The sequence below is a fragment of the Drosophila takahashii genome, chromosome 3R, assembly GCF_030179915.1.
Source record: "Drosophila takahashii strain IR98-3 E-12201 chromosome 3R, DtakHiC1v2, whole genome shotgun sequence".
Taxonomy (NCBI): domain Eukaryota; kingdom Metazoa; phylum Arthropoda; class Insecta; order Diptera; family Drosophilidae; genus Drosophila; species Drosophila takahashii.
In genome coordinates, this window is record NC_091681.1 from 24,500,779 (window position 1) to 25,057,160 (window position 556,382).

Below are 556,382 nucleotides of genomic sequence, written 5' to 3' on the forward strand. Positions count from 1 at the left end.
ACACTTACAATTAAATTTTAAATTTATATAATATAAAATATATAATTTTTCTATTTAGAAATTATTTATCTAAAATTTTTTTAAATTAAAATTGACATATTTCACCCCTATTATTTCTGTGTACCAAACCTTTTGCGTTGGCGTTGCTTTTGGGTCAGATCTCTGCGACTCTGGCTCCTTTTTGGCATTGTTCTTGGTGGTCGGAGGTTGGGCCCTGGTTCGTGATTCGTAATGAAGTCAAGGAGAACATTTGCGACCGGTTTTGCCTTAACTTTGGCTTCTCCTAGCCAGCACACTAAATCGCGTGGGTGTGCCACAAACGGCAGTGGCAGCAAGAAAAAGAACACTGACCACAGCAGCTATCTTGTTAGCCCGAAACCGCACTGACGGATTGCTTTCTAATGGATGCCAAATGTAAGCCGATGCCGCCTGCCTGACCCTTTGCATATCTATCCACCTCCACCTCCGCCCCCTGGCTTCTCTTCCCTTTCGAGATTTCCTGCCTTGGCGTTGGCGTGACCACTGCAGATTTCCCCTTAACCCTTTTCTTTTCTCGAATCCACACGAACAGGGAGAATTCCTCAAGACTTTTAAGAGGGCCTAGACCCTGGTTAATGGAACTTAGTGCAGTCTTAAATGATAAGACATAAATTTTAATTAATTCTTAGAGTAACTAACTACATTGATTCAAGAGCCCAAAATTTGGGTTACGTTACTAAAAGAAAAATAATAAAATTTACTAAAAGAAATTATAAAGGAAACAAAAAAGTAAATTTATGAAATAATAATTTTTCTTAAACTTTCGGTAGAACTTGAAAAAATTCACAAAAACAGTTTGCTATTTCTCGATATTTGAAATGGGGTTTCCCTTAAAAACATCGATATTATCGAATCGATATTGTGAATATATCTAAAATTAGCATTACTAGCAGTTGAATCTATTCCAAGGGCATTTTCTCTTCGACTTCGGCCAGTCAGTGGTAACCTTTCTAACCAATTTTTTTTTGTGGCTGCTGCTGGTCGCCTGAAAACGGTTAAATCGCCGCAGGCGCGTAACCTGTCTTGAGACCTTTTGCGCAAGTGCAAAAATTGGCCAAAGTGGCGGCGGCGGCGGCATTTAGCCTGGCTTAAGTCTGAGGCTCCGAGCCGGTGTCCAAAAATGGGGAATGGGCAAAAGGGGGTGGGGACGGGGAGCGAAAGGGGAGGGGAAGAGTCGCCGTCTAAGCCAAAGTTCTCGTATCTGTGTCGTTTGGCTTTGGCCACTTTTGGGCTCGCAGCATGCGATCACCATATTTGGCCAAAACTGCATTTGCTGAGCTGGCCAAAAAAAGAGAGAAAAAAGGCTGAAACAAAAATGCATTGCACGCCACTTGACTTGCCAGTCTTACTCGTATTTGGTTAGACGTCGCCCTAGGCCAGTCTTAGACAAAAACCCCCCAACTCCCCGTTTTGGGCCGGTTTTTCAGTTTTTGCATGCCTCTCATAAATCCCCGAGAATTCTCATTTTCTCTCCAGCCGCTGTTACTGGTAATTCAAGCTCACATTTGACTTTTAACTTTGGGCCAAGACAGCCAGCCAGCCAGCCAGTTGGCCGAATGTGCAACGTGGCCAAATATGCCGCGGCCATTTTGGCCATATGTGCGCACTCCGAATGGCGATGGCCTTACCCTATTCTCCATCTTTTATTCTAGGTGTGAGCAGCGCGTCTTTGGTCATCGATGCCTAGGCTCGATGGTCGGGGCTCGATAGCCGAGATTTGCGTGAGCGATAATCGCTGATTTATTTGAATGCTTTTCGGCGCGGCTTCTGGGAATAAATTTGAATGGAAAGGCAACTGCAACGGCAGCAGTAGCACCGCAAAATTTAGGATCATTATCGAGCCAGGCTAACAGAACTTCTTATAATATCGGGATATTTTTACTATGAAAGTTTATATGTTTCATTGTATCAAAAATATGGTTCATTTGTTTTTAATTTTAAGGAAAAATGATATTTATATCATAACCCTATAGTCATGATAATTTTTGTGCTTGTTCCATTTCTGCATAACGTTAATAATAATTAAAAACATTATAAAATTTATTGCATTTAACGGTAACCAAAGGAAGTCCATCTCTCCTCTCTTAATAAATCTACTTGAGCCTGAAACGCAGTTATAAATAATGGATTAAACAAAGTCAGTGGCTCATTGAGACCCTTTAAGGCAGCCAACTGGACAGCGTCTGGAGCTCGGCGAGCTTAGCCAAGCAAATCCGAACTAATCAAATTAAGGCCACGCTTTAAGAATTAACGCGGCTTGTAAATATTTTTAACGGTGCTGAAGTAATGCGCGCCATCAAAACCGTTGCAGCGTGCCAAAAACAACAAGAACAACAAAAATAATAATAATAACAACAGCAGTGGCAACTAAAAAAACAGTAAAGCAGCGATCCAAAAACAAAGGCAACAACAACATCGGAAACAACAGCAACCAAAGCAAGCATATAAACAAACATAATCGCTGGCGCCACGACACGCTTCGCGGGTCAAAAGCGGTTGCAGTTGCAAGTTGCTCGTTGCTGGTTGCTGCTTGTGGGTTGCTAGTTGCTGATGGCAGTCGCCAGTTGCAGTTGCAAAAAGCCAAAAACAAATGCAAGAACAACAACACCAGCAACTCCTCTGACTGACCGAAAAAAAAAATATAAAAATATCAGAGGGCGAAGCGAAAAATCTCTAAACAGAAGGAAGAAATGCAAGGAACAAAAGCGGGGAAAAAATATAGAACTGCACATGCAACGGAAAGCAGGGGAAAAGCGGGGAGGATGGGGGCACAAGGCTAACACATGCCAACATATATATTTATTTTCCAGCCAGCAAAGGCAGAAAAACCTGCCTGGCTAATCCATCAATAAAACAAAAAGGATTCTGTGATCCACACTTCAAATACTCTTACACAACTTATCCATAAGAACTTTTCTCAAAACCATTACTTACTTACTTTTAAAGAAATAATATTTATTTGTACCTTAGGGTTTCAAAAAATATTATAATAAAATTTCTTATGTATTTTTTCTAATCTCTTTAATACAAATAATTTTTGTAACAATAATCTGTATTATCTTGTCTAATATTTTATATTAGAAGATATTTATTAATAAACTATTATACATTTATTAAAAAATGTTGGTATATCTTGACTTTTGGTTGGCATTTTACCCATTTTGTAAGAGTATTTTAAGTGAGTGTGAGCCACGAGTCAACGGGAAAGGTAAAAAAAGCGAAAAAGGGCTCTGCTTACTTTATGGCTGTGGATTTTTCATGACTTAACTCGGCTGCACTTGGCTGCTTTGACTCATAGTTCATATTTCTTTTTACCTTATGCTCATTATTATGATTATTATTTTTTTAACCGTCTGCTGGCGCACACTTCCATCTCGATTGAACGTATAATCAGCGGGTGCATCACAGATATCATATATATGATATATCCCCATTCCCTAGCCCCTCGCCTGTCTGTGAGCAGCCACTTAACGGTTGTTCAGTTTACATATATATGGATATATCTTATATCTGCACTTGCCAGTTTTCAGTTAGCAGTAAGCCGCGCTTAATTTATGTGTAATTGGCCGAGCGTTGCGCTTGCGTTAAGATGGGGTGTCCGCTAATGGGCTAATGGCCATATGACTGGGCATTAATAACCAGCTTAAGTAATGAGCCAGCAGTTGCTTTTTGCCATTGTTATTGTCTGTGGTCACTTAGGGATAACAAAGGAAAAAAACGAAGGCGATTGAGTCTGCAAAAAAGGAAGCGCAATTGATTGTAAATTAAACGCTTATTACTGACAGGAGCGAGTTACAAATGAAAGATGAACTGCAGTTGGCCAAGGAGTTACACCCAGATGATAAATGAATGCTGCAATTGTGTAACCATAAATCTCATCGATTAGCTGCAGTTAAAAAACTTCCTGAATTTAATTCCCTGATTTTACTTTACTTAAATTAATAAAATTTTAAACTGAATTAGAAATATTAAAGAACATTTCAGTTTATAAGCATTTTTTTATGTAATTGTATTTACATTGTATTAAGACTTCGGAGGCAATTAAAATTCTTATAAAAATGGTCAATAGCACATTTTATCCCAACATTTATGAGCGTTATTTCAACACCCATATATATACAGCTGACCAAATAAACCAATTGTAACATTTCTAAATCAAACAAACGCACTACAATCTAACCATTTTGGCGAATGTGGCTGGTAGCAATTTGCCAATATTTTGAGGTCAGTTAGGGCGGCATTAAGCCATTGTCGACACGTGCCCGCCAATGAGCCGTGTAAAAGTGGCAATCAGAGCCGAAATCAGCCACAAAACAAAAACCAAAACAGCAGCCAAGATACGAAATCAAAATAATTAAGCTGCAAATTGTAGCGTAAACTGAAATTGCTGTAGATGTTGCTGCTGCTGCTGCTGATGTTGCTGTTGTTGCCGATGTTGCTGCTGTTTATGTTGCTGTTGGCACGTGCTGAGCATCATTCATAAAGTGCAACAAGCAGCAACAGCCACAAAATTCGGTGTGAAGTAAACAAAAGTCAAAAGTCGAGCGAAGCAGCAAAATTTCAAGAAGGAAAAAGTCAGTCAGTCGCTCCTTTATTACACATACAAAAATTGTTTCCGTGTATTCAAAAAATTATTAATATTTTAAATTTTTTTGCACGAACAAAAATGGGAACAAAAACCAAATAGAGCTCAGTTAAAATATTTATAGTAAAAAATGAAAAACTCATTTGTTTCTAAATCTCCCATGAGATTTTGGGAATCCATGACAGTTGTTCCTTGGTAGAGCATAAATATTTTTGTAGAAAAACCTCTTTATTCTTTCTGTGTACCATTGAAAGCAGCTTAATTGGGTGCAACAAGTCTGGTGCTTTTTTTCGTTACTCAGGAAAACGTGTCAGAAGAGCAAGAGCGGACAAACAAAGCTGGTTAGGCGCCGCTTTTCAGGGCCAGCACATCCTGGCTTAAAAGAGTGAAAGAGGTGGGAACAAAATGGGCGAAAGAGAGGGAATCAGAGGCGAAAAAGAGATGGAGGCAGACAGACATAACAATGCAATTGCCGCAGCTTGAAGCCGTGCCCCTTTGCATCGAAGCTGTCTGTCAAAGCAGACAGATTTACCGCCTCGCCGCCTCCCCCCTTCCTCTCATCAGCACCTCCTCCCACACTCTGGACCCCCACCCCCTTCCCCTCCCCCTTCCATCTCCTGAAGGTCGTCGGCATTGTTGTTGCCTTCATTGTTGTTATTGTTGCCGTATTACCATCATCATGGGCCCGACTGACTCACGTTTCGCTCATTTGCAGCCGCTTCCAACCATCGAAGCCACCCACCATTCACTCACTCAGTCACTCCGTCAGTCAGTCAATCATTCAGCCATTCAATCCGTCATTCCCGTTTTCGCACTCATTCAGTTTCTTTTTCCCTCTTTCGTTCACTTTTCGCTTGGCGTTCTCGGGGTCAAGGTAACGCCGTCAGTTGATAGTGATTATGGGCTGCATAGTGGGTTCGAAAGTACTTGGTTGAAAAAATTGGAACTACAAAATATTAGTTATTAAAATTAAGTTTAATAAAGCCTCACATAAAGTAATATCTTTCACAATTTTGATTTTTTTCCTAAATATGCTAATTTGAAAATTCTTAGAAATAAATAGTATTTATGAATAAATTCCATAGAAATTCATTTTTAGATAAGTTCTAATATTTTCCAAACTTTAATTTTGAATAATTTTCAACAATTTTACCTCACTGTGCCCCGCTTAATGGAAAATGAGCGCGGGCAATTTAATTTATAGCAGTATTGCTGTTGCCCCCGCCTTCGAGGTTTTCGCCTTTTGTCGATTCGCTTTCCTTTTCCTCAAATCGCTTTCGACTGATCAGATGCGGGCATCGTCGATGAATCAGATTAAAGGCAATTTGCCTGATTGAGCAAATATTATTAGCCGTATTTATTGGCCCTACCTGAGTGGTTGAGTGGTTGTGGCCCTAAAAACCCGTTGGGTTATATAAGCCACCCACCTCTCGCCACACGTAACAATCTCGGTCTGAAATCATCAGCCTTTTGTTTTCTCAGCAAATAAAAAAAATCGAAAAAAGGTTCGGAAAAAGTTGTACATTTTTGCGTAGTTTAATTTCACAGTTCAGTGCTTTTCGGGGCGAATAGATCGCGGCTTAGACGCGCCCATCTCACCCTGTTATGGTAACTGCTATAGATTCCAGGGTATGCAGATACAGTACGGTTCAGGAAGGTTTTTAAATAAATGTTTTTTTGTAATAAAAAAATAAATTAAATGGGTAGTCTGTATTAAGTACTATCTTTCCTCAAAAAACTACCTTTAATTTTCAAATCATTTCTAAGCAACATTTTCATAGCCCTTGAATTTTATTGCATTTTTGTAACGCACTATCTGAATGCTTTCGCCTTTACAAATCGCACGCTGCCAAATGTTGAGACAGCCCTCCACCAATCCCCGTAAACTTTTGGCCAAACAAAAGACAACAAAGCTGGCTGGCGGAATGTCTGACTTTGGCCAAAATGCAACCTTGGCTGCAAAGCGGAAGTTCAGTGCGGCGTCGCTTTGACGCAGCCTGGCCTTTAGCCCCCTTGGAAGCCCCCTCTGCGAATTTATGCATCACCCGAAGCAGCTGGCTTCTTCATCGTAATGCAAATTTCCGACTTTCCATATCCTTCACTGAGCCAGAGCTTTATTCGCCACTTCCCCTTCCGCCGAGGTGCCATAGAATTTATGGCTTTAACTGGGCAACAATAAATAAAAGTTACACAGCATGGTTACATCCGAGCGGTGCAATCGTGATTGCATTTATTAATGGTCGGTAATTGCACTTTTTTGGATAATTTAATTCGTAGCACGGGTCGTAAAAACATATTTTTTCTAGCTGCCATAACTAAAACCATTTTGTTTACACCAGCGAATGATTTACGAGGCTGCAAATATAAGATATTTACTGGTAATTTAGGAGCTCAATTACCATAGTTTAACAAAATAATGTAAAATGAACATGTATATAATAAATTGAGAAATCAACTGTCTTTATTTTATAAAAACGTTCATTTTAATTGGTTAAAAAATGTTTGGAATTTTACAAAGCCTACTTTAACTTTTACCTGAAATCTGGCCATTGAATAAAATTACATCCATTAAATTCCGTACATTTTTTTCGTGTGGCCGGATATTTTATTACACTTATTTATTGCATTTCAATTTCGTTCTTTATTTATTACAATATTTTAATGCTTTGATGTGCATTTGTTTTCGTTTTTTGTTTGTTTGTAGATTCAATTTGTGGGTATGGGCAAATTGAAAAGCCATTAAAGTCAATTACTGGCCATAACTTTGACAAATTTTCGATAATGCTCAGCAGAGACGAATGACTGTGCGAGTGTGTGTGTGTGTGTCGCGTAGGTGTGTGTGTTTTCCGGGGGGTATGAAAAACCATAAATAATAAACGATTTCCATGGCGGGCGCAATTGAAAATCTCTTGTGCTGACAATTAAATGCAATGGAATTAAAGTCAATTTTCGCTCGCAGCCACAGTCGCAGTCGCAGCGCAGTCGCCGAGCAGTCGGCGTTTATTTCTCCGGCAATTGCGGAGCATTTTTAATGACCGACCGCCTGCGTCACTTGACTTGTCCGGATCCGGATCCGTATTCCGGAACTGAATCGGCAACTGTTTGCCGACGCTCCATCCTTTTATTTCAGCTTTTGTTGGTTACAGGGATTTACAGCAATCGTCGATTGCCTCCTGCGGTGAAAGAGTCGAGATTGAATTGATGGTGGGGCGGGTAAAGGGGGAAACAACAGTGAGATGTCCGGCCTCCTACCGACTTTTAATTACGCCATAATTTGCGCTGCTCTGACTCTGCGAAGTTCGTTACATTGAACAAAAATATTGCAATTAAAAAAACAACAAAATTCATTCGTTTATGGGTATAAATTATTTAGTCTTTAAATCAAATATTAAGCAAATTTTAACAGTCCAAAATATTTATCGGGATTTTACTACGTTAATTCGACTATAGCTATCATATTATATTTCTCCAATTTTTTTTGGAACTGCAGATTGATTTATCCTGCATTGCATTCTATATAACTTTTTTTTGTAATAATCTCTGGATATTAAGATCATATTTTTGCATTTATAAAGTCTTTTTTAAGCTTTTCGGCTCACAAAAAATTTTTTTAAACAGTCTGCAATTTAAAAAAAATATTCCTGATTTTAGAAAGACAATTTTCGGAAGTGTCTTGTCTTCTTTGGCGCTGCGCTTTGATCTGTCAGAGAATTGTCCCTGGACTTCGTCCATTTCACGCATTGTTTTTTAATTACACTGTGCAGCATTTTTAGTGCTTTTTAAATTTACCTCGATGGATGCTATATTTTTGGATTCGTTACGAATTCCCAAGTTAAACTGCGTTTTCCAAAAAGTTCCCCGACGCAAGGATTCTTAGCAAAAGGACCTCAAAGTTCGAAAAATGCTGAAATTGGCCAACTTTGCGGAGCTCTCAGAGGCAAATGGATGCATGGTTTGATTCGATGTTAAAGTTTTTTAAAAGATACACCCTTTATCTTTTAAACCCCATACTTAAATAATTTTTAAGATTTTTTTTAAGGCAGAAACAAATTCTAGAAAACATAGTCAAAAAACATAAAAGTATACAGCTGCGGTCAAAATGGTAGTAGTGTTGCCGCCCTGTGTATTTAAAAGTTTGTTGTTGTAATTGATCTTTTCCTGGTAATATTGTATTGATTATAATTTTACTATTAGACTAATTGGATAAGAAAAAATTACAACATCAAACTTTTAAAAACACAAGGCGGCGACACTGCTACTATTTTGACCGCAGCTGTATGTTTTTCAGTTTTTTGACTATGTTTTTTGGAATTTATTTCTGCCTTAAAAAAAATCCTTAAATTATTTTATGTATGGGGTTTGAAAGATAAAGGGTGTATCTTTTAAAAAACTTTAACTTCGAACCAAGCCATGCATCCATTTGCCTCTGAGAGCTCCGCAAAGTTGGCAAATTTCAGCATTTTTCGAACTTTGAGGTCCTTTTGCTAAGAATCCTTGCGTCGGGGAACTTTTTGGAAAACGCAGTTTAACTTGGGAATTCGTAACGAATCCAAAGATATAGCATTCATCGAGGTTAATTTTTGATGCTGCATAGTGTTATTTGCCCAACTTTTGTGGAGTTGTAAAGGGAAAATGGGCGGATCATCTCGAGCGGGTGCCGGTTATCGGGATTGGGCTGTTAATGAGCCAACATTGTTGTGTTAATTTGCCAGGGCAGAGTGCTGGTGGACGGTGGACAGTGTCATACCGTACAGTGGAGCCTGGGTCTTTATGCTCATTGTTTTTGGAGTTATTAAATTGACATTCGCGCTGCCTGATGACGCGTTGATTGCAATTCCCGGCAGAAGGACATGTAATTTTTATGGCCCGCCATTTTTTGCCGAAATTCAATTTGTCATTTAATTGATTTTAATGTGCACATTGCACATTTCCACATTTTCGCATTGCCACACGGGTTATTGGATTCGGTCTGGTCTGGTCGGGTTCGAGTCTGGTCCATTTGTGTTTGGTTTCCACGGACGGAGAGCCAATCCATTGGGCCCCGCAAAGCGGTACGGAAAATGCAAATTTCCCAATACAATACGAAAAGAAACGAAGGAAACGCCGGCCGAGTAAAAAATGAGAGAACTTTAACAAAAACCGCACGCTTAATATTTTATGCATATTTTGTGGGCATTAAAAATTAAATTAAACAAGCAGATGTATTTGTGCCTGTGTGCGGCCGAGTGTTTTTTGTCCTTTATTTATTGCTTTTGCCTCGAGGGGAATGGAATTCCCAGCCTCATTCCCAACCCAAATTCGCCTTAAAATATGCAATGCCAAGCGGCAGCAAAAACGTGTAGTACATAAATATATACACACATAAGTACTTGTTCACATGTGGCTACAAATGTTGTAAAAACATTTTTCAAAGCTCCATCATCGTCAGGGGACAAGGGGCCAGACAATTTTTGATATTTATTTTCCTTTTCCCAGCCACCAAAAATTTTGTTGTTGATTTTATTCAAATAAAAATAATGTTGGCCCATATCAAAATAGTTGTTCCTATAAAATCGTTTGCCCATCCGAACGGGTATGTAAATATATAAATTTTTGGTATTTTTTAAAATAGAAATAGAAATGTCCTGAATTTATTTAATTTTTCTGCAATTTTTGTCACCTGAATTCCCAAGGAAGTTTACAAAAGATGTAGTCATTTGAGCTGTGAATTTTCGGAAATTTACACACTAGCCAAAACTAAATTTAAATACAATTTGTAAACTATAATTGACCAATCTATCAACATATCTTTTACATTTAATATCGCTTTAAATGTCTCAGCTTACAACGCATTTTACCCTTGACCACAATCAATCCTCGAGTTGCTCACTTTTTGGAAATGAAAAACAATTGTCCAGGGCAATTTCGTGAATGTTTACCTTACATTGACCCTACCGAAATTTTCCAATTTCCATTGATGAATGTAATACGCTGGCAGCCAAAAGTTTATTTACCATTCAAACGTGGAAACTCATGCTCCGACCAGAAATTAAACATTTATTGTGTTTAGGCTTTGATTGTATGAATTGGTGGTGTGCTGTGTCCACGTGTGTTGTTACATGGCCAAATGAAATGGCCGAAATGAATATTTGACAATAAATAAATATGTTGTCAGTTAATTAGAAATTCCATTGAGTGAGACCATTTTGTTTGGCTTATTAGCGAGGCGCTAATTTGATTTCATTTGATTTGATTTGATTTCGTTTCGCTTACAATCTATCCAGTTGTTTTTGGCATACCTCCCGTCGTCGCTGATTTGTTCAAATTTGTTGTGTAAACATGAGAAAATTTTCAGCGGTCGAGTTGGGCCAGAACCCATTCAGCCATGTAAATATGGAGCTGCTAACTGGTCACTGAAAAATTAAATTTAATAACCAGAAATATATATATTAAATTGTATAACTAGAAAGTAATTAGATGTAATAAATATTTAATTTACAGTATAGGCAGGTTCAATCTCAATAGGAACAATTTTTGGTTCATTTCCTTCTGCCTTTAAAATTCTGTTCAGAACTGAGAGATAATTTTCGGTGTGCTGACTCATTAGGCACCGCTTTTTATGGTGAAATATTTGCGATTAAATACTTTTTACACATATTTCAGTTATTTGTTCTTATCCAGCATGCCGCAGCTTGTTGTATTTACCTCTTCGTGCGGATCGAGTGCATTTTTTTAGCATCTGGCTATATCACTGGGCACAGTACGTGAGTGCTGGTCGCATTTTTTGTAGTTATTATTGCCTTTTGCCACCCATCGACGGGTTGATTTTCTGATATTCCATTACAGCGCCACCCACGCGTCTTTTTTTTCTGTTGGGCCGAATGCGAACTTTGGATCGGCTATCAGCGGCGACTATATCTGCTATATGGTCGGGCCATAACCGTTTCTCACGCTCAAAATATGGTTTTTGCTGTTTCGCATTGTCTTAACTATGGCTGTTGTTAATTTTTTTTGTTTTTGCTATTGTTTTTGATGTTGTAAACTGGCTGGCGGCAAGAGAATTGCCGTTTAGGGACGCCAGAAGGTTTGCTTGACAAAAAGCTTAGCAAAAATGCTTGGTTTTGTAGTTGTATTTTTAGTTGTTGCACTTTTTGGCACGGCGCATGCGCCACAGGTTACATTTCAGGCGAGTGTGTCAAGGCGGCTGCGCCACGCTCAAAAAGGCATCAACTGCAAATGCGGATTGTGATTTGAACTGCAAGTGCCTGGCTACTGGTTGGATGCCATACGATACGATACGATAGATACTCAATTCAACCAATCCTAACTCAATTCACTCCGATCAGATCAGATCGAATCACCAGCTGATCCGTCTAACTGCCTTTTATGGGGATTTTTTGCCGTTTGTGGGACTCATATTTAATGGTCGCTAATTTATAGCAGTCACGCCCCGACTTGGAAGGTTTCGGATTAAGGCAGTTTCAGCTCACGTGTTTCGGTTAAGAATCTGTATTTACCATTATGATGTATCTGATAGTACGATTATTAAAATATCAATATACACAGAGAGAATTTTTCATGAACGGTGCACTTAAATTGAGAATTTTATACTCAAAATAAAACCAAGTACTCACTTTAAGTACAAAGTACTTACTTTTAGTACCAATTTTTTAAATAAAATACCTTGGAATTGAGTCTTTTTAGAGATTTTTTTCTCAAAAAACGGGGACAAATAAGAGAGAAACAACATGGTGAAAGAAATAGGCTTCTTTTTTCAAAATTTGTTTACAAAATCAGTATTTCCTCAAATTGAGAATACAAATACTTAATTTGAGAACGTCAGTCTTCTTGCTTAATTTTCTCTGTGTAATTAGTTTAAAGGAACATTTTTTGTAATAGGAAAAAAAGGTTATGATTTATCAGTCATTAAATTTTTTAAAACTGCGGTACTTTAATAAATAGGTAGTATTAGATTGTTATATTTTTTAGTTCTTCAAGATCCAATTTTCTAAGTTCACATGCCCTCATATCATTTTGGCGCACGTTAAATTTGAAAACTAATCTCTTCGTCATTTACTGCCGTTTTTTTCGTTTTTCTTTCAGCCTTTGCCCTGTGTCCTAATTCTAAACCCTCCCCTTCTTCCGCCACCCTCTTTTAGATCTTTCCTTTGATAAAGCTTCCCGAAGAGCGAAGACGGGCGATTCTTATAAGATCTGGTTCCTTCTCTTTCCTGCTCTTTCTCTCTCTCTTTCCCGCATTGCCTGCGACGCAAATACCGTTCTTTATTTTCTCCTCCTTTGCGTTTTCGCATAACTTTTTTTTGCCCCTGTGTGTGTGCGTGTGTATTTATTTAATAATTCGCCGCTCTTTTCTTCTCTTCTCGATTATGCGAGCAGAGCTGCCGGCGTCGCAGTCGCAGCGCAGTCCGCGCTCTGCCGAAGCTCTGCCGCCACAGCACAGTTGATTTCTTTTCTAAGCGGCATGCGGTTTTAATGTAATTCTTCTCCTAATCATTGGACTTTTCGCACTCAATTGTCGCTGCTATTACGGTAATAATAATATCGCTCGGCTCTCCGATCCTCACACATGTGCTTGTATTGGTAGTTGTATCTCGGAACGTGCTGAAAAGTGAAGTTGTCACGATGACACCAAATGCTGTGACTTGTAATTGAAGTGACTGCGTGACTGTGTGATAGTGTGTGCAAATCGATAATAATGCGTATTTATAGAGCCTAATCAAAAGTGATTGATTGCCGAGCTTTGCCCTCTTTTACATTAACCGATCGATCGATCTGGCAAAGGGTCAGAAAACCTGATAAGAGCACTCAAGATTTCGAAGCGAATGTTTAAAGTTCAGGTCTTCTGTGGTTGCAAATAATATATAGAATTCTTTGATTGTGTATCGAAAATTCCTGGAAAGATTTCCTGATTAGAAATACAATTTTGTAAAAACAATAATGATAATGCGGAGTTCCAAATAAACCTATTAAGCTTCTGGGCTCGTCGTTAAATGGACTAGTCTTAAAATTTCTTTAAAAAATATAAATTTACAAAAAATTTTAGCTGAATTTATATTCTTATCGCCTGTTAAATTGCATATTTTAATATTTCCCAGAAAACATATTTGAATGTACTAATAAAAGTCATTAATTTCAAGCTAAGTTGAAATTCGAAGAACGAGCAAAATATGAATATTTTTGTTTTTAGCAAACTTGTCCTAAGTTTTGTAGAGAAGATTGCCAAAATCCAAAAAAAAAATTTGTCATATTTTAACAGAAGCTTTTTAAGATTTGTAATATACATATCTCTATCTATTTGTTTGTTTACAAAATTTGCCTTGAAAATTAGGGCTTCGCTTACAAATTAGTTTAACAAGCAAACAAAAAATTAACCAAAGATTACATAATGTGTGTTTGAGTAGAGCACTGAGCATACCAAAACAACCGCAAAACTCAGATAAATTCCGGGTTAAATCAAGATAAAAAATGGCTGGAGGGCCCTTGAGATTAGAGTCAGAACCCACGCAAGTGGATTATCGGTACTCTTATCACAACAAAACACACACAATTATTCGACAAAATACAGTTCATTCATAAAGCTCTCGAATCGAGTGACTTTCACTTTAAATGGCCTGATCTCAGGATCAGGAATACATATGTATGCATTTTATAGAACAGAAAAGAAGCAGGGCCAGTTTTCGTTGTATATCAAAAATGCCCAATGAAAAAATGCAAAAAGTTCTAAATTTATAAAAAAAAGCAACAATCAAATTCGCACACAGGCAAACGTACACATGTTTCGCACATGTGTGTATTATGTATTAAATTCTCTAACAGCTACAACAAATTGGGCTGGCAAACAAGTGTGTCTGTGTTCCGCTTAGTATCTGTGTGAGTGATCAAGGCAGCGCAGTCGACGTCGGCCGTTAAAAAAGCAGCAAAGTGAGCCCTACACGCGCATGTAAAGTTACCCACACAGACAGCCACTCACACACTCACGCGGACACTCGAGTGTGCCAAAAATAAAGCAACAACAACAAAGGCAACAGACAGCTTCGACTGCGACGCAACTAACGCCAAGTAAATCTGACGGTTAACTTTTAACCGAAGATCTAAATACCCTTTTAGTAAAATATAAAAGAAATACTAAAAATATTAAAGAGATTAAACCGTTTTATTCATAATTTGGATCTGGTTAATTAATGTAACCTTTTCAAAAATGTTGTTTAATATAAAACAAAGTTTGTTAAATTTTATAAAGTAAATATTTTACAATTTACACATAGTGTAAAACAAATAAAATGAGTTCAACAAATCTAATTAATCCCAACCATATCTTCTATGATCGTATAAAAGACAGTTAAAAACAAGAGAGAACGCTATAGTCGGGTGCCCCGACTATCAGATACCCGTTACTCAGCTAAAGGAAGTCCGAAGGAGATGGAGATAAAAACTTTGATCAGCCGTAACTTTTCAACGAATGGTCCGATTTAAAAAATTTCTTCTACATTTCGATAGGTATTAATAAACACCATAAAACTGCATTTTTACTTTTTCGAAATATTGAAATTTTTAAAATCGTATATAAGCGATTGTGGGCGTTAGAGGGGGCGTGGCACCCGTTTGAAACAAACTTGCGCTGCGTAGGAAGCCAAAGAATATGTGTGGGAAATCTCAACCTTCTAGCTTTTGTAGTTTCCGAGATCTCAGCGTTCATACAGACAGACAGACGGACAGACAGACGGACAGACGGACAGACGGACAGACGGACAGACGGACAGACGGACAGACGGACATGGCTAGATCGACTCGGCTAGTGACCCTGATCAAGAATATATATACTTTATGGGGTCGGAAACGCTTCCTTCTAGCTGTTACATACTTTTGCACGAATCTAGTATACCCTTTTACTCTACGAGTAACGGGTATAATCATGCGGATTTTTAAAGACCAAACAAGTTATCAAAGCCAAAGATTAAATTTAAATAAATACGTGTTGAGATATTAAATATGCAACTCTCTGACGTGTACGAAATTTACAATCCTATAATCTAAACCAGAATGCCCTCTTCAAGGGTATCAAAAACACACATTTTTGCGCTTATGGGTCGTAAAGTTGACCTTCAAACAGCAACATTTGCCGAAAAAATACGAGCAACCAAAAGAAAAAAACACGACTAACGACAATTCGACGGACACGCACACATGGAAAGCCACACCAGCCAAAAATTGGCCAAAAAATTGCAAGCTTTTTTATTGTTGTTTTGTTTTTGGGCTGCGCCCCTACGAACGCACACACACACACTTACACGTGTATAAAAATATACATTCGAATAGGGCGAGGGGCGGGGGAGTAGCAGTAACAGCGATGACGCTATGTGCATACCATGATGTTTCTTGTGTTTTTTTTGCTGTTTTTGTTGTCTCATAAAATCTAATTTGGCGAGCGCATTTTTACAGAGAGAACCGAAAAGCGCAAGAGAGCGAAAGAGATGGAAATAGCTGGCGAGCGGGGGATCGCTGCCGACGGCGCTGCTGCTGCGCAGTCGCCAGGTTCTTGGGGTTCCAAAATTCTCAAAAAGATATTTTATTTTTTACTTTTTTATTAATTTGAATTTTGTTAACTTTTATTTTTGATATATTCCATTTTTAATAATATTAATTTTCTAAAAATCATATCCAAACGTTATACAAATGTAAAATTATAACCGAAAAAGCTTTAAAAACCAACAAATAAAAACCTTTATCATAGGGTTCCCTATATGATATGTAGGTACCCTTGTATATATTCATTAAAAAAACCTTTTTGCAAACATTTTGCGCTTTTTATGCTTTTCGCTCTCTTTTTGAAGCGAGCTAATCGCGAGAGAGTGAAATGCCGCTCTTCGGTGCAAAAAAAGGCAGCGCGCTTTTACGTGTGTTTGTGAGCGGCGATCGGTATCAAGGTTTTTGGCAATTTGGTTCGCGTCCGCCGCTTCAGTCGGTTGGTAGGTCGTCGCCGCTCCTCTGCCACTGCCTCTGTCGACGTCTCTGCCTCGGTCGACGTCGCCGTCAGCTTCGCCTTTTTCTAGTTGGACGGTGCTGCGTCGCTTTTTCTGCGTTTATTCGCTTCTTCTGTTTTTGCAAATTGCCGCGCCGAGATCAGCGGGCTCGCGTGCGCTCAAAAAAATATAGCAAAAAATTCACAAATCGCTCTGCCGCCGCCAGCCGACTGCGCTGTCGACGCCGACGCACGTTTCGCGCGGCACTCTTAACCTATTTTCTCGCGAACCTCGCATTAGTTACAATTTTGTTGTGATGTTGCGCGGCAGATACGCGGCGGATACGGACGGGTTGCGTTTGCGCGGATTCTAACACACACTCACACACCCAAGAAACACACACACACACACATAGTTCCGCCCACACGCCCTCAAAAATATATGAAAAACCCAACAAATAATTGCAACTAAAGTGCTTTTGCAGTCGGAAAAGCTGCATTAAAAAATTATTTAAAAAATAATTTTTAAAAAAATATTAATTAAAAAATAAATAAAGTGTTAAAATCAGTGCCTTGAAAAATATATACTTAAAATTGAATACCCCCTCCCCAGATCATTGACGATCAGTGAAGAGAAAATGTGGTGCCTTGATAGAATTTTAAAGTTTTATGTCTGACATACTGGGCAGCGAGTAATCAAAATTCTATACTATTAACTGAACCCAACTGTACTTCTTGCTCTAAAACAACAAGGCCGAAAAGAAACCCATCACATTGGATTACACTAACTTTTGGCTGCTGGAATCACTCTGGGAAAGGTTAGTACGACCAGACATCAAGTATACGACCTGTCTCAACGCCAGCGAAAGTGAATGGGGGTATAGAAATCGGAATGGAGAACTCGGAATGAACCGAGAATCGAAAGCGAAAGTTCCCAAGTGTTGCGCATTAAGTAATACCCATACAGTGGAACCATAATCGCATATTGCATATAGTATGAACAAGTGTAGATAAGGTTTATTTTTTCCTGCGAATTTCCAACTGGCATTCCTTTGCACAGTAACTCTCGAGTCCCAACTACATATTTAGGTCACTTTTATGGCGTATAAGTTGTAAAGGGGATCTCAGATAAAAGTTTGTGACGCTTTAAAAAGTTAAAAAAAAAAGTCAGGGTGACCTATAATATCCGATTAGCTAGGCATCATCAGATCATCCGGCGAGTGTTATGTAATCCTTAAAACAAGAATATCAGAGTGAGTAGCAGAAAAAAGTGTGATATCGGGAATTATACCTTTTTTTTTGCAGAAAATAAAAAATTTTGGAGATAATTTTGTGACGTTTTGGATAAATTTTGTCTATTTTTATATTCTCTACTTTTTACAAGACAATTTTTCCGTAATAGGATTATTTTTCTAAAGTAATTATATTTTCAAAATACTATTGCATACACACACAGTACATTAAAAATGTAAAAATCAATTAAATTCTTTTGATAAGTGCTAAACTTTTGAATGATGTTTTCGTTGCTTTGCTTTTCTTGTTCTTTTCCTTTTTCCAAAAAACGATAGTAAAAAGAACCCCCCTATGAGGTGTGTATATATTTTAAGGGACCTTCAACTGTCCTACACAGTCCGAAACGAGAATTTGATTTTGACGTTTCTTATCTATAGAAAATATACACATAGTCTATATGCGCAGACATGGCAAATAGAAAAAAAAACCGGGATCACTTACATCACAATCCGATTGAGTGGAATCCATTATGTATGCGAAAAAACCCTATGGCATAACAGCAATACGACCGATTTATCTGTCCGACTATCTATTATCTCGGTGCGCGAGTGTGATGTAAAGCAAAGGTATTTACCGTTCTACCCTTCCGCCGCCGCCCACCACCCTAAAAGCCCCCTCAATTCCCGCCTCTCCCTTTCAATTTAGCATATCAAGTCATGCGTAAAAGTTATCTCTAAAAATATACACGAAAATTTTTCACATACACGCCAACTCACACAGACTAGCGGAAGAAAAACCTAAAACATGCGAAAATTATCTATAAATTTAAATTTTTACAATCTGTGCGCGATTATAGCAACAACAAAAGTGCTACCAAAAAAATAGGAAAAAACGAGAATAAAGAAAAAGCTTTGAGCTGACGTCAAACGCGCAGCGACAGCTTCGCTGGCAGCGCCAATTTATTTTACACAATTAAGGGTGTGCACGAAAAGCAGAGAGATTGAGAGAGATATGTAGGTACATCATACGTATATATATATATTCTATATTCTATATGGAAGACATGGGCGATCGCTCATGCTCACAATCACATTCGCATACTGGCACGCAGGGACACACACACACTCGCACTCATTACTATGTGCCAATTTAGATTAAAGGCAAACGAGCACGGACCACGCCCCCTTCACAGCCCACCCAGCCAGCAAATACTATAAGGAAAGAAAAAAAAATACGCGAAATGTTTGCGAAAAACCCACCAAGAGAGGTTATCTAGAGGGTGGGTGATCGGGCCGATTAAAGAATAAAATTTAACTACCGCTTTTGGATTTCGTCATAAAAATTTTGAGAAGAACGTCAGAGAACGAAGTAAGAACGTCATAGGATGTGGAAATTCCACTTTAATAAATCTAAATAATAAAACTATTTGATAACAAAAAAATTCGGAAATTTTCAGTTGTGGTGCAATGAGTGTGGTTATTTTATCCTTATTACTTTAATTTTATCAAGAACATTTATGGATTGTACAAATATTCGTTTCCTATGTTTCTAGAACCGTTTTTGGTTATTCCCGTTTATCATTAATCGTTTCACATGGCAATAAAATCCAATCCTTTTAGAAAAACTTATATTAGATCACACTTTTTTATTTCTAGAAAAAAAAAACACCATGAGTAGTTCTAAAATAATAAAAGACGACGCGAACGGAACGCTCGAGCGCACAAAAGCGATGCATTGTTACCTTTTTCGCAATGTGTTATTTATTTATTTATGTATTTATGCAATTTATTTATTTTTCACTCTTTTTTTGTGATTTGTATTTATATGAGCGAAGCGGTGAAAACATTTTTTCAGTTCGAATTCTGTTCGCACAACTGTGTAAATACGGCTGATGTTATTGTATAAGACGTTTGAGAGTGGCAAGGGGGGTTGGTCCACCCTATTGGGTGGTTTCGATGTATCCATGTGTGTGGCACACATAATAGCCTAAACCCAGGGCCAATCTGCCCCCCATGCTCTCTTTTTTCCTAGGGGAAGATCATTTCTGCCTTCTTTTTTCTGCTCCCTTAGTTTATTTTCGTGTATTTCGCGCCAACTTATAAATACATTTCTTAAACGGCAGGCGAGAGGAACGGAGGGTAAAAGCTTTGTAGTAGCTGTACGTATGTTTATATATTGGCCTGGCCCACCTCAGGAATCGGAAGACATGCCAAATGCGAATACCTCCCAAGTATTTGCAAACAAAAACATAAATTATTTTGTTTGCCCGAATGGATTGCATATTTATAATTTGCGCGTTTAGAGATCTCGTTATCTATTTATAACTCTTGTATTTGGGGTGTGTTTTGTTGGTCAAGTTTAATATTAGAACTCTCCGAATGGGAAGTGTGTTTAATTGGCACTTATTGAGTCACTTTTGTTCCTTAAAAGATTGTTTATTAAAATCATCTTAAAAACTAACAAATAATTTATTTAAATAAAATTTTTGAAAATGTTTTTTATAAATAAATGAATAATAATTTTGTAGATTGTGGTAAATATTTGATTAAAAAGGGTCTGCAAGAAAAATGAATTTATTAATTTTATTTATATGTGAAAGTAAAGGTTTTGGTAATACTTCTTTGAAATTTCTTGGTAGCTGATAAAAAACAATAACATTCCTTATAAATTTTTGATTTTTTTCTAATAAATAATTTTATATTATTACGTAAAAATGGCAGCTCCCAAATTCCCTTTTCCTGTACACCTTGGGAATTTCGCAGTCCCAAAGGTAGTCGCACATGTTGCCCAATATTTGAAGTTGTTGTTGGGTATTTTTTTTTTTTGCATGAATTAGGGCCACATGTCGGCGATCGACGCTGCCAGAGGATTGAGTCGGAGGATCGGGGGAGGCGGCGAGGGCGGTGGTCTGTAGTACGGTCTATAAGGTCTGCCCACGCAGAAGCGCGCGCGATTTGTCAGCCGGCAAAAAGTTTCGTTTATTTTGCTGGTGCCTTGGTGTTTATTGTCGGTTCTTGCTCATGTGCTCATGTGCCTGAGGTTGCTTTTGGCAGGGTTTAAGTGGGCCCACACACACACACACGCACGCATCGCATCTATAGGTATGGAGATATATATTTATGTATATATATACGCCTTCGCGCGCCTGTTTGTTTTGTCATGTTGTTTGCGTGTACTTAGTGCTATCCAAGTTGTTGTCGCTGCTCTCTCATAGACAATTTCTAAGTGTGTTCGTCGAATTTGGGTCAGTCAGCGAAAAAAGTCCGCGTTCCCCCCCTTTCTCCATCAGAGTGTCATTGTAATTGCAAATATCCGAGGCAGGGACAAAAAAGATACGGCCGCAGAATCTGGCGAGCTACTCGAGCATTTCGGCTGCTGGCTGCCCACGCCGCCAAAAGCTGAAAGATGTCAGAATTTGTGCATCATCTTTTACTATTTTTCTTTTTGCCTGTACATATTTTGCATAGGCAAATAGTAGCAGTCGCAGTATCTGGGGGAAATTGGCGCATTTAATTGCCCAGAGAGTGTCTGACCACAGACACTTGACGTAATTGTTCTTGTTCCTCCACCACTTATGGTTGCCAAAAAGTTTTTAGTTGCTGAATGTAATCGAAATGAATTTCGTTTTGATTATTTCGATAAATGCAATTTGCATGCAATTCTGTTCATTTCGTATCGTGTGCTAATTGAGTTGTGCCGCTGCACCACGTGACGTATGCGCAATATATTAGGCATACGCCCCGTTTAATTCAGGCAGCACGATCGCACGAAAGCTCTTCGTTTAGCAGCCAATAAAGCGATGGGGAGTTTTTATTGCCTTTTATGAGCCAGCAAATGCCCTTTTGCGGAGAAACTAGGACTAAACTTGTCTACAAATGGAATTTCCGAGAAATTAAATTTTTTTAAGAAATGAATTTAGAATTGAAATTTATTTAATAAAATCCTGTTACTTTGCCAGTGTAATTTTGCCATGGTACAGAATAAAAATCCCTAGAAAAAGACAATAGCAACGCGATGACAGCTGAAGATTCTTGTAAAAGTCATTCAAAATCGAGTCGCTGGCTGCTCAGCCCACGGCGGATTTTGAAAATCGAAGACAGCTCCTCGAGTGGCGGACATCGGAGCACTTGAGAGCTGAAAACCCAAGTCCGATCGAGTGGCTGCTGGTTGGTGCCCCGTGGCTAGATTCCAGATTATGGCCATCGGCCACCAGCACCCACAATCCGCAGCCGGGTAACTGTAGTCGTTACAAGCGTTGGCTGTCAGTGAGATGGTAGTGGTAAATTGGAGAGTAACCAGCTGCACTGTGAGAAAATATGCCACAAATTGGAATAGCATAAAATATATGATTTTTTTAAGGTTTCGTCCCATTTTTATTGACATTCTTTTAGAAAAGATTTTAAATTTTTAAGAAATAATAATGCATAATATTTTTTACCACCTATTATAATCTTTAAAAATAATCTTTCCTTATACAAACTTTATTGCAAATTAAGTTTTCTTTTCCAACAGTAAATATATTAAATCAGTCTTAAAGTTTTTCAGGTATTTAAGTTTTTCAAACTATATTCGATTTTCGATAATTCAACAACTTCTACCTTAAACTATAACATTTTACATTTTGAAAGTTAAACCTTGTTATTTTTTTCTCCATGTAGTAAGATCGACCGAGAGTAGTTGGGAATGACATCATCATGACCTGCTAACGAGTGGCAATTCCAATTCACCTCAGATCATAACTCAACCGATGTTATGGGGGCCTCTTTTGCGGCCGCCTCTTTCCCCTTTCCCCTATCCCCAACCCGCCACGCCCCCACGCCCCTCTCCAGTGATATATCTGATAGGCGCGAGCAGTCGGCTAATTTCATTTGTCGCCTTTTACACAATTTCGCACTTCTTGGCCGCCCACACGCTGCTCGACACAGTTTCGCACTAATGTCTGCATCCCTGATGCCCCCAGCCCCGCCACCTTTCGCCGCCCCCTTCCCTACCCACTGGTTCACTCATGGGCGGGTAAACGGCATAAACAGTTTTTGCGTGTGGGCGTTCTATTCCTGGCCGCCGCGGACTGCACTGCACTGCACGCACTGCAAGGCAATTAACACATTTGTATCTGACAAATGTAAAATGTATCTTTTGGTGGACCCCCCTGCACGACACCCCCTTTGGCCACGCTACTGGATATGGACTCTTGTGCCGCGCTGCTTAATAATGCATTTCTCTAAAAATATCCCCTCAATGAGCGACAAGCTAAATTATTATATCTGCTGGCCCGCTGGTCGCCATGTAAACACGCCTTGGAAAATTGCTCATTTCTTTATTTTTCCATGCAATTTTAAATCAGAGTGGGACGCGTTTAACAAACGCTCACAACAATGAAGTGGTAAACAAATTAATTAGGATGAGGAAAAATGTGTTAATTGAATTTTTATAAATTTATTGCAAAAGTTTTGGGTAGGGGATTTTTTCTTACAATAAATAATAAATAAATAGTAAATGTTTTTAGCCATTATTTTAAAATAGATAGCTTTCTTAATTTATTTTTATTGAATTGTTATTTTTAACAGCCTTTTAGTGAAGTTTTATGGGTTAGGAAAGCACTTTTCCAATACCTATAGCCCGTAGTTAATTAGGCAGGCAAACATTTGATTTAGTTCGGCAAACTCGTGCATAAATCAATTTGGCGAACCCATTACCCTAATATCCCTCACTCCTACAACTTCGCCCACCCGAGTTATCCGGCTTCATGACCCAGTTAGGCCCGGCTAATAGCCATTAGCTATTTTCCCAGTGCCCAGTATGCCCGGTATTCAGTACCCAGTACAAGTAACCTCCTACAGTTGACCTTGCTCAACATTTCGCTGCCTTTTTATTTATTTTTTAGCGATCCAAACCAAGCCAAGCCTCAAGCCAAAGGCTAAATGGAGTTTTTGGCCTCAGCTTACAGGCCGCGCTTAATCAATCATGATCTGGCGCGGCTATATCTGTATCTATCGTCTATCTGTATCTGTAACCGGCGACCTTCATCTTTTACAAGCTGGCCAAACCTTTGGCAAACGCTTTTGGCCCGGCTGATTCATTAAAGCCTTCGTTGCCGTTGATGTTGTTGTTGCTCAAAGTTTACTTTGCGGCATTTTGCACATTTGACCATTGAGTCAAGGTGAACCGCGAACGCGCTAATCTTGATCTCGTTTGCCTTCTGCAAGTGTCTATCTGTATCTGTGCATCTCTGTCAGTACTTGTATATGTATCTGTAGCTGTATCTGTATCTGTGTGCATTAGCAAATTTGAAATATTCATTTCGGTTATCTGAACAAACGCATCTCCGCTGTTTGCGATTTCCATTGATTTATAACCGCTCTGGTTTATCGAAGGGCAGTCAAATGGGAGCGTTTTAGAAACGTGTCTGTAGAACTGGCAAACAAATAACTGTTCCGAATTGCATTTTTCTCAAACTAAAGCCTTAACTTCCCAAAGCGAAAAAACTCGTACCCTAATAAAACGATAAGAAAATCTACGGATTTGCAAGTAACTATTATTCCTGGAATAAAATAAAAATTATTCACTTGGTGTTAAGGAGAATTTTGAGTCATGTATTTTTTGTTATACCTCTCAAAATTATAAACAAATTTTTGTTTAAAAAACGAATTATTAATTCATAAACATTTTACAACCAACCTTGGTTTTCCAAAAAACCAATTACGTACTTGTTATAAATATTTTTCGGCTGTCTTGGCGCCAAAAAAAAAATATATATTTTTGACCTATCTTTGGCTGACGAAAGATACGGATACAAAAAACCATGTAATGACCATGTGGGCGCTCATTATTTCTAGCCAGGTTTTTTTCGCGTTCGTTGAACTCGCAACGGTAAATTTACAACGCGCACAACAACAGCAACAACAACCTACGCCAACATGTAAAGTTCTAAAGCAAAAGATAAACAGCAAAGCGAAAATTGAAAACTAGCAGCAATAACAAAAAAAGAAAGAAAACGAGAAGATCAACAAACGTCAAACGTCAGCAGCGGCAGGCAACAACAAATATCAACAAACTACTTTGTATTTATAATTATTATCGCAGTTCGAGTATCTGTGTGAGTGCTCGCTCGCGTATCTCACGGATACACACACTCGCACACTCGTTTGGCTTTGCGCAAACTATTTAGAACGTGTAAATTGAACAGAAAAAACCTGAAAAAAACTATTTCGCTTACAGCTGAGCGTTGAGCGCTGCTGGCAGAGCAGGCGGCAGCGCTGCCAGCGTCGCAGTCTCGCACGATAAGGCGCCACTAACTGAAAGTTGAAGGCCATTACTGATACGCCCCGTGCGCCTCATAAGTAGGTACTACTTTTTTACCCTCATTTTTTATACTCTCGCAAAAAGGTATTTTAGTTACGCTGGAAAGTTTGTTGTGTGGAACAGGAAATTTTTACTTCTTAAATATTTTCCCAAAAAAAAGGTCATATTTTAGGTTTTCCTTTTTTTAAGATTAGTAAAAGTAGATCGTACTACAATTTTGAAAGTTTTGGGAAATTGATAGGCCTAGTTTAAATATTTTTTTCTAGCTTAGGCACATATTTTTTAGGAACCACAGGTCTCTTGATTTATGATTATTTTTAATGATCATGACATATTTATAATTGAAATCCCAAATTGAAATCAATTCTTAAATTTCAATCACTATCTCTAACCTAAAAGGTTTTAGGTTATAAAGACATTGGTATATTATTAAAAAAATATCGTAATTTGATTTTTATACTCTATGATTTTTGTAAAATGATTTGTAGAAAAAATAATTGAAACTTGTGGATGCTTTAGAATTTTTTAATTAGATCAAAATAAAGGTTTAATATTATTCGTTCGCCCTAAAGAATAAGGGTACCGTATCTTCGGCTTCTTTAATCGCTCTTATTTGCTTACTGTGTGACTGGCAGTTAGCGTTGATTATCTAAGTATGCTGTTGACGCGTGACAAAATGTTTTTTTTTCCCATTAAACTTTTCCCTCTGCCGCTTATCTGTATCTTGTGCTTTGTATCTGCATCTTGATATTGATTCGCCGAGCGTTACAGCAACACGTTTTAGCGGATGGGTGGCGGTGGTGGTTGAGCGGCATTTAACATATTGCGCAATTTGCTGATCGTACCGCCTCCGTTCCCGCCTCCGCCCTCCCTCGCCACACCCCCAAAAGCTAACGCGCTCGCTGATAAGCGCTAAAATATTTTTAAACAATTTACGTAAGCGCAACGGACAGACGCCACTGTTGTTTGAAAGTAAAAGTTCTCATTAATTAAACAGAACAATCGGAGAAGCGGCAACAAAAACAAAAAGAAAAACAGAAAAAAACGCGAGCGGCAAACAACTTTGTGTTTGCATTCATAGCAAATTTGCATTGAAAGCGCAAGTGTAAATAAAAACTGCAATCGCATGCAACGCCAGCGTCGACGTCGAAGTCGACTGCACTGCCGCCCGTCAACGAAAACGAAATTGAATGAAAAAAAAAATGTTTATAAAAAGCACAATGCGTCGAAATTGCTTGGTTGGTGTTTTTTTTTTACTTTGGCGCCGGCGCTGGCTACGTTGCGTTCTATTTTATTTTTTAACTTCCCCCGACTTTGTAAATAAATGGCCAGTAAAGTTATTAAGAAAAAGTCAAGCTAGAATGACACAATTAAAAGAGATTTTATATTTACAAAATGATTTATGGGCGACAGAAGTTTATTTTGCGACTGCTGCAGAACCGGATTTCAGAGAGGGCAAAATTAAATAACTTTTTGGAGGATTGATTGTATGTGAATTTAAATTAAAAGTATTCTTATTAAATATTTTCCATTTCATTTTATATAATTTTATTTAATCGAAGTAAATTGTTATGAAATTAAATGTGAGTTCTACTGATAGCAGTAATTAGCAAAAAAGTACCCAAGTTTGACAACATTCCTGCTAGTGTGATAAATACTTAATCCTTACAAAGTATGTACTGGTCTTAATTTATTTTCACTTCTATGAATCAGTTTTTACTGATTTGAGTGACAATCGAAAAAGATAAGTATTGGGTTTCCCTTTGCTATTTTGGACGCCAATATTTATTACCCTTGGATAGTAAATCCATAAATTATTTCTTATCAAAAAACTATAAACAAATTTCAAGAAAATACATAAATTTGCAAATAAAACAACTGAATTCTTTAAAAAGAATTACAATAACAAAAGGGTTTGTTATAAAACACGTGATTGAATCATACCACACACAATTGCGAAACTAAAATTGAATTCAGTAAAATTTAAATTTTAAAAACTGAATGCACTTTGTCTTGCGAAATGTGCGAGTAAAAAAAGCGGAATACATATGGAATAATGCAGATTTAGAACGAGAAAAGATACAAATGCAACACTTTAAAACTCTTTTTTCAAAAAGAAAAGATTGGAAAAGAATTTACGAAAAAGTTGTGGGCGAATGAAAATAAAAGTTAACATTTGAGGTGATTTTAGTTTATTTGGGCTGCTTTTGAAAGCACACCAAACAAAAAAAGAAAGAAATTAAGAGAGGGTAGTGGGCGGCGGGCAGAGTGAGAGAGAAGATCGTCAATAAAAAACGCTTACGACAGCGGCCTTTGTAATTGTTATTATTGCCAGAGCATACATATAAGTACATATACCCAACCGATCTAATCTCTTTCGCACGCGCGCAGCCACTCTCGCTCTCTCTCTCTTTCTCTGTTTGCCCCACTCCTGCCCTCTCTTTCTTGCCCCATCTACCCCTCTCCTTCACTCTCCGTTGGATGCCTCTTTCTCACGGTCAGCAATTCAGTTTGCGAAAAAGTTCTTTGACGTTTTGTTTATTTATTTTGTTAAGCGCTCAGCGTCGCCGGCAAAAGCTTAAAGCTCTCACTATCTCTTAATTTCCCTCTCTTTTTATATGTTTTTATAGGGCCTTTGGGTATACCTATTATACTCTATTAAAAATGTTGTAAATTTCTTTTAAGAACTAGTATATTTTAGTCTTATGATCAAGATTGATATTTATTTAATGTCAAAATATATGTTTTTTTCGTAATATAACATTTAAAATATCATTTATCGCGTGTGTAATAAGTCTTAGGGCTCCCGAAGAACCCATTTCTACTAAATTCAGCACAAGAGCAACGAAAACAAAAGTGTTTCTTATCAAATTTTTTAGACTCACCACCCCCCTATTTGCTACCCTCTGTAAACCCCCAGTAGAACTTTGACCAAAGGCCGTTAAGATTAGGCTGTGCGGATTCCAGGCAATTGTAATAAAGAAATATCAACATAAACTCTATTCTTAGGCGGCTGTGTAAGTGGGTGTGAGAGGGCTCAATAAATTTTGCGATAGATAAGCCACAAAAACCATCCATTATGCCACCAGTCCCCTTTCTCGGGTATGTCAACCAAATTTGCATGGATTGCTCGTCTATTTGGCCGAGTAATTAACAGTTAGCCAGCAGCCAAACATGGCGGCAACATGGCAAAATGGCAATTAACACTCTAATACAGATGCAACTGTGGAGTTTCGTGCAGTTTGCGGAGTTTGGCACCACCGGCCGCAACAACAACACACATCGTGCGGTTTGTTATCGGGCACCGGAAATGCAATAAATAATTGAGAACAGCCCCGAGCTTTTGGCAATTGTAATGAGCAATTGTGTTCAATGACAAATTATCATTGGTATTTCTTGTACAATGCCTATACACGTTACACACGCCCACAATTGTGGGCGGCTGGAGCGGCCGCCGATAACGATAACGGGTTCGAAGAGCGTATTGCTTCCGTTTCCGCTTTCGCTTCGGGAATAGTACGAAAATAGAACGGTCTGAAAATAAATAAACTAGGTTGATATGGGTTCAAAGTTTGAGTAGTAGTAGTTCCACAAAATAATGTGTTCTTTTAGGTTCCTTGAGATAAACAGACATTAAATGAAACATTGAAAAGAAATACACTTATTTCAATGGACTTTTCGGTTGTTTTGCCAATGCCAAAATAATTTGATGTGTTTTTAATATTTTACCACATACTTATTCAACTTTTTCCCACATTACAGGTACAACACTGACCAAGGAGCGATGGACCAGCAATTCTGCTTGCGCTGGAACAATCATCCCACAAATCTGACCGGCGTGCTGACCTCACTGCTGCAGCGGGAGGCGCTATGCGATGTCACGCTCGCCTGCGAGGGCGAAACAGTCAAGGTGGGTCCTTTGAATATTTGCAAATATTCCAAAAGACTAACTCATTCGTTTTTCCCCCTTTACAGGCTCACCAAACCATTCTGTCAGCCTGCAGTCCGTACTTCGAGACGATTTTCCTACAGAACCAGCATCCACATCCCATCATCTACTTGAAAGATGTCAGATACTCAGAGATGCGCTCTCTGCTCGACTTCATGTACAAGGGCGAGGTCAACGTGGGCCAGAGTTCGCTGCCCATGTTTCTCAAAACGGCCGAGAGCCTGCAGGTGTGTGTTGATCAGGGAATACTGGCTTACATTTTAGAGGTCTAAATAATTGAAAGGAAACGTTTTTTTTTTATTTTGTACTTGAAAAAAGATCACAATAATATATCGTGCCGGCCAAACTAAAAAATTTAATTATTAATTCATTCTTTAGACCCTTATTTTGTTAAAACTATTGTCCGTAAAACCAAAAATTTTCCATTGAGCAATTAATTAATATTTTTAATTGGGTACAACTTAAACTAAAAATTGTACAAAAATTAAGAATATTATAAATTTTAAGAAATGGATTCCAGTAACCTAAAAAAAAGTATTTTAAAAAAGTAATTTTAAACAAATGCATTAAATTTTGTATATTAGATTTAAAAAAAGTAAATGTACTCTATTTAAAGTCAATTTCCTGAAGGAATATTACTTTTTTATGTATATTAAATTGCAAACAAATCCAGTATTTTGTTAGATTTAAAGAAAATGTTTTCCAAATTTTTAGAAATTTGGGGAATACCCCAATGTGTTTACCGCTTGCAAAAGCACTAAATAATTTGATAAAAAATATAATAATAAAATATTTTTTTGTTACCTTTGCAGGTGCGTGGTCTCACAGATAACAACAATCTGAATTACCGCTCCGACTGCGACAAGCTGCGCGATTCGGCGGCCAGCTCGCCGACCGGCCGTGGTCCGAGCAACTACACCGGCGGCCTGGGCGGCTCGGGGGGCGTGGCCGATGCGATGCGCGAATCCCGCGACTCCCTGCGCTCCCGCTGCGAACGGGATCTGCGCGACGAGATGACGCAGCGCAGCAGCAGCAGCATGAGCGAACGCAGCTCGGCGGCAGCAGCGGCGGCGGCAGCAGCAGCAGCGGTGGCCGCAGCCGGAGGCAATGTAAACGCGGCCGCAGTCGCTTTGGGCCTGACCACGCCCACCGGCGGCGAACGATCTCCGAGCGTGGGCAGCGCCAGTGCAGCGGCTGCGGCAGCGGCGGTAGCAGCGGCAGTTGCAGCGGCCGCCAATCGAAGTGCCAGCGCCGATGGATGCAGCGATCGCGGCAGCGAGCGTGGCACTCTTGAGCGGACGGACAGTCGCGATGATCTGTTGCAGCTGGATTATAGCAACAAGGATAACAACAACAGCAACAGCAGTAGTACCGGCAACAACAACAATAATAATAACAACAACAACAGCAGCAGCAACAACAACAATAGGGAGCGCAACAACAGCAGAGAGCGGGAGCGGGAAAGAGAGCGTGAGCGTGAGCGGGACAGGGACAGGGAGCTGTCCACCACGCCGGTGGATCAGCTGAGTAGTAGTAAGCGCAGACGTAAGAACTCATCATCCAACTGTGATAACTCGCTGTCCTCGAGCCACCAGGACAGGCACTACCCGCAGGACTCTCAGGTGAGCAATCGATGTAGTTTAACTAATAACCATAAAACATAATAGAAAAAAATTTGTTAAATTACCCTCTATAACCTATCGGAACCCTTAAAGATTATAAATAATGATGTATAGAGTTCTCAAGAAAAGTATTTCGTGAACCCTGGTTTGCGTATACTTAATTTTCATACGAATACGAATCACGTATACGCAATGTGGGACGCAGAAAATTAAAAATCTAGCTAAAAATGTGTTTTCAAAAAAGTTTTAAATAACTAAATTACTAGTGTAGCTTAAAAGACTTCAAACATATTTATTATCAAAACGAGAATATATTTTTATTTACGCCTCAATTACCTACATTAACATATTTTGAAAAAAAAAATACAAAACGTACGCAGGCTTCTGCATAAAATATTAGCTTAGGACCCCAAGGCTGGCCTTCCGTGTTTATTTAATTGTTTTATTGGCCAGCTCTCTGCCCTCGTAATTAAATTACCTCTGTTTCTGGTTTTTTGTTTCCCACAAACATACCTAAACAATTTGCCAGCTCTGTCAGTCAACAATTCCGCATTTGAAATTTAAAGCAATGTTTTTTTGCGGTTTGTACTTTAATTGCCTGACAATTAAAATTAATTAGAAATTATCTCACATCCAAACAGGCGTCAAATGCTTATTAGTTACAGCTTAATTATGTTATTAAAATTGTATAAAGTGTTTAAGTCAGATATGATTTTTAAATTTATTTTAAGTTGTTAAATTTACATATATCTTTGTTTATTGGCAATAATTTGGTATTTTCATAACCTAATTTAATTGTATCAAGAAATAATTCTTTTGTAATCCTTTAGTATTTTGATATTTTAAAAAAAGTTCATTAGTGTAAAATTGATTACTTTTTAACTACCTTTTCTTTTGTACATAATTAAATAGATCAAAGAACATCTTTTTTAGGGATTTCAAAAAAAATACAGCACCTCTTAAGAATATAAGCTTAAAGAATTTCGAGGATTATTATTTGATACCAGTCTAGATACCCGAAATAAAATCTAGAAAAACCCAGTTTTGGCTTAGGGTTTATCTATCTGGCATATTAACTATATTAGGCCCACCATCCTGTCGGTTGGCCTTCGTGCCGTATTGCCATAAGCTTGCCAAACTTTTCGCTTATCGGTCGGCGGGTGGTGGGCGGCAGCAGCAGGCAAACAAACAAACAATATCAACATTTATGTTTGGCATTTGCGATACGAGGGGCACACGCTCCATTCGCTCACATGACTGCGGTATCAACTGTGGCCGCTGATCTGCGATCAAATAGTGCTGCGCTGGTGTTTTTTGGCAGCTATTTCTGTCCGTTATCGGCGGGCGTGAAGTTTTTGTGGGCTAGGCACGTGCCGCTCTCCCTTTCGTTTGCGTACTCTCTTTTTCTCCAGGTGTATCTCACGTGCTGTCGAGGTGGCGTTTGCTACACTCGATAAAATATTTGGAAGATAATAATACAAAATTTATAAAAATGTTTTTTACAAAAAAGAGTTCCTAAAAAATAATTGCAACTATGAAAATTACTTATTTAAATTTAAACTTAAACATCTAATTAGTCTAATTAAAATATTTTGTAATTTTTATTAATTTTTGGGGTAATGGATTTTGATTAATTTTTTATTTTATAATTAAAAATTTATTAAATTCAGTATATTATTTTCTAACTCTTTATTATTCCTTTTTTCAGGCCAACTTCAAGTCGAGTCCCGTGCCCAAAACGGGCGGCAGCACTTCGGAGTCGGAGGACGCAGGCGGTCGCCACGACTCGCCGCTTTCGATGACCACCAGCGTCCACCTGGGCGGCGGTGGGGGCAATGTGGGCGCGGCCAGTGCCCTGAGCGGTCTCGGCCAGTCGCTGAGCATCAAGCAGGAGCTGATGGACGCCCAGCATCAACAGCAGCATCGTGAACACCACGTGGCCCTGCCGCCCGATTACTTGCCGGTAAGTCCAGTCAGTCAGTCAGATTAGTCGATTAAATAGAGGACATTTCAATTTTTGATTGATTTTCGATTATTGATTATGATTTTGTTGCTGCTGCATCGTTTAGTTTGTTAAGGTTTTTTCTTTTTTTGAACCGGTTCGATGGTTCCAGCTATTGTACAGAAAACCCTTCTTGTAAAGCCTTTTTGTTAAATCATCTCTATATGTACCCCTAAGCTAGCCAATTGCAAAATGCTTCCCCAAAAAGTATACACGAAACAGCCAAGCTCAAGCTGCCCTAAAATTGTATTCTTATAAAATTTTAAGTAAATCAAAGCAAAGTGGGGGCAGAACGAAGGATTGGTGAATTGCGTTTAATTGAATTTTCCAAATTCGAAGCGGAATATCGGCCAAAGAAAAAGAAAAAATCTCAACAATGCTGTGCGTCTCAAGCAAATGTAAAGGATAAAGTAAAGTAAAGACCAGACCAAACCAGAAAAATCCTTCCTTCTATCAGATCCATGTTTTGCCAACACAATTTTCTCAATCCTGCGTGTAGGTGAAAAAGGCAGAGGCATTTTTAGGTAGCACTGGCAACAAGTCCATGCACCAAATGCTCTTGCACCAGGCGGTGGAGGCTCAGCTGAAGAGTTTGCAGCTGCATTACCAGAACGAGGGCTTGGACTCGGCCATGCAGAGATTGCTGGCCCAGCAGCAGCAACATCAGGAGCAACACCAGCAGCAGCAGCAACTGCAGTCGGTGGGAAAATCCCTTAGCCCGGCGATAGCATCGGGATCTGGCGGAGGAAGTTCACGGAAAAGCGGTCGATTCCGGGCCAACTGGCTCTACCAATTCGAGTGGCTGCAGTACGACGAACGGGCCAACACCATGTTCTGCAGACATTGCCGCAAATGGAGCGGCGAACTGGCCGATATACGCACCTCCTTTGTGGAGGGCAACTCCAATTTCCGCCTGGAGATCGTCAATCATCACAACAAATGCAAATCGCACCGCCTGTGCTATGAGCGCGAACTCCAGGAGCAGCAACAGCACCCGACGCCCAGTGGAAGTGCCAGTGGCAGCGGCAACAAGCGACGTTCCCCCGACATCATCACCATAAATGTGGGCAAGAACAGCGCATAGAGACAGGTCCTCGCAGAGGACCCCACACACACCGCTCAGGATTAGCCTTAGGCCTTAGCATTAAAACGTGTTAATCAAATAAATAATATTATATGTTTAGAAACCTAAGAATTTGGCAGCAGTCGTGAGCAAAAAAGCAGCCGTTTTGCTATGGCATACATTTTACAATAAAATGAGAACTTAATTAAAAAGCGTGACAGCATTTTGCAATTGGACAAATAAAAAGGCTTTAATGTTCACCAAAGCGATATACATTTTTAGGAAAATTTACCTTACATTCTAGAACAATAGCATTTCATTCAAATAACTAATGTAGAAAAATATGAGAAAATGTTTTTTTTTATTTTTCACAATACAATATTCAAAGATTTTTGTAGGTTTAACGTTTTTGTAATTAACGTACAAAACATAAAATAATTACATTGTTTATTTTAAAAGTGGAAACCTTGGAGGCAGCCTTTAGATCTGCTTCCCACTTTCTCGAAATTTTAGGAATCCTTTTAGAAGCTCTTGACTTTACTTACTATATCCCCTTTACCCTCTCTCCCAATTTCTGGCTGCCACCCAAGAGCGCTGCGCTGAAGATGCACGCCGAGGACATGTCGACTCTGCTGACGCAGCATGCTTTGCAAGCAGCAGATGCGCGGGAGGATCACAACGATAGCAAACAGCTGCAGCTTGATCAGACGGACAACATCGACGGTGAGTACTGACCACAGAGCATTGCCATTTAGCCATTTAGCCTTAGCCAGAACCGAGCTAGCACCACTACAACTACAACTACTACAAGTAAACCACACACAAAAGAATCTTCTTCTCTCTGAGCTTTTGAATACCTAACGCACTCGAAAACCGAAAGAATATCTTACCTTATGTATCTGTATATTGCGTATGTAATTTGTTATTAGCTTTTGGTTGATATACAACTTTTTTTTGGTTTAACCAACTTTGTTTCCACCATGCGTTCAAGAAAAGCGAGAAACCCCTTTTAAAAAAAATATATATATATTGAGAAACTGTAAAGAAAACTGTAGAATATTTGTAGCTTAATTTCCGTTCCTTTCCTGGCCCCTGCCCCGTATTTAAAATCTAACCCAAATGAGAAAATCTATTATAATATATATTTAAGTAGATTAAACCCCTGGAGATTCCCCTTAGATCCTCAGAAAAAAGATGTATAAATTGGGGAGGAAAATGTTGGTTGAGATATATTTATGAATTTAATCAGAAGAACATCCATAAAGCTCCAATTTATACGTTTATTTCCTGACAGTTCCTGCATGCATTAAATTATACCCCGAAACTCCCTTCCGCATTCTTCCAAGCCCTGAGACAAGTAATATCCCTATTTTGTATGCTTTTGTAAGTGCAGTACCTTTATTTGTGCTATGTATTTATCGATATACTCCGAATGATAGATCCTAAGAGAAGTAAGACCCAAAGTGCTAGCTAGAGCAACAGATCAACACCTCTCCTACCAGAATATCTCTCTACATGCATATCTTTATTATTTCGTTGTTTGTCGTATATTATGGTATTCTATATTGAGATATATACTTAAATCTAGCTTTTAGGACGAGTTTTCCATTCGAGCTGGGACTGGATCGTGATTTCGATTGCGGTTTTAGTCTTTAGACGTATGTTTGCCGCATGTTGCATGTTTTATGACGCCTATAAATAGACATAGACACACATACACACACCTACATAACTTCGATACACTCCCACACCCTCACATAAACACATACGATTATCATTTACGTTTCGATTTATTTTAATTTTATATGTATTATTTTAAACTTATCAATTGATTTCACCTTCTTCATGCTGTCATAACTAGTCCTAAGTCAGTTCGAATATTACAAAAAAAATCTAACTAGTTTTTAGAACAAAATGCCTCCGTTGTCATCCAAAAACCAGAAACAAATAGCTTAATTGGCGAACAAAACAACAAAAACCAAACACTAATAAATAATAAAATATATAATCATACAATAAAAAACATAAACAATTTCAAATTCAAATTAATTTCATTAGATACACGCGTAGTTATTTTCCTAGCGCTTTTCGTTTGAATTTTGCCCCCAAATTAAATTTTTTTTGACTTTTACTCATTCTTTATTTTTTTCTATACTTCATTTTCAAAACTCTGCTGGAAAAATAAATTCCATTCCGAAAAATAAACATGAAAACCCTATAAAATTTTTCCAAATCTCTTTTCGTCTTTAATGTTGCAACTTATTGTCTAAGAAATGAAAACTAAACGAAAAAGCAAGCAAACAAAAAAATATATATAATATTTTCAGTGTGAATACGAAATCTAAAAAAAAAATCAAGCTTCCAAAATCGATGTGTTCTTTTTTCCGTTATTTCCGCACACACCAACACAAGCCCACCCACACTCACAAAAACACTCGCCCACACACAGATACAGACTGTACTTTTCCCTCTTTTGGATATTTCTACTAACATTGCTGCATTTATGATTTGATGTGAAGAATCCGTTGAACCATATTTTGTCACACTGTTTTTAACGAGATAACTGTAACTGACTGTCTGTGTTTTTTCAATTGGTTTTTCTGCCAAGCTAACTAAGTGTATTCCAACTATCTTTCTTTTGCCTACTCTCTTTCTATCTCTCTCTCTCTGTCGCTCTCTCTTTCTGTACTTAACTGTCTGTGTGTGTGTATGCTTGTGTCTGTGTGTGTTGCACATATCCTTTAAAAGTTTAAACGAGAGCAGCCGCCAAAATAACGGTAAAGTGTAAAGGAGAGCGACAAAATTCGCACAAACAACTACAACTGATTACAAAAATTTGAAATGAAATTAAATCGAAATTGAAATTGAAATTACCTTACAGCTAAAAGAAAAAAAACCCCGCACCCAGCGCCCAAAAAACCCTCACCACCTTCAAAACCAACAAAAATCGAAAAGAAAAAGAACTGGAATTTGCTAGTATAACAAAAGAGTGTAATAATATAATACTTAAATAAATATATACGTATATAAACACCAAGCCAAACTATATAAAAAATCTGTTGCAACATTGAAGTACTAAAACGAAAATTATCCCAGTAAAAAAAAGAACACCAAAAAAACCGAAATATTGTGTATGAGAACTGTATTATAAAGAATCAAAAATGCCAGACTTTAAGATATAAGCCCCACCGAAAAATTGTCGATGCTACAAAATGACACGAAACCAAAGTTGTTTACATTGATTTTGTTTTACTTACGTATGATTTTTCCCAATCCGTTTCACACTGTTCACACTGTTGATTGATTGATTTGCTTTGATGCAGAGTATATTTCATTTAGCTGAATTGTTTTCTTAGAGCTATAAAGTCCTGCCGATCCGAAACGATGCCGCCTTAGCTTTAAGTCCAGCCTTGATTTGATTTGTTTTGTGTTTTCCACAGACTCTGCCAATTGTATGATTAAGACTCTTGATTTGACTTGATTCCACTTCCACCTCCTCCTCCGCCCTTCGATCGATCTGTATATTATGATTTCCAGGCTTCGCTATTTTGCCTCAGCCTCGACTCCCAGCCCCATAAAACCCTGCCGATCACTTGACTTGTGTTTTGCCTTACGTTTTATATCTTTTGGTCACCACACGCATTCAAACACAACGTTTGTTCCAAAATCAAAACGAAATGGAAATATCCTAGAACCAAAACACACAGAACCCCGATTCGTAGCTGACTTTTGCTCCATTCTTCTTGCATTTCCCCAAAAAACAAAAATACACCGGTATTAGGGTGAGCCGGTCGAAATAAAAAATATAATATTTGTAAAATTTTTAAAAAGGTAATGCTATTGTTGAATATTTATTCAGCTTTAGTTTGAACTGTTTGAAAAAGTCTTAGTTGGATAGGAGATTTTTTAAACTCTATTTCAAACATTTTTATTAAAAAATTTTATTTCCATTATTTTTGCATACAATTTGAGGATTTAATTTCAATAATTAAATGTTCAGTAATAAAAGGTATACATTATAGAACAAAATTAAAAAAAATATATGTTTTCAAGTTATTTGTTCCTATTTGTACTATACGTTTTATAGCCATTAATTTGGTTGATCAATGTAAAATTATAAGAGTTTCATTAAAAAAAAAAAGGATTAAAATAATGTAATTGATTTTGAAGAGGAATTTTTCTGAAAAGAAATATTGGCCCACCCTAATCGGTACATTTTTACACTTAATATACACGCGATTTTGTTGCCTTTCTCCTTCCATGGCTACTTAGTTGAATTTAGACATATCCACACCCACCGTACACACCCGAAGGCCATTGGCCATTGGCCTTTTGCCCACTGTGCGCATGGAATGCAAGAGAAGCGCGATCGAGTCCCTAGCCTCTTCATCTCTATATCCACCCCTTCAGTTCCCACCCCCACAGTGATGACGCCTAATATGAACCAAGCAAATGTTTGCAGGTCGCGTCAAGTGTTTTAACAGTAAGCACGATCGTCATCCGGATCGGGAACAGGATCGAGTTCATCGGGAGCACGATGAGCAAGGCGAAGTTGTTGATGAGGTCGTTGTGGATCGGGATCGCGATCGCGACATGGATGCGGAGGAGGATCACGAGCCGGAGGACATTGAGGAGGCAGCCATGCCATATCATAACGCACCCCCCAAATACAGAAGGGCGGTGGTCTATGCTCCGCCGCATCCCGACGAGGAGGCGGCCTCTGGCTCGGGCTCGGATATCTATGTGGATGGAGGCTACAATTGCGAATACAAGTGCAAGGAGCTGAATATGCGGGCTATACGATGCAGCCGCCAGCAGCATTTGATGTCCCACTATCCGCCGCACCACCCGCATCATCGCTCCCTCATGGATTGCCCCGCTGAGGCGGCCTACTCACCTCCGGTGGTCAATAGCCAGCAGGCCTACCTGGGCAGCAATGGATCGCAGTTGGATTTGAGCAGCTATCATGGAGGCCACCATCATCATCAGCACCACCATCATCATCCGCATCCGCCTCCCTTGCCAGCACCACCGCCACCCAGTCACTCGCAAAGCTCGCCGCACTATCCAACCGCCTCGGGATCATCGGGATCGGTATCGGTTTCAATAACAGGATCTGGATCGGGATCAGGATCGGCGGCAGGATCAGCCATCTCGGCACCAGCTTCGGTGGCCACCTCGGCGGTTTCCCCGCAGCCCAGCTCCAGTTCCACTGGATCCACCACCACTTCCTCCTCGGCGGCGGCAGTGGCTGCGGCAGCTGCGGCGGCGGCCAATCGGCGGGATCACAACATCGACTACTCCACCCTGTTCGTCCAGCTGTCGGGCACCCTGCCCACTTTATATAGATGCGTGAGCTGCAACAAGATCGTCTCGAATCGCTGGCACCACGCCAATATCCATCGACCTCAGAGCCACGAGTGTCCTGTTTGCGGGCAGAAATTCACGCGAAGGGACAATATGAAGGCCCACTGTAAGATCAAGCATGCGGACATCAAGGATCGATTCTTTAGCCACTATGTACATATGTGATCACTTCTCTAGGCAGGCAGCAAAACAAATCAAATCAAAGGAGATCAGTTACAGTAACAGATCGAAAGGTTTTCACACAACTAGCGTGTTTTAGGTAACCAAGAATCAAGCAAACGTATACGTAATCTAGAGTGAGGAGAAGCCAACAGCCATCAGTTGGGTGTACATCTACATATATATCTATTTAAAAACCTTATAAATCAAAAGAAAATAGAAAAACAAAAACAAAAACCTATGCTACACGTAGTTGATTTCAAAGACTTTAAACCATTTACTTATTGTTAAATCGTCTAAACCTCTAGATGCTTTTTTGTAGGACACTAGCGAACCAAATGGATTATTATATCGATATTTAGAAATACCGCGACCAGTACTCAGTGGAGGGAAACTTTGACAAGTATTATATGTAGAATTCCAATCGATTTCCGCGTCAGTTATTATTATTATTTTATTTACTTACTTAACATGTGCTGTAGTGAATGTTGACTAATTTTTGTTCGTGTCATTTTGTGCCATATTAGCTAATCTCTCTTCTAGTCCATAGGCCCTAAGGTCGCAAAAAGATAATTAAATACAAGCGTAAAATAATAGAGAAAATTGCGAGAAAGCAACGAGTGAGGCAACAACCAAAGTTTATATAATTGGTTGAAATATTTTTGAAAAATAATTCTCTAATACACACAATTTTGTCTCACTTCTGATCAAATTCGTTTGGCAAAAAATTCAGCTAGCGTCCAATTTCAAACCGTTTGGCCAGAGCCCCCAGAGAAAAGTATCGGGAATCTGAAGTTGGACGCTCTCCTGATCTGCACACATCTTTGGCAAAACACCCACCGAAGTTGATTGGAGTTGCATACGAAGCGAATAAAATTATTAAATTTACCACTGACGATTCAGTGCTTTGCTAAGGAATAAATTCAAATCAGATTTTATCAAAAAATGTACTTAAACAATAGACATAGATATAGACACCAATCAAGCAATGAATCCAATTAATAAACACTTAAATACAGATATATACAAGTACATATATGTGAAACGGATAAATCAATATTTAACATCTTTAACTTTACTTAATAAATCTCTTTCAAATCAAATTCCAGTTCTTTTCATTCAATAAATACGACAAAAAAGGTCCCCTAGGTATAAGCAACTAAAAACGCAATTAATGAACAATAAATGAAATTCATAAAATTATTTCGAATTAAAAAAAACCAATCCAAATTTAAATACAAAATTTAAAAACATCAAGCGCACTCTCTTAACGGTAAGTTGAAATTTCTAAGATCTATTTAAGCACAAATACCTCCCCCTTAATTTAGAATTATGTTACCTAAGTTACAATTATATATATCTGATTTATGTATTATGATTTTACTTTAAAAAGAAAAGCTACAAATTCGAACAATACTAAAGAAAACAGAAAAAAAACAGGAATTGGCCAAATGATTGAAAATTTGATTTAGTTATTTAAACTTTTTTAAACGAAACACTTGCCTCTACTCACTCACTCACTCGATCTATCTATCCTACTCTATAGCTCTATTTCTCTCTCCCTCTAAAACTCGGTCTGTCTCACTTTGTCTTGTTTTCGCTCTATATATATTGTATGCAGTGTGTCTCGTTCTGTTTTGGACGAGGATCTAAATTTGTTTTTGTTCTGCCAGGCAGGAGGGGTGTTGAATTAAATGCGTTCGATAAACGATAAACGACATTCGATTTTCGATATACAATATACGATATGCCTTGTCTTATCGTCGTTGCTGCGCTACAGTTATTTCGTTTAGTCTTCATCCGAAATCAGTCATATTATTTACTTGTTTTGTCTCATTTTTTAACCTCATCTGCGTTTTTTGGCCCTCCACTGACCCTTGACCCCCTCTCGCTCACTCTCTGTCCCCCTCCAACTTATGTACATTCACAAAAACAATATAAACACCAACCCCTCCGCAAAACCCCCTCGAAAATAATGACAACAATTAGACACTAATACGGTTCTTGGGCTCTCTTGACAAAGAAATTAACAAAGAAGCTGAAAAGAAAACGAAACCGAATCGGAACCAACAATCATCTAATTAAAAATAAATAGAACATTACTACTAGATCTTATGTCTTATTAAGCGTCCAAACACGAATCATTTTCACATACATACATATAATTTGGTTTGGGTTCCTCAATATCCAATTCAGTCGCCCCACCGATTATTGTAAATAATTCCCCTTGAGTATTTTAAGTGAACCCATTGTCATGGACGATAGATCATTTGATTTGCATCCTAATTTTTTACATAGCAATAATGTTCCTACCCTTCCCCCGTTCAAGTGTTGTTCTACATTTCCCAATTTCTCGAAAACCCATGGAAAAAAGAAAGAAAAACAAATTCTTAACTGTATTTATTTATCGATTTTTTGGGTGTAACAAAATTTGATTGCGAAAAATTAAAAGTATATATATTCGAAAATAAACCCCCCTATCACAAGAAGAGTGTCTCTGCCCAACATAACACCATGTCTCAGGGATATGAACAAAATTGATTTAACAATCATTCGTTACAGTTTCAATCATTCTTTCCATGGTAAAAAAAAAAAGAAAACAGAAATTACTACCAGAATACCAAGCATAAAACACACACACACCAAACACACACACAAACACACGCAGACTCTGAAAACCATCTAATTATACAGTTTAAGAATTATTATAAAAATGATTTTTCTGTTTCTGTGAATCACCAACAACAACATTGTTTTTCTCTTCTTTTTTTCTTTGCGCGTTTGAACGAACAAATTAATAAAAATAAAAAAAACCGAATCCGAAAACGAAACTGAAAAATCCATAATAAAAATAAAAAACCAAAAATAACAAAAATTCAATCAAATCAAATACAATTAATTGCGCAGGCTCCAAGGCCTGGCACATGCGGCTAACCTTCGAGCGGCTCTCGGGCGGCTGCAACCTGCACCGTTGCAAGCTGTGCGGCAAGGTCGTCACCCACATCCGCAACCACTACCACGTCCATTTCCCGGGCCGCTTCGAGTGTCCGCTCTGCCGGGCCACCTACACGCGCAGCGACAACTTGCGCACCCACTGCAAGTTCAAGCATCCCATGTACAATCCGGATACGCGCAAGTTCGACAACCTAATGTCCTCGTCGGCGGTGGGGGCGGCTGCCACGCCCACGGCCAGCCAATTGGCGGTGGCCTCTCAAGCGGCAATGGCAGCGGCAGCCGCGGCGGCCTTTAATGCAGCGCAGCAGCAGCAACAGCAGCAACATCAACACCAGCAGCAGCAACAACACCAGCAATCGCAGTCCCAACAGCAGCAACAACAGCAGCAGCAATCCCAGCAGCAACTCCATGCCCTCGCCCAGCAACACATGTTGCAGCTGCAGCCGCAACACCACCAGCAGCAGCAACACAATGCCACAAGTGAATGATACAGTCAGTACCTGGGCTGGAACTATGGCGCCTGGCGCCACGATGACCACAACCTCAAGCAGCAGCAGCAACAGCAGCAGCAGCAACATCGCAAGGCTCCGCCCTTTAACTTTTATGCCCGCGACTATTACTACCAGCAACATCAGCAGCAGCAGCAGCAACAGTCACCGATCAGCAACGGCAACATGCGACAACAGCAGCAGCAGCAGCAACATCGACGACAGCAGCAACATCAGCCTGCGCAGACGATCATCATCGATGAGAGCGACAATGAGCTGGAGGAGGAGCAGCAGATGAGGCTGAATTTCGAGCGATATATGGAGCAGCTGAAGCAGCTGGCGCCCTACGATCCCCAAGAAACTTTGTGCAATAGCAATAGCAACACCAACATTAACATTAACATGAACAGCAGCAACAGCAGCGGCGAGCCCAAAAATGCCAATCAAATGGAAGCTACTACAACTACTACTAATAGTAATAATAATAATAACAATAGTTATGCTAACAACAGTACTAGGGACTACAGCAAACAGGAGTAGCAACAGCCACAGCAAGAGCAACAGCAACCAATTGATACTCAAAGCAAAAAGTTAATTTAGATGAGAAACGCGAATAAGATCTTAAATGTTGAAACGATTTAAGGGTAAGCCAAATTTATTTGTCAATTATGTAGGCGAAATACGGAGAGGAGAGGATAAATTGCCGGCTGCGAGAAGGAATCTAATGCTGATCTAATCTGAGCAGAAGGCGACACATTGTCATGGTTTCAACTAGATACGGATGTTGCAGTCACACGAACACAAAAACACACGCACTTATATACAGTACAGTAAGAGAATCTATTCGTAAAGGAGTTTTAATTGTAAAAGTCTGTAAAAGGGTTTCCAAGGCAGCCAAGAAGAGGGTGGAAAGTAGGGCGAAAAAGAAAACGGTTTTAAACTAACAGCACTCAAAAATTTACAAGAAGAAAAACAAAATGCTTGACCTTAACTTAAACTAATTGTATTTCAAGAACTACTCTCATATATGGAATTACAAATTTTACAAATTAAAATCGTTGGACCTGTCAGACATTTGTGCCAAAATCTCTTGGTGGTAGTGCCAACTTCCTTGGCTGCACTCTCTCTATTTGCACCTGTTCGTTGTTGCATTTAACATTAATATATGTGCACACCCCCAACCGAAACCACATACCCCCAAAAACAACACCACATTAACCCACCCGGAAACCACTCTGATACTCTAAAAAAAAAACAAACAAAAAAGAAGGAAAGAAAGTTAGGAGCAAACACCGAACATTGAAGACATTTTAAACAAGAGAGATTTCTATGCTGCTAACCATTTTACTGTTTTATATAAATGTATAATTAATTACGACCTAATGAATGTCATGTTTTACGCAAAAGAATAACCACAATTGTAAAATAGAATGATAGCGCTAATGGAATTTAATCGATATTTATAAAACAATATTCAACGGGATTTTCTCTGCATATAGATGTATCTATGTATGATGTACAAATCGGTGCGTTTGATCGATGTTAGTTGACCTTGAAGACATGCATTATGGCAGCCCTAATCTTAGCGAAGCAGTTTTAAACTAATCTAAATCTAATCTAATCTAAACTAAACTAATTCACTGATTACGGATACTAAACTAATGTTAATTTATTTATAACCATCCTGGGAGTGTGTGCGAATGAGTCTCGAACTGAGCGATGGCCAATGGATCTGCTACGATCGATCCGATCCGATCTGATCTGATGTATTATAGTTAGCGACAACATCGCCAGATCCAATTGTCATGATGCATGTGACCGAGTTTGTTATCCAGTCTATATATAATATACCTACTTATATACACATGCGTGAGCTATTATTAATTTTTGCAGACTCGTCTTACGGTGTAAATATGATTGATGATTCTCCCACGATTTCTGCTAGTTAATGTATATTTAAAATCAGTTTTTTTGTAATTTGTTGTTGTACATTGATTGCCAAATCCCCGATATTGGTGCGCACACACACACACACAAACAAACATGAGCATATGCAAACACATACACACACACAAACAAAAACGTCTAAATGCCTAAAGAATTAATGCATAATTCTATTAAATATATAGTTATATATTATAAACACACATATTCATAATATTTATTTGTTCTACTTCTTAACATGAAATGTTTAGTAATTAAATTTTTATTATTAATAATGCTACATCAAATACTGCCCCCGACTTAATGTTTGTTTAATGTTTATTTTTAACGCTGTTTTGTTAAACAAAAATTTAAGAAATTTATCTATATATGATGTGATAACTATAGTAAAACTAAACACACACACACGCCCACAAAACAAAACAACAAAAAACACACCCACACATTACAAATTGAAATTATGTTAATTAAGCAGGAGAGTAGAGAGTTGAAGTTTTTTTAAAAAACGATCGAAAGTAATCTATAATAATAATTTGTGTGGTATGCGAAATGGTGCTAAATCCAAATATACTTTAAAGTATAATGAATAGGACGAGAGGGAATGCAAGGAGGAGGCCAGTTCTCCTTGGATCGTATCGTATGTGCAATATGACTAGTTTTCGTTTAAGGTGCAGAATGTTGACGAGACCACGCAAAAGCCAACCGTTTAAATAATGCGAAGAAAAATAAAAATATATGTAAATACAAAGCGGTGCTTAATCCCCAAATAAAAAGCAAAAAATGCTGTGCTGCATTTTCAAGATATTCAAAGTCCCTTTAAATGTCACAAAAACGGGGAAGGGACACCGCCAGAAAACTAAATAAATGTTAGCATATCACTATGAATATGATTATAAAAAAATATATACATCTGATATAGAAGCAGGCAGAAAAGCAGTTAGTTAATGAGAACTTTTCGCTAAAATTTCTGTGTCTATTTACAATAAATGTCATAAAGCTTATCAAATTACCGAACACACCACCCACACAAAAACCACACACACAGCCCATAAACACTCTCATCTTTATTTTGGTGCCTTTTTGAACCATTTTTTGAATTCAGCAATTGATTTCAATTTCGATTTTGACTTTGACTTCGTTTAACCAATTTTAACAGCATTTTTGCAGTCGATCTAGAGTGGTTCGAACCTTTAATTTTAATGACGTGCTAGTTTCAATGTAAACTTAGTTTAATCTTATTTTTGTATTAATAAATGCAATACAAACTATATTTAGTTTTATTTATAAACAACAACAGCAGCGGCAGCAACAACAACAAACGTTGAAAATAGAAAACAAAAATAGAAAAATGCAGAAAAAAAATGAAATCAGTTTAATTAAAGTTAAGCAAATTGAAGCAAGCCCACAAAATGCTTGCAGCATTTGTTACAATTTATATATACACATATAAATATATATTACAATATTTTTTAAAACGATTTTTAATAAACATTCTATCTATTATGGCAGCCTTTCAATGAAAAGAATTGAAGTACTAAACAAAATAAACCTATACCGTAATAAAATCATAAAACCATAACTGAAGAACAGGCAGATGAACCAATCTCACACACAGAAAAACACACAAACACCCTCACAGACGGACAGAAACACACACACACACACACAAACAAATGAAACAAAACAAAAAATCAAACTAAATCAAATAAATTGAATTTTATGGAAACAAAACAAAATGGTGATCACTTTATTATTTTTGATCCTCTGACTCCGAAACCGAAACCGAATCTCCGAATCCCGTTCTGCTGTGCGCTTTGAATTGTGCTTCCAACGATGTTAGGGGTGCCCATGAAAAGTCGAACTAATGTCTATAAGAAACTATATACCTACTATATACCAACCAACCAACCAACACAATCACCTGCACATTTGTCTACACACATGCGCGCACACACACACACACCCATACGCATAGAGAATTTTCAAACCTCGGCCCAATTTCCTGTTTTTTTTTATGATTTGAATTTGTTAACCTCTTTTCAACATTTACGAATACCCTACTTTTATCTAAATAAACATATGGATTTATTATGTATCAGTTTCAGCCCGACTTCGTTAAGTGTAAGCCAAATATTGATTCTTTGCACAAATGAGTTACACCCAAAAAAAAAAAGAATAATTGGTATTGAAAAATACGAATATACAGGAAAAATGTGCGAATCAGTCGAATCTTTCATTTGATCATAAAAGAAATATTGCCCACATTTGTGCTATAAAATATATATATTTCTACGAACATGAATATATCAATACATCTACATGTATGCGTCGATTGTGACTAATTATATTTGTATACAAATAATAAATAATGATACACCCAAAGCCGAAAGAAAGGATGTTGCAGGAACAAACGGAGGCATTTTATAAGTTAATTTGTAACTGAACAGTGCACGGGAAAATATAGGCAACACGTCCGCAAAAGTGCTTTTCAGAATTGTTGCCTACTTATCCGGCGCACTGTTTGAATATTTCATAAACGCTTAGGGGCTGTCCATATATTACGTAATCACGTTTTTGGTGATTTTTGACCCCCTCCCCCCCCTGGTGATCAAACGTAATCATTCAAAAAACAACCCCCCCCCCCCAATGATTACGTAATCCCCAGAATAAAATTTTTTTTGTTTTAATCTGTGGATTCAAACGGAGATGCAACCCAATCTTTAATATTTTGTTTATAAATGAAGTTTGGTATGACACATTCGGTTCGTCTACGCTGATATTATCCCCAACATACTCTTCGTCAAGCCATTCCAGGTCTTCGCGTCCTTCGCCGCCCAGCCACTACAAAAATTTTTTCTCTGCTTTCCTATTTAAGTTTGTAGCAGGGACCGTAACTGTTATAAGTTTTATTTTAAAAATCACACTTTAACAGTTATTTTCTGATTTGTAAAGTAAAACTCAAGGAATAACTGTTATTTTTTGAGTTTTATAATAAAAGTTGGCAAATAACAGTTATTCGTCGTGATCAAAAATAAAACTCAAACTTGATTTATGGCGATTTTGTGGGTAAAATAAATTAAAAAAAAATATATAGGTATAAAATATGCACGGTTGCCTTTTTTAACAAATTTTTAGTAAGTTATATAAAACACGGGAATTATGTTTTTTTTAATTATTTCATTTTTTCAAAAATGTCAAGGGAATAACTGTTATTCATAAAAATCAAAAAATAACAGTTATTTTTTGAGTTTTATTATAAAAATCAAAAAATAAAAATCATTACGGATTTGTAAACTACAATGCGTGATTTTTTTGTATGAAAAATTTACAATAACACTTATTTTTGGTCCCTGGTTTGTAGATATAATTAAAGGAAAAAAGTTTTTAAATAAATTCTTTAAATAAAAAAATTAATATAAAATGATTACGTAATCATTGTACAAGACCCCCCCCTCCCCATGTAATCAAACATAATCATTTCAATGACCCCCTCCCCCCCCCTAGGTGATTACGTAATATATGGACAGCCCCTTAGTTGTAAAATGATGCGCATTTATATACTACATTTAAACTCCTAAATTTTAAACTATGAATTATTAAATTATGAATATTATTAAACGAAAGTAAAAATATTTCATTTGCACGCTGAAATATATGTGAGGAGACGCAGAAACGATCCGAAATCCTTTTGTGTTAGCTAAACATTTATGTATATTTTCCGTTGACCTAAGTTGCTTGATTGTAGTTAGTCACGTTTGTTTCTTTTTAAAATTAATTTTGATTATATTTTTTTGTTTAGTATTTTTCCCTTAGTTTCCTAGTTTAGTTTTGATCTTTTTTCATTATGCCGCCTAAGTATATTTGTTTTTTAGCTCACAAAAACGAAAACACTACCTATCTCTGTCTCAAGCCATGTATCTCTCTCTCTCCCTCTTGCTCTGTCTGTCTCTCTCACACACTCACTTTTACACCAAACTCCTACCCACCCACTATCTCTCTCTCTGTCTATTATACAAAAAAAAAAAAAAACCACAAACCAAACCAAACAAAAAAATTCAAAAAATAAAAGAAATCTATTTCTCTGGGCTGATTTTCGTCCCGCTCGACGGGCTGTTGTGTGTTCTGTTCTTCTCTTTCTCGTTCTCGAACCGCAGGCAGCAGCGCCCGCCACCACCTGTCGACGCCCCTGTCGACCTCGTCGTCGGCCTCGCCCCCGCCCCCCTTCGGGATGCACCTGTCGGCGGCCCTGAAACGGGAGTACCATCCGCTGCACTACATCGCCGCCGGCAACGGCCACAACGGCCCGCCCGCCCATGGCTACAATCCGGGATCGGGCAATGCGCCCAATAGTGGAGCAGGATCGGGAGTTGGAGGAGCTGGAGCAGCTGGAGGAGTAGGAGGAGCAGGAGGAGCAGGAGGAGCTGGAGGAGCAGCTGGCCATAATTCACATCACACCATGTCGTACCACAACATGTTCACGCCGTCCCGCGATCCGGGCACCATGTGGCGATGCCGCTCCTGCGGCAAGGAGGTCACCAATCGCTGGCACCACTTCCACTCCCACACCGCCCAGCGGTCCATGTGTCCCTACTGCCCGGCCACCTACAGCAGGATCGATACGCTGCGCTCCCATCTGCGGGTCAAGCATCCGGACCGCCTGCTCAAGCTCAACTCGTCCATTTAAGGGCGTGGCCGGGGCCCAAATGCAGCCCATCATCGCCAGCTTTATCAGCAACATCAGCAGCAGCAACATATGCAACAGCAACAGCAGCAGCAGCAACCAGCTTACTACATCAGCAACTATAGCAACTTCAGCAATAGATATGCCTACAGCGAGAATTTATTGTAAATCGCTGCAGCTCTAGGTGGATTTTTTCTTGCATTTAGTCGTCGTCTGTACATTACCCACTAGCTATCCAAGCAATAACAATAACCCAAAACTAGTAGAACCGAAGATGCTATGGCAAAACGCGCGTAAAAGAAAAGTATATTGATAATCTTAAATATAAAAAACTATTGGTAAACTTTGACACAATCGTCCCATCAATTTATAAATGTGTATAACTAAAGAAAGTTAGGAAAAGGTTTCAGTTGCTAAGAAGGATTGCACCCTATATGTAAAACAGGGCGGCAGAAATCAGAGTTTTCTTAAAGCCACAACAAACCGTTTCGAAGGTTTCTAAATGTTGTTTCCTAAAAACTACAAATTAATAACCAAACTAATGATAGAGAGAGAAGGTCGAAGGAAATCACTTTGCGCTGATTCGGTCAGCGGATTGGGGTCACCACCGCAGGCGTGGGGTCACCAGGAGAAGGAGAAGGAGGATCAGCAACAGTCACCCACTACAACTACTACTCATACGAAGGTCACATTAGGTTCTAGTTTAGTTTACTGTTTAGCGCTTAGATCGTAGTGTTTAACCGATATGTTCTGCAGAGTAGGCGACGGAATGAGGGCTACTCAACCAACTACAAAGAAATTTTCATATACCTCAAATGCATTTCAGTTTTATTGTTGATTGCTTAATTTTAATCTATGTAGACCGTTAGCACTTATACATAAACTACCACATATATGTTATATTTTAATCGGTTTCAATTCGATAGCCAATAGTTTACCGATGTTTTCCTCTGTTTTTTTTCCCTTGTGTTCTTTCCCATAATTCTGATTTTGTCCTATGCGATAAGTTAAAGTTTTTTAGGATTAGCTCGAACCACTTGAACCACCTCACTTTTTTGTTAAGCTTGTTTATATTTATGGTCAAATGTTTATTTAGTTAACGTACCCTAAAACATATATTAAAACCGGAAGAAAAAATGTTAGTTGATATGAGGGCTATACAAGAAAAATAAAATCATATCACAAAAATCGAAAAAAAAATGATTGGAGAAATCAATAGAAATTATATTTTTAAATTGCTTAATTGTCTGCTCAATTGGCAAGAAATTGGACGAATTCATTATAATTTGTAATCGATTGTCTTGCTCCTTGATTACCATAACCAAAACGTCCCCGCAGAGACGGCAAAAGTAATTAATTTTAAACATTTTGTGATAGACAAAATTCTGTTTCGGCACAAAATAAATTTAGAAAAAAACATCTATAACAAAGCAAAATGAAATATAAAATTAAATGTGATATTTTCGGCACAAAACTTTACATAAAAACTAAATACAAATTTAAAGTGAAAAAATAACAAAAAAAAAAGATAAAATATCATGAAGGAGAAGCACCTTTCGCTGAGGTCGCTTGCCTTTTGCATATTTATTTAGAACATTTTTTTGTTATAGCATTATTCAAAATTGTTATCTTTCGGTCCAAAGCACAAAATGTATAAAATTACTTTCTAGTTATTCTTTAATCTTACTTTTACTTTAACTTTAAAATCGTACTTGATTTCCTAATTTTAAGTTTCGTGCATGTGCGTGTGTATATATCCATTTGAAAATATGTACACACAGAGATCATAATTTTATTTAGTTTTACGTTGATTGAGTTGAGAAACTTTAAGCCAATAAACTACCGCAAAATTAAAAACAACAAAACAAAAACAGCACAGATGTTAAGGCAAACCACTACTACACACAGATTTATGTACCAAAAATGTAATAAATATGAAATTATATAAAGAAAAAGAAAAAACAAATGAAACCAAGCAGCGAAAAACCAAAAGAAAACGAACTAGAGAAAGCTGAAAGGAGACTAGCTGGATTTTTCTAACCTTTTTTCCATACCTAAGCATAAATCGTAAATCAAATATTTTTATACATCCATCTTGTAATCGGCCGATTAAAAGGAGAGCTACGAAGATCTGGGCCAGGAGGGTTGCTCTGTGGAATCGGGTTTAAGATTCTACTACCCAGCTCCACATTCGTCACGCGCAAATTCACAGCAAAAGCGAGTTGTAACTTATTTTTTGCTCTATAGTTACAAACTCAATTAATCAATATGCAAATACAAATGTGGCAGTGCCCAAATCATGGAGCACAACACAGCAATGGAAAATATTATTAACAGTTTTTCGTCGTCTACCAGTTTAAATAAATCAATCCATAAAGATCTATATATATATATCAAGCAAACAAAAAATATATATATTTCCAATTTATTCAAATTAAAATCAAAATATAATTCACTAGCAGCATTTAAATGTCAAGCGAAACAGCAAATAAAACCAAATAAAATTTATGATTATTATTATTACATATATCAACAACACTCGTTTCATGTTCTGCCCTTCATGACCACGTCCCTACTTGGAAGCACAATTCAAATCGTTAGGTTCGGGATCGAGTTTGGTTTTGGGTTCGGAGCCCTGATTCAGGGGGTATGGGGTGGGTGTGGGTTGATTTGGGCGGACATTTGACTTTTCAGGCACAACATACCACTGTGGATTGCACCCTTGGTGATGGGGTAAGTAATTGGTTCGGTTTGGTAAGCTGCATCAATCAATAGCTATTGACTATATTCTTCTTATAGCTCAAATGGTATATAATTTCAGCTTCCTAAAATGGCTACGATAAATAACTGCAATAGTTACGTATCAGAACGGAAGCTAGCTTCTGCAAGTCGAAATTGTAACACCCTAGCAGATTTTACTAATGAAAATATGACTAGAATAGTATAAAAATAAAATATGAAATAATAAACAACAAAATATGCTCATGTCTTCTCTACCTTAAGTTGTGACGTATTTATTAAGGTTCACAAAAAGAATACACTTTGGACAGTTTCATGTCACTGAGGAATATTTCTTTTATTAATGCAGTGTTAAAAATAGCAAATGTTGAAAAAATAGTTTGACTAAGTAACAATTTTTAAATTAAAAACAAAAATTTAACATCATTTTGTCGCTAAACGAAGGAATTAAATTTTAAAAATGTTAATTACACCGAAAGTTACGCGTTTTTTTGGCTTTAAAAAATATAATTTTTAAAAGGATAATTCTTTTTTAATATCATTATCAATGAAAGCAATCGATCTTATAGTTTTTTAAGAGTTGTGTTCACCACGAAACCATTTTTGGAATAATAATGTTCCCGGAAGCTTCTGGGTTAATTATCTTGAAGCTAGACACCTACACACAAAAAAAAAACTTGGTAAAATCAACTGTAATAATTGTCAAACAGGCCCCAACCAGCAAAATTGTCAATTCTACTAAGTAAATAGTCATTTCACAACAACAAAATACACACAATTAGCAAAGACACAAACCCAAAGCAAAAACAAAATACACTTAACTATTTTAATAGTTACGTAACTATCTTTGTTGGTCAATTTTACCAAGCAAAATTTTTTGTGTGTAAGAAAAGTAAATTTATAACCAGTTTTAAAATGTTTCAAATCTAAAATTCTTATTGATTTATTTCATTACTGTTTTTACCAGGCAATCCTATAAAAAAGAATGTAAAAATGGTTTTTGCAATAATATATGTAATAAAAAACTTACCAAAATATTTGTCGATTTGTGTTTCTATTTAAAATAGACTAGAGACCTTCCCAGTTTTTTAGACAGTGTAACGCTTACTTATTTTATTTTCTTTTAAAAAACAAATTAAGTAATGTCAAATTATGAAATGATATAATATGAAATAGGTCGTTGTGGATATTCTTCACTAATTTAACATGCTATGTAAAACTGTTATTTATAATAAAGAACACTTGAATAAATCAGTTTTATTACCGTTATGTAACAAAAACAAATATTTTATTTCTAAGAAAACACAGTTGGGGGTGACACGGAAATAGCTTACCGCTGATCTCAAGCAACATTTCTACACCAATCTACGGACGGATTGTTGCTGGTAACTTTATATATTTCAAATGAAACCGCCAACATCCTAGCGTTGCCACCTTGATAGTTAATAGTCGTTCGATAGTCATTGTGACCGTTCGTTTAATATCGATATATAAATAAAGCTATAAAATCGAACTCAAAATTAAAAGCTTTTTAAATTAGTTATATGATTTGCAATAAAAAATGTTTGACAATTATGGGTTGTCGAAAGAGGAGTACAACTATCGTCAGGGTCGAACTACCGATAGTGCCACCGATAAGTCGGCCATCTCTGGTCGCAGATAAAAGAAAACTTATGAAAAAACTATTTTTTTAACTCACTTGGCTTTACTTACCTAAATGGAGATGTATTTAAAAGAACCGCCATATTCATTTCCGTTTTTGAAAATTACGTATCTTCCTTGACTAAAACTATCGATAGAATCCGATCAGCGTGACCGTTTGTTCAATGAATAAAAACCTCAGGGCCGGATAATTGCGAATTGGCGGATAATGGCGCGGTCACACTAGATAAAAGAAGAAGACGCAAGATAAAAGAAAAACAGGCGAAGAGGAATACGGGAAATACGCGGGAAGTGTGTAGACAAATCGCCAGAATTTTCACGCGCAACGATTAGCGAGAATAAACAGCGTAAGTAGCGGAAAAGTGCAGAGCGATTGCAGCGGTAAATGCAGAGTGCGATGCGCCGGAAAATTTTGCATAAAATTTTGTGAAATTTCAAGTGCGTTTGTGTGAGTGTGCAGCAGCAGCAGCAGCGAGTGTGTGTGTGCGCCAGGGCGCCTGTGTGTGTTTGCGAGTGCGCTGGTGTTGAAAAAATCTATCTCTTCGCTACGCATTTTCACCCCCCGTTTTTGCGTATTTGATCTCTCTTCCTCTTCTTCTGTATCAGCACAGCCGCCTACGTAAGTGTGTGTGTGCGAGTGCGTTCTCTGCTTTCGTTTTTTAATTCTTTGTTTATATTTACGTATAGTTTGTTTTTTGTTTTGGGGGCCCCCCAATTTATTGTTGTTACCCGATGGCGGATGCTCTTCCCCGTTTTGATTTATCGCCCGTGTAAAAATAGTGCCCGTTTTCGATTCCGATGGGATTCTCGCAAGCTTTCGCCCGCCGTCTGCTCCACCGCACACACCATCGTTAATCAAAGTGCCATAATTTTTTATGACCGCCAGCCAGTCAGTCTATCCCTTTCGGAAACTGTGAAAATAACGTAAGAGGTATAGTTGTAGGGTATATATGAGTATATCCATAAGATCAGTGAAGGTCTACTAAGATTCCAATTGGACCTATTTCATAAGGTAGATTTCCAAAGATAAAACACTTATTATAAATTCATTATTTATTTTGTAATCTTTTTGATAACTTCGTTTAGAAACATATAATTATTTTTTGAAATGTGCATTATCATAGATATCATATATTTCATCACCTGATGAAAATGTACATTGCTTTTAGTTTAGTTAGCCCAAAATTTACATAGTTAGTATCTTACAGAAAATATTGTTATATTTGTGATACCAATTTAAAAAAAAAAGAATACAAAATTAAAATTTTTGAAATACTACGTAGATCCATTCCAAGAATACTTCTGATCGGAATACCCTAACACCTGTAATCCCAATGTTTCATGATTTACTTGATTTTAATTTGTCCTGTTAAGAACTAGACAATTCTTCATTATAGCACTAATTGTTCTATCCTTTATCCAATATTATTGCACCTGTCCCCTGGTAATATCTTGATAGCTCTGTTCATAAATTTTTGACGTAAATTGCCTTATTTAGAACCGCGGGCACTTGCTCGCATAAATATCTGAGCCGAATTATTTGTTTTCCACACATTTGCCTATCCTCTGGCTTTTCCTCTCATTGGCTCTCTACCTTTTCGGAGATTTTCCCTCGAAATAGTTTTTCCCGCAGTTGATTTTTGGCGCCCGCGTTGATCAGTTGGTGCAGTTAAGGAAAATTTGTTTGTTTGGCTTTTGGAAAATGTGCCGTGCAAAGGCGTGGGTTTATTTTTAGCCAACTTGCTGATTTCCACACGTCGTCGTCGTCGTGCTCCAAAAATTATCTCTGATTGAAAATCGACAACAGAGCAATTAATTGCCCATCGCCAGGCTTTAAGAAGGGAGATTTCCAGCAGATTATATAATCCATTGAAATGCCCAGCAAATTTCAAAGGAAAAGCTCCCCAGCAGGCGCAGGGGGCGGTGGGGCATCCAGTGTTTCCTCCACACCAAGCAATCAGCCCCGGAAGCGGGTGAAAAGATGCTGCCGGAACTTCGTAACCTTCATGTGCACCCAGGTGGGCGTGGGCGCCCTCATAGTCTTCTATGCCATCTGCGGTGCCTTCGCCTTCATGCACATCGAACGCCAGTTTGTGGACGAGACCGCTGGCCACGTGATGGAGCTGCGCCAGAACTGCTCCCAGCAGCTGTGGAGCATCACGGAGGAGCACAATCTCATCGATCGCCGGCGCTGGACGGAGGCCACGAATGCGGTGCTGCGCGAGTACCAGGCGCAAATAGCAGGAATCGTCAAGCATGGCTATGTGGGAAGGAGTCCCGAGCAGATCTGGAGCTTTCCGGCTGCCCTGATGTTCTGCCTGTCGGTGATTACGATGATTGGGTATGGCAACATGGTGCCCAGGACTCCGTGGGGCAAGGGATTTACCGTGATCTATGCCACTTTGGGCATTCCCCTCTACATCCTGTACTTCCTGAGCATGGGAAGAGTCCTAGCCCGCTCATTTAAGTTTCTGTACCGCTCCCTGCACGACTGCACCCAGGAGGATCGCTTGGATGCCCTCGAGGGTGGACATATGACGCGCAAAAAGGTCATCGTACCCTCCACCGCCTGCCTGTGGGTCATTTTCTTCTACGTCCTCACGGGGACTGTGATGTTTGCCAACTGGGAGAAGTGGAGCTTCCTGAACAGCTTCTACTTCTGCATGACGTCGCTGTGCAAGATTGGCTTCGGTGACTTTGTCCCAGGCGCCTCGCTGACCACCACCGCGGATGTGAATGCGGCGACGCACAAGTTGCAGGAGGATATCGCCGCCGATCCCGATGAGCTGGCCCAGCTGCAGTCAGTGGCCGCCGACCAGCACTCCAAGCTGGCCATTAACTTCGTCTACATGCTGCTCGGGATGGGCCTGGTGGCCATGTGCCGCAACCTGATGCGCGAGGAGGTGCGAATGAAGGCGCGCGAGATGCGCGAGGATGCCAAACTTTGCATGGAGGATACGCGGCTGCGATTCGTCGGCTGCTGCGGGAATCCCCGGGATGCCTACGAGGATGATTACTACTAGGATAAAGAACAGACGAAAGTTTTTTGGGGTTTTCACTCTGCGTTGCCCTTTAATTTGTATTAGATTTTGAGCTAAGCTATCAAGATTAATTGGTAGCCCTTTTATTAGTTAATGTATTGTAATTTAGGGGTATTTAAATCAGTTATTCACTTAAGAATACTTTAGTTTTTTTACGAAGTTATCAAGAAGATTAATTTTATTCAAAACCATGAGGATTTTTTAACAGAATTTGGCAAAGCATTTGCAATCTTTGTAAGCTGGTTTTAGGGACTTTAACTTTTAAACATGTATTTGTTTTACCAATTCTATTAAGTACGATTGTGTGATTGTGATTGTGAAAGTGATGCTGCGATTGGTACTTTCGTTATGTAATCACAATCTGAACCCCCAGCTCACCATTGATCAATTCCTGCAACTGCAAGAGCGGATCCGTAACTTCGAGGGCATGCTTGGCGGCGGCAGCGGGGAGCGTCTGTGCACGCCAAGCACTTCGGCTGGGCCATTCCGCATCTTCTCCGTCACCGGATTCCAGAATCGGGCCAATGACATCGTCTACTGCCCGCCGATTGTGCGCCAGCACTCGGTGCACGTGCCGGAGGACTCGACGGCCATCATTTACTTTGGCGGCGATGTGCAGGACTTTCCGGAGAGCATGGAGACGAACCGCGACAGCCGGGGCTACATGAAGTACAACCTCGAGAACTCGGCCATCCTGCTGCGCGAGGCCTTTCCCAGGTCGCACATCATCGTCATCCGGCCAGTGCGGTAATTAGTTATAATATATTATATTTTAATTTGTTTGTAATTAAACCATTTCTTCCCTTTTGCAGCATGGAGTTCAAGACATTCAGTTGCTTTGACAACTTTGTGAGAGGCAACAACGCTGGAGTTCCGGATCATACGCCCATGAACCATGCCCTTCAGCACCTAGAAAAGTGAGTTTTATAACTTATAAAATCACATCGGATTTTAGGTGAAATTGTTTTTTTTTTAAATGATTTAAAACCACATTTAATTGGTTAAAAATTGTTTACAAAAGCCACAATTAAGTTTTGCCTAAAACGAATTATAACTTAATGAATAAAATGTGTAACCAATTAAATGTAGCTTTAAATCGTATTTATGTCTATTATGTCTTATGTCTATTTATCAGGGACCGTACATAATCGTTATTTGGGATATTTATTTTAAAAGGACTACTGAGACTTGTACAAGTTGTAATCAACAATTTATCTGGTTTTATAGACATGAACAAATAAAAGTTAATTTGCTTTCCTGATTTGTTGACATGCATATACTTTCTGGACAAGAGTAAAGAGAACGTTATTTTTGACTTTTAAAACAAAGTATCACAATAATCTTTTTAAAATAAAAATCTCAAATAACGATTATTTACGGTCCTTGCTATTTATAAGTAATATTGAGCTACTCCTAATTAAACCTACTTTGTATCCCCCCACTAGACTGCTCCAGAATCTGTCGCAGCGCCTGATCTCCATACCCGAGAACGAAATCCTCGACCAGGCCGCCCAGGCAGCAGCAGCTGCGGCAGCGGTGGCCGCTGCTGCTGCGGCCGCTGCTTTGACGCTCTCCAACGCAACGGTCACCTCGGAGTCCAACTCACAAGCGGCACCGGCCAACGACAGCAGCCAGGAGATGGACATTGACATACTGCAGGTGCAGGAGAACATCACAGTGGATGCGGATGGTGCGGTTATATTCCCTATAGTGGGCAGTGAAGCCCCCGAAGCGGTGAACAATGTAACCGGAAATAATGGCAACATCGGCGGAGGTGGCAGCGATGAAAGCAGTGTGAACAACCACCAGGAACAGGTGAACAATCAGCCGCTTCAACAGCAGCAGCAGCAGACAGCGGCGGCCATAAAGATGACTTCGCCCACAACGGCGCTAAGTGCCAGCAACAATGTGGAGCACTACAACAACGATTGCGCCACGAGGCCGGCTCCTGCTGTAACTGCAACATCAGCCTCAGCCACGGCTACGTCTACGTCCACATCCGCGGCAACCAGCGACAGCAATCCGCTGTGGTGGCGAGAGAACCTCAACCTGGACAAGTCTAAGCTGGTGCTGATTGGCTTTAGCAAGGGCTGCGTCGTGCTCAATCAAGTGAGTCGCGTTTGGTTCGTTAACTGGTTGACCCACTCGCCATTAAGCCTGCTCCAATCCTTTCAGAACTGCCGATGTGCTTTTTGTGCTAACAAGAATTTGAACTAGAGCCCTGCTCTTTTGTTTTATATTAATGAATTAATTAGAATTTGGAGTTCAATAGAATTGAATGAATTTGAATTTTGAGTTTAATAGAATTGAATGAATGAATGGCATGAATTCCGAAATAATTCAAACGACAATTTCTTTTGAAGAAGAAAGGCCCATAATTTTGTGATTAAATCTGCCCGAATTTTATTTACTATGCAGTTTACATTGATTTGCTAAAAATTAGCCACTTTTTGTTGTTGGAAAGCCCAAAAAAAATCTGGCAAATTCAAAAAATCATTCATTCATTCATTTAATTCGAAATGAATTAGAAAAACATTCAATTTATTTCTCATATGATTGAATTAAACAAATCAGAAATTTCATGGCATACTATGATTAAACCAAAATTGAATGATTCACGCAGGGCTCTAACTTAAACTCGATTTTTGTTATTCATTTATTTAAATTGTTTTTATATTATAAGCCTAAATTGATTTCAAAGTGTAGCCTAACATTCGATTTTTTTTTATTCATTTATTTAAATTGTTTTTTATTTATTTATTTATCTATCTATTGCCAACGGATAAATCCTTATAAATTGATTTCAAAGTGTAGCCTAACATCGGAATTCGAAAGGATTGTGGCAATTACCTCTGTAACCTTTTCTAATCTGTAATCCCATTTATTTTACAGTTTATCTACGAGTTCCACTATCTGAAAACCCTGACGCCCGACGACAGCAGCATGTGCCGCCTGCTCTCCCGCATCTCGGACATGTACTGGCTGGATGGCGGACATGGGGGCCAGAAGAACACCTGGATCACATCCCGCAGTCTGCTGGAGACGCTCACGCGCATGGGTAAGTGGAGAGAGTCGCATGCCAAATCAAGAATCAACTAACTAGGCTTAACTCCTTAAGCAGGCATGAACATCCATGTCCACCTGACGCCCTACCAGGTGCAGGATGACCGTCGGCCCTGGATTCGCAAGGAGGAAAAGCTGTTCACGGAGATGCTGAGGCGGCTGAATGCGCCGATCACCCGGCACTTGCACTACGACAACCAGCCGGCGAACCTGATGACCCACTTCGAGGTGCTCCAGGCCTTCTGCCAGCATGTCCATGCGCTTAACCAGCAGCAACAGCAGCTGCAGCAGCAACAGGGAGTGGTGGGGATCAGTGAGCAGTCGACGGTGGCCACCAACAATGGTAGCAACAATCTGTTGGAAGCCGGCGAGGAGGCAAAGTGACAGCTGCAACTGCATCCGCAGCCGCATCACCACAGACGTCGCTTGCACGCGATGCGCAAGGGAACCGCCGCCCTGAAGCGTCAGCAGGTGGCGCAGCTGCGCCAGCACCATCAGCAGCTGCTGGCCGCCGCTCCGGAGCTCGCCTTGGCCTCCTCGTCGCGCCTGGCTGCGGCCCTGATCTCGTCGGCGGTGGCCCTAAGCGCCTCCTCGTCCGCGAGCCTTGTAAATAATCATCACCACAGCCATATGCAGCAGCCGCAGGCGCGCCATCACCACCATCAACATCCGGCAACAGCTCACAGGCATCACCATCAGCATCACCACCACCACTCACATCACCACTCGCACCACCATCATCAGTGTCGCTCGAAACGCAAACTGCAGAAACTGTATTATACGCTTTGCCGTTAGATCTGTAACTTAACTATATCTATGTATACTTGTGTGAGAGAAAGTTTCTTAGAACCACCAGCATCATCAGCACTTAGCTTAAGTCGATTCACACCTATCACGTCCCTTTTTAAAAGTTTTGTATATGTATTTATTTATTCCATTTATTTTTTGTACTCCTTACACGTCTCATTTTCGTAATTGTCCCCAAACTGAAGGAATAATCTCATCAGTGCAATAATATAGATACATCTAAAGGTATATACTTATAAATATATATCGTGCTGATTTTAAAATCATCTCTTATTTTATAAAAACACTCCAATCTATTTATTTGTAATTGAAAAAGATTTGTGATTTGCGCACATGATATAAACTTCGTAGAGCATCCACTGTAATTGTAGCGTGTCTCAAGCAATTTTCGTTTTAAGAACCCCAAGGAATTTATATATCATCCCGCACAGACGCATTAACCTAACCAGCCTAGAACACACACACACACCCCACAAAGCCCTCTGATTAAGTATTACTTAGCGTAAGCTTTACTTTAAGTTGCAAATGGCAAGAGAATCACAAAAAAATGTACTTTACTTAGGTGCAAAGTATCAAATTTGTGAGGCGAGAATCTGCAGTAGCAGTCTTCTCGTCCAGGTATATAGTATACGTAGATTTTTTCTGATTGTGCTGGGCAAGTCAATGAAGTACTCAATGCGAATAAAGTGAATTTTGCCAAGTCAGATCCGAGAAATAATTGTAATGGCGCGCGTTCCTTAAACTAAATATACCGATATGGAGATCATTACCGCTTCCGCTTATCCAACAGACAAGGCAGACGGCAAAAACTTATAGTGCATATGAGGGAATAATTACACAAAATTTCGTACCTTTGTAGATCTTGCAGTTCAAAATTGCTTTAGAGTTTGTCGCTGTACATTTTACGGATTAAAATGCACAAAAACGTTTAGGCAAGAAACCTATTAACTAAAAATACCGACGGTCATACCATATTGATGTGTATGTAGATTGTAAATTAAACATTATAAATGAAAACGCTGCGAATTTGAAACCAAAAAAGTTCAGAGAAAACCCAAAAGAATTCCCAAATGTAAATTCTATTGATTTTTGTGGTCTGGTAATAAAATGAATAAGCATACATATATGGATAAAATAACAAACACATGAGGGAATCGTCCTGTTTTCACACTAATTTGATGATTTAATTACAATAAATATTAGTAAAATTCATCGAATGTGAAAACTGGAACCTTCCTAGTCATCGTATTTCTTGAAATTCTTTTATTCAATCTACTTATTTTAAAATAAATTACAATTCTATTGTACTCGTACAAAAAATATCGCTTGTGATGCGCCAGACAGCTTCATCCTTGAGATTGGTGTCCTGGTTGGTGCACAGGTGGAGGAGATGGAAGAGGGAATGGGCTGGGCTTAAGCCGGGGGAATGGGTAATCCCGGCCAGCCACTACGCACAGTCGTTGGGGCACTTGGCCCCCGTGGTCCACTCGTCGCTGCCGTCGCAGCAGTCGCACACGTGATCGTTGATCCGGCTGCTGGCCACGTAGACATCCAGACCCCTTCCCGTGATGTGACGCTTCTGGTAGCGGCAGTAGAATCGGCCCTTGGCGCAGGCATTCGTGCTGGGCTCATCGCTGCCATCCGCCTCGCAGTCGCAGTAGTTGTCGTTCAGGTGATCGAAGGCGATCTCCTTGGAGCCATCCAGACACCGGAATTTGCCCTCGAAATTCGGCTTGTAGGCGTCGTAGTCGAAGAGCCGGGTGCCCCTGAAGGATTAGGAGTAGGAGGATGAGGTATGCTTATATAAACGAGTTAATCCACCCACCTGACAATCTTGATGGGCTCGTCATGCCCAGCAACCGACGAGGTGGCTCCCACTGGAGCCACTGCATCCTGCTCTCCCCCATCAAAGTCGTCGCGCTGCTTGCTGCCCAGCGACTGCATCATCTGCTGGTGCTTCCGCTTGATCTGCTGCAGATTCCACGGAGCTGGCACTCCGGGCAGCTGGTTCAGCGAGAAGGCCTGTTATTATTGTTTCACACACATTAAGCACACCACCTGCACAGCCGAATCCTTGCGGGGCTCACCTGGTACGCGATGAAGGAGATGCCCACCAGGAAGATGAGCAGCAGGAACATCTTCGACTTCTGCTTGTAGAAGGGCTTGAAGTATATGTTCTCCCGCTTCACCCACGTCTTACGCATATTGTCCTTGTCCTTTGGGTCTGCTTGTGATCTGTATAAAAAATATGTTTTGTTTACGAAGTCGCATTGTTTTTGTACATGCCGGCGTTAGTCAACACTGTTTGAGTAGGGAATAGGGTTGTCATCCCATTTTGGGAAATTAATTATTTCAAGCTGGGTAATCTGAATTTGTTTTTAAGGTCATTTTATAAATTTAAATATATATTAGTAAGTTATCGAGTAGTTTTAGTATGTATAATAAATGTATTCAATGTATGTATAATAAATGTATAAAGGTTACTATTTTAAGTTAATGCGTATACGCGATAAAATTTTTTTTTTTTATAGTTCGTACTATCAGAATCTTAAAAATTCGCGAATTAATTACCCCTTTAACCTTTAAATACATACTTAAGCAACACCACTTCATTTCCATAGAACACAACACCTTTTTATTTTCTTATTGTACAAATAGTAAAAGTTGAGGAATAGAGTTAAGATACAATAGTACTCTCATCCATCGAGCTCACTATCATTTCATTCCAGGTAGTTTTTATTTTGTTTTGGTGAGGATCATGTAAAATGCATTGGACACTTGAGCATAGGCCATTGTATAAACTGAGATAGGTTTATGAGGTGTGAGGGGAAAATAAATAAATTCAGATGGAGCAAGGAATGGATTTGGCAGTCTCGGGGGAGGGGGATTAGGCGGCCTTCAGGAAGGCCTCATGCTTGTACACCTCGATCACGTTCTCGATGATCTCCCACTGGTTCTCGCGGGTGAAGTCCTTGACCAGGGGCTTGTACCACATGGCCGATTCGTCGGACTCGTCGGTGAGCGGCACCTGGATGCCATAAGTCTGGAGGGCCAGTGACAAACAACCGATGGCCACATGGGTGGGCTTGTACTTGAGGATATTGGCGCTGTGGTGAAAGTCCTGCAGATAGGAGGCAGCCGCCTTGGCAATGGGCACCGAGTTCCACACCTCGGGACCCACCCAGTCTTGTAGAGTCTTCATGTAGTAGAGTAAGTACTGCAATTGAACCGGTTACATGTTGCAAAAGCTCTGTAAAATCCAAAAACCCACCTTGTGGGCCAGATCTATGTTAAGATCGAAGCCCAGGGTGCGTGTGATGAGCAGCTCGGCCTGGACAATGGCATCCCGCATCGACCAGTACTCATCGTTCAGATCCAGCGGAGCATTATCCCGGTTCAGGGTGCAATATGCCACGTTGATTACATCGCGTATCTTGACGCTTTCGTCGTCCTTGATTTTCCCAGCCAAATACAGCGATGAGGCGGCGATGAGCTGGGGATTTAAGAGGGATACTTGTGAGATGAGATTGATTTCTGGTAGATGGTGTACCCACGAACTCATCGTAGTCACTGGCCTTGACCTCCCGGAAGAAACGATGGTAAACGATGGCCGCACAGGCAGCCGTCAGGGGTTTCATTTTCAACTTGGCGGCGCACTCGAAGATGTACATCGGAACCACACCGGGTTTGTTCAGTTTGCTGCGGCATAAATATAATTATTTTATAGTCTACAGAGTTAGGATCCCCGAACTCACCGATAGTCGATGGGCTTCATGGTCTGCGCCTTGTTCGACTCCACGTGCTGCTGCAACGACATTACATCCAAAACGTTTTTCATATTGCTCTAATCCCAAACTGAATTGAACTGAATGAAAGGATGAAAGGTGATGGTGGTAGCAAAGACCCAGCGAGTTCGTTGGCACCCGAGGAGCAAAATAAAAGCAATGCGAGACCACCGAAAAATCGAGAGGTGACAAGACAAACCGGTTTGATTCGACTGCAGCGCTGTAATGGGAGATATGATATGCAACGCGATCGGAAAAACTAACGGGGCCTGCGGTACGTCAGCTGTTCGATTGGGATTCAATTAAAATGGTGGCCAGGTTTGTGGGTCTCGGAACCCCAATCCCACTCCAATGTCTTTTCAAAATAGTACCTACAAGTAACAGGCCAAACGAAACAGCTGTCAGACTAGGCAGTGTTGATAAAGTGCGATTCCAGGCTCACGATATGCTTTATAAACAAGAAAATCCACCCTTATAAATTATTGCCAACGTGTTTTGATCTAAAAATGTTCAATTAATAGATTTAAATTTATTTACCTGAGCGTGTCAAATTTTCTAGTCTACAAACTAATTTAGTTGTTGCCCAACACTGGTTCCTCTTACAATATGACACTGCAAGAAATAACATAGGTAATACTCAAATGATCAATTATTTTATGTTTTTTTTGGGAAATGTTAAAAAAAAGGTTTTTGTTTAAATTGTGATTAAAATACAAAATAATAATTTAAATTTAATTTTCTTTGTGACAAAAAGATCTTTCGATACATTTTGTTCATGATAAATTCTCACTATAATTAGTATACTAAAATGTAAATTTAATTGTAATTATCAAATAGTAGTTTTAATAAAAATATTTTAAAATAACAAAAATGCTTTTTCTCAGTGTACGATAGGCAGGGTGAGATTTGCGATAGCCCTAAAATCGATAGCACTCGATACACACGACTTACTGATACATCTCCCTTGCCAGCTGTTCCGCCCCCTCGCCCACCGCCACCCCCTTTGGGTATTATCATTGCGAAAACCAAGTGCAACAGCAGTTTACCAGCCAGCCAAAAACAGCTAGTGCGTCGCAACCAGTGGAAGATGGATCAATAAAGCGCGATTCTGCAACCCCCGACCGCTAATTGGATTCCCTTGGCGCCCAGCGACAGGAAACGGAAATCGCCGACCAGTGAATCGCGCGAGATACACAACAAAACAAAGAAGTGCAAAAGCTGCAAAGGGCTAAAATGAAGGCTAACAAGACGCGGGCGGTGCGCCTCACCAGTTTGACGGAGGACGTGGCCGCCGTTCCCGAGGATGCACCCTTCCGCGCACGCCTGCACCTCCTGTTCACCCAGATCGAGCGGGAATTCGAGCAGCTCTACCTGGAGAATCAGACATGTGAGTACTACGAGCCTTTAAAGCATTCCTAAAGCTAAAACTCCCTTTACAGTGCAGGAGAAACTGGAGATTGCCACCAAGGAGTCGGCGATGCAGCAGGATCAGCGCTTGGCGGCCGGAGGATCACTGAGCACCCAGGCCTCGTCCACCGCCCTGGCCACACAAGCTACCCAGGCGGATGAGGTGGCCGGCAGCTTCCTGGCCGCCGCATCCAGCACACACAAGAGCCTGAAGGCCAAGCTGAGCAGCGCCACCGGCGGCAGCAAGGCGAAGGCCAGCAACAAGATCAAGGCCCAGACCAGCCGCATCGTGTCCAGCTTCAAGGCGCCCACAGTGGTCAGCACGGTGGTGCGGGAGTTCGGCGGCCACAAGGACGGCATCTGGCAGGTGGCCGCCAAGGCGGGACAGCCCATCATTGGCACCGCCTCCGCCGATCACACGGCCTGCATTTGGGGGGTGGAGAGCGCCCGGTGCCTGCTGCAGTACCAGGGACACGCGGGCTCCGTGAACTCCATCAAGTTCCACCAGCACCGGGATCTCGTGCTTACTGGGAGTGGAGATGGAACTGCCCACATCTGGCAGGCTGCCGTCAACTGGGAGGTGCCCAAGTAAGTATATTCTTTAGTGCTGCCATTTTGTCCTTTTTCCGGACAGATCTGTCCTTTTTTTAACGGCTTTATCCGAAAAAAATCTGTCCTTTTTTCAAAAATAAGATTTTTATTGTTTTTTTGCTAGTCGAAAGTGTATAAACCTGTTTTTATATGCTAAAACACCTTTTTAACCATAATTCTTACAGTTCGGCACTTAAAAAATAATTACTTTTACAAATTATTAAAGAGACGTAAAGCAGTCGATGGATTTTCTTTATAGTACGATTTTTTCTGTAGCTAAAAAAAAGGGGAAAACATTTTAAAAATTTCTCAATTTTTACTTTCTGTTTTTTATTGTCAGAAAAAAATTTCATATTTGAACGACTCTTATTCGGGTTTGACGCAGATATTGAATTTTTTTGTATTACCAATGTAGTTACTTGAAATGCTTTTATTATTTAAATAATTTTAGATTACTACGTATACGCACAAAAATGTACCATGGTAAAATGATCAAACGAAGAAGGTTGTGAGTCGGGTTGTGAGTTAGATAATTGAATTTAATATAAAATCCATTTAAAACAGAAAAATGGAGGCGCATTTACTTTGTTTGTTGTCCTTTTTTTCCGTTTTTTTTTGGCTTATCTGTCCTGTTTTTCAAGCTGAGTGATGGCAGCACTGATCTTCTTACTGTGAGTCATGATAACTAGCTAAAGATTCTCTGTTTTCCAGGAAGGGTCATTCCTCTGAGGAGGAACTGGATGACAGTGATGAACAGGTGGAGGATCGGGATCGAGTCGACACCTTGCGCACTCCGCTCTGCGAGTTCACCGGCCCCGGAGGACATCTCTCCGTGGTGGTGGCCGCCGACTGGCTGTCTTCGATGGACCAGATCATCACGGGCAGCTGGGATCGCACGGCCATCCTGTGGGATGTGGAGACGGGCCAGCCACTGCAGCCGCTAACCGGCCACGATCACGAGCTGACCCACGTGTCGGCACATCCCACCCAGCGTCTGGTGGTCACCGCCTCCAGGGACACCACCTTCCGGCTGTGGGACTTTCGAGAGGCCATTCCGGCCGTCTCGGTCTTCCAGGGACACACGGAAACGGTCACGTCCAGTGTGTTTGCGCGGGACGATAAGGTGGTGTCCGGTTCGGATGATCGCACAATCAAAGTGTGGGAGCTGCGCAACATGCGATCCGCCCTGGCCACCATCCGCACGGATTCCTCGGTCAACCGACTGGCAGTGTCCAGTGGCGGGATCATCGCCATACCGCACGACAACCGACAGATCAGGCTGTTCGATTTGAACGGGCAGCGAGTGGCCCGGTTGCCGCGAACCAGTCGACAGGGCCACCGGCGCATGGTGTCATCTGTGGCCTGGGCTGAGGAGCCGCTGCTCGACTGCGATCTCTTCTCGTGCGGCTTCGATCGACGCGTTTTCGGCTGGTCCATCGTCCTGCCGAAGGACAATTGAAGGCGGCTCAAGCGGAGGGCTGCTCCAAAGGAATGAAACATCTCTCTCGAACAAAGGCATCCCTAAGCGATGCTCATACTTATGTGTAACCGTTTATCATAGATCAAGTATTAGGTGTCGCCCTCTGAGTGTAATTATCGTTGCTTTTTGCCAAATAGTCGTGGCATATCGTGCTGCACGAACTACATATACTAATTATCATTGTTATAGCATACATATGCATTGGGATGTTGGGATGAAGGACACGGCGTGCAGAGCTTCCGGCGTCCAGTTCCGATTTTATCTGTGTTTTACTACCATAATACATATTATAGATGTCTAAGGCATTAACGTTTTAGCGAACATGAATAAACATAATCAAGCGCCCGATTCATTGATGGGTATATCCTACAAACTGTCTTTAAGTATTGATTAAAGCCCTGCATGAATGGATTCAATGAATTATTTTGAATTTGGAGTTTAATAGAATTGAATAAATTTGAATTTTGAGTTTAACAGAATTGAATGAATGAATTCCAAAAAAATCTGCCTGAATTTTATTTACTAAGCAGTTAACATTAATTTGTTAAAAATTTTCCACTTTTTGTTCTCAAAAGAAAGCACAAAAAAATCTGGCAAATTAAAAAAATGCATACAAATTATTCATTCATTCATTCAATTCGAAATGAATTAGAAAAACATTCAGTTTAGTTTAAATAGCATTGAATTAAACAAATCAAAAATTTCAGGGCAGAAAATCCCTTGTTTTAAGAGGCTTTTCTTATTGTAATGACAATTAATCTGGCTTCTCTGAGTACACATATATTTGTTCATTTCCTTTATATACATGTGGTATAACTTATTCATAACTAAGGCAAAGTAGTCGCAACAATTAATACATATACATAGACCAACGCCCGATTCGTGGCTATAGCTTTGGAATAGAGTGACATCCGCTCAGAGGTGAGCGAACTTGAGCACCAGAAGGCCGACAAGAATGCCCACCTCCAGGAGGATGATGAGGATCAGGATGATCTTGTTGTAGAGCACTTCGCGGCCCAACTTCCGGATGATGACCCTCGACTTGGATAGATCCTGATCGGCGTCCTCCAGACGGCGGGTGGTGCGCAGTAGCGATTCCCTCTGCTCGCCCAGTTCACCCAGCACCTGTTGATTGGTTATTATATTTTAATAAGCTCAGGAGATGATAATTTTCAGGGTATTTACCTCCGCTCCCATGTTCTCCGTTTCGATGGCAATCTGGTTCGACCTCTGAATACTGTCCGCCGTCCGCTGCAGTACGTCATAGGTGCTGGCCGAGAGCTGCGCCTGCCTGCGCTCCTGGTCGCTGCCACTGGGCAGCTGGCTATAGCCGGCGTGGGACATGATTTTGGCCGAGTTTTCCAATAAATTAAATGCGTTTCAGTTTCAGTTTCAAAACAAAACAAAGGCAGGGTGTGACCGCAGGCAGTGTAAATACCCAAACGCATTCGAGCTAAGTGCTAACGCGTTTTTATTTGCATTGCCACCTGTTGTTACTTTACACTCTTTACAACACTTATTTTTATTTTAAATTTAAAAATCGTACTGTAGCCGCTTTCTTAGCATTTAAACGTACCTTTTTAATTATAAGCTTATTTAGAATCAATTAAAACTGTTCAACAGTTTGAAAGATTATTTTTTAATTACTTGTTAATTATCGATAGTTTGCATGCACTTGTTTCACATCTCTAGTCGCATTACTGTTGCATCTTCACTTCTCACAGGTAATTAAGAGTGCATATGGACTAAAAATGAGAAAGAATAACATGGAATCAGAAGATATGGACGGATCATCAACATCTGAGGAATCCTCGGTATGTAAAAAGCAATAGTTCGTCCTTAAAGATATTTCTAATAAATTAAAGTTGCAGCCCAGTAGCGGTAAAAAAGACGTAAATAACACAAGTGATAAGAAACTGATCCAAAGTCTGAGAAAGAAAATCAATAAACTGGAGGAAAAATTAGAAGACTCGGGGAAAAATCAAAAGGCTACGATCAAACTCTATGAGGATTCACTAAAGGATAAGAATGACTTAATAAAATCGCTGAATACTATAATCGACTTAATGAAGGAAACAAAGGAATTGCGTACTATTCAGTCCCAGCAAATAGCTCCACAAAATGGCGTCGAGCTACAGAAAGGTAACTTTACATCAAATGAAATGCCAAATCATTTATTACTGGGTTCCAATCTTTCAGATTCTGCGCACTGCATTGAAGACTTTCAGACTCTGCAGAAAGAATTGGAAGAAAGTCAATCACAAAATGCGTCGCTCAGTGATAAAATATCAAAATTGGATTCGGAAATAATTGGTTTAAAATCCCAGCTGGAGGAAATGGAAAATAGCCTGGAAATGTCCAAGGCGGACGAAGCTCATCTAAGATATCAAATTATTGAACTAAAGTCAAATTCAAATCTACATGCTGCTAACTCTAAAGAAAAAGATGACAGACTGTTAAAATATATTAAACAATGTGAGCAAAGTCAAGTGCGAAATGCTTCGCTAACTGATAAAATCTTGAAATTGGATTTGGAAATAATTGATTTAAAATCCAAACTTATGAAAAAAGAAAAGGACTTGGCAATATCAAAAATGCAATCCAAAGCTGATAAAGACAAATTAATATCTCGAATTATAGAACTAAACCCAAGTGCTAAAATAGATGCTATTACAAATGACAAACCGAAAGGCTTTTATGAGCAGCATTTAGGGATGTCGTGGATGCTCATTCTTCATCGTTTCAATGGGAGTTTAAACTTTAATACATTTGACATTTTTAATGTGATTGGCAGTGCCAGCAAAGACAAGGAGTTTTTTCTAGGCTTTGATAAACTGCATAACATAACAAAAAGTCGCCGGCATGAATTGCTCATTGAACTTGAGGACTTTAATAATAAGAAAGCTTATGCGCGATATGATAACTTCGTTGTTGGAAGTAAAGCGAAAGGATACGCCTTAGAATCTCTAGGATCCTATTCCGGAAACGCTGGCGATGCTTTAAGGAATCACGAGAAATGTGCAGTTACCTTCAAAGTGTCTAGTGTCCTAAAAAAAAAAAGAGGGACAATGTACGGATAGGAACCTAAATGGTCTCTGGTGGTGGACTGCCGACATAAATGAAAAGTGAGTAAATATTTACATTTAAAATTTTCTCTTTTTTTATATTTTTTTCTTATTTTTTAGTACATGTTGCCTGACTAGCGAATATAAAAATTCAACAAAAATATCGAAAGACGGCATTTGGTGGGGCCCTTGGAAACCTTGTAAGGAAGGACATTGTCTCAAGTCCTGTAAAATGTTGATAAGACCAGAATCATAAATGTCTGTATAATGCTTAAACAAATATTATTATAATAATTTTGCCTTTACATTACATTTAAAAATTATGTTCTTTTATGCTCGCATGTTCCTTAGAATACATTATAATTGTGGTGCTTGAATGATGAATTGTTTGAATTGACAAATAATGATTTCCGATTTGGTACGACAGGAGGCAGTCGAGAGGTCCGCCACCCTGAAATAGAAATGGTATAAATTTATCATTCCCCATTTAGCCAAAGATCGATCGACTCACCCCTTTTCCGTTGCCAGGGCCTCGAAGAGGGTCAATTTATAGTGCTGACAAAACCAAAACAAACAACTGTCAATATCAACCCGACTTATCTAGACCAGGGAATTACTTGGTTGAAGCGTTATTAATTTAAATTGATAATGGACCCGGCGGTGGCTACGCAATGCGGACATTTGTACATATGTAGCACTCGAGGATTTCGACTTTAGTACGGGTATTTGTCGATTTCTGATTTCTGATAACGACGACCCCCGATCATACATAGTTGGCATGCCCGATGAGGGAGAGTGTACGGGAGAGACCCGATCCTATAGAGGGTGTGAGTTATAGAGAGTGAGAGATATGGAGAGCTGATTTGCAACTGCGACGCGAGGTTCCCAAGTCGGAGCAGCGAGTGCCAAATTTAAACGCAGTCGATCGCTGGCGGTGAGCAGACGTGTGCTCCGCTCGAATCAGGTTCCGATTGAGATTCAAATACAGATACTACGGATACTCTCGCTCGGCAACAAACAAGTTCTAAATTTATCGCTCGCACTCGCGGGGAATCGAATTTAGTGTCTTTTTTCGGAGCTGCGAAGGTAAGCGAAAAACTCGAAAACCCCAGGGTTCAAGGTGATCTCGGGTTTTGGGGCTATACCCGAAAAACTATAGTCTACTGACCAAAAGCACGTGCTGTGGCAGCAGGGAGTATCGGTAAATTAACTCAATTTGCCTGCACTTTGGCACGTGATGCTAGCTAATGACAGCTACTAGTTAGCTGGGTGGCTCACCTGTCATGGGACCCATTGTGCAAACACCTGCCCGAAGTCACAGCTAAAGTCAGAGCGCCAGATACCTGGCTACCGTAGCGCTATCTCTTTCGTAAGCCCCCGAGTATCTCTCAGATACTCAGATACGCACCTACTTTCGCAGTGTGAGTGTTAGTCAGACCCGTATAAATATAATACTCTCCACAGTGTCTGTGAGTCGTGCTCTCTTACAGAGTCGCGAGTTTTCGAGTTTTATGCAATCATATGGTATGGGGGGGGGGGGGCTATCATGTGATCTTCGGCTTTGCCTAGAAAAATCTTACGCTGAGACGGAATGCCAAAAAAGCTGAGCTCAAGTAGTTGCAAATAGCGCACAATAAATTCCAGTCGATTATGATTTATGGGTCGCGCTATAAATTTCCACCGAGCACTTCCCATCGATCAATCAATTTCTTGCTGATTAGCCACAGCCGCAGACCCAGTTTATGAATGGAAAATCTGAACTTTTCTAGAAATCAAGCAGTTTCACATCTCAAGTATAGTATTTGCTGCACAAGTGGTCGTCTGGGGTATTAGCCATATAAAGCCCCGCACTCGAGTCCCCGATCTCCAGTTGCGTAACTCCATAGCTTATCGGCATTGGGCACTGCACTTTAATTGGAATAATGCAGAATTTAATGAGCTTTTTTTATTAAGGCCTTATGGGAATGGATATTATATGGAGTTTTTATAATAAGTTTTGTAAAAGCAGTTATTGTAGTATTCCGAAATTTACAAAATGTTTCTAAAGATAATTTTTTTTATCAGATGGCTTCCGTTTTACGACTTTTATTTATTTTTAGTTCTCGACCATAGGTTCGATGATAAGTCCAGTGCCATATGGGAATAATGGTTTTTGTGACGCAACGAAAAAGTTTTAATACTACTATCTTTATTCGCCAAGGAGCATTTGAAGAAAATGAATTGAATCGACAATTGGCGTTAATAAAAAGATGAGTGTGGTGGCCTGTTTTTGTTTCTCGATCGCCTCCATTTGTGGATTCACATTGAATTTGTTCGTTTTTTTTCGTGCCCTGCGAGTTCTTAATTACCCGCAGTGGAAAAAATGGTATTGTCATAAAACTGAGCGTAAAAGCACAATAAAAAGTAGAAGTTATATTCGGGTTCGAATTAACAACAAATAGCGGCGGGAGAGCAGCGGACGGGAGAGCCAAAGAGGAGAGCGATAAAGAGAGAAACAAACAAAACAGAGCAAAAATTTAACGAAACTTCGAAGTGTAGCGATATTAGCCTACGCACACATGGGCGTGCGTCCGCTCCCAAGAAAAAAGGGGGGTTGTCAATGTCAACCGCTCGCTGGCTCTCTCATCGCCCCACCGCCTCCCCCTCGGCTCGTTTAAATGTGATTAAGGCTCACCCACAACTCGCGTGTGTCAGCCAGGAGCAACAACAACAACACCAGCAACAACAGTTATCAAATACAGTAGAGCTTCATCAATGCAATCAGCACTTAGCCGAAAATTAATCTTCTTAATATTATTTTTATCTTAAAATTTCCATCAAAAGAATAGGATTAAAATAATATATATTTTCCAAAACAGTTGGAATAGGAACTCCGATAGTAAGAATACAATATTTATTTGATGAAATTAAAAAAATATTTTTTTTATTATTTGAAGACCTCGGTTTAAGGACATTTTTAAAATTCGATCAAGTGAAGTTTACCTGTATATCGTGGAAGCCTACACCCACACACTCGCACGCAAGGCTAGAGTCCACTCACGAAAGTGACCAGCAAAGCGGAGAGCAGTAGGAGAGGAGAGAGCAAACGGCAATGGCAACGGCAACGTCGTTTTGAAGTTGAACTGGTTTACAGTTAGCAGTTGGTTTTCAGCTGCTCTGGCTCAGTATTTTTTTCGTGTTCGAGCTGTGCGTGTGAACTGTGATATTGTTATATTGGGCAATTGCCATTGGAAACCCGACTTTTTGTTGGTTTTATTAAAACGAAAGTGCGCTCGTGGAATCATTAAACAGCATTTGATCAGGCGAGTTGCAATTCAATTACCTGTTTTCAAAACCAATCGAGTTTTGGGGTTGTTCTTGATTACGAATTTCGAGTGAATAATTCGTTAGGTGTTTTAATATTATCATATCGAATATTATAATACATACATATGTGTGTGGTTGATTTCTAACTATAGCCACACATATCTGCTTTAAAATGATAAACCCCTCCAAGTATCCAACTGTTGATAAATATTTAATTAACCCAACAATGAATTATAAATATAAACGACCTCTTTCTGCAATTCAAATTCTCCCAAGTCGAATTTTCTATACCTTGAACAGAATTATAAATTGAAACAACCCTGATAGGCAAAATATGTAAAAACCTATTAGTTCTAACATAAGCTATGATACTATTTACTCCTAGGGCTTACAATAACTAATAAATTATCGACCTGTCGACCTTGGGCAATCCCACAAATGTGCCAAAAATATTGTTTAAAACTGAGCTAATTAGCCCAGTAAATTTTTAACAATAGCTTTATAAATTTAACAAGTAGCCGCGCTATATTAGAGAGCCCGGTCTACAAGGATTTTCCCTACGCTTCTGTTTCGGCACACGCCAATAGTAATTTAATAATGCGATAAAAATGTACAAAAACAATTGGTCGGCAAACATTCTAAAATGAGCCTTAACGAGCTGAGAATGAGCCATATTCATAATTAATAATAAGAGCAATTAAGGCTGCGAATTTCATGACTCTGCTATTTTTAGCGAACTGGCGACAACCAGCCAACGGTTCTTAGTTATAAAACGGCAAACAACAAAAGTGTCAACCTACATAAATGTTGTGCTGATAAAAGTCTAAGCGAAAATGCTGAAACTGCTCGAAATAACTTACGACAAAGGGAATCAACAGGCGATAGGGAGCATCAAGTTGTACAGTCATACTATAAGCAGTTCCATTCCACTGCGAACTCGATATGCAAAAACCTTGGGCAGAATTCAAATTACGAATCCACAGTTCCAATCCGACTTTAGGTACTGTAAAAGCTGGTCATGTGATTGATGGACCCAGAAGACCTCTGGGTTGGGTTTTTCGGTGGATATCGATGACGTTTCTATACTAACTGGCTCCTGGCCAATTGTCTGAGCCATCAGTTTGTTGTTTTAATGCTGTTTTACAAACGACTCGAACGCCCCTACACTGAGCGCGAAAAATTCTCCTTAAATTATGAATTATTGTATAAACCCCAATGATTATGTGCAAGTCGCATATCATGTAGTTTTTTTCGCAGAGGGGTTTACAAAATGATTCAGCTGTATAATATCTTAGTTTCTCTGGGTAGAGTCATTTCAGGAAGTTCCATTAAATATAAGATAAGAATATTAGGCTTTTAAATTTTTTTGTGTAATAAAAAATATATTCCTTTATCGTTTAAGATATTTTTGGTGCAGTGTTCCTATTTGTCTTTCGCAAGAATATATTCCTTATGTTTTTTATAAAGCATACTACTAATGTGTGTATAAATACGTCTACATATAACAACATCATACGTTTTATATCTACCGCAAAAAGCAAAAGCTAATTCCTCCTGTCGGGCAGCGGGAATGGGAATTTGGACGGGATCCCGGGACCGGGGGACCCATTAAAGTTCGATAATGTGCGAGGCTGACGTCGCCGTGTAGTTGACTGTTTGGCCCGATGATGTCACAACAAACCTTGGTGTCGTCTGTGTGTACACTGCGAAATGGCGAAATGCTCTCGAGTGCAGACATCACAATGCGGACTGTGGACTGCGGCTTTTCCCCAGGATCTGCCCCGCCTTACCCCACTTCCAATATGTCATTCCACAACTCAGCAACCCACCCACAGACGACCCAATTAAATCAAAAACAGTAATTACTTGCATTATCTGAGTTTCACCGATTTTGGGAGAAGCCAACTCTATTTGCACATGGTCGTGGTGTTCTTGATAGGGTTACAATTATCAGTTGATTTGCTGAACCATAATTTATATAATGTACCCGCATATGTTTCCTCGGTTTTGGGTGCTTAAATTGACTTCAGGAAAAGAGTCTAGAAAGAGAATGCATTTACAGTCCACATAGCGATAAGAACTGTTTTCTGGGGCCGTAAATAATATTGCAGCGGGTCTAGAGATAACTCAAGCAAATAAGTTAAGATTGCGATGAAAATAGTCTTGCAAGTACACCACTTCTATATGATCTACTTGAAAAAGTGACATTTTGGGTATAGAGGACGAAATTTCGTTTAAATGGGTTTCAGATAAATTGAAATGGCTAACTATGCCATTTGGTCTGGCTAGACATCTATAAACAATAAGTGCGACATTCGTAAAAACAAGATATCTTAATGGCCTGATCGTAAATTAGTAAATTCTAGGAATTGGAACTGTGTTTATATCATAAATGATTTCCTTGGGAAAGGTTTTGGCCTTTAAATATTATTGTTTAAACACACATAATGACGTTAGTCATTTTTTTTTCTTTCAATTTTATTGGTTTTATAAAATCCTAAGTTTAATTACAAAATCCCAAACCCCCACAACGAGTTTGAAATATCTTTGCACTTAACGATCCGTTTGAAGTTACGTGATTTTGCATTTAAATTCATGTACTGTAGAACGTGACAAGGTGTTGTAATTGAGAAGCCGATACTTATTTGGTGTCTTAGTATATTGACTGTATTGTTTAATTCTCTTGTTGAACGGAAAGCCAAAACACATGGTGAGATTCGGCCAAGTCCGAGCGCCATATGGAGCTGAAAATAGAGTGATTGCCATTCCACACCAAAGAAAAACAAATGAAAGACAAATAAATAAAATCATTTGCAGAGCAAGCCAGCGAAATTTGTACATAAATATGTCGGGTTGAATAGGGGGCGAAGAAGCACTAAGAAAAAAGTTGGTAATAAAAGGAAAATATTAAGAAAATGTACAAGCATAAGTATTATTTTTAATGGAAATAGAATTAAAGATAGAAATAGAATACAAAATTTCTATAATTTTCCTTTTAATAAGAAACAATTAAAGTTTGATAATGGATGGGGCGAATAATCACTAAAACATCACAAATATTAGGAAAATTTACATTTTTTGACATTTTAATGTATTATAAGATTTCTTATATTTTCCTTTTAATAACTTAAAAGATAGGGGAAAAGTATGACAATGGATCTGAAGTATTATATTGAATAGTTCAATTATTTGAAAGATGTACAATTTTCGAACCCCCTTTCTGACCCTAATTTTTCCCTATGCATCAACATTGTTTATCGTTTACGATATTCAGCCCATACCAGACGAGACAAAACAAAGCACTCAAACAAACCGTGGTCTGTTGCGGTGCCTTTCCTTATTTTAATTGCACGTCTGCGGAATGCCGAAACTAACCCCCATCCCCACCCCCTTTTCGCCCACAGGGAACGTAAGCAGTCGCCAAGATGGGGGACATGTTCCGTAGTGAGGAGATGGCACTTTGCCAGATGTTCATTCAGCCGGAGGCCGCGTACACCTCCGTATCCGAGCTGGGCGAAACCGGCTGCGTGCAGTTCCGCGACGTAAGTACGGATTGTCTTTAGCAAAGTATCTCGACTAATCATATATCTTTTATCCCCGAACCACCAGTTGAATGTCAATGTGAACGCCTTCCAGCGGAAGTTCGTCACCGAGGTGCGTCGCTGCGATGAGCTGGAGCGCAAGATCCGCTACATCGAGACGGAGATCAAGAAGGACGGCATCGTGTTGCCCGACATCCAGGACGATATTCCGCGTGCCCCCAATCCACGCGAGATCATCGATCTGGAGGCTCACCTCGAGAAGACCGAGTCGGAGATGATCGAGCTGGCCCAGAACGAGGTGAACATGAAGTCCAACTATCTGGAGCTCACCGAACTGCGCAAGGTGCTGGAGAACACGCAGGGCTTCTTCTCCGACCAGGAGGTCCTCAATCTGGACTCCTCCAACCGAGCTGGTGGCGGCGACAACGAGGCAGCCGCCCAGCATCGCGGCAGGCTAGGATTTGTGGCCGGTGTGATCAACCGGGAGCGAGTGTTCGCCTTCGAGCGGATGCTCTGGCGCATTTCCAGGGGCAATGTCTTCCTGAAGCGCTCCGATTTGGATGAGCCACTTAACGATCCGGCGACCGGTCATCCCATCTACAAGACCGTCTTCGTGGCCTTCTTCCAGGGCGAGCAGCTGAAGAACCGCATCAAGAAGGTGTGCACGGGATTCCATGCCTCTTTGTATCCCTGTCCCAGTTCGCACAACGAGCGCGAGGAGATGGTGCGCAATGTGCGCACTCGCCTGGAGGATCTGAAGTTGGTCCTCAGCCAGACGGAGGATCACCGCAGCCGTGTGTTGGCCACCGTGTCCAAGAACCTGCCCTCGTGGTCGATCATGGTCAAGAAGATGAAGGCCATCTACCACACGCTGAATCTGTTCAACATGGACGTGACCAAGAAGTGCCTGATCGGCGAGTGCTGGGTGCCCACCAAGGACCTGCCCGTCGTCCAGAAGGCTCTGTCCGATGGCTCCGCTGCCGTGGGCAGCACCATTCCCTCGTTCCTGAACGTCATCGATACCAACGAGCAGCCGCCGACCTTCAATAGGACCAACAAGTTCACCCGTGGCTTCCAGAATCTGATCGACGCCTATGGAGTGGCCTCGTACAGGGAGTGCAATCCCGCCCTGTACACCTGCATCACCTTCCCCTTCCTGTTCGCCGTGATGTTCGGCGATCTGGGCCACGGCCTTATCCTCGTTTTGTTCGGCGCCTGGATGGTTCTCTGCGAGCGCAAGTTGGCCCGCATCCGGAATGGCGGTGAGATCTGGAACATCTTCTTCGGCGGTCGCTACATCATCCTGCTGATGGGTCTGTTTGCCATGTACACCGGTCTGGTCTACAACGATGTCTTCTCCAAGTCGATGAACCTGTTTGGATCGCGTTGGTTCCAGAACTACAATACGACGACGGTGCTGAGCAATCCAAACCTTCAGTTGCCGCCCAACAGCTCCGCCGTGGGTGTCTATCCCTTCGGAATGGATCCCGTGTGGCAGCTGGCCGACAACAAGATCATCTTCCTGAACAGCTTCAAGATGAAGCTCTCGATCATCTTCGGTGTTCTGCACATGGTCTTCGGTGTGTGCATGTCGGTCGTCAACTTCACCCACTTCAAGCGCTATGCCTCAATCTTCCTGGAGTTCGTGCCCCAGATCCTCTTCCTGCTGCTGCTCTTCGGCTACATGGTGTTCATGATGTGAGTTGGCCTCTAAACTATTTAACTATGTTAGAAACATAATAAACACACACAGTTTATTTGTGTTATTAACACAACGTGATTTTTACACAACGTGATTTTAACACACATGTCAAAAACTTTGCTCACACTGTAAAATGCAATTTTTTTTAACATGTGTGTTAAATTCCGAACCCTGCTATTTATACCATCATTGATCTAATAAACTTGGTTTGCCCTCAGGTTCTTCAAGTGGTTCAGCTACAACGCCAGGACGAGCATCCAGGCGGAAACCCCCGGCTGCGCTCCTTCCGTACTGATCATGTTCATCAACATGATGCTGTTCAAGAACACCGAGCCGCCAAAGGGATGCAACGAGTTCATGTTTGAGTCGCAGCCCCAGCTGCAGAAGGCCTTCGTTCTCATCGGTCTGTGCTGCATTCCCTGGATGCTGCTGGGCAAGCCGCTGTACATCAAGTTCACCCGCAAGAACAAGGCTCATGTAAGTTTCATGTGAAATGTTTTAGTTTTAGTTATTAACACGACGTGTTTTTTACACAACGTGTTTTTAGCCAATGAGTTTTTGACATCAGACGTCAGAAAAATATGTTGAACTGAAAAATTCACGGTTTTCTGTAGTTGAAAAATTATTAATGTCCATAAAATGTAACTTTCATTTGTGTTAAAAGCACAGTGTGTAAAAAACACGTCGCGTTAATAACACATTGTGTAAAACAATTATTTTTCACAAATGTCAAAAACTTTGCTTACACTGTAAAATACAATTTTACATGTTTTTAACATGTGTGTTAAATTCCGAACCCTGATTTGAACTATGTATTAATCCTTTGTTCTTATTGCCCCGTTAGGCCAACCACAATGGTCAGCTGACCGGCAACATTGAACTGGCCGAAGGCGAGACCCCACTGCCAACGGGCTTCTCTGGCAACGAGGAGAACGCCGGCGGTGCGCACGGCCACGATGACGAGCCGATGAGCGAAATCTACATCCACCAGGCCATCCACACCATCGAGTACGTGCTGAGTACCATCTCGCACACGGCCTCCTATCTGCGTCTCTGGGCTCTGTCCCTGGCTCATGCCCGTAAGTATCCCTAAAAGTGGTCCATTGAATTCAGTTACTGATGCCTCATAAATTGCAGAGCTCTCCGAGGTGTTGTGGCAAATGGTGTTGTCCCTGGGCCTGAAAATGCAAGGCGTGAGCGGTGCCATCGGTCTGTTCATCATCTTCGGCGCCTGGTGCCTGTTCACCCTGGCCATCCTGGTCCTCATGGAGGGTCTGTCCGCCTTCCTGCACACCCTGCGTCTGCACTGGGTCGAGTTCATGAGCAAGTTCTACGAGGGAATGGGCTACGCCTTCCAGCCCTTCAGCTTCAAGGCCATTCTCGATGGCGAGGAGGAGGAGTAAACCGTGAACCTATTCGAATGTGCTCAAACTAGGGAAATATGTATACAATTATCGGCGAGCTTTGTTTACCCCCAGCCCGAACTATTTTGATTGTTTGTTAAATATTTTTGTTTTGTTTAATTTTTTTTGGATATTGTCAGTATTGTGGTGCTCTTCCCACATTTTTTTTGTATCCTCCGTTTTGTATTCCACATATGGTCAAAGTATTCCTCTTTTGAGTTGTGCCTAGTATTCTCAAAAACCCCTTTTAAAAGCAATAATTTGATATTCATTGTTATAAATAACTACTTATACAAATACTAATTGTAATAAATATACAGCAAAGAAGAGAACAGCAAATATGTTTGAAATGTCTATTTATGCAACGTTTTTTAGGACGTCTTTCCTAGTGAACTTGGGAATGAGTTTGGTTGTAACTTTTATAAAGGTTTCATTTCATTTGTATAGTATTCTTTTGGGATGTCCTAAAATATTGTTAGTCATCCAAATATTTACTTTTATATATGTGATGAACAGAAAATCACTTTGTAATTATCTAACAATTGATTTTTAATTCTAACTGGCAAACTATTTACTGATAAGTGAAAGACTGGGAAAGGGGAGTTGCAATTGAGGGAGCGGACATTCCATCATGTTGATGGATGGATCAATTGGGCCCCAAGTTCCCCAAATATTTATCCAAGGCAGGCGAATCGTTTCCACTGATAAGCCTGGAAAGTAGCTCGTGGGTCAGCAACTACCACAGAACCTTCCTCGTCCAAGTCAAGTGACCAGAACGATCAGTTCTTCAGCGGCGCTCCAATAGTGTGGAGCCCAGTCCGGAATCTTGTAGCCCGGAAAAGGAACACAAAATCCGTAATCATGGCCAAGTGGTGGAGCAATAAGGAGAGCGACAGCATTTTTCGCAGCGAGGTGATGTCCTTGGTGCAGATGTATCTGCAGCCGGAGGCAGCCTACGATACGATCGCCGCCCTGGGTGAAGTGGGAGTTGTCCAGTTCCGTGACGTAAGTGATTTCTTAAAAGGGTATAAAATGGAAGATTCTGAAACTATGGTATAGCAACAGGTTAGTTGTCCCAAAGCGAATAGCATGAAATTCTAATTATTCCAAAGAAATTAACAAAGAATTGGCTATCTTTCGTTTTACATCGATACTATCAATCTAAGGATATAAATTGATTAAGGATATACAATTAATGTTATGTTTAAAGTATTTATTATCCAAGCGGATAGCAAGAAATTCTAATTATTCCAAAGAATTGAACAAATAATTGGCTTTTTTTCGTTATACATCGATACTATCAATACAAGGAAATAAATTGATTTAGGATATAAAATTAATGTTATGTCTAACCTATTTATTATTCCCATCCCCTATTGATAGCTAAATGAGAAAGTGAACGCCCAGCAGCGAAAATTCGTCGGCGAGGTGAGACGCTGCGATGAATTGGAGCGTCGCATCCGTTACGTGACCGCCGAGCTGAACAAGGAGGGTCACAAGGTGCTCGACCTGATGGATGACTTCCCGCCGGCTCCGCAGCCGCGTGAGATCATCGATTTGGAGCTGCATCTGGAGAAGACAGAGACCGAGATCATGGAGCTGGCCGCCAATAATATAAATCTGCAAACCAGCTACCTTGAGCTGAGCGAAATGATCCAAGTGCTGGAGCGCACCGATCAGTTCTTCTCGGATCAGGAATCGCACAACTTCGATCTGAACAAGAAGGGCACCCACCGCGATCCCGAGCAGTCCAATGGCCACCTGGGCTTTGTGGCGGGAGTGATCAGCCGGGAGCGGGAGTACGCCTTCGAGCGGATGCTGTGGCGCATTTCCCGCGGCAATGTCTTCGTCCGCCGCTGCGATGTGGATGTGGCCCTCACGGATCCCAAGACGGGCAGTGTTCTGCACAAAAGCGTCTTCGTGGTCTTCTTCCAGGGCGATCAGCTGCAGGCCAGGATCCGCAAGGTGTGCACTGGCTTCCATGCCCACATGTATCCCTGTCCCAGTTCGCATTCCGAGCGCCAGGAGATGGTGAAGAACGTGAAGACGCGGCTGGAGGATCTGCAGGCCATCATTAACCAGACGAGTGACCACAGGACCTGCGTCCTGCAGGCTGCCCTCAAGCAGCTGCCCACCTGGAGTGCCATGGTCAAGAAGATGAAGGGCATCTACCACACGCTGAACCTGTTCAACGTGGATCTGGGCAGCAAGTGCCTGATTGGCGAGGGCTGGGTGCCCAAGCGGGAGCTGGAGCTGGTGGAGGTGGCCCTCGCCGCGGGCTCAGCCAGTGTGGGCAGCACTGTGCCCTCGTTCATCAACGTGCTGGACACCAAGAAGGAGCCACCGACCCACTTCCGGACCAACAAGTTCACGCGTGGCTTCCAGAATTTGATCGATGCCTACGGAATCGCCGGCTACCGGGAGGTGAATCCGGGTCTGTACACCTGCATCACCTTTCCCTTCCTGTTCGCCGTGATGTTCGGCGATATGGGTCACGGCACCATCCTCTTCCTGCTCGGTTTGTGGATGGTCATTGACGAGAAGCGGTTGGTCAAGAAGCGCGGTGGCGAGATCTGGACCATCTTCTTCGCCGGACGCTACATTATCATGCTGATGGGTCTGTTCGCCATGTACACGGGCTTCCACTACAACGACATCTTCTCCAAATCGATCAACGTCTTCGGCACTCGTTGGGTGAATGTCTACAATCGAACCACCGTGCTGACCAATCCCACACTGACTTTGAATCCCTCGGTGGCCACGCGCGGCGTTTACCCCATGGGCATCGATCCCATCTGGCAGTCGGCCTCCAACAAGATCATCTTCCTGAACACCTACAAGATGAAGCTGTCGATCATCTTCGGAGTGCTGCACATGGTCTTCGGCGTCTGCATGTCGGTGGAGAACTTTGTGTTCTTCAAGAAGTACGCCTACATCATCCTGCAGTTCGTGCCGCAGGTCCTCTTCCTGCTGCTCATGTTCGGCTACATGTGCTTCATGATGTTCTACAAGTGGGTCAAGTACAGTCCGACCACCGACATAACGGCCGACAGTCCCGGCTGCGCTCCCTCGGTGCTGATCATGTTCATCGACATGGTGCTCTTCAAGACGGAGACGGCGTCGCCGGGCTGCGAAGTGAACATGTTCCCCATCCAGCGAAATCTCGAGATGATCTTCCTGGTGGTGGCCATTCTCTGCATACCGTGGATACTGCTCGGAAAGCCTCTGTACATTAAGTACCAGCGACGCAACAGGGTGAGATTTTGGGGATTGAATATAGGGTTCGGAAATTGACACACAAGTTAAAAACATGAAAAATAGTATTTTACATGTGTGTCAAATACAAAAGTGTTAAAATGAGAAAAATAATTGTTAGCACACACAGCTCACTTGTGTTTTTTACACAATGCGTTATTAACACAAATGAAAATTACATTTCATTTCGTGTTAAAAACACGCTGTGTAAAAAAATCGTCGTGTAAATAACAGAAATGACATATGTGTGTTACTTATGTTTCGAACATATGTAGGATACAATTTTTTACACACAAGTCAATAACTTTTTTTGACCTTAACACTTTGACATTTAACATGTTAATTGAATATTGATTGAATATAATTTCTACCCTTTAGCCCGCCGGCCCAGTTGTGGAGGTTGACGAGATCGTGGAGAAGATCGAGGTTACCACAGGCAAGGAGATCATCATTACGGAGGTAGCCGAAGCCCACGAGTCGGGCGGACACGACGAGGAGGATGACGAGCCAATGAGCGAAATCTGGATCCACCAGGCCATCCATACAATCGAGTATATCCTCAGTACCATCTCGCACACGGCCTCCTATCTGCGTCTCTGGGCCTTGTCTTTGGCTCATGCCCGTAAGTCTAATGATTCTCCAATTGATTCTCTACTAATAGGAGATCTTGTTTCAGAGCTCTCGGAGGTGCTGTGGACCATGGTGCTGGCGATGGGACTGCAGATGAACGGCTATGTGGGCGCCATTGGGCTGTTCTTCATCTTTGCCGTCTGGGAGTTCTTCACCATCGCCATCATGGTGATGATGGAGGGTCTGTCCGCCTTTCTGCACACTTTGCGTCTGCACTGGGTGGAGTTCATGAGCAAGTTCTACGTGGGCAACGGCTATCCGTTCACTCCCTTCTGCTTCAGAGACATATTGATCGTAGTCGAAGATGATTAAACGGTCAGGGAATGAGTCCCTCATTTTTAAGAAAGTTAAATAAAGAAGCATTTCAAAATCAAGTAGTATGCTTTATTTATTTAAGTTTTAACAAACGGAAAAATGGTCTTTTGGTTTGTATTCAAGTTGTTATCCCAATTAATTTCAAGTTGAGGTTATATTTCATAATCTTTGATAAATCAAATCTTCATTTTTTAAGTTAGTGAGGAAATAGTAATGATAAACGTTTGGCTTCTTCATTATATGTTGTATTCTCTACATTAGTAACGATTGAGTTTTTTGACCGACTTCTGGATGGAAATTTCCGATTTAAGGTTTTCGATCAATTCGCTGTTATGAAAATAAGAACATTTTTTCATTAGGAGTCTAGCTTAAGGATCATAAAAAATGTTGTAAGTTTTTATATACATTAGTTTAAATGAATAAATTTGTTTTCTATGTTTTGTTTAACAACCTAGGAGGCACATTTTTGTAGTTACTTACGTGGCATCCCGTTCGACGTGCGCTAGAGCACGGATTTCACCAAGCAAGGACTTTTTGGTATCGATGAATGACTTCTTTTTAATCAAAAGCTCCTCGGCTTTAGCAGAAGTCTCTTCACGTATTTTGGCCACTCTCTTAGACACCTCGGCAATGCATTTCTTTAGTTCATGGTATGGCTGAAACAGTACGAAATTTTTAATTAAATAAATTTCAAGAAACATGAAGAAATTGTTTGAATATGAATATAATTTAAGGGAAAAGTTTTGGAAATATTAATTGAATTTAATTTCGCGACTGCAATTGTAAACCGTATAAGTATTGCAAGTAAGAGAGTTATTTATAGTCCCTAGAGCTCAGGAGCACCCCACATACCATCGCAGTGTATTCATCAAAGGGACTCTCCTTCATCAGCGGCTCCTTGGCCTCGTTGGCTTTCTTGCTTTGATCATCGCAGGAACGATCCATTTTATTCTTTACTTCGAGCAGCTTCTTCAGATTCTCTATAATCTTAGCGTTCTTGGAACACATAGCTCGGATATCGGGCTGCAGGCTCTGACCTGTCCTGACATGTGTCAATTTGCACAAAGCGCGGTACTTTTCGGCCATGAGTTCATTCATCTGATTCTTCATATCTGCGATCCGTGCTGCTCGACGTGCATTTTCGGCACGCTGCATTCAAAATGAATGTTAGTTTAAGCAAAATATTGCAAGGATTCGTGACTTGCCAATTCAATCAGGTTTTTCTGCAAAGAAGCGTTCACAGCCGGGTCCTCTGCAGGTTGTGCCGCACCTTCAATATTCTCCTTCTTTTCGTTGTCGGAAGTCATTGTTTTGCTAGTTTGCGGTCCTCAATTTAAGTTTTATTTGCCTTTTTTATAATATTTTTAAGCTCGGCGAAAAATCTGGCGGAATTTCTGGCAGAAGTAAAAGCAAGATGGCGGAACTAGTGTTGAACAACGACCAATATGTCGATTTCGATAGCAATCGATGGCACTGATTTCGATATCGATCTATTTTAGAGCGCACTCTTTAAATTTTAAAAACGTTAAGTAGCAACGTTAACCAAAATCTTTAAAATTGTTAAGCGAATGTTACTTTATTATCTCTAATAAAATAGCTGTAATATTAGCGAACACATAAATACCTATACCTATTATCATTTCTTATCGTTACTTGGTGAAAATAATAACTAACTAAATTTTAAATAGCTTATAAAAAACAATCAGAAAGGTGAGTTTACTCTACAGAGCAGTTGGTAAATATAATTTGGTGTGATATATCTTATAAAAGGTCATTGTAACTTTAAACTTTCATGGGTAACCTTTTTATTTGTACGTTCTCCGTACTTCACTTCTAATAAACCGTGACCGTGAGCGAGGATGCCTAAGAAAAGTGGCCTCTGCAGTCTAACCCCAACCTCAGTGGGTCAGCTCATGGTTCATTGATAAACGCAGCATTCCGACCCACGGCCCACTTTCATGTGGGTTTGGGTTACGTTGGGTGGTGCAGCGCAAAAAGGTCACTCCAAATGCATTGAGGGCAGCGCTCAGCGGAAAATTATTGCGGAGGGCAGCGAAATTGGATGGAAGTGCTCAGTCTGGGAGTTTATTTAGAGGTGGCTAATTCCAGAACTCCGGTCAGTTGTGGAGCCATCGAGCAACGGGCAGGTCTCCAGTCCATCCATCTCTAAGTATCTCTAACTCTGGATTAAAGTATGTGGTATTTGTCTGTGGTTCTCTTGGGCCTCGCGGTTGTCTGCTGGGCTGATACCCTGGTTCAGCTCCATGTGAATCGTCCTTACAACGATGTGAACGAAAAATTTGTGAGTTTTGCCGTCCGGCCGGAGGATCTGTACGATGCTCTGGATGGTAAAAATCGCAAGGCCGTTACCAATTTGGCCAATCTGCTGGGAGATGCGCACATCAAGTTCGTGGGCGATTTCTATTTTGCCAGCAATGCGCCGAGTAGACTGCGAAATCCCACCAAGATTATTTGGAAGGGCTTCAATCGCTGGACGCGGTAAGTCGGTTACCTCCGCTCCTATTTTCCTCTCACATAATTTAAGAGTTTAAATTCGAAGGGCCGTCAACTGGACCATGATCATTCCCGTTCCTTATGCCCCCGATGAGTGGGACTCCATGCACACGCTCAAGATCCTGAACACCTCCTATATGGTGGGCATCACCGACTGCATCTGGCAGCTGGGCACGGATTTTGGAACCTCGAGGGCCAAGGATTACGTCCAGGAATTAAGAACTCTCAAGCTGATGACGGATACTTTTAAACCCTATGTGGACGACTGGCGACTGATGGGGGCTGACATCTCGGCGGGAAGCAGTGCCGATGAGACCAAGAGATATGTGGAGATGTCCAAGGATCTGAATACGGCTTTTGGTTGGACACAGTAAGTTCAGGGATTATACTCTTGCAGAGGGTATTATAATTTCTCTTAGTTTTAAAGCTATCGGGTTAAAACTTTCGCAAAAGTTTTCTTTCTTTTTTTATGTAGCATATATGTCGAAACAATCCGGATCGGACAACTATATCATATAGCTCCCATAGGAATAATCGGGGAAAAAAATGTAAAAAAATTATATCTTGGGTGTTTTTTAACATATAACCTCCTACATTTGAAAATACCATTTTTTATTCAATTCTGAATTTCGAATACAATTTTTTCAAAATCGGAACACTATATCATATAGCTGCCATAGGAACGATCGGAAAATTAATGAGTAATAATAGGAAATTTAACATTTTTACGATTTGTAAATTAATAGGAATGATCTGCTTGGTTTTATATAGTTTATTATACCACGTCTCTTAGGCCCGCCAACATGCTGCCCAAAACGAGTCTGGGAAGCTATCTGTACGACAGTGATCCTGCCCTGCGAATCCTTCAGCAACAGCGGGTTCCCTTGTGGCTGACCCTGCCGGAGGAGCGATCCTCGCAAAGGATGGTGGGTGACGAGACCACGGATGCCCTGCGTTGGGCCCAGACTATGGGCGATGCGGCCGCCAGTGGATTCGATGTGATCTTCAAGCGAATGACCCTGCAGGATTTTGAGCGACCCAATTTCGGTCTTTATGTGACGGCGCTGTTCAAGAAGGTCATGGGATCGCGGGTGTTTCCCGCCCGACCTCTAAATGTCTTTGCCCCCAGCAACAAGCTGTATACCCATTGTGCGAATGCCGTCTCCGGAGGATTGGCCTTCATGGTGGTCAACACGGAGGAGCAGCCCACCACGATTACGGTGAAGAGTTCCATGAGCAGCAGTGAGATCTGGCAGTATGTGCTCACCGGTCTGGAGCAAAGGGTGCAGCTGAATAATGTCCGTTTGCATCTGAACACCACACTGCGTCCCCTGATCAAGCCCATTGATCCAACTAAACCCCTTCAGCTGATCACGCCCAGCATGTCGGTGAGTTTCTGGGTTCTGCCCGATGTCAATCTGGAGCACTGTCAGTTCACGGAAATCGAGGCGGGGGATTCCAGTAGCGAGTCTTCCTCCTCCAAGGAGAAGCGTCGTTCATCTCGGTACAGTTCCGCCGATCGGTTGCTCCAACGGTTGATCGAGGAGACGGCAGTGGCCAGGGGATCGGTGCAGAGTTCCATCAATCGCAATCGGCGGTTTGTTATCGATAAGGAGGAAACTCCAGAGACTCTTCTCGATCGCCTGCTGCAGCATTTCAAGGATGACGATCCTCTGAAGCGGGAGGCGGGCGATGACAAGGACCAATCCAAGACGCAGTCTGTAAAGCCCCACAAGGCTTTGGCCTGGCTATACCAGGTTCTTGAGCAAACCCGCGATATGGACAAAAAGCGTTCCAAGCGCAGCACTTCCAGCTATTCGGGACCCTTTTTCTACAATCGTCAGGGCAAGAAAACCGCGCTGACCAAGAAGATTACCGAGATCCGTAAGCCCGAGAGAAAGAACAAACCGCTCTTCGACTTTGACGAGTTTGATGAGGAGAAGTTCTTCAAGCGGATCGGTGAGAAATCCGAGGAGACACCCACTTATACGCGACTGCCGGAAGGTGATGTGCATCTGAAGCATATAGAGAGTGTGGATGGCGAGGAGCAGGAGCAGGAAGCTGAACAGGAGGTACCCAAGAAACGCCGAACCAAGGTCAAGAATCAGCTGAAGATCATCAAAAGGGTCGAGGAAAAGGAAGATGAACAGGAGCAGGAACCGGAGCAAACAGAAGGACGCGCCAAGCTGCGTCTACTGCCCACGGAATTCTTCGAGGCTCTGCCGGCTCCCAAGCCGAGCAAGCGACTGAATCTGGGCGCCACCTTGAACTCCCTGCTCTTTCCGGAACCCTTCTCCAGCAAGGCTACCATGGCCAAAGGGGCTTCAATCAAATCTAAAGCTGTAGAAGAACCCGAAGAGGATGTGGTGGAACCTGTACCAAGCGCCAGGAGACGGCACTCCAGAATAGGTCACGTGGCCAATGATTTTCTGCAGGCCCAGCAGGAGCTGGGAAAGCATTTCCTCAGCCACATTAACGAACATGAGCACGAGTTTTCCCTGGGAGATGAGGGCATGCGGGAGAGTTCGCTGGAGTCGGAAAGTACCGGGAAGAAATCCCTCACGCAGGACCTTTTTGGATCAAAGAAATCAGCCCCTGCTCTGCATCAGAAATTACCCCAGAAGACGGCGGATGAAGGCATCACCTCCTGGTGGGATCTTCCGGCGATGAGAAGACGTCGTGCCCTTACCAATTCCCTAGATGAACTGCCCTCGAATGCCATCGATAAGGCGGATCGCGATGAGATGCTGCCCCTGGGAAAGTACACCTTTTACGAGTACAAGGTGGATAGCAACTCGGAAAAGCCCAAGGAGGAGAAGGAGTCAAAGATCATGAAGAATAACAGCAGGACACAGACTTCTGGCAAAGATCGCAGTCTCACCAAACTCTCCGAAAGTCTCGTTAGCACTGTGAAAACAAAGGTCTCTCGCTTCATAAACATCATCTCCAGCCACATGAACGAGTGGTACAACACCTTGACCAAGCACTTGGATGCGGATTCGGAGATTCAAAGGCCACGCAGGGAAAACAGCATCGAGAAGTAGAAACATTTTATCTTATGATTTTTAACTTACTTGTGTATACCATCTTCATTGAAATCTAATGTAAATATGTATTGATGTATAATATACTCCTTGTTTGCATTTAATGAAAGATTATTTGTGCGATAGCTCTCGAGGAACTATCTCACTCAAATAAAAATTCACAGGACTCAAGCAACGAACTAGATGGGCTTAGGCTAAGCTTTTACTAGATTGGATGAGCTTTCTATATTGTACTTATTCATATGTCATCTGCAAAATAAAATGAAATACAAATTACATTTTGTGGATTTATTTATGTCATGTAAAGGCACATTTTACTTCTTTTAAAGTTTAGGGAAGTGATATATATTAAAATTATAATAGCCTTTTCACGATTTTATTAAGTTTCTCATGCAGTAATAATGTTTTGGCTGTTACCAAATGTAATTACTTGCCATTATTTTAATCATAATTCGAAGCTCATTGCTTGAAAAGCCTTGTGAAGCTCCCGACAGGTGGCTTTTCCAGACCCGCTTTCTTGGAACCCACTCCCCAGATCTTTCTCTTATTGCTGGTAACTATTTTTTCTCCCTCTTTGCTGCGCTCTTTCTTGAAAACGGGCGCAAAGAGGAGCCAAGAAAGCGGCTAACCTGTTACCATGGCTATAACTGAAATAACAAAATCACCGCGACTATGGCAATACCAAACCAGTGGAGACGATCGCGCATTCTCCGCAGCCTCGGCTTTATAATCGGAATTCGGATTTCAGTCTCCGCACAGTCGTTCAAGGCGAAGGTTGTGGCTCAAGCTTTTGGATCTTCCGATTCCGATTCGTTCCGCAGATAGTCCAAAGTGCAGGCCGCCAGCAGTTGCAATAACTTACAGATCAGCCAAGAGCCAAAAAAACAGGTGAGTTTGCATTAAAAACTAGTCTTCGGCTTTGGCTAAAAACAGCGAACAGAAGTCGAAAACGGGTCAGTTCTAGACTTTCCTATATAGATCTTTTTAAGACTGCATTTTAGGGCGCGGTTCTTCGGGAAAGAACGGGGGGAATTCTTAAGAGGTGCATGCAAGCGTAACCAGAGCCAGTCTTCGGAGTCGGAAATCTTCGTGACGTGGACAGCAAAACAAAAGAAAAGCTGAAAAGAAATGAAAAAACCAGAAACTCAAAACTTAAAACTACATGAAACTTCAGACTTTCTTTCTTTTTCAACCTTCTTTCTTTTCGGCTGCCAATGAACTTTGTTGTATGTTTTTTTTCTTTCGGCGTTTCATCATAATAAGCCATAATTACGCACATGTGTGAAAGTGAAAGTGTAAGTTTTCACAACAGTCCCCAAAATCGATTTCTTGACAGTCGCTGATAAACGATTTGAGTTATGAAAACCTCCGCCGACTGACCGATAAACCGAAAAACTGAAACCCCAAAACCCAAAACCAAACTCGTTTCGTTTGGCCCTAAGACAATCGTCTGGCCTTCGTTGTCTCGGACATTATATAATCTGATTTGCATGTTTGACACGAATATTCATTCAATATGTAGTATACACACCTCGCAATATTTGTAGGATGGGTTTCATCTTCGGTTGGCTGCCAACCGAGCACTATGTTCGCGACATCTTCCTCATGACTTTTTTCGCCGCCATAGTGGCCACTCTGATGAGCATTCGGTTCTATCTGCGAATCACGGCGGGACGATGTTTCACCGAGGTAACGAATGAACCTCCCCAATTGCCAAAATCCAACCCCAGTAACCACGATAACCAAAAATGCAGTACCCAACGCAAAAATCGCTACACGACTCGAATAATTTTTCCCTTCTTAAGCCTGCTTTACCCACTTCCGCCTGGAATTCTTCTCAGATCGTATAGATAGAGTCGTCATACAAATATAAATTGTACTATAATTTCTTGCTTACTCTTGGAGACAGTGGATCTCATTCATACCATAGATGGGTTAAGACTTTAGGTTAGGATCATTAACTAAACATCATTTCCTTGCACAAAAGATAAATATTGAGATTAATATAATATGTAATCCTAATTAATATATCTCAAGCTTAGGAAAACTTTATAGTATCTGGAAAACCCCCCAATAAATTAAAAAGTTCCGTAGCCTGTCAACATTCCAAATATGAAAATCTAATTACTATGAATTCACTGCTCGTAAAACGCTGCTCGATCTTGTTATTACATTGGTCAGTTATGACGCGTCGACTTAATTACAGATTTAATTAGATACCTTCCGAGAGATGCGGTACGTCACATCTGTGATATACGGTTACCACCTGACCGTACATTGTCTAGATCCCACAAAACATCTAAGCTTTAGTATCTCGGTTACGATCTGGGCAATGCGATCGCTTACCTGTGATTCACAGAAAGCTCTCAATTCTCGGACGGCAATTAAAAGACCCGTTAATGGGTATGGAAACTAAGATACCTTCCGTTCCAGACGAACTCCGATTACAGTGACTACTGTGACCAAGTGCCCACTAATTACTATTGTAAACACATTTCCGAACCGCCCAAGACCTTGTCATTTTTGATCCCAGCTTTTAAATCCAATCAGCTGATTAACCTCTGACATTGATTACAGACAAAGATGGAGGGCAAGACGGTTATCATCACTGGCGCCAACAGCGGAATTGGCAAGGAGACGGCCAAGGATCTGGCAGGACGAGGAGCCCGCATTATTATGGCCTGCAGGAACCTGGAGACTGCCAATGCCGTTAAGGGTAAGTGGTTTAAAATATAAAAAACTATGTCTTCCTAATAAATTTAAATGGAATGAGGTTTGCTACATCCAAATTCCTGTCTTTTCTAATATTTATTAATAATTAAATGTTTTAGGCTTTTTAATTAATTCATGTATTCATTTATTTTTAAAATATTTGAAGACCTGGCCATATTATTAATATTACATTTCAATAATATTACATTAATCAAGGTAAATTGCCAAGCTAATAGTTGATTTCCTAATTTACAGACGAGATCGTCAAGGAGACGAACAACAGCAAGATCCTGGTTAAGAAACTGGACCTGGGCTCCCAGAAGTCCGTCCGCGAGTTCGCCGCTGACATTGTGAAGACCGAGCCCAAGATCGATGTGCTGATCCACAATGCCGGCATGGCCCTGGCCTTCCGCGGACAGACGAGCGAGGACGGCGTGGAGCTGACCATGGCCACCAACCACTATGGTCCCTTCCTGCTGACGCACTTGCTCATCGATGTGCTGAAGAAGAGCGCTCCGGCGCGCATTGTCATCGTGGCCTCGGAGCTGTACCGCCTGTCGTCGGTCAACCTGGCCAAGCTGAACCCCATCGGCACCTTCCCGGCTGCCTACTTGTACTACGTGTCCAAGTTCGCCAACATCTACTTCGCCCGGGAGCTGGCCAAGCGGCTGGAGGGCACCAGGGTGACCGTGAACTTCCTGCATCCCGGCATGATCGATTCAGGCATCTGGCGCAACATCCCCTTCCCGCTCAACCTGCCGATGATGGCCATCACCAAGGGATTCTTCAAGACCACCAAGGCCGGTGCCCAGACCACCATCTACTTGGCCACATCCGATGAGGTGGCCAATGTCTCGGGCAAATACTATATGGACTGCAAGGAGGCCACCCTCAATGCAGCTGCCCTCGACGAGGAGAAGGGCCTGAAGATCTGGGAGGAGTCCCTGAAGATCGTCAAGCTCACGCCCCAGGAACCCAAGATCTAGACGGTTATATATGGGCCCATTAACTGATTTGCTTTTCTTGTTTTTAAGGGGGAGTTGACTGTAGCTTAAGTTTTTCATCTCAATAAATACAACTTTGTAAAATTAAAAGGTTTTAGATTAATCATACTTACCATGGTCGATCTTACTTGGTAAAAATGTTAAAAAGAAGACAACAGCTCATATACCATACCCAATTTTTAATAAGATTTTTATCACCTACGCAGCCACCACTAAACGACTTTGGGTTTTATTTTTGATCGAAATAATAAAACTCTGAGGACAAATTTTATGTGTTGATTTGCATATAAAACTCAAGGAATAACTGTTATTTTTCAAGCGGAAAATAAAACTCAGAGTTTTATATAAAACTCATGACATAATGATTAAAAAGTGATTTTTTAAATAAAACTCATAACAGTTACGATCCCTGGTTTTAATATATAGAATTTGGTATATTATAATATTACATTCATCAGATATTCATCCTGGCTGCAACGTTTCAATTACGGTTCATGAGAATTGTCGAGAACGAGAAATCACAGCGCCAATCGGGTAAAGAAACCCGATACACATGGGGAAGGCAGCCGAAAGCGGGGAAAGCCAAAAAATTCTCACACAAAATTTCGCCATACTCTCTCACCTGTTGAGGAGAACGGGAAGAGAGGGGAGGGAAGAAAGTACTCGGACTCTCAGGGGATTCTTCCGCCGACATGCATAATTATAATCTGATAAAATTGCAGTCGCATCCTCTGCTGGTTGTCATCACGAAAAGAGGGTTGCGGTTGTTCGCTTTTGGGCAGATTATTATCAGCTCTTTCGGTGGGCACGTGACCTGCTCAATGATGATAGTGCCGATCGGTGGCTAATAATATGTTAAATGGCGTAATTGAAATTTAATATTTATCCAAAGGATTTCAGGATAATCATTTGCGGTTCGCCAAAATGGCATTAAAGATAGCGGAGCGTGCGGCACCGCAGATAATTGAGATGATTGAGGGACAAAACGCCCCTTCAACGCCCTTAAAAATGCTACTGTGAGAAACTTATTGGATCTTCTCACAGCATTTGTTTGCGGAAGTGATTCCCTAATAAAAAACAAACAATTGAGTGAGTTTTTATTGCTGCATTGGTTTGTTGCAGTCCTCCAGGATAGTAAGTCCATTGATAAGGAGATACCAGTGGCGAACCCTTCTGTTTGTACTCCCTCCTTTTGTTATTCCGAAACGAAAGTATCGCCTTACAAATTCAATTTGGCGCGCTCCACTCAAGTGTACTCACAGTCGAAAGGACGAAAGGACATTGTTGTGGCCAAGTTCAGCTGTAATTCAAGTAGCTGCCCCCTTTTCTTGGGGGAGTCCTTCGACTCCTCGAGGGTTTGTAATAAGTCGCAGGCATTTAATAAGCTGGCTTAGGTTTTTAATAAGAAGTGGGTTATGGTTATGCGACAGTCCCGATCCCGGCTCGTCCAGCTGTCAGGACTCCAGTGCGTCCTTCTCATCCATCCTGTCCGGCGAATGTCAACTGGCAACGGCTGCGCCTGTCACGCGGTCATCGATACTATTCATTCGTTTTCATTGCAGAGGGGGCGTGGGCTGTAGGCCCAATTGTAGTCACAGATGTCTCGAAAACTCCGTTTCCAGAACTTTACAATTCCCACTAAAAGTCATTGCATATCATAGAAACCATATATTCGACAGCAGTTGTCGATATATTCAGAGGGGAATTTTATTTACCAGTTTATAGACATTCTTAAAATAAAAGTAAAACTAGAAAGAATTAAATTATATTCATCAAGAAAATAAATTGATCATGTTACCTAACTATCTAATTCCAATCGATTGGAAATTTAATAAGAGTTCAACGCGGTATGACATTCCATAATTAGACAATTGTTCTTGACAAAATATTTTTTTTTTTGGTAAAAAATGAGGACATATAAAATCAGCTACAAAATTTTCTTTTCCAGCATTTAGGCTAACGATCCAATTTACATTCGGGTAAATTTTAAAATATATTTAACTTGCAACCCATCTGAATTTTCAATTACTAATTTTAAAATTTGGAATATATGTTCTTCAAAAGCTTGTTAAATTTTAAAGTATTTAGACTAGCTTCTTGGAGGGTTAAAACATTTTGATAAGTCAAAGTTTATAATGTGGATTTACCTAAATGAGAATTGGAATTTCGTTATTAAATATTTTTCAATGCTTAAAAAATCTTCAAAGAATTTTCTATCAATTGCTAGATTCTTCCCTCCTTTGACCCAAGTTGGTTTAGCTCATTTTAGCCGGCATGGCAGCTAATATGACCGAATGGCATTAACATGTTGAATGACTTGAGTGGCAGCATAAAAAGCAAAGCGCAGCCAAAACCAGGAGAAGCCCCATCAGTGCCGCCCGAAAAGTATTTCATTGATTTTTGAAGCCTCGCCAATACACAACGGAATACAGAGCGGCAAAATACAGAAGGCAAAAGAAATGAAATGAAACGAACCGAACCGAAAAGAACAGAAATATACTCGTAGAATGAAATTGAGTGAAATTTGCGTTGCTGGTGGCAACATGGGAATCAGGAATCAGGGGGTGGGATGGGCCGTCATCAGGATCATGTCCTGCCGTTGTTTGTCAAGTTAAATACGCAAAACAAACAGAAGCTACCGATGAGCCGCTGGGCAAACAAATCCACGTGTGGCGATATTGTGGTTGATGGACTGGTGTGATAACAGGTCCTTCGGCGAGGGTGCTCGAAACTATTTATCCTGCGGCTTAATTTGTAGCAAATTCACAGATTCATTAGCTTTTGCGGTCACTCGGGGGGGAAGGAGTTTGATCAGCTGACACCTGAACACACCTGAGAGATCGCTCTAATTGTTATTGATACTCCAATACCCCCGGATTGACTTAGCTACCTCAAGGAGCGGATCCTAATCCGTTCTGACAATCGGCAGCAGAGACAGGCTCATGTCCTTAGCCAAGTTGTTGACATGAAACCGACACCGAAACATGAAAAAATGAAATGAAACTGGTTCGGATCTGATCAGACTGTGGATCTGATTTTAACACACACGACGCTGGCTGGGTTTGACCTGAAATTCCCATCGATAAGGTAAGCTGATATGGGGAATATATAGCTCGATATGTGTGCGATCATTGCAAGCCCTTGCACTCAACTGATTTTGCCAATTGGCGAATTCATTTTCGGGCGTGTGAACCTTTTGCCATTCGATAGGGATCGCTCTTAATTTAATTTTACATCGAAATACGTCTTTTAAGCTACAAATATCTGGATTAGACAAATGGAATGGCAAATGTTTCACAATTTTCTTTATGATTTATTCCCTGCTGCTTTTTCTGCTGCAACCACAAATCGAACTATCAAATAACATTCAAAGTATTCACAATTGTCGGCCCGGCGACAAGAGCATCGATCGATAGACAGTCGTCATTGGCCCAGCTACAACTGAGAATTGGCAGCTAGGAGATACAAAGATACAAGCAACAGAAGCAGATACACACGGCTAGGTTTAAAGATACAAGTTACAGAAGCAGAAGCAGGGAGTTGCCGACTTGGCCGATGGACTGCCTCACTTAACCACAAAACAATGGAGCGAAGGAAGCAGAATGCCGACGAAGACGATCAATGGTTGGCAAGTCCATACCAACTACCCCCTATGCCGCCCTCGGGTAACCCTTGCACTGACAGAAAATGTTATAGATATTTTTGTGAAAACAATAAAATTAAAATAATTTATTTATCTATAAATCGGACTTACTTTTGTTAAATCCTTTAATTTTTTAAGAATTTAATTTAGAATTTAGATTACATATTACATTATAATAGTTTAAGAAAAAGTTATATTTTGTATTCTAGAAATGTTTATGTGAATCAAGAATGTTAGTTAGTGTAGTGAATATACAAAACCATTGACTATTTTTTGGAAAAAAAATATAATACATTTATTCACTAAACTTTACTCCAAAAATTTCTTTACCCTTTACCTTTCATTACAAGATTATATTTATATACGATTTTTGGAAAAACATAAAGCTATAGGCATATAGGTATAAGCCTACAAGAGATTATCCTTCCTGTTTTTTTATCATAATATGTTTTCTATCTTGTGATTAACTGTTAGGAGGGTTCTTTTATAATCGTAAATGTAACAAAATATTTATAAATAAAATATTAACTAAGAGATTACTCAGTTTTTAGGTTATTGTGAAGTACAAATTATGCATAATTTTTGAAGGTGCAGTTACCCTTTTTTCTCCCCGTCTCGTTGGTATCTGGTGTCAAGCTGTAAAGGTATTGGGTGACAAATAAAAACTACTGAAAACTGCTGCCGATGTTGCTGGCCACGTATGAATGGGCCTGAAACTCGGACTGGGCGGTATCGGCGGTGGCGGTGGAGGAGGGTATGTGGACGTGGACTTGGATGTGGATGTGGATGTGGAACCGGCAGAGGGGTAGTAGCCGCAAAAGCCGGTAGACGGAGCGCATTGGTTGGCCGACAACGATGACGGCAACGTTGTTGTGGTGGTGGATGGATGGATGGTTGGATGGATGTGGAGTGGGTAGGGCATGGGATATAGGATGGTTCGGTTTGGATGGGATTTTATGGTGCCGAGAGGGGGTGCTTTGGGCAAGGGTCTCGAGTGTGTAGTGCCGGGTACTTGTGTCATTATATCTGACTGCGAGTGTGAGTGCGAGCGAGATTGTTGTTGCCACATTGCTGCTGCCGTTGTCTTTTGCGCCCTTTTGTCGCTTGTTTATAATTAAGTGAGTATTTTTTTTTTGCGCCCTGCTTCTTCCTCTGTGGTTGTCGCTTTGCTGCCGCTCTGCCTCGACTGACATATCGAGTCGATATTGGGCCGAGGTGCCTCGAACTGAAACTGACAATTAGTCGCCGTCTTATGCTCCTCGCCAAAAGTCGCTTCTTGCCCCGCACTCAAATCGAAAACTCAAAACATAGCACAACGGCTCCACATCTAACTACATAAGATTCTAATCGCAGAACAACGATCGTGTGATATTAACGCCGCGTCGAGAACCAAAAATATTAATTCTTCAAAAAAGTTCAAATAAAAGAAATTTGATAAACGAGTTAAAGTTTCCAAATCTATTGGTGTTCTTCAGATCATGCAATTTGTGAAAATATTTAGAAGGTGCGAAAATGTTTAAAAATGAAATGGTGAACCATAGTCCTAAATAACGTTAAAAAACCAGGATACTATAATATATTCAATAAACATGCTGGAAAATAAGAAATTGTTCATAATATACAGCTTATTAAAGACAATCGTCTTTTTTCAAAAGGATCAGTTAAATAAATTGCAATATCCTAAACAAAATTTTAAAATAATAAACAACTTTTCACAGATTTCAGAAGCATTGTCAAAAAAAACACAATTTTGATACATATTACAAAAATGTTTTAATGTTTTAACATAACAAACGAGTAATTTTTACATTTGTACAATTCAAATCAATAGGAAAAACTTTGCATACGTTAAATTAAATTATTTTAAATTTGATTTAAAGCTAATTTTAATATATTTTACAATTTTTTCTTAGTTATAATATATAAGGTTTGTTCAAAAAGGAAATAAGTTATCGGTTTCAGTGGTATCTTTTAAATAAGACTAAGATCGGAAGATTAAGTTCATTTTCGTCTTAGCACCGATTGATTTCAATTTCGGTTATTTTGTTTTTAGTTTTGATAAGAGTAAAATATTTAAATTAAATTAACAATAAAATAAGTTTATTCGTACATCCGAATATTTTTTTGAAAAATTGCCTAAAAATTAGCTAATTTGAGCTTGTCTCATTTCGAGTACATTGTAGGTAATTTAGGACACATCTTCTTTAGCTCCAGGTTATTTGGTTTTTAGGTATAAAAATGACTTTAAATGTTTTTGATATTTTGAAAAACACACCAAGCTTCTTTATTTTAAGCACTATGGTTAAATAAAATAACAAAAACTTAGAGACCATTAATGAGTATGTTAATTTGTGAACATTATTTTATTTTCGAAGTGTGCCTTAATGATAAATATGAATATAATCTCCTCGATTACCCAAAGTAAACTTAATCGAAACGGAAAAGTATTTACCAATAATGTTCCCTCCTCGCCTTGCAGTTGGAAATTAACGCATCAAGATGAAGCGTAGAAAAAGCAGAAACAAAGCCACCAAAGCTGAGCCCAAACGTTCCAGAACTGGAGTCATGTCATGGGATTGTTATATAAGGGTTCCAAACTCCTGAACATAATTCTGGGTGAGTAAAGTGGGCACACAGAAACACTTTTGCACAGATATGCAGAGACACAGATACGAAAACGCGAGACGAGAGAGCAAAGCAAATGGCGGTCTCTCGTTCGGTTTGTGTGTTTGTGTCGCCCGATGGGCGGAGCTAACGGCACAGTGGTTGTCACGGAACCAAAACGTATCCATGAGATACGCGAGCTGCCCTCGAGCATCTCCGTCAGACTTCCAGTGGATTTTAACCGTGTTTTTTTGGCTGCGCAGATTCCCTGGAAGATCAAGAGGGTGGAGCTATGTACATATCGTGCGATGTCTCAAACGGCGGTCCTGTGGAACCAGAGACGGGCTATGTGCCCAACAATCCCCTGTTCGGCCTGGCGCTGGACAGCCCGCAGGTGAGTCCTGGATCCCCTTTTCGATTTGGCTTCAATCTCTCCGGAAATCTCCTCGCGTTCGGTTGTGCTTGCCTTTTAGCAGAGAAAAGCTGTTCTTAAATCTGTATTTTTCCCTTTAAAATTAACTCAAATTTCTGATATATTAACTTGATATTTATAGTATTTTAAATAGTGAAGTCTTTTTTTTAAGAAGTAAAAAAAAGTTGCCGATTTCCGCTAGCAGAGGGTTACATATTTTCATTATTTGAATTAAAGGTTTTTTTTATATCGTTACCTTGAAAACCGAAGACTAATTACTAAATTTCTAATTATTTTTAATTCTAAATTTCTCTCTGTATTTTTATCATTTTCGTTGGTTTAACGTTTTTTTTTTTCAATAAATAAAATCCATAAAATCTGTATTTTTTTTTACATGTAATATATATTTGCAATATCTTAGCTTTCATTTTAAATTTTTTCAATTCAATTTAATTTCTAAATTATTATTAAATGATTGAGGTTTTAACGATGTGTTGAATACTTTCCTAACCGGTTCGCCTTGGCCTCCATTTCCACTTCCATTTCCGTTTCCGCTCATGCAGCAAGAGTGCGCCGCTTCCTGCGTCGGCTGTTTATCCTGCCAGGGCAGCACCGCCCTGCCCATCTCCTCGCTCACCAGCAGCGACTTTGACTGCGGCGGCTGCTTTGATCCCACGATTGGAGTGGGCGTGGGCGTGGGCATCGGTGGCGGCCACATCCAGATCAGCACCACACCGCCGGCGAGCAGCGGCAACGGGAGCAGCAACAACGGTGCTGGAGGAGGCGGAGGTTCCTCCGGAAATCACGGCTACTGGAGCACAGACGAGATGGCCTCCACGTTTCCCGGCCTTCCGCCGCTGGACATTGATCCGCTGCCCAGCCTGTTCCCCTTCTCGCCCTGCGGCGCCTCCTACAACTTTGCCGCCGGCAATCCGCACCAGGCCTCGCTCTCCTACACGGTGCATCCCCACCAGATGCTCATCTCGCCGAATTCCCACAGCCACAACCATTCGCATAACCATGGCCAGATGCACTCGCAGCAGCACCAGCAGCAATCCCAATCCCAGGCATCGCACGTCGGCAACTCGCTGCTCCAAGGTAGTAATGGTAATGGTAACCAAATTGGCAGTAATGGTGGCTCCACCGGGAACTCCGCTGCCTGCTACTACGAGACCAGTGCCGGCACAGTTCCACCTCCTCCGCCGCCGGCGGCTGCCATGTATCCCAGCATGAGTGTGAATGTCAGCATGAACATGACCATGCACCATGGTTATGGAGCAGGCGATGCCAGTGGAGTGCCGATGCAGTGTTCCCAGATGAACTGGACGCCGCCGAGCAACTCCTCCTCGGCGGCGGCGGCAGCGGCGGCGGTCAATGTGCTCTATCCACCGCTCCTGAGTCCCGGTCACTATCCCGCCTCGGCCACGTACTCCTTCACGGCGGATTTCCGGGCACCGGCTCCCACTGGCTTGGGTTCCCTGCCCCCGCTGACGGTGGGCGGGGAGAAGGAGTCCCCTTCGCCGCCGGCCAACTCCGCCTTGGGTGGTGGCTACTATCCCACGGGGGTGAGCACCCAGGGATATACGCCGCCACACAAGAGTCCCAGCAGCTACCAGGCGGCAGCCCTCGGCTTGAGTCTCTCGGGGTTCGAGGATGAGGAGGACAGCAACGAGGATCTGGACGGAGATGAGGGCAGCAGTGGCGGCGAGATGAAGCCCAATCTGTGCCGGCTGTGCGGCAAGACATACGCCAGGCCCAGCACGCTGAAGACCCATCTGAGGACCCACTCAGGGGAACGACCCTACCGATGCCCCGACTGCAACAAGAGCTTCTCGCAGGCCGCCAACCTGACGGCCCACGTACGCACACACACCGGCCAGAAGCCGTTCCGCTGCCCCATCTGCGACCGGCGGTTCTCGCAGAGCTCCAGCGTCACCACGCACATGCGCACCCACTCCGGCGAGCGGCCGTACCGCTGCTCCTCCTGCAAGAAGTCCTTCTCGGACAGCAGCACCCTCACCAAGCACCTGCGAATCCACAGCGGCGAGAAGCCCTACCAGTGCAAGCTGTGCCTGCTCAGGTGAGTCTAGGATGTTGAATTACATCCCAAAAGAATCCCACCTTTGAATGTAGTTTTGGGGGATTTTTTAAGAGCCAGTCTACTTTATTTTTCAAATATTACTTAAAAAAAAACTTTAATCTACTAGATGTTTTAACTATATCATCGCTTTTCTAATTCCAATTTTTAAACTTATAAAACATATAAATTTTTATAGAAGAAAACCACATCTGAATGTAGTTTTAGGGGAACTTTTAGGAGCCAGTCTAATCACTTTTAAAATATTTCTTTAAAAAAAAACCTTCAATATACTACCTAATTAAACTAAAACTTTGTTTTTTTAATTGTTATTTTTACACTTAAAAAACATATACATTTTTATAGAGAAAAAAGTAAAAACACATGGGTAGCAATAACATTATACAAATTTGTACCATTAAAACTAGAAAAGTGCAGTAAATATTGTTTTAAAAAAATTTCAAGAAAATTACTTTAAAATATCATTGTAACTTAACTTTTCTCGTCAGCATGTTAAACTAAAAGTAAGTTTTTAAACCTATAAACGTATAGAAAAACATGTAGAAGAGAAATAATATTTATTGAAATTTTGATTTCGGCAATAAGATATGATTTTTAAAGCATCTAAAAAAACCGTTTAATTTTTGGGGAGTTTCATGCCTCCAATAGCCATTCCACTACCTGGAAGGTACATAGACCCAAGTTAATTGCTTTTTCTTCCCCCGTACAGGTTCTCGCAGTCGGGAAATCTGAATCGGCACATGCGCGTCCACGGCAACAACAACGGCAACAATGGCAGCAATGGTGGAACCGGAGTTGGGGGCGAGTCCTCCGGCGGAAGCGGCAGTGGGGGTGGCAACAGCCTCCTCACATGACAAAAGCCACGCAGTGCAGGCGGTTTCCAGCACTACCACCCCCCGCACACGCACCACATGCACCACCATCACCACCACGCCCACATGGGCAACTACGACTACGGGAACTACAGCATCGGCGATTACACTCCACCCGGAGCCACACAAAACTATTCAGGGTATTATTTCTGCGCACTCAACAAGCCGCCCAAGTTCGAAAGATTCTACTAGGGACTTGAAAGTGAGGTCGATCAATGATCAAGTCCTAGCTATAGGTAGTATCTACCCTGAACAATCAAAGAATTAAACAAAATCCATTATAATGCAACATCTGGAGATTACAATGATACTAAAATCTTCTAAACTATAAAATGTTAATATAATATGCGCTGCAATATAATCAAAACCATTACTAAGATTTCCAAGGAAATTCATGCCATAATTAAGATGATTTTCTGTAGTCAAATAATTTCCTTATAATTGCAAGCCATAGTTAAACCAGAATATATAATACTCATTCCCCAGATCCTCACCCAACTGCAGTTGAAAATGCTCAAATATAAAATTTCTATAGAGAAGCGAACGATTGTAGGCCTAAGAGCTGCACTGTACATACTTATACATACTGTATTTATTATATTCGCCTAGCTTAATATATATTGAGTCCAAGTTAGTTTATCCATGATATGATAAGGTAGTTGAAAACACGCATAAATCTATTCCAAATTAGCCAACGAACTAGAATTTAAGTCGGATATGAGGATACGAATCATAAGACCAACCAACACAGCAGCACCCAAAACGAGAATATTAAAATTGGAATTGCCAAGGCATAATACACATAAATACCTAAACACGAATGTAGCTATACTAAGCTTAACTTAGAAGTAGATGTAAGAAAGGTGCTTTGATTTAAGCCAATTTTTGAATATATCAAAGAAGATAATGAATAAAATATGAAATTTAAATAATACCACTGCTATAATTAAATGATTTTAAGTGCACAGGGGAAAAAGTTGTTTTGGGACATTTCTTCGTCCGTAAATAAATGAAAACGAATTGCTAGAATAACAATTGAAAAATTCTATAATGTACGAAAGGAAATTACAAAACTTCAGGCAATGTTATCGACTAGGTAAACGGCTTCTGCATCGCCGCCGCAGACCAGGCGACTTCCGTGGACATCGAAGGAGTTGACGGACTTGCGGATGTTGCTCAGCACGCCCTCCACATCGACCAGGGAGCGAACTCGATCGCCCGACAGCCAGGGGCTATGCCCATCCTTGTTTGAATCGCAACCGATCCCCTTGTTCTCCGACCACATCCACACCTCTCCGCCCTCAGCGGCGGTAAACAGTTTGCTAGGATCCTTGCGATGGAAGCCGATCTCGTTGATGGGACTCTTGTGGGCACTGAGATAGGAGGCGGGATAGTTGAGGTTGCGCAGATCCCACACGGTTATCGAACCCTCTTCGCTGCCGCAGAGCAAGATGTGCTGCTGCATGGGATGCGTGGAGAGCGAGGAAACAAAGTTCGAGGACTTGTCATCCTGGGAGGCCACCATGAAGGTGACTTTCGGTTGCGCCTCGGTGGCCACGCGGGCGTCCAACATTCGAATGACGCCCATTCGGTTGGCAGTCACCAATTCCTGCTGGCTGATGTAGCAAAGCGAGAAGAGCGCCATGCTGTCCGCCTCAATGGTGCGCTTCACCTGGCGCAAATTTCCCACGGAGACGATGTTAACACAGCCATCTTCCCCTGCGGTGGCAATATCTGTGCCGTAGACGGAGAGGTCGGTGCAGGGAGCCGGCTCCTGGCTGCGTTGGAAGCAGTGCAGCCTTTCGGACCTGGCCGTCCGCTGCATCTGATCCTCCTCCACGGCTCGCTGGACGTTGAACACGCTGAGGTGACCTGGTTATAGAAATAGAGATATTTTGAATGTTGAAGGATTTCCCAGAAGGAGGAGAAACTTACCATCGGCACAGCTCACGGCCAGCGTGTCCTTGTCCACAAACTCCATGGCGGTCACGTCGTCCTCCATCGCCACCTTGTCCATGCAGCGCGGCGTCTGGTCCACATTGTCCGACTCCGTGGCGGTGGCATATTGGTTTGACTGAAGCCTCCAGAGGCGCACGAAGTTCCTGTCCATGTCCCAACTGCCGGTGACGAACCGCTCGCTCTGCTGCAGTTGCTCCGGCAGCCAGCGCACGCGGGCCACCTTCTCGGATATGTAGTGGGTGGAAACGTTTGCCAAGGACATGTTTTCAGTGGTATTTCAAGAGATTCCGCGATATAAACAAAACAAAATTAGTTTGGCTCCAATGCGGTACCGCGAAGTTATCGATAAATTATTCCGGCTGTAAAAAAAATACCATTTATTACTTTTTAAATATACCATTTTGTAGATTTCAAGCTGGTCTGCCTTTTATTTTGGAACACGATATCCCACTGGAGATACTGTCCATCGTGTGGAGAACCCATTTTTGAAATGCATTTCTAAAATAACTGCAGGATTTTCCAATTTATTTGGAGTGCTTAAGTTTATTGATTATGCAAAAAAAAATACATTTAAATCGCCTCCTGTTTCATACTCCACCGTTCCACTTATTTAATCTAGCGGGAAATTAGCTAAATACGATTTGAGGTATTTTCTTATAATTTGGTATTTTTGAGCTGCTGCCCTACTACAGTTTTGGCGGGAATCATTAATAAACAAAACATTGAAGAAAACGGAAAAGAGAACGCGGTTATGGACAAATATTTAATAAAGATGCCAATTAAATCTAAAGCAAACGAAGTGGCCAATCCAGTAAGTAAAACCATTACCTATTTAAAGGAATGAATTTAATTTCATATATTTTAGGAAAAGGCGGTGGCTAAAAAAGAGACTCCCAAGATGCCGATTAAACAACTTAAAAAGGGTACTCCAAAGGAGGTACTATTTCGATATAATTCTTTGTTTTGACTGTACTTGGATATGTAAATCCTAAATACACTTGCTATTTTTTTCCCTATTCCTTATTTAGATAAAGGACAAGGAAAATACCGGCGAGGATAATACCCCGAAGCAAAGGAAAACAGGAAGACCTGGCAGACCAGCTTCTAAGCGAAAGAATCTAGATACCCCAGAAATGGTAAGAAAAAATATTTCTATTAATACAAAAATGTAATTGCCAGTGCCTTAATAGAAAGGCGAGAATATTGCGGCAGAGGATGAGAATCCCCCGAAGCGCAGGAGTGCCAGGGTCACAAGGAGCACGCGATCCATGGCAGAAGATGGGCCTCCATCCCCGGAAAACGCCGCAACGCCCGAAAAGCGCAAAAAGGCCGAGAAGCTGCCTTTTATCAAGTACACGGGGGCCATCAAGTACTACACGGAGAACCAGGATATAGCCTCATCCGCCGACGAAGTTTTGTAAGTTAAGAACCAAATCCTTAAAAATAGAATGTTAGAATAATGTAACATTTCCATTTAAAATTAGGCAATGGGTGGAAAAGCAGAAGGAAGAGGTAGTTCCCATGGCCTTCGACATGGAGTGGCCCTTCTCCTTCCAAACCGGTCCCGGCAAGTCAGCCGTCATCCAGATCTGCGTGGACGAGAAGTGCTGCTATATTTACCAGCTGACGAATCTCAAGAAACTCCCAGCGGTCTTGGTGGCCCTTATCAATCATCCCAAAGTGCGATTGCATGGCGTGAACATAAAGAAGTAAGTAATTACATATTTAAAAATAGATCTCAACTAATTGCACATTTTATAGCGACTTGCGAAAGCTAGCTCGTGACTTTCCCGAGGTTTCCGCTGATCCGTTGATCGAGAAATGCCGAGACTTGGGCCCCTGGTGCAACGAGGTCTGTGGAACCGGCGGTCGATGGAGCCTGGAGCGTTTGACCAACTTTATAGCCAAGAAGAGCCAGGATAAAAGCAAGAAGGTGCGCATGAGCAAGTGGCATGTCATTCCGCTGGACGAGAATCAACTGATGTACGCTGCCATCGATGTCTATGTAGGTTGAAGGTTATATTTTTTTCAAAACAAACTAATTTTATTTTTCATCTCAGATTGGTCAAGTTATCTACCGCGAATTGGAGCGACGCGAGAAGGAAAAGCTTAAAAATGAAGAAGAATTTAAGGAGGCGAACGGGGATGCTGCCTTTAAAGCCGTAAAAGCATTGGGTGAAACATTCCTTACCAAGATCAACGAGGTGACTCTTTGAACTATTTAAGGATGCAATTTATATTTACAAATTTTCACTTTTATAGTTAATTAGGGGTTTTCCAATTTAATTATGTTATATTTGTACAATCTCAACTTTTTAACTTGCATTTGATATGATCTTAATATTATTGACATTTAAAGAACTGTTTATATAGACTAGAATTAACAAATTTTACAACTTGTTGATTATTTCAATCTTAACTATGTTTGAGTCCCCCCAAAATTAGCTTTAGAATAATCAATTTTCTACATTTCTCAACTTGCAATAAATTTTAATTTTGTAAATTCGCATTAAACACTTCTAAACACATAATGAACACAGTTGGAGCTGCCCGTGGAGGCGTCACTTGAATTGCGGGCGCCGGGTGCCGATGGCCTCCAGTTTCCGCTTGAGCAGATCGTTATCCAGATCGATCTGTCGCTGGAACTTCTTCCGGTTGACGGCAGCGCTGGAGAGACGTGGCGCCGGCGCTGGCTGACGTTGCTAAGGATAAGGTTAAAGATCAATATTGGATCGCATTTGGCATACTATATTACTTACCTTCTCTGGGCCGTTGATCTTAAGGCTGCTGGTGCTCGCCTTAATCGTGGCCGTGGGCTTCACAGTCATCATCTTTCGGAGTAGGATTTGATTCTGTCGCTCGATCTCACGCACCTGGGGATTCGTAAAGCTGAAGCTCTTGCGTCCCAGGTTCTTGTAGCTAAATAGGAGGATGTTTATAAGACAGTTTTAAGGATTTTTTAAACTAAACTACTCACTTGACCTTGTCGTTGGAGCAGCGTGAACGGGACACATTGATTGGATACTCGCATCCGTCACTGTTGAAGCTGCTCGGAGTGCCGCTGGCCGCTCGCCTCTTAAATTCCGCCGGTCTTCGCTGTTGTGGATGTCTCATGAGTCCATCGCCCTGCCCACATTCGTCCACGAGGTAGTCTTCGTCGATTCCCATGCCCATTCCTAGACCTACGTTTGGTTCCAGACCTTGGACAAAATCCCCACCCATCTGCAGTTCCTGATCCTCTACAATAAGATCCGATTCCGAGGGACACCGGCACTTGGGCCTGATCAACTTGGACGATCTTGTAGTGATTAGTGCGTCTTGGGAGCGCTGCATGCGCATCCTAATCGGCGGTCTTCCTCCTCCCAAACTTCGGGCACTGGTCATCGCCGATTCCGTCGTCATCGATGCCATCTCGGATTCAGTGTCCTCCAGTGTTCTGTGACTGCGCTGATGCATCAAATCCGTGGCCATGGCAAGCTGCTCGAAGGCTTGGCTGTTCGTCGCTCCTCCATTGATCTGGAAGGACTTCATGATCATCTCCGACATCTGGGTCATCTGTTGTTCCAGGTACCGAACTCTCGCCAGATCGGGCTGCTGAGTTGGCAAGGAACCATTGCTATTAAGGAGATCACTGAGGTTCTTTAGAGGCTCCTCCATTGGATCCTCCTCCTCCTCGGGCTCTTCCTCTATCACTGTTTCGGTTTTTGGATGCTGCAAAAGTAAGTAAATATTTAATAATTTTAAAACAATATTAATAGACCTCGGATTTTGCATATTTGCATATTTTTATAGGATAAAGATAGATCAATTCCGAAAACACCAAAGTTCCTTTCAATAAAAAATAGTTTATAGTTTAAAATTAATGGCATATTTTATTTTTTTTGCCTATCTCCATAAAAAGCATATGCATAAAATATGCAAAATATATTCAAGATTGACCATTTCAACCTAATTTACCCGAAGAAAATTGTTTGTTACTTTTCGTCATTTTTTCCCAAATTTAAGGAAACTCTATTTATATTTCCAACGAGTAGGCGAGAAGGGGGCAAAATTAGTAAAAGGGGAAGAATAGTTTTTGGCCCTATCGGCCAAACTGCTCGTTTAAATTGCTCGCCGTGTTTAATGAATGTTCCTTAGAATACCAGAGGGCTGCATTACAAATTTGAGCCTCCAGTTGCTCGCATATATTTTGCATATTTTATGCATATATTTTGCATATTTCCGATATGCATCCGAATTTATTACATTTAAAATTTTTTTTTTTTGGTAAAAATCGGACCAAAAATGGACAAATATGCAAAATCCGAGGTCTAAATATTAACTATCATATCTCAACCATCTTACCTGCTTTTGGAATCTAGGAGAATCCTCCAGGGTGATGTCCGTTTCGTCTCCTGGCACGCACATGGTGGCCACACTGTGCTCGCTGCTGTTGTCGCTGGCATCCACCAGGGACACGATGTCCTCTTGCGGCATCGCAATCTTCTCCTGCACCGTCGGCTTGCTCACGGCCGTGGCTATGGACTCATCCTCCTCCAGTTGCTCCACTTCCACATCGGTGCCCTCATCCTCATCGCTTTCCTCGGCGGACTGGCGACCACCGTTGGACTCCATGGCTCCATCTTCTTCGTCGCTTTGTATTTCCTCCTCCTCCTCTTCGACTTCCTCGACTTCGGCATCCTCGTCCTCCTCCTCCTCCTCCTCTTCGACTTCATCCTTAATCCGGGAATGGGCACTACCTGGTACCAGAGTGCGCTCCGTGGGCGCCTCATCCTCCAGAGGCGTGTCCATTCGCAGACTGAGTTGATTCACCTCGGCCACCGTCTTGGTAATGACCACCTGGCTCTCGTCCTCGGAGGAGGAGCTCAGGTAGGATGCCATACGATCGCGATTGAAGCCGCCGGACGAGCGACCGGGGATTTGGCGACGGGCGTGCGGCTGTGGGCGTGGTGCAGGGTGAGGATTAAGGCTGAACTGGGAAATGGTCAGCTCCTGCAGAGGAGGACTTACGTTTCCGCGTATGAACTCGGCCTCCGCATCACTTTCGCTCTGCGTGTCGCTCTCCTCCAGCAATAGAGCTTCCTTTTGATTGGGCTTCTGCTGCTCCAGCTCAATGGTCTCATCTTCCTCGGCCTCGGCCTCATCCTCCACCTCTTCCTCCTGCTCCTCCACCTCCGATTGCGAGTCCTCCTCGAATGACTCCTCTGCATAGTACTCCTCATCAGAGTTTTCACCAGCTTCCGACATCCTGTAATCGTATCCTTCCTGGGATATTCAGATAAGGTTATTTTCTCCTTTAGGGGGTGTATTCTGTTTTTGAGAGGGGTTGTCAAACGTTTTTAGGGAAATACGTGTGTCTTTCTGTAGTTTACTTAGAGAACTGCCGAAACTCGGAAAGCGCTCAAACTTTGAATTTCGATGCCAGCCTGAGTTGTAGCTAATTGTTTACTGGGTTCGATTTGCAGCGATTTTGATGCGTTGTTCTTTTGATTGACACCTGGCCCCCAGGTTGGGGCAGGTGCTCCTCCTCCTCCTCCTCCGCTCTTCCCCCTTTTTGGGAAAACTTGGCGCCTCCGCGCTGCTCGCAACTTTCAGTCCTTGGCTGCCTTGCGGTGGCTCTGCCAACCGGAGCTCAACTGGAGCTCAGGTGACCGGAGTACCCCCAACCCAGCAAACCACCCACCTGCCCACTTGACACCTGGGAATTTATTTATTCTAGCCAGCGGTTGTCCTGGACAACGGAGCAGGCGCAGGCGGTTTGTTGTTGGTTGCCTCAGCAGCAAGTGCCGGCTTTTGTTGGGTTCATTAGTCAAAACACTAAATAAATCAACTATGGGCTGACGCCAAAGAAAGAAGTTCATTGTTAAAGAAGAAAACAATGGTCTGTGCATTACAAGTTAATTTAACTTACCTATTAATCACTAAAAGTTTTAACAATAAAAATATCTAAAACTTCTTTAAATGTATGTTACAATTTTGAGCAGCAGTTTGTTTTAAATAACAGTTTGTTTTAAATAACCACTAAAATATATTGAAACAAGTTATCGGGTAAATAACATTTTAGTTCAGTTTAAAATATAAAATACTATTTAAAATAATAGTTTTAAAATGGTATTTTTAGCAATGAAAATATCTGAAACTTTTTTAAATGTGTGTTACAATTTTGAGCAGAGTAATTTGTTTTACAGAAAATAAATGTTGTCCAGTAAAAGATATAGAAACTAACGTAGTTATCATGAGAACAACATTTTATTTCAGTTAAAGATAAAAAATACAATTTAAATTAATACTTTTAAAAGTTTTAAAACAAAATTGCTGCTAAAATAATTTTGTAAATTCGTTTTTAAGTTAACTTTTTTTTTTGACCATATTGAAATGTTTTACAAATAAATGTATAAAAATAAATAATTATAAAATTCTTAAAAATATTTATTCCTGATATCGTTATATATTTTCTATAACATTTATGGGTTTTTTAAAATACTTGTGTGAGTTGGAGAACTTGTAGTTTGTGTACATTCTACATTTCCCCAAGGTGAACATATCATTGCTATTTATTCTAAGATGTGATAAACGACACCCCCTCAAAGCTCTTGTGCCGGCACCCCTGTAGAAAGGAGCTTGCGCCCAAGCACTTTCTCGCTCAACCTCTCTCTTCTTCGGGCCCTTTCTCTCGGTGCCTCTCCCGAAATCTGACAGTTGAATGAAAGGCGAAGCGGCGTCGAAGTCCGCCGCCTGGTAGCTTCAAATTGTAAATATTGCGAGCGGGTTTCTCGGAGCACCCAGCCCAATTCGACCCCCCAACCCCAGAATCCTCTCCGGAGCAGTGCGCATGGGCGTAGAGAGCCGGCTCCTCGAAAGGGGGTGTCGGAATGGCTGCCTCGCTTTGAGCGAAGCGGCTGCTGTCGGCCAGCGGGCAATTCATTTGGCCAAGAAGCTTCGTGGCGTGCGGGCATGTTGCTGAGCCGGAAAATGCGCGCGTAAACCGTGATAGATGTGTGAGAAAATTGTGGCCCGCAACGGGAAAATTGGCAGAGCAAACAAGCGAGTGTGTAGCGTGCCATGTGCCTGTTCTTGTGCTCGAGGAGTGCGTGAATTTGAATGTGCATGTGAATGAAGTGCCACGGAATCGTAGCGGAAATCGTTTGCTGGCCCATCGACTGGCCAGCCAGTGCGGGTAATTAGCCAGGCTAAAAGCACCATCTTGGCCAGCTGTATAACCGGTTGACTCGATGAACCACAAAAAATCGTAGAGTGAAATAGGCGGCGTTTAGAGATGACCATGTGGAACATACACGGCGTATACGCAATCTGAGCCAGCTTTAATAACTGAAACTCGCGGGGAAACCAGTTTCCTTTCTCCCTTTTGCTTGTTAAATCAATAGCAAATAGTTTGGGGGAAGTTTCTTTGTCCTTTGCATGCGTTAATGTCCTTTTGCAACAGTCGCCTAAGTAATTGCAAATTGCGTGCCGCAAGTTTACAAGTTATTTCCTTTCCCTCGCTCTCACTCTCCCACCCTTTCTCTTTCTCTCTGCCACCTTTTTTGGCTGCAGCAATTTGGCTAAGAGCTTGCGATAGTCGAGGGGGCTGCGGGGGCGGTTGGTTGGTTGGTTGGGTCAAAAGGCGCAGCCACACGACACCAGCCAACAGCCGCAGCCAGAGCCACAGCCACCAAGCCTACAACCTCCAACCTGAGACCTACAACTACGGCCACGAACCACCAGGCCAACCAACAGCCGCAGTCAATGCGGCTAGACCAAGAGCTCCAGCGGCATCAAGTCTTGGCTTGGCTTGGCTTGGCTTCGCTTGGCCGTGGGCTTATAGGACACACATCCGCTAAGACGCCAAATACCCTGTGAACACAACAAAAAATCTGTAACTTCCGAATAGAACTGAACTTTTATAAAATTTAAATTCAGAAACGTAACTGACAAATTTTACGAAAATTTATTAAAAGGGATTGCAAACAAAAATAGAAACCGGATGTTTCGAAACTTCTTGATCCTTGAATGTAGAAGAGCTTTAGAAAGAAATATTGTCTTTAAATAAAGAAACTTCAAACACATTTCGTAATCACCGACGGGTTTCTATTGTTTAAGATTTAACCGAAAATCATTAAAATTATTAAAATAAAAACCTTGTGATTAAATACAGTTTTTGAAATTTAATAATTAGCAAACTCGGCTTAAATGTTTACTCAAAAAGTTATTTAATTTTTTGTCTGTGATAATAACCTATTGATTTGGAGTTTCTCAGTTATGATTTCAGATATTGGTTGGCTTAAACAAATTTAATTTATTAAAGTTATTTCCTATTTAATTAATACATGATCCTTATCGAACAAATCATTTTTCTGTAAACGTTGCGTTTGCTCGGTAAATCATTTCTGCGGTTTGTGCTCGAAAGTTCACTGAGAAGGAAATACGATAAAATTGGACATTTAAATGTTCCCTTTTAAAGCCATTTTAGTTTAAAATTTTTATTTTGAACAATAACTTTTATCTGGTTAAATGTGCTGGCAGCATTGCATTTTCAGTAAAATATCACAAAGCCAAAATCTCTTTAAGCCAAAACTCCATAGGGTTCTTTAGATCAAACGAAGAGTAGAGCTTGGAAAATTAATCCAATTTAACGTCAATTAGAAAAAAGGATAAAGTTTTTATAGAAAAGGAATGAGTTTTTAATAATTTTAACGACGTAGCCATTTGATATCCAACTTTCAAGGGTATGCATAACTTCGTTTTGGACTTGGGCTTAACCTTTCTCGTGCTCGCTCTATTTTTTTGCTTATCGATTTTCGACGGCTGACTGACGTCGGGACTTTGGGCCAAAACTCGAGCCGTGAGCCGGCTAATAATGCTCAGTAGGTCAGCGCCGCGGCAGTTTGAAGTGCGTTAGAAGCAACAGTGGCCAAAGGCGTACTGAAACGAAACCGAAAACTGGCACAGAGCCCCGAAAGAGACGGGAACAGGCGGGTTGAGACGGAGAGAGAGAGATAGGCGGGGAATACGAACCGCTGGCTCTACTTGAGGCGTATAAAAATAGCAGCCAGCTCACACACAAACGCAGTGGCAACTTCAAACGCGCTTGGCCTACATTTCTGGGTAATGGGCTTGGGACGTCAACAACTGCTGCTGGTCCTGCTCCTGCTCCTGCTACTCCTCTGCTCCAGCTCCTCGTCCTTTGGCTCCTACTTGCCGCATACCACTTTTCAGCGCAGCCGTCCACCGCAAACCAAGTTAAATGAAGCACACTCACAAGAACACAGGGAAAAACGAACCGTAGTTTGGTTGCCACCTAAGTTTGATTACCTTTTAGGGGAGAGTGGGGGAATTTCGTCACAGGGGCAATTTCGTCACCTGCAATATCTCGGAATCCATAAGTCGTAAAAATATATAATTTTTTTGTTTTAGTCCTTCAAGACGGCCAGACACAACCAATGCATTTGTTTTGCACAGAAGGCCAAGATAATTAAGCTATAATATTAAATGTGTTTTAACAGTTCAAAAGCTACATTTAGTTCTCGACGAAATTTTTTCTGTATGCCACAATTCAAAAGGAATAAGATACACGATTTTTTATATAATACACAGTGCTATAATGTGCATTTCTGCGTCAGTGATTTTTAACTTCGCGCCTAATTTCGCAAGAAAAATAATTATTTCTAAAAAAGTACGGTCTGGGGAAATTTCGCCACCGTACGCTAAGGGTAAATTCGCACCTATTTTAAATACATATTTTTATATTTGACGAGCTGGCTAACGAGCAGACTACCAGCAGCAGCAACAAATATAGGACGTCAACAAAAATGGTACGCTTGATCAGTGTAGCATATTTTCAGGCGTTAAACTCCCTACATTTTTCAGGTGACGAAATTTCCCCAGTTGTGTGGTGATTTTACCCCCCTGTGTGGTGAGATTGCCCCAGTATATTGGTTTTACATTTTATTTTTTTATAAGTCACCAAGCTAATTAAAAAAATAGGGGAATGTCACATTTTAAAGCTTGGTGCTTACCGCATTCAACAATAAAAATAGAAATATGATAACGTGTCTCAAGATGGACAAAAAATAGCTTTGAAAAAATGCTGACGAAATTCCCCCACTCTCCCCTACTTAAATTTTTAAAAATATTGAAAGATCTAGATTTTCTTTAATTGGTTTTCAAGTCGACTCAAAGAAAGATTAATTGTTGGGGAATATAAAATAACAAGATTATGATGGCAAATATGAAGCATTTAAATAAATTCAATTGTGCAGAGAAAATATATAAATTTCAAGCACTCTGTATCCTTGAAACATTTATAAATAGAAGTTAAGATTATAGTTGACAATTTATACAAAGCAATATGAGTGCTATTTTTCTGCGTGCACCAAATCCAAGGCAAAGAGTAAGAGAAGGGGCAGGAGCAGGACGCAACACAGGATCCAGCACAAGCGGCGTTAATCATACGCACCGTTTGCCAATCCGTGTCCAGCGAATGCAAAGTCAATCAGCGTTTAATTGACAGCTGCAGTCACTGCCAGATACGGCCAACAATGGTCCGAGAACCGAGCACAAAGTACCGAGTACCGAAAGCCGCCCAGCAAGCGGCACTCAGGAACAACAATTAAAACGGCAACCCACTGAACAGGATTTGGTTTCGGTTACGCTTCAGCCTCCTGCTGCTGTGACGCAGGCCATTAGGGTTCCAAAAAGAGGAGGAATCGGCTTGGGAGGTATTTTTGATTAATGATTTCAAGCGAAGGTTGACGTAACAATTTTGTGCGGACACTGTAAATTGTCGATCATCAAACAATTGTAGAGCTTAAATAATAACTGAATCTTATTTTGTTTATACAATTTTTAATATTAATATTTTATAACCAATTTTCCTTATTTTCTTTTTAATCATTTTTAAATCCGTACAATAAAAACTTTATTTACAAAACTATATGGGAACATTAAAGAAATGCTTTAGTTTAATTATAATATTTTTCTTAAAGAACGACTAATTGCCTTCTCCAAACTTTATTGATGAGAGGTTATATAAAATCAACATTTTCCTTGGCCCTACAAAATTAGCTGTATTGGTTGTTTCTGACCAGAGATTGTTTTTCGGGAAAGGAGAAAATCGAAAACCGCAGAACAAGTTGAAATCAGCTTAGGGCCACCCCTCTACCACCCCCCTCTTACCAACATCTCCCCCTATTATTAGCCATATGGCTGTCAGTGATTGGTGGCAGTTGCTGCGGCAGCTCGAAACTTATCGCTCGATTGCAGATTGTTTCTCGGCTGCCAAGACGGCGCCGCAAAGTGTGCAGCACTAAGTAGTCGCAAGTTGGTGCCTCTGGCCTCTACTTCCTCCTTTTTCCCCTTCAAGTCATGGCATTTTCCAATTAGAACTGCCTTTTGGCCTGGCCAAGAGGGAAGGGGGAAAGCGGGACTGGTGCCAAACATGCGTGGCACGTGAGCGGCAAAGGTAAAAACTTCTCGTTTCCCATGTGCGTGTGTGTGCATGTAAATTACAAAATCGTGCAAAAAAGGTGCCATTAAAAAGGCAGAAAGAGGCGAAAAAAAAGGAACAACACCCGAATGGCAACTTTAAATGAACATCGCGTTGTGCATACCCTAGCAGACCTGTTCAAACATTAATGTGAGCAACGCAAAAATTACTGACAGAAGGGACTTTCATTGGACTTCCGAAATAAAAAGGATAAACATGGGTGTGATACTTTTTCCAATATATATTTATTTATTTCTGTTTAAGAGAACTTATAAGCTATAAAAAATCTATAAAATGAACTGAAAATAATTTCATAGCAAAAGTGAAAAATGGAAACATTTATTAAAAGTATTAGATACAATTCTTAAAATTTTAAAAGTTTCCTATTTTTTTTTATGAGTATTATTTAATAAATAAATAAATTTTAAAATAGTCTGTTTAAGTTTATTTGATCATAGAAAAATTAAACCGAGACATTTCTTGTTTCTAACATTTTAATTTTTTTAAATTGGTAATTATTTGACATTATATTTTTGGAGCTTAAGTACAGGCATATTTAAGTACCTTAAATTAGGGTATCTGCAAGGAACGTCGAATGTTATGCCTGGCAGGGCAGCAATTTAAATTCTCGCTTCACGCCCGTGTCACGCTTTAGTCTGAGTCTCTTTTTGTCCCCGCTCGCATTGCGTATACGCCGCGTACCCCTCGCATTACGCATACGCCGCCTATTCCACTCGCTACCGTTCGCGTTGCGTATACGCCGGGTACGCCGCCTACTCCCCTTTCTCCTCATCTGATGTGCGATGTGCGTGCGTGTGCTGCATAATTACAGGTGCGCTGTGCTGTTGCGGTCGTGGATGATGCGGCTGGCGCTGGCGGTGCCAGGAGCACACTTCCCGGGCCATAATTGTCGGTTGAATGACTCTCGATGCGATAGCAATAACAACAACAAAATCAACTGCTCCGGCAGCCATAATATTCATCACGGTCGTTCCATTTGAGGCCAAAGGAGAGGAGCACGAACAATTGCCGACAGCACCACCGCTAAATTTCGGACATTGCGACATGTTAGCAAGGGCAAAAGCAACACAACAGCAAAAGCAAAAACGACAAACATTCAATAAAAGAACTAACAAAAAGAGGCGATCATCAGCAGGTTTGGTTCTAAAAAAAGATGGTTCTCAGCACCGAATGGTCGCAGGTGGAGGTCATCGATCTGATCAACGATGGCAACGGGCTGGGCTTCATCCTCGTGGGCGGTCGCAGCACCGGTGTGGTGATCAAGGCCCTCACCCCGGGGGGCGTGGCCGAGAGGGATGGCCGCCTGCAGCTGGGCGACCATCTGCTGCAGATCGGCGAGGTCAATCTGCGTGGCTTCAGCTCGGAGCAGGTGGCAACAGTTCTTCGTCAGACCGGAGCTCAGGTGCGTCTGATTGTGGCGCGGCCGGTGGAGCCGACGGCCATCGATTACCAAACGCTGGCCTGTCAGGCGCCGATTATACCAACTAAGCTCCTCTCCGACCCGGAAGAACTGTCGCGTCATCTCTTCCAGAATCCCAGTTTTGCAACAGCGGCCGCTGCTGCTGCTGCTGCTGCGGCTGCTGCAGCAGGCTCCACCGGTGGTGGCGATGTCCTGGATGTGGCCAGTTTGGTGGGTCTGGTGCGCGGTGGTCCGGCTGAGGGCTCGGAACTGTCTGCCGTGGAACCACCATTGGTTACTGCTCCCGCTCAGCTGCAACTGAGCGAACTGGGCGGCGACCTGGCTGACTTCCCACTGCCTCCGATTCCTGGCGTCCAATCCGAATCCAACGGAGCTGGACAAAGACCCTGCCCGCGACTGGATCTGGACATCGTGCCCTTCTCCATACTGTCGCCTCCGCCAAGACCCGCCCTGCAGATGCTGCCCCTGGAGACCCAATGGCAGAACCACCAGCACATCGAGACTGTGATAGCCGATAGCAAGCGCAAGAAGCTGTTGGCCAACGAAGATGGCGGCTCCTCGGGTTCCGCTTCCGCTTCCGGTTCCGGTTCGCCCGACTCCTACATGGACTCGCCGGAAACGGAAACCTATGTGGTGGAGCTGCACAAGAACGTCTATGGACTGGGCATCACGGTGGCCGGCTACGTTTGCGAGGAGGAGGATCTGTCGGGGATCTTCGTGAAGAGCATCATCGAGGGCAGTGCCGCGGAGACCAGTGGTCAGATCCAAATTAACGATCGCATTGTGGCCGTGGATGGGAGATCCCTGTCGGGGGTGACCAACCACCAGGCGGTGGAGTTGCTGCGCAACACGGACATCGAGGTTCATCTGACCCTGGAGCGTTTCCTGAGGGGCAGGAAGTACGAGCACCTGCAAGTGGCCCTCACGGAAATCAAAGGCAGCTCGGCGCCCTCGGGCTTGGATAGAAATCAGGACAAGGACCAGGATCAGGAGTCGCAGCTTTCGATGCCGGGCTCACCGTCGATAGCCACGCTCAGTTGGCTGCCACCCAAGTCGCTGGATGCCGATTCCATAGCCACCGAAGGCGACGAGGCCGTTGAGGCGGAGGATGTTGGCATTTCGGGGGCAGAGGATGAGTTCCAAGAGCTGCCATCCCGGGACACCGTGGAGTCGAACATGTCGCACGTGCTGGACCGCAGTGATCACAGTGGCGGAGGAGGAGGAGGGCCCAGGATAAGTCCCATAGCTCCTCCGCTCACCAATGGCCGTAGTTTAAACCTGGCCGATGACAGTGGCAATGACACGGATGAGCAGGGCCATCAGAATGATGAGCCCGTGGCCCGCAGGTTGTCCAAGCCAGAGACGGTGGAGAGGTTGAAAGATGTGGAAACCGAAACCGATCCCGAAACCGATCCTGGCCAGCTGGCCACGCCCACGAACGAGGCGCCGGCACCTGTGAAGGCGGCCAGCCCGACAGCCGCCTCGCTGCGCGTGGCCTGGAAAAGTGAGTTTCCCGACAGTGAAATTTTAGTTGCCGAAATAAATAAACTTTCAGGTCTAGGGATCAGCCTCGAGGGCACCGTGGACGTGGAGTGCGGCATTGAGAAGCGTCCGCATCATTACATACGCTCTATCCTAGCCGATGGGCCAGTGGGTCGCCAGGGCATCCTGCGTCCTGGGGATGAGCTCCTGCAGGTGAACGAGCACAAGCTGCAGGGATTGCGGCACATCGAGGTGGTCAAGATCCTCAAGGAGCTGCCCGCCAGGGTTAAGTTGGTCTGCGCCCGCGGCACTCGCGTTCCGTCGATCATAAATACCTCGCAGAATCCGGAGGCCTTCGAGACCCGCAGCCTTCTGCCCGGCGGCCACCAGAGTCTCCAGAATCTGCTGAGCAAGGCGCAGTCGGAGAGCTCGCTCTACACGTCCAGCACGGCGACTTTAACGGATGCGGGAGGAGCAGCCGGAGGATCGGGAGGAGGAGCAGGAGGAGGTGGAAATGGAGGAGCTCGATCCAAGTCACTGGAGAATGTCTCGGGGTTGGCTTTGTGGAGCTGCGAAGTGACCGCCGTGGATATCGAGAAAACGGAACAGGGATTCGGATTCTCCATTTTGGACTACCAGGATCCCCTCGACTCCGAGGGCAGTGTGATCGTGATTCGCGGCCTGATACGCGGTGGTGCTGCGGAGGCAACCAATGAGATATATCCGGGCGATCGGCTGATGAGCGTCGGCGATCGACTGCTCCAGGGCCTCGAGCTGGACGAGGCGGTGTCCATCCTGAAGGCCATGCCGCCGGGACTCACGCGACTGGGCATCTGCCGACCGCTCTCCGCCTCGGACAGCAACAGCAATAGCAATATAGCCTCGCCCCTGGGCGATTCCGCCAGCACATAGTGGCAGCCCCCCCTCCCCGACGGCCAGCAGGAGTCGGAGATGGAATTGGAACGGGAACTAGAAGAGGAAACTGAAGCGGAACTGGAGCAGTTCGCATTGTGTGAGTACCTTTATACATTTATAGTATAAATTTTATACTACATTTTTAGATCAGAAAATCCTAAGTATATTATTTAGATAAATATATATTAAGCACAGTTTTTAAGGGGGAAAAAATATTAACACAATATATGATTGAACTGAATCAAAAATATATCAAAGTTAAGAGATCTAAATTAAATGACTGCATTTTGGACTTAAAAATAAAGTAAGGCTGGAGGTATTTTGAATAATTACTTAACTTAATAGAATTCTAAAAACGAAATCAATAATTTTTAATTACTGATTATAGTTTAAAACATTTAATTTTCTGACAATTGCAGCATTCTTCCAGTTCAGTCTAGTTCACTTTACCAGTTCATTCCAATAAAATTTGTTTGCTTTGTTTAGTCTTTGATTTCTTAAATGTGTGAAAAAATGTATAGCTATCAACAATGCTTTATTTGGAAAAAGTGTTGTTTTATATACCAGGCACTTACAATAATAGCTAAACAACATTTTATTTTCATAAACTAAGAACCAAGAAGGTAATCCTATCCATATAAATCAAGAATAGTTTGGTATGAATCAATATTTGATAACAAGAAGACAAAAAAGATTTAAATATATACTTTTCAGAAAGTGTTTGACTGATTGGTTCGACAGCTGTCCTCAATATTCAATATGAATCCGAATCGACATTGAATCAGAGGGGAAGCGAGTTCTTATTAAATTGTCACCTTCCACACCTGGTGCCAATTTTCCTTTAGGTTTTTTCCTTTCCTCTGAGTGCAGGGTTAATCAAGTGAGAGTATATTTTAGCTTATATTCCCGAATACCTTTTTTGGGGATGACAAATTCTGACACATCAGTGAGCCCCAAGTCAATTTAATGATACACCATTTAAGGGTTAGCTCAAATATATGAGATTTTCCTTTTTAATTGTTGCCCCTGGTAACGCCCAAAAGTCATTTTAAATGGGTTACGCCCACCTTCGGTCAGAAATCGGAAAATAAATGTGGATGGTCATGGGTCCATTGTCAAATTGATGACCGCTTGATATGCTTTTGAAGTATTTCACTGTTCATACGCCTACAATCCTCACTGTCTGCCCTTTTCCTTTTTATTTGATATATATATTGACATCTATATATAGATACCTATATTGACCACAACCTTTTCGTGAGGCTAATTTGCTGGCAACCTTTTGCCTTTTACTTCTTCTTATAAATAATTCGGTAGAATTTTCTATTCTTATTTTTTGTTTGCTTAGTTTACTGGTATAAATAGTGCTCTATTTGTTTAAACCATAATGTTAAATAATGTAATGTTAAATACTGAGGATATTATTATTATTTCCTTATTTATACATATTTTTAATAATAACAAGTAAGTTTTATGCCAAAATTGGGAATCAAGGGAACCGCCTTGAAAAGTTAAGAGCACGACAATTATATTAGTTAATTTAATTTAATATAATTTCCTACTAATAATACCTTTACGAACTTCTTCCCTTGTTTGCCCGACAGCAACGCATAATTCTTGTTACAAACTTAGCCACACTTCTCATCTTGTTTAATTCATTATATTTGTAATTAAACAAAGACAAAATTGCCGGGCGTTTGACATATGCTGAAAACTTTTAATACCCAACACCTAAAATGCTGAGACTTTTGGGGTGGCGAGGGGGAAAGTGTCTGCAAGGAAGCCGGGTCGAAACTTTCCCCACACCATCCTCACTTACGAAAATCAAGTTCGGTCCACACAGTTTCGGGACCTTCTTCACGCATAAATAATTTATGCGTAGATATAAATACGAAAGTTTGACAAGCCAAGAGCTGTGCTGGACGAAGGATAAACTGAAAATTACCACTAATCTCCTGGGGTCGACATTTTCTCTTCATGTTAACCTCATAAATAGTAATTATCTTAATTGGCTCTCGCCGTTCTCGCATTCATAATTTACAATTTGTCTGGCCGGCTGGACTTTGTTTAAAAAATCATTATTTAGCAATAGTTGGTCAGCATAAATTATAAGGGAAAACGAATGCTGCTGGCTTGGCCGTGTGGCCAACTGGCAGTCAAGTTGGCCGATGATTTATGCATGTGGCGATAGCGAAAAGTTCCTTTCCTCAAAACTATAGTTGGATGGTGGGAGGTTCCAGGTGCGAATCAGGTGGTCTGCGAAGCGAGCCAGTGGCGGTTGAATAATAAAAGCTCGGCCAGCAATTATAAAAATGTTTGCTACATGTGCAAAAGGCCGATGGGGAAATTGTTTTCAATATATACCTGCGTATATATATCTCACAGAAGCCGTATAGAGTTATATGTACCCGCGGATATTTATGCAAGTGTGTGTAAATATTTGGCTGGATAGTCGTTTGTTGTTGTTTGCCCGTTTAATTAATTGGCTATTAAAAGTGTTGAAAATTGAATACAAAATTTAACGCCACTGCAGCAGCAACAACAGCATAAAAATAGCTTACCCACCGGAATTTGTAGGTTAAAAGTGAAAAACTGAAAAATAGCAGCACCAGCAAGTTGTTCCTATCAAATTAAAAATAAGAAATTACGTGTAAATGCTGGAATTAAATACGAAAACCACATAATTATTATGTTTTTATTCCACCATAGTTGATATAGAGAACTGTAAAAAAAGGGAAAGTAAATTTCGCTGAGTCAATACCCTTGGCAATAATTCTCCCACAATAAGCGAATTAAATGCCCCACAACAACCACGTGGATTCGTTGTTCGCCTTTGTTTACCATGGCGGTCAAAATATTTACGCAACTAAAATATAATAAGCATAACAAACAGCATTTCACAAAGGTATTATTACCAAACTTTAGCAATGAATAGGGTAACATCAACTTGTGCTAATTACGCATTCTAGCACTTTACTAAAACCATAAACTATGTGAATATTTTACAAATTCATAACTCGTTTCGGAGGTTTTTTATATACACCATTTGCTTTTTTTATTTATTAAATATAACAATAGAATATTCAAAAATGTATATGTGTATATGATTAAATGAAGAAAACAATTGTAACAATACTTTTCTATAGCTGTTTCTGGGAAGGCCTTTAATAACATTTTAATTAATGAGACCAGCGTCATGGCCCAGAATTTGCGAAATCATGAATTGTTTACAGTTGGCAGCTTAGCCAGCCTGATGCGCTGGCGTTGCATTTTAAATCAAATTAATGTAAACAATGGCAGGGATGTCAGTTCGGATGGACAGTCTGCCAATTGGCTGCAGCACCGATAATAATGGTTCAAGAACGACTGACAGAGGGCGGGCCGATTTGCATTTATGGCGTTCCAATTTTACAAATGTAAATATGAAATATCAACATCATAATTCCACCGGCGAACATGTGTGGGCGATTAATGCTGAAGCTGCCGCCTTTGTTGCACGGTACTTGCATTTGCATTTTCATTTGAGTTTCAATTTGCTGATTGCCATTCCATTGAAAGCCTTTCAAAGAAATCTGCCAAGGAATTCATAATTTATTAAGATATTTTGTTTTTCTAAACGAATTCCCCAATGAAAATATTTGCTGTAAGGGATTTAGGCTAAATCAAGTGAATTTATCGAAGAAAATCAAAGAAGGGATTAACAATTTAAGCTTGGAATTGCCGAAGTATATAAATATCTGGTATATTTCACTTATCCAAATAGGCCCAAAGGAAAGTATTGCATTTCCTGCATTTAGAATTTTTTCATTAAAACGGCTCTGGGCCTGATTGCCGGTTCTTCGAGGATATTTGCGCTTACAAGTAAAACAGACTGCAAAAATAATTACGACAGAACAAAAAACTCATTAAAACGCATTGCACACACCGCAAACATAGCCATCAGTGGGTGTGAGTGAGTGTGAGTGAGTGAGCCTTCTAAATTTCCACAGCCCTGCCTGCGTCCCTGGCATTTCCATTTCCGTTTCCTTCGCCCAGGAGTGTCGGCCATGCATGGAAATCTATCAACGTCTGTGCCTGGAAGGCACTCTCCCCGTTTTTCTGCTGGAATGCCTTCTTTTGTGCACCGAAAACAATTAATACCGGATGTTTGTCGCAATCATAGTTGTTTTTTTACAAAGTCTCAATTTTGAGAAAAACCAAGAAAGCAGATGTTAAAGGGCTGTGAAAAATATCTCCCAATTCAAAAAGAGGTTAGAACTAAAAAACTTTTTAAAAAATAAAAAAATACATTTATGCTATAAAGATGAATTAATATTTAATTTGATAACTTGTTGTATGCGCTTAAGATATGTTATAGTAATTACTATAATATATATTGGCAATATATTGGTAATACTGTTTCTGCATATAGTATTACTTTTATAGTTCGAATTTTTAGTGATAACCCTGAAGTTAATTAATAACCTCGCTTTCTTTAAGTTCAAAATGAAATATTTTGCTCTCTTTTTAAGTACCCCGAATTTCCCTCTCTGCACTCATATGTAAGCACGTAAAGCGGGCTCTGGCACAAAAAACATTTATTTAATGCAACAATTGTGTAGATGAGGCAGCTGCCGGATCCGGGGGAATGGAAAGGAATGGAATGGAGAAACAATAACGGGGCAAGAGCATAATACAGATAGCGGCAAGGAAGCGCAGATCCACTATATAAAGCACCCCCTGTAGCCTCCGACGTCACCCTCTCAGTTCACCCTCTTTGTAATTGTCTGTGCATGAACTTCAAGCTTACACTGTGCAGAAACAGCAACAATTACAACACTTACAGGAACGGCAACGGCAACATCAGCCTCAAAAACAAAAACAACAAGTTGCTTTCTTTATCTTGGCATATCGACAACAAGCTCATCATCCCGTGCTTTGTGCCTCCCCATCACCCATACGCCCCGTGTGCTCAGTGCACTCTCGAATGCGTTGAGAATCAGCTTGGCTTCAGTTATTTTTTCCACAGAGTACCCTGTACTTTTTCGGATCACGGCGATGTTTGACTTGTGTACACAATAAATATTACTGATTTTAATGTATTAAAATAAAAGTTAAATATTATTCTTGAAGTAAGAGTCTACAATTAATATTTATGGATCATGAATATAATACGATTAAATCGTTAGAACTAATTAGTCATGGTGATGAAAGCGTATTGTAATTTTCAAAGTATATTGTTGGTAATGTATAGACCAGACAAAATCTATATTTGTCTTTAATATTTCAGTATTCCTTTGAGAACTTCTTTCCATTCCCCACATATGGTTCAATTAAACGCTGATAACACGAAGCACAAAAAATCTGCTGTGTCTGGCCTTTCATTATTTCAATCTTCAAGTTATTTTTCCTTTTTTTTTAGGGCCCAACACTCGAGTGAAGTGCATAATTTCGTATCGAGTACTCAACGCTCTCGCGATATTTATCTGTCCTGTCGCTTATGGCTGTTAATATGCCAGGGCCTACTTAATAAGACCGAAAACTGCGGTGGGGACATGGCAGCGCTTTAAAAATACATAAAAATTAACTGCTGACGCAATTGCCAGGGGAGGAAAATCTGGGAGGAAGGAGCGCAAAGTTGGCGGTGGATGAGCTTGAACAGCCGTTCCGCTGACGCACTCACTGCTCATAATTCCCATAATTGACAATGCCACTAGGCCATCCACATCCCCAACCCCCCGGAAAACTCCCTTAATGTCAGCCCCGCCCCTTGGTTGTCATAAAATTTGTAGCGAACTCAACCGGCAGCTTATAAATATTTGACGATTTGCGTTCGCCGACTCGTCAACTGATTTACTTAACTTACTTAAATACAAATTACCGAATGCAGTTGCCACGCCCCCTGCCGTCCGTGGCCCCTTTATAAATATGGTAAATAAATTGCGAATTCCGTGGACCTCGAAGTCCTTATTGATTTTCCACTGACTTTGTGCTCGGGCTCTGTGAAAAAACAAAGGGGAAACATATGTTTTCATATTTAATTACACCCATTCCACAGCGAGTATGCCAAGGCGCACGTGTGTGTACGAATTTCACTTGAGTGTGGGTGTGGTTGTACTGGTGAGTGTAAGTGTTTTATGAGCATTTTGAGTGCGTCTTTTTGCGTTATGGTTATGGCAGCAGGTTGCAAGGTAGCAAGTGCCGATATCGTTGGTAGGTTGAATGGTAAAACACCTTTAAAGCATTTCGATTTTATTTATCTATAGTAACGTATGCCCAAGGAATGTGTTTTCCTTAATAACTAAAAAAATATAACTAAATTATGTATAATAAATATCGTAATTGTATTTGTATTTTGGATCTTAAGATCTATAGTTTGTGATTTGTTTTATAAATATCTTAGATAAAAATGTAGTTTATTATACAACAACATTTTTTACTGTAGAAAAATATAAGCGAAATGCAATCTTACTTACAATTCAGCTTAAGATAATTTCCATGCATTTCAATAACACAGACAAATTGCTTCTTATTTTCGACTGCACTAAAGGGCATCACAATGTGAGCATAGTTACACGTTGATTTTGGCTTTCAGGCTAATTAGGTTTGTCGTCGTGCCAAATGTGAGCCAAGTGCAAAATTGCGTGCATTTGTTCTTGGCCAGACACTTAATTGCAGTGCAAACGGGCCGCGAAAACGGGCCCTCGGCTGTTTTTGCACTCGCTCACCTGTTCGCCGGCCTACCTGAACCAACCACCCCCTTTCCCTTCGCCCTAACCACGCCCTGTTTCGGAACCCCTCTTTAAGCCCACCTCGAGTTGTTTGTGCTGCATGCGAGGCCAAAATGTTTCCAGCCACTGCGGCTGCCAGATAGGCCGTAAGCAAACACACACGCGACGTCATCGAGGGCTCATTGTGCATGCCAAGATTACCGCCCGAATGTACTGACAACAGCCCCCCTTTCCATTCATTTCCCCCTGAATGCACCTCATCTCGGTTATCGTTTAAACAACAGTTCAAAGTTTACGCACTTCCAATGCAAACGATGGACCATCAATTAGGACATTTTCAGGGAATTTTAAAAACAGCATTAGGACTGGATAAATATGCAATTTTTAACACGTTGTTTTAGACAACTGACAACACAACGAATCGATTCCAATTTCTTTCTTAAAAGTGTTTTGCTTTTATTTTTTAATACATTTTTTTAACCAAGAAAAAACCCCATTAACATAATAAAAACAATTAAAACTAAAAAGGACACAACATGCTGGGAACATTACCAGTTTTCCTTGAGATGTTGATGTTGTTTCTTGTGGTTGTTTCTTTAGATGCTCCTGTTGTTGCTATGTATATCTTTGCATACAAAGACTGTTGTTGCAGCTTTCGGTCTAAGCCAACAGGAACTTACAATATGCAGGAAAATGTAAATTTAAATGCTGAATGCGGCCAAATGTCACAGACTAAACCCTTTGCTGGACTTTTAAAGAAAAGAAACGTGTCAAAACAAAACAGTAAAATAGAGAAATGACCCGGCTAAGAAAATAGAACAATATAATCAAGAAAAAGCTAAAGGAATAAAAAACAAACAAAAGTCCCGGCAGCCAGATAAACAATAATATTCGAGTTCGAGTCAAGATTGATAGGATTAGGTTCAAGCATTTCAAGCATTGAATTGTAAAATTTAAGACCTATTTTACGATCAATAATTCCAAATATATGTTCTTCAAGCGAAGTGAAGTATTAAACCAGAACTTTTGTACTTTCTTTTATTTTTTCTCCTGCTCTTGCAGTAAACTTCTTAGTTTTGTCTTTTTTTAAGGGTTAAGTGACATTCGGTTTAGTACGTGTTGATGTTGTCGCCATCCATCCTGAATTCAACTTCCACCCTACTATTCACTCCTTGTCGCCTTTTTTTTAATGCTATTTCACAGCTATTGTTGTTGCTGTCAACGCGAAAATGCTTTTGACATAACGGTCTGTATATTGAATGAAGATGTATGGAAAAAAGGCAAGATGATATATGTACGTATGTATGCGATTATGCATACTTTATTCAGATATATTCACATGTATTTTACATATGTACTTCCTTGTACAGTCAAACTTCTCTAACTTAAACTCTTAGAATATGTGTGTAGTTTAAACTGGTCATAAAAATAAAAACCTTAATATAAATACTTGCAAATTAATAATTTCTTTAAATAAAATTTGTAGAATTATTTTACAATTTAAAAAAAACAAGAGAGAACGCTATAGTCGGGTGCCCCGACTATCAGATACCCGTTACTCAGCTAAAGGGAGAGCGAAGGAGATGGAGATAATTGGCTTAACTCGTGGGTTAAACTTTGATCCGCCGTAACTTTTTAACGAATGGTCCGATTTAAAAACTTTCTTCTACATTTCGATAGGTATTGATAAACACAATAAAACTGCATTTTTACTTTTCCGAAATATTGAAATTTTTAAAATCGTATATAAGCGATTGTGGGCGTTAGAGGGGGCGTGGCACCCTTTTGAAACAAACTTGCGCTGCGTAGGAACTCCTAGAATCTGCATGCAAAATTTCAATCTTCTAGCTTTTATAGTTTCCGAGATCTCAGCGTTCATACAGACAGACAGACGGACAGACAGACGGACAGACGGACAGACGGACAGACGGACAGACGGACATGGCTAGATCGACTCGGCTAGTGATCCTGATCAAGAATATATATAGTTTATAGGGTCGGAAACGCTTCCTTCTACCTGTTACATACTTTTGCACGAATCTAATATACCCTTTTACTCTACGAGTAACGGGTATAAAAACCTTTATTAAAATTTAAAGTTGAGATCATGGTATTTTTTTGATTCCATATTTTGGCTCCTAACAAGAAAAGTTATTTAAAAGCTTAAATAGGTTAAATGTCACGATGTGCGGGTTAGAGTTATAGAGGCTTCGCTGTACGTACACAGCTGCATAAATTACGTATACGCCAAGGCAAGTTCAATCGGTGGTTGAGCGCTTGTCTTCGCCTCCCATCCGAACAACCACTTGACAATCGCAAGCAGCTCTCTCATCTCCCTACCATCCTTACTTACTATCAGCACCCCTTCCGTTGCCCACCGCCCCTGCAAGTGTTTTCCGTATTTATATGCAATTTTTCTTCATCTTTTATGTATGCTCGTTGTCGTCGCCGGCTTTCATATCCTTTCCAGTGTTCATGTATACAGATGCAGTCATGGTAATAGCACTGAAAATTAACAAAATAATTTTAGGTTCTCAAAAGCTATACATCTTTAATCCTTAAAAATCCATATCCTCCGCTAAAAATAATTTTATCATATGTCCATAACTTTTTTATGAAGCTTTATTTTATAGGATCTTGAGAATATGAAATTCAGAAGTCTATAAACAAAATAAACAATATTTATTTAATATTATCAATTAATTAATTAATTCAGTATTTTTAATGATATATTTAATTTAGAGAACACAAAAGTCACTATTTATGTAACTTGTGCTGTATATGTATCAAATGTATTCCTGTAGTTGTCAGCCAGCCGTTGCATGTGTAAGTCGCTGTAATGATATTTGTTATTTGTTTGTTTGTTAGTTTGCGTGTGCGTTGAAAGCATTGAAATGCCGTTTGTCAAACACGAATACAGCCACCCATTACCCCACCGCCCAACCACCCAACCACCCACTCGTGCACTTTTCTAATGGCTAGCCTGGGGGGGGCTTTTGGAAAATTTTTTGGGCGGGGGAAACTGAGGGAATGCATTACAACTCGCTTACAACTCGCAGCGTGATTCAATTACCATGAGCTCGCTCTCGGATCACATTTGCATAGGCTTGGCCCCGAGGCGATTTCCCCTCGCTTCTCCTCCAGCATTTCCCTTGGCTTTTCCCTACGCCTTTGTTTTTCCGCTTCACCCAGTTTCGCAGCCTGAAAGCAGGCAATGAAATTTTTAAGTGCACACACACACGATATCTGAGTAGTTTCTGTCCATTTTGAGACTTGCCATGAATGCTCGCCATTTTGAGTGCTCACTTATGCATTTATTTAACTATTTGCACTTCACTCTATCAGTCTGCGAATTCGAGTTTGCCCAGCTCTTGATTAGATAATTTTGAATTAACAGAGATAACGATTATGATGAGTTAAGAGAAATATTTCATTATTTTTTATTTACTTAATAGAATACAAATATGTGTGCTAATTATACCCGTTACTCGTAGAGTAAAAGGGTATACTAGATTCGTGCAAAAGTATGTAACAGCCAGAAGGAAGCGTTTCCGACCCCATAAAGTATATATATTCTTGATCAGGGTCACTAGCCGAGTCGATCTAGCCATGTCCGTCTGTCCGTCTGTCCGTCTGTCCGTCTGTATGAACGCTGAGATCTCAGAAACTACAAAAGCTAGAAGGTTGAGATTTCCCACACATATTCTTTGGCTTCCTACGCAGCGCAAGTTTATTTTAACCGAGCGCCACGCCCCCTCTAACGCCCACAATCGCCCACTAACGATTTTTAAATGGGTCCTGCGCCCACATCTTTAAAGATTTCCGAGAAGTATAAATGCAATTTTGTTGTGTATATTTATACCTATCGAAATGTAGAAGACATTTTTCAAATCGGACCATTCATTAAAAAGTTATACGCAATCAAAAATTATATATCTATCTCCCTCGCACTCCCTTTAGCTGAGTTACGATTATTAGTCGGGACACCAACCCGACACAGCGTTCGCACTCCCTTTAGCTGAGTGACGGGTATTAGATAGTCGGGACAACAACCCGACTATAGCGTTCTCTCTTGTTTTATTTACTATCCATTGAACTCTCTAAATCAGCAACTTTAATTAAGTTTGCCCATAAATTAGGGGTACATTCCCCTGTGAACTGGGCTTGATCAACTATGCATAAAATATGGATAATATATTCTTGAATGTCCCGGATCCCAGGAGTAAATCCTTTTGATTTGTGCCTACCAATTGGCCTGCCCAGGAGTATCGTTTGCGAATACAACATGCATATCGGATCTGTTTGGGTCCTGATTAATGGTGATACTATCTGGTTGAAAGGGGAGCAGGGTAAGTGGGTAGGGGGTAATACCAGACATGCCACACAACTAAGCCAGGCAATCTAGCATCTGTGTGTGTGTGTGTGCTCCTTGGAGCCGCTTCTCATGCTCACATTATCCTGCCTTGGCTCCAACCAGACAAATTCCCCTACTTGTTGGTGTAAACCATATACCGCACACCAAACAGACCCAAAATTGTGTGCATTATATGCCCTCGAAATAACTTTTGCTTAGTACACAGAAAGCCACATCTAAATAGATTCCTCCAGAAATTAATTCATTGCCTATTTAGGTGTTTAAAATTATTGAAATTTAAAGCACTTATTTCACAGATTCGCCTTAATATAAAATAAGTAGTGAGGATATAACCATATTAAATAAGGCATTTCTGGTAACTAACATCCCAACATAATATGCAAACCATTTATTGTCATTACATGAAAAACGAATTACGAAGTAAAAGCTTTTATTTTTTCCCACATCATCCAGTAATTATACTCCACACTTACTAATCTCTGGCCTAACACATCAGTATTTAGCTAAATGCAAATTTGATGTTTCATCATTTTGTATTTAGTATCCCTGCCCCGGATGGCAAATTGAGGACCACAATGACACGAGTCGTCAGAAATCAGAGCCCCTTGTTTACCCACTCTTTCCGATTTTCCTTAGTTTTTCCGGCTTATTTTGACACCTTTTTCCCTGCCAAATTGAATGTAAATTGAAATTGATTTTGTGCAAATTAATTTCATGTAAGCGGCATTAAATTGTCGCACCGCGTTCCTTGTTTTGCGGCTGTCTGTTTTATGCACCGACGCTGGCAACACAAACAATATTCCATCCCCCTTGACTTTGCCCCAACCCCCGATCCATTTAATCTACCCGCCCCTGCCAACTGATTGTGCTGCCTGTATTTGCACTTCATTTTCATATTTAAGTTCGTTTATTATGCGAATGTAATTAATTATAAAGTTTAGCGAGCATAAATTTAATGTTGCCATCACACCGACAACTCGGTGGTGGTGGTGGTGCCAAAGAATTTCCCGGCGGACGGGGGGTTAATCACAAAGCCATTGGCTTTTGTGGGTCAGTGTTGACTTGACACATTTGATGGCTGGAGGCCGATTAGCCGATGTTTGCACTGGCGTAAATCAAGCGATTGTCAAGCGCACGCAGATCAAATTGTTTCAATCGAGCGATAAATCAATCAGCGTAACAGATGGACACTCAGTTATCGTCAGCCTGTCTGGATGCACAGAGAAAAGCATTCATTCATTTTAAAATTATAAATATTGTTAGATTTGTATTAAAATCAGCACTAAAATGAAACAAAAATAAAATATTTGTAATAAAAAGTCAGTTATTTAAATACTTCCCTTGTTTATCCATATTAGTTAGCCAATTCCTCAGCAAATACTCCCTATACTTTCCGTTTTCCTAGCGCATCATGAATGCTTAATTCCCGCTGACATTAGTCGCTGACTCTAAACGATGGCTTTGCCAAAATCTAAAAAGCCAGCCACTGTGGCAGCAGCTGTTGCAGCCACAAATCTCAAATGCAAAGAAACATTTTAATGTGTGTGTAGCACGCTCTTTGGAGCCAAAAACCGAATGCTGCACTGAAATCAAAATCCAAAAGCCAAGCAAAAAGCAAATCAGCTGATACGCCCCTTTTATTCCTCGCAGTTCGCGGTCCGTAAATTATGCAACATGCTTTTAGGGTACTGGTGGCGGAAAAAGCAACGCAGGGAAATTGCAGGACAAAACGAGCTGCGAAAAAACTGCCGATTTCCACGGAGAAAAAGGGGCAGAACTCAATCGCACTTGGTTTGGAACAAGAAAAAAAAACAGGAAAAACTGAACGACAACAAAAGACTAACAAATGGTCATGCAAAAAATAAAAACAGTAAAATTTACAAGGAAATATTTTAGAACCGCGGTTTTTTCTAGTAATTTTTTATTGTCATATAATTTTTTATAAATCCGTTGTATTTATAAAATATTTATCCCGTTGGATTAAAAGTGAAAACAGTATATTTTTAGTTAGCAAAAAGACAGTGGAAGGAAAAGCCATAAAAATCGAGATGAGTTGTTAAATTTGTGGTCAAAATAGGTAAAACGAAAAACTTTCGAATGTTTTTTTGGGGACAAATCCTTGGAAGGCTTGAAGACTCTACTTTTGGTTATTCCTTTTTGCCCTCCTCTTTATCACCCTCCCTTCCGGCCTTCTATCTTTCCCTTTTCCCCAAACACATTGTGGGGGCGCTTGTGTGAGTGGGTGGGCTGTCAATTTTAATGGCTGGCCATGAAATTGAAATGCAAGCAATGAAAAATTCAAGCATTTCAACATGATGGACACTATGGCTCTGGCAATTTATAGCTCGACCATTTGTAACAACGCCGTGCCAACAAGAACAATAATAATAATAATCACAAGAGCAACAAAATGGGGCATATCGCTAGCTGACAGTTGAATGTCGTGGGCCTTGTCGGTCTATTCGTTTCATTTTGTAATTAAAATGCCATTAAACTACCTTTCCCTTTGTAGTGTGTTAAACCTTGACATTTTCCTGCTGCCTGTCCATTAATTAATTATGAAAAAATTCAATGTTTTTCTATTTCCTAATGCTGGCCGAAAATTGATTAAAGGATTGCCTTTCAATAGTCTTTGACACTGCCCAATAATTCATATTGTTTGTTTTCTATTCAACTAAATTTTTAATTAAAATTCTTAGTTATTTCAATTTAATATGCACCGATATTATTATTTTACAAAGCTTTTTTAAGCCTACGCAGAAAAAATGTATAAAATGCAAATTCATCGTCTGAAAAACGAACATTATGCAAATGCAGTCAATAAAATCTATTTGGTATGTCATTGTATAACGGCGATAGCATTGATGAGGCGTGCTTAAATCGCATCTGCGAGAATTGGGCGTACTCGGCTGACATGTCGGCTACGTGATACGTTGCGCATACGCCACCGTGACCTGTCAAAGCAAATCTGTCTCCCTCGACAGTTGGCTTGCTTTTATGCCGACTTAACTCAATTTGGCCTTTGATAAGCTACACAAAACTCGTTGTTATTGTTCCATCAAGCAAATTCGTTTTCAAAATCAGCATATAAATAAATTCGCAAGCCAAATAGAAGGTAAATTAAATTTATCTACGTCAATGGCTTGGCTTGGCTCAATTGCCGTTGATAAACCCGGCAAAAGGCATTCATGGCAGGCTATTTTAAGGCCATTAAAGGCAGGCCAAAGTGAATCCTTTTCCTCACTCTCTCCCCCCAAAACCCCTGTCCGGATCGTTAAGGGAATGAAGACAGGAAGGCAAACGACATTTGCAGATAAGGTTTCACTCCTTTTTTCTTTTTATACCCTTGTAGAGGGTATTATAATTTCAGTCAGATGTTTGCAACGCAGTGAAGGAGACGTTTCCGACCACATAAAGTATATATATTCTTGATCAGCACCAATAGCCGAGTCTATCTAGCCATGTCCGTCTGTCCGTCTGTCCGTCTGTCCGTTTCTATGCGAACTAGTCTCTCAGTTTTAAAGCTATCGCGATGAAACTTTCCCGAAGGTCTTCTTTCTATTGCAGGTAGTACATATGTCGGAGCCAGCCGGATCGGACCACTATATCTTAAGGCTCCCAAACAAATATAAGAAAATTCATTGTAACTTTGTAGGAAGTAGGCGTTTTGATTCTTGACTACTTAAAAACAAAATTGAAATAAATCGAAACGCTGAATCTGGAATCCCTGGAACTGCACCGAGTGAGTATTCTTTTATCTACAAGGGTATATAAGCTTCGGCTGGCCGAAGGTAGCTTCCTTTCTTGTTTTCCTTACTTTTGGGGGCCAGTAGAAAAAATGAATTTTTTCTGCTCTCCTTTTTTGGGCTCCTTCGGTTGTTCCTCATGGCGATTTAATAAAAGTTGCGGCTGCAATAAAACGAGGGCGGATGACATAACAAGTCCAAAAGGAGTCGAAAGATGTGAAATCTGTTGCTACGGCCGTGCGGTCTTATCAACGCACTCCACATGCCAGGTCTAGGCTGTCCTGTTCGGCAATGGAATTATTACATTTTTATGAGAGCCCTCGCACAAAGCATCCAGCCACTGTCCTTGACGCGTGCCATAAGACAATGGCATATTTCAACATGTCAGTGCTCAGGCTCTACGGCCACTTTTAGTTGGAGTCGCTCCCTGGTCGGTGAATGGAAATATGGCCGAATAAATCATTTTATTGCAATACAATTTCGGCTCTCTGTCACTTTTTTTCCCTCACCATCACCGGATGTTTATCACGCGTTTCATACAGAGAAAAGAAATCGAGCAGACAATAATATTGTATTCCAAATATTTCAAAAATAGTAATACAATTATTAAAATAATATCTGTTTTAAAGAAATGCAAAATTAAAAAGTAAGGATTCGTAAGAAAGGTTTAATATTTATTTATAATATGGTATTCACACTACGTTCATATTCAAAAATATTAGTTAATACCCAACATTCACTTTTTTCAATACATGACGTTTATGTTGAGAGACTTTGAGTATATTTTAGATTTCCTAAAATCCCTGTATACTAGTTTTTTTTAGAGTACACCCAAAGACACACTGCCACTTCCATATTGCTGAAGCATTTTATGCGGCCATTGGGAGGCCAAAGATACACACACATATACACACAACCGTGACACGTTACTTCAATATTAATAAGGCCGTGTGGAGGCTGTCAATTTGACATGGCGCCAAACTGCTGCCACCGGAAGTTGTCCAACGGGAAGCGGAAGCGTCGCCCGTGCCCCGGCATCGAATTACATCTACATCTACACTGCTCATTTTTTATTATCGCCCAATCCAATCTCGGAACCCAGCTCCTTGGAGGCGGAGGTGCAATTGGTTTTCCGAGCTGCTGCTGCTGCTGCTGCCACCACCGGAAGCAACATGGCAACACTTTGGGAATGGAAGTTTGACGGGTTTCTCGGTGGGTTATTGGCCACTTGAGGGATTGGGCGTAAGCCAGATTTTGTGGACAGCAATTAATACTTTTATGGCTGGGAGGACGGAAATTTAATTTAATTATTAATTAGCCAGGCCCGTTGTATTATGGCCATTAAGCCAGGCGCGAATCCAATTTAATTGCGTTGAACTCGAGGAGCAGTTGTTTAATTTGGCCCTTCTCGACTATTTGCCTTCGAACGGCAAACAAAGAAGGCTGAAGGACCAAGATCAAAGTCAATGCCCCTGAACTGTCCTCACCTTCTCGCCAAGTTTCCCACGGAGAGTTTCCCCCGAAAGTTTGTCCTTTTCCTGCTGCTGTCGCACCTTGAGCGAGTTTCAACTCTTTCGCCTGCACTTTGCCTTCATCCCCCGCACAGTTGCTGAAATATTCATAATTGAAGTTTATTGTTTACCCTCGGATGTGTGCCACGCCCACGCTGCCGCCCCGCCCTTTTGGTAACTGGGGCCGCTTTGATTGTTTTGTGGCCCGGAGACCGTCGATAAGTTGGCCTGCAGAAAGTTCACAAACTTTTCAGTCTTTTTTGTTTTAGTTTCCCTTTCAAGCGCTCTGAAAACTTTGATTGGCGAACAAAATGGCACAAGTGATTGGACATGTGCTTCATTTATTATACTGTACGCCTGACCTACTAGTATTTCTTTTTTGATTCGAGGTATCAGCTGTTGAGCCACATAGCCTCTTGAATTTAAATTATGTTAGCATTTAATTTTATTTGAATTTAATAAACCTGCTTAAATACATTTAATTAAAGGTTCCTTGATTGGTTTATTTTTTTTTAATTGGCTTCAAGGGATAGCTCCGTTTTTTCTGAAATCGAAACTATTATCATTCTAAGCTCAGACAAAGTGCACTTGCAATTATCTCTCAATGGCGACCACTCAGTTCATGTCAGTTTTTTTGTATGGCAAAAGGTCACGCGTTTCCCATTTCCGTTTTCCGAGTGTTCTTGACCGATTTTTAATAAATTGCTTTTGCCTTTGAGCATCGAAACGGAATGGAATGGGGATGGTAAGAAGAGGGTGAAAGGAGCCTCGAAGAACCCATCCCTTATTTTCCAACTCGAAGCTCGTTCTCCGTTTATGGGACCCACTTGAACGAGCTATTAAATATAATTGCGAGCAATTTGTACAATCTACTTAGGATATCATTTTTAATGCGACAACCCAGCCCAAAACCCCTTCCCTCCTCATTGCAATGCTAATTGCGGAGAGAGCGAAAAAAAAGCCGGGACGAAGGTAAACATAAAAAGAACAATAAGCTCGAAACAATGGACTGTTTGCAATTTAAATTAACATTTTGAGTGAATCAAATAAAGGCGAAAAGGATGGCGGTGACAAAAACTGCTGAGCGGAGCAGCTAAATTGTTTTTGATGCCACCGTTGGCACTGCAGATGGTCAACAGATCCCATTGCAGGCCAAATACCAAATGCCGCCTACCGGTAGAGAGAACACTAGTCCTGGGACAATGGCGCCCGAAAACCAAGCCAGATTTGCATAACACGTTCCACATTGCGGTTTTTAGTGGCCAAAAAAAGCCGAGTCCGAGATTCTGACACCCAACGTTCTGCCCGCCGAGCAGCTGCGGCTGGTTTCGTGTATTTCAGCCTCCAAAAATCCCTCCAACCGCATCTGCCGTGAAATATAAAATTCTAGCAACATAGTAAAGCATAAAGCTCTGAAGGGACTGACCCCGACAATGGTTTACCCTCTGCAGCTAAATATGCAAAATAATTATTAGCCCCACGCTGAAATATAGAATTTTGATTAATAATTTGTTTAATTAACGAAGATATTAATAGTTGGATATAAAAAATTATATTGTTTATTTTCATAATGCCCATAATATTATTTTTAATTTAGTTGTTTTTTAATTTATTTATTTTTTTTTTTTAATTAAATCTAGAAGGAATATTAAACATTCTGATTTATTGTTAAAAAACTTTAAAAAATTTTAATTTATTATCTATAACAAGATAAGGCTTATAAAATTAAATTATCTTCCTATTTTAATCTAGTATTCCATAAAAATGTTTATCAAAAACAGAAACAAATATATATTCTCTTATATTTCGTTATATTTAAAATTCCTATTATGCTGCCTGCAATGTTTTGACCACATGCACTTTCCATTTTCCGCGACAACGAAAAAGAGGCGGGAAAGCGATTTACATTTCACTTTCCTGGGATGCTTAAATGCGACGCCGTTTTCTGGTCTATCTTGTACCCTTTCTTTCGCTGACAACCTGGTCAAAGGACTCCGAGCTGTCCAAAACCCAAAGCCAAGGAAGGAGGAATAGGGAGCGGCAAACAAAGGCAACAACAGCCAGGCAAACAAAAGTGGCTAAAAAAGCAAAAGCTGCAAAAAGGCCAAAGGCGAGGCACGAACTCTCTCACGAACACACAAACAAACCCGCTCGCACTGGCACTCATAGATACATATATGCATGAAATTTCACACCCAGGGGCGCAGGTGAGGGGGTAAGGGTTAAGGGGGGTGGATGATGGGTGGTTTTGGGCTGTTTTTGGGGGTGCACAAGACAGCCAGAGGAGCCGAAATGCAAATACACAAACAATGGCGGTGCGGGGGCTACTAAGCCAAGCTAAGAAGGTTTTGGTAAACAAATTTTACTGCCAACTCGCACACAAACAGCCCGCACACACAAATAGGAAAGTGCACTTGGAAAAAACTATTGCGGTCTTTGTAGGCCTGTAAAATCTATGAGAGCTACATACTTTTAAAGAGATATTTTTAAACCAACTCAAAAACATACGTTAAATATTTCAAATAAAAGCCAAAATTACATATTTTGGTTATTTATCAATCTAAAGTGGTATTTCCATATACATATGTATAATACCGAATTTTTAAGCAATTGTAATCAAAAATCATAAAAAAGCAGAGATCAAGTGCACTTACAAATTTTTAAAGATCTATAATATATTCGACAATAAAAAAATATTTGCAATTTTCATTTTTTTAAGTGTATATTTTCTGTTGTTGCTGTCGGCCCAGGACATTCATAGTTAAAATTTAGAGAGACAGTGCCGAGAGATTTGGCAAACAGCTACAATATTCCTACCGCTGATGTTGCCAGCCGAATCCCCTCCCGCACTCCCCTCTTTTCCCCTCCTGTTGCGTTAATCAAGGTTCACACAATCGCCAACAACAACAACTACAACAATAACCACAACAACAATGTGGGCCGAGCACGTGCCAAAATTGCCCGGGAATATTTTGCATTTGTTTTTTATTTGTGTTAGCGACATTTCCTAGCCCAGTTTTCGTTTCGGGCCATTTGTTGCTGCTGGCCATCTGGGTGTTGATTAAAAAATTGTCAGGTTCTGAAAATTCATGGCCTCCCATATCCTTCTTATTACAGTCTGGGTAAAAAATGGAAGGCAAGGTCATTTAAAATTGTGTTTTTTATGTGTTTAGGTAAATTTATATTGTTTAATATATTTTTCTAGAACTTAAGGATATATTCCTATGTCGCACTAAATTTTTCAAACGAAATTTCCAAGGCATTTAAACTTTGTGACACACTGTACTTGTCATAAACTGAGCCAAACATTCACCCGCAGTTCCCTTGAGAAAACCTTTCGGTTTCTGACTATTAAAATCGATTGGATTCTGGTTGCTACCGCTACACTTTGGCCATACTTTCCGGGGGTTTTTAGGTTTGTTGAATGCCCATTTGGGTTAATAACAAATAACCGAATGGTCCATTATACGAAATGAGCCTGAGCCCTGGCCGAAAAGTGTTGAGAGCTAATGGCAACGGCCCTGACAATGGCAGTTACCGAAAAGGGGGGCATCCTAACGGGAGTAGATTACGTTCATGGCTTCCCCGTTCGCATTACCCGAAATTACTCTCATGCATTACGTAATAAATTTATATGAGCTAATTGCCAGCAAAAGTTCATTAATTTGGGAGTCATGAACCTAATTTATTGGGGGCCATTAAATATTGCTAGTTCCTGATTCTGTAAATATTGTGTTAGGTTTAAGCACCAAAAATATCATAATTATGAGGAGGTAGCGGGCCTTTATCACCAATTTAAAATGTATTTCATTTAATCGCCTGTTTGTTGCAAAGATATAATTTATATTTAATATCCAGTAATAAGCCTTGATTGATGGTTATATTTAAAAAATATTACAAGTGTGGTGCTTACCTTTGTATACCATAGTAAATTAGAGGTCTGGATTCCGACCACGAATCGAATATTTCCATTCACTATGATATTCATTGCACATAACATATATGCAAAACAAACAGTCAAATACATATTGGCGAATCAATCGAGCGGTATCGACAGACTCCGGAATTATGTATTTGCTTTGCCGCAGCCATGACGACCGCTAATCTAATTTTCATATTTGTTCGCTTCGCTATTTGCAGATTTTATGACCCTAATATCGGCCTTGTGAGGGCAGCACGACCCGCAGCTACGAAATTGGAAATCTAAAAGCAACAAAATAGGAAAGTCTGCAGCATAAATCGGCGAATCAGCGAAACTGGGCATTAGAACAATTTGTACATAGTATATAACCAAATCCGCACATTGCCAGAATCGATTAACTATTCGCGAGATAGGTAAAATTGATGGCCCAAGCCTGAAAACTGAACACTGAACACTGAAAATGCATAAATAAATAAATTGAATGGCACGCAACGATTCTAAAAATATCACAAATTGTTGTATCAATAAATTATTAATAACAATTTCTGCGGACAAGCGCTAACAAAAAGTTGACAACATCAAATAAAGTTGAACATCAACAGAAAAAACACACGGAATTCGGAGCGTGAAACGACGAGGAGAGGCGGAATTTATTCATACACAAATATTGCAAAGCATTTTTCCAGTTTAGTATGCATATGTCGAGGCCATGATGGCAATAATGATAGCACCCCTGTAGTTCCCACATATCCACCCGAAAACCACAATGCCCCGCCCACCCTAGAAGTCCGCTGTAAATATTCCAGAGATTATTTTTATTGTCCTTTTCAACTTTACGTAGCATAAATTTACAATTTCTAGCTTGTAAATCATTTATACATACTTAAATAGATAAGGCTAGGTCGGGGGGCGGCTATGTCGATGGGCGTGGCAGTTTGCTTTTCTTAAGAGTAAGCTCTAAGTAGATATCACTCGTACCCTCGGGAATTCGGGGACACTTTTCAAATTGTATAGGAAACGAGAGTTGCAATATTGCATAGGTTCTTGAGATTAGTTGTGCGTATATACGATTACATATACCTATTTATAGATACTACAAATTCTATGCCTATGAATATAATTATATATATTTACAATTGACGACCAAGCAAAAGTAAAACTTTAACTTTAGTAACAAGTCGAACACAAGATACACAATTGAACGAAAAACACATAAACTGAACTAAAGTAGATCGAAAAAGGAAGACATTGGTAAGATGTTAGGAGTGGTGAGAAGAAAGAGCCAGCAATTCTTTTCACCACTCGCAGCATGTCAAATATAAACATAAAACAAAAGCTTGTTAGTGATACTAATTTTAAACGGAAAACCAACAAAGTAAAATATAAATGAAAACACAAACCACGTTTGATAATTCTTAGCGAATCTTAAAATGTTTACATTGTTACTAAATTTCTGTTAAGCGATTATTTGTTATTTACCTGAATTCGATATCATCTGTATATAGAGTTCTGAATCACATTAATAAGATGCTTTAGCTATCTTGATATAACTGAGCGATATAGAATAAGATAACAACACATACAGTGCGTTTCAGAACTACAACTGTTTAAGTATTGTTCTTCATAAATATGAAGTGAAATGTATTATTTTAATAATTCAGCAAAAATTTACATCAATAAATTTTTTAATTTTCAATATTTTTTTTGAAAATATATTTATATTTTAAGAAACAGAAAACATTTGTATTTGTATTTATTTTTTAATATATTTACTTTTTTTTTATTTGTAGCGATGAAACGCACTGTCCATACGTATACCAATTAACACAAAGACATAGAGACATTAACTCATGCACTTTCGCTTATGGAAACTACCTTATTTTGCAGATAAAATCAGACAAAGTTCCACGCAAATCTAAAGCAAATATGCAGATACTATATCTATCTATCTATCATACGACCACACTACCACACATAAAAACACCACATACACGCATATAAGTACACGCACATCAATGCAAGAAGCATAATATCTGAAACAATTTACCAATTAGCATTAAAAATTAATGGAAAAAACACTGTCTGAGCGAAAACCAACTAGCTAAAGCAAACGACTACAAACAACACTTAATGTAACAATAAAAGAGAATCGAATCGAATCCAATCGAAACGAAACGAAACACGAGACACGAAAGGCAACGCAGATGAAATTTGAAATAAATATGCAAATTTGGCAAAAACATAGGCTACATTAGACACCAGAGTATGTAAATTGACGAAATGTTCAATAAAAGAAAGCGAAAAATATAACAAAAGTATTAATACACGTACAAAGATCCATTTGAGTGTGCAATTTCATTTATTTCGAAATGGGTTGGGGTGGTGGGGTGTTGGGGTGTTGGGATAGCGATAGCCCCCATATTGGGATGCTGTTCAATCAATTGTTAAACCGGAAATGGAAATAACACACTACGAATGTGGAGGCGTAAAGTGCATTGAGTGCACTTTCCATAGCTCCCATAGGGGCCATGGAAACTACGATGGTACGGTGGTCTGTGTGCTGCGGACTAAATTACTCGAAAAATATATTTAGTTGCTGGCATGTTTTATGGATGCGTTGTAATTGAATTGAAGTTTAAAAGGGTGAGAGGGTGAAACGAAATGGACTGAAAGCGAATGAATAGCATTTCACAGTCCCATCGGAACAAATGATGATGGCTCTCCGTTGAGATCTCTTCTGGATAATAAATTCGGACACTGTGTACGCCATGGCCAAGGTAAATAAGGGCGTGGGATATAAAAGGTTTGTATTTTTCAGATTAAAGTAAATTTGAGAAAATTTTGTAGTCTTCAGCTCTTATAAATTATTACATTTTCCATTTTACAATTTCATTTTGATATTGAGAATCAAATAAGCTTAATGCCTGAAGAAATGGTGTAATAATAAAATAAATGTAATAAATATGGCCAAAAATGTTTACACATTCGACAGACAATTGTTTTGCACTCAATTATTTTGCAATGATTAGTACAAACTGTTGAGCCCTGCAGTTTTCAATATATGGACAATAATCATTTGTAGGTAATTAAATTTCCTTTTTCAGGGTCATTAAGCAATTACGCAATTAAATGGCCATATTTTCATAATTGATTTTATGAAATTGCATACATTAGTTATTACAGGCTGTACATTTATTAAAGTAAAATAATGTTGATTATTTTTCTGCTGCTGCGGAGCCTATATTAAAATAATATTACTTTAAATAATTTAAAGTTTATTTAAAAAGGAATAAATGGTCTTAAACCAACTTTTCATATCTTACCAACAGCTGTTAAAGAGTAATTAAAATTTGTGGCCACGCAGTCTGGCAGATATAGTACACATTTTAATAAAGGCAAAATAAAAAAGGAGATCTTCGAGCTGAACCCGCGTGAAGATTAATTGAATCACATTAGTCTGCGTTTTCACATACAAAAATATGCTAACCGAATGCGTAAGCCGCAGAAAAATGCGAGAAAAAACTGAATGAAAAGCGAAATAAAAACACAAATTAAAAAATGGAAAACGCGTGTAAATAGCGAGCAGAATTTCCCGACCCTCTCACGTTCTTTTATTGCGGCCTGTGCAAATTTGCACCTAACCTTTAAAGCGACGACAGGTGGAAAAACTGAAGAAAAAACCAGAAGGGGAGGAAAATGAGGAGCTAGGGGACACAGGTTCACCATCTCTTTTTAGCGCTCATTTCGTATGCCGCGCAACAAGCATTTATGTAAATTGAAAATATGCCGGTGACGTTTCAAGGGGCCTCAAATAGGGGGCGATGTTGAGCGGGGTGGGCTGGTCATTTAAATTCAATTGTCAACGACATCTTCTTTGCCGGCTCTGAAAATCTGCGCTCAAATGTGAGCGAATCCACTCACAAGCCCGCATTATAACAGGGATCTCCCGTTAAGGGTATCTCATGAATTTAGGAACTTTCTAGAAGCTATGAAAAATTAAGTATTAAGATAATTCATAGAAGGAATGTATAAAACTTAATATAAATAAGACTTTAAAAACATTTCGCAGTAATTACCTGAAAGAAAAACATCTTTAACTTTCCTAGAAGTTCGATACTAAAATTTCCTTTTTCTGAAATTCGATATAAGCAAAAGTAAACTAATGTTTATAATAATATTTATAATGTTTAATTTAAACAAAATTTTCATACAAGTAAAAACAAATATTTAATTTCTATATTGTTGGCATATAAATCCTCAGTTTTTCCTTTAGTGAGAGGTCACTGTACTTACATACATACATGCTCCGACAAGCGGGTGACCACGCAAAGAGAATTTATATTTATTACTACGGATCCCGGTCAGTTCGCGTTCAACAATTGTGCCGTGCAGACGACGTCACAGATTCATTCATCGATAGCCAGGAATACAAAGTGCAGGGCGAGAAAGAAAGTGAGCCAGTGCAGATACCGAGTTACCAAGGGGCGAATACATAAGGAAGCCTCCGAGGATGGAGCGACTGTTGACCATGTTCGAAGAGGCGGATCCCTTCTCCACGTGGTGGCCCACGATAGCCGCCCTTACGGTGGGCATTGTGATTACGGTGCGGTGAGTGCGATGAGTCAACGGAAACAGTTTTTTATTTATTTTTTGTCACCCGGCCACACCCCTCCCCATCCCCCTTCTCGCGAACCCATTTGGGGCATAAAAACTTTCGCCTCGGACACACGTAAATAAATGTCCCAGCAGCCCGCTCCTTCACCGTTCGCGAAAAACTTTTTAAGTGGATTTCATACAGAGATGATGGTGTTGGTGGAGATGAACAGGAAGTGGCTGAGCAGTGTTGCAGTGAAGACCCGGATAATATGTAATATCTAAAGATTATTTCCATTTTGTTTTTTTAAACCCACTACCCGTAGGGTAACGGGGGTAGATTTTGTGCCAACTGAATTGTGATCTAAGAAAGTAAGGGATAGAAAGAGGTAACAATTTAGGAATTATTATAATTATTTTTTCCAATCATTTGCAATTGAAATTTCGGATTTAATTCGATTAATTTTTCACTTTTTAAACCTTTAAAGCACTTTTTACAGGGTATCCGATAGTCTAGGTATTAAGCAACGTTCTTACTTTCTGGTTTTTGTTATTCCTGCGCTCTGCGAGCATCGCGGTTTTTGTGACCCCTCGCTATCTGTCGTTTCGCAGTTGCAGGTGTTAGTATAAGCCGAAAAAGCGGAAGCGGAAATGGAAGTGACTGCAATGTGGCACTCCGGCCCGTTCTTTAAGCCCACACAACCACCCCCTGCACCACCTCAAAATATTTACAAAGTGGATTTGCGCAAGTTTGGCTCAAAGTAAATGAAATGCCAAATAAATTCCAAAATGAAGGATGGCACGGAAAACTTAGAGTTAAGTGCCAAAATAAGTCTCTGCCAAATGAAGTGGAGCAAATGGAATGTGGTGAAGATTATGGAGGAAATAGCTGACTGCAAGCAGCAGATATTTAAGTGGCTTCGATTGTGGGAGGGTGTGTCAGTTAAATACGAGTTGTAAAGAGATTTTTAAAGAACACAATCATTTAAATCAATTTTATCGATCCCAAAGTATTTTATGTACGCAGATTGACAGCTAATAAATTAATTAAATTACGGCTTTTAAAAAAGGAACTCCTAATTACTAATTTGATTGGGAATTTTCGAATGTGCTAACATCAATGCATTGTATTTAAATTGAAATCAACCAAAATTTCTACACAACAGCTCTAACGAACATAAAATGTAAATAAACGAATTAGAATTCGACCATGCGAATTAATTGACTCCAATAGTAATTTTCCCAATAGTTACCTATTTATGTGGGATTTCGTTGAAATTTTGTGTTGCATTGGAAATCAAGAAATAAATACTAATTAGTCAATTAAATACCTGCATTGAATTAATGCCATTTTGTTTCCCGAGGCTTGAAATTAAATAAATTAACAATAACTGTTTGTTGAAGGTCGCCAAATTTATTGAAGTTGAAAATGAGTGGCCGGAGTTAGTCAAATTCCAAATTGCCCCCAGGCAGATTTATGCAAATGGGCAGGCTGATTCCATTAACGCCTATCAATAAGCCAAAACACCGACAACATTTCCTACACCAGTCACATGAGCACTGAGAAAAACTATGTGTTTGATATTAGGAAGAAAGACAGAAAAGAACAGTAGAAATATTCTAGAATTTATAACAGAAAGTTGGTATTTTATTACATTGGTTTATTTTCTAATTTTAATTTTTTATGCAAAGGAAATAGAGATTATTTTTGAGATTGTTTTTGCACCTTTTGAAATGTAAGGACTTTGTAGTAAATTTGGTTGAGTGCACACACGTGACACGGCTGCCGGAGGACGTCATTTAGCGAGCCATAAACCACAGGCCACATCCCACATGCCACGCCCACCAACTAACCCACCCCGCACCCCCACTTCGACATCCGCCATCTAATCTGTATCCTTTACCCGCATGCCAGGACCTTAATGAGCGGCCAGCGCTGCCCGAACGATAATCAAATCAAGGAGCAAATCGTGGTGGTCACCGGCGGCAGTGGCGGCATTGGCTTCGAAATAGCCCAGGCTCTGGCCGGCCGAGGTGGCCGGATAATCCTCGCCTGCCGCAATCTCCAGGCCGGCGAAAGGGCGGCGGCCATCATCAAACGGGAGCTGGGCTGCCGCACCCCCTTGAGTGCGTCGGATGAGGATGACAATCCGGCGGACAGGTACTTCGTGGAGGCCCGCTACCTGGACCTCTGCTCGCTGCGCAGCGTGCATCACTTCGCCGGCCAGCTGATGGCGGAATTCGAGCGGATCGATGTGCTGGTGAACAATGCCGGCGTGGTCTTCGCCAACACCCAGGTGCCCACGGAGGACGGCTTCGAGCGGCACAGCCAGGTGAACTACCTGGCCCCCTTCCTGCTGACCCACCTGCTGTTGCCCCATCTGCAGCGCTCGGCCCAAGGACGCATCATTTTCGTTTCGGCCCACGCCCATCAGGGGGCCAAAATCGATTTCGACGATCCACTGAATGTGGGCACCTGGTCGGTCAAGTTCCACGCCCGCGAAGCCTTCGCCCACTCGAAGCTCTGCGTCGTGCTGGCCACCCGCTGGCTGGCCAGGGAACTCAAAGGTAGGAGCCGTGAGTTGGGGGCTTTCTCCCTCGAGAACTGCGAACTGCACTCAGAGGAACCGCTTTTTCGGGGCTATCTCAATTGCCCAGTTAGTGGCCATTGGACCACGAAAATGTAATTAATGAGTTTGTATCTTTGGTGCACTTGAACTTTAATTTAACTTTTATATATTCTTGCAAGATTTAAGATTTAATATACATTATTTTGCGAGGAAAAAAATCAAATTTTTTTGTGAGTTTTTAAATGATAATTAAATGATTGAATAATAATTATTTATATTATTTTAAATTCGATTTCTTTTTAGTTTACGAGTTAATAATTATATCAGTAAAACTTTTGTATAATAAATATATTTTCTTAATTTGCTCCTAAGTTTTTCAACACCAAGTCTCAAAACAACTTTGTTTCAGGCTTGTCATTACGATCAATTTTTATAAAAATACTTTTTACAAGGTTTCTCTTAGTGCAGCGCGAACATTTTTGCATAGTTTGCACTGTGAATTATTGATGCACTCACTGCGCAATCTTGATTTCAAAGGAGCAAGTAACGAAAATCCGCTAATTTCCCCACAGGTACCTCGGTCACGGTCAACTGCTGTACGCCGGGACTCGTCCGTGGAACTCGACATTTTCGCAAGTAAGTGCCTAAGATCCGGTGGAACCGTAACCCCAGACCAAACTAACCAAGGGAAACCCAAAAGCCCGCAACCCAAATTGAAATTCAAACGAAAAACGAAACCGGGGAGCAAAGTGCAAAGGGCAAAATGCAACCGAAACTCTAACTAAATTTTAAGCTCATTTCGTGGCCGCGCGAAAGAAACTTTTGCACTTTCATTAAGCAACGTTAGTTTTGTCTCCAGCTCTCTGTCCTATTTGCTTACTCGCTCTCTCTATTTTTATCTCTCAGTTTTCGTATCTATATCTTTTGAGGTTGTGTTGGGGGCGACTTGTTTTGATGCAATAAAAAAGTTGCCAAGTCATTCGGGCGGGACTTGAAATGGAAACCCCCTCTTTTGGCAGCAGCATCAAGGTAACATTTCAACCGAAGGCCAAATTCATTTGGAAATTCCAAATGAGTTGGTCAAATACCGAAATCGGCCTGAATGCAACCAGAGAAATTGGGTATTGGATTGCAAGGATAAATGGGTGTAACAAAATGGAAAACATTTTAGCATGTGCAAATGTGAAATGCAGACTTTTAGTTAAATTGTTTAAACGGGTATTAAATTTAAATGTAATTTGGAAACTTGTCTCTATTTATTTGTGCTTTAAATTCTTAAAAGAGCTTTATTTTTTAATAACTACTATTTGACTAGAATGGAAAATTGAACAAAGCAAAACCCAAAACTCATTACGCCTCATGGTCATTTCTGGTTGCCATCGATTTTCATGCTACACGATTTACCATTAGTTGCCAACACTTAGATCCGACATGTTCAAGCGTAACAGTTTGCCAAAGAGCGAATCTACATTTTGTTTCTAAATCCGTTTTTAAGGCATGCAAATTAGTTGTGATGCTGGGCGAAAAATGCAAAACCAAAGAAGGGCATTTGCACAGTACACAGAAAAGGACGTGCAAACACGACAAACAGTTGCAAATTGCGGAAGGACAAAATACCAGCAACATCAGCCATCAACAGTCATATAAGCAGGAGGGGCACTGAAAATAAAACAAATTTATTCCTAGCCATTCCAAGTTTAAGTATTCAAATAATTTAAATATTTGAAATTTTAAAGCTTCCAGGAGACTCAAAAGAGTTGGGAAAATGAGAAAAAATTAAACAAACTTATACAAAAAAAACCATAAAATCTATAGTTGAAAACTTGCTAATATATTTGCAATATATTCGAAATAACATAAGCATTTTTATTAAAAAATAATTATTAACAAATAAGTATTAGCATTTGATTGTACCGCGAAATCTCTAAGGTTGTATATTTCGATTCCAATTCAAAACCCTAGTGAATCGTTTAGCATAAAAAAAGAAGTTTTGAGTTTTCAAATATATGACAGAGAAATTCTAAATTTAAAGGATGCTTGGGTTCTGCGATATAAATCCTTATAATTTTTTTTTTGCCGTGTGGCGAGCAACAACAATTGGCAAGCGGAGAAGCCAGAGCCAAATGACAACAGCTGCAATGAACTTTCACCCTGCCACGCCCACAGCTCATCATCAAATGCAGATGAGCTGCCATCGAGTGGCAGAGTCGCCCGAAAAAGAGAGAGGCAGCGGATTGTGGGGCAGAAGTGAAATGCGGTAATTAAAAGCGGCCAAGTCAGAGACGCGGGTCGGCCGCAATTGAAACGATGGTGGGGGAGCGAGGGGGTCAGCCTTGGGTCCCACTTTTGGTCAGGCTCCGTTTGGGTCAACTTTCGCCTGCTGACCCCTCCACGTCGTCCCTTTGAGTTATGACCCAGACACACACCCCGGTGACAGTTACAGTTGCCACTGCCTCTGTTGACGCTGCTGATGCCGCCAGTTGTGTTGGCAGCTCGACTTTTTGCTGAAAAGATTTATTCCCCTTTGGAGCGACTTGGGAAGTGTTTTTGGACAGTGTTGGGTTTCTCTTGCTAAACAACTTAATTCTTAGAATTTTATTAACATGCTTGGGTATTTTATTATGCTTAAGTTTAAAAGACTACTTTTTTAAATTCTTTTATTTATTTTATATTTTTACCATACCCCCAAAAAAACTTGATATAAACCGGTGATCGATTTGCTATTATGTTGTATCAATTTTGAGTTGATATGCGGGCATCGCAATTCGATGTGCTCGAATGAAACTTTAGGCACTATCTTGCTTTATTTCGAATTGAGAGGGTTTGTACTTCTAATTCGCCACATTGCATCTTCTTTTTTTTTCATCTCTGAGACGAAGTTGAGAACGATTTCAAGAATGCTTGGGGACGATTTCAAGAGTGTTCATGCTTGATAAACCAAATCAAGAATGATGTATTCTCAAAAAGCCAGATCAAGAATGCTTTTATTCTTGATTTCAAGAACGTTTGTGCTAAAAAAAGTGAGAAGACAAAATACTAAAATCAAGAAGATTCGTTCTTGGTTTTTTCGTTCTCAAGTTTTCTCAGTATACTTCTAATTCGCCACATTGCATCTTCCACTATATTTCAAAGTCAGAGAATCTTCGAGAGGGAAATTCCTCAAATTTACCATATACATATCGTTTTGACCGCGGCGTGTTTTTTTTGTGTATACATTTTTTAATACCTTCTGAATTAGTCGGTGGCATCTCTGTTGGCCAGCATCAAGTTGGTGGCACACTGTGAACTTACTGCCGGCCATGAACATGAACATGTCCGGGGCCCAGTCGCCTAATGATGGGACCAGAATTAATGCGAAATTTATTGATGCCCTCTAAGCTGGCACAAAAGTTTTCCCTTGTTTTTCCTGGGCTTCCTTTTTTCTGGCAGTTATAAATTAGAATTTGCCGACAATGTGCTGGTACAAAGCAGAGCGGAGGGCTGAGGCTGACTGACCCTGAATGCGAAATCATTTCTCAGGAAATACATCTATTCAGAGTGTCCAGTGTGGCTGGGTTTCGGGATGAAGAGTTCACTGATTTATTTATTCAAGCGCGTAAACCTATTCCCATTACTTTGTCGCGACGACAATCTAGATAAATTTCCTTTAAAGTTATAAAAAAAAGATGAATACGAAATACATTTTTTAGGGAATATTTAAATTATAACTAAAAGTTAGTAGTTAATAAAAACTTCATGAGTAGAGGGAATATTTGAAGTAATTTCTGGGCTACTCAAGTTGTTACATTGCTTACACTTTAGATGATTTAGACATTTTAGATAAGACCAAGAGATTAAACATCAGCCAACGACCATTGAGTTTGTAAGTTATTATGAGCCTGTTCATAAAGCCCTGTTCGCACATGCGACATACACATGTAAATGGGGATTTGGGGGCAGGCCAGTGGAAGGCCGAGGACAATGGGTGGCCAGGACCAAGACTCATTCGGGGACAACGGAGCAGGTGCTCGAGTGGGTAACACACACAGATACAAACGCTCACAGTGGCACATTGTTAACACGACCAGCACGTACAACAAATTACACAATTCAATGGCAATAAATGATGTAAAAGAGGCAAAGATTTAGATACACTTCTCATCTGCTCCTGCCGAAAGACGAAAGAAGTAAAAGTTGGGCTGTCAGAAGCCAGGAAAGCATAATCCATCATAGACGCAAATTGTACTGTCTGCATATGTACAAGTTTAACTACCCGGCTTGAGCTCCTTTTCCAGTTCCATTTTCCTGCCCTGCCGAACCAGAAACATTGTTAACATGCGTCATTACGATTTGCAAAATGCCATAACAATACGGCAGCAAAAAGTGCCCTGAAATGGGAAATGGGGAAAAACTGGCAGAAAGAAATCAAATGCCTTGGCTAGCGTACAAATCATTTGGACATAAAACGCAGCACCTTGACAGGTGGTGGGTGGAATGGCGGTGAGGACAAGGACATGGATAGGTATAAGGATTGGGAGATGTGATTGTGAATGTGGAGGTCCTGCTCCTATTGCCGTGGCACGTGACCAGGCGCAGCGCCAAGAACAACGGAAAAGTCAGGCCAACGAGACACAAATTACATATTAGAGATGATCATAGTTGCCCACAATAATAAATTATGCAGACTACAATTTTAGATAATTACTTAAATAATTAAAAGAATCGATATAATAAAGCATATCTACAAACTTTTACAAATTGGTTGGAATAATAGTAGGAATTGTTTTTCAAAAATTAAAATCATTCCCTTAACGTACAATTTTAAATTTCTTTATAAATAAAATCAAAAATATTTAAAAAGCCATCTCCATTTTTGTTGGATTTATTTAAATAAGATACTTGAAACTTGTTGTAGGTTTTTTATATGTTATTAAACCAGTGATAGCGTGCACTTTAAGTTGTATTGCAACTGGCACAAATAAAAGGGAAAGCCAAAACAAATTAAACGAAATAAAACACATGCTCACCTCTAGCGGCCAAAAGGCCACCCCCACTCAACCCAAAACTTGGCCAACTGCTGCGGGCAGCGGCAATAAAACAGCAAATGAACAGCGGAAGCGACATCAAGTGGCTGTACATGTAGGTGAATGTGAGTTGGGTTCCTGCCCGAGCTTGGATGTATGGGAGCTGCTTGATGCACACGAGAGGACCACTTGGAGGTTTTCTATGGATTTTAGAAAATTTCCCATAATTTTAAATCGACCTGAGAAGTGTTCTTCTTGGTTATTTTATAGCAAACCAATGGATTAATGATTTACGATATGATATTTTGGAACTCATACATTAAACAGTATTTACAAAGTCAATTTCCTAAGTGATTCTCTTAAATGTAATATTTAATTTAAAAAGTCTATTAATTTCTTTTTTGCTGATTGATTTACCTACAATTTCTCAGTCCTTTGTTCAAGTCCAATGTATTTTTTCAAGTGCATGTAGCTTACATGCATTGGCTTCCTGTCCATCGGATGTCTCCCTGTTGTGCTTTTTGCTGTTGCATTCTGTTACATGTTTTGCCTTTGCAAGTAGATTTTCTTTTTACAGACTTTGTAGCGCCAAATTGAACTTTTGTTGTCCTTACACCCCGTTTTTTCTCCCAGGGCCCCTCGTCAACTCCCTCGCTTCCTTACTACACATAGTATGTATACGTACCATACACTATTCATATCTGAGATAACTCTGACTTTCGTTGGCAACGGCAAAAGTGCTGAAGCAGCTGTCAACCTCACCCATGCGATGCAATTCCTATCCTGGTTCCGCCCACTTCCTGACACTCGTCGGGCATTTTTTGCAGCTGCCATTGATTGAAAAACTGATACCTGCTGAGCTTTCGAGATTGTGGCCCCAACGCTTATCATCGGGCTTCCTGTGTACTGCATCATCTTGGCAGGAAGGTCAGTTTATGGTTGCGTATCAAAGCTGATTTATTGCGAGCCTTTATCCACTTGATAGCTGTAAATTTACATAGCTTTTCGGAATTTAAGGATTTACTTCGTTTTGATTCCACCTAACTTCTTGGTCAAATTGCTTTAATTTTTAGCAATTTCAGATTATTTTAATTGAGATGTTTTAAAAGTATAGTCCGGCACATTTATAACTAAAATAACAAACTAACCATAAAAACCATTAGAACATAAGCGCCAGAAGGCCACTTAACCCTTATCCACCCAAATTTCTGTCCAATAAAAACAATTAACATAGCGTATACGCTATTAATTTTCGCCCTAGAGTGGATTCAATTTCCGCCCGTGGCCCATCTATTGTGGTATTAAAGGAAAATACTCGGAAAAAAGCCATGCTCTTTTTGCCTTTCAAGCCATTTTGCTGCGCTTTTTCCTTTGGCTGCCAGCGCACTCACACGAACGGCTAAAAGATTTTCCACGCTGGTAATAGCAGGTGGTGCAGGTCGGAGCTTTAAATGAACTTTGCACCGCTGCAGCTTAGCGAGTCAGGCAGAAATTTTTCAATCCCACCCACCAACCAACTGCCCATAAAAGGTGTGAGTATATCAGGCTGGTCGGTGGCGTATACGCAATATTATTTACCCCCATTGAATGTCTAAAATTATGGGTTGAACGAACTGAAATATAAAGTCTGAGAAAATAATATTAATTTAAAGTGAATAACTTTCTTTTCCTAAGTACTCTGTTTCATCTCTGCAAAGGTAATATATTTTATTTAATTAAATGTCAATGGAGCTCGCAAAGAAATTATTCTCCCAATTTTATCCCGCAAATTTATATCCTCTTCTAAGCCCTCCAATATTTCCTGACTATACTCTGTAAACAGCCATTAATCAATGAATCTAGAGAGTAACCCCCGAGTCTAAGCCACGACCCAGCCACACACATTTATTTTTGTTTTACACTTTTTTCCCATTTTTGCCAACCAACCATCTGCAGCCCCTGCAGCTTTCTATGCACTTTAAAAATGCAACCAGTGGGGGAGGAGGTTAAATAAAGGGAGCATGATAGCGGGGGTGGAGGAGTACAGGGAGCAAGGACAGATACTCGTATCTTTAAAAGCGCTGGCGTAAAACGATGAATGGAATCAACACCAGCCTCGACCCGGGACAAGGAGATTTAACTTTTGGGGAGAGCGGAGGCTCCATGGGGTCAGAGGAAGGGTCCAGGGCCGGGTCAGACCAATTCATGCACAGTGATGGGTAAGGTAATATTTTATACCCAGGTGGAGTAAAATCAAAAAGAAAATATTTGCTTTGTTCTTGCTTAAAAATATTATAAAATATTTTTAAAATAATTATACTGCTTTAAATTATATTTCTTTACATTATGTAATAAAAAATAGTGAAAAAATATATGAATTTTTAAAGTAATATATATGAAGTACCTAAAATATCCTTACTGTATAGATACCTCCCATCACTGGGCACACATGCTGCTAGCGCTTTTATGCGTTCCCCGTATCTGTGCGTACTATGAAATGAATGAAAATGAAAAGCAGTTAATGCTCAAGTCACGGAAAAAGCGTAAATGGAAAAGTTAAACGCATTAATTATTTATTTATCGTTTTATCGTGTTCAAGTGTCGGTGAACTTGCTCACCGTTCATCGTCCGTTGCCCGCCTGGAAAAACAAAAGGAAAGGAAGGCGGCAAACGAGGGCGCAAAGCATTAACAACGACAGCTAAGCAAATTGTGCGCAAGTTCGTAATCCTTCCTGAAAAGGCAGCATCAGTAGCACACAGAGAAAAATATGTTGTACTTTGAATAATATTCTTTTAATATTTTGGCTTTTAAATTGAACTCGATTTGAATACTTTAATCTTTGATTTCAATACTCTAATCCTTGATTTGAATACTTAAATATTAGATTTGAATACTTTAATCTTAGATTTGAATACTCTAATATTCGCTCTTTATATTCCAAACAGTTTTATTGCTTAATAGTCGTTGCCCTGATTTTTCTCAGTGCACTAAGTAAAGGGAAAGAGGTTAAAAGAAACGCCTGAGTGCTGGGTTATGGGTGGCCATTTCGCACAACTCGTTGAGCTCAGTCGCTGGAATTGGCCCACGCCCAGCTGCCGAGATGGCCAAAAGCTGGAGATCAACGTTTGAGCGGCTGAATTCAATGGAGGACATCTGGCGGCACTGCCACCGCCCTTTATCGCCTCAATTGAAAATGTCATTAAAACAATGCACCAAAAAGAAATTGTTCAAGTTTCGTTAAGAGGCCAGATTTAGTGTAAACTTTATGCAGAACTTAACTGGGATTTAACTATTTAATTGAAAACGGAATCTGCTTTGAATAATAAACAGAAAGTTAGGCAATAAACTTAATTTTTAAGTTTATGCATAACTTGAAAGTTTTAAGACAATTTCCCGTTCCCGAATCAAAACAAATTCAACTGGCTAAGCAATCAACAAAAGTATTCTCGTCACTAGCAATTTGAATTGAAGCAAACAATATAAATAAATCAAAGAGTTATTTCAAGTTTTCCACTTTAATTATTTCAAGATGTTCGAATGTAGTAGACGACGTACCAGAACTAAGCACTCATTTTATTCATGAGTGTATTTATGAGTATTTTAATTTGTTTGAGCTGTCAAATAACTTGGAGAAAACTCACATTCAAAATAATTACTTATTTAGCAATAAATCTGGCCAAAACTCTGACATTTTTATTTTAAATTGCGAAAATGAAAACTAAAGACGACGAGTCCGTTTAAAAGCCACTTAATTATTTATTTGTAAAGAGTCTTGCTCTTGACTTTAGAATTTACTGGCTCCTTGTTCGTTTTAACAATGGCTACAATAATTGGTTAACTTTTCAGCTCGCCACTGATGTCGTCCATCTGCGTGAAGGCGGTCACCTACCCGTGGATGTGGCTCTTCATGAAGAACGCCTACGAGGGAGCCCAGTGCGCCATCCGCTTGGCCACCGATCCCCAGCTGAAGGAAGTCACCGGCGAGTACTTCAAGTGAGTAGTTGCCATGGCCACTCCAGTTTCCAGCTTTCGAGTCTCCAGCTTCTGTTGGCCGCATTAGCAGCACTTTGTTGGCCACTTTTTTGCATCCCTCCGTCCCTCTTTTGTCCATTGCAGTGACTGCGAAATTGCGGAAAGTTCGGAGACGGGCCAAGACAAGGAGTTGGCCAAGAAGCTGTATATGCAGACCATAAAAACCCTCGAGAGCGTTACCAAACTAACCGTCGACAGGGAGGCGTACGGCATGGATTTGGAATTGGAGCTGGAGTCCGAACTGAGGCTAGAGGCTCCGGCGGAAGCGGAAGCGGAACCGGAAACGAACCAGGGAGCGGACGAGGAGAAAGAGGAGTAGAAGGAGGAGCAGCCATTGGAGTGATTTATGCCTGGCACGCGGCCCCAGTTCTTCGGGGACTGCCAACTGCAACGTCTATTTGCATTTGGTTTAACAATTGCCGCATTAGGCAGCCTCCTTTTCCTTTTTATATGGCTGCCTGCCTTCGACTTTATGTAGCCCCCATGATTCCATTGCCCACCGAAAAATAAATGCAACTTTAATGTGCGAGCAGCGAGAATTTGCCGAGTTTGTACTTTTCTTGCAGCAGGATGCTCGTTCGAGTCGATGGGCTAAATATGTTGGTGCTTGGGCCTTTGATTTATTTCCAATTTAAAATGCTCTCGGTTGAGCGAGAATCCCTGCAAGAGTCCTGAATGGAGAGTCTCAAGCAATTTGCGTAAATAATAGAAGAGGCGGGGCGCATTTTAGGGGAATTTAAAGAATAAAAGATTGGCTTTCTTTTATCTGAGGAACTTTTTCGATTTAATTTGAATTAATTTAAATTTCTGGACCATTAAAGCCACTTAAATAACATGTTCCAAATATTTTCCAAGCTAACATTCAATTGGAAATTAATCCGAGTGCAGCTAAAATCCAAAGATAATTTTCATTACAGCTGTAACATCAATGCTGTAAATAAAATCCCAAAAAGCCATCCCAAATTGTAAGCGTAAATTTGGAAAACCAAATACTGGGAAATCCGTGAACACAAGCCCGAATGGAGAGGAGAATCGGCTAATTGCGAAATGTTTTTCGCTCCGTCTAAATTTGGCCCACTCCCAGACCCCCGAACCCCGGGGCCAAAATGGCAACGCGTGCCAACAAACTGTTGATTACCACCAACAACGGGGACTTGAGCTCACACAGATACTCGTCTATATGTATATATATATGGGTGTATGGATGTATGGACGGAAAACAAACCAGAGATGCAAGGCCAATTATTTTTAGTTCAGCTAAAACCGATTTCCATTATAATGTGTGTGTACAATGTACAATGCGAGGCTTAGACGAGGACACGCCAGGGGCAGACAGTCGGGAGAATTGTACATTCCGAGGACCTGGACCCCATGTACACAGGAAAAAAGTAATATCAAGATGAAGCATACATAATACTAAATCCGGTGTAAAATTGCCATTAAAAAACAGATTTACAGAGTTAAATTGAATTAAATACCATTGTTGTATTTCAATAACAGTTAAAAAATGATTCATAAATTAGAGAGATGGATAGATTTAGATTATAATGCTAAAAGTGTGGGTGTGTATTTTGTTAATGATGTTTCCTTAAATTAAATATACCAAAAATTAGACAATGGTAAAGTTATAAAGGTAGCTTAAATTGATAAATAACACACAACGAATAGTAAAACTTAATATAGACATAGTTAAAATTAAATTAAAATTAAAAGATTCAATATTCAATATATTTAATGTGTTTTGATATTGGTTGAACGATTTTCTTTATTATATTTTTTAAATGTTCATAAATTGTAAATCGCAATTTATATTTTTAACATAACATCCAACTTAAAATTAAGATTCGAAACACTGAAACAGCCTATTTTACCATAATATTTCTCTATGTAGCAGGACACATGCAACTGTCTCGACGCAGCCCCGCTTTGTATGCTATGGAAAATCTCTTTATTATATTACGTGCGACGCTTTTGTTGTCAGTTGGCAGGCGGCACAGTCCCAACAACAAAAGCCAGCCTCCCCCTTTTGGAAAAATGGCCTCCCACCATCATCCGCCCCCATTTTTTTCCGGGGCGGGGTAAGCGCCATGTGTTGCTAGAGCAATTTTATGCTTCCCTTTTCGGAGTTCCTTCGTTTGACTGGCCCAGTTCTTTCCGCCCATTTTTCCCCATTTTTCTGACGCTGCGAAATGAAAAGCTCTTAGCGTGGAAAAGCGATTACGTTGCTGGCAAAAAGCTTTACGTTTCCGGTTACCTTTCCGCAGCGGCGTGTTACCGTAATATGCAGTTTACGCGCTTCAATTTGACTGCCAAAAGGGGCTTCCCCGGAGCTCCACATTCGACCAAGTGCATCCATTGAAAACCTAGTTAGTACCGTGCATGATTTTTTCCAGTGCAGATTAGAGCTTTTCGGGAGCAGGGCAAAGCGCAACAGTGGCCCATAAAAAGCCCGCTCACTCGACTCTCTTCGATTGACGTGCTTATCTCTTAAGTTTCGGCTGCTCTTTATTTGCTTCTCATTTCGCTTTTATAAGACTTCAAATATTACGTATACGTAAGTAACGTGAGAATGTCCTATTTTAAAAATGTTTATTATTGTTCGTAAATTTTTTAATTATTTGCTATGAATTCAAATATATAAGTTTTATTTTATTTGCTAAAAACAATTGTTGCTTCAAGTTTTTTTATTTAATCACGTTTTTTGAGTTTAAACTTAACTTTACACGAACTTCAAATATTACGTATACGTAAACCATGGGGAAAATGTCCTACCTTTATTTGTAACTAATCGCTATAAACACATTTTAAACTAATACGAATTAAAATAATTATGAATTTTTTTAAAAGGCGTAAAAAATGTCTTGATCAACCTTTGCTTTAATCAGAACCTTTAAATATAAAATGTTTACTAATAGTTCGATTTCAGCACCTGTCAACCCTGAAAACTCTTAGCTTTCGACATGCTCTTTTTGAGACCAACGGACTCCACATTTCTCTTTGTTACAACTTCAAGTTTTTAAGACACCTGTGAGAAAGCTGGGCGACCATGGCTTTCACCTCTGCCGCGGATTGTAAACAAACGCCCAACCGAAATTGAGAAGAGTAAATAAACAATCGGAAAGCCAAAATAAAATAGAATCAGATTGAGGAAGCGCGTCGAGAACGCGTAGAATGTGTAAAGTGATGTGGTATTCGAAATCAGCACCTAAGAATCTCAAGTTCTCTGCCCCAAATTCTCTCCCGGTTGGGGGTATTTCTCTGCGGGATTTGTAAGGAAGAGAGCGAATAAACCCGAGTCGAAATCGAGAGTTGAGTTGAGCTCGGCAATTTTATTTGGATTTTGCCTTTTCCGCCGCTGCTGATTTGTTTGCGATTGCTGCTGGCTTTGGCTGCTTTTGAGAATTTCGCTTCAGTTGCGCGGCGGTCGCGGCGAAGTGCAAACGTGCGAAATTTTCTCGTTAGCCTTAACGACAAAAACAGCGCAACGTGGACATATCCACGATGCTGCCACACAAATAGGAAAACAAGAAAATACTACAGCACACACACACACATAAACGGCAAACAAATATTGAAAATTCTAAGGAAAGGCGCCCGGGGAAATGGGGCACGAGCAAAGGTGTGTTTGTATCTAGCCCCTGTCCGTGTGCATATTAATTATTCAAATTAATTGCAAGAAAATTTCAACAAGTCTCTATATATAAACTCGCCAAGTGTTGCATCTTAAATGAGTGTAAAAAATAATCGACGGAAAGTCGGGCAAAGTCGTCGAGTGACGCCAGCTGAAAAGAAATGAAACGAAGTGAAATTTCCCCGAGAAACATTAAAATTTAAGTGTCACAGTCGGCTCCTTTGCAGGTTCGCGAGCTTCCTGGTTCCTGTTATTATATCATCTTGTGCATAAGTGGAGTGCTTTTGTTGTTAATTTGCTACGTTTTGTTGTTGGTCGGAAAAGTGGACAAAGTGGTGGTTTGTGTTTAATTCATGTATTTACTACGCATAAGAACATATAATTATAGCGGGCAATATGGGCGATATTTAGGGCAAATAAATTGATATATAAGTACCATTTTTTACTGTTAATGAACATTATATTATTTCTTGGATTAATTCTTTAAAAAATATATATATCAAAAAAGTAAAAAATATTTAATAGATCCTAAATGTTGTTTTGTTTATTATATGTAATGGTCTTACTTTAAAAATATTTTTGAACCTTTATTTTTTGTATTAAGAATGAAATACTAATTTAAAAAATATTATTTGTATTTTTTTTAATTGAATGTATATATTTCTTACTTCTTACAAGAAATGATCTCATATCGCCAAACAGCCAGAAAATATGTCTCTAATTTAATTGAATTCCTTACATTTCCTCAAAATTTAAATATTAGTTTTTAAAAATCAAATTTACTAAGTATTCACTGTACATTTGTCCTGCCACGCTTCAATGCAAATGTTTGTCTGCGCCCGCGCCCGTTAATATTTATTTGCTCCTTTGGTCGGGCGGAAAACCTCCCATTTCGGAGTCCTCCAGGCACTTGAGCTGGAAAAACAAACAAAAACACATTCGAGTTGTTCCTTGGCCTTGGTATTTATGGCCGGTGCGTCAGCCTGTGGCACACACACTTACCATGGAATACCATTAAACTTGTGCCATTATCGCATCTAGTTCTCTAGAGATTTGACACAGAAAGAAATCGAATATTTTTTCACAATTTATTTATACACAAGACGAAAAAGTCTATTATTTTGGAAATCCATATAATATTATTTGAAAATAGTTTCCAAACTGTGATCAATTTTACTTCAAAAGACCGGACATATTATATGAATTTTAAAACCAAGATTAAGTATTTTTCGCACTGTAGAGGATTTACTTGGGCTCCACCCACAGTGGAATTTGAACTTGTCGTGGCATCATCATCGCATCTCGTTCTCGCTTTCGCTCTCAGCTTGGAATTATTATCACCTTGCTAATTATCTATCGATGATAATGGTGATGCCATTCCAATGCCCCCTCTCTATCGCCCCCCGTAGCCCCGTCTCATTCGACTTTCTTATCAGAAAAGAGCTCGCGACTTTTGCGTCGGCTTTGCCTATTTGCATTTTATTTCGCTTTGTGCGTTGTTTCACATGAATCGAGAATTCTAATAATATTCCAACAAATAAACATGTGAGTACGGGTGGCACAACCTCCGAAAAAAACCATCCGATAACCGAGAGGGGCAGAAATATAAACCCATGAAAAGAAAACTTTGAATGAACTTTTTATTTTACGACCCTTCTGTGATATCAAACTGGAGACGACTGCGTGAATACGATTATTACAATCCAAAATAGTTTCGAAACAAAAAAAGTTGCAATTTATTTTCCCAAGCAAAACAATGTGAAAGGACAATTAAGAATTAACAATAATTGTTTGTTTAACGCTATTAATGAACTCAAATTTGTTTGGCGTTTTAAGCATAAAACCTTCATTAATTAGTTCAAGATTGATTGGCTATACTTAATAGATAATAGTCAATGTGCCAAAAATCTAACATGTACACACAATCCATTAAATTAATGTAATGTTATGAATTCAACGCCTTGAAAATCTCAGAATAAAATATTTTAAGACAGAACAAACATGAATGGATATATAATTTTCAAGTACTTGACCCAATTGTTTTCATTTGGCAACTCTCTGCCCAATTTATTCCACATTTTATTAATAATGCGGAACAACATGTGGTAAATTTTGATTACAGATAAAAATGTATGCTTGAGAATGGGAAAATATTTTGAAATGTAATTCTGAAGAAACAAAACAAATTTCGAAGGAATATAATGAATCAATTGGGAATATTTCAAAATCAAAATTTTATTGTTTTAATCAGAAATTATGTGTATATCTTAAGGGGTGTATATGAGTATATTTTCACCAAGATGAATAAGGCTTTTCCTTTACAATTAATAATTAAAATTTTTACTCCCTTGAGGTATTGTTAGGAAAGATTAAATATTTTTTTGTTCACACACCCACCATCTGCACTCTTGTCCTCACTTTTGCCTGTCAGTATGAAAGGAAATCACCTTGGCCCTGGGACCGGCTAACGGTAACGGGAAAATCGCTTATCAAGCCGCAACCCAGCCCTCCCCCTCCCCCCACAGGTAGTTTTCTCGCACAGCCTTGACAATGACAGCGAGCGAAGAAAATGGGCGCTAAATGGGCGCGCTCAAAGCGGAGAAAGAGTGCAGAAACTGAAGCGTGGAACGAGCGGGAGAAAGCCCTCGGGGGAAAGGGATGGGAAGGAAGGGCAAGGGAAGGGCGGGGGAAATTGGAGAGTGCGGCCGTTACAACAAACAAACAAAGGAAACAAACAAATGGGTAATGGGTGGCGGAGGGGGGCGGGGAAGTAAGACTATGCCGGGTCGAGTGCTTTGGTTCATGTCTCACACTCACACACGTCTCAGTGTCTCAGTCTCTCATACTCTCTCCCTCTCTGGCTGTGTCCCCATCTCGCTCTATTTTGCTCTGGCCTTGTCTTTCACTATAGATTTGTCTACACTGACAGAATCAAAATATTCTTATCTTTTTTAGGAAAAATTATCTGAAAACATGCCTTTCTGTAAGTGAAGATACTAATACAAACATTTTTTTAGATATAAAACATGCCTTTCTGTAAGTGAAGATACTAATACAACATTTTATCAATCTTAAAAAAATAATTCCAATTTCTTGAAAATGTAGTTTTTGAACCATTTACAGAACTTAATTATTGTGGATGCTTTAGAATTCGAGGTTAGGACTTTCGTCTTAAATTTTTCTCGTTTATTTTTTTTAAATTAATTTTAAAATATTGGTGATATCAAAAAGGAGATGCTTTTAAAATGGTGTTTAGAGAAAATTGGTGAATACAAAACTTTGTTTATAACTAAGTAAAATACTTAAGGAAATGAAGAGTTTCCTAGTAAACTATGTGTGAAGTTCAATAAACTAGCTGAAAATATATAAATATTTTTAAATGAACTTAATTTTAAATCAAACTATACGTTTCTCTCGGTGCCGCAAAACGGGTTTTGAGTTGCTTTTGCTCTGGCTACTGGCTACTGGGTCTGAGTTTGAGTTTGGGTTTGGGTACGGGTTGGGGCTGTTGTTGGGGTTTTGTGTCTGGGTCTCTGAAGGGGAATGGGAATGGGTATGGGAATGGGACTGCGACTGGGACTGGGTCTCTGTCTCTGGCATCGTCGGCGGCTTTGCCAGTCAGTTGGCCAAGTCAGTTGCTCTTTTGGCTTAACAAACTCAGAACGTGCCGCGGCGACGATGGCAGTGACATCAAATTGCAGCGCATAGAATAATAGACAACAACAGCAGGACGACAAAAGAGCGGTGGAGTGGAGTGGAGCGGCGAAAACTGAGGCAAGCGCAAGAATTCGGCTTAGTCACCATGGCCAAGTGGCATCCATTGGATGCAAGGCGGTGAAAAGGTTCTCAAAACCGTGTGTGTGTGTGTGTGTATTTGCCCAATAAATTATTAACTGAATTTCGTCGAGCAGCTTGTTGCTGGTGTGCTGTTGTTGCTATTATGTAAATGTCAAATGTATCTCTTGGATACCATAAAGTATCTTAATATCCAAGTGCGTACGTGTTTCAGCCTTGACTTTAGGCCTCTGCGCTGCGTCATTTGCCTGTCCTTGTGCTCCAATTTCGGCTATTTCTCGCTGATGGCATCTGTTATTTTTTTGTGTGTGTTTCTTGTGCCAAACACTTGAGGACTTTAGGCGCAGCCTCCGCTTCCAGATGCCAGGAAAAGCAGGCCCACGCCCCCGGCCAAAGCACTTCAATTGAAATTCAAAACGCACTCAGCTCCCAGCTGCGACTTTTGACTGATACACCTACTTAAAAGACAACAACAAAAATCCAGAAAGCAACACAAAAAAGCTGAGATACAAATTTAGAAAGTTGCCTGGCTGCCGCTCTCCGGCGTCTCTTTCTTGGCTTTCGTTTTGTTGTTCTTCCATTTTATATATATTTTTCTTTTTTTTTATAATTTTCTCTCCCTTTCTTTTACATCTCTTGGCATTCCTTTCATGGCCAGCACATATTTTCCGTCATGATTTTTTAATTATTTCTTAATGCCTCACACACACACACTCCATAAATGGGTCACAAACAGGCAGGGCACTTCAAAATAATTGGAAAGAATTCAAATCGCCCCGTCAGTTTCCCAGAGCGATCTCATCTTTCTAGTTTTTCTCATCACAATTAGCAACCAGTTTTTTGTATATAAATATAATGACCAGTGTTCATATGGCCAATCGGGGGCTACGTAATGGCTATTGAATCGGGGAATCGATTGCCGTGTTATTTATGGGCCCCATTGCCTCAGTGATACACGCTCCATGACCTAACTTACCAATCGGCATACAGTAAATAAATATAATTAAATATTAATTAAAGTGGTGAATATTTTGTACTAAACAAGAACAAGAAATAAGTTGAATATGTTATTGTTGCGCTCTTAAACTTCCTTAAAAGTCACTTCTTTCCGCTCGAAATTCCCAAAACCGATTACAGATTGGTTCTCTGACTTCAATCACCGAGTAAAGTGCACACTTTGTCAGCCATAAACTTATCCCTAACATTTTATTCCCCCTCTCATATCGTTGCAGTTAGTTTCCATGACCCAGAGGCGGTGTGTGTGGTGGCAAATCTGGTTTATATCTCTCCTGGACATATAGAGCCGTGACCGAGTGGAATCCTTGAACCGCAAACCGAAAACCGAAAACCGACTCTCGACCGCAGCCAAAACAGAGAGCTGCAATAAGGATTGCGGTAGCAGGAGCAGCATTAAACTTACGTTCGTCCTTGGCATTTGCAATAACAACTCTGGGGTGGTGGGGAACCTCGAGAAATCACTGCAGGCGAAGCGGAAAAAGCAAGGGTGAAGGAGCAGAAGGAATTTTATTGGATCTGAGGACAGGACCTCCGTGAAACAGAGGGGTACCGCCCGAAACCACTGCAATCCTGGCCCAACGAAACCACAGCACCTCCAACGGCAGCAGCGCAGCCAGCGTCGGCAGCGTTCCCGTTATCATGGAGGGTCCCGAAGTCACATTCCTTTTCCAATTCGGCAGCGTCCGCGATGCAGTCTGCGTGCCCGCCAGCGCCCTGACCCTCAAGACGCTCAAGGATCTGGCCTGTGATTTCATCAACACTAAGGTAAGGCCTTAAATATGGGGACATGATCGAAAATATTTTTCATTATTATTCGAAAAATATTTCTAGTAAGCTATAAACTTAAATAGTCCATAGTTAAATGTTTTCTATTAAAGGCACTATATAAAAAAGATCTACTGGGGAAAAAAGGTGATACTAACCCTATACCATTTTTTAAGGTATAATGAACCTAAGGAAGTAAACATCTGCTGACCCTTTTTGCCATTTAGTTAATTATGCAATGACCGTCAAGTACTCGGACTCAGAATATTTAAACGAAAACCGAAAGACGGTCAAGTCAACATACGGGGGCAGTTAGAGCTAATGTTCACAGTGGTCCTTCCTATACAAGAAGCCTCATAAGATATAAAGGAGTTAAAAATTCATCTAAGAAAGACTTAAAAAAAATATTCTTTATAGATATAGCTCACCAATTTAAGCAGCTTAACATTAATTGTTGGGACCAATAAAATAGTAAAAAATAGGCTACTTGCCACTGTACTTCTAACAGGCAAATATAAGAAAGTAAGGCGGATTAATAAATGTGTGTGTGCACAATAATTGCTTTATTTCATTAAGTAAGTCCAAGTTACGTAGGCATGGACTCGTTTCCGCATGGCCCGTTTCCCCTCGCCGCGCCACTGTCCATGGCCAATTCAATTAACCAGGCCGCAACTGGTGGTGCTCTGTAGTTCCATAACTATCCATTGCCGACGACAGCTGCTCCTGGCACGACTCCTTCCGTCCTGTTCCCCTTCCCCTTCCCCGCATATCCACCTCGAAATGCGTGCAACTTTAACCAGGCTAGGGGTTGAATATGGTTAATTTGGTTTGTTCAGGATCTAAGGCCCATGGACCTTTATGTGCTTCATTAATATCAGTCAGTAGCCCGTACCAATAATACAATAGTACAAATCCATTTCTTGGAATATTATTATAATCCCTAACCACATATGAAGCATATGAAGTTTGAATACAAAATGTATGCCTTTATGCAACCCCAACTTATCTCAACCAATAATTCAGTAAGGTTTTTCTAATTTGTAAGAGTATTTGCAACTATGTCAACACAAAGCAAACATTACCGCAATGCTAAATTCCACAGAGGTTCCCTTTCGTTTCGTTCCGTCCGTATCAATTGAAATCAATACGAATTTTTGTGCATATGGCAGGCTGGATCTTATCGGGCAATCAATTAAGATACCAATTCGAATATGATATGATAATGGGTCGCCCAATGCAGAAATAAGCGTTAAACGAAGCCGAACATCGCAAATGGAGTGCTCACTCTGCACATTCTGTTGGCCATTTCAGATACCGGACAGCGGGCTCACGTATCTGTCGGAACGCATTCTGCTCTTCGTCCACGACTACAGCACCCCGAATGTGCTGCACATCATCAACTCGGCAGCGGAGGTGGTGGACGAGACCCTCGTGGAAATCGTGCTGACAGCCAGCCGTAAGTAGCCAGCCCGCAATCCGGGTCTTTAGAATTTCACACACTTCAATCACCCATCAGGGGATGACATTCACCCACATTACTCATCGAATTCAATATTTTTATAAAAGGGTGAATAGAGTCGAAACATTGGCAAAAAACTGGAATTCTTAACAGCCATAAAGTAGTAATATTTATTTTCTTTAAATACAAATTACAGAATATTAACTAAATATAATAGATATATTTTTTTTATTTTCTACAAACTTCAAAATATTTACCAAGTGTACATTTTCTTAATCAGAACTTAAAAAATTTTTTAAATTTCAACATTAAGTCTTTAAAAACACTCTTTAAATTAGTAAAAGGGAAACAGTCAATTTAAAAGTAAATATCCTTAGTTTTTAGATCTAAGCACATCTCATGAAAAATAATATCTAAATTTGCTCGTTAAATATAGCATTATATTAATAATATATCTATACTTTTCTCTCCCTGCAGCCATACTGTATCCGACCTCCGAGATGCCGACCCTCAAGCCCCACACGCTGAACGTGCATTCCTACAAGGGACCGACCTTCTGTGATTTCTGCGGCGAGATGCTGTTTGGTCTGGTGCGCCAGGGCCTCAAGTGCGATGGTATGTGAATCAGTACGAGATATATATATATATATATAAGAAAAGAGGAAGGACAGCACACACTAATCCCCAACCGAATCCTTTGCCACCCACAGGATGCGGGCAGAACTATCACAAGCGGTGCGTGGTGAAGATACCGAACAACTGCAACCGCTCGAATGACGCCACTTCGAGGCGCTCCTTCACGCTCCAGACGCCCCGCAGTCCGTCCGGCAGTTCCCAGCAGTCCTTGGTCTCCACGGAGGACTCAACCGGAACCGGAACAGGACGGAACGACTCGAGCAGCTCACTGGTAAAGCGCATGTCGGACCTTATGAATGATATTATTAAGAATTGACAGCCAGACAGGACCTTTTGTACTCGACTATCTAGTATCTAGTATTTAGTATCTAGTATCTGTGTGAATGCGGGCGACCGTGTGCGTGTGTGTATGTTTGTAAGGGTGTTGGTTGACAGTTTCCGGTTATCCTGCGAGTATTTAAAATTGTACTTAACTTGGCTCACACTTTTACTTTGTATTATTTTCATGCTTTTTCCAATAAACTTTTATACTGCGCACATTTTATGCTTTCTTAACTCTTTTAAATACTCGTAGGGGGTTTGGAAAAGCTGGTTTGATGCTAGTCACACCGTCCAAGGTCAGAAAAAATAAGGGAAAAATGTTTAATAAAGATATACATACGATGCTTGAATATGGGTATAATAGGGAAATGCATCCCTAAACATTTATTTTTCATCTTTTATTTTCTCAATGAAATAAGGACTTAGTTAATCATCAAAGTTTGCTTAGAGTTTTACAATAGTTTCCTGCTTTCGGTTAATCTTGGCAAACAAATTTTCCTAGTGAAACTTTTTTGAACCATAAATATTTTAAGCTTGAAAGATTTAAGATTCTTAAGTAATTTTATTTGTTTTATTACTTGTTTATGCAGTAGAAATGTTGTTATATTTAATTTATTTTCCTTTTTGTAAATCCAAGACCTCTTAAATTATCCCAGTTATAAGTACTAATTTCAAGTTCCTAGAAATTTCTTCAAAAAAGAATCTGGAAGGAGGTAGCCTGCAATGTAGCCAGCCAAATTATGAAAATTAGTTTTGCCCAATTAACGCCATTAAACGAGTCCTCTCCGCAGGGAATACCCTTGGGCAAATCCATCTCCAGAGCCTCTCAATTTGCTAATTAAGTAACCCAGTCTTTCTGCTTCGTTTCTCCATAATTCCCAGAATATTCCCGGTCGCCATCAGAGGACCCATTCGTCGGGCAGCCGGAACGGACTGATGGTGCTCCGCATTCCGCACACCTTCATGGTGCACACATACGGCATACCGACGGTGTGCCAGCTGTGCAAGAAGCTGCTCAAGGGGCTCTTCAAGCAGGGATTGCAGTGCCGCGACTGTCAGTACAACACGCACAAGAAGTGCCTGGACAAGGTGCCCCACGATTGCACAGGTGAGGCGCAGCTCAGCCAGCTGCAGATTCAAGCGGGCGCCAAGGAGCGGGACAACTTCTTTCGCGAGGAATTCGACGACAGCGACTGCGACGAGGGCTCCTCCGACTATGGCAAGTACAAGTCGGCCATGTCCTCGAGTGCGGGTGTAAATCTGGTGGCAGGACGACCCAGGGAGGCCCCCAAGGCCCTGACCAATGCCCACAATTCACCACCAGAACTGGTCAACGGCGGACTGGGCGACGATTCCAGTGGCGGCGGCGGTGAGACGAGCAAGTCGAGCAGCGATGGCCAGTCGGAGCAGTCGCAATCCTCAACCTCCTCGTCGCCCAGTGCCAATATCCCGCTGATGAGGATCGTGCAGTCCGTCAAGCACACCAAGAAGCGAGGTGGCCAGGCCCTCAAGGAGGGCTGGCTGGTGCACTACACATCGCTGGACAAGGCCGTCAAGCGATATTACTGGCGACTGGACTCCAAGACCATCACACTCTTCGTCTCGGAACAGGGTAGCAAGTACCACAAGGAGCTGCCGCTGGCGGAGCTCCTCTCAATCGAGACCCATCTGGGTGATCCCCGGCCGGAGAGCAACTACTGCTTCGAGCTGCGCCTGCCCAATCTCAGTTACTTCGTCGGACAGGATCCGCAGGTGGGCGCCAAGGAGGAGCAGGCCGTTCGATTGCCTCCGCCGGACAGCGGCATTGGGAGTGACATCGCCAAGAGCTGGGAGACCAGCATCCGGCAGGCCTTCATGCACGTGAACAACACGCGTAAGTAAATCGACTGTAAACGATGCAGCAGCTGGAGCATAAAAAACAATTTCAATCCATTAGGGCTATTGACATTTAAATTTCTAAATTGATACTCTGTTTATAGGAAGGTAGAATAAAAGAGGACTGACGCTGCATCGTTTACACTTTTTGAAGCAAAAAAAAAACAATTTTAATATTTTAGGGCTATTGGCATTTATATTTCTAAATGAATACTAAATTTATGCAAAGGTAGAATTAAAGAGAAGTCGTTTAAAGTTTATAAATTAGCTATAATCTATTTTTTAAATGTCCGCTGCATCGTTTAAACTTTTTGAAGCATAAAAAACAATATATTTCTAAATTAATACTAAATTTATAGAAACGTAGTATGAAACAGGAGCCCTTTATAGTTTATAATTTAGTTATAATCTTTTTTATAAATTTCTGCCGCTGCATCGTTTACACTTTTTGATGCATAACAAATAATTTCAATCTATTAGGACTATTGACATTTATATTTTTAAATTAAAACTAAATTTATAGAAAAGTAGAACGAAAGAGAAGTTTTTAAAGTTTAAAAGACCATTGGGACCATTGACATTTATATTTCTAAATTAATACCAAAATTATAGAAAAGTATAATTCATAATTTATAAATTGTATCTAATCTCTTTAAAAAGAAAACTCTGCCGCTGCATCGTTTACACTTTTTGTGATATGAGCATTATCCATTTAATTTGATTTTAATTTTTATTCCTCCAGAATGCTGCGAATCGGAGGAGCAGGTGCAGGACATGGGTCAGCTGTACCAGATCTTCCCTGACGAGGTCCTTGGATCCGGGCAATTTGGCGTGGTCTACGGTGGAGTGCACAAAAAGACGCAGCGCGAGGTGGCCATCAAGGTGATCGACAAGCTGCGCTTCCCCACCAAACAGGAGGCGCAGCTGAAGAACGAGGTGGCCATCCTGCAGAACATCTCGCACTTCGGAGTCGTCAATCTCGAGAGGATGTTCGAGACCCCTGAGCGGATTTTCGTGGTGATGGAGAAGCTCAAGGGCGACATGCTGGAGATGATTCTGTCGCATGCGAGGGGTCGGCTGAGCGAACGGGTGACCAAGTTCCTGATCACCCAGATCCTGATCGCCCTCAAGTACCTGCACTCGCAAAATATCGTCCACTGCGATCTGAAGCCCGAGAATGTCCTGCTCTCCTCGGACGCCGAGTTCCCGCAGGTGAAGCTCTGTGACTTTGGCTACGCTCGGATTATCGGAGAGAAGTCTTTTCGGCGTTCCGTGGTCGGCACCCCGGCCTATCTTGCTCCGGAGGTGCTCCGGAATAAGGGCTACAACAGATCGCTGGACATGTGGAGCGTGGGCGTCATCATCTATGTGAGCCTGAGCGGCACGTTTCCCTTCAACGAGGAGGAGGATATCAACGACCAGATTCAGAATGCCGCCTTCATGTATCCTCCCAATCCGTGGAAGGAGATCTCCTCAAATGGTGAGTTTTAACTTGAAATAAGAGGTAATCAGGGTTAAAAACTGTTATATCAAGGCAAAGCGGATTGGTTATAGTCTTTTAGAAAGTTACAATTTCTTTTTTTTATTTTAAATAGATTTCAGAACTAATCCAAATTTCAATATTTCAAACCCATATAAAATTTACCAACAAATTAATGTATTTTTTAACAATGTATTTAGGGTGTTCAATTGCGTTGCAAACGTTGTAAAGTGTAAAAGTGTAAGGCAGTTCCAACAACAATTTCTATACAAACAAATTTTCAAAAGTAGGCCTTTAAAACTATTTTGTATAGAAATTGTTGTTGGAATTAATATACACTTTTACACTTTACAAAGTTTGCAACGCAATTGAACACCCTAATTAACTACTAAACTAAAATACATGAATTTAATTAATTCATTTTCAATAGATTTCAGAGCAAATACAAATTTTAATATTTTAAATCCTATAAAATTTAATTTTTTTTATAATTGATTTTGGTTTTTTACCAACGAATTGATGTATTTTTTAACAATATTAAAACTACTAAACTATCATAATAAGAGATTTAAGTAAAAGTTTCTCGGGAAAGACCTAAGAACTAAAAGTTCTTATTCATTTAGAATTGTATTAGGGACTTCTGAATTCTCTTGATAATATTTTTTCGAACTATCTTATTTTCTCACTTACCTATTTTCCCCTGTCTTCCTACAGCCATCGACCTGATCAACAACCTGCTGCAGGTGAAGCAGCGCAAGCGGTACACGGTGGACAAGAGTCTGCTGCACTACTGGCTGCAGGACAAGCAGACGTACCGCGACCTTAGGACCCTGGAGACCCAGGTGGGCGGCGGTCGGTACTTGACCCATGAGGCAGACGACCTACGCTGGGATTGTGCGGGAGACATGTGACCTGGCTTCGAGCCCGAAGCGATCCTCGAGAGCACCACCGAGATAATGAACTGCTCCACCACCGCCACCGAGAGCTATCGTCCATCCCCTGCGGACTGCGCCGGATGCCATCGGCTGTCGGACTGCGGGAACTCGCCCAAATCGGAGGCGATGAGCGACAAGGCCCTGAAATGGATGCGGTTCCATCTCTGCCGGCACATCAAATAGCAGTACAACCCTATTGCCTAGCCCATAAGTTTATCCTATCTCCTCTAACTCGCTTTTCGATAAACGCTAAACAAGTGAATTGTTCTATTCTAACTTACCAACTCTGTGTGCTAAATTTTTCTCTAGAATCAAAATTAGTCGATAGCTTTAATTCGTTAACCACCTAAAGGCAACTCTTATGAATAACACTACACGAATACTTAATAACTATATACAAAAACCCAGAAGTAGCTGTGAAGCTAAGGTCCAGCTTAGAACCAATGGCCATATAAGGTACACAAAAAACACCAACCAAACGATTGGCAGAGAAAATATAGCAGAATAAATAACGCTGGACAATTAAGAGGTGCATTTGACTCTCTTTATTTACAAAAGTGGAAAGAAAAATAGGTAAGAATAATATATATTTTTTGGGATAACATTTTTTGGGTTATTGCTTTCGGTAATTTTTGTAATTCGGGTACGAAAATGGTATTGTATTTGATCATTAATATACAATGTCTAGTTACATTTTATTCCACATTTTTTAGACTCTAAAAAAAACTCAAATGGTGCATAGCATTTTAAATTAATATTTGAACCTGTACTGCAAATCTTAATAGGGAACTTAAATTAAAAATAAAATATTTGTTTAGACTCTATAGTTTTAAGAGGTATTTGTATTACCATGGCTGTTTATATTGTCACCCACATTGCATGGTCTCATCTTAATGTGCACCACTGTATCACAAATCAGTGGCCTGCGACGGCTGACACCTTTCTCGAAAGACTTTATCCGCACTTTCCAGCAGTTCTTCAACAGCGAACCAGCAGACAAGATGTTTTATTTTGTGTTTAATTTTCTCATTCTGGTAATTCTGTCCAGGATTAGTCAGCAGGGAGATGACTTTACAACGCCCAGTTCGGCATGGTTGGAATATCAGCGAGAAAGGTTTGGAATTAATAATCCTGCGTTGGTCAGCTCTACGAAGGCACCCACCCCAAGTGTGGTAGTGGTGACCCCAAAAGTTGAGACCACGTCCAGGAAACATTCCTCCACTCCACCTGAAAATGCAAGTCAGGAATCGGGGGAGGAGGAGACCACAGAGCAGCCATCGGATGATGAGGGACTGGAGACGCCCAGTATTCAGGGATTTTTTAAATTCCTTAAAACCATGCAGAACACCTGGATCAAGAAATCGGCTCTGACTTTTGGGAAGAAGATAAAGCTGCTACAGAACTTACGCGACAATCTCATGAGACTAATAGGTAAAAGTGGTTCAAAAATTTTTAATTCGGACTGAAAAAGTAAAAAAAAGAATAGCAACTTCTTAATAAGATTTGTAAAGTTTTGTTGCTGTACAAAACAAAACCAATTTAAATTTATTTTATTTAAGAACTTTTTTGATTTATTTTATCGTGATCTGTTCCTTCTTAAATTTTTCCAAACAGAGCAACAGTTCGCGGTTCTTTGGCAGCCACCAGAGCGAAAAAGGCGTCGTCGGCGTGGTTTACTTGATGATTCAGATATAGATTTTCCGCCTGAGGCGGCAATCATGAGCATCAACTTCTTGACATTCGCCGTTTTTCTCATCAAACTGGTCATGGTAGGTTGCCCTCCCCATGATTTACTCCTTTGAAATAACTAAATTAAATTTTACAATTGCAGCAAGTGGTGAAGATAGTCAAAAGCAAACACTATTCACTTTCCGGTTTCACCTTTACACCGGAAACTGTCAGACGTCCATAAAGTATTTCAATGGGTTAAGAATTAAAAGTTGTTTAAGAAAATGAATCTATATTTTTAGTTCAGAAAATAAACTTTCTTAAAATATTTAAAATAAAAAAAAATTTTTCTTTTAATTTAACAGTCTATTTATGCATGAATTTGTTTTTATGCCATAATACCGTTGACCGTTGTTGGAAAATTTAAAATTAGATTAAATTATCGATGCTTATCGATTAACATTGTTATCATTTGTGATTTTTCATAGCTCTTAGCTTTTGTCTGCGTGAAGTCAGCTGTTTCATTTTTCCTACACGTGCAGCATTTGAATTGTTATTAGTTTTCAAATAACTCGATAAATATATGAATAAATCACTATAAGCATGGCGGATGAAATACAAATAGACACGGTGTGCGATCACCAAAGGGACGAGCATCTGCCCACCATGAGTAAGCTATGAAACCACTCGATTTACCAGAGAAATAACACTGAACTTCATCCACAGTGAAATTCCAGAATGGAACCCTTTTGGGCACCGGAGACTTTTGCGTCGTCGAGGGCACCACGGATCGCAAGAAGCGGGCTATGGTGGAGGCCGGCCAGCAGGTGTACACGGGTGACCTGCAGGATAGCCAGGAATACGATACCTACATCTGTCTGCGCAACAAGACCACCAACAAAGTTCAAATTGTGCCCGTGCAACAGGCACTGATGTCCAATCACATTTACAAGCAGCTGGAGCGCAAGGGTCAAAGGGCACCCATGCTGAGCAAGGAGCACGCCAGCAAGAAGCTGCTCAAGGAGTTCGGCGGACGCAAGGCCTCGCGATTCGTGGACAACCGCGAACAGATGAAGGTCAATGTGGAGGTGGTGCGTCAGGATCTTGACGAGACGGTGAAATTATCAACGACGCTCAACGGAGACGAAGAGGACGACTCGCTGGCGGATGTGAGCGTCAGCAACGAGGAGTACCTGGCCAGCATTGTGCCCAAGTTCGACAAGGAGGCCACCGAGCTGGATGGTGTCTACGATGTGAAGCATTTGATGCCGAGCGGTCTGCTCGAAAGGCTGGACGAGGAGGCCAAGGTGGTGTTCTCCACGCCAGCCCAGGATCTCCCGTAAGTTTATGGTTTAACCAACAATAAAATAAAGCTTAACAAACCCCTTCATTTCAGCATCAAATCGGAATACCTCAAGACTTGCTTAGCACGCATTCAAGAGAAGGCGGTGCCCTCCAAGCAGGACTTCCTGCACATCAAGCTCATCATCTACATGGACGCCCTGCAGTCGCTGATTGCCCTTCGTTCGCGGCAAATGCAGAGGGCCGAGCTTTCGGGGATCACGGAGAAGATCGAGAATGACATACGCCATCGTTTTGCGGATCCCAATGTGGCCAAGCGGGGCACTCGCACCAATTTCAGCAGTGAAAAGGCCCTGACGCACTTCATTGTGATGGCCCTGCTCATCAGCGAGAAGTACGAGGTGGACATTAATGTCCTGTCCCGCGCTTTGGCCACCAGCAAGGATCGAATCAAGCAGTACGCCCATATTGTGAACGCCCTGCCCAAATCCCGCTCGGACATCCTGAGCCTGCGCCTGCCCAGCAAGGTGCCGGCACTGAAGTTGGCCCGTCGCTTCCAGCGCAAAAAGTAGGGGGAGTATCTTCAAGGACACCACGCCCGCCATCGATTAAACAAACCCGGCGGCGGGTCAATAAAGTTTATTTTAGCCAGATGCACTGGGTATTATTTTGGGCAGCTTTAACTCACTGAAATATGGTATTAATTTAAAAGAAATTAAGTCTTTATGGTAACAAGGCAAAGGATAGTATTACTTTCACTATTCGGAGCACTTTCTTAAAGAAAGTAGAGCCTTATTATTATTTATTATTATTTTACCTATTAGAGAGCGTAAAATGCTAGAAATAGCAACCATAATCGAGAGAACATTCTTTCCTTAACTATTTTAATCGATTTTAAACCAGAGGCCGTAAATAATTATTTTAAAAGGCCTACTGAGATTTGTACAAGTTTTAGTCAAAAATTTAACTGGTTTTTATGCACTTTATAGACATGGACAAATAACAGTTAATTTGCTTTGCAGATTTGTTGACATGCATATCTTTTGTGGACAAGAGTAAAAAGAACGTTATTTTTGACTTTTAAAACAAAATATCGCAGTAGTCTTTTTAAAATAAAAATCTTAACGATTATTTACGGTCCCTGATTTTAATCGATTTTAAACAAGTAGATGCCATGGAAACAATATTACAGTATATCAGCACTGGTTATTCTTATGTTTTTAAATTTTTTATTTATACTTTTAGATTGAAAATCAAGAATAACATTGGGCGCGTACACTGGCAACGAATAGTTGCAGGTAACTGCTTGGAAACAACCTTGTTTTCCAGTGTTTCATTATTAATTTCGTCCTTGCAGCAGGATGGCCGATCAAAGTGTGTGTGTGTGTGTGTGGTATTGTGTGGTGTGTGTACGACGGCAATCTTGTTAATCCCTCCCCCTTATCAGTTAGTTGCGATTATTGATCCCCAGTCCCGGGTGATCCTCCTCCTCCTCCAGTTCCAGTCGCGAATCCTTCCAGTCCTTCCCTCTTAAACGGCCAGTCCGAAGACCGAAACGATGCAGTACATGGTCTTGTTCTCCCAGCGCACCGTGCAGGATCCGTCGGTGTCGTTGTTCCAGTAGCAGGAGCTGGCCGTGTGCAGTCCCGCCCCGTTCTTCTGCATGATCATGGCGGTCACTATGTACTTGTAGGGCTTCTGCTCCTTGGTGAGCACCGTGAGGCAGTTCTCCACCACCTGGCCGGTCCAGTTGTTCACCTTGTCGTGCTGGTAGGCATTGCCACCGATGGTCGTCTCGATGGCCTCCTTAATCGTCTTGCTCACGTCGTCCACAATGAACTGGCTTTCTTCGCGTGAGTCATCCATTTTCACAGCTTCGATTTAGTTGTTCCCGACAGCTGGTCAAAAATATCAAGTTGCTGGGCTATTGTCCTTGTTGTTGTGTTTGCGGATGTGCGCGCGTTTTCGGCGTTCGTCGGCGGCGTTTGGGCTGGCTAAATAAAATATGTCGGGAGTCTTTCTTTCGAAGGGATGTGCGAAGCCTACTCGGGTTTTATTAGGCAGTATTTTCGGGGCGTCTCGATGTGGTCAGACTGGGAGGGAGCTCACCTGGAGAAACGGTCACATTATAGCTCTGCACACTCTGCTATCGATAACTTGTTTGGAGTCTCTGCATCTTGGATAGGCTTTTACTTATTTCAAAACCTATTAATGCTCAGCTTCCAGAGGTTTCTAGAAATAATACTTCATATTATAACAATATATATAATTAATTGTTTTTACCAAAAACATCGATAGTCGCCATGGAACATCGATGTTTTCAAAATCGATATTTCCATCGTTGCTCCCCCACCTCTAGCTTTAACTCTGGCAGAATCAACATAACGGACGTTCGCGGCGCAATAAAAACTGAAAATAATTAAATTATTCCATAACTTTGCTGCGACACCACTTTTAAAACCGGAGCATATCAAGGCAGACAGATATCGCTATCAAATAGCATAATTCAAAGTGATTCGAGCAGAACGTCGTTCGTAGTCGTTCGTTATGGAAAAGTGCCTTGGTGTGTGTGCGTGCGTATAATTAAACAAAAGTATTAAGAAAACGAAGTCGCATATTTTGCAATACACGCTGCGAAATAATCGAGCAATAATTGTCGCAGCTGCAGGCGCACTTCCTTCTTCTCCCGTTTCCTTTACTTTGTTGTTTTTTAAATCGGATTCGCGCTACTACATTTGCAGCTGCTGTTCAGCTATTTAGCGCGCTTGTGTGTGTGTGCAGGCCCGCTGCCGTTGTTGTTGTTTTTGGCTCACCTCTCGTTTAACCACCTTGAATGCGAGCGAGCGAGAGGGTCAGAGAGGGTGGAGAAGAGTGCAAAGTTGATGCCCGTGTGTGTGTGTCACAACAAATTAGCTGCGAGTGTGTGCGTGCGGCATTAGTCACTCTCTTTAACTTTTAACCGCTTTTGGTCCACCTTTTTTGGGCGCATCGCCATCGCCAAAAGACAAACAAAAAAACCTACTAAGCCAGCTTTGCGGATCGGATATTGTTGAATCGAATCGGATCGGAACGAATCGGACGTCGTCAAAAGGTTAGTTACCCGCAATTGATATTTAACCACATCACCCTGGCAACTTTGCTTTTATTTCATTCCTCTATCCACATCTATTTGTATTTCCATTGAAGTTTGCACAAGCTTTTTACTTAATTGAAATTCCAGTCAAGGTCGTATTTGTTAATTAATTAAATGTTTGCCTGGGTGACTAGTGTGGCAAGCAGAAACTTTGCAGCTATTGTACAATACGAAAATATTGCATAAACCGATATGCTACGTTAGTTCCGACAATTTACTGGCGCCTTGGCGATAAGAAAGGGGAGGTACAGTGACATTTATGGATGAGAGACCCATTTTTTCGATAGTATTTGTGGGGGGATTTTATTGTGTAGACTGCATATTACTTTCCACAGAGAAAAAAAACAGCACATAAAATAATTCGATATTATCTGCCTCTAAGAACGTCTTTTTAATGTGTAGTAAAATATTTTTATTCTATACAAAATTATAAAATTGGTCAAAATGACTGAAGCTCCTTTTCTCTTTTTTTTCATTAAAATAGAAAACCCAATTTCGGTTTCGTTTTGTCACTTTCGGGCGCAGCAGGTGTTGCATTTGCGCTTACCTCACTTTCCAGCTGACTGACTTTCGGTCGATCCTCACATGATACCCATATACCATATGGCAACTAAGCATCCCCATTTACTCTACTTTGTTCGGTGATAAAACCCTTCGCAGAACAATCTCCCTTCCGTCGAAAACAGGAAATGTTTATCGTGGTCATATAAGAAATATTACTTAAATCCCCAGTTTAATGCAATATTTTTTAAGTACCCTTTACTCGTTAAATAATGGGTATACGGAATTCTTGATCATCGTAAGATACAAAATTTCGAGGTTTCTTCTAACAACTCGTTCTAACATTCATTTATGAATGAATGAAATCATAAACCTCTCATAGGATCGATTTGGCAAACAAATAAATATCCAATAAAATCTTTTTATAACCTCAAGGTTTAATTTTTTGTAAGTGTAGGGTTTCCACTTTTTACGACTGAATTGCAATCTACTTGAAACAAAAGATCCATTTTATAGGTCTTTCAAAAAGAACAGTGTTTTTCACTCACTACTTCTCGATGCACTTTTTAGGTGCACAAAAACGTGGGTGTGTTCGAAAGTGCTGATGTAAGCTTTCAGCTCTGATTGTATTCAACTTTGACCCACATTCGCAAGTGTCCCGCAATGAAACGCACGAGTGGATTGGAGGAGGAGAAAACCCAGACCCCACTGCAGTGATGGATTTCATCTGCAGCTACTCACATATTTCATATATTCGAACGTGCAATTTTTAGCCCGCTTTGTTTGTCTAGAATTTGTGGGCATAACACAAAACTAGATTGTAGTTCGTCTATCAATAGTTGTGTGTATGCAAATGCGCTTTTAGAACGAACTGCACGAGCTGGAAGAGAAAACACAAAGTATGACGAACAGGGAAACGTGCTGACAATGTTGAATGGTGCAGTGGATTTTGCCAGCTTTTATTTCACCTATTTTAGTTCTTTCCATTCCTTTTTGTTCTACAGACAGAAGGAAAATCATGAGTTAAATTCGAAAAAACCCGTTTTCAGCATTTGGCTTTCGCCATATGTCTTCGCTCCGGCTTTTTCCGGTCTCCCATATACGATTTTTCGCCAGAGACTTTCGGGTCTTTTGTTAAGTATGCTGATTCGGGAAGCTGTTTTATTTCATTTTGGCCATTTGCTTAAAGCGCCAAATTTGCTGATCAAATATTTACCAGCCATGTGTATATTTGAATAGATTGTTGTCGCACCAGATTCAAGCTGTATCCACAAGCGTTCGTTAAAAAATCAAATTAATATTTAACCCTCTGACGATAAAGAGTTCTTATTATTCGAGAGACTGCCCGCTAAGAGATCCCCAGAGCTCAATAAACCTTAACCTCAAAGACCCATACAAAGCATGGCTCTGTTTCCATCCATCTCCATTGCTCTTCCTTATCGCACTTGATGTAAATTGAATGATTTCGGCTTTGTTCTCTCACTAATTTGCTTTAATTGCATGAATGCATTCTGAGCACGTTTTTCTCGGTTCTTCTTTGCATTACGTTATATTGGGAAGGTTTAAAAGAGCCAAATAAAAAAAATTATTAAAACAACCCAAAAATTGAGGCGTTTTTTTAGTTAAGTTCATTTAACTTGTCAGGCCTGGCATTAAATTCAATTGACTTCGGCGCGTTGCCTTCGTTTTGTTGTTCATCTGATGAGGGAGCTTTTGTTGCCTCTGCTCCCGTTTGCTATTTTTACGCTACACATCAAGAAATGTTTACATTTTAAAATGAATTCCATAATTTGCAATATAAATATACATTTGTTTCAGCATGCTAAATAATGAAAACGAATTTTAATTGAAACTGATTTTAGTAGCAAAGTCAGAACAACATATTTTTATCCACATTAATTTCTTTCTACTAAAGTAAACTGAATAAAATTCGTCCGGAAAGTAAAATTTCATTACTCATTACTCCAAAGTTTTTAAAGATTATATTCTGAAACGAACACCACTTATTTCTTAAAAGAAAAGTATTCCACGTTGACTCAAAAAGCAAATATTTTTACAAAACGTCACTAAATAAATACATAAAAACTACAAAATTTGACATTTAAATGAATTTGAATTTTAACATTGAAATACATCAAACTAAAACTGGTGTTTTTGCCAGCGATTTTATCAATGTGAATGTGACTTAAAAACGTGACGAGTAGAAAAACTTTCTTTAACTTTAATGTAGGTTTTAAAATGATATAATTTTTCCTGTGTAGCCAATAGAGAGGTTAATGCCTCAAGTGCCTCAAGTGGCGCAAGTCTGAGACTAATGGAGCATTTGTAGTCCTTTGTGATATGATTGTGGTCTAGTTTTTATTTGGCCAATGAAAATAAAAGCATTCAAGGTCGTCACGCCCGCCTTGTAGGTGTGGTGCACTAAAAATGTCGAAGTATCAACAATTGCGAGTGGTCGATGCCAAAGAAAGGAGATCGTCGAAAGAGAAATGGTGGGGTGGGGTGGCGAAGTGAACCAAAGCACAATCTGTTAAAAGCGGAGCATGGAAATTGCTCTTTCAAATGCAATCCAAGCGAACACATTTCATTTCACTCCATTCGATTATTAATATCGCTCTCACTCGACTTAAAAGCAGCAGCTCCACCCCACATACAGATGTACCATGTATTGTACATATCCCACATATAAATACGGAGATCGATGTGTTTGTCACTTTCTTTTGTTCTGCTTTCGTTCGACTTCCATTGTTCGTGAGAGTTTGCTCGGAACGTGCGGTCAAGCTTGAGGATTGAGGATGGTCTATACCAAAGTAAAAGTTGCCCCGAACCCGAAGCCAAACCCAAAGTGCCCACACATTCTGTCAACGGACCGAAGTAAAACATCGGATCATACAAGAGCTCTCTACCTCTAACAGTTTCACTGGAAATCAGTTACATGAAAATCCCATGTCTGTAAATACTCAAAACCCAAAGAAACCGAGTAGCAATTAGCAAACATTTTCACAGTCTTAATTCTCATCTCAAGTTGTAAAGGGAGTCTCAGTCTAAAAACCGGTTAGTATTGACTGGCATTGAGCTTGAACCGAAGAAATACAGGTAGCTTTTATTACACACTTCCGAAGGCCTTAACTGATTTCCAGTTTTCGATGATTGAAGAATGATTTTAGATTGAACATTTTAGAAATCGAAGAATTAATGACTTTAGAAGAAAAGCGAATATCAGTTCCTTAAAAACAACCATCTTTATTTAGTTAATTCGAAACAGGTTGCTTTTAACGCCCACCTTATCGACCATATTAAGTAATACTCCTCTTTTGGCATAGTTTATTTAACTCATTAACTCTTAATGTTAGTTTAATTCTGTTTAATTGCCCTGATAATAAGTGTAAATATGTGAATATGGAGCACCTCATAAACGTACGATTTACTCATTATTTAGATTTCCCCCCGCCAACGATTAGGGTGATTATTTGATCAATTTTACTGTCGCCGCGGGGGGAAAATAGGAAAAGGAAAGCGTGTTTGCAATTGTGATATACAATATATCACTCGGAATAGGCTGCTCTTGCTCTTGACTTTCTGCACATGCCCATACAATGTGAATAGGAATAGCGGAATTAAATTGGCATTCAGAACCCCAGCAAAGTGGGTGGATGGACAGTGGGGACTCCCTTTCTCTGTCTCCCATCATCACCTTCTGAAGGTGATTTTAATTAGATTGCAACTGCAAGGTTTGTTCTGGTCCGTTGTGGCTTTAACCGGTGAGAACGTGTCTGCGATTAGCGTCACAGTCAGTCAGTCGGTCGTTTGGTCGTTTGGGCAGTCAGTTACCCAATAAGGGGAAAATCCACAGTCAAACACTTTTACAAATTTAGCTTTTCGTTCGCTCGCCTTTTTGTGTTTATATTATTTGCACGGGAGGTCTATCCTATAGAAGACATGATAAATTTGCATGAATTTCGCATGCAACGATTATTTGTTATGATAGTTTGTTTATGGCTCCAGCCGAAAGTTTTGAAAGTTGGCATAACATCTATGAGAGATCTCTGTTCTTTTGTGCATATCCAAATATACAGACGATCCGTTAAATGGTATATTGTTCAGTTTCTTTGATCGATCAATGACTTTGGATGATTGTTTATATATTTTGAATTTAAAATACCATCGCTAAATTGATCAATTCAAACTAAATTGTATGGAAACTTTTCTCATTCGATTGTTTTTGGCTTTTTAACTTGTAGAAGTGTATTTCAGCAAGCTCCTTTGAAGTCCCCAACAATTCTCAAAGGAAAACACTTCAAATAACCGGAAGAAATTACAAATATTTGTGTTGGACTTTCCTGCCATATGCTACAACATTTTTACCACTAAAAATACTCCCCTCTCCGAGAGGCGGATTTCTGTTTACTGGCGCCAACTTCCCCTCATATTCAGATAGTCAATATTTTTCCGCGAAATATGCTTCGGGGAATTCTCCGTATGACGCAAAAATATTCAAGCACTTCCACATCTGCCAAAACGCAGAAAAATGTATATAAACGTAGAGTGTACATATAAAAAAAACTTTTATCAAAACCATTCTATGCCGCCCCCCTGGCTGCTTGAAAATTATTTTGCGACTTAAAATTGTTTATAATATTGTTTTGTTTACGCAAACCGTTTTGTTATTCTCGCGAGAGGGGCGACATTGGCTTTTCTCTTATCACTGGGTATTGTGAATGTTTTCCGTTGGTCTGGCATATCCCACTTATGGCACATGCAGTCCATTTCAGCTGCGCTTTTAAATCGGTTCCACCATGTGCCGGGCACCGACTATCCAGAGAACTGGGGCAGTCCACAATCCACCCACCTACTTATTCTCTGGTTCCGGCGTTAACTTGAAAACGTTTTCATTTGTCTGTCAGTGATATCAAATTTTTCACTTTTATTCACGTTGAAATTGAAATAGAAAAGACCGCGGTAATTAGCAAAAGAACATTTGTGGGCGGCCAAGATGACGTAAATGCCCGAGAAACCCCCACAAAAATAACAAGTTCTCAATTTGTTTTTGGTTCGCGCCAATTGCATCGTAAATACAAAACAATAAAAGAGCATTTCGGATCTGTCGATTGATTGTTTTCGCGTTTTAATTATGAACGACTTGGCCAGGTGTTGATAGCTGAAAATCAGTGATGATATCGCTGTATTAAAGGCTTTCTAGGCAATTACTAAATGTGAGTCATTGTATTCCCACTAAACAGCATAAAATCCACTTTGGTTATCAATAAACTTAATCGGTCTGTGTCTGAGGCTCTTTTATCTAAAAGTCTTGACTGAAATTCCACCTGTATTAAGTGCTTCAACTTGAATCTTATCTTGAATTGTAAATATAACTTTTTGTTTTGTTTTTAAAGAAGGCAGGTGACCCTCTAATAAAGTAAAAGTAAATTTGTAAAGAAAAGAAAACAAATAACTTGTAATATATGATTCTCAGAAATTACTTTTCTAATCTGATTTGCAAATCAGTTACTTGCTCATCCTAGAGGTTTTTATTTTGTTTTCAAGAAAGCTATACCTTGAGGCATAAGTATTTCTCATTTGGTATAGAGAACATTTGACTTTTATCTTGACACATGTCAGGTATTGCTCTCTTCAACATTTTCCAGTTGTATCAGATTGTTCTACTCACAAAAAACTCAGCAAACTCGTTAAAAATTCGCATTTGTTTTCGTTTTGGAAATTTCGAGTAGAAAAGTGCCACAGATAGTTAGATCACTTAATTGGTGGGGTGCGAGTCAAGCGAGTTTCGGAGCAGCCCCCAAAAAAACAGTTTCCTCTTCGTGAGTGTCGCTTATCAACGGGCTCAAATATTTGCGATAAGAAAACTGATTTTGCATGTTTAATTAGAGAACGCCATTAGTCTGTTCACAAAACTAATTGAATCCCTTTTTTTTGGCTTCTCCAATTGCAGAAAGCATGACCATTCCATCGAGACCGGCGCCAGCTCCGCCAGGATCACGGGGCCAGTGCGCGGCGGCTGGAGCGAATGCCACCCTGGAGCAGCTGCGTCTTCAGCTGCAGCAGCAGCACTTGCAGCAGCAGCAGGCGGCGGGCGGAGGACTCCAGAAGCTGACCATTAAGCTGCCGCCACCGCCCAAGGGTCCGCTGCAGTCGCAGAACTCACAGCACAAGCGGATCAACGCCTCAAACAATAACACAAATAACAACAGCCTCTTCGATGAGCCGACAGGAGGATCGAGCATCACCAGGAAGTTTCCGCAGGCACGCTACACGCCGGCCACCAACTGGGACGACGATCCATTTGGTGGCAGCAATGGCAACGGCAACGGGAACGATCGCTTCAAGAAGATGCCGCCGCCGCGACCGCCGCCGCCCAAGGTGCTGGTCAATGGTCAGAACATGCCCAAGTCATCATCATTCGCCTCCTCCTCGACGGCATCGGCGGCCGCCGGCGGTAGCAGACTCATCTCGAACATCTTTCACCGCAAAAAGTCCACGTCCACGGCATCGGCCGCTGCTACCAAGGCCGCAGCGGAGAATCGCGTCTACGGTCTGAGCAGCGGCAATGCCGGGACGCCAATAAATAGCAGCAGCAACAGCAACTCCTCCTCGGCGGCCTTTACCAATGTGGACTGGAATGCCGCTTGGAACTCGGCCAGCACAACCACCACCGCTTACACCACCACCACCTCGTCGAGCAGCAACCACAGCGAGGGCCAGCTCATCAGCTTCGATTCGCCGCCCTCGTCGCCCACGTTTACCCAAAAGTCCAACAGCGACTGCGTCAGCGTGGACAGCTTCAGTTCGGACAGCAACTTCAGTTCGCCGAACAACGGCAGCGTTTCTCAGCCGGAGAGCGGATTCGAGGACGATTACCATCGATCGCGGCCATCTACGCAGAGTCCTTTGGATCCCTGGGAGGCGGTGGATAGCATGGGACATGGCTCGGTAGTCGATAGCTTTGGCTCGGCCCCAGTTCGTCAGACCTACCAGAACTTGCAGGCTCCGCGCTCCTCGGACAATCCGCTGTGCAATGGGAAGAGTCTGCTGCCGCCCACGCAGTCGCTTACGATGCCCACTATTATCAAGCCCAAGATATCGCAAAAGCCAAAGGCTCCTAAGCCGCCACCATTCATTGGGGGCATACCGCCGGGATATATCATACCAGAGGGATATGAGGGATCAGAGACGCCACCATCGCCGCCGATGCCCAAGGGACCACCGCCACCGCCGCCTTCTTCTAGTGGCATCTCAGTGTTAGATGTGATCAGCGGCAAGGTGGACGCTCTGGCGCTGAGCAACGGATGCCAGGGATACATGGAGGAGGAGGTCATCCCCTATGCCATTGCGCTCTATGATTTCGATGGCGTTGAGGAGGGGGATCTGAGTTTTAGGGTAAGATTTTGTAATCACAGAATTACTGAATTAGTAATACTAATTTGGTATAATTTTTTTATTTTTAATTTATTTAATTTAGTTTTATTGTTTTACTATCCCAGCACAATAAGCGTGAAACTTATTTCTTACTGCGCTAGTCACTTTGAACATTAAATCTTACATTTGTATGGCATATACAAGAAATTGTTTCTCCGAGATTGCAAGTTTGGTTTTAATGCTTATTATTTTTTATTTTTTTCTGTAGGAAAACGAGAAGATCTATCTGCTGGACCACCCTACTCCAGAGTGGATGCGCGGACGCACGCGTTCCGGATGCGAGGGCATCTTTCCGGTCAACTACGTGGATATCAAGGTGCCATTGGGGGCCACTGGTGGTGGTGCTGCTGCCGCTCCAGCTGCTGCTGCTGCAGCATCCTCAACCACAGCGCTCTGTTTGTATCACTTCCCCGGCGGAGTCGAGGGAGATCTGACCTTGCAGGTAATTTCACCTTGAAAGTAGAACCTTTAAAGGAAACTAAATTATAAATCTTTTTTTAGGAAAACGAAATGGTCACAGTGCTTTATAGGATAAACGAGGACTGGCTGTACGGTGAGGTGGCGGGTCGTCAGGGCCAGTTTCCGGCCAATTTTCTGGACCAGGTGCCTGCCAACCTGCCCACGTTGTAACCGTACAGAGCCCGGAATCTTTAGCGATCTATATATATTGTATACCCTATACCCTAACATTGTCGATAAGCGAGAAGACGTCAAGCGAACTGAATCATATACACACATATATAATTGTATTTTTACTATATTCTTTGCGAAAAAAAAATATTTAGAAACGAGCATATAGTCTAAGACAACTAATTTGTAAGAGAATCGAAAAATGTTTTAATGGCAGCACTAGAAACATGCCCTTCTTTTCCCCGCTTATACACGGGATTGATTTATTGATTTTATGTTTAACCTGCGAATGGAATTGTTTTGTTTACCGAATAATTCAATATTTATGTATTAGAAATTATTTTGCTGATCCCTAAAATATTCCCAATAGAGCTGGCAAAAATATTGTAAATAAGTTAAAATGTACGTGATTTCTATTAATGTTTAATTATTTAAATCGAGTTTAGTTAGACGCTTAGTTAGGCACATTTAAAGATTCCAATTTATAATGCAAACCGTTTGTTTATGTATGTAATTATATTTCTTGAAAGTGTTTAGGGGAGTTCGATGAAGATTATTTATCTGTCCCTTGAAGAGTGCTACCTTTATCATTTATAAAATATCAGGATATCCTAGCAAAGAAGAATGTAAGCTGAAATAAATGAAGATGATCACAAAAATTCAGTTGCCTGGGTGTTACATTTCAATCTGAGCTATATAGTTTTCAAAGCCGGCTCCATTCTACCATCTCTGCCTATATAGAACACATCGGGAAACCTTTCGTCGTCCAGTGTCTGAGCAAAATTATTATTTAGTCGTTTTGGAAGTGTTTCGAAGTCTACTCGTCCAAATCTTCCAACTCCTAGCAAACAAAATTATTTCCTTTGACAATTGCCCAGTTTTTTTGTGGTATTCACACAACACCGTTCTCATTCAATTCACTACCATGTCCGGAGATTGCTGTCCCAGTGCCTGCGATCCTTGCCAGGCTCCCACGGACTTCTCGCCATGTCCGCCGGGTTCGACGTGTCCTCCCTGCGATTGCGGCGATTACGCAGGATGCTGCTACCAGCAGCCGCCGCGCACCATGCCCATTCTGCCCAAGTCGCACTTCATGCGCTCCACGGCGCCGCTGGACACGGACACCATTTACCGGCGATCGTTCTACGCCAATTGTGGTGACAATTTGCGCGCACGTCCCGTGATGCCGTGCTCCCAAATCCGAGCCTCCACGGCGCCGCTGGAAAAGTGCACCATCCAGAAGCTGTCCTACATGCCGCCCTGTCCGGTGAAGCGGACGCCGCCCATTGTGCCCATGGAGAGCGGGCTGCGCTTCGAGGGACCCATCTATGCGATGACCTCGCAGAAGCACGACTATGTGCCCAAGGGCATCGTGAAGCGGGATCCCATAGTCCCTCGGGTGGCCATCTGCACGTCGAATGCGCCGATGGAGCGCTGCACCATCCAGAAGCTGAGCTACATGCCCATCGATGTGTGCCAGAATCCGCCACCGAAGGCCATGATCCAGGGATCGCACTACTGTAAGCCAGCGGGGCCCATGGAGCGCTGCACCATCCAGAAGCTATCCTACATGCCCGTCTGCCTGCCGGCCAAGGAGCCCACGCCCTGGGCCGACAAGATCCGCTGTGTGCCGCCGCGCTACTCCAACGTTTGCACCACCTACAACCTGAGCTACATGCCCAACTGCAATGAGGCGCGCACGGCTCCGGTGACGCCTCTAACCACTTTGCGCTTTTGCGGCAATGACTCTGGATCCGGGAGCACGGTCTACAAGCTCAGCTACATGCCAGTGGATGCCTCGCGGACCAAGCCGGCTCCTGTCCTGCCCAGGGACACCTTCTGCAGGCCCAGCGGACCGCTCGAGAGGTGCACCATTCAAAAGGTAAGGTATACAAAGATATAAATAGATTTAAGAACAGAAAACGCTATAGTCGGGTGGGTGTCCCTACTATCTATCTTAGTGCGAGGGAGATGGGTATTTAAAATTTTGATTGCGCATAACTTTTTAATGACTGGTTCGATTTGAAAAATGTCTTCTACATTTTGATAAGTATTTGTAAACACTATAAAATTGCATTTATACATTTTTAAAATCTTAAAAGATGTGGCCGCCAGACACTTTAAAATCGTTTGTGGGCGTTTGAGGGGGCGTGGCGCTCGGCTGAAACAAACTTGCGCTGCGTAGGAAGCCAAAGAATATGTGTGGGTAATCCCAACCTTCTAGCTTTTGTAGTTTCCAAGATCTCAGCGTTAATACAGACGGACAGACAGACATACTTTATGGGGTCGGAAACGCTATATACCCTATTACTTAATTAATTAATTAATTAACGAACTTTTCAAATCCTTTCCTAGCTCTCCTATCAGCCGAACTGCACGGAGCGCACTCCGCCCATTCGGCCGATGGAGAATGGACTGCGATTCGATGGGCCCATGTACGCGATGACCACGCAGAAGCACGACTTTGTGGCCAAGCCGCACGTAAGGCGGGCACCCATCATGCCGCGCACCGCCTTCTGCCGACCGACCGGAGCCATGGAGCGCTGCACGGTGAACAAGCTGTCGTACATGCCGGTGGACGTCACCTGCTTCCCGCGGGCCGAGTCCGTTCGTCCGCGTCAGGGATTCTGCAGGAATGAGGGTCCCATGGAGAAGTGCACCACATACAAGCTCAGCTATTTGCCGAATTGTGTGCCGCCCAAGGAGCCGCTGCCATGGGCCAGGTACACATCCTACTGTCGTCCCACGGGTCCAATTGAGAAGTGTACTATCCAGAAACTGAGCTACGGTCCACCCGGTGCCTTCCAGCGTTGTGGTGGTGGGTTAAATGCTGATTGATTCCTTTACATATCTAAAAAATAATCATTAAAATCCTACAGGTCCCTGTGGAACTGGTCAAGGAGATGGCACCTTCCCAAAGGCCGGCATTTGTTGAGCTGGAAATACATTTTGCCCTGCTCCCAAGCTCATTCCGAGTTCTATGTTTTATGTTAAGCCAAAATCATGCAGTCCAGGTCTCCAAAAAGAAGCGTTTCTGTCTTTGTTTTAAAGGATTTGTCCTCTACATCAGTTTCCTTTGCTCCGCCATCGCTTTTATCCATTTTGTCCATCTCATATATACAGAAAATTGCACGTCAAATTAAAGTATGTTCAGAGAAATATATAGAAATCCAGAGAGGAGTAGAATAACTAGCATTGTTTAATTGGATTTGTACAACTAAGTCTAGGGGATTGACATGTCAAACCATTTGAATCTGCAGCCTCCTTTTGCTGGCCTCCCTGCGCTTTTTCTCCCGCTTCTTGCGCGCCTGTGTGGCCTCCCGGAAGAGCTGGACGCCATCCCGCTGCTCCACTTCCGTTTGCAGCAGTGCCAACCCATGCAGATTCCAACCCAAGACATCCCGCAGTTGGCCAACATCCCTTTTGAGCATCGCGAGGAGCCTGACGAGCAGCGGCTTCATATTCTTGGCCGCCGAAATGGGCTTCATGTGCACCTTGAACAGGAAGATGGTGACGCGACACAGAAGCTCCAGTTGATCGGGTCGCTGGGTGAGCAGAGTGGGCAGGCGCTCGAGAACTTCGCAGACGGTGGAGAAGGGCAGCAGAAGCAAAGCCTCTTCCAAATCGGAGGCACGTATCCGCATAAAGGTGCTGACGAGGAAATCCTGGGGATTCTTAACCTGCAGCGCCTGCATCAGCGGATGCAACTCCGGCTTGTCCTCCGCCTCGAGTTCGAATTGCTTCGATATTTCCAGGCATTCGAGGATGGATTCGGCAGACTGCTCAGAGCCCACTGTCTTGCGCGAGGGCATCTTGAGTCCGGGGAGCAGGGGAACTGTGTTGTCCTCCCCCGTGGCCAGTTGCTCGTTCTCCAGTTGCTCGCGCTCCTCCTCCTGCACATCCTTCAGCACAATCGTCTCCTCCGTTCGCTCGTACATCCGCAGAGTTCTATCAGAGCCACAGGTAACCAAATACCTTCCATTTGGAGAGACAGCCAGGCAGTAGGCTTCGCCTATGTGGCCAGGCAAGGTAATAATCTTCTCAAAGTTATCCCCGTCCCACTGCTTAACCTTGCCATCCTTGCCGCAGGTGAAGAACATGTGTGTCCTGGGTATAAACTGCACACTCATCACCGAATCGTCGTGGGCAAAGATGGAGCGATGGCAGTCGCCAAAGTTCAGGCCCCACACCTTCACATTTCGATCTGCTGACCCAGTTACAATAAGATTGGAGTCGTAGGAGATGTCCAGGCAGAGCACCGGCAACTTGTGACCGTACAGGGAGAGGTAAAACTTGAATGTGTCCAGGAAGAAGATTTTTACGGTGGCGTCCAGCAATCCCACAGCCAGGTATTTCATGTCCGGACTGACAGCTACGCAAAGAACGGTCTCCTCCAGCTTCAAAGTGTTTTTGTGCAGCAGGGAGAGCACCTTTGTCTGCGCGGCTCCCTCGCCGGCATCGATCAGCTCGAATGTCCAGATCTTCAGCGTGCTGTCGCCGCTGCCAGTGATGCAGCCCTTCTGATCGGGCAGCAGGGCAATGGACCACAGTTCGCTTTCGTGGGCGGGAATCTCCTCCACAATATCCGCCGCAGCCACGTCTACAATAAGCAACTTGCCGCTCTTCATGCCCAGCAGGACGTAGTGATCGCCGGGCACAAACTTTGAGCAGAGAATGTAATCCGTGGGCACCGTTCGCAGGCACTGCATGGCATCGCGATCCCAGAACTTGAAGGATTCCCCGGCGCCCGAGCCCACGGCCAAAGAATCATTGCTGAAGCACACGGAACGCACTTCGGACTGGTGACCCAAACGGGTGAGCGACCTTAGCAGTTTCACGCTGGGATCGGCGGCCTTGCGGGACTTTATAGACGCCTCCAGCGAGTACAAAGACAGACTGTTGTTGGCCAAACTGACCAGGACGCGCAGCTCCTGATTCTGGCCCAATACCACATCAATCGACTTGATCTTCTGCTTGGCTCGGATGCTTTCCAGTCGCTTGATCTCATCGCTCAGCGACTTGGCCTCTTCGGAGCCCTCCTCCTTCTTCTCCTTCTTCAGGCGCTTGGCCAGACGCTTCTTCACCTCCTCCGCCGTGCAGATGTAAAAGTTCTCAATCAGATCGTTGGTTCCGTGGCAGCTGAGCACCCGTTCACTGGGATCGGTCACCAGGTTGACGGTGCGACCCTTTCCCGCTCGCTGAATTACGCCGCAGTTGCTCACGCTGATGGGACTTATGGTGTCCTCGTCCTCAATGGAAAGACCCTCGACAGCCGACTCCAGGGTGCCTGTAATTGCGCCATCCTGCTTCCTCAGCCGGTAAACATTCATGCCACTTTCGCCGGCTCCCGCAACCATTAGATCGCCAATAAAGGCCAATGCCCAGACCTCTGTGCGATTATCCACGATGGTCTTGAAGCAGAACTGCGTCTCCAGGTTCCAGAACTTGATCTGCGTGTCCTTCGAGCAGCTAACCACGATACTCTCATCCACCAGCCGCTGCAGGAAGTGGGCATCCGTGATGGCGGCATTGTGACCGCTCAGCCGAGCTCTTCCCGCCTGCTCCACCACATCGACGACGACCAGTTCGGTGTCCAGACCGCCGCTGACCAGGCGCATGCCCTGCAGATCGTAGCGCAGGATGCTAACCGCGTTCTTGTGCAGCGCCAGCGTGCAAATGGGATCGTAGTACCTGTCCGAGCTGAGATCGAAGATCTGGACCATGCCATCCGCGTAGCCGACGGCGATGTGCAGGTGATCCGGTGAGACCCTCAAACAGGTGACCTCGAACTTTTCCCGACGCAGGGTCAGCTTGCGGTCGCCCATTCTACAAGTAAATGTTACTTTTAGTTTGGAGGATATAAAATAACCATGTAAACCCACCTCAAATCCCACACGATCACGTTCTCAGCCGCGGGAGCAGCCACATATCGGCCCTCCGTCTTGTCCACAATGGCAAAGTTCACATTGGCACGTCCGGAGGTGATGATATTGAAGCTGTCTATAGCCCTGTAGGCCAAATATTGTTTAGTTAAACCCATGGCAGCATTCAAAACACAAAAGGTAAATTCAAAACGCGTTTCACGTGTTGAGAGATGGAAGTAAAACGATTTTAATTCCGCGCTATCGTTATCGATAGTCTCCCTACTATAATAGTTGGCAACGCGAGTGTCTGGCAACGCTGTGCAATATATATTGGGCGCCTGCGCATTTGAAACTTGAAATGTTAACAAACCCACCCCAAAAAAGATTCAGATAACTCTGATTAGCTGCGGTTTTTGCACAAATAGTTGATAAAGAAAATCTGGAAAATGTCTTCTTATCCCAGTGCTTCCGCCTCCCAGTCGACAGGTATGGGAAACTATAATTATTTCGCTAATTTTCACTGATGAAACACTAATCTAAGGAACCTCGGACCTGGACACAGAATCCGTGGAGGTTCTGCGGGAGCGGCTGAGCACCATGAAGCGGCTGATGGCCGAGCGGACGTCCCAGCAGCAGAACAACCCGGCGACCACGGAGGAGATATTCTCCACCAAGCGCCATCGATCGGCGGGCATTATAGACGGCAACTTTCTGAGCATCGCCTTTGGCGGAGCTCTGCTGGTCATCATCACGGTTTCAGTGTACGCTTTCTACAATCTCTACCATGCCATCCTCAAGAAGTTCCCATCCCGCCACGAGGAGCTGTAAGGGGTGCCAAAATGTAACGAGTTTCTGCATTTATAATAAACTGTAGCTTGAATTTGTAACTACCAAAGTGAAAAGACCTTCGGGCGCATCTGCTGTTTTGCATTCGGGTTAATCAACGCCATTTATTGGAGTTCAACTCATACAAAAATCAATATATTATTTACTTTTTACACATCCATCATTGGGTTCGAATTAGATTACAACTAAGTAGAGAGAACTGAATGCATGGACAGCAAAAAACAAAAGGGGGCGTTTGGAAATGCTATGAAAAATCATCAAAATATAACACAGGTGTTTAATAATAATAATAAAAACAAGACGATGAGACGAGAAATGCTGAGAAGGAACACTTTTTGGGGATGGAGCACAGAAATGTCTGGCAAAAAACTCATGGATTTGATTTTGCTTACTCGCTAGCTACAATCGCTCACTGCCTATTGTTTATTATTTTATTCTTACCCTTTGCCTTAAACATTATACTCCTATTTTATGTGTATGAGTTGTATTTTTCATATAGTTTGATAGATTTGTTGGGTAAATAATAACTAATATCCGTTTGTTTTTCTTTGTTTTTTCTTTCGTTTTTTAATTCAAATAATATTAGTTTTTGTTTCGCAAAGTTGCATTACTTGCACAGTGTAACAGTAGTTCTACTATTTGTTTTATATAATTTGTTGTTTAAGGCGGCCATAAGTCGAACCATTTGAATTTTGGAACCCACTTGGTAATTCAAGCTGAAGAAATTTAAAAGAATATTGAACATTAAAGTGGCTAAAATTGAACTGATACTATAGTTTTGGTTTCTGTTGCGCCGCTCTGTGGATGTTGGATTGGATTGGATGCTTGTTGCTTGGATCTCGAACAGGAGCTACTTGCTTTCGGCATTCTGCTTTTTACAATTGGTTAAATTCCCTACTATTCTCGAACTGACTCTGCTGATGCTGCTGGTGCTGCCGAGGCGGAAGTTCCAGCCGCTTTGTTTCTTGTTAATCAGATGTTGTCCACGGAGTCGGCGTCGTCCTCCGAGCTGATCTCATCGCCGAACTCGATGTCCTCGTCGAAGCCATCCTCCACGAACGTGACCGTCTCGTTGATGCGCACCGACTCGGGGAACTCGCCGTAGGTCTTCAAATTCCTGGCCTCATCGGGCGTGTACTTGAGGATCACATCAGCCTTCGAGTCCTGGTAGTCACGCAATCCCACCAATATGATGTCGCCCTGGTTAATCCAAACCTGCAAAAGAGATAATAAAAAACAATGTTATCTACGCTTTTTGGGAAAGGCCACGAATCTTTCTTTCTTTGCGCAATGAGTAATTCTTTGCGGGGGAAAAAGCAAACTCAATTTTGCAGCTTGTATTCCGTGTAATAGATAAAAGATAACTGATCTATGGCGTAGAACGACTCCGTTCCGGGGAATTTCACAAAAGAGCGAAACGAATCGCCATGCTAAGTGACCTTGGAAAAAGTGTGGCAAACAAGAAGGTTCCATTTTATAAAAAATATATGTGAGAGGAATAATCAATAGACATTCCTGGGACAATTTCGCAAGGAGAGGGTAGAAAGGTCACGTGAGCAATTAACTCCTCGTGGATCGCAATCAGTACTTGAAAGTACAACATCAAACATTGATAAACGGAGATTAAGACGGCTAGCTGACCACAAAAACGTCCAAAACGAGTAGAGCGTCACATAGAGAAGATAAATGGGCGACCTGAATGGAACGCAAAAGACTGGCTAATTCCACGAAAGACGGAGAATTTTGCTACCGATGAGATAAGACACTTTCAATCACGAGCTAACCGAATTTTGGTACTGGCTGTGATAACGAAAGTCTTTCCGTAATATAAATAACAAGCCTCTTGAGCAAACATTTCCCTAATCAGATGCGAATAACCCAGGAGGCCTGACAACAGATCGAGATACGCCCATTGTGACGTCAAGAAGTACTTGCATATATAGGAAGTGGAAAATGCATGTTAGCTAAGGTATAAATGAGAAAACCCCCCTGTAAATAGTGTCTTACTCAACGGGGAAAGCAGAGTCAATGACCTAGGACAAGTTGCACTCGTCGAGTGATTCAAAGCCCATTCATAAATTCACTTCCCAAAACAACTTCCTGCCGGTAGCACTACGAACGAGTGGGTGCAATATAAATTCCAAAGCAATGCCTAGATGACACATATATAGAATCCGTTGACCACGTAAAGATCGATAAGCGACGATACCATAGGTGGCTTTAAAATTAATTAAACGACTGTCGAATAATTCCCGCATTACGTATGCGCTGAAAATAAACAACCCCTCGGTTTTGGGCCCTCCGCTAACTTTGGAGTATTTATCATACATTAAAACCAAATCGATGGCGTCTGCTATCTATTCCACAAAAGCATTCCCTGTCGCGGAAACCCAACACGATAGATCATGCCAAAACGCAAAGAACCGTGACTAAATTGAATCGAAATTGCCCTATTACGATGGCCAGCAGATAAGCGAACCCCTTCGGATGGGCTCATTCCCCATTCGCCATCCAAGAATCCACCTGGCCGGGAAGCACCCGATTCCCCGATCGATTGCACGGCAGTGCGCCAATGAGTAAGTTAACGAGTGTGTGTGATCCGTCAGAGGTTTGGCATTCGAGGCAGCAGGTCTCGATATATGTACTATATATAGCCATAGACATCATTGAACTTCGTATTGATATCGGCCAGTTTGAACTGGTTTGCACGCTTTGATTCAAAAGTAGTCTTCTTCAGTAAGAGGATAAATACGCATTTAAAATATATCATCTATACACTTAATTCAATTCATTATGAGTTTTCAATTTATAAACTTCTCCTTAGATTTAATCAACTATAATAGGTTTAACCAGTGGGTTTATTCGGCCTAATTCTTTGTGTCATAAGCACTGGAAGAAAAAGCTAAATAATCCAGAATTAGCTTTGATTTCGACTTCTGTAAGAGGATAAAAACGCACTTAAAATATATTACCTATACTTTTAATTCAATTCATTATGAGTTTTTAATTTATATACTTCTCCTTAGGTTTAATCAACAATAATGGGTTTAACCAATGGGTTTATTCGGCATAATTCTATGTGTCATAAACATTCCTACACTGAAAAATAAAATAAATAATCCTGAAACTAACAAATTTAAAGTTTACCAATTTCTCAATCACAGAAATAGCAATGAACCCATTAGAACTCTCTTCCCACGCTCTTCTTATCTGCGAAACAAGTACGCACTTGTCTTACATAATAAAAGCTAGTGTAGATTAGGACCGATCAGAGCGAGATCTTCTCCACGTAGGGCATTCCTGAGCAAGACAGGCCCAATCGCACAACCTTAGACATGCGATTGGCACTCGCCAAAAATTCTAGTTATCTCGACTCGTCACTGATAGCGAAGCTCCTTATATGGGGGGCAACCCGCTCCCGCTTTCTTGGCGATAAGAAGCCACCAATTACAATTTGGCGAAAAGAGAGCCTCTCCCTATAAATACAGCCCCCACTCGCCGACGTCGGGCAAATCTAAAATCGGCAGCTAGCAAGAGACACCACCTAAAACAACGAAAGTAACACGGCAGAAACGGGCCGAATAAAGTGAATTCCATGCCAAAGCGAAACGGAATACAAGTGAAGTGCTATCGATACGCCAGAACAAGGGCGAAAAGCTAAGAAAACAAGAGTCGCGCCCCCTAAGAACCCAACCAAAACCCATATAACCGTCAAAATTACTTACTACTACTCGACGAATTCGTGCGGCGCGTGCAACCAGAGCGAGGACATCATGCTTTTATCCTACCGATGCATCTACTCGGTCCTGCTGTCCACCATAGCCAGCATTATGGTGGTTCTAAGCTCGGCCTCCTCCGGCTCCCTCCAGCTGCCCACAGTTCGCAAATGTGGCGGTGGCGGAGGAGTCGGTTCAGCCCACACAATGGCCATGAATTTGGCGGCCTACGGGCTGCTGGAGAACCGGATTAGCACTCTGGAAGCACCGCGACAAACGCACTGGAGCAAAAAGTTCCTGGCCAAGCGGGAGGCTACGCCCCATTCGGCGCCATATGTGGTCAGCATCCAGATGATGACACCGGATCAGGGACTGGTCCACTACTGTGCCGGCACCGTGATCAACGAGCATTGGATTTTAACAGCGGCGCACTGCCTCAGTTCTCCTCAGGCTGTGGAGAACTCAGTGATTGTGGCGGGCAGTCATGACATTCACGACCAGAAGGGCGAGGCGAGCAACATTCAGATGCGACACATCGACTACTATGTGCGGCATGAGCTTTATCTCGGCGGAGTGAATCCCTATGACATCGCTTTGATCTACACCAAACAGCCGCTGGTCTTTGACGCCTACGTCCAGCCAGCCACGTTGCCGGAGCAGGATGCCCAACCCGAGGGCTATGGCACTCTCTATGGCTGGGGAAATGTCTCGATGACGGCAGTGCCCAATTATCCGCATCGCCTGCAGGAGGCCAACATGCCCATCCTCGACATGGAGCTCTGCGAACAGATCCTCGCCCGCTCGGGTCTTCAGCTGCATGAGACCAATCTCTGCACTGGTCCTCTCACCGGAGGCGTTAGCATCTGCACCGCTGATTCCGGTGGTCCGCTGATCCAACAGTGCTGCGAGGAGCACTTCGAACAGGCCAACATCGTCATCGGCATCGTGTCGTGGGGCAAGATGCCCTGCGGCCAGAAGAACGCCCCCTCGGTCTTTGTCCGCGTCTCCGCCTTTACGGACTGGATCAACCAGGTCATCAGCTCGGCCACCCAGATCATGTAGGATCATGATCATCGGAAAGATGATCAGAAATTAGCGCTCGAATGTGAAGATATCGAAAAGTAAAATATACCAAAAAAAAACACAAAAGATTCAAGAAAAAATCCCAAGAAAAATGTAGATTCTCTAGATAATCTCACTAGGCATTTAAGTTGAACAAATAACTATACATATACTGCCCTGATTCTAGTAATTTAAGACTTAGTTTAAGACCGCAAAAAAAATGAATAAAATTGTGAATATTTAAATGGAAAAAACCCTTTAATGTCTTTTTATTTTTAGCTAATCTTGGTAAACAAATGGGTACCAAAAATAGAGTTCATCTGACCCATTTTTATCCAACTGTTATCTTATTATTCCTACCAAAAATAGCTCATCAAATAAGAACCAAAATAGATCTTCCAATCTCCTGGTTAGGATTAAATCAAATTGCGCAGAATTTATAAGAAAAGTGCGTATGCACTGCGAAATTTGCCCCTTTGGGCCAGCCAGTTGAAAGTAATTGTGAAATAAGCTGAGGCCCTCGACCAGATAAGAGTTGGCGATATATTCCACTTTCTGTTGCCGGGCGGGGAGCAGGTGGAGTTTTTGGGGGAGGCAGGCGAGACCACAATTCACCTGGCGCCTTTCCACGCATTAGTCATGCTGCCGAGCAGCGTCTGGCCAAAAAAAAAAGGGGAATTGAGAGCATGTTACGACTGTCAGATTAGGATCTCCGACTAGATTAGCGCGGAGCTCGTAAAGACCGCTAAATTGGGGCCATCAGCTGACTACTGGATGATTGACAGTCGTTTGAGGGACAGCCTGTGCAAAAATATGGCACGAAAATTGGGTCTAGACATCCGAAAAAGAGAACCAGCTCGTTGAACCTTGAGTCCAACTGCTGCACTTTGAGCCCTCGAGAACTGAGTAATTGAGGGGGCAGCAAGGTGTAATTCCGCCTTTCCAGGAATTATCAATTATTCAATTAATATTTGACAGATGGCCTAGAGAGTGTGGGTGAAGCACCAAAAGGTCCCATAAGGTATTCAAATTATTTTGTTATGATCAAATCAATTATATGGCATTTTCATAGATAAAGATAAGTAATAAAATAAATTAATTATATTTTTAAAGATAGCAAAGAGGATGAATTTATAATCTCTGGTTTTTCTGGGTTTTTATAATGCGTCAGCTTTATTTACAATTGGTTACGTGTATTTACTAGTTGTAAGACAAAAAAAATTATTTAAAATTCCTAATGGGAAATTTTTTTTGTTATACAAATCTCTTCAAAAAGATTACAATCGAACCACATAAATCTACCTGTGCAAGCGCCAATAAATTCCTTAGGCAAACTACTTGAAAGATTAGGGGCTAATTTAATGTTAATTGGGCCACATGCGCCGAGTGCATCCCCTACATAACAGCCGAGTCTTACATAACCATCCATTATGTGATCATGTGAGATTACAAATCCATTTATGGAGATCAAGTCGAATATTCGGACACATAAAATTGCGTCGTACTTGCTTTCACATTAGAATTTCAATGTCTTGGGCATGACTTTTAACTGTAGATTAGATAAATGCCCCCAACAACTTGACCAAATTCGATCAAAGAATAATTGCCAAGTCAGGATGTTAATGAGGTTAATTTTATGGCGCAGCACGTGTTTATAACAGTTTAAAATTCTTTCACCGGGTTTTTATGGAATTGCATGTGAAAGCAAGACCTTAAAAACTTAAAGGTGCAAAAGAAATATCTGATATGCTAGATGATTTACTGCCCTAATCTATTTGGAATAATCTATTAAATAGCCTATTCTTTTATTGCATTTATAAAGATAAACAAGAGAGAACGCTATAGTCGGGTGCCCCGACTATCAGATACCCGTTACTCAGCTAAAGGGAATGCGAAGGAGATGGAGATAAAAGCTTTGATCCGCCGTAACTTTTTAACGAATGGTCCGATTTAAAAAATTTCTTCTACATTTCGATAGGTATTTTTAAACACAACAAAACTGCATTTTTACTTTTCCAAAATATTGAAATTTTTAAAATCGGATATAAGCGATTGTGGGCGTTAGAGGGGGCGTGGCACCCTTTTGAAACAAACTTGCGCTGCGTAGGTACTCCTAGAATCTGCATGCAAAATGTCAATCTTCTAGCTTTTGTAGTTTCCGAGATCTCAGCGTTCATACAGACAGACAGACAGACAGACAGACAGACAGACAGACAGACGGACAGACAGACGGACAGACGGACATGGCTAGATCGACTCGGCTAGTGATCCTGATCAAGAATATATATAGTTTATAGGGTCGGAAACGCTTCCTTCTACCTGTTACATACTTTTGCACGAATCTAATATACCCTTTTACTCTACGAGTAACGGGTATAAAAAGTCCAAGATCTATTGTCCAAATTCATTGGAATTCAAGGCGCAAAAATAGATCACTATCTGTATTTTGTTTTCGCAAGGTGAACTTCGATTTCAAGAGCTTTATTTGCATTTACAGTGCGCGCCAATATCGGCAATTAACCTGGCACATGTTTTTCACCGTCTAGGAATTTTTCGGTTGCGTCTCTTTGTTTATAACTTCATGACATGATATGTTCGCTTCGATTGGGCTCCACTTCTGGTCTTGTATATTTACTTGACACCTACAAGAGCCCCTAGACGTCACTAGTTACTCGCGATTCTTGACGTAGTCGATGTGGAATCTTATTTATGACGCCCGTCTCCTGCGGGGTGAAGCACCATCCAAAATTTGACATGTGCTCATACCTTTCGGAAGAACCGATCTAATCGGTTTATGGACGACCAAGAAGACCACGACCAAGGTTAACTCAGGTAGATGATAAGGGGCAACTGCAATTGCAGACCTACTTTATTGTTAGCCCTGCACTATTTCGCAGTAGTTTTCAGGTACCTTAAGTTTCTATTCAAATCCCAGGCAGTTTACATAAGAACTTGCCTATTTTTAGGAGATAGTTCCTAGCAGGATCAATATTTTCATAGAAAACTCATCGTTTCATGAAATGAAATATTAGTTTTAAATATATATCTTTTGGACATACTGAATTTAGATCATTTTTAATTCTGTTATTAATTCAATATTAAAAAACAAACATAAGATTTATATCATACTCTATTTTTTTTAAAAGCCTATAATTTTTTAAATATTATTTTAAAGTTATTTGTTATTCTATTTAAGACACAATAACAAAGAAATTACCTTTTTTGTGTAAATTTAATACATAAATAATTTATTTGACATACTATTCAGTTCATAAGATGGTGAGGCACCTTGTATTTGCAATGCTAATGTTTAGCTTTCATCTATGCTTGTATGAGTGTACATCTGGTACATAGGCACTTGTGTATTATTAATCAGTTGCCCCTCCCACCCCACCTATCGCCCACTCCCCTTTGTTAATGCATTCGCACAAGGACGATGACTCCCACTCAATGGACCAGAGAAAGAGAATGGCAAGCAAAGAGAGCTGAGTAAGAAGGCCAACGTTAGGGCCGTAAAAAGCGAATTAATTGGGAACTTGCGAAAAACCCCAAAATCACACATGGACACACACAATCGGCATGCATTTTTGCAAAACAATAAATGTAAATACGTAGCAATCAATGCCAGAGTGGCTTAAGAGAGCGAACGAAGAGAGTAGCTCGCCACTTAAGAGAGAGCTTAGCCCCAAAAACACTTAAGAGAGCGCCAACAAAGAGCCAGGGCGAAAGCAAAATCAAAACTCACCTTCTTGCGAAGTTTCCCCCGAATGTGACACAGGCGTTTGACGCCATCGAAGCACATTGCCTCCAGGCGACCGTTGCCCAGCATCTTGGTCACCTGCGCGTACTCCTGCTGGTCCTCCTTGAAGATCAGCTCTCGCTTCTCGAACTCGTTCTCGTTCTTACCACGACGACGGTTCTTGCCTCCCTTTCCTTTATTCTTGGGCATCTTGGCTGTTTCTTGCTGTTGCTGTTGCTGCTGCTGATGTGCTGCCTTCTAGCGTTGTTGTTGCTGTCTGCGGGGGTGTTGTCGACGCTGTTGCGGGTAACAATGTAAAACCGTTAATAACCGACTGCACTAGACGCTGGGTAATGTAACGAACATATTTGGCACGAGAAATACCAGTCGAGCCGTTTCCAAACTTACAATTTTGTCAAATGTAAATGTGACAATTTCGCCTCGCTAAAGTGAAAAGAGCGGTTCCGCGCGGAACCAGTGTATCGAACCGGTGTTATCGATAGCAGTCACGGGTCTGGCAGCACGGGTTCGATTTATCGGTGATATTTAAATTTAAAAGTTATTAAAATTTAATTAAAAATTTTATATTAATTTTATAAAAATTTAGATTATAAAGAAGATAAAAAATGTATGAAGTACAGGAATACTGAACAATCGCCACAAAAACATCGATTACCATCTCCTCAATATATCGATTGCAACATTAGAGGTACTCCCTTTCTATTGTTTATAAGCTTTATAGGAAAATAAACTTTGGCGGAGGAATTTCACAGCCTCTGACTTCGCCAGGATGCACCAGGCCTACAGCGTTCACTCCATCCTGAAGCAGGGCGTGCAGATCGAGTCCATAGCGGCGTATGGTGAGTGGGAATCTTAAAGTTTACTTGGAGTATTACTCACCGGTTGCTTTGTTCCAGGCAACCATGTCATCTTGGGCACCCGTAGCGGGCAGCTCATCATGTACTCCGTGGACGAGGAGACCGGCGTGGACATGCGGATGTTCAACAAGAACTTTAGCCGCAAACCCATCACCCAAATGGAGGTGATTGCGTCGGAGAACCTGCTCTTTGTGCTCACCGACAACCAGGTGCAGGTGTGCGACATCCGGCGGATCGAGAGCAACTTCGCCTTCATGCACAGCGCTCCGGACACCAAGGGCTGCACCCTGTTCGCCATGGACGTGGACACGCCAAAGTCCACGACCGGAAGTGTGGGCACCGTCATTCGCCTGTGCTGCGCCATCCGGCGGCGCCTGGTGTTCTTCTTCTGGAAAAAGGACAAGCTGGACTCGCTGTTGCTCAACATCGAGCTGAGCGACGTGCCCAGGACCCTTTGCTGGGTGGGTCATGCCGTCTGCGTGGGCTACAAGGACGAGTATGTGGTCTACGATGTAAGATAATCACTCAAAGCAAAAGTACCTTGTGTTCTAAAGCCTTCATGTGCTCTTCTAGATATCTGGCAAAGCACCAAAGAAGCACGATCTGTTCTTAACCTCCTCCAGTGTCAGCAGAGATCCCTGCATCTGCCTCATCCGCAACAGCCTGCTGGGCATATCCAAGGACAGCTACCTGGTTGTAGTGGATCCCAGTCAGTACAAGGAGTCCGATGGCTCCACCGATGTGCGACCAGGTGGCATGGAGAGCAACAGTTCCCTCACTCCGCTGCTCTGGTCAAGTCCCCTGCTGGATTTGGGTAGGAACAATCTCTATTTCCACTTCTCTACTCTAATCGCACACTCCATAATTTATAGTTTGGGATGAGCCTTACGCAGTGGGTCGCGTTAACAATGCCATCGAGGTGCGCAGCCTGGTGGGCAAGGACACCCTCGTCCAGAGCATTCCCGAGCTGCAAAAGACCAAGTTCCTGGTCCACGCCGACAAGGGAACCATCTTTGCTGCCGCGACCTCAGAGCTCTGGTGCATCCGAATGGTGGACATTCCCACGCAGCGGCAGCAGCTAGTGCAGCAAAAGAAATTCCAACTGGCCATTGAACTGACGGTGAGTCAGAAAGAGGAATCTTCTTATAAGTTAACTTATTAAACCATTAATTACAGCAAATATCCGATGAACCCGCCGTGGAGCGAGACCAAACCATTCGCCAGATACACATGCTCTACGCCAAGGAGCTCTTCACCAGCAAGGAGTTCTCGGCGGCCATGAAGGAGTTCGAAAGGGCGGCCATCGATCCCTACGATGTGATAAGACTGTTTCCCAATTTGGTGCCTGAGCAGAAGCCAGGCTCGGAGGACGCCGCCGTGCCTGCGTCCAGTGCTCCTGCGCTGGAGGATGACGACCTGGAGAACGCCTACCTGGCGCTGATCGAGTACCTTGCCTTGGCTCGCCAGCGGGAGGTGGTCAAGCTGCGCGACACGAAAAGTAGTTCGAAATCGTTGCTAGAGATTATCGACACCACGTTGCTAAAATGCTACCTGCAGACGAACGACTCGCTGGTGGCCCCGCTTCTCCGGCTCAACCAATGTCATTTAGAGGAGTCGGAGAAGACGCTGAAGAAGCACAACAAGATATCGGAGCTGATCATCCTCTATCAGATGAAGGGCAAGCACAAGGAGGCCCTCAAACTTCTGCGAGATCAGGCGAGCATCGAGGGATCGGTGCTGCAGGGTCGCAAGCGTACAATACGCTACCTTCAGGAGCTGGGCGGCGATCATCTGCCGCTGATATTTGAGTTCGCCGACTGGGTGTTAAATGAAAGCCCCGAAGAGGGCCTCTCAATTTTCACCGACGAACTCATCGAGGTGGAGTCCCTGCCGCGCGCCAAAGTTCTGGACTTTCTTATCAGCAAGCACAAGGCACTGGTTGTTCCTTACTTGGAGCATCTGATTACCGAGTGGAAGGATAGCAATACCCTGCTGCACAATGTGCTACTCAAGCAGTATCGCGAGCAGGTTCAACGTCTCATTAGCCAGCAGGAAAAGGGGTGTGTCTATCATTCTATTGTTTAAAATTTGTATTAAATCATTATATTTTCCAGAGAGGAAGTTCCCGAACTGATTCCCATGCGAGCCAAGCTTTACAAGATGCTGGAGGAGTCCAATGACTACTCCCCAGATCGCGTTCTAGAGGAGTTCCCCACCAACATGCTGCTGGAGGAGCGAGCTCTCATTCTGGGTCGTCTAAAAAAACACGATAAGGTGCTGTCCATCTACATACATGTTCTGGGCGATGTGGCCAAGGCAAAGTCCTATGCGGAAGCCAACTTTAAGGAGGATGAGAACATATTCCACACGCTCATCAAGTGCATACTGATCCCACCCACTGAGCCGCCCTACGAGGGCGTCCCCCTGCATCCGGATTTCGTTGAAGTGAATCGAGAGGTGGCTCTGGAACTGCTCAATACCCATGCCACTAAAATCGATCCTTTTGAGATCTTTGAGGTGATCTTAGCCTTAAATGCTTGTATTGTTAGTTGTAACTACTTAACATTCATTTCCTACAGCACCTTCCAGATGACTTGCCTATGCAGCAGTTGGAGAAATACCTGGAGAAGTCGATACGTAAGAAAATGGCCGACAAGCATCAGATGCAGATGATGTGCGGCCTCCTGGAGGCGGAGAGCAATCGTCTGGAGGCTGCGGTGGAGGAGCAGCGAAACATCAGCTTCGAACTGAACGAGTTCAGCGTGTGTCCCGAGTGCAAGAAGCGCTTTCCCAGCCAGTCTGCCTTTGTGCGCTACCCGAACGGGCAGATCGTGCACCTATCCTGTCACGCACGCATCGCCAGGGCGGCTGCTCAGCAATAAATGAAATACTCTAATGTGATAACCTATCAAAGTGTTAGGATCGAATTAAATGTAACTGTCTTTATCATCCATTTAACTTGATTAATTTAGCTTTGGCCAAAGCTCATTGCATATTAGAGCCCTGCATGAATGGATTCAAAGAATCATTTCGATTTTTTTTGTATATGAATGAATTAATTCGTATTTTCAGTTTAATAGAATTGAATGATTTTGAATTTTGAGTTTAATAGAATTGAATGAATGAATGGCATGAATTCCGAAATATTTCAAACGACAATTTCTTTTGAAGAAGAAAGGGCCATAATTTTGTGATTAAATCTGCCTGAATTTTATTTACTAAGCAGTTAACATTGATTTGTTAAAAATTTTCCACTTTTTGTTCTCAAAAGAAGGCACAAACAAATCTGCCAAATTCAAAAAATGTATAAAAATTATTCATTCATTTATTCAATTCGAAATGAATTAGAAACACATTCAATTTATTTCACATAGAATTGAATTAAACAAATATTAGACATTTCATGGCATACTATGATAAAACAAAAATTGAATGATACACGCAGGGCTCTAACATGAATTCATGAATTAATCATTAATTCAATTCCAAATATGTTTAATTTACCTAAATACAATTGCGCTTGACAAATTAAATGTAAAAAGTAAATATGTATAATAATGCTATTAAAAGACACGCAGAGAGATAAAGAAAACCCATATTGTACATATTTATTTGGCTATATTTACAGATAACTTGCTTTGCACTGGCGAGATCTCTAGGCCTCTTCGCTTCCATCCATGAGGCTGTCGCCGTCCAGGGAATCATTGCAGATGGACAGATCTGACTCGGATTGCGCCCGACTCAGCGGCGGCATGACGCCGGATAGCGAGAGGGAGTGCTTACTGTCCTCGTTGTCCTCCTCATGCAGACTGGGCGAGGCTGCACTGCATCCGGTTGTGAGATCCGTGGACGCAGAGTGGGCCGCATTGGTAGCCACGGACACCTGATTGCCCAGGATCGCCGTGCCAGGCAGCTGGGTCTGTCGTATCAGTGCTAGCCGCTGTTGCGTGAGTTCCAGGTGATGCTTACGCCACTTGATCCGCCTGTTCTGGAACCAAACCTTCACCTGCGCCTCCGTTAGCTTGAGTGTGTGTGCGAGGTAGAGCCTCTCGGGCCCAACCATGTACTGTTGTCGCTCAAATTCCGCCTCCAGGCATTCCAGCTGCTCCGGCGTAAAGATTGTCCGGACCCGTTTGTTCTTCAGCGCGCTCTTCTTGTGAGAGTCTGCGGAATAAGAAAATTATGATAAGGTACAAAGTCGTTTAAGAAAGGTGTTATAAATTGTCGAATGATGTTTAATTTAAATTAATTCTTATTTTAGAAAGTCAAATGGAATTTTTTTTAAGAACTTACATCAAGTTTGTTATATTTTATTTAGAAATTGTACTTTATTTAAAAAAAAGTTCTTTAAAAGTAAATTGTTGTCCTAATTTATAGAAAAAGTCGCAATTGACCAAATACTTTTTGAGTGTATACCTTAGTATTATATTTTAATTTCCTTTAATACCGTTAAAAAGAATGGGTTTATAATTTGTTTTAAACTGCCTATACTAATTAAAATTAGAGTCCTGCATGAGTTGTCAAACAAGTCAATTTTTAATTTCAGTTAACTTGGATCACTTGATTTTTTCATAAGGAAAAACAATTGATATAATATAAAATAAATAAATATAAAATATTTTAGAATCGCCGAAATAATTTGCTTAGTAATTCTATAACTCCCACTCACTTTTATTCTGTGCTTGTATCACTTGTTTTTCCTTACGAGTGATCAAGTGAAACAAGCTATCCAAGTTGATCTCACTCACTTTAATTTCAAAAATTGACTTGTTTGTCAATTCAAGTATACTCATGCAGGACTTTAATTAAAACCTTTTTTTTAGGTACTTTTATAAAATGTTGAGAAACTTTGTATATTTTCTATCTCATGGAATTTTAAGAAAATATTTTTAAAGATGGTTAATAAAAACCACTTCTTATCTCTTACCCGACTTGAGTTTCTCCCGCTGAAAGCTCAGCGTGGCCTGTTGTTGGGCGTGGTGTTGCTGGTGGAGCTGCTGCAGGCTCTGGAGGGCAGAGGGAGCAGCTCCCACGGCGGCGGCAACGGCGGCGAATCCCGCCTGGTGAGGATGCGAGTGCGGAAGTCCGCCGTGCAGGTAACGTCCACTGCCGGCGCCACTATCACAATTAAAGTTGTTTACACTCTGGCTGTTGTTATTGCTGCTGTTGTTGTTGCTGCTGCCGTAGCACTTGTTGTTGTCGTCGCCAATATTGTTGTTGTCGTGCAGGGAGAGATTGATGGCATTGTTGTAGTCCTTGCGTTGGCTCTGCAGGCCCAAAATGGCGGCGATGGTGAAGGACTTGCCCACGTCGAGGGAGGAATGCGCCGCTGCCGCCTCGATGAGCTGCGCGTGCGACGTCGCAGTGGCAGCCGCCGCCAACTGTTCCCGGTGGTTGCTGTTGCTGCTGCTGTTGTTGCTGCTGTTGTTGCTGCTGTTGTTGCTGCTGCTGTTGCTGCTGCCACCGCCACTGCCTGTTGTCGGTGGGTGGTGGCCATCCTGCTGGTGGTTGCTGGGGTTGTGGAGCTGCTGATGATGATGTTGCTGTTGCAGCTGATGATGATGCTGCTGTTGCTGCTGCTGCTGGTGCTCCATTTGGTATGAACTCTGACCCGCCGAGACGGCGGCCGCCGCTGCTGCAGCCGCTGCCAGCGCATGATGATGATGCGGGTGCGGTTGACCATGTGCCGGGATGGCCCCTCCCAATCCGCCGACCCCCGCTGAGCCCCCGCCGCCGACGCCACTGGCCTGTGTGTTATGCAATGCCAGGAAGTGCGACAAGGGATTTGCGTGATATTTGGAAGGATTCTGCAGCATGCTTAGGTATTTGCCACAGTGTCTCCAAGTTGTCGTCTGCCTTTGGTCTCTCTCGGCCTCCGGATTTCGGTCTCTGCAAATGGGTGGAATGGCTCAAATTAATTGTTGTCGAGTTGCAGCGGCCAGGTGTCAACGACTCCCTGATTAAATCCACAATTAAGTGAAATGTGATCTTATGCCTGGCGAAATTGCTCTACCATGAAGTGCTTGGTCAGCGGTGGTCTGGGATGGGACAATGTAACCACAAAGGGTTAAGACTGTCCCCTCCCTCAGCCCCTTTCCCTTCACACGGTAAAGAAACCTGACCAAATTTTGAAAACTTTCCCTAATATTACATTATAGTATTATCAATCGAAATATTAATATTAAAATCTTAAGCTAACTAGTGTGATTTTGGCTTCCATAAATGAATAGGATATGGCTACAAATTAAAGAAAGTTTTAACATGTTCTCATTTCTAAGTAACTGCATACTTACTCAGTTAAATATAAAAAAAATGTACATTAAAAAAAAATAAGAAGAGATCCCAATTTAAAGTTAAAATTGTAAAACCAGTTTAAAAGTATTTAAATAAGATTTCGATATCATATATCTTTAAAAAACGAAATATAATAACAACATGATAATTATCTACTTTTAAAGAATACAAAATAATATAAAAAGTTTAACATAATAATGATTTTTCCATTGGATTTCCGTAGTTTTTAAAAAACAAAGCAGTTTTAAATTGTAAATTTTGAAAGATATTTTTGATTAGTGTACCAATTCGCACTCTCAGCGATGCATTCATTTGCTTAATTGCGGGTCCTCTCGCTCGCACGCATTCCCCAGTTAAACCTAAACCTGAATCGGTTTGTGGCAATGTGATAGCCTAATTGAGACTTTGTCACAGCTTGCTGGTTCATTGTGGCTGCCGCAAATGCAAATGCTGCTCCTTGTGTTGCCGATGTAGTTGCTCTCCCAAGTGCGTTAAGCATCCCAAGTCCCAGCCATCAACTCAGTTGTCGCCCATTGTTTGTGCTGTTGGCCAAATATGTGAATGTCTCGAGCTGCATTTAAGCTGATTTAACTAAACAGCTGAAGCCAACCTCGTGTGCGAGCCAAATGAGCTTCATTAGGATTAGGGGAATGCAAATTGGGTGTAACAAGTGGATTTCAAACACATTCCGGATAGAAATTTTAAGGGACACAAACTAGCGCATTAATTGAGAAGAAAATTTTGATACTTTCCGGTACATCTTACCATCGGATTTAGTTTCGCAATTGCTTCAATTTTTAAAACGAGCACTAATTAAACCCCCTTTTTAGTCTTTTATAAAAACATTCTCAATTTAATTTTTAAACAAATTATAAATTTAAAATAAAAAAAAACTATCCGAAAAGCAATCACTAAGCAATAGCACATATTTAATAAAAACATGACCTAAGGTTTGCTAAATGTTCAACATAATTAATGAAGCAACCATAATGTCTTAACAAATGTGTAAAAACATGTAATGAAAAATATAATACAAATAATTTGCATATCAAGGACTGCAACTCTAATAAGTTTTTTTAGGAATCACCTTTTTACAAATGATTTATAATATGAAACTCGAGTAAGTTTTCTTTAAGTTTTATTATACAACATGACAATGACACTTATTCTATAAGTTTTACTTTTTACTTTAATATAAAACCAAAAAATACAAATAATTGCGGACAATTCCTAATAATGATATTCGTATAGTTGACTTTTTTCTAGAACACTTCCTTATCTCAAATGTTTTTGGTAAGAAAAATTTAACTTTAACAGTTATTTTAGGTCTATGTTTCAAACTTGTTATAACAACTATTAAAACGACATGAAAGTCTTTCCCAAAGTTTTATTTGTTTTTAAAATATCTTGATTTAAAGCCCCGACGGTATTTGTTTAAAACAACGTACACAAACCTTTACTATTAGTGGAGTCCCAAGGGCATAAATATTAATTTCATTTATGATCCGTTTAAAATATAATCCAAAAATGTGGCAAATTGTCGCTGTTCTTATATTGTTCACTATATTTTCACAAAATCCGTAAAATCTGTTTTTCCGACGGCAATACAAAAAGTGTTGCCTACAGTTCTGCGCCTTCCTTTCGGCTGTAACGGAATTCGCACGGGAAATCAAATTGAAAATCGGTGGAAACTTTTACGACCGGAAACGCATGCGAACGCGAACGTGTTGCAAACTGAACTGAACTCAAAAGTTCGTGGCCGTAAAATTTTTACAATATTGGCAGCCGACGGCGGCAGCGACGCATGCAGCGCTGCTTTGGCGAGACTGTGAGTGTGTGTGCGTGAGTAAGTGATTCTTTTGTGGGTGGGTGAGAGTTGCCGTTGTGATTTTTCTAGCCGCTTTTCTTTCTGCGTTTTTTGCTCTCAAGTAGGGTTGTCGAAACTTACCGATTTCCTAATCAGAACTCACAAAACTCTTGGGTCAAAAAAAAGTTTGTTCTACTTAACCTATTTTATTATTCGTATACTAACGGAATCTATATTATTATTATTATTAACGGAATCTATATTATTATTACTTTTACAATTTTTTTTAATGTTTAAAAAACAACTTAAATATTTATAAAATTGTTTTTAACCAAACTCATTGCACGGGTTTAAAAATTCTAAATTTTAGAAAAAACTTGTTTTTTATTATTAATTTCTTTGTGGCTAAATCAACATACAAATCAGACTTAGTTGGAAGATATCTCAAAAATATCACAATAATAAAAATATTGCTATTTTTTCCTAAATCTGACAACCCTGCCCCCAACTTAGATTCGAGCCACTGAAGAAGGGTAGGGATGAGAAGAAGAAGGCCTGACAACATCGTCAACCGAAGCCTCATCATCATCATCATCAACCACCAGGCAGTTACATAAAAAGGAATCACCCACCAAAGCGAGTAACCCGCCGACCAACCCACCACCCACTATTCGAACCACCCACCTATCAGAGCAACCTTGCCCACACCCATTCGGTAAACCCCTCGTTTCGAGGCCGAGTGTATGAAAAGTTATTGAAATTATGATATAAATGGATAATTGGCTCACTGTCGCCGTCTCCCTTGCTTATGGTAAATGGGCGGTACCAAAAGCAGACGGAAAATAAATGCGAAACAATATGGCGACGCAGATTAATAATATTTTGTGAGTAAGTGGAAAAGTCGCTCTGGGGACAGACATAATTAATGAAGCAATAAGCGAAATTTCATCGGGGACACATAACAAGTAAGAAAAGATCCCGAATCTTATAGAACGAAGGACAAACTATGGTAATATTAAGGACAAATCGACAAAATAAAAACGTATTTTTTAGAATGTAAAGAAGATTTTACTTCTTAGGCTTAAATTATTGTTGTTTTATACTCTTGGATATTTATTTATATCTCAAATTATTTTAGTTTAATATGTTAAAAGTCATATTTTTGCTAAATGTACGTTTGTTTAAAATCAAATAAAGGGCTTCTTAAAAAATTTAAATATTACTGATTTTAAATTACTCAAAAACAACTTCAAACTCGTTCTTGTCCAAAATCGGTTAACTTAGTTGGTAATGCAAACTATCTTCAGCCGCAGCTCAACCCCAAACTCAACCCCAATTAGCCATGCCTTTCCTACAACCCCTTTTCCGCCCAAACGGGTCTTCAATTTACCGTTTGATAAACTACACGGAATGCCAACGATCATTACGAGCCAGCGGAATTGGCGGACACAGGAAGACGAAGGAGGCCCCAATTAGTGGCCCATCAAAGTAAATCAATGCAAGAGAACGTGAAACGAGCAGAAAAGCAAAATCCCAAAAAAGAACAAAGCAAATGGTTCATGACGAGTATACACAGAAATTTAAAGTTTTGGACGCATTAAACTTTTTGGGATTTAAAGCTTATAATTATATTTTTCCCCAATGTTATCTAAAAGACAAATAAATTGTCTAACTATATAAATTAAAGTTTTAGAAAATTAATATTTCATTATCGCTTTTTGCAGTCCAATTTTGGAATTAAGAGCAATTCGTAATCTCATAAAAAATATTTAATACTTAAAGAATTATTGTTAGTTTTTTTTAAGTCGATTTTTTTCTTTAAACCCTAAAGGGGTTTATTTTACTTGATCAAATAAAATTAATATAACCCGCACGTTAGGCACCCATATGTATAAAATGAAACTAACGGTTTATTATTGGATTGTTCTCCCGATGTATCTCCTCGCCATGTCCAACTTTCCACTCCTCTTTCAAAAAAACCAAAGAGAGACAAATTCAAAAATCAGAGCCAGGAATTTGCAGCCGAAAAGGGAAATGGGAAAGTGGGGGGGATGGAGAGGATCCTTTCGGGTGCTTCGGCGTCACGTTTGTCGTTTCAATCATCATTAGTGCTAATGTACCCACAAGAATTGGCCATCCACTTGGCGCTGACGTCGACGTCGGCGCTGGCGCTGGCGTTGGCATCGCCGTTTAGCAATGGCGGCCGCAGCAGAGTGAACGAGAGTGGGGGGAAGAGAGATAGCAAGAGAGAGGAACACCAGGGGAAATCTCTTTTAGCCTGGAAGGGAACGCCTGTGTATGCATACATACATACTTTTTATATACCCACATATTTTATTTTTCATTTATTTACCACAATTTTAATATTTTTTGAGGTGAAAACAACAACAACAATGCGAAACCCCACACACATACTTTGTAAAGCACTAGTATGCACGGCGCATGCTCTTAAAACGGAACACAGAGAGGTGAAGAGAGGAGTGGGGATGAGTGGGTCCTCTGCTGCCGTCGCCATTGTTGCTGGGCTTTTGGCCTTTTGATAAACTTCGTCGTCGTCGTTGTTGTTGTTACCCTGCGGGCGAGAGATAAAATGAGATGAGAGCCGTAATGATGATGATGTCCTTTTTTGGCCCAATGGGGGGAAGGGGCAAGAGAGAGGGCAAGAGCGTTGCCATAACCATAACATTTATTTATTTTTATTAAATAAAAAGCCACTCACACACAAACGTTATAATGTTATCTAATAAATAAAACACAAACAAGCGGCAGGGAAACTTTTTTCATTATGAATTATTACGGCGAAAGTGCCAGGAAGTAGGGAAAAAGGAAAATGGGATGAGGGGAGAGAAGGGAGAGGAGAGGGACAGCCTCGGCAAACTGCCAAATGAAATTACCGTTAGTTCCAGCACAGGGCTGCATCGCGGGTTTCATTAAGGCAACAGGGTTGCCTTCTCTCCGGAATTCGACTTCAACCTGAAGAATTAGAAGTCAACGCTGCGTATGAGTGATATTAGTTTTGGTTAAATATTTTGTGTTATCTACAATAATGTAAGTTATCAAATATGAGTGATATGGGACCCAAATTTTTTCATTTTAAAGATTAATTTTTAATTTGTCACCAACTTTGTCATTAGCCAACTAGGAATAATATTTTTTAAGTACTCAATATATTATAAAATTTGTAAAACTAAAATATAATTGTATATTTTATTAATTAAAACCATACTATGATGTTTGGTGATGGCAATCAGTTAGAAATTCTAAAATCGAGATTTAATTTTGCCAGCCTTTAAATAAGCGGTAAAGAACACTTTGCTTCCTGCTATCCTTTCTCATTTAATGAAAATATTTTTATTATTATGGAGCCGCATGACGTTGTGGCACAAACACGAGCACATACCCACACTCCAACAGGAACAAAGTGCCTGGGCTGCTCCACCAACTTAATCCTCTGCTGCCCACATCCTTCTCGTTCTTGGCTGTATCTCCTGGCAGGGCTTAATTTTATTAGCCCTCTTCCTTGACTCGCCTTCACCCCTCGACTGGCAGCATTCATTTGCCGGGCAGAAGAACATCATCATGAGGTTGGGCAGCCAGCCCCTTCTGCTCCTTGCCCATCAACTGCAGCCCCTTTTGTTCGTCCTGCCCCTTTTTCTTGGCCACTGGCTCACAACAAAATGGACTCAAAAATGCGAGAGGAGCAAAACATTTGCGGCATGTTTTTAATAATGTTGTTTATAATGTTGATTTTTCCTCAATTTTATTTCATCGTATTTTTTTCCGCATTCCCCCACATCCATTTCTTTTTGATGTATTTGCACAGAATTCCTTTTATGGGTCGAAATGTTAATCTCTTTTTTACGGCCTCGCATCGGAAAATACTTGATTTTGTTCAACTTTATGGCTATTGAATTTGCGAGCCCTCTCAAATCGCTAAATCAAAGCCCATTCAAAAACTAATTACAAAATCAAAACTTATAATGAGCGGCAAATTAGAAATTTTTCGATTGCCCTCAAAAATCAGGCAACAAACGGCCAGCAAATCAGGTGAAAGGGCAGCCATTTTGCGATTTTAATTAAATCCGGCTATTCCGGTGGCTCTTCCGCCGCATTTGCTGCCACTACGGCCACTTGAGTGTGTATGCAACCCGCTCTTGGCCATATTCAAAATGAGTTTTTGGTCCTGGTTTGGTTTTTGGCCAAAATGCAGCCCTCCGCGCTGATGGCGAGCCACTCGAAACAAATATTTTCGGCCCCTTTCGACCGTTTTTCGGTCCGCCAAAAATTAATTTCAATTTTTTGATTCCATTTCGCTATGCCAAAAATAATGCAAAACCTAAACAGATTTTACGGTGGCTTGTCATTGTTTTAATTGGAAATTTATTTGGTTATGTTCGCAGCACTAATAACTGCGTTTTTAATTGCATATTGTTGGCTGAAGGGGGGAGTTGGGCTGCTAGATTTTAATTAAAATCCAAGCCCAGCTGCCATGGTAATGCATATTTCGAGGAACTATGAAATCATAACTTGCTTATGAAACGATTAGTTATGATGTCAACTAATTTGGGGAAATAGTTTTAGTCACACGAAGCGATATAATTTTGTAAAAGAACTAAACACTCTTCATTTGATTCTCAATTTGTATTTTAATCGTATTTCAATACTGTTATTAATGACTGACTTTTTTAAATGGTTATTGTGAACGAAATGTCGGTTTGAAATTTTATAATAATCTGTTAAGTTTATAATCTTCTGGATTACTTTTAAAATTCTTTTTAGTTACTCTTGACAATTGAAATCATTCCAGAAAAATACAATAAAAAAATTAAATGTAAATAAAATATGAAAAAATTCCCAAGTATTTCAGAAAGCGATTAAAGTTCAAAATTCAAAGAAGTATTCTTTTGATTTGCTCCTAGCTAATCCCAAAGAAATTCAGAGTCTGCGGACCTTTTCACCTGGGCAATTTCGCGGTGCTGGCACACTTTCCTAAGCATTTAACGTTGAGCGATGGGATCCTGGGCCTACTTACAAAGCGGAAGCTGAATGGGCGGGGAATGCCAGCCACCCACAGACAAAGGACACACACAGTTGTACTCCGGGGCAGGAAAAATCATCCCCTTCGATGGGGAAACTCGCGCTCGCTCTCCTCAATCGCCATCTCTGTCTGTCCCGCTTGGGGGTTCGCTTCCTCGCTCATAAAGCGTTGGAAATTATGGAAATTAATTGAAATTCCAAGGATGCCGTTTGCTCTTTTGCCGAAACCAACAAATTACCATCATTATGCGAGTGCTCGTGCTCCCTTTCTCCTCCTTTCTTCGGTTTAACTTGGCCAAATTCAAACGTTGCCTAATTTTAGGCGCTGCGGCTGACCAAACTTGTGTGGGTGTGTGTGTGTGTATGTATGTGATTGAGCTGCATTTGCATTGGTATTTAATTAAGCTAATTAATTATCACAGTCATTATGTGTATGTACATTGTACACAACAAAAAAACATACGCTTTTGATTGACTGCCGGCGCACTTTACTTTCCCATTTCCCGTGGCTTAAACATATTTCCGCCGCCCACAGACATTGCCCACCCCCTGAAAACCCACCCCCTGCCAGAGGCAACAACAAGAAAAAAGTCATATTAAAAATCATTCGCTTGTGAAGATCAAAAGCATTCTTTTTCACCGAAATGCCATGAAGAATGATGTTGCGTGGGCGGGGAGGGGAGGAGGAGGGGATTGCCTGTAAGTGAGCGGCTCTCTCACTGCGATGTTGTTGCTGCTCTGCCTCTGCTGCTCTCAAGTATTCAACCAAAAATGCATGGCACACACACACACACACTCGCATGCACCTACATGGAGTCTGCCTACCTATACAAAGGGTGGAGAAAGGAGAGTGGGGAAGAGGATGAGTACACTGTGAACAAATTAGACACATTTTCTAAAGCTTTTTAATAATCGCTCTTAGATTTATCATTGTAAATTAATTTTTTAATCAATTTTAAATTATAAACGAACTTTTTGTTGCCTAATTTAACTGTTTATACAGCTACTAAAATACATTAACAAAAATAAGGAAGAAGGGGATCTTTTTCCAAAAAAGGATTGTATAATTTTTAGACCTAATTTTAAATTAGCTTTATTTTTCAGTGCGGTAGTGTGTGAACACGTTGTTATCTTACATGTACTTGTGTGCGTAAGCTCGTTTATTTATTTATGGTTTTTTCGCATTCAACCACCAACAACAAGAAGCGAAATTCCATCCATACACATACATACATACGTATAAATATTGCTCAGCCCTGTGCACATTTATTAAATATTATTGCTCTTATTTTGCGCTCTACTTGACTTTTTTTATTGCCCATCAATGGCAAGTGGGCGGATAACTGTTCTGCTTCCCTCCCCCTTTCTTTCCTCCCCTCGCACTTTTTCTTCATCTTTATGATGCTGGTATGTATGTATGTCTGCTGGTTTTCTGGTTGTTGTTATTATTGCCTTTGTGGTTGTTGCTGCCCTTGTAACGTTTATTAATTTTAATGGCTGCCACCAAATGAATAACGGTTAATCAATAAGTGAAATGCCACCATTTTGTTGAAATCTCAGCAAGGATGTAATGGAAGAAAATTCTCTACAAATGTGTATATTGAACGTTTATGTTTTTGATGAGAAAAAAACTTTTAAATTTATTATTACCGTTAAAAAAAATTTTTTTACATTTAATTTCTTGATTTTGTGATTTAATTGACTTTTATTTTGATTTAGATTAACAATAATGTTGAATACAGAATTTAAAAATAGTGTCAGCTTTTTCCATTACCTATTTAGTTGAAAACAAGAATAATTTCTAGTAATTACTTACATAAAAATGCATTTGTTTTTTTTTCCTCTTTTCAAAAGCGGTAAAACCTGAAAATCCGATCTCAAAGCAAACATTCTGTTTGGAATCAATATTTACGAAAGCAGGTCTAAGGACCCAAGGACATAAATCAGTTGACAATTATTAGCAACCCCCCTCCAGCTTAATTAGATGCGCCCATGAAGCATCTGCACCTGCACCCGAAGCCGAACAATCGCATTTTCCACAGTTCCCATGGACTGCACGCCGTAATCGCATTTCGGCATTGTCGCAACTTGCGGCACAAATAAACCACCCCGCCGCTTAGCGACTCCGGATTCGAGTCCGGATTCCCCGGCTAAAACCATCATCAAGTGGCGCAAATTACAGATCAAACAGGCAGTCAGTCAGTCGAGGGGTGAAGTTGGTGGAAGGAAGGACGAAAGGACCTCGTTGTTTTGGGTGACCATTTGTCAAGAAGGATGACAACATTACGCTGAAAATTAAATAGCGTAATAAAAGGGTGACTTAATTTGTTTTTTGCCCAAACGGCGGACGCAGCCACTTGCCGCACGATGAGATGAGCTGTGAACACGTGTTTGCCTTTCAATAAAATATATTTCCTATATATTTTATAGGCCGCCCAGCCAGGATATTGAAATTGTTGGCATTGTCAACCCCGCGTCTGCGACAGTTAAAACGACAATTACGTGTATCTAATAAAGGATAACGGAGGTACGGTCTCAAAAACCAGAGAGCGGAAACCGGAATCCGGACGGGGAGCTTAGATTTAAGTAGCTGATAATGCCGAAGTTGACGCATGACGGGCAATTCCCCGGTATTTTAATAACAATTTGAACAATAAAAGTCAGCTTTTAATCGCTGACAACAAAGCTTATCTTCATCTTTAGATAAAGGGGTGTATTAAAGAACATTATTGTTTTTGTAATTATATATTTTTATGTCAGTATAAACTTTATTAGTAGGTAACAAAATTAATCCTTTCCCGTAGTTTTTTTTAACATCCACTTATTGTATTTTTACAGCCGTTTTTTGTTCCTTTCTTAAATTTAAAGAAGGTTTAATTCTTGTAAGGGTCTTAAATAAAAATAGAAATACAAAAAATTAACAATTATAACATTTTGTTTTCAATTACCTGTTATGTACTTTAATCTTAACAATTTACTGACATTAAAGGAAGAAGAAAATACTTTCTATGCCCCAAACATTTCTTAACTTCTAAAAGGTTATAAATCTTAAGATAGCTCTATTAATTCTGTCAAAATAATGCTATATCTCAGCAGACCCACTGGAATCCACCATTCGCGAGGCTCCCCACAAATCAGCGCTGAATAGCTTGCTCTAAAATTTCGCCCAAGATGTTTCGAGGCACACTAATAAGTTAATCAAACTAATTGCAGCGAGGGAGGGCTCTTGCCGTAGTCGGGATGAAGAGGGGGAAAATATCTTCGTTGCCAGTTGGCAGCTATAAATTCCGCACATGCCCCGACCCCACCGCAACCCCTTCGACCGAGCGAAAAGCACCCCATTCGAAAGCCCTAAGTATGCTGTAAGCCACGAAAAGGGTTGTTGCTTCTGGTGGCTCGTTGTCTGCTTTGGAATTCCGGAGAAGCTGCTGCTTCTGCTGTGACACGAACATGTTAATTGCCCCCGACCGACGTTGCCAGGTTCAGGATTCGTATCCCTTTCCAAAGTCCCAACTTGTATCCACAAAGTTCTTAAAAATTGACGCACTCTCTGTTTCCTTTGCTTTTTAATTAAAAGTCCAGCGGCAAGTTGCGGGAAGGGATTGGGAAACGTTATGGTTATGACCATTGACCATTGGTCAGTTGAGCTTTGTTAAGCTGTCTAAATTGGCTAAAGAGCTTGGACTCTTTTGGCATTGCTGGTCACTTGGCAACAATCACGGCACAGGCAGCTGGATTGGTGGGATGGGTAAAAAATGACTTTGTTACATGTGAGGCGACTTTATTCATTAGTCAACTTTCCACGATCCATGTGGTTAAGGGAGACGAAAACTTAAGGGGATAAGCGATGAACAAAAAAGGTACAAATAAAGAATAGCATGTTTCTGTAAAGCATAATTACACGGATTTGTGACTTCTGTTTACTTGCATAATGTGGTTTTGATATCAAGTATTTTTAGAACAAAATGTGCTTACATTTTTTATTGTAAAATAAACAAAAAGGTTGTGTCAAACTGATTAAATTTCATAATTTCTTTCATTCGTTTTGTTCTTATAAAATAGTAAAATCATTTTAACTAAATAGTTTCTTCGCGGTTAAAATAAATTAAAATATTTTTAAGTTCAAAAATGTTCTATTCAAAGCATTCAAATTAATACCAAATTTTGATATTTAAGAAATCAAGCATAAATGAAAAAATGATTTTAACTATTTTTATATTTTTGATTTTTTTCCTTAAAAGAGTGTAGATTGAAACCTAGTTGGAAATATGTTATTTTTAAAAATTAATATATAAGTTCATTTTTTAGAAACCTTTATTAGTAGGTTACATAATAATTCTTTATCGAAGAAACTAGTTTTTGGCTCTTATCTTATATTGTATCTTATATCGTTATGAATTCTGCTTAACATGTTACTTATAATACTATTCTCTCTTAACTAACAAATATTTTACTGACTCCTTATAATTCCCCTACCATAATAGGCAGTCATAGCCACCATCCTTGTGTCCAGATAATTGTGCTCCACCTCGCACTGCTGTCCCGCTCCACTCAGCGCGATCACCTGTTTCATGTCCGAGTTGCGTGGCAAGAAGAAGGCAACGTCGGCCGCCAGTCGGCGAGAAATCTGCATCAGATGACTGGCGCCCACGGGCAGCAGACTTTTCTCTATATCGAAGAGGGCCTGCTTTTGGTAGTCCGGACCTCCCCAAGGAGGACTTAGGAACACTACATTCGGGCGAATCCTGGTGCTCGCCGCAAACTGCAGGAAATCGGCATGAACAAACTCGATTTTGTGGGCCACTCCATAAATGCCGGCATTGTGCTTCGCCATGGCTAACTTCTCGGCATCGATGTCCACCGCAATTACGCGTCCGCAGGTGTTGGCGAACTGAATGGCATTGCCGCCGCAGCCACAAAAGGCATCCACGATCAAGTCGCAGGCCAATCGACGGGCCGTCTGCTTGGCAATCTTCTCGGGCGTCACCGAGAACCAGCTCTCGCGGTCCAGCCGGATGCCCTGGTCGAAGCGGGAGAACAGGGAGAAGCGCTTGAACCAGTACTTGACCATTTTACTATTCTCCTCCTGCATGAAATCGGGCATCCTGGCCTTGAGTTTGTTGGCCTGCCTTTGCCGGCGTTTGTTCTTTTTGATGCCACCACTTTGAACGCCATGGAGAGCGCGGTTTTCATCGTTTTCCATGTTGAACAGTTCGTCACTATCCTCGCTATCGCTGCTAGAAGATTCCACTTGAGGCTTTCTTTGCTTTCGGTTCTTTTGAATTGCTTTAGAGGCAAAGCAAGTGGGTAAACCCAAAAGCAGCAGCTGCTGTTCCTCGTCTATATCTTCGGGATCGTCGTTGGCCGTCAAATAGGAGTCCTCCTGCTCGCTTTCTGTTGTTTTTCGTGGTTTGATCTTTCTTGGCTTAGTGTCAAGGCTCAAGTTCTCTAAATCCTGTTCCAAGAGACCAAATGATTTGGCCAAATCGTGTTGGTAATTCTCAAAGGCACAGCTAAAGATGTGCCAGAACTTGGCGCTCGAATCGCTGGCGTGTTTCTCCCACAGTTCCTGCCAAAGTTCTTGCTCCTCCGGCGTGACCACCTCTATTAGTTGCTTGTACTCGGGAAACCGCTTGTGCCACTTCTGCTCCAGCAGTTCGTGCCCCTCACGCTGCCAGAATTCCTCCCAGGCGACGTTTTGAATCGCCTCCCAGTTGCACAGCTCGCTAGTCCAATTGAGGTCCTGGCCAAGGAGCTGGCTGAATATGTAGAACTGCGGATTGGTGCGCGAACTGGTCAGGTAGTGTGTGTTCATCTCACGGTCAGCCCCCGGATCTCCAGCCTGCGGCAAAGCAGATCTTCGGGTCGGTCGATGGACTGGATAAACCACAAGTCGATGGCCGGTTTGTGGGTGAGCCGCAGCCAGCTGAGGAACTCCTTTTGGGCGGCAGGATCGTGGGACAGACTGGAGACCTTTTCGTGGACTCCGCGGGCGGTCAGTGTGCGACTGTTGGCATGCACAACATTGCAGAGGACCACTTCGCCGCGCACAATGCAATAGGAACCGATGGACACGCTCTGCTCGACGGCCTTCTCGCGGGTGAGTCCCAAAAGGAGCAGGGATATGGTGCCCTCGGGCAGGGATAGGTTCCTGGATGAGGAAGATTACTGGTTAGGATCTAGAGGAATCCATAGATTAGCTTTACTCACTCTGGCAGGCTCTTAACGCGCACGTTTTCCAAGCGATAGAATTTCGACTCGAGCACCAGTCGTCCAATTACTGCGCACTGGCCGTAGTGCAGCTTCTGAAGGTCCGTCTCCAGCTCGAGCTCCTCCACCAGCAGGGTCTTGAAGAAGTGACAGTACTCGGGTGGTACTACCGCCTCCTGGTTCATCACTTTCTTGGATAAAGCCGAGGAATTTCGTGTAAAATTAAAACACCCGGACCAAAACAAAACCTAGGGTGACCATCTTGATTTATCGCTGCGGCTAACCTATCGATATATTTTTAGCTAGCTATCGGTTTGTTTTGTCCATCTCTAAAAACAGCGGCATTTTTTTGGAAAAGTGCTTAAAAACTGCAATTTCTTAATAAAAAGTGGTTTAATATTATTTAGCCATGTCTTTTATGAACCCCGTGGATATGGTGGACGAAGACGCCGCAGACCTGCAGTTTCCCAAAGGTAACCAACGCCCCCCACTAACCGAAACCCAACTTACAAGTGAAACTGGCTGAAGATCTTTGGCTTCGAGTGCCCCGAAAGCGGCGCTCCTCCACATGTTTACCACATTGAATTGCCTCTTTGCAGTGGAGCAGGTTCAGCGATTCGCCTATGCCCGCCAGGATAGGAACACCAGGAGCTGCACGGTTCTTTATAGACCATACACTCTACACAGACAACTGGAGCAGCTGGAGGAACTGGCGCGGGATGAGAGTAGCTCTGTGCCAGTGGCTTCTAACGACTCCAGTCGCTGTGCCACGTGTCGTTGCAGTCTCGCCGAGCCCTACATCAAGTGCGCCGAGTGCCTGGACATTGTGCTCTGCCTGCAGTGCTTCGCCCGCGGCAGGGAGGTCTCCTCGCACCGCAACAGTCATGCCTACATCATAGTTCGCGACAGCATCCAGGTTTTCGCCGAGGAACCTCATTGGACGGCCCGCGAGGAGCGCATTCTGCTGAAGACCCTGCGCACCCAGGGCTACGGGAACTGGGAGGCGGTGTCCCAGGCTCTGGAGCAGCGGCATGATCCCGCGGAGGTGCGACGCCACTACCACGATTGCTACTTTGGGGGGATATTCGAGCGGCTACTCAAGCTGCAGCATGCCAGGCACAGCTACCTGCCCGAGCGAATGCCGTATGTGTTTAAGATGCGCAGTTTGGATCCACCGCGACACGATGACATCGCCTCCATGCAGTTCAAGCTAAGTGCCGGCTATCGCTGTGCAAGGGGCGACTTTGATACGCCCTACGACACCTCCGCGGAGAGTCTGCTGTCCATAATGGTGGATCATAGGGATCACAGGGGCCGGGATGAGGATCAGGAGGCGGCGCAGAGCGAGGCGGAGCGCGGGGTAACCGAGGAACTGCAGCTGGGACTGGTGCGGGCATACAACAATCGATTGAGGTAAGAAGCCTTATCAAATTGAGCCCTGTTTTATGATAGTATGCCATAAAATTTCTGATTTGTAAAATTCAATTCTATGTGACATAAATTGAATGTTTTTCTAATTCATTTCGAATTGAATGAATGAATGAATAATTTTTATGAATTTTTTGAGTTTGCCAGATTTTTTTGTGCTTTCTTTTGAGAACAAAAAGTGGAAAATTTTTAACAAATCAATGCTAACTGCTTAGTAAATAAAATTCAGGCAGATTTAAAGAAATTGTCCTTTGAATTATTTCGAAATTCATGCCATTCATTCATTCAATTCTATTAAAGTCAAAATTCAAATTCATTCAATTCTATTAAACTCAAAATTCTAATTAATTCATTCATACAAAACAAAAAATTCAAAATAATTCATTGAATCCATTCATGCAGAGCTCTTTTATCAATTAACAAGTATTCAACTGATCAATTATTATTATTGACAGAGAGCGTCAACGCCGCTACAAGATCATGCGGCAGCACGGACTGATAATGCCCAATCGCACTGTCAGCTGGATTTCCAAGTATGTGAACGCCTTCGCCACCGATGCTAGTTGCATGCGCTTCCTGGGCTTCATGCAGATCTGCCCAGATCCCATTCAGTTCGACATGCTGCTGGAGTCGCTGCGATATAACAGGGAGCTGCACACCTGGCTGCATAAGCTCTACGATCTGCGACAGAACGGTGTGCGCACTCTTTCGGGAGCGAAGCTGTATGCCCGCCTCTACAAGGAGCGTCAGCAGGCGCAGCGGGATTACGGCAGGCATAAAATGGATTCCTTTGACTGGCAGCATTTAGTGCAGCACTACGAGAGCAACCGAAATGGAGAGCATCTGCCAATGGGCCTCAGTTCGAAGTTCTTTGGCATGAACACTCGCCGCAAGGCAAGTCCCATTGAGATTGGAGGTAGGAAACGCACTCATCCTTGTTTAAAACCGAAGTAAAATAGTTATTTCGTATTTCCAGATCTGCCTGGCTACTCCAAACTGGACGAAGGCGAGCGCAAGCTGTGCAGTGTAGCCCGTCTGGTTCCGCAATCTTATTTGGACTATAAAAACCAACTCGTTTCGGAGCACACCAAACTCGGTTATCTGCGACTGGCGGATGCGCGTCGGCTCATCAAAATAGATGTGAACAAAACGCGCCAGATCTACGATTTTCTGCTGGAACACGGCCATATTAGCAGGCCACCCTCCTACAGCTAACACTTAATTCTTCTCCATGTTTCACTTGTAAATTGCTTGAAATTCATTGCCTGCCAACTGCTAACGATTCCCGTTCGCCTGGTATCCCTTTCAGAGTTCGAAAATGCCGAGACGCTGCTGATATCGGAGGTGCACATGCTGCTCGATCATCGCAAGCGACAAAACGAATCCGCCGACGAGGAGCAGGAGTTCTCGGAGGTCTTTATGAAGACGTACGCCTATACGGATAGTTTTCGGAAGTTTAAGAACAAGGAGACTATCATGTCTGTGCGAAGGTACTTACTGTAATAAATTAATTATCGTTCATATAGTAATACTTATTTTTTGGAAATTTTTATTTAATAGCTTGCTGATGCAGAAGAAGCTGCACAAATTCGAGCTGGCTGCCCTGGGTAATCTGTGCCCGGAGGCGCCCGAGGAAGCCAAGGCGCTGATTCCCTCGCTGGAGGGTCGTTTCGAGGACGAGGAGCTGCGCCAAATACTTGACGATATCGGCACTAAACGCAGCTTGCAATACTAATCACTACGTATAAATATAAGCATAGGAGTACAATAAAGGTCTGGATAAAAAATAAGATCAAGAAAATGGAGGAATTTTAATTGTAATCTTTTTTCCTAATTTAAAAATTAATTTATGAGAATTTGAATAACCGCCTTAAAAGTATCGCTTATCGATATGACAATGTTGCCGGACAATTCAAGAAGAGGAACAGATAACTTATCGATAACTCGCCAGATCTGGCAACCACCTAAAACAGCCGCGCTTGCAGTTGTTTTCTTTTTGCCGAATAATTTCAAATAACTATAAATTTAAGATGAACAAGGACAACTCCAGCATGCAGATGGACCCCCAATTGGCCCTTCGCCTCCTGGCCGACGGCGGAGTGCTGGTCATTGCCGGCGTGCCCGAGGGCACGGAATTCGGCATAGATCTGTGCGCCTACACAATTGGTCCGGATTTCCGAGGCGTCAAGATGATTCCACCAGGCGTCCACTACGTTTGGTGCGCCTCCCGCGGTCCATACGGCGATGCAGCTCCTCGCGTCGGCTTCGTGCACTTCTTCCATCCCAACGAGATTGTGGTGCGCGAATGGGATCATGAACTGGAGGAACTGCGTCCGCGGCGGATTGCCGAACCGGAGGTGGAACGCGACAGGATCCGCAAGAACCTGGCGCAGTTGGAGCGAATGCTGGCGCCCTACGACTACCGCTACGTGGTCCAGTGGAAGGAGCTCAGCGGCAGCGTGACGGAGGAGTGCGTGGAGCGCTGTCGTCCGACGGAGGGAACCATTCGCACCAACATCGAACTGCAATCCTGCCCGGATGCCGAGCGTCCCAGGGGAGTAGTGGGTGCGAGCAGCATCAGCCGGCGGAATGCGGCCGCCCGGCTTCTGTTGGACGAGAGCGAACTGCTGCCGGACCTAAAACCCGTGGAGGGAACAGCACCACGCTTCAGTAAGGTTCCCCAGCGTGTTCCCCAGGATGCCCCGCCGGCCGACGTCTCCCGTCACGCCATGGACTGCATAGAAGCTGTGGACAAGCTGCTCGACTCCTTCGACACCGCCGACGGACTCATCGAGGAACTGCAGCTGGCCTATGTGTTTTTCCTAGTTGGCTACTCTGTGGAGTCCCTGGCCCACTGGCGCAAGATTCTCGGGCTGCTGGCTCACTCGGAAACGGCGGTGACCCAGCACAAGTTGGCCTACATGAAGTACAGCGAGGTGCTGGCCCATCAGCTGCCTCATTTGCCCGAGGAACTAATGGTTCCCGGTCCACACAATACGGTGTACAAAGATGTACGCGAACTGCTGGTCAATCTGCATGCGGGCGGCTTGAGTGTCAGTGGCGAGCGGCTGGCCAAGCGACTGGAAAGGAAACTGGGATGGGCCTTTGAGGGCCTCCTAGACGAGGATCCCGAGGATCAGCCGGTGGTTATAGAACTTCCAGAGCCCTAGTACCCATGTAAATTGTAATTCATACATATATATATTTCCAATACAATCGACTGAATTTGATCTATTTGATTCTAGCGCAGCGAGTGCTGGGTGCGCAAGTAGTTCCACAGATCCCGGGCCGTGCGAATGCTGACCATGAATTGGCACAACTTGGTCTCGATCAGGCAGAGGATCAAGAACTTGGCTCGCTTGTCCTTCAGCAGGGACTGCAACGAGTAGGCGGCTTGGTCAGGGTTTTGATGTACGCATAGCCACCTCCACTCACCTCCTCGTTATTCTCCGGACCATTCTCCACCACCGTCCAGAGCTCCTCGGACTCCAGATACGCCCGCACCGTCATCGACCAGGCCTTGTAGTTGTCCAAACCTTTGAGCTTCTCGATTTGCAGCTGCAGTGCCATCGCAGAGACTCGAGCTACGTTTTGCAACTGAACCGCAGTTGGGCTTTTGTCTGTTTCTCTACCTTTGCCATCCATCCATCGGTTGCTGTCCAGATTTTCAAATATAGATATCTAAGCATTTGTATATGTATATGGTTATATTGTGCACATCGTCATGCAGAAAAAACAATAGCCACTAGACCCACTTTTCGTGTTGCTTCTGGTGGCCCAACGAAAGTGCTGGCCAAATGACATTGAGCTTAAGTGGACACTTCTGATTTGACGCAGAAGCGTTGTCGTTTTCTTTTCTGCCTGCATTTTGTGCTTATTTAGTTTAGCGTGTATAGTTTTTCAGCACCAGTAGTGCGATTTCTGAGCTACAATCCTTTGGTTAACTTGCTGTGAGCTAATTAATAGCCTGTAGATACCATCAAAAGTGATAAAGAAACTGATTATATTTTTCTTTTGTTAATTTACCATCGGTACACTTTATTCTAAACTGCGTTGGATGAACAGAGATTCGGTTTCTTATATAAAAAACCCTGTAAATTTCGGAATATTGTAGTATCAAGAGTATCGGTCTGAAATATGAAATCAAAAATAGTTTTTTCATTTCTATTGAAAGTAGGGATTGTAAATAATCGTTATTTGAGATTTTTATTTTAAAAACACTACTGTGATATTTTGTTTTAAACGTAAAAAATACTCTTGTCCACAAAGTATATGCATGTCAACAAATCTGAAAAGCAAATTATCTGTTATTTGTCCATGTCTATAAAGTGCATAAAAACCAGTTAAATTGATTATTAAAACTTTAACAAATCTCAGTAACCTTTTAAAATAAAAATCTCAAATAACGATTATTTCCCTGATTGAAAGCTGACCCTCGACAGAATATTCAACCATCTGTTGTCTAGCATTGTCTGGACCGATAAAGCAAAACTTCCGCTCCCTTCTAGATTCTATTTCTGGCTGATTGGCTCTGCCCATTTCATAAGCCCATAAACACACGAGAGCCCGAAACTCAATTAATAATAAATAAATTGTGATGCCCAATTGTTGTTTTTTTTTATGATTTTTATTTGAAATGAATACGAATGTCAGTTTTAGCTGCTGGTTTCTTGTATTGCTGTTGTTGTTGCTGTTCCGTTCAAGAATGTTGCGGTTGTTGTTGCTGTGGCTGATTTATGCTTAATTAACTTTCTGCACGGGCCTTTTCTTTTTAGCGACTGCGAATTATTAGTCTGCCCGCTTTTCTTTCGCGCCTCGTTTATCAAAAAAGGAAAAGAAGAGCTGCGAAAAAGCTCGTGCGAAAATTCTCCTGTAGCTGCTCATCATGTCATTATATTTTCTTTCGCTAATCACGCAAACACGCTACAGATAATGCTGCCGTTGATGTTGTTCTTGTAGGGGATTTCGTTTTAGTCGATTTTTAGCTAAATCAAATGATATTTCTCGTCTGTTGCGGTTTCAGTTTCTGTCCAGGGAATGGGGAGGTTTCTCTTTAAATGCTGAGGGGAAGTTCGGAAGTTGGGATTGGAATTTCGGATTTGCTGGAGGAGGGGGTTAGTTTGGGGGGAAAAAGTTCGAAATCTCTACAAATTACATAAGTGGTAGGCATAGAAAATATACAAGTATATATGTATACAATATATATATGTACCGTTGTTTTTTTTGTTTTTGTATTCTTTTTGTTTCTTGTATTTAGCAACTACAAATACTTTTCTATATTATTAATATGTTTTCTTTGTTGCGCAAGTTAAGATAATGAGAAAAATTGTTGCGATTGCGATGGAGAACACAAGACGAAAAGCGAAAAACAGAAATCAAATAAATTCCCGTTCGATTTTTATTAATTTGACCATGCAAAGTGACCAAAATATGGGCATAAGTGAGTGAGTGAAAGAGAGCAAGGAAACGTTAAGAGAAAACAAACGGTTCGTATGCGTATTGTGGGTGTCTGTGTGGATGGTATGTGTGAGAGTGGGTGTGCGAGTGTCGGTGTTTGAACAGTACACTTACATACATACAAATTTAAGCTTAAGAATTCGTTTTGAATTTCGCTTAACTAACATTCCTTTTTCTCATTTAATATAGTTTTTAGCTTTATTTGCGTCTTTCATTCTGTTTGCTCATTTCGTTTCGTTTACTCCTTTTACGTTTTATTCTTGTATTAAATTTAAATTAATTGCTGTATTTTTTCCTTACATTTTCGACTTTATGTTTTACTTTTACGTTTGCGCTTATTAAATCGTTATTCGTTTTTATTTCCTCGTTCTCACGTTTATTATTGGCTTAAAATTAAAGTTGTATTTTACGTGTTGCTGTTGTTTTTAAAGTTTAAAAATTAATGCATGCCAACTCGATGAAATTTGCTTTGTGATTGAATTTTCGTTAAGTGTCTTGACTTTCGTTCATGTTCATTTCTTGTTTGTTTTTGTGGTTTAAATGAAGTTTATTTGTTTTGTTTTTTGCTTCTCATAATTAAATATAATATTTATTTAAATATAATATAATGCTTGGTTTCTCGAATGCAAAAATTTCAAATGTAGTAGTTGATGTTGCAGTTTTCTAAAGTGGAGGAGCCACATCGCCAGACGACGACAAAAAATAGTGACGCGAATTCTTTATGTTTCGATCTCTTGCCGCAGCAACAGCCATGCCGCCACGCCCACCAGGCCGCCCAATTTTCAAACATTTTGTTTGGTTTTTTTTTCTGTTTTTGTGCTGTTGTTTTCCATGTTGTTTATTGTTGATGAAATATTGTTGCTTGCTGCTGGATTTGCTTGTTGTTGTTTATGCTGATGTTGCTGTTGCTGCTGCTACTTTTATACTCGCTGCTATTGCTGTCGTTCGTTGATTGCGGATGTTGTTGTTGCCGTTTTGGTTCCGTGTTGTTGTTGCTGTCGTGTTGTTGTTTTTGTTGTTGTTGTATGCATATATATTATATGGTATTATATTTACTTTAGAAGGTATATAATGTGTTTTAAATGGAAGGGCGGGGGTTTACTTAAATTACGACACATCCTGATCCTCAACATCCTGGATTTCTGCTTTGGGCTCGCCATCACCTGCGTTGGGGTCTACTTCTTAGTATAATATTTAGAACTTAATAACGGAGCTGAACAAATGGATGTGATTACAACTTACCTTCTGCCTGCATATCGGACGTCCATAATGTGAGGTTGTCCCGCAGCAGCTGCATGATGAGTGTCGAGTCTTTGTAGCTCTCTTCACTCAGCGTATCCAGCTCGGCAATGGCATCATCGAAAGCGGCTTTCGCCAATCGGCAAGCGCGGTCCGGCGAGTTGAGTATCTCATAGTAGAACACCTATTAGAATACAAAATATCAAGATGTAAGTACAATTATGTGGGAGGAGGTAGAGCGGCTTAAATCTCACCGAGAAGTTCAATGCCAAGCCCAAGCGGATGGGGTGTGTTGGGGGCAGATCGTTCATGGCAATGTCGCTGGCCGCCTTGTAGGCAATCAGCGAGTTCTCCGCCGCATCCTTGCGATCCGAACCGGTGGCGAATTCGGCCAGGTAGCGATGGTAGTCGCCCTTCATCTTATAGTAGAATACTTTGCTTTCGCCGGATGTGGCGCATGGAATGAGATGCTTCTCGAGCACGTTCAGTATATCCGAGCAGATGTCGCGCAGCTCCTTCTCAACCTGTCCCCGGTAGGTTTTGATCATCTCCAGTTTCTCCTCGGCGCCCTTGTTCTCCTCCTTCTGTTCGATCGAGGTGATGATGCGCCACGAGGCCCGCCGTGCTCCGATCACATTCTTGTACGCCACCGACAGCAGGTTTCGCTCCTCGACAGTCAGCTCGACGTCCATGGAGGCGACCTTCTTCATGGCCTCAACCATTTCTGTAAGGAAAAAAAGGGGTTTGAAAATGGGTCTTTAGTACACCAGTTGAACTATGCAGCCCCAATTTTCCCATTCATTTATGGACAATCCTTAAATTATGAAAATATTTTAATTGCTATTTAATTTGCTTATCATTTAAGACATTATTTTTCATAATTTCTCTTGGCATTGTCAGACATTCTCTGAAAATTTAAGACTCCTCATAAGCGAGTTAAATAAAAAAAAACAATTCGCATTTTGCTTTTATTAGTAATTCAACAAAGCTATCACACCCTATTTGACCAAGTTTCCCCAGAATGTAAACATTTTAATGATTCATCATATAAATTTACATATTAAATTCATATTACTAAGAATTTGTATATTGTTTTATTTTTTATGTTATATTTACTAGAATTTTCTACCAGAATAATTAAGAAACAAAAGTCTAAAGTTAGATAACTTTACCTAAATTTAGTACATTCTAAAAAAAACTTTCCGAAAATCAATAGATAAGTTTATCCAAGGTCTGAAAAGGCATGATATCTGACATTTCCCTTTGTCCTTGCACGTCTAGTCTACCTTTTTCTATTATCAGCGACACGCCCAATCTATAATGATATATAAGTCATGCACATATATTTATGCATAACTCCGTGTTGCGTCTACGCCCGATTTAACCGATTCTGTCATACCACTACAGGCCCATGCAATCAGCCGGTGATAACGGTTTCCGCCACATTGTTGCACCCCTCTATCGGGCCCGTAGGGCATCTCTATCTTCTGTTCGCATCACCATCCCAAAACTGCGTCATGAATCACATGCTCGGGGATCCACACAGAAGAAAAATGGAGATATATATCATAACAGAAAACATTTACATTTTTTATTTCCTTCTGATATGTGAATAATGTTATATCAAAATATATTCCTCAATGGTTTGCTAACCAAAAAGACATAGTTCAGAACCCACAGACATAACATGATATATTCTTTGAGCATATTAGAGAGATATGTTTAAAAATATCGATTTAAATTTGTTGGTATATCATCAAAATTAAACATTTTTCTTTCTGTGCTGTCTGGCAAAAAGCAGATGCAGGTTTGTTAACTAGCTCGGGCATATTTGGTTGATAACAATATAAAGCAGTGCTTGGAAAAAAATATTGTAATTGTAGCGCTTTTAGCTTTTTGTTTCCTTTGCTGACTTGCACTTGCTGCCCTCTCGCTCCCACCCGATGTCCCAGTCAGCTGCTGACGTAGTTCGCACTCAGACACCCGCACAATTCCCCCCCACACACACAGCGGCACATTTGCCGACTGTCTGCTTGTTGTTGTTGCACGTATTTGTGAAAAATTGCCAATAAAGTAGAATGATTCACGAATTTTTGTGGTTCTGTGTGAACTTCAAAAAATTGTTGTTTGCATTGGCAGATTGTTTGGAATTGCAATTGCACACGCATTTTGCAACACTGATGGCAAGGCTGTGTCACGCATAAAAAAAAACAACAAGAGGAGGCAGGTGGTGGAAGTTGGCGGGGCTGGGATCCTCCCAGCTTATAAATTGTACAGCACATGTTGCTTAGTAGTAATCCACTACCAATTATGAGACATGCGCGTCAGCCAGTCACTAAATATTATACATATAGAAAGGCGAAAATCAATAAATGAGTCCCAAAAATAAAGACCATGTCCCGCGGGCATGATAAGTCATAAGCTGAGTCAAAAATTGTAGATTTTGATAACTTCTCGAAACATCTATGATTTCAGAATATGTGCAAAAATCTTAGTATGAAATTTACTACAATTAAGACATTTAAACCAAAAAACGACGTTGATGCTAGATACACATTAGGTCCAATTTCTTTTATTGTCAGCCCAATTTATTTATTTCGTATCCTAACTTTCAAGTTTAAATAAATTGTAGAGAAAATCATTGAAACTTGTTAATAAAATTCAATTTTTAAGAATATTCATGGAAATTTGAATATAATAAATATGCGACAACCCTGTTAGGCGCCCAAAAGGCGACCCACCACCACCCACTGACGCACAAACAAAAAGCCCCAAAAAAAAGTCACGCGAGCTGGAATAAAAGATTAAGACGAAAGAGGGACCAAAAAGGAAATGGCAGGAGTATACTCCCACCCCCCCCTTTCCGCCCAACTCTCTGCGATCCACCCCCTCCCCTACTAGGCACCCGTGGGTGTGTCTTGCGCTTGTGTGTGTGACATAAGGGCGCAGCAGCTGAAAAAACATGCGCACATACCGTTACAGCGAGTAGAATGTGTAATTAGACAAAGGAAATACAAACAACAGAGGCAGAGGACCGCCTAAATGGTGCAATTTGAACATAAATCGAGCAACAAACAACACACACCTAGCCCACCACCCGCTCCTCCCCCTTCTCCACCGACCATCAATCAACTTTATGTATGCTTTTTGTTTTTTCGCATATTGACGACATTGACGAGAACGAACATCAACGGAAAAAGCAGCGCGCGACCTCGAAAAAAATGTAGATAGAACGCAGAGAGCGGGAGAAAGAGAGCGCCCGGAGAGGGGGCAGCACCTGAGAAAGCAAACTTAAAGGCTGACGTTAATGTGTGTAGAAAAGGGGGAGGGCAGGCGACAGGGGCTGAAGAAAAAAGGGGCGGAGGGCGAGGCAAGTTCAGATTGGGGGCGCAGACATTGCCGGCTGGCGACTGTGCTTTGCTCTGCTCTCTTTGTGCGCGCTGGTATTGGTGCTCCAGCATGAGCCCCACCGCAAACTGTCCAAGTGCGACAAGGCCAACGCCAAGTGCTCCACACACCAATATACTCGCACAACGGAGAGTCACACGCAGGCGAAAATAAGAAGACAAACATGTGATACAGACACAAATATCCCAGTGTATGCCTGTGTGTGCTAATAGTTGATTGACTCCTTTGCCGCCGCCGCCCGTAAATGTTGTCAGCTTTGCAGGCAATTAGTAGCAGAGTACTGTTGCAATTATTGTTGCTGTACATTAGCAGCAGCAGCAGCAGCTGCAACAGCAACAAAAAGAGGGAAATAACAAATGTTTGTTAACTTTTTACAGCCACTGTGAGTTAGCAAGCGTCGCCGACACACAGACACACTAGTTATCTCGTTTCAACGCACGCAGCGCCTATGGCAATTGGTTAAGCGCGCGCTTTTTGCAAATGCCGAATTTTCTGTCCCCCTCCCGCAGCGTCTATCTTTGCATTTTGAGCTGCCTTTTAATTAATTGGAGTATTTTTAATTAAATATAGTCAAAAGCTACAGCAACAATAAAAACCGCCCGGCGAACACTCATCTGGACACGCATACTCTCACACTCACACATACATATAGACATTCATACATGCGCAAAGCATGAGTAATTCGAGAGCAACAGAAAGAAAAAAAGATTATATTTTTTGCACTATCAGACAGGGTTGCCGAGTGGCTGGAGAAGAAGAACCGCTTGCAACTAGCCGCAACTAATTTGCATAAATAAAGAATTAAGCAATAGCTGCAAGACAAGGAGAGAGAGCCGTGGGGAGGGTAGAGGAAAGAGCGAGAAGGCGGCCGGCGACAACTCTGCGACACAATCGATTCATTCATCGATTTTTCGCAGCAACGGCATGATGATGACGACGCCGCTGCTGCGCATGAAAAGCACATTTCGTGAAAAAGAGGGGGGCTGAAAGAGAGGGGCTCGAGCCACCTACCCCCGCTACCGCATCGATTTTGGGTGTGGAATAAATATAAATATATTTAATAACCGAAAAAAAAACTGTGTCGCTTCTAGAAAGTTACGCCTTGACAACTGCTACTAAAGAAAAAAGATCTGGAAACAACTACAAACAGCCCTTAGCAACCAAAGAGGAAAAGGAAATGTTGGTCGCCGCGCAGCCCTCGCTCGCAACGCTAAATACACAAAATTTCCCCCCTCTAAACCACTAATACTATTTCCAAAAAAAAAAAAGACCCAACTATTTGCTGTAAATTATAATACGCAATTCCGTTTCTTTCTCTTTTTGCGAAAACCACGCGAATTTTTGCCGGTAAAAATCAGGTTTTCATCTCTTTTTTCGCCTCTTCGTTCTTCCGACGCTCTGCTTCTTCTTCCTCCTCTTCGAGTTCCTCCTCCTCCCGTCTTTCGTTTTCGCAAGAAATACTACTCATCGCGACGCTGCGTCGCTTCGGCTGCACCTACACCAGTGAAAATTGAAAATTTCCATCATTTTCCCTCGTCCAGAAGCTTTGCCTCACTTTTCAATTGGCAAATTCGGAGAAAAAGCGGTGCTAGGGGCTTTTCAGCAACCACGCGACGACGCAACGGATCAACGAAAAAAATCTCGGACGACCCCTCCCCAAAACGTTGGCGCTCCTCTGTCGAGAAAATTTTCCCCGTACTCTACTCGTTTTTTCTACCATTTTTTTTTCGGTTTTTTCTTGTCAATTCTGGGACTCTACTCACCGTCGTAGCGCTCGGCCTGTTCGGCCAGCTTTGCCTTGTACACATTGTTCTCGCGCTCAGTCATTGTGTTGAAGCCTTTTCGGTTAAATTAATCCACAGAAAAAATTATTTAAATGCTCCCGGTACGTGCGGCGTCGATTTTGCTTGCTGCTTGCTGCTTTTGATTCGTCGCCTTCTTTTTTCTCTACTTCTCGAGCGGTGTGACCGTGTCGGGCGGCGGGTAAAACACTAGAATCGAGGGGCGATGGCCCGAAGAGGGCCTAAAAAAGGCATGCAGCGAGTGGTGCGCAGGCGCGGGCGAGGGTTGTGAACTTGGGAGGGTGACACTATGACAGTCTATCAGACCAGAATTGACTGTTTTAATATGTACAGGTTCTTAATTTCCTAAGTTAATAAGGCTCCCCTACAAAAGCTACAACTCATTTACTTAAAATCTGATTAGCCACCGAATTGACACTCTTAGCGCCGACTCACTACTTGGTTGTGAACTTTGAGTGGCATTTAGCTTTGGCACAAACCTTTGTGTCGTTGAACATAAACTTTATCGATAACGATATTAATTTGAATTTTCAATTTAAAAATATGACCGTTTTACTTAGTTTTTAATTATTAGTATATTAATAATTTACAAACTTTTTAACTTATATATAAGAGGTGTAAACTACAGACATTAAATAAATTATTAAATCGTTCTAGTAATTCCGCCACTTGGAAAAAGTTTTCCTCGAATATTTTGGCCACACTGCATTGATGGGAAAAAACGAATTTTATATATTAGCAAATATGTTTGTCCGTTAATGAGCGGGGAAGTAAGCCGTAGCCATAATGAGTCTCAACCTGGGAGGATGGATCCACAGCTTCACCGTGACGGACACGCAGGAGCACAAGGGCGGCTACACCATCTACAAAATCACCTCGATTGTAAGTTTTTGGTTTTTGGGGGGCAGAGAAACTGTGCCATATTCATGCTCTCCCACTTTTAGGTCTTCCCCAGGTCGGTGCCCCAGGCTCTGACCTGCCTGGTGGTGTGGAAGCGGTTCCACGACGTCAAGCGGCTGCATCGCGAGCTGAGCCGGCGCCACAAGAGTCTCCAGCTGCCCGGCAAGTTGCCCGTGCCCACGGATAGCTCTTACTTCAAGCGATTCGATGCGGCGGTCATCCAGCGGCGAAAGGAGTACATCCTGCAGCTCCTGGACTTTGCGGCCCAGCATCCGGCGCTGTACAAGTGCGCCACCTTCACGCAGTTCTTCCAGGAGACGCCCTCGCCCAGTGGTTCACCGCTGAAGAAGCTGTACGTGGAGCGATCCCTGCGGCTGCAAACGGCGGAGAGCGGCTGCAGTGGCAATGGAGGATCAGGGACGGCAGCTGGAGCCATAGCCGACATTTGCGATAAACTCGATTTGCCCTATGACCACCACGATGCGGGGGGCATTACGCCGCTAGATCCGCGATGCGATAAGGAGCAAACGAGCAACGATGAATCTAATACCGAAAAGGAAACAAGCACGGATGATACCAAGCCGGATGAAGCCCCCTCCAAGCGAGATTATCTGCGCCTTCTCACGCCCATGGCCTCCATAGAAAGCGACGACAGCGACTACATCTATGAGGCCGCCCTGGAGTTTAGCCATGCCGTCCAGGCGGAGGTCAATCTCGAGTACGCCGAAGCCCATGAGCGTTATAAGCATGGCGTGGACCTGCTGCTCCAGGGAGCCAAGCAGGATGCCAACGAAGAGCGCCGGTTTATAGCCAAGGCCAAGATAGCCAAGTATTTAGCGCGAGCAGAGGAGATACATGCCAACTTTCTGGCCGACAATTGCGCCACGAAGAAGCTGCAGTTCCAGCTCTCGCTGGACATGACGGACGGCGACAGTGTGACGCAGTTGGAGTGCCCCTGGAACCAGTTGGCCCGCTACAAGGTGCTGCAGGTGCTCCAAGAGCGGGTGATGCAGGTGCAGTGCGTGACGAAATCCCAGCAGCCGGCGGCTATTATGAAGGGCATTGAAAAGCCTGCAAGTCATTCGCTCACCCAGAGCATATTTCTGCCCCAACAGGTGCCTTACATGGTCCAGCTGCTGGCCTACTTCCAGTCGGAGCAGAAGATCTTCCTGCTGCTGCGGCAGGCGGAGGGTGGCAGGCTGTACGATTACCTGCAGAGCTACACGCCCACGGGCAGCAAGTCTGTCAATTACGGGGAGCTGTTTCCCGCGGATCAGGAGCAGGATGAGGAGGAGAAGCCTCTCACCGCAGACAGCGAGGTCAGCGATCTGGTTCGCAGCTCCCAGCAGCTTCTAAAGTCCGTGGCAAACACACTGAGCAACCTGCAAGCGGGAGTTGTCACACCCAAGAAACAAAAAGCGGATTTAAATCGCATCAGAAGTAACCCAATCCCAGAGCAATGTCTGCGCCAGTGGGCCTGCGAGCTGGCCATCGCCATTCACTGTCTGCACGGCAAGGGCGTTATTCTGCGCGATCTGCACATGGCCAACATATTGCTGGGCGCCAAGGGGCAGCTGCTGCTGACGTATTTTTACCAGAACGAGGGTCTCAGTTCGGACGACAACTACGTGCACAAGGCGCTCAGTTTGGAGGCTCTGGCCAATCACTTTGTGGCGCCCGAGAGACCGCTGAGCTTCCGTTCGGACTGGTGGAGCTATGGCGTGGTGCTCTATCAGCTTCTGTTGGGTGTGGTAAGTAGAGAGTCCTAATTCAGAATTTTATTTGTATTTAATTTTTATACCCGTTACTCGTAGAGTAAAAGGGTATATTATATTCTGTCTGTCCGTCTGTCTGTCTGTATGAACGCTAAGATCTCGGAAACTACAAAAGCTATAAGATGGAGATTTCCAACACATATTCCTGGGCTTCCTACGCAGCGCCAGTTTATTTCAACCGAGTGCCACGCACCCTCTAAGGCCCACAATCGCCCACTAACGATTTTAAAATCTTTCCGAGAAGTATAAATACAATTTTGTTGTTATATTTATATCTATCGAAATGTAGAAGACATTTTTTAAATCGGATCATTCATTAAAAAGTTATGCGGAATCAAGAAAAGGTTATATATGGGCACTTCCAAAATGTCGCTCGGGACATTTGCACACCTTTAAAGTTGAAAAAAAATTGTAAAACAATGGATTATAATTTTAATTATGGGCTTTTCTTTTCACTCTTCCCAAGCTCTATTTTTGGTAAAAATCTTGATTTTGTACCACTTTTAGTTTTTAAGATATCGGTAAGAAACTGCCGTATTCGCTCGGGACAAAAATAGAAGTGGATTTCGGGGAAGTTCATACAACACCAGAAATTACCGAATTCTAATGGAATATTTGAATGCGATTTTTTTAGAATGTTGTTCAAACATGTCGCTGTGAAATGCTTTTGGTTTCACTCAAAAATTCTTTGCCGTTTTTTTTGTATGCAGTTTCAACCAAATTCGCTCGGGACATGTCGCTCGGGACATTTTTTCCGACTGTTTTGTAAAGCGGATTTCTTTACCTCTATCTCTCAATTGCTGGATGTTTTGCTTTTAACTTAATAGTTTAGTATGTGAATGAAGCATTCAGTACAGAAAACTCACATATTAGCATTCCTATAGGATAAATTAACAATAGAAGACAGGTCCAAAAAATAACAAAAAAATAGCCAAAAACTGATTTTTGCGTATATTGGTGGAGTTTGTCATAAAAATAATCAAACTATACTCCAAATTTGTAGTTAAGCTCAGTATCCAACTAATTAGAAACTAATATCGGGGCAAAATCATGTGGAAATATGTTTTATTCAAGTTTCAAGGTTTTTGGCTTGGTGGACTTATTTTTGGAAGTGCCCATATACATCTTCCTCACACTCCCTTTAGCTGAGTGACGGGTATTAGATAGTCGGGACACCAACCCGACTATAGCGTTCTCTCTTCTTTTTATTTTACATTATGTTTTTCCTTTCCAGCCCTACAAAGTTACTCATCCGGGGCAGCTAGAACTCTACGGTTGTGTCCAGTATCCCAGCGAGTCCCTGGAGATCTCCGATCATGCCAAGGACCTGCTGGAGCAACTGCTGCAGCTGACGCCGGAGCTTCGTTTGGACTACGATCAATTGCAGGCACATGCCTTCTTTAAGGGCATCGACTGGCAAGCGGTTCTGCAACAGGGAACTGTGTCCACGTGACTCAATTAGCCTTGATTTTGTTTGTTTTATTAATCTCGTACCTGAGGGTAATCTAATTTGTGATTATTTTCTTTGTCCTGAATTGGTATTTACTAGCTTACTTCCAAGGAATCTGATTGTATATTATTGTATATTATATTTATTTTGTTCCATTTTGTTATGAATCTTTTTTTATATCCAACCAAGGATACAAATATTTTTTATGTTATTCCCTCTTTAGTTTTTTCTTTGCCAGTCGATCAATTATTGGTACAAAATACGATTTATTTATACGTCTATTATATACATTTGCGAAATGTCCTAGAGTATTGCTTACAATTATAAATTTAAACTAGATTAAATGTAGGTATAACAACATTTTTAAACCGTTATACAAAATGGTATGGATAAATTAGTAAGTAATAACTTTGTAAAGCCAAATGAGCTAATATACAGTATAAAAAGCATTTTATTGTCTAACTACACAACAGTAAATGGGGTTTAATTTAGGCTTAAGGTAATAACTACAGCTAAATTTGTTGGGTGACAAAGGTTCCAGCTGGAAAGCCGCTCGTCACCCGTTTGGTAAGGCACATTTGGAATGCATTCTGGGGGTGGGGTTCTCAAATCAGAACCCCTGACCCTTGATTAACCTAGACTTAGACCGAACAAAAACCGTGTTAAGTTTTGGCAAGACTTGTTGATTCTGTTGTTGTTGCAACTTGCGTAATTAAACCTAAAAGGAACCTATGGCAATATGGAAATAGTGGCCAGAGACTGGGTGGGACTGGCCAGAAAAGATATCAAAAAATCAATAATATTATTCCTAAAAATTGTTCAGTTATCATTAGACAGAGGATTTTAGGTGAATTCTTTTTTTTTAAATACGATTTAAAGCCACATTTGGTTGGTTACAAATTTTAACTATTAAGTTATAACTTAATTGAGGTTTTTGTAAGCAATTTTTCACCAATTAAATTTGGCTTTAAATCATATTTAAAAAAACGATTTCACCAAAAATCATGATAACTTATCGTGATCTAATTTCCTTATTTTTTATAGGAATCTCTTTTTTGGAAACGGAATACACTTAAGTAAACTGCTGATGTGGAATTCTACTAATTTAGAGGCCTGTCTGCTCTTCTGGAGCCCCACTTTCAGTCGGAGAAACGCACTCGGTTTGAAATGCTGCACACTCCACGCCCACTCCCACTCCACTTTGTTCTAAAATGGCCGCCGGAAGCGGATGCTCGGCAGGCTGGGGGGCGTGGCCCAGCGTCGCTGATGTTGTTGCTGCTGTCGCCGGTGTGTGAGCATTTCTCTTAGTGCAAAAAAGGCGGCAGGACGTAGCTCTGAGCCTGCTGCTGCTGCTGCTGCTGGGCAGCCTCCTCGCTCTTGATCACAGTCTGCATGCCGCCGCTATCGTTGTCATCGCTGCTGGTGCCGCCACCGGAAGCAGCTCCTCCTCCCGCAGCCGTGGTCACGTAGTGCTGACCCTGGGTCTCCACCAGGTGACAGCTGGCTCCGGGACTCAGCTCCAAGCCGGCACCGCTTTGATGGCACTGCAGATGCACATATTTGGCCTCCTCGGCGCTCAGGTACTTGCCATTGAGTTGCTGTTGCTGCTGTTGGTGGGCATGGACGGTGACCAAAGTGCCGTCGGGCAGCTGCTGCTGCTGCTGTTGTGCCGTCTGCAGCTCCGCCGGCTGATAGCTTCCGCCATTGGCCACCGCCACCGCCTCCTCGCCATTTCCGGTCACCGTTCCTGAAGTGCCACCCATTTCCATGCGCGTGGGACTTCCGTACTCGTAGTGGCGCATCGGGAACAGCTGGCTTTCGTGGACATAGGCGCCATACTGGCCGGAATAGGTGCCATACGGACTGGCCGCCGGCGAGAGCAGGCTGAACTGGGGCGTCAGCTCGTAGGGCGTCTGGTAGCTCGTCCAGCTGTCCATGCTGCCCGGCGGCGTGACCGTCGTCGTCTGCGGATAGCTGGTGAACGGCGGGGCCAGGGTTCCGGGATTGAGGGTCGCCGTCGGCGGAGTGCTCGTCTTGATGTAGCCCGTCTTGCGCGGCGGCTCGTGCTTGCGCCACTTGGCCCGGCGGTTCTGGAACCACACCTGCACCCGAGATTCACTCAAATTCAGCTTGATGGCCAGCTCCTCGCGAGCAAAGACATCCGGATACGGAGCACGCTCGAAGGCACGCTCCAACTCCTCCAACTGGTAGGCAGTAAAGGTGGTTCTTTAATAAAACAGAGAAGATAAAATGGATTAGGAGAATGCATAATTGGGTTTATATTAGGAATCACATTTTTTGAAAACCCCTAAAAGTAAGATTCTAAATGAGGTGTATCTCGATGGTTGTGGAGAAATTGGTATTTAAGTTTTTAATTAAATGTATTTTAGAGGATGAGTAAAATATTTATAGTTATTGATAGGAACATTCTTGATAAAAATGATACGTTCTACAATTTTAAAGGCTTATTTTCTAATAAGAAGGTTTTTTCTACCTTAAGATTTCTTTATATATAGCAAAAAAAATTCCGATTTAATCACTAATAATGAAGAGGACATTTTTCCACCTCCGCTTCCGAGAGACATTAACAAATAATTAACCCCCCAGATTGCATGCGATTCCCCTGGGGGCTCGAAATTACACATACGCCCCGTGGTCAGCGTCATAAATAGCTAGAATTATCATCTTGTGCCACATAATTTCATTGATTTCCCGTCGTTAAACTAATTGGCCGTGGATAAACCATATGTGTGTGTCGCCTGCTTACCTCGTTTTCTTCTTTTTGATGCCATTGGGATCGCCCTTCTTCTTGCTGCTGTTCCCATCCTTTTTGGGGGCAGGAGCTGCCACGCCTCCCGCTGGGATTGCCGGAGCGCCGGAGGAAGTGGTCGAGTTGGCTGTGCCATTGGTCGTTCCTGCCACACCGTTGACCACCACCGACGAGGAACTCGTTGGCGGAGTAACGCCAGCCTCCATTTGTGAGCACATCTCATCGGGTTTCTTGAGTTTTCCACCCGCAGATCCTCCATTGATCATCACCGGCGAAGAGTCCTGCAGCAGACCATCGCTCCCGTGATCCAGATGATCCAAATGATGCGGACTGCCGCCGTAGAGATGCTGCAATTGCTGTTGCTGCTGCTGCGGTTCGTAGTGATCCTTGGGCGAGGAGGAGTACTCCAGTTTGCCATTGAGAGCATGATAATCCAGGATGCCCACCAGCTGCTGCTGCTGCTGCTGCGAGGATTGCTTGTGCAGCAGGATGCCATTGTGACTGGGCGGCGGGGTGGCCGTGTAGTGCTGATGGTGCTGGTGGTGTTGCTGCTGTTCCACCAACTTTTGCGGTGCACTGATGTACTCGTACTTCTGGCTCGGCGAGTAGCAGCCAATCTTGTTCACAAAATCCAGCTTGGTCACATAGTTGGGGGATCCTCCGGCGGCTGATCCTCCTCCGCCGCCTCCTCCATTCGGCAGGATGGTGTTGCAATCGGGCAGTCGCTGCTGCTGCTGCTGGCTGCACAATTCGTGGACACTGCCCAGCATCACGGGATGCATGGCAGTTGAGGTGGGCATTAGAGGTTTGGCGCCCAACGGATTGAGGGGACCGCCGCCAAACTCCCCGAAAATGGGATCATCGAAGCTATCGTGCTCCATTCTCTAGATCTAGATATTTATTTTATCCTTCGAAGCACAAGACACTGAGCACTACAAACACTAGCTAAACTTTTAGGTTAGAGCCTCTCTTAATCCATTGATCGTTTGTATTTAATTTGATTTAATTTGATACACTGGTAAAAATCATTTAATTGCATTTGGCAAAAACATTACTAGTTAGTATTTACTTAGTATTTATTCGCACTTGGTTTTTGGATAGTATAGCCTAACAGCCTGCTCACCGCTCGAGTCTTTGGCCTTAATTGACTCGGCTACTGGCGATGATTGTCCTTTTATACCAGCGCAGGCGGCAGCGCAGCAGCAGCGCCGGCAGCGACCAATCGCAGCCCTCCGACGGCGGCCATCATCGATGTGCAAGTGAGACGGCGCGACGGCCCGCTGTTCCATGCATTTCATGCTGGCGCGTGAGACTTTTCCGTTTCCCTCGCGCTTTGGGGTGTGGTCTCCCTCCCCTGCCGCTCTCCTCTTTTCCCCTCCCTTTTCCACCTACTGGGTCTAGCTGCCCGAGTCCAGTTTTTGGTTGCGAATGAGCACGGCTACCAGCAGATCGGCAGCTCTGGGATCGGTAAAAGCGGTCCTGGGAACGGGACTTTCACTTCTACTGGTTCTCAGATCAGATTTAAAGATCCTTGAGGGGTTGGGGAAGAAAAAAAGGATCAGACTAATATAATATCTAAAGTTTGCCATTCACTGTTGAGTCTTAAGATCACGATCTCATAATTTAACTTTGATCAGATCAGTTATAATATTTCATTATATCACAATCAAACTGCTTTTAAGTTTATTATACTTAAGCTTATGTTTGATTTAAGGCTAAAATATAGTTTAGTTAAACTTATTGTTAATAAAAGTAAACACGTCTGAAAGATTAATCATTTATATTTGTTAGGTGTAGACTTTAAAAATTCACTAAATAAAGTGTAAGGTCCAATACAAAAATATAGAGAAATTTTGGGATTTGCTTTTCGAAGCTTAGGTTACCGTTGAAATTTAAAGTAAATTCTCTTACACACAACATTTCTGCTGCACTCATAGAAATTTTTACCCTAAATCGCCCTAAAAAACTGACTTTTCGCCCGTGGATTTAGAAAATCGCCCATAAATCGTATCCGCTGGCGATTCGCCCGTGTATTTAGAAAAATTTTCTAAAAAATCCCGATGGAAATTTGATTTAATTTAGGGTGATTTTTCTTGAAATAAGAAATATTTTCCTGTTTTTAGGGTGATTTGCCCTAATTTTAAGGTGTATTTTTCTAAAATTAAGGGCGAATTTTCTGTTTTTATAGGCAAATGCCCTAAAAAATTAGACAAATTAAAAAAAATCGTGTTTGAGCATGCTTAACAGAATTTGGGAAGCATGTTTTTTTTTAATCGTCTATATTCTGGGAACTGGGACTGCTTTAATTAAACAACTCCGGCGGAGGACACCGTTTCATATTATTGTATTGGTGTGTAGCTTATATGGGAGCCGCGTTAAGAGGGGGGCCCGATCTATACAGCACAGCCGTTAGAACTGAAAAATCATGTTTGTAAATGAATTAGGGAAATAAATATGAGGAGAAAAAACAACTTACTTTTTTTGGTCATTGCGAGAATCGAACCCACGACCTCTCGGTTTAGAGTCTAACGTCCTACCGCTGCACCACAGACCCATCGCGCAAGACGACGAACAAACTCTGCACACATCTTATTTTCTTGAGGTCTACGTTATAATATGACTAAAGGCAACTAAACCGTATATTTTTTTCCTGACGAATGTGACAATTAGTCCCGTTTTCTTGCCCGCAAACACAAAGTATGCTTTTAACTCAGAACTCCCATACGTTTTTAAGGTTTAAAGACTACTTTAATTTAAAATTCGGACGAAAAAATGTCCTCAGTATTATAATGTTTACAAAAAAAAAAAACATAAAAATCAAGTTGAATCACACAGGGTTCGAACCCACAACCGCACGACCTTAGTCCTCATATAGCAAAGTTGAAAGCGCAAGTGATTAGACCGCTGGGCTACCGAATTTCACACTTTTGGAGTGATTTTTAAGGCGAATCGCCCTTGTATTTAGAAAAATTTTAGAAAAAAAATTAGGGCAATTCGCCGTTGGATTTAGAAAAGGTCAAAACGAAGCAAATCGAAAAAAATCGCCCTAAATATTAGAAAAATAGAAAAATTAACCCTAAAAATATTTTTTTATGGTCACCTGCCTTGAATTTATGGCAAATTTGTCGTGAAAATAGAAAATTTTTCTCAGTTCAAAGGCGAAAAATTTTTTAGGGCGATTTTCTAAAATGTAGAAAATTATTTTTATGAGTGTGGTGTTTAAAAAAAGAATTCTGGACACCTTTTGAGAGTTTGTTTTATAAGCAAAACAATATGCAATTGCAGTTCAGGAATATCAAAAACATATAACTATTCTAACTTTAAAATAAAATTTGTATCATGGAAAAAAATTGAAATCACTATCCCAAATATGTATTTAAAATCCCAATTTAGAGGGTCCTTGCTGGCTTTACATTGTTACAGATCATTTCCGCTTTTAAGTTGAGTGTGCCCCCCTATTCCTTGACCACCTCATCGTGTATGGTCATCGCCATCCCTAACAATACACCTTCATCGTCACACATGTTGGACCAACAATTAACTTTTGACTCGCACCGAATGCAGAGGAATACCGATGGTTGAGCCCATGGCTATAGTTCCAATTGGACTTATGAGGGTGATGATTCGATCTGAAATTTCCACCCCTGTTTGGGATCGACTTGGCACGCTTGCGACCTTCGTCTTCCACTTCTGGCTGTTCCCACTCCCTTCTCGCCTTCTTCCCACAGCGCGTGTCACCCTCTGAAGGATTGGCATATCCATATTCCGTTCCACAGTTGCGTGTGACCTTTTGGCCAGATGCTGGTACTTCGATCGCGGCGAGGTGGGCACTTAGTCAGGGGCTAAGTTATGGCTCGTTTGGATAGATCTGAAGATTTCACGGGGCATTTGAATAGGGAGGGAAAAGGTTTGCAGAATCATGTGGGCCGTTCAAGTCAAAGAGGGTGAAAGTGATACATTTTTATGGAGCCTAAAATCAGGGAAGATCAGATCTTAAGAAAAGAAAAAGTTAAACTCTATTGTTCACAAAAGTTTTTAAGATTGATTTAATTTGTATTAAATCGCAAGTACATATATCAATTATAATTTATTATAATTAAAATTAAATAATTATTAATAGATTTTTTGAGACTACATATTTTTAAAGTAATAAAATAAATAAATTAAAAATCAGCAACTACTTTGATGGCTGCTAAATAAGTTGTAAAACTTCTTGAACAAAGTTAAAACTGTCTCCCAATCAAACGGAAAAGTTTAGACAACTAAACACCGACCCGCATTGATCGTGCCGAGTGAAAATAGCAAAGAAACTTCAGCTTCCCAGGAACCCACAAAGGATCGACAATTTTCCCATCGTAAACAGCGGCCGAAAGAAGAAAACCCATCGAATTCCGTACGGAAACTACATCAAAATCTCTTTCACACAAACAGAATCGGACAATTCGATACTTTTCGGCTTTGCAGGTTCCAAAATGCGGGCAAACGGAATCGAAGTCGAGGTCTCGGCCTCTGAGAATGCATTCGAATGGACGCGGGGCACGCGATCAGAGCCGAGAGATGAAAACAAATAAATACACCCCATACTGTGGGTACTGGGTCGCGACCCAGAATGGGAGGGATGGTCTCGTCTCTGAGGGCAAGGAGTCCCGGGCCTTGTTGCGTGTGAATAATCAGACAATATTTTGCATTAGCCAATGCGCCAATTATGTGGGCCTTGGGTTCGAGGATTCGAAAGGGGGAAAATCGAAAAGGAACAAGGACAACGTCAGGGTGAAAAATCAAGCATTGATGATAGCATCTTGAGTAAGATCAAAAGTTAATTACGATTGATCCTTGAACTTAAGGAGGTTACACCATTGGTATAGGTAATCAGAAGAATCAGAAATGAGGTATAAGATAAATGTGCAGACAGCCGATTCCACCTTAATTAACCCGAAAAAGAGTTGTTGAACTGCGGGTAAGTTTTCTTTGAACGTGGTTCATAATATTCATAATAAATCGGAATTTATATATTTTCTGAATGTATTCTTCACAAAGTTCTGTGGAATTCGAATTTTAGAAATACCGTTTTGCATTCAAAACCTATGATCAATTCAAAATTTAGTAGTGGAACCTGTAAAACAACTCCATGCTTATATTTATCAAGTTTCTTTACTATTCTTTAGATTGCTAGGAACAACATTGAGGAAAATACTTGGTACAGTTATCGCTGGCCGGCAAAGTGAGCGCCTAAGCTTTTGTTGAATATTTTTTCATATTTTTTCCATAACCATTAAGATACACACACTGGCAGACAGATAGACAGACAGATACACCGACTGAGGGGTAGACAGATACTCAAGCCCATCGCCACCATCATCATCATCATCGCATCCTCACTTGTCCCACCGAGATGACAGTCCATCCTCAGTAGCAATATCAACACAAACAACAGCGACACTTCGAAAAATTATACATTTTTAGATCCAATAGACATAATAATGATAATAATAAACAATAACTTACTGAAAAATTGTCCTAAATAAATGAAAACTTTGAAATATTTATTCGAATTTATTTTTAAACATCAGTAGAAGTTCCACCTAAATTCCGTCCAAAGATATAATATGAGGTCCCCACTTTTTTTCGGTGCAATAACATCACCGACATTCTCTCATCCTCCGTGACATTATCACATTGTATTACGATATCAGCGGAGACAGCGGCGACATTTTGTTGTGCCTTTCCACATATATCTACTATATGCGATGTGGCAACGATTCAGTGTGCAATACATGTTTCGCCCATTCCCATTCGGGTTTACTTGGTTCGGCGATTGTGATCAGTTCGCACAACGAAATTCCAATATGGCGGGCTCAAGTCCCGCTCACACGGACAAACGGACAAACGCGACTCAGAACAGAACACTCGTGTCAGAGTCCAGAGCACCGCTCACCCATACAGACGCCTCCAATTAAGCTTCGTTAAGATCAATTTAAATCCCGCATAAAATATCAAATAGTTTTTGTATTTTAGTTCCACTTCTGACTCGGCTGTCGCTATTCGTTCTCGCTCTCAGCGTTCAGTAGAATACAAAAAAAAAAAGAATGAAAGAAGGAAAAACCTCGACTTATGAACGTGAATACACTGAGCGATAGCTGTAGTGAAAAACAATTCTGAAACCACGATTTTTTTAAAGGTAAGCTGTTTAAAATTTTTACAAATTTGTTTTGAAAAGTCAAAATTATTTCTTTGGGAGTTTTTTTATGAAAACAAAGGATTTTTTTGTTGAAAAAATCTTTTCAATTTTAATATGACAAATATTGAAAACTATTTTCTCAGTGTACATTTCGAAATCTACTGCCCACGAGACAAAGTCTGCAAGTCGACCCGTAGGCATAACCGTAACCGTACCCGGAGCCCGGGTTTTCCCCCAGTCAGTCCAGTATCTGCCCTGACAAAGATGTATAGTTTTTTCCCCATTTTCGTTTCGTTAATTCTTCATGGCCCTTTGGGGTCCACACTTGCCTGGTACTTACTGTTCTTCTTCTTGCCAGTTACCCCCTTTACATGATACACACTCGCAGGGGGAGGCGGATGTGAGGCGTATTCTTATTTCGTATCTGACATCTGACCCACGATCACAAACGTCCACTCAAATTGGTTTATGCATTTTGCTTTTTTCTTCTGCCTTATGAATTTGCCATCATTTACATGAGATTTTTTTGGGCATGACTGTACCAGAGATCAGAGTTCAAGAGCTGTGAAGGGAGTTCGGAATTGCATTACATTCTTTCATTAAAATCTGTGTGGGTCTTACTTGATTTAAAAGTACCAAATTTAAAGTTATGCAAAAAACATTTAAAAAAGTTTATTTTTTCATTCTAGCAAAAAGTTTTTCGTTTTTATTTTTAAATATCGAATTTTTTTTTAAATAATTTTTCAATGACCTAAAAGACGTTCCAAATGAAAAATTGTATTGATTTTGACAGACTTTTCGTTATTTCCTTGCATTTATAAGTTCTTGAGTAGTTTAGGAATACATTGAGTTAATATAATTTCATTTTCGACAACACATTCTGAAAAACTGTTTTTAAAAAACCCTTTGAAATCTCAACCACCCACAAATTGCACTAAGAGCTTAATGCGATTAAAGGGAAAGTGAGAGAGGACGCCAATAAATTAAAGGCAATCACAATTGCTAGCGCATATCAGACACTATATGTGGGACATATAGAATGTATGGGGAGATAACTGAAGATGTCAACCGCTGGGCCTGGCCGGTGTAATTGGCTTTGGGTTCTTCTGTGCCTGTCGATGGACGAAAAATCGCAACACAGTGAGCGCAATTCAAATTAATTGCCGACAATTGTGACTTATTTAAGGCGAAGGCGCCATTTAATGGGCCAGCTGAGCGGTGGGAGTGATGCACTGCATCTGCGGCTGATAACTTAAGCGGCACGATCGCTGTTCCAGAGCAATTTGTGGTGTTATGTAATTGAAATCGATGCCCCGGGCAATGCAAATTGCTTTTGAGCTTTTGAATATGTCGCGAGTCGCGTTTTTTAAAAATAAATGCTTCGTTTACACTTGAGCTGATCTTCGCATCTTTGAGTTTTTGGTCTATCCTTAGTCCGATCACTAAATTTCACAATATTAGTACTAGTAGTAGTACTAGTAGTAGTTAGTAGTAGTATTAGTAGTAGTAATTAACTTACACAATTTATTAGATTTAAATTTTGCAGTGGCAATAAGTCATTTCTAAAATCAATAGCTTTAGTGCGGCAGTGTAAACAGTACATTATTACATTACGAAGATCTATCGATTGGCGCAAGTTCAAATTCAAATTCGGCACCAAGTTATGAATGAACATCTTGATTGCATTGTGCGGTAATAATTAATTAATTAATTATTGCGGCTGCACTTGACACTGTCTTTCTGGTGGGCGTCGCTTATCGTTTTTGGCGCTGAGCGGCCTGTGCGGCGACTTAATTGTTTGTAATTAAATAAAATTGCCCAAGGTCGATTACAAAAACAGAGCGTCTGTTCTGGTAAATCCATGGTAACCAATTTGTTTTAATATAAAATGCCGGCCGGCAATTTAATTTTGTAGCGCATACAGTACGTGCGCCGGCGTCGGGAAATTGATTCCTGCTCATTATTTCATTAAAAGCGTTCTGCCAATTGGCGGAACCCCAAGAATCCGAATCGGCTGGCCTATCAAATTGTCTCCCGCGCTCCGTGATTTTCGCTTGCAGTTCGATTTGATTTCATGAATGGAATTGTATCAATTGATTGTTTTGGTCTTGTTATCGTTGCCTTTCGATCGTCGATAATTAAGTCGGGGGTGTGTCCGCCCATCCCCTCTCAGCGGCTAAATAGGTTAGAATTATTGAAGCTGTTGCTCTGCATCGTCTCCGGTTTAATGAACAAATCAAATTGTCTAATAGTAATCCAATTTACTTGATTCGAGCTGGTGCCAAGCATTTTAATTGGTAAAACAAGTGCAAATCAATGTGGAGCGAGCTGTGAAAGAACACAATTGGTTTAAGACAATCTTTAATAGATTCACTATGTTAATTTAACTACCGAGTTACAAGGGTCCTTAAAACGTAAAGCACTTGAATACCTCCAAAATTTCACGTTGAATAAGTTTAAGATTAAGAGTAAGATTTTATACGATTTAATTGCAATGCAATATTTATCCAATTTTCGAAAATCAAAACTCCAATCTATCGCCAATATTAATATCCTATGAATTGTGGAATTATTTCTTGATTTCTGAAAACCATTTAGTTCGGGGTCACCAAATGTATTTTTCTTGCCTCTCCATTGCAATTCAAGTTGAACAGTGATACAAATATACTACAATAATCTTCAGATATCATAATTTGACCAAATACTATTTGTTCGCAAGAAGGTGTGAATTGCTAAACAATAAAAGTGTGCGATCTATTATCAAAACAAATAGGAATATAGGATATATAAAAAATTCCATTGGTTTCCCATATGTTTGTATGTAGACAAGTCGAATAAGAATGCCATAACACTAAAAAATATTCAACTTTATATAGTTAAAAAAGAAATTCCGAAACGCGTACGCACTGGATTGTGAGCCAAAGTCATGGGAGGGATTCCGGAGGGGTTGCTCATGGGCGTCGGGAGGGGGCCGTCATGACATGCGGGCAAGTTTAAATTGATCTTAACGAAGCTTAATTGATTGCGTCTGTGTGGGCATGTGCGTGTGAGCAGTGTGGTTGTTTGCGACAGTGTAGACTACACTTGGCGAAATTTTCGGTTTGTATAAAGCATCTATCAAAAATAAGTCAACAGAAGCGCTTTATTTCTTCGAGCAATGTAAAATAAATAAAAATTTTCCCTCTGTTGGTCTTACAGAGTTTTTTAAAGCGGATTTAGGACCAAATGCATAGTTGGAAATATGTTTTTGGACTTAAATAACTCGGCAGTATTTTTAAGGTATTTTCATTAGTTGATATTTATATTTTGATATATTTTTTTAATCAATATCCCTTGCGCTTGTTTAAATTCTTTTAAACTAATAAGTAAAATCTCTGCCAAATCCAAGTTTACAATTTGTTTATTTCAGATATCAACTGGTTTCATTGTTCACCACACACTGAGCGTAGATCGGTTAAATCTTTGGACACGCCGACTTAGGACGAACGATTTGCTAAGGGAAGTATGCCAATTCACAATGGGCGCTAATGAAGTACACGGTTCTGGGGATGGATTGGGATGGTTTTCTAGTCCCGCTTAGGCGTTGGCGAAGTCAATGCCCTTCTGGATGTTCTTCTTCAGCTCGGGAATGGCGGCCTCCAGCAGCTTCTTCTCGTAGTCGTTGAGCTTGGGCAGGCCGAGGTTCTCCTGGACGCCGTTCTTGCCCAGCACCAGGGGCGTGGAGAAGAAGGTGGCCTCCGTGACGGTGGACTGCACGTAAGAGCACTCGATCACGTTCTTCTCGCCGTTGAGACCCTTCAGCAGGGAGCCGGCGAAACGGGCGCCAGCATAGGCCATCGACAGGGTGGCGGAACCAGCGCCGGCCTTGGCCTTAACCACCTCGGTACCGGCCTCCTGGATGCGCACGGTCAGCTTCTCGATGGTCTCCTGGTTGCCCTTGAACAGCGGCTGGCTCTGGGAGAGCACGGGCAGGATGGTGACGCCGGAGTGGCCACCGATCACGGGGATCTGCACGCTCTGGGGATCCACGCCCAAAGCATGGCCGATGAAGGCGCGGGCACGCACCACATCCAAGGTGGAGACACCGAACAGACGCTTGGGATCGTAGACACCAGCCTGGTTATAAAAATAGTATAAAAATTAAAGCTCCAGGCAACTCATATCCCATGCTATGCATACCTTCTTCAGGATCTCGGCAGCGATGGGCACGCAGGTGTTCACCGGATTGGTGATGATGGCCACCAGGGCCTTGGGGCAGTTCTTGGCAATGGAGTTCGAGATGTCCTTGATGATGCCGGCGTTCACGTTGAACAGGTCATCGCGGGTCATGCCGGGCTTGCGGGGCACACCAGCGGGAATGACCACAACATCGGATCCTGCAAAAGGTAGGAAATTGTTCAATATATTTGTAATTAAATGCTCTCAGCCACTTTGAGCTTTGATCTTTTATGGGTTCAATCCCCGTGGCTACTGCACTGATAAGTAGCCGCTTCTGATTACGTCGTTATAAATACCAATAACCTTTCTACGGCTTCAAAGTGGCTGCTATCTGGGAATATATTCTTCGCTGCTTATCTTATCTCAGAGCATAAAATGTGGTTCATGCAAATCACATGAAAAAGTTCTGAATTTATGTAAAAGTAGTTTTTTTTTAAACATAATTTATCTAAATTGAAGAATTAGAAATTAAGTTTTTTGTACATTTAGTTTTTTAATATCCTTATTTTTTATTTAAAATAAAAATAAAATTTTTTTTTTTAAATGTTAAGTTTTCCATGTCTACTTTGCTAATTGTGTGTTTTTGTTGATGTGAAAGTAACTATTTACTTAGTAGAATTGACTATTTTTTGTGGTGATTGTGATTGACAATTTTAAAAGTTGATTTTACCAAGTTTTTTTTTTTTAAATTCGTAAATAAAATAGCTAATCTAAGTGATTAAATGCTTTTACAATGCAATCATCTATAAAGACTTAAAATTATAGGATCACAAGACTTTGGAATAGGGTTATAAATTTCAAGTTTAGTGTACATCATGAGTGATAACCGTGGTTTATCCCCCCTTCACCGTTTCACCCCCTCCCAAAGGCAAGCAAATTTTCCACTCGTATCCACTCATCACATAACCTCACTCGCGGCCCCTGCCCTCTACTCACCCTTCAGGGAATCGCCCAGCTGGTCGGCACCGATGAATCCGGCGGTCTTGCTCTTGGTGTCGATGTGCGACAGATCGGCGGCCACACCGGGTGTGTGGACAATGTCGTACAGGGCCAAGTCGGTGACCAGGGGATTCTGCTTGAGGAGCAGCGACAGCGGCTGGCCAATTCCTCCAGCGGCACCGCAAACGGTCACCTTGTAGTTGTTCTATATCGGATCGGCAATGCAAAACATAAAGCTCGTTAAGTACTTGAAATCATGGTGTTATGTCAGGTTTTTTTTCGCATAATTATTGGTGGTACGAGATGCACCATATCATCCGCCTGTTACGTAAACAGTTGCAGCGGAATAGAGACCGATTCTAGCCGGGATTTCGTTTTACACCGATCCTCACCTGCTGGCCAACCGAGAAGGTGCGCACTCCCTGCAGGGCCAATTGCTTCGTTACTTGCTTCAGCATATTTGCAAGGTTATTTCGTACAAAATGTATTGGTTAAAACAATTAAACGAGAGCAGCTCTGCCAGCAAAATCCCACGGGCCAATGAAACAGATTTGCGAATCCACAATGTTGTTGTTGTTGTCTTCGGGGTGCGGGGGTGAACAGGGTTGCTTTTCAAGAAGCTTTTATTTGAACGAAAAGCTGCGGTTTGATATTTGTTGTTTACAAGAAGGGGTTGTGTTTATTAATCTATCTTCGTAATTTTATGATTTTTTAGTGTTTCAAAGGCATTTTCTATTCTTTCTAAAGTTGTTAACTTTAAAAATGAAATAAGCTATTTAAAATTTGAATTTGATGTTGCATTTATCGATAACAATAAATGGTTATCAAAGGGAGCTGCCAACTTAGCTGCAGAGACTTTAATTGAGCCGCAGACATTTATTTATTTTTGTTTTTACCTATAAATGTTTATTTTATCAGCCAAAAACTAAGTGTTTCTAAGGAATATAATCAAAAGTCTATAGTATAGTTAAGCATAAAACGTTCATGGGGCTGCTCATCTTGAATGTGAAGTTATAACAGGATGAGGTGAGTTGAAAACCCACCCACTGATTGTTTATGTTTATTAATTTATAAAAATGTGTCACTTACAGTTGAAGTTCAGACATGAAAAGGGAGTCTCAAGTAGCCATTAATTTAAACTAGTAAAGGTAAACTTTCATACACACATTAACTGCCTATTAACTACTATTTAATAGTTTGTTTACTTCTAGGTAACTCCAAAACCGAATCAATAAGATGTCATCTCTGCGATTAACTCAGCAACAACGCGACCATTTGAGCCTCCTCCAGCGACCCGCTAGCGATGTAGTGGAGCTGTGCAAATCCGCCTTCGATTACCTGATAAATGGGCCCAATCCCGATCGCTACGAGGCGCTGGCCAAGAAGTACTCGGATTCCCAGGGACCAGAGGCCGTTCAGCAGGCGGTGGAGGCACTGATATCGCTGCTGATCAGCGTAACCACACGGGTAGGAAGTAGTACGGTCAACATGCAGGCCACTCTGCGCCAGACATTCCCCGATCTCGGTGAGGAGGTGCTCGAGATCCTCGAGCAGTTTGTCACCAGCAAGCGAAACTTTGTGGAGGGCTCCATCAAGTCGGCCAACATACGTGCCCATCGACTGGTCAACCTGGACTGGCGACTGGAGGTGCGCACCGCATCCAGGAGTCTCCTGGAGCAGTGCCAAGTGGTGGTCACCATGAAGCTGTACCTGCACACCGAGCCGAAGAACGAGAACCGCGAACTTTTAACGATAGATGCGTCCGGACGCAGCGAACAGGAGCTGCAGGCCATGCAGGAGGACGAGCGACTGCATCGCAAGGATTTGCTGGTGCAGACCGATGTCAGCAGCCTGGTGCACATGATCAAAACGCTGGAGGATGCCCTGGCGGAGTCCAAGACGCGACGCATTCGCAACATAGTCGATGGCATTCACTGATACGATACACTTGTTAACGCTATTTTAATCAGGACCAATTTATTAAAACTAAAACTAACTAGAGAATGGATTTGCCTTCGCATTTGCCAGGGCTTCGGCGGCGGCTGCCTTGAGGGCAACCTTCTTGCGCTGACGCGTGTCCTTCTTCTCCTCGGGCGTCTTGCGCAGCGCCTTGACGCGACGCGTTTGAATGGAGCCCGTCTGCTGCTTGCCCAGATGGACGCGTCCCTTGGTGTTGCCCAGGGCGTCGGTGCTGATGTTCTTCTTCTTGCCCACCTTCAGCTGCTTGGGCTGCTTACGCGACTGCTTGTACAGATCCTCGCTGGCGATCTTGGTGCGACGAATGGCAAAGTCGCAAGACGGTCCGATCTCCTCCAGCTCGATGCGCGGCGTCCGCTGGCCGGACTTCTTCAACAGAATCCGGTAGGAGCGCATCAGGATGTTCATGTCATCGGTGACGGTGAAGCTGAGCACATGCTCGATGCCCTGCAGGCGAATCGAGTCCACCTTCTCGCGCTGGAAAGTGTCGATGAACAGGTTGCGTAGGCGCCTCAGTTCCTCGGTCTGCGCCCATTTGGGACCGTTGAATACCAGGCAGGGCTTCACGCAGGCGCCGATCTTCTCGTTCTTGAACTCGGAAATGGCCTGGTACCGCTTAATGCCCAGCTCAAACATGTCCAGCACCTCGTTCTCGAAGATCCTGCCCAGGATGATGTTGTCGGGGCGTTTCTTAGACGTAGAACCAAACGAGAACAGGGCGGCATCGTTCTTCATGGTTAAGCTGAGGATTTGATTGATGTTTACAAACAAGAAACATAACTTTAGGCTAGGTTTTTAGCTCAACTTACAACTCCAGTGAGGAGGGATCGTCAAAGGGTGTAATGTCGTTCTTGCGGTTGAGAATCTTCACCAGCGGCTTCTTCAGCGTCTGCAGATCCTTCATGCACAGCTTCACGTTGCCACCGCACTTCCGTCCGTCCAAAAAGAGCATTGTGCGGGCGGACTCAATCAGTTGCGGCTCCCTGGCCAGCAGCACCTTTTTTCCCTTGCGGGTTTTGGGTTTCCTGGAAGAACATATGGCTGTATTTTATGGTATTTCACTTGTTTGAGGTCTACTGCTTACCTGATGCGTAAAAGCGACATATTTAAGCGTCTTCTTAATTAAAAACTAAGCGAAACAATAACTAAAAATCAAGCGCACGTGTAAATGCGCTACTGGGTTAGAGATGTGAAAACATGACCCACACTATCGACTAAATTAATGATTTTGATCGATAGTTTTTGGACTCTCACCTGATTTAAACCTATTTTTACGAATTTAAAACCAAGTTTTATAAAAAATAAAAAAAAAATTTTCATTTTAAATTTTATTTTAATAATTAAGCTGCTAATAAAATTTATTTCAATTTTATCCCGATTTATTGGCTATTTATTAGTTCTCAAAATGCCATCACTGACTGGCACCCATTCACACAGAAGAGAGTTGCCATTCACCCCGAATGTCAGTTACATGTTCGCTTGTAGGTTTCCTCGTCGGTTGTAAATAAAGCCTCGGGAAATGTTATAATTATGCTGCGCAACGGCCAGAATCAAGCGCAACTGCTGGCCCGGAGCCTAGGGCAGTTGGCGCGGGGAATGGCCAGTTCGAAAAGGACCACCGGTAAGCAGGAGAAGCCTACTACAAAGCTGCCAAAGGCCCCGACAATTGAGATGCCGGCGGAGGAGCCCCTGAACGCCAACTATTTGGCCAAAACTCTGGGTAAATAAGGACCTAAACAGTAATTTAAGGAATAACTAAAGTGCCCTTTTAGGTAGCAACTACCGGGCCTGGACGGCTGCCCTGGAGAAGCACCCCGAACTGAAGACGGTGAAGCGCAAGGACCTGTTGAACTCCTACGACACGCTGAAATCCCTGGAGTACAGCGTGGACGACATCATAGCCAAGCCCATGATCATCTACTACGGAGCCACCACGCTGGCCAATCGGCACAGTGTCCTGCAGGAGTGTGGCTTCCACAACGTGACCATCCAAACGCTGGCGAAATATGTGACGGTGGTCAATAAACCTATAGAAGTGCTCAAGGCCCACAGTTACATCCCCTTCGATGTGAAGGTGGCGGAGCGTTTGGCGGCGTATTTCACCGACATCAGCCTGCCGGTGGATTTGCGGGAGCTGGACAGCGAAAGCATCACGCTAAAGAGCTTAAGGCAATCCCTGCTGAACGCCTATCTGCGCGAACGCCTCCAAATGGACGACAGTGATCTGCAGAAGCTGTGGCGCGTCTACTCGCGCATCCGCCACAAGAGCTTTCGCGCCGTCCAGGACACCGTCGAGCTGCTGACCCAGGAGCTCAAGTTTCCCGCCGAGCGGCTGAGGAAGAACAGCTTTCTGCTCTACTCGGAAGCGGATAATGTGCGACGCATCCTGCGCGAGATACCCACCATCGATTCGCAGGACATACGCGAAATCGGCTTCCGACGGCCCAAGATTCTGATGTCCACCTGCGATAGTTTGAAGCAAACCCTGCAGTATGTCCATGCGTTTGGGATTAGTGAGGATGCCGTCCTGCGCTGCCTGGAGGTGCTCACCCTCGGACCGGAAACTGTGCTGGAGCGACTCAGGGATCTGCAGGAGATCGAGGAGTTCCAGGTGCTGGGCACCAATCCGCGAGTACTGCGACTGGTGCACTACCAAAACAAGGCGCGACTGCGTCTGGATTATCTCAATCAGCTGAGGGTTCGATGCGCCTCCCTGCACATTCTCTCCTGCGGCTCAGAGGCCTTTGCCAAGTTAGTAATTATAATCTATTAATATCTTAAAGCTCAATTAACCATATATTCATTGCAGATTTGCCAGAGATGGCTCGGATCGCACTAAAGGCCGCGATATAGTGGTCTACTTGAGTAACGTTCTGTCCAAAGATAAGCAGGTACTGCGCAATCTGCTCTCCCGCCATCCCAACTGGTGCCACATACCTTTGCTGCATGTGAAGCAATGCCTGGAGTACCTACGCAGCAAAAAGTTTAAGCTGCAAGAGATTTTTGCCAACATACACTTGCTTTTGTATCCCATGTGAGTGCTATCAGAATATAATATCGAATTTAGTTGATTTTAATATATTTACAGCAAACGCATTGAGGAAAAGATGCTGCTTTTGCAATCACCAGATGCCCAAGAAGAACTCCAGCTGCCAGTGGCGGATTTTGACTCGCTGAGCAACAACGAGATCCTCACCCTCATCCTCTACCTAATCGAATCAGAGTTTCACTTCACTGGCGACGGCATCTGGACGGAGCAGCACACACATCACGTGGAGAACTTCAATAATCTACTGCCCGACTTTCCCGAAAGCCTCAATAAGGTCTACAAATATGGCGTTAAGCCTGCCGATAAGCTGGTCATGCAGCATTTATAGGCGCCACTATTATAATATATAATTGTAAATAGTTTGTTATTAGAATTTGCATCAAAAATGAAATCCCCTTTTGAAATTGATTAGTATTATTTATTATTTATTGCTGCGCCCATACATAAACTTTAATCATTCCGTTTCCAACTTCAGGGCGGCAAAGTTCGCCTCCGTTTCCACGATCAGCTCATCCTCGTTTACCTTCAAGGGCGCGCATCGTGTCCAAAAAGCTTCATCATCGGTAGATGGCAGGGATTCCGGTGGGAAAGTGTGCAACGACAAGTCATTGAATACGTTGTGGTGCTCGTAGTCGTCCTCCAGCGGCGTCTCTCTGCAATGTTCGACTACCCGTGTTATGTGGTCATCCTGGCTTTTCGGCGTCATCGTAAGCATTTCGAAGCTGTTCGAGATGAGTAAAACATTGGACAGGCTCTCCCGCTTCCAGTTGGACCACAAGATGTTGTGCATCAGGGCGTAGGGACAGTGTGGCAGATAATAGAGCGTGGGCACTGTCGCCTCGTGTTTGCCCGCACAGTCCTCGCTCATTATGCAGCCGTCGAACAGCCGGATTAGTTCCTTTTCGCTGTCCCTAAAGACGGGATCGAAGTAGAGGGCCTCCTTGATCTTGTGGTGCCGCTGCAGTTCAATCACAAAGGCCGCCTGATGAAGGGCATGGTAGGTGCGGGAGAATGGTCCCAGTCCCAGGCAGACAATCCGTTCCAGCGGCTTCTTAAGGCCTTCCACCTGCTGTTGCAGTGCCTCAATGGCCACCAGGAAGTAGTCGCTCTGACGCATCTCCGTGCACAAATTCTCTAGTCGCCTGAAAGTGGTTTTATGTTTAGGAATGGTTTCCCTGATAATCATCACATGCTCACGGCTGAAATTTCTCCACATTCACGTCTGGACAGTCGATTAGGTAATCGCTCTCGGATTTGTGGCGATCCCGCCGCCTAAGGCACTTCCGGGCCATCCATTTCTTGCGCGTAACCACCTGGAAATCCTCTCCAGAGTTCGACATTCCAAAAGGTAAATAAACACGTTTCTTCTTCTTCTTGGCGCCTTGCTCAGTGTTACCGTTCGTTAGGCGCTTGAGCTACACAGAAAAAAAGAAAGAATAATAATGATAACTTGTTATTTATTTAATTTAATAATTAATTACCATGATAATGGATTGTATAACTATCCAAGTTATACAATTTCACGGCAATAAATTCTTTAATAATTTAATTTTATTTGAAGCAAAAAATCAGTTAGCAGGTATTTTTTGTTATTAATTTTATTTATTTTTATAGGTATCGTAGATAAATAAGTTAAGTTCTTTATTTTTTGTTATTAATTTTATTTATTTTTATGAGTAACGTAGATAAATAAGTTAAGCTAATAAACGTAATATGGAAGACACTTAAAGGTTTTTTTATTTCAGTGCATCAGCTGTTTTTTCTTTCTGCTTCTTCCTCGGCAGCTGTTTTCCATTTTAGTTTACATTGCGCTTGCCATGAACGACCCAAACAAAGCCATCAGCGTGAATTTATCCTCGCTGCTCAGCCTGAAGGCGGAACTCCTAAGGAAACAGCATGAGGTCAGGGTGGCCAAGGCGACGCAGTCATCCGCCACCGACTTCCGGCCCACCAAGAGCAGCGGCGACAAGGAGGAGTCCAAGGATCGGGGCTACAAGAAGGTGAGCGGGAGCAGCAGCGATGGCGTCAAGGTGTACGAGGCGGAGGACCAGGCGCAGCTTGACAAGTCACGACGCGTCCTGGAGGCCAAGAGCAAGTTCTACGACCGGATGACTCGCAATGGCGGCGCCCTGAACTCCGACGACAACTGCCTCGTGATGTTCAACCGCAAGAAGCAGGAGAAGGCGGACGAGGAGCAACCGCAGTCGAAGTACGAATCCCGCCAGAGGCTGAGCAGCAGCAGCAGTAGCAGCAGCGGCGGGGATTCCAGCGATGACGAACATCATCAGGACGATGACGAGGTGGAGTACATTGATTGCCTGGGTCGCACCAGAAAGTGCCTGAGGAAGGAGCTAAAGGAGGCCCAGCGACGCGACCGCCAATTGGCTGAGAGCATGCCGGAGCGCATAGATCAGACCAAGGCCAACTGGATGATAGACACCAAAGGCAGTCGCGATCAGGAGAATAGCCACCATACCGACAACGAAGACGATGGTGACTCCTACATTGGACCACGGCCCTCGGAGAGCGTCTTCAGCGAGGCCCTGTCCACAATGACCAAGCACGACGAGCAGCGCTTGAACTGGGAGCGCAAGGAGGTGGAGAATGTGGAAAAGACCGATGTCCATTACCAGGACGTCTTCTTCGACGAGGCGCGCACCCACGGCGCCGGTTACTATGCCTTCTCCACGGACGAGGAGGAGCGCAGGAAGCAGCAGGCGGAACTGGAGCAGGCCCGCAAGGCCACGACAGCGGAGCAAACGCGGCGGAATGAGATGCGCGCCAAGCGAGACAGACTCGTAGCCGATCGCGTGCTGGCCGCCAAGAACAGGATTCGAGCACGCAACGGCCTGCCACCGATCAGCAAGGAGGAGTACGAGCAGGAAGAGCAGCGCAAGAAGGACGAATCAGCGGCAGAAACCGCAGAACGAGAGCGCGAGGAGCAGGAAAGGAAGGAAGCCATAGAAAAAAAGAAAGCCAAGGAGGAGGCCGAACTGGAGGAACTGCGAAAGGAGCATGTACGTGATTGGGATAAAGACAAGCCCGGTGTGTCCAAGCGAAGGGACTCAGATGACGACGAAACACCTGAGGAGTGGAGGTACAAAAGCGAACGGCAGCCCATGTCCCAGGAGGAGTGGAACGAGAAGCAGCGGGCAAAGCGGCACACGGAGTTTGCTCCCATGCCAGAGGCGGTTCCCCTCAAGCGCAGCAACTTCAGCAGCATGCCACCGCCGCCGTCTTCCGAGTGGCATAACAACCAGGAGCCGGAGTTCCACAACTTCCATAGCACCAGGCAGGAGAAGAAGTTCCAGCGGCGCAACTATAGCAGTTACAATAATGACACTAACGTTGGAGAACCCAGCACATCCACTCGTGGTGCTGCTATTCCCCCGCCTCCTGGTTTAAATGACTCCGCTCCACCACCACCAGCGAAACGTCCCAAGTCGCAGGCCGAACTCGAGCGTTCCATCGAAGCTGGCCTGAGATTCCTGCGCGACAACTGCGACAAGGGCGTCATGGGCAACAAGGCCACGTGGACGGCCAAGGCGGACTATTAACTATTAAGGCAAGGCAATACCCTTCATTTATAGTTTATTACTTTGTGTAAAGAATACTTTAGAAAAACACAATACGCCTAGACAAGCTTTTTTCCTATTGTCTGGGTTCTTTGAGCTAAGTTCAACAAATATATTGTTCATTTTAGCTACGGCTAAATTCTGTTGAATTTTAAGGCCCTGTGCCCAATTCCATTTCGATAATATTAACGTATTTTGCATAGTTCGTTCGTAATTCGAAAACGGGGATTAGAAATTGAATATAGGAAACATAATAAAAGGGAAATTATAATTAAAAACTATTTTGGCATTTTTTGGTTTGCTGAAATTATTAAAAACTTACAAAAGAATAGATTTATCGTACGGGCAAGTGTTAACTCTGACTACACAGGGCCCAGGAATTTCCTGCTATATAGAAACATAACATAAAGATAGCGGTGGTACCCTAAACGTACAAAGTCTGGCTAAGCTAATGGTAATATTTACTAACTTGCATATAACTAAGGGTCAAGTGAGAATCAACTGGAGCAGGCTATCTGAGCTAGTATATTATTGGTAATTGGTGTTTTGGGCAGACAGCAAGCTTTCCATTTCCACAGCATTCCGGCCTAGAGCATGTCCCGATCCACCATATCGATGACTATCTCGGACATCTTCTGGCGGCACAGGTCGTTAGGTGGAAAGTTGAGAGTGGGCGCGCCCACATCCTCCTCGTGATCGTCGCTGCGTTTCAAGTACATATCCGGGGCATCCTCCGAGGAGCAGGTGCTAATGGGAAGGATATCCATGGCCAGGCCCAGAGCAAAGCGTCCGTAGGTCTTCAGCTCCTCGGCAAAACTAAAAGGTGAAAATAAATATCATATATCGCATATCATAATCACAATAATTCTCTTACAGATCCTGCAGCTTCTCCAAGGTATCGCAGTGGTCCGGCAGGTTTGTGCACAGGATTTGCAGCCATCGGAAGAGCTCCTCTGTGTAGGTCTTGAGCAGAGTCTGCAGCTGGGCATCCCGCATCTCCTTGGTGGTGCAGCAGTATATCAGATTGGCAATGTCCAGGGCAATGGAGCTGTAGCGTATCAGCTGGAAGTCGAGCAGGGCCACTTCGAGTACCCTTTGCGGATCCTCCGGATCGTAGTGGTACAGAAAATTGTTCACCCAACAGTCTCCGTGGCAAATGGCCGAAAGCGGCGACTCAGCGCTGGCCAACTGCACCATTCGGGCGAAGAAGGAGGAGCTCTCGGCAAAATTGCTAATGGCCAGGACATATTTGGAGTCCGCCGGCAGCACTTCGGACACCATCTGAATGGCGTTCTTGGTTAGGCGCTCGTAGTAGTTTCGATACCAACTCGTGTTGGCCGTGCAGAAGATGCCCTCGCTTATTACGCTGCACAGCTTGCTAAACTCCAGCGGATTCTCGAATTTATAAGCCAAACTGAGGCCGTGCAGCTGGGCCACCTGCAGCAGGACGGACTGCGTCTCCTCCAGACTGAGGCCTTTGTGGCGGTCGGACATCTGGAAGCCACGTTCGCGAAGGTCCTCTGCGGAAAATAACCAAAATTAGTTATCAGAATTCAGGGAAGTTATTTATATTAAGTGATTTAATAGTACACCTTTTTAAAAAAAATATTTGCATGCTATGACAATACTATAATTAATTTGATTTAATCTATTAAAAGTAGAGTTTAAGATTTATGTACTTATAAATTGAAGTAGTTGACAACTTGTAGTTAATATAATAAATTTAATATAAATTTAAAAAAATATATATATTTGAACCAATAAAGATTAAGGATTGCGAAGGTCCTCTGTGGAAAATCCAAGATTGGTTTACACAGTTTTAATAGAATTCAGGGAAGTTATTTATATTAAGTGATTTTATCGTACACCTTTTAAAAAAAAATATTTGTTTAAAAAAAAATAAGTTAAGACAATATTAGAATTAAATTAATTGAAGTAGTTAACAATAATACTTCTAAATTGAAGTAATTAATATAATAAATTTAATATAAATTTAAAAAAGTAAATATATTTAAAACAAATAAAGATTAAGGATTGCGAAGGTTCCCTGCATAAAATCCGAAATTAGTTACCACATTTTGAACAGAATTCAGGATATTACGTTCTTTAAACATATTCCTTTAATTGGACGCTAAGAAAATATCACAATAAATTGACTAATTCATTTAACTTAATTTAATCTATTCAAAATGGAAAATTCAAGATTAGGTGCCACATTTTAATCAGAATTCAGGAAATAACTTTATTTTACTTCTTAAAAAAAATAGGACGCTGAGAAAATATTACAATTAATTGACTAATTCATTTAACTTAATTTAATCTATTCAAAATGGACTTAAAGATTTATGTACTTCTAAACAAAAATAAATTAAAATATTTAATTTTAAACTAATAAGAAATGAGGATTGCATAATTTTGAGCCACACAAATCAATAAAGAAATATTACCCATTATGAGGAGATCATGCCTGGCCGAATAGCATTTGGGGATGGCATCGAACACAGGAGCACCCTGGTCCGTTTTGCTGGCCTGGAACTTGAGCAGCTCCGGCATGATGGTGGTGTAGAACTCCACCTCGTTGCTGTAGGATGTGTAAGGAACTATTAGGGATAATATTAAGAAAGGATAATCACTCACCGGAAGAGCTTGTCGCTCTTGTAGGCCTCCCGGGCGACCAGGCTCTCCGGCATCACCTTGCAGATGACGTTCTGTTCCCACTTGAGACTCCGTCGAGTTCCGGTGAGCTTTATGCGATACAAGGCGGCCGTATAGTTGTCACCCCGGTCGGAGCCCTGGGTAAGCTGCGAAGGGGGAGATGGGGTGAAAGTGATGTCATAACCGAAAGTTAAACGCCCCCGCAATGTCCTCACCTCAAAGGCATCGATCTGCACTTCCGGTTCCACGCGCTTGAAGATGTCCTGGAACGCCTCGAGCGAAAGGATTTGTTTGCCCTCCACGGCATTTGCCGCTCCCATTCCGGTTGTTGTTGTGGTTGTGGCTGCAGTTTCCGTAATACCCATTTTCTCAGGAGTCCTGGCTCTTACAGGACACCTTTCTTCGTAATATTTCGGAAACAATGTATGATGTATTTTAATTAGTAGTTGAGCACGCTGCACTTTTCCGTTTTCAGTTTTCCCCTTTAAAGTTTATTCATCGATTTTGCGCGAACATGTGTTTCTTTTCGCTCTGCTACGTGCTTCTTCTTCTTCTCTTGCCGTATCCTTTTCGTGCTTTTCGTCCTGTTCGTGCTTTTTGTACTCACGAGAAAATTGTAAACTTACCATACCTAGGAGAACGCTAATATTTAGTTTATTTTTAATTTGCAATTTTAATATTTAGATATAGTTCTACTTTACTTTATGCAGGCAATATTAACGTTAAAATATTTACACAAAAGTCCTTACCTTTTTGGAGGCTTTGTTCCGTTATTCCTTACGATGCAGTTGCAGCCCTGCGTTAAGGTTTTTTAAAAAGCCTTACGTAACGTAGTGGTATTACGTAAGTGGCGTTACATTTAAATGTGACACGTATAACATGTTTAATTTATTACAAACAGGGTATTTTAAAGCGCCGTATACTTGGACCTTGGAATTATAATTAAAAAATTAATGAAAATTGTATATAATATAACATAAATAAGGGAATAAATTCAGTAAAAATGTCTCAAAAAAAAATTATTTTGTTTCATAGAGTGTTTGCAGATAATTAAGTATACACAATTAGTAAGGCTTAGTACTCAACCCAACAAAAAGTCGTCCAAAACAAAAAACTTCATATAAAAAACAAGAAGGGAAGCTAGCTTCGGCAAGCCGAAGCTTATATACCCTTGCAGATCATTCTATTAATTTACAAATCGCAAAAATGTTAAATTTCTTATTATTTCACATTAATTATACCCGTTACTCGTAGAGTAAAAGGGTATACTAGATTCGTGCAAAAGTATGTAACAGCTAGAAGGAAGCGTTTCCGACCCCATAAAGTATATATATTCTTGATCAGGGTCACTAGCCGAGTCGATCTAGCCATGTCCGTCTGTCCGTCTGTCTGTCTGTCTGTCTGTCTGTCTGTCCGTCTGTCCGTCTGTCCGTCTGTCCGTCTGTCCGTCTGTCCGTCTGTCCGTCTGTATGAACGCTGAGATCTCAGAAACTACAAAAGCTAGAAGGTTGAGATTTTCCACACATATTCTTTGGCTTCCTACGCAGCGCAAGTTTATTTTAGCCGAGCGCCACGCCCCCTCTAACGCCCACAATCGCCCACTAACGATTTTAAAATGGGTCCTGCGCCCACATCTTTAAAGATTTCCGAGAAGTATAAATGCAATTTTGTTGTGTATATTTATACCTATCGAAATGTAGAAGACATTTTTCAAATCGGATCATTCATTAAAAAGTTATACGCAATCAAAAATTATACATCTATCTCCCTCGCACTCCCTTTAGCTGAGTTACGATTATTAGTCGGGACACCAACCCGACACAGCGTTCGCACTCCCTTTAGCTGAGTGACGGGTATTAGATAGTCGGGACAACAACCCGACTATAGCGTTCTCTCTTGTTTTTCGATCGTTTCTATCACAGCTATATGATATAGTAGTTCGATCTTTTAAAAATTAAAATCGAAATTCGGAAATATTTCAAAATAGTCATATCCCAGAGTAGAAGAAACTGTAATAAAAACCAACAAAGATATAATTTTTTTCCCATTAATTTCCATTTAATTTTTCGACCGTTCCTATGGCAGCTATATGATATAGTGATCCGATTTAAAAAACAAAAAAACCGAAATTCAGAAATATATAAAAAAAATGTTCCCAAGAGTAGAAGGTAAAATTTAAAAAAACACCGGAGCTAGAATTTTTTTACGTTTTTTTTTTGATCCTTCCTATGCGAGCTATAAGATATAGTTGTCCGATCCGTTTGGTTCCGACATATATACTACCTGCAATAGAAATACGACTTTTACGAAAGTTTCATCCCGATAGCTTTAAAACTGAGAGACTAGTTTGCGTAGAAACGGACGGACAGACGGACAGACGGACAGACGGACAGACGGACGGACAGACGGACAGACGGACATGGCTAGATCGACTCGTCTAGTGATGCTGATCAAGAATATATATACTTTATGGGGTCGGAAACGTCTCCTTCACTGCGTTGCAAACTTCTGACTGAAATCATAATACCCTCTGCAAGGGTATAACAACGTCAAAAAATTTTGTTTCATATGAAATTTTTGTTTTGGACGACTTTTTGTTGGGTTGAGTACTAGCCCTTGTTTTTGTACTGTTTTTGTACTGAAGAATTGAACATTTTTTAAAACGTTGACCATAAAAAAGTTAACTACGCCCATGGGTTATGTTATCGAAAGCAAGTAGCTAGTGTGCCCTTATTCCCAGAATTTATAAAGCACATTTGACATTTGACAGGTTCAGCGCTTATTGCACGCGTTTCTTCAAATTTCGTAAAGATTTTGAATAGAAAGAATGCCTTTACATAATTGTGTCTTGCAATGCTACCATAAGTTGCTTCAGAAAAAGGGAACTCAGCAGAATGGAAGAGGATCTCAGGTGAGTCTTGTCTCGATCCTGGCAGAGCCGGTGATCCACCACAGAAAGATAATAGTTTCACCTCCTCTGCAGAACGTGGCACCTCAGCAGGATATTTCGCGACCACAGCAAGTGCCACCATCTGCTCCTATTCAACCGAACCGTCAGATTGGTCCACCGAATGCCCCGCAAGTGGCTCCCATTGCACCACCGATTCGCCACCAAGTTGCTTCACCAGTGGCCCGACCCCAGCAAGAGCCCTCCCATCCCCACCAGCAGTCGGGGGGGTTCAGGTCCTCGTAATCCTCAACAGCAAATTGCTGCACCACCGGATCCCCCACAAGTGGCACCCGGTGCACCACGTAACGAAGGAGCACCTCAACAAAAAGTGGCTTCACCAGGGGAGCAGAGAACTCGTCAAGAAGTTGCTCCACAGATGTCTCAACAACTGGCTTCTATTGAACAACGCCAGAAAGAGGCATCCCATCAGGAAAAAACGCTGGGGGGATCTGGTCCTCGTAATGCTCAACAAGTTCTTTCTGCACCTATTGCACCACGTCGGGGAGAAACACCTCAACAACAAGTGGAGGAGCAAGTTTATCCAATGCTGTCCCAACTACTGGATTCTATTGAACAACGCCAGAAAGAGGCATCCCATCAGGAACAAACGCCGGGGGGATCTGGTCCTCGGATTGCTCAACAAGTTCCTGCTCCCCAGCAGCGACTTGCTGCTCCACCGGTTCCTCCACAAGTGGCACCTGGTGCATCACGTTACGAAGGAGCACCTCAACAACAAGTGGCTTCACCAGAGGAGCAGAGAACTCGTCAACAAGTTTATCCACTGCTGTCCCAACTACTTGATTCTATTGAACAACGCCAGAAAGAGGCATCCCATCAGGAACAACAGCCGGGGAATTCTGGTCATCGTAATCTCCCACGTCAAGGAGTAGCACCTCAACAACGGGCCAATCCGATCAGGGTAAGTACTTCAAACTCCGATCGAGAGCAGTTCTTCAACTGATGACTTTTCTTGCACCTTGCCAGGAAGAAGGATCCCGTCAACAGGAAAGACCGAGCGTTATAGTGGCTCTACAGGGACAAGCGGTGGGTCCATCGAATTCGAAACGGGTGCCTTCCACTGCACCTCGTCAGCAAATTACTCCACCAGTAGTCAAGGCATCACAACGCCAGCCGAACCACAACGTTGAAGAACAACCAGCGGGTCCTTCAAAGGCTCAGCCAGTGGCTACGGTTGCAAAAAGTCAGGTGAAGGCATCCCAACAGCAGGGACAACCACTAAGTCATCAGGAAAAGGCATCCGTACAGCTGAAAAAACCGATAAATTTTCGAATTAGTTGGACTCCTCAACAACAGACTGTTCTTGTAGCACTTCAGGGAGAGGAATCCCAACAACAGGAGCAGCTGAATCCCCAGGCTGCTACATCACAACAGCAAGAGGCACCACATCAACAGCAGCATTTGGAACCCAATGCACAGCGGAGTCAAGATGAAGTTAAACCAACAAATCGAAAACGTGAGGCAGCGGTTCTACAGCAACAACCTGTGGTTGAGGAGGCATCCCCTCCAAAACGGTCCATTCGGGTGGGTCCCAAGTTCTGGGATGAAATACAAAGGAAATTATGGATTCGGTTGTGGGGGCACATCGCTCGAAATGTCAAGAGAGGACGCTACGATCTCAAGCCGTTGGTAAAGGGCCAATGTCCTACCTGCCGACGGAAGATGAGTTGCGGCCTAGAGGCCCACAGAAATATGTGTCAGCCGGAAATGTATTCACTCGGATGTCCATGCGGATATCTTTGTGCGACAATGAAAAGTCTCAACGGCCACCAGGCGAGCTGCGATTTCCACCAGGAGAAACTGGCCTTCAAAGGTCCTCGTGCATTTCTCCCTTACATAAGTGACGAATGGAGGCAGTGCCCGCTCTTTGCTTCAGTCGTCGAGTGATAATCCCTGAATATATTTTTAAACTACTTGTAAAAATCATACTTCTTTAAATATAGTTACCAAATTTACCTATATTCGAGACAGAATGTCAAACAGAAACTAACCAAATATTACAAATGTAAAAAATGCGTTCGATTGGAAGACGATAATTAAAGATTTTTGATTTATTTTTATTACAGTACGATTAAATTGTATATTTGTATAATTGAGCTTCGGCTTACAAAGTAGGTTTAGAAAAAATGAACATTTGATGTTATTAGTTTTACAAGTGGCTAATGCTACCATTATGTATTTATGCTTTGAAGTGCCGCTGCTGCTGTTAACATTCGAATTATACTGGCCTATTAGCCGTGCCGGGCTTGGGCGTTTCGAACGCCATCACTATGCGAGTAGATTAAGATTCAGAGCCAGAACTGCCAGCCGATTTTGGGATCAGTCCATTAAAGCAAATTAACTCATATCTGGGCCCAGGCCAATTAAAACTTGGCTTCAAAGTTGGTCTAAAAGTATAAGATAAAATGTAAGATTTTGATTTTAGAAAGGATATATGGATTAGAGCCCTTTTGTTTTATCATAGTATGCCATGAAATTTCTGATTTGTTTAATTCAATTCTATGTGAAATAAAATTGAAATGAATTGAATTGAATGAATGAATGAATAATTTTTATACATTATTTGAACTTGCCAGATTTTTTTGGTGCTTTCTTTTGAGAACAAAAAGTGGAAAATTTTTAACAAATCAATGTTAACTGCTTAGAAAATAAAATTCAGGCAGATTTTATTACAAAATTATGGGCCTTTCTTCTTCAAAAGAAATTGTCGTTTGAATTATTTCGGAATTCATGCCATTCATTCATTCAATTTTATTAAACTCAAAATTGTAATTAATTCATTCTTATTAAACTAAAAATTCAAAATAATTTATTGAATCCATTCATATTATGGATTTACATACTTTTCATGGCTGCTGCTGATGCGTCACCAGTCCCATGTCCTCCTGCACTTTCAGAGGCAGCGGCAGTGGCCTCTGCGGCCAAGTGCGCCTCTGGAGCAGCAGTTCCGCTCTGGCCAACTGTCGCTGCAGTGCCTCGATAGTGGGATAAATGTGCTGCTCCACGAACTCCGTCACCGTGTACTCATCGTACACCTCCCACAGCAGTTGCTGTGCCTCCCGCGCCATCATTCGCAGCTCCTCGATCAGCATCGGCGTCCTGGCGGTCAGTTCCCTTACCCTCAGCGGCGAACTGAAGTTGTGCCGCACATTGTAGTCCGAAAGCCAGGCGCTCTGGTCGCGTGTCTGCTGCAGATAGAGTCCAATCTCGGCCAGCTTGTCGTACAAACGGAGGGCGTACTTGAAGACCATGTGACCCGGGTAGTTACAAACGGCGAAGAGCTGGCTATGATGGGCATTCGGATGCAACTCGAGCCAGGGACGACCTGACCGACGGCTGTCCGGCTGGTGGACGCACTGCAGCACGCGCAGCAGTTCGTTGTCACGCGGATTCGTGCTGAAGTAGCCCTTGGAAACGGTGGACAGCGAGGTCATCAGGCTGGGAATGCCCACGGGCAGGAGTTCGCAGAGCACGGCGAAGTGATCGTACCGCTGCCAACCGGTCAGGGCCAAACCACGCAGACCCTTGGCAAATCGTCCGCCCTCCTTGGCAATCACCGCCAGCCAGCGGATGTTGTTCTCCAGGTGATGCTGCAGCGGCGGCACCAGCAGACTCTCGCCAAAGGCTCCCTTGAAAGCGGATGCAGTCCAGGCGCTGGGAAAGACCTTGGCATAGGTGTCCCACAGTTGCGGTTGGATGAAGCGATAGATATCGCTGGCATAGACCCACACCATGGGCTCCACATAGCTGCCCACCTGCGAGTGCTGCAGTTCGCTGAGGGACATCGACCGCAGCTGGTCGTCCCAGATGACCACGCCCAAGTGGGGCCACTGGCGGCGGATGAAGTGCGCCAGACTAACCACATGCGAGAGGAAGAGCTCACTACGCAGCCTCTGGCGGCACGAGGAGCACTCGCCCATGCGCTGCACCTCATCGCAGCCGATGTGGATGTGGCTGAACCGAATGGGGGATGTGGGAACGGCGGATGCAGGCGTCGCCTGGCCCAAACACTGCGTGTGAAGCTCGATCACTTGGGTGAGCATCTGCTCCAGCAGCGCCATGCTCTGCGGCTGACTGGGACAGATCGATTGCGGGCTCTCCGCCAACTCCCGCAACTGCTCGAAGCCTGAGAGTTTGAGCACGTATTCCATGTGCCCGAAGGTCTGGACGAGGGGCATTACACTCAAGCCATGGAGGGCAGCGCACTCCAGAAAGTCCTGCAGGGAAACAAGGAAGGATTTAATAAGATGGGAAAGGTATTGCTAGAACACTATAAAAAAGTAATCACTGCGTCTTTGGCAAAAAATATTGGATTTCCATTCTGCTTAAGAATTTTTTAAATATTTTTTTTACCCGTTAAAAACTCAAAATAGTTTTTTAAGGAAATTTTTACTGTTATTTTTAGAATTTTTTCTTGCAAGACTTATTATTACTATGATATTATAATCATCGAATCCGCAATCATATCAATTCAACATCGTAAAAACAAATTTACGCTTAAGGTCTAGTACTCAACCCAACCAAAAGTCGTCCAACACAAAAAACTTCATATGAAAAGAAAGTTAAGACATTTTTTGTTTTGGACGACTTTTTGTTGTGTTGAGTAGTAGCCCTAGGCTTTTTCAAAAAATTGATATCCTTTTAATGTAAAATTGATATTACCGAAATATCGTTTTCACCTTTTCGACCATATCAAATTTACCTGGCCTCATATCAAGTTAAAATTGATCTTCAATAAGGTAAAATTGACCTACGTTTCATATCGATTTTTTTTTTGGTTGTGGGCTAGACTCACCCTCAGTTCATCCTCCTTGTAGGCATTGTGCGCCGCCAGTGGCTGGAGCACCCCGCTGTAGGGGAACATGTCCTCGTACTCGATGAGCAGACCCGTGGCGCCCAGAGCCCGCAGCACGGGCAGCAGCTGCTTGAGGAAGCTGAGCTTGGGCGGGGCGCCCTTGAGATCCAGATGCACCAGACGCTCGGCCGGAGCCCTGGGACCATCCGGCCCGATCCCGGCCACCACCGGCACTCCCATCCGCTGTAGCTCGTGCTCGTACTGCGTCTGTCGCTCGGCCGAACTGAGCATTCGCTCATCCTCGGCATTCGCGTTCAGCTCCTCCATTCCGGCGTTCCTTTGGCGCTGCTGCTGCTCGAGGATCTTCAAGCGCTCCTGCTCAAACAAATAGCTCTCGGACATGGGCAGCGGAGCCTTCTTGGCCTGCGTGGGCCGCAGGAATCGCACGTTGCCCAAGCGCTGGACTGGCGAAGGCGACTTCTCAACGGCGTTATCCCTGAGTCTATCGGCTCTCAGCACCCTGTTGGCCTGGGCAATCAGCTTCTGGATGATGTGCACCTGCTGGTAGCCGGCGGACTGCTGTTGCTGTTGGCGCTCAGAAGTGGCAGAGACTGCGGCGGGTGGCTGCGTGGCGGCTGTCGTATCGATTAGTATGGCCCATGTCCAGAGGCCGAGGAGCACCAGGCCAGAAACGACGAGCAGGAAGGAGAGTTTCCGGCGCCAAATAAATATCCACAGATTTGAGTGCATCTGCAGTGGAGGAAAATGAATAAAAGTAAATAACTATGGTTTTAAAAAAATTATAAAATATTTTCTATCTTAGTAATTTAAAATAAATTGAAATACAGCACCTTGAAAGTATTTTTAACTGGTAACTAAAATTAAATGATGCAGTTTTTGTACCAACTTAATTTAATAATTTTTTCTTTCAGTGCTGTGTAAAGTCAGCCACTGCAGTGCTGCAGAGTAAAAACTTGCATCACTTTTCATAAATATTTGAAGATCCAACAAGTAGCCCCCGGAGTTATGCTATATAAATCCACCCACAACCGGCGCCACCGGGGGCACGTTACTCATACGCCACCGACGCGGGCAGAGGAGCTCATTGAGGTTGAGTTAAGGGCTGTTGCCATTGTTGTTCTTGCGTTTCTTGTGGGTCTTGGCTCCTGCCTTTGTGTTTGCCCAAAGCCTGCGGCTCTGCACCATGATATCGAGTTAAAATGACTATTATAGTGGAAAAAAACTAGATATATGGTATTTATGATTCCCAGTCGTAAATCAGTCGAAAGTTAGAGGTACTGACCGGGATCTTTTTGTTTCTTTTCCGTTTCTTATATTAAATGCACATTTTCTGGCTGTATCTTTTTTTTAGAAAAAAGGTTTTAAAAAGACTATAAGGGCGCGAAATTATTTTCTTATACTTAAAAAAAAATACCACATTTAAAAAATATCAATTCATAATTTCATTTTTTATTTTGAGAATTTAAATATTACAATCCTTTAGAGTTTCATTTAGATATCCTGCTAAACAAAACCTGAGAGGTTCTGGCTTTTGACCACAGCAACAGGGTTAGCCGTCTGCACCAGCTTTCAATGGTTCGCCTGATAGTTTGCCCACATTCGTTTAAATAGGCACAACTGGCAGCTTATTTAAATGAGTCTCTGCACGAGTCATAAAAGCAGCTAGCTCGGGCATTTCCATCCTGCATGGGATAGGTGGGGATATCGTACAAATAGGCGGATAAAAGTCGGGCTAGGATCCAGGACCTGCAGGATTCCAGGATGGCAGCCAGAAGCCAGCGAAACTGGCACGATTCGACAGGCGATAAATGCAAGTGCTCAAGTGGAAATGTGCAGCTGTCTGGCTGGCGGAAATTGAATTGAGTTTTCACTGGGTTACCAGTGGGTGGCTGATGGCAAATGGCGGATGGTGGATGGATGGCTGAGCGGCGTTTAGGCCACTTCTCACTCGGTTCGTGGTTGGCGGTTAGAAGTTCGAGGCTCCCGACTGCCAGCAAGGACAAACGCGGAACATTTTCAAGTCTTTGTGGACACTTGTTAGTCGGTTGAGTGGATTGCTTCAGTAAAATCAGCAATGCGACCACCTAAAAGGTGGTTTAATGAGAAGTTTGCTATCTTTACTAATGGTTAAATCAAATATTTACATTTACAAAAATAAAGGTAGAACTGGTTACTGCTTTAAATTTATAATACAAATTTATAATTGTTTAAAAATATTCTTATTTATTCTTAATGCCCAAGTAAATCCTCAAATATTTCTATATTTATTCATCTAATTTATTATAATTCGAACCGAATCATTTAAAATTATATAAATTTCACCGGCACACTTCACTTTCAATTCTAAGTGATTTAAACATCTATTCGTCATCAATTTAGCATTTGGTAAACGGGCAATCCAAATTCGATTGCTGACCCATTTGGCTTAATCCACATTTGCATTATTTCGCTCTCGTTCTCTCTTGACTTTCCATCGCCTGTTGTTGCCAAAATGGTACACTCGAAAACATTTTCCCCGGGGGCCTTGCAAAGGGGGAGGCCTAGGAATCGTGTGAGTTTCTCTTTGCTATCTCTTTATTTTCCCAGCCACAACAGCTACTTTGAATGGTTGTTCTCGTTTTTCCGACGCTTTGTGTGCTAAAGTTCTCGCCAAGGATGCAAAAATAGAGAAACCGAACTAAGCAAACAGAGGCGCCGGAAAGGGGGTGATGGGTGATGTGTGTGCGGTAATATGAGCCAGAAACTGAAGTACCTCCCACTCCCTCTTCCCATGCATTTACATGTTTTTTCATGTTGAATTCTTAGAACACTTGGAAATATTGGAAAATGTTTTTTAAATATTGGTAGCGTTATGCATAAAATTTAGTTTAGGTTCGCCTTTAAGTAGCCCAACTATTTTTTATCATACACTTCACTAAATTTTTTCTTCAAAATGTTTTTGTCTATTAAATATGTTTTTATTTCAGAATTAATCTTCGTTTTCAAGAAGAGTTCTTTCATCAAGAAATAAAAGTTTCACTCACTTTGAAATCTTAGTACTTAAATATCAACTTGGTCTTTCTCCCAGTGCATAGAATTGATGCTGTTACCGACAGATCCTGACAAGACACGGTCTCGACAGGACAATGGATCGGTGCTAATTGCATTCGGCCCGTCGGACTGAACTGAAAATAGTTTGGGGGCGACTGTTTCCGAAATTAAATGTAATTGCACCGCAAAACCGACAGGCCAATTTGCAGTCGCAATTCACGGCGGGCGTCCCTGGCCATTTCGTCCATATCCTGCCTGTCTGTGACCTCCACCCACCAACACCCACCCACTCATTGAATGGAGAGCAGTGCTAGAAATAGCAGCCATGTCCTGTGAAGTGTCCGCCCACCGCACAATTTGGCAGTTTGCCAAAAAAAATAAAAACAAAACTGAAATATTTTCGAAAAAGCGCAACAAAAAAAAACAACAACATGGAAACACTCACCCAAAAAATGAAACATGAAAAATCTTTAAAGCGGACTCTGAAAATGCACTCGAGCGCTGTTTATGAGGTCTGCATTCGCAGTGCTTTACTGGTGCACTATAAATTTGTTTATACTTGAAACACAGCGCTTTAAATAAATAATTTAAAGCTATTTTCCCAGAAACATATCGATTGCAGCTCATTTTTAATTAAATGCACACAGAACTGTGCACTTACAGGAATAAAACAAGACTCATGGGAGTCTTTACGACTATTTTAAATATATCAAACACAGCCAAAGTTATATTAAACTCAAATGATCATGGCGAAACTGTAACTTTAATTTTAGTTCTTGTATCGTAAAAGTCCAGTAAAGTTTTTACACATTTTGAAACCTGAGTCAAGGCGAGAATTTTCTATAGACTCGTGTTCCTCTGGCTTTCCCATTCAGTGGCTCGCACATCGCTTATATTGCATGCCCTGCATTGCATTTTGAGCAGCAGAAAATTTGCCTGCCACTGCACTACGAAAGGGGGTGGGAAAAGCCAGGCCGAAGCTGCCTTAACTTGGCTTTAAGGATAAAGCTGCCGGCCAGGCCATAGCTCACTTTTGTGGCCCCTCGAAGTAATCTACACAGGGGAAAATTTCATTGAGACTGTCTAGGATTAACTCTAGATTATATTTTAGCACTCAGGACCAGATTATTTTACAATCGTCGCAATCTCTATAAATTTATTAATAGCTATTTCTAAGACATATTAATTATAAATTATGTTTTCTGTGCTCCCGCTCAACATGCAAATCGAAGAGTAGCTTGTTCTGTAAGTAGTAGAGGTTCTCATGGGGTCCCAGTTCCGGGAAGTAGCCAGAATCCGAGTCTCCCGATCCCTGAGATTCTTCGCTGGCCAAGAGAGGGATGCTACTAATGCTATCGGCATCTTCATGGAGGTGCATGTCCCTGAAACGCTTTTTGGGAGGTCCGAAATCGCTGGAATCCTCGTCTTCAAAACTGCGTTTTAACTCATTTTGATCAGCCATCCCACCTTGACAATCTAGTTGGTTATGAATACACAGTGTGTCAGGATCAGATCTTTACAATTTAATACAGTTTTCTTTTAGGTTTAGTGGTACCCTTATTAAACTTTAGGCTTCAATGAAACTCCTACTAAAAATCAGTCTAAGATTTTCACTTTTATTTAGCATGACACAAAAAACTAACCTGCTTCGACCTGTTCGTTCTAGACGATATATTCCAAAAACTACAAAAAATAGCTGTTTACAGTGTGACATTGCCACTGTTTAATCTCTATTTGTATTATAGAAGGACCAAAATCAACTCACAGTATTAAGTTATTTGTAAATTTAATTTATTTATTAAATTTATGAATATTCATATATATTATCCATATTTTTAAATAAAAAATGGTAAACTTAATTTTGTATAGTGCACAACGTATTGAAAGGAGGCTTGGTACTTGGGTACTGAGTACTGGGGCTTGCAAAATATTGTGCTAGTTTCTCCCTCCGGTACCTTATCGGCCTGGTCTGAGGGCCATAATCGGCAATTAGGCCATTTAACGCCTTATTAACGTCCATTAGCAGGCGGCCACTAATGGACGAAGATCCGTCGAGCAGGCATACCAGGGGATAACATCCATCTTTCCCCCTTTTTGGCTGCTTTCTCGGGCAGACTCAAGATGCCTTGATGGCCACTCAAATAAATAAAGAGTGCAGCACTTGCCGCTGGGGAGAATAATTTGAGGCGGCTGGAATGCCGATGCAGCCTCTGCAATTGCTCGATAGGATTGTCGGGGATTTTCCAGTTGAAATGTATCAGGGAAATCAAGAGAAATAGCTGTAGCAAGAAAATAAATATCCAGGGATTGCTCGGACAGGAACCCAAATGTGTATGGATATCAAACGCTCTATTTATAAACTAGCAGCCAAAAATGCAATACCATAAAACACTTTAATTCCGCCATAAGCCCTGCTAGTTTGTTGGCAATGGAATGGCACGAAAATTGGCAATCAAATGTATGCAAATATATCACTACCCGCATTTCACCGCCCCCGCAGACGAGTTCATAATTGGCAAAGCAAACAAACTGTGAATGGAAATGAGAACAAACAAAAAAGTAACGAAACTTCGTCGCCAGCTGTAATGAAAATACTCTGATGAACTGGCAGCACCCCGATTCCCAGTAATTTTCTCTCATCCCTTTTAACTAACAAACTTGCCGTGCTGAAACAAAACTTTTGTCGAGCTTCGAAAATTGTCTACATTCCAGGTCCAGTCTTAATAAAAACGTTGTTACCTACTTCATAAGTAGATTATAACTGCAAAAGTTTAGAGCGAAAAAAAAGACGAGCGCAGGGGATATAAAAAAGAAAGCAGGGCGGGAAATTGAGGGAGAATTAGAACGGAGCGTCCATAACTATGCAACACTCAGTTTGTCCGCTCGAAAGCGCTAAGCAGCAAAAAGCAAAAGCAAGAGTAGAAAAGCAAAACTGTCACAGCGCAGCAACAGCTGCAGCGCGAGCAAAAAACGGAATCCATAAAAAAGTGTCACATTTGACTGCCTCGACTATGTGACACCATAAATTCTTATTATTTCCCTTGCAAGCCAGTAAAAAGTAATGACACATGTGACACCATATAAAATAATCTTAAACAATAATCGTAAAATAAAAATTTTATTCTTCGTGTGTGTTCTATTCTTCTTAAATCAATTTATAATTTAATAGTTTCCTATTTCTTAAGTACCAATAAATATACAACAAGTGTTATTATAAAAATTAAGAAATATCTACATTTTAAAAAATATACATTTTGGTATTTTTAACCGACTTGGATTTATTTATAGATATATAAAATACAATTTTTCAATTAGTCGAACTTAAGGCCACTGCAATATGGCCATAAATAAAATGTTTTTTTTAACCTTTAAGTCACATTTCTTTTGATATTTTGTGGCCTATCCCAAACGAATATGCCCAGCGAATCAAAGGTATCGAGAAATCACGGCAAGGACACGTAGCTAGTGTCCCGCCTCAAAAGGGACCCTCAACGACGCCGTGTTTATAATTTGAAATGATTTTTTTCTGCATTTTAGTGCTAACAAAACGGGTGACAGAGCAAAGACAGCGGACGAGGGGCGAGGCGGGTGATTGAATGGGGAAACGTTTGCACATTTTGTTTGCCGGCTGCCTTACTGATTTCTAGATAGTCCTGCGAGATACATAGTGCATAAATATACAGGCATTCTGGGCTGCACAAAAGGTAGATACATATGTACATCCGGTTATTGTGTGGTCAGCAACGATTGCTATTGGGTGAGATATGCCCGAGGCTTTCCCAGTGACACTGTCTTTGCAGCAGAGAATTCAATCAGAATTTACACAGCACATCCTGCATCCCTACATCCTATATCCTACATTGCAGGCAGGCACATATGCTCCAGCTGAGCCCTGCGAACATCGATTTCAATTGCATTATGGGCTTTACGGTGATTTATGAGTCTTTCCTGGGAGACAGATAAATTGGAATGCAAGGGAGGGAAAGCCAGTTGGCGAAATGAACTTGTCTCTTGATTAATTTTCCTCTTCTAGACGGAAATGTGAGTATGAAAAGTTAGGTTTCGCAAGATAATAAAGTTTATTATACAATTTGGAAACTATAGATATGTCCTTAACAGGGAATAAAACGATTTTTAAAAACTTAATTCAATGATTACCCAAATGGAAAGGATTTATTAAGCTGTTCTGCACACAATTTGTAATTGATTGTAGTTTAATGCATTTTATAAATGCTTTATCAAAATGTGCAGAGTAAAGTGAAATTTAAATCTACTGGAAATAGTAAATTATCATTCCAGAGAACATAAAAATTTAATAAAATATTTTCTCCAGTTTTGCCTAATCGTTGTTAATAAAGTTTATGTAGTTGCTGGGGGGCTACGCTGCGTATGCGTGATATTTATTTAGCGATAAGAATGCAGTCGCCATGCAAACATTTTGCATCATTAATTCCGAATGTCAACGAAATGCAAATCTAAGCCTGTATTTGTGCTTGTGTTCATTTTGCCGTTTTCATTGTTATTTGTACGAGGGAAAAAGCCAACTTTGGTCGCCTTTTAATTCCCGTAAAAGCCATTAAATTCTCTTGTTCAGCCAGCAGTAAAATGCAGACTAGGCTGAAAGGCCACTCCCCCTGAAAAGGGGTGGAAAACCGCCCCCCTGAAGTGCATCGCCTACTGGCAGGCAATGTTGACTTGTCGACTGATGACAGCAAATGACGAGCGACGACAACAAAATGTTTACTAATGCAGACCCAAAGCAGTGACAGCAAAGTGTTGGCCCACATTTCGGGATTGCCAATGGGTGGCTGAGCATATGGAGAGGCTTCTAACGAGGCAGATGCTGTGACATCGCTGATGGAATGCACTCTGGGGCTCCCAGGACTCTCGAACGAGTTCCCACTCGGCAGCAGCAGCCCTGATTGATGTTTATGAATTATTAAGTAACTGCACGGAGAGCAGCTCAGCTCAACGCAACTCAACTCAACTCAGCTCAGCTCCATCCGCTTTCAATCCACGAGGACGAGTTGATGGATGCCAGCATGGAATTGTTGGCAAGCTGCAGTTTAAGCACACATTGTTGCAGCCCCAGATTGCAAAGTTTAAGTTCCAGGGCAAGCTTAAGTGTAACTGATTCAATTATCTTGAGACGATTTAAACTTGGGAGTCTGCTTATCCTCTTTAGACTGACAATAAACTTATTCGAATGTAATCCTTGTGAACATAATCTTAAGATCAACGATTATTTAGAATGTTGATGCGAGCTATTGTGAGGAATACCTTTATGAGCATGCAAGACTTCAGTTTGTACCCAAGTCTATCAAATGTCAATGCGTCATAAAAAGAATAACCATTATTATTCATATTATTGAGTATCATCTTTATAATAATTCTCGTCACTATCAAGTTCACATAAAAAGAAATATCCATTAATATGCGTATTTTTAAGTATCATCTTGATAATATTTCTCATCACTATCAAGTTCACATAAAAAGCAAACATTTAATAACAAGTCTAGAAAAAATGCTTGCTTTTCTTTTTCTCCCTATCAAAACAACATTTTCTAGAGTACAAAAAATACAAATTTAAAGAAGCATCGTCTCCATCAAGCCGATTATCAATGTAAACACAGGTCTTCGAAGAACATAAACATAACCGACAGATTAAATGGAATGGCTGCCAGTAAATGTCACATCCGGATTAAGTTGCACATCAATTGAAAAGTCCACAAAGTTCGCATAAAGAGCAAGGGGTTGAAACTTTGGCTGTTTTAAGTTTACATCTTGCATGTCGCAGTTACCTTAATGCTACCGCCCCCCTCCCCCTTCTGCCACGCCCACACAATGCAAACTTTGCCGAACATTCCGCATGCACATGGGTTTTGGGATGAATTCTCTATGCCAAAGGGTTACCAACCGACCAAAAAGGACATGTCAAACACTTTAGTCGCAACTTTTGGTCAGTTGTTTAGATGGCTTTGGGCATTAGCCAAGATCAACAAAGTGAGCCCAACTTTTTGGCCAATTTCGTAGTGACTAACGGGGTGATTGAATTTGGAAGAGCTCTAGAAGTAGTAGTAGCATATCCAGAACCGCATTCTGTAATTTGTCTTGCTGTCCTCCGTGCAGCAGAAGCTCCACAGGCTCCGGCCAATTAATCAGTGTCAGGCGGCACTGCAACATCAGAGACAACACGGCGTATGCGCAACTCCGGTTGAGCTGTCACCCGCACACTTCCATTACAACCCCCCGCTTTGCTACCCTACGCTTCCTCTAAAATGTCTTAAAAATTAATTAAGCCAAGGCAGATGTCGGAGGAGCTGGCAAGGAGATTAGCTGTCGGAAGTGGGCCAAAGCCAAAGCCAAAGCCGAAGTCAAATTTAACTCTTCCTAAGCCATTTCCCGCAGTCGCAGTGAAAACCCATTTAAGTTTAGACAAACAAAGCGAAAAGGCACAAAATTTCCATATTTTCCAAGCAGAATTTTCCCCTGCCTTTTGGCCGCATTTGCATAACTCCTGCCGTCTGCGTGCAGCAATTAAAATATTTTCACTAATTTCATTTCGGGCCAAAGCGAGAATTACCATGCAAATTATAACAATTCAAATGCATTAAGTGCAACAGCAAATAACCATCCCTTCGCTTTGCATAAAATGGTTTTTTGGGGGCGGGCCGACTTTTCATTTTGCATCCTGTAAATTCAAATGGAAATGCAAAGTGTGTGAGCATCAGAAACGGCAACAAACAAACAAACGGTTGGGTTTATTTCGACACTACGAAGCCCCAACACGCTGCTTTTAGATTTTAATTTGCATCAAAAACAAACACGAAAAGCGCTTCAGGCGATTTAAATTTGTGCAAATACAAGTGTCGGCTTAATGGACACTTTATTGCTGAATTTTCTCTATTAACTTGTGTGGTCTGGTGTGAATATTAAATTTAATTCTAGTCGATAAACTTGAATAACCATTTAAACAGACATTTAAAATATATTTGATAACTTTGTACACTCAGAGAAATGTAAAATGTCCAGATAAAACATTAAAAATATTTAAACAGATATAGTTTACCTAAATATATTTGAAAGTTGAATACTTTTCAAACTAAATATATCTGTTAAATATTTATGCTGTAATTATCCAAATAATAATTGCTTTTTTTTATTTAATAAATTATTTAAGGTACTGTTTTAAGAAAAATAATGCTTAAATCGTGGACCGTAAATAAAAGTTATTTGAGACTTTCATTTTAAAGAAACTAATGTAATATTTTGATTTTCCATTTGGTTGTTTTTATGAATGCCTAGAAATGAAAAAGAAAATATTTTAATTGGACAATCTATTAAAAAGTTATGAACAAAAAAATGAAATAGCCGATAGATGGCGTCACTAGCTTTGACGACTGCATATCTTTATCTCCCTCGCACTTCCTTTTAGCTGATTTACGGGTATCTGATAGTCGAAGTACTCGATTTTAGCGCTCTCTCACTACTTGTCGAACCTGAACAGTTCCTATAAAATAGTACAGAAGAACATTTTCTAAATCTGGTTACTTATATTTGAGAACAAAATAGTTAGGGTCGACAAAATCACCTAATCATTTTGGTCTCTTCACTGCAGTCTGGTTCTTGAGATTATTTTCTATTCCGAAAAGCTGTTTGAATTGATCTCCTTGACTGCACTGCGCCTAACAAACGCAGTAACGAAGCTCTAATGCCCCCGACAAAGTTGCAACTATGACTATGCAAATTGGAGCAGGACTGCTCCGATGGGGGCTCGAAATGAGCCTAGGAAACTTTTGTCTGCGGTCCACACGACGCCTGCCCATTCTGCCACTTTTCAGACCCCCATTTTCCATTCTGCACTACCCATTCCCCATTTGCATGCGAGAAATGTGGCGTATTTTGCAATGCTTCCAAATGAGATTCCGCTGCGAGCTTAATGCTATTGTTGCATGTTGCACGTAGAGCTCCCCCTTATCCTCCGCATCCTGTGCATCCTGCTGCACGTCCTGGTTGTTTACACTCGCAATGTTTTCGTTCCGGCTGTCACCGTCTGCCCAAATACCCGCAGCGTCCCAGCCCGCTGATCCACTCTGCATTTAACTCCTCCCGCAGGCCAAGTCCTGACTTCAATACGCACTCATGCAAATATAATCGGGACACACGCACAGCGAAATTCCCTTTCCTCGGCAATCCGCAGGACATGTCCCCATGCCATGTCATCGGCAGAGCTCTAAATAACTTTTAAATGAAGCACAGGATGCATGCATGACCGCCAAACAACTGGCCACAGTGAGCCAACAAATAGTGGGCCCACTGGGAATGCGAAATTCAAGTATTTTCCAGGACTTGGGTGCCAGCCAAATATGGAGAATTTAGACATTTTTTGCAGCCCTTTGATACCTAAGCTATCCTATGGTTTTGTTTATCTGGATTGGAGTTAAATATATCTTAAATTATGATTGTACTTTAGAGATAATCCCGTTGCACCTGAATTACTGGACTGCGGTATTTTTCGTAAGGCTCTTCCTTTTATGTAATCCCTTCGGTTCGCCACATTTACCCATTCCCTTGTCCGCAGGTTGCGTTTCACGCATGGATGCTTCTGACTTTACTCCTCCTCTTCCAGGTCGCTCTTTCAATTCATCTCGCATTTCCTTGGGTTTACACTGTGGCTTTTCTGCCCACTCGGCCTCAGTGGACTTGGACAGCCCGGACAATCCTGGACATCCTGGACATCTCGTGGAAAAGGTCCCATTGTTTTAAACTATACACAATCTGCCGGGAGCTGTATGCGTGTGAAACTTTTTCGTTTTCCCCGCTCATGCGTTTATGAAAATTGTAAAAACATACCGGGCTTTCCCCCTTTCCATTTCCCAATTTCCCCACTGCTTTGGACGCTCGCTTGCGGTGGCCAAAGTGTGAATGTGTGAATAAATAAGTTGTGTGTGCCAAAAGTTCCCCGGTTCGCCGTGGCTAATGAAATATTTAAATGTAATTTTGGCGCGTTAATCAAAATTAAGTTAATTAACTGTGGATGCGAAGCTTTAATTAGGCCATGCAGAATATATGCAAGAAAGTATATGAGATATTTGTATGGCATACGAATAAATGTTGCCTACTTTTTTGGGTGAAAAGAAAAGACTCAAAAGAAAAGAGCGTTTTATAATTAAGAAAGCCTTGGTTATAGTAGCTTTTATTAGCTCTTGAAGTGCATTAATTGAAAATATTTAGTCTATTGGGAACAAATACTATATTTGATTAAACTTAGTCTGCATTCAAAACATTTCTATTTTCAATATTCACCCAACATATGCCAAAATTTGATAGTTTTCATGAATGCATTGTTAATTTATGGCGTTGGATAATCGCATTCCTATTCAAATTTGTCACCACTTGAAGTCTTTTGCAGTTATTCAATTTAATAAAGTACTTTTCACTATAATTTTTCACTAATCCAAATACCGGTGACCATTTAGTTCCACTTGCGAGGGCATCGAAAGGGGGTTTGTTTCGATTGTAATTCAACCTTTTGGCCCGCTGCCGCTTTTCAAGGCAATTGAATTACAAGTGCAGCAACCTGAAAATACTGCCAGTACTTGTGCTGCAAGACGACAAAGCCGGAAGGCGGAAGGAGCGAGGAGGAGGCTAGGCGGAAACGGAAACGCCTGCCATCGGAGTGCGGGGCTTCATAAATCCTGGCTGGCAACGACCGCAGCACCCGACCATCCACATCCTCATCCTCCCACTCCTCCTCCTCCTCCTCCCGGTGATCCACTGAAATATGCTTGCGTCAGTGCGATGCCAAAAACCCAGTTGCAGCTGCTCCACAAAACGATACAAGCGGCACGAGTGAAGGTCCAACGACGATAAGTACTTATCCCTTCCACAAATTATTCACTCTCATGCGCTTAATCCGTAAAAAATACTATAGGGGAACTACTCAAAAGCGAATTTTCAGCCAGTCCCGCATAATTGAATAACAATAAAGAGCGGAGTTCTTCCAAAAAGTAAAGTCTGATTAAATTTAGCTTAAACTTAAAACATTTGGAATCATTTTCGTATTAATATAATACAATAAAATAGTTACAGTTCTTAAAATATCATAAAGATTTGCCTAAACAAAATAAATCTAATAATTTTGTAAAAATTAAACCTACAACTTAAATATTTTAAAAAATTGAAAAAGGTTTGTACATTTCCATGAAACCAAAGTACAGATAAAGATTATGGGGTTCGCCTTAAAGAAGTTGGACTGTAAATGACACGGTAAAAAAGCACTCGCACCATCATCATGGTATCCCATTTAATTCTCCTGTTCTTCACCTTTTCTCTGCTGTAATTATTCCAGCACGAGTGTGTATGAGTGTGTTAATCAATGTGCAGAAAGCATTAAATTGTCAAGCAATTAGTTATGGGAGAATAAAAATAACAAGATAATGCCATTAATTAAAGCTTAATTCAATTGCAGAGAGTTATGAGTCAGTGGGATTATCGCGCTGCACATTAAATGTAAATTAATACAGATTTGTGGGCACCAACTGGGGACCAACTTTTCCACTAATGGCGACAGCTGCAGATGCTGCATGGCTGACTCCTCGAAAGCAATGCAATTCAGTGTTTTCAATTCGAAATGTTTCTAATTGAATGGGACATCAAATGGGTGTGTGTGTTGGGGGCTTGGGAAAATTTCGCCAGCATTGCAAAAACTAATGTTTGTAAACGAAAGTCAACAGGAGAGCTGGGGGCCCTGGCCGCAAACAAACAGACATCAGCACAAAATCTGATTTCGATTCCAATTTAGAGTGAACGGGAAAAAAAATGCGACCCTTGGGAAATGTCGCCCTCGATTTTGACAGAATTAGAAATGCAAAAGGATTACCGGGCAAACGATTTGCCCAATAAAATGTGTCAAATAAAAATTGACAATGGGGGGGAATGGCAGTCCCAGAGGCGACATTATTCATTTGGTAAACGATTGCCAACTGGGGGGTATAGGAAAAAAAGGGGCTCTCAACTTGTTCCATTTGAGTGCCCAGTGATGCTTCAACACTTTCGAATATTCAGCCCAAGAGGCCAAATATGTAAAATAAGCGAAGCTCTTAAACTATGGGATATTCAAGGGTTAAAGTGGTTAGTGGAGAACGCGCAAAATTCGGGCATCACGTGCTCGTTGAGTAAGAAAAAATATTAAAACAAACTATAAAACCATTTGTTTTCCAACTATTTTCGAACTTAACTGTTAAAGCCGTTTAATCCTTTTCCCCTTCGAGTCGTATCAATCAACAGTCGATTTGCTCAAACTGCATGGCGTCGAAATCGCGCGGATTGCAGCCAATTTGAACCAACAAAAAAAACCACAGCACACGTTTAACAATCGCGAACGTTGCAGTTGCACTAAACTTCCGCACTGTTTGTGCCACGGGAATCGTTTCCATTTGGCGGCAAGCGGAGGTTCTTGCGCACTGAATGCGTTTCGAACAAACACCGTTATTTTCAGAGCCCCAAACATAAACAATCCGGCGCCTGGGCACACTGCCAATGTTAAGATAACAGCGCTGCAGTAGCGGGGCAACAACAAATGTAAGTGCATACACATGAAAATTACACCGGCTTTTGCAAGTCCCCGCCCACAAGTTGGGCTCAGGGTTTTATAGGACAGAAAACTTACCCATTGGCACCTGTGTTAACAATAGTCTAGGCCTGCCGTCCTAAAATCACACAAATGTATTACTTCCGCGCACTTCTAAGCTCTTTCCTTCGACTGTAATTTACCGTATGAAATAATATTCCGTGCTGCCAGCATCTGGCCTGTCTGGCAACTCCAAATAAAGCTTTTTCTAGCAGTCTGGCAACCATGCATTAATTAATCGATTTTTTAAAAACCTTCTGCCAACTTGTATTATCCTTCCCCTACCTATTGACTTTTCTAAACAAATCAAAACCACCTTTTAAAACACCTAACATTACTGGACAATTAAAAAACAACAATTAAAAGCACTGCAAATGGCGTGCTTTCAGTAAGTTTTAGTGCATTTCCCCAAGCCCAGCGGCATATTTAAACGGCCCGCAAACGGTCATACTCGAACGAGACGAAGACGACGACGACGCAACTTGTAGCAGTAAAAATATTTATACGATTTTGCCGTGTTTAAACGAATTAACCAAGCCAATAATCTATGGAAATCAAAGTGAAAATGTGAACGTTGTGTTTGCTTCCGAAATGACATCCGTTTAAAATGCATTTCAACGCAATAGCTCGCTGTGAAAATTTCGTACAGGCGAAAAAGAGCCGATTTTTAGTGGAAGAAGAAGAAGCAGCAGCAGCCGAACAGGCAGTAAAAGCAATCGTCGAATACACGGACAAAGCGCACGGCGAATGAAAGGCGTGTGAAGAGAAAACTTGCAAAAATTACAGCAACAACTCAGCGGCGGCAGGCGAAAAAGTGTGTTTAGAAAAGAAATTAAAAACACACGAACATATACATACACACACAAGCAAACGAATAAACACACGCACACCAGTCCAAATCGAAGCGAGAATTGGTGCAAAAAGCAAATTAAAAAAAACGAAGTAAAATAGCGCGCGGTTTAATAATAAATAATTATATGTATGCGCGCAAAACATGTGAAGAGCCGGGGAGCCGCTAATACAAATACGAATACGAAAAATCAATGAAGATTGTAATAAAATTCCGTATCGCTCCTCCCTCTCTCGCACCGAACTCGGTCCCGCTCTCTCATCTCTCACTCTCTCCTCTCTTTCGCGAGCGCAGCAGCAGCCTCTCGACTTGTGTTTGTGTTTCTTGTTGATTTTGTGATAAAATTGCAATCAGCAGCACACGACACTCGCCAAAATAATAGTATTTAAAAGTATTAGCAGGGCGATCGCAGAAAAAGAAAAACTAACAGTAATCAGCAAAGGTGCGTATGCAACAGCAGCAACAATAACAACAAACGGCCATCTGTGAAGCTGTGCGTTCCAGTGTGTGTGCGGGTGCGAGAGTGTGTGGCAAAAAGTAGAACGTGCGAGAGAAAACCCGCGTACCCAATTTGATGACGTCTTCAACTAGACAACAACAATGAAGAAATATCGGCACTAATGTAGATTTACTTATTTTTTGTTGTTGTGTGTGACGCCGGCAGAGGCCGAGCAGCGAAGAGAGAGAGAGATGGACCGGTATTTGGTAGTCACTGCAAGTTTTAGTTTAGGTACTCGTACTCGTAACCCTTTTTCTCGGGTTTCGGTGATCACTTGGTTCGGAATTCGAATAGTTTTCCCACCTGGTTTCATAATAGATTCCGATAACACCTTCTGCTTAAAATGATAACAGCTGACAGCCTATAGTTTCGCTCTCTGTGTACATTTGCCTGTTCGGCGAGCTCCCCAGAGGCCGTATTCAAATCGGTCGTACAGTTTTCCCAGCCATTGGATATAGTCGATAGTGCCTAGTAACTGATGCACCTGTCCGTAGAGCCAATTGGCCTTATCGCCACGCGCCCTGTCTCTCCGGGTTGTCACTCAACCACCCACCCATCTCCAACACCACCACCCACTCGCCCTCGCACAGTGCCATCGAATTTTGGGGCCGCATTTCGTAGACTCCAGAGACGAAGTGTGATTTGATTGTCCGTTTGACTGGCTGACGGACGGACTAATATGCTGCCCGTTGGCCTTTTGCTACCTACCTGTGTACTATACATATGTACTAGGCCGAGAGGCCAAGAGCATCACTCACTCACCTGTGCGGAACGGGCGACGCACCAAAGTCGGTTCAAAAAGTCTTCTATTTAATGACCACTTCATATTATCCATTGCAAATTGGCCAACAGAACACATTAAATCTTGTAATTCAGAGGAAATCTCAAACAGATTCTGACAACGTTGGAAGCTTTTAAGGAAAATGAAATCGTTTTAAGCTGGGTTATATATTTATTTGTGTAAATTTTATTTTACTTTAAAAAAATATTCAAGATTTGACGGCTATGATCTGCTAGACTTAATAAATAAGCTGTTTGCAGCTTTAAACCTTAAATTTAATTACAAAAATTCCATTTTAGAGAAATAATTAAAATCTAAACTCAACAATTTAACTATTTTAAACTATAAATTTTCAAGTTTTTGTGGGTACATTAATTAAAGTTTCAAATCTGGAATTTTTAGACACTGAACAATATTTATTCAAGGTGGTACAAAAGTTTTGACGGTTAGTGTGGCACTTGTGCCGTTTTGTCGACAATGCGCGCGCTCCCTCTCCTCTCTCGCACTCACGCAAGTACGCTCACACACACAGCGGCACTTCACACGGGCACACGAAAATTTGCAACACACATACACACAAACTCTCGCTCTCTCACTCATGCTCTCTTTTTCTCTCTGCTCTTTTTTTTTGTTTTTAGTGGTTGTGCAAGAAGAAGCAGCAACAATCAGGCAAAAAAATACCTGAAAAAAAATAAACGGTAAAACGAAGAAGTGGCGACACACACACGCAAACGGCGGAGAGCGCGCTAAAAAGTTTATTAAGTAAAAATCCAAAAGTAAAGGCACACAGTTCGTTCCAATCCCCATTCAATTCAACCAGCCGGGCAAAGAAGGCAAAGTAAAAATATATATTTTTATTAAAAATGGTGGAAGTAATAGAGCGGCGGACGGCTGCGTGAGCCCAAAGCGCGGCCAATTAAAAAACAACAACAGCACAGCACAGGCACAGCAGTAACAGCAGCAGCCGCTGAAGAAGAAGAAGAAGACGACGAAGAAGCTGAAGCTGAAACAACCGAAGAGGAGGAAGAAACAGAGCCTCGAAAAGTACATAAAAAAAAGTATAAAAAATTTAAATAAGGTGGAAGTGGTCGTCGGTAGACAAAAAGCAGCGAACTAGCGACGAAAAAGAGAGGCGAGAAAAGCCAAGCTCCGAAAACAGAAAACCACCTTATAACAATCACAACAACTAGAAACGCAACCAACAACAACAACATCACACACAAAATGTACGGCAAATCAAAGACATCGGCGGTTCCATCGGACGCCCAGGCCCGCGAAAAGTTGGCCCTGTACGTGTACGAATATCTGCTGCACGTCGGCGCCCAGAAGGCGGCACAGACATTCCTCTCGGAGATCCGATGGGAGAAGAACATAACGCTCGGCGAGCCGCCGGGATTCCTGCACACCTGGTGGTGCGTCTTCTGGGACCTCTACTGTGCGGCGCCCGAGCGTCGGGATCAGTGCGATCACAGCTCGGAGGCGAAGGCCTTCCACGACTACGGCTTCGTGAGCTCCGGCTACGGAGTGAACGGCATTGGACCAGGTGGCCCGCACAACGCTGGCGGACCGGCGCCCAGTCCATTGGGACAAATGCCGCCCGGCGGCGATGGCGGCCCCATGGGTCCCGGCGGACCAATGGGACCCAATTTCTTCCCCAACTCGACGATGCGACCGTCGCCACCGACGCACGCCTCCAGTCCACAGCCGCCGCCGTCGCAGATGATGCCCGGCCAGCCGCCGTTCATGGGCGGACCCCGCTATCCGGGCGGCCCACGTCCCGGCGTGCGTATGCAGGGCATGGGCAACGAGTTCAACGGACCACCCGGTCAGCCCATGATGCCCAACAGCATGGATCCCACCCGGCCAGGCGGCGGAATGGGGCCGATGAATCCGCGCATGAATCCGCCACGCGGTCCCGGCGGCATGGGACCCATGGGCTACGGCGGTCCGGGTGGAATGCGTGGCCCGGCACCTGGGCCCGGCGGAATGCCGCCCATGGGCATGGGCGGAGCGGGCGGCAGACCGCCGCAATGGCAGCCTAACGCTTCGGCGCCACTAAATGCTTACTCGTCATCGTCGCCAGGAAACTATGGCCCCGGGCCAGGCTCCAATGGACCGCCGGGACCGGGAACGCCCATTATGCCGTCGCCGCAGGATAACACGCAAGGCGGACCAGTTGGCGGACCCGGCGACAGCATGTACGCCCTGATGAAGCCCGAATTCCCGATGGGCGGTGGGCCAGATGGCGGCGGTGGTGGAGGAGGACCTGGCGGAATGGGTCCAATGGGCGGCGGGCCCAATTCAATGGGCCCCGTACTTAATGGCGGCGGAGGACCCGATGGCTCCGGCCTCGATGGGATGAAGAACTCGCCGGCCAACGGAGGACCTGGAACGCCGCGCGAGGATTCGGGCAGCGGAATGGGCGACTACAATCTGGGCGGATTCGGCGGACCCGGCGAGAACGATCAAACGGAATCGGCGGCCATTCTGAAGATCAAGGAGAGCATGCACGAGGAGGCCAAGCGGTTCGAGAAAGACACAGATCATCCGGACTACTTTATGCCATAACAACATCACCAACAACAGCAGCAGCAGCAGCATCTCAACACGGTGGCAGCCGCTGTGGCAGCTGTGGTGGCGGCTGCGGCGTCCAACGGATCGGCGGGCAGCTCCTCGGCCGCTTCCATTGCGGCTGCTGCTCTTGGGGCCGCCGCCTCCAATCTGCTCAGCAATGGCAACAACAATTTCTGAAGGCGAGGCGAGACCCACACACACCACACAGCAAATAAGAACGCGGTAGTAGAAATCCTTGATACATAAGCATAAAGTAATTAACATTTAACGCATGTATGAGAAATAGAAAGAAAGAAGAAACCCTTAAATATAATAGACTAAAGCAGCAAATGTAAAATTGTGAAAGGATCATAAGGACGTATGCGTTCTGTTGCCACTGCCACTGTCCTTCGTCCTGGATTTCTCGCTGTTGATTTTAGATTTTAGAAGTTCGTTTCGTTGTTGTATTCTATGCTTAATTTTAGTTTTCGGTCGAAAATTCAACTCACAAAAAGCCACTGAAAGGTGAAAGGAGAAGACACAGGGCAGTGGAGGACAGAATGGAAGTGTTTCCCAGCAAAACTCGAGATAAACAAAAACTTCTGTAAATCGATCTAGAACTAGAAATACAAGTAAAATCTTTGAAAGAACTTGAAGTTATATTTGTAGTTCGACTTACAGAATGTTAAATATGTATGCAACAAGTTTAGTGAGCCTTGTGTTTAGTTTAGTTGTTGCAAACAATCACCTCACACCAAACTCCTCCCAAGATCCATTCACCTTTCCCATATTTATGCCCATTCACTTGCTTATATCGAAAAAAAAAAGCAGAAATCATAATCGCAGATCAATTGTTTCTTAGGCAGGGCAACAAATGGAATATTTATAATGATATGCATAATACCTAGTTGAGTATATAGTTAGCATTATTGGACTTGTATATGGATAGTCTGTAGCCCACACTCATACACATGCACTCTTCTTGAACTGCTCCATTTTGCAGAATGGGCAATGTCTAGATCGTTTCGCTTGGCCCAAATTTTATTCTTTTTAATTCTCATTGTACAAATTGTAAACTTGGCACTTTGTGGTCGTCTATTCTGTCTGCCCGTCAGTGTTTGTTTGTTTGTTTGTTCGAAACTAATGTATTTGTTGTACTGCTCTGTGTCTTTTTGTTTCTCTCATTTGTCGTATGTGTATGTATTTATAATTTAACCAAACAACTAAATGCAAAATCGTTATTTAAGTTCCTTCCAACGGCGAGCAATACCATTTGTATGAGATATGACACGATCTGTACGATTTCCCTCACTTTGGAGAGCGGCAACAGTTTGCACTCGTTTCGATTTCCTCACAGCATTGTGTGTGCATTAGGGCAGCGAAGAAAATTATATAGAAAGCTATATGCAAACATTATATATAGACCGAAACAGATACAGATGTAGCCTATTGTATGCACTAATTTATTGCAAGATAGCTACGCGCATTACTATAAGATTTAGCTGTTTAATATGCATATAAAGTATATATTATATATTTCGTAAAGCAGCAAGCGAGCAGCAACAATTGTAGAAACATAACCTAATGAAAAGTTTACTTCAAGATATCACACTTAACACGAATGCTGTACAAACAAAAGTCTTAAAGTGCATAAAATATGAATAAATATGTATATGTCTGTGCTTGCATCCTTTTAGCGATACAGCACATTTTGCATTCATAGAAGAAATCAAGCAACCCGTATAGTAGCATTAGATTCGAAGCTAATTTATAAGCCCAGCAACATAAACAAATCAAAAGAAATACACATAGAGAAGTGAATAAAATTTCTTTATAACCAACACACACCACACACACTAACACCCCTCACACACAAATCAATTGATAAAATAATTAAACCAGAAGAAAATGGAAAAAATCTATTTTAAATATTGTATATGTTTAATGTGTCGGAATTTAAAATATGAACGAGCGAGGAGTGAAGAAATTTATAGTATGTGCTGCATGAATTATATCTAAATTATAGTATGGAACGCCGCATCAATGATGCGACATGCGAGAAAACTTAAATAGTGACTAAGTTAAATTTATTTACTAACGCTTAAGGTTTGAGCGTTTCAATTGCTGGATCTATATGAAAACCACAAACAAAATCTATGTATAATGGAGCGGAATTAAATAAACAAAAGTATAAGTCGCCCAAACCACAAATAACAAAAACAAAAAAATGGCAAAAAGTAACACGGAAAAATCGAAAAAAAATGAAGGGAATACGACAAAAAAAACCGATTGAATATGGAAATATGTTTAAATAAGTATTTTAGTGTTAATTATACAATTTACAAGTACACAACACAAACAAAAACAACAACAATATAATATAAAATGAAATAAAGTTTTAAAACAATATTTGTAAAAAGTAAAAAGAGAAGTTGAAGTTTTATTATTTAAAAGGAGGTTTTAATAATAGTTCCTTTGGGTTTTTAAAGGGTATTCATAGTTTGGAAATTATATAGCTTCAAATCCGGTAAATACTATTCTTGTTAATTGCAATCTCAGCCGATCGCAGTTTTAAAACCATATTTGTAAAAAGTAAAAAAAGAAGTACAAGTTTTATTATTTAAAATAAGGTTCTAATAATAGTTCCTTTGGGTTTTTAAAGGGTATTTATAGCCTGTCATTAATATATCTTCAAATCTGGTAAATAGTATTCTTGTTAATTGCAATCGCAGCCGATCGCAGTTTTAAAACAATATTTGTAAGAAGTAAAAGAAGAAGTACAAGTTTTATTATTTAAAATAAGGTTCTAATAATAGTTCCTTTGGGTTTTTAAAGGGTATTTATAGCCTGTCATTAATATAGCTTCAAATCTGGTAAACAGTATTCTTGTTAATTGCAATCGCAGCACCATCTCGATCTCCTGATTGCATTTATACATCAAAAAGATTTCCGTTGCCGCTGGCATTAATTGAACAATTTTGCAGAAAACGCGTGTGGCCGGCTATCTGCCTTTGGCCGAGACAATTGGCCAGGCACACGCACATGGCTAATGAATGGACACCATTTGGTTGTCGGGGCAACCGTTCCGTTCGATTGTGGCCCATACAAATTGAGGGGGCTAATATACACACTCGCTGGACACTGGACACTTGGAGACTCGGTTGACGTTGCGCTTGTCGCTGCACAAAATCGATAGGTTAGCAATGCATATACACCGCACTTTATGCTACGCGTGGTCCGCTTGAGAGATCAGGAAATCGAGAAATCCGTAAATGCGGCAAGGTGGCGTCCTGCTTTCACACTTGCATGGGGCTGATGCGGACAGTGGGCGGGGTCAGTGGTGCCGGAGGCGATGCCCCGCTGCCGGAGGAGGCGATAAGCCATTGCCCCACCTACAGGCAGATTCCAGGTGCCGGAACGGGCGCAGGATCGGCTCCTGCGAAGCGAGTGCCCGTCCTCTTCTCCACCAATCGAGGACTCTATCTTCGTCTGGCGCAGCCACTGGCGGAGCAAATGGAGGTGCTGACACTTCAGCCACGCGGACAGAACTACAACATCAGCTTCTGCGATCTGGAACGATGGGTGAGTCTAGGTTTAACAGGCAATTATCCACAGATCACTGATCCCAGATCTTCTAAACACAGAGCACCAATCGGGCCAATGTTGTCAGTCTGGAGGACACCTTCACCGTCTTGCAGCAGCGCAATTTGTCGCCGGTATCTCTCAACTATCAGCCACGCCTGTGGAAAAACAACGTCAGCTACAGCCTGATGCACTGAACTGAAGGCACCTAAAGTCATTAATCCTAAACAATGCATTAGCTGTAGAGCGACCAACAAACAATCTGTATGTAAAACTAATTACAAACTCTTTTTACTTTAAATAATTCTTAACGCAGAGTTCTTAATCGATTTATAAGCTAGTGGATGCGTTTGGACCTCTTAGTTTAGGCTGAGTTGCTGGTCAGTGAGGCCATCAGAAATTCCATTTTGTTGAGGAAGCTCTTGCCCTCGATTTTGTCGAACCTCACCTGGAATGAAAGAAAGAATGAAACAATATGTATTAGGATTCCTGGTTTTTTAGCAGGGTTCGGAAAATAACACACTTTGTAAAAAACTTGTGTTATTAACATGTTAAATGTCAAAGTGTTAAGTTCAAAAAAAATTATTGACATGTGTGTAAAAAATTGTAGCTTACATATGTTAGAAACATAAATAACACACACAGTTTATTTGTGTTACACGACGTGTTTTTAACACAATGAGTTTTTGACATAAAAAAGTCAGAAATATATGCTTTGTAACAGCTATAAATATTAATTAAGATATCCTGGCCCAATATTGATTCTTCATTTTCCCTTCGAATCGTTAATGTCCATAAAATATAATTTTTTCATTTCACAGTGTGTAAAAAACACGTTGTGTTAATAACACATTGTGTAGAAAACACAAGTGAGCTGTGTGTGCTAACAAATATTTTTCAAGTTTTAAAACTTTTGTTTTTGACACACATGTCAAACACACTGTAAGATACAATTTTAAATGTTTTTAACATATGTGTGAAATTCCGAACCCTGTTTTTTAGGCTATAGAAAGGGCAGACAAACCTCTTTGAAATTTCCGCCCAGATTCTCCCACAATTTCTCCGGCACAAGCGGACTGGGAAAGAAGTCCTGGCGCGGACTCCTCGCTATATAGACCTTCACATCTATCTGCGGATCGCAGCGGATCTGAACGGCAATCATGCGATCGCTATTCGGAGAGGCCAGCAGACAAGAGCTGGCATTGCCCAGCGGCTCCACCTTGCCGATGCCCAAGTGGTTGCTATTCGAGAGCACCGTCCAGGCCATGCATCTCGCCAGGCTGATCAGGCAGGAGATCTGGTGTGAGTTGATCTGGCAGAGGATGAGGTCGCGCAACTCCTGCGGCTCGTAGGAGAGCCGCATGACGCGTCCATCGCGACAGATGCACTTCAGCGAGCGCTCCTTGACGTGGATCACTAGGGAAGTGCGTCCAATGGCATCGTAGCCATGCGTCACAATATTAATTTTCACACACGACATGGTTGGACTGTTCATGGCGTTCCAGTGCGACACAATCTGTGGATCCTTGACATCCCGGGCCAGCGTATCAAGCACATACTGCGTTCGCTTGCGCATAAAGATGTGCTGCGCCTGGGCGATGATCTGTTCGAGTATCGTCTGCGACTTGGTCATATCTAAAAGCGTCTCCCGATCCGCCGCCATTGGTCCGGCTATCATGCGCTTCTTCGTCGGCCCCAGCGGAGCACTGGCCGGATGGGGAAACGGATGGTGGGAGTTCTTGTAGTGCACCTCGCGCAGCAGCTGATGCAGCGAGTGCTCCAGCACATGGTCATGATCGTTGATTGGCGCCGGCTGACTTGAATCGAAGGTGGTAGAGTGGCAGAGTGAGATGATCAGCTGGATATTCGGCAGCAGGGTGGCCCGTATTTGGTTGCCAATGACCACGTGCGGTATCGGTGCCTGCAGCTGGATGGCCTCGCGTGCCAGTTGGGCGAAAAGCTCCTTGCAGAAGAGCACATTCTGGGCAAACTCCAGGGTCTTTTGCCACACGCCCACCTGGGCGGTGATGTTCGGTCCGTGGCCCATCAGATTCACCTGAGCGGTGCACAGGTCCTCCTGATCCTTCTGCGTGATCACCTTGATGTAGGCCACACCCTGTAGCTCCGCAGGGACAATTACCCGCAAGGCGGAGCTGGCTTTTAGTTGCATGCCATTGTTGCCGGAAGAACTGCTTCCGCTGTTGTTGTTGCTCGAGGAGCTGGGTGAGTCTTCATCGCCGGCCTCCTCCGCCTTGGTCACCTCGAAAGTGCCGCTCATCCCGAACTTAGAGCCCGCTGTGCGATAGCTGAGATCCCCTATAATAGCATTGGATACCTTTTTCAGGCGCCAATTCTGTCGCAGTCGCAGCAGTTCTATGTGGAAATCGGAGACATTCCGGCTGCGCTGCTCACTGTGGGCATTTCGGAGGCGTTCGGCGCCACCGAGGAGCACCTGGGCCGCCTGCGAGATGGCCTTCTTGCGGCTGTAGACCTGCACAATGGGCTTGGTGTCGTCCGGCTCCTCCAGCAGGGGATCCAGCACCAAATACCGCTTATCCTTGGCCACCGAAATCACATCGGACAGCACACAGATCTCGGTGAGGGCGTCCTTCAGCTTGTTGCGCACCGCATCCCAGGGCCACAGGCTCTCCTGGAACTGATTGGCCTCCTTGTCCTCGTCGCTGCTCCTCTCCGCCGCCGTCTTCTCCTCCTTCTTCAGGTCGTCCAGCGACGTCTTGCTGAAGTCAATGCGTGCCGCGCATTTCGCCAGACTTTCGGACAAAGTGGGCGGTCTAAAATCGAATCAAAAAACTTCTTGAGAAGAGCGCTTGTGGGGTGCAGGGAACACTTACGGCTGATATAACTCGGTGCCATCGTAGCCAATCTCGCGGATCTGGTTCTCGCAAGTCGTTTCCACCGATATATTCACGGAATTGGACATTTTTACGCCGGGAATCAAAACATTTGGCAAGCAAAAAATAAACGCAAATAAGCAGTGTTGTGAAACGTCTGCGCCCGGCTATCGATAGAAATAAGAGAAGACGATACTGTTTTCCCGGATAGTGACGAAATCAACATTGAAAATAGATAATTTCCTGAAAGGTGACGAAAGCCAAAAATTCAGGGTATTCCTTAAACTGTTGAATTGCTGAATTTTGGTCCGCTGTTAATCAGGTTTTCCATACAAAGTCAACTACTAACAATAAAAAAATCAAGTTTTTCATGTTTAAGGTCCGTGATAATGTTCAATAAATAACAGCTCTTTGAAAATTCAGCAAGAACCATTTAAGGTCGTTCTGTTTAACATTTTCTGTTGAAGTTTTGGCAATTCAACAGTTTAGGGAAAACCCAAGGGGGATTCCCTAAACTGTTGAATTGCTGAATTGTTGAATTTTGGTCAGCTGTTAATCAGCTATTCCATACAAAGTCAACTTTCAGAAATTTCAGCAATTCAACAGCCTCGGGGCTGATGAAAATTTTGTTGAATTGCTGAAAAGCCAGAGTTGTCACCTTTTTTTAAAAGTCGTGGCAACTCTGTAACATTTTAGTATCACCAGTACGCATTATTTATTTAAAAATCAACTTAGAATGCATATTTGTGGTTCTTTTTACCTTGGTAACACTTTTAGACAGTAACTAGCAATAATAAATCAAATTTTACATGATTTAAGTTCCGTGAAACTTTTCAACAAATAACAGCTGTTTGAAAATTCAACAGAAACCATTTTGGGTCGTTCCCTTAATTGCTGAAATTTTTTGATGAATTTTCAACAATTCAGCAATTCAACAGTTTAGGGAATCCCCCTCCAGATTAGATTTTAATAATTATAAATTAGCCTAGCCAAAACCGTCTGTTCAAATTATCGTTGCTTAAAAATTCAGTAGACTGAAAACATTTGTCCCTAAAATAGTTGAATAAAATTCGCAAGCAATTTCTAATAAATCAGTTTATTCTCTTTGGCTTTTCTAACCCCCCTTCCAGTAAGCCGCTGCCCGGCGTTGCCACCTTTCTGTAATTGGTAAGTACGGCAGCGCCAAAACATTACTTTCATATTTTTGACTTGAATTAACTTCCCAACTCATTGCGGATTCCAAGAGATTTCCCCGTATAATGTTGTTCCTAAAAGACAAGCGTCCCAAACTGGACTTGGCAGAGTACACGGTGATCATACCGAGCATCTGCGTGGGAAATGCGGCGCAGCTGGCCTGCGACCTGTTGATCGCGTCCAAGGAACTGCGGCGCATCGGATCCCTCACACATCCGGCTTTAATTCCGGTCTACGGACCCTCCGCCTACCAGCACGAGCCCAAGGAGAAGGTCTCCTCCTGCGAACTGTACGAGGGCGCCGAGGACAAGCTGCTGGTGGTGCAGTTCCGGGCGCCATGGGTTGCCCGCCACACGGGCCACTTTCAAAAGGAAATGGTGAAGCTTTTCCAGGGCGCCCGTCGTGTGGTCATCCTAAGCGGCAGCTTTGGCTTCGAGAAGCGCGTGATCGAGGAGTCGCCGTGGGCCTACCGCGCCAGCGACAACTTCAAGGAGTCGCACGCGGCCCAACTGGGAAACCAGGAGCTCATCAAGTGGAAGGAGCACAAGGGCGAGGCCATTTATGGCGGCGGCAACGCGCTGCAGCTGTTCAAGTCCTTTGACGAGCAAAAGGTGCCGGTCATGCTGCTATTCCGCTACCTCCTCGAGGGCGACAACTCAATGGATGCCTCCCTGATCGTCCGCGAACTGAACGAACTCTGCGAGGACTTCCTGCAGCTAAGGAATGGCGGCGATGGCAGCTTCAAGCTGACGGTGCCCAAGTCTTGGAACCTTCTCTTCGGCAACGATGTGACGGAACTTTTATTTTAGTTGGTGGTTTTCAAAATAAACGTTAATCTTTTGGTGTAGGATAAAAGAGATTGCTGGCCCTGTGCTCGCGGAAGAACTCGCTGCCGCGCTCCTGGTGATCCTGGCGCGTGGTCAAGGTCTGGGCGAAACTGGGCTCTCCAGCATGCACACATGCTCCCAACCATGCTGCCAAAGTGGGCTCATCCGACTCGTAGATGGCGAACTTTGACTGGAAGGGACGCATCTCCATTAGCTCCTTCACCAGTCGCTCCTTGAGGCCCCTAAACTGGGCACATCCACCGGTCAGATAGACATGCTCCACCAGACGCTGCTGCTCTGCCGAGGGAAAGAGCTTCAGCACGAAGGCTATTAGCTCCGCTAGCCCCGCCTCCGAGCAGCCAATCATGCTGGGCTGGAACAAAACCTCCGGCACCCTGATATCCTCCACACCAAAGTGCAGCTGGTAGTTCTCGGCGGCACTTTGGGCCTGCACATTGGCATTCCCATCATCAAAGTTGGCATCATAGTGATTCAGGATCTTCTCGAACTCCAGCAACTGCTCATTATCCGCATCCGAATCGCTATCGTCCTTGTAGCGATTGATCCGCTTGTAAACATCCCAGTCGTTGTCGTTCATCCCGAAGCCGTCGTCCTCCTCCTCGCCGTTCGCCTTGCGCCGCTTCTCGCTCTTGGCCAGCGAAGAGATGATGCGCATTCGCTCCTGAGCGGCGTGCGTATGCCGCTTGGCCTGCTCGGAACGTTGCTGCTGGCGGGCCTGCTTGCGATTCAGCAGCTGCTCTCTTTTGCCGTGCAGCTCGGCCAGCCAGTCGGCTTGGGACACGCCCTCCGGTGGCTTGGGCATCTTGTCCAGCTTTTCCTGCTGCTTGCTCGGTCGCGGAGCACTCTGCGCTTTGTCCTGTGCCCGCTTAATGCGCGAGTTTATGGTGGCAATCAGCGAGTCCAGATCCTCCAGCGTACCAATCTGCTGCTGCTGCAGAGCCCGCTCAAACTTGTCCAGCTTTTTCTGCTCGTACAGCTGCCTCAGCTTGTGGTAGACGAACAACTGCTGCTCATCCTCGCGCAGCTTCTCCCGCTCGCGACGATTCTTGATCTCCAGCAGTCGGTGGGCCAGCTCCCGTCGCTTCTCCTGCTTCTGCTCGGCGGTGAGCAGGGCATTCGTCGCGGTGACTGCATTGTAGGGCAGTTGAATCTTCATGATGTTCTCCTCGTAGTACTCCATCTGTGCCCACTTCACCAGCTCCTCCTTGTAGTCCACGGCAATGTGACAGTGCTCATGGACCAGTTTCTCCATTCTGCTGATGGTGATGGCGTTTAGATGCACGGGATACTTCATTTGCATTAGCCGGAAGAGGTAGGTGATGATGTGATAGCCACCCACGTTTAGGCGACGCACGTGCTCCATTTGAAGTTTGCCATTAAGCAAGGGAATCACATGGGTGGTGCTGTAGCCAAAGGATATGATCAGGGCATCGGAAATCTAATGAGGAAAAATTTTAATATTAATATGTAGCTTATTAAGATGATCTTTAACCTTCTGGTGCTTCTGGCGATGATGCTCCCAGCTGTACAAAGCATCGATGCCGTAGGAAACGGCCGGAATGCCGTAGCACTCGAAGAGCAGCTCGCTCATCTGCTGGCGGCAAAAGTTGGGATTGGCCAGAGCCTCTGTGAGGACAATTGGGTGATCGATCCGCTCCTGACCCTCGAATCCCATCTTGGTGAAGATGTAGTCGAAGATCTGCTCCTGGTGATTCCAGTTGGTTATGACGTTCCGCTCGAAGGGACTCTTCAGATGGGCCCGCACCGCCTCGATGTTGGTGATGTCGTTGCCCACCTGGATTTCGGCCGGTGCCTCCACAGGCGCCGCCGAGGAGGAGGAACCTTCGGCGGAGGTGGCAGCCGCCTCCTTCTTGCGATCCTTTCGCGGCTTGGTCAGCACGTTGCGGAAGCGCAGCTCCGGCTCCTTGGAGTCGCTCCAGCCCACGCGGCACTCGTAGGAGCCATTGTCGATGACCAGGATGCGTTTACCCACCATTTTCGGTAGATTTTACTTAATATTTTCATCCGACAATCACCCAGTTTCGCCTTCCCACCGTTTCGTAAACAAAATAATCCAGTGTTGTACAGTGCCATGAGTTTGTAATAATCGGAATACGGTCTGCCTATTTCTACAAAGTTCATTCTACCCCTGGTTTCGTAACAGTTCACAACAACTATTTTTCAAATATTCAGTTTTGTAGATATTTTGAATTTTTTTAGTGCTTTTCAAATTTTAGGTTTTCGGTTGTGCTACTTTTCGAACAAAGCAAAATGGTTTATGTGTATGTGCTGTCTAGCTTAAAGCTGTCCAAGGTAAGCCTTTTCGAAATTATATTGCTAATTCCTTCTTTTTTAAGCCTTTAAGGCTAAAAAAATATTGCTCGCTGTCGCGTATGAATAATAAAACATAAGAAATTTCATATTTTTTTCTTCAAAATACTTCATATTGTTTTGTCTCTAACAAAAAAGAGCAATGTTATATTTTAAAATCTTTCAACTCTTATTTATACAGCCAATTGTCTTCGAAATGCAATACAATGGGACGATTATGGCAGTAAAACAGTATCTGGAGCCCATAGTGGCAATTCCTATGTCTCAGATGGATATTCAGATGGGTAACCAAAGATTGTTTGATGACGTCGGTATTCCCACCATTTTGCGAATAATGGCCAACGATCCCTCAATATCAGCATTGTCCCTATTGAACGGAAACGCATTCGTGGCTTTCCTGAGGTTCGATATAAATGGCGACGGACAAGTTGGTTTGAACATGGACAAGATGACCCATTTCAGTGGATCTCGGGATTCATTTGCTTTGTTGGCATCCTCCAGTTCGAACGTTCTTTTCCGAGGGCGAATAGCCGGTGCTTCTGATGCGCAGAGGTAAGCCTGCTCCTTAAATGATTTTAAATCTACTTTATTATTAAACGATTCCTAAAAATCTTGTACAAATATTTTGATGTAGTAAAAATGTCCCGTTAAAATTCTTCATCCTTAGCACGAAGATCCTAAGACTAGTGGAGAGCTCGACGGATCCGCTGAAAAGAACGATTTCGATAAAGCAGCTCCAGGATCAATTGAAATCCAATTTAGCAACGGGCAGCTGCAAGATGGAGCCGAGCTCTATCACGACCTCAGAGGAGGATGTTGAGGATCAGAGCACAAGCGGAATCTCCCGAGGCAATCCAGAGTGCAAGGACAAGCAGAGGGATTGCTGCCGGCAGCACAAGTGCGGCAAGCCGGATAACCGACCGCCCTATGCCAAGACCATGCCCGAAAACCGGCGCTATGGAGTGGTCATCAGCAATATGGATAGGTGCGAGGATGTGGACCAAAACGCACTGATTGAGCAGATAGGTCGACTAATGGAAGAAGGTGATTCGAGTGGTCTGAAATTCAGTGACTGCACCTCAATGGCATCATTCGATTCGAGTGTCCTTATAGTCTGCGAGGACGACGATACCGCGGATTGGGTGATCAGCGTCGTCGAGAGCATGTGTCCCCCCCATGCGGCACAGACATTCATCAACTTCTTCGATCTTATACGGTGCTCCTTCGTGTTGCCATTGGTCATTCCGGGAGAAGCCTTGTGCTCTGTTTTCGACCTGCTGGAGATGCAGAATCCCGATCTTGTCACCGACAAGTGGAGTGTCGTGGAACGGTATCCTCTAGATCCATGTGACAGTGAGTGCTCCAAGTACGACCAGGTCACCGATTTGTGCGATAACCAAGTTCTAGAGTTATATATCGACGAGGAGAGTAAGAACCGCATATCGGAAACCTGTTCCAAGCTAAAATACTGTTGGTGGCAACTTAAATTTCATTTTGATTGTTAGTTTATCTCGAAATTCTTTGTCAACTTTCGATACTCTAAATTTCTGAACTCTTTCCGATACGACAGTCAACGTAATAACGAAATTTCGTGCCAGGTAACGCTAATTTTTAGCGACTTTGTCAGTTGTTTTGTAATATCTTTCAGAACCGAGAACTGCGATTTAAAAATGAAATTTCGGGACAGCTAACGCTAATTTTTAGCGGTTTAAGCCCAGATGGTCTAACTTAATAGTCATTTTAAAATTCTTTGTTCGTCGTTTTGTAAATATCTTTCGGGACCGAGAACCTCGATTCAAAAATGTAATTTCGCGCCAGCTCACGCTAATTTTTAGCGGTTTAGGCCGAGACGGTTCATTTTAAAATTCAGTTGTTTTGTAAATATCTCTCGGAACCGAGAACCCCGCTTTAAAAAGAGTTGGCGCCCACTTTGGAAAAGAGTGACCGTAACGCATTCTTTGCGATTCAAGGCAATTCACCACCTCGCCCAACGGTCACACTCGCGAATCCAGAAGAGAAGAGGAAGCAGAGCTCGCAGCAAGCAAGAAAACCACCACCCGAGGATTAACGGACAGGAGCCTGCCCTTCGGCAGCAACAGCCATCGCAATCTACACACATGGAACCCATCGACATAGTGCGCCTGGAGGAGGCCGTCGTCTCCTTCTACCGCTCCAACTCGCAGAACCAGGCGATCACCCACGAATGGCTGACGGACGCAGAGGCTAGTCCGCAGGCCTGGCAGTTTTCCTGGCAGCTAATGCAGCTCGGCAAGGTGAGTATTCAGCAGGACCTGCGCATCAATGCATCAATTGCCCCGGATATGTATACTCATGCACCTACCTCCCAACTCCCCCACATATATAACCACCCACCCAGAGTCAGGAGGTGCAGTTCTTCGGCGCCATCACACTGCACTCGAAGCTGATGAAGCACTGGCACGAAGTGCCGCCCGAGAATCGCGAGGAGCTCAAGCAGAAGATCCTCGAGTCCATCGTTCGCTTTGCCGGCGGCCCGAAGATCGTCCTCAATCGTCTGTGCATCTCGCTGGGCGCCTACATAGTCCACATGCTGGGCGAATGGCCAGGCGCCATCGAGGAGGTGATCAACACGTTCCAAAATCAGCGGATGCCCAATGTCAGCGCCGATGTGCAGCTGTGGATCATGCTGGAGGTGCTGCAGGCCATTCCCGAGGAGGCCCAGGTCATCCATACCTCTGTTAAGAGGGTGACGCTGCGCGCCGAGATCGGCAAGCGAGTGCCACTGGTGCTCCAGACGGCCGAGCGGTATCTTAAGCTTCAGATGAACCGTGTTTGGGACGCCGAAGCATACAGCAATATGAATAGGGCTGTCAAGTGCGTGGGCACCTGGATTAAGTAGGTTTTAGGAAGAAGTTTCCTTGAAAGTTATATTCTAATTATTATTATATTCTCCCCCAGAAACATCGGCTATTCCATTGAGGGCTGCGTCACCATCACCGCCGTGCTCCTGGAAGTGGTGCACAAGTGCTACTGGCCCTGCATTCATGCCGGCGATGGCTGCATGACCGCCGACGAGAACGAGTTGGCCGAATCGTGTCTAAAGACCCTTGTAAACATCATAATTCAGCCAGACTGTCACAACTATCCGAAGACCGCGTTTGTGCTCATCAAGATGTTCCTGGACTCGCTGGCTGAAATAACCAAGACGGAGTGGAAGAGGGAGAATGACAACGAGGACATCATCGTGCACATCTACATGCTGTTTGTGTCGTCCGTAGAGCGGCACTCTACGTTGTTGCTAAGCGGAATTACATCATCGGATCCGGAACTATCTGTGCTGGTGCATCGCATTGTGCAGGAGATACTCCACTGCACCGACAAGCCGGGCATCTATCCGGTGGAGGAATCCTGCAGCACCATGGCTCTGGCCTTCTGGTATATGCTGCAGGACGAAGTTTTCGCCATGCAAAACGATGAGCAGAAGCACAAGTGTTGGGAGTACATTAAACCACTGTACGCCCACCTGACCAGAATTCTGGTCAGGAAGTCGGAGCAGCCAGATGAGAAGTCCCTTGCCAAATGGAACTCTGATGATTTGGAGTGCTTCAGATGCTACAGGCAGGATATATCAGATACCTTTGTGAGTGACTGTTCTAGTTGAAATAGAGCTTTTTAACTGGCACCAAATTAAATAAGTTAATTTACTATAATTTATTTTTCTATTGTTATTTATTAAGTTAGGAGACTGAAATATTGTTCATTTTGTATTTAATTATTAAGTTCTTGGGATAATTTATAGTTTTTTTTCTGGCAAGTTTTAATGGCGACGAACTGGTTTGTGATGCTAAAAACAGTGATGCCTCCAGTATTTGAGACGCCTTTGTAAATGAAGTTGTGGTTAAGATAAGTTGTTTTATTATTATTTATTAATAGACCTCGGATTTTGCATATTTTTCCCTTTTTGGTCCGATTTTTAACAAAATTTGAATTTATGCATGTCTCTTGCATATTTTATGTATAAGCATTTTATGCAAATATGCAAAAAAAATTAGAATATTCCATTAATTTTAAACTATAATTTTTAAAAAAAGGAACTTTAATGTTTTCGGAATTGATCTATCGTTATTCTATACAAAATATGCAAAATCCGAGGCCTTTGTAAATGAATTTGTGGTTAAGATAGGTTGTTATATTATCATTTATTAAGATAAATTGCCACTTTACTCTTTTAGATGTACTGCTATGATGTCTTGAACGATTACATCCTAGAAATCCTAGCCGCCATGCTGGACGAGGCCATTGCTGATCTGCAAAGGCATCCGACTCACTGGACGAAGCTGGAGGCGTGCATCTATTCCTTCCAGTCGGTGGCCGAACACTTTGGTGGCGAGGAGTCGCGCCAGATACCCAGGCTAATGCGAGTCCTGGCCGAGATTCCCTACGAGAAGCTCAACGTCAAGCTACTCGGCACCGCTCTAGAAACAATTGGCTCCTATTGCAATTGGCTGATGGAGAATCCCGCTTACATTCCGCCAGCGATCAATCTGCTGGTGCGCGGCCTAAACTCCTCGATGTCCGCCCAAGCCACGCTTGGCTTGAAGGAGTTGTGCCGCGATTGTCAGTTGCAACTGAAGCCGTACGCGGATCCGTTGTTAAACGCATGCCATGCCTCCCTCAATACGGGACGCATGAAGAACTCTGACTCGGTGCGGCTCATGTTTAGCATCGGCAAGCTGATGAGCCTGTTGCAGCCGGAGGAAATACCCAAATATTTGGACATCATCGTGAGTCCGTGTTTCGAGGAGCTACAGGCCATTTGCCAAGCAGAGTCGGTAAGTATATGATCACTTAAATTTATTACAAATATATAATATACAATATATTCCTACAGAAAACTCCCGCCGCTCGGATTCGAACCATTTTCCGTCTGAATATGATCTCCACCCTTTTCTCTTCGCTGAACACTGATGTGGATGATGAGACCAAGGCTCTACCCATTGTGCAGCCAGTTCTTCTCGTCATGCAGCGAACAATGCCCATCTTTAAGAGAATCGCTGAGATGTGGGTGGAGGAAATTGATGTCCTAGAGGTAGAAATATCAACTTGTCTATTAAAATATAACTTTTTAACTTAAAAAATTATTTCTAGGCCGCTTGCAGCGCCATGAAGCATGCAATCATGAATCTGAGGAGCAGCTTCCAGCCGATGCTGCAGGATCTTTGCCTCTTTATTGTGGCCAGCTTCCAGACCCGTTGCTGTGCACCCACTCTAGAGATATCAAAAACGGTCAGTGTTCTTAGACTGTAAAAAAAGGCTGAAAGTTAAATTAAATCCCCATTTATTCCAGGCCATTGTCATGTTCTTCAAGGACGAGGGCTGCAAGCCGCTGATGCAGCAGCTTCTGAGGGAGTTCATACAGCACAGCTTCAAGCTCTTTGAGAGCACTCCCGAGCAGAACTTCTCCAATATATCGGACACCATGGAGACTTTCTTCGGCTGTCTGTCGCAGATTGTCAAGAAGATCCCACAAGTCTTGGAGGACAAGACACTGGCCTACGATCGACTGGTGTTCTACGCCCAGCGGGGCATGACCCTGCCGGAAAGTGGAGCCATCCGGAACAGCATCCAGTTCCTCGCCCACTTCGTAATGCAGTCGCGCAACCATCCGCATGTCACCGAAGTCATACTGGCAACCGGGGAACAGACCCTCTACACGGCGATGATGTGCGTGGGTTATCTAACGCCGCGATCGCAGGTGGACAAGTTTGCCGACATCCTGCTGGCCATGAACAAGAAATATCCCGCTGAGATGGCCGTCTGGATGAAGACGCTGATGGCAACACCCAATTTCCCCACCCAGCTCATAACCGAAGCGGATAAAACTCGTTACACGGCCCTAATAGTCAAGTGAGTTGAGCTACTACAGGGTTGTCTTTAAAGATAATGCAATTTTATGCCTTTTAATCCACAGGGAAAAGGTCAACAAGAGGTTGTTGCAACAGCATCTATCTGAGATGGCTATAAAGACGCGAGGACTCACCGAGAAGTTCCAGTAAATGAATTTATGCAATAAGTGGCCAAATGACATCTCTATCCATCCGGATTCTGATCTAGTTTCTGTAATTGTATTTAATTTGTAATTAGGCAGCTCTGTAAATGTTCCCTCAATCTTAAGTTTCGCCGCCTGGGGCATAGGTTCAAAATCTCTCTCTCGACTTGATAAACTTTTATTTATAATTTTACAAAATTACATGCTCCATTTACAATTTGCACATATATTTCTTTAAAGGTGTATAACTCGTTTTATTTATTGTTTTCACTTTTAGTAAATATTTTATAGTTTTTTTTTACATTTATAATTCTTATATTGAAAAGTTTGATTTTCACCGTTTCCTGTATGAAAAAATCTGCCTTTCTAAGAATTACTTTCCCTTTGCCTTTCCACATTATTATTGTTTTGCAATTTTCCACATTGTGTATGTATCTATAATGCCAAAAATATGTAAATACATCTCTTTAATATATAATATATATTTGTGTCTATAGCTAAACTGAAGCCTTTCGTTTTCTTGGCGTGTACAGCACTTGGTAGTGGTAGCAAAACTTTTGATCTGCTTCGTCGCCTTTATCTAGAATTTTGTTTGAGAATATCTGCATAACTCCTTGTCTAACGGACCCGGTAATGACTATGGAACCCAACGAGTGGCTGACATGGATCCAATATTAAATAGGTATACATTTAGATTAACACATAGAAGTAGATGCTACGACCAGCAAAGTCCAAGTCTGTTGTTGTTCTTGTTGTGAATGAATGGGGATTGGTAGATGCGATAGAAGGATGCCTATAAATATATATTTATATTCTTCTGCTGGGTATTAACTGTGGTTAGGGGCCCAGATATTGGCACATTCTTTATATCTTCACGCTCTGCAGAATCATCCTCGAAATTCCTAATTCCGTGTTGTCGATCGTTAGGAATACAATTGTCCACACATATATTTTCTATATTTAATTTGTAATACATACAAAAATACACACATGTACATACCGCAATTTATCTGTTCTTCTGGGCGTTTAGTATTATTTAAATATTTATGGGTAAGCTGCTAACTGCTAAGCTAAATAGCATATAATATTCGTAAATTTTAGTATGTTTGTGTATGCATGTCGGGTGGATGTCATATAGCTATGTCGAAGTATGTGGCAGAAGTCGAGGGATATACTCAATCAAGGTGGTAAACGCCTACGTCTTAAGTTAGAAAATTCAAATTCAACTGTACAATTATATATTTTCACGTGTTTACTGAAATGGTAAGAGCATAATAAGGATACCAAAAATTATTGCATATCTGATCGAATTTCTAAGGCTATAGTTTTATAAGCATCGCTAGCATCATGCAAATGCAAACGGAAAATAAAAGCTAGGTTTCACTGTGGCATGCGAAAAGTAAACTTAAAATTGGCAAAACAAAATAATATATAATCGATCTCGTTTAGGATTTTCGATATTTATTGGTACTATGCATTTTCATTATAGATAGGTATTTGTATGTTTATATGTTTTATTTATAAAGAAATTGTGTTGCATTCTAAGCCCCAAAATGCAAATGCGATGACACCGAGGCATCGTTTTTAAATTGTTTGATCTAGCTGTGCTGTTCTGCTACTATCCTCATCCTCTGGGCGTGTTGTTTATAATATATGCTTTCTGGCCTAAGTTTGGAGTGTGTGTGGTTGGGTATTTTCTGGACTATTTCCCCAAAGCCTCGGGCTTTAAAGGTATAATAATGGTGGCGTCGGCTGACCGGGGGTTTTCTAGTAGTTACTTCCATCCGGCGGCGGTGTGGTGAGGTACTCATCCGTTCGCTTGTGCTCGATGAGCGCCTTAACGGTTCCACTATCCGACGGCAGGTCCGATTTGCGGCGCAGCAGCGGCTTGTCCTTGTTCCGCTCGCCCCGAATCTGTGTGGAACGGGAATGGTTTGGCAATAGAAAAAGGACCTATCTCAACACACACTGGACGGGTGAAGATTACACGGTAGTGCAGGGTGATTTAGGTTACGATCTATCTGGTGTGAGTGCTTGATGGAACCCGAGAAAGTCGGACTTGGTTTTAGATTTGGTGGAGCCCAAGTTGCCCACCAGTTGGACAACATAACTACAAATTGTACAGCAACTAACACGGTAGACGAATTATGTATATTACAAAGTACTTTAGAGATCGAGTGTGTTTAAGTGTGCTTTGTTTAGGGTGTTGAGTTGTTAACTAAATGGTTATACAATAAGATAGTAATTAAAAATACTAAGCCCCGTGAGTCAATTTGGTTATTTTTAAACAGTTACTCAGAAATGACACATTAAGATAATTGGCTATAAACAATGAATATAATATTGGTGTAATGTCAACAACTAATTATACCCGTTACTCGTAAAGTAAGCAAGTTTATTTCAGGCGAGCGCCACGCCCCCTCTAACGCCCACTAACGATTTTAAAATGTGTCTGACGCCCAAACCTTTAAAGATTTCCGAGAAGTATAAATGCAATTTTGTTGTGTATATTTATACCTATCGAAATGTAGAAGACATTTTTCAAATCGGACCATTCATTAAAAAGTTATGCGCAATTAAAATTGTATATATCCATCTACCTCGCACTCCCTTTAGCTGAGTAACGGGTATTAGATAGTCGGGACCCCAAACCGGACTATAGCGTTCTCTCTTGTTTTTAATCAAAATCTATAGAGACTTTTAGAGTCATGCTCGAAAATGGTAGATATTTAAGGAAATAGTTAAATTCAATTTAAATTCAAGTTAAAATATATTAAAAATGGAAACAAAATTAGTGTAACAAGAGGGACAAATTCTCGTATTAAGAAAGACCACAAATGATTTGTTGGATGATGCAAAATATTAGTAACTACTAAGTAATATATAATATTAATATATGGATTCCGCCCGATTTCATATGAGGTGAACCACTGCGCTCAACCAAAAGTGCAAGCCAAATGTTAGACACACAAATAGATAGTTTCTGTGTCGTGGATGGAGATTCATGGATTTGTTTAGGTTGGCAGACAGTGAGGTAACCAAATAGGTAATAAATAAATAGACAACGTTAAAGATATACAAATATGTATTTTTTTTAAATGACATGAGTGTGATTATTTTAACAGACATTCGTTCGATTAGAATTAGAGTTGAACCAGAGTGGGCCTTAGCTGGGCACAGCTCACAGCGGACGCCAGGATCACACGTGGCGGATTAGTAGTTGTTTAGTGTGGTTAGTGTGGCAAGTGCCTGTCTCACCTCTCGGGGCTCCTGGAGCGCCTGTTTCTGTGGCGGCAGCGGAGGCGGCGGCTGGCGCGCCTTCTGCTCGCTCTGATCGTAGCCTAGATCGCTGTTCTCGCTATATTGATCGTACAGCGCGCGGCTGTCGCTGGGCGGCAGGCAGTCGTTAAAGCGGGCCGCCTTCGTCCATTCCGGGTTGGTCTTGGCCAAGCTCTCCACCTGCTGCCAGAGCTCCTCCCTTTGCGACAGCTTCTCGCGCTCCCTGCAATGCAAAGTTGCACACAGTTAGATATTAATTAAAAATGTTAAAAAATTTCTAAAGAATATTTTTCCTATAACATGTAAAACCCACATTTGCTTCTCCTGTTTGTAGTTCTTGCTGCACTCATCGAAAAGCCGCTGATCCATCTCCATGAACAGCTTGAGCGCATTGTAGATTAGACCATGGATGGTCTTGTTCCAGTGCGTCTTTGAGTTGCGGTTAAGCGCTGGAAACATGATGGGTAATATCACCGCCGAGTTGTCCGCTATCAGCGACATAATGTACTCGTTGTTCCAATAGTACAACGCCCGCTCGGCCACCTGGAAATGCGGCGAGGAGACGCACTTGGCTATCTGGCGGAAGAGCGGCACCATCACCTTCTGGAATTCGGCCGGCTCGATAACGTCCAAGAGCTCCTCCAGCTCGTTCAAAAACATCACCTCCTTGGGACTGTGCGTCTTCGGCCAAAACTTAAGCAGACTTCTGCGAAAATATTAGAAGAATATATTAATTTTATAAAGAAAAGTATTAATCTTCTACTCACTTGATGACCGCCTCGGATAAACTAGGATCCTTCTCCAGGAACTGCACCACACAGTAGGTCAGCTGCGGATGGTAGACCGAGAGGCTCTTGGCTTTGTGCAATGGCAGCAATACCTTAAGTAAAAATTGTTTATGCTCCTCTTTAAGCGGTAGAGCAAAGCCATTAATAATGCTGCCCAGGATTTCCAACAATTCGGCTATGCCATTATGATGCTCCGTTTCATAAATAAATCTAAGTAAATAATGTATTAAAATCAGGTTATATACGTTTATAAAAAAGCAAGCTAACCTGTAAAAGACATTGTTGATCTGCTTCCTAATAAATGCTCTCAAGCCCAAAAATTTTCCATAGATGCGATGTAAAACAGTCTTTAGGAAATCACGTTCTCGCGGATCCTCCGAATCGAATAAATCCAATAGTTGTAATACAAATTGATGGTCGATAAAACGTTTAGCCATGTTTGGTTGAAAATCGGGTGACTCCAAGAAGCGCAAGAACAGCTCGTAGACAAGCTGTAGATGCGGCCACGAAGACTCCAGCGTGGGCTCATCCTCCTCCGGATCGAATTCGGCGCCATTCGGATTAGAGGATGGCGGCAGCGTTCGGAAAAGGTTGACAGCAAACTGGTGGGAATTAAGAAGAAAATATAGGGTTATATATAGGGTTATTTCTACGTTATTTCATATCAATAGAAAGCCGATATGATCTATGTCAAATTTAAGATTCAAACATATCAACATGATATTTTATCATATCAAAAAAATACCAAATGTAGTATTTTTTGAGCAAATAATATAAAAAAAGATTAACATAATCTTTATTCATATCAAAATGATATGAATAACTTGATCTTTAAATAATATTTAATTGACCATTACCATTTTTTTTGTGTAGATATATTAAAGGATGAACCTAACATATTTTCTGAACTAACCATATTGATCGCCTCCGGGTAAATTATTTCGGTGATTATGCCATTTTGGTTGGTGAGGAAATCGACCATTTCGTGCAGGGCCGCACGCTTCACCTCCTTCCATTTGAGGTCGCTCAGCGGCTCCGAGAAGTCGAATAGTGTGCAGCATTGTCGGATCTTCTGTATGAACAGCTCCTCCCGTTCACTGGCGGCCGTTTCTAGGGGAATACAAATAGAAATATAATTAGTTTCCTAATCATAACAGATAGATATCATCTAAAATAACCAAAAATAAACAAATCTTATTAGAAAATATATAGAAAACGTACAACTCTACTAAACGACCAACAAAAGCAAGCAAGCGAAACTCAAAACGAAATTAATGAAGATCAGAAGAAAGGAGAGGAGGCCTCTGGGCCCAAGGGCAATGGGGATTGCAAGGATCGTAACCCATCCCATAGCCTTTGGCCCGAAACCACTTGGGATAGCAACCTCGCAGTGCAGGCAGCGCCATGGCAACCGAAGCGGTGGGTGGCGAGTAGAACAGATTCCGGTCGCGAGCCCTTCCTGGACTGCCCGTCAGCTGTTGCAGCGTCTGGGGCGATGCCTGGAGACCCGCCGCCGGATGACCTCCTGGATGACCCGGGAGTATGTCACCGTTCTGCCGGATGCTCAGGCTCGATGTGGTCACCACCAGGGTGGCGCTCGATGTCGCTGCTGGTGCGGCGGCGGCACCACCGCCATTGCGCTGGCCAATTCCCAGTGAGATGCTAATGCCGCCCACCAGATTCTGGGCCACCGTCGGACGCAGCTCCTCTGCGGGCACATCGCTGATTGTGGAAATGGCAACGACGGCGGCGGCGGGGGACGAAGGCACCTGTACCACCGATGACGGCGCGGAGGATGAGGATGATGAGATTGATGAGGAGGAGGAGGTGGCCGCCGCTGCTGCCGCCGCCGCAGCACTGGTGCCCACACTCTTGGTGGCATTCAGTATGTTCTTAATGGCCGCGGCCGCGCTCACAGGTGACTGGAGGATGAGGTAGCGATGAAATGAGAGCAGAGTAGTTTTTTGGTTTATCAACTTTCGGTTCGTTCAATTCAGGAGGAGGGTAAAGTGTGTGGTTTAAATGAAATTCAACTGACTGGATTAACTTAAAGGAGATCTTTAAACGGAAATTTGTTCTATTTCTAAAACAAAGCTTGAACTTTAGGAACTTTTTTGTTTTTAAAAAGGATTTTTTGTTAAAAAAAAAACGGAAATTTGTTCTATTTCTAAAACAAAGCTTGAACTTTAGGAACTTTTTTGTTTTTAAAAAGGATTTTTTGTTAACTAATTTAAGTATATAAAATACAAGGTTCTAAAATTAAATTGTTAGTGAAAAATAAAGTTCTTTGTAAGGAAATGTAGACTTTTTAAACGATTCTTCATTAAAAATTCCATTATAATCTGTTTTTTTCTATTTCTAAAACAATGTTTAAACTTTAGGTATTTTTTTTTGTTTTTAAAAAGGATTTTTTGTTAACTAATTTAAGTATATAAAATACAAGGTTCCCTTTGTAAGGAAATGTAGATTTTTTAAACGATTCTTCATTAGAAATTCAATTATAATCTGTTTTTTCCTATTTCTAAAACAATGTTTAAACTTTAGGTATTTTTTTTATTTTTAAAAAGGATTTTTTGTTAACTAATTTAAGTATATAAAATTCAAGGTTCAAAAATTGTATTTTTATTGAAAGATAAAAGTGCTTCTCAAGGAAATAGAGACTGTTTAAACGATTTTTCTTTAAAAACAAGATTATAATCTGTTTTTTCTTATCCCAAAAGCTAATTCAGTCAGTTAAAGATTGGAAGAAAGTGTCATATCTGTGATTTCGGTGGTGCGGATGTGGTTATTTGTGGTTCAGATTGTGGATTCTTTGGGTGTTTTGTTCGCTGAGTGTGTGTGTTTTGACAAATCCAAGCTGCAAACCTTGCTGGCGGCGATGGAGCTGGCTGCGTTGTTGGCGGCGGTGGATGAGGAAGCTGATGAGGAGGACGCCGCCGAGGCGGAGGAGGCTGCAGCGGCTGCCGCCGAAGCTGCGGCGGATGTGGCCGCCGAGAAGTGCTGAGCCAAAGTGGACACAAGCGAGCTGCCACTAGATGCAGTTGGGCCAGATGTCGTCGAGCTACCCAATCCTGCTCCCGATCCTGCTCCTGCCGTGTTCTTCGACATGCCGGCATTCGAGGATAGCGACAACGAGGAAGTGGAGGACTGCGATCCAAATGGCGAGGAGGCAATCAGAGCAGCTGCCGCGGAATTAGCACCACCACCGTACGTGGCCGCCGAGGAGGAGGCCGAGGAGTTGGCCGCCGCCGAGGCTAGCGAGGATGAGGCCGCCTGGGAGAGCGAGGAGAGGGCCGAGGCCGAGGAATTGGAGCTGGTGGACGAGGATGAGGGTGAGGAGGATGTGGTGGCAGCTCCTGATCCGCCTGCTGCTCCTGCTGCCTCGGGCGGCGAGAGGGGCGTTTTCCGCCCCTCGAACTTGGCCTTCAGCTCCTCCACGCTGGTAAACTTGAATCTGCTGCCGGCCTGTTGCTGCTGCTGTTGCTCCTGACCCTCCTGCTGATCCTGATCCTCCAACTCGTCGTCGGCCAGCTGATCTAGGCCACTGTGAAACGATGGCGACTTGGGTATACGTATGCCAAGGGCATAATACCCGGCGGCAATGGGCTGCGGATCCTGTTCCTTGCTGGAGGATCTAATGGCAGCCGGTTTCGATTGCTCCTGTGGCTGCTGCTGCTGTTGCTCCTGTTGCTGTTGCTGCTGCTCCTGCTGATGTTGCTGCTGTTTGGGACCTTTGAGCCCGTTGCCCGTCAGCAGCATAGCACCGAAGACCATCTCATTAGTGCCGGCACTTGGTACAAATGGCACTCGGTTTGAATCTCCTTTCGAAACGCCTTTCTTTTCTTTTCTTTTCTTTTCCTCTATTTTTTTTATTTTCAGCCGCCCCCGCCGACCAACAACAAACACATGAGAAACACTACACTAGAAACTCAATTTGGGCACGCTAAGCATGAAACTATAGAATCTGTAATGGAATTGCAATATAGATAATGGTTTTAGATTAATGCCAAATGCGGTAATGCGTTGATGGGAACATAAAACGAAATGAAATGCAATCGAAATGAAAATGGTAATGGAAATGAACAACAACGCCTCTGATAAAAAGTTTTCCATTTTCCATTAAAATGGGCTTTAAAAATGTATAAAAACTTACGATTTGAAGGGGGGGAAATCAGGGAAATGGAGAGGAGAGCAATTAACTAGGGGAACAAATATTTTCAACTAATATTCAAGTTTTTGGGGAACTCGATGTTGCACGCACGGTCTTGAAAACGGTTTCTTTTTGTTGCTTCGACTGCTGCGGCAATCGGAAAAATCGATATCGAGAGAACGAAATGGAGAGAAATTGAGAGAGAGGGAGTGAGTGGGTGGTTGGGCGATTGGGAGAGCGGTTTGCAGAGAGCCGCCATAACAATTAAACCTAATAAAACGATAATATTGAACAAGCAAAATGTGTTTATTCGATTTGTGAGTCAAAACCGCCAAGGCAATTAGCGGAAAGGTAAGTGAATAACAATCCGATGACATTAATACTACAGAGAAAAAAAACAAGTGGCTATTAAGCTGATAAAGATGAATACTAAATTTTAAAAATTCCTGTAAATATGTTGATTTGTTGAACCACCGCTGCTCAAGGTTTTTTGGTTCTTTTTGGATTTTTTGACTGAAATATTATTTTGATATGTTTAAAAATATCGATTGTATGTATGTTTTTAATATATGAAATGGAAATGCTGGTATTTGTGTCTCAAAATGATTTTACAACATGGATTTTTCCAGTGTATAAGAGGCTGCGGAGAGAGCGCATGTGTTGAAGTTTCGGAGATGGAGAAAGAGAAATTGCGAGAGGTGTAAATTATGCCGCTGAGAGTGTGCGGGTGTGTGAGTGGGCCGTGCGTCAGTGCTGCCACCCACCTAATCAGACGACACTCCCTTGACCTTTAACTTTAGCGTACGTGATTAACAAATAATAAGCAAATTACAACAGCTGAGCGAAATTAATCAAGCGCCGCTAGAAGAAGCTTTCATAATCGGCTTGCCGACTACTTTTCTCAACAAACTTGCAGATCGGATCCCTTACAAAAGTTGTAATAAAGGTTTTGAGATTTTCCAAATTATTCAGAGAGGATCTTTGCCCCGAAAAGTATGGTACAACAAACAGTTGTATAGGATCACCGATCTGCAAGTTTAGGAGATAGCCAACTGATTTACTAGAAATACTTGTATTATAAAGTAATATGTCATTTTGGGGCTACTCACTCTCGTTCAGGGGACTGAGGGCCGTCAGTTCGCAGTTCTTGGACGCATTGTAACGGGCGCTGGTCTGGCGTTTCTCCTTGCGGACGAGCGGAGTGCCGGTGAGGTTCAGACCCTTGGTGATCGGCGTGGGCGGCGGTGCATCCCGAGGTGGAGTGCTGTCCTTGTCTTTGTTAGCCTGCAAGAGCGCACAATTAACACATTTCTTGTTATCTTTGCCCATGTGAACTGGTATGGCTTATGGTTAGTAAATGAAAATAGTTGTAACAACGAATGCAAAGCAATATACGGTCCAAAAAGAAAGCATACTCAAAACGTAGCACTTGCAAAAGCAGAGCAAAGCAGATGGGGTCCTTCGTTGCCATTTCGGCGATCGCTTTTACCTTGGACTGTGCGAATCCTTGACGCCTAAGACGAGCTGCCTGTGGGTGTGTTTTAGTCTGAGTTTAGTAATGCCAAACATAGAGATGTGCACTGGGTCAGGGAGCTTGGAGTTCGGAGTTCGGAGTTCGGAAGGCTTTCCATACACATATTGGGTTTAATTGCTGGCGTCTACCAGGGTTCAGGTGGTGTCGCAATCTCAGGTTATGCATATAACTTGTGTGTATTTCTCGTAACATTTTGTAGGGTTACTTTCTTGCAGTTTTCAAAATCAAAGTGCTGCCTCGGTTAATAAAAGGCTATGTGAATTTGAAAATATTTACTAAAAATGGAGCCACGAACCGTAAGCAAGTTTCGTGTTTTGTTAACCAATATATAGTTGGCTTTAAAAAGTCACAAAATCTAGTTAAATGAAAAAGATTGTGATCAAAACGTAAAACTCAAGCTAATATAATTTAAAGAACGATTTTTAAATTGAAAAAATCATAATTTATTGAAATAATAAAATTCTATGCATTCAATTTCTAAATGGTAAAAAGTTTTTCATTAAAATTTTAAAAAAAGTAAAAAGAGATTTCTATGTTTCCCCGATCTTCAGATTTCCCACCAAAAAATTGTCGAATTGGTAATGGGGAATGGGAACAAGTGCTGATTGGCTTGTCAAGCACTTGTGATAGATTTCTGATTCGATTTGTTATCCAAACGACACACTCTTTTAACAATTGCTAACATTGGGAATCTAATTGTTGTTGGTCAATCTACCTTGGTGAGGAAGGGGAGGAGCAGGGGGATAATAACACACATCATTTGTTCTGATAAGATTAGATAAAGTTAAGGAAGTGTTGTGCTCCATGGAGTGCCAATTACACACACACATATATACACACAATGAACGAGTAAGCATTATTCTAAGGTTTACGTTTATGCCAAAATAACGGTAGGCATGCATATAGGGCGACAGGTGAAAGAGAGAGATAGATAGACACAGAGAGAGTGAGTGGGGAGTGTGGTGGTGGGTGTAGGTGGGTGGTGTTTTGGGGACAGTTACTCACCTCACTGCTGAGTGGAACACCGCCGCTGGTCACCACAATTGGTATGGTAGCCGTTGTGGTTGTTGTTGCTGCCGCTGCTGGTCCAACTGGTGATGTTGTTGTCGCTGCCGCTGCTGTTGTTGTACTTAAGTTACTGTTACTCTCTTTGATACCGTTAGTGGCCGATGCCGGTATGACTATGTTGTTGCTGCTGCTGCTGCTGCTTGTGTTGCTGTTGTTATTTGTGGCCGTTTCGTTTTTGGATTCTGCCGCTGAAGTTGTGGTTGTTGCTCCTGCTGTTGTTGTTGTTATTATTTCTGCCGCTGCTGGCGCCGCTGCCGACGTACTGCTCTTTGTTGTTGGTTCTAACGCCTCGTTATCCATAATACGCAATCGGTTCTTTTTTAGGCTCTTTGGATGTGCTCTTCTTTAATTTTTTTTTTGTTGTATTTTTCAAAAAAAAAAAATTCGAATGAAAACCAGCGATAAAGGGAAAAAAACGTAAACAACCGGACAAACAAACAAATACAACAGCCGGGCTGGACCGCTCTCAATTGATTGCTATCTGAAAATTATATTTGCACTGTGGAGTGTCGAAAGAAAGAAATTAACGTAGCAATAACTAAATGAAAAATAACAACAGCAAATAACACACCATGCAATTAAAGCCACAAAAACACACTCACATTCGCATACAGCTGGGGTCGAAAATTATCTTAAGGGATTACCGAAATCTATTATAATTTTCATTATTTTATAATAATAAAGAAAAATTACATATTTTACTTTACTTCTTTTTTGTAACTATTCTCTTGACCGCCACTGTAAACACACTGCCAATGGGAAGCGGAGCAACCTTACAGAATCTCTTTCAGCGCGCTTTCCAATTGGAATTGGCTTAATGGCGGAAAACCGCTTCGAATCGGAGATCCAAAGTTGTCACAAGAAGTCCCCACAGAAGCACGATCATATTTTTATTCTCTAGCATAGCAAATCCGGTTCTAAACGGTACCAAACACGTTCATGCAGCGTTCCCCCGACTAATGCTGGACAGGTGTTGGGAATTCAGGAATTTCGATTTCGGATCGACCTGGAACTATCGCATTAACACATTGTACAGGCATTTTCATTGTTTTCGGTTTGCATAAAACTTACGGAAAACGGAAATAAATAACAAAAATGCCAAAACACTCGCGGGAGAGCGATGATAAAGAGAGGGGAGAGCGAAAGAGAGCAAGCGATGCGAGGGACGAGCAACAAGTTGCGAAGCAATGGCCGTCCGACCAATTGCGAGGGTTGCCAGACATGCCGAGGAAAATGGGGGAAGCAGAGCGCTTTTGGGTGGTGTTGGTTTTTTTTCTTATTTTTTTTATATTTCTTTTGGAGGTGCAAGGATGGGCATTCTTCAACACAAATATTGTTAAAGCACTGAGCAAATATGTAGTTTTAAAAGGGGGTGAAACAGAGAGAGAGACAGGGATAGGCAGAGAGAGAGCGTAAAAATAAAATGTGTACTAGGCACGATTAATAGTTGTAGTTGCACTTCCAAGACCCAAACACACACTAATTATACATTCATGTGTATGTGGGGGGAAACGAATATAACTTTGAATGTCAAGGGGCGAGGTTGGGTTTTTGGGTTAATATTTTTATGGAGGAGGGTCTGTGTCGGGATTATGGGGGCATATTTTGCCAATTTACCGCCAGAAGCTGCAAGAACTGTTTCAAATTGCCCCTGCTGCGGTATAGGTTCGCCAACATCAAATTCACTGCTGATAAAAGCTTGTTCTTTACGTAAAATGCGAATTCTAACAAAAACGCTAGCACACGCACACAGAAATCACGGAATCTCGCACAGCTCTCACACACACACGCACACCGCCTCTCACGTTAAAATTCAGCCGAGGCTACGAATTATTTGCGCTGCAATTTCTTCGATCGCTGCGATTTGCTTCGATTTTCGCGTGCGAATTTCACAAGGCTCGCTCGCGAATTTCACACTTAGCTGCTCGGCGGTCTATCGGCACCGGGGTCAAGTTCACCTTTTCGCTGAGAGCGCACAACATCAACGGCCTGTGCAATTGTAAATAATAATTTATGTAAACTGTTTTATTCACGCAACGTTGTCGGTGCTCAATAGAAAATAGAGTTGCCATGCCAGGGCTGCTAGGGGCGGCAGCGTTGCCACTCTGTCTGGGTTTCGATAGTTTTTATAAAAGATTTTTTTCGACATAAGTTAGTATTACATTTAAAGGTAACAACTTAATACTTATTTACTTTTATATTCGCGACACAAACTTATAATGCTTAACTTTAAAAAACACAGGGCTTTGGCGATAGTTTATTAAAAGAGATGCATGGCTTTTATGTTTCTAATACCGTGAAAGCCCAAAAAATTCATACATTTATTAGTTATACTTTTTTAAAAAAATAAATTAAATATTTACAAGTAATATTTACTTTGTTCTTATTAACCAGGGCTACCTCTTTGTAACTTCTGGCAACTCCCGCCAGCTGGCAACGCCAAAGCCAGATTGTTTATATTGCTTGCGAGCCATATTTCATATTTTATATTAAATTTTACGGCCTTTGCTATGCAGATTACAATCAAAGTACTTAAGGGCCAGGACTGCACAATCGAGGTGAGCAATAATTGCATGTCAGCGTATCAAATGAGGTCATCAATGGAGTTATTTTCCACGCAGGTGGCGCCGACATCCACTATTCTGGAGGTGAAACAACAGATCGAAGTGGAACTGAAGATATCGGCGGCCAATCAAAAGTTACTGCTACTAGGACGACCCTTGAACAATGAACAGACAATTGCATCCTATCCTAATATCAAAGAGGGCACCAAGCTTAATCTGGTGGTGATGAAACCCTGCCTGAGGGACGGCATCCTGCGGGGATTCCGGAAGCACTACCCGGAAAGCCAGGCGGAACGTCTGACCAACGAGTTTATGGCCGATTTCGAGAGGAAAATCAACGAACAGAGCCTGGATGATTTGGAGCGACTGGCGGATAGTATAGTCAGCAGGGCCGGCACATAGCCTTACTAGGAACACAAACAAATTGCCCCACCACCCCCAAATGTGACGAGAGTCTATCCCCAACCTATTGTTTTTATTTCCCCCCAAAAAATGAAATAGTAAAAATTAAGACTTGACTGAAGATATTGTTTTTTTCCCGGCGGTATGGCAACCCTTTTCGCCCAGATGCAATCCCTGACTGTGTGCGTGCCAGGCCGTGTGTGTGTGAGAAGAAGAAAGAGAGGAGCAATGCGTGTGCTGTCGTGCAAATTTCTTGGCCGAGTTGTGAACTCCGCGCTGCCCCAACAAATCATTTCGCTGCGATCTTTATCCAGAACACCCGCAGTCATGGTCAAAGTAAGTGGAGGTCGCCGGAGAACTCAGAATTCCGGCTGGCGTAGCACCCGGGGTCCGTTACATAAGCCGGTGGGGCGAGCTGCATAAATATTGATTGCAGCGGCTGAGAAATTGCAACGCTTCAAGGTTACCACCTGCCTCTAGCTCTCTCTTTTTTTCTAACTGTATGTGTGTGTGTTTGTGCTTTCCCCAAATTCCAGGTAGGCGACTCCCTGCCCTCGGTGGACCTCTTCGAGGACTCCCCGGCCAACAAGATCAACACCGGGGATCTGGTCAACGGCAAGAAGGTGATCATATTCGGCGTTCCCGGCGCCTTCACTCCCGGCTGCTCCAAGGTACGTAATATTATTCATGGTACTACTCTTGTATTAGTCCCTACACGAAAAGAAAAAAGTTTAAATGTAATCATATTCATTTTGATGATTTTGCATATCATTCTGAAACAGATACTGGCATTTCAATTTCAATTTAAAATATAATTTTTTTAAATTATTTAAAGGTTATACCTAAGTTTTAACTATTTTGATAAAATTTTAAAAAAATGTCAAATGTAGTTTAGTCATCAAATTTTTTTCTGCTGAACAATTAAATAAGCACGATTTTAAAAGGATTGACACTAATAAATTGCAATAATATTCGTGGCACAAATGTGGATAATTATCTCCTAAGTAATAGAAAAAATCAATAAAAAAAATCACTAAAATTAAAAAAATGTTCAATATACATTGCATTTTTGAACTAATAGATCTAGAAATAGAACCATATTCATAACTTCTCAAATAGGGTGTTATTTCCTAAATAATAGACAAAATCAATTAAAAAAATCACTAAAATTTATTAAATCTTCTATTTACTTTGCATTTTTGAACTAATAGATTTAGAATTAGAACCGTATTCACAACTTCTCAAATAGGGTTTTCTGCATTACAGTGTAATTCAAATAACAACTGAATAAAACATTTTATTTAACCCCCAGACCCATTTGCCCGGCTATGTGAGCTCCGCCGATGAGCTGAAGTCCAAGCAGGGCGTGGACGAGATCGTTTGCGTGTCGGTCAACGATCCCTTCGTGATGTCCGCCTGGGGCAAGGAGCACGGAGCAGCCGGCAAGGTGCGGCTCCTGGCCGATCCCGCCGGAGGATTCACCAAGGCCCTGGATGTGACCATCGATCTGCCCCCGCTGGGTGGCGTTCGCTCCAAGCGCTACTCCCTGGTGGTGGAGAACGGCAAGGTGACCGAGCTGAATGTGGAGCCCGATGGCACCGGACTCAGCTGCTCGCTGGCCAACAACATTGGCAAGAAGTAAACGGATTCCAGTCTCCCAAAAACACTAGAAACTCATGCAGTAATGCTAGGCCGCTATGATATCAATTACGTCTTCAAAAGAACTATGTAGTACGTACAGTAAATATATGCGATTAGAGATGTTATGTCTAGGTGTTTAATGCATTTAATATCTAGTTGTGAGGGCTTAGTCGTTAATCTTATCTTAGGGCTAGCGGTTATCGGTGTTGGGTGCGATCTTCTGGGACAACAGCTTGCCGTAACCACCTCGTCCGGCGTCGTAATCCGTGCGATATTCATCGCGCACCTGGCCGCCAGTCTTGCCGCGTCCATATTGCCTGCCCTCGATGAAGCCGGCGTCCCAGTCCACACGAATCAGTCGATCGTCCAAGCGGGTGCCATTCACGAATCTTTGTGGGAGTAGAGAAAGGAATAGAAGGTTGTTATAAAGATACTATGATGCAAAAAAACGGCTTAACTGCTTTATCATTTTTCAGATGATATTGTTATTGCTTAAATAAATAGAAATAAACAGAAAAAAAATGGTAATGGTCACTTTGATATTTTTTAAAGATCGAGTTATGCATATCATTTTGATATGAATAAAGATTATATTACTCTTTTTTTTATATTATTTGCTCAAAAAACTTTAAATTTGGTATTCTTTATGATATGATAAAATATCATCTTGATATGTTTGAATCTTAAATTTGACATAATCCATATCGGCCTTTTATTGATATTAAATAAGGTAGAAATAAACCTATTTCATATCGGTGTTTTTTTCTGTGTATAGAATATATTCTATTTTTTAAATCTATTCCCTTTCGGACCATAATTTGCTTAATTTAAGACACACTAGTTTTAGAAGTATCAGATCCTTTAATAATTGATAGTTAATCCATCTATTAGTTGATTGTTTTATGTAGACTTCCAAAAGATCTTCTAAATTCAGTCGTTTGTAATGGACTATATTAACAAGGATATTAATGCCCTATAACTAAGTTTTTAAGATTTTCTAATGGATTACTATTACTATTTCCATTAATAAAATATATATCATAGCTTTTCCCTTTAGATTCCTATATTTTTAAGGTGTTCCTATCGCTCTTAATGTTATTTTCCTATATACAGATCTAGTAAACTCTACAAGTACCGGGAACAATGTGGCTTTCCCCCAGCGAACAGATGTCTCACCTCATGGCCGCTTCCGCCTCGGATCTAATGTAGTACTCCACGAAACAGAAGCCGCAGGGCGTCTTCTTGTACTTGTCCAGACCCATGACAATCACCCGGACATCGCCGCAGCGGGAGAAGAGCTCGTGGATCTGCTCCTCCGTCGTGTAGAAGCTGAGATTTCCCACATAAAGTGTACACGAGTCGCGGAGCGACCTTTCTTGCTCCGAACGAGAGCCCTGCAACGGGGTTAAAGAGTTAGAAATTGGTGTACCAACAATAGGGCCAACTCACCTTGAAGTGCTGATCGCGATACGAGCTTAATTCTACGGATGCGGTCATTTTTTATTCTATAAACTATTAAAAAAATTTCTACGCTTTGTTTAGTGACGGCACTTTAGCGATAGTTTTTTCGATAGACACGTTGGTTTCCCCTAGGTGGGTGTCCCCGCTAAGCTTAGCGTGACCGTTTGCGAGGTATTTCTGGTATATTTGTATAATTATCGATAATTCCGTCGTACTGTTTCGTAGCTCGTTGTTATTATTAATTTTATGGATTCCACTCACCGTACTTAATGAACGCCTCACTGAATTCCGCGGGCGGAAAGCGGCAGCTGCGCTTCCGCGGTGACCTCACCGGCAGCCGAGTGGAGGAGCTGCATCATCAGCAGGAGGAGATCAAGCACAAGGCACCGCTCGCCCAGGATGACGTTGCAGCGACGCCGACTGCGACGCAGGGAGCCGGGGCAGCGCAGCAGCGTCTGCATAGCGGTAAACATTGGATTTCAAATTGGGAAAACCCTTTTTTGAAATAATCTAAAATATTTAGATTTAAATTTAAAATCTTGCAAATTTTTTAACAAAAAAATACTATTTTAAACAATGTAATTTGGTAGACCATGTAAAATGAATTAACTATAATACTAAAATAGATCACGAGCTATTTAGAACTATTTATTTAGATTTAAATTTAAAATCTTTTAAATTTTTTAAATTTAAATTAAACACAAAAAAACATGGTTTACAAAATTACATTTAAAAAAAGGGTTTTTTTGTTTAATTGAAATTTAAAAGGTTTTAAATTTAAATCGAAATATTTTAGATTATTTCATTATTATAGTGAATAGTAAATCGAATTTTTTGCAAAAGGATAGTTGTATTAATATTTAAAAACATAAAACTTCAAAAAAAAATATAAATCGTAATATAAGATTAATGATAAGATAAGATAACTAAAAACATATAAATCTATAGATAGATATTCAAAACAATGGAAGTTTCTGTAAAGAAAACTTAGTAATAAATTGATATCCCTTTTAGGACCCACGGAGACCTGCACGAACACCTTCTTCGACTTCTTCAAGGTGGAGATGACCCGGGGCTATATGCTGGAGCACGATGAGGAGCGCTATTCGGCGCGGCGGCAGAAGATCTACAGCTTCATGCGGATACCGCGGGATCTGGAGCGGTTCATGGTCTACGGGATCATGCAGTGTGCCGACTCCTTCCTCTACATCCACACCTTTCTGCCCGTCCGCTTTGTGATGGCCATTTGGGCCCTGGTTTCCAGGACGGTGGCGCGGATCTTTCGCCTTCGCAGCAGTGGACAAAGGCTTCTATCGCCGGCGGAAATCTGTGATCTGCTCAAGGGCTTCATCTGGATGACGGTGACGCTAATAATGCTCCTGGTGGACACGAATCGAGTGTACCACATCATCAAGTCGCAGTCTATTATTAAGCTGTATATATTCTATAATATGCTGGAGGTGGGCGACCGTCTTTTGTCCGCCTTTGGCCAGGATACCATCGATGCTCTCTTCTGGACGGCCACCGAACCAAAGAACTCGAAGAGGGAACATTTTGGCGTACTCACGCATGTTCTCTTTACTCTGATCTATGTGTTTTTGCACAGCGGACTTATTATGTTTCAGGTGGGTATAGGAAAAGTTACTTGAAACTTAGAACTTATAGTTAAATTTCTTCTACAGGCCACCTGTTTGAATGTGGCTGTGAACTCGAACAACAAGGGCCTGCTGACCATCATGATATCGAACAACTTTGTGGAGCTCAAGGGTGCGGTGTTCAAGAAGTTCGACAAGAACAACCTGTTCCAGTTGACCTGCAGCGATGTGCGGGAGCGCTTCCATTTATCAGTGTTGCTGTTCATTGTGGTCATTCAGACCATGAAGGAGTTCGACTGGAGCATCACCCAGTTCTGCGTGATGCTGCCCGACTGCTTTGCAGTGCTCTTTACGGAAATCCTAATCGATTGGGTGAAGCATGCGTTTATCACGCGATTCAATGAGCTGCCCGAGAGCATTTACCGGGAGTACACGACCAGTTTGGCCTACGACATGACGCAGACGCGGCAAAAGCACGCTTTTTCGGATCACTCGGACTTGGTGGCCAGACGCATGGGCTTCATACCCTTTCCCCTGGCCGTGGTCTTGATCAAGGCCATCTATACGGCGGTCTCTTTCGAGAACCTGGCCGCCTGGTTACTCTTCCTGCTCGCCTATCTCTTTGCCATGGGCTTGCGTATTTGCCTGACCATCTGTGCGCTGGGCAAGGCCTGCAAGCTGATGAAGGAGCATCAGACAGAGCGGAATAGTTCTACGCCGAGCAGCATGACCAATGTGCCTGTTATAGGAGCAGCTGCGCCTGTCGCAGCGTCTTCGATGGGCGGGAAAAATCACGCGAATAATAATAACAATAGCATTGGCTCGAAGCCACCGCAAGTGACGACGCTGTTGACACCGCCCAGTGGCGGCAATCTGGATGTGAGTAAGAATTTCTCCCGCGTCTCTATTGCCTCCACTTCGACGCCAAAGAAGCACCCGTTCAACGAACAGGAGCTGGATGTTACCAACTCCCTGGAACTGGGCGCCACAGCTCTGTTCTCCAACAGCGATGTGGATCTGGATGATGTTTGTCTCAACGAGCAGGTGACCAACACCAATGCGAGTTCCGCCACCCAGGAGGTTTACCAGGAGCAGGATCTCGTGCGCAGCCAGCCGGATCTGATGCTGCTCAACGATTCCGGCGGCGGCGGAGAGGCAAGCTTGAAGGCCAAGCAGGCCACCCAGCGTCTGCCAAAGCGAACGCACAAGCGATCCGAATCGGAACCGGGCATTCCCAGCATGGTGGAAAAGGGAACGACCTCCGGAATCGCGGGCGGCAACCAAACGACACAGCTGTAGCCATAAATCGATGCTTTTTTTTAATTATAAGTGTGAATGGATTTAAAATGTATTTTAGATTATAGCTCAAGAAATGTTCTCTCTAGAATATCAGAATGTGCCTCAAAATCCCTGAAACGGTGTGCCCCACGGCATTTCTAAAAACTTTGTAAATTCGTTTTCGGAGATGTCACATTTAACACTACCCTATTGGCTGTTATAAAGCACTTTAAAAAACTAAATAAATATAACACATTTCGTCGATAATATGTATTTATAACCATAAGGAGGTGTTTAGTTTAATGGAGAGAATTATTTATTTTATTTAAAAAATTTTGACATTTTCGGTTTTTAAGAAAGTTTAAAGATAACTTTTTAATTTCGTTTGTGTATACTCGCATATAATATACATATTTCGCACAGATTCCTATAAAATGCCAATAATAAAACATGTTTTGTATTTCTGATAGATTCACCAAATATTTTATCTTATTACATTATTATTTTGGGTAAAATATTATTTTAAATATATATTTAGCGGAAAAAGCGGATTTTCGATCGATTTTCCTAATATTACTCATACGACTCGTGGGCCTTATATTTGTAAACATTTTTTTCCTTAATCTCTAGTCTGCTTTAAAATGAAATACTCTTCTAATTTGTCTTTCGACTTAATTTTAAGTGATGTCCTTATTAAATCTTTTGGATATAATTTAATCCTTTATAGAGGACAAATTTTTAAAAGGCCATTAATGGCTTTTGTGTATATAGGGTTCTTAAGAATACACTTGCATTTTATTTTATATATGTAATTTTCGGTGGCGTATAATAATTCTATTTAACTTTACATCACGTAATATATATATTCACCCTATAACCTTTGACATTTTCCAGTTGGCAAGATGACAGTCATCCGCATTTAGACCTATTCAAAACGAAAATCAAATGACAAAGTTTACCGCAAATTCCTAGGGGCAAAAATTGCTTTCAGCTTAGCGCGAAATTGTTTTCTGGATTCGCTCAAAAAATTGTTGTTGGGCCCCGAGCTTTTCGCTCGGCGGTTGCGGTATTAGAAAGTCAGAAGTTCGGCACCCCCCTGAGTTGATTTCATGAATGAAAAGGTTTCCCGCTTTGTTTGTGTTTGCACGCGTAGAAAAATCAACAAGCTGCAAATGGAGTGCTCGTTTAGCCCATATCCGCAGTATATATTCGTGGCTCCAAATCCCAACCGCCCAGTTCACAACCACTCCCCGGGAACTTACACGCGCACGGATGACTATATACAAACATATATATCTACGCCACGGGGCGTATCAGTTTTATGAATGAAATTTTACGCTGACCTTGGAACAGCGCATTGTGGTTGCGTCAGTGCCCTGAAAAAGGGGAAACGGGGTTTTCGAAAAGCGGAACCCAGTGAAAGCCTCTCCAAAAATACCCGATTTATCCTGCGCAAACTCACCAAATCCCGAAGTGTTTCTCCCAACTCCTCGCTGACCATTTTCATTCATGATTTCTTCGGCTAATTTCATGAATGGCTCTTTCCCTTTTCGATTTCAAGGACACAACGCTCCTGCGGAATGGCGTCCTTATCGATTTTCCCTTTCGCATTCATGTATTTTTCACATTCGCTTTCAACGTGGGCGAAAAATACGTTTTTCCTCCTTGTTAAACGAACTTTGTGAAGATTTATTCTTCAGTTTTTGGCAATGCTTTTAAAGTCAGCTTTATTTTGAAATGGCCTTGCTGGACTTTTCTTTTGTATTTCAGGACTTGAGAAAGTATTAAATATTTTAAAGAAATTTCATCCACTTTTTCCTTCTTAAATTATTTTAAAGCATAGATTCTTACACATGTTTTGAATAATGAGGTGTTATAAAATAATGATGCAATTTTTAATTTAATTTGTGATATTTTTTCTTTATTTCATCAAAATTATCAGATCAAAAAGCCCCGAAAAGTAGGCCATAAAAATGTGAATTTTCCTGTATTTCAAAGTATAAGTTCTTAATTTTAAGTTTCTTGGCTTTAACTTGTTACCTCATTATATTACCTATTTTATGAGCTTCAGGACATCTTCCGTAAAATTGTGGAAATAAACATTGCAGACTTGCAGACTGACTTCGTAATTGCATTGCATAGTTTGTGGGAACAATAAGGAAAACTTCTTTCAAAACCCTCGACATCCGGCCGGCAGCCGTTGGCCTGCGTTAAAAATAGCCTTGAGTAATTCCCACGGGGTGAGGGCCATGGACATACTATATACAGCAGCTTTTTTTTATGAATGAAAGCACCACACCCAACAGTACCAGGGGCAATGCTTTACCTTGCTCTTGACTGCCGCTCTGCCCCATAATTTATTGATTCCTTCTCCGACTTTGGACATGCGCAATATCCCCGGATAGATACAGATATAGTTATATATGTATATACATAAGACCCCAGCTGCTTATCGTTGACACATTGACGACAATGAGCTTTGTATGATGCAGCCCGTAACTGTTGCTTCCCGCTGACGTCATAAGAACTGCGATGGGTAGTCCATTACATTGCATATAACAGAAATTAAATGCTGCATAATTACCCAGGGAGTTGATAACAGGTATTACGTTTCAGTGACCCAACCTTTGGTATTTATCGGATGGGAAAAATGTGGCAATTTCAGATTAAACAGATTAGGTTTAGTGTTCATGGTAGCCAAGTCTCTTTAAAGAGTTTTTGGAATATTATTATATAATATGATAGGAATTGTACCATTCCAATAAATATTTTATTTTCAAAATTTGTAAAATTAAAAAAATAATCATATATTGGAGACTCCACTGCGTGAAAAATCCTGAAACCACTCGAACTTTTCCAGCCAGCGTTGTACAGTTCCGCCCAGAACGTAGAGGCGCACCGGGACGTAGTCCATCTCGTCGACAATATCGTCCGAGGGATCGGAGTCCGATGGGTCCGTTGAGTCTCGCTCACTATCCGAATCCTCGTTCGACAGCAGAACATCCACAGCGATAAGGCAGTGCAGCAGGAAGATCACACTGCACACCAAGGAGATTGTCGCCTGGCTTCTAATATTATCGTAATACGGATACAGTGGCTTTTCCGGCTTCAGTATATCATCCGGTTTCGCGTCCAGGTACAGAATGTAAATGTCCGACTCGGCATCGCTGAGTGCCATTAAGGAGCAGATATTGTAGACAAAGAAACCGATCAGAGGACGCACTACCTCCTCGACGATCGAACATCGGTTTCCAGTGCAAAGATTTATGCTGGCAAAGAGCGACAGCACCGTGAAAATGTAAATGCAAAATAAGTAAAAGAATTGGCTCAAGAAGTTGTACCATCCCATCAAAGCCAAGTTGACAAAAACGAAGTTCTCCAGAAGAAAATTCATCAGGATCATATTGACCGTGATCTCAACCAAGTAGAAAAGGAATAGCACCGGGCGCATCTGATACAAGTAGACCCTCATTTTTCATTTCACACTCACTACGTTTACGTGGCCACTTTGACAAAAATGTCTCGGAATATTTGATAGTACAATATGAATTATAAATAAATTTTTTGGATTTTTTAAGTTTGTTTGTTATTTGAGGTACAATAAAAAATAAATTATACCAATTTTTAATTTGTATGGTTATTTCCTTTGGAGTAAAACAAATAAACTACAGTTATTTTTTCCAAATGTTTTCAAAATATATTTGCTTAGGAGGTTATTTCGTACCCTCTACAGGTATAGATACATCCCATTACCGAACTCGACTGACACGCTTTTGTTGTGGCCCCCCGTCCTCTCGGTTGGAAAGTGCTGCTCTTTGGGCTCGGCTCATCTCATCTCATCATAAAAAAAACCACTTCACTTTGGCTGTTGGTGCTTCTGTGGCTTCTGTTGGCCGGACGGACTGCGTCTGGAAACAGTAGCAACATTTGCCTGCCAGTTTGATGCTGTTGACTGCTGTTGACGGCGATTACGTTGATGACGCGGAGACCGCAACGAATTTACGCGCAATTCTCCACCGTGCTTCAGCTTCTTTTGCTGCTGCTTCAGCTTGAGCTTCAGCTCAAGTGCCGAGAGGTAGCCCAAGCGGTAAGGTAAGGTAAGCATTTAAAAAAATGTGTGTACACACGAGCCGCGAATGCAGCGCCAAAATGTTAGCACACCTTAACTTTACTAACCCACAGAACTCCCAATTTATATACAATTTTAGATAATAAAATCTGTCACTTTACACTTTTTTCTGAAACTGAAAAATTATATCTAATTTTTTATAATTTAAGCCAAAAACAAATAAAATCGGTTGTTTTGCTGTTTAATTAATAAAAATTTAGCTCGGAACAATTTTTATTTTCTTTAATTACATTTTTTTAACATTTTCCAAATTTAAATCCATTTTTAAAAATATTTTTTCAAAATATTTAATTTAATTTTTTTTTAGTAAATAAAGGTGCGATTTTTAGAATGTTTACAAATTTTAAAAAGACTGCATGAAATGTTTGTCAAAAAATATTTTTTCTGCGGTGTAGACTAATCTGTGTGTTGACCAGAGACTACAACAACGACCAGGAAAATAAGAAAAATCAGTGGCTGCTTTTGTTGTTGTAGCCACTGTATTGCCTGTTGCATGTGTGAGTGTTTGCAAAGTAAAAGGGTTAATTCATTTAACCATTTCGACTGCGTCATCTCTTTGTGGCTTCTTAACATAAAAAAAACCCTGGAAGCCGCTGCAATTTTGACAAGCGAACACACCGCGTTTTTAGCGACTTTAAGTGCAACAACAAAAGAGGGCAGCTGCTCTTTAATTTTTTACTTTTCTGTTTATTCCTTGGGATTCCAGGGATCGCACAGTAGTCATTCGCGACTTTTTCAAGTTGAACTTAAGCGCGTGTGCCCTGCCCAAAAAAAAAACAGCAGATTTATTTACATATCCCATTTTGTACGTTTTTGCTGCTCTCTTTTGTGTCGTCTTCGTAGAAAACTCCATTTTGATACTATCGCTATAATGAGAAATTAAGGAAACCCAATTTTAAATACTTTTTTCAATAATTAGCATTTCATTATCAACAGGAACATTAAAAAGAAACCAAAATCCATCAATTTAAAAGACTTGTAATATCATTTGAAACTAATTCCCTAGTCTAAAAATTTATTGTACATATAGTTTTACAAAAAACTTTTGAATAGATATTTTAAGTTTAAACGCGAAAAATGAATTTTGCGTGTAGAGCTATGCTGTAAAATATTTTTATTTATTTAATTTTATTGGTTTGGATCTTTTTTTTAATTAATTTTCGGTAAGACATTAATAAAATCTTTCTATTATATATTTAAAAATATCTTCTGAAAAAAACTATAAAATAAAATACCAAATAAAACAACAGATCAGGCAACTCGATATCCCTTTACTTCAGGCAGATAATGACCCAATACAATTTAATTTCGAGCATCATAGTGCCTCGCTTCGTTGGCCCCACAATTAGGCGTTTCGAACTGTTACGTAAGCGTTCGCAGCACTGCAAATTGCTGGCGTTACGCCCATCCCAGGGGGCATGGCGGCGGACCACATGCCATTACAAGCGGCTAAATGCAAGTGCATAAATAACAATTACAGCTACGGCAGCAGCAGCAACGGCAGCAGCAACAGTAACAACAATAATACTAGAAATAATAGGCAACTCGGCCGCTCAGGTGTCAATTGGGGGCCGCGCTGACCGCCGGCCATTTTGCAAAAGCGCATTCTACTGATCGCCCATATATCGGCATATAATGCCCGTTGATTATTATGTTTACACTATATGCGGTCGGTCGGCGGTGGCCAAGATTGCGGGTCCCGGTAATGATCCCGGACCGTTCAAATCTCAATGCAAATCAACGACAATTAATAATTCATCGCCCGCTGGGCCTCCTTCATCCACGGCGTCCGAATCCGATGGCAATTATGCGCCACTCCGCCGGCAGGGGCTATGGCTTCCATAGGAAAGAGTAGCACAATGAGCTGGAAAAGTGCATGTGCTGGCCAGCGAGAGGGTGGTTCGGAAAATTCACACACTTTACTCGAGATATTTAGGGAAAAATTCAAGAATTTTATAAGAAAAGTTATTTTTTTGTTTAGAAAATCATTTCCCATTGAAAAACTTAAAGAAAGAAAATATTTTAGTACAAAACAAGAAAGGAATTTTTTCTTGTGATTTTTAAAGAATAGAAACTTTATAAAAAATTCATAAAGGATTCTATTTTATATATTATTTGCTTGGGTAAATATGTAAAAATTATGAATATTAATTCTGGTTCATATTCTAACAGCTAGAAAATTTCAAAAACTTCTCAAACCATCCTCGCATATCTAACTAAATCTTTGCCTATATTCAATAAAATAAATTTAATATGCAAAACAGCCGGACAAGAGCCGCAGCAGCATTTTACAAACTGCTCCAGTGGCCGCCTGTCGTCCAATATCAGCAAATTTGCAATAAAATATTTGTCTGGCCGTCGCTTTCAGTGGATCGGAGTGGGGTTTATTTTTTTTGTTGGTCGAGAGCCGCAGTTGGTAGGCCAGGCCAACAGTGGGTCGTCGAGTGGTCGCCGCCTGGCTACTGCAAATTATTTATTTGCACCTTTCGCCGCCATCGTCTGACTCCGACTGGCCTGCTTCTCCTTCTCTTTCTCCAGCGAACTGCATTTCCATTTGCTTATCAAATCGCTTGCAATCGGCAGAGTGAGAAATGCAGGGCAAATATAAATATTAGCCGGCTGGAAACGTGTGTCAAGTGCACTGGGAAAAATTAGTTCGGATAAGAGAACTATATAAGAAATATAAGTGCCTTACATTATAACAATGAAATCCCTATTTGAATTATAACTAACATTTAAATAAAACAGAGTAAAGTAAATATTTTAAAATAATAATATTAATATTTTCATATTATACTTATCCTTTTTTTTTACCAATATCAATCAGATATATTTCATAAAATTATTATAAAATCGTGTAAAATTCTTTAGTAGTTTGCTAAAACTAAGATAATATTTTTTATATTAAAGAAAAAACTTTTTAGTACATTTTTGTCTCTGTGTAGCAGGGGGGGCCGCGATCTAAGACTGGCGTATGAAATTAGGCGCTGCCAATGCGCCTCCAGCCATTTCGACCTGTCCGATGCATGAAAAGTGTGAAAACGAATTAGTGCCCGAGCTCAGGGATCTGGCCAAGTCGGATTCCCCACTCCGAAACTGGCTCAAAGTCCGACTGACTGAAGGAATGAGGGCCGAGGGCAGACAGAGGTCGCAAAAGTTATTAAGGTCTTTCCATTCGTGATTTCTAAGCGAATCGTAAAGTTAAAATCAAATAAGGGGTAAAGAAAAGGTCAGCTTTTAAACTAGATATAGCTTGGTTAAGTTTTTCTTATAAAGTATTTTGAATCTCTGATGTAATGGTTTAATAGATCTTAAGAAGCTAAATACTTGAAAATGATAAGGCAACATTAATTTATTTTGTATATTTTTCTAATATTTCATATACGATAAGAGTAAATGCTTTTTATACTTTTGAAGGCATATACTATGGTTTTCATGGGACATTAAATTCATAATTCCATAAAAGCTGAAATAACGCTCCTGTAACCGATTTCCAATCCATTTCCAATTGAAAAATGTCCAAAAGACCATTTTCCGGAATTTATGGCTGCTCTTCGGACACAACTCCTTTTCAAGTACGGCCAAAACAGCTGTCCTCGGACGACTTTCAACACATGTCGCTGGTTTACTGTTTGCCCCACAAATGCTCAACCAGAAAGCCAGAGAAGCAGAGCTAAATTGTCACTTGCACACGGGCGCCCAATAATTATAACAATGGGTGGCCACTGCGACAGTCGCAGAGTTGTGGACCTGGAGCTGTAAACTGCGTCATGTTCACAAATTTGTTTGCATTCCGCAACGGTGGTCGCCACCAATGACAAAATGCTCAGAGCCCAAAGCCAAAAGCACCGAAACGCACAAAATGCGGAAAAAATAAAAGTCGAGAAGCGAATAAACCAAGCCATCGTCACATATGACAAATTTTCTTGTTGAAAATCGTGTAGCTGTTGCGTGTGGCTTTTGGTTAATCGAAGGAGGCGGGGGGCATGAGGAGGGCGTGGCGGGGCAGGGGCGGTGGGCGGAAGGGAGGCGGCTGCCACATGCGTGGCGCATGCGTGGTGGAGTCGGTGACTATGACAAATCGCCACATGGCAGGCGGCCAATTAGCAAGAGGAGAAGTCCATACAGACTGGTTTGATGCCACCTGATAGACCCAAGATTAATTACGGCTAAAAGCCAGGCTAAGCTTCTTTATGTGTGGAATATATGGATGGCCTTAGCAATCGATCCTATCTATGTAATCCCATATATCATTATGGAATTTTGATTGTTATTTTAAAAAACTAGCTTTAAATCTTTATAAAATGGTTTTTTCCAATTAATTGTTTTATTTTAAATAATCTTTAAAATTTTACTAAAATAGTTAAGAATCATAAAATATAATACCTATATAAATTTATTTTTGTTTGATATATGTTTTTATTCCCCCCTACTTTTTAAAGACATATATTGAAAAACTGTATAAACCCTGTCAAACAGTCACTTGAATTATTCTTGGATTTTCCTGTGGTTCGTGAAACATGAACTGGACATTATCGATGGGCGTATTATCTTCCGTCATGCAATCCAGTTTAAGTATATATCTTTTACGATCCCAGTGGCTAGAGAACTGAAAAGCGAAGTCAATTGAAAATAAATAATAAATTAAAGATAGTAAGGTCTTACGTTCTTTTTATAGGAATCCCAAATATCCTGGCAATCCTTAACTCTGAACAACAAGGTCTCCGGATTCTCATAACTGCATCGCACTTTTACAACATCATAAAGCAGAGCTTCCGTCAGTTTGGGGCACTCGACAAGTACAAGTTCTTTTAGTTTGGGACTGGCCTTGATGAAGTCCAAAAGTTGGTCATCAATGAGGTCGGGGCAATTGCTGAACATAGCATAGCTTTGGGAAGCGGGCAGACAGAGCTTGGTCATGTCCTGATACTCAAATTGGCAATTCACCAACTCCAGTTCGTCCAAGCTTTGGCAGCGATTTAATTGCAGCTGAGCTAGATATTTGCAATGATCCATAAAACTGCAGTTAAGTTGAAAACTCTTTAGCTGACTTCCCTTTACTTGGATCACTTTGGATAGGGCCTTTAATGAGTCCCCGTTTTCTGTAAGCTGAGTGAGCCTCAAAACCAAGAGTTTGGGCAACTGAAGAATCTCATTGGGACTGGATAAAAAGGTCTGTAGGTTTACCAATATATTCTTTAAATGCCGACACTTTGAGATTCCCACAAGTTGATAGGTAAGATCTCCTGGTAAATGTAACTGCATCAATGGTGAATCAGTGGATAAAATTGCCTCTAAAGATGTACTGGAAATTGCGTCAAAGATCTTCAAGGATTCCAATTTTCGAAACTGTTCAATAAAGCAGACCTGTACTGGAGCAAAAATCTCCAGTTTGGTCAGGTTGCTTAAAAGTTTTGGTAGGGCGTGAAATGGCCATTGGGGAAAGTTTGTATTACCCTTAGCCAAAGATTTACTCCAGGAAATCTCACAGGTCTCTATGTTTACCAGACGTTCAATACCCGCCTGTTCCAGGATGTTCAGCTCCTCTTGCAGTTGCTCACTGCGAAAATGGACGCTCCGAAACTCCTTGCACATGTCCTGCAGAAATAAATGCAGATTTGAACCATGCAGTTTTAACTGCATTTGTCCCAAGTCCAATGGTTGGTGTTGCTCCCGCCAAAGGATATTGAACGCATCTGGCACTATCTTAAAATGGCGGTGAAGCAGAGTTTGATCCTTGATGTTTAGCTTCCTGAGAACCATATGTACCAGGGCTAGATCCTCATTTTCCGACTCCGAGTCACTGCTGGCCACCATAAACTTTTTATTCCTATCTTCCTTGGTTGTCGAAGGCATCGTTGTCTTGCCTTAAAATTAAAGAATTTATGCAAAAGTTTGGAAATCGTTACAAGTGTTTTCTGTGTGGATAAGGGAAAAGTCTTTGCCTGCTGTAGGAAGTTACAAATTTTAAATTCAATTGAAATATAATATAATTTATATATTTTTTGAGGATTAATTAACCTATATTTTATTTAGATTTCTATTTATTTAATAAAATAGTATTTTATATAATTGGATGCAAAAAGTCGAATAATTTTTCATCACACCTTGTACAATTTCTTCAATAAAATTTTGTGAAATTTCTTCTTGCACCACTTTCCATCTAACACTTGCGGCACTGCTACCACCCTGCTGAGTTCGGATGCTAACGAGGCATGGATATGTTTTCATTTCCAACTGATTTTGTTTTATGGACCCAGGCATGGGGCCTCGACCTGATCGACGGGGACACTCGGAGCGATCCAGTTGGACTTTTCCCGCTGCCATCTCAGCTCGGGCGGCACTTCTGCTTGAAGCTCTCCTCCGATTCCGATTTCGATCCGTCCGTTTTCCAAACTCTCCACTAATGAGCCGACGAGTTGTTTGGGGATCTTATTTATGACACTTGTCTGCTCATATCTCGGCTTTTGTTTCCAAAACATTTTGCTGTGGCATCAATTAAGCGATTGACTAGACTGGCCATAAAAACAAGTTTCACAATGGAAACGAATAGGAAAACCACTAACGCGTTAAAAGAGTGTGTGAGTGTACCGCAAGCGTTTGGGTGCTGAAAAATATGAAAATTGAAATGTTTTATTAATATACTTCAACAACTTTTGATGCAAGTTAATTAAATAAATGTATCTGTGTTTCCCTCTGCGGTTTAATGCTCTTGTCGACAACCGTTGCAATTCTCGCTATTTCTGACAGTTCGGACACATTCGAAAAGGCGAATAAGAAATAGTTTGCCGTTGGGTGGCAATGCAAACTCCACCCCAGATGTGGATGTGATTAGATTTGCGAAAGGCAAAAACGTCCAGGCCACCAAATTGTCCGATACGATGGGAGTTTTATTTTTAAAAAATATTTTTCGAATCATTTTCCAAATTTTTAAGGTAATTTAAAAAATAAATTACTGTCTTACAATATTAAGAATCTATTGGTAAACGAGTGTATTCAGGTTGTAACATTTAATTACTATTTTTATTCATTATATTATTAATCGTTAAGAAAGACCAAAATACCGATGCACTTAACTAATATAATAAAAAATTGATTGTTATCTATAATAAAATTAAATACTTTTGAATAAAATGCAAAATCTATGTTATAACAATTTGTTCGTAACAAATTTCTAGAAATCATAAAGTTCAAATAAGATTCCTAATTGAGCTTGGCATCCTCAATAAATAAATAACTTAATTCGTTCATTAAATTAATAAATTGATCATTAGGAAATTAAAACTTCTACATATTCCACATTTTTCAATCAGTGGCTCTAGTCGAGACGACTCTGCCTAACCCAATCAACAAGTGCTTAACATTTTATTTCTCCGTTCATTTACTAGCTTTAGGCCGTCTCGAGCGGAGCAAAAAAATAACGTTTATGGCCTTGTCGGGTGGGCCTTAGAGCCAGATACCAGATACAACTGCAGATACACATAGATACGTAGATACAAATTGTGCCTGCCCGCATTTGGGGCGTTTACATTTGGTTTTTGGCCCGCAACCCGTTTAAATTCGGTTGGTTTCGTGCCTTGGCATCTGGCATTTTGGGTAAATATTTTAATTATTTTTGCTCAGTAACGCCCCCCGCGAACTAGATTTCCTCATATGTACATATCTACGATCTGGGAATGCTCAGGTGTATCCCCATTTAATCCAAAGGGGACCTGCAGCGATGCTTTCTCATTAGCGGCTCATTAGTTTGGCCAATTGACGCCCTCAACGCCCCGCAACCAAATCGCTCAACACGGGAAGCTCGTTATTATTAAGGCCTGGCCAAAACTGATTACAATGCGCAGCCGCCAATCGGCAATCAGCAATCGCCAAGACAATCCAAGCCCCAACTAACCAACTAACCAGGTGAGCTGCAATTATTTGCACGCGAATAAACAATTCAAAACATCTCTGGGCGTTTATCACTGCCTCTTCGGTCGGCCGACTTGCCATTTTCTCGGCCTGTTGGCGTTTAATTTTACGGCTTTATTAGCAGGGCCACCGGTGTACCTCTCCACCAACAACGTTGGTAATTTGACGGCCCCCAGGGCTACCACCTGCATTCATCTTGGAGCTCGAGATTGAGCTACTGTTGTCGGCCGATGTGTCGGTTAATATGAGAGGGTTCCTCTGCAGTCGGCGGACAGCTCTGGGAGGTCTTTGATGTTCGGGGACTCTGGTCTTGGACTTGCTGCCTGAACTCCGGTTAGATGGCACTTATCGTTCTGTTAACCGACTGAGCAAAAAGTTACCACATAATTTCGACTGCTTCATTGTATTTCCAAAAAGGATACTTTTTATTAGGTATGAAGGTTTTTACATGGTGATTACTTATCAAGAACGTGTTTTGATAATCAAAAATCATGATGATTTAAAGGGTTTTTCAATTTTTTTTCCAAACACATTCGTTTTTAAATATATAGATACACTTTTTTCCTCGAAATAAAAAAATTCTTAGTAGGTATTTTAATGATTAATATTTTAAACTAAAATTTGTAACGTGCTTTTTTAAATTCAATAGAATAAAATAATTCAAACTTCTGAGATATACAAACACCTTAACGATTTATTTGCATTTGCAATATTATTATTTTTTTGCATTTGTAATATACATATTCATTGCCAGGACTCTCGGTGCTTTGACCTCTCCGAAAGTTCCTTTCTGGTCAGTCAACCTGCCACTTTTGGTTAAAAATAACCTCCCAACCAAATTGTCTTGAGCTCAATGCTGCAAAAAGTACACATTTTATCAATCACGTTGAATCTTTGGCCATTCGGTTCGGAACTTTGTTGGCCAGACTTCCTCTCGTACTCCTTCTAAATGTCTTCATCCTCCCGCCACTTGTTGGTTTTGATTTATGCACGCAATTTGCGTTATATAAAACACGTATTTATGCGGTTGGATCTTAAGAGGGGCTTACGGAATGTTATCCCAGATTATGAGCGGGAATTCAATTGGAAAATGCGAATGGACAAACATTTTGTTTGCGGCTTAATGATCAGTCGTTGACTTGGTTAGTTTATGCCATGCGCCATGAGCAACGAACAACATTCAATAATAATAATAATAATAATGATAGCAACTGTAAGCGCATCGCTCTGTGATTTTATGGCCAAAAGTACGGAAGACGAAAGATTCGGGGAGAGGGCCAAAAACCGGACCTGATCTTTCCACAGCGGGCAATTGGGATTGGCTGGGATCGTGCGTGTGGCATTTATGTCCAACTGTCAGGCCAAGAAGTCTAAAGTCCAGTGACAATGTTGCCCTAGACGACAGCTATGTAAACTCCTCTCCACATCCCATCTGATTTTCCAGGTTGGTCCACTCCCATCACGCTAATTGCCATTTACACCTAAAACCGCAATCAAACTGACATCCAGTTCTATACTAATTTGGGTAAGAAATGCGGGAGGAATGGAATTTTATGTTTGACAATAAGATATTAATGCTACCCTGGAATATAATTATAAACTGGTATAGGGTATATTTTGTATTTATTTGAAATATTTAAGTTATTTAATTAAACATTTATTTGGTCATTTCTGACATCATATTTTTTTTCAATTCAGTCAATTAATATATTTCGAATTTAATATACCCTTTCAATACCCTATCATTTCTACCAACAATTAAAATACAGACATCGTCAAATGGTCAAAATGCCTTTCCAAAACTTCATTGTGTAGCATTTACCATTTTGATGGTTCCAACATTTTTTATGGGCTCTGTTCAAAGGGTTTCAATACGGATAGATCGTTAATTTGTCTGTGTTTTTTTCTGGGGATCTCCGCTGATGGACAAAATACCAGAAAAACGTTTTCGTGTAGCTTGGCCACATAAATAGGATCTATAAAATTTCCGATTTTTAATATGCAAATTAAGAAATTAAGGTAATTCGCATGGGCATAAAATAAAACAAGGCAGGAGACAATGGCATAGACTTGAGAAAATTCTGGAGCAGACGCCTCAATTAATAACTATTTGGCGATAATATCGAATAGCGATAGTAAACTTTATCGTCGGATTGTAAAAAATCAACGGCACGCTGTGTTATTGGATCAATTATTCAGTCGAGGAAGATGAGAATGGCTATCGACTCTAATGAACACATTACATAAAATGTTGAGTTTTATGCCCCACTTTGAGAGCCGGGCATTTTTTACTCCTCTTTTTTTTTTACTGGACGCGCCAATTAGAAGGGCTCGGACTTGGACTTGGACTCGGTTTTAATGGCAATGGGCCAAGCCATGTCTGGGCTTTGGTTTTATTGTCTAGCTACTGATCTGTATCTGTTGTATTACTCATGTTACCGTCGAGGAACGGCATAAGAAATGTGGCCGCTCCTCATCAACCTGGTCATTACTTGATTAAGTTCATTTTGCGGCCCAGTTCGGTACTCTTCGTTTTTCTGTTCTTTTCGTTGTTGTGGAAAACCGATACGGGTAAGCGATACTCCCCGATTTTTCCCATCCAATAATGCAAAGCATGCGTGTGTGTGTTTCTGTGTGTGACAAGTTGCAGTTGAGCTACCAAAGCTTCATAAATCGCCGGCTTATGGTGTCTAGCATTTCACCTGTTCGAAATGCTTCATAATTTACCACTTAATTGCATTCCAAAAATTATTTGACTGACTTATACAGAAGGAGTTATGAGCCAGTAACGAATTGAATTTCAAACAAACATCACATTAATTCAATGGGGAAATATTCGATCTCTCGTCATGTTCAAAGATTTCTGGCTGCTGCTGTCTCACCTCATCAATCAATGCTCGTAAACCGAAATCGAAAATCTATTTTTGCTAATATCGCATAATCTTGATTACTCATTTCCGGCGCACATCTCAAAACATTATTGTCAAAGGCAATTGCAAGAAGCCGGAGATCATGAGCTGAACTTTTGGATACCCTACTAAAACGAAAGATTGAATTATTAATTCTTCGTCAATCATTTATCCGTTAGATGGTTTCTAAGACAAACGAATCTCAAGTATAGTAGCAAAAAATCTAAAGAAATTGCGCTCAGTCATTAGGTTGAGGGGAGACCTGATTCAGAACCACAGACAAACGGAGACCCACAGACCGTCAAGTACTCAATAATTCACAAAAAATATATACATATAAGAAAAAAAACCCATCGTTGGAAATAAAATGATCAATACCAGAGGGGCCAGGCCAAGAGGGATCGACAAGTAAAAGAGCAAAACGCAACAACGAGAAATTGAAAAGCCACAAGTCATCTCAGCTGGTGGCTTAAAAGGCGCGTGCTAAGCCATTCATATTCATAACAAGAAAGGAAGCTACCTTTGGCCAGCCGAAGCTTATATACCCTTGTAGATAAAAGAATACTCACTCGGTGCAGTTCCAGGGATTCCAGATTCAGTGTTTCGATTTATTTCAATTTTGTTTTTAAGTAGTCAAGAATCAAAACGCCTACTTCCTACAAAGTTACAATGAATTTTCTTATATTTGTTTGGGAGCCTTAAGATATAGTGGTCCGATCCGGCTGGCTCCGACATATGTACTACCTGCAATAGAAAGAAGACCTTCGGGAAAGTTTCATCGCGATAGCTTTAAAACTGAGAGACTAGTTCGCATAGAAACGGACAGACGGACAGACGGACAGACGGACAGACGGACAGACGGACATGGCTAGATAGACTCGGCTATTGGTGCTGATCAAGAATATATATACTTTATGTGGTCGGAAACGTCTCCTTCACTGCGTTGCAAACATCTGACTGAAATTATAATACCCTCTACAAGGGTATAAAAAGAGCCACAGCGAGAGACCCCAGAGCCAAGTCAAGCTAAGCTAAGTAAAAGAAAAAAAAAGGCTGAAAAAAAGTTAAATATAAAAAAAGGATTGGCCAGACTTCGGACGGCGGGTGGGTGAGGCTGGGAATCTGAGCCAGCAGCAGCAGCCGCATCAGCTTCAGATCAGGCAAAAAACTGGACTGAAGAACCCGAACCCGAGCGCGAACCCAACGAAAGCAAACGGACCTCAGGAGACAGACAGTCACTGGGAGATTGGCGGGTTCAAGAGGGGAGTACGAAAGACCCAGACCCACGACCGAAGACCCAAAGACTGAATGTCGGCTACAGTTCCGCAATGTCGCCGGGCGACAGCATCAACATCAACTCAACATGCCTCTATATACTGTAGAAAGCAACTTCATGGCACAGGAAAAATATAAGAAAGGCGGGAAAGAAGGGTATATAAATACTCTTCTACTTGGATCATAATAAAATTATTATTTGATATACTCTTTCAGAAAGTATTAGGACCAGACTAATAAAATAAATTAATATATAATTTAAGGAATTTTATTTAATTTATTATTCATAGAGAAACTATTCCAAAATGAATTCAAAACTTAAAGTCAATAAGTAACTCAATAATAAAATTCAGAATCGTAATTTAAGTAAAGAGCCCAATTTCAGATTTCAGTAATTTTGTAAAAAAAAGAAAGGTTTACTTTCGTACATTTTTTCTGTTCAATAACTTTGAAAATAATAAAGATTTAAAATGGTTTATTACAAATACAAATTTCTTTTTAAGTATATTAAAAAAAATTAAGCTTAAATTCATGATACATTTCTCTGCCATGTTAATAATTATTCTACGAATTCAAATCAGTGATTACAACTTTTTTTTAGTTTTAGTTTTAAAGCCACCTTTTTAAAGCTCCACAATTCGAAACACACTTTGAGGGTATTCAAGCCTCTGACAAATGTGACTTTTCCCTTTCATATTTGTTTCTGTTTTGCCTTTTTAGGGATGGGCATATCCGATTTTTTGTTACAGCTAAAACTTTACGGACGGACTGCGTCTGTTTGGCTTGTGTTGTTGTTGCTGTTGCTGCTGTGATTGTTGTGGCTGTTGCCGTTGATGTTTTTATCTTGTAGTCAGTCAGTCACAGTTGTTGTTGTCATGGTTGTTGTGTTCCTCCGATTCCGATGTTATTTTTTTTTTTGAGTTACCTTTGGCTGGGCTTTTGGCATTTGGTTTCTATAGACTGGCTGTGTGATTTACCAGTTTGATTGATTGGATTAGGTACTTATGTTATTAATTTACTTCTATTTATAAACAAGCCAGTCGGACAAAGGCCTGTTTCGAGGGCTTTTTGCCCCTGCCCCTTTGGAAAATTTTCAATTTTCATTCAGAACTCAGAGACAATCGATGGGCATCCATATCCATGAATGGGTAGGAAATACATAGATGCTCTCTCGGCCTGACAAATTGTGAACTGAGCTGAGCCGCGTACAGTTGACTTGAGCTCGTCGATTAATGCTTCATTTCCGGCCAACAAGCCGCACTGATGAGATCTCTCGACCGCAGCAGTGGCTAATTTATTCAGTTTTCCATGTCAAGTGTAAAGAAATTAATATTTCAGCCAGTTGGTTTGGCTTATCAGCCCGAAAATGGTGTTGTGGCATCTTCCCCCCAATCAAAGACCAATCAAACAATCAAATCGTTTTCAACACTTTAGCATAATTTTAAGTTATTTTGCCGCACAGACAAGAAACGAGAAACGAGCGGCATTTGCATTAATCGATTTTTTCGGCATTTTTGCGATAAGCATCAGATTGAGAGTCGCGTCGAGACGAGACCAAGATTTTCATTTTCATTAATTGAGGCAAAGAAACGGTACAGAAAACTGATCAGATCTCTTGGTTTTGCTGCTGCGGCAACAAAATCGCTGATAAGCATCGCCGGTGGAGAGAAAAAACATCGAGAAAAGAAATCAACAGATGATCGCACTCGGCTGGTGGTCCCTCTTCTTTTATTTTGGCCTGGTCAAAATGTCAAACTTCTTCGGTCTTGAGGCCTCATTAGCGTGGCAAGTGTGGAGCAGTGTCTCCTCCTCCTCACCTCGATATCGACGCCTGACCAGGTGTAAATGTAAATAATCTCGGCCACGTTGACACTGCACTAGACTGCTCCACATGAGGGCTCACGGGTCAGCCGGCCATAAAATGTCGGATTTTTAATTAATTTTCATTTGGTATTTTTCAAATGTTTATTTCCCAACGAAATTATCTTTAACCATCGATCTCAAGACTGAAATGGATTTTTGTCTTTAGATTTTGGATTCATGCAGAAATATCATTTTGATCTTGGGATTTAAATTTGGAAAAATATAATACAAATTTGTTTTCCTAATTTAATTGTTATTTTTATTATTTTTTAGATTTTTTTAGATTTTCAATGGGATTTTATTTTTTAAATCCTTCAAGTTAAATTCTAAATATTATTTGCAAAAAGAAAAACAAAATCAGTGTGTCATAATAAAAATAATAAAGGACTGAACACAGACCAGTTAATGCGTGTCAAGACTTGGCCATTAACTTGGCACCATGTCTCCCACAAGTTAGTGACTTTCGTTGCGCTAGTAATGAACTTAGCCTGGCTGAAAAGGCAAAAAGGTAGACTGTGTCAGAACAACAAACAACAAAGCAACAACACAACACATACAGACGCACTGGAGCGTTGCAAATGCATTTTAGCCATTTTGTTACCCGCTTTGGTGACGTGTCGGGATGTTGCCAGTTGCCAATTATTGCCTTTAGGCGTCACTCCTTTGGGGATCAGCGGAAGGAACGACATCAGCTTCAGCATCAACATCAACATCAGTTGCAGCCACAGCAACAGCAGCACCCAACTCAACATGACTGGATCTCTGGGCTTGGGCCAAACCCTTTTTCTATTTCCGCTTGGCTCTTTTTGGGATCCACAAAGATGGCAGTGAGCCCCTTTTATCTGGCTGTTGTAATCGAAAACATAAGGATTTTTGGCCAGAACGTGATTGGAGCACAGCGGAAAGGAAGTCAAAGATTAAAATCTTTTATTTGAGGAACGGGAGAAGTGCGTTTCTAAACTTGGGAAAAAATGTCTTCACCATAGTAAAATATTAAAAATATAATAACATCATATACAATAATGCGATAAGTAAATTCTTCTGATCAGTATTTTTCTATCCCCATCCCATAAGTCCTTTTACTCCAGAGCAACCTCATTTAATAAAATATTGAATATATGATAAAATCGTTTTAAAGAATGCGATAAATAAATGTATATGTTATCTATCCCCACCTTTGTTTTTGCTTGTGCTAAGCCAAAAATTTGTAAATGAGAGCCTAAAACGGGCATAAAATTAAAGGAACAAGACGAGAAAAAATAAAGATCGGCACACGGCAGTCGTAAAGTAAATGATCAGTTCGAAGACTGAGTTCCACCGAGGGCAGCCCATTCCTCGGGTACCGTATATACCCCCCTTGGCCTATAAGACCGAAAATCTTGGACCCTTTTGCGTGTCTCGCTTTGGTGACATTCTTGTTGTTGAATTGTTGTTATGGCTTTTCGCTGTTCTTGTTGCTTTTGTTGCCGCGTGTCATTTTCGAAATTATATGTCACACTTTTGGCGTTAAAACAGGCACACGACCGACCGACCGACCGACCAGAAAAAAAGTCCGACCCGTTTCAGAGTCCTGATTTTTATTGTCATGTTTTGATCTTTTCTTATTTTACCTCTACTCCGACCGGGTTGTTTTGGTTTTAATATTGGTTTTTTTCTCCTTTTTTTTCGCTGTCTTGTTGAGAATGGAATCAGAGGAGCTGGAGTCGGAGTTGAACTTGAAGTCAAGGAATGCGCATAAAAGTTTTTATGTTGTCAGCCAAGTTAAGACGACGTCCTCTGTTGGGCCAGCTCAGGTCGAAGAAGATGGTACTTACCCATGGCACAACTCAATTGAACCGTTAAATATATATTCAGAGAAATCATTCGCCAAAGACAATGGAATCATAAATTCTTGCCTCCACTTGTTGCATTTATTTCGTTATTTTTACCCTCTTTCGATTCGTTTTCCCAGTGGCCAGTGAAGCGTTTAATTTGAAATTTGTCCCAAACGAAAGGCAGTTAATCAAAGTCTGTAAATTTGATGTGAGTAGGTGGTCTACGTTGCCTTTGTTTTGGCTCTTTAAGTTGTCCATCAATTTGCATCATTTTGTGGCCAGCAATTTGACATTTATATGAAGATCGCCCCCATATTTGAACTGGAAAAAAGGCTTTTTCGTTTCAGCTCCGGTGGTTTATGCTGGTAGTAGCTTTGGTTTGACCCAAAAAAAGCTAAAAAACATTTAGATATGCACTAAAGAAATCGCTTTGATTTCATTTCGTTGTTTTTTGTTTTGTCGACAACTCGTTAAAGTTGTCAATAAGTGCACCATTTTCGGCTTCTTATCAGCAATGCCAGAAGATATGCACACACAAACCCCCTGGAAATTTAAAACTCAGCCTCAAGTCGCAGCTCTCAACAATTTAAATGCTAATTTCCCGATGAGGGAACTTCGTTTTGTTTGGCTATGTTGTGATAATTACCTCAAGTTATTTTTATTTATATTTCTTTAGATAGTGCTTTTTTTAGGAGGGAGAGAGAAAGAGATCGAGTTTTGTTATCTATGAGCTTTTACATTAAATACCGTTGGGGAATTTGTAAAGAAATGCTAATTTTCCCGTCGCGTGTGTGGTCGCCAGCCAACTAATTGGTTTCAACGAATCAAAAAAAATATAAGACCCAGGCCCGAAAATAAATTTCTTCCTAAATGGTAGATAAGTGTAAGTAGCTTCGGAGCAGCCAAACGAGGAGGTGAAATTGGGTGGCCACTTTGGGGATCGAGGAAAACAACTGGCCAAAGAGGCTCTACTCCTAAGCAAGTTATTAGAATTCTTGTCACCTGGCCCAAGAACAAATTTACATGGCAACCAATAATTGAACAGCAATTTTCCATTTTCGCCACAAATTGCCAAGGACGTGAGGCCTGTGGAAGGGGCGAACGGAGGGGGGCAGGTGGAAAAACTAAATTGATTTTTACACTTGAGCATTGTCGGAGTGTGTGTACACTAGGAAAAAAAGAGAGAAAATATATGTTTTCAACAAATAAATACAATGTTTCTGTTATTTCCTAATATTTATAAATTTTTTTTAACATTTGTTGAGTATTTTTTGTAATAATAAAATAAAAAGTTTAATGGCTTCCTGTTTTTTAAATCTTCTCTTTTGGGATTTTCTTGCAAAATAGACATTCTTTTTTAAAAATAAACATAAATGTCTAAAAATTTAAAATTTGATATTTAACTATAGGGAAGATTTATTTATTGATGTATGTATTTATATGATCTAACATCTCGTTTTTTTTTTGAGTGCACGGGTATGTTGGTTCTACCTTTGCCTAAGGACACACACAGAGAGTGGCTGGAGTTAAAGTCAAGCCAGATTAGCAGTGACCAACACATGTTGCTGCTGCTTTTGTTGCTGCTGCATTTGTTGCTGCTGCTGCTCATCAAGGAACGACGCACGCAAGTTGTAGCTACAACTTGGACATGGTAGCCGCCAAGCCGAAGGGACAGGGACAAGGATTCCGCTCCAAGTGGCCACCAGCCACATTCCCAGTCTTCTGTTCAACGGCATGTTGCAATTTTAATTGAACCAGCCATTAATTAATTTTAACGCAAAGGGATCGACAGTAGGAAGTTGAGTTTCAAGGCTGAACGGATGCTTTTTGGGCTCTTTTGGGATTTTCAATCCAATCAATGCTTTGAAAAATATGAACTATTTAAATATTATATATAAAATATAAAAACCTTTACTTCGGAATTTATTTTATCCATTTTTTCCTCTATTTAAAGGGTGCGACCGCTAAAGTACTATTACTTCTTATAGATCGCCGGGCTACCTTTCTCACTCGAATGCAAATCCAAATCGAGCGGCAATAATTTCATGATTGATGGCCGCGTAGTTCAGTTAACGGCGGCTGTTGATCGTCGATCGTCGAGGATCGGAGATCGCCGATCGCCGATCGCAGATCGCACAGTTTCGATCCAGGCGATCTGAGCGATCAACCGTTGGCAGGCTTTCGCATAAATAATAATAGACTTCTGGACCAGTTGTGCTAACATGGCTTGTGGTTAGCGTAATAATTCATCGGCCGCAGCAATCGGGGGCCATCATTAGGCAGTCGAAACGGCTACTGAATTTGCGATCGAGCCGACCGAAAATATAAATCGCAAAGCGAAGGCTCATCATCATCGGTATTTTTGTGAGCGATTGAGGAAGCACCTGTAGATGAGCTCAAATCGCCAATGTTCGGGTATATCTGTAAATTCGGGGCGTGCCATTTGATCGGATGGGGAGTTTGGTCTATGCAATCACGATAATCAACATTAATTGTGAATCAATAAATGCACGCCTCGCCTCGGCCACTCATGGAAAGAGGCTGTGGGGGCGTGGCCCGGACTTTGGTAATTGGTGCAAACGTGAGCAGAACGCGTTGCCAAGTTTGTTTAAAAAACCATTAATTAGTGAGCATAATTGCCGAAGCCGAAGATTTAAGATTAATTGGAATATGAAGATATGGCCAAGCGATTTCGATGTGACAATCATTGGCAAAGTCATAAATTAAAAAGCACATGCTATAATATTATAGAAATAGCAGCGTGAGGGAATTTAAGGCTAGTGATTAAAATAAAGAAATGCTACAATGTCTTATTAAAATAATTAGTATTACGATTTAATTATGAAGAATTTTATGAAAATTTATTTGCAAAAATTTTAATTCTGGAAAAAAAATAATAAATTAAGCAAGCCAATTTAAATTCTAATTCTTCAAGTATCAAATTTTTTGAGTAATAATTTATTTTATGTGGCATATATTGTTTATACCTTAAATATTTGTAAATCATGCTTTTATGGAACAACAATTCATTGTACTTCCTAAGGTTAAAAATATAAAATCACTAAAAAAACACATATTGGAGTCCTAGTTTCCCCATCTCGTTTGTAGACCCACTCATCCCATCTCTAGCTCTGGGAAATCACCGGGCAGGTATTGTTAATTACCGGGGAGCGAGGCGATAGTGATGGAGTGAAAAGTCGGGGGACCGATGACGTTGTGCAGCAGTTAGCAGGAGGCTGGAGCTGAAACGATAGACAAATTTAATTGATGTCTGCAACGCGACTTGCGATATGTCAGCTATCTATTTAATGCTTCGATTTTAATTCTGTGCCACTTCCTGTCACTTCGCAATAATTACCCAAAGGAGCAGAGCAGGCAACTCAAGAGATCCAAAGCGAAAGAGTCTCCCTCTTTCTCTCTTGGCACTAATATATATGTACAGCAATGTTGGGCATTTCTTTTATGGGAAATTATTGCTATTTTTAATGCAAATGCGCTAATTACAAACACTGATAAGGCAGGCGGGACCCGAAGGCCCGGCCAATGCATTAATTAGGAATTCCAACGATCGCTGGCCAAAAGCACAGTGCTGTCGGTTTAGCTCTTAAATAGTTGATATTTATTGGATTTTTAAGGATATTTATAATAACTTTTAAAACTAATGACTAACATAAAGCGTAACATAAAAGATGTCTTTCATCTCTGGCTAAGTTTTTATGAGTGAAATTTTTTAACTGAGACTAAATTCTTTACATCATTTTTCGGTGTACCGATATATCTATAAATATTATATCTGGAAACTTTAAATATATATTAACTATTTACTGTTTAAGGGCCGGTTTCTCGAGTGCCGGCTAACATTTCTCGAACAGATAAAGTCCCTGCTAAGGCATTTTGGCTTTCTCGAGCATAAATGTGAGAGCTAACTTTGACAGGGACTCGGAGTCCCTGTTAAGCGTTTTCGACTCGATAGAATGACAGCTGATTTCCCAAAGCCAACTATGAAGAAGAAACGAAATCACAGCTGACTTTTCCTTTAAATTATACCCAAACAGCTGATGAAATAATCGAAGCATGCCATTTTTTGCGCTTCACAGCACAATTCTGTGCGTTAACAGCACTCTGTAATTGTTTCTCGTTCAGATAAATTAAAGCAGTCGAGAAAGCGGATTTGCTTTTACGAACAGTTTATCTGGTATTTAAGTTTTTCGAACAGATAGCTATCAGGGACTTTGACAGGGACTCGAGAAAGCGGCCCTAAGTCATAAAATTTTTCTTGTTCTTGTGAACAAGGTGTAGTATTCCCAATAAAAATAGCTAAGTCCAAAAACTTCCCATCTCTGCAGGAGTATCCCCAAGTCCATCGTCCACTGGTCCATTGGTCCAGTATCGAGTGTCCAGCGGCGCCTTTGGCCGAATGCAAAACGCCCGCGGCACAATGCTCTGTGACAAAGTGGCACGCTTCCGCAAAGTGTCTCCAAAGTGGATCGAGCTCAGTCGACTCCATCGGCCTCAAAAATGTGTAGCAGTAGAGTGGAGTGGAGATGAAAAAAACAGGGGAAACAACCGAAAAGAAATTAAATTGATCTAGTTTCTTTATGGCCAGGAAAGCTTCTGTGCATAGTGGAGCTCTGCGAGCTCTTCGGAGTTCTTCTCCCTGGAGTTGCGGAAGAGACAACGACCGATGACAACGACGACGATGAAATATGTGGCCATAGATACGCAAACCGGGGAATACTTTGGGGCAAGGTAGCTGGATGGCTACCTGGCCCCCAGTGCCCGGTGCCCTTAGCGAGTTGCTGCTAATGCATCGGCAGCACCCATGATGAATTAGTTTTGATTAGGCCAAGATGCAGATGCAGTGTGTGTGAGTGTATAGTCCTCTCCTGGCCTCCTCTGCCAACTTTCGCTGATCTGACCATAATATATCAGGGCTTTTCAATTAGTCAAATGTCGCAGACAGTGCGATATGGCTGGGTTTATTAATAGCACTACGCTACTGACCACTGAGGGTCTCTAACCCCAGGTTGGCATATCTTTAACGGGCACGCCCTGTGATCAAGAGTCTGGGAATGCGGGTTCTCAGGCGGTATTAGAAGTTTCAGTACTTTAGAGGTTAAGTTAAAACTAACTAGAAAAGTTGTAAGTATTACTGACTAGATTTTAAGTACAAGAAGATATTTTAAAATATATCATAAGTAATATTTATAATTTAATTATAAAAAAAATATTTAAATATTTTAAAATCTAAAATACCAATTATAATTATATTTTATTCAAAATTGCATTGCTTTGTCTATACATCCTAGTTCCGAATCCAGGAGACTTGCAGTCTGCCAATGCTATTCAACTTTTCAGTTCTGAGCCGATCAGTGTGTCAGGAGCTCGTGTCGATGTCGTGTGTTGCATGCGGCATGCAAAGTTGAACTTGGCTTAACTGCTGGCAATTCTATTTATTTACGAAATAAATCACTAACGGCAACTCATTAGCAGTTAAGCAAAGATATTAAGCCGTGGCAGCATGGAGATTGCCTGCATGACATTCCTCTGGTCCTTTTTGTGGTTTTCTAAAATAAAAAAGTCCGGTTTGTGATAGTTTGCGGCCTGTTGCCGGTTGTTGTCGCTGTTTTGGCTGAGTGACTGTTCAGCGACACCTCGCTGGCAGATATACCTGGTCCACTTCCACTTCCCCCGCCTCCGCCTCCGAAATCGCATGACTCCCATCCCGATGATATCTTCTTGGTGGCAGCAAGAGAGCCAGCGAGCGTTAAGCCATATTGGTGTCCATATATTGAAGCTACCGAATGGCCAAGATGAAATGTGGCAGCTTATCAAATCGAAATCAATTTGGTGCATATCGGGCATGCCATCTAAACACCTAAACATGTCAAATAGGCGCACTTAAGACGACAACTACACATGTGTGTGCCTCCCCGGACTGCCGACAGTTCATCACCTGCTGCCAGGGATTCGATTCGCCCAGGAACTGGGACTCAAGAATGGGGATTACAGCCAACTGCCTGGCTGCCTAGCTGCCCAGCTATATTCAGAATAATTTTGTTTGCGCCTGTCATAAGCTAAAACTGGGCCCGGGTAACAACTGGCCATTGGTAGCCACAGCTCGCGGCTCAAATTGTACCGCAAGCCCACAAATCACAAGGCGAATCCCCAGCTCCAAGATCCGAGCACCATCTCCTCCTCGCTCTTCCTCTCCAAAAGTTGCTGCTCTCGTTCGATGATGATTGCTGCGCAGACAAGAATTTCTAGTTTCGGCCAAGACAGAAACCGCCACAGAACCTTAACTGTGGCAGTCGAGAGGCCGAAGACGTGGAAGCCGCAGCCGTGAAAGCATTTTGCATTTATATGCCCTGGTCAGCCGGGGGTTTTGAACTATTTAAAGGCTTTGTGAAGAAGGCATTACCTATTGTTCTCTCGAAAACTTATTTCCTAAAGAAATGCTTTAAAATAGAGCTTGAAAAGTATCGATATTTTCGATATTTTGACTATAACGATTCGATAATATTAAATATCGAGAAATATTTGTTCAAGCTCTTCTTTATAACCATCACACATGTCTTGATATGGCAAATATTTGCATTGTTTAGGGGAAAATACATATAAATATATTTAAATAAAGCTCAAAGGTTTTAAAATAATTTATATTAAATATGCACATTGTATAGAACAGAAACGGAGGGCGCTAAACTTGTTGTAATTTATTACTTTTTGTGAAACTATAGTTCAGAAGCTGATTTTCTATGAATAAATGAACAGAACTTGTTGTAATTCGATACTCATGTTTGGGCTAAGAAATAAAAAAATCGAACGAAAACTTGAGAAGTTGATAAACGACTTTAAATAATTTAAAATCAATTTTTGAATTAATTTTTAAATTTAATTAACTTCAGGTTGCTAATTGAATTGTTTTAAAAATGTATAAAAACTGTTGAAGAAATCTACACTTATTCAACTAAGTTGTTCAGTTCTTTAGAATTTTTTTTAGTTAAATAAAACGATAAAATTATTTTTTCCTCTGCCTTGTGAGAGCATCTTTAATTCTTCTAGAGCTACCAAGTTTTGCTTTCCTTTTTGCATTTTTACGAGAGAATTGCGCTCATAACTTTTGCCGCGTCCCAGACATTGGCTGCTCGTCTTTGGCAACCAGAAAAGCTGAAGAATTTTTGGCCCGACATGCGCCTGTCGCTGCTGGCAGCCCAGCCGGCCTTCTCCATCTGGGGAGGTGAGGTGAGGTGATCGGTGGCAACAGGTGAGCGGTGGTCCAGGAGGAGAATCGCCACCACCAATAGGTAGAACCCGAAGAGCCGAAGAGTCAAGCGTTTCTTTCTAGTCAGTCGACTTTTGCTGCCGCTGGTGGCTGCAATCGCTTTGGAGTTTGGAACATTTCATTAGTTTTGAGTGCTGGCATATATCGTCCGTGTCGTCGTCTTCTGCCCCGCTTTGGCTATTATTTTCAATTTTATTGCGCTTTTTATTGGGGCTGCATTTCGCTATATATGGCCACGATATGGCTTATTGAAACGAATGCCTAACTAATTTATATGACCAGAACGGAATCCATTCGCCGAACGTGCGAGATGATAAAGAAAAAACAGGGAATAAAGAACACGGTTTAGTTAAATTTTAAATTTCGTTTCTTTAATTTGTTCAAAAAGTGTTTCTGCCAAATTTGCATATTTTTCTTGTATTTAATATATAATTTGAATATTGTTAGTTTACTTTGACATAAAATATCAACTTATTGTTAGGGATATATATTAGGTGTTGAATTTATAAGAAGTAACTGATATATTTTTGTGGATGATAGAACCGATTCGACAGACGACTTAACGATCTAAACACAAAGACAGTCTTGAAAATTAGAGTATACGAATTGAGAGTCTCTTTATATATATTCATTTAGATGGTAATTAAGTACTTGATGTGCACACAAAAAACATTAAGAAACACTCTTATAATCCTAGGTATTTAACGCACAAACAAATTATATTTGAACTGCAATGCGAAATCTACAAAAAACATTTTGCAAGCCTCGCCATTTGAGCATTAAATGTTTGTTGAATTTTGCTTAGCTACGAATAATTGTTGTCTAGCTAAGTATGCATCAATAAAACACATTTATCCAAGTGAATTTCGCATTCATGTAATTTATATATGGAAGAAAAACTGTCCATAAGCAACTTGAGTTATAAACACACCTACATATGTACACATTTAAATACACCTATGGATATAATTTTCTTAAGCTTTGCCCATCTGGATAAATGACTGAATAATATTTATTAATAATTATCAACACTGAACCATGCATTAAATGAACAATATAAATCACAACGTTTAAAATTTCAAAATCGATTCTTTAAATATAATTATTTTTTTCATCTTTTTCTCTGTGTTTTATAAGCTTCATTATTTTCTTGATGGCACATAAGTTTCACACATTCATTTTGTATTTTTGGATACTTTGTGACTTAATCTGAACATTACACTAGCTAGGAAATGACAATCTTTCAATACAAATATATAGATTAATATTATGATCCTCTGGGAAGGGTGTGTGTTTATTTATAATTTTTGGCACTGCCCTTTACCTATCCGATATCTATTTATACGGTTTAACCTTACTCGGTCCTAATGCTAATTTGTGTCTGATTTTAGCGGCTATGCAAAATATATGTATGTTCACCATTATTTTTGCTATAAAATAGATCCGAATTTAAAACATTCTCAAACCATTCGTTACTTTCGTATTTCAGCTATCGTTGCTCTCTGCATAAATTTATGTATACATCAACAAATATATTTGTCAAGTGGCACAAGAGTTCCATTTAAGTTTCTGTTTTTCGTGTGTTGTCTACACTTTCTACTTCGTTTCAAGTTCGTTAGGCTGTAGTTTTTGAGGCGCCAGACTCATTCAGAATAAGCTGAACATCAAATTTCTTTATCTTATTACAATTATACTTATTTTATAGGTATACTGTGTGATTCATAGCCATACGAAAATATATATAGCTATGGAAAAAGTTGAGGGAAAGGTGTGGGGAAAAAGGACTGAAAGCTTTTCTTGTACTGAAGGATATTCAATATTTCTATTGTCTAACACCTACGAAACGCTGAACTTTTTATTCGATCCTTATTGCCAGATACTGCGAACCGAAACCATCTATTTAGCATGCACCATTCGTTTTTTATCTTTTTATATATAAAAAATTAAATATGCAATAATAGCAAAAAATAATACACAAATAAAGTATGTTTTTTAAAAAATTGTTATATATTTTCAAATGTAAAGTAAACTATAAATATAAAAATTAATTAAACTTAAGATAAAGCTTTAAAAACTAAGAAGAAATTGATTTCTACAGTAGATTGAACATATAATTAATTAAAATATAGTATAATAAAATTTAATTTTCATTTGCCATTTTGATTTCGAATCAATTAAGGAAGTACACTGGGGCATTTTTCAAAAATTTAAGTTTCCGCTTTTGTTAAACAAGTTTCATCTCATCGTTTTTTAATTAGCACTCGAAAATTCCATTATTCGATTTAAAAGTAATTTTTGTTTTCAACTTATGCAATTTATAATGCTTAGAGGAAAAAATGATATGCTAAGATTTGTGTGTTCAATTGTGTATTCGGTATGTTAAAACCTAAATCTAAACCTTTAAGACAATAAGTTAATAATTATAATATATATTTATAATTACTTTAAAATGCAATAAATTAGTGTTTTTGTGTGTGTGTGTTTTGTGTTAGCATTTTTAAAAAATGAACATTAGCTAGGCAAAGGCGAAAGGATTATAATTTTTAAAATTATTTCTGGTTATTTGCAGTTATGTAAAGAAATTAAAATTAATAATTATTACACATGAGATCACAGTATTAGAGACATAAGTTAAATATTTTCCCATTTCAATTACATCGAATATAATTAGTAATCATCAACTTGCTTTAGTTAGGCTTTGTATGGTTAGTAACTCTGTTTTGCTTTGCTTTCTTGATTTTTCCTATCTTGACCATTCTTGGATGTGTGTTTAGTTTTGTTTTTTTGTTTGTGATATTATCTAGGCTAACTGTAGCATATGGTATCTTCATTACGATTTAATGTCTTGCATATATTTTGCTGATAGCACAACCCCGATTTTACGACTACAACTCAGTAAACATTAAATGATTATTCAGCATCAGCGATTGATTCTCCTGTTTCTGTTTCCGCATCTGGATCCTTAGCCCTGCTTCTCCTGGGTGCTGCTGCTGTCCTTGTAGAAGAAGGGCTGGCTGGAATCCTGCCCGACCCACACGTAATTAAATTGCCTGGGACTGGTCAGGGGCGACAGGGTGCCATAGTCCGAGGTCAGCTCGAAGGGGAAGGCGCTCTCGTCGAGATCCAGGGCTAAAGCCAGACTAACCTTGTGCATCGGAGTCTTGGCCTTGTCCACGCTGGATGCCGAGTTCTGTAGTCTCTACATGCTCGCACTCGAGGTGACTATGGCCAAATCGGTGGAGTGCAGCAGGTGATGTTGCTGGTACTGCTGATGTTGCTGCAGGCTCAGGTGATGTTGCTGTTGCTCCTGCTGTTGCTGCTGTTGCAGTTGCTGCTGCTGTTGTTGCTGCTGCTGTTGCTGTTGCTGCTGCTGCTGTTCGCCACGCACCTTCTCCTTCTTAATGCGCTGCTTCAAATGCACCTTGGCATGTCGCTTCTTCTCATCGGAGCGAGCAAACTTCCTGCCGCAAATATCGCAGCTAAATGGCTTCTCGCCCGTGTGCGTGCGAATGTGGGTGGTGAGGTGGTCGCTGCGGCTGAAGCTGCGCATGCAGATGCGACACTGGAACGGCTTCTGGCCCGTATGGATGCGTATGTGGCGGGTGAGCTCGTCGGAGCGGGAGAACCGGCGATCGCAGTTCTCCACCGGACAGGCGTAGGGTCGCTCGTGCACGGGCGTCTTGCTGGGCCGATTGGGATACTTGCGCGGCTTCACGGGCACCAGCTTCAAGGGCACACTGCTCTGCTGATAGACCTGCGACAGGATCTCGTGTCCCTTGCTGGTCGACGGACTGTATTCCGCCAATTGCACAGCTGCTGCTGCTGCTGCGGCGGCGGCAGCGGCTGCCGCAGAACTTCCCCCGGATCCCGCTGAATATCCAGTGCCATTCGAACTGGGCTGCATATCCGGATAGCTCTCCTGTTTGGGTATTAAAACTCCCAAGGCTGCATTGCTGGAACTGGCCGAAGAAGTGGGTCCCGGCAGCACCAGTTGTTGCTGCTGTTGAACCTGCTGCTGTTGCACTTGCACTTGCTGCTGCTGTTGGGCATAATCCGCTGGTGAGTCCAACCACTGGTACTTGGGCTGCGATCGCACGTACTGCTGCTGCAACTGTTGCTCGTGGCTGCTGTGCAGGTCGGCCAGGCCCGCGAATCCCGACGAGGCTCCGGCGTAAGTTGGCGGCGGCTGCTTCAGCAAAAGAGGTGAACATTCCATGGTCAGGCCAAGTAGTTCAGCATGCTGTGCCGCAGCTGCTGCTGCAGCTCGTCCATCGTCGTACGGCGATGGGGCAGCTCCTGCCGCCTGTTGCTGCTGCTGTTGTTGCTGCTGTTGCTGCTGCTGCTGTTGCTGCTGCATGGTGGCATAGTGAGCGGGCAGACTGAACAGGGGCGGCTGGAACATGGTCTTATCGGGACTGGGAAGACCCCAACTGTTGCCCAAACTATTTGAGGGCGGTGACATTGGCCCGGCTAGAACGCCCAGTTGCGGGGAGGGAAGTTGCTGCTGCTGTTGGTGTTGCTGCTGCTGTTGCTGCTGGGCAGCTGCTGCTGCGGCGGCTGCTGCGTTCATCGCGTTGCCTGTGGTGGTGAAAATGCCACGATATGAGATTTTGCTAGCCTGTTGTTGAATGCCATGCTGTTGATAGTGTTGTTGTTGGTGTTGTTGCTGCTGGTGTTGCAATTGCTGTTGTTGGTGTAGCGGCTGTTGTTGGTGTTGCTGCTGTTGTTGCTGTTGTTGTTGGAGTTGTAGTTGACTGTGATGGTGGTGGTGATGATGATGATGATGGTGATGATTTGGCAATTGTTGTTGTTGGTGTAATATTTGGTGTTGTTGGTATTGATGTTGCGGGGAGCTCATGTGTTGTTGTTGCTGCTGCTGTTGTTGTTGTTGGTGACTGTGGTGGCAATTGCTGTTGTTGCTGGTCGTGTTGTTGTTGTTGTGATGCAGCTGTTGTTGTTGTTGGTGTGATTGTGTGTGGTTGCCAGGTGAGCCAACGCACTCAGTGTTGTTGTTGATGCTTTCGCTTGTTGTCTGTTTGGTTGTCGTTGGTGTTGATGATGATGTGGTGTTGTTGTTGTTGTTGTGTTGTGGGTACATATTACAACTATTATTACTTGATTCTTCCTTGACAATTGCCAAAGTTGGTGGAGTACTGCGCTCTTCTTTCAACGGACTGCAATGCGACAATACAGGACTGGCCACCGATATCACCTGTGGTTCCAAAGACAGATCCTCGGATTCGATAGAACCTGGAATGAAAAGGGGATAGATGTGTTGTTAAATTTTTGTGGGCTTTTAAAATATTTTTAAAATAATTTATGATGTTAAATGTCTCTGTTTTGTAATAGCTGTCTTAGGTCATTAAAAAGAATTCATTTTTCTAAAAATTTAAGTGTTTTCCATGAATCAAACATTATAAAGGAAACCAGATGTCTTAAACTTAAGCCAATCATTTATTTTTCGTAATTTCCAGAGAAATGTATACAGCATTTCAGCTGGAATAAAACTGGATAATATTTTGGTTATATAGGAGAGTAATTCATTGCCCTAAAAGTCTTGATTGCTGGTGTTGCTAAAGTCGCTGCTGATGTTGCTGCTGCAACGATATCAATCACAGTTCGCCCGAACGGCATTGGCACTCAGCTACTGCAGCTGGGCGCGCTTTGATTTCGCGGAAATCGAACGACACGGGAGGTCGGCATCATCGCTCATCGTGCCAGAAGCCCAAGTCCAGAAGTGCAGAAGCTGCCGGCGGCAGAAGACCAGAAGACAGTTGCAGTTGCAGTTGGTGGGGGATCCCCCCTTTCGATGCCAGGCAAAAGTGTCGGCGAGAAGACTAATTACGCGGCTACCAGGCCGAGGGAATCTTTTCCAGCACTCTTTTCCCCTTTTCTGCTCTTTTTTTTGTTATTTTTCTTACTGCTCACGATTGTCGTCATTAATGCCGCTCGGACTTGAGCTTTAGCCTGGATATTGATTGAGTTGCAATGCGCCTAATGTGCTGCGACATCAATCTGGTTTTAGCCGAATGAGGAGCGGGGGGAATGGGATTCACAGAAATTTTCGCGATAGCGATTCTATTGTTCTAGTCCCCATATACTCATATATATTTGCAAGCTCCATTAATGCTGTCAGGGCAAATTATGTCCCCCAAAAAAAGACAAAATAAAAGAAGGCTACAAATTATGTTTCATTTGTGACAGGGCCAAGAAGGAGACGCATTCTAGTCTGGCCAATATGGAGCCTTTCTGGCCGACCAGCTCGTCCAAGCTCTCGATTCTGTTTCGCCAGCTTGCCAAGTTTGGCGATTAAAAGCCGCTCCATCATTGTCATGCAAATTGTTTTAATGGATTTTCATTTGAAAATTGTCCATGTCTATGATTTTAGCTGTTCTTTCTTTTCCGTTTGGCCAAAGCCAACAAAAATAATGTCTTGTCTGCGTGGGCAGTGGCCAGAATTTATGAGTGACATTTTTTTGGCTTCTGGCTAACTTTATAGCTAAAACATATTTTAGTCGAGCCACACACATGAATGTCGTTTCCAATCTTTCATTGGTTTTTATGCATTTTCAATGGATCTTAACGCTCTCTCTGCTTTAGAGAAACGTGAAAAAGTTGTCATTCTTTCGGGGTAAAGAGAGCAATTAAACTCAATTGTTTTTGATAGCAGCAGCAAATCTAGTATACTTTACTTGCTTTGCCTTAATTCAATTAGAAATGCAGCTCCATATGTCGGTAGATATATACATTCGTATGTATATATATCTCCAAGTATGATATGGTTTTTTTTTTGTTCTGTGGGTCCGCGTATCTTGAGGCAGTTGCTAGTGAGAAAATTGCGCTCGAAACATTGACACTGAACGGAAATGTTTAATACATGCGCCGTTGTTGTTGTCGCTAGATTAATTAAGCGACGTTGTTGGCTTTTTATTTATTATTTTTATTATGCAGTCTTAGAAATATGAGAACGCTGCACGTCGTGAGTATTGCAAAATTCCATTTTATTTGACATTAATAAAAAGTGAGAGCTAAAATAAAAATAAAAATTTTATGACATAAATTTTATGAAGTCTATACGGTGATATAGCCATTGGGATGTCAGCGTTTTTATTAATTTATATTTATGTGAGCAAAGACCAAAAGTACATACATATACATGAAGCTCTTGGCTGGAGGCCACTTTAAAAGCCCCATAACTTAATAACAAAATCACAAAGACAGACAAAAACAGAAAATGAAAAACAAGATCAACAAATCAGAAGACGTGCAAATAAAGAAATGCCTCAAATAAAAATTGGTACTTGAACATTTTCGAATGTTTATTTTTGATTTTGAACTTGTTATTCGGGCCGAGCCCAGGGAGAAAAGGTCTGCGGGAAGTCCGGTGAAAGACAAAGCCGAGTTATGTACGTTTTGCTGGAGTGGCGCAGAAGTAAGTCAAGATATGGCCTAACATAACGACAGTTTTCTGCGCTCTCCGCTGAGGCTGATTTATGTTGAGACTTAAGACTGACAACGGATTAGTTGCAGACTCCATACGGATTGAGGACTGCGGACTGTGCAACTGGCATTGCTGCTGCTGCTGCTGCATGTGGCAGCTGCAAGCTGCATCCATTAGCAGCAGATAAAGAAACCTCACGGCCCGAGTTTCTCCTAGCCAGCCGATGGTGCAGCTAAACAAAACTCTATAAATGTTTCTCGAGGCCTTTGTGGCCACGATTTATAGGGTGTATTATAATATTGAACTACCGTGAGGTATAATATACTTTCGCTATATTTTAAATTATATCGACTTAAGGATCGTAATATTTATAAGGCTAAAGTTTAATGTAAAGGAGAAAAAATTAAAATCCTTTAGTTATGTTAGTATCTTTAATATTACATTTTAATGTGATAATAATTGAATTATTAATAATGTAAAAATGTGTCTAGACTAATATAAAGGTCTCCCCAAAAAACGGGAAGTAGCTTAAATCATTTAGAACGGATTGACATAAAATTCCAGAAAAAATATATAAATTCGGAAAAAACATAAAATAAAAAATTAGAAAGTACTTTTTAAAAAAAATGTATTTATTACAAATAAAAATAAAATTAAATTTCTTTAAAAAATGTTTAAATAGTGTTCTACTCACCAGTAATGGGTGGTGGTTCCACCACGGTGCTGGGTCCGAAGAACGAGGGAATATCGCTGGACGTGGTCACCGGCGTGTTGAGATCGCCGGGCAGCGCCTCGATCAGCTGTTTGTGGGCCTCCACCTGCTCGACGGCCGAGGAGGTGGGACTGTGCTGGCCACTGGTGTTCAGCAGGCTGAGATGCGAGGCCGAACTGCGTCCGCTGCTGGCGGTGGCGCTCGGCTGAACGGCCACGTGTCCCGGACTGCCGCCCTGGGTGGGCGTGGCCGTCTGGTTGCGGGCACGGAGCACCGAATTGTTGGCGGATGCAGCGGCGGCGGCGGCTGCTGCAGCGGCAGCGGCTGCCGATGCGGTGGTGTAGTGCAGCAGCGAGGACGAGGACGATGAGGAGGCGGCGGAGGAGTTCAGGGAGTTGCTGCTGGTGCTGGCGCCACCGTTGTGGCCACCGAATTGGGCCGGACTCAGATAGGTGGCCGTCGAGGGACTGCCGCTGCTCTGGGCCGCCGTGCTCGTCTTGAACAGACAGGTGTCGAAGCTCAGCACATTGAAGTGAGCGGCCGCGGCCGTCTCGGTGAGCAGGAATGCGTGATGCGTTGGCGCCACCAGGGTTTCAAGCCCTTCCATGATCATGGCCGCTGATGGAGTTCCAGGGGCTACGCCGCCTGCAAAAATAATGGAGAAAAATATAGATTATAGTTATGGAAATTTTTATAAATTTTTAAAATATTTTTTAAAAATATATCTATGTTAGAAAATGTTTTGGAATAAATTTGACTAAATAATGGATAATATTTTTTGAAACCAATTGAGGAGTTTGTCAGAAAAGATGGATCCCTTAAGCATAAGCGTATCATTTCCAAATAATTACTATGAAAATCAGACGAAATGGTACATTTCATGATGAAAAGTCGAGTGTAATCAGAGTTGGTAACCGCAGACTTTGACTCATGCAAAATCATAATGCGAATGCTGCGCACTTTGGCTTTCAATTGATTTGCCACGACAGCTGTTCGATTGCATAACCAGGCAGTCATCGGTGAGTGAGTGCCTTAGGGTCATCCAAAAGCGATGAAATTACTTAACAATTTAATTTGCCATCGAGTTGTTGTCTCAGTTGTCTTCGGAAACTGTCGCAGACTTTCGCCTCCTGCGCCCACGATCGCAGGCAATTAAATTAAGATCGATTAAGCACTTAGCTCGGAGCCCTGAGAAGTAGAACAGGCGTCTTTCCCATGGAAGTAGCACCCATAATATCACCCAGGTTTGGGCTTTCCATCCCGGGAAGTGGGTCATTCGGTGACCTTACGCAATCCCCCAGAGCCGCGAACTTATGCAAGTCTCAATTAGAGGCGCCTGATCAGCGGACTAGCCAATTTTTCTAAACAAATGTCTCATAAACTTGGCTTATTATTTATTTTGTAGTTTTGCCGTGTATGTTTATCACAGATAAACTAACCGAAATTGCGATTGCCATCTGCAACGAGTTTTCGGCACTGGGCCGCCGATCCTCTTCTTCGATCTGCTCGATGTGGCGTCATCCAAGCGCTCGAGTGTTGTTTTATTTTATTATTATTTTTTCAGTTTTTTTTTTGTATTTTTCTGTGGCGAAGGCTTGACCGCGTTGATTTGCATTACAAGTGCACTTGTGTTGACAGGCAGCTATGCGCCAAAATAACTACCGTGCCACGGAATATCCGACAGACCGACGAAGAGGCAAAGCCACAGCGTCCCGCTTTTGGCACTTTTGCTTTTTTATTTACATTTGATTTCACGCATAATTTCCATGGCAAAGTGCACTCGAGACGGGCAGCGAGTGAAATTACATTCAAAACTGTGGGCCTCCGTCACAGATTCAGACTCAGATTCAGATTCATATTCAGCTACAGATACAGATACACACGGCATCTAGAGATACATTTGTGTTGGGCCAGCGCGTGCTGTGCCTGTGCCTTTGGCTTTTGTGTTTTGTTCATTCATAAAATTATGCGCCCGAGTCAATAAGTTTTACAGTCGATCAAAGATTTGTATCTTTTTCTTCTCTTGCCACATGAATCATCCGCGGGCGGCCGAAATGTGTATAAAAAAAATCCAATACCTCGAACCTCTCAAAGTCTGAATCTGAAAACTGGTTGGAGACCACCACCTCTTTGGACTTCTTGGCCCGGTCTTTGTCTTCCCCTGTGGTTCTTAATAACTTGGCTAACAATTGACACTCCCTTAAAAAAAAAATAAATATCAAGAAAAACCAACAACGGCAGGCCAAAGCTGTTGCTTATCTACAGTGGCAACTGGCTAAGAAGATTACGGGTGGGTAGGAAAAGGAACTATGTTGATAGACGACTACCTGTACAATCGATTCAATCGTGCTTCCTTTGGCTTACATTTTCCATTTAAGCTCTCCCGTTCATCTTAGGCAATTGCCACTGTCGTTTGCGTTTATGTATATTGTAAATCTTGTCTCCGGCCCGGATCCCCTGACTTCTTTCACTCTGCATATTTTTGCATAGCATTTTTCCTGATTTTGTTTTTAGTGTAGTAGGACAGACAACACACGTCAAGATCTCTGCGCCATGAATGAATATTGGCAGTGGCTGTGGGCCAGAGTGAGATGGATATCCGAAAGATACATTTAACGGCTCGATGAGGAAGAGGTAAGGCGGAGAAAAAAAGCGAAGGAAAAAACGCGGAGCATGAAAAAATTGTTATGTTGATATTATTTTAATTAAGTTTTGCCAAACCGGTTGCAGCTGTCGCGGCTCTAGCCATTTCCATAGTTCCTCTTGGGGTTCTATATGCTCTTTTATTTTTTTTTTTCTGTTTTATCTTTACCTATTTTTATTTCACCTCAGTCGAGAGTGTTAACAATTCGATAGATGGGCGCCAATTTGTTTGCTTTGGCAAATGAGGTGGGGATATATACCTATACACAGGCCATGGCCGTCTGACCCCCAGACCCCGCTATTTGACCATTTGTTTTCATTGGCAGCATTGAAGACCTCATTGAGGATTAAACGTTTGAGACGCGCTAAGCGACCTTTGGCTACTTAACGGCTCCAAAAATAAACTACAAGTTTGTTGTCTTGGGAGATCTTGTGCAATACTATCCGGTACTCGAATATCGCCAGATTTGCATTCCCAACCTTGGTGGAGGATACATACATACATATATCTCAATTAATAATAACAATAATAAGGCAAGATTTTTGTTGTTTTGTTATCTTTGGTTATTAATAAGAAAAGAAATTGGAGAAACGTTTAAAGGAGAAGGGATGGCGATCATTAGTCAAGTGTGCGAGGAGTAAAGAAGTAAAAGTATCTTGCAGATACATAGATAGAAAACATGCAAGTTGCATGCGACACGGAGCCAAAACGAAACGATGATGGAATGGCCGGGCGGCAACAAAGTCCATCATTCACACAGCGGGAGCAGTGGGAACCCCACCCATCCCGATCCCCATCCACATCCCCATCCTCCTCCTCCCTTCACCAGGAGTGTCCAACAAGTTAACATGGACAACATGAAAATGTATCTTATGCCGCCGTCTTTTGCATGCGTAACACTTTGTCACACTTTTCATGCCAACAGCTCTGGTTGCCTGTTTTCCCTCCTCATGAGAACAATTAATGAAAATAAACAGCCGCAGGCCAGACAACAACAACACCACACCGAATATGTATATTTTTATAAAGACTTTTTTTGTTGTTGTTTGAAATCATTTTAGTGGGCACTTAAATGAAAATTTTCTTGTTTGACTTGGCAGCCAAATGAACAGAAAAACTCCCGACGGCAACTTCATGCTTTTGGCCACTTAAAGTGGTAGATTCAATCCTCAGGGGGAGAGGGAGGGGGCGATGTCAAAGTGCCATTTGGCAACTGCGGCAAGTGTTAAATGAACTCTACCGACCGAGCGACCGATCGAGCGACCCAGCACCGCACGTCGGCACCTTTTGTTTTGATCTCATAATTAATTTTCCAAATACGAAAATTGACGAAAAGTGATGGAAAAGCTTTGAAAATTGATAAATGATCTTTTGGCTTTTCCATTGCTCGTTTTGGTTATGGGAGGTTGCATGTAAATCATTTTGCTAATTGTTTTTCCATTTCCAAGCCGCCACTAGGAAATACATTAGCGGGAAAAGTTTTTGGGCGTTTCGGGGGCGGATCTCTGGGGATGTTTACCTATACGATGTAAATGTGGGGAATGCAGACGGACCAAAAATTTGCCATCAAATTGTAAACATCTGAACTGAGCAGATTGCTATTTTAATTGAGCGCTAAGTGTATGACAATAATTTAATTACAAAAACTGCAAATGGCTAATGCAGAAGCAAATAGACTTGTGCTTGGCCACATAAATTCGGGAATACATAGTTGCAGTCGTAAATTTTGACGCTTGGCTGTGTCTGCTCCCAGGTGCTATCTAAATAACGTGCAGAAATTTTTATTATGCGTTAAATGAATTTTTATATCTTTCAACTAAATCTGTGCAAATAAACTAAGCCGACTGGCAAGAGGAGGCAAGGGATTGTGGATTTTTCTTTAAATTTGTCGGATTTCTTCACACAAAGGAACTGATTTCATATAATTTTTTTAAACCCATTGTTTTCTTCCCAGAAAAAAGGATTTAAAAAATATTTGTTAAAATGTTAGAACCTTTTAATCAAATGCCAATAAGAACTCAGAAAAAATCTTTAGTTTTCTAACATTGAATTTTCTAATAAAACACAACACACATAAATCAGCACTAAAATTTATGCTCTCTTAGCGTTCCTATAAATTAAATTTGTTGACCAATAATTCAGCCTAATTCACAAGGAACATTTTTCATTTTATTAAAAAACTGACTAATATAATATATTCTATGTGAGAAGCCTGCGAGAAAACATCACGAAAATAGTTCCCCTTTTGAATCACTTTTAAGCAAACACACCCACCTGGATCGCAATGGCACTTGCAGAAGAATTCAAAGGGATTTTCCTTTGGCTTTTGTGTCGCCCTCTCGGCTTTTCCTCGCTCTTAGACGGGCTGAATAATTTTCACTGTCAGCTGCACGAAAGTTTCGTTCGTTCTCACTGCGAGGCAAAAATCAATAAAGCACTGCTCGTGTAATCATCTTATGCGGCTGTGGGCTTTTTTCATTCATGCCGTCGCCAACTGCCGAAATATCCTTTCACTTTTACTTAAGTTTTGGTTTAATATTCGAGTATTTCTTGGTTTTTATTTTATGGAATTTTTGTTTCTGTTGGCACTGCTCTCTGTATCACTTCACAAAACGTTTTGTTATTTTATTTTCTTTTTTTGTTTAGAATTTTCCAATAGATATAACGCGTTGAATATATATCTATACAAGTGTTTGCTTTAGATTTGCTTTCTTGATTTCTTGCTAACTTGCTAGCTTGCTGGCTTGCTTTTTAGTTTCTTCTATTCCAACCGTCGCGTTTGCTTGTCCGAACACAACTGAGGCACGAGATGAGCCCTCTTTCGGTTTTTATGAATGAAACTCAACATCGCGGCTCGCTCACACATACCGATGCATCGATGCGGTATCTGGTGCCCCTGTTCGGGCGCTATCATCACAATATGTGCCCCTGCTCGGGCGGCACGCGCCTCAGAGTCGAATTCGAAAAACCCGCTCTCTGGCGGGGAAATCGCAACGCTCATCGAAGTCATATATGCGGCATATATACATCTGTACATATATAGCATAGCCGGCCGGTTTTGCGGCCCGATGTCGATCCAATCGTAGGTCTGGTTGCCTCCCAACTCTGCAGCCATTTTCATCGCGCACGCGCACTCCAGCCAATCAACAGTTTGCCAGGCCTTTCCGTCGTGGTGAGTTTCTCGCTCTCTTCTTTTTCGATTTCGACTCCTCTCCGGTCTCGCTTGAGGTAAAAATAATACAACAGGTACTACCTATCCCCCTGGCCCCAAATATAACTATATATACACCTCCTCTGGCTATCTATCGATTTGTGCGCTTGTGTGAGACTTTTAGCGGCTGGCAAATGTTATGATTTCCCGAAATACGTCATCAGTGTGCGCGAAAATTGCGGCCCATTAGCCACAGCAATTTTTGCATCGACGTAAACACTCTGCCAGATCCATCCGAATTCCGAATTGTTTGCATGAGCCGGCCGCCAAAAATGAACCAATTTCTAAACAAATGATTCACTTGACCATTTATGGACAGTTTTTCGGCTGCATGTCTGGCATTGTATCTGCGAGATACTTTTCCCTGTGCTGGCCACCAAAGGTCAGGGCAGAAATTGTTTGGCAAATAGTTGGGGAAGTGTTTTGGCGAGTGTCTGTCTGAAATACTTCTCAGTTGAGGTGTCTCTGTTGAGGAAATTGTTTGGGCAATTTTCGGTTAATTTTGGGCACTTTTATTAGGTTAAGCAAGTCAGTTTGGACAATTGAGTCTTTAAATTGTTTTTTTTCCAAATATAAGAGATCTTAAACAATTCTTGATGCTTAAGTCCGCTTCATTTATATGCTTAACTGGAGTGGGTTAAAGAGTTCTGGTGACTGATTTTCGTGAGAAATATAAAATGTTAAAGAGTTCTTAGGATGATTGATTTATTTTGCTGGGGAGAAGCACTTTTCTGGTTGACTGATTTTATAACAAGCGTTAAAAAAAAACACCAAAGCAATCTCATGATAACTGTTTCACATGACATTTGAAATCACTAAATTTAAATTTATATTGAGGTTATATTTTTTTATTTGTAAAATTCTCTACTAATTTTTGCATTGTTTCCGTGTTTTCCTGTTCTGATTCTGTCTGTTTTCCGAAATTCCATTGACAGCATTTGGAATTTCGGCTCATATGTTTATAATTCGTTCACATTGTAAATGAAACAACAGTTTTCATGTGCTAAGGACAAGGTTGAACGTCAGATGTGCAATGTGCAGGGGCATTTATTCGGCACTGTTTTTACTGGGAAACATAAACAAAATTGCAAACAGAAATAGTACGAAAAATAAATTGAATTGATGCTGGAAAGAAAATTACAAAAATGCTCCCAGTCAATCCTTTGAGCTTGATAGAGGGTAGGGTAAATTAAGGAAACCTCAGATGATACAACTTAATCACAACCTAACCCAGACACCTTTTCGTGTGCTGATTGGAGCACACGCCATGACCTAAAAATAAACACCTGGGGAAATGTTTTCTTTTCGTTTTTTGCCGGCAAAAAGTTCAACACCAGACAACAATAGAGTACGTCAGATATCTGGCAGATACACAAGGGATACGGATACGAATACAGATACAGATATATGCGCCCCCACCCAAAAATAGAACTTTGCCTCATTTGTGAAAGTTTTTTGCCAAACAAAATAAATACAAATCGCATACGTTCCCGATTATTTTTAACCTTCACATAATGCTGAACCGATCGAGGATCCCACGGGGGAAGCAAGAGATGGGGATACATATGTTCAAAATAGAGCAATGGAAAGGGATCGAAAGTAGAGGCCGTCGGCCACCTGTAGGCCAACGTACGCCAATAAAAACTTGCGCGATTTTCATCAAGTCGGTAGCGAGGAAAATGAAAACTCATTACGCTAAATATAGGAAAATCTATTCAGAAAATTTGTATAATATTCATCGTAAATTTCTAGTGACGTTTGGTATTGTTGTGTTGTGTTTTCCTCGAAAGGGGAAGAAAAACGTGAGGAAAGGCGAGAGGTGCTTGGGTGCCCAGCCCCTGACAAAACACCCACGAAAATAGTTTGCACAATCTAAAAATACGCTTTTGTGGCCATTGTAAATAATTTGCTGACTGCTGGCTGCCTGTTTGATTGCCGTTCATCCAAAGATGGACATACTCGGATGTGGGGGGCGCTCTTCGAATTTGAGCCCAGCTGAGATCTCAGGTGATGACTGGTAGCAACTGCACCTTTTCCTAAATTGGTGGCAATGGCATCGCATCAGCGCACCCAGGACAGGTCGGGTCTCCAATAAAGCTGCCTGGCACAGACGAATAAATAAATTTGCTTACATTCATTGTTGGCTTTTTTGTGGCTTTAACAAACTAATTAAAGTTTTTGTAGCGCTCAACGTTGAGGTAGGTAACATGAATAAACAACGGTTTTGGTGGCTTTTTGTTTCAAATGGTAAATTTAGCACAAGACTTACTAATTAAATTGTATTTTGATTGTAACATTTTATCAAATTTAAACCATACTTTTTTCCAATGTATCACACACAAATTTATATAAAATACTTTTCTTATGGTTAAAAATAATAATATTTGGAAGAAAAATATATTTTTATTTATGTACAATTTTGGGAAATAAATCTTGTTTTTTTTTTACCTTTAACCCAACGAAACTATTATGTGGGCTGTAAATATATTTTTAAAAATAAGGAATTACCAATAATTCAAATATATTCTAAGCCTAACTCTAATATTGCAGACTTTCAAATCACTTTGATTGGCTAATTTATTCACCCTTTTTGTTGCCTAGTTGGGCTCGTGATGCCTTGCCTATCTGAATATCCAACATTGTATTGATATCTATATCTGTCTATATGCCAATTTCACAGATGTGTGGGTTTCCTCAGCCGTGTTATCTCATTGAGAACGTTGCTGAACGTGCGTGGGTCAATTGGGGAGACGGCTGATGAGGCAGAGGCGTTAGATAGTTGCAAGTCGCGAGTCGCAAGTCGCAAGCCAGATGACACATGGCACGCGCCCAGCGCAAACACAGATACACAGATACAAGACAGGAAAAACAGAGAAACTGAAAACAAAACTTGACAAACAAACAAACATTGGCATCAATGCCACAAGCCAGGCTTTATGTCTGTCTGCCTTTTTAGCCAAGGTCCGCGTTTCGCCGTAAATGGTGAAAAGTTTTGTTAGGGCAACTTTTGAGTTACGGCTCTCGCGTAGGCTGTAATTAAAAGCGTATTGACTTGACTGACTGGCAATGCAACTCGTTTGCTGCCATCCCGCTTCCACTCGAATCTATCGGATATATCTATGGGATACACTTGAGCTGGTGCTCTTTCTATTCACTTGTTATTGGTTGGCAAGTCTTTCGATTGCCCTCGGTACTGAAATTGCTTTGTTTTTTTCGCCCTACCAGCTGCCAATAGGGGGGCTTTGTAGAGTTTTCATTCCGTTTGAAACGCACTTGATTGCTGCGCATTACGCAAGCCAACTTCATTTTGGTTTCGGCCATATAGGTGAGAGCCATAAACCAATCGACAAGTGGGCGTCGTCATCAGCTTTAGAGTTGAGGTGTGAATAAATTTATATACAACTTTTGTCAGGCATAATATATATTAGGCGAACGCTTTGATAGTGCTTAAGTTTCACTTCTTGTAAATTGTCAGGATATAAAATATAAATAGGGGCATAGAAAAAGTCAAATTTTATTTGCCATTTGTGTGTGTTATATATTTTCTTTTTGTAAAATTCATAAATAAAATTCTGATTTTTTGTTTTATATTTTATTTCATTTAATTTATGAGCATCATAATATGCTTTATGATCTTGGCATGTTGCCGTAAATTGCTGCAGTCAACAGGCAAAAGGGGGGAAATATTGTTGTTCAGAGACACAAATTAGAAATTTAAACATTTGGAGTCCCCGAAAAATATTCCATTGGCTGAAATAGAGCAAGAGACTCGGAGTGGGCGGAGAACCAGGGGGACACGGAGATTCGGAGAATCAGAGAAACATTTCCAGCGCCATTTTCACTCGGTGTGTGTTTGAGAGGTCTCCGGCGAAAAATGAGGTGAGAATTAAATTTGATTTTCGGTTTTTTATTAGTTGTCAGTATCCCAAAACAAGTGCATAAAATTTAGAAAATTAGTAAGATAATTAGTGGTATTAAAATATATTGCAGAGTGTTCGTTGGAAAAGTCTCAACTTGATTAGAGGGTGACAATTTATGGCCGATAAATTTGGCAAATTAAGATCTTATTTATAAGACAGCTTCGTATGCTTTCAAGTGTGGAATACATGGAATTGTTAAAATCAAAGATATTTATTATAATTTATTTTATAGCTCTTATTGAATATTTTTGATAAATTTAAGACATTTTTCTTATATCATGAAATATTATTCAGGATTTTTTTATATTTTTAGAGCTAACACTTTCTCTGTGGTGTCTCTTTGTCAGCCTCAATTTTGGAAAGCGAAAATCCAACTGTCTGACAATTGTTTAGCAGCTGCCCACTGCCCCATCGCTTTTGTCTAATTGCAAACTCCATGAGTTTTGGCACAAACATGAATATTCATAAATAATAACTCGGAGCAGTCCCAATTAGGAATAAGCCGCTCGATTCAGCCTGTTTCGCCTGGTGAAAGTGGGTCAAATTAAAATGGCATCACAAATATAGATTGCACGAATGTGTTTGATAAGTACTCATGCTCTATTTATGTTGATCTCCTGTTTTTTGTTTTTGGCGCACTCACAAAAACATGGCAATCATCTAAATATAAAACGCGTGGCTCACTCGAACTAATTTAAAATAGCGCTCGTCGATGAACATATTTAGCCAAAACACAAAACACAAAAAATCGAAAACCCAAACAAATCAAAAAATCCGTTCGTTCATCTTTATTTTATTATTATTATGGGGGGCCAGGAGCAAAAGACGCAAAAAAGATTGACAGCAGCTGGTGGGGAGGCGAAATGGGAAGAATTGGCTGAAATGCCCAATCAGCTGGCTGAAAATAGGAGAGAAGCAGAGAAAATACGTGTGCCGGCCAGGGAAACAAGACCTAAATTGGCCAAAGTCAGCAGGCGGTCTGGCGGCGATCTCTCGATCCGCTGGATACGTCAGTAAACAATTAACTGCAGAGAGATTTTTAGAGATCCCAAACGGCAAATCCCCATCGATCTCGCAGAGATGACGTGAAAAGCGCCGCGTGCAAATAGCAAAATAATTACAATATAAATTTTCCACGTCAAGTTCATAAATTCTGTGGCGCTTAATCAGCTTCGCTCGCTTTAGATGCTCACGTAGATTTTCCATCTATTTATAGGCCTTTGTTATTCTCTTCTTCGCGCTCGGTCAAGGTAATTTTAGGAACACACACTACTCGTACTTTTCTAATGACGTTCAATTCCTTGGCGTTGGGCGAAATTTAAAAATAGCCCGACAATGATTGGCAAATCACATGGGTGATGAGAAAATAGATTCCGCTGCATTTTTCGGGTTTTCGTTTTTGTTTTTACTATCTCTCTCTAGTTTTGATGGATTGGACGTATGCATTTTGCCGCTCGCTGAAAATTCGTTGAATTCCATTTTAATGGCTTTATTTATGAGGCGTGCATGGGCAGCGTTTTTTCTACATTTATTTTTCGCTTTTGGATATTTATGACACTGCCGTCTCGGCCACAAAAAGTTAATCCCACTAAATGCCGTTGATAGTTTATATTACGATTTGTTGTGCTGGGTAAAATGAAAGATATTGGGGCATTTTAATTTTAGAATTGTGACAAATGCGCAACTTTTTACGGCTGCATTCGCCGAGTGATCCCAGTTTTATGATTGATTTTCATTGTTTTTCATTTAGCTTAGCGAGATATTTTTCTTCCGAAGTCTATCGTGGGTTTTTCGTGCTTACATTGGGCATTAGGAATTTCTTAAGGAAAATAGTTTTTGTGGGGGTTGCGAAGTCTAAAAACTTAAGTTAATTAAGAATCTATTTTTTTGGGATATAACTCCAAAGTTTCTCCTCTGACTTTTTTGACCCAAATTTTCCCCTATTAATTTGCGAATATATTAAGTTATATTAAGTTAATTAAGAATCTATTTTTTTGGGATATAACTCCAAAGTTTCTCCTCTGACTTTTTTGACCCAAATTTTCCCCTATTAATTTGCGAATATTCGGTTGCCTTATCAGTGGACATGAACGTCACAGGTTATGGATAACAGAGAGGAGATAAAATTGCGTACGTGTAACTATGTAGAGATAAGTCGGGCAGCGTCACAGAACCCGCTCTCAAAAGCATTGTGCGTCAATCAGCATAATATACACGGATATATAGATGTCACACGGCTAAATATAGTCCCTTGACTGAAAGTGTGTAGTATACCTTATAGCTGGCGATATCGGGGGATATATAGATCCGTTTGATTAAAAGCACAAAGGGGGCCTGGCAACCGGGCAAACTGAACCAATTTCCAATATTGTCAGCTGCTAATGAGCAGATTCTTTGCCTTGTGAGTGCTAGGAAAATATCTGTGAGGAAATATCTTTTGGGTTCTTGGTTTTTGGCTTTCCGATTTCTGGCCGGGGCATCCATGACACACTTCGCAGTTGCATCATTAATTTTCAGTTTTCGTTTCGGCTCTTCCATCTCGGCCATATGGATGGAATGGCAGTCCCTCCGCATCTTGGGCTAATGACACAAAACTATCTGCTTTCTGCTTGTGGGACAATGGGCCAAGGCACACGGCTACACTCATAAAAATATTTTTCTACATTTTAGAAAATCGCCCTAAAAAATTTTTCGCCTTTGAACTGAGAAAAATTTTCTATTTTCACGACAAATTTGCCATAAATTTAAGGCAGGTGACCATAAAAAAATATTTTTAGGGTTAATTTTTCTATTTTTCTAATATTTAGGGCGGTTTTTTTCGATTTGCTTCGTTTTGACCTTTTCTAAATCCAACGGCGAATTGCCCTAATTTTTTTTCTAAAATTTTTCTAAATACAAGGGCGATTTGCCTTAAAAATCACTCCAAAAGTGTGAAATTCGGTAGCCCAGCGGTCTAATCACTTGCGCTTTCAACTTTGCTATATGAGGACTAAGGTTGTGGGTTCGAACCCTGTGTGATTCAACTTGATTTTTATGTCTTTTTTTTTTGTAAACATTATAATACTGAGGACATTTTTTCGTCCGAATTTTAAATTAAAGTAGTCTTTAAACCTTAAAAACGTATGGGAGTTCTGAGTTAAAAGCATACTTTATACGGTTTAGTTGCCTTTAGTCATATTATAACGTAGACCTCAAGAAAATAAGATATGTGCAGAGTTTGTTCGTCGTCTTGCGCGATGGGTCTGTGGTGCAGCGTTAGGACGTTAGACTCTAAACCGAGAGGTCGTGGGTTCGAATTTTTTTAATTTGTCTAATTTTTTAGGGCATTTGCCTTTAAAAACAGAAAATTCGCCCTTAATTTTAGAAAAATACACCTTAAAATTAGGGCAAATCACCCTAAAAAAAGGAAAATATTTCTTATTTCAAGAAAAATCACCCTAAATTAAACCAAATTTCCATCGGGATTTTTTAGAAAATTTTTCTAAATACACGGGCGAATCGCCAGCGGATACGATTTATGGGCGATTTTCTAAATCCACGGGCGAAAAGTCAGTTTTTTAGGGCGATTTAGGGTAAAAATTTCTATGAGTGTAGAGGCAAGAACAAATTTTGTCGTGTTTACGCTGCCAGATTGCCATTAATTTTATATTTATATAGATATATCCCCATAGAGAGAGGGGGTTTGGTCGAGAGACATTCCTGATATATCTTGTAATTTTTAATGTTCGCAGTGTTGTCGAGTGGAATTTTTGATTCGAACTGAAGTGTGTCACGTCGTTGGTGCTGGGGTTTTTATTGATTTAGTGGCCCATTTCCGTGTTTCCTCTTTTCGGAGTATTTTTAGAGCCCCTTTCCTCCATGACGAACCAGAAATTGCAAGCCTATATTTAGCCCAAAAATCTATAGAGCACACCGACATATAGATAGCCCTTGTTTACTTTACTGTTCCCCCACATTTTTCGGTGTGTGTTTGGATTTGTTTAGATGAAAGCGACGTCATAGTTGTATTTTCCTCGAGACTTTCAAATTCTCATGAACTTGACGTCGGCAAATAATTAGCTGAAAGCATTTTCGCTTGTTGTTCAATAATAATCAGCAGCTAATACTCGTTACGTGGAGCGATATAAATAGTTCGCGTGGGTTTATATTTAGCCACGGATACGGATACACAGGGAATTGGAACTATAAAACGTTTGTCTATATAGTTTTGATCTCTTCGCTAAGCCAAACAAATTGGGCGGAAAAGAGGAGAAATGGAAAATGGAAAGCCAAGAGATATGTGCAAAGATATATCTATTTTTTGGATAGGTGATTCGCCTCCACCTCCTCGTCAGATGGCTAATACAATTCTTAAGTATTTTCTGTTTTGGTTTCCTCGGTTCGTTTTCGTTTTCGTCATTTTTCATGGCGGAAAGTGTCGGGGTGGATGTGTCGTCGTCTACAAGTCAGGCAGGTCTCACTGGGGCCACATAAATCCCTTCAAATGCCATGACATGTAAATATTTTCCGAGTCTTATGGCAGCCAAAAGCAACAGCAACAGCAGCAAGCCGAACAAACTACAACTCTCTTGACTTGCACAGCGCGCTTATAAAATATAATTTCATTCTATAAGAAAAATGCAAAGTGACAACATAATTCGCCAGTTTATCATAATCAAAATACGCCTACATTGTTCGCCTTATTTTTTGTAGTTGTATTCCTCTCTTTTTTTCCTCGTTGTTGCTGTTGTTTTCTTCGCTCTGGCATGCAAACACTTTACAGGCACGCTTTAGCAACAACAACAAAAGCAACACCACATGAAACACCAACACAACAATGACACAGACGAGTGTCAGGCCAAGTTGTGCGAAAATAACTTCAAAAAGTTTTTCGGATCTCAGTGCTCTGCACTTTTCTTCTTCTCGCCCCTGCAGTATTTTCCCCTTCCTCCTTGCGGTACATGAAATTTCTTTTTGCTGTCTGACAACTTGCATTTCAAAAATGGATTTTATAACACTCTGCAAAAGGGTAAAATATCTTGCGGTTTTTAAATATTTTTCACACTTATTTTACTTTAAAAATATTTCCTATTTTAAATGTATAAGTATAATTTTTAATGGATTAAACCATTATTAATTTATAAAAAATCAAAGTTAGTGTTTTAAATATTTTATAATTTGTTACGAAAAAGGAGATTTTTAAAAACAGTCTAGATAAAATGATTTTCCCCTTTTTGAGGGCATACAACTTTCGATCTAATTTTATTTCCTTGCTGATTTAAATTTGATTTTGGACACTAATCTGTTTGCTCCTCGTCTAATGTTGATAATCTCACGGCAAATTAATGCTGAACACGAAGTGGAAAAGTCTTAACATGCATCAGTATGAATCATTGCAAATGCTGTTCTTAATTAACAGCGAATTGTTGGTTGCACCTAGCGGCGAGGACAGGCCATATAAATGTGTCTCAAGATCTCACTTTAGGCCGTTCCATTCAAGAGTTTCCAGCGCAAGTCGAAAAGAAAAAAAACCCAAAAGGTCTTTAATGAAATGTCAGACACTTAAAATTAAATTTTATTTTGGCACTCTTTAAGCCGAAGTCGAAAAACAGGTCAAGTAACAAAGTGATTTTAATGCTCAGACAATGTATGAGCATATTATACAATTCATAAAAAAGACTCAGCCAAATTTGGTCAAAAGTAGGCACCACAAATTTAGTGTCTGCTGTTTTTTTTCAACCATCATCTCATCGTTCGGTTGTTTTCTTTGGCTCCCTTTGACTGGTCTTAACCAATTTTGGGCAAACTTTGTGATTTGTGCTTAATTGCGGTTTTCGCTTCTCTCCCTCTCAGCGCACCATTTATGGTAACATTTGTGTCGAGAGTCGCGAAAACAAGTTAATAATTCCATGGCTGGCTTAATCATCGTTAGCCACGTCAGGCTTCTGAGCCGACTATTTTTAACAAAACACTTCACCATGGAAACGTGTTGCGACTCTGAATGGGGAGCTTCTTTTATTGAGTTTGCTCTTGGATTTGGTATTTGTTCGGATGTGAATAAAGCTGGTGAAGATTTAAAGTATTTCAATACAAAATTCTTAAGATTTTTAAACTACAATTTAGCATTATTAATTTATTCTTTAGATCTAGATCAACTTACTATAGTAAATATACTGAAAATAATATTTTAAAGAAATAGCAATTGAAAAATAAGTAATTGTATTATTTATTTTATTTTTTATAAAAAATTAAAATTGTAATAAATTAGTTTAGACATTTTTAGAAGACAGTTTCATAATGAATTTATCAAAAGTTTTATTAAAAAATTTTTAGAAACATTTATTTTGCCACTTACTAAGAAATTTCTGTATTATAAAAAAATATTTATTTATTCATATTCGTGTTGCTTTTGTAAAAACCCTTAATGGAATTGAATTGTCAAATAAAAAGCTCTTGACGCTTGTTGGTCCTCAATTGCTGGAACTATTTTTATCGCTTGCCGTGTCAACTGTACAACCGTCTAATGAAAATTTACGAGTCGCGCAACTTTGTTTGCTGCCCAACTACGTCAAACGGAATGGCGTGAAAGTGAAAATGAGGGAAAAAACCGGCGCAGACACAGACATCTTTAAAATTCCACCTGTTGTGTGTGAAACTTTCCGCAGTCAAGGACATTGTGGGGCCTTGCTTTCGTCATAGCAAACTTCCGCAAACACACCGACATGCACGCACACCCATAAAATGGCAACGCAGGCGCCCTGTTAAGTATGCTATAAATTGCCGCATTCATTCATGAAAATTCCACCGGGCCCACAAAAAAGTTTACGCAAGCCGAGAAAAGTCAAGAGAGTTGGGGAATTTCGGAGGAGAACAATGCCGGCAATTTTTAGCTCTATCGATTTTCGAAGTTCCCTCAGCGAAAAGGGCGAAATGGGGAATGGCTCCTTGACTTTGAACTGAGAAAAGTTTCGCACACACGTGGCGCTTGGTTCAAAGTGCACCAGACGTTATCCCAGGGACTGTTTTTACATTATTTCATTTCATTTTATTTTATTTTTTTCTTTATTATATTTTAGCTTACCGGTTGACAGGCAAAACCGGTAAGCATTTATCATCTTTTGCCGTCGTCGCTCAACCAACCCGATTCCTTTGCAGAGGCCTTGCCAAGAAGGCGTTCAAAATTAAAAGTCGCTCAACTGCGGCATAAAAAAAAGATATAAGAAACCAACAACAAAAATGCATTGCGCAAATGCGAATGATATTAAAATGAAAAGTTTGCCAAGTAATAAACTGATAAAGAGGCGACGTCTGCGTCTGACGTCGACATATCGCAAGAAGGTAACTTATTAAACAACATGGCGTTGGCTTTTGATACCCTCACCTGAAGATACCTAAAAACGGGTGAAGTTCTATCTTAAAGACGGTTTGCTAAAGTCGCTCTAAAGTTGTAATAATAATATTAAATTATTTAGAAATAAAAAAGAAATTCTCATTTTGTGAAATTTATTTCATTTAGCTTTAAACCTAAAAGTAGTATTATATCAAAATAAATATTTACAAAAAATTTTATTTCTGCATATCTGAATATATATTTTTTAGCAGTTCTGGAAAGTTTTTATCATTTAATAATTATGTATTAATTTATCGATTTTAGTTTGCTGCCCTTGCAAGGACATTTTCACTTCGACTTCATGGACCTATGGACTTTTCCTTCCTTGTTATTAATACACACACGCACTTATGCCGCGATCCAGTTGTTTTTGTTGCTGTGGCACTGTGACTGCCTCGTTGCAGCAGATAAATGTAAATTATTATGTCGTAAATTTGTTGACTGCCATGTTTGTGGCTGCAGCCTCACACTGACATGGCCGAAAGAGGAAAATAAGTCAAAAATAAAAGGCCAAAACAGCCAGCAACAATGCGAGCCGGCACTGCGACTCAACCAGTGCAAATTAAAACCCCTGAAAGTGCTTAATAAAATGTCTTGATTGAGTCGCCTTTTGCATAATGCGCTAAAAACAAAAAGCGAAAAATAGAAATAATAAGAAATATTGTGTAGAAATATGCATTGAGCCTGGGCGAACCGGATGCCTAAGATAGGCGCTGCAGCAACATGTTGATTTATTTGAGTCGGCACACGACCAGACGACAATGACATACGCATCTAGACTCTAGAGTGGAAAAAAGTGCAAGTTGCAAGTTGCAAGCTTTAAGACGTGTGGGCCAAAATGGAGAAGAGGCGTTCCAGATCGAAGCGTGCCAAAAACGCCTCCGTTTTTCAGATTTTCTTTCATATAGAGAGCCTGTGGCGTGCGCCAAAAAGGTTCGTCTCGCCCTTGAACTCATCGCTTTATGTGTGAATTTTTCACATGACTGACCGACATTTGGCAGATCAGCGCCTCAGGTGGGTGGAATACACACAAAGCAACCCCCGCAAAACACAAAAAAAAAAAAAATGCCGCAAAAACCGGCCACAAACATTTTTGCGACCAGACATTGCGACGTCATTTCCTACACTTGTCGATGCCAAGTTCGCACGCAGAATTTTCGCTTTTGTGTGGAGGTGGAGGAGGAGCATATGGCCCCACGTGATCTGCGATCCGCGATCTGTGGCCGAGTCGCGTGCCACATTGTCCTACACAAAAAAGCCCGGCGCACATGGGTCAGTCACTCGAGCTGAACTTGCTCCATAAAAAGAAGGCAGCAACGTAAACGATCTCCCAGAGAACGGAGGCGTTTGCCAATTTGGCTTGGAAAGTGGGTGCACTTAATATGCACACTTCGCTTAGGCGCGATCAATTTTCGTCTAGTGGGGGTGTGGGAACTTTTTGGCGCACCGCCGCCTGCTTATGTTTTTTTCCGTTTTTTTTTTTTTGTATTATAAATTATTGCACATAAATTTCACACACAAAGTAGTTTGGCCCGACGACTAAACTGCAACCGCCCACCCAACATAACGGGCCCAAAAACCGAAAACCAAACCGATCCGATCCGGAACCCCAGAGACCTGGGCGAGATCGCCTTTAATTTAATTAGTTGCGCGTGCGACAGCTTCTCTCCCGATTTTGTGGGATCTTCGAGCTGCCGGTTGGCGGTTCTCGGTTGCCATTGCCAGGTTCCATGCTTCAGTTGGAACGCCTTGTTATTTATGCGTCGCCTTCTTTATGGCTTCCCATATAAATTCTCATTTCGCTTGTCATCATTTTTTTTCCTCCCGGTTGGTTCTCGCCTTCTGGTCGAGGGCCACTGATGCGTTAAGTGCATGGGATTTGGTTCCGAGTTGATGAGCGCTTGAGCACATTATGTGCATTTTGGGCGATCCGTTTGGGGTTGCTAGTGGTCAGTTCGAGCAATTGAACATGACACTAAAATTGAGCCATTTATTGGTCTTTTTAAATATAGTTTATTTTCTTCATATACTATCCACCGATTTTCCTATTGAATACTGTCTTTTAGACTTCTTCACTGAAATGTTTTATTTCATTGACCTAAAAATTTTAGTTTTAATTATCATAACTAATTTTATTATTGAAAAAGTAACTCTAAGATCTAAAATATCAGAACAAATTTTGCATGTGTAAAAAAACATTTCATATGTGAAATATAAAATGTATGCCAAAACACGTAGCCGTTATGTCTGCGTCAGTGGTGTAATTAATTTACATATTAAAATTATGTTTTAATTAAAATAAAAAAAAAACTTTTAAAAAAATTGTATGTGCGTCGGCCGGGAATCGAACCCGGGTCAACTGCTTGGAAGGCAACTATGCTAACCATTACACCACCGACGCAGACTTGCCGGGTGCCATTTTTCACAAATTATATATTCATGCGATCATAATCACTAGACAAAAATTTAAGAACTGATTACGAAGCAGAAAACCTATGTTGACAACTAGAGTTTGCTTTATCAAATTAACATTTCTCTATAAATAAAACTACTTTATGGGTTGCTAAGGTGGGGTGGCTAACCTTGCCAATATGTTGATTAATTTCTTTTTCAGCCTTTTTAATTGGTTCTGTTCAGTGGGCTCTTTCACTTGACGGCGACAGGAAACAGTTTGTGTAACTATATTTCTTATGAATATAATTAAAACGCATTGAAAACGAATAAAGCAAACAGTCGGGCTGAGCGGCTTACAAAGGCAACAAAACAAGCCGATCCGAACAACATCGGCTTCAACTTGACTTGAGTGTCTGTCGCTGGTTGTTATGGTTGTTGTAATGGACGCCCACCCAGTAAATGTCTTTTGCTGTAATAATTTATTATCACATTTACGTCTTGGCATCGCCAGCAATTAATATGAAAAGTAAGTGGTGGAAACAGAAACAGAAAATAGAAAATTAAATGAATGAATCAACGGCGGCGAACAGCGATGAACGAACGAACGAAAAAAAAAACAACTAAAGTGATCAATGAACAAAACCAAGTTGTAGCCCCATCCATATCCAATGATCCAAAGCAATATCTATCTGTATCTGAGGCCATATCTTTTGTGTTGGCGTCCAAAACCGCAGAAACAACAATCGGCAGCTTTTGACTTAGTTGGCAAAGCGTTTGCCAATGCAGAAATCAAATTAGCCGCAACACAGTCGCAGTTCGCAGTCAGCAGTCCGTAGTTTGTCTTGCGTATCTTACAGATATACAGATACTTGTCGCGTTTGTTTGTTGTGTGGGTTGCCACTGGTGGTGTCCACTATGCGTAGGTCGTACAAGTCGGCAGGCAGCACCCTGTATCCACGGCGCAGAATAATAAAATTTAACAATTTATTGCATTTGTTGCTTTAATTTGTTGTTGTTACTTGGCCAAAAACAAAACCAGAAAATAAGAAAAAATATTTTCATTCACAAAACGGCCGCCGTTGTATGCAAATTGATCGTACCTCGCCGATCTCGTTGTTGTTGTTGTTTTGGTTGTTAACTTTAGTTTGGCTTTTTGCAGTAGCTGCGCAGTCGACACACTTGGCAAGCGATGTTCGATGATTGCAACAGCAAAAGCAACACAGTAACAGAAACAGAAACAACAACCAAATGAATGAATTGGGTTTGTGCCTTGGGCCAGGGCATGTTTGCCGTTCACGTTGTCGTTTCGGTTTCGCCTCTGCCTACGTGGCGGCTACGTGTTGGCATAAATTATATATTAATGCTCTTCAAATGGTGGATTTGAATGGCTACTCGCTGAATTCGAGGTAGCTTAGGGAAGATGGGAACTCCTGTCGTTTTGATAATATATAAATTGCCTCAAATGAAGATGCAGTTAGATAAGATTTGTTTAAAATTGCCATCAACATGATTTGAAAATATATTTTTCTAGTACCGATCTTGTTTTGATAAATTATTTAAATCGTTTAGAATTTTGGGACATTTTCCAAAAACTAAATACCAATGACTTTTAATCAGATAATTATAATTAAATTTATTTTTAAAATAAAAAAATATGAATTGAATATTTACAATTTATATTGTAAATAATCCTTATTATAATGGGGAATGCAACCAAAATAAATTCTTTTTAATACGTATAAGTTTTTCCTAAGTGCCCGAAACTACAATTAAAATTGTAATATTATTTTTTTTAAAAGGGTATTCACAAATCACTTGCAATTTTAATTTAAATCTCCTTTCGTTTTTTTGCACTTGCATGCACATTTTATTTATTTAAAGCATTAAACAAAGACACAGACATGTGTTCAACGATGGTTGTGACCGCTGTTGTTTGTGTTCCACTGGCGACATGCAACAAATGTTAGACATTCAATTTGTTGTTGACACTTCATTAGCAAACAAAAAATTAAGCGAACGAAGAAGCAGCAAAAGCAGCGAAGTGACCAAAAAAACTGGGTTAAATGTTGCTAAAATTAAGCGAGGCAAGCAGTCGCATCGGAGGAGCGATAGAAGATGCAACCAGAGGCAAATCAAGATATGGAAAATTCACTCCATTCCCCAAGATCTTAAGCCTAACCAAATAAAAGCAAGTATTGGGTTACTAACTGGGCAAGAAGTGAAAGAGATATGGAGAATATAGATACAGGGCTGGGCACGCGTTTCCTAATGAAAAGTTTTTTTTCAGTTTCTTTTTTTTTATGAATGAACAAACGCATCGTAGTAAACTGCGCCCACATCGCAGCTCGATGATGAAATCATGAATGAAACGAGGTTCAAGACAAAACTTTGGACCAAAAGAGTGGAAACCCCAGGTGCCAAAAGGGCACGCGAGTCGTAAATGTGGGCAGCAAATGCAAATTGATGGCCCTGGCTAAGATGCTGCTGCCTCTTGGTCATTAGCCAGGCACACCGGAACCGCATTAGCATGTCCGAGATCCGAGATCCGAAATTTCAAAAATCGGGGGACCGGAAAATGCCGAAGTTTTACTGCATTTCCCCACCGTCGTCGCTTTGTCAATGCAAACAAATTAACTGTCAAATGCTTCAACAGCCATTCGAGATGCATTCAATAAAAACATTTCGAAAGAAATCTCTGGCCCATCAATGAAATGTTTGTTCAAAAGCTCAGTGGGTAGGAAACGGACTAATCGCCTGGAGAACCGTTTCGATCGGAACTATCATATTTCAGCCGTTTGTCAACGGCTACCATTGTCTGTATTACTATTTCTATTCGACCTAGAATCACTTCTTTTAGTCGCTTGGATTTCACAAGAAAGCGGGAGAGTAAGTTGTTAAATATGTGAGAAAATTCCCATTAAATGCGGGGATTATCTTAACGTATCTTTGGCCATAAAAAGTATCTGCAACTAGTAAAAATCTTGTTTAAAGGTTTTTCGTAATTAATTTGCACTTTGGCGCTATTCATTATGGATCGCAAAATCTTATCCGTGAATGGCTTATTTTCCACTCCTCCGCCAGGTAGAATTTTTTTTTTTTTTTTGAGGCCATTACATTTTTACGACTTGCTACAGCTGCAATAACAGTAACAACAACAGGCACTGCTAACCACTTCCCATGGCCAGGCTGACGTCATAAATGCATAAATGCAAGCGGCGATGACATAAATTGCATTTGAATATTGGCCAACAGCGAGAGCGAGAAAAAAGGAAAAACAACCAAGCCAAGTATAACCCCAGAGTTTAGGTTGAGCTTTGGTTTTGCCGCTTGTCACGATGTCTGACAGCTCTGGGGCATTGATCGATTTTTTTCTTCTCCTGTCGCTTGATTTTATGGCCTGCCACTTGGTAAATTATTTAATATTTAAGATTGTCTGTACGACTGAAAGGAGTCAACAAAAAATACTGTTGTGTTTTTTTAAGAAAATGAAAATTATTTTGATTTTTGGGGTTAAAAAATAAATTTTTTTCTTTTTTTAAAAAAATAATTAAACAAAATATGAAGACAAAAAATTAAGACTAAAATGTTCCCTTATTCTTTTTTAATTATAATTTTTGTTATTTAATACTTTTTATATTTAAACATTTTTCTATCGCTAAACTATAACATTTTATAGTAAATATAAAATAGTTAATATTTTAAATAATTTCATAGTTCATACATAAAGTCGCATCATGGCCAACTGCAGTTGACAACTGCAACAGTAACTGCAACAGCAGCAGCAGCAAGAACAACGGCTCCAACAAGAGCCACTTTAGTATTGACGCGTGGGTTGCTCCATTCATAACGACCGAAAATTTTCGCTGAATGAATTGCAGTTTTGTATCTTTCAGATACACACGCCACCAACAGACTTGGGCCAAATAACGGCAACGATCAACTGAGGTGGGGAAAAAACTCTTATAAGAAAGCCAGCAAGTAGTGCACCAGAGGATTAGGGAGTGGTGGGCGGCTGAGCGGGAGCATTCAATACGCTGATTGGGAACCACCAACAAAAAGTTAAATAAAACTCGTCGGCGATTTACATTAATCAGCTGCAAATTTGTTCCACTGTTCAAATGCAATGTCGCCTTTGTGCGAGCGAGAGGTTCGAGGAAGTGGCAACAGCTTCCACCAGAAACTCACAGACGGCCAAAGCGACTGACGAAAAAAAACAGAAAAAAAGAAGAAAAAGATCCCAAGTCTCAGCAGTAACCCAAAGTCAACGCGTGTCGCATTTGGGAAAACTTGCTGCTGGCGTAGCTTTTTTTCGGGCTTGACTTCTTTTAGTTTTATTTATTTTTTTATATTAGTCTTTTTTGCGGGGGCCCGTTGGCAAAGTTAGTAAGTTTGGTTACATTTTCGTTGGGTCTGGCCAGGAAAAGGAGGATATAAGCAGATAGGCAGTAAAGACTTCGATTGCATTCGCATATGTTATGGGAAAAGTTGGCACTTTTTTGGAGGGTATCTTAACTTAACTGTGCCTTTTTATAAGCACTTAAGTGGTAAGTGTTGTCATTATAATTCATAAATAGAGAAGAATTACCATCTTTCATTTGTTGTTAAGGAATTTTTCTTTAAATTTTTAAATATTCATAAAAGAATTAAATATACATAAAAATTGTTTTAAAAGGTTTACATAATTTGTTGTAAAAAAAATAAATAATAATGAATAAAAAAAATAATAATTACCCGAACTTAAAATCTAAAATATTAATAAATATTAATGGCCTTTAATAATATGCTGATGGTTCAATAAAAGGTAAATAAGCAACGTTTTTCAACAACTTTCCGCACAACTAGAGTCGCCATTTAACCCATTGGCAGCTAAACGACTAAGAGATGTTTGTGTGTTGTCCCCATCCTCAGCCTCCCACTAATTAGCCCTCCTGTCCACTTTCTGGGATGGGCCACAAATTGTCGCATCTTTCAGCGTTTGACATGGAACCGAAAAAATGCCAGCGGACAGTTTTTCAGCTTTTGTGCTAACGATATGTGTCTGTCCAAGCCATCAGTTGGCACCAATTGCCAAGGATGAGGAGGTGCCAAGGGGTTGTTGGATGGAGACGCATAAATCTTGGTGCCATCCAACAAAAAAAGAAAAAGACTTTTCTTTCTCTCTGAATTTTTACTTTGCGTGCGAGTCGTCGAATTATTTCGAACCATGGCGATCTGCGGCATGGTTGAGCTCATTAGAAAATATGCGCGTAATTTGTGAGCTTCGGACTCTGAAAATGGACCGGGGAAGAGCTATTTTCTGATTTGTCCGCTTCCCTCCATTGAAATGTGTCAAGTGGCGTGAGCACCCAAGACCCCTTGATGATTTCTTTTAATGGAAAAACGGGGAGGACGCACTTGAAACTTGGCTACCAGACATTGACCAACACCAATCAAATTTCTCGAAGTCGAAAAGAAAAACAAAAAACAAAACCAAAATCACCAAACAAAAAGCGGCACTGAAAAAGGCAATACAAGAGTGGGCAGTCAGGCGCGCGCGCTACGCCCACTAAAAATTCAAGAAACAACTAGAAGAGCAATAACATAAAACTTCAAATCACGCAAAACTGCAACAACAACAATAAAAGATATAGCGACAACAGCAAACAGAACAATAAAGAGCACAAGAGTTGATGTAAATTATTTGGCTACCATATTTAGTTGGAAATCTTGTATGATCTGTGATCTCTGGCGATGATGATGACGATGATGGCTGCCCCTGTTTTTCGAGTGGAGTACCCTTGATATGCGGCAAAAGGGTATGACGGACTGTCGAGATCTCAATGAAAGAGAGGGGATTTTTTGAAAGCTTTGTTTTAAATTGATTTACGTAAAATCTACAAGAGAGATAGTAAATAACTCATTATATAAAAAATATGTAGGTATGATGATAATCAATATTAATTTAATACAAACAAATCCTAACTTTTTTAAATAATTTGAATTAGGCAATCCTTTCGGAAAATACTAAAGCTAATAGTTATATGTTTTCGAATTTATTTACAATAATGGGTCTAATCTATTATTATAATTAAATTAGAATTAGAAAATGAGAGACTAAAAATTATGTTACGAGTCAGGGGCATTTAAAGTTCGCCTCCTCGCACAGCTGACACTTTCCTCCAGCATTTTGTCTAGGCCATCTTGGGCAACCCACGGTGGTAATGGCCGCTAACCGCTAACCGAAACACCAGTAAACCACCACCATCAGTGGCTCAAGCGCTCTAGACTGAAGCCGCTGGACAGAAAGTACAAAAAACGAGTTGAAAAAGAGACAGAACAGACGGACCGACGATGGCGGGATGTTGAGCTGTGACTGACATTTCGCTTCAAAATGTCAGATGGCCTGGAACTCGCTGGTGCCGGCCAAGACCGAGTGATCCAGCCTGCTGGCCCGGGCATGACAGTTCAAATGTGGCCAAAAGCACGGCGAGACCATTTTGTGCCGAATGCGCCATATTTGGGCCCAGTTGTGTGTGTGAATACCCATTGAGGTTGTCATGAGAGGACCCCCGCGCCGAAAAAAAAATGAGCGTGATGAAGTGCAGCTGAGCCAAAAAGCTGGGCCAAATCTCTATATATACCTATGGTTTTGTTTTTTTTTTTTGGGAACTCTGCAGCTGAAGTTTATTTGTGCTGCAACACTTTTGAAGCATCTCAAGATGAGCGGGAGACTGTGGCTGTGCTCCGGAGAAGGACCGACTTTGGTCGTTAACCGGAAACCCCCAGCGACAGCCTATAATTTGCAAATTTAATTTGCAACACACGCCAACATGTGACCCCAAAACGGCAAAATGTTATAAATAATGTGCAGTTGCAGTTGCACTTTTGCCGTATCGCCGTATGCAGTTTGCTGTATCCAACTCTCCATCGGATCGTAGGTGTCCAGTGTGGCTTACCTTAAACTAGAAATGCTCGGCTTATGAATGGAGCTGTGCCTCATGAATGAAATCAACTCTGGGGCTTGGTCCCGCGGTCTTGGTCCCCAGCTCTCGACTCTCGACTCTTCTGTCTGCCGCATGTTCGATTGCCCCGGCACAGACAACAATTTTTTATGCAAATGAAAAACGCGTTTTGCGGTTTTTCATCGAAAATCCAACCAATTTCAACTGAACTCTGCTTATAGTTTTTTTCTCGTTTGATTTCGCTATATTTAAATGATTGTGGTTTTTGATTTGGGTTTGTTGAGGGTTTTTTTTTAGTCTAAAGTGCGTGGGTTGCCACCGAGTTCCTCCACATGCCGTCGACAGGTTGGGCGTTAATTCTATAAAGATCAAGAAGTCCACTTAACCGATAGCGATGGATTAGGATCTCGTAAATGAGTTTCCCATTTATTAAACATAAGATCAAAAGATGACATTAGAAGATAAATGGGATAATAAAGCAAAAAGAACCAATAAATAAATTACAAAATATGTGTCATTTACAGGGAAAATTTTAATTTAATTTAAAATATTAAATATGAAAATTAATTCTAAATTCCCCTCTTAGATAAAAACCAACGTCATAAACTACAATTTACCTAATTGACATGTTACAACAGTCAACGCAACTGGCTCATTCCCTTAATGCCATTTAAGCCGTATTTAAGATCGAATAAATCCCACGTTCTACGCTTGCCTTTCAGCTTCTGAGTTAAGCTTATATTTTTAGACCCGTGATGGCAATTTATTCCTACTTGAAAGTTGTCAAAAAGTTTACACAAATTATAACTTAACTCGAATGCAAACCACAAAAACCAAAAATCAGCCCACATGCTGTGGCTTTCGATATATACGTTTTAGAGTTCCAAATCGATTTCATTTGATTTGATTTGGCCAGCGGCGCAGACTTGGCGCCAACTTCCAGACCGCAGGTGACAATGCAAAAAATATAAAATAAAAAAATAATAATCAAGTTGACCTATACGAAGCCATTTGTGGCACACTTTTTCGACCCACACACTTGGCATTATGCTAATGGCAGACTTAACGCAACTTTTTTGATTTGGACCAGTTCAAGTCGATTATGCTAGTCGCTGTGACGAATCTCCAAAGGCATCAAACCATTATGCAAATGCTAAGGGAAATGCAAATGCAAATGCAATCCATCAGCTGCATTGTGCCACCAACAAAGCCTGGCCGGGAGCAATCACAATCTTGCCTCCCATGTAAATGGCAATTAAGTTGCCGTCGTCGCAGTCGTGAACTTGTGAACCATTCCAAAAGGCATCATCATCATCAAGTCTGCCAGTCTAGGAGGAAGTTCGGTTCCATTTCCCCATGTCCAGTGGTTCCTGCAATTAATCGCGTCTCAAGTGGCTCGCTGATTGCAATTAATCTTCATTAAGGCCACGGCTGCAAATTCTGCTGCTGTTGCTGCTGCTGCCCGTTTCTTTGGAGATGTCCTTTGGCCCAGGCATTTGACACAGGTCTTTTGCTTTTCCCTATCCCTCACCCAAAGGCTGGACGGCTTATCCTTACAAACCAATTTGGCGATCGTGAGGTGTTGTTGTCGTTCGCCAAAACCGCAACAGCAACACCAATTGCTGCAGCAGCGGCAGCAGCAGCAGCAACATCGCCAGGTGACCGCACAGCAATCACCTTAATTAAACATTAGGCAAGCCTCGCTGAGTGCCAAGCTTCTGGAGATTGTGTTTGTGCTTGGCTTGGTTTTCTTGCCTCGCTTCGGCTCGGTTTGGTTCGGTTTGAGAGCTGACTGCTGTGGTGTGGTCCATGTCAACGATTTCCGTTCGGCACAGGGTAACAAAGGTTGTGCTGCCGCAGCATCACAGTGGTTATAGGATTGGTAAGAAAAGCTCGTTAAGAATTAATCGATCCTCGAACGGCATTTTCCATTTTATAAATCGTGTTCAAAAGGCAATATAACAAAATAATATGATATGTTTTGATAGAGAGCCACTCTTTCTCATCAGCCACCAAATTTAAATATTTTGTTTAGTTGGTAGCGTAAGGTCACAGCTTAGAATGAATCACAGAAGAGTATACTTCGATAGTATCCAGATAGGAATAAATTTCTTTTACTTGAGAATTATATATTTTTCGATTAAATTTTGGTACAATATAGATCCTAGATCAAAGTGCCATGAAAGCCCCTAAAACCATTTGTTATCTTCTGGCTATTTAGAGTTCTTATTTCAACGTTTCTTCTAAAGAATTCCAGAATACTTAGAATATAACCAGTGTGCCATGTGCGCATTGAGCCCGGATGGTTGCCTTAATTTTCTTGCAGTTTTCTTGGCTGTTGGCTTTCATTCGTTCGTGTTTGTTGTCGGCGGTGTCAACGTCGCCTCTCGTTGACAAATGCTGAAAGGCTTTGTGTGCGAGTCTGTCTGCGATTTTCATTGGAAAACGTGGAACGATCACCCAGGTTGATTTGACAAAAGGAGGCGAAAAGCGAAGTGAAATAAAATAAACGGGTCACGTTATTAATTGGTTAACCCTTGCCAAGAGATTTATGAATATTGATTGCAAGTGAAGTGCAGCGGCAGCCAAAGTCTGTCGCGATCGCAAAAAGTGGCAGCTGCATTTGGCCATGGGCCTGCAATTCGCTCCCAGATTGAGTCAGCTTCCTGTCGATTAGGGTCACTCAGCCAGCTTGAATGCTGAATGCCGAATGCCCCCGGTCAGCCGGGGTCATTTCCTGACTAATTAGTTGCCATGAGAGATTTGTTTTTCTTTTGCCTTCTGCTATTGTTTCTCTCATTTTTTTTGCTCTCCATCGGCAATTAAGCGCCGTCGCATATTTATGATATTAATTAATTAAGACAATTTGTGTGGCGTGTCTTTATCTGGGGAAATACGAGAACTGCGTTGGGCTTGTCTTTAATTTGCCATAAATGGCATTGGATCCCTGGAGAACGGCATTGCGAGCGATCTAGCTTTGCATAAGAACTTTGGTCGTTGGCAATCACTGAAGCAGAACACGTTTCGAAAATCGTTGTAAATGCCAAGATTTAAATAGTATTAAGTCGGAATTATAGTCGAACATTTTGAGAATGCTTAAAACTAATTTAGAAAAAGATATTGTTTAATTTTAATCTTGAGAAATACATCTTAATAAATTTAATTCATTGGATTTTAAAGGATATTAAAAACAGTTAAATAATTTTAATTGAAATGAAAACAAATTCGTAAGGAAAATAGTTTCGATTTACTTTAACCAGAATATCCACAGATTTTATAAATTTGTTTTTATAATGATAAAAATGAAAATTATTGGTAATTTCCTCTTTTTTTCACAAATTAATGCATTTCTTTCTTTCTAAAAGGGAATGTATTAAATAATATTGGAATGAATTCTCATCTGAAGATTCTCTTTACTCAAAAACTGATTTAATAAATCCCTTCCGCTTCATGGTTGACATTTAACCGATTCGAAGCCAAAATTTTAATTGAATTCGAAGCGGAAATAGCACCGTTAGGCCTCGATCGCAGCCACAAGACATATAATTTAATTTGTACGCACTGTGGCGCGCTTCCCAGCGCTGCAGCGCCAACATTGACACACTTTGGGTGGTCTTGGCGCGCTGACTTAATTTTGGCAAGCCGGCGAGCGAAAAGCAGAAAAAACCTAAAGTCCAACCGCACTCACGTCGAAATCGAGGCGAGTAATCGATGAGACGTGCGATGGCAGCCCAAAAACAGAGAACAGCGGTGCATGTGCTGTTCAACCACCTGTTGAAAGGGCGCAGCCGGAGTGAAAAGTCTTCGAGTCTCCGGACGACGCACTGCATCATTTGCAGCTGAAATTTCAATTTCAGCCTTTTGGCAGTGTTTCAAAAGAGCGACTGGTCGGTCGGCCGACGAAACTCAAACTCAAGTAGACGGCGGGCGCCAAGGCGCCAGCGAAAATTTGCCAGCGAACGGCATTAAAGTGCGCGAAAATCTCATTTTATTTCCATTTTATTTATTGAGCCATTAGAGAGGGGCGCAGGAGTTTCGCTGTCAGCTCATTCACAGATTAATTTTGGCAATTTATAGCCGGCGAGATAGTTTTTGAGTAACTGCATCATGGACATATTTGCAACATGGAGTGCGCAGACCGTGAGTTATGTAATGAGCGGGGAGCAAGGGGAAGGAGTAGGACTCTCGATCGCCAATTTGACTCCCATGCTGGCGACAGACTAACAGAAATGTCACGATACCCTGGGAAAATGAGCCGTCCGGCGTGAGTTATTGATTGGTATTGGGGTATTTGGTACATTTTTAACCATTAAAGGTATTTCAGTTAAATGCAATAGCTTAAGTAGTTGATTGACACCGAACATGGAGGGAAGTTTTTCTATTGAATGTACAATTTAATTGCATTTTTTGATAGCTAAATATTTTTATGGATGAAGTAGTACATAAATACTTTTATTTAACTTTAGGACAAAATTTAAGTTGTTAATATACCGAATGAAAAATGTATAATTGATCTCACATTAAATATTTACTTCTATTTTATTTCAAAAGTTTTTTAAATAATTTCTCACAATTTCCTATTTTTATTGGAAAGGCTGAGATATTATAAATAAAGCTAATTTTTAAAATTTAAGTGAAAGAAGAAACTATAACCCTATAAAAAATAAAAATATATTTGAGTGGTTATACAGATTTAACTATCTGTTTTAATTAAATTTTAAGAATGATGATTTAAGATTTTTTATTATTGGAGAACAATATCATCAAGGGTAAACCTAAAATTTATCTAAATAAATACCCATATTGCTGATCGATTTGGTACATTGATATCTACGGTTTTCTAACCAAATGAGGTGATGACTCACCTGTGCCATTGCTGCCGAACCAGAGGGCAACTAGGTCCTCGCTGGGCGGCGTATGGTGGTGATAGGGATTGCCGTACAAATAGGGACTCGGGTAATCGAGCAGAACACGACGCGAGCCGGGCGATGAGGACTCGGCTGGGGGAGGGGTCAAATTATATTCGAGTAATGATGGCTGAAGGGTTATATATGGGTGGGTGGGATTTTCTGGGTCCTTACCCTGAGCTAATTGAGCTGCATATTCGGTGGCCTTTTGCAGATTAATTCGCGGTCGCGGCTTGGCAAGAATTTGCTGTTGCTGCTGCTGCTGCTGTTGCGGTGGCACCGCCGTATTTTGTTGAATGGATTGTTCAGCTGCTGAGGGATTATTTGCTGCCGCTGCTGCTGCTGCCGAAGAATCCAAAAGCAATTGTTGAACCTGCAATATGTCTACATATTCATCCAATTCCACAGAAGGTTGTTGTTGTTGCTGCTGCTGAGCTGTGGTTGCATCAGTGGTTGACTGAGGATGATGCAGGGATGTTGGCGGTGCAGCACTCTGATAATAGCCGAAAGCGGGTCCGGAAGCTGGAGCACTTGGCACCGCAATGGGTGGTGCAGGTGGTGGTGCGAATTGCAGGGGATTCCGACTGAGAGACAGCAACGGTGTTGTGGGTGTATTTAGCGAGTCCTGTGACGATGTTGCCGTTGCCAGTGGCACCAAACTGAGATTTTGTCCAGGTAATCCAGGTGGGCTTGTGGATGCCACAACTGCAGCTGACGATGGTGGAGTGGTTGACGAATGCTGTTGCTGGCTACCTACAATCAGTTCATTTTGACGCCGCATTGTCAGCAACATTTTTGTGGTTTAGCGCGTTGCACGTTGAGCGGTTCGAAAATAAAACAAAATATTTGGAAAACAAAAAATTGAAACACAAACGTATTAACCGAGACTCCATTTGTTTGGTGATTGATCACTTTTTGGTTAATTTAAATTTAATTGACACATTTTGTTGTACTTTGTTCGCGTTTTTTTGCTGGGGTTTGCTTGATTGATTTTCACTGTATTTATTTCTCAAAAAGAACAAATCAGTCTTTGCCAATTTACTTTGATTGTATATTAATTTGATTGAAGTTTTGCGCAAAAGCTAAAATGAAAGAATAAATATTTTTATTAGTTGAAGGAAAATTTAAAATAACAACTTATGTTAGTAGAGCAAAATTAAACTTCTTTTTTTTACCTTTTCTTTCAATATATTTTCCCTTTTTTGTAAATTTTAGTTTCACCTTAATTTAATTACATTTATGTAAACATGACACCAAAAAACATTCATAAAAATGTTTACAGTTAATATACACTACAGTAGATAAACACTCAGATTTTAATAATCACAATAAGACACTCAGAATAAGAATTTCTAAATATATGTATTTCTTTTTATTCAAATTGACCCTCAAAAATACACATTTAAATAGATTTCAAAAATGTTGACCAAAAAGATGCCCAATATATTTTCACTTTGCCATCGGCAATTTATTTATTTAATTTTCTTTGCTTTTATTTTCTTTGGCATCTAATGTTTGCCAAAAAACTCTCGATCATTTTTCACGCAGTTATTTGGGTTTTTGCTTAATTTTAATAATTATTTTTGATTTTGAAAATGAGTTTGATTAATTTGTTTTGGCCTGACGCGCGCGGTTCAGCTATTTCGGTGTTGTGTTTTTTATTCCCGATTTATTTTTGCCAAAAGTTGCGAGACGAGCCGTTGAGCCGTCGAAACGCTACTGGCGCGAGCGGTAAAATTGAAAATGAAAATGGGAAACTCGGGCCATCGGTGAAAAAATCATGAAAACAGCGGCAAATCGGCTGCGTCGGCGTCGGAAGCATCGGAAAATGCCTGAAAATGTGTGTTTAGCTTTTGGCCATCATCTATTTGCCGCCCGAACGCTGTTGTGTCTCTGTCTGCGTGTAACTTTGATTCTTATTTGTACTGAAGCATCTGCCGGCTCTCGCTCCTGGCCCACACACATTTCTCTCTCTCATTTTCTCGCCCAATTTCCCCGGCCCGTGTGTGTGTGGGTGTGGGCTATGCGAGAGTGAAAAGCAGCATTTCCGATTCCGAGCGGAGCAAATGTCAACAATTGTGGGTGGCGAGTGGTCGGGAGCGAGTGTGAGAAGCAGTGAGCAATCGAGAGATGGGATGGGGGCGAAATGAAAATGCCCAGCACTCGGAGAGGAGCGGAAAATGTGCCACTGAACTTGCCAAAACTACGTAATAGTTGTGCATTATTGCATGTGTGTATTTCGCAAACGTAGTTTGCTTATCAGCGATGATAAGCCATTCGATTATCAGCTTTCACTTTCCATGCCCACTGGCGTCATCACAGGGCGGATGAGTAATTTATGGTAATTATTATTCATACGCCTAGTTGTATCTGCTGCTTCAATGGAGATTCTAATAAAGTCGAACTGCGATAAATCCAAGTTTGTTAAAAAATAAAGTTTCAAAATTTGGTTCTTAAAACTTGTTCATCCATAAAAACTTAATAATAATTTAAAATCAAAAATCATTTTTAAAATTGTTAAAAAATGGAAAGAATTAATATGGGCAATTCTCTGGGGATGTCAACCAAGCCAAAAAGCGTAAAACTTGAAAAAAACATATTTCTACATGATTTTGCACTGATATTTGATTCTAGTTAGATGGATCCTCAACTAAGCTAAGTAATATGATAATTGGATAATTGGATAATTTTACAGGGTAATACCGGTTATATGGACAAAAAAGTCTTTTTTCGGTATTTTGTAGTATTTTTTAAAGTGGCTCTTAAACGGTTTTTTTGACGTTAAGGTTGCAGAAAAACCACCTAAGAAAATGACGGAAAAAACTGTCGCGTGCGACATGTAGCGTGTGACAGTCACTTCGATACTAATAAAAAATTAACCACTCAATATTTTGAATTCAAACCAAATACATTTTAAAGAAGAAAGACCAAGGAACACTATGAAATTAACTGCATTAAAATATTCCTTCACGTTTCGTTACAATCGAAAGTTAGGCAGGAAGTCAAAAAAGTAACTTCTATTCGTGTCGCGTGCAAAAGTCTTGGTTTTTTTTATATATCTTAAAAATGAAAAATGTCCCAATGTCACCCCTAGCACATATTTTAGTGCTAAGGAAAAGAAGTACTGGAAGATAGTATTTTTCACCTGCAAAGCGTACGAACGTCGCGTGCAACAGCAGAGAATTGCCCATATATAATAAATAATTAGAATAGTTGGATTAAATTGAAAATTAGGCTGGCCTTTATTGACCTTTGAAATTAAAAAATAAAAAAAATAGATGGACAACTCATTATCCAATTTTAAAAGCCTGATTTAAATCCACCTTCGAATCGTTTTCATTCCTGGAAATAAATGTGAAGCATGTGAACTTATCAGATGGCGCTTTAACTTATTGAAGTTCACTTGTTTACCGAGAGGAAAACCTCCGCTAGCAACCTATCACTTATCAACTGACATTTGGCCAAAAAAGTTGCGGAGTTCCATGAAATCCAAACACTCGAAGGGCCAAAACACCGAAAACTTCGGAAAGCCAAAAAAACAGACAACATGCAAAATGCTAAAACGCCCCCGTTTACTCAACAGTGGCAGAGCATCGCAAAATGGCAATTAGAGTTGCACAGTGGGAGCTTCGTCCCTGCGATGACATTTAAAGGTTAGAGGTTGCGAGCATCAATCAAAAGAGCAGCTACGAAAATACAGAGCTTACTTCCCACTCCACCACTCTAGAAGAAACAAAAGAGCAATAATAATAATAATGAAAGGACAACGACTGGCAGGTGGAAAAACAGGAGGGACACTTTCGGCGGCTGGAGGGCTTAGCACATTAAGGTTATCCAAGCCGGACCTGTTGATTGCCTGCCTTTATCTCGCCAATATGCTCCACTTGTACTTCAATTTTCTAGTGGAAATAATTTCTGGCGTGGGCGTGTAAGAAAATGCTCGACTAGGATGCTAATAGATGCGATTAAACGCCCACATTGTCAGATTCCATTCACTAGGAGACGAGGATAAGTTGAGGGGTGGGAGGGCAGCAGCCTAGCTAAATGGAGAAGCCAACAGTGGGTTAATAGCTTCAATATAAAATATAATACATTTTATTCCGACAATTTGTAAATTTATTTTATACTGAACTAAAACAAGACATAGAAGATAGCATGTATTAAATTTCATATCTTGGGTAGAAAATTTAGAAAATAAAATTTGCTACGCCAAAAAAATCTGAATTTGATTTCAAATTATTGATGTTATTTAAAATGTATAGTGTTTTTTTAAATTATTTTATTTTAAATTTGTAATTTTTTTGGAAATATTTTTAAAGATTCAATTTTAATAAAACCCAACAAAAAATTTTACTTTTCATGATTCAAAAACTATCCGTTCTCATTAATGTTTCCAAGAAATATCTAAATATGATGTCTATCGAATGAAATCAAAACCAAACTTCACTTAAAATAAAATGTTTTTGTAAAGGGCGGCCATATTTTGACCCACTGTGCAGGGGGAAGCTAGAACTCGAACTTTCCAGTTGACTCCGGAGCATAGTTACAGGAGGCTGATGCTTTGCCCTTTTGCCCAAATGCCTGCCACGTGTGTGGGATGGCCTGTTGCTGGTCCTGTTGCTCCTTGCTGTCGGCCAATGGCAGACGAAAAGTTCCTGGTCATATTCGGAATTGATATGAATGAGTGGAAAATGAATTGAGCTTGTCAATGAAAAAAGCTCCCGTGACGTCTGTGCTCAACTCGAAATTCATTCATGAATCGTCCTGCGTTCTGTTTATGAAAAAGAGAGGGGAAACTATGGCAGCGTCCCTTGTTATCCGGTTGAACTTTGGTATTTCGTGGGGTCCTGTTGCTTCCTGTTGCTCATTCGGGGTTCAATTCCAAATGTCAGCTGCGACTCCATTTTAACCGCACAATTTTGCTCGGAGCTTTTTAGCTGGAACCGTTAAGTCGCAGTGTTTAATTAGCCAGGCAATTTTAACTTGTTGCAGGAAATTTGCGGCTGCCGATTGCCGGTTGACCTTAAGCAAACAGCAAACCCCCACACATATTTTCCCAGATTTGCAGAAACATGTGTGCGCGACTTTTAACCTTTGAATGTGGCAGCGCTAATTGATTTGTTTTATGCACGTGTCGTTCTCCAGGAGTCAGGAGTTTCAACGCGTGGGCTCCGCCTGTTAAAGTCTTTTGTTTCTTACGTTAAAAAGTAACTGAATAAGAATTCCCTGAAGTCAAAGGAGATGCATAAGGGAAGTTTTAGAAGGTTGTTCTATTATTTCAACTACATAAAAGGATACTTTTCTGAAACCCCAATTATTTCAATAATCTTGAACTAACAAATAAAAAAAACGAAAATAAAATTCCTATTATGCTGTTTATTTTTCGATGACATTTCAAAGACTTCTCGAAAATTCGATGGTTCCGTTAAAAAACCCGGTTTCCTCCGAGTTCCAAAACAGGGTATATCTGCAAATGGTTTTTGGCCAAAACTACTACAAAATATTTAAGGAATCTTTAAATGTTTCCCCTGCAGAATGATCTCATTCGATAACGTTTGATTTGCTTGAAAATATATAAATATAAAGGAAATATTTGATTCTAAAAGTGCACTAATAAAATAATTATGTTTTACAAATATACTAGGAATTTATTAATAAATTATAATGGTTCTCTTCTATATGGCCGTTATAAATTTGAGCGCGGTCCAATTTCCCCGCCATTCACGTTTATATAAGAGAAGCCTTAATTTTCGCCCCAATTTAAGGCCATTAGAGGCCATAACCAACCGAGAATTGGTCCCCTTGCCCAGCCGCAACCATTAATATACTTGTTTAGATGTCGATGGTGGAAGCCTGGCTACTTACCAGCTAAAAAGGCAATCAGATGTCGTCGATTCAGAGGCAAGCCGGCGACAACGAAGCACGCAAGCCAGTCAGAAAGCTAGTCCAAAGAATCAAGATTTGGGCGCGTAAATAGGCAGGATCGTTGGATTGTTGAATCTGATTTTTCCTCAGGAGTTTTGCCGGTCAAAAAAAGAGGGTAGGAGACGGGGGGAGCGCGACTGCGTTTGTAATTAATTACGAGGCGGGCCAAAAGGCGAACGCACGCGCGACTTACTGGCAACCACTAGTTGCCGCCACTGAAACTGCAACTGCAACTGCAGATGGCCAAGGAGCGATAAGATCCGGGGCTGTAGAACGTGGCCAAGTCAAAGGAAGCGACCGAGCTACTGCGATTACGCGAAAGATATATCCACCGGGCTTAATCGCGATCTCTTCTTTTTCTTTTAGCCAGCGAAACTCGTTGCCGGCTTCTTGCGCAGATTATGCAATTTTGATTTGAAACACGCAATTTGATGGGCTGGCCAAGATATTGGCCTAGCTATGGGCTATCTTTCGGCTTAATTCGCTTAACGATCTCATGCACAGGGCGCGTAAATCGGTTTATATTCCTTCTCCCTTTCGGGATTCGGTGTGCCAACTTATTAGACGATGATTTCCTTCCGGTTGCGATCCGTTTTTTTTGCGATTCGACTCGTTGTCCGACTGTCGACGGTATAAAAAAATACGGTTTGCTTCGCTTTGCAGCGCTGCTTTGACTGTTTTGCCTCGGTTTCACTGTATCTGTACAGTGTACATTGGCTGGTGTATCTGTATCTGTGGAATTGTAGAGTGTGAGTGCGGCAGTCGTGGGCCGATCATCGCCTTACTTAGAGATCTGTCGCCCATTTGAGATGCCTCGTCTTAGTGGTTGTTGTTACTGCCGTGTGTGGGCACAACTGTACATGCGAACGGGCTAAGATAGCCGTCCCTGTCGCACACATGAGCGGAGGATTGCCGGTGGGGCAACAAACAACGAACACTGAACAACAAACAACAAACACCACAAACCACACACACAACCCCCGCAACGCCTCAAAAAGTGCTTTGCTCTCTCGCTGAGCTTCTATCGCTATAAGGCTTTAACACCTTTGGATTTTGCTCCTAAGCCGTTTTCCTACACTTAAAGAAAAGCTAGGAAATCTTTAATTTACACGTACCAAGTCCTTAGATTATAAAGTCCCCAAATCGTCATTAACTTGCATGCAATTTTACTGCATTGCAATTAAAATGCTTGGATTGGCGATTTGGATTTTCTGTCGAAAAGCTTTTCAGCAAAAATAAATCCTTTTCTTCCAGGACTTTTCAGTAGTTAAGCTGTACAATTTTCAGAAAAAATCGTTCTTAAATTCACTTGTGAAATTGTGAAAAATCAGAGAGAATTTTTCCCCATCAACTATTTATTTTATACAAAGCATTAAAAGAATACCTGCAGTATTTGATTATTTTATATGCACCACATAGAGATTCAATTTTTGTTTCCTGTGTACGAGAGCGTGCCAAGTTTTAGTGGTGTGAGTGGTTGTGTGGGCTTTTCTTCAGTCCAAAAGCCCACACACTTAGTCTAGAGTGCTGATCTCAACCCTCTCTGAAGATTTGAACACCTCGCCGCCTTTCCCTGAAAAACCCTTGTTAGCAGGATACTTTTGACATTTGCGTCATTCGCTGCACTTGTGCAAACCCTATTTCAATACGCATCATTTTTTCAGATGCGATGAACTGCGAGGGTTTTCCAAGAATCGGCAGCAATCAAAATTCATTAATCAATCCTGAAAGCTTGTGCTGGAAAGTTGGACAGCTAAAAATAACACCAACGAAAGCTGGGTGGCCGAAAAAAAGCTTGGCGCCCCCTTAGAAAAAAGCTTTTGCCAATGGCACCCACACAAAAAACCCACATGGATACACAGTCATACACACACATATAAGTAAAGAGGGGTCACGTGGGTGGTTTCATTGATAAATTTGTATCTTTACCTCTCGCTCTTTCGGCTGACTGCAAATTGAATTGCAAAATACTGCAGCTGGGCCCCGCAGAAAGAGACAGAACGAGAGAAAGGGTGCAGGTGGAGAAAGGGTATGTGAAAGAGATAGAGCTGCTGGGGAAGGAAAGAGACAGGGACAGCCCCTCTTTGCACTGCTCCACTTTAAACGATGTGGGTGTGGATCAAGCTTGGCATTAGATTGTGAATGAAAACTCGAAAAGAGACAGCGCAACGCGGCGAGAAGGAGACAGAGCACCCAGTTGAAAACGCCCACTAAGCTTACACACACACACACTCTTACTCTCTGACTTCTAATCATATTCATATTTTACCCACCCCTCCTCCTCCAACCGAAAAACTCGACTTCATTCATTCACAAAATGTTTATATATGGAAACTTGTCAATTAGTTCAAGTGTCTTACACTGAGCAAAACCTAAGCCCCCCAGTCAAATTAATTATACTTAGCCGAATCGCCCACATGGCCATTTGACATTTGTACTCTTATTAACTGTAATTGCTCATTCAGAATGTGACACAAACAAACGCAATAACAAAAGCCAGCACAATTAGCTCGCACCTTATAAAGCTTATATACTTTGACGGTAAATTTTTAAAAAATGGCATTATATAGAACAAAGGTGACCCAAATATTGGCAAAATACAAAAATGGCCTAAGGGGCTTAACAAAAAAATGTACTCATACTGTAAGTAAGAATTTTCGTATTCAAAAGAAGAATAAGGAGACCAAAGTACATATAATTATCCTAAAAATAAAAATACATTTTAGGGATTTTTTTAAATGTAGTCGTGTATGTCAGCAGATTTAAACTTTTACTTTCTTATTAATTGTGTGTTTATGTTTTGATTATCTTTTTAAAAACCTCTTGAATTCCATTCATCCAATCCAAGTCTTTTCATAGTTTATTCACATCATTGGCGCTTGATTGACCATGTTAGGTCCTTCACAGCAACTGACGCTGGCTTCCGTTTTTAACACCATTTAATGAATTAATGACAGACTCTTGAGTTCTGCAGACCCCGCAGATTGAATGTATACGTAAATACCTTAGGGCTATGAAGACGGAGACTTCGTCGTCTGAGGCTTCTGTTGTCGACTGGATTGGATGGTTAAGAAGGGGTTGCTCATTAAAAGGCAACTCCTCTGCCATTTGGCTGTCAGTCACTCATTCAGTCACTTATTCATTCATTCGCCTGGCAGACAATTTACAAAACGCGTTCCATTCATTAGCATTGACTGCCAACTGATGTTGCAGTTGTTGCTTACTTACCTGATGGTTACCCTGGACAACTCCTTTGACTAAATCTTTCGCTTGTATTTAGTTGGCTGTTAACAAAGTGTTTAGTTTTAATTGAATTGCGTTTAAAATTAGTCATAAACGCCCACGACAAATTAAAATTCTTTCTTTTATTTCTATATTTGTAAGTGACAAGACATTTATGTGACTTTTGGAAACAATATATAAACAAGTAAGTAAAAATATTTTGTTTTCCCCATAAAGAAAAAACTCTCACTATTTCTTTAATTATGTATTTTTGGTGAAAAGATACCCTCCCAATTGTGGTATCCATTCACCAAATCATGCTGGTGGTCCCCCAGATTCGATTCGATAATTTAATAGCCTAGAAAATATTCCTTTTCAAGTCGTAAATTTTCGAAAAACATTTCAATTGGACTGCGGTCTGTGTGTGGCGCTGCGGCATTCGTTTTCATCATCACCAATATCGTCAACATCTCTGGGGTCTAGATACTTATGCATCTAATAAGCGGACATATATAAGGTGACACTTTTATTTCGGTCGGTTTTGCTTGCATTCATCGTGATTTACGATAACGCGTTCCATTCATTTTATGCAAATTTCATTGGTTGGAAATTTATTAGAAATATTTTCCTATTCTTTGGTGGTCGGTCATATTTATTGGCCATTTTCTCAATTTATATTGTTTTATTGGCCACGCCACACAGGTCGAGTGGCTAGGGTTACCTTATGTATATCTTCGATCATGTTCGAACATCTCTCATAATAATCATAACCCTGGAATCTTGGATTAACAGCTTATAATTCTTCAATTAATAAATGTGACACTGCCTTGCCTGGTTCATAAATCTCCAAACTGGCAGAGTCAAGAGCTGTATAAAATTTCTATTAATTTTTGAGAGCAAACCGAAATTTGCAATTTCAATTAGTGCAACGCCCTTAAAATCATGCCTGCATCGCTGGTGAACTATGTCACATAAATCATAGCCAACACGGATCTCAGTCTTCTGGCCTGGCGTCAACATGCTCAGCTCACTTCCTGTGCCAGAGAACCAGCAAAAAGCGAAATTTAAATAAATAAATTGAGTTACCACCTCAAAGTGCGCTTGTCAACAAGTTGAGCCCGGGTTTTTTGGTCTGTGGTGTAAAAGTAATTGCCAGTTGGGGGCCCAATTACGAAAATTTCACCATTACCTCAATTGTTGGTTCTATGCAAATGCAAATGCAATATTCCCCCAGCATTATTCCGTGGATATCTCATGTCTCTGCATGGATGATTGCCCCTACGATTTCTCTATTAGCCATAACCAGGGTAAATAGGCAATTGACTTGAAATTGGCAATTATTTTTTGTCTGTTTCGGAGACAGGCAAAAAGTTAAATGGTAAATAGAGAGAGACCCAGACAGACGTCCATATGTGAATGGCTGTCCCTCTGCATTTTCCCCATCCTCCGTTCAGCCTCTGACTTTGCCTTCAGCCCCGTGAAAAGCCCAAGCGCATTATGAATGAATAATGTATGAATGAAAATTGCATGCACGTGCCCTCGAGCTATAAAATGTTGCACTCTTCGCCTGTTTTTTGCTGCCGAAGTCTGCGCAGATGAAGAACTTTGTTGGAATTGAAATCGGAAAATTGTTAGCAAAAGATTTTCGTTTAAGAGTTGGGCTTCTTCCTGTAAATAAAAAAGATGATAAAGAGTAGATTTTTTTTTGTTCTCAAAAATCTGTAGAGAATCTGGTTATTATATATTATAATATTAATAAAAGATTTTAATTGTAATCATTAAGAGCTTTAGATCTATATACAATTATCATAACTTTTTTTGTTAATAAGAATATTTGTCTAAGCTTTCTTTTTAAGCTAGAGGATTGACCATTTCCTATGCCTGATTAGAAACTAAGGCCAGCCAACGCAACTGATCTGATTCGAGCCTCAAAAAGAGTTCGTCAAGTTCGTCACCTCAGTCTTTTGTTTCGCAGCGCCTCCGTTGATGTCTTCATTAGCGACGTCCGACGATAAGCGTGTTTAATGCTGGAAATTTGTTTTTAATAACCCCGGGCGAACGCTTTTAATTAATTGAGTGGAGTGAAGTGAAGAAAAGCCTTTTGTCACAGAAACTCATCGGCGGTAGCTAGACGTTTTAAATGCAAATCCGAGCTGCCTGTGAGTGCATCGGATCGTTAAGTTGCCCGAAGATATTCAATTTGGGCACTTTGCTGCTTCTTAAGCATTGTTAGATGCAGTTATTAAATTTGACAGTTTACAGTTGGCGATAGCTTTGATGCGATGCCGACGCGGCTACTAAATTACTTCGAGTTGGAGCATTATCAGCCGCGTGTTTGATTTTCTGGTGCAGCGACGGCAGCAGATGAAAGGCGGCATCGCCGGGAAAAGCGGCAAGGAAAGCGATTTCAATTAGCATTTTGATGGCTCTACAAATGAGCGGACAGAACAAAAATCGCCGCCATTGATAGGCCATTGATAGCACATCATAAAGCAGGCGATCATTTGTCGATCGATCCGCCGTTCATCTACTTCATTACACTAGGAAAAAGTATAGTAAATGTGATTTAAATTTAAGTATGCTTTAAACGGTAATTTCTTAATTTAATAACAACATCAGTTAAATTATTTTAAAAATATTTTCTGAGAGATATTGAGTTATAAATGCAAAAATTAATATTAAAACCACATTTATTTTTGTTTTATTCTAATGGCAAATATTTACCTAACGTGCAAATACCGCTTTCATGGGACAGTTGGTGGCTTGCGGCTGAGTCGCTCACATTATTAAATCATTTGGAATTTATGATACGTCACGCGATTTTCGAAAGACACCAGCCATCAAAGTGGCCTCCAACTGAGCCAGCTATGACAATCTTCGGGGTAATTAAGTTTTTGCCAAGTGACAAATTAATCGAACCGCGGCAATTGCCGCAATGACCGTCTGGGTCCGGCCCGCCTGGCATTAATCAATGAGATGTCAATTCAACAGCAACTCGGGGATGCATTTTCTATATTTTTTCTAGTTTTTTTTTGTTTCCTATGGGTTTTTTCTGTGACCGTTTTGGCCGAAAACAAATGACAGGCGGCGATCGAGGTTCGAACAAGCGCATTCAACGAACCGGCGACAAGACGTCAAGTTTTCGGTTTGGCAATAAAATTGTAAGCATTTATCTTGTAGTTCGTTGGCGTTGTTCGCTTGTGTCCGAGGTCTTTGTATTGTGCGTAGACCCAAAATAGGGTCTTACTTTTCTCTTTTTGCATTACAAAAGTATAGAGTTACCGAGCGATTTGTCAACGTTTAGCTAGTTATGCGCCAAAGGGGGAAACACTGGCACCGGATCCAAACATTTTGTTAGCTCGTTAAGATTTGTTGACACTCGTGTTAATGTTTTGTGTTATTTTCGTTTCTGTGTCGCTTTTTTTCTTAACCTGGCTCGGTGGTGATGCAAATCGACTGGGCAGACCACCTGGAAAGCCAGTTCATGGATAAAACTTCGTGGAAGAATACCGATCTATTTGGTATTCTATGGCAGGAAATAATAAATTTACTTTAAATAATGTCAACGCTGAATGGTCCACTTGAAGTAATGATCTTAGTTATTGATCTCGAATTTTAAAGACTTTTTTATTTTAAAGAAATTTCTTTAACTTTTTTAAATTAATTAATTTTTCTAATAAATCCCTTAATTGATCACCGGTCATTACAAGCTCTAATTTCACCTTAACCATGGAAACAACAGCCACTGCATTTCACCAGCCCAAAGACAATATCAAACGCAGGCCGCACCGTCTTATCGCCGTATTTATGGTCAGAGCGATCCGACTTATCCGACACAGTACACCACTTAAGGTCTTTTGGGACCTTTTATGTTTAATTTAATTATGGTAAAATCATTTGATGCCAGTCCGCTTCATTTCGTTTTATTTGATTCGATTCGATTTCATTAACAACGCCTGCTCCACGTAACTCTGCAAATCCACATAGTTATGGCTCCAAACGAATTGGGACTAAAAGCCGAGAAATCCTCCGAGTCGTGTTCCAATTTCACCTACAAATTCGATACACTTGGCACAGGTTGTAAAGGTCGGCGGATCCCAAAAATACCATGACGAATTGTCCAACCCAGTGTCATGTTAAATAAAATTGATAGAGAAATTAGGCAAAATACTCGAGTTGACTGGAGTGCGGAGCCGCCTTTTAATTGGGTCGCATTAGTTTTGGGCCTTAAGTGGTGCATTTGTCAGCGAGATGCCCCCGTGTGCGGTGGCCCCTGCAATTAGTCAATTAATGAAAAACCCATAAATATGCGGCTAACATTCATCGATAGCCAAAAAGGAAAAAGAGGTCTACCACAAAAAGCTCTCCCGCGGAAATGGCAACTGCAGCGGTCGGTCAGTCGGTCGATCTCTGGTCTCCGCTGGCCATAAATTAATAGTCCATTATTTCTAAATTTTTGTCCACTTCAAACTGTCGTCGCCAAGTCGCCCAGAGCCAACTGACTGCCCTCGTTTGCATTTTAATCTCTCGATGGGGCGATGGGGGCCACAAATTAGTCCAGACCTGACTTTGTGTTGACTTGCCAGTGCGGCCAATAATTTAGAGCAACCGAAGCGATCGGCTCACGTAATGCTGGAAAACGAAAGCAAAAATACGCTCTTTTTTTGTAAGCCCAAGCCATATTTTTTTCGGGGAGAAAAGTTATGTAAATCATTTTGTGGCTGCACATTTTTCAAAATTGCTTAATTTCCTTCGCATGCGAGTACGCATGTGCTAGAAAATCGAGGGATGGATTGGCTAATAGCAGCAGTTCAATAAGATAGTAGATATAGTGTAGAAAATATGTTGAATTTGTAACCAGTAAATATCCTCTATATTGAAATTCCTATTATTTATATGGAATTGTTTAAAACAGGAATTCAAAAGGATAGTAGAGATATTGTGGAGAATATAATATTTTTATAATATTTCTATTTTTTATAAAAAAATTTTTATAACAGCTTTAATGCAACCTTGGGTTATCTTTGAGTATTGAGTTTTATATTGGCACTTTGAATATGCCAACCCTGAAATCAGAAACCCAAAACCAAAGACAAGTCATAAGCCAAACTTTACCACTTCTTTTATTTATTTTTTGCCAGTTTTCCAATAGTTAGGAAGTTCGGCGATCGGGGGAGCTGAGAAGCTGGGCAGTCGGCAAAGAGCTTTGGGCACTTTGCGAACTCATTTTCCGACTCAATCAAATCAAATAATTTATGCCTCGCGAAATTAACTGGCCAAGTGAGTGGAGGTCATGCCACATGTGAGGAGGGAGGCCAAGAAGCGCAGGAGAAGGCGATGGCGACTCGGGGCCCAGAGCACAGTTAAATCTTTTGGCTGGCCATAAAGTGTGTTGATTTTTCCATTTGCCAGACCCTAAAGCGCAGCAATGCGAAATAAATAAATGTTTGGTGTGTAGAGGAGACCTCTTGGAAAATTGCCTGCAATCGGGGAGTGTTTGAGAATGAAAATGTTGCGTTGGATTTTCAGTGCCAGTGCGTCTTATTTATTTACAAATACAAAATATTACAAAATTTACGGAAAATATTAAAAATCTTTTGGTATATATACAATTTGCGATTTATGAAGAGTTATTCACTCAAAATCGAACTCGAAGCCATCCTCCTGGTACTCGTATTCACTGCTGTCGCAGGTGACCTGAACGTATTTGTTGCACTGCCAGTGATAGTATTCCTCGGGTGTAAAGTTGCCCCACATCATGTCGCTGAAGACCTGCAGAGGTCTGGGGTTCCTCTCCTGATTGCGAATATTCACCAGCTTGTTGAGCTTCTCCCAGTTGCTGTGATAGCCGTTCAGAGCCAAGTGCTCCAGGTTGACACACTCGGCCACCAGTTCCATTAGCTGATTTTCCCGCACAATCTCCCAGCCACTGAAGCTGATCACCTCCATTTGGTGGCACGGCATGTGTCGCTTATCCAGGAAGAAATCGTTGTGGCCCCAGTTTTCGCAAATCACCCGCCTCAGCTTGGGCAGCTCCAGAAGGAGACTATGTTGCCAGCGAGCTGGCAGTTGCACCACCTCCTGGTTCAGGGCTATCCTGGTGATCCTATCGCTCTTGGCCACCACAATTTGCTGGAAAATGGTCTCCTCATCGGCATTCAGCTGCCGGGAGTCGTCGAACCGCACGGATAGTTTCTGCAACTTGGGCAGCTGAAGAACCTGCGATAGCATTCCTTCCACGGTACTCAGGTTGATTTTTAGCACCTCCAGATTGGGCAACTTAATGTCTGTCAGCCTCACGCAACTGTCGAACTGATCGGTGATGTCCAAGACCCTCAGCTGGGTCATGTTCAGGCAGATCTCCTGCATCCAGCGGCTGTCCAGTGGCACCGAGTGGTACAATGAGTTGAAGATCAGCTCCTCCAGCTTCCTGAATCCACGCATATACAAGCCAGATAGATTCATGCAGGTCATCAGACGCTTAAGATTGGGCAGCATTACGGTAAGATCCCTGATATCCTCATCGACCACTGTATTGGGATTTCCGGCCAGGATGCAAGTGTCCACTTTGGGAAACCTGGTGATGTTGATGTCGCACAAATGTGTGATGTAGTCGTAGAATTCGGAGAAGGAGCCAACGCCATCGTGAACATGCAGATCGGTGAAGCTGTCGGCCATGTGCTCCATGAAGAACACGTAGTCCTCGATGTCCAGGAGTCCCAGGAAGGGAGTGTTAGGTCCCACGATCAGGTGCAGTCTCCTCTGCCAGAACTTGAGGATCTGGGGCATGAACTGCGGATAGGCCCGAGCCATGCGAACCTGATCGCTCAAGTTATCGATCTCCTCGAAGATCTGCTCGAAGAATATGATGTGCAGGTTGTCGATATAGTTGGGTTCCAGATCTTCCATCGATTGGGAATCGTTATGTTGTCCCTCCAAAGCGTCCTTGTAAAACACGGTATTGTGCATTTGAGACATCCTTGGAGATTGTTTAATAATATTTCGTTGGTTAAGATTGCGATGCTTCCTTGAAGGCTGCTGTCGTTTGAATGTGCTGTCGGTGTGATGAGCCTAGGTTTTTATGCAAATATAGGTAGCTGATTAGGGAGTGAGACAGGTAGTGGGAGGGGATTACCTTAGTTATCCTTATCTACAGGCCACCGATAGCTAATCCTTTGTGCAACAGCTGCGTCAGCTTTCGTTACTATTTACCTGTGTGCACTACCTGATCTGGAGGATCGTGCCGTGATTTTCCAGTCCTCATAAATCGCCCCTCGTATACCTCTAGTGCAATTTGTAAGCGTGTGTTGCAGAAAAAACCCTATCTGTACAGTTATCGCAGAGCGACTCGCTAGTTTGCATATTACACGAACCCAGACGTGTTCCCAAAACTACCTCCTCGGCTCCCGCGACTCCAGTCGAGAATCTTGGCCGGATGCGTTGGACAAAACGTGGTGAGCATTTGGCTCGCCCTGGCTTCTAGGAAATGCTAACAACTCTCGGGGAGGCACAGCGATCGCAGTAGGAAAAGAACAGTCCCACAGAATGGATTCTGTGAGCTTCAACGATCTAATAATCAAAGCAGTGTGTTTTTGTCTGGCAGCTTAGCGAGCGATTAGAGGAATCACAATTGGAAGCAGAACGATGAGGAATACACTGTAAAGTAAAATGAATAATTTTTAATATAATAAATAATTCGTAAATTCAAATTCTTTTAAGAAATTTACTAAATTCAAATATATTTTCTAGTTATATTTATTTTAAATTAATTTCTTTACGACTTTTAAAACATATTACAGGTTAAATTTACCCTTTTCAGCGTTAAAGTATTTAAATTAAATAGACACGTTATGTTTAAAGATTTTACATCTTAAATAAATTACTTTCTAGGTCGATAAAGTGGTTTTCATGGATATTCTAAGGTACTTTAAGTAGATTTTGAGTAAAAAAAAAATATTTTTCAAGGGATATACAAGGTTCATAGTCATATTTTAGATAACATAATATCTTATATATATTTTTTCTGAGTGTGCCAGAAGGTTCACACCATTTCTTGGCCAAACTTGTACAGTTCCCTCCGCTTCTCATTGATAATTTTTGGACACCCCGTTGTTGTCAATTGTCGTTGCGATGCCTTTTGTCAGGGACTAATGGCATTGTTGTCAGCCTTGTGTGCGTCTATATGGCCTGTCAAAGCATAAAACTGGGCAACAAACAATGCTGACAATCTTGACCGGGGAGTTGCCTCAACTTAATGTCTATATAATGCACATTTGTGTTTTGGCCTGGTTGGTGAAAATATTTTCATTTGTTCATATTTTTCAACAAGTTGTTTGGTACACCCCGAACGACTCATATTCATAAATTCTCAGCGTCTTTTATTCATATTTTTTGGGAAAATCTTGCTTCACACGAGATTTGAGATTTGAGGAAAAAAAAACGAGTTGGGGATCGGGGGATCTCGCTGATGCAAATGCACTTGTCTCCGGAGTTCGGTTTTTCGGCTATAATATTTTTTCTTGGTTTGTTATTTGACTGTCTTATCTGAGATCAGTGTCGATCAAGGCAGCAGACGAATTGTGAAACATGACATACGCAGTATGCATGATGGCGAGGGACTCGAGACTGTTTTAATAATTTTGACGTAATCACATCACAACAATCTACCGTGGAGTCTCTTGGCTTTTTGACTTTTTGTCTGGCTCCGGCTCCCAAGTGGACAGTTCTTCTTAGCCTCGATCTCTGCCTGATTTGTTCATTTAAATGAATTACAATATTTTATCTTTACACAGAGATCGTTGGAGCTTAAAATGCTGTCTCTCTCTCGTTATCTTCAGGTAAATGTAAGAACTTTCCAAGCAGCTGCCTGAAATTCCTAAAGCCATAAAATCGGAGCCAAAACAAAAGGATCTGGCACAAAACAGCAGCTGGCATTGGTAAATCAGGTAAGCCCCTTTTGGCCAAATTACTTCACACCTCCAAACCGACAAGCCAACACGATCGGTAGCCGCCAGAAAGAAACAAAAAAAGGTAAGTGCACGTTTTTTAATTCATTTGTTCTAAAACTTAATCAGCCAGCGCGAAAAGAGGAAGACTGCGTTTTTGGGCAGAGACAAGAAGTCGTGATTGCGCAACTCATAACTCACACAAGCCAACTTGAACTTGGCTTTGCTTGTTCCTTCCTTTTTTTTGCCATCTGCTTACATTGTTTAATTAAAAACGAGGCTGCTGTTGTTGCTGCTGCCGCTGCTGTTGCTCTTGCAACACGTACCAAGATGATGACAACACAACTGCGGCAGCAACACACTCTTCAGCCAAAAGGGGCAACACTTCAAGTGGCTCAAAAGGACGACACGTTTTGGCTTCTGTGTGCAGTTGCTGTTGTTAGCTGCGGTCTGCAGTTGCAGTTTGCCGTTTGCAGTTTGCATTGCTGAAGTGGAAAGCAGTAGCTGCAACAGCAGCAGCCACAAGAGGCGCACCACTTGCCACAATTACCGGGACGGGACTTTCAGCAAAACTCCGGAGTCTGTCTGCGCCGGCTGCTTAATTTTCAGACAGCCTGCGATTATATTGCTCTAGAAATATACGAAAATGATGGTTGAGATACTCTTTTCTGGAGGGTATAAAGAAATTAAAGTTTAGCTTACGAAACAATTCAAAGAGAATATTTCTTAAAAGAGGATAACAATATAAAAATTATTATGGGAAGTTATGGAACAAAAATGTAATACACTATTTAGTAAAAAGTCTCAATGTTTAAGGTACGCTATCAGCAGTAAAATAAAAATATTATATACATATTTTAAAAATCTAGTTAAAACAAAATTCCATCTAAATAAATCTTAAGTCTTAAATAATTTTGTAAATAGTTAATATAAGAATACCAAGTTTATTGTTTGTATAAATTGTAATACAAATAAATTGTTTTTGAAAATATGATCCAAGAGTATACTATAATTCGTAGATATAATCCTGATTTACTTTGTATCAGCGCTTGGTGTTTATAATTCGCGAATCATGTTGCATTGTTCGGGGCGTCTGGTGGCGGAGCTTTAGCTTCGGGTGATTCTGTTTCTGTTTCGGTGGCGATGATGAGGAGCTTCACTTTTATGGGGCCCCTGGAAGCTGGAACCTGGATGGCCTGGCATGATGTGGCACCTTTTGCCATGTGGACTTGAACTTGGCTCCTGTGAGCTCGGCTCGCCTTTAACAATGACAATTGTTAGTGCCTCAGTCCGCAGTCCGCAGTCGGCTGCTGATTATTTTGACTTGATAACGAGCTAAACAATAAAAACAAGCATCAGTCCAAACAAACTGAACAAAACTTTTCGCCAAGTCATGTTTATCAGGAGAACTCTGGACAGGATTCATCCTCATGGCTCAGAAAAACTGTGTGTGTGTGTTGTAATCAATTTGAATGCCTTGGGGTTTTTTATTTGGCTGGATTCGAGTTTTGAGTTTGTTTTGCTGCTTGTTTGTTGTGATTTCTTAAGTTGTTGCAATTATGTTCGGTCTGTCGCCGATGTTTTGCGGCATAAAAGTGAAAACTAATTGAGGGGAATGGTCAAAAGGCCAAACAATCGAGAAATTAACATGTTCTCAGGTGTGGACTTAATGTCATTTCCTTTTGCTACTTTAGTGCTTGGTAGCACTTTGTGTCATTCGACACGTTTCCTTCTTAGCAGTCGTAAATTGGCGATCCATAAACTGGCCGAACAATAAGCGGCTAACAATCGCTAACAAAATGTAGAGCGTCACAAACTCGGACCATAAGATCATGATATCTCCTTTGTTGGCACCCCGAGAGGCGATTTGCATAAGAATGCCTGCAACCTGCGATGGTTCACATTTTTCACATTTTTCACCTGCATTTAGGCACAAATGTTCCTCGGCCATAAAGAGCAGAGTTCCCCGTGGAAATGCAACCGAAATTATATCTCCAACACTTGATGTTGTCCCCCAAATGGACTGCAGATGAAGTGTATTGTGTTGTTGTCTTTAAAGAGCGGATATCTATTGTGTGCTTTTCGGAGCGAGATCCCAGCGATGAGATTAACTTTATTTTAGTGCTGTTTTACTGCAAATTGTTTTGCTTCTGAATGTCCAAACTATCGATCTGAGATCTCAATTCTATGGAGCTTTGATTGTTTTCGCTTCTGAACGTCTTAACTAGGGGATCCATTTTGGCTCGTTATAAAGATAGCTTCCTAAGTGATCTTTTCAAGTCTTGGCGATCATTTGGTCACTTGTTTTGGGGTTTGATCTTAAAATTTAGAAATCAAAAAGAAGCTACCACTTCAAGAAACTAGATCTTAAGATGTTATATTAATATTATGCATATAATACATTTTTCGAAATAAATATATTTTTTCATATCATACCCAATTCCTAGGATATTCCCCTACTTACAATTCTTGAAGATCGGATACGATTACTCACCCACAAATTTCCCAAGAGACCCCACAGACAGACTGTGGATATTTTATGATTTCGCCTTCGTTTATCATTGTACACTTGACTTGACCTCCCGATCCAATTCATAAATCAACAAATCATTAATTTTTCACTCCTCCGAAGAAAACTACACGCTTGAGTACCTTAACCATTTCTTCTTGTCTTGTCCGAGCTGGAAAACCACACCGAGAACACAGAGAATGGGGGAGAAATGAGAACCCTTTCGCAGTGGGAAATCTTGGCTCCCACAATTAATCAAAGTTAAATTCAGAGTTCGAGGCAATGAAATGGAACACGCACACCCAGATAATTTGTTTATTGATCCATTGTGTTGAGTTGTGGATATATGGACGAGTATAATTGAACATGCTAATTAAATGTGGGATTTCGGGGAGGGGAATCTTTCGTCATGAAAATCCATAAGCTGTACGACCCCCACTGGAAGTCCGTATCCTGTCGGTCCTTAAGATCGCATTCCTTCTTTATTTCGTTCCTTTTTTCTGCGGCATGCTACGTAAGATCGCTTATCGCCGGTTCTTAATAAATATCAGTGCAAGGCGATAGCACTCACACTATTTATTATACAAACATATTGTAGATTGGCCGCTTATCGGGAATATGATCAGCCGAGTATCCCTCAGCCGCAGACTTTCGATCCGGCCAACGATCGACCATCGACGGCCGATCGACGATCGCCGATTGATTGATAATAGCACGAGATGCTGATGCTGTATTACTGTACGCCAGAACGGGTTAGCTGAATGGAAAAAGAGCAAACAGAAAACTCATTAACGCAATAATTAAGACGACAACAAGGTTTTTAAGATAACAGACAGCAGACAGAGACAACGACATGCTACAGGGTATATTTTTTTCGGTATGCATGCACTTGAAAAATATCTAAGAAGATGATTATGATGGTTTAAGAGAATATCTATTAATCCTTATTAAGTTAAAAATGAAATATGGCTAAATATTGTTTAACTTCTATTAAAGGAAGGTAAATTCTAAACAGATGTATATATTTCCTGAAATTTATAAAAACTGCAGTAGGTACCTACTTTTTAATTTATTTTTTAGGGAATTTGGTTTTATATATTGTTTTAGATGGTGTTATATGTATAGGAAAATTTCCAGAAAAATCTAAAAAAAAATCCCAAATACTCTTAGAATGTTAGGTAGCTTTTTTTCGAGTGCACGGCGAATCCGCATTACGGATCTGGGCCAGACTCTCCGACGCTGACGGGCTGCTTAGGCATTTGTCCTGAGCGGGACACGCGGCGACTCTCGATTCTCGATTCCCGATTCTGGACTCTGTCAATGTCTGGTACCTGCCCTCGGGCCAGATGTGATAATGATAAAGGGTTGCTACATCAATCGCTGACAGTTGGGCTACCACACTTTTCATTTGTCCCCCCAATCTTTTCGATTCCCCTCACTCTACACTCTACTCTCGATGCCCCGATCCTCGTCCTAAGTACCACTTCACGCTCCGCGATGCCTGGCTGTGATAAGATATTCTGGTTTTTTCCTTCCTTCGCCGATCCGATTCCGATCGCTACGGAAAGAAGAGATATTTATTGTGAAATTGATTTTTTATTACACTGTCACATTTGCAGAAGACGATCGCACATTCCTCTCGATCTCTCGATCTCTCGCTCCTCGTGTGTGTTTTAAGAAAACCGCATTCAAGACCGGCAGCAACGGGCAATTTTACGCTTCATTTAGCGTGACGTTTAATTGGAAGTTGCTCGATCTTTCGCCTGACTGGATTGGTTTCTTCTTCTTGTTCCCTGCGAGAGATCAGGTGGAACAACCGCAGATGTTTCGAGGGGGGAAGCTAAGACGAAACGATCTTGGCCAGGTGATCACTATCTTGACCACTCTCTCCCGCTCCGCCAATTGCAATTGATCGATTGTTGCGTTCGATTTAATTGATTTTTGTTTTGACTCGCTTATGAATTTGGTTATTCATATAGATAAATGCCATGACTGGGCGAAAGTGACCAAAAAGTGGTATGGAAATTGCCTGCTCATGGCAATTAGAGAACACGATCGGCGATGGCTAAAGGTGTTAGCCATAACAGGGTGTTGGGTTTTTTATAGGGTTTTTACTCGATGCCCTCCTGGCGTTATTTAATTATGCCGCTGATAACATTCCGCCTAGATGGTAGCAATTATTCATCGGGCGGGACGCAAACAAACAGCAAAACAGCAGCAGGGCCTCCAGAACGGATTGGCTTGCAATAAATAAACCAAAATGATAAATGGGCCAGTGCTTTTTTAAATGTATTTTAAATGCAATTCGAATGTGGCAATGGGTAGCAAGGGGCATCGGAAGCACCATCGACGTCGGCGCCTGTTCAGTCTCATTACGAGGATAATTTATGACGGCCAAGTGCGAAGGACGACCGAGACAACTCAAGCAAACCTGTCGACGGAATACAAAAGAAAAAGTGAAATTGAAGCTATGAAAAAAATATATTTAACATGTAATCATAATCTTATAAAAAATATAAATAAAATAATTTAGGCATAACATTAAAAAACACCCCTTTTTATTCCCCTTAGGATTTGGTATTTAAATCCAATTTAATCGTGGCAAAGAAATGACATGTTGTACATACGTCACATTTCATTTGGAACAACTTAATTAGATTGCTAATATGTCACCCAGTTGTGGCACTCGCCATTGAGGGGGATTTCCAATGCCCCATCATCTTCCACTTGGCGCCATTGCTGACAAGTGCTTGGGTGGCAACAAAGAAAGATGCCACATATAAAGGGTGGTCCCCTCTAAAAATTCGCACATGTTTATGGCTTGTAAATCGTGTTAATGATTGAGGGTATATCATTAGCAGGCCGAGGGTGAATTAATGAGCACTGAAATTAATCGTAGGAGGCGGCTTATTTTTTTAAATTTTTTTCCAATTTATAGTTAGGTTTACAGACTTTTAAATATAAATTCTTTGTAGATTTCTTTGGATGTACTGTGGTCACAAGGTTTTAAGTTTTAAGCTGGTTGAGTCTTCCTAAATTCTTTCTCCTAGCCAGCTACTTTCTTCCATCTTTTCCAGGTTGACTTTTGGAACATGCTGTGTCCCATTTAAATATATACGAATGTTAAATAGTTGAACCGCTTTTGTAAAATGGATGTGTCTATGCATTATTAACAAAACATTTATAAGGCCACTTGTGGCCGGCTCTCTTGTTTTTCTTTGTTAACACCTGCTGTTTACATACCGAAATCAACATCTAATTGTGAACTGCCCATATTCCGCCTCTTGCATCGCGATCCCTTGGAGCCATTATATCTTTGGAGCTACATAAATTAACATACGCTTTGCTCCAAATAAACTGACATAATTGCCTTTGAATTTATGGCAACTGGCTGGCTGGCTGGCCTAAGGGTTTCTTCTTTGCTAAGACAAAGCCAAAGTGTCAAAGCAAGTCATTAGGTCGAAAAATTTTGGGGATCTCTCGTTCAATTAATTAGGTATTCGTATGCCTCTGTGCGTTGTTTTTGTTTGGGTTGAAATTTTTCACTTTGTCGCCCGCAGATGCCGACACACTACTGCGATCGAGATAAAGAGATAAAGGCACAAATAAAAATGCGATAAAATCTGATCGAAAATATTTCTCCCTGCATGTTTGGTCTTTTAATTTTGTTGCATTCCAATTTGCATTTTTGGGCAGCGGGGCGAGCGGCTTAAACTAAAATAAATTGCCATCTAATATATTATGGGTGTGAGTTAGGAGTGGGGTGGGGTAAAGAGGAGGAAAAATGAAAACCTTTGGAGATTGTTTGCGGCAATTTTCCGGGCTAATTTGCCAATTTCGAGGCACGCCAAGTGAGATTGATCATAAAAATTGATTTTTTCTTAGCTCAAGTCGTGCTTCGGCGACGAAGCCAATTGAATTCAATTGCTGCTTTGCTTGGTGGTTAGTTCGCTTGGATAGAAGGTGTTGGTTTGGAACGCCTCGGGGGTTCGGGTAGAGCCGATGGCTAAGTGATTTGCTTGTCATATAAATATGTTTGATTTCCCCGGCTTTTCCCTGAAGCTTGAAAATTTATGAGGTCTCTTTTTGGGAATGTCCATCGAATGCTCAGCTCCGATAATGAGGCACAGAGCCGAACCGAAGGTAAAACTTTATGACAGACCCAAAATTGTACCGTCCATAAAATAATTAAATACTACTCAAAAACAGGGAAAACAAAAAACACGAATCAGGCTTTCGGTTCTCAGTTCAATACCAGTTTCGGATCATTAGGGCTAAAGGTTTTCGTGAGTTTCAACCTGGAACCCGCATGTTTGGGGACAATGTTAACAAGGCTGTTATAGTTTTCTAATGAAGTCATTTTGGTCGATTTCTAATTGGGGGAACTTTGTGTCTGTGGTTCCAAGCTCCAAGCTTTCTAATTAATGAACGATGTTGTCGTCATCGTCAACTGGCTCATCACATGTACTCCAAAGTATCCCCCCATAACATTTATATGCATTTATTGATTTGCTCTCTTGCCGCGTCTTCTGATATATTTTGAATTTTTATGGGAGTTTAACAAGCCAAACTTTGATGCGAGTTAATAACTTTATTAGCGTTTTTCTTCGTGTTGCGTGCTGTAATTTAATGGCCCCCGCCGGAATTTATAACTCCAAATGAGTCTGAACTATATTTTACAGTAGTTTAAGCTGGTTTTATGGTCGCCATGTACCGTAACGCCATTACCGAGATGACCATAGACAGTCGTTTTGGGATCATCGCGATCCTAGGGCCTCTCGAAAGGCCAGCAGAGAGTTTGTAGTCAATAAAAAATCGTAACTGACATTTTTCGTTTACGAAAATGTCACAAATTCACAGCGGGACTGTTGCCAATATAAGTGATTTAAATTCAATAAATCATTGGAAACGCTGTCTCAGCCAAGCTGCGATCCATTGATGGGTCCACCGGGTCCGCCTTGAAAGCCCTCTTGGTTTCTTTTCGAAGTGCGATTGGCTGCAGAATCTGGGGATTGGATACCTTAATCTGGGAGTTAGTCTTTGGTTCTGAATCGGGATAAAAAGGTTGACTGCCAGCCGAAGAAAAAATATTCATGCTGCATATTGCGATTTAATTACAATTGGGGGGGCTTTCACTTCGTTTCGCCTTCGTTCTGGACATTATCTCATTTAAATTGGCTATTAAGTTAAGTGGAGAGGGAAGCTGACTTGATCTGAATTATGGTTTAGATGGTTCTTAGAAGATGTTAGGATAATTTTATGGCGAAAGATGCGTAAATGAAGTGACAGTAAAAATGTTTGTAGAAAAATAAAGGAAAGGGTAACACAACATTTTATTTGATTTTATTTTATAATTTAAGGATAAGCTCTTCAGAAAATTAAAATATTTTTTCAACAATTTTAAAAGTTTTGTGGTAAATATTGTATTTTATTTAGTTTGCATATAACCATTTAAAATTTCTTAAGCGCACTGAATGGGACTTACCTCCATGTCTTGAGTACCCTGACCTGCCCATCGAATCGAATTGAACTCTTCTCCTTAATGAGAAAGTTGGATATGTCTTCCTTTTTTCTTTTTTACTCCAGACCGCACAGCACCAGCAAACTTTTGACTTTGACTCTTAACATATTTATGGGTTTTTGTATTGCCGCGTGCCGTGTGCCAAGTCAACCTCACAGATACTCGTACATCCCAGAGATGGCTGCGAAATAAAAAAAGAAGACAACAAAGATTCAGCCACAGACGCCCAGCAAGTTTCGCGGATGGAATGGAAAAAAGGGAGGAGGGCCGCCGCCTTTTTGGCATTCATAAATTTGTAACTTCACTTGGCGTGACAATTGCAACACATTCGTGTGTACATTAGCCCGTCGCTCGGTCGTCCGTCCGAGTGTCTGGATATGTGGGGAAAATAGACGTTTCATTGTCGCCTGGCACTCGGCTCTCTGGAGTTTAGGTTGGACCCGACTCTGGGGATCTGGGCCTGATCCTCTGGGGTCTCGGAGCCAGCGCCGGCTTTTATTTATCGGGGCCGGTGCACCGGCGTGTCCAAAGTGGAGGTCGCAGGAGCTGGAGCAGGAAAAAAGGGATCATCGATCGCGCAAGATCGTCGCCACGCGTGTGGCGTTTCCCCGCAGCTGTGCTGGTGGTTTTGTTTTTGGATTTAGTTTTGGCTTTGGCTTTGACTTTGGTTTTGGCTCGGTTTTTGGATCGGTTTTGGCCTGTCCATTATAATGTTGTTGCTCTCATTGTTGGCGCGACGATAAGAGCCATGTCCGCTGCTCCACGGTTCAGGCCAGATCAGACCGAGCCCTTTCATGTTCACAACATGTACCTTTAGCTAGTTTTACAAGATGTTTCCTGTCGTCGCAGCCGCATCGAATTGTTGTCAATATGCACTGGGAATTAAGGGAATTAAAATATGGGACTTTAAATGTACATCTCTTCTTGGAACAGAATTTTATCCTTATGACTGAAAAGAAATTTAATAATTTTAAATTAATCAAAAATTGGCTACAAATATGATGTTTTTAGAAAAACAAATTAATTAGACTAAATTAAATATAATATAATGGCACATTTCTCTCAGTGCTGACTGAAATGCAGGAATAAAAGCCAGCAAAGACAAATCTCAGACCAGACGCGAGTTCTCTTTTTTTTTCAAGATTTCGCCATTTCAAGACCGCGGACATTCTTAATCATTGATTTAGACATACGAAAATTGATTAGATGCAAACCTGCCCCCACCAAGCGAAATATGAAATTGTTGCACGCGGGAATTTATAGAGCTCTTCGTGATAAATAACAATTTGCGGGCAGAAAAGAAAAGAGTTTTGATGATGAGCGGACGAGGACACTTTTATGGCCACGTCCGCTTGGCTGGCTCTCTGACTCTCCCCCGGAGCTTTTCAGCTTTTCAGAGCTGATTGCAATGGCGATGGCAAAATCAGCGTTTCATAAATTCCAACAGCAAATGGCCAGGCACTTGGCCCCGCAATTTATGCGCCTGTAATTGGGTTCCCGTTCCCTCCTTAGACCAGAAATAAATAAACTGTATCTGCAGTTGGAGGAGCCCCGGGTGACGACGACCTCAGAGCGTTATCAATAAATTCAAATTGACACTTCACACTCGATATGTCACACGATACTCGCCGGCCGACACTTTACGCCGAGAGTCCAAATGAAGAACGCAAAACACGAATACGCAGCTCCAAACTCCCGACTCTCGGGGACCCAACTCAAAAGTACAGCAAAAAAAGGAAATCCCTGCGACAGGAGATATGGCAGAAGGGACCTCGGAATACCTGAGATTGGGACTCCCGAGGAGTCGCAACCTGCGACGTCTGGCAAAAAATATGATTGCGATTGAACACTGCAGGTTCATGTAATCTCTTAGCCAGAACAAACTTATTAAATGAGTGCCAAAGCACCAAAAACCGGCCGATAACCGGCCGCCATCGAGGGACAAAAAGATAAACGCGTATGATCATGTAAAAAAAATGCATTAACCGACCATCCTCGAATCGGGCGCCAGCGGAGAATCCCCAGATCCCCAGTTCCCCCGGCAGGCGAGCATCATTAAAAAAATCTGCAGAGGAGCGCCGCCGTCAAATCAATGGAATCGGGTTAGGTTCCTCTCATATATACATATATTGTATTTGGGTTGGAGGAGCGGTTCGCCAGTGGTTGACAGGAAAAGGCAGCGATTGGTACTTATCGCTGGGCTAAGGTTGGGTTTTTCCGGTTCCCAAATGCCCTGCAGGAGAAAGCTGACAGCTTTATATTATCTTATTAAGAATATGGTATTACGAGGTTGAGGGATCATAACATCTAACTATTAAAGAGAATTTATTTAAATTGATTTTATGTTAAGGATTGTATTATGATCCTAAATAACTAACCAAATCCCAAGTTTACACATTTATTTTCTATGAAATACTGTAATTATTTCCAAAATATTACATAAATATTCCCATTATTTTCCCGACTTCTGTTTCGTACCGCACTTGGCCAAATCCAAGAGCCTAACCCATGGCAATTGCAAATGCCGGGGCCTGATAAAGTTCACATTAAGAGTCTCGTTTTACAAAATGTAAACATGTTAAGGGTTAATAAACATAAATAATCTACGCTTATTAACGGGGCACCAAAGGGAATGGGATTGCGATGCGAGTTATCAGTGCTCGAGTGCATTTTGCAAAGGTGTTTGTCTGTTTTGATTGGCCTTCTTCGGGACGACACGCTCCCGAGTGGCGACGGGGAGTGCAACCTGTACAGGATGACTCCGACTCCGTCAAGCATCATGAAATATGTGTGTGCCAGCAGCAGATAGCGGTGCCAAAGTGACTTAATTAGCTGGGGAAAGGCGAGCGGATGGAGCCACTACTTTATCGGACTTTAATTAAGTTGCAGCCAATTTGTCAGACAATTAAAGGGATTTTTTGTTACGTACCCTCTCTTATTGAAAGACTGTGTGATTTGTGCTCCTTTATTGCGGCAGGTCGGGGGCACAAAGTCCAAAAATAATGCCAAACTGGTAGTCCAACAAGCACCACTATCCACATGCACCACCGCCAACCGGACTCTCTAGCAACCAGCTACCGACTAAGCCAAGTCAAAGCATTTAAACATCACCTTAGGCCTCATTAAAAACAAAATATTATGTAAATTTCATTAAATTACACACAAATCAATGCTGGTGGAGCTGCCAGGGGCGTCTGCTGAGGGGGGTCGCCTTAGATCCCAGGAGCCAGTCTGCGGACTGGCTGCTTGTTGAGCCAATGAGTATTCAAATGGACACTTGTCAAGCCATGCATGCGGCTACTAAATCATATTAAGACCAGACAAGGATTTCCAGACTGAAATTGGTGTAACATGTAAGCAGTTGCCGGGGGAGGAGGCTGTGTCCGAGAAGGGGATTGGGTTGGTTGGGGAGATGCCCCCAAAAGAGGGGGACACTGCACTACGCATGATGTTCACTTGACACGCAAGGCGACAGGAGCAGAAGGAGGAGGAAGCGACATGAGGTGGAGACCACAACAAGATCGCTTTGGAAAAGTATATATTTTCATTTAATTAAGTTGGCAATTTTTTGTGATTTTATTTCTCTCTTTCGGTATACCCTTAATGGGAGTCTTGTTTATTAGCAAAATATTTAGAAATACATTAAAGAAATTATCACTTCATCAGCCAGTTTATTTAATATAATTAAAATTCCACACTAGCTTACTTTACTCAAAATGTAAGAGAATTATTCAACAGTTAAAATTAAAATTATAATCTGTAAAAATGTACCAAATATCGCAGATTTTTTCACTATGCTTCATTTGTAAAGTTAAGTAAAAATCTTATATGTAAATTGTATTTTTTCGTACGTAGGTTAAACCAAAAAATATGACAAGGAAATGGTCTCAAATGTAGCTAAATAAAATATTAAAAATTTTAAAAAATTCCATGAAATGAAAAAACTTAGAGCACCTTTAAATTCGTTTTTCACACCCAGTTTTCCTTTTGCTTCTCGTTTTCATCTTTTGTGACACCGACTGGCGACGGGGAAATGTAAACATTTAAACTCCTGCCCGGCAGTCCGGGTGTCCACATGTCCAGTTGTCCAGATGTCCGGCCTTTCAGGGGCGACGGACAGCTCTTGATGCTGACCTGACACCGCATCATCATCATCCTCGCTGCCCGAGGAGAGCGCGAGATCTCTTCCAGCTTAAACTGACGTGCCCCTGTCGCAACATGGCAAAACTCTGGCGGCTAAAACACAACCCGGTCATTAATCAACATGGAAATGGGTTGCTGATGCGGCCAAGGGGTGGGCGGCAGTACCGCTGGTCAACTGGTTATGCAATCTGCAATGGGTTTGGCCTTTTATGTCAATTTCATCCAGTCATAAGGCACTGGCACACACCTCCACGTAGAGAAAATAAAAAACACAGCTCCCAAATTTGGCACACAATGTGCCATACATAATAACAATACCTTTGCAATTTTTTTATTTTATAGTTACCGGTTTTGAAAATGCAGAACTAAATTTTCCAATAAAGAGTTTAGAGTTAAAAAAACAATTCAAAGAACTTAATGGTTTTTAATTTGATTTATTTTTGAAAGTAAGAGAAAGTCCTAAATTCTTAAATTTATAGAGAGCATTAATCTGGCCTGGAAAATTGTTTTTATAGAAAATAAATTGTAAAAATAAAACAAGATGTCGAGCGACTTTTCTCAGTGATTTTTTAGTGGCTTCCGGAAGTCTGTGCCTCCTGCTGCACCTGAGTCTTGGAGTTGGCCACTCCATCGAAATCAGCGGCTCCATCTGGGCCTCCATCTCGACCCGGCTTTGCTTTGTCATTGCCGTTGGCTCGGATCTGATACGAGGCAGAAACATATGTTGGCCCCCAGTCCGGCTGCTGCCCCTCTTGATTTTCGGGAGGGTATCCGTATCGACGGAGCCAGCGCCATTTGAGATTAAGTAACATGTTTCGGGGTCTGTCCGCGAGCTCTGGCCGCGGCTCTAAACCATTTGGTTAGCCAATAAACGAAGGCTTATCTAAACAAAAAATCTTTAAATTGATCTAGCGAAACCTTTTAGCATATTTTGTGCGATTTGGCAGGCGATCAACGCACCGGCAGCCCCATTACCATGGCCCAAACCATCGAGTCGTTTGAGGTCCAGTTTTTCCGGGGCGTAAAAGAGTTGTTGTCTTAGGTGAATTGATTTTTATTTTCTTTTTTCTTTTTTTAGGCAACATAGTACCAAGTCCCGATTTGCGAATCCCGCGAGTTGCTCTGCCGCCACATTAAAAACGGCCTGGCCACAGTCATAAACATCTGAGCTATCAAATTACAGAACGATTTGTTAGATGCCGACGATGCAAAAAAAAGGGGAAAAAATCAGTAAGAGCGAGAGCAAAAAAACGCATCGAGAAAACCTCGAAGAAAAGCAGCAAAGAAAACAACGCAGTTGCTAATGGATTGCCTGGATTGCAGCGGGTTTGGGTTTGGGTTTGGGATTGGGTTCTTCAGGCCCTGACTTGGTTTCGCTGAACTCTAATAGCTCATAGCATGAGGTAAAGCTAGACGGAGTCTGTGCACTGAGAAAAATGGTTATTAAAAGTAGAAGATTCTTAGTTACCGCAATATCAAATTTTAACTATTTTTCTTTGCTCATTGAATTCCAAGATAATTTTTTTTAAGCATCTATTTTACCCATAAAAACACAGTTTATTGGAGAAATAAAATTTGATACTGGGAAATATGGAAAAAATGGAATTTCACTTAATAATAAGTAATTTTTTTGTCGATTATTAAAATTTAAAAGGCAGAATTAATGTTAATCAAATTAAATTTAATTTAATTTAATAGACAAATTTGGATAGCACACTTTGATTTTCCAGGCTTAAAACCTAAAATCCAGAAACAGATATTAATATAACATCTCTAAAATATGCGATATATTTAACTTTAGTAACTCTGAAAGTCTTTCATAAATTATTCCATTTAAAGAAAACTGTAGATTTCTAAACCCTGATCTTAAGAACAAATTTTCTTTCAGTATCCGGAGACTCTGAGGAGACGACGCAGCGTGTCGGCTTTTGCGGGCCGATATCTTTGTTATAAATCTGTGAACCGAGTTCAACATGGTCCGGGGGATCCATGCTGGGTTTGTTGGTGTGGCCCACGAGGAGAGTTGGAGGCAGGAGGTCCGCGTCTCGTAAAAAGCTCGTTTGTTGCCTTTTGGCACGCGCAGAGAGCAGCTAAAGGTTAAGCTGGACAGCTTAACCTGACTCTACGGAAAGCTTCCTCCCAAGAGCAAGACGAAGACCGAGTCGAAGCCCGAAAACGCCATCATAAACGCGATTGATGGAGGCAATTTTACAACTTTATAACAGCGTACCCAAACGTAGCAAACGTCGTCCGACTTGACTGACCGACCATAAATGTCTCGCCGAGCTGCCAAATGCCGTCCAATCTCCAAAGCTGTCAACTCTCGAGCTGAGATCGCTTTTTGGGGGCAGAGCCTTCCTTCCACCAAATGACATCATTTGCATGCTACCAGAGCCGCAGAGTCACAGAGCCACAGAGCTCCCAAAGTCCGGTTGAAAACTCCGGCTAGAGTGAGCCATTAACAGTGCTTTACAGCTGGGAGCTCCGTTTAATTGTTGTCCGCGTTCGGGGCCAAAATCAATAGTTGTCTGTTCCGCCTGCTGCGAGCGAAAGAGCCCGCCTCGTAAATAAATTGTTTCCTAGCCGTTTTTGGCCGTCTTTTCCCAGTTTATGGCTTAGACAAAAGCGGCCGTCCGGAGCTCTCTGACTTTTATGGCTACTGGTGGTGCTTGGTCACTCAAAACATCCATCCACTGCCAGTCAAAAGTCACCGCTCGCGGATGACTGACTGGAGGGCTTGGACTTGGAGTGGAAGTGCGAGTATCTCACATCTCTGGATCGTCAGGGGAAATGTTTTCAAGAGCGGCAAACGAGTTGCATTTCGAAATTCGAAAAAAATGTGTAAAAGTAGGGGAAAGTGTACGGAGAGAGAGGCGCTGATCGTGTGGGGAGTTTTCAAGCTGACGTGGTGAAGAGCAACGATCGAGACATTGGTCGATCACGAGTTGAATTCGAATCCTACTCGAAACCCAGTTTGAATGGATTTCTGGTTGGGATTTCTTCTTAGTAGAGTCTTCATTAAGTGACATTCTAACAGAATATTTAATATAAAATTGGAAAGTTAAGATGAATTTGGTGTTCGGATAGTAGTATATAAAGATTTGGAACTTTGAACTCAACTTATAACTTTTAATAAAATTTATATATATATTTGTTAAAGCCCGTTAGAATTGTCTTTGGTTGGTTTTGCTTTACTTCACTGTTTCAAAATTTAATTCAAATAATATTTTGATTAAATTTATTTATTATATATTTTTTAAATTTTAAATTTATTATAAATCATTCACCTTTTACAAAAAATTCTGTGTTAAATTTACTATAAATCATTGACCCTTTTCCTAGAACATTCTGTGATTAATCTCCCGCAGTCACAGTCAGCAATTCACTTTCATTTAAAACAACTAGGAACGGCGCCGGCGCCGTTTGTCAATGGATCTGTCTGCGAAATATGATCGCGGATAATCAAGCCTAATCAGTGACTAACCCTAGCGTAGAACATGTATTTTCACGCCATTAAATTAGCCAAGGAATGCGGAAAATCCAAGTCCGGCGAGTTAGCGCGACCGGCAACTAGTTTCAAGTAGTAATACAAAACGTGAATGCAACTGCAACTGCAACTGAAGCTGCAAATGCAACGGCAGCGGCGACTGCAATTCACTTTGTTTAATGTGCAGTCTTTGGTTTTTGAAGAAGTTTTGCCCTCAGCTACTTACAGACAATCAGCACGAGGCCGGAGACCCCAAAGTCCGCGATTCCCCGAGTCCCGGCTGCGGCAATAATTCCTCCGCTGTTATCCAGCATTAGAATTTGTCTCTGCGGCTGCCGGCGGCTTTGCGCACGCGCCATGAACGCGGACTGGGTTCGAAATGGGAATCGGGGAACGGAAAATCTAACTGAAACTGAAACGAGAATGGGCTGGATCTACTGGGTACTTCGATAGTAAGGGGTGTTTTTCAAAAATCTTAGCTTACATTTTAAAACCATTTAAAAGAATTTTAGTTTTAATAAATTATTTATAATGTTCCAAGACTTTTTGTTAAATCTGGGTAAAAGGTAAATATTTTATTTAGTCCGTTTAAATTTCGCATTAGTTTTTGTATAATTAATTTCACATTTTACAATCGGGGTAAGAGGTAAATATTTTATTTAGGCCGTTTAAATTTCGTTTTAGTTATAGTAAAATTAATAATAAATTTTCGGAAAATGCCCATAGATATGTGTTTTATACTATATACATTCTTACTTAATTGTGTTTTTAATTTAAGTTTTAAAATATTAATGCTTTTGTTATTTATACTTAAAGTTTCCATGGCCTTAAAATACAATTATTTTATTTATAAATTTATGTAATAATTATAGAATGTATGTAACTAATTCCAGGATATATTATTACAAAGTGAAAAATTAAATATTAAATTTTAAAATTCCAGTTACTGCAAAGTGCTAGCATAAATACAAAAGTACCGGGTATTTTTGCAGTCGATTTCCTCGACTACTCCATCTAACTTGCTCCCATTCCCAAAGTGCATTGCATGAGATGCTGGCAGCCACATCCATTCAGCTGGGCTGGCTGTTTGTTATGTGCACTCTGTCGCCGGCGGTAGAATTATGCTCAAAGTGTTAATCAGGAAATCGTTGCATGTACTCCGAACCGAACCGAACCGAACTCCTCCTCCTCTTAAACACGGACTTGGACTCTCTATTAACTTGGACAGTCGGACCCTTATAATGGCGTCTGCTCTGTTCGGCATTAACTTGTTGATTACCGGCGACTAGAGGGAGCTACTTTTCAATTGACGCCGCCGCAGTGAAAGTTGGGAGATGTAAAAGGAGTCATAAGCCCATTATCGGATTTATGGCCTATGACTACTGTTTCGAAACGCCCACCCCCGAAAGTAATAAAGCAGCAATGATGGTGATGATCATAAATCAGGATCAGCGCGTCATGATCGCCGGAATCGAAGAGTGAGGGACGGCAAGTCAATTGGGTTGACAGTTTTACAGTGATCAAAACAAAACCAAAACAAGCCAAAGGGTCAAAACAAAAAAGAGCCTGAGACCGCACCCAGAGATCCAAGCAACGATCGATGGCGACACACTAAACTAGTTGAATTTCAATTAACAATAAAATTGAATCATAAATCGGACAAAGGCCACACGCAACCCGCAGCATTCAGTGACGATTGTTATGATCGGCTGCTGTCCCCCAGGCCAAGAAAAAAAAACCAAAAAATAACAGATCGCTGGTGGTCCCCAAGAAAATTAAGTCAAGATAATAAACAGAGGGGAACGTTAGAAGAAATTGAATTATCAATGCGACAAGGAAAGTGGTCGAATGGCATCCAAGTTGTAACGATCGTTGGCAGCGACACCTCGACAGCGCCGCACCACCATATAAACCAGGTGGATCGGCGGATCGCTGGGATCCACCGGCGGATCAGATCGCCGGCCATGTGTGTGGCATACTTTAAAATGTCACATAAACTTGAACGCTGATTAGCACAACAAAGTCGGTGCATGACGACGACGGGAGGATTAGGGCCTATATAGCGACCGATGCCGGCTGGAGTTCGTTCTCTCGCCCGACTTACTATATAAATCAAAGAGCCGAAAGCTCTGCTCCATTGTTTACACATTGTGCGTCACAGACATTTTGGTGGCATTAACTCATTTGATTTAAGTAGCCGGCCATCGCGGTGTTATGACAATACTTTAGTCGCTTCACTCGTGTGGGGTCCAAAAGACCACCCAAAGAGGTGAAATTTTCAGGGAATTGTAGTATAGGCATACGATTAAGACATTTGAGAATCAAAAGATTCAGCTTCATTTCGGTGCTCTAGAAATAACCGTAAAAAAATGCAAAATATATAGAGGCTCTTTATCAAATCGTATCTAATAAAAGTAAAAACAAGAGAAAACGTTATAGTCGGGTGCCCCGACTATCAGATACCCGTTACTCAGGTAAAGGGAGTGCGAGGGAGATGGAGATAGAGATAGAAAACTTTGATCACGCATAACTTTTTAACGAATGGTCCGATTTGAAAAATTTCTTCTACATTTCGATAGGTATTGATAAACACAATAAAACTGCATTTTTACTTTTCCAAAATATTAAAATTTTAAAAATCGTATATTAGCGATTATGGGCGTTAGAGGAGGCGTGGCACCATTTTGAAACAAACTTGCACTGCGTAGGAACTCCAAAAATCTGCATGCAAAATGCCAATCTTCTAGCTTTTATAGTTTCCGAGATCTCAGCGTTCATACAGACAGACAGACGGACAGACGGACAGACGGACAGACAGACGGACAGACGGACAGACGGACATGGCTAGATCGACTCGGCTAGTTATGCTGATCAAGAATATATATACTTTATGGGGTCGGAAACGCTTCCTTCTCCCTGTTACATACTTTTGCACGAATACAATATACCCTTTTACTCTACGAGTAACGGGTATAACTATTATTTTTAAATTAATATTTTTGTAAAATAAATGTTGGTATAAATTATTTATAATTTAAAAACGCTCATAATTTAACTGTTTTTAATTTGGTAATACCAATAAATACTTCATCATATTTTTATTGCCTATCTCTAAAATAAAATAAATTCGTTAAACTTAATAATGATTAATTATGATTTGATGACAAAATTTAAAGTACCAATGGATATTGATGGAATTCCTTGTTATCTTGGCAGATCTTTATTTTAATTTCGTACGACAAACTGGCGTGCTCAATGAGGAAGTTTATTTCGATCACCCCAAAGCTAAACAGAGTTGGTATTAATTTTTAATTGATCAATTATGTTTTGCGGTAACAACAACAAGTGCAACCACCACCAAAGCAGCCGTAATAACAGCGGCAATAGTAGGAAACCGCAGCTACATACAACTAGCAACTATAACCCAAAGTGGTACAGCTCAAGGAAAACATAACGCCGAACGATGCCTGTTGCTGATCATAATCGCAACGATTTAAGTGATTGCCATTCCAGCGTCTTGGATTGCGGATTGGGGTGGAGTGCCAGCAGGGTTGGGTTGGCAGAGCACTGTGGAAAAACCAATCTTTTCTTAGATCTAAAATATAATTCTTTAAGCTCCTTATTAGTTCCTGTTTCATGATTTAAAGACTTTTTTTTTATAAATATTTTATCTTTAAAATCTCAACCGAATTTTTAAGACTATTTCTTTTTGATTATTCTTTTTTGTAATCTCCATATTTTTTACCTTATTATAATAATTGATAATACGAAATAGTTTTGTTTAAATTTGGTTAAAGGTTCTTGTAAAACCGATTGCAAAAATCGATTACCCTGTCTTAGATGTTTTTTTTTTCAATGGAATCCATGAGCTTTTATATTTTCTAATTTCCCAAACATTTATCCAACTTCAAGGCCACTTTTTTCGAGTGTGGGGCCGTGAAGTGGGTGGAGCTGCAGTCTTCGTCTGGCTAGACTCGAAAGCCAACGGTTAATGCCAAAACAAGCACCACCGCGAGATCGGGAAAATAAGGCAGGAAGATCGGCCCAAGATCGTGCCTGCACCTGTTGCACCTTGGCTGCCTTTTTGTGAGGGTCGCCGCTGATCGCTGATCAGTGGATCGGTGTGAAAAGGCATTTGTTGTTTGGCCGCCGCTAACGCCAATGATGATAATGATGATGATACCGAAATGATCACGATCACGAGAGCGCTGAACGCAAATAGGCGGAGTTTTAATTTAATTAAAAGTTATTAGCAGGCAGCCAGTGGGGTTTGTGTGTTGGCAGGGGGATGGTAAATGGCATGGGAATGGGGAATCTGCAGCACAAAACGATCATTAATGATCACTTTAGTAGCTGGCAATTGGCCATAGATATATGGCCGAACATTTAAAGCTTACCACATTTTTTTTCGGGGGTAATTGGCGGTCCCATGATCGGCGGACCTTATTGATCACTAACTGATCGCCGGCTGATGAGCTGATCGACATGTGTTAGATCGTTGGACAACTCATTTGGCTGTGGCTGTTGGCCGTTGAAATGCCAGACACGTACGAGCCTCGAACATGGCGATCAACACCGGGAAAAACGATGATCGACCCGTGATCGGTGATCATGATCGACTTGATCAGCATCTCTCCACAGATCGCAGATCGCCTGATTAATTTGTGGCGCTGGCCAACTGCCTAACTGACTGCCTGTTGTGTTGTCGGCCGTGCTAGAAAATTGTTTCAATTAATTTAGTGATTAATCCCAGTACGTGATCGGCGTAACAAAAGCCGGACAACTGGGTCGTAAAGCGCAGATTAAGTGCACCCAAGTGGCGTGGCTTATAACTCATTCAAGGCGGCCAAAGAGGCCCAAGGAGTCGTAAACTAAATTGCCCAGCCGGCCTATGAAGATGACCCAATTTCCTTTCTGAGCCCATAAAATCAAACTTAATTTGGTGTTAATGCGGATCGGTCACAAAAGGCGCTGATTTTGATTGCCCCTGGAATGGCCATAAACGGGCATTGAGGAAATTATAAACGCATAAACCTGCAGGCAGAAAATACAAAACGAAAAAAAGGAGAAAAAATAGAGTCGCATGCCAGGATCTCAGGTGCAGACGGTGTCTCATGCATATGCATTTGATTTATTAACCTTTCATAGCCATTCGTGTCGACAACAACGGCCGGCTATGCAAAATTAATGCGCATTGAAACGCCAAACATGCAAAGGCTTAGACCCGAACCACCGATCCACCGGCACACCACCATATATCCGCCAGATTCCCGTCCAGATTCAGATACCGATTCGGATCCAGATTCCAGCTCCCCGCGCCATCCAAAACAGCGACGTTCGCCGAAATCTGGGGCTGCCGGAGCAGTGGTTCTCAAAAACCACCGGCAAAACCACCAACCACCAACCACACACCACGCAAGACCGCTCGGCGGTTGGTACAGTTATGTCAGCGACGTTTTTGGAAGGCCTGCCCAAATGCCAGACAAACTGGCACTGGCACGCAGCTCCAAAAGATTTTCCCCGCTCCAACCCCTTTTTCTTTTTTTTTTGACAGCGGCTGGTAATTGCGGGGGTCCCTGGAGGAGGTGACAGGGGGTCAGGGGAGTCAGGGAGGCCAAGATCAAATACGGTAGCCTTTTGCGGAATGGATCGCAAATCGGCGGTTCGAACGACAACCGACAACAATAAATTTGCGTGCCAACACTATTGAGTACTCTTTGTTTTGAAAGAGGGGTATTATAGCTATCAGATTATAAGGATCTAAACCTTAAAGATATTACTTACAAATATTTATTTACTTTATATTACAAGGATATAGGTATAAAAAAAGAAACTGTATGAGAAAAGTTATTGAATTTTAAGCACACCAATATAACTAGAATTCCAGTACAATTAATTTTTAAAATATATAAAAATGATCAATGGTATTAATAAAATTTATTTATATTTAGAAGTTAATGGTATTTTTTATTTATTTTTCAAATATGTAGGGTTTATAATCTTAACTAACTGCAAGTATTCAAATATTATATTTTTAGAATATTTTTAAAGTAATATTAATTTAAGAATGTATGTTTAAGAGCATAGGCTCTTCGTTTCCTAATTTCCGAGGCCATTACCTTAACTGACTTATGCGAACGCATTTGCATTGTGTGTAACCTGCCCGACATACGTGTATGGCCGTGTACTGCCATGCTTTTGGTCCATGTAAGCGACGCCGGCGTGTGTGGGAAATATTTGTTGAGCCATCGGGCCATCGGTCCAATGGTCCATGGCCAGTAGCAGCAGGCACCATCGATCGCCAAAGTCCCAGGGTTCCAGTTCCACTTCCACTTGCAGTTCCTTCGGCTGCCCCTTCAGCTATCCCAGGTGCAGTTATGATTTATGCGATACTCCTTCTCCGCCTCCTGCTCAACGGTTTGAGGTGAGGCCCCAGTGTTTCCAACGGCGTAAATTATATCGGGCTTAGCATAAATCGTCAATTACAGCACATGATTATTATTAGGGATTATGGGGACCAGGCTAAGAAAAAAAATATACGAAATAAGAACAGGGAATATATAAAAAGGCCACGCCCGCACGCCAAGCCCAATCCGGCCGAAAGGTCTGTTTAAACGCACTTTTAAGCGCCAGTTTTAGCCGCCTCAACCCATTTTGCCCCCCGCCCCTCCAAAGAGCCAGCTTTAAATTATGGCCTAGACCGCGACGGAGGCTAAGGGCCTCTTGGTAAGAAAGCAAAAAGCAGATAAAACCACTTTAAAGCCAGTGTGCTTGAACAGTAGCCGAGAACAGCAAAGATCGTGTTGTCTGGGATAGGAGGGATATCTAATATAATTAATACACCTTTCATTAGATTCGCCGACTCGAATCGAGATTTCTGGTGGTTTGTTTTCACCACAAGGGTTTCGATTGTGTTAAGAGCAAGATATCAACGGTCTTGGGCCCAAGCTGATTTACCATAGATACAAAGATACATCATCTAACCCGGCACAATATAAATCAATCAAGAGCATACAAGTTCATTGACAGCTCGCACAGCTTGCCGAGCCCCAAGCTCTGTTTTCCAGCCCCACATGATCCATGATCCTCGGTACTCTGGTATCTCTCTTTCTGGCAGGCCAACTGGCCAACCGGGCTGAGGCTCAAGAAGACTGAAAACCGAGAAAAATAAAAGCCAGCAACCAGCAACCCGCCTGTCAAATTGCCGGACCACATTGTAAGTTATGATTAGCTCACGCGCTTAAAGATTTAAGACCGGAAATGACGTGCAGGCAAGGTGGAGCCAATAATTCAAATTCGAATCTCCAATAGTTTTTGAGTGATTGGAAATGTGATTTGGGTTTTCTCTGTCTCGGGGGTTATTGCATTTTCATTTATTTATTTATTTTTGCCATTTGTTATTTGTCTGCTCTTGTGGCAAATGCAAACACACCCGCATAATTTTGATTGGCAACAGCCCACTCGGTTGGGGAAGATGCCAAATTGCCACGCATAGTTTATGCATAAATTATTGACATCATCTATGTGGAATTGGTCTGGTTTGGAAGCGGATTTTTCGGATCTATAGCAGAGGTGAACCTTGAAAAAGCGAAGAGAAGAACAGAATTATGACTGAATTAGAAATATTTAACTTCAAAAAATAGTTTACAATAATACTTGATTTTTATAAACATTCGTTTATATTTATTGACTTAACATATATAAAATTTAATAAATAAAATCTTGACAGCATCAAATCCCATCTTTTTTTATCTATTTCACTCCAGTTATCTGCAAGTTTTTCGTTGCCTTTTTGGTTGTTTAATTCGCTGGTCGAAAGCGTTTCTCATTGGCATATTTCGCATATAATTGGCTATAAAAATTCATGTTAATCTGCAATTAATCATATTAGCAATTAACTTTATGCTGTTTGGCTGCTCTGCACGAGATCTCTGCGAGATGGTTGCAGATCGTGTCGCCCAACTCGGGCTGGAGGATCGGATCGTGTCTCCAAAAGCCGGTCCTCATGCCCAATTTCCCATTTCCCATTCCCAGACTTCCAGATTCCCAGAGCCAATGGCCAAAGGCTTCGCGAGCCAATACTCCAGACTTTGAGCCAATTTTCCAATATTTATTTCTATGTTCGAAACGCTAACAACTTGCGTTTCGTTCTGGCCAAATTGAAAAGCCATACGGAAGCTGAGAATCGGCGGCCCGAGGAGCTTGGAAGCCCGAGTGCCCGGGGAGGATTGGCCAGGAGTGCATAAAATTTAAGTATTATGACCATACACTGGATGGTGATGGTGGTGGCCCTCTTTAACCCGACTTTTCCCCCGGTTTCTGGCTTTACGAGGTTGTTAACTGTTGAAACTATGCTAACCACTCATGGGGATCCTCCCATTCCGGACAGCAACATCAATTAATCAGTCAGGCGTAACGCCATTTGGCACAGAGCGGGACCCTCGGCCACAATTGATGGTCAATAATCGTTAATTGTTTTCGATTTTCGGCCAAATCCCCTAGTAAGTCGCAGTCCATTGTTTGGTTAACCCTTTTTTGGAGTCTCCATGGAGACAAACGCTAAACGATGCCCCATTGTCTTTGGCTCACAGCGTGTGTGCTTTGATGGCTTTTTTCAACTCGAGTGTCATTCATTAGAGAGGCTTTCTTCTTCATATTCGGTTGGCTACTGGTTGTGCTGCAGCCCCTGGCCATTTGGCAACTGGCCTTAAGTAGCCCATAATTAATAACTGCTAACTTACTTAGCGTCGTATTGTCCCGGCTAATGAATCCCATTCCGGATTTTTCACCTCTATAGAAGCGTGAAGAAATGCCCAAGGTATCTTAGAAATTTCTTTAAATTGATAACTATTTGTTAGCGTTTGATTACTTATCATTATCAGAAAGTGAATATTTGAAAGATATATTTAAAAAAATAATAATTTAGCTAGTATTTTATTATTATTTTAAAGATGCTATTAGGGATCTTTAGGATAAATTCCCAAGTGTTTAATACCCTCATAATGATATTCATGAGTTTTTTCAGTGCGCTCGAAATTATGCAACATTTTGTGTTGGTCCGACCATTGTTGAGATATTTCTTTCGACTCAATTGAACGAATTTAGAACGAGCGCGGTCTGCGCACTCAATTACATTTCACTTTCCAAGGGAAGGCCGCCACTCAGATACACACATGTGCGGTATGGTATCCCCTAGCCCCTATACCATGTACCATGCCATATAGCCATGCACATATCCCCCGTTCTTCGACCCTTCCTCTCTTTCTGCTGGGATTATACAATGTGTGGCTGGCGTTCCGTTCAATTTTGTGTGTTTTCTGTATTTGTTTATGCGGCTGCCGCGAAAATACATTGCAGAGATGTGTTCTCCAGCATGTTGTGATGGGGGAATATGAATTCGTTTCATTTGTTCCCTCATTTAATTGAAGAGATTTATTTCGCAGAGCTGCCTCGGTTCCGCTCGGTGTTTGGCTCTTCAGTTGCGATCGGACTGTGTGCCGTTACAGTTAGAAAATCGGAGGAAAATCCACAGCGATCGATCGATCGGTCAATATCGCTAAATAATTATGCTTAATAATTATTAGAAAAACAGTGTGGTATACGTGTACTGTGAAAACACATTTGGAACGAAGCAAAGAGTGAGACAGAGCCAAGTGTGCAGCAGTTTCTCCTTCTGTTTTAGTGCCTAAGTGCCATATAAATACGTACTAAAACATTTCAAGAATTTTAAGTGGAAACATTCTCGAATTCTGTGAACTTTCTCAATTGTGTTTTTGGTGAAACATTTACAACTAAACCAAAGGCGAGAGAAATTCCAACGCAGAGACACATTGGATATTTGGCTATTTGGCAAGAAGCTTTTTGTTTTGGAGCAACGCACATTGTGAGGTAAGTCTTTAAAAATATATATGCTTTCGTTACTATAGACATAGGCAACGCTTTGGTTTATTTTGCTTTTTGCGTAATTGCGCAAATTATTTGTTTGGTCTACTTTTTGATTGACCGAGCACAGCAATTTGACTTTTCACCCAAAGGCCAAAAAGTGTAAAATGTGCTGTGGTTCCATGTTGCTGAACCAAAGCAATTTGTGTCGTTTATCTCGCTGTGTGTGTAGTCAATCGTTCAATTATCTGTTCTCTGGCTACCCCATAACGTATAACGTACTGAATATGGCCAGTTCTGGATTTGAAAGCCCCATAGAATATGTTTTTTATTTCGCCCGCCTCTGTTATGGTTCATGCTCAAATTGAAAGCACTTTCCACAGGGTTCCCATTCTAATTTATATTTATTTATTTGCTTTTACAACCCAACCGATGCGGCAGAGCTGAGAAAATATTTCAAATTCATAATTTGGTCTTCTGCTTCTCAGCTGGACTTGTGAAATGGGATTTTGTTTATTAACCAACAGCATCTAGATTCTAGATTCTCTGGGGAACATGCAATATTTTCTAGTCGCGTAAACAAACATTTCAACTTGTCTGCTCTTTGTCCGACTTGCTCTATATCTGTGTGTATATAGCTATAGCTATTTGTATATATTTATCGGGTATCTGTTTTGTCGGTCGGGAAGCTTTACGATGCCATCTTCTCACTGTCTCACAGAAGCCGTTTCGTTCTGTTGCCTTTGGCAATCCCTCAATTTTCTCCCTGACGATCGTCGTTCGTTACTTTTCTTCTCTCCGGTCGGCAATCTTATTTATGAATGATAATTAAGGTTAGGTTTGTTTAGCTAATTGTGTGGCCGATTCCTCCCATTCCTTCCGCTCCAGGTGGAAACACCCAACAGCATTGGAATAATTTTTTGATCCCCAGTGATGGGAAGTGAAGAATTACCGCAAACATTAATTTATTGTTTATATTATGGGTATATTTAAACAAGATGTGATTAACACATTTTTGCATTCTTGTGCTTTAAAATATTTTTCGCTATTTCCATAAGTTTGCAATTTAACATTTATGTTTACCATTAATTTTGGCTCATTTTTATTATTTCCGCTTGGAATGGATCTTAAAATTTTTGTTTACTAGATTTTTAAGTCCTATTTTTCTGAATGAATGGTTTCGCTCTTAATACATTCCAAATATTGTTTTAAATTACTTTAGAGTTATGACTATTGTTATTAATTACACAGCCATTTATAAACAATTCTTAAGAGTAAACACTTATGGAAAATATTCACCGTTTTCTTTACAATCTTTAAGAGTTTTACAATTACTTAATCTCAACTTAATTTTGTACATATTTAAAAGAAAAAACTAAAGAATATAATAGAATCAATATTTTCCTATAGAATATTATTAAATAAATATAGAAATTTATAACGCTGGAGTTTTTATTGAAGTGCAGCTCTTATCCAAAATATATATTTCTTACAAATCCTTAAATATGATTAAAGTTTTAAAAGGTGAAGTACAATACATTAACAATTTAAAGTTTCTATTAAAATGATAAGGTGATCGGAGCAGATTTAAAGTAGAATACTTCCCTTTCTTGGTCGTGTTTCCATACAATTTTTTTACAAATATATATTTTTCGAATATTGGTTTAGTATCGAGGTTTGCCTTTTTGATAAAGTCGGCTTTCCACACTCGACCTTTTGCTCCATCTGCATCTTTTCGTTTCCCCCATCGGATCCAACCTTCTCGCTGTCACGTACTGAGTGGCATATGGTGGATGGATGGATAGATTGGGTGGCTGGAACCTGCCAACGAACCGTGCGAAATTACAGACTCGTGCCGGTCTCCACTTGGTATCGAGTAAACTGGGAGGTGGCGGGGCTTCCAAGTGCGTCACTTGGGGTGAACCCGTGCGATTGAAATGGATCCCAAGTGACCGCCGGTTCAATTCGGCAGGAGATGTATGTTGTTTGTATACTTTGCAAATACTTTCCGCACCCTGTTTGTTTATTTTCGGCAATTTCGGACCTGCACAGGAAATATACTAAAATGTGCGGTTGTTTTCGATGGAGGTGAAGGTTAATTCGCCGGAGGGGGATGGGAAAATCTATTCTGATTTTTTTCTTTTTTTGGCAGTTTCCGATTTGGCGGGTGCCTTCCTGGAAGTAAAAATTTTGGATAACTCCATCATCCCGTCGTCGGTTTCGACTTCCCCTCGAGAACCGGCGACAATGTCTGTGCAACACATGTGGCACGATCTTAGGTAGATGTATAATACATATACGCTTGAGGCTAATGATGTGCCCACATGTTGCAGTCAACAATAGAGCACCAAATGCAAACCGAAACAATATTTGCCCTTGTCTCCGCCGACTCGGACTGTAGGCGTGGCCCGGGGGCGGGAAAACAGGGACAACACAACACAGAAGTCTCTCTGGGCGTTATTTTTGTTGCTTTTAATTTCTTTAATTTTTTTGTTCGCCAGATGTGGGCTGAATGTGACTGGAAAGATCACCAAAACAGCGAGAGAAACTGTGTCTGTTTTAATTAAAGATGAGAGAAATGCTCGTGGAAGAGGAGGGAAACAGAGATACAGAGGGAGACGGGGCGGGCATATGTGAAAAATTAAGGCAGCCGTTGAAAGCGAAAAGATGCGGGACTCTAAAGGCAACGACCAACAAAACAGAACCTCAATAAGAATGGAAACGAGACTTTTTGAGTTTTTCGACTCAGCCATACCTGTCATTTGAATATATTGAATTCATTTAAATAACATTTTGATTATTTTAATTTTTGCCTAATAAATAATACAAAATAGGTATTTGTTGTTAAAATATTGTAAAAATAATATTTTTTAACAATCAAACAAAGTTAGTTAAAGTAAAGGGAGTAAAATAAAAAGGACATTATAATATCTGAATTTAACTAGATTTGTTCTACCACATTTTTTAAACAAATTACTTAATAAAGTAGGCACAAAGTAAATTTAGATTATTTTAATTTTTACCTAATAAATAATATAAAATAGGTATTTGTTGTAAAAATATTGTAAAAAAAATAATTTTTAACAATCAAACAAAGTTAGTTAAAGTAAAGGTAGTAAAATAAAAAGGACATTATAATATCTGAATTTAACTTGATTTGTTTTACCAAATTTTTTAAACAAATTACTTAAAAAAGCAGGCAATAAAATATATTTCCCAAGCGAGGGAAAAGCATAGGTCCCCTATTTTAACCACAAATTGTACATACCCTTCTACGCTACATCTACATGGTATTAGGCATTGGAAATATAACGGCAAAAGTGGAAGCGACTCGAGGGCCCACTAAATTGAGTCGTTCTTCCCCGACGCCGGCGCATTGAGTAGGACATTTATGTGGGAGAGATGAGATAGTGCAAGAGAGAGAAGGGCGATCCGTAGAGAGAAAGAGAGAGGGTCGGTGAAATAAGAGAGAGACAGACGCGATCACTGGGAATTGGAATTGGCATTGGGCATATTCAGTACATCGGACTACTCAGACCCATTTGGAACAGTTTTCGCTCAGCTCCGTGAAAATTCACAAGTCGCTAAAAGTCGGAGGGCATTTTCTCAACCCCTCTAGAGAAACGAAGAGTTGTGCAAAAAATAGAATGGAACTTTAAACAGAACTACATTTGAGGGCGCATAACAAATATATATAGAACCCAAGCGATCGTAAAGTAAACTGACAACAAGTTGAAAAGAGTTTTCTCGCTCGCCAAAAAGGTAAACGCCGGGACAGGTCGTCATTTTATGGCGATATTAAAAGAGTGGCAGCCGAAAAATCTTTATGTGCCCCTCGGCTATAAAGCTATTTTCAAAATCGATAAAACATGCAACGCGTTAAAGATGAAAAACCTCAGTATTTCTTGTTCTATTTGCCGCAGATTCTCAGAACTCATTCCTTTAGTGCGTTTTTAATTTATGGCACGCGCTGGACAAAAAAAAAAATCAGAGACCGGGTATACGAGAAATGTTGAACAAGTTACCGGAAATGTGCGCGACATTTTAATTAAGCTCGCCAAATGGAAATGGCCTTTAATCGAGTCAAGACCAAAAAGAATCTCATCTCTGCAAAATGTCTGAATTGTAAATACTCAAAATGTGGCCTATAAACAAAACATTGAGTCAAAGAACCTAAGCGGATAATATACATCCGATATACACTTCCTATTCCCCATTTATTTTTGCACTGTTGTGTTTTTCGAAATGATTTTGTGTAGCCAGAATAATATACTCAACGGATGTGATCATAAATCTAATCGTATGCATTCTTCCAGGTGTTGCAGTCACATCAAACACGATCCAGGGAATCCGGCACTCCCCCAGCCAAGCTGCCGAATGATCTATGGAACCTGCGATCATCCACGCCCACGAGTGGAGCTCTTTTGGTGACAAGATGGCTGCCATAAATCCATCAACTCACTGAGTATATCGCACACAAGACCGCTCTTTCGCCGGGAGGCATTGTTTTTGGGGGAAAGTATTTCCGTTACACCAACAAGAGATAGGTGATCATCAAGAGGATCATCGGCATCATCATCATCGGCATCCGATTGCAATCGTAAGCGGAGTGGAGGATCACTTCAAAGGCACACATGTTGCACTGAAGAGGCAACTGTTGTTGCTCGCATTATAAATTAGAAACTAGAAGATCACCGATCTTCTTCCGGCGCAAGCGAAAAAAGGGAGAGAGAGCAGTGCATATAGAGCGGAGTACTCTAAAGTGGATTTCCGGTGAATAAAAAACCCAGCAGCACATGCGACAAACTCCGACAAGGGAGTTGCAGTTGCAGTTGCTGTTGCACTTTTGAGGGTGCTGTCTGCTGTCTGCCCTTTTTTCCTCTCCTCGGCAAGAGTTACAAAAATAAATATCCTAAAAATGGCTGCTGGCTGGAGTTTACGAGCCAGTCGCTCAACGATCACAATGAGAAGCGGATCGCTGTTCTTCCTTCTGATTTTAATGGCATTGCAAGTGGAAGGACGTCGCCAAATGGCCAACAGTCAGGAAATTCTGCTGGCAGGCAGGCAAAACAGAAGTCTTCCAATTCCCAGTAATCCCAATAATGTAAATCAAACGACCGAGCTAGTGGACGATGGCGGTGCGGATGATGATGACGTCAAGGTGGCTCTGCCGGAAAGTGTCACCTCGATGCCCTATTGGCGGAACACCAAGAAGATGAGTAAGCTGCACTTGCGACCCTCTGGCTCGCTGCTCACCTTCAATTGCCATGCCCTAGGCAATCCGGAGCCCAATATCACGTGGTATCGCAACGGCACCGCCGAACCCTTCACCCGCGGCTATGGAACCATCAAGCGGAATCGCTGGACCCTGACCATGGAGGATCTGGTGCCCGGTGATGGGGGAAACTACACCTGCAAGGTGTGCAACTCCCTCGGTTGCATTCGCTACATTTCGCAGCTGATCGTTAGCGATCGAGTTAATCATAAACCCATCCTGATGACCGGACCCGCGAATCTCACACTCGAAATAAGCGAGAGCGGGGGCATGGACTGCAAATATCTATCGGATTTGACCAGTAAGAAAGCCTGGATCTTTGTGCCCTGCAAGGGGATGTACAACTGTTCGAGCAACCGATCGATCGTAGCCGAGGATCTGGATCGGCTGGACTTTGTGAACGTGACGATGGAGGACGAGGGCTGGTACACCTGCGTCGAGAGCAACAGTCTGGGCCAATCGAATAGCACCGCCTATCTGCGAGTGGTGCGAAGTCGGTCAGAAGTGGATCACGGTGTGCTGGCCACAGCCACTCTCAATTCGAACAGCTTCATGTACATCTTCGTCCTGGGTGGCTTCATTCTCATCACCATCATGACCACCTTCTTTGTCTTCTACGCCATTCGCAAGATGAAGCATGAAAAGGTGCTGAAGCAGCGCATCGAGACCGTCCACCAGTGGACCAAGAAGGTGATCTTGGTTCATCCCGAGGGCGGCGGAGATTCCAGCGGTTCCATGGACACCTTACTAGTGCCGGTGGTGAAGATCAAGAAGCAGCGCACCACCGTTTTCCAGAATGGCTCCGAACCGGCTCCCTTCAATGAGTACGAGTTCCCGCTGGACTCCAATTGGGAGCTGCCCAGGAGTCAGCTCGTGTTGGGCGCCACTTTGGGCGAAGGTGCCTTCGGTCGAGTTGTCATGGCGGAGGTGAACAATGCCATTGTGGCCGTGAAAATGGTGAAGGAGGGCCACACGGACGACGACATCTCCAGCTTGGTGCGCGAAATGGAGGTGATGAAGATCATCGGGCGGCACATCAATATCATCAATCTGTTGGGCTGCTGCAGCCAAAGTGGACCACTCTATGTGATCGTCGAGTTTGCACCGCACGGCAATCTGAAGGACTTTCTCTTCAAGAATCGACCCTTTGGCCGGGATCAGGATAGGGACAGTTCACAGCCGCCGCCATCGCCGCCGGCCCATGTGATCACCGAAAAGGATCTGATCAAGTTTGCCCACCAAATCGCCAGGGGCATGGACTATCTGGCCTCGCGGCGATGCATCCACCGGGATTTGGCTGCCCGGAATGTGCTCGTCAGCGATGATTATGTGCTGAAGATAGCTGACTTCGGTTTGGCCAGGGATATTCAGAGCACCGAATACTACAGGAAGAACACGAATGGCAGGCTGCCGATCAAGTGGATGGCACCGGAATCGCTGCAGGAGAAATTCTACGATTCGAAGAGCGATGTCTGGTCTTATGGCATATTGCTGTGGGAGATCATGACTTATGGACAACAGCCATATCCAACTATCATGTCCGCCGAGGAGCTCTACGCCTATCTGATGTCCGGCCAGCGGATGGAGAAGCCGGCAAAGTGCTCCATGAACATCTACATACTCATGCGACAATGCTGGCACTTCAATGCCGACGATCGGCCGCCTTTCACGGAAATCGTGGAGTATATGGACAAGCTGCTGCAGGCGAAGGAGGATTATCTGGACGTGGATATCGCCAATCTGGATACGCCGCCCTCGACAAGCGACGAGGAGGAGGAGGAGACGGACAACCTGCAAAAGTGGTGTAATTACTAAGCGAATCGAGGAAAAGGAATCCATTGTCAACTAGGAACTATTCAAGTAGGGTTCAAATGTCTAATTAATCATGTAAGCTGAATCCTAGAAAATCTTTGAAAGATCTAAGGTTACCGAGCAAGGGTAACCCCCTTCGAAACGAAAAAAACTATCTACACTCGAATTTATATGTATATAGCTATCACCTAAGTCTGTATATCTTTTGAACATTTTACCTAAATTGCACCAAAGGCGTAACACCAAAAACTAGCAGCAGCTCGAATTTATCCCTACTTAAGATTTTATTTTAAATATTACAATATCTTAGAATTTAGAACGATAATTTTTAAGCTACGTTTAAGATTCGGTTGTATTTCTGTTGTATTTCTGATTGTACTGATCTTTGTAGTATTCGCAGTTTTATACTCGCTAAATTATACTCGTAGCCCGTAAGCAACAACAATGTTCTATCCTAGAGTTAGTTGCATGCCTGCAGTGCCTTATGAAACAATAAATGTTGTACACGAACAAAGTCGAAAATATAATCATAAACATGACCATAAGCATAGCCATAACCGAAGAAAACCGACGACGACGAGAGATCATGACGTCTCAATTTGAAAATCTGTGAAAAAAATAACACTCGATTTGAGGCGCACGAGGCACGCGCGTCACTAAACGAAAAATGATGAATGGAACGGCCTGCGGTCCACTCTGTTGTTTTTTTTCCTCTTAAATATAGGTATTTCTTTTTTGTTTTTCAGATTCGAACCGCTGGCGAGGTGTGAGAGGATTAAAAGGGGGCCGGGGGTGGGGATCTTTGGGGTTGGGGTCGCCGCGGCGTTGGCGGCTCGTTTGTTGACGCGCTAAATGCCAAGAGCGTCGGCGATGCAATTAGACGATAATACAAGACCCGCAATGGGAGAAGAAAAATAAGTTTATAAAGTATTGTAATTGCGGGAGATTTGTGGAGTGTCCGATTTTTCGGAGTCTACCGGGGGTGCGAGGTGTCCAAGGGGTATTCGCAATGAGCAGAGTCTGTCTCTCTGCCAGGGGCCAAAAGTTGGCCGACTTAGATCTGTGTGCCGTCGTGGTCCCAGCGATCTTGCAACATTGTGTGTGATACTCGCGAGATATATGGGCATTGGGGCGAATTTAAATTAAAACTTGTGTCTTGATTATGAGCCGGTCTAAGCCAGAGATCAACGGTAATTGCCATGACTTAATGTGGGTGTGGAAGCCAACAGAAGTCTAAATTGATATTGGCTGGCGTATTTAATCATCGTTTAACCAGTTGTTGGGCATTGATAAACCTAGTTTCCGACCCTATTTATTCTTTATCAGCAGTTTTAAAACTATCAGGACAAGTCTTTCCCAAAAGTCTTATTTCTATTTATAATAAAAAAAATAATAAAAAATAAATTATGGCTTTGGATTTTTTTTTTTTTTACAATTTATCTTATATTCTTGGGAATTCCCTGTTTAAACTTTTTTTAGTGGACAGATAAAATGACTTGCAATATTACTTTAGGTATTAGTATTGAACATTTTAACATAAGTTTTAAACAACACTGATTATTGGAAGTTTAGGTGACAACTTCCTACTCTGCCTATTAATCGATAGGACTTTGCTGCCAGATGACAGTGCAGAAATTACTGTCCAATTCGTGTCAAAGAAAACTTTCTTTCCCCTTTTTCTGGTCATTACAGGACGGTCGCCGAGACTTAAACTTATCTTCCAACCAAAGCAAAAAAATCTTTACTATGGGACAACATCCTAAATATCGTGAGCTCCAAGGTTTGTATATTGAAATAATATTCTCCAAAAAAGCAATTTTATTTAAAACTTGTTTTACGTATCAGCCGGCGAGAAAAGTGACGGAAATAATGCTGGCTTTTATAATCGGTGGGTTGTGGTAAAATAGAATACGGTGAATTTAGAATACTCATGTGGTTTTTTTAGACATGAAAGAAGGGACTCGTCCTCAAGCGCCGGCGAAGCAGGCAGTCTAAACAGTCGCCAGCTTCCAGAAGCTTCGCCGACTGATGATGCCAGCTCCGATGGATCTCCAGTATATGACGAAGAAGCTCCCCAGGATTCTCCAGTCCACCCCATTGATGAAGAGCTCCCCAAAATGTTAGCGGACAAGTTGACGGTGGAGTTCAAGGCAACCCTGCCAGCCGACAGTGACCTTCTCGATGAGCAACCGCTGATCCTGAAAATGCCCCATTTCATAAAAGTGGAATCCAAGGCTTATGATCCTCAAAACTTCAAGAATGCCATGACTCGAGAGGATTTGAAGGACGAACAGGCACGCGACGACTTCATTAATCGCTTGAAGACAACAGTGAGATGGCGAATGGGCCCGAATAATGAAATGGAGTCGAATGCGAGGATTGTTCGCTGGTCCGATGGCAGCGAAACCTTCCATGTGGGCGGCGAGGCCTTTGACATAGTGCACCATCCGGTGACCAACGACCAGAGTCACTTGTATGTCCGCCACGGTAGCTATTACCAGCCCCAGGGGCTCATAAAAGACAAACTGACCCTGCGTCCCAAGCTGGACTCAGTCTTCGGACAGAGTCATGTCCAGGGATTGCGTAATCGCGCAGTGAATAAACCGAAAACGGGAGGCGTGAAGGTGCTAACGGACATGGGGGCTGATCCTGTGCAGGATCGTGAGCGTCGCGTCAAGGAGGAAATGGCCCAACTGCGACGTGAGGAGCGTGAGGAGCGTGACAAGCGCCGCTACCCTCAGTTGAATCGGCGAAAGCCGTCTGTTCTGCCCACGCCTCACTGTAGCACCCCCAACGATTGGGAGGATGGGAACTACACCCAATCCGTAAGCTCTGTAAATTCTAATACATTGTACGAGCAGGAAAATTATGCCAGTGTAGATGAGTTTGATGAGGACGATAGACCCTCGAGCAGCACTTTGAAGCCCAAGAAAGTTCCCCAATCAAATTCCAACGAGGGTCTCCTGATCGGAGGAGCAAAACGCAAGACCAAGCCTGTAGTATATTCAAGCTCAGATGAATTTTAATATTTAAAAGAAATATCCGTTGTAATCGAAATGACAATAAACATAACATAACAGTCCATTGCCATTAAAAATTAAATTTCAAAATCAAATTTAAATAATTTAGTTATTATTTCTTAAATGTTTTAATAATCACAGTTGGTAATTTGTATACTAATTTAATTTGATAAGACAAAATGAGTGTTTAATATATTTTTTTACATATGCATTTACAGAATTTCTTAGCTGTTTGCAATGGAAACTTCTAAAGGCTTGTTTTCTTTTCTTTCTCATTATTCTGACACCTAATAAATTCTCGATGGTAACTCTACCGTATCAAATTGTCAAATATTTTCCATCTTCTATTCCATCATGGGCCTGATCTCTTGTTTTTATTATTTCGTATTTTCCAGTGACCTACTGGATTATACGACGACATTTTCATCGCTTTCCATGCGTGGCCATCATTAATTAGGCGGTATTACCCGCAGAGGATCGCCAACGCATCTGATCGGATGATGACGAGCGGCCTGGTCCAATGATTAATCTCAATATCTTTTTGTCTAAGGCACACGCTAAACTGCATTTTCGATAATTTATCAATTCGAATGATGTTTTTTTTGTGCTTTAGAGGGGCCTTAAAATTGTTTTGTCTGTTTATTAATTAGGGCCCCTCCAGCGGTGCGAGTGGGCGTGGTGCGATGAGCGGCTGTCTCCTCCTAATGATCGGAAGTTTGACACGTGTCTAGTGGGGATTGGAGCGTGGGCTGCCTGTGTTTTCCTCCCTGACCACAAGCGACGTGGGCCGCGGAGACCCCTGCAATTATTGCGTGAATATGTTAATTGAAATTTGTTCATGGAGCCATGAAAAAACATTTCACCAACTTAATCGAGCCGGCTACCTCAGGAAGTCTGTGATCAGCCCGAATATGCGGGCACTTACCCACTAGCACCAACATAATTCGTGGCGATCAGCCGGCCATCGATCGATCGATCGTCGGGTCCATAAGTCTGTAAGTCTATAAGTCTGGTCTGCAATCTCTGCAATGTTGCCTGTCTCGAGTGATCAATTAATTTTTGGCCAAAGTTGGCTATTAATTTGCATGCGCTTTTTATACCCTTTTGATAGGGTATTCAGGATATGGGATCAGGGTACAATATTATTAATTTTGTTTATATTTTCTATACCTACTGCCTAATAAGCTATGAAAAATTGTCTGCTTAATACACGACCTTACAACTGAAATACATATTTTAGGATTTTTTTACTTACTGAACTTTAAGTGAAAACAAATGATATAATATTAATAATAATATTATTTCTATTTATTTTGTTAAAAATATATCCCAGAGGACAGCATCCTGGCTAAAAGGGTATGGATAAGTTCAACCTGCCGGATCCCAACTCCTCATTGTTGTGTTTGCTGTGGTCAATCGCTTTTGGCGATCGGACAGCGCACAGGTTGTCTGGTGGAGTGCCTGCTGGCCGACTGGCTGGGCTCCATTTGAAACTATTTTAAAAGTCTACAAATTGCCTGTCTAACGTCGATCGTCCAGATCGTGGCCGTCAGTCAGTCAGTCAGTTGGTCGATTGCACAGCTTGAGTTTGACCTCGTCTTGGGGCTTTTTGTTTGGAAAGGCGGACCGAAGGCAGATCAGGGTGATCAGGCGAGTTGAGGTTTCATTTCGCCACCGACATAATTGAAGCCTTTTGTGGGGATAATTCAGCGGAATGGAACAAACAAACAAGTGCTTAAAGCATTAGAAGTGTTGGAATTTCTATAGATACTTTATTTATTGCTCTAAGCTTTGAGCAGCGTTTTAGTCTGAGCAGCACCGGAAATAATAAATTAATAATAATTCAATTTGTATATTTGAATAAGCGAGAAGATGAATCAGTTCGGCGCACCTGTCAGTAAGAGGTTGATTCACAGAGGAATCAGCTTTTTCCCTAGGAACTGAATCGCTATTTCTTCTCCTAGGTTTACTGGGGCGTATGAGTAATCTCGAGTGGTACTTCACGTGTTTCAAATGCAAATTTTACGCTTTTTCATTCATAAAACTCCACCGAAACTCACTAAAAAAATACTCAAACACAAACGATAAAGCTGAAACAGTTTCATAACTGGCAAACCGGTTCCACAATTCTCGGGCTACAAAACTTTGAATGATCGAAAACAAGCACACACCGAAATCTTTAACGATTTTGTGCCTTTTTACTACAGCAGCCATGATCACTTGACTTGGCTTACGAACTATGCAAATCCAGCCAGCATTTTGCCATGTGGGCAGCAGTCGAAACCGAATCGAAAACTGTGACAGAGCCTCTGTCGGATTTTTATGAATGAAAACGAACGTGGAGTGGAGGTGACAACGCTGAATGAACCGATCCGAGCAGCGGATGTGCCTAATTAACATTGCTGATTACATTTTGTGTGTTATTAATTAGAAATACTCGAATGGTCGCATAAATTTATGAGTCTATATATTGCATTTGCATTATAATGAGCGAAAGGCAGCAAAACGATGAGTTCAGATTCAGCAGGTAATTCATTTTCTCAGCTCTCTCCCTTATTTTATTTGTCGCCATGGTCTGTGGTCGCTGCATCTGTCGGATTTGTGAAATCATTTTCGTTGAGTTGCACTGAAATTATGAGGCAAACAGTCCGTAGCGAAATGGTAATGCCCTTCGCCGCATTCGGAGTGCACTTAAAGCTTAAAAATTATGAAAATGTCATAATTATTTAATGTTTTTTTATTTCCACTAAAAAATGTATTTTACCAGAATCAAAAAATTATTACGAAAATTCCATTTTTCTAAAAATATTCCAAGAATATTTTTAGAAAAATATCATCTTATCTGATTACTAATTTATCTTTAATTTCATTTACCAGATCCTACGTTATCTCCTTTACAGGGCATCGCTATTAACCTGCAAGCTGAATTTCCGATTTTCGATAATTTCAGTTACCCAATTCCTTGGCCGCAGCCTTCAACGATCTTGTATTCGACTGACTTTTGTGGGTCTTTTTTTTCGCCGTTGCCTTTCTGCTACTGTTAAACGCAAAATTTATGAACAATTTTCAAAAGGAGTCACGCGTTAAATGTACGACACGAACTCACGCGACATTCCCTGGAGCGGGGGCTGGGGGGCTAGTTCCACCTGGAGGAGATCTCAAAGGGGCCGGAGGATGTGGTAGATGATTTCGTTAACGCATTTGGGCCTGAAAGCAACCCGGGCTCTGGCACACAACCCGGTTGGCCTTTTGTATTGCGCCTTGTAATATATTTTATTAACAATAAAATGTTAAGTGCCACAAGGAAGCAACAGGGACGGATCGGTATTCGGAGGATTGGGAAACTGGAGACCCGTCGAGGCGCTCCTCCAGAAAGTGTTCGGGTTTCAAGCCTTCACGCTGGGCCCAAGCTACTGTGCTGCTGCTCACAGAAAAACAAAAACCAAAACGAAAAAAAAACAGCAGCGAAATAAGAAAAGAAGATAAACTGCGTGCGCACATATAATCGCGCCATGAATCAAAATCACACCAGTTGGCTATATATAGATATCCGGCTAGCTGCAACTGCAACGTGCTGAGCTAACGAGGGCAAAGCTCGCAGGAGGACACGACCACTACCGCTGGAGCTCCAGTGCTCCGGTGTCGCCACTCCAAGTGCCACCTGTGCGAACCTGGATCAGAGTGCCAGAGTCACAGAGAGCACCATGCAAATGCCAAAGGAGGAGGCATTAGAACCGGTGATCGAAGGTAGAAATACCCTTGCCCTCTTGTCTTTCTGCATATTACACCATTTAAAATGATAATGCTAAAAATTAAAGTCGAAGGACAATAATTATCGTAATAAGTCGTCTTCTAATTTACGATTAAGGTCTTCAATGGAAGGCAATATAAATTTATTTACTAAGACTTTTTACATACTTCATATTTTAATTTGACTGGATTCAGATTTTTTTTGGGGAATTTTCCATTATAGTTTAATAATACTTTTTATTAAGACTTTTTGTGGAATGTACCTACTATTATATTTTAATTACTCTTTTTATTAAGACTTTTCGTGGAATTTGCTAGTATATTTTAATTACATTTTTTATTGAGACTTTTTGTGCATTTTTCTATTGTATTTCAATTGTACAACGATAAGTTTAGTTCATGGAATGTGAATTTTTTAGTACTTAAGAAACTGATAAAGACAAAAGCTCTGCCTTCATACGTGCCGATTGAACAATAATATTTTAATAAAATATATAGCATCATTACTCATACTTTTTGCGTAGAACAAACAAAACGAGAACACTTTCAATGGATTATTGTTACATTGAATTCTTTGAAAAACCCAATATTGAGTATGAAATGCATACTATGCATATTGCTTAAAATAATTAAAATACCCTCAGCTAGGGAACGACGAGAACAAGAATGGAAACCTAAACCCGTTCTCAGTTTCTTTTCGGCATATGCAGAATGCCACGAGATGCCGAATTCGGTGGTTCGATGGTGGTGGTTCAGTACTTCTGCGTTGTGGCTGCCACCCACAATTGGTCAACAAATAGCGGTCACAATTAACCGTACGATGCAAATGCGTCTCGGGACATTGACAATGCCCATAAAGAGCCAATGCAGATGATGATGACGACGATGATGCAAGGGGAGCTGGCTTTGGATTCTGAATTCTGGATTCCGCGCCTGAATGCTGGCTCTCTGTCAGCATCATCAGTGGGGCATTTATCTTGCACCCGCTATTGAAGTCCGAGGAGCAAAAGGCAGAAGCTGGAAAAAAGAGTGGCCCAATGGGTTTGGCCAACAGATTGGAGGCAACAGAGGCAACAGCAGGTGATCAGTCCTGCACCGGGGACCACACAACATTTGCCATGTGCCTGGTCATTTATCTATTTCGGATTTATCATTGATTAATCGGCCGGCGGCAGTCGGAGATGCCAGTAGCCAGTAGTCAAAAGTCAGTCCAATCCGGTAACCAGTCGTAGTCCAGTCCTAATCGTCGGCATATTTGCATATGCCACTTTATATAGCAAATGGTCTAGTCAATGATCGTTAAGCCGACTTCTGACTTGCTATGCTCTTTATAAGGCGGTGATATTAGTCAATATCTGAGAGATCTTGAAAAAAATATTTTAAATAGTACCTTTTCCTCTTTCTAGCTATGTTTATATTTATTTATTGTAGTAGTGAATATATCAAATATTAAAGATCAATTATTCACTTTGGAAATGTTTGTTTAGTAAAGATACATAATTCAAATACAAAAATAAATAAATATTTCGTAATTAATTTTCCCGGAAACAGGCAGCTATTAAAGCCATTCCATAATTTGTGTATACTTTAGCAAAACAATAATCGTATTTATTTTGATAGAACATATCAATTAGATTATAAAAATGATTCATGAATGAGATTCAGTTGAGTTTACTGTCTGCCAGATTACTTGTGAGAATAATTGAGAACCATTGTTTATAGAAATTTATTTTAGAGCATTTTCTGGTTCGGCAACCGATTTCCATAACTTCCAGCAAGTGCACGTTTCGGAACCTCCCCGAATACATTTATGTTTGTCATAGATCGCGGCTCAATTAGCACACCCGGAGACAGCGAGATGGAGTGGCATGCACCTGTGTCTTTGCTCCGGCGGGTCAGTCCCCCCGGTTTTTGGAGGAGCACGTGTTAAATGATCCGCTAATTGGCCACAGTTTCCAACTTCAAGCCACATTCGCCATGGCCTCCAGGGCCATAAGATCAGCCTTCTCCCGATTTTGACTTGTGACCAATCAGTTTTCGTGCTGCCTGTCAGCGGGCTTTTTCTGCTTTGCTGACCCTGTTCTCGCGTAATCCTGTCAAGCTGTTAAATTAATTTCTGTGCCCCCGAGTGCAGGATACCAGACGCTTTATGGTATATACCAACCACATACACATCATATATATCTGTACCATATGAAATGGCAATCGGCTGCTGCCCTGCCCCCAAGTGCTCATTCAATTTCGCTGTCGGCCGGTCCAGTTTTTCTAGCCGCCACTGGTTGGACCACTGGCAAAGTGTTATAATCCATCATCGTAATCAACGCAAAAGTTGATAATTGTGCCCGGCCGAGCCCGGTTGCCTCACTCTCTGTTTCGGCCAAATAACTGTAACTAATGGAAATTGTAACACTTTGGCAATGTTTTTTTAAAAATGCAAAATTACAACCTCCTTTGCGATGGAGCTCAAACACTTTTCTTCATCTGCCCCTCGGTCTCTATCTTTGGTATGAGCGTATTTATGACGCCTCGTGAGGCGTTCAAAATTGATTAGGATTAGGAACGACTTCCAAAGACAGTTATTAAACCGGGTAGGAATAGATTTCGAGGGGTATATTGGGTTTGTCCAGGGATTTGTTTACCGATATGGCTATATTTCTTAATTGAAACTTATTTCCTAATGTTCTTATAATATCACGAGGGGTTATATCTACAATAATAGAAGTTTATAATATATCAAACTAAATATTCTTATTAAAAAAAATCTTTTAATTTTAAAATAAATTTTTAAAGAACATGTAACTTAATAAGTTAAAAAATTAAAAGTTAAAATAAATAAATAAAAATATGACTTAGGTATTTTTAATAAAAAATACTGCTAAGAGCTTTATTTGTTTGAAAACTCGAAAAGCAGGTATCCCAAATTCGCCATCCACGTTACAATTACTTTAATTTACCCTGTGATTACTGACGGCCGTTGAGTGGAGTTGGCCACGCATTTAAGCCAAATTATCAGGCCATATAATGCGCGATATCCAGCTGGCCGATCCATCAAGATATTGGCATCGAGACACGTGACTGCGAGTTGCGGAAAATTAGAGCTTGACAAACGCTGCGCGATTTTTTCTGCTTTTGGTCCCAAAAACATTCTCACGCAATGGCGACTGGAGAGGCTTGGTCGTCTGGTCTTTTGGCCATAAGTGAGACATTAAGCACAGTTTGCAGTCGGCTTGAACTCCGACCCAGGCCATATTTGAGCAATTTCTGGCGAGGAGCGGGGCAGTTGATGGTAGTGGAGTATATGACCACGGCATCATTAGGAGTGGAAAACATTTGGCCAGGCACGACCCAAGGCGCTTGATTAATTGCGTTTAGTGCAGAATTTGACTTTTTTGTTGCTCAAATTGCAAGGCTGCAGCGGGCCAAGAGGCTGAGACTTTTTAGCCAGAGTAATTACCATGCCACCATAAAAAAACGAAAAACAAAACCACAATAGACTCCGACTCAGTTTCACCCATTCGATTCTATTTCAAAATGCACTTAATATGGAATTTCAAGTTCAAACATGGCCTAGGCTTTTCGCATGCTAACCGATAGCCAGCAAAGCATTTAGCCATTTAGTCAGGCCGCAAAAAATCCATTTGATCTGACCGTTTTTTAGTTGGCCAATGATGTCATCTGCCGGCTCAAATTCAAATGGCCCCCGAGAGATCAAAGACTGTCAGATTGGCAAATCTTTTCACAAAATGTTTTGTTGCCCGCTAATTTCTACTTTAACTAATTGAATTATTTATGTGCGAGCTATGCGAGGCACGACTGGAAAAACACTGGGGGAAAAATATTAGCTATTATATATTTGTACTTATTTTTTGGATAATAGATAAAAATCATAATATTTTCTATTGTTCAGAGAAGGTTAGTGTAATAATGAATATTTATACTATTAATAATATTTTCAGTTTATAAATCTTATTTAAATTTTTTTAATTAAAAAAATAGAGTAGTATTTTTCACTCAGTGCATTTACAAAGTGGCCTAACGATTTGCACACCATTTTTGGCTGCTATCCCGCATGCGTCGTCTGCGTTTCACAGTCAATTTGCATATGTCGATTGTCGTTGCAAGTTGCATGTTGCAAGTCGCCTGCCATTTGCCTTCAAATGCGGCCTGCTGCTGCTGCTGATCTGCGATGTTGGCCAGATCTGTGGCCAAATTATGTCGTTATTTGTGCCATTTTTGGCAAAACGCCCCCTCCTCCACCGCCACTGCCGCCTGAGTGCAGATTCATCGTCAATGATAAATTCCCTGCACTTAGAGCTCTCCTCAGACTGTCTGTCAAGGAGTATGTCAATTGGCTTGCTAATGGCTGCCAATGGAGTCGCGGCGACTGGGACTGCAGTAAAATCCTCTTAAAGTGTTGTAAACGATGCTCTCGGGAGACGGCTAACGAGCCGAGTCGGATTCAAAAGCCGCGGAGATCTTGGCATTTATCATAAATTTCATGGCAGTCGCCTCATAACTGCACAGCCACAAATTTCAAAAGGGAGGAGCGATGGGGTAGGTGGCTTTGCTTTTGGTTTTGGTTTTGGTTTCCATTGCCATGTCTCAAGGCAATAGGAAGCAGCAAAGTGCAACAATTGAATAGATAATAACTCACGCCCCACCTACCCACCCACCCATCGAAGCCAACTGGGCAAACCGATGTAATAACCAAAATACTAGCCGAAAGCCACTGACCGTTGACCACAAAAAGCCCCAATAAAAATGGGATGTGTATTGGATTAGCGAACATTTAAATGCTCTTTAAAGTGAATCCCATCTAATATTTATTTGTATTAAATCAATTAAATTAAATTGGTAAGTTGTTTTATGATAAAAGTTAACTTTAGGATATAGAATATTATTTTTCAAAGCCTTATCTTATAATCTGTGTCATCTCTAAATGTATAATATTAAATATTTCTAGTCCCTCTCATTAGTTTCTTATACCAAAATATTTCTTAACTTTAAGAACAATATCAACTTATACACAGTATCCATGTTCCCTCATCATAGCGTACAAATAAAAGGCACAACAACAAGGCCTGTTACTGTTTGGAGCTGGCGCTGTCATATTCAAATTGCTAATATGATTGGTGTTTACAGATTAGAAAACAAATATTTCACAAATATTACCACTAATAATTTTGCCATGTAAACATGGAACGGAGGAGAGATCGGCGTCATGCCCAGAACGGCGATCGGCGTCATTATCATCGTCGTGATGATCATGCCACATGATGAGGCCGTATAAATGCGGCAAGTGTGGCGATAACCTTTTGACTCCGATCCGCGGCAATAAGGGGGGTGCGAGATCTTTCGTATCGTTCCGTTTCGTTTCGGCCTGGAATGGAGTGGACTGGGTTTCGTTTTGTGCTAGTGCAAAACTGACAAATTGAATGAATAAAAGAGCAACAAGTGGTCTTGCGGCGGGGCTGGTTAAACATTTGAATGAAAATGCCGCAGTCGAGTCGGCCAGAGCATGTGGCATGTGGCTAGCTGTGGCGGCCGAGGCGCAAAAACATAAATCGAAACACTTGCTGCGTGGCTTACACTTGGGAAAACAAATCCCTTAGGATTATGAAAAAAAAATAAAATAATAGTACGATAACAGAAAATATATTTATTTTGTCCTTATAATACCATTTTTATTCCATCTAGAAAAGACTATCAATCAATGCTACATTAAACTTCACAATCCATTTCATGATAAACACATAAAGCTTTAAATTATAGTTCTTTCACAATCGCTAAGGATATTTTAGATTGAACCAAATTAAAAATTATACTGTTTGTGTTATTTACACTCTTTTAAAATTTGTTTAATAGTTTTCTATATAACTATATTGTTGACTATTATTTGGAAATATGTTTCCAAATTAGATATGATTTTTCCTGAGTGTCTTGTTCCCTCCCCTAACCTCTCTGCCTCAGTTTCAACCGCCCACCGTTGGCTCAGCAGGCTGTTGTGTTTTTTCTGCCCATTTGGTGGCTTTGGTGCCTTTGGTAGGTGTTGCCTTGTGCCTCGAACTCAAGTCTCCTTGCCAAACGCAGAAGAAGAAAAAAAACCCAAAGCAACCAAGGCGTTCAAAGCCTGGAAATGAAGTCGAAAATTGCAATTCCAAAATGTTTGCCCTCGGCTATGAACAAAAAAGAAAAAAAACGCATCGGACAACAACAAAAGTGGAGTGCAGTGCATTGGAGTGGTCAGTCATGTGGCATCTATTCGAATCCGAATCCGAACACATGTGGCCCGGGTCCTCGGAATAGAGCTCTTCCTGCCTTTTCGGCCTGCCTGGATTCGTTGCAATGCTTTCCGTGGTGTGTGTCGTTTAATGCGTGGCCGCCTCGCAAGGCGCTTTATTAATTCACTCGACGGTTGTTTAATATTTTTACCTCCTCGAGATACCCTACTTTAGTGGGCTATGATGATCGCAAAGATCGTTTTTGACTAGCTTTAATTTCAGTTGGTATTAGATTATATGTTTAGCTGTTTTAATGGTTGCCTTTGTCAATGGAACTCTTAGGGATCATTGATCTAAACCTTTTTTACAAAAACCATCTATAAATAATGTCACCAAAATGTATATCTTGTATATCTTATATTTTTGTGTAATTCCAACTATATTTTATGAAATTTTTAATAATATAAATTTCTTAATGGGATATGGAGTTTAAGTTCTCCCATTCCATATAGGGCATTAAATAATCGGCTTTAATTGCAATTTATTTTATTGCTGTCTCTTTTGTTGCGGGTGCGGGCCTGCAATGGTTGCTGTTCCTTTTGTTCGTTTCGTTTGTGGCATAAATCGGCCCCAGGTGTCTCGACGAGCATTTCCCACGGATTAGTGCATAAATAAAGGAGGTCAGAGCGGCCCCAGAGTTAACTAGATATTTCAAATGTTATGGCACAGGGGTCGCGTCATCGCCCCCCTGCCATCCCATATTTTCCATTTTATTTCTACCCCTTTCAGAACGTCCATCTTTCCTTTTGGCAATTTGGTCAAATTGCTTTATTAACCCATGTCGATCGAAATAACAGCTCAATCCCAAGCTAACAGTCAGTTCAAGGTGGTCCCTTGGCATTTCCTTTAGCTCATTAACACCCCCCGAAAAAAAAAACGGGAAAGAAAGAAATCCTCTCGATTAAAACCACACGCAGCGGTTCTCACGCTGCAAAACAAAAGCAAAAGGCTCGACTTCAATTTAAGATTAGCAACAGTTAACACACAAAGGAATTGGCGGAAGGGCAGCACCGGGATCTCATAATGATAATGCCTTTAATAACAGGCGGTCATCCTGCGAAAGGACCACACCAAAAGTTAGCCAGCCAGTCAGCCAACTCGCTGATAAGATGGCCAAGTGAGCGGTCTGCGTGCTGGCCAAGATCCCTTCATCGATAATCGGGCATTAAGCGTGCGTAAGTCACGTCACACGGAAATCGGAGGATCCAACAAAGGGATGAGGGGCATGGCATCCCGGGGCTGAAGATGATCCGAAGATGCCGGATCGGGAAGACCTTGCCCTGGGTGCGATCGCGATAAGCGCGACTTTTGCCTCGGTACGTGCTAAACCCTCGGGCTGCGATCATTTTAATTATACCCCATATCGGCTTGGCCGGCCACGCCCCTCGCCTCGATATACCTTACCCTTCTCCCACCCTTTTGGGGCTGGGGTCAAGCAACGCAAATTACAGGCTGGGTCAATGTTTGTTTTAGCCAGCCATAAATACTTAATTTGGGCAACGGTTTCGAGCTGACGAAAGCCTCAAAAAAGAAAAGAAATAAAAGGGATCGAGTGGTTTGTCTTTAAAGAACGAATCAAAAAATACTCTACTTTTGTTTTTTAAAAATTTAAAAAGGCAACTATTAAATTTAAAGCCGATTGAAGGTTGAAAAAAAGTAAAATTAATTTAGTCATTTATTATAATGCCTTATTTACTTATAATGACGATTTAGTATCAGGCGAATTCTGAATCGCCCATGTAGGCAACTTGACATTGGGCGAAAAGTCGTAGGTGATGAGTTTGGGAGCCAGGAAGCCGCCATTGCCATCGAGACCCTTATAATATATACCGATCCCCGAGAGCGGTACCGGTGGGTCCGAGGTTACGTCCTGGATATCGATGAAAGGCACTGTGCTCTGGGCAGCATCCTCTTTGAATCCCGTATTGGTAAATTCAATGTACTGGTTGTCGCTTGAAAGAGGTACCGAAGAGTTGGATCGTGTGGACACGTTGGGATTCTTTAAGTGCAATTGTTTCCTAGAACAAATTCGAGATGGAGGAATTAAAATGGAATAATATACAGATTCCAGGAAATTCACCTTGGCTGATCACTGCCTCCAGACTTCCAGAAGCTGTTCTTCGTCGGTTCAATTAACTGGCCGCTCTCAAAGTTAAACTTACTGAATTGGGCTTCCAAGTTTAGGTGGGTTCCAACTACTCGGAATCGCAGCCCTGTAACCACGTATTGGTTTTCCACTTTCACCTCGTCCAGATCAATAAAACGCTTTTCAAAGCTCAGCATGTGAAAGTCGACGTCCTTTTTCACATTTTCGTCAGAGACTTCGAACTTGTCCACTGGTTTCCATTTTACACTTGCATCGATGATTCCTTGTGGCAAGAGTTCGCCCTCCTGGATTTGCAGATGCAAAACGCGATTGTGCTTTACAAATCGAAGGCCCGTCACAACTCTATAAGATATAAATCGGAAATAGGCTATTACTAATAGCATTTATATATAAATAAATATATATTAATTTATGAAAGCTCACCTGTTGCTCTGCACATCGGCTACCACAGTTCTTAGGCTAAAGAACCGATCTGAGTTGTCGCTTATATCATCGCACAAGCACAGGCAGTAGCTGCATCTCCAAAAAATCCAGCGATGCCAGCTTTCCACATCGGTAACAGCGTGGAAACTGCCCGTCTGGCCGTAGACAAGTCCGCTTTCGAACTGGATGTACTCGAATCGCCTATCGGAGGTATAGTCCGACTCACACACCTTCATATCGGACTCCACAAAGCGGCAGTCGTGAACATTTCCAACACACCCGGTATTCCTGGCATAGGAAAATATTTCCGAGCGACCCTCAAATTTAGTAGATTTGTAGTCCGCGCATTCATTGAAACATGTGCCTTTTGTGCTCAGATTCACCTCATTAGCGACGAATCCTTGCAGGAAGCGGGTGACCATTTCGTAGGTGACGTGCAACCGGTGCTCCTTTGGATCGCAGCTCCAAACTGTGCGATCCGCCGTGACTATAAGATCCTTCATCACCGTCTGTATGCGATCCAACCTTTGTTCATGGTCTGTCTTAGCCTCTTCCTCAAAGAAGGTGTAATTCCGCCTGTTCGACTTAGTTAGCCACATATAGGACCACTTAATCAAGGCGTATTCCTTCGCTTCGTACAGGAGGCTTTGCATATAGAACGTATAAAGGAATTGCTGTGGCGACTGCGAAGCTCTGCAGGTTATATTGGCTTGCAACTTAAAAGAAAATAATATATTCGATTAAGGCCGAAAGATTATATAGATTGTTGTTACCTGATTGTCATTCGCCAGTTTTCCAATAAAACTAACGGTATCGTAGAAAATTATATGGAAATCGAAATTGAAATTATTCGTTGGGTAACTTCTTGAAGACTGTTGCTTAGCAAAATCATTTAGGAATTCACTACTACCGATGAACCCGGTGTATGAATGTAATCTATTGTAGTCCTGTGAAAGCTTATTCGCTGCATCCCTTATGTTCTCTCTATACCACCTCCGAAATAATATCCCTAAATAGCTATCTTGATCCACGACACATGCCGGGAGGCGAAAGTACTGAAATCGGTTGATTAATACTAGTGATATTTATAACATATTTGACTCACCTTCTCTCCGCCAGTTTTTTCATACTTGTCTATTTGCTCTCTTTCTGCTCTTAAATGCCGCTCAATATTTAACATGTCATTCATCGTCACATCAGATAAATCTAAGTCGTCATTTGTGGGTATGGGCTCTACAAAGGTCAACATCGCGGCCAGAACCAAAAGAAGTCTACATTTCATCCTGACCTGCGGTTTTTAGCTCATATCTTGAAAAACGGAAGAACTAATTTTCAAAGGTTTCTTCTGGACAACAAAATGCCTATTTCAAACAGATTTATTTAGATTTTAAAATATTGTGGCATAAATCCATTTATTTATTACCTTTCACTCTTTACGTTAATATAAAGATTTTAGTTGGGTGCGTTCTATCGATCTTACCAACAAATCGATTTTCTGTTCTCTTCGAAACCTAAAAATTCAATGATTTGCTTTGCCGTTTCAATAGCGCTGGGAATGGCTTATCAAATGTGACCCTCCTTATCGGCCGAAATTGGAAGAGTAGGGTGGAGCATGTTTAATATATTTTAATCATTTACAGCGAATCCTCGCTACCAAATTTTTTGGGCGCTGTAGACTTTTGTGATCTGTTCAAGTGACAACATTTTTTAAAGGTTTAAAAATTTTTCAAGAAAACGTAAAAGATTGGAAATAAAACTTATTTAGTTTGTTCTTGCTATGTTTTTTTTTTATTTAGGAATTTTTTGAAAAAATAGTGTAAAAAAAGTGACTCCTTTCTAACGCCCAATTGAAACTATATCTCTTTTTCTTTCATTTATAATGCTGATCTGTCATTACGAGCCCTGAATCGCCCATGTGGGCATCTTGACGTAGGGCGAGAAGTCGTAGGTGATGAGTTTGGGTCCAAGGAAGCCGCCATATCCATCGAGGCCCTTATAGTATATACCGATCCCCGAGAGAGGTACCGGTGGGTCCGAAGTTACGTCCTGGATATCGATAAAGGGCACTGTGCTCTGAGCAGCATCCTCTTTGAATCCGGTATTGGTAAAATCAATGTACTGGTTGTCGCTTGAAAGAGGAACCGAAGAGTTGGATTGTGTGGACACGTTTGGATTCTTTAAGAGCAATTTATTCCTAGAAAAAATGGAGATTAAGGAATAAATAACATAGAATCAATATATTTTCAAAATTCACCTTGGTTGATCGCTGCCTCCAGACTTCCAGAAGCTTTTCTTCGTCGGCTCAATTAACTGGCCGCTCTCAAAGTCAAATTCAGTAAATTGGACCTCCAAATTAAGATGGGTGCCATCCACTCGGAAACGCAGACCGGTAACCACGCTTTTGTTTTTTACTTTCACCTCGTCCAGATCGATGGAACGCTTTTCATAGGTTAGCATGTGAAAGTCAACGTCCTTTTTCACATCCTTGCTGGAAACATCAAATGAGTCTACGGGCTTCCACTCGGTCTGGTTAATTACTCCTTGTGGCAAGAGGTCACCCTCCTGGATTTGCAGGTGGAAAACTCGATTGCGCTTTACGAATCGCACCCCCGTAACGACTCTGTAAGATATAAGCAGTTTTTTTTAAATATTAAATAAATAATTTATATGCTTAAAAGCTCACCTGTTGCGCTCAACGTCAGCTACCACAGGTCTCAGGCTGAAGAACCGATCTGAGTTGGGGCTTATATCATCGCACAAGCACAGGCAGTAGCTGCATCTGTAGAAAATCCAGCGATGCCAGCTTTCCACATTGGTAACAGCGCGGGAAGTGCCCTTCTGGCCGTAGACAAGTCCGCTTTCGAACTGGATGTACTCGTATCGCCTATCGGAGGTGGAGTCCGACTCACACACCTTCATATCGGACTCCACAAAACGGCAGTCATAGACGTTACCAGAGCATCTGGTGTGTCTGGACGAAAAGGGACTGTCGGAGTAACCCTCATCTTTCGAGAATTTGTAGTCAGGGCATTCGCGTTCGCATGTTTGTTCCTTGCTTAGATCAAACTCATTAGCGATGTATCCTTGCAGAAGGCGGGTGACCTTCTCGTAGGTTACCCCTAGCTGGTGATCCTTTGGATCGCAGCGCCAAACTGTGCGATCCGCGGTGACCATAAGATCCTTGGTAACCGTCTCCATGAGATCTAACAAATTCTCATGACTCTCCTTAGCATCTTTTTTGAAGAAAATATAGTCCAGAAATTCCGACTTAGCTCGCACTATATAGGACCACTTAGTCAAGGCGTATTGCTTCGCTTCGTATAAAACGTTTTGCATAAAGAGCGTGTAGAGGAATTGCTGGGGTGACTGAGAAGCTCGGCAGGTTTTATTGGCTTGCTCCTTAAATGAAAACATTATATTCGAATGCAGACCGAGGATCATGTTGACTTACCTGATTGGCTTTTGCCAATTCTTTAGCCAAACACGTCTTAAATCGAGTATCTTTGAAAAGCCGAAGGATTTCGATTTTTAAATCAAGCCCCGAATATATTAAATACTGCTTGAAAGCCAAATCATTCAGTAATTTACCACTACCGCTTCGGTTACTGTTTGATTGTAAACTATCGTAGTCCTGTGTTAGGTTGCTCACGATATCCCTCGTCTTTTCATACCTCGTCCGAAATAATTTTGCTAAATCGGTTTGTGTATCCACGACACATGCTGGAAAACGTATGTACTGAAATCGGTTGAAAATCTTTTCATACTTATCTATCTGGTCTCTTTCTTCTTTGTAATGTCGCTCAATATTCAATATGTCATTCATCGACATGTCGTAGAAATCAATGTCGTCACTTGTGGGTATGGGCTCTGCAGGGCTCAACATCATGGCCATGATCAAAAGAAGCCCACATTTCATCCATACCTGCGGTTTTGGATCCATACCCTGGACAATGGAACACAATTTGAAAGATTACGTAAGGAAACCTAAAGGCAAATAAAGTTTTGTGAGATAACCCAAATGACAATGTTTCCGATTTATACAAATAAAATTTTAAAACGTATTTCAGCTCGATTTAAAAATAAATGTTTTGTAAATAATAATATTAGCTTTTGTATTACTTTTCACTTTTAATAACACCTTATTACAGGCTTTATTTGGGGCAAAAAAACAATTTAATTCGGGATCGCACCAAAAAGTCGAGCTTCTGTTCTCTTTCGATGCTGAAAATTCAATGACATCGTTCTGCCCTTTCAAAAGCGCTGCGAATGGCTTATCAAATGCGACAAGTTTGGAACTTTGCTGAGCATAATTCAAATATTTTAATCTTTAACTTGAAAAAGCTAGTTGGGTACAGGCTTTCAAATGACCTTCACTCTTTGTGCGGTTCGGAATCGCGTCGCGATTTTGGGGCCCATGCGTTTAACTCCATATAATCGTGCACCAGCTGGAAGATATTATCGGAGACCTTTTTCTCTTAATATTCTCCAGCGTAATTTATCGAAATACCATAGTTTAAAAATTATGACCACAATCTTTTAAATTTATTTTAAGCACTTTTTGCTTGATTTCCCTAAAAAACCATCAGAGTTATTCAGTAGATGCTTATGTAGCAAAGCAAGTTTATGGGCTTTGTGGTAAAAAATGTAAAGAGGTACATTCACAATAAATAGATACATTGAAAAATGAAGATAAGAACTTTTATTTGTTACTTAATTTTTATATCGTTAAAATGTGTTTTAGCTTGATGTACTTCTGAAATATTACAAAAATGCTCGAATTCAGAGTAGCAAAACAAATTAGGAAAAATAACGTAGCTATAATTTATTATTCCCTAAACTGGTTGATTAAAAAAGGTATGGGAAAAATTTAACAAATTAACGGGTGAAAAAAATCTATTTTGTAATTCTTTTATTATAATGCCTCTTTTAAACGCCTAACGGAGCCTTATCTCCTTCGTTAATTTATGTCGATTTTTTCTCTGGCGAATTCTGAATCGCCCATGTGGGCATTTTGAAGTGGGGCGAGAAGTCGTAGGTGATCAGTTTGGGGCCCAGGAAGCCACCATAGCCATCGATGCCCTTATAGTATATACCGATCCCCGAGAGAGGTACCGGTGGGTCCGAGATTACGTCCTGGATATCGATGAAGGGCACTGTGCTCTGAGCAGCATCCTCTTTGAATCCGGTATTGGTAAATTCAATGTACTGGTTGTCGCTTGAAAGGGGAAGCGAAGAGTTGGATTGTGTAGACACGTTTGGATCCTTTAAGAGCAATTTATTCCTAGAAAAAATGGAGATTGAGGAATAAATATTATAGAATCAATATATTTTCAAAATTTACCTTGGTTGATCGCTGCCGCCTGACTTCCAGAAGCTGTTTTTAGTCGGCTCAATTAACTGGCCGCTCTCATAGTTAAATTCAGTAAATTGGACCTCCAAATTAAGATGGGTGCCATCCACTCGGAAACGCAGACCGGTAACCACGCTTTTGTTTTTCACTTTCACCTCGTCCAGATCGATGGAACGCTTTTCATAGGTTAGCATGTGAAAGTCAACGTCCTTTTTCACATCCTTGCTGGAAACATCGAATGAGTCTACGGGCTTCCACTCGGTCTGGTTAATGACTCCTTGTGGCAAGAGGTCACCTTCTTGGATTTGCAGGTGGAAAACTCGTTTGCGCTTTACAAATCGCACCCCCGTAACGACTCTGTAAGATATAAGCATGTTTTGTCAAATATCAAATAATGATTTTATATGCTTAAAAGCCCACCTGTTGCGCTCCACGTCAGCTACCACTGGTCTCAGGCTGAAGAACCGATCTGAATTGGGGCTTATATCATCGCACAAGCACAGGCAGTAGCTGCACCTGTAGAAAATCCAGCGATGCCAGCTTTCCACATTGGTAACAGCGCGGGAAGTGCCCTTCTGGCCGTAGACAAGTCCGCTTTCGAACTGGATGTACTCGTATCGCCTATCGGAGGTGGAGTCCGACTCACACACCTTCATATCGGACTCCACAAAACGGCAGTCATAGACGTTACCAGAGCATCTGGTGTGTCTGGACGAAAAGGGACTGTCGGAGTAACCCTCATCTCTCGAGAATTTGTAGTCAGGGCATTCGCGTTCGCATGTTTGTTCCTTGCTTAGATCAAACTCATTGGCGATGTATCCTTGCAGAAGGCGAGTGACTTTCTCGTAGGTTACTCCCAGCTGGTGGTCCTTTGGATCGCAGCGCCAAACCTTGCGGTCTGCTGTGACTATAAGATTCTTCATAACCTTCTCCATGGTATCCAAAATTTCAGCATGATTTTCTTCAGCGTCTTTTTTATAGTAAATATGATCACTCCATTCCGACTTAGCTCGCACCATGTAGGACCACTTCACCAAGGCGTACTTCTTCGCTTGGTATAGAACGCTTTGCATGAAGAACGTATAGAGGAATTGCTGGGGCGACTGCGAAGCTCTGCAGGTTATTGTGGCTTGCTGATTGGCTCTTGCCAGTTTTTCAATCAAATTCGGATGTCCAAAAGTGTAGAAATCCCAATAGAATCCCATAATCTTATTATTCGTGGAATATCTTATGCCCTGTTTGTAAGCCAAATCAGTCAGGAATTTACCACTACCGTTTTGGCTACTGTATAATTGCAGACTATCGTAGTCCTGAGCTAGCTGGATGGCAGCATCCCCTATGTCTTTATAGTCCCTCCGAAATAAATAGCTCAAATGGCTTTCTTCATCCACGACACAGGCCGGAATACGTATGTGCTAGAATCGGTTGTTCAATATTTATTTTATTTTTAATACATTTAACTCACCTTCTCACCGCCCGTTTTTTCATACTTATCTATTTGGTCTCTTTCTTCCTTGTAATTCCGCTCAATATTTAATATGTCATTCATCGAGAGATCGTAGAAAACCAGGTTTTCATCGTGGGTGGGTGAGGACTCAGCAGGGTTCAACATCGAGGCCACGATGAAAATAAGCCCACATATCATCCAGACATCAGGTTTTGGCGCCATAACTCGGGCTAACTTTATTAAAACTTTAATAAAATGTGTTTATTTAAATAATTGATAACGTATTTCAGCTCGCTTTATTTTAATATTATTGTAAATAATAATATAATTATTTTTTTAAAATACTTTTCACTTATAAAAGTACCTGATTACAGGTTATTTGGGCGCGTCTTAATTCAATTCCGTATCGCACCGAAAAATCGAGCTTCTGTTCTCTTCCGATGCTATAAATTCAATGATTTGGTTTTGCCCATTCAATAGCGCCGCGAATGGCTTATCAAATGCGACAAGTTTTGAACTTTGCTAGGCATAATTCAAGTATTTTAATCTTTTATTTAAGTCAAAGAGGGACTGCCGGTACTTCACACAGAGAATTTATTAAAATTATTTTTTAGTTTAAAGCTGCCAAATGACCTTCACTCTTCGTCCGGATCGGAATCGCGCCGCGATGTTGGGGCCGAGGCATCCACCTCCAGATAATCGTGCACCAGCTGGCAGATATTCTCGGAGGCCTCGTTGAAGTTGCCCTCCTCGAGCCCCTCGCCCACATAGTGGTAGACGAAGGCCCGCCGCTGATAGAGCTTGTCGAACTTGTTGACCAGGCGGCACCAGGCGATCCGGATGTTCGTGTTGTTCGAGATGGCCACGCAGGCGCGATTGGTGGGCGCCAGATCCCCGCCAGGGACATAATACGGCGGCATGGGGCTCACGCCGATCTTGAAGCCCGTGGGCGACCAGTCGACGAATCTGAAAGACCTGTTCCTCTTGATGTTCTCCAGCGCCGTGTTGATCTCATTGGGCGCGATGTCCCCGCGGTAGAGGAGCACACTGGCCATGTACTTGCCATGACTGGGATTGCAGCGCACCATCTGGTTGCTCATCTGGAAGCACTGTCCCGTCAGCTGGGCCGTCGACATGTTGACAAACTGCGAGTGCGAAATGGGTACCAACGGTGCGTAGTTGATCAGCGGATAGTGGATTCGAGGGTATGGCACGAGGTTCGTCTGCAGCTCCTGGAAACTCACGGTCGATCCGCCGCCAAAACGCTGTGAGGCCGTAAAGCTGGAGACAACCTGTCCGATTATCCTATTCAGATTCGTGTATGTGGGTGCCGGGACATTGAGCGTATTCGCACAGATGTCGTACAGCGCCTCGTTGTCCACTATAAACGAGACATCGGTGCAGTCCATTGAGAAATGGGCAGCCAGCAGGGCATTGTACGGCTCCACGATAACCGGGGAGATCCTGGGGATTAAAAAGATTTTGCTTTTTAGAAAAATACTATAAAGTTCTAGATCACAATTTATTTAAAGTGTTAAAAAAAATTTAAATATAGAATTTTGAATAAGAGCTTATACAATTATAAAGATAAAAGATACTTAGTTAAACCAAAGTTTAAATATAGAATTTTAAATAAAAGCTTATACAATTATAAAGATAAAAGATACTTAATTAAATCAAAGTCAAAAAAAAAACCAAAGATTATGCTAGGTAGAAAAATACTATAAAGTTCAAGATCAAAATGTATTTAAAGTGTTAAAAAGATGCAATTATAAAGATAAAAGATACTTAATTAAACCAAATTTTAAGCCAAAAAAATATTGTATTTGGTAAATTTGTTATTATAATACCAACTTACGAAGGCGAGGGATAGACCAGGAATTCCACAACGGTCATCTTCTTGCCAAAGTCGTCTACGAGTCTCTCCATGATGCGGGTGCCCAAACCAGAACCGGAACCCCCGCCAATCGCCCGGAAGACCAGGAAACCCCTGAGGTTCCGGCAACGATCGGCCACCCGACGAATGGCATTCATGGAGCGATCCAGCAACTCGCTGGCCATCAAATTGTAGCCCCGGGCAAAGTTACTGCCACTATCGTCCTTGCCCGAGATCAAAGTGTCCGGATGAAAGAGATTGCGGTAGGAACCTGTGCGAATTTCATCTGGAGAGAAAGATAAAAATAGTATACAAATTTCACAGCTATTAGAAAAAACAGACCTATAACTGTGGGTTCCGTGTCGATCATAACAAGTCGCGGCTGCACGCATGGTTGACTGCTGGTGAACTCGAAGAACGTCAGGAATGAGTCGTCCACGGGTGTTTGCGCTAGTCTTCCGTTGGCCATAATCCCATGCTCCAGGCAAAAGAGCTCCCAACATGCGTTGGCTATCTGCACACCGGCCTGGCCGATGTGGATCTGAATGATCTCCCCCTTTCCGGACATCTGTCATATCTTGGGCTCAACCATTAATTTGCTATCTTTGGAGAAATACTTTTCCGAACCGTAATCAAACTAAATGTTCCTTGACAACCTGAACCAGGAAGACTTTCCTTCACAATCGTTTAAGTACATAACATTGATTTATTGTCCGCGCGCGGATTAATAAGTTTTCAAAGCGTTAGATACATGTAGATACAATTTGTTTAGATATACAGATATATTCTTATAGTTAGTTAGGTAATTCCGTGCTCGAGTACGTTTGCCATTGTAAATTGGAATGTGTAAGAAGTCTGAATTGATTTGTGGCGTTCTAGATACTACAAAAAAATTCATCTGTATCCTGTATACAGATACATATCGTGGTGTATAATACACAAGCAGTCGCGAGGTCAAGCTACGTAAATAATTTACAAAATTTAAATAAATTAAAAGAAATACATTTCGGTTTGGGGAGTACAAGGACTAGACAGGTTACAAAGTTTATACACTTGATGTCTAAATGAGTAAAACAGTGCATTTTACGACTATAAGATGCAAGTCAGCTGATTTTCTTAAAATATGTGTAGGTAAATGTGAAAAACATTTAAACATTTTTTTTGGTGCCAATTTACTTTTTGGGAAATAGGTGTATAGGTGCCTGCTAATACACATTTTTATTTTTGACTAGAGAGAGAATATATGGCAAATGTTTTTTATTTAAGGAATTAAATGTGCGGGTAAAGTAAAGACCCAAATATACTAAGTTCAATGCGTAAGTGTCTTAACTATCGATATCTTTACAGTAAAAAGCTGAAATTAGAGATAGCTATGAGACAAAGACCTCTTTGCTAAACTTACTCTAAAGGCTTTAAATTCCTAAAATAAAATGCTGACCTATAGTCCTAAAACGCACTGTCTACTTGTCATCTCTTCAATGTTCTTTTTTGTTCTCAAGCTGTTTTTTGTTCAAGGCTTCTGAAGGGACTATCTAAAGTAACGACTGCTCCAGTAGAATGCGCTCGAATCCAGGTGGTGGGCCATGCGAAAAATTATCCACGATAATGTCCAGAATGGCGCCATTGCCCACTGAAAAAGATATTTTAGAGTTGAATTACTTTAATGGAATAGAACCTACCATAGATAATGGGAAATAAAGCTGCTCCTCGCACATTCCGGAAGGGAACCTCCAGATTCTTTCCGTTGAAATAGAAATTCAGCTCCACATGATCGAAGGCCACGCCCACAATGTCGCCCTCGTCGGGAAAATCGCGCTGCGGTGATGATACCAATGAATCACCGATGCCCACATCGGATGGAGCCACGCCAGTGGTCATCAGTAGATCCTCCTGCTGCAAATCCTCAATGGCAATGAGTCCAGCCGCCTTGGCAGCACTGTTGTTCAGGATCCCATTGGCCGTCCTCGATGGTTGGGTGGTGCAGGCTGCCTGCACCACCGGCCGGAATTCCTCTTGGTCGTTGTGCCGCGTGGCATTGTCGGAGCACAGGCACCAGGACTCGCGATCCCCACCACCGCTCTTGCGACTGAGATCCGTTTGCCGGGTAGCCAGGCCCACGGACCAACTGCCTCCCTGCTGGATCTTCACCTCGAAGTAGGATTTCGACTGGACCAAAGGAGCTGTGGCCAAAACGCCACCGGTGCCCGTGACCCGCAGCTGATGCGACAGCAGGATTACATCAGGTCCTGCAAAGTGGAAGAGATATTAATCAGTTAACAAAAGCCTTCTTAAAACTTAAAAAGCAATAAGGTTTAAAATCGATTTACATTTCTGTTGGAACAGTACTACTTTTATCACCATATCATTATTATCTTTATCTATGTTGTTGCTTATCCATTATCAAATCAAACTGACTGGAAATCAAAATCGTACGATTTTAGGGAGAGAACCAAAGTTCTTAAAGAGCTTGATTATTATGAGTGGAATAATAATCCTTATCAAGGATGCCAGTCCCAATGAAATGGTATTTGTTCTATTAAATTTTACCCATATGCGCTGCATCCAGGTGAACATCGGGCTCCCGGAGGCGACTTGCAGCTGCCGTGGGTTTCCTCATGTGTCCGCCATTCAGGCAGGTGCGTAGGCAGCAGAACATTCCTAGACCGAGGTGCTTTTTCCAGATGCACTCGTTAAAAACCCTTTTTAAATTAAATCTGATATATTGCAAATATTTTTCGCTGCTTCGCTTGGTTTTGTTTTTGTAAACAGCTGTTTACAGTACAACGGTCATACTGAATTTTGTTTTTTCTGGTATATACAGTCAGCACAAAAATTGTTGGTACACTTGTCCTTTTCAACTTAAATATATCCCAAAAAAATTAAACAGTAGACAATTACAGCAAATATATTACATCAAAAAACATAAATGATATCATAAAGATTAAGCCTAGTACTCAGTTCGGCTAAGAGTTTTACTAGTCGAAAAATATTAATATTTTAGGGTGACCGAAGTTTTCGGAGTTCATCCGCAATGCATGTAGAATGGTCTTACTCTCAGCAAGCAAATTAACTGCCGCCAATTTTGAAATATTACAAAATGATTAGCCGACCTAGGTCGCAAGCTTTAAATTTGCTGTTGGAATGAGGATATATATTGCTGCAACTCCTACAGGCAGTTTTCCATTGGTTTTTGGGGTTTTCATTCTATTTATAATATGTTATTGGCACACCGCTTCTGCACAAACACAGCCAAAGATCAAATTTTTTATTCTTTGGGCCGCGGCTAAAGGCGTTCATCAGAATTCATCCGCTAAATCTAGTATTTTAGTGGTATTTTCTTACTATTTCCTTAGCTCAACTGAGTACCGAGGTGGAAAAAAGTCCCCGGCTAAAGGCGTTAGCTACCTATTTGCCTCTCGCTTACTCCTATGCTTAGCTAGCAGTTTTCGTCGTACTGAGTACTAGGCTTTAGCCGCGGCCCAAAGAATAAAAAATTTGATCTTTGGCTGTGTTTGTGCAGAAGCGGTGTGCCAATAACATATTATAAATAGAATGAAAACCCCAAAAACCAATGGAAAACTGCCTGTAGGAGTTGCAGCAATACATATCCTCATTCCAACAGCAAATTTAAAGCTTGCGACCTAGGTCGGCTAATCATTTTGTAATATTTCAAAATTGGCGCCAGTTAATTTGCTTGCTGAGAGTAAGACCATTCTACATGCATTGCGGATGAACTACGAAAACTTCGGTCACCCTAAAATATTAATATTTTTCGACTAGTAAAACTCTTAGCCGAACTGAGTACTAGGCTTAAAGGCGTTCATCAGAATTCATCCGCTAAATCTAGTATTTTAGTGGTATTTTCTTACTATTTCCTTAGCTCAACTGAGTACCGAGGTGGGAAAAAGTCCCCGGCTAAGGGCTTAAAGCCTAGTACTCAGTTCGGCTAAGAGTTTTACTAGTCGAAAAATATTAATATTTTAGGGTGACCGAAGTTTTCGGAGTTCATCCGCAATGCATGTAGAATGGTCTTACTCTCAGCAAGCAAATTAACTGGCGCCAATTTTGAAATATTACAAAATGATTAGCCGACCTAGGTCGCAAGCTTTAAATTTGCTGTTGGAATGAGGATATGTATTGCTGCAACTCCTACAGGCAGTTTTCCATTGGTTTTTGGGGTTTTCATTCTATTTATAATATGTTATTGGCACACCGCTTCTGCACAAACACAGCCAAAGATCAAATTTTTTATTCTTTGGGCCGCGGCTAAAGGCGTTCATCAGAATTCATCCGCTAAATCTAGTATTTTAGTGGTATTTTCTTACTATTTCCTTAGCTCAACTGAGTACCGAGGTGGGAAAAAGTCCCCGGCTAAGGGCTTTAGCTACCTATTTGCCTCTCGCTTACTCCTATGCTTAGCTAGCAGTTTTCGTCGTACTGAGTACTAGGCTTAAAGCCTAGTACTCAGTTGGGCTAAGAGTTTTACTAGTCGAAAAATATTAATCTTTTAGTGTGGCCGAAGTTTTCGGACTTCATCCGCAATGCATGTAGCATGGTCTTACTCTCAGCAAACAAATCAACTGGCGCCAATTTTGAAATGTTACAAAATGTTGAGCCGACCTGGGTCGCAAGCTTTAAATTTGCTGTTGGCATGGAGATATGAATTGCCGCAACTCCTACAGGCAGTTTTTAGGGTTTTCCTTCCATTTATAATTTGTTATTGGCACACCGCTTCTGCACATACACAGGCAAAGATCAAATTTTTTATTCTTTGGTCGGCGGCTAAAGGCGTTCATCGGAGTTCATCCGCTAAATCTAGTATTTTTGTGGTATTTTCTCACTATTTCCTTAGCTCAACTGAGTACCGCGGTGGAAAAAAGTCCCAGCTAAAGGCTTTAGCTACCTATTTGCCTCTCGCTTACTCCTATGCTTAGCTAGCAGTTTTCGTCGTACTGAGTACTAGGCTTTAAATAAATTAAATAAAGTAATAAGTGATGAGTGTCAGAATCATTTTTGTGCTCACTGTATACGTATTCGAAAAAAAATAAAGTGAGAAATAGGTGGCGCCATAAATGTTTTCTGGCAAACCGTTGAATTATAATGATAATTGCTAAATTTTATAAGGCTAAGTAAAAATAGTGAAAATTGTAAAATAATTATATTTGTTACGTCAATTATAAAATATAATAACTTTAAACTGGCGCCATCTTCTTTATGAGTTTATGACGGTAGGTCTAGTTCATAAAATTACCGTCAAGAATTAAAGGAAAAATTGGCGCTAGAGTGTACCTATCGAAGATGAAGGCCCTTACCTGTAAAATCTAATTAGACTCAAAACTAAGAATTTAAAATGATCTCTTAACAAACTTGCTTTATTTATTATATTCGTTGCTAATCAAATTCAAACATTTATCAAATTGAAAGAAATTCGCAATATTCTTTATTTTGTAATGCAAGTAACAAAATGTTCTTTTATTTGAAAATTCAGGAAAATAGCACCAGTCTATTGCACCTCGGCACACTTGTCGTAGTTGGCGACTAGCTGGCGGTACAAATTGGAGACCCTGGAGCTCTTGTGGCAGACAGTTCCGCCGCCCCTCTGCAACTGACCCTGCTGGCGGTTGATATCGCCCACGCAAATCCAGTCGCCGCCGCCAACACGCCAGTGGTAGATCAGAACGCCCGTGGGGCGGGAAACGGCCCACTTTGAGTGATCCTGGGTGGTCCTAAAGTCCACCGATAGCGCCGGACTGGAAATAGCCTCCACGTTGAGGATCTTATCGGATTTATCGCAGCTATTTGGCAAATTGCCGCTACCATCGCGCCACGCCTCCACGAAAAGACTGACATCAAGAGCGGGGGCCACAACATCGGCATACAACTCCACATTGGCGCGACCACTCTTTCCAAACAGTCGGAACTTCTTGCCATCCAAAGTGCGGATCTCTACGTCCTTCTGGAAAGGCGATTCCGTACGCCACTGGCCATGTAGTGCCCTCTCCAAGCTCGGAAATAGCTCATCGGATCGGCTGACCAGAGGATTGCGTTCGTAGTAGAAGTGCGGTTCATTGTAGACCAGCACCTGACCCACCTTCTCCAGATCCTCAGCCTTCAGCGTGATGCAGAGCATACTCTGGGCGTATTGCTCACCGGAGGTGGGATAGGTATAATCGGGAACAGTGGGATATTTGGGCACCGAGTGGACAATCCAAATGGCCGTCTCACCATCACTGGCCACAATTCCTTTGGCATGGCCGCCAGTGCTGAAGACAGTTCCATTGGGCAGCTGATCGTTGTAGGCGGCCAGCAGGGTGTGGGTGGGATCAGCGTTCACGGGGTTGAGGGTCTGGGCTGGCAGGGACAAGGGGTCACTGATGAACTTCCCGGACATTTGCCAGGTGTCGTAGTTCTGGCTAGTCACATACAGGTACTTCAAGCCACTGGTGTCCTTGCCCAAGTCGTTGTGCTGATAGTGCTTCGGCAACTTGTAAAGGTGCCACCTAAGAAAATGGAATAAAATAATAAAATGTCAAAAAATATAAATTTTATTAATTGATAAGTTTAATAAAGAAAAAAATGTTTAATTTATTCTTACAAAATGTGTAGTGAAAAGTGGCAGAAATGTAATGTGCCTATAGATTTTATAAAATTTCTTTGTTGTTTAATATGAAAGCATTTCTTCATTTTAGAATTTTAACTCGTAAAGCTTTAAAAATGCTTATCACATTCCGAAATATTTATATTGGTTTACTTGTGATTAACCGCATTATAAATATAGAACCAAATAACTGTTAATGAATGTATGTTTGCAAATGTTTAATGACGTGTAAACAGCAATATCAATGAAACAAAAAAAAATGTGTTTTAATAATGACAATATTTACAAAAATAAATCGTTTAAGAGGGCAATTTTGTTTTCTTTTGTGCTGAACAGCAAAACAGTGCTAAAAGTATACATACCAATCCACATCGTTTCCGGACTCATCCTTACAGGACACTTTTGCTTCGCTTTGGCATGAAAACCAAACGAGCAGCAAGACAAAGCACAGAGATCTCATTTTACAACCTTCAAGTTGCTCGGTCGGAAAACAACTAAATGAGAGATAATGAATCCAAGCCAATCAACAGCTGCCCGCATACAGGGTGTCTCAATCAAAGTGAGGTATCTTTGTCAATCGTTTTCAATTTATTCACCAGGTAGAAAGGATAAAACAAATAAAAGCTGGTATCTCTTCCTGTTTGTCCTGCTTTATCTTAAAAGTGGACGTTTGAGTAAGTGACCCTTTTTGGGGTTTATGTACCCAGCTTATCAACTGAGAGGTTAGCAACATATTGCCAAAGATCATTCAAACACGGAGCTGAGCGATAAGCCGAGTAACTAAAAATTGAGCTATAACGAATATATAAATCACCCTACTAGGATTACATAAGTGTGCATTCAAAATCCAATTAAAAAATTCAAATAGTCAAAAAGATTTATTTTACTAAGTGACTTATTTTTTTGAAATAAATTTATTTAAATTTAAAAAGTAAAAACCATTATTGTCTGCTTTTTCGATCAGAAATCTTACCTCATAATACAAACCGCTGCGAGTCGATCCAATTTCACAATTATCGCCCAGTCCATCTTGTGGCACAACAAATTCCAGTTCTTTACAATTACACAAAACAATTGTTAAAGTTTTTATTTATTATTCGTATTATTATTATTATAATTTGTCGCCTGCTGCAAACTGCGATTTGTTGTTCTGCTTCCCCTTTAGCTGCAGGGCATATCGTTTGTGCCTCATCGATCGTGATCGCTTGAAAATATTATCATTATCAAATTGTATAATTTGTCTTGCGGGCTTGCCCATCATCTGCTATTATTGAATTGAAATAATCTGCCTGGTAATTTTAATTGAATTCAATTTCGTTTTAGTTCTTATCGCTGGTTGCTGTCTGTGAAAAAATGGTTCACCTTTCATTCTGTTTCGGTTCGCCTCTGATCTTTTCGGTTCTGTTCTTGTCAATCAACTGTCACTGCCAATCGGTTGGTATTGCCATTTAGTTTTACATTTAACTTAACTGTACCGATTTGTTATGTCATTTCTTTGGTTTCGTATGCAACAATACATTTAAACTCACAATACAATATTTTCGCTAAATATTTTTTATGTTTTTGTATCCATTTTTTATAGTAGTTAATAATTTATTAATATTTTGTATGGTTTTTTCCTTTTTTTGTTTTTTTTTTTTAAATATATATATAAAGAACAAGGCTGATATTTATATTGATATATATACGAGTTTGTTTCTGCTTTATGTAAGTTTTATAATAATATTTAGCTATAAGTTTTCTTTTTCATTTGCTTTGAAAAATCAATTTGTTTTTTACAATATTAGCAAAAGATCTTTATTCGATTTTAAAAAGAAAGTCGTACTTTTGTTTCGCGAAAATTTTAAATAAATGAGCCTCAAAATAGACAAATATTTGCCATTTGTTGTAGTTTTAATCTTTTAATTAATATTAATCATTATTTTCGTATTATTTACGGATAAAAGTAGACTCAACTTTGAGTTATGCAAATAAAAATTGCATTTTCCCGTTAGACTTTCGGTTTTTGTTAAATAACTTCATCATTTCATCTCCTTCTTATACCATTGAAAATTGCTGCGCATAATTTGTGGCTGCTTTTCATTTATATATAGTGTATATATATGTGTATATATAGTTTTAATCGGGCACGAGTTTGATATGTTTTGACTTGTGTTATCTTCATTTTTCTGCTGGTTTTCCGCTACCTCTGCCTTGATATTTTCAATATTCAATATCAGTTTCCTTTCCTACTTAACTTTCTATAGATACTATACATACGCCTGTCTGTATATAGATATGCATAGTACTTTATGTATTACAAATGTACAGCGAATTTCTCTGTTCCGTTAATAGCCAGTTGTGGTTGAGTATAATGCTTTTCTAGTTGGCTCTCCCGCAAATGACTCAAAACTTTAAGTGGGGAGAGATTCATATATGTAGTATAATATATGTAATTGTATAGTTGGTTTTAATTTTCTTGCAAAAATTTTCACTAATTTAAAATTCGTTTCTTCAAAGGTTTATCGCGTGTGTGTGAACTTGAATGAAACAATAATGAGTTTGTTTAACGAACAAAATATAAAGTTTTATTATGCATAATTAATACCGTCAATTGAAAAGTTCTAAGTTAAGGCTACACAAATGATATAAGTATATTTATATATGGGTTTATAATAGAGGTATACAATACATATACATATAAATTACTTAGAAATTAGTATTGAATTGTTTATAATTTAGTTTTTAGGCAAACATAAGGCAATTTGGGAGGGAACTTAAAGTAAACCAAGAATCAATAACGCAATGAAAATATTACCGAGACGCCAATGATAGCAAATACAATAAATACAATAGAATATAATATTTACTGTTACTGTTTTATCATTACTGTTACTGTTTACTGTCTTTCTATTACTGCTGCCACATATGTAGATATGCCGTTACTATGTAAGCATATAGCTAGCATTTATGTAAGTAGTTCCATAATCTATTACTAAGCTTTCAATCAGTTATGCTTTCTTCCCCTTTTTGGTAACTGCTTTTCTGCCTTTTTACGCTTACAATGTTTAAAAATTTAAAAACCACATCAAAACATATCGGTTTTATGTTTCCTTAATAATTTTTCTTGTAAAAGTTTCTTCTTATTTTGTTCTTTATCCGTTTGCTGATATGTATTTGTTATTTTTCTTCCTTTGTAGTTATTATTTAGTTTTCGTTTCTTTCAAAAATGTTGTAATATATGCGTGTGTATATATATTCATATAATGTTCCCATAATTCATATTGTTTAGTTTAGGTTTTCTGTCATTCATTCATTCATTTTAGCTTTCTTTAGTTTATCGTTTACGAGCTAGGTTATTCCTCTTTTGCTTCTTCTGGTGTTGTCGAGATATTCCCAATTTTCTAGTTTAATATTTGCATGCTGCAGATTTGTTAGATCTGGATGTATATAGCTATGAAATTTAGATTATAGAATGTCTGGAAATCAAGCCTCGAAATGGTTATTGGGGGTGGGGACTGAACAACCTTGCCACCGCGCTGGTTTTCCCTCAATGAAAATTGCACAAGATTTTCCCAGATGCACACACACTTGCACACTCACGCACTTATGCGTACTTCCATTGCTTTTTGTTGCATACTATGGGGCTCTTTGACCTCACTTAGGCGCTAAAAATTAATTTCGAAAATATTTGTTTCATACTTTAGCATCTATTAATTTTTGTTTCGTTATTTATGCTTATTTGTAGTTGTAAATATTTTTGTTTTCCATCATCGGGTTTCTTGTTCGTTTTTTAATTGTTTTGAAAGGCGCAATTTTATGATATGCATTAGTATATTATGTATAATTAAACATTTCCTTGCTTATACACTAAAACTTTAACTAATTTACTTGTCTTTGTGGTGAGCGTGTGCGTGTGTGTGTCTTGGGATTACAGACTTATAAGTAGACCTCTGTTCTTAACGTTGAATGATGATTTTCAAACCAACGCGATGCTGGCGAAGAGATGATTTTTTGGGCAAGAGGAAAGCACGAAATGTAATTGGACGGAATATGCATTTTACATTCGACTAAAGTTAGACAGGAAATAAAATAGGTAAATCTTAAAGAAAAATGTATAGAAAAGGGCTAAAACTTTACCAATTGATAATGTTTTCAATTGTTTTTTTTCATATTTTCTCTTAACAATTGCGTGTTTTTTTTTTTGTCAAATATGCCTTTGGTATGTCTAGTCACATTTAGCCTAAACTAAGCTTTAAAAAACATTTAAAATTAGTTGATTTACTCGTGGGTCTTTTATGTTTTTTGTTAAACAAATTGTGTGTGAAGTAATTAACATAACTTGTTAAATTAGTAAGGACAACTTTGGTAAAATTGTAAGATTTTATCCGTATGTATATATACTTAAATTGGTTTAAACAAGGCTGAACGAACTCTTTCAAAAAACATTAGAAAATTATTATGTAAAAAGCTTGCTTATAAATTGTTCTTCGTATTTAACTATATATAGTTGTAGGCCATTAGGCTTCACATTGTTTTATAATTAATTGTAGTTGGTTTCTGCTGTTTTCTTGCGTTTAGTTACAATTGAATTTGTCTTTGTCCTTTTCTGTAGTTATACATACTCGATTTATGCTTGCTACGTAAGATGATATGCAATTGATTTTATTTACTCGTCCTTGTTTGCTGTTACCTCTTCTACACTCTCCCCACCCTCCCATTATCTCCGATCTCTCCTCATCCGATCTCGTCCTGAGCCCTCCCCCTACTAAGTCGATCGTTGGTTTAGCAAGAAATGTGATTTGATTGTTCTAGCATTTCGAAAGTTAGTTAGGAATAGTTTCTCTTTATTTAGATGGAGTCCTTTAGGTTGGGGGCCCTCTAGTAAAGTTAGTCAAGTCTTTGTAAGGGAAACGCAGAAAATTCTCAACAAAAATGGTGAAAAAAAACGTATTCTTTTCTGGGCGGAAAGTTTAGAGTGTCCTGTTCCAGTTTCTGTTAAAGTTCCGTTTCAGATTTTCTTGCTTTTTTAAAAATCATTTTGTTCGAGTCTTTGCTTCACTACAGCGCACCTGCAACGTTCATCCCAAGTCGTCGATAGGTCCTATCGGGTAAATTTCAAATTCACATCTAAATGTTGTTATTCTTACGCTTTTACGTTTTTAACAAATAAATTTCGAAACCAGCTTTCAGTATTCCTCAATATAAATTTAAATTTATACGATGACGTCGACTACTCGTTGTGGTTGTTTTGTAGAATTTTCTTGTTGAGTAACATTTTCAAAATTACCTTACTAGTTATACAATTATTACATTAATGCATATATTTAAATTGTTTTGGTTTTGTTTCATATTATTTTTCATAATTCTAGAAAGAGAGCTATTTAAAGGGCACATTCGGTTAAGCTATAATTATATACTTTCTTCATCCTTATACTTTGTTTATATATTTTATTCCCTTACACTGCTTGATTTAACGACGAAATAATCGAAATTATAAAAGTAATACGAATTTCATGTCTCAATTCCATTTGTTGAAAGTCGGTTAGGTTCGGGTATGAATGAGAGAGCAAGTAACAATAAATAAAAATAATAATATTTTTCTCAAACAAAAACGACTGAACAAAATCAATTCATCAAGCTTCAAAAAAAAAAAACATTGAAACGGTGTAAAATAACCAACAAATTCTTGATCAGCATTCTATATATAATCTATATATATAGGTTTATGTATATATGTGTGTATTCGTTTATAGGGGCATATCGGCTGTATTGCAACTAACTTAGTTAAGTAGTTCGCTCAGCTTCCGATCTATCGTAAATTGTATATTTTACTACATGTTTATCCCGTTTTTGGTTTCCACTACAAATCTGTTTTTGTTGCCTGTCGAAAAATTTCACTAAACTGGGTTATACGGGGTCTGTTTGTTTCTTCTCCTGTCCTCCTGTCACATATAAATTAACTTCTTTTTGCGATTTTTCCATTTGGTTTTTTTGTTTTTTTTTTTGCATTTTTTAAATATTTTTTTTGTTTATATCTAGAACTAAAGGTTTGCCTCCTCGCATGAATCCGTTGCATGCGGAGCTCTGTTTGCCTGTCGATTTCAAACTCAAATGTTATCCCATCAGGCTGCTATGTGACTGACCGCCGGCAGGACGTACGAGTAGATGTGGTGCGGCTGCATCTGCTGCTGCTGTTGGTGGTGCGGCTGGTGGTGGTGGAGCTGGTGGTGCTGCGTCGTCGTCGTCGTCGCATAATGGTGGCTCAAATTGCCACCGGGTCAGGTTGCTGTCGGCGTCATCAAGAACTGTTGCTGCTGATGGTGCTGATGATGAAGATGGTGGTGGTGGTGGTGGTGGCTCAGGTGTTGCTGTTGGGCCTGCTGTTGCTGCTGTTGTTGCTGCTGCTGCTGCTGTTGGTGGTGCTGGTGGTGCGCTGTCTGGTGGCTGTGGTGGTAGTGCTGCGCCGCGGCTGTATGGTGGTGCTGCTGCTGCGTCTGGTGGTGCACTTGCGTCTGCTGCTGCATTTCGCGCTCTAGCTTCTTAGCGAGCAAATCATGCCGTGATTCCATACCCGCTCCTCTGAAAATAATTATCAAAACGAAAGCAATAGTTAGTTTTTGTCAGTGTGAGTTGTGGTTTATCTACGGGTTTCGGTGGTGCTTGGTGGCTAAACATGCTGGCTATTTTAGTGGCTATGACTACCCATGCGTGGACTACATATATTTTAAAATCTCTTTTTAGTGACCTGTAGATTTTTGGGGTTCAAGAAAACTATTTTTAAAAGGTAGGTACTAAAAGAAGGCTTAAATTATAAATAGAAAATATTTTTTAAAATTGTTTTAAAGTATTTTTAATAGTCAGATTTTCTTGATTTAAAAACATTTTTAGCACGTTTTCTTTATACTTTTAATTTTCAAATTTATGGCTATAAAATTTATTGCAACTCAAACATGCTCACCCCTCAATATGTAAATTGGTTGTCAGGCAAACAACCTACAACAAAGTAAAGAAAAGTTCATGCCTTGTACAAAAATGGTTTAAAGCTCGAACGTTTAACGTTGTTGCTGCAGTGGTTAAGTTGTTGGTGGGGCAGTCAAGTGGGTTATGTGTATGGCAATATGGGTGTGGCATGCTGCGTTTAATTTTTGCATTTTTTATGAAGTTTTGCTGCTGCTGCTGTTGCTTTTTCTTGCAGCAAATTGAAAAAATAAATTTATGTGGTCTTTTGGCCTTTGAAATACGTGAGTCACACCCCACATGAGGTGGCCGAAAGAGAGATATAGTGGTGCTTAAGTCAGTGGGTTGGCCTGGGCAGCAGTCTCCCAACGGAAGCTGGCATTTACGGAACGGATGTCTATGAGGAAGTCCCACCAGCACCACCCATTTGCCCATCCTCTCTCTTTGAGCCATGAATGTTGCTGGCCTGCTAACTTTTTGTGTGCTATAATTTGAATTTAAATGCGGCTCCAATTGTTATGGCCAAGTGTGTGGGGGTGTGAGTGCTCCGGACCAAACTCATATGGTTTTTGGTAGGCACCATCCCTTAGGTAGGTTCTTACTTGTTGTTGCTGATTGCTGCTGGATTGTTGCTTGCTGTTGATGTTGCTGCTGTTGTTGTTGTTGTGGTGTTGGTGGTGGAGGTAGCATGCAAAGTAAACGAGCAAGCTTAACAATAACAATTTGCAAAATTTTATAAATACTTAATAGGGTTGCCTTTTATTTTGTTTAGGGCCAGCGGAATGGTTTTGGGTTTTTGTCTGTGGGTCATGCATATGAGGGATTTTTTTGGGCCTGGCCGAAACCTTTTTGCGGATTGAATGGCTTATTCTAATATTTATGGGCCAAAGGGGTGGGTGGTTGTTCGTGTGCAGTTTAGTGGCTGTGGATCAACTAATGATAATGGTGGTGGAGCACTCAATTCTAGGGGTTAGACTACGCTACACAGACTTAGAAGAAACTTGGTTCATTTGGTTCACCCAGAATAATACATACGTCTCTAAAGAGATGATTTTGGTGGTGCTGATTTGGATGATGAAGTTGGTGGTGCTGTAGTGAGTTAACAACAACGCTAGTGGTGGTGCTGTTGGTGGTGGTGCTTGCTGTGGTGCAGGGTGCTGCCACGGTCAGCTGAAGTTGCTGCTGCTGCTGAAGTTGCTGTTGCTGCTGGTGCTGGTGCTGCATTTGCTGATGTTGCTGCTGTAGCTGCAGTTGCTGTTGCAGTTGCTGCATGTGGAGTTGCTGCTGCTGTGTCGGCGGCGGTGGTGCCGGTACCAGCAGGTGCTCGACCCCTCCGCCGCCGTTCAGGATGTACATGGATTGTGGTGGTGGAGGTGGTGGCGGTGCCGTTGCTACTGCAGCAGCAACACTCATGGCTGGCGGTGGTGGTGGCGGTGCCTTGCTGTTCATTATGGCCAGCTCGTTGATCATTTTGCTGCGCGCAAACTCGATGCGAATGGAACCGCGATCCGAGCTGAGCAGATATTTACCCTGCAGCTGCTGCATGGCCTGGGAGGCGGTCGGTGGGTCCTTGAACTCGATGAATGCCACCGGATGTTGCTGCACCGCAGCGATGTTGCCGTTGTTGCTGTTGTTGTTGCTACTGGTGGAGCAGCTTGAGCCAGTTGCTGCTGCCATGGCTGGTGGATCAGTCGCCATCGCAATCGCAGATGTGGTCGTATTTGTTGTTGTGGAGTAGGAAGTTGAAGTTGGTTTTGTTGAGGTCAGAGTTGAAGACAAAGTCATAGGCATAGAAGTTGTGATTGGGTGCATACCTTTTGTGTGCATTCGTAGGCGACAAAAGCCAGGCATACTGTGCATATTATATATCATAGTTGGGTATATATATTTGATTGTTGTTAGATATATATATATCGGTTATCATGTATCATACAAGAAGAGTGATCGTGGGTGGGATGGTGGGCAACAAACGAACCAAGGAAGAGAACGCAAAAGTTTTCGGTTAGTATTTTCGGTTAAGAGAGTTGACAAGGTGCCATCAAAGTAGTGGTTTGTTAACTGGTGGTTATGTGTGATCGTGATCGTGATTTTCGGGTGGTTTTTACTGTGGCTGCTGGTGGTTTATCCTGTGCTGATTTCAGTGTGCATTTTTCAATGTGTCTTGATCAAAAAAAAAATCCAAGGTCTTGAGAGAGTCATTTGTGTGGCATTTACCTAGAGAACACCTCCTTCAGCTCGTGTTCGGACACGAATTGCCCCAGGTTGGCCACAAACAGCGTGGAGCAGGGCGCATTGGCGGCGATCTGCGGATTGGCCGGATGGCTGGCGTTGTTCGTGGATCCAGCGGGACTGGCCAAAGCCGGACTCGACAGATAGTGGTGGTGCGAGGCAGCAGCCGCGGCAGCGGCAGAGGCGGCGGCCGTCGCAGCGGCACTCTGCGGTGCAGCAGCAGCGGTCGCCGCTCCACCACCCCCGCCGGCAGCTGCGGCCGCCGCAGCAGCAGCCATGTGAGCCATCGCAGCTCCGGGATGAATAGCAGTTGTCTGATGATGTGGCGGCATGGTCATTTGAGTCTGGAAATTAATTATAATAATTTTCAATAACATTTCAAAGACATTTTTATAAAAAAATTCACAATTGCCGCTGTCCTTTAAATTTAAGATTAATTTTAATAAGATTAATTAATACAAAGTATAAATTATTATACTCTAAGTATCCATAAAGAATATTACTCATACGACCTGTTATGCCTCACGTATTCTTGAAAAAAATATTTTTATTTGATTTACACATGCGTCAACCCTAAAAAATATATTTCCTTACAAGCAGACATTTAAATGTAATTGTCTTAATAGTTTAAGCAAAGTTATTAGTAAATTACAATTGTCATAAATTCTAATTATGTCCAAAATATTACTCATACGACTCGTCAAACTAAGTTTTTTAGCTTTAGCGTGTGAGTAATCTTGAATGATCATTCCTAAATTTAATTATTATTATTTATGGGCATTATAAAACAGCAAATGACTGATATTTTCCCAGGGCAATCGTAAATATATAAACATTTCATCCACTTACTTGATGCATAGGCTGCTCCATTACTTTGTCTGTATTTAGTCAGAGATAGGAGCGCACTGGCACCTGCGGATGCAGGGCCGGATGCACTAGCGTTGCATGCTGCAGGGCAGCTGCTCCTGGCAATTCAGCGGCCGCGGCTGCCGAATAGGCTAGCGGATGATGCCATAGCTCCGGTCCGCCCGGAAAGAAGGGCCCACCCAGATCTGTGAGTCGAGAAGAGAGATAGTATGGTAAATCAGATGACAGCTCACCTAAGTGGGGTACTATTTGAGTATTAAACACTGGTTTTAGTTGACAAAAATCTAAATGGTAAAAACAAGAACGGTTTCCAAAACGAAACAACAAAAAAAATTAATTAACAAATTATTTTTTCATATGTTTAAAGTTCGTTGTCTCAGTCTTTTGTTTTTTTTGAATGAAGATTAGAATTTAGCTAGAACGTTATGAGCTTTTAATCTTTAGGACTTTAATGCATCTTGGTTTAATAACTATATAGAAATGTTAGACTATTTTTTTAGGATCTCTAAACTTTATCGGCACGTTTGTCAGTACTCTCCTTTAGCTCTTTGGCTTAGTTTCTTCGGTTTTTTTACGGTAGGCGTGTATGGTCTTTGTGTTTCTGAGCGTGTGTGTGAGTTGCACAAAGTGTTACAAGTGATCAAAGTGCAGTACATTATAAATAGATGTTGTAGTTATTGTTGCTGTAACCTAGTAGGGAATATATATATATAACTCAATAGCGACTCGAAGTATGCAGAGATAACAATTTCTTATGATAGATATAGCATACAAAAGTATTTACGATACATATTTGCTGATATATATATTTGTATATATAGAGTTGTGTGCACTTGAAGCAAGTTAGGTTTCGTTTTGTTCAATTCAATATTTAACATTTTCAACTGCTCAATTGTTGGATAGATCTTGGTTTATCAGTGTGTGAGTGTTCGGTGTGTTTGGTGTGTTTTTCGTGTGGCTTTGTCGATAGTTAGGAGGTGCTCGAGTACGCCTTACGTTCGGATTTCTTGTACCCTTAAACATATTATTGGTTTTTCATAAATATCAACTACATACACAAAAGGAAAACAAAACAAAATCAAAGAAATTAGCAGCTGCCGAGTTCTCATTTTGGTATTTGGTTTTTCTTTTGATTTTTTATTTTTTTTATTTTTTACTTACGTCCAGTGAGTGGGTGCATCAATGCAGGATGTGAGGCTGTTGTCGCTGTATTGGGCTGTGGTTTGGGTTTGCTCACTTTCGTGTTACTCTTGGCGAATTCCAAGCGAATTGTTTGGGGCATATCGGGATCGAAGCGTACACCCTGCTGTAAATGATCAGATCAAAATACAGCGGTTTGTATTTTCTAGTTTTTTTTTCATGTAATTTATTCTTTCAGCAAAGTTCAAAAGTTTCGGAGGGGATTTTTCAAGTATTTCTTTTGCAACAATTCGCCAAAAATAATTTTGAATGTCGCGTGAAAGTAACGTTTAAAAAAAATGGTGGTAGAAAATATGTTTCATTTTTTTTTTGAGGAGCTATTGCTTGAGGTATTTGGAACGGGAAACATTCAACGTAGATTTGGTATTGCATGGTGCCTGCTCTGTAATCTGAGTTTTAAGTAGGTAGAGGGTTCGTGGGAGCTGGTTTTGGCTTTGTGGGTTACTATTTGGGAGGTCTTAAAGAGGCAGAAATTGGTTTTAGTGATCAAAAATTTTGGAAAATTTCATTAAATATAATATGAAAAAATTTGTTTTCAAATATTTGTTCATTTTTGGTATGATGAACCCCAAACAACCAATGGTTTTGGTTTGTTATTAATTATTTAGCACCAAAACAGTATGATTTCTTTCAAAAGTTTTTATGAAACAAAATGTAGATAAACCGAAATAGAGAACCAAGAATATTTATTTTTAAAAACAATCCTTTTGCTGATCCCAAAAGTTTGGGTTTCTTTTAAGGCGAATCTTATGTTACTCGTTATGGGTCGTCAAAAAGTCCAGGGATCATTACTAGTAATTCCTAGGAGTTTTAGAGTGCTCTTTCAAGGGGGCAAGGTGGCTCCTAGGGGCGTGGCAAGGGGAGGGGGGGACATGCACCACAGGCTTGAGACATTGCTTTCATTTGGTTGCTTTTCTGGTTGTTGGTGCTTTTTGCTTTTGCCATTTTTGCAGATTTTGGTTTGCCAGAGATGACGGTGTGTGTGTGTGGGTGTGATGAGTGTACCAGTTTACGTGTGTAGTTGTGTTCTCTGCGTGTCAAAGAGTTTCGTAGAATGAGCAAATAAAAGGGAGGGGGATGCAGATACCAAAAACAATAAGACAACTCAATGAGAAGTTAGAGAGAGACATAGAGGTATATAGAACGATAGAGAGAGATAGAGATAGAGAGAGCGGGACAGCGAAGGCTAGACAGAGAGGGAAACACTTAATGCGATTGGGTGAAATTTAAAAGTTTCGTTTCTTTTCAAATGCAAGCACGTGTTCGTGTGGATTCTTGTTGTTTGTTTGTTCGTTTTGTTTGCTATTGTTTTTTGTTTTTTTTTTTTTTTTGATTTTCGGGTGATGCAAAAGGAGCTTGAGGCTCGATTTTTGAGCTGCGGCGTCGGGGGCCTAACGGTATTTAAGCCAGGCAATACGAGTATACAAGTATTTTCATATTTTGTAGGTTCAGTACTTTTTTCGGTGCTTTACAATTTTTATGTTAAAAGTGTAAGTTTCTTTTTGCCGTCGCTGAGAATAAATTTTTCGGGATTTTCATTTTGTCGTATTGCACAAAAAAATTGCTAAATCATGTTGGTGTTCTTTCGATTATACAACGCTTAAACATTGATTTAGTTTTAATAATTACCTGTAGATCCTGTTTAGCTGCCTCAGCTCCAGCTCTTGTATGGAATGTCACAAAGCCAACGGGCTGTGGAGAATTAAAAAAATCAATTATAAAAATTGTAAAGTTAAAACAAAACAAAAAATAAAAATGTAATTTTAAAATGAATTTTTCTATTTGATGTTGTACTTACCGATGCAGTTTTGCCATTTTTGCTCGTTACTTTCAAAAGAGATCCTTCGTAGCCCTGTTTATTTAGAAATTATAAATTTAAAAATAATTTTCATTTATTTTAGACTTTTAAAAACACTCACCTCGTAGGCTCTGAATAACAAATAAAGCTCACGCGGCTTGGCGTCCATGGGCAAACCGCTGACAAAAAGTGTGCGAACCTGCAAAAGTGGCAAAATAGATAGAGAATGGTTAGATGATTGCTAGTTCACAAAAACCAATTTCCTATGATTACGTAATTAAGTTGAAACTGTCACGTTGTTCCAGCAAAAACACAAATACAACCTTCAGCCTCAATTTTCAACTTCAAATGTTTGTAATGCGCTTTGTGTCCTGGCCCTCTCTTTCCCACTTTGGCCAAAAAGTTCATGACACCATCCTAACACCCCCTTCTCGCCCCTCCCGTTCCCCACGCACATGACATTACAGAGGGGGTGGCAAATGGGGGTGGCTGGGGGTCACATGTACATACTGATAATGAAACCAAATGGAATAAGCGCCATAAACGCTGAATTCATTATGACAACGCCAGGGACGTGACTCTAGTCGGTGGAAAGGGGGGTGGGTTGGCAAATAAAGGGCGGATTGATTCCAGGGGCGGATAAGGGGGTGAATGAAAGAAGAACATTACAGGTGAGTCAGGTATCCCAAGCCCCCCGAAACTTACATGTGTGCTGCAGGGACTAAATGAGTCCCCAGCACTGACAGCTTTTTATTTTTAACACCTAGGCGAAAATGTTTGAGTTGAGGTGGCAAGCGTTGCTTTTGAGCGATGTGAATGGGAATGTGTGCAACTGGGTTAAATTCCCACCTCTTCTGTTTATTTTCGCTCTTTTTCGGCTATATTTTTTGTGCTGAGCAGGTAGATTTACTTTGTTGCGGTTCTCTAAAGCTTTAGCGTCATTAGCTTTAAGAAATAATGAAAAATGTTTTAAGAGAGAAGTAAAGCATTGCGGCTAATAATATAAAAGGAACTTTAACATGATGGTAATAAGATAAGTAATTATAACAATTATTTAAAGTTAATAATATCTGAAATATTTCTTTAAATTGTTGCTTTTATTAAACGTGCTCATATAAACTATTACCTTTATAAAATATACAACCTTCTTAATAATGAAGTTTACATTTTTCCGAGCAACTGACTTTTTCTCTGCCCTCCAATTTTCATCCCCTTCCAGCTGACGTGTTGTGTTCAAAATTAAAACGTGTTCTATCATGGCCATCTACCTTCTTTTTTGCCTCTCCTGCTGTAATCTACTGCAAACTCTGTCCTTGTGTGTTTTGAATTTGGTTTTATAAAAATAGCGATACAAGTTTGCAACATGTCACGCATATTGTCTAGAACTGAAGTTCAGGATGCAGGGGTGAAGCTTACATCTTATATCCCTGGCAAAAATTCAAGTGCAGCTGGAACACAGGATAAGAAAAGTATTTGTCCGCTGTCCCCTTTCTAGACATTTTCAAAAATTAATTAGGAAAAGTCCTGCCTCAACAATCCTCAAACCCCAGCGAGAAAGAAACACAAATTTTCGTTTGGGGGAAAAGAAGAAAAGCCAAGGTGGTTGACTGAGGGGAAAGCCTTAGCATGGTCAGTTAAATAGCAATTTAAATTAATTTTTATGCAGTAAGCGGTTGGCTAATTGAAGGCAATAATGAGTCGGCGGCGGAGGAGGGCAAACGGCCAAGAAGCAGCCTAATTAGGGAAATTCAGCGGACTGGTGTCGGGGTTAAAGGGCTTTCCCGCTAATGGCAATTGAAATGCAATTATTAAATGCTCCGAAAACAGTGTAAATTAACTTAAGGCAAGTGGGGGAAAAGATGTTGAAGTTTTTATTCATTTTTATTTGAGTTGAGGCTCTGCATTTCCCTTCTCCCATCCCTTCCACATCTCTATCTATATTGCTTTATCTCTGACTTTGTCTGGGAATGTGAATTTTGGCTTGTGTGTGCTTGTGGGCATTGCGGATAGACATTTAGTATTTTGGCAACTTCAACTGCAATTGCAACTCCAACTCCGGCGGCCAACTCTCAACTCTCAACTTCAAATGCAAACTTTGGCTTACACATGCAAGCGACATAATATCGAAGCACTGAGAAAAAAGTGTGTAGACTTTTTTGAATTACTCTAATAATAAAACAGTAAACTGCATCACTCCATTTTTAATTATTCAAAAAAAGCTAGTAGCAAAACTGTGGGCTGTAAGTAATTTATTTAATTTCAAAGTTATTCTCTTAATTAAATCTCGCAGTGTTATCCTGTTTCCAAGTTGGTTTCTCATGCTGATTTCGATGCTGTGGGTGTTCGGTTCCCGTATCCGTATCTGTATTTGTATCTGCATCTGTTGTTGTTGTTGCTGCTGCACTTTGCGGGTTTGTCTAACTCTGGTTGCCAAAATCCATTTAAATACAGCAAAACTGTTGTTTTTGTTGCTTCCGCTGCTGCTGTTGTCTTTTGGTCAACCTTACAACTTGGCTCTGATTTTGGCTTGCTAAACATGCACTCCCCCCTTTTTGTCTGACTCTCTGCGTGTTTGTTTTTGCTATTTGCGGTTTGCTGTTTGTTGCCAAGAAGTTAAAGACCCCGCTGTTTCCCCGCCTCTGTCTCAGCCATTTGCCGCAATGCCTGCCACGCCCCTTCCCTCCCCTTTTGTCAGTTTATATTCCTTAGCCAAACTTTGTTTATAATTATGCTCGATTCCATTTGTTGTTCTTCCCGCAAATAAATGTTCTAGCTCGGGTGATTTACTTGAATTTCCAATGCGTTGCGCATACGCAGCGTGGGCCACAGGGGATTTTGTGGTCAACAGAGTGGCTGAGAACAAGTCGACCTTGTCTTTCAACATTGTTGGGGCAACATAAACAGGGAGAATAACAACGTTTATAAATCAGTCGGTAGTCAAGTGTTGACTTACAATAATTAAGCATGACAGGGACACACACACATATGCACAGCCAGTCACTTACGCCCATTAAGCGCTGACGTGGGCGTGGCAATGGCATATAAAAGCAAACAATTTGCCGGCCGAAGTAGCCTCCAATCACTTGAACGTGTTGCAGTCGACGCTAAAACTATTTAGCCTCAACAAATTTACATATTCCCATGTTGTGCGGCCATAAATGAGAGGGGCTTTTGAGCCACTTTTAAGCTGATTTGTTGCTGATTTTTATCGCTTGGCGGCATTTCCACAAAGCAAACAGCATCGATCGGCTTCAATCGCTTTTATTTTCTATAAATAGTTGGCAATTAAATTGCAATTGATGTATGCAAAAACGATAAACTAGCTTATGGCGATGTCCATTGGAGAAAAATGGGCGAATAAAAGAGAGATTGATTGATGTTGATTTATTTCAAAACTCATTTGGTTTCATTATGTTGCAAATTTAGTCAGAAAATATGTATATTACTTTTCCAGTTGATTTTTAATAACATTAGTTCGCCCATTATATGCTTACGTTTAATTATACATTATTCAGCTGATTCCTTTTAAAACAATATTTGATTGTGTAAATATTTGTCGCCACTTAAATTGGTGGAACGTGTGTGCATAATATTTCTTTACTTTTGCATTGTTTGATTTTATTTATTTTAGTTGTGTTTCATTTCGGTCTTTCTACTGTTTCATTAGAATTTTTATTCATGCTTCATATAAATATTAAATATTTGTCATTGATTTTATTTATTTATTTAATTTATTTAAATTTGACTGCTTCTTAAACTGGTTTTCCTTTGGACCATAGTGGGCTTTTTGTTTCCATAATTTTTTTATTTTATTTTCTTGTCAAATCGGGTCAGGCCAAAGTCTTTTCAACAGTCTGCAGTATAGTTTTCAATGCCTCAGATTTTTCTCGTTTTCTTTACTTTATTCTGTTCTACCCTCGACTGTTAGCCAATTAAGTCGAGCATTTAGTCAACAAAAATGCCAGCGGCTAAAAGTTTATGTTACAATTTGTTATTGTTGTGCTGTTGGTGCGGCTCTTGTTATTGTTGCCAGCTACTTGTGTTTGCTTAGCTTTTCTTTGCCTTCTCTGCTTTCTCTGCTCCTTTCTTCGCTCTCGGCAGCGGAACAACAATAATAACAATAATAATAGTGGCAACAACGCCAGCATCCGAGGAAAATCTTCAAGTGTGCCGCAACAGCAATTGTTAACAGTATACCGGGAAAAAAATCGATCAATTAATAATTATTTTATTTTTTTGGTGTTTAGATTAATTTTTAATTTTAATTTCTTTCCTAATTTAATTTGTTTATTGCTTGTATTGTCTGTTGGCAACTCTTAATAATAAAGGGAATTATTTTTATTCTCTAGAATATTTTTCCTAGTGTAAATTACAATTGTCGTTGCCCAGAAGAATACTGCAATGAGAGAAAAGAACTGCAACTAAATGAGTAAACCGAATGAATGAATGCATGTGGCTTGACTTTTGTTGCCAGCCATTGTAGATTTTTCCTTTCTTTGCCATTGATGTTGTTGTACTTGCTTTGGCGCATTTTGCATACAAAATGTGAACTGAAGTCGGTGAAAGGATAAATAAGAATGCCAAATGGTTCAGTTTGCCTGTCTCTTTCCAGCATCTCCATTCTCTAATGCCGTCTCTGTCGATGGTGCATTCCTTTCGCGTTGCCACTGCATCACAATGTTGGAAACGTTTTGTATTTTCCTAGAGATTTCCCCGTTTTGTTCGCCCTGCCATTTCGGTTTTTGGCATTTAGCTCACGCGTCTGGCCAACATCGCGTATACGCGATGTGGATTGCTGTTCCCTCGCCGCTCCGCTCAATTAAGCCTGGTCGAGGTTTTAATCTCTTCGCAATCTTGGTGCTCTCGTTGTTGTTTCTGTTGCCTTAGCCTTGGTTTGTTTTTATTTTCCTTTTGGCTTTGGCTCTGGCTTTCAGTTCCCAGCTTCCAGCCATTGTTTAAGCTTGTTTCTTTGCCTCTCCCCATCCTGGCTTATTTATTTTCTTCGGGCGCATTTCTTTTCTTAAACAAGACAATCTCGGGGGCGTTGCGGATAATTAGCGCCTGTCGCCATTCTGCATTCCATTAAAGTTTATTTGGCTGGGACAATTCTTTGCATAAGCTGCGCTCAAAACTAATATTTTAATTGTGATCCACAGAGAACCTACGAAGTTTATGTGTTTCAGCTTATTTTATAAATTAGCCCAAAATCAGAATGGAAAATTGTGTGTGGGATAGAGATAGTGAGTGAGATAAATAGCTGAGGGCTAAGCCACGCCCCCACACAAACACATCGCTGGGACTTTCCGTAGCTGGCAACTTTTGATTGCAAATTATTTGCGACACACACAAACTCACAGGCACCGAATTTCATACACTGGCTGACAAAAGTTTGTTGCCAGCAGCAAAATGTACTTGTTGTTATTATCGTTGTTGTTGCTTAGCAGTTTGAAAACAACAAAAATTTATAACAAGATAAACCCAGGAAACCATTTTGCGACTGGGAATTGCTGCAGTTAAGGGTGGCGCTAGAGGGGTGGTGTGTGTTTCCCATGAAATATATAATATCTATAAATAAAACCCTGCTGCCCTTAAAAATGCAATGGCAGCAGCAGCAGGGGCAGTGGCAGCAACTTGAAAATTTTAATAATTAAAACTCATTAACACTTTCGCTTGCCATCGGACGGTGGCAAAAAGGGTTAAGCAGGACAGAAACAGCCCCTTGGCCGAACAAGGATTAAATAACAAATGAGCGATGACTTTTCCGGGGCGTATCCGTTGCATACTTTTTGGAGAGGGTGGTGCTGAAATGCGGGTGGCCAAAGCCAAGTTGGCAAGCTTAAGTGTTACGTCAGTTATGCTGGCTTATTAATTATGAACTGAGCCGGAGAGAAATCTTCTCCGCCAGCAGCTGCTGCTTCTAATTTATGAGATTTTCTGTAATTGCAATGAATAAACTACAAACTTTGGCAGGTGAAAAATATCCTTTCCAAAAAAACCGGCACAAGGCCTTCGGCACAGCGTTTAAATTAGCAAACAATTCAGCGTTTAGGCCAAGGTAAGCAAACAAAACGAATTGTTTCCGCTAGCGAAGCAGAAAGAAATGAAACCAAAGGAAAAACACAAACGAAAAATGAAAACCACGGCGACAAATGACAAAACAATAGGGAAAGCCGGAGAAAAGGATTTCTAAACAACAAATAAATTGCCCGACAATTTGACAAGAAGCATTATTCAGAGCAAAAGATTTTGAAGTGCTAGAGGAATAGGGATTAAGATAAATGACAAGATGAGGCAAAAGTTTCTACAAAGTTTATCATTGAGACATTAATTAACTAGCTGGGCTTTAATTAAATTGATATTAATTATTTGGTCAAGAGTTAACTCTATTTATGTAGTAGAGTGAAGTCATTAATTACTGATACAACTGCCATTTGATATATGTGTGTTCATTAGAAGAATTTACGCCCAACTCTGCCGGCAAGTAATTGCAAGCTTCGTGTCATCTAATAAAATGCATATGCGGCGTATACGTGATATGTGGCCACATATATATGTATCCGTACATGTAACAAGCATTAGCAGTAACGCTGGATAACTGTAAACTGCGTCGACATCAGTTAATTAAGATTGAAGTTGCCGCAGTGCCAAAAGCAGTAGCTTCAGCCACCGGAGTAGCTAATTTATTATGCCAAAAGTATGTTGTGGCAGGCCGCAGGGGTAAAAAGGAGATAGGGAGTGAGTGCAGGAGAGAGAGGGAAACGGAAAATGGAAAATGGGAAAATTGTGCTCGGGCTTCATGTAGGTACAACCTTCTGTATACCATATGTATGCTTTGGAGGTGTTGAAGTGTAGGTGTTAACTGGCAGGTTTAGGGCTGATTTTAGTCAGTGATCAACAGCGTTCGGCTTCTACTGCTAATTATGGCCAAAACTTTTTCACCAACTCAATGGCAAGTAATCAAACCAGAGACCATAATTGAAACCTTGTTTCGAGGAACAATTTGGCCAGCCTTTGTTCGTCCTGCAAATATTCCCATTATTGAATTTTCGGGGCCAATTGAAAAGTTTTCCCAGGGCCATATTTTTGTTTTCAATTTGCTGGCAGGCTGGGCACAAAAAGAAAAACGAAACGAAATGGTTTAAGCAGGAGTAGATGCGAAAAACAGAGTGAAAAATCAAAACGAATCATCGCATTTTTGGGTCAATCACGGAGAGACGGCAACGTGAAGAGAGATAGAGCGAAAGGAGGACATGGATTACGTGCCTAGGATATGTCCTGTGCCCCAACTCCCCCCTCTTGTGCCAGATTTGAGCCATCTTTTTGGTTATCCTCGGGCTAACGAGCGCCCATCATCCTGCCTGCACTACTTTCGTTACTTTCCCGGCATGTCCTGTTCTGCTCCGATTGACCAAACAACAGGGTACGCATATTAAACACGCCCCTCTTCCCCCTGCTTCCTCCTCTTAAATAAATAATGTTGACCTAAGCAGCGCTGCGGCTTTTCAATCAAAGCCAGTCCAAAAGCCTTGCTTCGAGTGCAGCAAAAAAAATCGAATAAAATGAAAAGAAAAATCATTAGAGAGCTCTTCACAATTTCCTTCAATGCGGCTGTTTAATGATTCGTTGCGTTGCGCCAAAAAAAAATGGAAGCAGGAAAAATACATTTGCATTCCCTTGGCAAATTGATTTTGTTGTATGTGGCTGCTGATTGTTTTTGATAATTAGTTTTGTCGCTAGAAAACAACATTTTTATGGCACAAACAATTTTGATGATATCAATTTTTAAGCAAGTCACCGAGGACCCGAAGCGATAAAAACATTTTGCATCCTTGTAGGAGTTCATTTGGCATTTACCGCAAAACAACAATGAAATATCAACTGAATTATTGAAGAGCTGACAATTATCCAGAGCCTATCTGCTTGTGTGGTTCGCTGTGTGTGTCAGGATGACAATTAAACACTGGCCATGTGAATTGTTGTCAAGTTGTTTGGCCAAATGCTGCTCCACAAATATGTAATTAAATATTTATAAATGTTATTTACACATTCGGCCAGGTTAAGTGCATTTCGGGTTTGGGCCAGGAATTAATATATGTCGCTGGCTTGGGGACGCTTTGTGGCCAGGATCTGTCCATAACTATTTGAATTGCTGATTTGCCATTACACAATATAAATATCTAAAGTAAACACAATTCTGACAGATAAACAACGGAAAGAAATTCCAAATTGTCCGAGACAATAAACAAAGAAGTTATTTGTATTTGCATAATTCAGTTGCTGAGCCAAAGGAAAATGGAATATTATAATGAAGTATATAATTTTCTTATTATTGATTTTGTTTTGTTCAACTTTTGGTTTGTTTTATTTACTTTTGCAACCTATTGAAAGTCGATAAAAAAATGCTGTATATATTTTTTTTTTGGGTTATTAATTTATTTTTGATTTTTAGTTATTAAACAAACACCAAGAATCTCTTTTATTTGTTGATTGCCGACTTTATTTTTTCATTTTAATTTATTTTGTAAATATTTCTTTGATAGTTTGGTACTTTTGTCATTCAGTTAATTACACTGTGCAGCATTTTTAGTGCTTTTTAAATTTACCTCGATGGATGCTATATTTTTGGATTCGTTACGAATTCCCAAGTTAAACTGCGTTTTCAAAAAAGTTCCCCGACGCAAGGATTCTCAGCAAAAGGCCCTCAAAGTTCGAAAAATGCTGAAATTGGCCAACTTTGCGGAGCTCTCAGAGGCAAATGGATGCATGGTTTGATTCGATGTTAAAGTTTTTTAAAAGATACACCCTTTATCTTTTAAACCCCATACTTAAAAAATGTTTAAGATTTTTTTAAGGCAGAAACAAATTCTAGAAAACATAGTCATAATTTTTTTTGGAATTTATTTCTGCCTTAAAAAAAATCCTAAAATTATTTTATGTATGGGGTTTGAAAGATAAAGGGTGTATCTTTTAAAAAACTTTAACTTCGAACCAAGCCATGCATCCATTTGCCTCTGAGAGCTCCGCAATGTTGGTCAATTTCAGCATTTTTCGAACTTTGAGGTCCTTTTGCTAAGAATCCTTGCGTCGGGGAACTCTTTGGAAAACGCAGTTTAACTTGGGAATTCGTAACGAATCCAAAAATATAGCATTCATCGAGGTTAATTTTTGATGCTGCATAGTGTTATTTATCGTTTGAATATTTAATTACACAGGAACACAAAATTAAACTTTGTGAAATTTCCACGAACCATTTCAAGTTTTCCATGATATTTGGGTGCTCCTGAGTAAAAGTCCCATACAAAATTATTTTCCATCACCTACAGGTTCCGCGGTATAGCTAAGAATACAAAAAACCGATGTTTGCCGACATTTTGAATTACGTGGCCTATATAATTGGACCAACCTTTATTATTTTCGGTAGGACCTACTCTCAATACATCAAGGCATTCCTAAAAAATAGTCCCCATTGTGAACCATTGCCCATGTCTTTGGAATTCGACGCCAAAGTTGAAAATCCCAAAATTGTAGAGATTTTTCTGATGGAAAAACAATTTTGAGGATTAAATCTTGAATGGAAGTAATTTTAACTATTCATTGTATCTATTGTTCATTGTATGCTTTAATTTCGGTTTAAAGCGATTTCATGAGAATATTTTTTATTGGATTTATTATACTAATAAAACCGTTTTTTTTATTTCATTATCTACTCCTAAATGTTGTCAAATTTTAAAAAAGTCAAGGCATCCTACAGAATGGGAGTAAACATTTACATTTCTCTGTGTATGTTCAGTGAACGTATTTTAGTTTCTTAGTTCTAGAGGTTGCCATGACTTATTCAAAATTTGACAACATTTAGGAGTAGATAATGAAATAAAAAAATCGGTTTTATTAGTATAAAAAAACCAATAAAATGTTCTCATGAAAACGCTTTAAACCGAAATTAAAGCATACAATGAACAATAGATACAATGAATAGTTAAAATTACTTCCATTCAAGATTTAATCCTCAAAATTGTTTTTCCATCAGAAAAATCTCTACAATTTTGGGATTTTCAACTTTGGCGTCGAATTCCAAAGACATGGGCAATGGTTCACAATGGGGACTATTTTTTAGGAATGCCTTGATGTATTGAGAGTAGGTCCTACCGAAAATAATAAAGGTTGGTCCAATTATATAGGCCACGTAATTCAAAATGTCGGCAAACATCGGTTTTTTGTATTCTTAGCTATACCGCGGAACCTGTAGGTGATGGAAAATAATTTTGTATGGGACTTTTACTCAGGAGCACCCAAATATCATGGAAAACTTGAAATGGTTCGTGGAAATTTTTGGCTGTGTACCTGTGTTATTTGTGGTTGCCTTCATTTTTTTAGTTTTAAATAGGGATGGTATTTTTCTGTCTAATTCTTCAATGCAGAATATTTCTTAAATTTTCCCTGCTCACTTCGAAGCTAATTTTTTTTGGCCACCAATTGTTAGCTGCTTTTTGTGGCGGTTGCTTTTATTGCCGCAAATTAGGCAAAACTTTTCGCCCTCCTTGTGTTCCGAATTCCAGTCCCTCTTTTCCGGTTTTTTTTTTCCTTTTGTCATTGTTGAGGAACTTTATTAGCTGCTTGGCAGGTGGCCAAGCGGAAACCAAAGGAATCTTAAACTTGCAGTGGGAAAATGTTGCAGCCGGAGGTTTTCAAGGCTCGATGTTCTGGGTTGGGCTTTGGGCTTTTTTGTTTTTCTTTTTTTTGCTGGCGACTATTTATAGAGGACAAATGTGAATCCCCTCGAAATGCGAAGGGGTACAGCAATTTTCACACTCACTTGAGCTGCCATCGATGTGCACACGCATCTGAAATCCTCAGTTCCTAACCCGCTTGTCAGTCACAATTAGCCGCTTGGCTAAAAATAAGGATGTGCGATGCAAGGATGTGGGAAAGGGGATGCGGAATAGGGGACAGTGCTTCAAACTGACTTGGGGCTAAAACGGGTTTGACAGCGTGTGACAATACACAGAAACCAACACAGCAACGGCAACAGCAACACACACTGGCAAACACTTCAGCTGGATAGCCAGCGCTTAGCATATATATTTTGTTTTTTTTTCCGAAGCGAAGCTACAGAGAAGGACAGACACACTTGGACACAAGGATTCAAGTGTCCTTCAGTCTATTTGGATACTTTGCATTTTCTACCGTTCTTTTTCCTTTTTTTTGTTTCGTTTTTTTCCGCTGCTGTTGTTTGCTAAATGTGCTCTATTTTTGAGCCCAAGAGTGGGCGGGTGAATAAGGCTAACACACACACATACACACACAGACAATGCCACTTTGGCTAATGAAATGCAAACGCCAAGGCAAAGCCATGTATTCGAGTGTGTGTGTGTGTGTAGGAGTATGAATATTTATATGGAGAGGAGTGTGCCAGTGTAGGTGGAAAATAGCTGGAAAAACATGGCTAACACTAACAAGAGAATCTTCAGCTGCCACATTAATATTTATGCTCGGTAGCTGCTTTGAAGCTGAAACGCATACCCGATTCATAACCGTTTGCCAAACGTTTCTCGCTTAAAGGATCTTAAAAGGAATTGCATAAAAATCTTTAAGGATGTTTAAACGATTTAAAAAATAAATATATTATGTTTAAAAATATATTACATGAGTTTCAAATTTTGATTTATTTTATTTTGCTAAGTATTTTCATTTTAAAGCCAGCGTTTTTTTGAAGTATACTTCAAGATACAGATTTCGATGAATAAAACTAAGCGGATTACAACTCAAACGTAAACTAAAAAATAATCAAATGCACAAGACTGAATAAAATTAAATTCATACTTTGCTTCCATTTACTTTACCATTACTAGAAACATTTGACTTCCGTTAATTGGCCAACAGGCAACTGACATTCCCTTTAAACCAATAGAGGAGCCAAAGTCAAAGAACTTTAATTTCTTTCCAAAAGAGGGGTGTTCGAAAAACTTGTCGTCAAAGTTGAAAGGTGAAATTTTCCGCCCCTTGGCTGGCTGGCAATTTGATTTGCAAATTGAAAACGGAAATCTGGTTTCGAAATCAGCTTGGGGGAGGACTCCTTTAGGATCCCATTTCCTCTGAAACTCAAGTTAGGGGCTAGGGAGTCGATGATTTTAATTAGCGATTTGTTTGGGGAGCGGGCAGGTCGACAAGTGATTTATACGCTGATTTATTCATAAACTGCAACTTGAGGCAAATGTTTGCAGAGTCTGGGGAATACTTGATTGAGTACAAATAAAAATGTTGCAAATGCATTTGAAATACGGTGCGCATTTATTTATTTATTTTGTATTTTTTGTATTTTGCTCTTTCCGCTTGGCCATGCAAATTAATTGAAATTAATTACTTCATTTATTGCTGCATTTCTGAAATGGCCAGCAGCAGTGGAAATGTGTTTTTTTATGTAATTTTTTGTATTCCCCTCATTCCTTGCCAACTTGCAATTGAATTAAATTAAAATCTTCACGCACAAATGTTTGGCTTTAATTTTCGCACAATTTAATTCACATTATTTCGGTTATTTGTTGTAATTAACAAATGTGGTCAGCCGTTCAAGTGAAAGCTGTCAGCGCCAGAGTTTTTGTGAAGATTACTTAAACTTTTGTCCAACAATCCAAGCGCTTGAATTTAAAGGGAGGAGCGAGGGAAGTGGACAGATTCAATGCCAAATGGTCATCCAATTGAGTTTTTATAGCGCAAATATCGACACAAACAAGCGCGTAATTGAGTCTGCACTGCAGTCACATGCTCCTGCCCTTTTCCCGGATTTTTGGCCAGTTCAAATAGCATGAAAATGCAGCAGGATAAACAAGAATTAAGCGTCTGCTGGAAAAAGGTGGAAAAGCTGTTGTTTGGTTGGCAATAAAAACCAAATATAAAAATTTGCCATACGGTTTTCCTCTAAAGCACAAAACACTTTATGAAAATATAAGAGAGATATTTCGGGCTTGATAAAAATTACATTGAATATCTTTTAAAAAGGAAATTTATATTCTGGCTATAAAAAGTAGTAATAATATATTTATTTATTTTTAATAGAATAAGATAACCCTTTGCCCTACAAATATTTCCTTTTTTCAAGCACAACATTCCTATCTGGGTTTCATCAATTTGTCATCGCATATCAATTATACAGTAAAGCTTCCCTCTTCATTTGGTGAGTGTATAAAATAACATTTTTTACTGCCTGGTCGACAATCGCGATGACAGCTAGTATCCTCTGTGCATCCTGTTGCCCCTCCTCCTGCTGCCCCTCCCTTCATTTCGTTCTGTCAATAGACATCAAAAATGAAAATTGTAATGCGAACATTTCGGCAAACGCAACCGGGACTCATCGCAGCCGGAATTTGTCCGGTTCGTCAGGCAGTGTGGATATAACATGGCGGTGTATACCCTGCAGGAAGCTCTGTCCCGCCCGTTTGTTGTTTTTATGCAGTGGATCCTCGCCATTCCTGCGAATCCTACTCCTGCTCCTGCTGCTCCTGCGTCCTTTTCCATTTCTCTCCTCTGGTAGTTGGCCATATTGACAGCGGCAAATTCATTAATGTCAGAGGAAAGTGGCAAGTGGAGGGGTAGGAGGGGAACGGGGAATGGCAGGTATTGCTGAAGTTCCGACGAGGTCCTGCCGGGAATCCTCCCTCACTCCAATCCACCGCCTTCGGTAATCCAAGTTTATACTTCTGGACGCCATTGTTAAATGGTTTGCATGCACAGCAGCGAAAGGGCAGGGAGATTCCAAAAAAGGGAGTACTCCAGAGTGAGTTATTGAAGCACCACGCAGGATGCAGGCTGCAGGACGCAGGACAATGCGCGTAATGAAGTGACAGCTTTATTGACAAATAAATTCTGTTTGACAACACTCAACGTGGCCGTAGAAAACCCCGAAAAAGGGAAAAAACCTATTGAAAACACTAGCTTATATCCTCCGAACGACTGGTGGCCAATTGTGCAATTTGCTTTGATCTTTGGCTGTAAAATAAATTGCGTAAATATAACAAACTGCCAGAAGGGAGGCCAGTGCGAGGAAGGTTTCATTTAAAATTCAAATCATCAGAGAGTTGATGGGCCATAGAATAGAGTTGTGGAGTGGATTGGAGTGCCACAAACATTGCATCACTCAGCGGGAAATTCACACAAAAACAAACTACAATTGCTATGTGGTACTGGTGCTCTGAAAATGCAGTTGCAATTTCAGTTTCAGTTTGCGACGTGGCGCCATGAATTATGCAACAAATGTGCGGATTAAACACAAAATGCCGGAGCACTTAAAATGCCCCGAATAACTAATGCAACCAGGGTTAGAGGGATTTTTCGGGGGGTTGAGAGTGAAACGAATGCCAGATTGGCATTCACCATTCAGTCGACTCAATGACAATGCCAGCAGGGATAACTAGCAGAAAACCCACTCCGGAAATTCCATCTGTCTGTTGTCATTGGCCCAGAGAAGCGTCGAAAGACGATGCATCGACAGAGACAATTATAATTGTCTAAATTATTTAGGTAAATAATAAAATGCAAATGGAATGAGCACGAAAGCCCCGAGTGAAAACGAATGCCAGCTTAACACAAAGGAGCTCAAGAATGAGCAGAATCCTCGAGAGAATGCAGATGACTTGGCAACACAATCTGCCAAGTATCTCTGCTAATCGCATAAGTTGCGTTTTAATCAAGTTTTCATTAGATGGCAGACAGGAAGTCGCAATAGTGCTCTGTTCTGTAATTTATGGGCCTTAAAGTCAAGTTTTTCCAGAGCTTATAAAGGATTAATTTTCAGAGAAGCAAGTCGATTAATTTTAAGACCTACTAATGATTTAAAAATTTAACGTTTTCAATATACTGTAAAGTAGAGGGATAATGATGAATGATTATTACAAGATTTAAATATTTGAATTATAATACAATAATATTTAAAAAATTCGATTTATATGCTTGAAATATTTTATCCCTCTTTAAATCAAACCAACTCATCTTAGGTATTTTTTCAATATCATCTTTAGCTGTGTCTCACATGAACTTTGCGCAGAATTTGAGCTCAGTCTGGGATCATTTCCCACTGAAGTATTGTTTCAAGCCACCACATCTTCGTGGGTTACTATCAAAGTGAAAATCCTCTTGAAGCTGGGCAACTACAACCAAGTGTTCTCGCCGACAATTGCAAAACTCAATCTCGAACCACGAGATGAAGACATTTTTCATCCATGTGTGTGTGAGTGTGTGCGTGCTGGAGTGTTTAGCCCTGCATGTGTGTGCGTTTGGCCCAAGGATAAGGATTCTTGTCGCCCGGCGCGTTTGTTTGTTTGTTTGTTCGACTGTCTGACTGCCTGTCGCATTTTATCTTTTGCCTTTTTATGGGAAGCCATTTTTTTTATCGCTAACGTGGCTGAGTTGATAGACCACCAGCAGTACCGCCCTATCCATCTTGTGGCTTATCTTCCCCGAACGACATTTTGTAACCATTTTTATTGTTTTTGTGCCGCCATCGCCTGGAGTTTTGGCTTTTGTGCAGATTTATCTGCCTGTGGTTGGAGTGTCGGGGTAACTGGGGACTAGGCTCAATCCTCCAGCTTTGCGGCGATAAGAGTGCCAAAGAGCTTCGGGCTGGCCAAGCGCTGAACGATTTATTTTCTATTTGTTGCCTGTGAAATGAACTCAAAATTAAATCAAGCGCAGTAGCAGGAGGTGCAGTGGCCAAAAGAGTTCTTTGATTTGAGGAGAAGGAGGGGGAAAATACGACCCATATTTTCAGGCTCAGCACGTTCGCTCAAGTGGGCAACTACACACACACACTGCGCCTCATTGTCCTGGCAAACATCCCCCAAAATCCCTGCCCTGGAGATGCAGTAGCAGCAGCAGCAGGAGCTCCTGATTTTTATGCGATTTCTGGCTTATTTCACAAATTTCCCGCGCACACCAACGAACCGAAAGAAATGTCATCGGGGGAATCCGGCTGCGGCACCCAGTCACGTTTCTCAAACTCAAAGCGCCTCATCAATATTATGGCTTTCCATGACTTGTCCTCTCGGTGGGATATGGAATTATGATGCAGTAAATTTTATGTCAAAGCATTTTAAACAGGCACATATATAAATATGTATACATAATGCAAAATCAAATGGCAGCCGACGACATTGAGTGACAATGAAAATGCAACCAACAGCGGCTGCCAGTTGCATGTCGGGCTGGAAAAACTGAAACTGAAACTGAGCCGGAGCTGGGAAAACAAAGAGATCGGGAAAGTGCCAGTGGATTTTCTCGACATCTGACAGCAGGCGACAAAAGGCAAATGAAGCAAACTCTTAAAAGCCACAACAAAAAAAGCGCAAACCAGTCACAAAAAATTATGTTTCACACTTTTCCTTTTTTTTCTTTCTCAACGGGGATGTTCAAAATGTTTTCTTGGTAAGAAAGCCAAAGTGTGCGACATGTGCAAAACTTCTTGCACTTTTTCCTTGCCCAAACTTTATTGGTTTTTGCTGTGAAAAGTGACAAAAGAAATTTCGCCAGCATAAGCTGGAAACTTAAGTTTACTTCACGCTCGAAGCTCGCACATCCAAGAGTAATATATATCCCAACATCTCATATCACACACTCTTTCATAATCATTCGGAATCAATCAAAGGACATAACTATGCTCAGGTAACTAATGGCAACGTTCCTCGCAATAAGAATAAATGAGAAATGTGCGTGCTCCACTTGAAGCCACTCGCCAGATGAGGTGGGTGAAATTTAATCAAGTTTCCACGCTACACGATTGATGCGCATATAAATCAGCCTATATTAAGGCTTGAAAAAGCGGCCATCATAAGCGGCGTGTCAGACGTGGCGTATGCGTGATCTCCTCTAACGAGACACTCCAATTGAGTGTGAAGAGCGTTTCGTTAAATTACTTGATGGGCTCATAAAATGTCATACCCTTGTGTGATTATTCTCCATTGAGAGTGGGGGCTTTAAGAAAAATTCATTTTAAAATCAGGTGTCCAAAAGTATGCAGTAAAGTAAGAATGCCAGATTCCAAAAAAATTTTGCATACTTTTGGACACTCTTAAAAGTGTTTTGAAACCTCTAGTAATTTTGGTGGCTTTTTTTTTATTTTCTGCCTACTTTAAAATCCAATAAAAACACGTGTTGCCAGGGGTTTCCTGTGGTTAATTTCCTCACATTACGTATACGCAGTGGGCTGCCAGGTGATGCAGAATTCGATGCCGCACGGGGAAGTCCGCCGAGTTGATGGCATTTCCCAATCAACGCCAATCAAATCAATGCCGTCTAATGGCATTAACCCATCAACTTCAGTGTCAGGCTCTCCGGCCGCCCCCGATCTCATATTCCCATATTCTCATATGCATCCCCGATTTCCAATCGACTCCCTCTGCCGTCTGGCTGACTGAAGTTTTCCACTTTTGCACTTTGCGTTTTTGCCTCTCGATTCGTGCAACTCTTTTGCAAACTTTGCTTTGATTCGATCAGGAAATGTTTTGCGTTTTTTTCCGCCACCTTCCCTTCTTTTTTCCTATTTTGCGGCCGGCTGTGTTGAGTTCTGTAATTTCGCCAACAGGCAACAGCAGTGACCAAAGGGGCGTGGCAGGCATCAGAGCGGAAGGGGGCGAATGCCAAATTGTATTTGCCCAAACGTCAGCGACATCGGCGGCCAACGACATTTGCAATATTCAAAGGTAGAAACTCCGTTACATGGAAATCAGAAAAATCAACTTTTAAGGCGTCTTTAAGGCGATAGTTCAGTCCAAGAATTTGTATTTTTTGTCCGTTGGTCCGTAAGGTTAAAAGGACTGATGGAACGTGCCGAAATGCCAAATCACGTAACACCTCATTGAGCTCATTAAATGGCCACGCTGGGGTTAATCTTTAGTTTACTCCGCCGGCGACTCTGAGGCTGCCTTAAAGGTTTGTGAAATTTTAAACCGTTCGGTGTCGTAAAAGTTGTTTGCCAGAGCTTAACGACTGGCGTTTTCTTAGCCCTCCCAACACCATACTCACACCCACATAAGGCGTCCAGCGGCTCATGAAACATTAAACAAAACAACTTGAGGGGATGGGCTGTTTGCCTGTCATGTTATTGATGAAATGTTGTCAGGCGAATTTTTATTTTATTTTGCCTCATGATGAGCGGAGAACTATGGCAACGGCAAACAAAAGGCAGAGGCGTCAGGCGCCAAAAAACACATCAAATTTAAGGGGGTTCGGGTGGTTGGCTGTCGGTTGCCTAGCAATTCAGCAGACACGAAAATTTAATAGCCTCCGCAACAACAGCAGCAAACTTGATGGGCCAAAAAGTTGGCTGGGGGCAGGGTCGGCGGAAGGGGGGCTTAATAGTAAGGGGGATCGAAGGGGGTCGCTGTGCAACAAAATTTTCAACACTTGCCGGAACATGTCATGAATGCGAACATGAGGCGACGTGGCCAAAAAAGTCCAGAGCGATCGGAAAAGGGGGTATTTTTCGAGAGGGGGTGCTATATGGTTTACCCACTGGGCATAAAGTGGAGCACACAGACACGTGACAGGAACCAGCTTCGTGGGTTCCAAGTAGTTTGTCATAAAAAGAAGGCACAAATATATATGTACTGTGTATGTGGGACCCATAGCGGCAAACAAACGGCAGAGGGAGCGTTAAAATTATATATAATATTCCGAGCATATTGTTCTGCAACATTTTGGCTGGCAGCGAGAAAAGAGGAGAGTTCAATGAACTAAATACAAAAATTCAAAGATGATATTTTTGATATTTTGGCAACCCTTCACCGCAAGTTGTATTTCTTGTTGGCAAGCCGAGGAATGAAAATTTAATGCCAAACGCTGTGTGCAATTTTTAGCATCAAATTGCAATTAATCAGTGACCTAGTCAAAGGGGCCAGCAAATCTCCTTCAAATGCTGTATTTTTTTCTGTTTCTGGCTTTTTGTGCCACTTGTCTCCCTTCGCACTTGTGCAACATTTGCACTTGTCGACGGGGGAACCGAAACTGTTGACAGCGATAAATGTCCTCGCATTTATAATAATTTGCGACTAATTTATTGCCCGACACATTCCCTTCGCCGAGTTCGTTTCGGCTGATCGGCGGCGCATTATGTGCTTATATGCTTATAATGCCCGATGTATTTCGGTGGACTTACAGATGGACGCAATAAACGAAATTTATGTTGTACATACCTGCAACGAAAAGAAGGGAGAAATGTAAAATTAGAATTTTATTTGGACTTTGTTAAATTTATCGAATAAAAATGAATTTTTAAATATTTAATAGGATTATTATTTGAAGTATGCAGTTGGTCTTATTTTTTCTTTATCATCCTATTAAAAAGTTCTAGGAAACTATAATAAAAAGCATCTTGGCTTTTTCCAAGATTTTTCCTTACAAAAACTTCAAGTCGTTTAAATCTTCCAGATCCAGCTTCTCCTGAGTTCTCCGTATTTATGCACATTGTCGCATAAATCTTTTGCATATGCATTGAAATGTGTCTAATGGGAGTTAAAGTTGCCATAAATAAGCAGGAGTTGTGGCTTAAAGGGTAGCAGGATATTCAGGGGGGCAACAAGGACTTGTTGTGGCACGCACGTCCTCTCCTGGACACATGTATAACAACCACCGGGTAATAACTGTCCTCGCAGCTCGGCGATGCTGTTGCTTGTCCTGTTCGAGAGGGAGTCCCTCCAGTTTTCCCGACCCCCCAAACTCACACTCACTTCCCAAGGACCACCCACTGCTACTCAGTTTCAGTTCTCAACTCGGGTCCTGTCTGCCTGGCACAACATATTTTGTACTTTATGCAATGCGGCGCATAAAACTTTGCGCTTAAACCGTTCAGGCAAAAAACACACTGGCAGAACAGATGGGAAACTGAGTAATTTGACCATCTCAAGTATAAGGTTTGAAATTTTAAACAATTCCTACCACTCAAACTTGTTTTGGAAATTAAATTCCGGTTACAAAGAGACCAAAAATCATAAGAAAAATTGTAATATTGATAAAATTTTCATATTATGGTCTTGAAAATTTGTAGAATTTAATACTTATCTCAAAATATAAAGAAACAAATATTTGAGTATTTCAAAAATAAGAATCTGAGGAGGAATGTTTCAAATAAAATAATAAATAAATACAGAAACGTTATTTATGGAAATCCTATAATGTTTTCCTCAGTGGAGTGACACCGTAACTGACCAACGTCCCCAGATCCTGACGCGTATTATCCTGGAGACCCCACCCCACTCCTCCCCGGCAAGCAAGTGTCTCAACACATTTGGCACGGTTCGTTGGGGGCGCGTGACATGTATATGAGAAATTATACCGTGGACTGCCCCTTTCGAGTTCCAACACTCAAAAAAAAATTTTAGAAAATCGCCTATGGATTTGCTTTACTGGCGATTTTTTTCTATATTTCTGGAATATTTCTTGAATTTAATGAATTTTGATTAATTGGAAGAAAATTTTCTTTACCAGTAGAAAATTTTTTTATTTTAAAGAAAAAAATCGCCAGTGAAGCAAATCCATAGGCGATTTTCTAAAATTCAGGGCGATTCATTTTCTGAGTGAAGGATGGATGCATGTGGCGCACGCTGCTGTTTTCATGCTCGACTGGCGCCCCGCCGCCAGTTTCGCCTCGCATTTTATTCGATTTTCCTCTGCCGGCTACGTTTTTGCACCTTTTTCGGCTGGGGAATAATTTATTATTGTTGTTGGATGGATGGCTCTGGGTGGCAGCAACTTCGCCTCCACATTTTCCCATTTTTTCCTCAGCGAATGCATAGTTCTTACTTCTCGCTTGGCCACAGGATTTACTCGACTCCACCCCGTTTCTTTTGGCCCTTGGACTTTGGTCTCTTCATTCCGGGCTGAACATGTCGTCGTAATGAAATTATTTGTCAGCTTAAATGATTTTTTGCAGCTCTTTAAGTTGCGCTCCCTGAACTTTTTCATTTGAATCGTTCATTTTGACTTTTCTCGTTAAATATTTGATGATTTTTGCGCCAGTTGCCAGAATTGCAATCGTATATTTGTGTGGCGCTTGGTAAATCTCTGTGGAAATTCCAGCTCGCCACTCTCACTCGCAATCACTTTAGGCATTAAAATATTAATAACAATTTTGTGATGCATATTTTCAGGCTGATGCGCCGAGAGTCAACACCAAAAATAAAAGCAACAGTATGGGTAACGACAGGGAAAAAAGCAGTACGCAAAATAAATTGACAAAATGCAAATCAGCAAAAGGGGTAAAATGTGTTTTTCTATATCGGAACTTTCAACGGGGCATGTGTGACCAACGAAAGGCTTTGACACCGGATAAAAGTGATATTATTTTTTCTGATGAAATGACATTTAAGCCAGCTGTCTCTTAGGACTTTCAACAGAACCTTTCATCGAGATTTTATAAATATTTTGATTACTCTTCGGTTTTTTAATTGGAACTTTTAAGCTCAGATAAACTTTTTTAATATCGCTTGTATAATCGTTATATAAAAGATTTTTTCTTTAACTTTCAATAAAAATATGAATCACTGTTTTCAAGAACTGCACTTATTAATAGTATTTATAAAAATAAAATGAATTTAGAAAATAGTAAATAACAAAGTTCCAAAGTGCACTCTTTATTCGCTATATGAAAATATGTTTAATTTCCGCTTTACTGATGCTGCCATATGACTTTTGAGCCGTATCAATTTGTGTTTTTTTCCGTTGGATTTGGAAATGAGTTTTGCCTTTGGATGTTTAACGTAAACGACTTTATGGCAGGCCAATTGAGTCACCAGAGCCAGCGTTCTCAGAGGAGGAGGCGGTCGATTAATTGCCACCGATAGGAAATGGTAATGAGCCACGCCCCTTCCTTTCCCGACTCCCCAAACCGACCCTTCTCATCTGGCATGCATTGTGAGCAGCTAATCACTGTGAAATCTGCCCAAGCAATGATCATTGGACCAAAACGTGACATAATTTGGCCTCCAAAATGGGGAGGGGAAATCTAATTGATGTTGCAACTGCTGTTCTGCTGTCGCTGCTGCTGCTGCTGCTGCACCCTTCGTAATTAAAGGCTGCGCCCATTTCCTCGATGAGAACGCATTTAGACCATTAAACAGTATCTATTCATCCGCTTTTCACCCGTTTTTCACAACAGAAAAAAAGTGAAATTCGATTTGGATTGAAAACATATTTAGTTTCCATGCCAAGCGAATTTATTGAAAATCCAATTAGGAAATAATACTTTTGTTGCATCGCACGTATTTGCCTTGCCATCAATTACTGTTCGTTGCTTTTGTGTAATGTTTATTTTTATTTAACTTTTCATTGTGAATTAGTAGCCTAATTATCGAAATAAATCCAGCAAGTGACAGAATCTGGTTTCAATAATTAATAAATAACAGCCTTTTATGCTGTTTAAAGGCTAAAAAGTATGCTGAAAAAAGGGTTAAAGGCAAAGGGATTGGCTTTTCCTATTCACTACATTTTCTCGGCCAGCTTGTCATTAGTTAGACTTTTCATTGAGGAGCCGTATTGCATTCAGTTCTTGGTATCCTGGTATCTTGACTTTCCTGTCGACATCCCTCTATGCGATAAGCATTTGATTGGTTTCCCAGGAAACTGGGGCAAAAGGGATGGCCGGGCTTTATTAAAAATTCCATTACTACCGCAGAGAATGCGACCGAAACTGACAAATCAAAATTAAAGTGAACTGTAGTTCAGGGTAACTAGCGACAATGTTAATTGCAATTGTAATTGCACTTGCACACACACACACAAAAACACAGAGAGGAGTGAAAATCACGGCAAGGAAATCAGCTTTTTGCTTTTCGCCCTTTCTGACTGCCCTTTCCCTCTTTGCAGGTGAAATATGCGCTAATTAGTGTGCGCTCCGCACGGAGAATGGTGCAGAAATGGGGATTTTTGGAGGTTGGGGAAGGGATGGCGAAAAACTGGCGCAGAAAGGAATGCAATTCACTTGCGAAATATGCGAAAGCAAGAGGCAACAAATGTCTAACAGAGAGACGACAAGTGCAGCAGCAATGCCGGGCTACAATTGCAGCAGCAACAATAGAACAACGGCAGCAACACGAGCAACATCAGCAGCAGCAACATCTGCAGCAGCAGCAGCAACAACCATCATCAGCTCGAGCAGCAAACAAAAACCAATTACAATTATATCTGCGCTTGGTTAATCATGTGAGTCCGCCGGAGGAGCGGGCATTAACTGCTGCCGTTGATGTTGCTGCTGTAGATGTAGCTGCTGTAGATGTAGTTGCTGTTGCTGTTCGCATTGCTGCCTGTGTTCCGCTTCGTGGCCATTGTTATCGGGAAATCCAGAATGGGTGTAGGCCAGTTTACGGCAGAACGCGGCTTAAAAGGGTGCCACCAATTCAGGCGATGTTGCTGCTGCAGCTGCAATTGCCGCCTTTTCTTAGTTGGCGTTTACTTCCGCTCAATTTTAGTTTGGTGCAATGGATGGCGAGCTGAGTTTATCTTAAACTTCCTGTTAGTACGGGTGTTTTAAAAATGGTTACATTTAAATTGAAAGAAAGAATCAAAGAATTTAGGGTAATCTTGTGAGAGATGTTTCTTTGAGATTCAATGTTTTTAACAGAAAATGAAAATTCCATTTAATTTGTTGTTCGAATCGGTATAAAATAAAAATCCAATGTTTTTTCCAACTGAGCATACATATTTTCTTTTAAATCTTGTTTCTCTTCTTTTTCATGGCCTTTCCTTTATTTGCCCACTCGGTCAACATAAACAATGCCCCAAACAACTGTGGCTGCGTGAATGCAGTTTTTTACGCCCGCCTCCTCGTGGCATTTACTGCATATTGTGGCTGTGGCACGTGAGATAAGCGCCAATTGGTATCGCAAAATTTTGTGTAAATATGAGGCGGTTGGAAAGAGCTTCTGTTGCAGAAACAATTTGCATTCATTTCGGACCGCCATCGATAGGGTGGCAAATGCCGCACATTACGCATACGCAACGTGTTGCGGCTTCTCCTGTCGGAGTTGCCACATCAGAAACACCGATCACGTTGCCTAATCAGGTTGCCAAATCATTTAATGATGCGTCATAGTGGGTCGATGTGTGTGCTGTTCTCGTTCGTCCTCCGTCCAGGACGTTTTAAATATTCGTCCATGACTGGGGCAAAAACTATTTGTGTGCCTTCGTTGAATGTCATGTGGGCGGAGTGCCTGGGTAAATAGTTTGTTTGGGTTCAGGGGTCAACCTTGTCTAGTCATTCTTTTGGCAAATTGACGTTGACAGGCGGACACAAGGGTAAAAACAGGAAGGGGGCAACGATGCAGCAGCTGACAACACATGTTCCATTGATTTGAGAGTAGGTTTCGTTGTTGTCGGTTAGAGGAAAATTAGTTTATGGCCCAAACATGTCAGATAACCAAATTGTGGGATAGTTTAAATGCTGCAATTGGCCAAAATATAAGCAAGAAATATTTTCGGAAACCTTTTTTTAATCGAGTTTTAGTGGTTATTTCTTCTCCTACTTAAAATAGCTTTACCTTTTTTCACATCCCTAAAAAATTCGCAAAAAAACATTACTCTTGTTACTATTTAATTTGACTTTTATTAGCTTTTACTGATAAATATTAATGCCCTGCAGGTTAGACTTTTTTTCATTTTCAATAAAATATTTCCACTTGTACTATTTGTTATCCTTAAAGCCCACGCATTCATTTTTTACGCCACACTAGTTTAAGCTGCTCTTTTCCGGGCTGCACTGAATCTGCGGTCTAACCACAATCCATGATTCAACAACAAACTGCCGCCCTCCGGCGGACGGTGCAACCAGATTTTTGCAATTAATTTAATTAGCTTTAGGACACCGACTCGAAAAAAAATGCATTTTAAAATTCACAAAATGCATGGCAGCAAAATGGAAACATTTTAATAATTAAACCGCAGAAAATGCTTATATTTCTGTTTTTATTTGTAATATTTTTTCGCTTGGCCCAAAAAGAAAACGGCAAATGAGCAATGCAATGCGAAAAAGCGGGGGAAAATAAAATATTTTCAAGCGCGTAATTTGTCAGCCTGGCAGGAAAAAGGAGCAGGTGGTTAGAGCCGAAAGTGGGGACAACAAAAGCCTGTGGCAGGTCAGTCAGGCAGTTCAGGCTGTTCTGGCTTTCCAGGGAGCCGAGGGATCAGCGCCTGCCATAATTAGCATCCCACTGTAGCTGCTAGCTGCTAAAATAGCAACAGAAATATCTGGCGAAAACGTCCAAAAAGCTCATTAACATAATGTGCGGTTACCTGGCCTGAAAACCCCCAACCTAAGCCCGCTGCCTCCACCTTTCTGCTCGCCAAATCTCAGCAATTGCAGCTCGGAGCATTTTTTATTTGCCAGCTTAGACACGGACTTTATGAGAAATCTGCGGTCCACTTAATGGGCCACAAAAAAATACATAAATAGTTTTAAAAATGACTGCGGCTTCTGGCTACTTTTCACTATATTTTTAACCCATTAGCCGGAGGATATTATTTAAAGCACATATTGTAAAAATATTAATAAAGGCAGTTCTTGTTTTTCTTTTTAGCTGTGACTCTGAGTAAATACATTTTTGTATAATCGATTATCAAAAAATAAGAATAAAACTAACATTAAAAAAAATTTCACAACTTTAATTTTCTGCCAATCAGAAATGTTTAAGAACTTTAGACGTGTTATAAATTTCTTTGAGAGTTTAAATAACAAAGAGAGAGTGTTGAATGGCTAACCCATTACTAAGTTACTGCACCTATTCACCGTAAATTTGACTTCTTTATGTGGTGTATTTTTTCCAGGACATCCTCTTTTTACACATTTAACTTTTGCATATCATTGAACATAGCTTGGTCCTGTAACAACGTGCCTGGCATGCTGAGCACTTCCTTCTCCTTTGCACGTATATATCCCATGCAGAAATTCCTCCAACTCCCGCACTGGCTGGGGCATATCGCACATTTCACTTTGGTTTATGAAAAATTCATAACAAAACATTTTTGCCTGTCACGGGCCACGACACAACAAATTTCAAATGGAATTCGCTGCCCCCGCGCACACACGTTTCTATTTAAATGTTAATGCAATTGAAGTACTATGCAGCCCCTGCGTCTCATTCACCTCTGGGTGGAAATCCTTGAAGTTTTCCCCCAAGTTTCTGCCACTGTTTTAATAAGCTGCCGAGAGCCACTGGTGTCTGACATCGGTTGCAACAATCAAATGGCAGTAATTAAATAAAATGCTGTCGACAACACATGGGGTGGAGTTACATAAGCAGCAGCAGATCAGGGAAGTGGCCGCATTAAAGTAACTTCTTTCAATCTCGAAAAAAAACATTCAGCTCTGAGCAGCTTACTGCTGCTTTCCTTTTCTTTTTTGCTCCCGGCAATTGCCGCATTTGTATTGCTAAACCAACAGCAATTCACAACGCCAAGTTGGCTTAAACGATTCCACATAAATATGACAAGTTGTCGCCGGCAAAGGGGGCGAAAAGCAGAGCCAAGGATGAATCCCCGTTTTTCCGCACTTTTCCGCCCTGAGACATCTCAGCGTCCTTGGCCAGGAAAGCATCTCCTGAATCGAGGGTGGGTGGAATAGCTGCTCAAGTGGCTGGCGACGCTTATGAAAAGTCATGTGATGTATTTGCGGCCATTAAAGTGGCAAAATGGCTGCCACACACAAACACACACACACCCACAGCCAAACAGTTAAGCTATTTTAGGAGTGCGTGCGGTAAAATGAATATTTATGTTGGCCATGTGGCGTATACATAATATTTTCATGGCATTTATTAGTTTGTTTGCGGAGCGCATGAAGGGGAAGTGGCAAACTTCTGGCACGATAAGCCTGGGAAAACCTTTTAGTTAAATGTCAAGAGCTGCGGACAGTTTCCATCTCCGCAAATCATTAATCAATTTGCCGCAAATGTCATCGTCACCTGGTCAGAAAAGATGCAAAAACGCAGCCGAAGGAAAATTATGAGGTAGATGCTGATGATGACATTTCCCAGGCGTTAATTAACAGTAAAAACCAGACAGAGACAGACGCGACTCGCTTGGCAGGCGTGACCCGGCAAATAAACTTTAACCCCGTCAGCCAGCGGGACTTACACTGCAAAAACACGAACTAACTTTGATTTAAACATTAGACAATTTAAATTTCAAAATAAATATTTTTAAAATTTAAAAATGAGAATTTAATATTTGCCATTTTAATTTTCTTCACTTGCCTTATCAAACATAAAAATCTTTTATTTTTTTGGCAACTATAAACAATTTTTTTCACTGGATTATCGTGCCCTGTCAACCAGTTAACATTTTTCTGCCAACTGCACTTTTGCATATATGCAAAATGAATGTGGCAAATTCAGTTTTTTATTTCTCCTGGCACATATATGTGTGTATATTTTTATGGTCTGCTGACAAATTACGCGAACTTTCCATTAGTACGAGGTTATGACGGTGGGGAATGGAATGGGCAGAGAGTGCTGCTAGAAGGAGCGGGAGATCTGTCCATGACTTGTCATTAAATGTTTAAACTTTAAAGTGGCGAACGTAAAAAGTCATTCCCAGCCTGCGCTGCAATTGGCTTAAATTGCTTTTTAATTGTCTAAGCCAGAATGTGAGAGACGGGGGAATTTCTTTGCCGAAAAGTTTCAAAGCTAACCAGGCGAGGATAAAAACCCCATACTCATATGGAACACCTGTCGCCGACAAAGATTAATCTGCCGGAGCTCATTAAAATGTCAGTTTTAATATACATATAGCAAACACCGAGGCTTCCTCCTCCTTCGGGCGAAAGATTCATTCAGGGGCCTCTAAATAAAATGTCTACACGGCAAGTTCAAGGAACTGCCGGTGGGCGAGGGCCTCCCCTATGCTTTGTTTCAGGGCTTAGGGGAAATAAAAAGGCTACAGCCCTTGATATATGGTCCAGCATAGCCACCATGCATCATTTGCTGAGGCAGCAGGCAGCGGGCTGGGATACTAATAAATTTATTACATCCACACGCATGCCGGCGGAGATGGTGTATGCTATATGGTATATGGGGATTCCAGGGGGTAGACACACGCTAATGATGTAACCACATTTGGTTAGAAAATTATCTCCACATCAAAGGGGCGGGTCGTCGGGGGAAGGGGAATGACATGTTTTTAATGAGCACTTTCAGCGGTTTTAATCAGACTTAAAGTTTGACTTTAAACCACCTAACGCCGTCGTCGGTGGCTTAAAAGTTTCTACCATCTCATCTGCTCGTCTATACACACATATTAGTCCCTGCTCCTCCCTCGCTTCCTGTTGACAAATTGGCTTAGTCGAAGTTGCTTAAGCAAAAGTTTGGCTTTAATTTCGGCTTAGTCTGCCATTAGGCAACAGCTGGCCCCTCTGCAACTTTCCATATCCCCCGTTTAGGCCCGGCTATTAACGGACCATTTACCGAAATGGTTTTCTGATTAGATGCTAGAACGGGATGCCCGGGAAAATCTCTTATCAAAGAAAAACTACGCCTCTGTTTTGTAGTTGCAACTGCCACTCAACTTTTGCTCTCAGACGAAGCCTAGTCAGTCATGAGATGAAATTGCCGCGATAAACTTGATGGAAGTGTCTGCTCCGTCTGCTTGGGAAAATTGGAGTGGAAAGCGGAGGGTAGGAAAAACCGAAGCGGAGCGCAGAGATTTATCAAAACTGGGCAATCTGCCGGAGTCTGTGTGTCTCCCTCTTCTGTTCCTTCTGTTGCGGAGTGTGTAAAGTAATTTGTTTACCAAATGACAGCCTGGCAGTTCTTCGGGTGGGGAAACAGCGGCCAGATTTCAAATGAAATAAGGTGTGTTTCAAAATTATACGACACCAACACACTTATTTTTTGAAAATTTGTAGCGTTGTTGTTGTTTATAGAAAGCGAAACATTTAAATGCAGATCGAAAGAAGAATGTATGATGTGTACGAAAAAAAATACCACGCGTCCTTGATCCTCTTTTTAAGGACTTACCGCTAATTTTTCGAAATATAGTCTTTTTTGGCTATGTGCGATCGTTTCATAATTATACGACACCATCGATTTTTTCCGGTTCCAATGATCAATCTTAACCGAAATTTTTTTTCTGGTTAAATATAAACTAAAAGGTTCCATTTTGAGAGTAATCCAGCCCAAAGGTCCTTTCAATCTTCAACCCATACATAAATATTGAATATGTCTCTCTACACCTTAAAAAAGTACTTTTTCGAAGTCATATCCCACAATTCGTCTTAACTTTTGTCTGGTCAATATTCTTAACACCTTTTAATCAAATAAGAATCCTGTTTAGTTCATTACGTGCACGAAACAGACCTCCAAAATAATTTTTTAAAGAACTGCCCGTTTGGAACAAAACCTGTTTTATTCCAAAAATATTTGATTATGGGCGATACTTTCTGTCAAAATGCAAAAATTTGTTCTTCAAAACCTTAATAAACTTTCCACATTTCACGATTGGAACATTTGAAATGCGAACCACAGTCTGCGCCCCCTTAATGAAATCTCATGCAGAAAACACTCAAATTCATATGAAAAAATTTGGAACAAACTTTAAAGTGGCGCGGACTGGGGTTCGCATTTCAAATGTTTCAATCGTGAAATGTGGAAAGTTTATTAAGGTTTTGAAGAACAAATTTTTGCATTTTGACAGAAAGTATCGCCCATAATCAAATATTTTTGGAATAAAACAGGTTTTGTTCCAAACGGGCAGTTCTTTAAAAAATTATTTTGGAGGTCTGTTTCGTGCACGTAATGAACTAAACAGGATTCTTATTTGATTAAAAGGTGTTAAGAATATTGACCAGACAAAAGTTAAGACGAATTGTGGGATATGACTTCGAAAAAGTACTTTTTTAAGGTGTAGAGAGACATATTCAATATTTATGTATGGGTTGAAGATTGAAATGACCTTTGGGCTGGATTACTCTCAAAATGGAACCTTTTAGTTTATATTTAACCAGCAAAAAAATTTCGGTCAAGATTGATCATTGGAACCGGAAAAAATCGATGGTGTCGTATAATTATGAAACGATCGCTCATAGCCAAAAAAGGACTATATTTCGAAAAATTAGCGGTAAGTCCTTAAAAAGAGGATCAAGGACGCGTGGTATTTTTTTTCGTATACATCATACATTCTTCTTTCGATCTGCATTTAAATGTTTCGCTTTCTATAAACAACAACAACGCTACAAATTTTCAAAAAATAAGTGTGTTGGTGTAGTATAATTTTGAAACACACCTTATTTAATTATGCGCCAACAAAAACACATTCGCAACAAGTTTGGTTGGAGGGGGAAGATGTGAAGAGCAACGTGCCGAAATGTCCATGCAAATCCACTTTACACCATCTTACAAATGCCAAATGCCTTTAGAATTTTTGAGCAGCCTGCTCTGGCAATTTAGAGGCGGAAAAGAAGAAGGCCTATTTTTAAACCATTTTCAAGGTGGGCCAGAAATTTAAGGAAGCTCTAGGCATGCATTTAAAAATTATAATCACTTTTTATTCCTTTGTTTCACTTTAAACTGCAAACAAATGATTTCATTCAGTTGGTTAGCTATTTGATTTGTGGTTGATTTTATTTGATTTCGAATGGAAATTATTTGGCAATTTGAAACTGGCCAAAGAGAAGAAATGTATTTATTTAATTTCCATTCAATAAATTTCTTTATCTAAACAATTGGGTAAAGGCCTTCAATTGGATTTTATTATTTGTAATGCCTTTTTAAAATTGTAAATGCATTTCTTGATTTTTGTAAAGGGGCTTTCAGCTCAGTTTAATTGCTTGACGGGATGATTGATGCAAAGATCATTGGCTGTCATAAGCTAACGCCACTCATTCAGGGCCATCCACTTAATTCGTTTAATTAAGGCTTTGCCAAACATTGTTTCAATTGAGATGAGCACACTCACTCGTAGTCAGATTCGAAATCGCTTCCCAAGGCAATCAACTTTTGAGCCAAATCAAAGGCGCCTGATTAATATTTATTATTTCATTAGCTCATTACACCACATGCAATTGTGGGTGGTTTTGGTGGCCGAGGGGATTGGATTTGGGCTTCGATTCGATTGTGGTTGTCGGTAATTTGAGCGTGAGGCCTAAGGCTTTGGGCGTGGACAAAAAAAAAACAATTCCATGAGTGAGTGTGTGCCGAGGTAACTGGATAAGTTGAGCAATTCTTTGGGGGGCAGGGCAACACTTTTTCCCCCTCGTTTTTGTGGCAACTCGACTTGCATAAGTCGCTCGTGTAATCCGAGCCAACACCTCGAAGCACCCAGCTCAACCGCACTCGAATGTAAACATCGTTCCTCCCTTTTTATGCATAAAAGTTATTATTTTTCATTTTCATTGCTGTACAACTTTTTGCCATTTTCCATTGTCTCTGTTTTTGGCAGCGAAATGCCATTAACTTCCTGTACTTGCCACTGTTAATTGCTGTTGTTGTTGTTTTTGCTTCTGGTGCTGCTGTTTTTGTCTCTAATTTGTCAAACATTAAACAGAGGGTCGTAAATAAAACAATCAACCCGAGACATTTGGACATTTTGCAATGAAATTTTCGTTACTTATTTTTGTTTCTTTATTTTTTTGGAATCGCCGAACCGTGAAGGTTGAATGATGAACGCAATCTATATGGAAGTGGGAGTATTTATCCATGGGATATTTTTGTGGGACTTAGAACGCAATAAAAGGTTTACAAGTTGGTTTTCTAGAGGGGGATATGTTCTAAGCCTGGCCAAATATTTATTAATATTTTGTAGGAACTCTCCTTTCATTTATATGTATTTTTTGAGACAACTTAATCAGCAAACTAACATGGCAGGCAATCTTCATTGCTATTGTTGCTGCCCCCCGCAACTCACGACAATTGCCGACTCGTACGAGACACAAATTAGCATTAGTATGAGTAATTAACTTAAATACAATAGAACAATTTAGTTTTCGCCAAATTGCACACAGCGACAACAACAGGGCATCATTAGAATTAGAGGGGGCGACATTGTGCGACTTTGGCTCCCGCACACAATTGAAAATTTTGCAAGCTAAATAAGGCTTTGGTGGGGGGTGGATGGAAACCCGGGGACTTAGGGGGTAGGAAACATTTTGGACTGTAATTACACGAGAGCACGTCAACTGACCGCTCCACCGGCCATCGGAGCCATCGTCCTCCGATCCCCCGATCCCCTGGTTTTTCAACAACCCCTCTCATATATAGACGGCATTATGTACCATGCATATTTGATTTTTAGCTGGGATTATATGTGTTCGCTGGCCATTGAATCACTTGATATCGTGCACTTAAAGAGGATGTTTGGGGGGGTGGTTATACAGTCGGATCTGTATAATTTGTGTGCGATTTTTTCCATAGCTAAATGGACATTTCATGACCCAAATTTCAGTGCCGGCTAATGAGCATTTGATTGAGCCCTGTTTTTCATTGATATTCCTGTCAGCCAAGCGTAACCAAAGTTATTTTTGTATACTTGCGTGTGGAATGAGATAAATTTCAATAGATACACGAAACTTGATAGTCCATATAATGAGCACATACCTGCAAAGATAGAAAAACAGAAAATATATATTAGTTAAATTCCATTAAAGCTTAATTCGATTTTGGTTGGACCAGAGAAAACCCATAAATTATAGAAAGTTTCCCCTCGAATGCTGAATCAACAGTTATGCCGCTCGCAGCACACTTAACCCATGTTGACCGGCGACAATTTTTCCCTACAGATTGCCAATGGCCCTCTAAATGGGTTTTTCGCCATTCATTGACAACAATGCCCATTCAAGAAAAAACTCGATCATGTTTTTTATGCCCAAGTATTTCTGCTGCCCTTCTACTCCTTTTTTCCTGCTCCTCCACTTGCTTTCTTTTTCTCCTTGGCACACCGACATTTTGGAATTAAGCGGCGATTCCTTTCTTATTTGCCGCCTTTCTGGAAACTCCTGCCTTTCTGGTTCGCCTTTTGTGACGTAAATAGGCGGAAAAGAAAATTATGTTTACGCAAAGGGAGCGGGGTTGTGTGGCATAGGAGTTTCCGCCGGCTTCAGGTTTCAAACGGGTATCCTTTTGGGATGGTTGGTGCACAGTGGGTTGAAAATTATTGAAATTTTCTTAATAAATTTATTACAATATTATTTTATTTATATAAGATCTTAGTTATATTATTTTAAGAATTTATCTGGATTTTATTGGTCAATATACATTTTTTTTTCAATGGAACTTGGTTATATGTCAGGAAAATAGTTTTAATTTAAATCAAATATTAGTTTATCCAAATTAAAGCTCCATTCTATTGAATCTCTTCGAACTTTTAGAACTTCAAAGGACCACCACAGTGCATCCTGGCCGAACTGAAACTCGCACCCTTATGTGGCACGCAAATTAAATGAATTGCTTACCCAGCTACATGGGTACCCCCTTAGCCCCCTTTACACCCCTTTGCCACTCTTTTGCGCTGCCATTAAAATCATGCTTCAATGGTTTTTGACCATTTTTACCCGCTCTTTTTGTTGTTGTTGGCCCCGGCTTGAATGAAGTTTTTTTCAGCTTTGTTGCATCGCCAGATGAAGGCAACGTACAAAAGTTCCAAGCCAAGTGGCAAAGTGGATCGTGGAGCTGGGAGCACGGAGTGAGTTGAGTTCGCCACGCCCACCATTTCTGTTCTACACTCATAGAAATTTTTACCCTAAATCGCCCTAAAAAACTGACTTTTCGCCCGTGGATTTAGAAAATCGCCCATAAATCGTATCCGCTGGCGATTCGCCCGTGTATTTAGAAAAATTTTCTAAAAAATCCCGATGGAAATTTGGTTTAATTTAGGGTGATTTTTCTTGAAATAAGAAATATTTTCCTGTTTTTAGGGTGATTTGCCCTAATTTTAAGGTGTATTTTTCTAAAATTAAGGGCGAATTTTCTGTTTTTATAGGCGAATGCCCTAAAAAATTAGACAAATTAAAAAAAATCGTGTTTGAGCATGCTTAACTGAATTTGGGAAGCATGTTTTTTTTTTAATCGTCTATATTCTGGGAACTGGGACTGCTTTAATTAAACAACACCGGCGGAGGACACCGTTTCATATTATTGTATTGGTGTGAAGCTTATATGGGAGCCGCGTTAAGAGGGGGGCCCGATCTATACAGCACAGCCGTTAGAACTGAAAAATCATGTTTGTAAATGAATTAGGGAAATGAATATGAGGAGAAAAAACAACTTACTTTTTTTGGTCATTGCGAGAATCGAACCCACGACCTCTCGGTTTAGAGTCTAACGTCCTACCGCTGCACCACAGACCCCTCGCGCAAGACGACGAACAAACTCTGCACACATCTTATTTTCTTGAGGTCTACGTTATAATATGACTAAAGGCAACTAAACCGTATATTTTTTTCCTGACGACTGTGACAATTAGTCCCGTTTTCTTGCCCGCAAACACAAAGTATGCTTTTAACTCAGAACTCCCATACGTTTTTAAGGTTTAAAGACTACTTTAATTTAAAATTCGGACGAAAAAATGTCCTCAGTATTATAATGTTTACAAAAAAAAAAAAACATAAAAATCAAGTTGAATCACACAGGGTTCGAACCCACAACCCCACGACCTTAGTCCTCATATAGCAAAGTTGAAAGCGCAAGTGATTAGACCGCTGGGCTACCGAATTTCACACTTTTGGAGTGATTTTTAAGGCAAACCGCCCTTGTATTTAGAAAAATTTTAGAAAAAAAATTAGGGCAATTCGCCGTTGGATTTAGAAAAGGTCAAAACGAAGCAAATCGAAAAAAATCGCCCTAAATATTAGAAAAATAGAAAAATTAACCCTAAAAATATTTATTTATGGTCACCTGCCTTAAATTTATGGCAAATTTGTCGTAAAAATAGAAAATTTTTCTCAGTTCAAAGGCGAAAAATTTTTTAGGGCGATTTTCTAAAATGTAGAAAATTATTTTTATGAGTGTAGGTAAATGAACCTATGGAACACTTGCCTGCTAAATGATTTACGCACTTTGGGAAATTTAATGGAGCAATTTTCGCAGTCAGTTGGGGGGAAATCTTGAGAAATTGCCTGGGGTTGGGACAACAGCAAGTGGCTGGGGCCTGGCTTTAATTTGTTAAATCAGCACGCCTTGTTCCTAGCATTTTCAGTAAATTTAAATTTAATTTAATTTTCAGCCAAATATGCTAGGAGTCAGAAAAAAAATCATTTTGCACTTTTATAAAAGGCATTTATAATAAAAAATAAATTATTTTATTTAAAGCGTTTTTAACTGTCATGATAAATGTATCATCCAAAATCCAAATCTTTTTGAACATATTCCATTCGTATCTGATATTGTTCAATTACCATTGTGCTCTATTTATCTGTGGGTAACCTCAGTTTCGTTTTCAATCTCTTGGTGTTATTTTGCGAATTCCTTGTTTGTTTACTTATTTGTCCCCCAGTTGAGGAACCTGACAGCCATTCTTTCTCTTCGGCTTGCATAAAACATCAAAAGCTGTGTGAAAACCGAACCCTCCAGCCAAGGCTGTATTGCAACCCACACTTCCTTCCCCCATCGCACATGCTAAACAAATAAGGACCATGAAGCTGGGAAATATGAACAAAAAAATGGCGGGGGCCCCCAAAGCTGCGCAATGATTTTTTCCGAATGTTGTTGGCTGCTTTTTCTACTTTTTTACTGCGATGCAGTTCAGTGTTGTTGCTTTGTTTGGTTTTTTTATTGTAGTGCAGAGAAAAATAAAATCGCATAAACAAAAGGCGCCCTAAAGTTGATTTCCGGTTTCCGCTCAAATGGCTGCCATCCTATTTCCCACCCCCTCCCCCAATTTTCGTGTGAGAATTCCGTGCGAGATTGAGTGCAGCTGCAGGGTAATTGTTGGTATGTGTGCGTGGAGGCGTGGGGCGTGTGGGCGTGTCTATTGGGGTGTGTAAATTTCATATTTTATGATTGACTCCACCCATGCAGTTTGGTAAACTGAAAATACAATCAAAACCAACACTTCCACCAAAAACTAACGATATAAAACTTAAAGCTGGAACAGGAAAATCACTAAAAATGTATGTTATTTTATTATCAAAGTTTGTTACTTTTTATGACAACAAAATCCTAGAGCTTACGAAATCAAAACTATAGACTATTGATACTCTGCTTTTTAAAGAAAATTGTACTGCTTATATACTATTTAATACATCTAAAATTCCATTGGGTAAAAAAAATATTTTTTTAATAAATTATGATTTTTAAATCTTTTTTTAAGTTTTCGAAACACAGTGGCAAATCAACTTCTACTACTTTTTTGTGCTTGATTGGATGAATTGGCCTTTGGCACAGCCAATGAAATGATAGAGAAGCCAGAAATAAAATGGCGAAAAAAGCAGAATGTTTGCATGACTGCAGATGGTTGATGGGCAGCAGGGTTGGGGATTTCGTACTTGTTAAGAGGGGCCAAAAACACATGTTCTGGGGCTGCGGCCTAATTATGATGGACGGCAAACACTTTTGGTGTTCTGTGCTGGGCCCACTAATGAAGCCCTCCCAAGTGCGACAGATCAAACACACAGCACGCGCGCCGTCCAAGAATTATTTCGACTCTCCAAGGAACTCAGGCGGAAACAAAGCAAATAGTCAAAGGAGCGGAGGGAGGGGAGCTAGGAGAAGCAAGGAATCGTGTGGCATGTGGCATGTGGCATTGTCATTTGTCTTTGGCCTGTTGAGGATGTTGATCCCCCTTCCCTCCCTCACTCCCCCAAAGGAGCTTCCTGATTGCGTGTTGTCAGCACATTACCGCCAACATGTTCAACACATTAACGTTTGGCAAAAAGAGGGGTTAGGTTGGAGCTGAAGAATCTGGTGTATATAGGGTCCTCTATTTATTTAGTGCCGCATCACTTACTTTTCGGCCACTTTTGATGGCACATTTACAATTTTAGTAAAAATAAATAAGGGTCAAAAATAAATTGACCAGTAGAATAACAAAATCTTTGTACCTTTTCGTTTTAAAGATAAAATCCAACACCTGAGTTTAATTTTAGTGAAGTGAGATATAATTAATTTTAAATTAAAATATTACTTCTTTAAGTATCCCAGATATTTTAACTATCACTTCTCTTTAAGTAACTACAATGACGAACCAAAGAAATTCTCTTCTCTTCCTCACATACAATCCTTATTTACAAGGGCAAACCGAAATTCAACCGCAGCGTGTAAATTAAATTTCCCGCAAGGCAGAACGGTCAGCTAGCTTATAAATTTTCAATTGATGGGAATTCACTTTCTCCCCTTCTCCTTTCCCCCGCCAAGTTGTACCCAACTCCATCAATATTTAATTGAGCTTAACCTTTTTTCACTCACTCGCCGTTGACCGCAGGAGTTTCAACTTGAAGTTGCCAACAGTTTGAGTCCCCACTTCCTCGAAAAAGAACAACAAGAAGGGACAACTCAAATGAAACTTCAATTATTCCACGTAAAAAATAAGCAGCTGAAGGTGAGGAGTTTACTCATTTTCCTTTTTTTTTGGGTAAAAATGGTGGAGTTTTTCCTGACCATAAACTGTAACTAAAACAAGAACAGAACAAAAAGGAAGCGAATTTTTATTCACTTTGTTGTTTCGGCCTTGTCACGATTTTGTGTTTACAAAGAACCGGAGGTATATGGGAAATGCCCACCCGATTCTGTGGGTTGAATCTTTTCATTTTGCCGCCGTAGCGGCCACCTTTGTGCCGGCCATCCCCAAAATGCCCGTTTGCACTTATTTGTTTGGTGATTTGTTTGACTTGCGTGTCGATGATGACACAACACAAAACATCAGGAGCAGCGGCAACAGCAACGGCAATAAACAACAAAAGGAGCAACAAAAACGTTAAGTGAAATTTGTGCCACCCACAAAAAAAGAAAGGGGAAAAACCACCATCACCATCACCCACACCTTACATACAAACAAACAAAGAAACTTATAATAATCATAAAAAAGGCAGCAGAGCAGACGGCAGATGTCGCATTGCATACAAAAAGGCGCTGGGCCGAGGAAAATGGGTGGGAAAACGTGCGAAGAGAGGAAACAGCCAACTGACCGAAAGCGGAAATTGTTGCAAATGTCAGCAGCATTTTTTCTATATGCGTGTTTACAGACAGCCTTATTTATCGATGGCCAGAAAGTAGGGGTGGGAAATAAGGGAGCACATTTTATAGGAATTTTCACACAAAAACGAGAGATTGTAAAAGTCGATATAAACATGGTTTTTCAAAACGACATTTATTTAAAATACAAAATATAAATATTATTGCCACATGTTGTGAACATTAAATGTTTTTCACAAGGAATCTTGGATAAGTAATAAGCTTAAGTCAAACTCGCATCATCTTGAAACCCAGCTCAATTAAATCGTTATTCCCAAGAAAGAAAACCGACTGCGTGCCAAAAACGAAATCCATTTTTATTATGCTTTAATTACTTCTTTTTGCACTCTTCCCTCATTTATTTTCCTTTTTTTTTGGCTGGTCTGCTGATGGGGAATTCTCGTTTATGAGGCGTTTGCATGTTGTGTCGATTTGATGGCAACGCATAAACAAGAACACGAGACAGGGACAAAGAGCTGTATTTAGAGAGAGACAAAGCAGCGACTAATGAGTTTTAAGGGGCCAAGAGATGGGGCTCCCGGGTGCGATATTCCGGGCGTAATAAGCAGGGAAAACAAAAGGCGGAAAAGCAGCCGCAAAATGGTCAAATCCGAAAAGCAGCCTTGGCTCAGATCAGCTCGGGGAAAATGCGATTCCAGAAACAGTTAAAGGGAATATTAATGATGATGGCAGAAGCAACTCGGAGGAATTCGGAGGATTTCCCACTGGGGAGGCCAGCTGAACAAACATGGCCAAGAAAACTCTGCCGACCTGCACTGTTTGCCAGGGTTTATGACTGCACTTCCTTTTCTTCCTTTTTTTTCCATCAGCCATTTACCTTTCTCTCACTTTCTTCCCTTTCACCCCTCCCTTTGGCTCACGCATATATAGGTAATTAAGAATTATGGTCCTGGGAGTCGAGGCCGAACAGAACTTATTAATTTCTGCATTATTTAAGCGTGTAATTTATGTGTTCAGCTGGCATTTTTAATTGCATTACACGGCGGTAGGTTAATGCATGTTAAATGCATAATGAGCACCGCAAGCCGATAGGAAGAGCACAAGTGTCACACGAGGTGACGTTGCATGGCGTTTGTTTTATTAATTGAAGTTTAATCAGCGACAGCTGCCACAAGTCACGTTCCATTTTCCATTTCCCATTTCCCCCGGTTGGCTGGAAAAGGTCAAATTCAAATCCACTCACCGAGTTTTAAAGCTACTTTAACTGCTTCTCATAACAATTTCAAACTAACTTGAACTACTTATCCGGGATCTTGGATCCAACGACCCTTAGTTGAGTGCAGCTACTCTTCGATTCTTTTTATGTTGGCACCTCTAGTTTTACACAAATTATTTCCGATAACATCTTGAGAGCCCTGCCTCCTTTCGCTCCTTTCTTTTTGCTGGCCTCAACCTTTTAATAATTTCATTTAGCGCGAAATTGTCTTTAGCCAAATTGAATTAGGCCACCATACTCGTTCCCTGGCAGCCAGAAAGGCAACTTCATCGTTTTTTATCTTATAAAGTCTTTAGCTGCGCTGGAAGAAATATTTTGAGCTTTCAGAAGGTTTGAAAATTTAGAAATAGATTTATTTTATACAAAACCAATTTTGGAATATTTTTATGCACTTAAAAATTTGATATGATCTTCAAATTAATTTTTAATTTATGAAAAACCGTTTTCCAATTTTATACTGCTCCTTAGATATTATTAATTCTTTTCTATTTTCAGTGCAGCTAGGTCAGCTAAGCCCAACTTAAAGGTTGGCACTTGACTTGGCCTAATGGCGCTCAAGATGCTTCAAGGACTTGGCCGCAAAGTGGACATTGTTAAGGGAATGGTACCTGATTGGAAATGGAATTTGAAAGTGGCACAGACGGGTCCCGAAAACATTTGACCACGTAAAGCAATTTGCCAACTGCATCGATGTTAGCTTAAAAGCCTTGTCAAAAACAAAAACAAAAAAGGAAAGGCAAGGAAAAAGTAGGAAAAATCGGAAAACCCAACTCTTTGGCATTTCGAGGGGTTAGCGGAGAACGGAAAAGAGCAAGGACAAATAAAATGCAAATGTAAATAAGTAAATAAAATACATCCAGTTGGCATTTTGTTTGCAGGGGCGGGCTGAGAGTGTGAATACACCCTCCAAGGGGGCGTGAACTGTTTAGCCCGAATTCGTGGGCCCAAAAGGCACTAGCTTTCCCTTTCCTTCCCATGCATTTCTAGCCTCATTTCCACTCTCCTTATATATTTTTAGCCATAGCCATATTGTAGGTGAGCAACAGTTGCGGCAGGGAAACTGCAAACTTTGCCTTCTGTTTCGCTAGACAGCCTGACAGTCTGACGCGCGCCACCTAGTGGCCAAAACTCTCAACTTTGATATTCTTTTGGCCATTATTCTATTTGCAATTTTGCGCACAAACAGCGGCAAATAAATAAGCAAATTGAAAAAATGTGAAACAAAATAATGCCAACAAACTGGAAAACTGCAAAGCTGCCAGGGGAGTGTGTAGATGGTGGAAATGGCAGGCGGGGAAAGCTGGGAAGCCGGGAAGTTGGGAAGCTGAGGCAGCTACCATTTTGGCACATGGCAATTTCCGTTGAGTGCACATGACAAAAATGTGGAATGTGCATAAAAAGTGCCAGAAGTAGGGGGGCCAGGGGGCGAATTCCTTCAGCAAACTGGCAAAAAGTTAAAAGTTTAATTGTGCGCAACTTTGGGCAGGATGTGATGTCAACCCAGGCAACCGACCGGGCCAAAGGACATCTGTGACAACTTCTATTAAGTTTACTTTATATATATTCTCACATTTTGCATTTAAACAAAGCAGAGACGTGCTGCCACAAACTTGTTGGTGCAGTCGGAGCAGTTAGAGGGCCAAGTAGGTGGAATCTGGATGGGAGATGGGAACTGGGGACCAGGGGTCACTCGATTGCATCGCACACACTTTTATATGGCAGGTTGCGCACACTTGACTGCTCGATGGCCCCAGAAGTCGGCCACTTTGCATCAGTTTTAGGACTCTTGGGCAGGACTCTTCTGCTTCCTCATCCTTAAGAAGGAGTCCCTAAAATTTTACTGCGCAGTTAAACACGGGAAAAATAATAGTTGAATGAAATAGTAGAATTATGAGTTCAAATTAAATTTAAAATCAAAACTTTCGACCTAAAATCCAGGAAACCCTTCCACTGACTGCTGCGCTTTCTCCTGCCCCTTTCAAGATGTTGTTCTTAATCAAAATCCGATTTTTTCCGCAGTGAAGCTGTGGGAAGGAAACTGGCTTCCTGGCTCATAAAACGTTTAAATGAAAGAAAAGCAATATGTTGCCGCCTGCAGATGACAGGCAAACATTCGTGGCCAGGATGCATCGGGCGGGGATCTCGGATCTCGGATCCCGGGCTCCCCTGGCCCTCTGGCTTGAGGTCTCTGTAAAATATTTACCAACCATCAGCCGCTGTCATACTTTTTTAATTGACTTATCAATAATTCATGCAGCTCTCACACACAGGGACACACGTGAAGGAGCCGAAGAAGTGGGAGGACTGAGGACTGAGGACAGAGCCGAGAATGAATACTCATAAATACAAATGAAGTCAGATTGCAGTGTGAATGAATAGGACAGAGAGTGAGTAAGACAGAGAGATGGAGAGTGAGAGAAAAGGGAGATTGAGGGGTACGGAAAAGGTGAAATGCATTTACAACTCTTTTTCCAGGTCCAGGTCAACGACCATCAACCCCAAGCCATCTTTACTTTTTATCCCCTCGCACTGCAGCAAGATTGCCTTCGTTTACTTTTCGGCTTGATATTTATTTTGATTAATTTAAGTCTCCTAGTCGGTAATATTTTTCATTTTCATGTGCAGCTTTATCATCCTTCGCCCAGGATCTTTCTCGCCTTTATATCTTTTTTTTTTGGCCAAGACTGCAGTGGTGTAGGGTGAAATGCAAGTGGGGCCAAGTGAATTTCCGGAGGAGAGTTCCAGCAGTTAGGCTGCAAAAGGTCCTTAATACATTAGAGAGACTATCTCAGAGTATTTGAAATATGTTCTTGTTTAAATATGGTTTGATATTGGATTAGGTATAAGCTTAGATTTTAAAATATTTTTAAATATATTTTACCTACTCCAAATTTTATTTTAGGTTTTAAAATAATTCCTTTTCATGAACTTTTCCTTTTCCATTAACCTTTACCAAACTATTCACCAACCTGTGCGATAAAAAGGACTTCAATAAATTTCTCAAAATCACGCGCACATAAAAATCCATAATCGTAGTAGAGCCAAGAAAAGTAAAACAAAAGTAAGAACATTTTTTTTTGTTTTTATCAAGGATAAAATCAAATTTAACGCATCGCTTGGTAGTAGTGGTAGTGGTAGACCCCCTCTTTTTAGCCCCCCTTTTGTGTGCGTGTAAGGCCACGTACCCACTTGACATGAAGGCAGTGCAGCGGAGCGCAAAAAGGGCGGAGGACCCCACCCCATACAGGGTGGTTCAGTGGGGGGCTAGTGGGTTGGGTGGTTGGGCACGTGCCGCGCGGATTACGCGTGGCATGCTGCTGTGAAGAAATATGAAAGGAAAGCAGCGTGAAATATGTGTAGCATAAGACAAGGCGCATAATCAAAATGTAAGCAACAACAAAACATAGCAGCAGCAGTAGATGCACATGCCACTTACACAAGTGCAAAGGCGTCGCACCACCCCCACACCCTCCCCCACTTTTTTATGCCGGCTTCATAAAGCAGCAGGCTATCCCCCTTTTTGGCCAAAAACAAAGGGCGCCGAGCTAAAATCTTACGCCCGAGCTGTCAGTTGATGTAGCGCACCATTATTTCAGGGGATTCTAAAAGGAGGTGGTGCTTGTATATTGGGCCAGCACTGCACATATCGATCATGCTCTCTATTGCAGCTCAAAATCAGGCGAAAGTCTTTAAGTGCATCAAATGAAAGCGAGCGAATGAAAGGGATGTTTATCCAGTTTATGAACTCTCAAATAATTTTTATTTCAGCTCTATAAATCATTTTTATAAAGCGTTTAAAATGGAAAAGCTTATAATCAGTGTTTAAATGCTTTGGAAATATATATTAAAGTATATTAAAGTTATTTAGCAGTTCTTAATACTTTAAGCTGTCAAATTTTAAACTTTGCATTTCTTTAAAATCCAAACCCCCCAAGAAAATCCCCAGAATAATTTGCATGGACCTTGCTTATGTACATAAATGTAAATTTCAGCCCAAATTCTAGTACTCTACTTAGAGTTTCGGCTGGCCGGAAAAGTTTGCGCGACTCTCCACCCAATTTCGTGCCATATTTCAGTATGCAGGATTCGGATTCCGTATTCCATATTCCCCAAGCTGTCACTTTTGTCGCATTTCGCTGCTGGGCCAAACTCTTTTTCGTTCTCGCTGCCCAATGTTTCCCTTTCCCACTCTTATTTTGTATATCTTTCGGATAGAGAAATGGAAGCTGTCACTCACCTCTTCCTCATTGCTGGCCGTGTTCACCGAGTCCATGCTCTGCGAAAGTCCCAGCGGGGCTAGAGCCATCTGATTCTCCATTATGGGGCTGCTGTTGCTGTTGTTCAGGTTGTTGTTGCTGTCGCTAACGGCCGATGTTGCTGGCGTGCCAGTTGCTGTTGCTGTTGTTGCCGTAGCTGTTGCTGTGGGGGCGGCGCTGGTGACGCTGCCTGCCGGCGAGGGCGTGGTCGGCGCGGATGCGGTCGCGGAGTTGGACTCGTGCGAGTGCGATTCGTGGGCGGGACTGTCCGGCAAGCTGCCGCCGCTGGTCGGCACCGCAGCAACGGATGTTGCTACTGGCACAGCCGCTGATGTTGCTGCTGCCGAGCTGCAGTTGCTGTTGCTGCTGTGCTTGTTGCTGCTGCTGCTGGTGTTGCTCACAAGGATATGTTGCTGCTGCTGCTGCTGGGGAGCGTATCTGTGCAGCTGATAGCCGCCGTAGTGGGCCAGAGATTGCTGCTGTTGCTGCTGCTGGTGTTGCTGTTGCAGGTGTTGGTTGAGCAGAGCTGCTGCTGCCGCCTGGTTGAACTGGGCCAGTCGCTGTTGCTGCTGCGCCTGCTGCTGCTGCTGCGTCGAGGCCGCGACGGCGTAGGCAACTTGTTGCTGCTGCACTTGCTGCTGCTGCTGCTGCACCTGCTGCGCGTGCTGCTGCTGCTGGGCCTGCTGTTGCTGCTGCTGCTGGTGGTGGGCGGCAACGGCGGCCGCGAACTGTGTGGGATGGGCGAAGCTCAGCTGGTGGTGGTGCGGATGCGAGATCGGATGCGAGTGCGAGATCTGATGGGAGTGGGCGATCTGGTGGGTGTGGGCGATCGGGTGGCCTTTGACCGCGACGGGCACGGGCACGGAGACGGGCAGCGGTACGGAGACCGGAACGGGCACGGGAACGGTCACCGGCAGCACGGAGACGGCGGCGGCACACTGGCGCTTGGGCGACGGCGACAACACCTGTGGGGCACTTGCTGGCGTCTGCGGCAGCGTCGGCCTGCGTTTAATCGCAATCGACGAAATGGTGATGGCTTTTTCAAACACCGCCTGCTGGTTGTTGTTGTTCTGGTTGGCGCTGCTGATCTGATTGATCGATGGTAGGCTCGATGGGAGTGCGGTATTGCCGGATTGAAGGGCTATGGCTGCTGGTGTCGTCGGCCCTGCTGGCAACAGTTGCAGTTGCTGTTGCAGTTGCAGTTGCGGTTCGGCGGCTGCTGCAGCGGCGGCGGCGGTGGCGGCTATGAGCAGTTGATGATGGCTGCCCAACAGGTCCTGGTAGTTGGCTATTTTGACGAATCACGTTAACTGCAAGGATACGAGAAGAGGGAAAAGTTGATAAATACATTTCATTAAAATTAAATTAAATCTATTCTTATAAAATAGGGACCTTTACTATAATCAACATAATTAACCCTATAATTCAATTCGAAGAACATTTTTGTATGGCCATATGACACGGGCTTAAACTTAGAATATCTTACTGAAATTATTTTGTAAAAATTTCTCGAGAAGAAGTTTATTTTATGTATTAAATCATAAAATATAATTTTAATTTTTATATAAATTATTAAATTTATTTAAATTCAACCTTTTTGCTTTCCTATCATAATAAAAATTTCTCAATACGAATGAATGTTAGAATGCATTCACAAAAACATATTTCTTCGTTAGAGAAAGGCTAGAATTTCAAGCTATGAACACAAGTCAAATATTTGGCCGGCGTGTGAGTTATTGTTCTTTCGATATGCAAATAATATTTCGATATTGTCGAAATACTTTCGGGTTTATTTAACATAATGCAAATGTGTACACGAGAGGAAATGGGGAGCACGAAGGTCTTGAACAACACTGCATAAATCAAAAGCAAATATGACGGGAAATGTGTTCGATGGAGAGTGAGAAGAAAAAGCGGGTGACAAACATTGAGCTCCAAAATATACTGAGAATTACGAATATGGAAAGCTTTTCACCATACACTTCTAATAAATCCAATTTATTGAGCTAGTATTAAATGAAAAATGGTAATTAACCAAAAAACCACATTGAATCTCTCTACTTCGATCCCAAAAGATGTTCATTCAGCAGTTGTTTGTCCAAGCAATCTGCATTTTAGATTGCGTACGTTGGCAAATATGCAGAGAATGTAAATAGAGTGGGTCATTCCTCGGGAAACACAGACTGCTCTTGTTGTTTCTTGCAGTGTAGCACACACTCACTTATTCTTATCATAGTGAGACATCAGCAGCAACAACAACAACAGCAACAACAAGGCCAGCTGCCGGCAACTCCATTGCGTAGTTGGGTTCTGGGTACGAAAAAAATTTAAATACACAGAGGCAACAGCAGCAAAATGGGAATAACAGCAACCGCAAGGCAAACAAACAAACAGAAACCCAGATACACAGGGTACGACGAGTAGACTATCCAGAATTCACTTGAGAGCGGAGGGGAAACAACTTGAAAATTGAGCTGACAACAAACCGAAATTGTATTACAAACGCTTGCTTGAGCTGGCAAAAATATGCACATAACTAAAGTTCAGATCTCGAAGATATGTTTCGGGATCTCAATATGCATATGGATGTGATTGTGAATGTGAGTTTATGTGTAAATATATGCGGGACCGAGAACAAACAAGGCTTTGAATGCGGATTATAATGGAGCAAGGACAACCCCCATTCCATATCTCCTCACTTCGACGCCTGTGTGAATTGTATCTACGTGAAATGTATCTATTCAGCTCGCTTTTCCCGATACCACACACTTTGCATATGACAAATTATGCAGACGATAAACCAACTTCTAAGACTTCATCAGCTCTGAGGAGGAGGAAGTTGATTCGAGACCTAATACGAATTTAATATGACCCCCACCAATCAGCGAACAATCGGTGATTTGGTGGGATGGCGGCACCACTAATCCTGTGTGATTAATAATTGATCGAAAAATAACCAAACCAACCGCACTATGAATATATTATACACAATGGAGCCGAGTTATGTGTGGGTATACTTAAAACTGTGCATCAATATCGAGTGGCGTGAGATTTATGGCCAAAAATTGCGGACACATTGCGATTAATGAGCGGCCAAACAGGCGTATGCGCAATGGCCAGAAAACATGCGAAATATATCACATCTACTTATAGTCAGCATTTATGGACTCGAATATAAATGAAATTGATTTCCGTTAGGGCAATTAATTAATTTTCCGAACTGGCAATAACAACTTGTTGCCGTAATTTGCCTGATCAGATAATGCGATACCGTGTGTATAATAGAATGGAATTTTTCCCAAAAGAGCCGGGGCTTTGATTTAGAATTCTCTCTATCTCCCCATCTCTTCATCTCCCTTTCCTGCTGAAATCTGAATTTTCAATGCACTTTTGCAGCAATAAATAAGTGACTAACACTCACAAGGTATTGTTTACATAAGCAGCAGCAGCAACAATAACGCTACAAATTCTAACAAAATACAATGGAAAAGGGCGGGGAAAATCGGAGGAGGGGGCTTTGCATGGAAGCCAGAGAGTAACAATAATGACGCTGACTATCTACCATTTTGTTGTTGCTGCTGTAGCTTTGGCTGCTTTGTGTGTCTGTCTATTCCAATGCCATGGAAATTAGTCGGTAGAAATGTGTAAAAAAAGTGTACAGAAAAGGTCGGAGCACAAAACAGCGAGTCATAAATATTGCTAATGAATTTCCCGCACGCTTTGCTAAACAACAACACCCAGCCAAACCGAACCGAATCGAGTCGCTCTTTTTAACTATGCTGGAACGGAAGTTGGGAGCGGGAGCATTTGTTGTTTTGGCATAAAATAAATATAATTAAATGTAATTTTTATAATGACAAATGCTTTGTTGTCTGTGGCGCGCCCTCTGGGCAATTATTGCCGAGCTCTGAGCTCTCACAAAAACTGAAACCGAAACGAAATCAAATCAAAAATTGTGTATCCCAAAAGACCGCAGCGAAATCTAGAGCAGCTCGACAGCTTAGGCTTACAGATCAATTTTGATGATGGCCGTTGAAAATCTGAAATCTTATTCAGCCCGCTGGCAAAGTCGATTTGCCTGCTGTTCGCTCGATTAGCTTGGCAATTGGATAAAGGCCCAGTCGAGTCTTCCCTTCTCCGCCGAATCGAGTCGAGATCCATTGTAAAAGATGGCAGCACACACACAAGCGGGCTAATAGATGCACGCCCACGATCCTCAGGGGCATTATGATGATGATGATCGGCTCACAAACGAGTTTTGCCATAAAAATAAAGATGATTTTGGCCAGATCACTTGTCAGCAACTGAAATCACAATTAGCATTGCTAATGCGTGAGGATAGTAGACAAAGCCCAAAGTACTCGGATCTGTAAGTGCGCTGCAAGTATCTGCAGCTCCCACGTGATCCGCTTTTTGTTTTTAAATAGATGTTCTCTAGATTCGTAGATTGTTGCGCATTCCGCTCGTTGACAGCACTTGGGATATACGAATTGATATAGATACATGCAAATGTATCGTGTTTCGTGTCAAATGCCCAAATTTGTCAACAGTTCCCCCATAATGATGATGATAGAGGTGGCTATTACTATGGAAGAGCCCGGAATTGGATGAGCTGACACGCCTAGTGGCACTCGAATGGCAATTCGTCTCCGTAGGCCAAGTGGTTCTGGCCATAAAATGGGAAAAATACACATCCACTGTCATTGTTATTGCTATTGCCCTGCACTCGCCATGCGACTCGGTCGGCAGTTGCATAATTAATATTTAATAAGCCGAGTCAAGAGCATTGCCAAAAGTTTTCTCGAGTGAAATATTCCGTTTCTCAGGCTTTGCCTTCTCCTTTTTATGTTACCTCTTCTTTAAATACTTGTCTACATTCGCAAATTTGATGAACTCCTTAGTTTTCGGGTTGATTAGCTATTATAATAAGTGATTTCGAGTAATTTTTTTTTAAAAAATTGGAATGGCAAATACATTAAATATGTGGATCCATCTATTATACATTCTATTACATAATAGTCTGTAACTTAAAATCATTGTCTACCCGGTTTGGCATTTAATTTCCACTTCCTCGCTTAGTTCGACTTTTGTAAGTTGGCTAATTCATACTTGGTTCTTTCCAAGGTTACTTCTGCAGGGCATGATAAGTTCGGCTTGCCTTAAAAGTTCTCCCACCCGAATGTTTGTTTTCGTTTTCAACTTTTCCCCCGCCAAAGAGACAGAGACTGAGAGGAAGTCTCGGTTTTGGCTCGTTGCGATGCTTATGTGCCGCATATATTATGATGCTCGAGCAACATTTTTTATAACTTGGCATGCTCCAATTCTTTGGCGCAAGAGCCCGGCTCATGCCTCACGGCAGCCCGTCTCTCTATTTGCCATCGGCTGGGGGGAAAACTTGAGGATGAACCATTCCGAATGTGTGCGCAAGTATCTACGAGATAGTTTGTTCTGGCCAACTTTTTTTCCGCCTTGCCTTTGGCTTCGAATCTCTCTGTATCTCTGTGTAGACATGAATACGAAAAAGAAGAGTGTGCTTCCTTCGTTTTTCTGAAAATTACAAAATCCATTAAGTTGCTTGCACGCAACTTAAACATAAATCCATCATACACCATGTGGCACACATACAGAGCGAGGCAAGGACAAGTTGCAAGTGGTGGGAGGGTGGGTGGTATAGTAATCTATGTAGTATAGGTAGCATATAGCATGCACCAGCCACGCCCACTAATGTGCCGCCCCTGCTGCGCTGCTGATTCGGCTGCTTTTATTATCCACGCCATATTTAATGCACAAACATTCAGACACTCGAGTAGGTAAGTAGGTTGGGCCCCGTCTACATCAACGTCTATATCTTTGGCTCTGCACCGTGCACCCTCCTCCTTCCCTTTCCTTTTCCTTTTCTTCAGCCAGGCTTTCAATTTAATTTCCTTGCCCGACTTGACTTGACTTGAGTCTGAGTCTGTCTGACTGACGAACTTTGTGCTTACACTTTTCTCCAGTTCCCCTCGATACTTTCCAATTTGCCTTCAATGGAAGCGAAACCACCTCTTCGCCTCCCTCTTCGATGGGATGTGTATCTTTTGGCTGATAGCTGGAGATACCATAAATCATAGAACCGATTACGCCAAATTGCAAACGTTAATGTAATAAAACCTCGGACCCAAAAATTGCCAGCGGAGAAAGAGCGAGCGATGTGGGAAAAGTGGGGCCCACGTCTTGGGAGAATTGAGCGGAGAAAGACGGCAAGACAATAGACACGCTCTGTGTGTGAGTGAGCTTTAGTCTGCAGAATCTAGTTCAAAAGTTCAAGCGAAAAAGCGGAGATTGAAAGACACCAGAAGACACGATCGCAGAGAAAGGGAGTTCGGAATGAGATGGCTCTTTTTTTCGGGGGGGCTACTGTTTTGAGACCCACTTCTGGGTATTTATAGCACGGTCCAGCAATGAGCTAGCCGCTCTTTGTGGTTTCGAGACTGTTTCCAGCCGGCTAGCAGTCACTATTTACCATTTACCAGTCGCCACAATCAAAGCGTAATGCCAACTTGGCCAGAAGACCGCAAATCAAACGCCAGGCATCAATGTGCATCAATGATTTTCGTTCGTGTCGGTGACAAGTACTATATGCAAAGTACGAAACAATACGGTACGATTAAGGTGAGGAACTCAACTCAGGGTTGAAGGCAATTTTGTAACCGCACCAAACGAACGAAACTGGAGCCGATGACAAATGCCCTGACGCCTGACAAATGCCATTGTCGTCGTCTCCATCATCATCAATGTCGTCGAGATGCCTCCCATTTTCCACCCACCACCCACTGGCCCTTTTGTGGCCGCAATCTCGGGCGCTTCCATTAGCATTCGCAATTAATTTCCATCTGTGCTGAATTTTTACAAATTTCTAAGCCAGCCCAGGGAAAAGCAAAGCCATGAAATGCGGAAAAAATCCAACACAAATCGCTAGGGAAAAATCTCTAAGCTCTCTCGGATGTACATATAACTTTATATGTCCCCCTATATACACATTTTTTTTTTTCTGTTATTGTTCCACCAACTGAGGCTAATTAACATTAATTTTGCATAATTAAAGCGGGCAGAGAGCGACAGAAGCTGAAAAACAATAGAAAAAGAGACCGAAAATAGTTGGGAGGTCCGGAAAATCTCCATGCGATCCCCGGATTGACTGTTAGTGGGTCAGTGTCAAGGGTTTCCCTTGAGAGGCGAAACAGGGAAAAGCTTTCCGGCCAGCTCAATTTATATTAATTTCTGCTGCGAGGAGATGAAGAGATAAGCCCTCATTTGATTACTCAATTATTGTGCATAAATTAAGAGTATTGTCTTTTGGCTTCTAACCGTTGGCCTTTGGCAAATCCCTGGCAGACCGCAAAAATCTATGAAAAGCCAAGACGATTTGTGGTTAATGTTTGACTAAGAAAATGGTGAGGTTGCGGTCAAAATAATAGAAATCTGGCTAGTCGAGATTTATTTAAAGGTTAAAGAACAGTTTGAAACTTGAAGTAATTATAGTATTTTAAGAAAAATATATATTTTTTCTGTGGAAATTGTGGAATTGGAAAGTTCGAAAATAGATATTAAATGGGAGCTGATAGTATTATCTTGGCCGCAACTGTATGAAAATGTGCCTACATCTAGCTACTTCCGCTTGGCCATTCAGCTGAGTACTCTCCTCTGTGCATTTCTGAAATTGCCTCGAATTAAGCGCAAAGTGCGTGTGCGTCTTCAACTGTTTGCTGCTCTTTCTTTTTCATAAATTGCGCTTTGTTTATTATGCCGCCCCCTTTGCAGCCCACCCCTTCATGCCGCCATTCATTGCTGACCCGGCTGGGAATGATGTCATTAATTAATGTGAATGAGTTCAGTATGATGTCAATTAGCTGCGGAAAGCGCACTTGGAGGCAGGGCAGCTGAAGCTGAAGCTGAAGCATCGGCTCAGCAGGCAAAGTGCATTGGATAATTTGTTATTGGACAGAAAACCACCCACACACACTGGGGCACCACCACAAAAAATAAAAACACAGACAGACACACTGGCGACTCAAACAATTCCGGAAGGTCTGAAGATCCCATTCTTTTTCCCCCCTCGATTATCATAAGCAGCTGGTCTGAAAAAGAAGCTGAAAGCTTTATCTTCGGCAGGCAGAAAACTTTGGCCAAAAGTACTTAACAATAGTTAAGACCCACTCGGAACAGCCACTAAAAAAAACGAAGGCTGGCATAATCATTAAAACTCGACTCCCAATGGAAAAAGCCGAGACCAGAAATATAATAACACTAAGTAAATGCAATAAAATGAAAATCCAACTGGGGAAATTTCGCCTTGATTTATTATTGTTGCCGAACAAAAAGTAGTACAGCAAAAGCGTAGCAGGAAAACAAAAGTAAAAGGCATTATGCAGATCAAACTGGATGGAAAACTTTTGTTAGCTCTGCGCTTACTTACGAAAACATTTTTGTGTTCTTTTTTGGGGCCACCAAGAACTTTAGTTTCAACTCACCTGCAAAGATAAAAGAGAAAGACTCATTAGTTTTTTATTTTTCACTTAATATGCTAAGTAAAATAATCAAATCTTTAATTTAGTGGTTAATTAAATTGGTTATTAATGAAGCAAACAAAATACGAAATTGATTTACGACTTCACAGGCCGACAAAATGTGACATGGGTCGATGTCCAGGCCTGCCACCATTTTATTTCGATAAATGAGGCTTTTCTAAGCATAAGTTGCCACTACGCCTATAGTCCATCAGCTCTGGTATTTGCGGTATCTTTAATTTAAGAAAATCACAAAATTTTTTCGGCTTTTGGGATATATCTTCAAGAGTGGTTAACCAATTTTGGTAATCTTTTCGGAATTAAATAGTTACATGTCTGTTTTATACGGTCGTTTTGGAAAATTCAATCCAACTCAACCACAAGAGGAGGTGGGCGCATTCAAAATTTTAAAGTCACAGCAAATTTTAAAAATCTTCATTTGTGAACAGCGTTTAAAAATTAAATAAAAATATTTTCTTCTACGATGCATTTTTGATCCAAAGACACATGTCACATTTTGTCGGCCTGTGCTTTCAAAACGCATAAATTATATTATTGCATTTGACTATCTCTTTGAAATTTGTTGCAGCCCTACAGATAAATATTTACAAGCCATGAGAAATCAATTAAATTTAGCTTGGAAGGGTCAGAAAGGGAACTGCAAAATTTAAATGGCTTTTTAACTAACACAGAAGCGTCATAAATTTCTATTTGGCAAGATTTGAAAGCTTCCCAAGACCAACTTAGACTTGTTCCCTTTTGCAGACCAAAATTGCATGTTTCAGACAAACGATTGGCTCTCGAGTGTGGTCATTGATTTTGGTCTTTGTTTTTGCTGCTCTGGCTCTGGATCTCCGGCCAATTGTTGCCACAATTTGTTAATGCAAAAAGGCGAAAGGCAGAAATATCGAAGCCCCCATTTCGAGTTTAGTTTGTGATTTTGCGGTGTGTGTTTGTGCAGCGAAGGCGAAACAATTTTCTGTGGTCAAGAGCCTTTCACCGAACGAGAGCAGAAAAGAGGGAAGGAATGGAGTTTGAGTTCATAGCTCACGAACTCCCCTTCTTCCAGAGGTATCCACTTTGGGGCTGGTCATGTCTTCGCCCCTTCTAAATCTGTAACTGAGCCCCCTTTTACTCTGGGCCAGAGAAATTTGTTTAGCCCTGCTTCGCTCTTATTCCCGTTTAAACAATGGCTCGGTCCTTTTGGGGTTTCCCTCCGGTCGGAAATGGGAAATAAATGGCCAGTGAGACCTGCAATCAGCTTGCATTCTTATCTGTCAATGGGAAATCAGTCAAAGCTACAAAAGTGTATCCATCACGAGGAATTACCTAGCATACATTCACTCGATAGATACAAGAGTGTATCTCAAAGTGTTTTGCTGTCTTTGCTAATGATGGGCAAATACAAGGCTAGGAAATGGCTGAAATAAAAAAAAACACGAAGAAAAACGGGCGAGTGGCGAGAGAAAAATATATAGAGAGTGAGAGGTGACAGATAAGGAAAGCCAGATAAATCAGCCCGAGCAAATTCTCAGTTTCTGGGCCCCTTGCCAGCAGCTGCATTCCTCAATTAGCTTCTAGCCAGGAAGAGAACGCAAGAAAGAAAGGGACGGAATGCAGAGTGAGATGGGGCAACAGCAACCCACACATAATAAACTAAGTGACAGCCCTTGAACAAAAACTCAAGCGATATTTACTTATAAGCAGCTTAAACTTGGTCTCCGAATCCTTTTTATCCTCAACTTCTGGTTTCCTTGTATATTTACACATGATGTTGGAAGCAGAGAGAGAAAAAAATGTTCCCTTCAAGCGTTTGGATATTACAGCATTATTTAAATATATTTTTTTAGGGATGACTCAATAGGTCTTCGCCCACATAACCTCCATAATATAAGTTGGGGATTATTTTAATTCCACTTTATAAATTACTATTTGCTTTGCATTCAGATATATGAAGCTAACGGACTAAATTTTATATATATAAGGTCAAAACTTGATATTGAATTTATGTTATTGATCAGACCAAGTTTACATTTATTTTAAGGACTTGTAATTCAAGATATTGCATTTTTTCTCTGTGGCTACCTGTTCTGAGTTCTGAGTTCTCATGGGGTGGCAGTTTTGCCTGATTGGGGGTGTCTGGGCTTCGGCACACACACTCACACACTGGCACACAGACTGTTCGAGTTTCGGATTACATGCTGGCAGCCCTTTTTTGATGGATGGATGGGCGCATTCTCTACCTTTTCCCTTTTGCTTATTTACTTAAACAAGAACACAGAGAACTGGTTGTCGCTGGCGGAGTGAAGAATCATGTGAGTAAATTCAGGGGATCCGTGGAGAGGGGCAAGCGGTTTTCGGGGGGCAGAACAAGTGACAGTTGGCACGGAAGTGGTTTTGATTTAATGCCGCTTGGCGCTGAATGACGCAAGATAAACAGATGCTACCCAGCGAAGAACAGGTGTCGACAGGTGGGAGAAGAAGCGCGAAAAACGTAAATGAGAGACGGAGAGAAAGGAGGATGAAACCAAAGTCGATTAGGATATACCTTAAATGGGTATCGTAAAGGGGGAACCTTTTCTGATTTATTTGCCGGCTGCTAAAAACAGCAGCCCATTATAAATTCCAGGTAATATCTGTAGGTAATTATTTAAAACATTTTGAGGAAAGTTTTTAATTATTTTTGGCATTTCAAATTTTAAAGTATAGCTCCTTAGCTATGCAATTTTAATAATTTAAGAATACTACAATTTTCTCCGTGTGTTTAAAGACCAGATAGAATTTAAAGACACATTGTGGGATTGCTTTTTCTTTACCCTGCAAACGATTTACGCAATTTTGATTGTTCTTATGCGGTTTATCTAATTTGTAATTGCTGCCGAAAATGAAATTCCGAAACAGAGAAAGACGAAACCGCAAAGCACAATCACAGCAGAGTAAACGAAGGACGAGGGCTTAAGGACCAAGGACTGAGGGGGAATTTGGTGAGAGTACCAGGAAATAGCAGCAGACGGAATAAATCCCCCCACTGGGCATACTTTCAGCATATTGGCAATCAAATTGGGAACAGAGCTCGTGTCTCAGCCAGGGAAAATCGAGGCAGTGAGCAAGTCTCAGCTGATTAGCATAATTGACTTTGTGTTAAATTTAGCATTTAATTAATGTGAATACAGACCAAGCGAGAAGGTAACACATAATCATGGCGAATGTATCGTTAAGGCGATCCCAAACCATCGAATCGATTTGCAGGCCGGGCGATTTGTAAACCCCGAATTAGGGAAACACCCCGATTGTTTGCTGCTCAGTTTGGCAAACACATGTGCTCCAGTTTCAAACCCCGAAACTCTCTCAGCGCGCCGGCACTTGAACAAAGCCCGGCCATAATTGACTTTTCCAGCAGAGGCAGCAGCAGACGCCGGCAGGCAAGCCACAACCACTTAACACCTCCCAACCACCCACCAGCAAAGCATCAGGAGGCAGACGGCAGAAGGAAAGGCGTTCTAGAAAACTTTGGGCCAGGCCAACCCCTCGGCAAAGCACTTAACATGTTCATCAATTGCGCTCGCCCCGCCTCCTGCTTTTCCGGCCCAGAGCCACACAGCAGACACCCGACAAAGTGTCCCGGCTTACAGTGAAGCCTGGAAATGGGACAGTGTGGAATGCTCCAAGGGAAAGGGGGCTAGATAGTTGGGGTTGGGCAAATCTGGGCAAGCCAAAACAATGCAACGCTCCAAACCAAGAAGAAGAAGCCAGAAATCCGCAGAGAGCGCGCTGAAATTGTTTGGCGACAGGAAAGGCAGCCAAGAAAAGTGGAACACTTTTAGACACTGAGGGAAATTGGGCACAAGTTAAGGGAAAATATTATTATGTCTTTTTAAATAGTCATTACAATTTATCCACAATTTTAGAATTTATTTACTAGAAGGCTGTTCAATTTAAGGTTCACACTTTACACGACTTTAAAGATGCTAAGAAAGAATAATAATATTATGACTAGAACTAGTTGGGAATTACATGTTTGGTATGAACAAAGGAAATTGAAATTTTAATTTTTGTAAGAGATGTCTGTTCTTTTTTTTCTTGTTGTTCAAGAACTTGTTCTTTTTCTTCCAGTCTCCTTTTTTCTCAGTGCAGTGTTAAGGGAGTTGGCTGACAGAAAACGCCTACGCGAGAGCCACCGTAATTTGTTAGATGCGCCACGCCAAAAGCCAAAGCCGAGTCAAGGCCTCAAGATGTTCGGGCTGTAACTCAAGCAGAGCTTGAAGAAGAGCAGTCTGTGATGTAGGCGATCAAAAAATCTGGCAAGCTAACTTTGGTCAATGTCTAGACAAGAATCTTAGCTAATGAATGTCATCGCAAAGAACTAGTTAAACCAGTTTAAGGAGCAATCGAGGCTTGTGAAGCGGCAGAAGAAGAGATGGGGATGCCTTTGGGCTATTTAAAGTATCTCCCTGGGGTACTTCATTCTAATTCCTCAGATGAGAGGTGTTACGAACTTTTTCTTCAGGGCATATTTTGCTGAGTAATGGGAACCAGATTTCTCATTTAAATTTTTAACATATTTTACATTGCATTTCTGGTAACTTTTATAATAGGCGGCATAATGTTCAATATTTTTAAAAGTAATAGCACTTTTTTAAATACTCTTTGGTAAAACTAAAAACTAAATAAGATATAGATACAGTATTTTTTTCGATCATGCTTTATAATTTTTTTTTTAAGTATCATTAGTCAAAGTTCTCTTTCTTGTATTTAAAGAAGTATATATTTTATTCGTATTTAGCCACTTTTCTAAGCAAGACATCTTGGCGATCTTCGCGCGCTTAACTATGATTAATTTGCCTTTTTGGCCGCACACGCTGAATGCTCGGATGACAGAAAGCTGGAAGGTTTCTTCACTCAGCGCGGTGTCAGAGTCAAATGGGACTCGACTCGGTTCAAGTTGATGAACATTTTGTGGAAGTTTATGCAAATGACCGGTGGTCGGAGTAGCTGCATAAGTATCCGCATAATTACCCATAATGAGTAGAAAATGGAAAGTATCCGACGAGTGGGTTAAGCAAACTGTGGTTGAATGACCAAGGGGATTGGAGGAGTCTGCCGGAGAGTCGGAGTAAACAAAGTTTTTCCCATTGCCGGTCTTCGATTGGCGGCGTTTCCAATGAAGCATACATGCATATAGATATATTATCAACTCAAGGTGCAAACGGATACAGAACTTTGGATGGGGAGGGGGTGTAGGGGTACGTATAACTACAAACAGTTGCGCAAATTTGCATGGCGTCAACAGGTGGCTCGCTGGCAAGTCGAAGCGCGAAATCTATTTATTTAGTTACACATTTCGCTTTGTTTTCTTGTCGACTCGCTTTCAACTTGAGCCAACTCGAGCGTGTTTCAATGCTCCAACTTTAACGTTTTCGAAGACTCTTACTTCTCGGGGCTCCGGGCAATGTCAGTTCACTGAGCAGCACTCCACTTCACTTCTTCTTCGGCTGACTGGAAACTGCAGTCGAAATGCAAATCCAAATGATGCAACAACAGTCAAGCTCAGCAGAAAAGCAGAGTCAACGTTTTCTCGTTCGATCTTCGATGGCTGCCGAGGTCTCGACTGGAGTCAAGACTCCAGCTGGAGGAAAACAACAACGGGGGCCCGCGGCATCGGATACTTTGTAATAATCCCCAACTAACAGTTGGAAACACTCGCAATACACACGGCGCGAAAATATATCTCCATATGATGTGGCTTTCGGGGGGAGCGAATGGCTTTCTGATGATGATGACGACGTTGAAGGCAGTCTGTCAATGCAGTTTACCCATTAGAGATGGCCTCGTGAGGGGAAGTACTCGAAATGTTGACTTCGTTTGGTGTTAAGTTAGACAGAGTGACTACCTCAAAAATATTCAAACGCATCAATAATATTTTGATTGGAATATTTAGACTGAAGCAAAAGAGATTGGTGACATATCATAATAAAAGATAACAATTATCTTTTATGTACCTGAAATATTATATTTATTTTTTAAAGTAAATAATAAATAATTAAAATGTTCCGTATTAAATCTTTTAAATGTGAAATTGATTTTCCAACTTTACGTCTTCTATTCTGACTGATTAATTTTCAATATTATTAATTTTTATAATTGGCTGTATCTATTTATGAAGCTTTCCCGGGCATTTTCCATACCCATTTTCACGATTCCATCTCCATGGACAACCGCACAGCACGTTTCTCCCCGAGCTAGCCTCGCTTATTGGCATTCACCATTTCCCGCTGATTTCTGTTGTTTTTGCGCAGAAACCATTGTCTTCGGCATCGCCTGGAGTTGTGAGCCACTTTCAGTTGGGATTCGGACTCGGATTCGACTTCGGATTTGTGTGTTTGGATTCGTTTTTGTTTTGTTTTATATGTTGGCATTTTTTTCTTTTGCGACGCGACGCGTCAGAAACTCGTGCATGGAGATCAATCTCTCCATTAGAGTCGTCATCTTTGTTCGAGCCCCTCCGGATCTCAACTGGCAGTCGGTTATTGCATTGTAAAGACAGAAGCGACAGCCACAAAGGCAATGTAATGATGTTTGCGTCATGAGCGGCATTTCTAGCTCAAGAGTGTGGAGTGTCTCTATATCTATATCTCTATATATATCCAACTATCTTTGTATCTTTGTATCTGCTGTCGTGCACTTGTAGAGCTCCACTTCTCGTCGCCCGTCGCTCAAGCGTCTCGCATTTCGCATTTGCGGGCGAATATTGTGTAATATATGTATTGTTGTTGGCTTTGCCGGGAATTGGGTAATCCATATGGCCAATATCAAATATATTCCACCACCACCTCAACTGGAAGCGAAACGAAAACCCCTTGACAAGAAAAATATATAAAACTCATCTCCACACATTGAGATGGATTGGCGCGTTACATTTGCATCTCTTGCATAGTTTATCAATTTAAGGTGCCAGCGAGGCTAAAGCCTTTTGATAAATTGCACGAAACGAAGGCAGCATTTCTGTATCTGTATCTCAGAGATACATAAATATGAAACGAGGCAAATTCAACAATCAATCAGCGGAAGACGACACTCAAAGCAAATGGCCAATTTGTTTATAAATAAATGTTTGATATTTTCCGAGAGGCTAACGGGGGGAAATAAAAGTGTCAGGGGTCCAAAGGGAATATAAATAAAAAAGCAAACAAGTAAGCAAAACATTTGCACTCTGAGACTAAAATGAAAGATTTCGCATATTAAGTTTGAATCCAATTTCCAATTATCGGACATTCAAAATGAAATTGTAAATGCTTTAGTGTTTTTCAGAATATTTGCATGTATTTGTACTAAAATAAATATGTCTGAATTCAAATCATATTATTTAAAATGCCTTTTTTAAGTATTTTACTTGTCATACTTTTTGACTATTAAAATTTCTGAAACTTTTGTAATTTATTATGTGTTTTGTTTTTGTCTTTCTAGTACAGCTCATATTTTGTTCGAGTGCATTTGCCTTCCAACTAAGCACGTGCGCCTACAATAAAATTTCGAAATTTATTGCCTGGTTACAGTAAAAGTACAGGATACCTTTTTGGTTACTTCAACCCCTCGGGTGCGGGTCCTTCGCCCCCTCCTACCTCTCCACCCCTAACACCCGGCTCCTTGACCCCGCGCCTGCTGCATGTGTGTGTATTAAGTGTGTTTGTATTAATGTTGCATGTTCATTCGGTTTGCGTGCAGGTCTTTCGACGCTTTTGCTCCGCTGGCTCATGCTGGTAGTAAATTACAGTGGCCGAGCCACCGAACGAAAACGAACCCCTAAAACCCTGGTTGCAACCCTCGCGCCGAAGTAGCCAGCGCTTGGACTGGTTTCCAGGACTACTCCTTGCCACATTCCAGATCCTTTCCTTTCCTTGCCCTGCCCCTAAAAACCAGCCGCGTCGCGCGACAGCTGATGGCCATGGTTTCCTCTTTCTGGCCCGCTTGGCAATTGGTTTTATGGCCACCCAAAGGCCACTGAACCGCTCCTTAAAAAAAGGCGCTAAAGCAAACTGTGGCCAAGTCGCAGTTTGATTAAAACTATACACAGAGCACACGGAGACAGATACACATGGGCTACAGTAATAAATGGCCATACATGGACTCATGGGAGCAGCCGCCTTAGGTCTTCAAACTCGCTGCTGTCGCTTTTTTATATTTGTTAGTTTGTTTTTTGGTTTCTATACCCTTACAAGGGCTCTACTCTATAATTCCCAGAAGTTTTGTAGTGTGAAAAATACATCTACGCCTTTGTTGAGTGTGTACATATTCTTGAGTATCTTGATGATAAATTTTTAGGCTTGTCTTATATTTTCGCGGAAACTAGGAATGATTAAAAATTTTAGTAAATTATGATATCAGATATATTTTTTTGATATCTAAGACTCATAAATAGTTCTATAGTTTTTACCACTACAAATTCTTTTCCTAGGGTATTTCAGTATTCGGTCTCTGAAAGCCACTTTTCTCATCTCTTATTTTGTAATGTTTTTTGTTTTAATAGTCTTGGCTTGACCTCGTCACCGGTTCGCGTTTTGGCCCAACGGCGCTCCCTTCCTGACCCTTTCGCTTCCTCTTCCTGTCGCCCATCTGTTCTCTCGCCCTCTCTTTCGCACTCCCCTGTCCCTGTCTCTTTCTCCTTCTGGCCGAGTGAGTGTGAGTGCTGGGCGGCTGGTTTGTCATGTTTCATGTCGGAAGTGGAAATTATCCGCAGTGCACTTTGCCATTGCCATTGCCCCGGTGACTGACTGGTTATCCCCCATCCCACTTCCCGCACACCCTGTATCTGTCTCCCTTTGGGCCTCCCTTTTGGCCTTAGCATTTTGGTTTCGTTTCGTTTTCATTACCCGCTATCGCAATCCCCTGGCAAGTCATTGACACACCTGTGGTGGGCATTATCAGGGAGGGAAAGGTTAGGTTAGGTTCCAAACAACCCGGTAACTCAACACCCCGCTCCCCGCTTTTCACTGACCGCTTTTCCGCGCCGTGAGACTCGCATTCTCTGGAGAGTTTTGAGCATTTGCAGGCGTTTTACCTTAGTGAATTGCATTGTTGATGGTGGATTGGATAAATACACCTATAAAATGTATGGCATTAGGTACATGCGACAAGATCGTTAGGTATATGGACTACACCTTAAATGTTCTATACAAAAATACAGGAATATTTTTTAGAATGTAAGGAATTTTTTCAATAAAATCGTTTTCAACTTTTATAAATTTTTAAGTTACAACATAATTATTTTTTTTATTTATTCCTTAGTTATCAGCTGCTATTATCTGCTATTATATCTGCCTTCTCTTTTTCTTTAACCTTTCTCTTGCCCTCTGAATTTCTCCCCCCAACCAAGAGAAAACAATTTTGGAAAAGTAATTTCCCAGACAGCACAGAACAGAACAAAAATTCCCCTAAACAGAAACAGAAAACACAAAAGTTCAAATAACACTTCCGAAAACCATTTGCGATGTTGGCGATAATTGTTTGTAACTAGTTACAAACCAGACCCGCACACCGATTCTCTATGGAGAGCAAATGACCCTTATGTGGCGAACCTCATTACGACACTTGGGACATTCGCCACGCATTCCACTCTTTTCAGAACTGAAGAACCTAATGATCATTCGATTCGATTTTGGTTTTCATGGCGGTCGAGAGAGAATTCTCGACTTAAATTCAATTAGATTTTATTGATGATTGATTTCGGTTTGAGGAGGAGGGGCAGAGCGAAGCGGGGTCAGAGTTTCCCGCGAGATCTTCGGAGATCTTCCACTCTCTCTTGGAGAAAACATGCGCTAATTGTCTTTAATTCAATTAGGACGGAGGCCTCACACACACACACCAACCCACACTTAACTTCAATTGCGGTGACCTAACGAGGCATCTCCCCCGCCCCCAAGTCCCCTTTTCTCTTGGCCGATTTCATCAGATACTCGAATTTATCTCCCATATCGCCTGTTTCCCATACATACTTTATGGATTCGTTATGATATTTCCGCTCCCAAACTCAAATAAACACGCACACAGATAGGCAAACAATCTAAGTTTATTGATATAGTTTCCTATACTTTTCTCTTTTTCTCTGATTTGCTGTCTCATTGTCTGTCTGTCTGTGTGTCATCGACCAAATGGAATATATGGAAAAATATTCATGCAATTGCCGGCTCATGTTATCAGCTATAAGCACATAAGCATATACCTAGATATGTATTGATATTTATATTTATATTTGTATACGATTCGGTCCTTTTATCGATATTGTAAGCAAACAGCGTTTGGCCATCAGCAATCGATAGATAGATAAGTTGAAATTGGCTTTAGCTTCGTTTCCCACTTCTCTGGAGACAGCTGACAACACTCGTACCACCCAAAACACACCCCCTCCCGAGAGCCAAGTACCCCTCCTATAATCACCCCTCCGACCATCGATCAGTTCGACTTATTGCGGGGCTCGTTAGGCGACCCGTGACGGATATTATTGGGAGGTCTGGGTCGCTGTTCTGGCATTCCGGGCGAGAAAGAGAGGGAGCACCGCATGGCCGCTTGCAAGTTGTATGCACTGTCAGAAAAAAGTTGGCAAACGAGTCACTTCCTTACTAATAGTCTTTTTGACATGGTATTTTTAGGTCTACCATTACTAAAAAATAAAACTCATGGTCTTTAAGTATCATAATTTAATGCTAATGCTTAGTTTTTGTTGATTTTAATGTGACATTAAAATTGCAATTTAAGACATTATTTAAAATAATTATGTTGCATCTAAACTTGACCTTTTAAACCCATTGTTAAATTACTAAATTAAATTTTAAGATCATTATTATAACAAATTTTTGCAAATAAAAAGTTCACAGGGAAAAGTAGATCTTACGGTTAGGCATTTCAACTACTTTAATACAACTTTAAATATAAATTCGTATTGACAGCCTGAGGGCACAGATATCTGATTTCTTGCTGTGCACGAGCATGACTTGCCCAAAGTTCGCTTTTCTCTCCCACAAGTAAGCTATGTTATGTACAATATCTTACTCTCCCATTGCTTTGGGTTTATTGTTTTAGTTGCCTTGCTCCGCTTCGCTTTGAGCAGCTGCTGGTCGGTTGAGACTATATAGACAGGCCGGGACTTATATAAAGTCAACAGCGGTTGGAAAGCAACAACACTAAAAATCTACATACAGTTCATTTTAATTGACATCGATAATTAAAAAACTATTTTGAGTTTTTTTCGCCGAGTTTCCTCTTCTGGCTGAGCTAAGCAATTTCCAGTACCTCGCTCTCTCTCTTAATTTCGTGAGCTTGCATTTTGCTGTTGGCTGTTTGTAGTTTGCTTTATGATCTATAACCTCTTGCCTTTGTCTCTGAGATACTTGCTCTACTTTCCCAGGTTTTCATTGTTTTAGCTGCAACCACAGAAAGGTCGAGGTGCTGGCTACTTGAGACTCAAACCAAGTCAAGGGCCAAGATACAAGTTTTGCCCCAACCCCGCATTCAGTTCTCTATCTGCCGCTGTCGTAATTACTCAACAATTAATAAAGTTAACCACTTTCGTTGCTTGATATCTACCTCAAGTGCGAGGTTCTGATTACGAATCACGGAAAGTATCTCGCTCATAAAAATAAAGAATGTTATAAAAAGAACGTGGAACGAGCCGAAAAGCCATTCGCCTCTGACACACATAATGTAATCGCTTATTGGTAAATTGATAAAAAAAAAAAGAAAAGCAAAATACGGAAAGAAATGAGTACTATATAAAGTGCTGTTATGACTCGGTAGGCAACACCTAGAAGTTGGCTTTAGATAAGATTTTCTACCTATACAGTAGCAGTCGGCGCTTGGTAGTTTAATTGAAGTACGCTTTTTGTGGTTCTTGGTTCAGATGTAACATAAACTGAGAGAAAAGTATCTTGAAGTTCTTTAGAATATAACGTAATAACTGAAAAACTTAAAAATATTTTCTATAAAGAGTCATTTCTAAATATGTATTGACCCTGAGCAAACTAAAAACTAATTCCTTGTAATTTACATTGTCTCAACCTAAAGAGTTCCCATGAGTGTGCCATGAGTAACTCTAGGAAACAAGCTGAACTCAGTTATGGATAACCCCCTGATATAGGTATTTGTATTTGAACAAAGTTTGCCTATGCATATACTTTTTATCGTCACGTCGCGACTGTAAAGCATTAAATAATGGTGTGGTTGTCCGCAGTCCCAGTTCTAGTTCTCATTTCGAAGCTCCCTCCAGGGCAACTCAAGCGATAAGAGTTCTGTTCCCTAAGCATAATTTGTGGGTCAAGTACAGCGCGGTTGCAGTGGAGCAAGAGTGGTGCAAAAATATAAATATTAAATACACCATTGTGATCCGCTTAGCACTCTCTCAATTTTCGTTTCACTTTTTAATATTTTTTTTTAGGATTCGAATTCCAGTAAATCGGTTTACAATTTGATGGTTTTTATTGATTTTCTATAGGTTTTTATGGGGTTTTTAATAAAGGCTTTATAAACTTTTATAAATTTTGTATGGCTTT

At 41.2% G+C, this 556,382-nt stretch overlaps 74 protein-coding genes, 1 long non-coding RNA gene and 1 other non-coding gene across 114 annotated transcripts; 39 read left to right on the forward strand and 37 right to left on the reverse strand.

Moving 5' to 3' along the window:
• The first annotated feature begins 28,880 nt into the window (after positions 1–28,880).
• Positions 28,881–51,521, forward strand: LOC108068457 (sex determination protein fruitless). Of its 4 annotated transcripts, none has more exons than XM_070216363.1 (6): positions 28,881–29,028; positions 29,094–29,294; positions 29,880–30,689; positions 32,398–32,652; positions 34,345–34,477; positions 48,822–51,521. In XM_070216363.1, the coding sequence occupies exons 1-6, from the start codon at positions 28,903–28,905 to the stop codon at positions 49,349–49,351; spliced, it is 2,055 nt and encodes a 684-aa protein (XP_070072464.1). In that variant the 5' UTR covers positions 28,881–28,902; the 3' UTR covers positions 49,352–51,521. The 4 variants fall into 4 exon arrangements, with proteins under 4 accessions (XP_070072464.1, XP_070072462.1, XP_044250215.1 ...); XM_070216361.1 differs by lacking the exon at positions 48,822–51,521 and adding an exon at positions 42,188–46,333; XM_044394280.2 differs by lacking the exon at positions 48,822–51,521 and adding an exon at positions 38,217–39,921.
• Positions 51,522–53,959: 2,438 nt separating this feature from the next.
• LOC108068468 (homeobox protein cut) lies at positions 53,960–61,360 on the forward strand. Its single transcript, XM_044394113.2, is given in 6 exon segments — positions 53,960–54,096; positions 57,164–57,537; positions 57,603–57,707; positions 58,236–58,899; positions 59,683–59,848; positions 59,912–61,360. Coding segments are annotated over 5 exon segments (1,992 nt in total). The 5' UTR covers positions 53,960–54,096; positions 57,164–57,217; the 3' UTR covers positions 60,649–61,360.
• On the forward strand, positions 55,624–56,772 carry LOC108068470 (potassium channel subfamily K member 1). The gene has a single exon (XM_017158075.3). The coding sequence runs from the start codon at positions 55,624–55,626 to the stop codon at positions 56,770–56,772; it is 1,149 nt and encodes a 382-aa protein (XP_017013564.2).
• A 546-nt stretch (positions 61,361–61,906) lies between the features above and the next one.
• LOC108068471 (uncharacterized) lies at positions 61,907–62,969 on the reverse strand. 2 transcript variants are annotated; one of them, XM_017158078.3, is made up of 3 exons: positions 62,748–62,969; positions 62,486–62,664; positions 61,907–62,426 (listed from the first exon to the last, which is right to left on the reverse strand). In XM_017158078.3, exons 1-3 carry the CDS (start codon positions 62,862–62,864, stop codon positions 62,108–62,110), a joined length of 615 nt encoding a protein of 204 aa, XP_017013567.2. In that variant the 5' UTR covers positions 62,865–62,969; the 3' UTR covers positions 61,907–62,107. The 2 variants fall into 2 exon arrangements, with proteins under 2 accessions (XP_017013567.2, XP_017013565.2); XM_017158076.3 differs by having other exon boundaries at positions 62,486–62,682; positions 62,748–62,966.
• A 394-nt stretch (positions 62,970–63,363) lies between these two features.
• koko (cyclin Q) lies at positions 63,364–65,000 on the reverse strand. 6 transcript variants are annotated; one of them, XM_070217375.1, is made up of 5 exons: positions 64,983–65,000; positions 64,416–64,462; positions 64,215–64,359; positions 63,932–64,153; positions 63,364–63,877 (listed from the first exon to the last, which is right to left on the reverse strand). In XM_070217375.1, the coding sequence occupies exons 2-5, from the start codon at positions 64,433–64,435 to the stop codon at positions 63,548–63,550; spliced, it is 717 nt and encodes a 238-aa protein (XP_070073476.1). In that variant the 5' UTR covers positions 64,436–64,462; positions 64,983–65,000; the 3' UTR covers positions 63,364–63,547. The 6 variants fall into 6 exon arrangements, with proteins under 6 accessions (XP_070073476.1, XP_070073475.1, XP_070073472.1 ...); XM_070217374.1 differs by having other exon boundaries at positions 64,416–64,465; positions 64,983–64,998; XM_070217371.1 differs by lacking the exon at positions 64,983–65,000 and adding an exon at positions 64,645–64,811 and having other exon boundaries at positions 64,416–64,525.
• A 356-nt stretch (positions 65,001–65,356) lies between these two features.
• On the forward strand, positions 65,357–68,296 carry Wdr37 (WD repeat domain 37). 2 transcript variants are annotated; one of them, XR_011419244.1, is made up of 4 exons: positions 65,357–65,832; positions 65,885–66,440; positions 67,155–68,032; positions 68,113–68,296. XR_011419244.1 is itself a non-coding variant. In XM_017157968.3 (3 exons), exons 1-3 carry the CDS (start codon positions 65,679–65,681, stop codon positions 67,900–67,902), a joined length of 1,458 nt encoding a protein of 485 aa, XP_017013457.2. In that variant the 5' UTR covers positions 65,357–65,678; the 3' UTR covers positions 67,903–68,296. The 2 variants fall into 2 exon arrangements, 1 of the variants encoding a protein (XP_017013457.2); XM_017157968.3 differs by having other exon boundaries at positions 67,155–68,296.
• Positions 68,297–68,674: 378 nt separating this feature from the next.
• On the reverse strand, positions 68,675–69,338 carry Vti1b (Vesicle transport through interaction with t-SNAREs 1b). The gene is made up of 2 exons (XM_017157979.3): positions 69,109–69,338; positions 68,675–69,048 (listed from the first exon to the last, which is right to left on the reverse strand). Exons 1-2 carry the CDS (start codon positions 69,265–69,267, stop codon positions 68,839–68,841), a joined length of 369 nt encoding a protein of 122 aa, XP_017013468.1. The 5' UTR covers positions 69,268–69,338; the 3' UTR covers positions 68,675–68,838.
• Positions 69,339–69,583: 245 nt separating this feature from the next.
• Positions 69,584–71,365, forward strand: LOC138913283 (fibroleukin-like). 2 transcript variants are annotated; one of them, XM_070216370.1, is made up of 4 exons: positions 69,584–69,737; positions 69,795–70,065; positions 70,123–71,048; positions 71,109–71,365. In XM_070216370.1, exons 1-3 carry the CDS (start codon positions 69,675–69,677, stop codon positions 71,001–71,003), a joined length of 1,215 nt encoding a protein of 404 aa, XP_070072471.1. In that variant the 5' UTR covers positions 69,584–69,674; the 3' UTR covers positions 71,004–71,048; positions 71,109–71,365. The 2 variants fall into 2 exon arrangements, with proteins under 2 accessions (XP_070072471.1, XP_070072470.1); XM_070216369.1 differs by having other exon boundaries at positions 69,795–71,048.
• Positions 71,366–71,897: 532 nt separating this feature from the next.
• Positions 71,898–81,280, forward strand: Vha100-2 (V-type ATPase subunit a family protein Vha100-2). 2 transcript variants are annotated; one of them, XM_017157966.3, is made up of 6 exons: positions 71,898–72,074; positions 77,699–77,836; positions 77,904–79,534; positions 79,757–80,015; positions 80,383–80,617; positions 80,676–81,280. In XM_017157966.3, the coding sequence occupies exons 2-6, from the start codon at positions 77,720–77,722 to the stop codon at positions 80,939–80,941; spliced, it is 2,508 nt and encodes an 835-aa protein (XP_017013455.2). In that variant the 5' UTR covers positions 71,898–72,074; positions 77,699–77,719; the 3' UTR covers positions 80,942–81,280. The 2 variants fall into 2 exon arrangements, with proteins under 2 accessions (XP_017013455.2, XP_017013456.2); XM_017157967.3 differs by lacking the exon at positions 71,898–72,074 and adding an exon at positions 74,137–74,290.
• A 427-nt stretch (positions 81,281–81,707) lies between these two features.
• Vha100-4 (Vacuolar H[+] ATPase 100kD subunit 4) lies at positions 81,708–85,200 on the forward strand. Its single transcript, XM_017158110.3, has 4 exons — positions 81,708–81,946; positions 82,325–84,196; positions 84,575–84,818; positions 84,873–85,200. Exons 1-4 carry the CDS (start codon positions 81,803–81,805, stop codon positions 85,136–85,138), a joined length of 2,526 nt encoding a protein of 841 aa, XP_017013599.1. The 5' UTR covers positions 81,708–81,802; the 3' UTR covers positions 85,139–85,200.
• A 47-nt stretch (positions 85,201–85,247) lies between these two features.
• On the reverse strand, positions 85,248–86,556 carry cona (corona). Its single transcript, XM_017158111.3, has 4 exons — positions 86,347–86,556; positions 85,994–86,290; positions 85,622–85,797; positions 85,248–85,468 (listed from the first exon to the last, which is right to left on the reverse strand). The coding sequence occupies exons 1-4, from the start codon at positions 86,446–86,448 to the stop codon at positions 85,399–85,401; spliced, it is 645 nt and encodes a 214-aa protein (XP_017013600.3). The 5' UTR covers positions 86,449–86,556; the 3' UTR covers positions 85,248–85,398.
• Positions 86,557–87,253: 697 nt separating this feature from the next.
• On the forward strand, positions 87,254–90,785 carry LOC108068510 (uncharacterized). The gene is made up of 3 exons (XM_017158137.3): positions 87,254–87,640; positions 87,702–88,025; positions 88,449–90,785. The coding sequence occupies exons 1-3, from the start codon at positions 87,336–87,338 to the stop codon at positions 90,697–90,699; spliced, it is 2,880 nt and encodes a 959-aa protein (XP_017013626.2). The 5' UTR covers positions 87,254–87,335; the 3' UTR covers positions 90,700–90,785.
• Positions 90,786–91,426: 641 nt separating this feature from the next.
• On the forward strand, positions 91,427–94,505 carry LOC108068505 (retinol dehydrogenase 14). Of its 2 annotated transcripts, none has more exons than XM_070217732.1 (3): positions 91,427–91,587; positions 93,277–93,415; positions 93,667–94,505. In XM_070217732.1, exons 2-3 carry the CDS (start codon positions 93,283–93,285, stop codon positions 94,395–94,397), a joined length of 864 nt encoding a protein of 287 aa, XP_070073833.1. In that variant the 5' UTR covers positions 91,427–91,587; positions 93,277–93,282; the 3' UTR covers positions 94,398–94,505. The 2 variants fall into 2 exon arrangements, with proteins under 2 accessions (XP_070073833.1, XP_017013620.2); XM_017158131.2 differs by lacking the exon at positions 91,427–91,587 and adding an exon at positions 92,233–92,388.
• Positions 94,506–100,546: 6,041 nt separating this feature from the next.
• gl (glass) lies at positions 100,547–104,243 on the forward strand. The gene is made up of 4 exons (XM_017158125.3): positions 100,547–100,674; positions 100,926–101,056; positions 101,638–103,154; positions 103,882–104,243. The coding sequence occupies exons 1-4, from the start codon at positions 100,629–100,631 to the stop codon at positions 104,024–104,026; spliced, it is 1,839 nt and encodes a 612-aa protein (XP_017013614.2). The 5' UTR covers positions 100,547–100,628; the 3' UTR covers positions 104,027–104,243.
• Positions 104,244–105,070: 827 nt separating this feature from the next.
• On the reverse strand, positions 105,071–106,358 carry Nup43 (Nucleoporin 43kD). The gene is made up of 2 exons (XM_017158123.3): positions 105,980–106,358; positions 105,071–105,916 (listed from the first exon to the last, which is right to left on the reverse strand). Exons 1-2 carry the CDS (start codon positions 106,263–106,265, stop codon positions 105,120–105,122), a joined length of 1,083 nt encoding a protein of 360 aa, XP_017013612.2. The 5' UTR covers positions 106,266–106,358; the 3' UTR covers positions 105,071–105,119.
• A 374-nt stretch (positions 106,359–106,732) lies between these two features.
• On the forward strand, positions 106,733–108,506 carry WRNexo (WRN exonuclease). The gene is made up of 7 exons (XM_070217046.1): positions 106,733–106,814; positions 106,869–106,940; positions 107,032–107,139; positions 107,194–107,420; positions 107,488–107,712; positions 107,765–108,008; positions 108,064–108,506. Exons 1-7 carry the CDS (start codon positions 106,755–106,757, stop codon positions 108,217–108,219), a joined length of 1,092 nt encoding a protein of 363 aa, XP_070073147.1. The 5' UTR covers positions 106,733–106,754; the 3' UTR covers positions 108,220–108,506.
• On the reverse strand, positions 108,478–111,399 carry hmw (hemingway). Its single transcript, XM_017158134.3, has 5 exons — positions 111,014–111,399; positions 110,348–110,941; positions 108,981–109,714; positions 108,763–108,922; positions 108,478–108,705 (listed from the first exon to the last, which is right to left on the reverse strand). The coding sequence occupies exons 1-5, from the start codon at positions 111,248–111,250 to the stop codon at positions 108,565–108,567; spliced, it is 1,866 nt and encodes a 621-aa protein (XP_017013623.2). The 5' UTR covers positions 111,251–111,399; the 3' UTR covers positions 108,478–108,564.
• Positions 111,400–112,941: 1,542 nt separating this feature from the next.
• LOC108068479 (patj homolog) lies at positions 112,942–143,184 on the forward strand. 2 transcript variants are annotated; one of them, XM_070217470.1, is made up of 4 exons: positions 112,942–113,180; positions 118,321–120,433; positions 120,485–121,423; positions 141,809–143,184. In XM_070217470.1, exons 2-3 carry the CDS (start codon positions 118,663–118,665, stop codon positions 121,321–121,323), a joined length of 2,610 nt encoding a protein of 869 aa, XP_070073571.1. In that variant the 5' UTR covers positions 112,942–113,180; positions 118,321–118,662; the 3' UTR covers positions 121,324–121,423; positions 141,809–143,184. The 2 variants fall into 2 exon arrangements, with proteins under 2 accessions (XP_070073571.1, XP_017013578.2); XM_017158089.3 differs by having other exon boundaries at positions 118,321–121,423.
• Positions 143,185–145,966: 2,782 nt separating this feature from the next.
• naz (nazgul) lies at positions 145,967–158,307 on the forward strand. The gene is made up of 5 exons (XM_017157895.2): positions 145,967–146,198; positions 148,099–148,751; positions 149,326–149,389; positions 157,583–157,729; positions 157,853–158,307. The coding sequence occupies exons 1-5, from the start codon at positions 146,101–146,103 to the stop codon at positions 158,085–158,087; spliced, it is 1,197 nt and encodes a 398-aa protein (XP_017013384.2). The 5' UTR covers positions 145,967–146,100; the 3' UTR covers positions 158,088–158,307.
• A 2,889-nt stretch (positions 158,308–161,196) lies between these two features.
• PKD (serine/threonine-protein kinase D3) lies at positions 161,197–174,194 on the forward strand. Of its 3 annotated transcripts, XM_017158031.3 has the most exons (8): positions 161,197–161,387; positions 166,427–166,976; positions 168,288–168,432; positions 168,913–169,050; positions 169,146–169,342; positions 170,275–171,265; positions 172,010–172,747; positions 173,462–174,194. In XM_017158031.3, exons 2-8 carry the CDS (start codon positions 166,851–166,853, stop codon positions 173,656–173,658), a joined length of 2,532 nt encoding a protein of 843 aa, XP_017013520.2. In that variant the 5' UTR covers positions 161,197–161,387; positions 166,427–166,850; the 3' UTR covers positions 173,659–174,194. The 3 variants fall into 3 exon arrangements, with proteins under 3 accessions (XP_017013520.2, XP_070072933.1, XP_070072934.1); XM_070216832.1 differs by lacking the exons at positions 161,197–161,387; positions 166,427–166,976; positions 168,288–168,432; positions 168,913–169,050; positions 169,146–169,342 and adding an exon at positions 169,839–169,948; XM_070216833.1 differs by lacking the exons at positions 161,197–161,387; positions 166,427–166,976; positions 168,288–168,432; positions 168,913–169,050; positions 169,146–169,342 and adding an exon at positions 169,968–170,105.
• A 440-nt stretch (positions 174,195–174,634) lies between these two features.
• LOC108068445 (uncharacterized) lies at positions 174,635–175,594 on the forward strand. The gene is made up of 3 exons (XM_044394276.2): positions 174,635–175,113; positions 175,297–175,451; positions 175,514–175,594. Exons 1-3 carry the CDS (start codon positions 174,684–174,686, stop codon positions 175,592–175,594), a joined length of 666 nt encoding a protein of 221 aa, XP_044250211.1. The 5' UTR covers positions 174,635–174,683.
• Positions 175,595–175,861: 267 nt separating this feature from the next.
• Positions 175,862–177,305, forward strand: Polr1E (RNA polymerase I subunit E). Its single transcript, XM_017158032.3, has 3 exons — positions 175,862–176,020; positions 176,077–176,689; positions 176,747–177,305. Exons 1-3 carry the CDS (start codon positions 175,954–175,956, stop codon positions 177,222–177,224), a joined length of 1,158 nt encoding a protein of 385 aa, XP_017013521.2. The 5' UTR covers positions 175,862–175,953; the 3' UTR covers positions 177,225–177,305.
• A 541-nt stretch (positions 177,306–177,846) lies between these two features.
• On the reverse strand, positions 177,847–178,721 carry Dlc90F (dynein light chain 90F). The gene has a single exon (XM_017158033.3). It carries the CDS (start codon positions 178,516–178,518, stop codon positions 178,183–178,185), a length of 336 nt encoding a protein of 111 aa, XP_017013522.1. The 5' UTR covers positions 178,519–178,721; the 3' UTR covers positions 177,847–178,182.
• Positions 178,722–179,009: 288 nt separating this feature from the next.
• l(3)05822 (lethal (3) 05822) lies at positions 179,010–189,013 on the forward strand. 2 transcript variants are annotated; one of them, XM_017157925.3, is made up of 4 exons: positions 179,010–179,743; positions 186,237–187,681; positions 187,929–188,162; positions 188,222–189,013. In XM_017157925.3, exons 2-4 carry the CDS (start codon positions 186,242–186,244, stop codon positions 188,348–188,350), a joined length of 1,803 nt encoding a protein of 600 aa, XP_017013414.2. In that variant the 5' UTR covers positions 179,010–179,743; positions 186,237–186,241; the 3' UTR covers positions 188,351–189,013. The 2 variants fall into 2 exon arrangements, with proteins under 2 accessions (XP_017013414.2, XP_070072274.1); XM_070216173.1 differs by lacking the exon at positions 179,010–179,743 and adding an exon at positions 185,923–186,105.
• Positions 189,014–189,069: 56 nt separating this feature from the next.
• Positions 189,070–191,539, forward strand: LOC108068400 (stabilizer of axonemal microtubules 2). The gene is made up of 3 exons (XM_017157927.3): positions 189,070–190,232; positions 190,706–191,168; positions 191,230–191,539. The coding sequence occupies exons 1-3, from the start codon at positions 189,276–189,278 to the stop codon at positions 191,283–191,285; spliced, it is 1,476 nt and encodes a 491-aa protein (XP_017013416.2). The 5' UTR covers positions 189,070–189,275; the 3' UTR covers positions 191,286–191,539.
• LOC108068397 (WD repeat-containing protein 3) lies at positions 191,350–194,390 on the reverse strand. Its single transcript, XM_017157923.3, has 2 exons — positions 194,233–194,390; positions 191,350–194,176 (listed from the first exon to the last, which is right to left on the reverse strand). Exons 1-2 carry the CDS (start codon positions 194,388–194,390, stop codon positions 191,590–191,592), a joined length of 2,745 nt encoding a protein of 914 aa, XP_017013412.2. The 3' UTR covers positions 191,350–191,589.
• On the forward strand, positions 194,272–195,416 carry LOC108068403 (uncharacterized). Its single transcript, XM_017157932.3, has 3 exons — positions 194,272–194,412; positions 194,489–194,700; positions 194,756–195,416. The coding sequence occupies exons 2-3, from the start codon at positions 194,661–194,663 to the stop codon at positions 195,040–195,042; spliced, it is 327 nt and encodes a 108-aa protein (XP_017013421.1). The 5' UTR covers positions 194,272–194,412; positions 194,489–194,660; the 3' UTR covers positions 195,043–195,416.
• Positions 195,417–195,597: 181 nt separating this feature from the next.
• On the reverse strand, positions 195,598–204,133 carry eIF1A (eukaryotic translation initiation factor 1A). Of its 3 annotated transcripts, none has more exons than XM_017157930.3 (3): positions 203,986–204,133; positions 203,584–203,874; positions 195,598–196,275 (listed from the first exon to the last, which is right to left on the reverse strand). In XM_017157930.3, the coding sequence occupies exons 2-3, from the start codon at positions 203,785–203,787 to the stop codon at positions 196,033–196,035; spliced, it is 447 nt and encodes a 148-aa protein (XP_017013419.1). In that variant the 5' UTR covers positions 203,788–203,874; positions 203,986–204,133; the 3' UTR covers positions 195,598–196,032. The 3 variants fall into 3 exon arrangements, with proteins under 3 accessions (XP_017013419.1, XP_017013420.1, XP_070072276.1); XM_017157931.3 differs by lacking the exon at positions 203,986–204,133 and adding an exon at positions 203,942–203,960; XM_070216175.1 differs by lacking the exon at positions 203,986–204,133 and having other exon boundaries at positions 203,584–203,918.
• LOC108068401 (anionic trypsin) lies at positions 198,610–200,056 on the forward strand. The gene has a single exon (XM_017157928.3). The coding sequence runs from the start codon at positions 198,834–198,836 to the stop codon at positions 199,836–199,838; it is 1,005 nt and encodes a 334-aa protein (XP_017013417.2). The 5' UTR covers positions 198,610–198,833; the 3' UTR covers positions 199,839–200,056.
• A 154-nt stretch (positions 204,134–204,287) lies between the features above and the next one.
• Vps39 (vacuolar protein sorting 39) lies at positions 204,288–207,940 on the forward strand. The gene is made up of 7 exons (XM_017157924.3): positions 204,288–204,437; positions 204,495–204,967; positions 205,029–205,269; positions 205,328–205,575; positions 205,632–206,515; positions 206,570–206,972; positions 207,035–207,940. The coding sequence occupies exons 1-7, from the start codon at positions 204,368–204,370 to the stop codon at positions 207,335–207,337; spliced, it is 2,622 nt and encodes an 873-aa protein (XP_017013413.2). The 5' UTR covers positions 204,288–204,367; the 3' UTR covers positions 207,338–207,940.
• A 77-nt stretch (positions 207,941–208,017) lies between these two features.
• Positions 208,018–210,340, reverse strand: LOC108068394 (homeotic protein Sex combs reduced). Its single transcript, XM_044394258.2, has 2 exons — positions 209,383–210,340; positions 208,018–208,619 (listed from the first exon to the last, which is right to left on the reverse strand). The coding sequence occupies exons 1-2, from the start codon at positions 210,269–210,271 to the stop codon at positions 208,111–208,113; spliced, it is 1,398 nt and encodes a 465-aa protein (XP_044250193.1). The 5' UTR covers positions 210,272–210,340; the 3' UTR covers positions 208,018–208,110.
• Positions 210,341–221,879: 11,539 nt separating this feature from the next.
• Positions 221,880–223,408, reverse strand: Tgs1 (Trimethylguanosine synthase 1). The gene has a single exon (XM_017157944.3). The coding sequence runs from the start codon at positions 223,406–223,408 to the stop codon at positions 222,044–222,046; it is 1,365 nt and encodes a 454-aa protein (XP_017013433.2). The 3' UTR covers positions 221,880–222,043.
• moi (modigliani) lies at positions 223,405–224,070 on the reverse strand. Its single transcript, XM_017157950.3, has 2 exons — positions 223,804–224,070; positions 223,405–223,744 (listed from the first exon to the last, which is right to left on the reverse strand). The coding sequence occupies exons 1-2, from the start codon at positions 223,986–223,988 to the stop codon at positions 223,405–223,407; spliced, it is 525 nt and encodes a 174-aa protein (XP_017013439.2). The 5' UTR covers positions 223,989–224,070.
• A 31-nt stretch (positions 224,071–224,101) lies between these two features.
• Positions 224,102–227,048, forward strand: LOC108068410 (Transcriptional adapter 2A). Of its 2 annotated transcripts, XM_070217074.1 has the most exons (5): positions 224,102–224,276; positions 224,358–225,216; positions 225,687–226,147; positions 226,208–226,473; positions 226,541–226,681. In XM_070217074.1, exons 1-4 carry the CDS (start codon positions 224,213–224,215, stop codon positions 226,444–226,446), a joined length of 1,623 nt encoding a protein of 540 aa, XP_070073175.1. In that variant the 5' UTR covers positions 224,102–224,212; the 3' UTR covers positions 226,447–226,473; positions 226,541–226,681. The 2 variants fall into 2 exon arrangements, with proteins under 2 accessions (XP_070073175.1, XP_070073174.1); XM_070217073.1 differs by lacking the exons at positions 224,358–225,216; positions 225,687–226,147; positions 226,208–226,473 and adding an exon at positions 226,792–227,048 and having other exon boundaries at positions 224,116–224,276; positions 226,541–226,721.
• A 190-nt stretch (positions 227,049–227,238) lies between these two features.
• On the reverse strand, positions 227,239–228,876 carry LOC108068415 (uncharacterized). Its single transcript, XM_017157952.3, has 2 exons — positions 228,667–228,876; positions 227,239–228,607 (listed from the first exon to the last, which is right to left on the reverse strand). Exons 1-2 carry the CDS (start codon positions 228,874–228,876, stop codon positions 228,473–228,475), a joined length of 345 nt encoding a protein of 114 aa, XP_017013441.2. The 3' UTR covers positions 227,239–228,472.
• Positions 227,262–228,401, forward strand: LOC108068411 (protein AAR2 homolog). Its single transcript, XM_017157942.3, has one exon. It carries the CDS (start codon positions 227,262–227,264, stop codon positions 228,399–228,401), a length of 1,140 nt encoding a protein of 379 aa, XP_017013431.2.
• A 960-nt stretch (positions 228,877–229,836) lies between the features above and the next one.
• 14-3-3epsilon (tyrosine 3-monooxygenase/tryptophan 5-monooxygenase activation protein epsilon) lies at positions 229,837–237,328 on the reverse strand. 4 transcript variants are annotated; one of them, XM_017157949.3, is made up of 4 exons: positions 237,099–237,328; positions 232,182–232,651; positions 231,931–232,111; positions 229,837–231,851 (listed from the first exon to the last, which is right to left on the reverse strand). In XM_017157949.3, the coding sequence occupies exons 1-4, from the start codon at positions 237,160–237,162 to the stop codon at positions 231,796–231,798; spliced, it is 771 nt and encodes a 256-aa protein (XP_017013438.1). In that variant the 5' UTR covers positions 237,163–237,328; the 3' UTR covers positions 229,837–231,795. The 4 variants fall into 4 exon arrangements, with proteins under 4 accessions (XP_017013438.1, XP_017013437.1, XP_017013436.1 ...); XM_017157948.3 differs by having other exon boundaries at positions 229,837–231,863; XM_017157947.3 differs by having other exon boundaries at positions 229,837–231,866.
• Positions 236,142–236,614, forward strand: LOC138913401 (uncharacterized). The gene is made up of 2 exons (XR_011419130.1): positions 236,142–236,369; positions 236,427–236,614. It is a non-coding gene; the product is annotated as an uncharacterized lncRNA (long non-coding RNA).
• Positions 237,329–237,808: 480 nt separating the features above from the next.
• LOC108054244 (ribosomal protein S6 kinase-like 1) lies at positions 237,809–241,708 on the forward strand. The gene is made up of 3 exons (XM_017137113.3): positions 237,809–238,019; positions 238,082–239,788; positions 241,047–241,708. The coding sequence occupies exons 1-3, from the start codon at positions 237,924–237,926 to the stop codon at positions 241,263–241,265; spliced, it is 2,022 nt and encodes a 673-aa protein (XP_016992602.2). The 5' UTR covers positions 237,809–237,923; the 3' UTR covers positions 241,266–241,708.
• A 567-nt stretch (positions 241,709–242,275) lies between these two features.
• repo (reversed polarity) lies at positions 242,276–245,135 on the reverse strand. Its single transcript, XM_017137114.3, has 2 exons — positions 244,030–245,135; positions 242,276–243,488 (listed from the first exon to the last, which is right to left on the reverse strand). The coding sequence occupies exons 1-2, from the start codon at positions 244,911–244,913 to the stop codon at positions 242,567–242,569; spliced, it is 1,806 nt and encodes a 601-aa protein (XP_016992603.2). The 5' UTR covers positions 244,914–245,135; the 3' UTR covers positions 242,276–242,566.
• An 8,457-nt stretch (positions 245,136–253,592) lies between these two features.
• Positions 253,593–255,930, reverse strand: Mdh2 (malate dehydrogenase 2). Its single transcript, XM_017137116.3, has 4 exons — positions 255,760–255,930; positions 255,365–255,572; positions 254,390–254,586; positions 253,593–254,326 (listed from the first exon to the last, which is right to left on the reverse strand). Exons 1-4 carry the CDS (start codon positions 255,823–255,825, stop codon positions 253,787–253,789), a joined length of 1,011 nt encoding a protein of 336 aa, XP_016992605.1. The 5' UTR covers positions 255,826–255,930; the 3' UTR covers positions 253,593–253,786.
• A 268-nt stretch (positions 255,931–256,198) lies between these two features.
• LOC108054248 (COMM domain-containing protein 2) lies at positions 256,199–257,375 on the forward strand. 2 transcript variants are annotated; one of them, XM_070216631.1, is made up of 3 exons: positions 256,199–256,393; positions 256,459–256,515; positions 256,564–257,375. In XM_070216631.1, the coding sequence occupies exon 3, from the start codon at positions 256,604–256,606 to the stop codon at positions 257,303–257,305; it is 702 nt and encodes a 233-aa protein (XP_070072732.1). In that variant the 5' UTR covers positions 256,199–256,393; positions 256,459–256,515; positions 256,564–256,603; the 3' UTR covers positions 257,306–257,375. The 2 variants fall into 2 exon arrangements, with proteins under 2 accessions (XP_070072732.1, XP_044250023.1); XM_044394088.2 differs by having other exon boundaries at positions 256,201–256,393; positions 256,579–257,375.
• On the reverse strand, positions 257,325–258,550 carry Non3 (Ribosome production factor 2-like protein Non3). The gene is made up of 3 exons (XM_017137117.3): positions 258,429–258,550; positions 258,154–258,369; positions 257,325–258,086 (listed from the first exon to the last, which is right to left on the reverse strand). Exons 1-3 carry the CDS (start codon positions 258,446–258,448, stop codon positions 257,360–257,362), a joined length of 963 nt encoding a protein of 320 aa, XP_016992606.1. The 5' UTR covers positions 258,449–258,550; the 3' UTR covers positions 257,325–257,359.
• A 233-nt stretch (positions 258,551–258,783) lies between these two features.
• On the forward strand, positions 258,784–260,801 carry mTerf5 (mitochondrial transcription termination factor 5). The gene is made up of 4 exons (XM_017137128.3): positions 258,784–259,064; positions 259,117–260,095; positions 260,154–260,378; positions 260,433–260,801. Exons 1-4 carry the CDS (start codon positions 258,875–258,877, stop codon positions 260,719–260,721), a joined length of 1,683 nt encoding a protein of 560 aa, XP_016992617.2. The 5' UTR covers positions 258,784–258,874; the 3' UTR covers positions 260,722–260,801.
• A 14-nt stretch (positions 260,802–260,815) lies between these two features.
• Positions 260,816–261,733, reverse strand: LOC108054258 (SRR1-like protein). The gene is made up of 2 exons (XM_017137129.3): positions 261,591–261,733; positions 260,816–261,535 (listed from the first exon to the last, which is right to left on the reverse strand). The coding sequence occupies exons 1-2, from the start codon at positions 261,731–261,733 to the stop codon at positions 260,848–260,850; spliced, it is 831 nt and encodes a 276-aa protein (XP_016992618.2). The 3' UTR covers positions 260,816–260,847.
• Positions 261,621–263,984, forward strand: LOC108054250 (coiled-coil domain-containing protein 174). Of its 2 annotated transcripts, none has more exons than XM_070216519.1 (2): positions 261,621–261,741; positions 262,139–263,984. In XM_070216519.1, exon 2 carries the CDS (start codon positions 262,211–262,213, stop codon positions 263,948–263,950), a length of 1,740 nt encoding a protein of 579 aa, XP_070072620.1. In that variant the 5' UTR covers positions 261,621–261,741; positions 262,139–262,210; the 3' UTR covers positions 263,951–263,984. The 2 variants fall into 2 exon arrangements, with proteins under 2 accessions (XP_070072620.1, XP_016992609.2); XM_017137120.3 differs by having other exon boundaries at positions 261,634–261,741; positions 262,178–263,984.
• Positions 263,985–264,555: 571 nt separating this feature from the next.
• On the reverse strand, positions 264,556–267,238 carry LOC108054251 (uncharacterized). The gene is made up of 5 exons (XM_017137121.3): positions 266,839–267,238; positions 266,606–266,769; positions 266,416–266,549; positions 264,843–265,488; positions 264,556–264,784 (listed from the first exon to the last, which is right to left on the reverse strand). Exons 1-5 carry the CDS (start codon positions 266,986–266,988, stop codon positions 264,556–264,558), a joined length of 1,323 nt encoding a protein of 440 aa, XP_016992610.2. The 5' UTR covers positions 266,989–267,238.
• A 2,152-nt stretch (positions 267,239–269,390) lies between these two features.
• On the forward strand, positions 269,391–271,659 carry LOC138913468 (putative uncharacterized protein DDB_G0271606). Its single transcript, XM_070217281.1, has 3 exons — positions 269,391–269,534; positions 269,607–270,492; positions 270,558–271,659. Exons 1-3 carry the CDS (start codon positions 269,518–269,520, stop codon positions 271,476–271,478), a joined length of 1,824 nt encoding a protein of 607 aa, XP_070073382.1. The 5' UTR covers positions 269,391–269,517; the 3' UTR covers positions 271,479–271,659.
• Positions 271,651–289,249, reverse strand: LOC108054229 (hexosaminidase D). Of its 2 annotated transcripts, none has more exons than XM_070217280.1 (4): positions 289,109–289,249; positions 274,387–275,136; positions 272,435–273,808; positions 271,651–271,978 (listed from the first exon to the last, which is right to left on the reverse strand). In XM_070217280.1, the coding sequence occupies exons 2-3, from the start codon at positions 275,134–275,136 to the stop codon at positions 272,438–272,440; spliced, it is 2,121 nt and encodes a 706-aa protein (XP_070073381.1). In that variant the 5' UTR covers positions 289,109–289,249; the 3' UTR covers positions 271,651–271,978; positions 272,435–272,437. The 2 variants fall into 2 exon arrangements, with proteins under 2 accessions (XP_070073381.1, XP_044250218.1); XM_044394283.2 differs by lacking the exon at positions 289,109–289,249 and adding an exon at positions 288,678–288,901.
• On the reverse strand, positions 278,580–279,127 carry LOC138913474 (uncharacterized). 2 transcript variants are annotated; one of them, XM_070217303.1, is made up of 2 exons: positions 279,081–279,127; positions 278,580–278,913 (listed from the first exon to the last, which is right to left on the reverse strand). In XM_070217303.1, the coding sequence occupies exon 2, from the start codon at positions 278,897–278,899 to the stop codon at positions 278,624–278,626; it is 276 nt and encodes a 91-aa protein (XP_070073404.1). In that variant the 5' UTR covers positions 278,900–278,913; positions 279,081–279,127; the 3' UTR covers positions 278,580–278,623. The 2 variants fall into 2 exon arrangements, with proteins under 2 accessions (XP_070073404.1, XP_070073403.1); XM_070217302.1 differs by having other exon boundaries at positions 278,993–279,082.
• Positions 289,250–289,495: 246 nt separating the features above from the next.
• Positions 289,496–296,183, forward strand: Ssdp (Sequence-specific single-stranded DNA-binding protein). The gene is made up of 2 exons (XM_044394042.2): positions 289,496–290,361; positions 291,838–296,183. The coding sequence occupies exon 2, from the start codon at positions 292,424–292,426 to the stop codon at positions 293,765–293,767; it is 1,344 nt and encodes a 447-aa protein (XP_044249977.1). The 5' UTR covers positions 289,496–290,361; positions 291,838–292,423; the 3' UTR covers positions 293,768–296,183.
• Positions 296,184–296,899: 716 nt separating this feature from the next.
• LOC108054255 (uncharacterized) lies at positions 296,900–297,531 on the forward strand. Its single transcript, XM_017137126.3, has 2 exons — positions 296,900–297,334; positions 297,397–297,531. The coding sequence occupies exons 1-2, from the start codon at positions 297,059–297,061 to the stop codon at positions 297,529–297,531; spliced, it is 411 nt and encodes a 136-aa protein (XP_016992615.2). The 5' UTR covers positions 296,900–297,058.
• Positions 297,532–297,595: 64 nt separating this feature from the next.
• On the reverse strand, positions 297,596–300,347 carry MED17 (mediator complex subunit 17). Its single transcript, XM_017137125.3, has 3 exons — positions 300,187–300,347; positions 298,359–300,126; positions 297,596–297,782 (listed from the first exon to the last, which is right to left on the reverse strand). Exons 1-3 carry the CDS (start codon positions 300,273–300,275, stop codon positions 297,699–297,701), a joined length of 1,941 nt encoding a protein of 646 aa, XP_016992614.1. The 5' UTR covers positions 300,276–300,347; the 3' UTR covers positions 297,596–297,698.
• Positions 300,348–301,193: 846 nt separating this feature from the next.
• LOC108054253 (proteasome assembly chaperone 2) lies at positions 301,194–302,235 on the forward strand. Its single transcript, XM_070217984.1, has 2 exons — positions 301,194–301,353; positions 301,431–302,235. The coding sequence occupies exon 2, from the start codon at positions 301,446–301,448 to the stop codon at positions 302,187–302,189; it is 744 nt and encodes a 247-aa protein (XP_070074085.1). The 5' UTR covers positions 301,194–301,353; positions 301,431–301,445; the 3' UTR covers positions 302,190–302,235.
• Arp5 (Actin-related protein 5) lies at positions 302,152–304,225 on the reverse strand. Its single transcript, XM_017137122.3, has 2 exons — positions 303,721–304,225; positions 302,152–303,666 (listed from the first exon to the last, which is right to left on the reverse strand). The coding sequence occupies exons 1-2, from the start codon at positions 304,222–304,224 to the stop codon at positions 302,212–302,214; spliced, it is 1,959 nt and encodes a 652-aa protein (XP_016992611.2). The 5' UTR covers position 304,225; the 3' UTR covers positions 302,152–302,211.
• A 174-nt stretch (positions 304,226–304,399) lies between these two features.
• Positions 304,400–306,064, forward strand: LOC108054237 (uncharacterized). Its single transcript, XM_017137104.3, has 3 exons — positions 304,400–304,541; positions 304,741–305,111; positions 305,227–306,064. Exons 1-3 carry the CDS (start codon positions 304,500–304,502, stop codon positions 306,062–306,064), a joined length of 1,251 nt encoding a protein of 416 aa, XP_016992593.2. The 5' UTR covers positions 304,400–304,499.
• Positions 306,065–306,676: 612 nt separating this feature from the next.
• Positions 306,677–311,094, forward strand: cdm (importin-13-like protein cdm). 3 transcript variants are annotated; one of them, XM_017137103.3, is made up of 8 exons: positions 306,677–306,832; positions 306,937–307,433; positions 307,497–308,178; positions 308,771–309,370; positions 309,430–309,627; positions 309,687–309,824; positions 309,886–310,445; positions 310,510–311,094. In XM_017137103.3, exons 1-8 carry the CDS (start codon positions 306,677–306,679, stop codon positions 310,592–310,594), a joined length of 2,916 nt encoding a protein of 971 aa, XP_016992592.1. In that variant the 3' UTR covers positions 310,595–311,094. The 3 variants fall into 3 exon arrangements, with proteins under 3 accessions (XP_016992592.1, XP_070074083.1, XP_070074084.1); XM_070217982.1 differs by lacking the exons at positions 306,677–306,832; positions 306,937–307,433 and adding an exon at positions 308,354–308,441 and having other exon boundaries at positions 308,160–308,178; positions 308,763–309,370; XM_070217983.1 differs by lacking the exons at positions 306,677–306,832; positions 306,937–307,433; positions 307,497–308,178 and adding an exon at positions 308,344–308,441 and having other exon boundaries at positions 308,763–309,370.
• Positions 311,088–323,505, reverse strand: wrd (Protein phosphatase regulatory B subunit well-rounded). 7 transcript variants are annotated; one of them, XM_017137094.3, is made up of 9 exons: positions 323,365–323,505; positions 321,344–321,905; positions 319,914–320,088; positions 315,568–315,764; positions 314,922–315,256; positions 314,634–314,864; positions 314,180–314,572; positions 313,846–314,089; positions 312,027–312,501 (listed from the first exon to the last, which is right to left on the reverse strand). In XM_017137094.3, exons 2-9 carry the CDS (start codon positions 321,704–321,706, stop codon positions 312,355–312,357), a joined length of 2,085 nt encoding a protein of 694 aa, XP_016992583.2. In that variant the 5' UTR covers positions 321,707–321,905; positions 323,365–323,505; the 3' UTR covers positions 312,027–312,354. The 7 variants fall into 7 exon arrangements, with proteins under 7 accessions (XP_070074082.1, XP_016992583.2, XP_016992586.2 ...); XM_017137097.3 differs by having other exon boundaries at positions 321,344–321,749; positions 323,365–323,489; XM_017137095.3 differs by having other exon boundaries at positions 323,212–323,455.
• A 310-nt stretch (positions 323,506–323,815) lies between these two features.
• LOC108054240 (ubiquitin-like protein 4A) lies at positions 323,816–324,493 on the forward strand. Its single transcript, XM_017137107.3, has 2 exons — positions 323,816–323,964; positions 324,028–324,493. The coding sequence occupies exons 1-2, from the start codon at positions 323,917–323,919 to the stop codon at positions 324,370–324,372; spliced, it is 393 nt and encodes a 130-aa protein (XP_016992596.1). The 5' UTR covers positions 323,816–323,916; the 3' UTR covers positions 324,373–324,493.
• Positions 324,494–324,551: 58 nt separating this feature from the next.
• On the forward strand, positions 324,552–326,138 carry Prx5 (Peroxiredoxin 5). The gene is made up of 3 exons (XM_017137105.3): positions 324,552–324,708; positions 324,909–325,043; positions 325,685–326,138. The coding sequence occupies exons 1-3, from the start codon at positions 324,601–324,603 to the stop codon at positions 326,012–326,014; spliced, it is 573 nt and encodes a 190-aa protein (XP_016992594.1). The 5' UTR covers positions 324,552–324,600; the 3' UTR covers positions 326,015–326,138.
• Cbp20 (cap binding protein 20) lies at positions 326,120–327,613 on the reverse strand. The gene is made up of 3 exons (XM_017137106.3): positions 327,463–327,613; positions 327,190–327,407; positions 326,120–326,402 (listed from the first exon to the last, which is right to left on the reverse strand). The coding sequence occupies exons 1-3, from the start codon at positions 327,508–327,510 to the stop codon at positions 326,204–326,206; spliced, it is 465 nt and encodes a 154-aa protein (XP_016992595.1). The 5' UTR covers positions 327,511–327,613; the 3' UTR covers positions 326,120–326,203.
• A 51-nt stretch (positions 327,614–327,664) lies between these two features.
• Positions 327,665–330,816, forward strand: LOC108054256 (protein TAPT1 homolog). The gene is made up of 3 exons (XM_017137127.3): positions 327,665–327,939; positions 328,489–329,099; positions 329,157–330,816. Exons 1-3 carry the CDS (start codon positions 327,744–327,746, stop codon positions 330,366–330,368), a joined length of 2,019 nt encoding a protein of 672 aa, XP_016992616.2. The 5' UTR covers positions 327,665–327,743; the 3' UTR covers positions 330,369–330,816.
• A 2,300-nt stretch (positions 330,817–333,116) lies between these two features.
• Positions 333,117–333,866, reverse strand: LOC108054232 (uncharacterized). Its single transcript, XM_017137091.3, has one exon. The coding sequence runs from the start codon at positions 333,817–333,819 to the stop codon at positions 333,151–333,153; it is 669 nt and encodes a 222-aa protein (XP_016992580.1). The 5' UTR covers positions 333,820–333,866; the 3' UTR covers positions 333,117–333,150.
• Positions 333,867–338,923: 5,057 nt separating this feature from the next.
• LOC108054231 (uncharacterized) lies at positions 338,924–340,420 on the reverse strand. The gene is made up of 2 exons (XM_017137090.3): positions 339,142–340,420; positions 338,924–339,085 (listed from the first exon to the last, which is right to left on the reverse strand). The coding sequence occupies exons 1-2, from the start codon at positions 340,330–340,332 to the stop codon at positions 338,948–338,950; spliced, it is 1,329 nt and encodes a 442-aa protein (XP_016992579.2). The 5' UTR covers positions 340,333–340,420; the 3' UTR covers positions 338,924–338,947.
• A 19,097-nt stretch (positions 340,421–359,517) lies between these two features.
• On the reverse strand, positions 359,518–398,174 carry sr (stripe). 3 transcript variants are annotated; one of them, XM_044394322.2, is made up of 4 exons: positions 397,247–398,174; positions 397,031–397,165; positions 365,669–366,331; positions 359,518–362,783 (listed from the first exon to the last, which is right to left on the reverse strand). In XM_044394322.2, the coding sequence occupies exons 1-4, from the start codon at positions 397,863–397,865 to the stop codon at positions 360,733–360,735; spliced, it is 3,468 nt and encodes a 1,155-aa protein (XP_044250257.1). In that variant the 5' UTR covers positions 397,866–398,174; the 3' UTR covers positions 359,518–360,732. The 3 variants fall into 3 exon arrangements, with proteins under 3 accessions (XP_044250257.1, XP_070073336.1, XP_016992599.2); XM_070217235.1 differs by lacking the exon at positions 397,031–397,165 and having other exon boundaries at positions 397,247–398,173; XM_017137110.3 differs by lacking the exons at positions 397,031–397,165; positions 397,247–398,174 and adding an exon at positions 370,605–371,140.
• TRNAG-UCC (transfer RNA glycine (anticodon UCC)) lies at positions 385,160–385,231 on the reverse strand. The gene has a single exon. It is a non-coding gene; the product is annotated as a tRNA-Gly (tRNA).
• Positions 398,175–411,741: 13,567 nt separating the features above from the next.
• bard lies at positions 411,742–413,197 on the reverse strand. The gene has a single exon (XM_017137092.3). It carries the CDS (start codon positions 413,195–413,197, stop codon positions 411,854–411,856), a length of 1,344 nt encoding a protein of 447 aa, XP_016992581.2. The 3' UTR covers positions 411,742–411,853.
• Positions 413,198–440,280: 27,083 nt separating this feature from the next.
• On the forward strand, positions 440,281–448,307 carry htl (heartless). Of its 2 annotated transcripts, none has more exons than XM_044394207.2 (2): positions 440,281–440,712; positions 445,023–448,307. In XM_044394207.2, the coding sequence occupies exon 2, from the start codon at positions 445,625–445,627 to the stop codon at positions 447,794–447,796; it is 2,172 nt and encodes a 723-aa protein (XP_044250142.1). In that variant the 5' UTR covers positions 440,281–440,712; positions 445,023–445,624; the 3' UTR covers positions 447,797–448,307. The 2 variants fall into 2 exon arrangements, with proteins under 2 accessions (XP_044250142.1, XP_070073402.1); XM_070217301.1 differs by lacking the exon at positions 440,281–440,712 and adding an exon at positions 444,148–444,468.
• A 1,105-nt stretch (positions 448,308–449,412) lies between these two features.
• LOC108061755 (another transcription unit protein) lies at positions 449,413–450,875 on the forward strand. Its single transcript, XM_017148096.3, has 3 exons — positions 449,413–449,573; positions 449,639–449,681; positions 449,739–450,875. The coding sequence occupies exons 1-3, from the start codon at positions 449,414–449,416 to the stop codon at positions 450,817–450,819; spliced, it is 1,284 nt and encodes a 427-aa protein (XP_017003585.3). The 5' UTR covers position 449,413; the 3' UTR covers positions 450,820–450,875.
• An 11,665-nt stretch (positions 450,876–462,540) lies between these two features.
• Positions 462,541–464,623, reverse strand: LOC108061760 (uncharacterized). Its single transcript, XM_070216586.1, has 4 exons — positions 464,480–464,623; positions 463,375–464,090; positions 462,925–463,293; positions 462,541–462,862 (listed from the first exon to the last, which is right to left on the reverse strand). The coding sequence occupies exons 1-4, from the start codon at positions 464,621–464,623 to the stop codon at positions 462,541–462,543; spliced, it is 1,551 nt and encodes a 516-aa protein (XP_070072687.1).
• Positions 464,624–465,115: 492 nt separating this feature from the next.
• On the reverse strand, positions 465,116–467,353 carry LOC138913421 (uncharacterized). Its single transcript, XM_070217138.1, has 5 exons — positions 467,297–467,353; positions 466,826–467,241; positions 466,058–466,773; positions 465,629–465,994; positions 465,116–465,568 (listed from the first exon to the last, which is right to left on the reverse strand). The coding sequence occupies exons 2-5, from the start codon at positions 467,201–467,203 to the stop codon at positions 465,268–465,270; spliced, it is 1,761 nt and encodes a 586-aa protein (XP_070073239.1). The 5' UTR covers positions 467,204–467,241; positions 467,297–467,353; the 3' UTR covers positions 465,116–465,267.
• Positions 467,354–468,260: 907 nt separating this feature from the next.
• On the reverse strand, positions 468,261–470,342 carry LOC123003047 (uncharacterized). Its single transcript, XM_070217438.1, is given in 2 exon segments — positions 468,261–469,081; positions 469,145–470,342. Coding segments are annotated over 2 exon segments (1,530 nt in total). The 5' UTR covers positions 469,930–470,342; the 3' UTR covers positions 468,261–468,336.
• A 387-nt stretch (positions 470,343–470,729) lies between these two features.
• Positions 470,730–472,723, reverse strand: LOC108061868 (tubulin alpha chain). The gene is made up of 3 exons (XM_017148284.3): positions 472,390–472,723; positions 472,030–472,333; positions 470,730–471,635 (listed from the first exon to the last, which is right to left on the reverse strand). Exons 1-3 carry the CDS (start codon positions 472,613–472,615, stop codon positions 470,807–470,809), a joined length of 1,359 nt encoding a protein of 452 aa, XP_017003773.1. The 5' UTR covers positions 472,616–472,723; the 3' UTR covers positions 470,730–470,806.
• A 6-nt stretch (positions 472,724–472,729) lies between these two features.
• LOC108061869 (SPRY domain-containing protein 7) lies at positions 472,730–474,813 on the reverse strand. Its single transcript, XM_017148286.3, has 3 exons — positions 474,595–474,813; positions 473,727–474,293; positions 472,730–473,677 (listed from the first exon to the last, which is right to left on the reverse strand). Exons 1-3 carry the CDS (start codon positions 474,701–474,703, stop codon positions 473,580–473,582), a joined length of 774 nt encoding a protein of 257 aa, XP_017003775.1. The 5' UTR covers positions 474,704–474,813; the 3' UTR covers positions 472,730–473,579.
• Positions 474,814–477,391: 2,578 nt separating this feature from the next.
• Positions 477,392–479,154, reverse strand: DNaseII (deoxyribonuclease II). Its single transcript, XM_017148288.3, has 2 exons — positions 479,008–479,154; positions 477,392–478,547 (listed from the first exon to the last, which is right to left on the reverse strand). Exons 1-2 carry the CDS (start codon positions 479,103–479,105, stop codon positions 477,551–477,553), a joined length of 1,095 nt encoding a protein of 364 aa, XP_017003777.2. The 5' UTR covers positions 479,106–479,154; the 3' UTR covers positions 477,392–477,550.
• A 2,031-nt stretch (positions 479,155–481,185) lies between these two features.
• cpo (couch potato) lies at positions 481,186–536,598 on the reverse strand (the record flags this gene model as incomplete). The annotated part of the gene is given in 11 exon segments (XM_017148094.3): positions 481,186–485,204; positions 486,187–486,235; positions 486,620–487,263; positions 487,399–487,436; positions 487,799–488,157; positions 488,663–488,865; positions 489,842–489,986; positions 491,510–491,572; positions 491,679–491,732; positions 491,800–491,877; positions 535,279–536,598. Coding segments are annotated over 11 exon segments (3,252 nt in total), but the record flags the coding sequence as incomplete, so codon positions are not given.
• Between the last annotated feature and the right edge of the window lie 19,784 nt (positions 536,599–556,382).

Coding starts and splice junctions, on each gene's coding strand:
- LOC108068457 (XM_044394280.2), top strand. CDS start 28,903: ATGGACCAGCAATTCTGCTTGCGCTGGAACAATCATCCCACAAATCTG. Junction 29,029..29,093: donor GCGAGGGCGAAACAGTCAAG/GTGGGTCCTTTG, acceptor CCCCCTTTACAG/GCTCACCAAACCATTCTGTC. Junction 30,690..32,397: donor ACTACCCGCAGGACTCTCAG/GTGAGCAATCGA, acceptor TCCTTTTTTCAG/GCCAACTTCAAGTCGAGTCC.
- LOC108068470 (XM_017158075.3), top strand. CDS start 55,624: ATGCCCAGCAAATTTCAAAGGAAAAGCTCCCCAGCAGGCGCAGGGGGC.
- LOC108068471 (XM_017158076.3), bottom strand. CDS start 62,864: ATGCGTAAGACGTGGGTGAAGCGGGAGAACATATACTTCAAGCCCTTC. Junction 62,683..62,747: donor TCTCCTTCATCGCGTACCAG/GTGAGCCCCGCA, acceptor CAATAATAACAG/GCCTTCTCGCTGAACCAGCT. Junction 62,427..62,485: donor GAGCCCATCAAGATTGTCAG/GTGGGTGGATTA, acceptor CTAATCCTTCAG/GGGCACCCGGCTCTTCGACT.
- koko (XM_070217371.1), bottom strand. CDS start 64,498: ATGAAAAACGTTTTGGATGTAATGTCGTTGCAGCAGCACGTGGAGTCG. Junction 64,154..64,214: donor CCAGTGACTACGATGAGTTC/GTGGGTACACCA, acceptor TTAAATCCCCAG/CTCATCGCCGCCTCATCGCT. Junction 63,878..63,931: donor ACATAGATCTGGCCCACAAG/GTGGGTTTTTGG, acceptor GTTCAATTGCAG/TACTTACTCTACTACATGAA.
- Wdr37 (XM_017157968.3), top strand. CDS start 65,679: ATGAAGGCTAACAAGACGCGGGCGGTGCGCCTCACCAGTTTGACGGAG. Junction 65,833..65,884: donor CTACCTGGAGAATCAGACAT/GTGAGTACTACG, acceptor CTCCCTTTACAG/TGCAGGAGAAACTGGAGATT. Junction 66,441..67,154: donor GTCAACTGGGAGGTGCCCAA/GTAAGTATATTC, acceptor TCTGTTTTCCAG/GAAGGGTCATTCCTCTGAGG.
- Vti1b (XM_017157979.3), bottom strand. CDS start 69,267: ATGTCCCACGCCGGCTATAGCCAGCTGCCCAGTGGCAGCGACCAGGAG. Junction 69,049..69,108: donor CGGAGAACATGGGAGCGGAG/GTAAATACCCTG, acceptor ACCAATCAACAG/GTGCTGGGTGAACTGGGCGA.
- LOC138913283 (XM_070216369.1), top strand. CDS start 69,675: ATGAGAAAGAATAACATGGAATCAGAAGATATGGACGGATCATCAACA. Junction 69,738..69,794: donor CAACATCTGAGGAATCCTCG/GTATGTAAAAAG, acceptor TTAAAGTTGCAG/CCCAGTAGCGGTAAAAAAGA.
- Vha100-2 (XM_017157966.3), top strand. CDS start 77,720: ATGGGGGACATGTTCCGTAGTGAGGAGATGGCACTTTGCCAGATGTTC. Junction 80,016..80,382: donor CCCGCAAGAACAAGGCTCAT/GTAAGTTTCATG, acceptor TTGCCCCGTTAG/GCCAACCACAATGGTCAGCT. Junction 80,618..80,675: donor TCTGTCCCTGGCTCATGCCC/GTAAGTATCCCT, acceptor CATAAATTGCAG/AGCTCTCCGAGGTGTTGTGG.
- Vha100-4 (XM_017158110.3), top strand. CDS start 81,803: ATGGCCAAGTGGTGGAGCAATAAGGAGAGCGACAGCATTTTTCGCAGC. Junction 81,947..82,324: donor GAGTTGTCCAGTTCCGTGAC/GTAAGTGATTTC, acceptor CCCTATTGATAG/CTAAATGAGAAAGTGAACGC. Junction 84,819..84,872: donor CTTGTCTTTGGCTCATGCCC/GTAAGTCTAATG, acceptor ATCTTGTTTCAG/AGCTCTCGGAGGTGCTGTGG.
- cona (XM_017158111.3), bottom strand. CDS start 86,448: ATGACTTCCGACAACGAAAAGAAGGAGAATATTGAAGGTGCGGCACAA. Junction 86,291..86,346: donor AGAAAAACCTGATTGAATTG/GCAAGTCACGAA, acceptor TTTTGAATGCAG/CGTGCCGAAAATGCACGTCG. Junction 85,798..85,993: donor TTGATGAATACACTGCGATG/GTATGTGGGGTG, acceptor GTACTGTTTCAG/CCATACCATGAACTAAAGAA.
- LOC108068510 (XM_017158137.3), top strand. CDS start 87,336: ATGTGGTATTTGTCTGTGGTTCTCTTGGGCCTCGCGGTTGTCTGCTGG. Junction 87,641..87,701: donor GGCTTCAATCGCTGGACGCG/GTAAGTCGGTTA, acceptor TTAAATTCGAAG/GGCCGTCAACTGGACCATGA. Junction 88,026..88,448: donor ACGGCTTTTGGTTGGACACA/GTAAGTTCAGGG, acceptor CACGTCTCTTAG/GCCCGCCAACATGCTGCCCA.
- LOC108068505 (XM_017158131.2), top strand. CDS start 92,248: ATGGGTTTCATCTTCGGTTGGCTGCCAACCGAGCACTATGTTCGCGAC. Junction 92,389..93,276: donor CGGGACGATGTTTCACCGAG/GTAACGAATGAA, acceptor CATTGATTACAG/ACAAAGATGGAGGGCAAGAC. Junction 93,416..93,666: donor GACTGCCAATGCCGTTAAGG/GTAAGTGGTTTA, acceptor CCTAATTTACAG/ACGAGATCGTCAAGGAGACG.
- gl (XM_017158125.3), top strand. CDS start 100,629: ATGGGATTGTTATATAAGGGTTCCAAACTCCTGAACATAATTCTGG. Junction 100,675..100,925: donor ACTCCTGAACATAATTCTGG/GTGAGTAAAGTG, acceptor TTGGCTGCGCAG/ATTCCCTGGAAGATCAAGAG. Junction 103,155..103,881: donor TGCAAGCTGTGCCTGCTCAG/GTGAGTCTAGGA, acceptor TCCCCCGTACAG/GTTCTCGCAGTCGGGAAATC.
- Nup43 (XM_017158123.3), bottom strand. CDS start 106,265: ATGTCCTTGGCAAACGTTTCCACCCACTACATATCCGAGAAGGTGGCC. Junction 105,917..105,979: donor GGCCGTGAGCTGTGCCGATG/GTAAGTTTCTCC, acceptor TTCTATAACCAG/GTCACCTCAGCGTGTTCAAC.
- WRNexo (XM_070217046.1), top strand. CDS start 106,755: ATGGACAAATATTTAATAAAGATGCCAATTAAATCTAAAGCAAACGAA. Junction 106,815..106,868: donor CAAACGAAGTGGCCAATCCA/GTAAGTAAAACC, acceptor CATATATTTTAG/GAAAAGGCGGTGGCTAAAAA. Junction 107,421..107,487: donor TCATCCGCCGACGAAGTTTT/GTAAGTTAAGAA, acceptor ATTTAAAATTAG/GCAATGGGTGGAAAAGCAGA.
- hmw (XM_017158134.3), bottom strand. CDS start 111,250: ATGTCGGAAGCTGGTGAAAACTCTGATGAGGAGTACTATGCAGAGGAG. Junction 109,715..110,347: donor CTCCTAGATTCCAAAAGCAG/GTAAGATGGTTG, acceptor TTACTTTTGCAG/CATCCAAAAACCGAAACAGT. Junction 108,923..108,980: donor TGCTCCAACGACAAGGTCAA/GTGAGTAGTTTA, acceptor CCTCCTATTTAG/CTACAAGAACCTGGGACGCA.
- LOC108068479 (XM_017158089.3), top strand. CDS start 118,663: ATGGTTCTCAGCACCGAATGGTCGCAGGTGGAGGTCATCGATCTGATC.
- naz (XM_017157895.2), top strand. CDS start 146,101: ATGGAGCGACTGTTGACCATGTTCGAAGAGGCGGATCCCTTCTCCACG. Junction 146,199..148,098: donor GGCATTGTGATTACGGTGCG/GTGAGTGCGATG, acceptor CCCGCATGCCAG/GACCTTAATGAGCGGCCAGC. Junction 157,730..157,852: donor GTCACCGGCGAGTACTTCAA/GTGAGTAGTTGC, acceptor TGTCCATTGCAG/TGACTGCGAAATTGCGGAAA.
- PKD (XM_017158031.3), top strand. CDS start 166,851: ATGGAGGGTCCCGAAGTCACATTCCTTTTCCAATTCGGCAGCGTCCGC. Junction 171,266..172,009: donor CATGCACGTGAACAACACGC/GTAAGTAAATCG, acceptor TTATTCCTCCAG/AATGCTGCGAATCGGAGGAG. Junction 172,748..173,461: donor GAAGGAGATCTCCTCAAATG/GTGAGTTTTAAC, acceptor GTCTTCCTACAG/CCATCGACCTGATCAACAAC.
- LOC108068445 (XM_044394276.2), top strand. CDS start 174,684: ATGTTTTATTTTGTGTTTAATTTTCTCATTCTGGTAATTCTGTCCAGG. Junction 175,114..175,296: donor CAATCTCATGAGACTAATAG/GTAAAAGTGGTT, acceptor TTTTCCAAACAG/AGCAACAGTTCGCGGTTCTT. Junction 175,452..175,513: donor TTCTCATCAAACTGGTCATG/GTAGGTTGCCCT, acceptor TTACAATTGCAG/CAAGTGGTGAAGATAGTCAA.
- Polr1E (XM_017158032.3), top strand. CDS start 175,954: ATGGCGGATGAAATACAAATAGACACGGTGTGCGATCACCAAAGGGAC. Junction 176,021..176,076: donor CGAGCATCTGCCCACCATGA/GTAAGCTATGAA, acceptor CTTCATCCACAG/TGAAATTCCAGAATGGAACC. Junction 176,690..176,746: donor ACGCCAGCCCAGGATCTCCC/GTAAGTTTATGG, acceptor CCTTCATTTCAG/CATCAAATCGGAATACCTCA.
- Dlc90F (XM_017158033.3), bottom strand. CDS start 178,518: ATGGATGACTCACGCGAAGAAAGCCAGTTCATTGTGGACGACGTGAGC.
- LOC108068400 (XM_017157927.3), top strand. CDS start 189,276: ATGTCCGGAGATTGCTGTCCCAGTGCCTGCGATCCTTGCCAGGCTCCC. Junction 190,233..190,705: donor AGAGGTGCACCATTCAAAAG/GTAAGGTATACA, acceptor ATCCTTTCCTAG/CTCTCCTATCAGCCGAACTG. Junction 191,169..191,229: donor TGCCTTCCAGCGTTGTGGTG/GTGGGTTAAATG, acceptor AAAATCCTACAG/GTCCCTGTGGAACTGGTCAA.
- LOC108068397 (XM_017157923.3), bottom strand. CDS start 194,390: ATGGGTTTAACTAAACAATATTTGGCCTACAGGGCTATAGACAGCTTC. Junction 194,177..194,232: donor GTGATCGTGTGGGATTTGAG/GTGGGTTTACAT, acceptor ATTTACTTGTAG/AATGGGCGACCGCAAGCTGA.
- LOC108068403 (XM_017157932.3), top strand. CDS start 194,661: ATGTCTTCTTATCCCAGTGCTTCCGCCTCCCAGTCGACAG. Junction 194,701..194,755: donor TTCCGCCTCCCAGTCGACAG/GTATGGGAAACT, acceptor CACTAATCTAAG/GAACCTCGGACCTGGACACA.
- LOC108068401 (XM_017157928.3), top strand. CDS start 198,834: ATGCTTTTATCCTACCGATGCATCTACTCGGTCCTGCTGTCCACCATA.
- eIF1A (XM_017157930.3), bottom strand. CDS start 203,787: ATGCCCAAGAATAAAGGAAAGGGAGGCAAGAACCGTCGTCGTGGTAAG. Junction 196,276..203,583: donor GGGGGAAACTTCGCAAGAAG/GTGAGTTTTGAT, acceptor TCTCTTTTGCAG/GTTTGGATTAACCAGGGCGA.
- Vps39 (XM_017157924.3), top strand. CDS start 204,368: ATGCACCAGGCCTACAGCGTTCACTCCATCCTGAAGCAGGGCGTGCAG. Junction 206,516..206,569: donor ATTAGCCAGCAGGAAAAGGG/GTGTGTCTATCA, acceptor TATATTTTCCAG/AGAGGAAGTTCCCGAACTGA. Junction 206,973..207,034: donor ATCCTTTTGAGATCTTTGAG/GTGATCTTAGCC, acceptor CATTTCCTACAG/CACCTTCCAGATGACTTGCC.
- LOC108068394 (XM_044394258.2), bottom strand. CDS start 210,271: ATGCTGCAGAATCCTTCCAAATATCACGCAAATCCCTTGTCGCACTTC. Junction 208,620..209,382: donor GCGGGAGAAACTCAAGTCGG/GTAAGAGATAAG, acceptor CTTATTCCGCAG/ACTCTCACAAGAAGAGCGCG.
- Tgs1 (XM_017157944.3), bottom strand. CDS start 223,408: ATGAACACACACTACCTGACCAGTTCGCGCACCAATCCGCAGTTCTAC.
- moi (XM_017157950.3), bottom strand. CDS start 223,988: ATGAACCAGGAGGCGGTAGTACCACCCGAGTACTGTCACTTCTTCAAG. Junction 223,745..223,803: donor CGCGTTAAGAGCCTGCCAGA/GTGAGTAAAGCT, acceptor TTCCTCATCCAG/GAACCTATCCCTGCCCGAGG.
- LOC108068410 (XM_070217074.1), top strand. CDS start 224,213: ATGTCTTTTATGAACCCCGTGGATATGGTGGACGAAGACGCCGCAGAC. Junction 224,277..224,357: donor AGACCTGCAGTTTCCCAAAG/GTAACCAACGCC, acceptor GTGCCCCGAAAG/CGGCGCTCCTCCACATGTTT. Junction 226,148..226,207: donor AAGTCCCATTGAGATTGGAG/GTAGGAAACGCA, acceptor TCGTATTTCCAG/ATCTGCCTGGCTACTCCAAA.
- LOC108068411 (XM_017157942.3), top strand. CDS start 227,262: ATGAACAAGGACAACTCCAGCATGCAGATGGACCCCCAATTGGCCCTT.
- LOC108068415 (XM_017157952.3), bottom strand. CDS start 228,876: ATGGATGGCAAAGGTAGAGAAACAGACAAAAGCCCAACTGCGGTTCAG. Junction 228,608..228,666: donor GTCCGGAGAATAACGAGGAG/GTGAGTGGAGGT, acceptor TACTCGTTGCAG/TCCCTGCTGAAGGACAAGCG.
- 14-3-3epsilon (XM_017157945.3), bottom strand. CDS start 237,162: ATGACTGAGCGCGAGAACAATGTGTACAAGGCAAAGCTGGCCGAACAG. Junction 232,652..237,098: donor ACAGGCCGAGCGCTACGACG/GTGAGTAGAGTC, acceptor TTTTCCTTACAG/AAATGGTTGAGGCCATGAAG. Junction 232,112..232,181: donor GCTTGGCATTGAACTTCTCG/GTGAGATTTAAG, acceptor GTATTCTAATAG/GTGTTCTACTATGAGATACT.
- LOC108054244 (XM_017137113.3), top strand. CDS start 237,924: ATGAGTCTCAACCTGGGAGGATGGATCCACAGCTTCACCGTGACGGAC. Junction 238,020..238,081: donor TCTACAAAATCACCTCGATT/GTAAGTTTTTGG, acceptor TCCCACTTTTAG/GTCTTCCCCAGGTCGGTGCC. Junction 239,789..241,046: donor ATCAGCTTCTGTTGGGTGTG/GTAAGTAGAGAG, acceptor TTTCCTTTCCAG/CCCTACAAAGTTACTCATCC.
- repo (XM_017137114.3), bottom strand. CDS start 244,913: ATGGAGCACGATAGCTTCGATGATCCCATTTTCGGGGAGTTTGGCGGC. Junction 243,489..244,029: donor ATCAAAAAGAAGAAAACGAG/GTAAGCAGGCGA, acceptor GTTTTATTAAAG/AACCACCTTTACTGCCTACC.
- Mdh2 (XM_017137116.3), bottom strand. CDS start 255,825: ATGCTGAAGCAAGTAACGAAGCAATTGGCCCTGCAGGGAGTGCGCACC. Junction 255,573..255,759: donor CCTTCTCGGTTGGCCAGCAG/GTGAGGATCGGT, acceptor GATCCGATATAG/AACAACTACAAGGTGACCGT. Junction 254,587..255,364: donor GCTGGGCGATTCCCTGAAGG/GTGAGTAGAGGG, acceptor TACCTTTTGCAG/GATCCGATGTTGTGGTCATT.
- LOC108054248 (XM_070216631.1), top strand. CDS start 256,604: ATGTCATCTCTGCGATTAACTCAGCAACAACGCGACCATTTGAGCCTC.
- Non3 (XM_017137117.3), bottom strand. CDS start 258,448: ATGTCGCTTTTACGCATCAG. Junction 258,370..258,428: donor ATGTCGCTTTTACGCATCAG/GTAAGCAGTAGA, acceptor ATGTTCTTCCAG/GAAACCCAAAACCCGCAAGG. Junction 258,087..258,153: donor GATCCCTCCTCACTGGAGTT/GTAAGTTGAGCT, acceptor TCAAATCCTCAG/CTTAACCATGAAGAACGATG.
- mTerf5 (XM_017137128.3), top strand. CDS start 258,875: ATGCTGCGCAACGGCCAGAATCAAGCGCAACTGCTGGCCCGGAGCCTA. Junction 260,096..260,153: donor GGCTCAGAGGCCTTTGCCAA/GTTAGTAATTAT, acceptor TATTCATTGCAG/ATTTGCCAGAGATGGCTCGG. Junction 260,379..260,432: donor CACTTGCTTTTGTATCCCAT/GTGAGTGCTATC, acceptor ATATATTTACAG/CAAACGCATTGAGGAAAAGA.
- LOC108054258 (XM_017137129.3), bottom strand. CDS start 261,733: ATGTCGAACTCTGGAGAGGATTTCCAGGTGGTTACGCGCAAGAAATGG. Junction 261,536..261,590: donor AATGTGGAGAAATTTCAGCC/GTGAGCATGTGA, acceptor AACCACTTTCAG/GCGACTAGAGAATTTGTGCA.
- LOC108054250 (XM_070216519.1), top strand. CDS start 262,211: ATGAACGACCCAAACAAAGCCATCAGCGTGAATTTATCCTCGCTGCTC.
- LOC108054251 (XM_017137121.3), bottom strand. CDS start 266,988: ATGGGTATTACGGAAACTGCAGCCACAACCACAACAACAACCGGAATG. Junction 266,550..266,605: donor AAGAGCGACAAGCTCTTCCG/GTGAGTGATTAT, acceptor CACATCCTACAG/CAACGAGGTGGAGTTCTACA. Junction 264,785..264,842: donor TTGGAGAAGCTGCAGGATCT/GTAAGAGAATTA, acceptor TTCACCTTTTAG/TTTTGCCGAGGAGCTGAAGA.
- LOC138913468 (XM_070217281.1), top strand. Junction 270,493..270,557: donor AACGGGCCAATCCGATCAGG/GTAAGTACTTCA, acceptor GCACCTTGCCAG/GAAGAAGGATCCCGTCAACA.
- LOC108054229 (XM_070217280.1), bottom strand. CDS start 275,136: ATGCACTCAAATCTGTGGATATTTATTTGGCGCCGGAAACTCTCCTTC. Junction 273,809..274,386: donor ACAAGGAGGATGAACTGAGG/GTGAGTCTAGCC, acceptor GTTTCCCTGCAG/GACTTTCTGGAGTGCGCTGC.
- LOC138913474 (XM_070217303.1), bottom strand. CDS start 278,899: ATGGCTGATCAAAATGAGTTAAAACGCAGTTTTGAAGACGAGGATTCC.
- Ssdp (XM_044394042.2), top strand. CDS start 292,424: ATGTACGGCAAATCAAAGACATCGGCGGTTCCATCGGACGCCCAGGCC.
- LOC108054255 (XM_017137126.3), top strand. CDS start 297,059: ATGGGGCTGATGCGGACAGTGGGCGGGGTCAGTGGTGCCGGAGGCGAT. Junction 297,335..297,396: donor TCTGCGATCTGGAACGATGG/GTGAGTCTAGGT, acceptor TTCTAAACACAG/AGCACCAATCGGGCCAATGT.
- MED17 (XM_017137125.3), bottom strand. CDS start 300,275: ATGTCCAATTCCGTGAATATATCGGTGGAAACGACTTGCGAGAACCAG. Junction 300,127..300,186: donor GGCACCGAGTTATATCAGCC/GTAAGTGTTCCC, acceptor ATTCGATTTTAG/ACCGCCCACTTTGTCCGAAA. Junction 297,783..298,358: donor TGGGCGGAAATTTCAAAGAG/GTTTGTCTGCCC, acceptor CTTTCATTCCAG/GTGAGGTTCGACAAAATCGA.
- LOC108054253 (XM_070217984.1), top strand. CDS start 301,446: ATGTTGTTCCTAAAAGACAAGCGTCCCAAACTGGACTTGGCAGAGTAC.
- Arp5 (XM_017137122.3), bottom strand. CDS start 304,224: ATGGTGGGTAAACGCATCCTGGTCATCGACAATGGCTCCTACGAGTGC. Junction 303,667..303,720: donor ATCGCCAGAAGCACCAGAAG/GTTAAAGATCAT, acceptor TTTCCTCATTAG/ATTTCCGATGCCCTGATCAT.
- LOC108054237 (XM_017137104.3), top strand. CDS start 304,500: ATGGTTTATGTGTATGTGCTGTCTAGCTTAAAGCTGTCCAAG. Junction 304,542..304,740: donor CTAGCTTAAAGCTGTCCAAG/GTAAGCCTTTTC, acceptor TTATTTATACAG/CCAATTGTCTTCGAAATGCA. Junction 305,112..305,226: donor GGTGCTTCTGATGCGCAGAG/GTAAGCCTGCTC, acceptor CTTCATCCTTAG/CACGAAGATCCTAAGACTAG.
- cdm (XM_017137103.3), top strand. CDS start 306,677: ATGGAACCCATCGACATAGTGCGCCTGGAGGAGGCCGTCGTCTCCTTC. Junction 307,434..307,496: donor TGCGTGGGCACCTGGATTAA/GTAGGTTTTAGG, acceptor ATTCTCCCCCAG/AAACATCGGCTATTCCATTG. Junction 309,825..309,885: donor CTCTAGAGATATCAAAAACG/GTCAGTGTTCTT, acceptor CATTTATTCCAG/GCCATTGTCATGTTCTTCAA.
- wrd (XM_017137093.3), bottom strand. CDS start 318,428: ATGGTCTTCGGTGCTATGCTGCTGACGGGCAACGGGCTCAAAGGTCCC. Junction 314,090..314,179: donor TACAAACAGGAGAAGCAAAT/GTGGGTTTTACA, acceptor TTTGCATTGCAG/GGAGCGCGAGAAGCTGTCGC. Junction 312,502..313,845: donor CGCTCCAGGAGCCCCGAGAG/GTGAGACAGGCA, acceptor CGTTCCACACAG/ATTCGGGGCGAGCGGAACAA.
- LOC108054240 (XM_017137107.3), top strand. CDS start 323,917: ATGCAGATTACAATCAAAGTACTTAAGGGCCAGGACTGCACAATCGAG. Junction 323,965..324,027: donor GCCAGGACTGCACAATCGAG/GTGAGCAATAAT, acceptor TTTTCCACGCAG/GTGGCGCCGACATCCACTAT.
- Prx5 (XM_017137105.3), top strand. CDS start 324,601: ATGCGTGTGCTGTCGTGCAAATTTCTTGGCCGAGTTGTGAACTCCGCG. Junction 324,709..324,908: donor CACCCGCAGTCATGGTCAAA/GTAAGTGGAGGT, acceptor CCCAAATTCCAG/GTAGGCGACTCCCTGCCCTC. Junction 325,044..325,684: donor TCACTCCCGGCTGCTCCAAG/GTACGTAATATT, acceptor TTTAACCCCCAG/ACCCATTTGCCCGGCTATGT.
- Cbp20 (XM_017137106.3), bottom strand. CDS start 327,510: ATGACCGCATCCGTAGAATTAAGCTCGTATCGCGATCAGCACTTCAAG. Junction 327,408..327,462: donor ATCGCGATCAGCACTTCAAG/GTGAGTTGGCCC, acceptor ACCCCGTTGCAG/GGCTCTCGTTCGGAGCAAGA. Junction 326,403..327,189: donor GAGGCGGAAGCGGCCATGAG/GTGAGACATCTG, acceptor ACTCCCACAAAG/ATTCGTGAATGGCACCCGCT.
- LOC108054256 (XM_017137127.3), top strand. CDS start 327,744: ATGAACGCCTCACTGAATTCCGCGGGCGGAAAGCGGCAGCTGCGCTTC. Junction 327,940..328,488: donor GCAGCAGCGTCTGCATAGCG/GTAAACATTGGA, acceptor TATCCCTTTTAG/GACCCACGGAGACCTGCACG. Junction 329,100..329,156: donor GCGGACTTATTATGTTTCAG/GTGGGTATAGGA, acceptor TTTCTTCTACAG/GCCACCTGTTTGAATGTGGC.
- LOC108054232 (XM_017137091.3), bottom strand. CDS start 333,819: ATGAGGGTCTACTTGTATCAGATGCGCCCGGTGCTATTCCTTTTCTAC.
- LOC108054231 (XM_017137090.3), bottom strand. CDS start 340,332: ATGCCTTCGACAACCAAGGAAGATAGGAATAAAAAGTTTATGGTGGCC. Junction 339,086..339,141: donor GGGATTCCTATAAAAAGAAC/GTAAGACCTTAC, acceptor TTCGCTTTTCAG/TTCTCTAGCCACTGGGATCG.
- sr (XM_044394322.2), bottom strand. CDS start 397,865: ATGTTGCTGACAATGCGGCGTCAAAATGAACTGATTGTAGGTAGCCAG. Junction 397,166..397,246: donor TGCAGCTCAATTAGCTCAGG/GTAAGGACCCAG, acceptor CCCCTCCCCCAG/CCGAGTCCTCATCGCCCGGC. Junction 362,784..365,668: donor GGAACCACCACCCATTACTG/GTGAGTAGAACA, acceptor TTTTCATTCCAG/GTTCTATCGAATCCGAGGAT.
- bard (XM_017137092.3), bottom strand. CDS start 413,197: ATGTCTCAAATGCACAATACCGTGTTTTACAAGGACGCTTTGGAGGGA.
- htl (XM_044394207.2), top strand. CDS start 445,625: ATGGCTGCTGGCTGGAGTTTACGAGCCAGTCGCTCAACGATCACAATG.
- LOC108061755 (XM_017148096.3), top strand. CDS start 449,414: ATGACAGTGCAGAAATTACTGTCCAATTCGTGTCAAAGAAAACTTTCT. Junction 449,574..449,638: donor TAAATATCGTGAGCTCCAAG/GTTTGTATATTG, acceptor TTTACGTATCAG/CCGGCGAGAAAAGTGACGGA. Junction 449,682..449,738: donor AATGCTGGCTTTTATAATCG/GTGGGTTGTGGT, acceptor TGGTTTTTTTAG/ACATGAAAGAAGGGACTCGT.
- LOC108061760 (XM_070216586.1), bottom strand. CDS start 464,623: ATGTTGACCTTTGTAGAGCCCATACCCACAAATGACGACTTAGATTTA. Junction 463,294..463,374: donor GCCGATGTGCAGAGCAACAG/GTGAGCTTTCAT, acceptor TATATCTTATAG/AGTTGTGACGGGCCTTCGAT. Junction 462,863..462,924: donor GGAGGCAGTGATCAGCCAAG/GTGAATTTCCTG, acceptor AATTTGTTCTAG/GAAACAATTGCACTTAAAGA.
- LOC138913421 (XM_070217138.1), bottom strand. CDS start 467,203: ATGTCGATGAATGACATATTGAATATTGAGCGACATTACAAAGAAGAA. Junction 465,995..466,057: donor GCTGACGTTGAGCGCAACAG/GTGAGCTTTTAA, acceptor TATATCTTACAG/AGTCGTTACGGGGGTGCGAT. Junction 465,569..465,628: donor GGAGGCAGCGATCAACCAAG/GTGAATTTTGAA, acceptor CATTTTTTCTAG/GAATAAATTGCTCTTAAAGA.
- LOC108061868 (XM_017148284.3), bottom strand. CDS start 472,615: ATGTCCGGAAAGGGGGAGATCATTCAGATCCACATCGGCCAGGCCGGT. Junction 472,334..472,389: donor CACGGAACCCACAGTTATAG/GTCTGTTTTTTC, acceptor CTTTCTCTCCAG/ATGAAATTCGCACAGGTTCC. Junction 471,636..472,029: donor CTGGTCTATCCCTCGCCTTC/GTAAGTTGGTAT, acceptor TTTAATCCCCAG/GATCTCCCCGGTTATCGTGG.
- LOC108061869 (XM_017148286.3), bottom strand. CDS start 474,703: ATGTTCTGCTGCCTACGCACCTGCCTGAATGGCGGACACATGAGGAAA. Junction 474,294..474,594: donor CCTGGATGCAGCGCATATGG/GTAAAATTTAAT, acceptor TCCACTTTGCAG/GACCTGATGTAATCCTGCTG. Junction 473,678..473,726: donor TTTATTTCCCATTATCTATG/GTAGGTTCTATT, acceptor TATCTTTTTCAG/TGGGCAATGGCGCCATTCTG.
- DNaseII (XM_017148288.3), bottom strand. CDS start 479,105: ATGAGATCTCTGTGCTTTGTCTTGCTGCTCGTTTGGTTTTCATGCCAA. Junction 478,548..479,007: donor TCCGGAAACGATGTGGATTG/GTATGTATACTT, acceptor CCATTTTCTTAG/GTGGCACCTTTACAAGTTGC.